Genomic DNA, 490,901 nt, shown 5'->3' with positions numbered 1-490,901 from the left:
TCGTGAGCCAAGGGGGCTCGGGCCCCACCCTGCCCTCCCCTTCGGGCACCCATGACGACTAGTGCCTCGTGAATTCCTGATGTAGTCAATCTTATCCTCCGACATTAAGTAGACAGTGACTTTATTTTCTAGCTGCATATCGCGCGTCACCATACAGCTAGGTGGAAAAAATGAAATATTTGAGTTTTACGTCCCACGATTATGCCGGCTAAGCTAAAGGAGACGGTGATTATAAGAAATGAATGAAATGGTGGAATAAAGAAAGTGGGAAGAAACGGGAGTACCCCGAGGAAACCCACGCACACGGTGTTTGTCCACCACAAAGTTCACTTGGGGGAGCTGGGATTGAACCCGGGACCCCATGCACCAGAGGTGAACGCTTTACCACTGAGCAATCGCGGCCCCTAGAGCGAGGTGAATCTGGCGTGATCTTCCGGTATATGTCTTCTATTGTAGCTTGTTAGGTCTCCGGGCGGAAACCTTATCGATCACATGTGGAGCATGGTATAACGTATTCTACGACAACTATTATCTGGCAGACAGAGATAGCTTACTGTATGTGACCAGCTACGCGTCCAAACAGGTGTGGCCGTTTGGGGTAATTATACATTATATTAAGACAAGCACTGTATGTTTTGCAACAGGTTCAACATGTTTTGGATGTGCCATTTTGAGAACAGTACCAGCTACCACCGCCTTCTTGTGTACCAACTTTGAGTCAAATCTGTAAATTCTTGTTATGTTGTTAAATACGTTTGCTTCAATGTACTACAGTTCTCATACATATTGTTTTTTTTATTATTATTATTTAAGTTTCGGAACGCTATGTAAGAAGTCTTACGACGACTCTCTCGTCATTTGATTCCGATTATTTCTGTTTTTCCCTTCTTTTCCTATATTCTTAAGGAAATCAATACGTATATTATCCACTTGCTCATACTACCTGAAATAAAATACCTATTCTTCGCATGAGAGCTGTATTTGGAAGTCAACGTCTGTGGGAATATCACCATTCATCTCAGCGACCGCGAGAACTATGTATTTGACATTAATATCGATCATTTTGGATTATTTTTACATGTCTTGGTTAGTGTTGTAAAATTTCCGGAAAGGACCCCGCTCAGAGCTTATGGGAATCCAGTTTCCGTTAAATTGGCTGAAATTGCAGTATGTTGTGTATTTTAGTCCCCTTATGAAAGGTCTTAATGGGCACAAAGTCCGAAAGCCACACGTTTTTCTTTCTTTTTTTTTTTTAGATATCCTATGATTATTATCGTCATTAAAGGCATAATCGTTCCATTAAAGGCATCCGCAACCTCATAGATTGAAAATAACAATTAGGTAGACATTTTATTTATAGAGTCTGAACAAGTTTCGGTAGAATATACCAAGGTTTTTGGGGTCGCTGATTCCGGATTCGAGGCCGGTTGACCTCCATGACCAACACTACCCTAACATCAAGCGGGAACTTCATAAAATTGCTTAAGGTAATTTTAATGCGTCTATATTAATTAAGCTAACTAGGATTATATTTTAGTTTCTTTTGTAGTCATAATATTATTATACCACGGTGCTAATTTTAAAGCGCTGGCTGTTCCCTGGGCGCTGGCTGTTTAGTTGCTAGGTGGGAATAAGGTATTATGCCTAATTGCTTAAGCTCATTAGTTGCTGGGTGGAATTTGGTCTTGGGTTCCCACGTGAAATTGGATTGTTGATAAGAAGGTATAGCGTTTCATGGCTATTCTTTTTGGAAAGAAGTATTGGTGTTTGTGTGTGTGTGTTTGACATAGTATACATTATGAAGTAGGATCACGTGATGAAAAGTAGCCAATAGGATGATGACGTCGTAAACGTTACGTAGAGATTACACCTATGTGTTTCTGTAGATCATTCCATTAGCAGCTGTTGCGAAGGAAGAAACGTAAAATTAAAGATGGCAATGTCAATGAAACTGTTAGATAAACTTAATATGCCCCTTGGAACCCTTTACAAAGATGCGAGATTTAGAGATTGGCGTATCATTTCGCATTGTAAACTGTGAGAGAATTCAAGGATATATATCAGGAAGACATGTGTGACATTTGAAGAAGGACAAAAAGTAATTTTACCAAGACGTTGTACCGAAAAATTAGAAGCAGATAATGGTGCATTATTATCGTATTTGCAAAATGGAAATGCATGTTTAGCATATAAAGGAATGAAGATTAATTTATCAGGACGTAACACGCACGATCTTGAATTTTCTGAATTGGTATCTTTATCGTAAATGTATGGGACATGTATAAACAAGATGAAATATGACTTCTCCTTTTCTTCCTCTTCGTCCTTCCCTTCGTGCATGCACAGACATCTGTATGCATAGTGCCGTTATTCTGTGTTGATCAGCTACTGGAGTAACATTTCTATGAATGCCTGTGCATCAAATATGGATAGTAAGAAACTGTACTTATTCAATGTTGAATATGGTCTTAATGCAGTGAAAATCAAATTAAATTGTATCGGACTGGATAGTGATACGTTAGAACCAGTGATTCGTACTGGTAAAGGACTTGTGTTTATAGTGAAGTTAAATTTGGCAGAATTGGAGGAACTTGTACATTTGACCAGGGGTAAAAGTGACGGGGAATGCGGGGAGACGCCGTCCTCCAACATCCAAAATATATGTACGGCGTACCCCCGGTTCCTTAGAAAATACAATGGGAAAAGACAGGCAGGGAAACGGCGTGACGTCATGCCGCGACCTACCGTTCCCCCACTTTTTCAGATTTATTATCACCCTGCATTTGACCCCGTTTATTTCGGATTATTTAAACTCTCAAGTGGAAATTACATTTATAAAATCTCTTGGACGGAATGATGAACTGGCCGTGGGAAAACTATTGGGTGAAACATTAGTGATGTTAAAGAAGATAGGAACACTTCATGGTCCTCGGAACACTTGAGTTCAAGTGACTGTTTACTTAAATTCAAGTGATTGGCTTTATTTCTTGGAAATATTACCGTGTATTGAACATGCTGTGAAAAATAGTAAAGCTTGGAGTGTTGTGCTACGTGAATATTTTGACTTGTGTACAGATACTATTCGCAATCATGTACAATCACTGTGTCTTACATGCAGAGGACTTGCTAGAATTCATACATGTATGGATAAGCAGAGTATTATTATTGGAATAAACATCAGGTTTCCAAGTGTGTCTCTTGATAATAATAAGAATGGTGATGTGAACATTGATGGTATAAGATTGAAATTGGAAATGAAAGCATTTTGCAAACAAAAATTCAGATTCAATTAGAGATGAATTATTTGAGAGTGTACAAAACACAGCAATGGTGGGGGGAAACCGATACTCAATCTTTGGAGGGTATATGATTAAATATGATTAGATTTCTATTAGTGTATTAATGTTTCTTTATGAAAAGAAAATCTTATCATATTTTCCTTATATACTATAAGTATTATTTATAATAATGAATTCATATACTTGAATTGTTTTTTAAATTAAAAAGTTCGTATTTTAATTCATTATTATAGAACTCGGATTTAAGTATGATAGGCCATTGCTATTTTGATAAACTTTAATAATTAATTAATATTAAATTTTAAAACAAAGTCCTATCATATTACTACAACTATAATAATAATAATAATAATAATAATAATAATAATAATAATAATAATAATAATAATAATAATAACATTGAATTCACATACTTGTTTCAATTTACGAAAGAAAAACTTATGAAGTATTTGAATTCATTATCATTTTAGTTATATGATTACATCATTGAATTAAAAAACAGTTTTGGATAATATTTTTAAATAGTATGAAATTCTTAATTCAATGAGTTTTAAAAAGTTCAAACTATGTTTTATGATAAATATAATTATATAACTGATCATAAAACGTATTTATTAGGAAATGGAAGAAAACAACAAATAAAACATTTTTAAAAAAACAAAAAGAAGAATACAAACTATTTATTTACGATTATAATAATATTTACACAAGAAAAATGATGGTAAATATAGTACATCTTTTTTAGAAAAAGCTTAAAAACACAGTTCTTAATTAACACACAGTTTAAAAAATATTTCATGTTCAATGTGTGAAATATTTGAAATAGTCACTTTACACACACGCTACACTTTTCCTTCATTGTTCACTTGAAATTTTCATATTGACGATAATATGTAGAAGTGATAATATGTATACAAAACAAGTTTTAACAAAGAAGAACAAGAAGGAAGAATGAATACCTGCAGTAACAGATAGAATAATCGAAGATCATTTTTTTCTGGTGTTGATGAGAAGGTATCATGAAAATCGTTTAAGGACGTTCCTTTAGCCTTAAAACATAGAAATAACTATGAATAATGTCCACATAGGGACGATTTCACACTTTGAATTCGTTTATTACTGAATTTATAATAAAGAGAATTTCTACGTAGAAATTGAATGTGTTGCATTACATATGGAGGAAATCCAAGTGTATCGAAGTAGTCTGCAAGTACATCAGTATTGATATATATGGATATCCAATGGGTACCGATTTTAGTGGATGGATCTGTATTTATGATGATAGCTGCAGGTAACGGAACATGTAATGGTATTGGTTGGCTGCAAATACGCCAACAGAATTTGTTTAAGTTGAGTTGAGTTGATATTAGTTTAGCGTTCCTTTCAACAGCGAGGCTATATGAGACGTGGACCTACTGACTAACGTGGAATCCGAACCACATGAGCTCTCGTCAGGAATCGAACCCGGGTCTCCCACGCCAAAGGCGCATACGCTAACCGCTTAGTGAATTTGTTTAAAGTGCATGTAATAATTCTAGTGTAGATGACATCACGTATAAAAATGCATACATGTACATGTATGTTGAGGTATTTAAATAATAATAATAATAATAATAATAATAATAATAATAATAATAATAATAATAATAATAACGTACTTTTAAAATCCATGATAATGTTCTGGTGATCCACTTCTAAGAGAGACTGAAATTCACCATATGTGATTCATGAGACAGGCGCTGGTAGAGGGTTCTTAAAATGTATTTCCAGACAAACACATCAATGCCTAATGGGGTTCCACTGCTGCACAGCGCTAGCTTCTCCATCTTGCAAAATGCCGAAAACAAAGGTAGTGTGTCCTTGAGGAAAGTCAAGGCGAGGAATGTTGTTGCCATGGTTAGAAAAGTGAATACCTGATCCACAGACGTTATATATGCACAAACTTAATTCCGAAAGATCAAACTAAGGACACCATGCAATAGATGTAAGCGCTCTGGTCTATCACTGAGCCACCGTGCTCTTCAGCTAAGAAATAAACTTGACCTACATCTGTTCCCTGCTTTCTTCTCTGAAACTCAACGAAATGATGCTATTAGCGTATAGATATTCAACTTAGAATTGATACGTGAACATTTTAATAACATTATTGACTTTCCCTGAAAGCCGCCATTGTATGTGTCCCCTTAGCGTAAAGGGTATATTTGTGGGACGTTAAACTGAAAGAGTTAATATCTCTCTCTTACGGGGTAATAGTGTTTCAATGGTAGAGTGTGCTTACCTCTGGTGCTTAGGGTCCCTGATTCGGTCTCCGAACGATTAACTTTGTGGTGGACAACATCGTATCGTGAAGTTCCTGTATCTAGTTCACAGAAGACTAGACCAGCACGACAGGGAAATGAAGCATCTACTTCTGTATCTACCAACAGTGCTCCACACCTGGGACTGGGAATGGGTAGATTCCATCACGTATGCATATGGTAGCAGGCAGCATGAATTACACACAGTTCATCTTAAGAAGAAATTCGAAAAGCTTAACCGAAGACAAAACCCTGAACCATCTCATCCGAGCAGAGAAAAAGCAGTGGTGAATCTCTCCAGCAAAAGACTAAGTGAAGTAGCTACAAGTCTTCTATGCAAAGGCCTGAAATTCGCTCCAACACCTAAACACATTCCCATCACGGAAACTGTAAGCGGTATTGAACAAGCAATAAAACACTTAGACCAAGAAGCAGCAGACCACATACGCACACAAGCCGTTACGGTCCTTATGAGGGCCAAGCAGCAGAAGCCGAAATATAACCTATCCAGAGAAGAAAGGAAAGCTCTCAATGACCTACGAACAGATGACAGCATCATAATATTACCAGCAGACAAGGGGAATGCGACGGTCATTCTCAACAGGGAAGACTACCACTTCAAATTGACATGCCTACTCGAAGATCCAGCATATAGAAGAATTGACAGAGATCCAACCAAGGCCATCGAAAAGAAAACCTCCAGATTAATACAAAGTTCCAGTCTGAATGAAGAAGAAAAGAAGAGGCTTAAACCTTCCGGTTCAATACCACCAAGGATTTATGGTCTTCCGAAGATACACAAGAAAGAAGTTCCATTATGACCCATAGTTAACACCATAGGAGGCCCCACGTACAACCTGGCCAAGAAATTAACAGGACTGCTACAGCCACTAACAGGAGAGTGTACACACCATATCAGAAACTCCAGCCATTTCGTACAACTACTACACAGCATCAAGACAAACGCAGATGACATACTCGTCAGCTTTGATGTGGTTTCTCTCTTTACGAGGGTACCACTAGAAGATTCTATTAAACTCCTGGAATCGCACTTCAGCAAGGATATAGTACATCTCTTCAGACACACCCTAACGTCTACCTACTTCAGTTACCAAGACAATTTCTTTGAACAAAGCGATGGTGTGGCAATGGGCTCTCCACTTTCTCCAGTAATAGCGAACTTCTATATGGAGTATTTTGAACACAAAGCGCTAGAAACAGCAACATACAAACCTACAGTATTCTACAGATATGTAGACGACACATTCGTCATATGGCCCCATGGCAGACAGAAACTCGACGATTTCCTGCAGCATCTGAATTCTATACACCGCAACATCCAGTTCACAATGGAAACAGAAACAGAAGGAAGACTCCCGTTCCTGGACGTACTCGTATACAAGAAGCCAGATGGAAGTCTAGGGCATTCAATCTACAGGAAACCCACACACACTGATCTCTACCTCGATGCGACCAGTTTCCATCATCCTGCACAGAAGATGGGGGTGTTAAATACTCTAATACACAGAGCATACCAAATAGCAGATCCAGATAATATAAGCACAGAACTATCTCACCTGGAAACAGTATTCAAATTCAACGGATATTCGTCGAAACAGATCAACACAGCCATGAGAAAATGCAGTAGCAGAAATTGCACCACAAAAGAGTACAACACGGCAGACAAGGAAAATATTGCACTTATTCCGTATATGGGAAAAACCTCCAACCAACTAGCAAGACTATTGAAGAAATTCAACATCAAGACTGTACACTGCCCTCCACCGAAGATCAAGAGTTTACTACCAAGTGCAAAAGACTCATTGGGATTAAAGACACCAGGCATCTATAGGATAACCTGTGAATGTAACGCCACTTACATAGGTGAAACAGGAAGGAACATTGAAGACAGAATGAAAGAACATCAGCGACACACCAGACTTAAACAACCGGAAAAATCTGCAATAGCCGAACACTGCATACAATACAATCATACGGCCTATGGGACCAAATTGAAGTATTAAAGAAAAGCAAACAGTTCTGGGACAGAAATATACACGAATCTCTATTCATCCGTACATACAAGCCATCCATCAACAGAGACGAAGGTTATCATCTACCTGACATCTGGATCCAGCTTCTCAACACATAGCTCTGAAGATGTTGCCGCTGTATGGTAACGAAAGCTCAGCACAGCAACACTCACTCTGGCAGCAATCCCGAGAACATTGGATTATTAGCGCAAGTTCATTAGTAAACATTCAATATGACCATAGTTATTGAAATATAAACTTTGGTGCAAAGTAGCCCCATAGGTGAGGTTACTTTGCGCAACATACAAAAAAAGTATGTTTAACATACGAACATAACGTTTCTGTGCAATGTTTTCCCTTCAGTATTTATACATTTCACGTCCTTCACAAAACTGCATGCAGTCTACAAATATTGATATTAGAATGATAATACCGGTACCAGTACTTAGTTTGAATTATCGATATTTGTTAACAAAATTATGTATTTTCTGGTACCGGCACAGGAACCACATTCTAATAGTTTAGCATATGTCCTACAAAAATGCCAGCAGGAAGGGAAAAAAAATCCCCGTGAACTAATTTGCCTGGGTTATTTCTTATGTCCAAGAATATCATCCCAACCGTAATCAGCGGAAGATTTACGGATTTGGGACTTTCAAGCAGAAGCCCACCCAAATTGCTTGATTTCGTTTCTTTTTTTAAAAAAAAATATAAGGTTAGTCATTCCTATGCGTATATATCTGCAAGCCCCCCAAAAGTATAGTGATTTCTAGAAGAAACCAAGCCTTTGTGAGTGAAACCACTCACAAGCTATTTTTTTGGATCCGCCACTGTTTATAATTTATTTTCCAACAAGAAATTCATTCCGGCATCTACCTATGTAGGAAATTTACGTAAATTTAGAATGCAGGAGGTTCCAGTAGTAATAATTTCCTATTTAAGCGGTATTTTTTACCGGTACAAAGTAACCCAGAGTAGAGGCTGAAACCGCCTTCTCACAGTTTTACTTTTTTGTGACTTTAAACGTTTAACATTTCAATTTCAAGTATTGCATCGAAGTTCCTTTATACACAGTAGTATTCTACGAAACTGACTTCGACGGAAATTCTTGTACGTGATATCTTTCAAATTTTGGCAGCCTTTACAGTGACTGCTTTCCATACCCTCCAGGTAATTAGAACTGATGTTAACCGCCAACATTATAGTCAAAATACAGTTATATGTTCCATCTTATGGCAGCAGTTGAAACTTCCTCTTTGCTGTTCATGGTTTTGCCAACAAAGGACTGTGAAGCTCTTTTCAAATCCCGTATAAATAAACCATACCGACAAACTGTAGGAGGTGATTCTTTACATCAAAGTAAGAGAAAAAGTTCATATGGACCTGTGGGGAAAAGTGTATAGTTTCAGAGCTAGAGCTGTCCAAAATCGCGAAAAAGCCAAATTTCAAGAGGCCCTATTTCGAATTCCAGGGACTGTGGATGGTGGTCATTAACAGCGTAAAGAAAGTCACGCATACGCAATCCAAAATTCATATTTCATTAATGTTCAGTGGGTATACAGAGTATTCCATGTGGGGTGGAGTTCCCAGACATGTCATCAACTGATTTTTGAGATATGTTCTGACTTTATGGTTGGTCCAAAGTAGGTAAACGATAAGCCTTGATAACAGGGAACATGAAATCCTTTGACGCGATGTCGGAAGTGTTAAGGATCGTCAGCAGCACCGTGTCCTGTACTCGGGAAAACACATGCTACAATGTTTTCTTTCATGTTTATAAATGAAGAAAACGTGAAATATACCGTCACGAAATACATATCATTACACATTATTCCGAACACAAAGAAACATGAAGATGCCGGTTCCCAGCACTTCCGCCTTCCCTCCGAAGCATTGGATGTCCATTGTTGTCAAGGTTTACCTTCTGCCTACTTCGGACTTTTCTTGAAATCAGGGTATATCTGAAAAGTCTATTGAAAACTTATCTGAGAATAACACCCTGCAGGGAATACACTCTGCACCTATTGTCAATTGATGAAATTTGTACTTTTGGATAGTATATGCGTGGCTTCCTTTACGCTGATAAAAACCACCATCCACAGTTTCTGGAATTCGAAATAGGGCCTGTTGAAGTCTAGCTTTTTCGCGATTTTGGATAGCCCTAGCTCTGAAACTACGCACTTTTCGCCATAGGTCCACATGATTTTATTCTCTTATTTTGATGTGAGGAATCAACTCTTACAGTTTGTCGCTATGGTTCATTATCACCCTTTATATATATATATATATATATATATATATATATATATATATATATATATATATATATATATATAACTTAATAACTCCTGAACCACTAGACCCATCTTGATCAAATTTTCAAGATAGATGAGGCTCAGGCCTAGGATCATTTTTTGTGATATAAATTTGACTCAGCAACGTCGGGGAGGAGATGGAAGGGGAGATATAAAAATCAATTTATATAAAACTGAAAGTGGCTATTTTTGTAACTTAATAACTCTTCAACTATCCCACCGATTTCAATCACATTTTTAAAATACATGAGGTTCGGATCGGGAAACAATTTTGTAATTTCACTTTAAAAGTAGATCCTAGGGGAGAAGTGGAGAAGGGGACGTATAAATAAAAACAAATAAAACCTAATAACTTTTGAACCACCCAACCAATCTCGATCAAATTTTCAACATATAAGAGGGTCGGGCCTTGAGTGATTTTTATAGTTTCACTTTGACGGGCCAACGTAGGGGAGTTGGAGGGGGATAAATTTTCAACATACATGAGATTAGAGGCAGGAATTACTTAAGGCTATTCACTTTGGCAATGCAACGTAGGGGAAGGGAAGGGGGAGCGAGATTTTAACATAAAAATGACCGATATTAATGTTCAATCCATAGTTCTCGGGGCCGATTAAAGAAACAGTGATACTTCTGATGCCGTTTCAATCCAAATTTAGCCCTGATAGTTGAGAAGGGGGAGGGTACAAAGTAGGGGAGGGAGATAAACATTTAAACATGATCAAAAATGACTAATATTAGTGTCGAATCCCTAGATTTAGGAGTAGCTGATATTAACAGTGACAATGCTGATGCCATGTGCCGCAGCACCTTAGAGGGGCAGGGGCAGCTATATGTAATAATGATCGAAAATGACCAATATTAGTGTCTAATCAATAGTTTTCGGGATCATTAAGATGAACAGTGATATTTCCGATCTGGTTTAAATCCAAAATCAATCCCGCCATTTGGAAAATGAAATGAAATCTTTGAGTTTTACGTCCTCCGGTTATGCCGGTTAGGCTAAAGGATACGGCGATGATGAGTAATGAATGAAATGGTGGAATGAAGAAAGTAGGAGGAAACGGGAGAACCCCGCGAAAACCCATGCACACGGTGTTTGTTCACTTGGCGGGGGCTGCGATCGAACCCGGGACCCCAAGCACCCGAGGTGAACGCTCTACCACTGACCCCGCCAATTGAAGGAGGGGAGAAGGATATATATACAGGATATATATAAATGATCGAAAATGGCCACTATCAGTGTCGAATTTATAGTTTTCTGGGTCTCTTAGATGAACAATGATGCTGTTGAACCCATTTAAATCCAAATTCAGACCCGCAACTTGGGGGAGCGGGAGGAAGAGATATTTGAAAATCATCGAAAATGACCGATATTAGTGCTGAAGCCACATTTTTTGGGATCTTTAAGATGAACGGTGTCACTTCCGATTCCATGGCCCGCAACATGGGGAGGGATATATATATATATATATATATATATATATATATATATATATATATATATATATATATAGTATGGCGCTAAATTCGTTGTACAAAACCAGAGGAGTGATTCCTGAAAGTAAAACAAACAAAAAAATTCTAATAAGCATAGGGCGAAAACCGCGTCGTTTACTTGTTATAGGCTGCCAAAAGCCTGGGAAAACAAGCTTTGCACTTAAATATTTCACTAACTACTAAGCGTAGACGTGATGCGGCATGATATCTTCAAAGGATCCTAACCTGCTCTATCCAAATTTGCAGTTTTCAAATTTGTGCAGTGGCGGCGTAAGGGATTCCCCAAAGGACATTAGGGATTCCCGGACATTTTATGACGAAAATTGAGTGGACGTAAAGTACGTCTCACTGCCTGGAAATAATACTACGTGGCAGGTCAGTACTCACACACGGAGATTAAAAGATGGCGGATGAGTTAATAATATCTGTGCGTGGTTGCATACCTCCTCAAAAAAAGTACTAGTAAAAACGTTGTACAAGAATTCACTTGAAACGTCATGTTGCTACAATGTAAAAATACGTACAACACAAGCCGATAGGTAACAGAAAATAAAGAAATTCCGATTGCTGATCTGGAATGTTAATGACATTACATCGCTTTTAATGACGATCTGTTACTAGTGCTACTGTGGTTTAGTTTATTTGTGTTTCGTAATGTACATACTCGTCTGTCATTCTCTCCAGTATATTTTTCAGCCCCTTCGTGGCTAAGCGGTTAGCGTATACAACTTTTGCATGGAAGAACCAAGTTCGATTTCCGACGTTAGCTCATGTGGTTCGGATTCCACGTTAATCAGTTTCTCCAGTGGCTACGAGAACGGCATGCTAATACACCCCGCTTCATGTCGCATGTTCTCTTCACACATATCTTACATAAGACATAGGTATATTAGTGCACCCTTCTTAAAATTTGGGAGGGGCCCACCCCTTAAATTTTGGAAATTGTGAATAAGCATTTGGTACTATAGTATAGGACATCAATACGTATCACTATAAATTTGGGTGATCCATCACGTTCCCTTTCATGGTAAAGAACTACCAAAACTCAAATTTCGGAGGTTATTGACCCATTTTATTTCGTTTGGTGAGGTCTTATTACCTTATATGATTATATGGGCATGTATAGGGGTCTATTCTATTTTTTAAGATTAGATACATTGGTGCATCCGTTTAAAAATTTGAAGGAGTACATTGCCCTCCCCCACCTTAAATTTTGGAAATTGTCAAATGTAAACATTTAATATAGTACTATAGGACCCTAACACGTATTAGTATCAATTTGGATGTTCCATTTTATCCCTTTTATGGATAAAAAATGTTAAAAATTCAAATTTCGGATGTCATTGACCCCCCCCCCCTTGATTCGGTTTTATTAGCTTATATGAATATACGAATGTGTTCAGGGGTTTATTTTCTTTCATAAGGCATGAGAACATCGATGCTTTCATTTTAAAATTTGGCACAGGTACATTGGCTCACCCTTAAAGTTAGGAAATTACCCAATTTGGTATAACAATATAGGTTCTTATAAATTTCGTTTCCTTTCATCGGTAAAAAATTGTCAAAAATGTAATTGAGCCCTTTGATAAGGATGAATGTATACAGAGGTTTATTACCTTTATATTTTTATGTTCCCTTTTAAATTTGGGAATTATCAAATAAGTTGGTGTCCCTCTTATGAACAAATATTCAAATTTTAAAGATTATTGACCTATTTTTATCTTTTTTGATACGGCTTTATTATTGAATAAGTGCAGGACATATTACTTTTTTCATAAGACACAGGTGTGTTTGTATACCAATCTTAAATTTTGGGAGGGGTACATTTCTTACTGTCATATCAATAATTGGTAATTGTTCTTAAAACTGGATGGTATCTCATTCATTGGGTAAATCATTGTGAAATATGAGTATGATCACGTGGTCAGTTATTGACCTATGATGGGATTAGGAGTCCAGGACATTGGTACATTGAAACTTTATAGGATAATTTGAGAATTGTCAAAATGAAATTACGTCATTGGTTTTGATTATTCCCGCCAAATATAAACGTAAGCAATACGATGTAACACGTGATTGACCTTGATGAGGTTGTGTACAGGGATTCATTTCCTTTGTTGTGGTACTTCTTAAGTTTGAGTACACACTTGTAGAAAACAGTTGGTTCTACTCAGGTAAACAATTGACGGACATTATTGACGTTATTGAAAATATAATGATATGATTAATTCTAAGACAGGTATATCGAGAGAAGTATTCTTTAAATTTGGAAATTGTGATAAACAGAATTTTAGCATGAGGCGCGAAATTTAAAACAATACTTTGAACTTTAGTCACAGCTTATAGTCTAAGATCATTGGTGGTGGTTGATTTGACCTTGCGCTTTAGAAATCTGATAGCTAACCTTATTGAATCTTATGACTCATAGTCTAAAGGCAATACATGCTACAACACTGAAATTTAGTCACAAGATGATGTAATCTGACACTGGCAAAGTTATTGTTGATGCAATTTGGTTGGTTGATCACTATCTTTCGTGCAATCTGATTGGTTGATGATTATCAAATCTTTGCTGCATTCAGTTTTAAGTTTTGTTTAACATTTATCTATTACTGTTTAAACATCTTGGTTTCGTTCAACGGTTTACACTCACTGATAAATATGACCAAAACCGTTTACTTGTTAATCGAATAGTTAAAAACCAGATAAAGTTTGACGGTTAACCGTGAAACGTAAAATTTTAATTTATTTTTTTTTATTTGAAGTTTTTGTTATTTTTTTCGGTTCAAAAGTTTTTGAAAATTTTTGTTTGAAATTTTTTCGTTTCAAATTTTTGTTCCAAAATTTTTTGTTTGAAATTTTTTGAAATTTTTCGTTTCCAAATTTTTTGTTTAAAATTTTTTGTTTGAAATTTTTTGTTTCAAAATTTTGGTTTGAAATTTTTGTCTGGAGAATTTTGGTTTCAAATTTTAAAGTTTGTACACTCATTGATAGAGAACCGTTTCGTAACTGTTTAGAACAAAACCATCTGGCAACATTGTTTATCATGATGCAATAGTACACGTCAGAACATGGGTTTGTACTTGAAATGAAAAACATAAATCATTGAAATGGATCATTTTATTACACTGCATATACATCCATACCAGATAAAGGATCTGGATATTGTCGACACAATGTATTTTGAACTTCTTGCACTAGTTTGTCTTTAGCGTATAATTTTAATTTCAGCTGAAGTCTTTTAAGGTCTATTGCAATGTCAATTGGTGGAAACTCGATGTCCATTTGATCACAAATAAACAGTTTATCAATACAGGTATGCACCCACGAACGATGTTGACAACCATCACAACATCTAGATACACGTTGTACAATATGCGTTTCTCAAAATAGTACTTTTTCAGGAATATACTTGTTTTGTTGCACACTTCCACTGCATGTTTCACACACTGGAATACATTGATGAATTTGTTCCATTCAATTTGCGTTAGATACACCATGTTGCGAGGGATACGCAATGTACTCTTTGCATCGCCATCTTCTTCTCGAGGACTGTACGCAGCACCACTTCATGATTTGAGCCTAATGATTTGACTATGGTCACATTTAGCTCATCATGAAAATAATCATACATCTGGTCGATTCGTGAACATAATATTTTCCATTCTCCACAAGTCAGGTGTACACCAAATTGTTCGGCTTTGCCCAATCGAATCACAGGTTCAAATGTTGTAGCACTGATACCAATCATCACATGTTTTGTTTAGAAAAATTTCAAACGAAAAAAATTTCAAACAAAATTTTAAAAAAATTCAATCAAAAATTTTGGAAAAAATTTAACAAACAAAAATTTCAAAAAAATTTCAAACAAAATTTCAAAGAAAATTTTTGAAAAAAATTGAAATAAAAAATTTACAAAAAAATTTCAAACGAAAAATCTTTAAACAAAAATTTTCAAACAAAATTTTCAAACAAAAATATTGAAACAAAAAAATTTCCAAGAAAATTTTGAAAAAATCAAAAAATTTCAAAAAATTTTAATCAAAAAATTCAAACAAAAATTTTCAAACAAAGAGTTTCAAACGAAAAAATTTTCAAACAAAAAATGTCAGCTAAAATAATTTCACGTTTCACGGTTAACCGTCAAACATTATCAGGTTTTTAACTATTCGATGATCATATAAACGTTTTTGATCATATTTATCAGTGAGTACAAAATGTTGAACAAAAGTGTTCAAACCAAGATTTTTAAATGTAAAACAAAGCTTAAAACTGAATGCAGCAAAGATTTGAAAATCATCAGCCAATCAGATTGCACGAAAGATAGTTATCAACCAATCAGATTGCATGAAAGATAGTGATCAGCCAATCAAAATACATCAACAATAACTTTGCCAGTGTCAGATTACATCACCTTGTGATTAATTTTCAAAGTGTTGTAGCATGTATTGCCTTTTGTCTATAAGTCATAAGATTAAATAAGGTAGGTATCAGATTTCTGAAAACTCAAGGTTAATTGAACCACCGCCAATGATCTTAGACTATGAGCTTAACTAAAGTTCAAAGTATTGTTTCAAATTTCACGCCTCATACTAAAATTTTGTTTATCACAACTCCCAAATTTAAAGAATGGTCCTGCGTACCTCTATCGATATACCTAAGTCTTAGAATTAATCATATAATCACATGTTGTAGTTAGATCTAAACTAAGTCAATTTTTTATCTTAGCAGAACGAACTGTTGTCTAGAAACGTGTTATTTGATAACTTCCACGAATTTTGAAAAGGAAATGAATCCCTGTACACTACCTCATCAAGGTCAATCACATGGTACATCGTGTTGCTTACGTTTATATTTGGCGGTAATAATCAAAACCAATTACGTAATTTCATTTTGACAATTCTCAAATTATCCTACAAAGTTTAAATGTACCAATGTCCTGGACACCTAATCCCATCATAGGTCAATAACGTAACCATACTCATATTTGACAATGATTTACCCAAAGAAAGAGATACCACCCAATTCTAAGAACAACTACCAATTATTAATTTAACAATAAGAAATTACCACTTCCAAACTTTAAGATTGGTACATAAATACACCTGTGTCTTATGAAAAAGGTAATAAATCCTGTACTCATTCAATAATAAAGCCATATCAAAAAAGGTAAAATAGGTCAATAACCTTTAAAATTTGAATAGTTGGCCATAAGAGGGACACCCACATTTACAATGGGTCCTAGAAAACGCTTACCGAATTTTGTTATTTGATAATTCCCAAATTTAAAAGGGAACATAAACATATAAAGGTAATAAACCTCTGTACATATCCATATAACGTGATAAATCCTTATCAAAGGGGGGTCAATAACCTCCGAAATTTGATTTTTGGTAGTTCTTTACCCATGAAAGGGAACGATGTGGACCACCCAAATTTATAGTGGTACATATTGAAGTCCTGTACTATGATACCAAATGCTAATATTAAACAATTTCTGAAACTGAGTGGATGAGCCAAGATACCCCTCCCAAATTTCTAAAGGGTGCGTCAATGTACCCATGTTTTATGATAGAAAATGAACCCATATACATGACCATACACCCATATAAAATAATAAGACCGCATCAAAGGGGATAACTTGGGCCAAAAACCAAACACGTGGTACAACATATTGCTTATGTTTATATTTTGGCAATTTTTTACCCATGAAAGGGAACAAGGTGGACCACCTAAATTTATCATGATACATGTTGAGGTCATGTACTATGATACCGAATGCTTAAATTGGAAAATTTGAAAAATTTAAGGTCTTGCCATGGTACCCCTCCCAAAAATTTAAAAGGGTGCATCAATGTACCTATGTTTTATGATAGGGAATGGACCCCTATACATGGTCATATAACCATATAAAGTAATAAGACCTCATCCAAGGGGATAAATTGGACCAAAACCAAACACGTGGTACAACGTATTGCTTACGTTTATATTTTGGCAAGTTTGTACCCCTAAAGGGAACGAGTTGGACCGCCCAAATTTATAGTGATCTATAATAGGGTTCTGTACTATAATACCAAATGTTTAAATTGGACAATTTCCAAAATTTAAAGTGTGTGAAAAGGTGCCCCTCCCAAAAATTTAAAGGGATGCATCAATATACCCATGTTTTATGATAGGGAATGGACCAATATACGTGACCATATAACCATATAAGGTAATAGGACCTCATCAAAGGGGATAAATTGGGCCAAAAACCAAACATGTGGTTGTACCAAAATTTTGCAATTTTGTACCCCTAAAAGGGAATGAAATGGACCACCCAAATTTATCATGATCCATATTGAGATCCTGTACTATAATACCAAATGATTAAATTGAAGAATTTCCAAAATTGAAGTGGTGGGCCTAGGTACCCCTCCCAAAAATTTAAAGGGGTGCATCAATATACCCATGCCTTAGGATAGGTAATGGACCCCTATACATGACCATATAACCATATGAGGTAATAACACCTCATCAAAGCTGATAAAATGGATCAAATACCAAACACGTGGTACAACGTATTGCTTACGTTTATATTTTTGGCAATTTTGTACCCCTAAAAGGAAACGAGGTAGACCACCCAATTTTATAGTGATATATAATAGAGTCCGGTACTATGATACCAAATGTTTAAATTTGGCAATTTTCAAAATTGTAGGGGTGGGCCAAGGTACCCCTCCCAAATTTTTAAAGGGGTGCATCAATATACCCATATCTTATGAAAGGGAATGGTCCCCTGTATATGCCCATATAACTATATAAGGTAATAGCACCTCATCAAAAGAGATAAATTAGGTCAAAACTCCCGAAATTTAAATTTTTGGCAATTTTTTACCCATAAAAGGGAACGAGGTGGACCCCCAATTCTAATAGAGATATATATTATGGTCCTAGGCTACCATACCCAATTTTTAGGTTTGGCAATTTCCAAAGGTTAAGGGGGTGGCCCACCCCTGCCAAAATTTAGGGCTGGGCCAAGGTACCCCTGCCAAAATCTAGAGGGGTGATCCTAAGTACTCCTAGGTCATTGACCCCGGGCCAAGGTCATTGATCTTTGACCTATGACGTCACAAAGTGGGGGAAAATCCAAAGTTAGACCGAGTGACGTAAATACTACTGTATGTGAGTACTGACCTGCCACGTAGTATTATTTCCAGGTAGTGAGACGTCCTTAAAATGACCGGGAATCCCTAACGTCCTTTGGGGAATCCCTTGCGCGTCCATTACACGAATTTGAAAACTGCAAATTTGGATAAAGCAGGTTAGAATCCTTTGACGATATCATGCCGCATCACGTCCACGCTCAGTAGTTAGTGAAATATTTAACTGCAAAGTTTGTTTTCCACGCTTTAAGCAGCCTATAACACGTAAACGACGCGATTTCTCCCCTATATTTATTAGAACTTTTTTGTTTGGTCATATGTATAATGGTCAAAAATGACCGATATTAGTGTTGAATCTATAGTTCTTGTGGTAGCCAAGATTAACAGTGATACTTTTGACGCTGTTTAAATCCATTTTTAGCCCCAACATTTGGGGGATAAGGAGAGGTGACATACATTAAAATGATCAAAATGAGAAATATCAGTGTTCAATCCTTAATTTTCGGGTTCAGTAAGATGAACATTGATAATTACGATGTAGCATAGATTCAAATTCAGCTGTAAAACACACAAAGATATGCATTTAAATTATTTATTTCAACCCTGCGAAGCTGTTAATATATGCTAGTAATAATATACATCTTCACACAAACTGAAAGAAAACAATACTTTTATGCCCAAGGGTGTGTGTAAAGAAATTTGAGAGAGTATTAGGGGTTTTAGGGGTGTGCAGAATACTCCCTGGACATAATGTGTATTTTTACAACAGAAGTTGTAAACGTATAAAAATAAAGAAACTACTGCACCTGTATAACAATATGTTGTTGTCTGTACTTGACAACCGAGAGTACCAGAGCCATCTTAACGGTACCTTAGTCACTTGGTCCTGGGCTCCGCAAGCACTGGGGCCTCTCGAGTAGAATGGCATGTATTAATTACATGTATTAGAAGCAAAATGTATTTATCGGGACCACGACACACTTGTTTGCTCTGGGGCTTAATATGCTATTGAAATGACACTGCAGAGTAGATTACAGTGGACAGTAGAGTAGATGGTACTAGAGCGGGGCCCCTTTAGGCGCGGGGCTCCATTGAGACCAATCGATCCAATCGGCTTAAGATCGGCCCTTATTATTATTTGTTAAAATTAACTGGCAGATTTTCTAGACAGAAGCCAAACACCTGGTTATATGATAAACTAGTAAAAATATTTTGTCGAGACATGGGGAACAAACATATAAGCTATATAGACTAAGTGAATGAATCATTGTGAAAGAACCAGCACAACATCGACGGGAGTGATACAAAATTTGCACTACCACGCAAAGTCATCCTTCAAAATTATGATGCAAAAATGCATCACTATGCTGCAAAGAGATAATGGGCTGCGGTGCAAATTTAATATTTAGTTGTCTTAATATAATCAAGTTTTTTTTAAATTAGCATTTAATCACATGGGTTCAGTGTGTTGACTTAAAGATGGTTTTAAGGGACCTCATTCCGTAGCCGTTTGTCTCAACGCAACACAATATTTGTGTTTGAGAGTAGTCATAATTATGATTCTTTATTGCACATTTAGGTTACATTGATATGAGCAAATTTTGCGATGACCAATATGGAGTGAGGCCCCTCAAAAAAGGCAATGATATTCTATTTATATTAATAACTGGAATGAGTTTGACAGGTTCAGAAATGAGATGGATTGATCCAAATACTCGTTGAATGAGTGGAAATTTGCAAACTACCTGGATATAGCTCTATAAAGTGACTTACATTCAATACTAATTCGTATACACAAACTAGTAGTTTATGGTTCAATAACAATAAATATCGACAGTAGAAAAAAATTCACTGAAGAATGATTCATTCTCTCTATACAAAAAATCGATTCATTTCGTGAAAGAACCATGATTCATTCTATGTGCGCTGTGATTTGATAATATTGACCGAATCGTTCATGAACGTCGGGACGTTTTTTTTTTCTTTTTTGTGACAACAAATATATTATTCGGGAATTTTTCCATTTATACAGAAGTTTCCCGCATTTGGAAGGCACGTAATATATTTTATTGGTCCGACTGAAAGTGGGCGGGTACCATCGTAATACATTGCTATTTGTTCATAAATCAATTTAGTTGAATGTTTATCGCAGCAAATTGCCCAGTTTGATTACAGCACTTGAATGTTGTCAGTCATTAGCGTGAAGTTTCCAGTTGTCATGCGCTTTTTTTTATCTTTCACATAGAGTGTATACAATACGTGGAGAGGAAATATATTTGGTTGTAACACTTTTTATTCCGAGTAAAAAAGAAAATAATGATCTGTGTCTCTTAGTGTTTCAGAGTCAATAACTGGAAGTTCGATAAAAAGAACTATTTTTTTTTGCTATTTTTTTTTTTCGTGAGGGGAAATTGGCGCTGCAGCTCAAAATCTGTTCTTGAGTGGTGTTATCACTTAGTGTTATAGTTTCGTTCAGCGTGGACGAAACCGTCTTTTTAGATTATTGGAAGTATGCGGTTGGTACGTATATAAATTAGTATATAATGTTCGTGTTTGAAAATTGTGAACTATAGATTATAAAACGTATTTGCTAATTGACATATGTTTGTAGCTAATTCTTGCGTTGATAATGCCATTTAAAAATTAACGAATTGCTCTACCTTCAACCCTGAAGTAAGACAGATGTTGAAATTTTGGTTAATAAATTAATCTCAATTACTGTTTTATCTAAATCAATCCATGTATGTTTAACTCTTAAAACATTATTGTACAGTGTTTGAGTAAGTAATATTAAAATTGTAGAACAGTGGAACATTTTTCGTCAAGTTTATAGTATTCGATTTGCGCAAAGACGATAGCGGCTTGTCTATGATGCGTCAAACCCTGAACTCTTACAACTGTGGTGGCTCTTTAGTCTCGAGCACTGATTAAATAAAAGTACGGGGCAAGATTTCACGGTGAATGTGAGGTTCCGTCTCACATAACCTCAGTGCCTTTCACAGTGCTAAAGAGAAGAGGTTGTTCGACATCAATTAATGTATGTTGACCATGATTGCTGTTTCGGTTTATTTTTGCAATATCTATTAGTGGAAAAAGGCAATCGGCTGCATTGAAATGTTTGTAAAATAACACTCAGTTTGTACTTGAATCCTCCCCGCTAGTTGGACTTGAGCGCGTGCCGGTTGTAGTTAAGGAGACGTACTTTCCATTTAGGGAAGGACGAGAAACGCCATACTTTCAGGAATTATTCATTGAGATTCTCCAACTATATTTTTCATAGGGTACACTTTAGAAAACATACTTAAGCTTCGAATGCATACGTAGGACCGCTTTAAAAATATATATTAGAACTGAAAATGAAGCATTTGACTTTTACGTCCCACAGTTATGCTGTGCAGGCTAAAGAAGACCGTGATGATAAATAAATAAAATGGTGGAATGACGAAAGTGGGAAGGGTAATAGTTAAGAACAGCTACTTCTCATCTCCCGTGCACGAGGATATATCTTACTGTTGCACTACCTAAACACCCTAAGTACAAGGGCAAGAACTCAGTCTATTACCTACTTTTTAACATCCTAGATAGTCAATGAATAATTCCTGAAAGTGTGGCGTTTCTCGTCCTTCCCTAAATGGGAAGTACGGCTCCTTAACTATAACCCTGAAGCGAACCAGGGACCCCCTGAAATCCCAATTTTTATGCAAATTTAGTGTAATTCTAGGAGTAAGTTTACAAATTTTAAAATAATGCATCCTCAAATTGAATTTGAACCTCTCCCCAAAATGCCTTTAACCCTTCCGAAATAAATTCCTGCTTACGTGCTTACATTTCAACTAGCATATATTACCCGCTTCGCTGGGTTGAAATAATTTAAATGCAATCTTTGAGTTTTACGTCCCACGATTATGCCGGTTAGGCTAAAGGAGACTGTGATGATGAGTAATAAATGAAATGGTGGAATGAAGAAAGTGGGAGGAAACGGGAGAATCCCGAGAAAACCCACGAGCACGGTGTTTGTCCACCACAAAGTCCACACGGCGCGAGCTGGGATCGCACCAGGAACCCCAAGCACCGGAAGTTAACGCTTTACTACTAAGTTAACGCTTCTTCATATTTTGTATGGCCGGAAATTCTCTTTTATCTTATTCATTGGAGGCAAACGTTCTTACAGATTTAGACTGGACTGCAACTGAACACGTGTGGTTTATTGTTCAACAGCCCTGCAACTCTGCAAGTAAACAAGTTACCACCAAACGGAATCTGTAATCAGAGGTCCCTCCCTACAGAGGTTCAGACTTTTCTTTACTGAATAGTTTTAAGGTCTTTCCTTTTTTATAGTGGGCAATAAAAATAGGAGAAGAACAATATTACTTTTCTGCGGCAGTATGTCATTTACTTGAGCAAAACTATGGTAGTCAAAATTTGCAGACACTCCTCAAATAACAGGAAGAATCCCACAGCTATTTACAAAGGCAATCGGAAAAACAAGTTCATTTCTCTGCTCTCACGAAATATTTACATGTGTGACACTTTGCGTGCTGAAATTAATAATAATAATAATAATAATAATAATAATAATAATAATAATAATAATAATAGTGAATATCTACAATATATTTTCATTATTCATACTTTATCTTATTTCTGACAGCAGTGTTACATACATAATTTTGTCTTCTTCAAATTATAAGCCACTGTAGTGCTTATCCGATTCAAATCTGTCTTCCATATCGTTCTGCTCATTTACTCAGTAAAGTACTACTAGACTAATACTCATTCAAAACAATTCTTTGATCCAATTTTCTGTTGTATATACCCACATTCATGTCCAATTCCATCTAAAGAAACTAGTGTAAAAAATATTTGTTCCCGAGCGTTATAGTAGTGTATGATTGAATTCCGGATATATGAAGGCGCATAAATATGCAAATTACATATGGGCCGTTAAAATTAGTGCAATATGCATTGGGCCGCGGAGAACTTCGCATTTGAATCAATTTTACACGAATCCCGAGAGAACACTTCGCGAATGTAGCATATAGATTGTGTCTTAAAGTCACTCATATACAGACCACGACAATAGTCTAGGAGACAAAGTTTGTGTCTGTCCCGTATCGAAAAAGTATCGTAAAAGTGGTGGTCTCTTAGGAACTGTGTATGTACCTGGAAACGTATGACTTCATGCCCACCATCAGCCATCTTTTGCAGAATTAAGTGAACGAGAGATACATTTATTTATTTATTACTAAGCTACCAGATACAATCTCAGAGGCCATTTTACACCAGAGCCCTCAAATCAACAATAATAATAACATTGGGAAAGGAAGTGGAAGGATGGCGACCAGGGTCTGTATTTTAAGATACCATCTCAACATTGACCTGGTGTAACTGAGGAAAACCCTGGAAAACCTCAGTCAGGATACTGAACTCTGGATTCGAGTATGGGACCTTCCGATTGCGAAGCAAAAACGCTTTAATAATAATAAATCTTTGAGTTTTACATCCCACTCTTATGTCGGCTAGGCTAAAGGAGATGGGGATGATGATAAATGAATGAAATGGTTGAATGAAGAAAGTGGGAGGAAATGGGCGGGCCCCGAGAAAACCCATGCACACGGTGTTCGTCCATCACAAGGTTCACTTGGCGGGAGTAGAGATGGAACCCGGGACCCCATGCACCAGAGGTGAACGCTCTACCAATGAGCCATGGCGGTCCTTATAATAATAATAATAATAATTATAATAATAATAATAAGTGTCATTGATAATAATTGTATTGTGTATGTATGATACTTCAAAAGAGTACTTGAACTACACACACGATTAGGCTCGATTTGGCTCGTTTTGGCTAGACTCGACTCGAAACTCGAACCAAATTAGAGTCGAGTTGGAGGAAATTTTTCGAGCCAAGTTCTAGAGTCGAGTTCAAACATGTCTGTTTCGAGTCGAGTCGAGTTTCAAAGAAAACTCGCTCGTGCCCATCCCTAATTTTTACAAACCAACTCACTACCAATTTTCCATATATAGAAAGTGCCCCTCTCCCACATAAAAAAAGAATTTTAAAAAAATGCTAGGACACATTCTGTTTATTTTCAATAAAGAGTTAATACACTGAATTTCAGCTCCGTAAGTTTAACGGCTTGCGAGATACTCATTTTTTTTTTTTTTAGCAAAAATTCGGATCCGCACTACCTCCTTAGGATATTATGCATTATAACAAAAGCAATATAACATCCCAATTTGGATTAAGGCCGAACTATATACCGAAAGTAATTTCATTTGACTTTGCAATTTGACCGTGATGATCAGGCACACATAGTTAAATTCAATTTTTTATACATTACAATGATTCAAAAATGTATTTTTTCCAGTAGTTAGCTCTAAAAACTCACAGGTCTCGAAAGCCAAGTTGTAGTGTAAGTCCTATTGCTATTATTACAATTAAAAATATCAATATCCAAAAGTGCTTGAAGTTCTTTTTTCACTTGGTTAGAAATACTCACTTCAGGTAAGTAGACAGAAATAAGTGGAAAAGGAAGGGAAATGAAGGTCTTGAAAGTAAAACGGAGACAAATTTACCAGTCTTCAGAAGATACTGTCTACAATGCAGTGAGCAGAGAGGGTCGGTAGATCATACTGACTACTGAGTCGGTGGGTCGCAGTGGGTCACGGTGGGTGGTGGGTCGCAGTGCGTCATGGTGGGTGGTGGGTCGCAGTGGGTCACAGTGGGTGGTGGGTGACGGTGGGTGGTGGGTCACAGTGGGTCACATGCTGTTGACCCACGACCCACTGACCCACTCAGAAAACTTGACCCACTGACCCACTCCATCTCTGTCATGGTCTCTACAAGTATATATATATATATATTGCTCTACCTGCTGGTCTAGTGGTTATACCCATTCCATTTGCAAAAACGTTCTGGTGAAAATGCTCACTCTGTTCATTGCTTATAGCGGCTATTTTTATTTATTTATTTATTTATTTAGAGAAATAACTCAAATGGAAATGCAGACGCTGAATGAATTTTAAAATACATAAATTTTAAACTACAGTGGCCAATGTGTTTCAAGTTTGAAAATTTAATTTTATTTGTAAAACGGGTGAAGGGGTGAAAAACAAAAACACATTAACCAGCACCGGGTGTAACTAGACATCTATTTGAGGGCATGCTTATCATGGACGCCATCTTGAAGTCGGTCATCTTTTATTTCGCTCGACTTATTTAAAAAGGAAGAGGCATGGGCGCGCGAAGAAAATTTTCTAGGGGGGCGATCGGGGTGATCGCTCCTCCACCTAGAAGAGGAAACTTTCTTATTTTATATACATAAATAAAACCCATCCCAGGGTTTGAAACTGTTAAAAGTAGCTCTAAGTAGCAGTATGGTGACCCACCGCCCTCCCCAGAAGTCGATCCTGGATCCGCCCCTGGGCTCATCTCGCTGATTTGTATTAAGAAACTCTCAAGAAATTTAATACATTTTCGTGAGCCACGGGGACCGGGTCCTACCCTATCCTCCCCTTCGGATGTCCATGGGAAGGGGGTTATATAATAAATCAAATTGGGTTAGAATTTTACGAGAAATATAACGGTGAAGTCCATGTTTCACCTAAGTTTATATTTGTAAGACATAATGAAATGCACATTGATATGAATTCGTTGGTTCAAAGATTTCTTAACAGCTGCATCTTTTTGAAAATAATACAAGGCAGGAAAACCTAATGTAAGGTAATGAGAACATCGTAGGGAACTACTTATGAAAGGTATAATCAGCTTGAAATCGTTATCGACTGCAGACAAAATGAAATGAGGATGAGACGATAACAACCTTAAGGAATTGATGGAAGGTGGATGACATATTTTCCATTTGATTATTTGGGTTAGCAGAAAAACCTTCATAAGCAGACACTTATTCACTACATACTAGTATACATTCAGTTTTCCTAACTTGATATTTTTATTTAAAAAAAAAGAGAGAAAAAAGCAAACGGTATTTTATTCGCAGGAGAGGGCAAAGTACGTCCTCTGGTTTTGTATTTTCAATGTAGCTATAATAAGAGAAAGGACATGCAAAAAAGTTGCACTGAGGCTGATTTATTTCATTCCATCTCAGTATTCACGGTAGTATCACATGGCATAATCAGTAAGAACGTCAGAAACTTGTACTTAATAGGATGTTCAAAATAAAACAGGGTATGCACCCAGAATAATGATACACATTTTTACAGTTTTATACAGATACAATGCAATATGTTGTTGTGTCTACTTGACAGTCGAGAGTACCAGAGCCATCTTAACGGTACCATAGCCACTTGGTTGGGGGCCCCACGATGTATTAGGAGCAAAATTTAGTTCTAGGAATCACAACACACCTGTTTGCTCTGGGGCCTGATATGCAGTTAAAACGGCACTGGAGAGTAGATTAGACTGGAGGCTGGACGGTAGAGTAGACAGTACTAGCGCGGGACCCGATTAGGAGAAATCGGTTCAATCGGCTTAAGGCCGGCCCTGCTAATATCGGTCATTTTTGAACATTTTAAAATGCCTCTCTCCCTCCCCCTCTCTTACGTTGCATCGTTAAAGTGAATAACCTAAAGTAATTCCTGTCCCGAAACTCATGTATGTTGAAAATTTGATTGAGATTGTTCGGGTGGTTCAAGAGTGACGAGGTCACAAAGGCAGTAATTTTATCTTTTTTTTTTTTTATACATACATACATACATACCTACCTACCTCTCTCTCTCTCTCTCTCTCTCTCTCTCTCTCTCTCTCCTGCGTTGGCTCGTCAAAGTGAAACAATAAAAAAACACCCAAGGCCCGGCCTTAATATATGTTAAAAACTTTGATCGAGATTGGTTGGGTGTTATTAGGTTTTATTAGTTTTTATTTATACGTCCCCCTCCCCTCAACCTTTCCTAGGATTTACCGTTAAAGTGAAATCACAAAAATGTTTTCAGATGCGAACCTCATGTATCTTGAAAATTTCATAGAGATCGGTCGTATAATGCGAGAGGTACTAAGTTACAAAAATAGTCACTTTCAGTCTTACATAAATTGATTTTTATATATCTCCCTCTCCTTCTCCACTCCTACGTTGCTCCATCAAATTTAAATCATAATAACGATCCCAGGCCTGAACCTCATGTATGTTGAAAATTTGATCAATATCGGTCGAGTGGTTCAGAAGATTTAGTCACAAACACAGTGATTTTCAATTATATATAATCTCTTATTAAAATGCTGTCCTACACAAAAGGGAATGTGTCTGAATAATGGGAGCTAATTGTGCTATATATTGTGATTATTATTATTATTATTATTACCCTGAAAGGTATGCAATCAACTTTTTAACCATTGTGTACGTTAGGTCAAACGTACCGGCACCTTTATTATCAGAGGGTACCCCGGTCAGTTCGATAGAGCGTGAAAAACTTGTTGTAAATAGAAGCAGATGATGGCGTCTTACTGACAGCTGTCAGATAAAGTAATTTTGAGAGCGACGCCATTGTAGGAGTGATAGGTATTAAATGAAGGCGTGTTTTTTTTTTTTTTTCGCTGCGTTTGATGTAATATTATGGAAAATATTCGGCACTGTAAGTACCATTCCATTTGATATTTGTATTAAGTGACCTTTTAGGTAGACACTACACTTATATAGTTCTAAAGCAATCTATAAATTAATGCATTCATTTGTTTGTATGTTGATGTTGACCGTGTTTCACTCAAAACATGCGTTTTGGGTAGCCTCCCGTCAAACGGATGGGGTAATGGCAGTCAGTGACTGGGGCTCTCCGACATTGAAATAAACGATAATAAATGTCTTGACAGTCAACCCCCAAATTTGGCGGCTAACGAGAAGTGCAAGATAAAGTTCTACTCTGACTAGGGGTGTTCCAAGAACCGGCTTCGGTTCGGTTTGTAGTTTAAACCGAATCAATTGGTTTGGACTTCAAACCGGTTCGGTTCGGTACGGTTTGGGATCTGATCGGTTCGGTTCGGTACGGTTTGGGATCGGTTCGGTTCGGTTTGTAAACTGTTCGATTCAGTTTGTAGAATGGTCCGGTTCGGTTTAAGAACTGTTGAGCACTTTTTGAGCACTGTTTTGTTCGGTTTCAGTTCAATATTTGAAATCGACAGAAATACAGTTTGCATTATTAGGAACCGTCCACCCAGACATTATAATAAGGCTGAATATTACGTTTTTCGGTATAACTTTATTCAGATTAAAATTATTTCGATATTACTGAAACAATTGAGGGGTCGTACTTCTGTGGGTACTTTTACTGATGCTTTGGATTTTGGAATGAAACTTTTAATATCAGTTGGAAGTTAACTTTACGGCATGGGCAGATTTAGGAGATACCTTGGTAGGGGTGGCAGTTACTTGAAGGGTGGGTGTGGGGCGCGGTGGGTCAGTGGTAGAGCATTCACCTCTGGTGCTTGGGGTCCCTGGTTCGATCCCAGCTCGCGTCGTGTGGACTTTGTGGTGGACAAACACCGCGCTCGTGGGTTTTCTCGGGGTTCTCTCGTTTCCTTCCACTTTCTTAATTCCACCATTTTCACTCATCTCTCATCATCACAGTCTCCTTTAGCCTAACCGACATAATCGTGGGACATGAAACTTAGATTTCATTTTGAAGGGTGGGTGCTATTCCAGGAGAAAGCTACATTTAGAATGAAACATTAAACTCACCTTGAAATGACTAGGGGGGGGGGGCATTATTTACGCCCTGTATGTGAAATATATCGTGGTGTAATATTATCCGGTAACCAAGAAAATTTGTGCTGTTTTTGAGAACATTTACTTTTGTCACGTTAGTGTGGTCAAATTGATTTCGATGACGTTACACAGTATGACGCTAAATTCGTTGTACAAAAACAGAGGGGTGCTTCCTGAGAGCAAAACAAACAAAAAAAAGTTCCAGTACACATAGGACGAAAAGTGTGTTGTTTACGTGTAATAGGATGCCAAAAGCGTGGGAAAATAAACTTTAGAGTTAAATATTGCACAAACTACTGATTGTAGACGTGATGCGGCATGATATCCACAAAGGTTCCTAACCTGCTCTATCCAAATTTGCAGTTTTCTTAACATTTTTATAACACTTATTAAATTAAAATAATATGAAAATAATACTTTAAAAAAGTGATTTATTTACTTTTGTGCAGATAAGTAGTTGTAGTACTTATGCCCTTGTACTCCATGATATAGGGCTCGTTTTGTTCTTCTTGTACTTCATGATATAAATTTTGACCAACTTAAAACAACTGGCTAGGATAGCGCGCGGAAAAACGTACTTCCGGGAGTATTACTCTCCCGAGCGAGTCGTTACGAGGCAGGTCAATACTCACGAAGATAAAAGATGGCGGATGAAGTAAAAAATTACTGTGTGTTTGCATACCTCCTCAAAAAGTACTAGTAAAGTCGTTGTATATACAAGGATTCACTGGAAACTTTACGTCGCTAGAATGTAAAAATACGTACGGCACAAGCAGATAAGAGAAAATAAAGAAATTCTGATTACTGATCTGCTCGTATTAATGATATCGCAACGCTTTTGAGAACGCATCTACCTTTACAACTACAGTAATTTAACAAGAACTACAGACAAGTAAGGAACGCGTAATAATAATAATAATAATAATAATAATAATAATAATAATAATAATAATAATAATAATAATACACATAACTGTTTTAGCACATTCATTTCGATCAGTACATCACACAAATGCGACTACAGTACGTTTTTTTTTTTTTAAATCAATGTTCTAAACTGACGGATGTGAAACAAAATATTCCTTCCATTCATGATACTTGTACGTACTATAACAGGGGCCGATATTTCTAGTTCCAAATCGTATAACGGGACTGCATACAGAAGGTAGTTGTAGGGAGCAAGTACAGAGGGGAATTGAAATGAAATGAAATCTTTGAGTTTTACGTCCCACGATTATGCCGGTTAGCTAAAGGAGACGGTGAAGATGAGAGATGAGTGGAATGAAGAAAGCGGGAGGAAACGGGAGAACCCCAAGAAAACCCACGAGCACGATGTTTGTCCACCACAAAGTTCATTTGGCGGGGGCTGGGATCGAACCCGGGACCCCAAGCACCACTGGTGAACGCTCTACCACTGAGCCACCGCGCCCCCAAGTACAGAGGGGAGTCTTTGTTTACATGGAAAGAGGGTGATTGTCAGAACTGTCACTGTAAAAGGTGTTCAAAGTTTCGACCCGTCATTTCAATGCAAAGGTTACAGCGGCGTCGAAGGGAAAGATGCTGCGAACGCGTTGAAACACTACTACCGTTTCCTGGATGCTCCACGCTGCAGCAACAATTCGAGCAACCAAATCCTCTTCTGATTGTTCAGGCGTCGCGCAGATTAGTTGTTTCATATGGCCCCAGAAAAAGAAATCTAAGTGGTTAAGGTCGGATGTGCGAGGTGGCCAGGACCGGTCCTTCTATGCCGTCCATTTGTTCGGAAAGGATGCGATGCGACAATTTCATACCTCCACAGCAAATGTGCTGGAGCACCGTTGTGCATAAACCGCATGTTTCGATGAACATCCAGTGGCACAGTCTCTAGTTCAGGCAGAATCTTTCAAAAATATCCAATACTCCCACCCGGTTAGGCATTCTGGTAGTAGGTACGGTCTGATGATAATTATCAACGATTGATGCCCACACATTCACTAGCGACAAATCATTTACACTGTAATGATCGTGGTTCAGTGGTCAAGGCGCTTGGAGTAATCTGGAGGTTCTTGCATCGAATCCACGTCGGGCATTATTTTATTTAAGGAATTTTGATGGTGATTGATCAGCGATGACACACATTTGTTATATTCATATATTTCAATACTCTGATGTTTCAATATTTGAAAAATTAAATCTTCAGGAATAATAATAGTAATAATAATAATAATTATTATTATTATCTCGTAAAAGATTAATATAATTAACGACATATTAACGATATATGATGGTTTCGTTTTAGGTTAAGGAATTCTGAGTTTGCTGTTTCACTTTTGAATGGAATTATGTTTCCCCATGTTTTTTCTCTATATTTTTTTGTGAAAACACGTTAATGAGCAATAGAAAATACAATTGTTTTTCGATTCGTATTGGTTTGGATTAACAGCTTGAAAAAGAAAGCTTTATGTTTAATGTCCAACGATAATGCCTGTTTGGTTGAGGAAGGCTATGATTGAAACAAGTGAATTATAATGGACGAGTTGGTAGAATGAGAAAGTGGGAGTGTCCAGAGAAAACTCATGAGCACGATATTGTTAGTCTCAAGCAGTGTTGGGTAAGTTACTTGTAAAAATGTAACGCGTTACAAGTTACTTTACTTTCTCTTACAAAGTAACGCGTTACTTTTAGATCCTTAACTTTAAAAATGTGAAAAGAATTACGACTTCAATTTTCAGTACTACTATTACTACCGTTATTATTATTATTATTATTATTATTATTATTATTATTATTATTATTATTATTATTATTATTATTATTATTATTGCACGTTCCGAATCGCTTTATGTAAATACAAGGACAATTTTTTACTTTATATATGGACATTTTCATATAATGTAACATTGATAAAATGCCATACTGTGTTGTTACTCGTAGAGATGGACAAAAGTTAGTTCGAGCGAGTTTTCTTTGAAACTCGATTCGACTAGAAGCAGACATCTTTGAGCTCGAACCTAGAACTAGGCTCGAAAAATTTCCTCTAATTTGACTCGAATTGAGGTCGAGTTTCAAGTCGTTGAACCAAATCCGGTGTGTAGTTTCGAGTACATTCTTCAAGTATATTACATAGACAGTAAAAGTATTATCAATGACACTACTACTACTACTTTTATTATTATTATTATTATTATTATTATTATTATTATTATTATTATTATTATTATTATTATTATTATTATTAATTATAACAACTCTGTATTCAAACATGAAAGATAGGCGGTGTTTATTTGAATACTATAAAACTAGTTGAATGAGAACCTCGGTAGTCGTGAAGTCTAGGAGTCAAGGACATTCTTCACTAGCTTCTGAATTTGGGTTGAGGGTCTAGGTTGAGTATTCGGGCTCGAGCCAAACACTGTTAAAAGTTATAGGGCACTGGAAAATATCTTCAAAACTGCTCGGTCCGGGTTTAGAATTGTCAACGACTCGAGCTGCTCGGCTCACAGCTCATTCACTATCGGCCCGAACCGAGAAGTGAGCCGAGCCAACAGCGCACCCAACGACTCGGCTAGAGCCCTCGGCTCAGTTGAGCCGAATCGAGCAGATGGCTCATCCCTACCAAGCCAGCTCGAGTCGATGGTTCACCCCAAGTGAGTCGGCCCGAGCCATCTTCTCAGTTGAGCCGATCCGAGCTGAGCTTGTTATGAAAAATCTCTTGTGGTTTCGCTATCGAGACGAGAGGAGATGCGAGCAGTGTCCCCTCTCGTGAGCAACACTAAAAGCATTCCATATTACTGTTTACCTTACATTTCTCATGGCTTTCGTTTTCCACTGTAATCAGGCCAGGATTTCAAGACGAGTTAAAACGAACGATCCATTTATTAAACTCAACTGAACTCGAAACTCGACGCGAGAAATTGAATCGGCTTGGAACTCGACTCGAGGTTATTACCTTTGACTTTACTCGAAACTCAATTTGAATTCGAGTCGAGTAGTTTTAGCTTGACTCATGTCCATCCCTACGCGTTAGAAAAAATGGTTGCTTATTATTATTCTGCTAAACTAATTATATAATAATAAGAATGTTATGTAATATTAAAAATACAGAATATAGAGAAACATTACACTACAACTAATAAAATGAGAACACATGAACTGGAAGTGAATCAAAACTTGCCAGTAACTCTAAAATCGATACATGCTTTATAAAGCTATAAGCAAACTGATCTGAAAGAACTTTAATATTACACACCATAAGCAAACTATTTTCTAGTAATAAAGTAGGCCTGCTCATCAGAACACAGTTTATTCATATTAACTCCTTACTATAAATCGTTAATTATGGCACGCTAGTTGTTGATAAATATTTTCCGCCGTGGCAGTTCAGACTGTTTACTTTTAAATTCTGTCCACTATCATCCTGAGCTCTTAAGAAAAAGTATTCTTTCAAATGTTCGAACGGTAAAATATTTTCGTTCTCCATCGTTATAAAAACACCACCAATCAAAGTAATATAGAGTACCGATATCATTGCACTCCTAGTTCACTCACTGAATGTATTGATTTGGAGCTGTCAAAATCTACGACAAAATCTTCCAGGTGATTGCAATCAGTACACATGATTTCCCTCAGGCTGTCCTCATCTTCCAAAAACAGCAAGTGGCACTACGAACTTGGGAGCATATGGTATTTGCCTCCATCCAGCTATAACCAATGCCCTCAATTTCCTTCGTGCAGTTGAAACTGATTTTCCTCTAAGCTGTTACACAACGACAATTAGTCTAGTTGTCTATGTGTCGAACTGCTGAGCCAAAGGACGAGGGATCGAATCTCGGAGAAGGACATGAAAATTTTTATTACTTGCAGAATTATACATTTCACCCATAATAAAATGAGCATTCAAACAGTTTGTGTTTCCGTGGAAAAGTAAGAATTTGTTTCATGTTAAACTTACGAGCAGTGAAGCAAAACGAATTGGGCTCATGGTTGTCCGAATACCTGACGATTTGAATAAATCATACGACACGCCTTTAGTATGGAGTTAAAGAGCTTTTTGATACGTATAAAGAAATCTCGCTGACCTAAAATCCATTACGAAATAGGACCTACCAGAAGCTTCAACACCACGTCTGCGTCACTTCGGTGAACGCTGTGTCGAAACTTCCTATGTAAATTTCACTCACGTGACGTCTAGTCAGTCGATCGTACTCGGTTTGTTAGCTAACTATATTGAAGGAGTATAGACGAAAAATATGCAAAATCCATTTCTCAATTTTGTCAAGAAACGAAGAAAATGTGACGCCCTTATGTTTCAGAATTGTTGAATTTTGGGGAGGGGGGTAGACTTCACTCATCTGCTGTAAGTATTGACTACTGCTGTTTTCCATTGCTTTCCTTCATTTTTCATTTACACATCCTATCCTCTTTCAAGTTCAGTTCCACATGCCATTCTTTTTAGTTTCATATATTCTGTTCGATTATATACACATTCCTCAATCTCTTATAATATGGCCAAATTAACAAAACGGTTCTCTTGCTTTCTTTCTAATAATGATTATTTATATTTCAAGAGAGTTAATTTTAAATAAACATGCAACCAATTTGTTAATTACTACGAGCATTGAGATCTTCCTCATTGTTAATATATATTCTTCAGTGTTTACATTCTAATAATAATAATAAATATTTATGCCAAACTTAGATATAATTGCAGTAATCGAAGGTTAAGTGGGTAATAAAGCAGTTCAAGCCAATATCTTACTTCAATCTGTATCGTAGATTACAATTATCGTTACAATAAATTGAATATTCGTATCCAAAATTGATTTTATCTAGGTAGGATGGATAGGGATGCGCACGAGACAAGATTTGAGGCCGTCTCGTCTCAACAATATGCTGTAAAAGTGATGTCTCGACTCGAAAAATGTACATTTTTCTATTGGAAGAGCTGTGTATCGACTCGGATTTTTTCAGGAAAATTCTGTCCCGACTCGACGCTGTGCATCCCTAAAGAACAGTTTGAAGAGCTCAGTATTCCAAAGCTGGAGGGGTAACCAACTACACCATTACGCAATATCTGTTTCAGATACAACCATTATTATACACTTCATTTTCACAAGATTCTTCTTATAATAACTATATCGATTTCCTACTTAAATGCAATTACAGATAATTGTTTCTTATATGGCAGCTGATATTCATGCTATACAGTATAAAACAAGTACACACTCAATGTAAATAAATAAAAATGTAAGATATTACAGATTATTGGCATTGCGATTTAATCCGATTTTAAGCAGTACATATTTTCTAAATAATTGTTCAAATTGTTTTATAAGAATCCAGATTATGATATACCTTAAGTTTTTGTAATGCAAAAAAAAAAAAAAAATACATGAATAAAATATATATATAAGTGTATTTTAGGGGACTTCCGGGCTTGATCCCCCCACCGAAATCTTGTTTATTCAAATAAAATATTGTAAAGTGAATGAAATAGTTTGTAGAATGTTCACATTTCCAAGAATGAAGTTAGCAGAGCCCCCGATTTCTTTTTCTTAGATTCTATATATAATTTGCATTTTGGACATGTGGTTTTAGATATTCAACTGTGTTCACATTTCTCATTTTTAGCGTTTTCGTATATGAATTATGGACATGGCGGGCTAGTAAACGGGACGGGGATTTGAAAAGTGACAGTTTGTCGGATAATGTGTTTCCAATCACTTCACAGTAGAAATTTATATTTTTAAAAAGTTCTCGTATATTTGAAAAAAGGAAAAGAAAAAGTTTAACTTTCCTCACGGAGGCTCGAACCGTCGCCCTTAGTTTCAGAAATGTCAGTAGCAGTAATAAACCCTCTTGACAGGCGCAACTTAGAAGAGATTGTGTTATAATATTGATAATAGAATCGCTCCAGCACAGGATTCCACTTGGATGTTTAAATATCCATTTTCTGTCGTTTTCAGCAATTAAGATGATGGTTGATTTTGCAAATTGGAACTGCGCAAGAGGTGTGTAATCAATATTAATCTCAAAGATAAGTAGTTTGATTTTGTTTTTACATTTTCACATCGCTCGGATGACAGTACGGTTTGTAGCTAGTGTCTATATGAAGAACGGCGGGAACATACAATTCCCTGTGTACAGACCTGCGGGAATTGTGACGGATCTAGGCTCGCTTTTTCGGACTTAGTTTCTGAACGAGTTTCCAGCTTTTTGTGAACAGGTGTGTACAGTTATTTCCAGTAACCTTGAACGACAGGGACACGAACACAGATACATCGAGGACATTTAATATTTCAAAGGCTCTTCTACCGGGAATCGAAACTGAGACCCCGCCTACTGAACTATCTGATGGGTGGGTTGCCTGGTTTGTTCCCAAGGCAAGTAACTTTGAGACCAGTCTTGGTAAGTAACGTAACGCAAGTAACGCGTTAGTTATAATGCGTTACTTTTTAAGTAACGTTTCCTAGTAACGCGTTACATTTTTACAAAGTAACTAAGGGTAACGCGTTACAAATTTTTAAGTAACGTACACCTTGTCTCAAAACGGTTGAGCGCATTCTTTATTGCTGTTTCGAGGAAAAATTTTCTAAGTCCAACTTCGGATGTCTTCGGAAAAAAGTAAACCAGGTTCGAACCTCGAAGCCAACCTTTGCAATCGGGAAAAATCTTGCAGATGTGTTTTTCTTCTTTTAAATATAATAAGACTTGTTACCAATTATATAAAAAAGCAACATTGATTGAAATACTTAATGATACAATATTTCGAAACTTTGTATTAATATCAGCACATACTTCTTTGTCATTTTGCTCTCCATACTTAATGGAACATTCAGATACGTAAACGAATCTTTCCGTATGTAAAAAAATGCTGAAAGTGAAGACATAGAACATCATTCTCGTCTGAGTACTAAAATAAAAGTCAAAGTAGAACAAAAACAGCGTTTGCACTGGATATGAATGTCATTATTATCCTAAATGCCGCTATATATCGCTAGAAGTATTTTCCGAAGAGCGCTTGTGTTAGCTCAGTGGTAAGCCATTGGATTTCAAATCTTAAGGTTCTGAGTTCGATTCCCATGTGAGTCAATGCTTTTTTTATGAAATTCTATTTTCCGCAATGCATGAAAAATTGTATAAAATAATTACATTAAAATACGTCAGTTGTATACATATATATAACATATAATAATTGCAGAACATAGTGGTTATTATGTTTAAAATATAACATGTGTTCACAGTACGTTGGTATTCTATATATGAATGTTAAATACAAATTAAGAAAATTATATCATCACAATAAATAAATTATGTAGTGTATTTATTTGCAGCTGTTTGTCATATAGAGGTTACTTCTCAACATTCGTATTACAACATGTTACTGATGTTCTTAAAAATTACCCGAAGCATAAAAAGAGGGAATAAACAGAGAATCTAAAGTCGGAACGCTTGCAAGAAATTCATGAACCCCAAAGGTCACGTGAGCAGACTGGAATTGTCCTTATGAAGCATGCCACAGCAGATGGTCTTTACATAGAAGTTATCATACGCTTATCACTTTCATTACAACACACATCCTTAGGGGGGAGTAGGTCCGAAATTTTGCAAAAAATAGAGTATCTTACAAGCCGTTCAACTTACCGAGGTGAAATTCAGTATAATAATTGCTGAAGCTGGTGTTTAATATACATAAGGAAAAAAAGCTATAAAGTTGTGTGAGAGAAATGGACAAAATTTGTATTCCAACCTTAATTACATGGATATTTTAAATTAGTACGGCATGCTTAATTCTATGGAAAAAGTTTTTTTTTTTACGTTGGTCTACTTTATTTTGATTTGATACTTTCAAATTCCATCCTGTTTTCTATTGAAATGTATCTGTAAGCCAAGAAAGAGATAATTATATATGATAAATTTAAATTCGTCTTAATTTGGAAGATGAGAAACACTTTACCATTGTATATCGTAAAGGTCAGATCCACCGTAACAAAGCGGTGCTTGAGCAATTGACAATAGAAATTCAAACTCCGATAAGTGATAATTTCACAGTCTTGTTTTATTTCAAGTGTAATCTCTTTAGTCAATAGAGAGAAGGACGTGGATCATGGGTCAGAGTTGATGATGAGTTTTGGTGGGTCGGAGTTGGTCACAATGGTTCAGAGTGGTTCATAGTTGGTTGTGGGATCATTCTGTATTCTACCATTAATTTCATAATTCACAATCACCCTGTCCTTTAGCATAAAGACACAATCGTGGAACGTAGAATTTAATATTAGTGATGTAATAAACCCATAATGGGGCACTTCTTGTTTTACCTTGGTGCATTATACTTTTGCTATGGTAAGACAAGTGTTTACCTCTTCTGGGTAGTTTAACAGTTTCACATTTCTAGAGGTGGTCACGGAGTTTTCAATGAAGTATTTATTAACATCTTGAACGCTCGCTATTTTGAAGAAGTTAGCATAAAGACTCGAGACTCTTACTATTTTTTTAAATTTTAGCAATACTTTTAAAAGACATACTAATTGATTCCCCTTGTCCTTTTTTAAATTTTGAGTTGTACCCCTCCTGAGACCCTCCGGGGAACCTTGGGCAAATCTTTTCCCTCGACACAGGGTACCTTTCAAATTATAAAATCACGGGTGTAGCCAAGGGGGGCTGTCGGGGCCAGGCGCCCCCAAATGACCAGCTTTTAAAACATCATAGTAAAATTATCTCCCTTCATTCATTTAAAAGTAACAAAGTTTACAAAGTTTATTGACAATTAATAATTTACGGTAAAATAGTATGGAGAAATATTGTTTTTCCATACCGATCGAAAAATAGTATAATATCTCTTCCTTATACCGATCGAAAAATAGGATACTTTTTTGTGACACCAGATTACACAATCTACTGCAATTTATATTTGACAGTTTGAAGACAAACGTTTTAACAAGGTACTATAAATACAGGCTTAAAAGAAAGGTACTAAACTGATTTGTAAGCACAGTGTATTTTTATCTGCTTTAACAAGTGTTTTAAAAGACATAGAGGATGAAAAATTTGGTGAGAAAGTTTTTTTTTTTTCAATTTGGATTTCATTCGCTCTCTTTTATTTCTACTCAGTGTAATAGAATTATTATTTTTTTAGTCACAAATAATAAATATCTTTTCCAGGAAAAAGTAAAGAAATTAAGTGAAATTTCAAAGAAAATCAATGTTGTGTAGATAGATTCTGCATGCAAGGTCTTAAATTGAAATATAAAGGTAACGAAGAAAAGTTTTGTTGCTTTTCACGCACCACCTTCGAACATCGATATGTCACTTAACCTGGAAGATCAAAAATAGTCCCCATCAGCATCGACGGCCTTCTGAAAACTTTCTGGAAGGCTATGGAATCCATCGCGGTAGAACTTGGTGGGTTGTTAAACGAAAAATATATCAGGTGCATTTTGGAGTTCTACTAGGGATTTGAACTGGCGTCCTCTAAGGTGATTGTCCAAAGAATGGAACAGGTGATAATCGGACGGGTGTTTCGTCGTAGTCCTTAAACTTGTTAAACCATCGCTACACTGTCCGCGTCGTCATGACACCCTCACCAAAGGCCTGGCATATCTTCTGTCCCGCTACAGCGGCATTTGACCTCCATTTGAACTCGTTCAGCATACATGCTCCTATGTTCCCTCTGTCTTTACGCAAGTTCACGGTGTATCTGAATTGCCACAAGCAGGTAGTATGTTGGATATACCAACTCCAACAACTGACGTTCGCCTTATCTCCACTCGCATTCAACTGACGGTGTGAAGTCCAATTGAACACAGACCCCCACGAAAAGGGACAGAACTTTCTTGGTTACCTTTATAGTTATGCACAAAAGTATAGCGTTTAGTCCCGGGCAGTAGTTCTTGATTAAGGATAATAAAAGCTATCTTGAATATAATTTATGGATAATAATATAATAATAATAATAAGCTAAAATAGTGTTTTTAGTTTTCCACAAGGAAACCAAAATTTTCCTTTCTTTCAGGCCTCAAAAACACTAGCAGCAACACATCTTTTTTGGCTTTGTACATTGCAGCTGCCCGTCTCCCTCAAAAACGACGGGTCCCTCCTGCACAAACCTGCTGGCTACACCCCTGTATAAAATACATGTTTCCTGGTTTTGACATCTGTTTCATCGTTTCAGGTTTTGATTAGTGCCAACGGTCTTCATGGATACCATGCTTCTTTATTCTTTTAGTTTTCAGATACAAGCTCCCATGCCCCCAGCCCCCACCACCGATGCGCAACTGGCGACCTTCCGCCAAAAGTTGGTAATCCCGCAGCTACGATCCGTGGTGGCCCCTACTTCCGTTTTTAAAATTATACCACCAGCGGCAGAGACTCGACGAAACTCAAACGAACCACAAAATTCCTCTCCCAAAATGTTAAATCGCCTATATGCCTAATTTTTTTATATTCAGGTGAGTGTAAAAGACTAGAAAAAAGGAAGTATCCCGAGGTGGGCGCGAACCTTCAACCTTAAGTTTATTTGCCGCATATTCCTCTGACTTCGCCACGGAAACGATTAAGAAAATCTCGCTTGTAGAAGTATAAATTATTGAGGTCTTAATTTAGCCAATCAAACAGATCCCTCTTTCTCGAGTTCTGTGAGATGGTACTGTGAACCGTTTCGAGATTTATTGCTTTCTGGTGGGGTATTATCTATGTGGAAAATTTGAGAAAATTGCCGACACGCACCTTCACATTTGGTATATCATTTAAAAGACGAGACATACATCTACATATTTTTTCTCGATTGCGAAAGCTAGCTTGATACATATACAAGTTGAGATGGTAATTTCTTCTTAAGGTGAGAAATTAATACGATTAAAAAGTCCATCTTGAAGTGGGTAAAAACTACATTCCAAAGTTATTAGAAACGCTCTCGCGACCATAGAAAACTATTACTTCGACAAATATTTAAGTAAGGTTTTACATTTTAATTATCATATCTCCAAGCCCCTCATCCTGTAAAGATGGGGATGAATTTGGATATAACGCCATTCAGTGCGTCACTACTCATTTCCAAGATCCAGAAAACAATGGATAACCCTCTACAATCAGTCATTTTGCACTATTTTTACATGTCACTCCTCCCAACTTCCATCCCTCGAGGTATCTGAATTCCACAATATTTTCTTTCTTAGATTGAAAGTAATATGTCTCCCATGTTAGGTAAAAGTTGCTCCAGACATTCCGAGTTTTTGCTGGAATATACACGTATACATACATCAAAACATTTAGAGCTGTGTGCGTAACGCTTTCGATGTTACTCCTGTAAATTCAAAATCCAGGTGGCATAGTCGCTCATGCTAAAACCTGGCATTAAATGTCATTGTGTTTGTAATAGCGTAACGAACTCAAACTATGGATTTAACACTATTCTGTCTCTTGAGACATTTTATTTTTCATCCTTTATCGCCCGCCATGATGATGGCTTTTAATCAATTGAGTTGATTTTGAGTTTAACGTCCCGTTCAGTAGTAAGACTAAATGAGACGTAGACCTACTAATTAACATAGAATCCGAACTACATTAGCTCTCGCTGGGGGCGGAATCTGGGTCTCCCACGCCGAAAGCGTGTACGCTATACGCTTAACCACAAAGGAGCTTTACGTGAGAGTTAAATTTGGACTTTAAGGCTTTCCGAGTTGTAATTATTAATATCTGCAACAAGGATAACTATGGATTCGACACTAATATCGATCTCTTTTACTTTATATATATGCACCTCCAAATCCCAATAGCTTACCTTGAGAGTACTACTATTTTTTTAGACTGTAAGCACTATATGTAGGAAGTTTGTTTACATGATGGAACATACACACACACACACACACACACACTATATCTATCTATCTATCTATCTATCTATATATATATATATATATATATATATATATATATATATATATATAAAAGAGGCGGAAAGAAAGGGACCACATCCATATACAAAAGCATTGCAGATTATTGAACTGAAATCCTATGGAAAGAAATCCTATTCTGCCTTCTTTCTAAAGTATAAATAAGTTTTTTAGACATGACTTCTAGTTCGTAGAGTTTCTGTTTACATGGTTTTGGGTATCGTGAGTTTTGTGTCTATAACCAAGATTGGAGTTTGTATAATAATTTCTGTTTATACCCTCATAGTCTCTTTACCTTTCAGAAAGCGTAAATAACTTGCTGTAATGAGAAAATTGAGAAATAACTTCTGTATGACAAATAGCTGCAAATAAATACACTACATAATTTATATATTGCGATGATATTATTTTCTTAATTTGTATTTAACATTCACGTATAGAATACGAACGTTACTGTGAACATCTGTTATGTTTTAAACAAATTAATCACTATGTTCTGCAATGGTTATATATATATATATATATATATATATATATATATATATATATATATATATATATATATATATATATATATATATACACAACTGATGTATTTTAATGTAATTTTAGAGACCGGTTGTTTAGGCACTAAAAACCTGGCAAATAGGAAGGCAAATAGGCACTAAAAATTTAAAAAATAGGCAGTAAAATAGGCACTAAAATATATCTCCAAATAATGAAGATAAATACTTAATACCATTAAAAAATAGATTCAAGTCATAGATAATGTTCAAAGAATATAGAAACATACTTGTTTGTTAATATCTTCTTTTATTGTATATATAAAAGCGAAGCTTGTTATGCATACCATATATACTGGGTGAACCTGAAAGATTAGCACATACTTCAGGAGGTGATTCGTGACATCAAAAGAAGACAAAAAGTCCTGTTGCATGTTGTGGAATTCCGCGTCGTGTACGAGTGGCAGGGGGGCCAACTTGCAATCGAAAATCGAATTCTGACGATTGGAAAGAGATATAAAAGTGTGCACATATTCGGGAGGTGATTCGTGACATTCAAGAGGACTTTTTGTCTTCTTTTCATGTCACGAACCACCTCTCGAAGTATGTGCACATCTGTCTGTTCCGTTCCAATTGTCAAGATTCGATTCTCGATTCCAAGTTGGCACCACTGTCACTTGTACACGACACAGAATTCGACAAAATACAACAGGACCTTTTGTCTTCTTTTGATATCATTAATCACCTCCCAAAGTATGTGCATATCTTTGAGGTTCACCCTGTATATATATTGTAGCGTACCACGTGCTTGTGTTTACAAACACCTAATATATATATATATATATATATATGTATTATATTTTCCCAATGAAGGCTTATTTTGAAGAAAATGCATAGAATAGGCAACATTAGGCATTAAAACAATTATTTAGGCAGTAAAGGTCGAAATAGGCAAAATAGACAAAATAAAATTGGCTTAAATCGAAATTTTTAACCCCCATATAAACTTTAAAACGTTATTTTTGATAATATCTTTAATATTAAAGAATAGGCATTTTGCCTAACATCCGGTCTCTAAGTAATTATTATATATAATTCTCCATGCATTGCGGAAAATAGAATTTCATAAAAATGAGCAGTGACGCAAATAGGAAACGAACTCACAACCTTAAGATTTGAAATCCAACGGTTTACCACTGAGATAACACAAACGCTCCTCGAAGGATACTTCTAGCGATGTATAGCGCCATTTTAGACAATAATGACATTCACATCCACTGCAAACGCTGTTTTTGTTCTACTTTGACTTTTATTTTAGTACTCAGACGAGAATTATGTTCTATGTCTTGACTTTCAACATTCTTTTACATATGGAAAGATTCGTTTACGTATCTAAATGTTGCATTAAGTACGGAGAGCAAAATGACAAAGAAGTATGTGCTGACATTAATACAAAGTTTCAGAATATTGTATCATTAAGTATTTCAATCAATGTTGCTTTTTTATACACTTGGTAACAAGTCTTATTATATTTAAAAGAAGAAAAACACATCTGCAAGATTTTTCCCGATTGCAAAGGTTGGCTTCGAGGTTCGAACCTGGTTTACCTTTTTCCCAAGATACCCGAAGTTGGACTTAGAAAATTTTTGCCTCGAAACAGCAATAAAGAATGCGCTCAACCTTTTTGAGACAAGGTGTACCCAGTTTGCGTTACTTCTTTCGCGTTATATTTCGGATGAGTAACTACAATATATGTATATTTTTTGGAAACAAATGTTTCTTTTATTTAAGTGAATTTCTCAGAATGAAACAATCGAGCATGAACTATGTGTGTCAGTGATCGACAGTCAGACACACAGAGAAACAGATAAGTTCGTAGTGCCACTCGCTATTTTTGGAAGATCAGGAAGATGAGATGGAAAGTGTTTCTTTGTTTAAAATTATAACCGAAGGGCACTATTATGTGCAGGAATAATTCTCTCTCTCTCTCTCTCTCTCTCTCTCTCTCTCTCTCTCTCTCTCTCTCTCTCTCTCTCTCTCTCTCTCTATGTTTCACAAATATTACATATTTCGGACATTCTTGAATATTAGCTATGCTTTATGTCTGATTATTTGGTAGTAGTTTTAGCAGACGGTTCTTCCAAATAAATCTTAACTAACACAGTAGTAACCAATGTTTTGTTTACTGATTTTCTGGAGGGGAAAGAACTTAGACTCTTGGCTAGCTCTTGGCAACTTAAAAACTGCGGGTCCCCTCCTGGGCCAGGGGTGGCCATTTTTCCATGTGCTTGAAGAAAACAGGTATGTCTTCAGGTTTCGGTTAGGAGGCGGTATTAACTGTAGCAAATAAAGTTTCGTCACTGCAATTCCATTATACGACATTTTCTCCCTATGGATATGTGCTTGTCTTTACATGTATTTCTTTACCTCATATCAGTAACGAATTTACAAGAAACCTTTTTTTAAATCTCGGAATTGGGAGAAAGAAGTGGAGTTTTTAAGCATATATATATAAATAACAGTAGCTTCTTTTTTCTAATAAGTTACAGAATAATTCTCAAATAAATATGAGTAACTAACCGGACATTCACATTTCAGTTGCTGTTTTCTTCCATTCTCTATTTAAAACGTGTCTATTATGATGTTTTTGTGTTTCTTATCCCATATTACTGAAACATTCCTCACTAGTTCTATTAATATGTCTTTCATAATCACATTTAACATTGCAGGAAAACCTCTCGAGTATAGACATACAGAATCCTCTGCAGACGAAATTTTAAACAAATGAAGACTTTATTCCTTGCAGCGCTTCAAGAAGAACCAAAGAGAACATGAGCCACAGCGATGCTCCCGCTGAACATCGATGCAAAAACAAACTCGGTTGTTTATCATCGCGACCACTGATTCACCCTCGCGGTCGACCTCTAGGTCGCAATGTAGAGTACATATTCCGCATGTGCATAACCATTTGAATCCATGTTTTTGTGCCAGTATCAAGAGAGATGCCTCAACCTCGATCGCGAGGTCTTTTAGGTTGGTTTCTACCCTTGGGTCTTATTTTTAACAACTTGTGCAAATGTCCGGAGGTTCCAGACCTACTGGCTACGCCACTGCTTGGTAGCATGCATTCTTCCTAAACATCATCACTCTGTTCACTTCTACATTCAGCCATAATTTTATTATTTCAAGCCAAAGATAATACATTCGTTCTCCTTCGCATTTGGCGTTCTTAAAAATAAAATTGTTATAATTAAACGTGCGGTTTTGCCATTTTCAATGTAAATTTCTGTCCCCTTCTCCGCAAAACAAATCTCATGGGCGCAACTTGCGTGTATGATCCCCCTGTTTCAAATAGAAAAATTGAATTTGGATATTTTCTGCAAGACTATTACCGGGATATAGAATTTCATATCGGTATTTCTGTTTACTTGGTTCTGGAATTAATAGAATTGGAAGTAAATGTTTTGTGTAAGTATAATTGTGCAGAAGAGCCGTGGATAAATGTTTGTGCTGCTAAGGCATGATTCAGCATAAGTGTTGTGTGGTGTAACGTCATGCCAACACGGAACAAATTGCACGAAAATCGCCATCTATAGGTCGTTGTAAAGTGTGTTTATCGCAGTTTCTAGCCAGCTAGTTGTAGTGTAAGAGTAGGTGCAGAATGAAGCGTGAAGTCAAAATACCTGAGCAAGGCGATAGGCAAGTTTTTCCAGAGCCAAAACGGCAATCGAAAAGCAACTTTAGAGCATTTCCGGAAGCAAGGTGTGTCTGACAAGAGAACTTTAGACAACACAGAGAGCCATAAAACGTTTCGTGGATACTGAAAGCACTGATCTAAAGCCGTCATACCGACCGAAACCAAACACCAAGCTAGATCCAAGGCTCAAGAGACTATTGGTCCAAAATCCATCATGCTCAGAACTTGAGTTGGCAAAGCGCGTGGGAACGTCGCAATCTACAGTGAATCGAACAAAAAAGAGGCTTGAGATTGTCACTAGGAAGAAGCAGCATAGACCAAAGCACACGAAATATGAAGTGGAGCGAGTCAAAAGGGGCACAACAAAAGTACAAGGTGAGTGTTCCAAGAACATTTTTTTTTGTAATGGATGACGAAACATACGTGTTCGCGGATCCCAAAGAAACGGCTGGAACTGAGTACTATAGCTTAGTTCCAGAACATGCTATCCCACACGAAGCTCGAGTGCAACTAAAAACGAAATTTCCAGCTAAATACTTGGTTTGGCAAACCATTTCTGAAGACGGTGTTGTCCGAACCATTCATTACCACCGGTTCCATGAACCAGGATTTATATAGAGAAGAGTGCATCCCAGAAACGGCTATTGCCATTTTTTGGGGAAGAAGAGAACCATGGGTAATGTATTATTTTGGCCAGACCTGGCAACTTCACATTATGGGGGTACAGTGACCAAACTTTTAGAGAACATCATCATCAACTTCGTTCCCAGAAACATTAACCCCGCAAATGTGCCCCAAAATCGACCTATCGAAAGATATTGGGCACTATACAAGTCTAAATACAAGAAAAGGAAGACGCCTCCAAAAAATTTTAATGGTTTCAAGCACGTGGGGCAACCATTTCCAAGCGAGTGGCAGAAAAGTCCGGAAAAAGGCTGTTTATGAGGTTCCGCAGCAAAGCTGGTGGAGACCTACAGGCATGGACCCATGTCAACCAAGTTGTAACATTTTCTTGCAGCGTTTTGTACCTTCTGTTCGTGCAAGAAAGAATAAATAGTTTATCGTGAGTATGGCGCTCTCTATCTTGATTACAATTTCGCGACACTTATGCTGAATCACACCTTATATATAAATGTATGAAAATTGTTAGGAAAGTTTATGGAGGGGTGGAAAATATTCTTCCCAGGCTGGGACAACAGTAATTAAGTTAGTGCCAGGGAAAGAAAAACTAGAGACGGGAAATTTCCTTAGCTTTCCCCCTTACAAATAAACGTTTTGTTAGTAACAAATGTTCTGTGTCTGACTTACGACTGCCTATCTTTCTGTGTGGCTCCGTGGATGAGTGAGTAGAGTCGTTGCTTGGTAATCGTAAGGTTGATGGATCGATCCTCTTCAGGGCACTTGAATTTTTTCATTGTTTCCCATATCTGAAGATGTTTCTTCCGCTCTGTAATCATCTGATATTCTCAACTGAGTTCTCCACTTTAATTCAACAATTGGTAGTGGGATGCTCTCAGGTTCGGGTGAGCTTTTACATGTCTACTTACCAAATCAAACTTTTCGACAAAATATGGATGCTATCTGATCATTTTGTCTCAAATTTTAAATTTGCACATGTGACTGTATCTCTCTTTAATCATATTTGCATTTCTCGTTCTCCAAGGTCATCAGCTATGAGATAAGACTGCTTGGGAGCAAAAATTGAAATCATAAAAGTGCTATACCAATGGGCTCACTCTCACAAAACATTTGATTAAATGTGTGTGTTTTCACACTTAAGGAGGGGAGTATCCGTTCTTCCTACCCTCCTGAAGTGACAGAATATTTGTTCAGACTCTGCAAAGTAATTTCAGATCAAACGACTGAAAGAAAGTTCATTCCAACAGCAACAGGATTGGACTTTAATTTTTTGTTTCAATTTATCTTCACAAATAGGACAAATATCAAATAATATGTTTGCCATAAGAAGTACACGTCTAAGATTTATTTCATTTTGGAGAAATGATGGTGTAGACAGTAGTGGGAATTTCGCCCAAGTGTACGGGAATGTTCAGCTCCTGGCGATTATGCCACCCGCCTTTCTTTACAGCTAATTTGGTTGCATAGTTCCCGGCAAATGCTTGGGACTCAGTTGGTGGAGCACTTTAGCTGTAAATCTCCATATGGCTGTACCATCTAGAAGTGTCCCTGATTGTACAACGTAGTGGTGTTTTCTGTTAAAATGCACGTGCAGTCAAATGCATTCTATCAATACTAATTTTTAATTACCCAATGTGTGGGAAACTGTTGATCTATTGCTGTAGGTGTGGAAAATTGATTTTTTCTTACTTTCAGAACAAACCTGGAAATAAATTATGCTGAGGAAGGAATGCCTAACGTATCTCTCTTTTTCCCTTTGTTGATTGTTGAGTGCTATATTTTTTGCCCTTATAGTTCAAATTAGACTGCAAGTATGTTGTGTCTTGGATAAAACCTCAATTAATTATTGGATTACATTCAACTGCAGGTCCAGTAATTCATGTCCTTAGTGTTACATGAAACAACGTATCATAATATCTACCAATTCTTGTACATAAGTGACATACTCTAATGTAAACAGCACAGGCAGTTTTACCTGCCCTTTCATTAGGGCAGGTTATTTATTAATGAACTCTTCAATAGTTTATTTTCAGGTGGGCGTGAAAATAAGCTTTCATTCAGGACATCATTATCGTCACAATAAAAATTCGTTCACTTTAATGTTCTAGAAATGAAAATAGGATTAAATAACGTACTAGAAAGAAAACTTGTAACGAAAATATCATAAACTATCACGAATTTATTATGGTGAGCTATTCTGTTCTTTGCATATTTGGAAACTACTAACGAGGGATCCTATCCAAGTGTAACTCTGACTTCGAGTCGAGACTATGGCCGTTGGATATCTTGTCCCAAAAGAACATAACACTAAAAGGGATACATCCTCGATCGCAACCGTTACGGAGATATAAGCGTGAAAAGTTAGAAATTGAGCTCCATACTATACATTACAAAGTCAGATTCCGGGTCAGATTTTTCGGAAACGGTCGAGTAAGGAAACTTAGCGAATACATATCAAATTAGTGTGGGGAGCACAGCACCTTTTGAATGAAAAATTTGCGTCCCCTTGGCACTCGCAGGGTCCCAGGCGGGGTCCATCTCAAAATTTGCAAATGGAACCGGGGGTCAAGTAGCATGTTGTATGAAAGCTATTGTTAAATAAAAGAAGATACAACAAATCTCAACTCTCTACAATAACCCTGTGCAAACGGGCAACTGGTCAAAATGCCAATACAACCTATTTTAGAAAATCTATGGCCACGCTTCTAAATCCGTTAAGTTGCGACAATAACAGAACAGAAAAACACGTTTGAAAGTGCAAGGTATTGAAGTAAAGCAAATTGATGCAGTCTCTCTCACAGAGTCGCACAACGGACTTTATCCAAGTATAAGTGTGACTTCGAATGACCAATGGACCATAGAATAACCATGACCATTGGATTTCGTGTCCTAGAAGAGGACGGATACATTGTCAATCGCAATCGTCGTGGAGGGTGAGAAGGTCAAAAGGCAACGGTATATGCTTCGCGCATCGGGACCCCAAATTCACAGATTGCACTGTGAAATTTCTATCTGGGGATTTGCTGAACGAGAAACATGATGGTAAAGACGAAAAGGAGTAACCTTGAAACTGTGAGGCAACTTTGAGAGGAATGGGGTTGGAATAAACTGGAATAGTGGTGCAGAAATAAAATATATCGGAGGATGCTTTTGAGAGAGAGAGACTGCAGCAATTTGCTTTACTTCAATACCTTGCACTTTCAAACGTGTTTTTCTGTTTTGTTATTGTCGCAACTTAACGGATTTAGAAGCGTGGCCATAGATTTTCTGATGTAGGTTGTATTGACATTTTGACCAGTTGCTCGTCTGCACAGGGTTATAGTAGAGAGTTGAGATTTGTTGTATCTCCTTTTATTTAACAATAGCTTTCATACAGTATGCTACTTGACCCCGGTTCCATTTGCAAATTTTGAGATGGACCCCGCCTGGGACCCTGCGAGTGCCTCGGGGACACAAATTTTTCATTCAAAAGATGCTGTGCTCCCCACACTAATTTGCTATGTGTTCGCTGAGTTTCTTTACCTGACCGTTTCCGAAAAACCTGACCCGGAATCTGACTTTGTAATGTATAGTATGGAGCTCAATTTCTAACTTTTCACGCTTATATCTCCGTAATGGTTGCGATCGAGGATGTATCCCTTTTCGTGTTATGTTCTTTTGGGACATGATATCCATCGGCCACAGTCTCGACTCGAAGTCAGAGTTACACTTGGATAGGTTCCTTCATAAGATGGTTGTGTAAGATTTATTATTTTAAAACACGTGATTGTTCTTCGGTATTTAGATTTCACATCTAGTATTTATCTTTCCCACTTTTCCTTCCACCATACATTCTAGTACGTTCGTGTGAGTAAAATTTATTCTCAAGTCTCTTAGCCAGTTCCTCTTTTTATTTTATATTTTTGATTTCGCATACTTTTTCTAATATGTCCTCAACATTAGAGCAATACTCAACTTTTATACAAAATTTTAAAGCTTTATCAGTTTTTTTAAAGTACAAAATGCTCTCCTTATTTATTTTTGAGTTGCATACACAATTTATCAATATGACAATCTAATTTCAAGTATTTAATAATATATTTTGAAGTAACTGTGCATTTTTTTTTCATTCTAGACTCTCTTCTTATGGGGATGGTTCTGTTTCTTCTGTACACCTTGCATCAATACATTACCACTTACAGAATTACATAAAGAGCAGGATGCACATCTTCCACCTTATTTGAGAACAAAACTCAGGAATTTAAAGTTAGATTTAATGGAGAGTTACATGAAGCAGAAGTTCGAAAAACGAGGTGAGTAGTAATAGTTATTCTTTATGATTTTATATTGAGCTGATATTAATAATTGAAGTTAATATTTCATTTTGTTTACGCGATTCGAGTTGCTTCACTGAACTTCGTTTGAATATCATTGAATTTGGATTGCTAATTCCTTGTTTCGATGATTTTGCTTCATTTTATGTTTCGCTATTTCATTGTTTTGTGTATGTTCTCGTTTTGTTTATTATTGTGTTTGTTGTGCCATCTCACTATTTTAGATATTCTAACTGGAATACTATTGAAACCAAAAAAAAAAAAAAAAAAAAAAAAAAACTAAAAATTTTGATGCCAGGATAAGAAACTGATTTCTTATTACTATAGAACCTGATTTCTTAAATAAATTGCACCTAAGATTAAGGGAAAAAATGAAATTTTACAAATTCTACCGTAGTTGGAGGAAATTAAACTGTGTTGAACAGAACAGAATATAAAATAATTTAAGCATTAATTACCAGTTGTAATTCACTTAAACGAATTCAATACTTTCTTGAAAGTTTCTACCGTATCAGCTTTAATATTGATGATGATAATCAGATTTTAATTTATTGAAGTGCCCGAAAAGGAATGAATATTCCAGATTAATCTGAATCTTTTCTTTTACGCAACGTTACTGTAAAATCGTGACTAATACTTTGTTGAGATAGAGATCAAAATCATTCGTCATACATATCTATGCGTTGAACAGTATATCCCTCGAAATTTCACATTATACAAATTTATCAACGATAAAACAACACTATTTATACAGAAAGACACTTACAGCATGATTTAACTAATTTACTTTTAATCAATGCTAATTTTACAGTGCTAAGAATTATAGTAACGTCCATGGAATTCAAATAGTTTCAGATATATAACTGCAATATGCCCCTAGGATTAACACATAAATAAATAAAGTAAATAATATGAATATAATGTGAGATGGAATATTTAAGCTCTACCCCATGCTAACTATTGCTGAATGTAAATAATGACGAAGTGAAAAATATAAATAATGACGTTGTTATATTTCTGCTCTTCAATTTCATGGTATTACTTATCCAAATCATATAATTATTGTGTAAATTTTGTTTTATGTGCACTTAAATACCTTTCGCATGCTATACATAGATGTATTTATCATGTTATTTTTCTGTTTTTCTCATGCTGTTTATTACCTGATTCAATATTTTCTACTATGAATACTGTGATCTACTATTATGCTTGTCTTGAGATGGCGTATGTTACAGTAACTGTACACTGCATATTTTGTCAGTAGTTATAGTTGACTTTACCTATACTTGTCTGTTCTGATTTCTGAATCTGCATAATTATAATACGTTGTTCATTGCTTATTTTTAATATTATCTACTTCCATTTTAAACAGAAAATGAACATGATTAATTCGAGTGCACTAACATAAAATTTTATTTGCACCTCATGAAACAGATTTTGAAAGAAAGAAAATAAATACCGTAATTGTATGTGGGCCAGTCCATCCGAAGTGATCCAATGAGGGTTGCTTAACCATTTTTATTTATTTTTTAAATATACTATTATCATATATTTTTATAGCACAAAACTGTATTCTAAACATTTTTATCCCAACCCTTTTGAGAGTGGTGGCCATTTTTGTTGAGCAGCACGCGTCAATTACTGAAATGCTGACGTAACGCAAACATGACTATCTTAGGACTGGATTATTCAAATAGCATTGCAAATAACACCATTTTCTTCAGCACTTTCTCCTCTTTAATTTTGTCTCTTAGTATGAAAAGCCTTAATTGAACCCTAATAGGCGAAAATTGCTCCGTAAGCTTGGTATCGAAAGTGAACAAACTCCACTTTTCTTGAGCTGTAGTTTATAATAAAGGGCTGAAATATCAAAGTTGATTATTATTATAAGTACGTATAGTACTATACGCACTATAGTTAAAATAATAAATTAATAAATGCTTTCTACAGTTAGATTCTTTTTTTAAATTTTAAAATTTCGTAATTTTTTTGCAAAATTTGAAGTATATCTCAGGTGGAACATGAAATAAAATATTTGTTTACAGAATATACACATATATACAACAAAACTAAACTAAAAATTTCAACTTTGATGTTTGACTGAACAAAGTTAGGAATATTAAAAGGAATGCACGGAAAAGTCATGTCTACGTCACTCTCAACCATCTGTTTCTGAATTTAAAACCCGACCAATTTGTGTCATAGAACATTTTATTTTATTTTATTTTATTTTAATGTATCATATGCACATTGAGAATAAGCTAACAACATAAAAATGTTTATTTTGAAAATTAAATAAAATTGATAACTAATCACAAACAAATGAGTATTGTTTCACAATATGAAACTGACTTCCAAACTATTGGAATTCCGTACTCGAAACAGCGTATCCTAAGTACTGATTGCAATAGAGTAATAATATCAAAGATAGAACCTGTTCCTTGGTCGCTGAATCCATATCAAAACGAAATTATTCGCTACCCGTTACTATTTTTGCTCTTTTGCGGTAAATGTTGAAATCAAAAATCGTTAAATTGAATCACTTCTGGTTTGAATAGTGTTAACCTATCCTTGGAACACTGAATCGATTGTAAAAAGCAGCTTCTTGATATATTTTACCAATTTTCTTCTACGAAATCAGTATTGAAACCGGTAATAATAGCAAATTCGAACCACTTCCGGTTTTTGGTGGTGGTCTTGATATTTATAAATGTTATCTTAAGACACGAAAACGTTTGCAAGAAAACCACATCTTGCTATTTGATACCATTTTCGTTCTATGACGATAAACATTGGTACCTAAAATGGACAATTTGAAGCACTTCCGGCTTGGATAGAGGGCCAACGGAACAAATGGAACCCATGCTTGGGACGCCAAATGAATTAAAAAAAACGCATCTTGATGGCATTTACCGTTTGTTCTACGGAAATCAGTATTGAAACCGGAAGTAATAGCAAATTCGAAACTCTTCCGGTTTTGGGTAGTGTTGTGGATATTCATGAATGTAGTCTTAAGACACTGAATCGTTTGCAAGGAATCTCTTTTTGCTATCTTTTACTGTTTTCGTTCTATGGCGACAAACGCTGAAACCAGAGATGACTAATTTAAACCACTTCCAGTTTGAATAGTTAAAGAATGGAAGAGATGGAACCTATACTTAGAACTCTGAATTGATTACGAGAAACCGCATCTTGATATCTCTTACTGATATTGAACTGATACTTCTAGACAAAGTGACAAAGTCGTTCTCTAAGATTTCCGACACTTAAGCATAGCATAATTTGGAAGTGTAATAAAAATGAAATAAAGTACTAAGGGCAGTAATAAATAAACAGCATTTGTAGATATGAAACTGATTATAGTAATTAAATTAAGAACATGTTAAGAACCAAGTTACTTAATTTGTATCCTAAGTGACTGTTTAAGACATAGCACGTAATTTGTTCACACATTTCAAATTAATATCAAATTGTATATAGAGAAGTTGCCTAAAGTTGAAAGGATTGTTTACTTTTCAAGTGGAACTAACAGCCAGTGTAAAAATAGAAACAAAATTCCAAATATTTGCAACGACCAAACAGATTCTGGGCTAGAAGTTGACATTTTTTTTTTTTTTTGCCTCTTGTCATGACAAGAATGTCTACTAGAGGCACAAAAAAAAAAAAAAAAAGCATGGAGTAAAGCTGTCTTGAAAAATGTAACAAGAGATCAAATACTTAGTGTAGAGAAAATGCACGATTTCTGCAAGAAAACATGAAAATTATTACCTATTCCCTTATCACGCAAGCTAAAATTCTTACTGATATTGAAGTACTAAAAACCAGAAATGAAAATTGTGTGCGAGTAAAGGGAACAAGATGTCATGATTTGTCATAACGTTTCAGAAAGCTTAATTAGTGCTATGTTACATCGAAAACGGACGTTCACAGAGCCATTGTCTATCCATACTGTCCTTGACTTTACAAGCTATTGGCACAGTGATATGTGTCTATGCTGGACAGTGGTGGTTGGTAGAGATTGAATAACTCAATGCAAGGACGGTGATGTACATTCACGAATTTATCATCCTGCTGCACCTAGAACATCATTAAAGAAGGCTGCCAGTGATCGTGTGTAAAAACCTATTAAAAATGTTTTAAAAAATATCACCTCTTGAATTTATTACAAGAAAGAGTAAGTCACATAACATTCCATAAAACCTCTAAAGAATGGAGCACTCTCCTTAAGTCACTCAGATTACAAAAAAGAAAAAACATCAAATGTAACATTTTTACAATTTTGTAACTAAGATTAAAAGATTAATATTTTTAGTAATAATAATATATATGTTAGAAATTGGAATTAAAATGTATATTGTGCAAGTTAGTCCTTTAAAAGAATAGTTTAGGTGGAAATTCATGTTAATTGTCCATTTTTTTTGAAAATTCATAACTTCATTGACAGTTGAATATCAGAGGTGGAATTTTTACTGTAGTTCTTTGTACATACGTAGATGTATAGTTTGTAAAAAAAATCCATGTTCCATCTGAGCTATGGTACTTCAAATTTTGCAGAAATTACAAAATTTCAATTTAAAAAAAATATATAAAAATTTATAGGAAACACTTATCAATGTTATTACTTTATCTGTAGTCAGTATTGTATCATATGTATATGTAATAACAAAAATCAACTTTGGTATGTCACCCCTTCATTATAAATTTCAGCTAAAAAAAGTGGAATTCGTTTCTTTACGATACTATATTTACTGAATAATTTTCACCTATTAGGGTTCAACTAAGGCTTTTCATGCTAAGAGACAAAGTTAAAGACAAAGTGCTGAAGAAAATTGTGTTCGTTGCAATGTTTTTTCGAAATCCGGCCCTAAGATGTACAAGTTTACTCTGCAAAATCGTTAATTAGCATGCGCTACTCAACAATAATGGTCACCTCTCAGAAATGGGCTGGGAATAAAACTAAAAAAGAAAGTTTTGTATACTGTAATAGTATATTAGAAAAATAAAAGATGGTCAAGCAACCCTCCGGAAAAAAAAAACAGCTCATAGGATTGATTCATAGAAGGGAAAGTCACACAAGTATCACAAATTTCTCGATGTCTGCTGCATGGAAGACGACCGGCTGATCACGGAACCAACGGCGAACAACGTTCTCTTTGGTGTTGTTCGTGAACCTCCGTTTTGCTAGGAACTTCTTCCATGAACCAAAACGATAGTACTCACTGGAGCAAGGTCTGGACTCTAAGAGGAATGCTCCATAATATCCCACTCTCAAGAGTAAAATTTGGCGACTGTTTTGTTTGCCATACATGGTTTTGGTTGCAATTGAAGGAAAACCACATCAACATCTCGAATCCTAGATGTTTCCGCCAATGTTTACATTTATTTCAGGAAAAAATATAAATGTTATATATATATATATATATATATATATATATATATATATATATATAAAATATTAGGGTGTCCCTTATTTTGAGTAATTTCGTGTTGTGATACACTCCCCAAATGTATTATATGTGACCGTAAACACGCATTAGTGAAATAGCAGCTCTCTACGAGAACGATAACCCGTGCCGACTTGACAGTCATGAAATGCAAAGTTTCCACGTTATTATATATTTTAGAATTTCCAACCGTGATAACGGAGAAACTAAAAGAGAGAGAGAAATGAAACTTTGCACGAATCAACTAGAAAAAGGGCGACATCTGATTGTGTATTGACGAATAGCACCGGATGAACAGTGTTGCCAACCCAATACAAAGTTGTGTTTTTATAAATGGAATCTCCTAAATTAAATATCATCATTGGAAGCAGCAATAAAAATAAAGACTAAAGAGATTGTAAAGACAGATCAGTGTTGCAAACTTTTCGAGAAATAACGTGTAATATTTGTTGCGCACACAGGGAGTGAGGTACTAACGTTTCGTACACCTTAAATCAGATATTAACAAGAATTGTTTGCATTGACTCTGTCTAGAAGCATCCGCTGAATAGTGTTGCCATTAACAGAAGAGAAAAATTGAGTTTGGAAGAGACATAATAATTCGGAAAAGGTCACTAGTGCTGTATGCTTTAAAACCTATAATGCAAGGCAGAAGAGCATGAGGAGTAGCCGTGGTTATGTGAACTTGATAACTCACGTACTGACAGATATATACGGCATCTTGTTAAAGCAGAGAACTAAGGTTTGTAAAAGATGGCAACGCTGCACAGCAGCGGCTTTTTTACTCTTGATTTCATCATGGTTGTCAGCGTCCTCAAAAGCGCACAAGTACATAAACCCATTCAAATTGAACGCTATTTTCATATTTTAACCAGATTGTTGGGATTCCAACCCTTTGTGCAGCGTTGCCACCTTTCACAAATCTTACTTGTCAGCTTTTACAAGATATCGTATATCTCGGTCAGTTATCGATCTCACATAACCACGTTCTACTCCTCATGCTCTACCGCCTTGCATTATAGGTTTTAAAGCATACAGCGTTAGTGACCTTTTCAGAGTTCTCTTTGCATCTCTTCCAAACTCAGTTTTTCTCTTCTGTTGATGGCAACACTATTCAGCGGATGCTCCTAGACGTAGTCAACGCAAACAATTCTTGTCAATATCTGATGTAAGGTGTACAAAACGTTAGTACCTCACTCCCTGTGTGCGCAACATATATTACACGTTATTTCTCGAAAAGTTTGCAACACTGATCTGCCTTTACAATCTCTTTAGTCTTTATTTTTATTGCTGCTTCCAATGATGATATTTAATTTAGGAGATTCCATTTATAAAAACACAACTTTGTATTGGGTTGGCAACGAAGTTCATCCGGTGCTGTTTGTCAATACACAATCAGATGTTGCCCTTTTTCTAGTTGCTTCGTGCAAAGTTTCATTTCTCTGTCTCTCTTAGTTTCTTCGTTATCACGGTTGGAAATTCTAAATTGTATTATAATGTGGAAACGCCATTTCATGACTTTGTCGTCAAATCGGCACGGGTCAACGTTCTCATAGAGAGCTGCTATTTCACTAATGCGTGATTACGGTCACATAGAATACATTTGGGGGCTGTGCGTATCGCAACACGAAATTACCTAAAATAAGGGACACCCTAATATATTACTGGATGTAGAGGGATACCTAAAGTGAGAAGCTAGCAGTGAGTTTCGCAAAATCAGTATTTTCAGTCAATTTTCTGAAGGTTAAACGAAAAGGATTAATCGAGAACAGACACTTGGCAATTCCTCATTTACACCACAGATGCCTAAAGGTATTTAAAAATTTCAAATTTAATTCAAATATACTGGCAGTTATTTGGTGCACCCCCCAGAAAATCCTGGATCCGGCTCTGCATATATATATATATATATATATATATATATATATATATATATATATATATATATATATATATATATATATATATATATATATATATATATATATATATAACATAATATGAAGGGTAAGGGAGAAAAAAGGAGGAATGTCACAAAAGTGCATTTTCGAGAAAACGGCGTTTTAATATTGAAAGCCGCGTAAAAAAGAATAGGGTTAGTAAAATCTTTTGCCTTTTTTACATGGACATTACTACATCTAGGCATGCATGGCATATACATTCAAGTTAGCAACAAATAGGAATAAATATATATCAAGATGCTCTCAGAAGTTTAAAGGAACTGCAAAAATTTGCCTTACGGAAAAATGATTCTAATTCACTTAGTATAATTTCTCAGGTTAAAGTGTATGGGGAAAGTCAAGCAGCTAAGCAGCAATGTACACAGAAAACACTGCTTGGCTATTAGAAAAATAAAGAAAACGTGTGCATAACAAATTTTGTATTCATTTTTATTTTTTGTGTATTTATTCATAGAAGAAAGAAGTATTGTAATCTAACAATGTGCGTACAGCAATATATTTTCTCAGTATGCCCCTTTATAAGCATGTATTTAAAAAAAGAAAGAAAGGAAATGTCTACCTCCACTAAGCGGAAACCTGACTTCAACGGAAATTTTTGCAAGTCCCGCTCGATTTCGCTAAAGACAGGTTTCACTGTATATATATTCAATTATTCTCAATTATTTAACCAAGAGTTCTAATTTTAAACTGAAGCATCTTGTTAATACTATGGAATTTAATTATAGCATAATAAGGAACTATTAATTGACTTTTTTGTTTGTTGTTAGATACACATATGTTTAATATAACGTGGGCTACACCGTCAAGTCAACGAATTGCTGAGAACAGTGCTGCATCTTTCAAAGTATTTGGAAAGAGATTTGTCCTAGCTGATAATAAAATCTTGCGTCTTATTGGTGATATAAAGGAGCCACGCTTAGAAGAAGTGGTTACTCTTCATGGAATTACTGGTGATGTTTCATTTATAGAGGTAACAACAAAGCGTCTCCTACTTTTGTTTTGCATTATAGAATATACTGATTGATCATTTCACTATGATTACGTACCTGATAGCATGTAAGTATCCTTTTCGCTTTTCAAACCGCAATCTTTCTGACGTAGCAAGGATGTAATGAGATGTCAGTATTAGTAAACCAAACTGAGTATTACGTAGCCTTGTTACCGAGGAATATCTTGCGAGTGTGTTCCGTTCCATCCCATCTCATAGGTGCTCAATGGTGTAGAGATCAGTGGCAAAGATTGGTTTAATTTCTCTGGGGGAGGAGAAAAAGAATTGGACGGGCGTTTTTGTTATCGAAAAGGATCATTTTATATTATTTGACCTATGTTTACGATACAACATGTCTGGGAGAGTAGTCGGGGGCAGGTGTGTCCATCGTGGGCCCCGTCTAGCGTTAACTGCTGAAAAGCTACACATTTTTCTTCGGTCATTTCTGTAAAGAGTGTGCACAATGGCTAAATGTGCGATCATCTTGGTAGATGCTATCGGCATAAAGGAAAAAAAAAAGAGTAAAATCTGCCGAAAGAATAACAATATTTAACACGCCATGCTTCTCAAAGTCTATAATGCGAGCACAAAGCTCTAAAAACTACTGACAGAAATGAGTATTATTCAGTGATTAGTTTAATTTTGTTTCCCAGTAATTGCAAGCAAATGTTCCAGGGGCGTCATACGAGCAGAACAGGAGGATGTAATTCTTCCCTTTCTTGAGTGTCACAAACACACATTCTTCGATCAAATGTATAGTAAAACACTGATATAAAAAGTGAAACTCTAATGTCGGCGGAGAATCCCCCCGAACTAAATCTAAAATGACGCTACTCTTAGAAATAAACATACAGAGTTACGATAGCACATTGCTAGAGCGCGTACATTTGGTTTCAAGAGTAGAAGGTTTGATCCCAAGCCATGTGCGTTCATAGTGGACGACATTGAAAGAGAGAGATTCAAATATGGAGACAGAGAGGGATGATTTACATATGCAAGCTTAGAACTTGAGAAAAAATGATCTGACAGCATCCACACTATGACGAAATTTGTGATTTTGTAAAACGGAAGAAGAAAAGTTTCTAAACTGCGAGGACCAGATCAGTCAGTTTTCGAATTAAAGTAGAGAATTCTTTTTAGAGCATCATATTATTGTGAAGAGAGAGAAAGATATTAAGATCTGGGGATTTAGACTTTAAAAAATTTTCAGCTTCCGAGACGGGTTTCGAACAACGATTCTGTTAAGTTAGCGATCGAACCATGACTTCCATTCAGCCATAGAGGAGTATACAGTTATTTATATACTTCCCTTTAGATACGTTGAGAAACTAATAGAATAGAATATTTCAAAAGTTCACACGGTGTATACGCTGGTTACATTGAATGTACACCTATTGTAGCTTAGTTACAGGGTGCATAATGAATTTCTGCTTGTTCAGGAACACGTTTTATGGCAGTAAAATTTGTTACTACTGCATTACTTGAGTTATATTTGATAAAGTAGTGGAAAACACTCAGACATAAATCACCTTTGAGGGGCTCTAGTGGAAAATGAAACAAATTGTCATAAACGTGTTAGGATTTTAAAAACAAGTTGAAAAAAAGCAAATGGAAATGCGCATAAAAGTGCCACTTGGATGCGAACTTATAACTTTAAAAAAACAGCGCGTTTACTCATTGTGTGTTAAATGAATGGTTAGTGTAAAGGACTCCTATGTGGATGGTCGTAAATTCTAATCGCGACCGTTCTTATGTTTACTTTTAGCTACGCTCCAATCCAGAAGTTCAATTTTGAATTAAATGTAGTCGATGCTAGTTTAAGCGGAAATTATTTCCAAATAAGAGCTTTGTTATTAAATGCTTTTCATTAACTTGTGATGTTTCAACTATGATATTAAATCTTACAACCTTAATTTAACTCGTTTTCCTGTATCATATCATAAAGTTTATACAATATTCCATTGATACTGTAATATATTTTTATATATCTTTCGAAATATTTGACTTAGAAGAAAACGTACAGTGACCGCAGGATGCAACATGGACTCCTGGAGGAATTTAAAATGAATTTGGTATACGTATAAATTGCAATCTTAAAAATATATTGTGGGTGGTAGCATTGGCGGCGATTAGGGGGGCAAAGGGGGGCATTTGCTTCCCTACTTTCCTGAAATGATCTATTAATGTATATAGTTCCATTTGGAAATGTAAATTTTTTGGTGTGTATTTAGAAAAAAAAAATGTTCCATAGTCTCTATAATATTTGCCGTTGCGTGAGTACGTATTGGTGTTCTTCCCGTGGAGTTAAGAAAGCTACAGGAATTGCGTTTAATTGTCACAAATATGGCCCAAGAATTAATATATTGGAACGCAACATTTCGAGCATACTTTAATTTCTTCTTACAAGGGCTCAATGTAAGTCCAATATGAGTTAATCAGCCGATATGAAACTAATTGAGATAACATTTCGAAAAAAAAAACTCAGAAGTTATTCTTTAATTGCACAAAAATTGACAGTTCGTAAAATATCTTTTATTCTTCCTAATAGTAAGGAATGTTTTGATTTGATTTGATTTTTTTGAGTTTAACATCCTGTTCAACAGCGAGGCTATAGGAGATGTAGATCTATTGATTAACGAGGAATCCGTTGCACTCCCGCCGCGAATCGACCCCGTGTCTTCCGCGCCAAAGGCGTGTACGCTAACCGCTTAGCCACAAAGGAGCTCAGAAGAAATATTAATTAAAAAGAGTAATAAAAAACAGCTTCAACCTTTTCCATTGTTTTGCAGTGGTGTGTTTAGGGGTGTACAAGAACGAACATGTTTCGAGATTTCTTTAAATGTCGTAGCATACGCTTGTAGTATTTACTTTCATTTTCTAAGATTAATAGCATGTGTGGAACCAGTGTGCGAATTAGATAATCTATATTGGGGGGGATAAAATTAGGCCAACAAGACATAAAGTCTGAAGGTGCAAATTTCAAAATGAGACAATAATGCCTTACCCCCCATATATATATATATATATATATATATATATATATATATATATATATATATATATATATATATATATATATATATATACAAGTATGTGTGTGTGTGACGTCTGTAATAAATAAGAGATTTATTAATTTAATAAATCTACCGACAATAACTATGCACGTATATATTGTCTGACATCAGGGGCGGATTCAGGACCAACTTCTGGGTGGGGGGCGATGGGTTGTCATACTGTTAGTTAGAGCTACTTTTAACAGCTTCAAACTCTGGAATGAGTTTTATTTATATGTATAAAATAAGAAAGTTTCCTCTTCCCTCTCGATCCCCCCCTGGATCCGCCACTGTCTGATATACCCACACACCCCACCAAACCTTTCTAACTTGTTTAAATGTTGTGCTCACTCTTGTTCCCATAGCGCTCTAAGGTTTATTTAGTTAATAATTCTGCCTGAGCGATAGCCATGATCACAAGCATATGTTAATTTTTCCACTCATATTGAAATCTTCCACTTTGCGTTATTACAAACAGGCAGAAAAAAAAAATCTTCAGTCTTATGAAAACCACTAAAATTATCAGTTAAACCGGACATACTTTTTTCAAAAAGAAAATCTAGATATTATCCTATCAAACAAGAAATGGATTGTTGCTGGTCCCGATTTCTGACATCAAGGTGAAATCGAAGGCAAAATATTTAAAATCTCTCAATTCAAATTTCGAGCTTGTGCTTCTACTCCCCGTTAAAGCTGCGTTCTTCACGACTTTTTTTCCCCTCCAAATATCGATTCCGTGATGGGGCTCAGGAAGTCAACACTTACAATTACTTTACTGTTAGGTTGCAGATAAGTTGATCACTATGGGCTACGTTATTCAAATAAAGTTTTTCAGACAACATTATTAGCGTAGACAGCAAACTGTACAGCGAAAAGAAAGATTGTAAAATGAAGGTTAACTTAAAAAAAAAAAAAGACTCTCCAGTTGAAATGCTTGTACACGCACGGACAATGACACGGAGAACCAGTCGTATTAACAAATGCTGAAACAAATCTTGAATTATGCGCTAATTCACCTAAAAATCACCTTCACTAACATGTATGCTCACTAGGAGTATATCCCCAGCGTGTACTTTAACATATACTAACGAGAGAATACCTATATCTCAGATTTTGAGTACAGTTTCAAAAGTCCATTTCAGTAAACTTTAAAAGCAGTGATTAGTATGCTAAGTGTCACAAATTAAATGCAACTTTTGAGTTGCATACACACAACCTACTAGGGAATGAAGATCATGTGCTAACAAAGCGTACACTGGAAAATGAAATAACATGTTATAAAAAAAATAAAATAAGATGATAATCGATACAAATGTAGAGGATGAATATGACGTGTTCGAACTTCGCCAAGTATGGTGGAAGAAGCTATTTGTTCACTTCTTGGCCAACCGCTAAGAACATTTATAAATCCATATGTGGCTTTGTTATATGCAATTAGTACATTCAAATTCAGGAACGATTACGAACTGAAGGGTACGAAGGTACAGTTGCAAGTAACAGCTGAAGTCATAATAATATAGTTCAACTAAACAACGTTGAAAATAGTGGGTAATTAGGTGGTAAGTAGAAATGACCAAAACTGAATAGTTTACATCGATTATTCCGAAAAAAAATTGGAGTTATACTGAGCATAGTTTGGGGGAAAAGCGAGCATCCCCGGTGGGGATATTTCAGCTGACTTCTTTGGGGGGGGGGAACAAAATGTGATTGAGGGGGAAAATCCCCCTCACCCCCCTGGTAATTCGCACCCTGTGTGGAACTAAAATTAAGTTGTTCATTAATCCCCAGTTTCAATATAACTCCTTCTAAACAAGCCTCATTATTCATTACTATGATTAATATTATCATTTATATTTATTTGTTTTGCAATTTATTAAATAATCTGATCACACAATCTTCCAAACAATTTAAGATGTTCATGAGCAAGGAATTAAATCTTTCATCTTCGTTTAAAAATATAAAGGACTAGTACCTACTTGCATTCCTCTTATCAATGTACTTAATAAAATTTGAAATATTATGATATACGGTATTTTAACTGAAAAAGATAATATCATATTAGTTACACAACCCTTCGTCAAACAAAACGTTAGAAGCAACCAGTGAAACTAACATTGATATACAAATATACAGATCATGTCTTGCTCCCCCCACCACTTTTAACGTCCAATCGCCGCCACTGGGTGGTAGGTAAGACACAGAAACACATTTCTAGGAGGGGAAGGGGGTGACATATAAAAGTAATGGAATAAGGAAGATATTGATGTCGAATTCATAGTTTTCGGGTTGGGAGAGATAAATAGTGGCATTCTAGATGACTGCTCCACACTTTTTTTAAAGCCATGCATAAATAAGTGATTTCAAAATTATATTTTTCCTCTCGAGTATGATTTGTTAGAAAAATGTTTAACTTTAATTTTTAAATTATTCTTTACTTAGTTATAATTACATATACCGTATCTTCTATTTATATTTTATTCTATGCTCTATAATTTCTTATTTACATAGTATGTCTTAGCAGGCCAGTATTTAGGTAAGTGCTATTCTGCGCTCGGGGACAGGGCGGCAGAATTTAAAGTGCGTTTGTTTTATTTGACACACTTCCCGCCAGTGCACTTGGTTGGCCTTTAAAGTATTTTCTACTACCACTCACTCAATTGGGGTCCCGGGTTCGATCCCCGCCCCCACCAAGTGAACTTTGTGGTGGACAAACACCGTGTGCGTGGGTTTTCTCTGGGTTCTCCCGTTTCCTCCCACTTTCTTCATTCCACCGTTTCATTCATTACTCACCATCACCGCCTCCTTTAGCCTAACCAGCATAACCGTGGGACGTAAAACTCAAAGATATTTTTCTACTACCACTCGCGTCAACGTTTATTCCAATAGACTCTAATTGCTTTTGTCGTGTAGGTGACGTTAGTTGTCAGCCAGCCCATCAAATAAGGTCATTGCTAGTTGGCGGGTATTTGAAGTACTCAGTTGCCACAAGCGAATAGGTGTGTTACAGTGATTTGTGAGTGGTGTCGAGTTTTGCTATCTCCTAGCATATTGTAACTGTCAACTTAACCGTAATGTGGCAACATTGCGTTGCAGACAGATCCATCCTTTAGGCGGAAAGAATGCCAAGATAAAACAAACGTACTTTACGAGTGGCAAAATTTCGGATTTTCTTTTAAGATTCACATAAAGTAATATTTAAAACTAGCAACAAACAGTCCTGCGCAAGCGCGAGAAAATGTTAATATATATAATTCACCCTAATTAGAGCAGTTACTAATTAGCTATCTTATCTGTTTACTTTTAAAATCTCTCCCCTCCCTGGAATGTGACCTTGAAGTTGAATTGGATTAAAACTGTCACCATTCATCTCAGCGACCCCAAAAACTATGAATTCAACTCTAATATTGGTCGTTCCGATTATTTTTAAAATGGCCCCCATGCTATTCTTACGGGGATTTTGCACCCACATATCTCAGCTTAGGTGACCTAGAACACATCACTTTGAATCATACCTCTCAGAACTTAAAAACATATTAAAATTTCATGTTTCTATCTATTATGATTCTCGAGTTGAAAAGTGCTACAGACAGACGACTTATTGTATTATTAGCTAATATAGATGGTATTAAACCATTGCTGGCAGTGAATAATGTAAACAATTATTTTTCTTATCAGTTATCAACAATTGGTGTCTCAGTGATGTCAACCAATGGTCAACTACCTTCGGGCAGAACACCACATTATAATCATCGTTGAGAGAATTAGGCCATTTAAAATTACACTGTAAATTTTGTAGCTTCTAATACCTAAACTGTTTCTCACAAAACCTGCTATGTTTGCAAAATCATGGCTTGTTTCCTTGTTTGAGACAAAAGTTTGTGCGAGGGGGGAGGCAAATTATTAGAGCACAGCGGCGCACAATATATAAATACAGGCCTGTGTCTTACACATTTGAAGAGAAGCATATGACAATTCAGAGCAGCAGGGACATAAACAGGATGTATACCCTAGCGATCCAGTGTCTCTCCCCCCGAAATCACTACTTTCCTGTAAATTTTACCTAATTTTATAGAGATGATATTAGACATTTTAGTACAGTGTGTCCTCATATTGAATTTGAACCCCTCAAAAAGATTTCGATCCCTGGAATAAATTCCTGCCTATGCCTCTGCAAAGCAGTGAAGATTTTAGGGTGTGATCAGGGGATAATGACTCCCTGGAGCAACGATAATACTCCAGGAGTCATATCTCTGATATTTCCTGAGGTGCAACCAATATTTGTGTATTACAACTTCTCGTTCTGTTTATTGAAGCTCACTTTAAAAGAACTCTTCTGAAATCTTCATTTGTTCTCTCCTCTGAACCCCATACCAGTGGAGCCGACCGTGGACATATACCACATCTTTAACATCACTATTTATGTTAGTGACCCCCAAAACTATGCATTCGACACGAATATAGGACCTTTGCCATTTTTTGCCTGACACTCCAACTATGATCTCCATGCCAACCAAAGCTTAACTTGGACTTAAGCAGCATCGGAAGTGTCACTATTCATTTTTGCGACCCCGAAAACTATGAATTCGAGACTAATATCGTTCGCATTCTATTACTTTTACATGTCACCCGTTCCTCTCCTAGGAATGGTTTCTGTCTTATCCCCCCACTGTATATTTTTCAGATGGTAATTTATATTATACTAAATTCGTTTGAAATTTCCCCCAGGAGTCCGTGACGCGTCGTACGGTCAATTGTACTTTTTTTTCTGAGTCAAAAATTTATAAAGATGCATAAGTACATTGCAGTAACAAAGGAATATTTTATTTCCGCCCAACTGTCATCGTTGTACAAAACTTCACCATGATATGACGTAGGGAAATGAGTTAAATAAGGGTTGTAAGATCTAATATGGAAGTTGAAACATCGTAAGTTAAAGAAAATCATGTAATAACAACTCTTACATTTGAAAATAATTTCTACTGAAACCAGCCACAACTACATGCAATTCAAAATTGAACTTCTGGAATGCACAGCATGAGCGTAGCTAAAAGGAAAAGCAATAAGAACTGTCGGGATTCGACCCTAAATCCACATAGGAATCCCTTACACAAATCATTCATCTAACACATAATGACATAAACACGCTATTTTTTTAAGTTATATGTTCGCATCCAAGAGAGACTTGTGCGCGTTTCAACTGCTTATATTTGAATGGAAAAATCCAATATATTTCAGTCAAAAAATTCTTGTAGACCTTATATCTGGAGAACTACATACAGTGTAACCAAATCCAAACTATCACTTAACTCAGTATGATGTGCTTATTCCGTAGAAAATACGAAAACTCGATTTAGGGGCCGTTCAAAAATTTTGTGATTTCTGATCCAAAAACTAATTATTGGTCAAGATTGCAATCTTTTGATCCATTTTTTGATCATTCCTAAAATTTTTGTTAACATGTTCTTTTCAAAATTCTAACATAAAAAGGTAGCCAAGAAAGTTATATCGCCTTTTGTGGAGGTCTGTGTTCAATTGGCCCTCACACCGTGAGTTGAATGCGAATGGAGATAAGGCGAAGGTCAGTTGTTAGTGTGGGTATATCCAACATATTGCCATTCACAAGCACCTACGTCAATTTGAGAAGCACTACAAGTTGTTTAGATGGGTTCCACATGATTTGACTCCTGGCCAAAAGGCAACACAGCAGACACCTGTGTTTGTTTGCTGTCTCGTCTGAGGAAGGAGCCATTTCTGGACAGGGAGTTGACATGTAATGATAAGTGTGCCCTGTACAAAACTCCACGGCGCCGTCATCATTGGTTAGCTTGTCACAAACCAGTTCCAAAACGGCCGAAACCAGCACTGCACCAGAAGGCGGCCCTTCTGTGTGTTTGGTGGACTGCTCACGGCATCTTGCATCGGGAATTGCTACCAGCTAGTCAGAGCATCAATGCAATTGTGTACTGTCAGCAGTTAAGCCGTGTTAAAGAAACTCAAAACTTCTGCATGGCAAAGGGGTTCTCCTGTTACAGGAAAACGCTAAGCCACACGTGGCTAGGATGAAATGGGACACTATTCTACGCCTTGGATGGGAAAAACTATTGCATCTGCCATACTCCCCGGACATTGCTCCGTCCGATTATTACCCGTTCCATTCCCTGGACAATCACGTTGAAGGACGCCAGTTCAAACCCCTAGTAGAGGTGCAAATGCACTTGATACTTTCTTCGCTTCACGGCTCATCAAGTTCTATCGCGATATAATCCATGGCCTTCCAGAACGTTGGCAGAAGGTCGTCGGTGCTGATGGCTACTATTTTTGATCTTCCAGGTATGTCTGAGGTGACATATCGATGTTCGAAGGTAGTTGGTGAAAAAGCGACAGAACTTTCTTGGTTACCTTTATATTTACGATGATTTGTTTAATTTTCCACTAGCTCCGCAAAAGATTATTTACGTCTGAGTATTTGGCACTACTTGATCAGACGGTTCTATCAAATATAACTCACACAGTAGTAACAAGATTTTTCTGCCCCCACCGATTCAACTTTTGGAATATTCCATTCTATTAGTTTCTTAACGTAGTTAAGGGGAAAGGTATATGAATGACTGCGTAGAGTTCTCCGTGGCTGAATGGGTGAAGTCATGGTTCGATATCTAAAGATTTTTTAAATTCTTAATTGCCCAGATCTTAAGATCTTTCTCTCCCTTCGCAATCGCCTGATGCTCTAAAAAGAGTTTTCCACCTTACTTCGATAACTGCCTGATCTGATCCTCGCAGTTTGTGAACTTTCCTTTTTCTGTTTGACAAAATCACAAATTTCGTCGTAATGTGGATTCTATCAGATTATTTTTTTCTCTAGTTTTAAACTTATATGTGTAAATCATATCTCTCTCTCTCTCTCTCTCTCTCTTTCTCTCTCTCTCTCTCTCTCTCTCTCTCTCTCTCTCTCTCTCTCTCTCTCTCTCTCTCTCTCTATGTGCTCCACTATGAACGCACATGGCTTGAGATCAAGTCTTCGACTCTTTAAACCAAATGTAAGCTCTCTAGCAATGTGCTATCCTAACTGTATAAATTTTTGCCAATAGCAGCGCAATTTTAGATTTTCTTCAATGGGGGATTCCCCACCGACATAAAAGTTTCACTTTTTATATAAGTTTTTAACTATAGATTTGATCAAACAATGTGTGTTTGTGATACTCAAGGGAGGTGTTACACCCTCCTGTCCTGCCCAAATGACGACCCAGGAACTTTTGCTTGCAATTACTGGAAAACAAAATTAAATTAATAATTGAATAATACTCGTCTCTGTCAGCAGTTTTTAGAGCTCTGTACCCGCATTACAGACTTTGGGAAACACAAAACCTGCTGACCTTTGTGACAATTTCCATGGATTTCACAAGGAGCATCTTCCTAAAAACTTTCCAACATTTTGAAACTAATATATATATATTTTTGCTGGATCGACCGTAAGTGCAAAACTAAACTAGCCCAAGAGGTGGTGTGCCAAGCGGATTATTCAACTCGGAGACCGCCACACTGTTAATATCTTCAGTCTGTCTCTGGCTTCAGTAACAATGAGCGCTCGACAACATCTGACATATAAACTGTTACTATATAGGCTCGAACTCTGGTGTAACACTGAGGCAGTAACCTCAGTGTCATGCGAAAAAAAAAAAGATACGATCATCTACAGCACATTAACTCATTGGTTCCAGAAATTCCTTGCAGGTTGTAAAAATGTCGGCCAGATCCGGTTGGCCCATTGTAACAGATTTTGAAGTCATACGATAGGCCTACTCCATCGACCAACACACCACGATTGTCAAACTAACTCGGCATATTGCAGTCTAATGTAGTAAATCACCTTCATGAACACGGGATACCACCACAATGTGCCGTATTGTCACACGATTTGATTGCCTCTGTCACAAATGAGAGGGGATGTGTGCTGATAACTACCACAAAAGCCACTTGATATGTATTTTCTGAAACGAATTATCACATGTGAAGAAAGGTGGGTGTTTTTCCGAAATTCGAATGTACAAAAACAGTGATTGAACAAGGGGCAACTTCTAAAAGCGGCTGTGAAATACAACAGTTTTGAGAAAAATGTAATGTTCGGTTTGTGTATGGTGGAATCACGATGGGGTAATTCAATTCAAGCCCAACTGTCATACTATCAATGACCACTTTTATTCCGAACAATTACAGCGGATGTATGATGCACTGCGCAAAAAATTTTCTATCTTGTTGAACTGAAAGCACACCCCGCTACAACAGGATAACGTAAAATCACAACTGAAAAAAAAAAAAATCAGACGACATCGAACTGATGCTACAACCCGACATGTAGTCCTGATATTTTCCCTTCGAATTTGGTCGAAGGCATACTTCCTGAAATCACGATGCTTTACCAATCACCAGGAGGTGGAAACTGCAGTGGACTTCTTTTCCCCTACCAAAAAAACCTGCAGTTGGGGGAATATCAGGAACGTGGCTGCAGACAGTCGGATACGATAACCCACACTTTGAATGCTTTTTTCATTATACTGTAATAAATCTTAGTTCACCAGAATATTGCAAGACTTACGATTTACCCTTTTATGTAACTTCCCAACAATGACAGAAGAACTAATCCCAGCAATCGTGAGTACAAATCCTATGATTTTAAATATCAGCAACGACCAATTAATCAGATATCACATAATTCGACTTCCACAATAAACTTAGACTATAAGTCATGAATACAAATCCTAATGTCCAAAGCATTAACAGAAATCAATTAGATTTCTCCAGAGATACTTTACCACCAATGACATCATACTATGAGTTACGTCTACAAACGTTCAAAAAAGTGAAATTGTTCTTGTTTTCGGTCCTATCAGGAACTTGGTAGCAGATAGTTAATTTTAATTACCTATCAGGTATCAAGTTCTAAATTTACAAGGTTTACTTTGAAGATATAAAATGTGGTTTGAAGTCAGAACACATGAATCAGATTACAAAACTGTATCAATGCTTTGTTTACAGTTTGAACTATCCCAATTTACAGAGGTCCTAGAGAAAATTGATCAATCTTTATTTCTTGACAGTTTCTAAATTTAATAGTGGCCCATTCCAAATTTTAAGGTGGCGTGCATTGAGGGACCACTTTTACGAAAGAAAATAAGGTCATTTACGTTTCCATATGATTAAATAATATAATAGTTTCTCATTAGATGTGGCCGAAATCTTCCAAATTTTAATTTCGACAATTTTGTATCCATGCAAGGGATCAACATGAACCTTTCATATTTACAAAAGTACATAGCGATGTCCTAGAAAACAATTACGAACTTTCATTTTTTGACAATTGTTAAATTTAAAGAGTGGGCCTACAGTATTCATACCGAAATTTGAGAAATGCGTCTCAAGTTACTCATGCTCATTGAAACAAAATGAGACCCTGTATTCGTCTATATAATCTTATGTTAAAATAATAGCACACCATAGAGAATAAATTAAATCACAAACTTCCCAAATTTGAATTTTTATTGGGGGGAAGAGAATTTTTCACCCATAGAAGGAAACAACATGAATTCCATAAAATGTACAGAAGTATGTATATTTTAGTCCTAGAGATCATTTACCAATTATTAGCTTTGGCTAATTCCAAAATGAGGGTGGGCCAATGTGTACATCCAAAACTTTCAGAGGTGTTTCATGGTACTCGTACCCCTATTCAAGAGAAGAGACCAACGTACTTATCCATAGAATCATGTTGCAATAAAACCTCACCTTAGTGGATCTTGGGCTCTATATTCAAGATTCCGCCTCATGCTAATTGAAGTTTCCAGCCAAAATTCAAAATGCCCTCCAGAATATTGTTGCTCGCGTATATTTTAGACAGTTTTAATCATAGAAGGATATGAAGTGAATCAACCAAATTTATAGAGGTATGTATTTGCGTCCATGATAACTTTTACCAAATTTTACTTTTTGACAATTTCCAAATTTAAGCTATGGACGAACACAACCCTCACATAATTTAAGAGAGGCGCATCAAAGTACCTATGTATTTTGAAAGAAAATTGGGCCATGAATTTATGTATGAAACCATATAATGCAACAAAACTTCAACAAAAATGATGAAATAGAACAAAAACGAACCATGTGGTGAGCACAAGGCAAATACGCATTGCTTGCGCTTATATTTTTGTCAACTTTTACCCATAGAATTAAACAAGCACAACCATTCAAATGTACAGAAGTATATATTCAAGTCCTATAGAATATTTGCCAAAACTTTTTTTTTTTGACGATTCCTAAATTTAAGGGGTAGGCCATAGTACCCCTCCAAAATTTAATTTTTAACATTTTTATCTATAAAAGGGAACGAGGTGGACCAACCAAACTTACGAAACTTTTGACAATTTCCAAAAGTTAATGGGGTGGTCATATACACCCTACCAAAATTTGGGGTGGACCAAAGCAACTATTCCAAAATTAGGACAGTAACTCCTATGACGTTATACAACGTGATCAGGTCACAAGACTCCCATATCCAATGAGAAACTAGTTTCTTGTAGTTCTACCAGTACTACTATAAACAATAGATTCCATTTTTTATAAGGCAATGTTCACTACGTCCACTAAATTCAAGTTAGAGGTCTGCTCGGGCCAGAATTTTTAGCCCGGGCCCGACCTGGCCCGTAAGTTTATAATATGAGGCCCGACCCGGGTCGGAAATATGTTTTAACATTTAAGACCGAGCCCGGCCCGAGTTCGTATGATAGTCAAATAAGCCCCAATTACATAAACTTAATAATCAACGCAGAATTGAATTTTTATTTACAGCAATTAGAGGTTTGATTTTGCAGTTGTGATTTAAAAGTTCTCCAGAAAGAACGGTCCAATAAATACCGTTCAATAGTAATTATATTTACAAAGTTAGGCCCGAAAAATATGGTTATATTAAACACTTACGGCCTGAGCCCGGCCCGGGACCGAAGTGATAAATGCTTTGTAGGCCGCCCGTGCAGACCTCTGATTTAAGTGCCTTAGTCTTACATGTTATTTAGTCTGAGTTTATCTATTTGTTCTTTCATGTAACAATATATCAAATATGATTTAATCTAGTTTTATTTGTATGAACTGTAATTTTTACGTTCGATTCATAGATAATCAGATGTGATTTTCCTGCTTGAAAATAACTTCATGACAAAAGTTCGTGTAAGAAAAAAATGTTAAGTAGGAAAGGAAGGAAATTTCAATGTAATAACAAGAGAAAGAGAGACTAATTTTATTAGTAGAAATTAAGATGTAAGAAACACATGTATAATATAGTAAATACGAATGTAAACAGAAATTTAACAAAGTTAGGTACTATTTTGCAAGTTTCAAGCAACGTTATTATTTTAATGGGGCGATTAAATTCCTAGTAGTTCTAATATCTACAACAAACATTCCATGAATGCATTGATTTAACTTAATTGTCTTCCTAAGGCTGTGGAGTGGCAAAGAATATTATTTCTGTTGGTGGCTTTTAAAGAAGGATATTGTCAGCTGTACATTGGAACACGCAAATTGGAACTAACTTTAAGGCAAACTATTCAAAACTTCTGGGAACCGAAGGATGCGAAGTTCTTTTTCCAAGATGGTGACTTGTTGCTGATCGTAGTAAATCATAAACCAGATCACGTGTTTGTCCCTTCCTTGTAAGTAGAAGTGTAATAATTGTGTAAGTTTCATGTAACATTCCGAATGATAACACTGGTCAAAAAAGAAAAAGAAAATGTCTGCGGCCGGTAATATTTTAATGGATTATAAGCATATTGTGCACGATGAATTTAAAAATAACGTTAGTTTCGCCAAATTGGCTCTAGATGTTGAGATAACAGGCATCAGCACATATGTATCGTGAATGAAATGTGACAAGTATGTCGCTACTATGTGGTAAAAGTTGTGAAATTGTAAACACAATTTTGTGCCGAATTTGATTAGTCACTAATAGTAATTGCCTTCGTTTGTAAAGGCTTCAATTTCTGTTACTAAAATGATGTTTATTTCTTCATTTTTTTCAGTGAAAGATGAGTTCTTAACTAAGAAGCTGTAGAAATAACTCAGATGTTTTTTTGCTACATCTGTGCCGAATACTGTCAACCAAAAAAACAAAACAAAGGAGAAACGTGACTGACTGACTTCGTCAAGCAAGTATGATGTGCATATTTCGGTGTAAAGGTTGAAAACCAAGACGAAAGTTGGGCACCCCATAAGGTTTGCAAGATTTGTGTCGAGTGCTTATGGTATTGGTCAAAAGGTGGAAGACCAGGGTTGAAATTCGGTGTGCCTATGGTATAGAGAAAACAGAAGAATCACCACGATGATTATTTTTGTGCCATAAACGTGAAAGACCTCAATCGTTACAACAAACACAAATGAGAATACCCTGACTTATAATCAGCGAGAAGACCAGTGCCTCACACTGAGGACATTTCAGTGCCGGTGTTAACCTTCCTTCCTGCACTTGCATTGTCCGATGTTGAAGAAAGCCAGTCAGTAAGTAACACCAGTGAAAGTGAATTTGACGATGGAAAGGTGTGAAATGGACAGTTCTCGCAAAATGAACTGAATGATCTTATACGAGACAAGGGTAAAAGTGCGGGGGAAGGCGGGGAACTCCATCCCCCTACTTCCAAAAAATATGTACGGCGCCTCCCCAGTTTCTAAAAAAATGGGCCAAGATACGCAGGGGGACGGAGTGACGCCATGCCGCTACCTACCGTCTCCCTACCTTTTCAGATCCACTCTTACCCCTAATACGAGAAGTCAGTCTATTAAAACAGCAATCAGAACTTCTTGCATCTAGGATGAAGGAAAAGAACTCTCTGAGCCATGAAACTAAAATAATAATTTATCGAACAAGAGATGCAGACTTCCTCACACATTTCATGAACGATGAAGACTTGGTGTACTATAACAACATTCTGCAGCTTCTTCTTCAATTAAGATTACCAGAATATCGACCAGAAGATTGGCGGCTCTTCATAGATAGTTTCTCAAGAAGCTTGAAATGTATGTTATTGCACAATGGCAACCGCTATGCATCTGTTGCTGTTGAGTACTCGACAAAACTTAGAAGAGTATATGCAAACATTAAGCAGATCTTAGAGATGTTACATTATCATGAACACCAGTGGTATATCTATGTAGACCTTAAAATGGTAAATTTACTGTTAGAACAGCAAAGTGGGTATGCCAAATACCCTTCCTTTATCTGCATGTAAGATAGTCGAGCTAAACATCTGTATTGGGAGCAGGACACATGACCATTGAAAGAAAATATATCAGTAAGTGCAGGAAACATCATTAACGAGCCGTTAGTTGCCAGGGACAGAATCACGTTTGCATATCAAGTTGGGAGTTACGAAACAATATGCTATGGACAAGGATGACAAATATTTCAGATAAGTTTGTACATCCTTCCAGGGCCGGATTAAGGGGGGCTTAGAGGGGCTATAGCCCCGGACCTCCACTCTTATTAAAATCTCAGGCTATCTAAAAAGAATCATGAAGATACTATCATAATCATAAAATAAAATATGACCAAATATATATGAAACACATTCCTTTTACTTTCCTACTGTACTTTCACATAATTGTATTAGGTGAAGTGAACAGGGGCCACATATTTTTTTTCTAGCTCCGGGCCTCCAGGTGGGTTAATTTAACCCTGCATCCTTCCCAGGTAAAAGCATGGAGAAACTAAAGGCAGGAAGAATCATTGACGCTGACATCCGTAAGCTTATGCATGATGCGAAATTTGTAACTGTCATGAACGATACGGAAGCCGCTGTGTGGTGCAGTTTCGTTTCTGTGGTGAAGAAGTTCTTCGGGAACCACAAATCAAAGAATTATGAGAAACTAGTTCGAAATATGCTTACAGCTTTCACAAACATAGGGATAATATGAGTATCAAGTTACATTACCTCCATAGCCACCTGGACAGATTTCCCGACAATCTTGGCGATTACAGTGAGGAACATGGTGAGCGGTTCCACCAGGACCTAAAGATGATGAAAGAAAGATATCAAGGCCGGTGGGACACTCACATGATGGCTAATTACTGGTGGATCCTACAGCGTTATTGTCCTGCTGATGAACACACGCAAATCCAACAAAATGAGCTTTTGTATGTGTTAAATTTATTCTTGTGCTACATGCAATAAGATGCTTATTATTTTTGTACGTTCTTCATGATCTATGTATATCTCGATGTGATTTAATGTTCTTTGATACAAATTAAATGTTATTTGACACACAGCTACGGGATTACATCACATGTCTCCATATCTAGTGTTTGTATTTCTATAGTGATTGTTCTTGTAGATAAACTAGAGCCAATCTAGGGCAACTGCTGTCATATTCGTAATTAGAATGACAAATCTAACCTAATTTCACTTAAATTACTTCGGCCGCAAAAATTGTGTTTACCAGTGTAATCAGCCGCAGATTATTAGATTTACTAATAAAATTTCAATTTTTTTCCCGATCTTAATATTTATTAAAATTCTTTAAAGTTTATTCCTTTCTTAGGATAAAAGGAATCTATCAACCCAACACCTTTATTGTTACTGGTAATTAATTAATTGAGCATCGTAGAACATTGCACCGATATGATTTATAGTTTCAGGATACATTTCTTTTGTACCATTAATTTCCAATACCAGGTAGATGTTAGGATGACCTTAAATTCTAAAAATTCTTGATGCTTAGAATTTCAAGCATGGTGATATCCATATTATTAACTCCCAGCGTCGCACTATGGGACTCATAGTTTCACTCAAGTTCTACAGCCACTCAAAAAAAGTAACTGACCCCCTAAGTGCTCTAATTTCATTACTTGGGGTCCAGGTCATTTGCAGTTGTGAGAACGCCTAGTCAGATGCAACCCAACTTACAAGTAACTTTTCTCGGCACTGACAGCAGTTGGTAGCACTGAGTTAAATCTTTATGCAAGTAAAATTGAGAGTAGATTACGCACGAAACATTTCTCCATTCTGAGATCAATATCTCTGGTTCAGAGCGTGTAGTCCATTGAACATCATATGTTAATCTCAATATTGCTGTGTATGTAATGTATTATTTATTATATACTGTATATTAAAAGAAATAAAAACACTGATCACACATGAATCAGAAAATGCTTGAAAGTAGACGAAAATATCAAATCTAGAACAACTCTTGGAAATAAGTTTGTAAATCACTGTCTCCATTGACAGACCTTCTGCAATTATCATTATTCAAACATATTTTTCTTTCTAGGGAAGAGATCTTGCTTGTCAAACTGAGTATGCATTGAAGTTGAAATTGAAATAGGAACACGAAAAAGTTTCAGCCTGGCCGGGATTAGAACCCGTGTCTACCAAATAGAAGTTCAATTGGCTAATCACTCACCTACCGCGCCACTTAACCTTCCACCCAAACTAATACCTAGTTAAAATCGTTTCATGGAAAAATATAAACAAGATACTCAAATATAACAAAACAAACAAAAATATAAACAAAATATAAACAAAAATATAAACAAGAAAATATAAGCAACTTGTGTGTGTATCTTAATGAATTACTCGAAAGTTCCTTGTTTAACTCGAAAACAAGTTACATAGACGTTCCTCAATGAGGAAAATATCACGAAACGTTCAAGTTGAGGCTACGTCATCAGCAGAGCCGTAACTTATGGGGGGCAACTGCCCCCAGAGAAACTCCCCGCCGTTCGAGAGGGCCGATATTGAGAAAATTTTCTTACTGCATATACGATATGAACATGAAATTAGAAATGAAGCACCAAATAGGGTCGCTATATTACATAAACAAAACAGCACACAAAAGGTAAACAGAATAAAAATTAGTCGTGTACCCATTTCAGTAAAAAATGTCTACTATTAGGAGCTCTAGAAATAATACTGCTCCACAAAACTTAAGCAACCCGGGAGAACGTAGGATAAGTTATGCGTAGGGTCCATTAAACACTGCTAGAAGGCATGCATATACAAAGACACGCACAAGACAAGACGAAAACACCCTATAGCACGCGCGTAGCACTGTCGCAACCGCTGCGAGCCGATTTTGCCACGAAGAGTACACGACACCCCAGTTATGTCTGAGGTTTCAAGCAGTTAGTTGGTGGTTCCTGTGTGAGATATCAAGCGTGGGCACCTTGTAATGGCTGGTAGACGACATTTGAATGACTTGACCGCGGGCGAATAATTGGGGTATTGGAACTAGGCTGATCCTAAGAGGACGTTGCGCAGGAATTCAATGTGAACAAAAGTAGTGTCAAGGCTTATGGAGTCGCTTCCAAAATGAACATACAGTCAGTAGGGGTCATAGAGGAGGTCGTCCGAGGAGGACGTCGGCTACCAATGACCGGTTTCTCAAATTGCTGAAATATGTAACCGTCAAGCGTCATGGTCTCAACAGGCATATGATTTGTTTCAGGCGATGTATGACGTGTTAGTCATGAAATTGTTCGTTACTGGCTCAAAACAGCAGGGTTGTATGCCTGAAGGCCTGTACTGTGTGTCCCATTGAAACGAGAACACAAACTTGCCCGTTACACAAGGTGTCAGGAACATGTGGCATGAAGGAGGACACCAGTGGGCATGCGTTATGTTCTCCGATGAGTCTCGATACAGTCTATCGTCTGATTCTGGTTGGTCATTAGTGTGGAGAGAACCAGGAACACACTATCATCCAAATTTCATTGCTGAACGGCCGTCCTTTGGCGGTGGTTCCATCATGGTGTGTGTGGTATTATGCCGGGTGGGAAAACGAATTTCCATATTGTGGAACTGGCACTTTGACGATACAACGGTATCGCGATGAAATTACCCATACACATGTGCGAAATTTCCGCGGAGTATTTGATCCGGATTTCCTGTTTATGGGTGACAATGCCCGCCAAACTATGGCCATCTGATGTCCGAGTATCTGAAGAGCGAAGACATTACGCACATTCACCAATACATACTCTTCCTGAACCGCCAGTCTCCTTTAGCCTAACCGAGATATCCGTGGGACGTAAAACTTAATTTCATTTTTTTCTCTTCCTGAACTGCGAACAGCTCTTCTCGAGGAGTGGCACCATCTGCCGCGAGACTTGATCAACACTCTGATTTGCAGTATGGAGACCAGCTGTCGTGCCTGTTTATCTGTTCGTGGTGATCACACGCCATATTGACGGTCTATGCCCTCGCACAGTCTAGTTTTACATGTCAAGGTATAGTGGTTCTGAACTTACTGCCCATCCTGTACATTTTAACTATATTTTTGTCCTTCGTTTGTGTTGCATTATGTATTTGTGGCGTTTTTCTGTTGATTATACATGGTGCAGTGATTCTGTCGTTTTATTTTCTGCTACTCCTTTCGAGTGCTTAAGTTTTGTGGAGAAGTGTATTTATTTGTATGGCTTTGAGATTTATCAATATTGTCCCCTTAATAATTTTGTCATGTATGGTATGGGCCCAGGAAGTAACTAACGGAACCGCAGACCTTGCAGTGCGGGAAGGCCCACAGGCTCCGGGGGGCATAAAGATTAAGATAAAGTTGGAAAGAGGGGGTCCAAGAATTAGAAAAACAACCTTTTCTAGGGGGGAAAATAATCTTATTAATGTTTGCCCCCCAGAAAAAATCTTAGTTGCGGCGCTGGTCATCGGTTGCAGGGATGGTCCCGATTTACATTATATTTCGTGTTTACCATAACTTCTAGTTTCCAAAGAAAAGACGGCAGAAATTTTCACATTCTTTGAATTGTATCAACAATGTAGGAATCGACAGTTCTATGTTTGTTCCGTAACTACTAGTTTATTTTCTTATATTCATATGAGGAATTTGTGGCAAATTGAGCCGGTGGCACTAGCCCAGTGATCTCGTGCGTTCGACTTCTGATCATGAGGCGCAATCCACTAAGCGTTTGAATTCCTCTGAAGAGCAAGAAGAACTGTCCTCAGTATTTGTGTTCGTGTCTTTGTAGTGTTTGGAATGCGTCGAGACTACATGAGCTGCCAGTAGAGAAACAATAGTCCGGTTGGGGCGATTTGTTTAAAAAAAAAATGTGAAAGCAGGAAACTCTCATTGCAGCTACCTGGGTTCAAATCCCGTCGTGGCAATTATTAATTTTTCTGAATGAGATTATAATGTTTATGTAATTGTAATTGTTATTCCTTTATTATTATTATTATTATTATTATTATTATTATTATTATTATTTATTATTATTAGTACAGAAGGAAAGAAAAAGCAAAATAGTCGAAGGTATTCATAGGAACAGAAAAGATATAGAGTATGTCAGATGTTTCTTAGGTTCACATATGAACGCAATAATATCGTTACGTTTATGGATTTACAGATAGAATTATTATTTTATGACAACAAGAAATGGAATATAAATACTTGTTAACTGATAACAGTAATGCATTTTGTTTCGCCCTTCTTCTAGGTAGAAAGGTGAGGTGACATCTTAAATACGATCATTCCCGTTACTAGCGTTGTAAGTTCGATCACTATTGGCAATTTGTGCACAGCTACGAACAATTCCTTGGAACCCATTTTTGGCCCATACTACAGCAGTAAAGACGTGGTTAGCCCTTATGTATTGATCAATTCTTGTCCAAATGCGTTACTTCCCAGACAGTTACGAATGAAGTTGATACGGATGACGTAATTTTGTGTTGTTTTCATTTCATCTGTGAAGGAAGTCGTCTCAACTCTTAGAGAAATTGAATATTTTTCATGTTAGTATACATAAGAAGTATCAGTATTGCAAATTATAAAAATTTGCCGAATTGCCACAGCCGATATCGAGCTCGCGTCCCCAACATTATGAAACTAACGCTTAAGCTACTACTCTAAGATATCACTGTGCTGGGAGAAGAAAAAATGGATCTGCAGGGAACTCAGTAATTACACACTTTTACGATTCCAGTGTAATAATGCTGAAACTTCCTGATTTCAGTCATGATAAAATAGTAAAGTATTATGCAGAAATTGTAGTCCAGAGAAGTCAACTTGAAATTGACAACTCATCTGTACGCAGGCGCTGCCGTATGCTCTCGCCTCGGGCCCTGATTTTTCACGGCACGGCATTGGACAGATACTCATATTGATTGGAATCTGGTGTTTCAGGGCACTGGATTATTTTTTTTAATGTTAACTAATTTAACGAACCTTCCTCAGTACCTTGCCTCCTATTTTTACGCGTTTTACACACTTTTACAATTTTTCCACTAACTTTTTAAGACCAGGGAAAAAAACATTGAAACACTGAGGACAGCAAAAATCACAAACACTATTCGCGCGTTCTTCCCTTGCCTGAAGTAAAACAATAAAATATGGCGAACATGCAATTTTTGGTCTTTCATCTTTTATGTAGTGTCAAATTCAGAGTTGGAGTGCATCAAATGGATCGAGTATTCTGAGTGGGTCATTGGGTCATGAGTAAACAGCATGTGACCCCCTGCGATCCATCATCCAGCGTGACCCCCTGCGATCCATCATCCAGCGTGACCCACTGCGACCCACCACTCACTATCACCTACCCTGACCCCTCGACCCACTCTGCTCACTGCATTGTAGAAAGCATCTTTTGAACAGCATATTTTTTCACCCTCGACCCTAGCCATAGAAACTAAAAACACGTTTCTGATTGGTTGCAGCTTGCGATTGTACAAACCTTCTGGTGTGTGTATTGTGTATTATAGTAGTAATAAAAGAACATTGTCACTTTGTTGGAATTGAAGAAGCAGTTGAGATTATATTTACATCATGGCAGTCAAGGTGGAACAAAACTAGCTCTGCGGGGCTTCTAACCCGCTCCTCCTCCTCCTCCTACTACTACTACTTATACTGTGGATTCGTATAGCAAAAGTGCACACGTAACGTAATCATTTTTGAGTATCATTTTCATCTTATTTTAAAGAAAAGTGTTTTGAAATTTTAAAAATAAATTATAAAAATAAAAAAAACTCAAACCCAAACAAAAAGCAATTATAATTAATACCCCATTGCGCTAGTACTTTTGGCCACGAAGATCGCCAGTAACACACTTCACTTTTGCTATATTTCTGCTACGTGGCGAGAAACGGATAATTCCAACTTACCAGAAACGTGTATTTATCTCCTATGAGTAGGGTCGAGCGTGATTTAAAAATATGCTTCTGAATACTGGTCAATTGGTTTACGTTTTACTTTCAATTCCTCCATTGTCTTTTTCATTTGTTTGTTTACTTATCTGTGTTGACAATCTCTAAGTAAAAAAAGAACTTTATGCATTTTTGGATATTGATATTGATATTTGTAATTGTAATAATAGCAATAGAACGTATACTACTACTTGGCTTTCAAGAGACAGCCTGAGAGTTTGAGGAGCAAACTACTGGAAACAATACATTTTTAAATCTCTGTAATATATAAATTATTATATAAAAACAGATGTAATTATGTGTGCCTAATAATCACGGCCAAATTGCAGTAAAATAAAATGGCTTTTGGTATATAATTAAGCCTTAATCCAAGCTGTGATATTATTATATTGCGTTCATTATAATAATATACTAAGGGATAGTATGATTCCGAATATTTGCGGAAAAAATGAGTATCTCAGAAGCCGTTAAAATTACGGAGTTGAAATTCAGTATATTAACTCTTTATTGAAAATGAACAGAACGTCTCCTTTATGGGGAGGGGTGCACTTTCTATATATGGTAAATAGATAGTAGGTTAGTTTGTAAAAATTATCGAAAACGATAGATATTAGTTGAGAAACAAGTTGAGAAAGAAGAAATACAGCCGGGTTCGATTCCTGGCGGGAGCTCATGTGGTTCGGATTCACGTTAATCCGTGGGGCCGCGGTGGCTCAGTGGTAGAGCGTTCACTTCTGGTGCTTGGGGTCCTGGGTTCGATCCCAGCCCCCGCCAAGTGAACTTTTTGGTGGACAAACACCGTGTGCGTGGGTTTTCTCGGGGTTCTCCCGTTTCCTCCCACTTTCTTCATTCCACCATTTCATTCATTACTCATCATCACCGTCTCCTTTAGCATAACCGTGAGACGTAAAACTCAAAGATTTCATTTTTTCACGTTAATCCGTAGTTCATGCCGTAAGCGTCGGTGGAACACCGATGGGTAACTAGCGACATCTCGTAAAAAATTGGCGGCCCCGCAGCGACGATCCGCGGTGGCCCCTCTTCCGTTTTAAAAATGATACCACCAGTGGCCGAGACGCGCCAAAACGCCAATGAAACACAAAATTACTCCCCCAAAATATGTTAAATTGCCTATATGCGTAATTTGTTTACATTAAGGAGAGTGAAAAACAGTAAAAAAGTTTTAAAGTGTCCCGGGTTGGGTGCCAACCATCAACCTTTGGATTACTAGGCACGCGCTCTTCCGACTTGGCCACGGAGGTGATGAAAAAAAAGTCGCTTGTAGAGGCATAAATCCTGGAGGTGTTTTTAATTTGGCTAATCATAGTGCTCCTGTAACCATATATATTCGACGATGACCGTTTGAGATCAGATAAAGTCCGTTCGCCATGTAATTTTATAACAAAATGATGCGCGTCTACTTTATTTTATGGTCCTCGAAAATTTTATGGTTCTTTCAAATGATCTGCTACAGTTGTCATCTAAATTCATACAACTATACGCACTCATCCCAAGATTTTTTACTTCATGATGCAGAGCCAGGGGTTACTCTTGACCCCCGTAGCTCACTTTAGGAACAACTCGTCAGGAAAAAATAATATATAATAACCGCATGCACATGACTGGCGATAGTTCTTGTTGGTCCCTTCGCGATTCTCCGCGACAAATCTAAGAAGCGCAAACCAAAATAAAGTTCTGGCTGCTATGCGGTGGTTTTCAATACCCCGACTCTAGATATCTCTTTCGACTCGATGAAACCCTGCCGCCATTGGCACACTAGCGGCAGTTCTTGGAAGCGTCGCTATAGCGACGATCGACATTTACCGGCGAGTGGGCCACTAGGTGTTGGCGACATTTACGGCATGGGGATTCTATGCGAAATTCAAAATTCACATTTTAATTTAAATTCTTCAACTGTTACTTTTATTTCACAGATTTTTCAATATAATACAACTTGTAGATCAATCTTTAAGCTTTCTAATTGTGTTTGTTTCACGTCTCTAGTGCACATATTAACCATTTTATGACAATTTTTAAGAATTACTGTAACTGAAAAAAATGCCTTTTTTGACATTATTGAACACCCTGTATGGGGACACTTTCAGGATGAGAGAGGTAATATTTGGGATTTTTCATCTCCCACTAATAGTTTTGCATCATTTTCCTACAAAAATCTGAGATGGTAGTCTGATGACTTGTTGATTTGACATGGAATGCCCCTTTACTCACTTTTACAGTTTTTCCAGTAACTTTCAGAAGAGGGTCAAAAACAGAAACATTGAGGACAGTAAAAAGCACAAACACTATTCGCGCGTTCTTCTCTTGCCTCAAGTAAAACAACAAAATATGGAGAACATGCAATTTTCGGTCTTCCATCTTCTATGTGTTGTCAAAGCTGTAGAACCAAACCAAACACAGAGCAGTATTAATACACAAAACGCTCAACATCTTAGCTATTCATGACATAACTATTAAATCATCCGGATAACTCCAATATATCCACAAATAATCATTCGTCATATTTCACCGAAATAAGTCGTGACTTTTCCGACAACCTGATACTTTAAATGTTGTTAATACGCAAAATTCATTGGTCTCATCACTCATTCACTTATTCTCTTATGATCATCAAAACCTTTAGGGTACTTCCCGTAGATATAGAAAGGTGAAATGTAGTATCCAGACTTGGTGTAGCATGCAAGTAAACAAATAAAAAGCAACAGGATGATATTTCCCTCCGCTAAGTGCCCTTCAATGAAGTGTGTTGATTATTCAACAAAAAACGTGAAATCCAATCAGAAAATGCATAAAATATGTAGCAGTCTCGAGTTTGCAATAATAATAATAATAATAATAATAATAATAATAATAATAATAATAATAATAAAGGAATAACGGAATTATAATATCAATTACGTAAACGATACCTTCCAATAAAGAAAAAATAGTTAATGCCAAGGCGGGATTCGAACCTGGGTCACTGTAATGGTAGTTCTCTGCTCTCACACTTTGCCATCAATTCCTCAGGCAAAGATAAAAAATAAACTAGTAGTTATGTTAGATAATCATAGCACACACTATTTCTACACTTGTTATGATTCAAAGAATATGAAAATAATTTCTATTGTCGTCTTTGGAAACTAGAAGGTAAAGAAGAATTGTAGGGATGGGCACGAGCGAGTTCTCACTCAAACTCGACTCGACTCGACTCGACTCAAAACAGACATCTTTGAGTTCGACTCGAGAACTCGACTCGAAAAATTACCTCCAACTCTATTCGAATTTGTTTCGAGTCGAGTCAAAACAAGGAAAATCGAGCCAAATGATGTGTGTAGTTTCAAGTACTTTCTTCAAGTATCCTACATAAACAATATAATTATCAATGATGCTACTACTACTTCTACTTATTATTATTATTATTATTATTATTATTATTATTATTATTATTATTATTATAACAGCGCCATGTATAAACAAGAAAGATAGGTATATCTGAATACTAAACACTAGTTGACTGCTGAAATCAATAGTCCTGAAGTCTAGGAGGCAAGGACATCGTTCACGAAGTTCTGGATATGAGTTCTGGAGAACCAAGCATCCGAGCTCAAACCAAAAATCGTTACAAATTAAAGGGTGTCGGCCAAACTTGTTCAAAATTTCTTGACCCGGGTTTAGTGTTCTCAACGGCTCGAACGGATCGGCTCTCAGCTCATTCCCTATCGAGCCGAGCCAGTAGCTCACCCACTCAAGCCGAACCAAACAGAGCTGATCGCTTACCCCAACCAAGCTAGCTCGAGCCGATGGCTCACCTGAGTCGAGTGGGTGCCTCATCTCAACCGAGTCGGCTCGAGCTGTTCGCTCAGTTGAACCGAGCTGAGTTGGTTAACATCACTACCCGGATTGGGCTGCTTCGGCTCAAATCTTCGACCGTGCAGGTCTTAGCCGTGGTGGTAAGAAATACAGTATATACTTATGTTAGTGCTTACCACATTTGAGGCTGTCTCGTTATAAAAATCCATTGTCTTGTTAATCGAGACGAGACGAGATGCGAGCAATGTCCCATCTCATGAGCAACACTAGAAATATTCCACATTACAGTGTTGGGCAAATTTCAATTGAATTAACAATTAACAATTAATCTGTAAATTTAATTGTTAATTGCAATTAACAATTGAAATAAGTAATGGTTAATTGTTAATTGCAGTTGGCCATTGAAAAAAGAGAATCAATTGCAATTGATCAATTGGTTGAAAGTAATTGCAGTGGAAAGTAATTGCAATTGAATTCTGTAATTCAATTGCAATTGAAATTAATTGGCAATTGATTCAATTGCAATTGATTTCCACAGCAATTACTTTCAATTGATTGATCAATTGCAATTGATTTTCACTGATTAATTTTCAACACTGTAGTTCAGAGAGGGCGTGGGGCAATGAAAACTTTAGCCACGACCAATTGACTCACCTCCCGTCGTGACCCACGACCCACCGTGACCCACTCTGACCCACCACCCACCATAAACCACTCTTACCCACTGTGACCCACAGACCCTCCAAAACCCATTGTCATCAACTCTGACACATGATTCACGCCCTCTTCTCTACTGACTAAAGAGCTTAAACTTGTAATGAAACAAGCCTATAAAATTATCACTCATCGAAGTTTGAATTTCTACGATCAATCGCTCAAGCACCGCACTAATACAATAACGGCGGATCTGACCTTTCTAATATAAATAAAATAGAGTTTGTTCGTGTGTCTGTCTGTCTATCTTTGTGCGGCCTGTAGACGAGACGAGTGGACCGAAACTTTTCAAAATTTGGTCACGGGTAGCTTGGTCTATACCCCAGACCAAGACAAAGAGGTTTTTTTTTTTTTTAATTCCTTGCTAGGGGGTCTCCAGGGGACGTTTACCGGGACCGGCCTGGGGACCAGAAAAGTCGACCGAGAGTTACCAAATTTTGGTCAAAGATACCTTGGTCCAGGTCCCACACCAAGGCAAAGCGTTTTCAACCAGGGGTTCTTACGGGGGCGTTTACCGGGACATATAAAAGTAAAACGATATCAGTGTCGATTTCATAGTTTTCGCGGTCGCTGAGATCAATGGTGAAACTCCGATCGCATTAACTTCCAAATTCACCGTATTCGGCTGCGGGCCGTGGGTCAACGGGGTGGGGGGGGGGTGGAGATAACGAAACGTAAAAGTAATCCAAAATGACCGATATTAGTGTCAAATCCATAGTTTTCGCGGTTGCTGATATCAATGGCGACACTACCATTAGCGATGACTTTCAAATTCATCCACCGTTGTATGCGGGCCTTGGGTCATCAGAGGAGGGAATTCCGAGACATGTAAAAATAATCGAAAATGGCCGATATTAATGTCAAATTCATAGTTTTCGGGATAGCTGAGCTCAATGGTGAAAATCAAGACCGCGTTTACTTTCATATTTAGCCCCCATCAGCTAAGAAAGGGGGGCATTATAAAAGAGATCACGAGACATGTAAAAATAATCCACAATGACCGATGTCAAATCCGTAGTTTTCGCGGTGGCTGAGATCAATGGCGATACTTTCATTAGTGAGGATTTTCAAATTTAGCCACCATTGTATGCGGGCCGGGAGTCACCGGGGGTGGGGAATTGCGAGACATGTAAAAATAATGTAAAGTGACCGATATTAGTGTCAAATCCATAGTTTTCGCTGTCGTTGAGATGAATGGTGATACTTCCACAGGCGTTGACTTCCAAATACAGCCCCCATCGGCTGTGGGCCAGAGGCATTGTTTTTTTTTTCAAAATTGGAACCAGAAGATTATAGGGACTTTTACCGGCATATGTAAAAAGTAGTAGAAAATGGCAGATGTTAGTGTCACATTCATAGTTTTCGCGGTATTAGTTCGGGGTTGGTGGGGGCCAGAGGAGATTTTTTCACAATACGAACCAAGGGGGTCTGAGGGGTGGTTCACCGGGACATGTAAAAGTAGTAGAATTTGTGTCGAATCCATATTTATTGGGGTTGCTCAGACGTATAGTGACACCCCCGATAGTGTATACGTTCAAATTCAGCCCCCATCGTCCTTCCCAATGAAAACACATGTACGTTGTTGGATATATATTCACACAAAATATATCCAATTTTAGAAATGCTTCTTAATTGTTCTCCCGCTGTTCAGTTCGTTTACATTGATATTTTATCTGATCCATGCGAAGAACGGGCATAACAGCTAGTACGAAATGATAAAGTGTTTGTTATGGAACAAATTACAATGAATTCAATTATATAGATAATAATTATAATTAATAATTATTTCCTTGTTGAATTATAGATACTTTTCAGTGGAAAACTGAATAAAATTTAAAAGTCCCAAATCAACGTAAAGTAGATCAACGTAAATGAAAAATGTATAAAATTTTCCATATAATTAAGCTTACAAACTTAAATGGAAATTTAGCTTAATTACATGGAAATTTTTTGTGTCGTTTTGTGCGCCTATTTCCTCGTTTTCTGCGTCATCGGAAATGGGTCAATGTTATCCTACAAATATGGCGGAACAAGTTAATGCTGTTCCGTCAGGAACGATTTCGAGGTCGTTTCCTTCACATCATCTTGTGCGTGTTTTCTACCGTTTTGTAAACCTATTTCCACGTTTTGTGAATCAATGGTAGTGGGTCAAAATGGGCATTCAATGTGGGAAGAAAAATGATCCTTTCTCCCACCAGTATCAAATTTCAAGGTCGCTTTTTCGCATTGTTTAGTGCATGTTTTTACCGTTTCTGAGCATATTTTCACGTTTTGTAGGCCAACGAAAGTGGGTCAAAGACGACCTACAAATATGGCAGAAAAAGACGTATCCATTTCACTTTCAAGGTCCATTTTGACCCTCTCCCACTGATGCAAAAAAGCGACACAAATCATGCATAAAAAATGTGAAGAAAACGACCTCGACATTCGATGGTTACGGAACAGCATTAAGTTATTCCGCTATACTTGTAGGCCATTTTGACCCATTTTCGTTGTCGCACTAAAGTGGAAATAGGAGCACAAAACAGTACAAAGCAGGCACTATACGATGCGAAAGAAACGACCGTGGCGGAACAATGGCTCTATTTCCTCACACATTGATGGACCATTTTGACGCATTTCTGGTGATGCTCAAAACGTGGAAGTAGGCGAACAGAACGGTACAAAATACACACTAAATGATGCGAAAGAACCAACCCCGAAATTCGATAGTGGCGGAACAGTGAGCCATTTAACTCCCACTTTAAAGCCCCGTTTAACTCACCTCGGGTGACGCACAAGGCGAGAAATAGGCGCAGAAAACTTAAAAAAAAAGGGGGCGCACTAAACGATGCGAAAGTAACGATCTAGAAATTCGATAGTGTCGGAACACCTTGGAGGCTCATCTTGACACACTTCTGGTGACTAACAAAACGTGGAAATAAGGGCACGAAACGGCACGGAACATTCACTAGTCGATGCGAAAGGAAGGACCACGAAATTTGGTAGTCGCGGAGCAGTGGGTCATTTTCGTCCCACATTCGAGGCCCATTTTGACCGTCTTCCAGTGACGCACAAAACGTCGAAATACGCGCACAAAAGGGTACGCGATGTGAAATTAACGACCTCGAAATTCGATAGTGGCGGAACTCTTGGTCAATTTCGTCCCATCTTGGAAGCCTATTTTGACCCATTTCCGGTGACGCACAAAACGTGGAAATGGGGGCACGAAACAGCACGAAAATTCAGTAGTCGATGCAAACGGAAGGACCTCGAAATTCGGTAGTGGCGAAGAAGTTGGTCATTTTCGTTCCACCTTCGAGGCCCATTTTGACCGTCCTCCAGTGACGCACAAAACGTCGAAATAGGCGCACAAAAGGGTACGCGGTGTGAAATTAACGACCTCGAAATTCGATAGTAGCGGAACTCTTGGTCATTTTCGTCCCATCTTGGAAGCCCATTTTGACCCACTTCCGGTGACGCACAAAACGTGGAAATGGGAGCACGAAACAGCACGAAAATTCAGTAGTCGATACGAAAGGAAGGACCTCAAAATTCGGTAGTGGCGGAGAAGTGGGTCATTTTCGTTCCACCTTCGAGGCCCATTTTGACCGTCCTCCAGTGACGCACAAAACGTCGAAATAGGCGCACAAAAGGGTACGCGATGTGAAATTAACGACCTCGAGATTTAATAGTGGTGGAACTCTTGGTCATTTTCGTCCCACCTTGAGGACTCACTTTAACCCACTTCCCATGACACACAAAACGGAAGTAGACGCACAAAACGGCACAAAACGATGTGAAGGAAACGACCTCGAAATTCATTGGTGGCGGAAGACCAATAATTTGTTCCGCCATATTTGTAGGCCCATTTTGACCCACTTCCGGTGATACACAAAATGTGGGAATAGGCGCACAAAGCGACACAAAACACGCACAAAAGATGCAAAACAAAGTACCTCGAAATTCGTTGGTGGTGGAACAAGTTAATGACGCCGTGAGCACCAATATAAGTATATACTGTAGTTCTTGCCAGGGGGCGCGGTGGGTCAGAGGTAGATCGTTCACCTCCGGTGCTTGAGGTCCCTGGTTCCATCCCAGCTCGCGCAGTTTGGACTTTGTGGTGGACACACACCGTGCTCGTGGATTTTCTCGGGGTTCTCCCATTTCCTCCCACCTTCTTCATTTCATTCATTTCCCATCATCACCGTCTCCTTTAGCCTAACCGGCATAATCGTGGGACGTAAAACTAAAGATTTCATATCATTTTTTGTAGTTCTTACCATCAAGGCTGAGAACTGCACGGTCCAATTTTGTAGCCAAAGTAGAAGCCCAACCGGAATAGTGATGTCAACCGGCCCGGCTCGGTTCAACTGAGCGTACAGCTTGAGCTGGCTTGGTTGGGATTACCCATCGACTGGGCTCAATTGAGCCAATGGCTTGAACCGGCTCGGTAAAGACGAGTTATCGACTCGGCTCGATTGGAGCCAATGGCTCGAACCAGCTCCGTTGAGGCGAGTCCATAGGCTGGGTTCGAGTTAGCTTAACTGAGCCAATGGCTCGAACCGGCCCGGTTGGGGTAAGCAATCAGCTCGGTTCGGTTCAGCTCGTGTGAGCCTTCGGCTCGAGCTGGCTCGGTTGGATGAGCTGTTGGCTCGGCTCACTTCTCGGTTCGGCTCGATAAGGGAATGAGCTGTGAGCGAGCCGCTTGAGTCGTTGACAACCCTAAACGCGGGTCGAGCAGTTTTAGCATGTTTGGCTGGAGTCCCATAACTTCTAACAATTTTTGGCTCGAGCCCGAATACTTGTTCCTCCTGAACTCAAACCAAGAACCTCGTGACCGATATCCTTGCCTCCTGAAGATTTCTTGACTACCGAGATCGACAGTTAACTAATTTTTAGTATTCCGATACAAACCGCCTATATTCCATGTTTATACAGGTACACGGTGTTATAATAATAATTAGTTATAGTAGTAGTAGTATTATCATTGATAATTATATTGTCTATGTAGGATACTTGAAGATAGTAGTACTTGGGAACTACACAAAGGATTTAGCTCGAATTGGCTCGACTCGACTGCAAACTCGATCCGAATTCGAGTTGAGTTGGGGGAAATTTTTCGAGCCGAGATCTCGAGTCGAACTCAAAGATGTCTGCTTCGAGTCGAGTCGAGTTTTAAAGAAAACTCGCTCGAACTCGCTCGTGCTCATTCCTGTTGTATGCATGACGGGCATATAGAGTTCTTTCGAGGGGGATAGAACCATAAACATAATATATTTAAAAAATACTTAGTTTCACGGCTTTCTTCCCAGGGGGGGAAAGGGATGGTAGGTATCCAGCATTTCTTATAAGTACCTTATTTGAAATATGTAAAACAGTAACAAGTGGACAATACAATATACACACATCTTCTTATCTTCAGTTTTAATTGCTGATTTCAATTGCAATTAACAATTACAATTAACAATTACAAGTTTCAATTGTCAATTGCAAATAACAATTGAATGTTTCAATTGCACCCTTTGCAATTGACAATTAACAATTAAAAGTTTCAATTGCCTGGTGACCAATTAACAATTAACAATTGACGAAAATTTAATTGCAAATTTTATGATTGAATTCAATTGCAATTGAAATTAATTGTCAATTACAAATTGAAATCAATTGCAATTGAAATCAATTGCAATTGATTTTCAGAGCAATTACTTTCAATTGATTGATCAATTGCAATTGATTTCAATTGATTTTGCCCAACACTGCCACATTACTGCTTACATTCCTCATAGATTTCGCTTTCCAGTCTAATCAGACAATGATTTCAAAACTAGTTAAAACGAGCTAAACGAGCGATCCATTTACAAAACTCGACTCCATTGAAACGCAACCTCAGAACAGCGACTCGACTTGGAACTCGACTCGAGAAAATTACCTTGACTCGACTCGAACCTTGACTCGAATTCGCTTCGAGTTTCGAGTCGAGGCGAGTTTTAGTTCGACTCGTGCCCATACCTAAAGAATTGTAAAGTAAATCGGGACCATACCTGAAAACTATGACGTTGCCTTAACTTGAAGAATGTTTCGTGGTATGTTCTTCATTGAGGAACGTCTATATAAGTTTTTTTTTTGTTTAAAGAAATAAAAATCTCGAGTAAGTTATTGTGACACTCACATAAGCAACGTCTCCTTATAGAGGGATAAATCGATGAGTCCTTTTCATTTGACCAACAAACTGCTCCTTTAACCATGTATATTCGACGATAATCGTTTGGGATAAGATAAAATATGTTCGCCATATAATTTTATAATAAAATTACGCGCATCTATTTACTTTATTTTATAGTTCTCCCATATTCACTTTCTAATATTCGGCGACAGTTGCCATCGAAATTCATACAATTATACGCATAATAATAATAATAATAATAATAATAATAATAATAATAATAATAATAACAATAATAATAATGTAAACAAAACCTTCCAATAAAGAAAAAATATATGTCACCTCGGGATTCAAACCCGGGTCACTGAAATGGCAGTTCTCTGCTTTCACACTTTGCCATCAATTCCTCATACAAAGATAAGAAAATAAACTAGTAGTTATGTTAGATAAACACATCACACACTATTTCTACACGTGTTGATGCAATTCAAAGAATGCGAAAATAATGTGTGCCGGTTTTTCTTCTTTAGAAGTTAGAAGTTACGGTGAGGAAGAATTACAGTAATGTAAATCGGGACCAGTTAAAAACGATGAGGTAGGCTGCTCATGAAGAACGTTTCGTGATATTTTCCTCATTGTCGAAGGTCTATATCACTTGTTTTTGAGTTAAAGAGGGAAACCTCGAGTAAGTCATTGTGACACTCAGAAGGAACGTCTCCTTATACGAGTATTAGTACGAGTATTTTGTGTATGGTCTTACATGCAATGCTTTTAACTAGCTAATAGTTTAGATGGAAGATGAAGTGACGCGGTAGGTATGTTGTTAGCGCATTGAACTTCTATTCGGCGGACCCGGGTTCAAATCCCGGTCAGGTTCTAACTTTTTCAAATGTTTCAATTTCAATGGATACTCCGTGTGACGAGCAATATCTTCTCTCCTCCAGAAAGAAAAAGAATGAAGAGAATTGGAGAAGATCTCTCAACGAAGGCATTTACTAACTTATTTCCAGCAGTTGTTCTAGATTTGATATTTTCAGCTAGTTTCAAGCATTTTCTGATTCATGCGTGGTCAGTATTTATATCTCAGTAAACATACAGTATATAAAGAAATAATACATTACGTACACAGCAATATTAAGATAAATATATGGTGTTCTTTCGAAAACACGATCCGAACCATAGAGATTCATCTTAGAATGGAGAACTGTTTCGTTAGTCACCTACTTTACAATTTTACCTGGATAAACACCTGCTGTCAGTGGCGAGAAGTTACGTGTAAGTTGGGTTGCATCTTTCTAGGCGTTCTCACAACTGCAAATTACCTGGATCCCAAGTAATGAAATTAGAGAACTTAGGGGGATATACTTTTGTCGTTGGGTGTACGTGTGTGTATGTATGGGGGAAGTACTTTATTTATCGGAACTTACTGGCAGGATCTGAACGAAATTTGGTGGACAAGTATCCTAGCAGCAGATGCTGCGTTCTACAGCTTTGCACACCGAGAGCTTCTGAATTTATTTCACCGCTCGTGTTCCGATTGTGCTTCGTTGATTCGGTGGTGGTACTTTTATTCCACTAGAAGTGTTGTTATTAATTACTTTATAACATTTATTGTATTTTTTGTTTACAGTCTTCATCTAAATTTCATTTGCTTGTTGAAATGTGTAACTTGACTGTCTCTTAATACGCACCTATTGTAGCTATGTATATCAATGGTAATAATAATACAATACATCTGAAGAGATGTGCTTAGCAAAACTTGAAGTGCCTAGTCTCTTTATTAGAAACCTGTTGGAATAACAGTTTTTAGCAAGTCATCACTTTACAGTTATAAATTAGACAAGGATATGTATATCCAGAGTTTCAGTTCAAAATTGTTACAGAAACCTTAACCACTATTTTAGTTTAAACGTTTAGAAATATATTGTTAAATTAATTATTACTTATTTTTAGTATTTACAGATGGACTGGTACTTACCTTGATGAAATAGATTCTCTTGTTACTAGTGGAGCTGTAGCTGTAACAACATTCCCTTACAAAGGAGCTGTTATTATTGTGATTGCGCAACACCTTAGAAATAACCCGACGGTAAGATTGTAGATTTGTAATATAAAAGTTTGACTTGAGAATAATGAATTTGTAACATATATTTGCGTTTCTCAGTGTTTGTTTAAAGTAATTGATGTTCCTGATATAAAATACAATGGCAATTTTCAGAATGAGTTCTTAAATCTTTAATCTAGTAAATCTTTGGTGTAAATATAGCGGTACATTCACGAGACGAAACATAATCACCTGCTAATTTTTGAACGAAGTCTTTGGGTTGACGTAACAGGTCGTAAAGAACTGTTTGTGAGATTGACAAGAATCTCACTCAGTGTGATATATTGCCGGACATCTCCCTATAGAAATACATATCATTTTGTGAAGACTAGATGGCTGGGAACGAGCATCTCAGAAACAACGCGACTTGTCGGATGTGCGTTAGCTGCCGTTTTTAAGATCTTCCAAAAGCGAGAAAGGAACTATAAAACCAGCACCAAACGACATGCCATGGTGCGGCCACACCTCATTAAAGATGTCGGCCGTCGTAGAATGTCAGGGTGCCGTAGAGTGGATAGAGTGCAAACTGTGGCACAATTAAGAATGACTTAACCAGTGGACGCTGGCGTCGGAATGTGCTGCCGCCCTATCGCCGAGTTCTTCGGAACTGCAGTCATCCAATGGTCCTCCAGGTTGAGGGTTGTGCCTGGCAAATCCCGCGGCATATAAAACCTGCAATTGAGCAGTTTCAAAATAAGCCTCGGATGTGGATTGGTCTCCCAGGACCACCACCTTGATATAGCCTTGTTTATGCTAATTGAATTTGCATTTGGATGACGCCTGGACCCGGAGCCACGGGACGGCGGGTTGAATTGCATACTCAGCCAGCAGCACCGGATGGTCTGATACCCTGAAAGAAATACTGGGAGTCTGCGGTGCGGGAATCTCCAAAGAACCATTGGCCCCTTTCCTTGGACGGTGGGATGAGGATCCTCTCCTCAGTACACATCAGTCGGCGGTGCAAGTGGCTCCGCGTTCTAATCACTTCGACTCTGAGTCATAGTTCAGCTTGCGTGACAAAGGTCACGCAGATAATACTTGCCAGCCTCGTTAGCCGCTTCGAATGAAGTCTGGGAATAAGGGAGGATATTAGGCTTTCTTAAATTATGGATTCGCATCATACACCCTACACGGATTCTGGCACTATCCGCAGCAAAGGGGAAAAGCTTGGTCTCGCAGCAAGATATTTAATTATCAAAGATAAATCTACTGACACTGCTTGAGCCCTTATTAAACTGTCACCTGCAGCAATCATTTCAAAGAAACGAGAAGTACACTGCATTTCCGAATGGTTACGGAAGTCAGACTTAGGTGAAAGGGTTATTAGAATTTCTAAATTGGAATGAATCAGTTTCAACAAATATAATTTATTTACAACAAATAACTAAACAACAAACATATGTATATAAAGAAACTAACAAACCGATTCCTTTGAGAAATGGCTTAATAATCACGGTTTAATGTTGGAAGGTGAAATTACATTATTATTATTATAACTTTTCATAGATTCAGTAATTTTGATCAAATTTATAGGTTAAATTTAGTCTCAATAAGTTACTTCGAAACAGATTATAAAACCAAGTACTACAAATCCCATTCTCTTTAAATCTAATAGGAATCAGGGTCATTCCCAAGTGGGCGACCAATACTCACCGCAACGTTAAATCCAAAAATCACAAAAAACAAAAAAAGGTTAGAATTTAGAAATTAGTGAATATTAATCACACACTAGGAACTCTCTTGGTTCCTTATACAAACCACTTATTTTACACTATTTCATCTTCTCGACACAATATTGAAACAATTTGAACACACGACAAATGATGTTAACTGGTCCAATTACCTTGTCTTATTACAAGGTTCGATAGGCCAATTCATGCAACGTAAGTTCGTAGGTGGCAGCACTATAACGTATAGCAGCAATGTTCATCAATATTTCCATCCCTATACTGAATCACTATTTCCTTTCTACTTTTTTTCCACTATGCTTCATATAAAATTCCTCCCCTCCAATTTTCCAAACACTGGTTATACCAAAATGATATATATATATATATATATATATATATATATATATATATATATAATTCACTGAAGAAATCAAATCACTGCATGCAGAAATAAGAATAGTTCGACTCTTCGACTCTCCAAGAGTAGTCCAAAAACTTCCAGATATCACTACAGTTACCATTATCGGACGTCCTATCTCGAAGTTCCAGAAGTAGTTGATCACAACAAGAAGAGGCCCTCTTCCCTATCAGCAACAGGGTGACTTGCAGAACCAGAAAGGTGATAAGAGTAGAGAACGTACATTGCCTTAACTTTGACAAAATTGACATTTCTCAACCTTGCAGAAGATTCAGGGTAATCGGGTTTCTCTGACGAATACACAAACATAGTGTATCTACATAATTCTGTACCTGCAGAATTGTAAAGATACACAACAGTACATTTCTTACAGAAACACATTAAACATAAAATACACACAAGTATATATAAATGCAATTTATTTTTTGAAATTAACCTGAACAAGATTTTTTATGAACTTTTCTTTCAGTTTAGTCATCATTAGAGACCGGATGTTTAGGCATTAAAAACCTAGAAAATAGGCAGGCAAATAGGCACTTAAAATTTAAAAAATAGGCAGTAAAATAGGCACTAAAGTGAAACTCGAAATAACGAAGATAAATACTCAATACAATTAAAAAAAATAAATTCAAGTCATAGATATTGTTCAAAAAATATAGAAACACACCTGTTTGTTAATATTTTTAATGTATATATAAAAACGAAGGTTGACATGTATTACATGTGTATTTTGTAAATACATTCTATACAGCGCTTTATCACTACATATAACAGTCCAATTCATTATATTTTAATCAGTACACATAAAAGTCCAAAGTTTTATTGCATCTTATTACTACAAACAGCACTTATTTCTCGAAGAGGCAGAATCCTTTCTTGAGATACTATATTATATATTTTTACCAATAAAGCCTTATTTCGAAGAAAATGCATAGAATATGCAACATTAGGCACTAAAGCAATTATTTAGGCAGGAAGGGGCCAAATAGGCAAAATAAAATTGGCTTAAATTGACACTATAACAACCTATATAAACTTTAAAACGTTATTTTTGACCATATCTTTAATATTAAAGAATAGGCATTTTGCCTAACATCCGGTCTCTAGTCATCATTTAGATTATTATTACTATTATTAGTACTTGTAACATTGTTGACATTTCTTGAGTCAAATACTTTTTGATAAATTGAACATGACGCATCAACTTTTACATCAGGATTACTCACTAACTTAACCCATACACTATTTGGTATCACATAGCTTAGGATCCTAAAAGGACCAGAAAATTTTGTATCAGACTTGTCATAATATTTCGTATCCAAGGATGACTTTAACACTTTATTTGCAAGGACTAATTCACCTATAGGCAGATTACTAGGTACTTGTTTTATTATTATATGCATGTTGTCTCCTTTTCCAAGCTCTTTCTGTTATCTACAATAATATTACTAATTTATATTTTGAGCCTTTTCTATTATACCCAAATCCAATATCCAATTAACATGTAATGGATTAAACATTTTTCTACCAAGATAAAGCTCACTTGGGGTCTTCTGAGTTTCACTATTTTCAGTAACATTTAATGAGTATTGGATCTGATCGATATAATTAGCCCGTTTTGTATGATTCTTATTAATATACGCCCTGAGTATCGCTTCAATCGTCTTATTCTGACGCTCTGTCCTGTTCGAAGACATTGAGTATGGTGACGTACAGATATTCGTAATACCTAGATTAAACAAATGTTGTTTGAAATACTCACTAGAGAAGTATGACGCATTGTCGTGTAGAAGAGAAAATGGATAACCGTACGTAAGGAAGATTTTTGTTAATTTAGAAAAAAAATTGAATTCGAAGATCTTGAAGGATCTATTATTACCAAACGACTAAAACTATCCGTCAAAAGCATTACACAATTAAATCTATTACGGGCCAAGCTCTCATGCAGTCAAAATGAACTACATTATTTGGGAATCTAGGTTCCTTTGAATAATGTGTACCATGGGGTTTACGATTACGTTCTCGGCTCTCCTGGCAAATTCTACATCGTCTTACGTAATGAGTAAGTTCAGAATGTAAATGAAAGTTTTTTTTTTCAATGTAAACCTAGATGCCAATTTAGATATAGTCTTCTGGATCCCACAGTGACATCCCCTACTAATTCTTCGTGACAGTATTTAATAACAGAGTAGCGCAAGGACTGAAGGATTACAACACGTAAACCACCATATTTTTTTACCATTAGCTTGTTTTAATAACACTCCTTCTTTTAATATGTAAGGATCCTTATTTTCTTTTCTTTCTAATGCCAATATTTTCTCATTTAACTGAGGGTATTCTCTTTTTGTGTTCCCGAAGTGGTTTATTAAAAACAGTATGACTCCAAAAATTAAGAAAAGAAAGATGGACATTCTGTTCATTAACCTAATTAATTTCTACAATTTCACTGTTGGGTGGAGTAAAATGTACGTAATTATACATATGACTAATATAATCAGCGATATGGTTTTTAAAACACCGCAGGTGAATTCTATGAAAAGAGTATTTACTTATTTTCTCAGTTAAAGAAACAGTTCTTTTGTCTCTCATGATTTCGTAGAATCCACGATAAGCTAGCATTGTCTGTGTAAATGGTAAATTTCTTTTGTACATAGATATCAAACTTATCAAGAGCATAAACTACTCTTCATTTCTAAATCAAAGATACTCCTTGACCAATCACTCGGAGGAATCATCTTAGAAAAGAAATAAACTGGACGAAGTCCCCCTTCCTCATCATACTGACTTAATATCGAACTATAGGCACGACTGCTGCTATCTATATGTATTACAAAAGGACTAGAGAAGTCTGGAACTTTCAACACAATATGATTAATAATTGCTTCCGTTATTTGTTCTAATATTTCGTGTTCTTCTTTTCTCCAACGAAAAGGTATTTTATTTGACTTTAAAGCATGTAAAGGACCCAATAACTCACCATAATCCTTAACAAATTGGAAATAATAAGACAAGAAGCCAATCATTTTACTTAAAGCTCATCGGTTTTTGGTTTAGGTAGATTTTTAATTACTTGAACTCTGTCCTCATCTATCATCATGTATCCACCTGAAAATAAATAGCCTAAAAATTTTATTTTATTTTTACGTAGTTTAGTTTTCCTTTTAGAGATAGTTACACCCCATTGTCGAAGTCTCTGCAAAACTAACTACAATATTTCTTTATGCTTTAGAATGGTATCCGTATGAATAATAATATCATCACAAAATATGTCTAAATAATGTAAGAGATTCCTGAAGATTTTATTCATGATACTAGAAAGAAAAAACGGAAATTTGAAACCCATAGGCATTTTCAAATATCTTAATAACCTAGTTGGTGTAGCAAAATTAGTATATTGACGGGAGTTTTCATATAACATTAACTGATGAAAGGCTCCTTTCGCATCGAGGACGCTGCAAGTTTTATGTTTACCTATGTTAGCAATAGTTGCTTCAGCGTTAGGCGCTGGAAAGGCAATTACAGGCACTTTAGAATTAATAGAAGAATAGTGTGCTACGAGGCGCTTGGTTGCATCTCGATTATTAACGAAGGACAGGGAAAGATGTAGGCAGAACTTGAAACTTCCTCTAAAACATATTTCTCTATTAGTTTATTCAAGTATTCATCTAATTCGCTTAATTTATGACGCGGCATAGAGCAACGTTGTGTTATACTAGGACTAGGATCATTCATTTAGTCGTTTTTCTTCATTAATAACGTCCTTAAATTGATCAAATAAATTCTCTACGTATGTTATTAGATCAGCCCAAATTGTTTTCATGAATGTTTACCGTACCTGTATTTTCTTCCTTCGGATAAATATCATGGATATTGGGATTAGAAATTCGTACGCCGGCTGCAAAACCTGGTATTGCGCACCTCACACATCAGCACCATGTTTCGAAGTTGCAGTGCAAGATGGTTGACTAGTCATTGAACCGGGTGGCAGGGACTTGGGTTCCACCTCACAAAAATTCCACTTGGCTCTTCTGCGTTGTGTATGGAAACACTGCTGGGTTGACCTGCCTGTATTCCGTTGATCAGCTGATCTATGTTGACAAATGGGTAGCTGCTCCTTCCCTTCCTTCCCGCACCTCTTGAACGTTTGATGCTTAGGTCTGGCTTCCCCCGCTCCCCCTGAGTCAAGGTCGTGTGCCGACTGATATTTCATAACCAGATCTAAAACGAGAAAATCGGGGGCACAGATCTCTCAATTCACAACTTGATTGTTTCCATTTAGATAGTTTTACGGATAAGTTTATGTCCGTAAAATTGAACTCTCTGTTACGAATATTTATATTAACATTATACTGTTGTAAGAAGTAAAGTTCCACTAACACTTTTAAAGACGGGTGACGAACCACTGAAAATCAGTTGACAAACTTAACCCGGTAATGAAATATATAAATTCCACATGTTTATAGATCTTAAGAGGTTCAAAATTCATAACAGACAGGGCAAAGTTTACCGTATTAATCTTAGGCGGGCACTTTTGTTGGATTTTATTCAAAACCTGTTCAACTAACGAAAGACTACTTCCAGAATCGATAATACATGGTTATAAATCTCGACACACAGATATCGGCATTTGCAATAAAAAGGGAGGTTGCTCCTCAATAACATCATAAGTTTTTTCTCCACGAATATTTCTCTTATTATAAGGACACACTTTCCAAAAATGATTATTAAGACCACAAGAACTACATAGATTTAAATTATTTCTCTGCCTATTTCTCTCTCTCTAACAAAACCAAGGGGCTTTACATTTTGTTGTTTTTGCAAAATAAATTTATAATCCAAACTATAACGCCTATTCATTTCATAGCTCTCTGTAAATGCGATTAATTCCTTCTCTGAATGAGGGAGATTAGTGGTGATTAGCATTAAGTCACGTATTTCAGGTGTTACAAGGTTAGCTCTAGTTTTACACAATTCATCATCAGACATGTTCATATCAATAATAAATAATACGCTTATCTATTCTTTAATAAAATCCACCAGGGATTCTTCTGCTTACATTATTCTATACAACGTAATTTACAAAAATTCCATTTTAACAAGCGGAGTAACAAATATTTCAAGAAATGCAACTATAATTCTTTCTCAATCGGTAGTAACGTTTAACAACCGCTGCATTTCTTCGAATGCTGGGCCGGTACATTTACTTAGAGGTTACCAATAAAACTTCTGTACGAGTATCTAGTTGAGCTTGTAGCAAGTCAAACTTTAATAAGAATTTACACACTTCAAACTCATTTCGCCCATCAATTTCGGGTAAGTTATGGACCTGCGGTTCTATTGTTTTATAAATATTATTACCCAGAAGTTGATCAAAATTACATTTTATAGCTGGTCTCACAGTTGGCTTTAATACGCGATTTGAAGGAAGAACAACATCTATGAATTCAGGCGAGGAATCCTTCTCGCTTTCTCGCCCACTCCCGCAAGCATTTACTCCTTCCCCCTCGCTAAAGTCAATTAAGAGAGGATTAACTATGCCATACTCCCCCGTTGGATCACAATCAAGAAGGTGTTTTACATTTTCCCCTTTTTCCCAGGTTAAATATAATCTTAAAAATTCTAATTCTACACCTAAATACCATCTCACTATTTTCACTTATTATTTCGTCCAGTATCAAATAATGACTTACTATACATTCGTATTTATCTCCCAGGGCCAATTCCAATATAATACAAAATGTCCCTTTCTTTCTAACACAAGTCTTAATATTGCGGGTAATAAGACAAGGAAACTAAAGGTATTATGCAGCAATCATGTTAAAGGAACATCAAGTACACTGCATTTCCGAGTGGTTACGGAAGCCAGACTTATGTGAAAGGGTTATTAGAATTTCTAAATGGGAAGGAATCAGGTTTAACAGATACATAATTTTATTACAATAAATAATTCAACAAACAACATATATAATATAATGAACAATATATAATATAATGAATATATTATATATCAATAACAATATAATATAATGAAAACTAACAAACCGATTCCCTTGAGAAACTGTTTCATCAACGCACTTTTTAATGTCGGAATATGAAATTACATTACTATTATAACTTCTCGTAGATTAAGTAATTTTGATCAAATTTATAGTTTAAATTTTGTCTCAATAAGTTACTTTGGAATAATTATAGAGTCAAGTATTACAAATCACATTAGCTTCAAATCTGATAGGAATCAGGGTCATTCACAAGTGGGCGACCGATACTCACCAAAACTTTAAATCCAAAATTTCACAAAAAAACAAAAAAAAAACAATAAGGTTAGAATTTAGAGATTAGTGAATATTAATCACACATTAGGAACTCTCCTGGTTCCTTATACAAATCACTTATATTACACTATTTCACTTTTTCATCTTCTCGACACAATATTGAAACAATTTCCTCACAACCACAATAGGTGTTAACTGGTCCAATTATCTTGTCTTATTACAAGGTTCGGTAGGTCATTTTACACAACGTAAGTTCGTAGGTGGCAGCACTATAATCTATAGCAGCAATGTTCATCAATGTTTCCATCCCTATACTGAATCACAATTTCCTTTCTATTTTTTTTCATTATGTTTCAGCTGGAAAGTACATACATAGATACATGTTTATATACAGTGGTGGGGCCAAAATAGGTTTCCTCAAAGCAAGTATTTCTTCAAATATTGGGGAAAGCGACTTTGTTCCCACTATCTATATAAAAAGATTACGTAAATATAAAAATCATCTTTAATGTTTAAATTCCAAGTTTCACTGTCCCAATGCCTTCCACTAACGGAGTATCATGAAATGCCTCATTTCTAGAAAGTGATTCATCTAATAATATAAATCTAATAATTAACATGAATCTTAAAATATTGAAAACTAATTCAATAATATGACATTTTTTTCTTTAATCATCAGATTGGATCGGAAGTGTATAAAAGATGGGAAAGGAGAATCACAAAATTTCAGTTTCTCGCCACGAGTGGTCCTCTTGCACTGAAGACTTTCAAAGTGGCTGATCAACAATGTTTATTAGTTCTCAATGAGTATGAATCGAGCACAATATTTTGGTGGTCAGGTAAGTTGTTCAGTTTGCTAACTGCATTAACGATATAAGAGTATCGGCTTTTTAAGCAAGTGTTTTTCCTTTTAGCTAGAATTGCCTAAGAAAATGTTTAAATTAAAGTTATCATTAGCATAAACATTAACATAAATTTTAATACTTAATTTAGAGCTGCTAGCTATGTCAAGTTTCCATCCAATGAAAATCATTTGATTGTATACCTTTTGCCATTTATTATGATATACTTCTGTAATTGTAAAGTTACGATACTGTGGAATATGTGAAATGTTCATATGCATATGTTGTTGTTAGAACTTATTTTTAGAAATCATAACTATTCTTTGAAAGTTTGTGATATACAGTGGCCAAGCGTGGTAAGAGGCCCTGAGGCCCGGCCTACCCATTTATTTCTGATATTATAATTTATAATTAATTATTTTTTATTTTTTGCACAGAATGTATGATAATTTTCTAAGTTAGTAAAATATTTTATTATTCGATAAAGAAATCATAGTTAGCACTACTGCTGGGAGGCTCACCGAGCAGTGTCTCAGACGGCAGAAAAACTACCGGGAAGCTACTTAGAAAATCCCGCGAGAGAATGTGTTAGTAATAACCTGCGAAAGAGACCGGCCTCAGCGATTATCAATTTTTGTTTTTACATATGATACAGCGTTTCTCTCGAAATCTTCGATTTCGATATGTCAAACAAATAAAGAGCAGGAGAACGTGGGACCCCATTCCCTAAAAACTTTGCTTAATTTTGGGGACTAACGCAACGCAAAAGCTGGAAGAAGCAACTACGCCTATTACCATAAACTAATTACCTTTTATTCCGTTATGTTGACGCAAACCCGACCCTTTGCGTTGTAAATTAAAATTGAGTAGTGTGTGTGTTTTTGAGATATTATGAGTGACATTTTTTCCTTACTTTTGCAAAACTGAATGAAAGAAAATGCCAGTAAATGGAAAATATGAACATAATATATTCCAAGTAAAGAATTCTCTGTCAGAGGTCTTTTGAAAATTAATGTGTTATTAAGGAACGAAGACCAACGCCTGTGTTGAAAATAGAACAGACAGTGGGCAAGCGAGTTCTGCATGCATTGGTACAAAAAAAAAAAAACTATTTGAAGTTGTTGACATATAAAGAGCATCATATAAAAATATTTAATTCAGATTCTGATTTTAAAGGAGAATCAAGCGACATAGGAAATGACTTGAGTGCTTGTCATGTGTTCTGAACAATATCAAGACGAAAATTCACAAGCGGAATTTGTTTCCGTAAAAGTAGATGAAACAGCATATGTTTCCTTGAAGCGCAGATAATGTCATGGTCCATCTTCCCTACCTGATCACAACCAATTGAAACGATTAAATTGCATTACGGAGATTTAAGATCAGCTATGAGTCACATACGCGAACACAAATGAGTCATGCGAACATTGATTGCGTTCAAAAGAAACTGTACATGATTTGTTAAAATATCAGTTTGTTGCAGTTTCGTGCTAAGAAAAAGCAAACCTTAAAAGCCACTCTCCTAGGAAATTTTGGATACACTTTAAATTTAGATGGAAACGAGTTTTTCTGTTTGGAATCTGTAGAACTATTTGATTGTGAACAGTTTTAGGATTACAATAATGATTTTCTTAGGGGAAAAAAAAACTATAGAATCTCCTTAAACTGTATTCCACTTTCGACGGAATTGAGGTGCGAAATGAACTGATAATAATCTTTTACGACGAAATTCATCTCATCAAGTGTACCTAGAATGTCTTCGCTTGTTACATGTGTGCGTAAGTATTCCAGTTACTACAACACCATGTAAGACAAGCTCATGGGTGTCCTGAAGAAAATTAAAATATTATGGAGGAATATAATGAGTAAAGACAGACTTAGTGCGTTGGCTACAATCGCTACAGAAATAAACTCTGAAGGCTATTAGCTAAGGATACAGCTTTCAAGAAGAAAGTAAGACATATTTGATGAGAAGAAAAACTGACATTTGGAATTAATGTACAAGATGATATAAGTAATGCAGGTATTATTATTATTATTATTATTATTATTATTATTATTATATTGGGTCTACCCTCTTGAAACTATCACCCTTCGCCACTGGTGATATATTAATATCTTACAATAGTGCATTGCTTATAAAAGTAATTAGTTTCTCTTAGGACTCAAATAGAAAATATACTTTTCTCCATTTCGAATTACTAAAGCTATAGATTGCGATATATGTTGGTTGCTTTGTTATATTAATTCATATTTTAGAACATTTATGTATTTACTTGTATTACTACGTTAATGGGCGTGGTTCTTCATAAAATTAGCAGAGGAAAAACTTAATTGCTGTATTTTTTATGGTTATCTCAAAAATGTAAATGTTATTCAGCGTATATTATTGAACGGTTTACAGGTGAAGAATTCGTCGAGTGGGAAACTTTAGCTGATCTCACAGGAAAACATGTCCTTCAAGCAGGATATTTTGATGATGAAACAATCCTGCTTGCTTCGAACAAGGTAAATAAAATTCGTACAGAAGTACATTTTCCCTTAAGTATTTTTTATGTGGTATCGTCTAACGTGTTACTTGTCACGTTATTGACTTACATTGTTGCAACTGAGTACGAAGTAAAATTAAAACTATTTTATACTTTCACTTCATATTAGAGATTAACAAAATTTAAATGAAGCAAGTGTATTCACTGAAAAAAGTAAAACTTTCTTACTCTCACTTCTACTGAGTGGCTTCCGTGCCCGTGATTTCAGGTTTACCTGGCGGGAGTATAGAATGATCTTATTTTCACTAAGCATTGTAAGATGATTGACGAGTAACTCGAATCAAGAAGTTGAGATCTGCTATCTAGAAAGCTGGAAATACAAGTGATTTTATATCACAGAAATGAAGGTACTTTGGCTAACCTTATGGGGTGAAATGTAAGAATATTAGTTCCATAGTATTTTGCAAGTATTAAACTGCTGCAAAGTCAATTCGTATAGCTGCCTTCGAATTATTACTATTTTGAATAATGTTGAAATGTGGCGAATTAACTATTTTTCTCTTAACTGTAAAGTAGGCATATCTTAAAATTTTGCAAATATTTCTACGCTGTATTTGTCATTCTCACGCTCTGCGATTATAACATTTGATTTTACTTCTATAACGGTCAATCCATCTGAAGTGGTCCAAAGATGGCGAAAATGGTTGCTCGGCCATCTCTGAAAATTATAGAAATTGGAGTGTGATGAACCTTGGGTATAAGAAGGTCAATAACATCATTCACTTTGTTGTATGTACAAGTGTTCCTGAATGGCAGCCATCTTTGTTGTATGTGGAGTGCCATTTTTTTGCATTTGCAAGCGTTTACGAAAACTACAAGGGTCGTTCAAGTTTGACCGGGACTTTTATTTCTTCAGAGGAAACAGCACAAGAAGCATCAAACTATGTCAGCTTTCCAAAGTATTCTCCGTGCGCGTCGAGGCACCGTTGCCATCGTTGTGGCGGCTCCCTGATTCCTTTGGCGTAGAAAGAACTTCGTTGTTGTCGTAGCCACTGGAGGACATCGTTCCGCAGTGCTTCATCTGTCGTGAATTTCTTCCCTCCCAGATGATCTTTAAGGGTGCAAACAAATAACCACTAGGGGCTAAATTTGGACTGTAGGGGAGATGCGGCAGAGCTTCCCAGCGCATTTCGGCCAGAGTTTTTGTCACATTGGCCGTGTGAGGGTGGGTATTGTCATGGAGAAAAATTACATTTCCAGGCAACATCCGAGGTCTTTTCTTGCGAATAGACTTTCGTACAGCGCCACTCAACAATGTGGAGTAATACTGGGCATTAATTGTGCCTCCTTTGTCCAGAAAATCCACATGGATAACACCTTTAATGTCCCAGAAGACACTTGTCATGATCATTCCAGCGAACGGCTGCGTTTTGCTTTTCTTGGGCTGCGGAACCTTTATGTCGCCACTCCATGCTACTTCTTTTGATCTCTGGGGTTGAATAGTGCAACCATGCTTCATCACACGCGATAAGGGGTTGCAACAATTTATCACCTTCGACTTGAAACCGATTCAGAAGCTGTTCACAGATCGTCATGTGTGCCCACTTCTGATCAAATGTCAGCTGGCGGGGATTCCACCTTGCACAAATTTTGTGTAAGCGTAAGTGGTCGTGAATGATTGTCTCAACACTCCCGACACTGATATTTACCTCTGCAACAATATCCCGCACTGTACTCGCCGGTTCTAAAGAACCATTTGCTCAACACGTACGATATTTTCTGGTGTGACTGCAGTCAGGCGAATGTGTCCATGCGGTTCATTTGCCGCCAGATCCCGTCCTTCGCGAAACTGTTCACACCATTCGTATACTCTTGTCCGTAACACTGTTTGTTCACCATACTGTGCTTGCAATCTTCTGAAAACCTCAGCTGGTTTAACTTTGTCCTTCACAAGAAGTTTGATTACACACCGCTGCTCCACAGCCACAGACATACTGCTTGTCGCCATGTTCGCTGCAACTGCTGCGCATGCTTCAAATACGTCATGCTGGGCGCAAGTTACTCAAGAAAAAAATACATTACGTTACCCGCAAGTTTCATCATGATCCGGCTATTCATCGATTATTTATGTACGAAAATCCCGGTCAACCTTGATCGACCCTTGTACAATTGCTGAGGGCATATGAATCAGATGAATACCAAACAAAAACGAATGCTTAGAGGAGGGACCGAGATACACTGATAATATATACTCTTACTTCTAAATAAATATGCAGGGTTGCAAACCAATACATGAAATCACTAGAGAAATTATGAAAAATACACTTGGGACAATCCATACGAAGTGGTCCAGAGGTGGTTGCTCGACCATTTCCGAAAATTATAAAAATTTGATTGTGATGAACCTTGTGTATGAGAAGGTCAATAACATCATTCACTTCGTCGTATGTATACACCTTGTCTCAAAATGGTTGAGCGCATTCCTTATTGGTGTTTTGAGGCAAAAAAAATTCTAAGTCCAACTTTGGGTATCTTCGAAAGAAAGTAAACCAGGTTCGAACCTCCAAGCCAGCCTTTGCAATCGGGAAAAGTTTGCAGATGTGTTTCTCTTCTTCTAAATATAATAAGACTTGTTACCAAGTGTAAAAAAAAAAGCAACATTGACTGTAATACTTAATGATACAATATTTCGAAACCTTGTATTAATGTCAGCACATGCTTGTTTGTCATTTAGCTCTCCATACGTAATGGAACATTTAGATACGTAAACGAATCTTTCCATATGTAAAATAATTCTCAAAGTTAAGACATAGAATATAATTATCGCCTGAGTACTAAAATAAAAGTGAAAGTAGAACAAGAACAGCGTTTGTAGTGGATATGAATGTCATAATAATCTTGAACCGTTATACATCGCTAGAAGCATGTTTCCAGAAGTCCTTGTGTTAGCTCACTGGTAAGCTGTCGGACTTCAAATCATAAGGTTGAGAGTTCGATTCCCATCTGGGTCAATGATTTTTTTATGAAATTATATTTTCCGCAATGCATGAAAAATTATATAAAATAATTACATTAAAATACATCAGTTGTATATATATAACAAAATCATTGCAGAACATAGTAATTATTATGTTTAAAATATAACATCTGAGATAGGTATTCACAGTAGGTCGGTATTATATATAAGAATGTTAAATACAAGTTAGGAAAATCGTTTAATATCAATAAATACATTATGTATTGTATTTATTTGCTGCTATTTGTCATACAGATGTTACTTCTCAATATTCTCATTACAGCATGTCATTTACATTCGTGAAATACAGTATATTCCTACGGATATAGAAAGTGTATAAACAGAGTATCCAAAGTCGGATCCTGCTTCAAAACACACAAATTTTCCCGATCCCCTTAACGTCACGAGAAGAAACACAAATTCTTTCTAGAACGGAATGTCGTTACTTAGTCTCATTCCAATACGTTGAATATGCTTTTGTATATTCACCTCTCTCTCTCCCTCTCTCTCTCTCTCTCTCTCTCTCTCTCTCTCTCTCTCTCTCGCTTTGTTTATGTGTGTGTGTGTGTGTGTGTGTGTGTGTGTGTGTGTGTGTTGCGGAATATCTCAAGTTGAATACAACATTTGCAACGTATATGAGCATCATTGTCATCGAATACCGGAAATTGAAAGTCGTGTTTCTTCAGGTTGGGTTTGTGTGTTCATGTTAGCTCACTGGTAGAGTACGGGCTTGGCAATGATGTCGTCTTGAGTTCAAAGACTGCAGCGAATTATCATTTTTTGTTAATAGAATTGCACAGAATCGTATACAAGGAGTGGTTTACTTCTAGAAATATTTTCAGAAGCGTTCAGATAGCTTTGAAAAGGACTATTTTCGGGAGTTAAGGCGGGGACATTAATATTGTGTCCAACACCATTCTGAACTTATTACACGCTCCATTCTTCTGGGCATGGAATCTATTAAATGGATGACAAATCTATCTCCTTCCCCTACCTCCAGCCATGCTTCGAAAAGAAGATGCCACTGGTCTCCGTTCTTGGTGGATCTGCCTCAGGCCAACCGTCCCTTAGAGTATTCTTCACTTCTGCCCACATATTTTCCATGGGATTGAGTTCTGCTCGACGAGGCGGCCAGTGAATTTAATCCATCTCAGGCTGCCCCGCGAACCATTCCTGAAGCACACGGGAAGTATGTATTGGCGACTGGTCTTGCTGGAACTGAATTACATCATCAGGCTGAAATACTCGTACAGATGGCACCATGATATTACTCATAATGTCTAAGACTGAGCACTGTCCAGATGTCCTTCAATTCTGTGAAGCTGTCCTGCTCCGCGACTGGAAATCCAACCCCAACATGAAATAGATATATGGCCACTGCGATTGCAAACAGCCACATATCCAGGGTTATATCGGGTGCCTCTCGGACGATACACAAAACAGCGTCCCTTATTTGATGTTGTGAATATGGATTCATCTGAGAAAACTATGTTTTCCCAATTGCGACCCACATTCGCCTGTGCAAACGCGAGACGGTAAATTTTGTGGTCGTCTGAGAGTTTTTCCTTCACGGCAGCAACACGGCCACGTAACCCAGCATGACGAAGCCTTCGCAGAGCTGTATGCTTACTACCAGGAAAGAGAGAAGCTTCCCTTAGCTGTCTAGATGTCCTTAGTGGGTCTAACCGGGTTTCGTTTACTAATCTCGCATCTTCGGCTTCGGTTGACACATGAGGACGACCAGGAGATCGTAAATTACCAGTCTGTCCTGTAGCACCATATTTCCGAATCCATCGCCTTCCTGTAGAGGCCGGGACACCTACTCGCCTGCTAGGCACAGTTGTAGAATAGCCTTCTAACTCACATCAAGTAATTACTGCTGTACGTCTATCCATAGTTACCAATGTTCTGAGCTGTGAGCAGCAAGCAATAGGTAAAAGCTAGTACCTGACATTTGATTGGTTACTTGCACGACACGCCTATTGTGGGGAATGACTTGGTCAACGACTCGCGAAAGAAATCTGAAAATGGTGCGCCGTAATAATAATATTAAAAACAGTTTCTATAAAGGAATATTAATACATACGAAAAACTGTTTAAAGAATGAATTGTTATACTGACTTTACGCGTATAAAAACATACACCATATTCCAAACAGATTGACCGATATTATGATAGCTGTTTTGAGACTAACACTTTCGAAGTCCAACTTCGGGTATCTTCGGAAAACAGTAAACTAAAGCTGCTGGTTCGAATCTCGAAGCCAACCTTAGTAATCGGGGAAAAAATGTACAGATATAGTTTTCCTTCTGTTAAATATAATAAGACATGTTGAAATGGTATTAAGTGTAGAAAAAGTAATATTGATTGAAATACTTAATGATACGATATTTCGAAGCTATGTATTCACACTCTCGTTTCGTCATTGTGATTTCCATATGGAAAAGAGCATTTACGTATGAGTTCAGTTATATTTCAGAAGCAGCTTCAAAAAAGCTGTCATGTTAGCTCAGTGGTACACCCCCGAGCGTTTAAATCGTGAGTTCGATACCCGTTCAGGTGAGATTCTTTTATGATATTCTACTTTCCTCAATGCATGAAAATTATGTAAATAGTTAAATTAAAATCCATCAGTTGTATATATATATATATATATATATATATATATATATATATATAATCATTTCACGACAGAAGTAATTCTTATCTTTAAAATATAACATCTGAGGTATTGAGAGAACGTCGGTATGTTATATGTGATTAAATACAAATTAAGAAAATCGTGTAATAGCAATAAATAAGTTATGTAGTGTATTTATTTGCAGCTATTTTCATACGCAGGTAAATTCTCAATATTTGCATTACAGCATTTAGGTAGAGCATATCGAAAATCGGATCTCCTTTTTCTTCTTGTGAACTGTTTTGCCCTGACGCTAAATCTTCTGGACAGTTCAGTTAGATTTATCTGTAATGGCTGAGATGTACTTTTGGCAGTCCTTGCAAGAGGATTTATCCCACTTTAAGTTTGCACTGAGCTGTAGTGCAAGGTCTAATTAAAGCGTAATGTTGTTGATTATTATGTATTGGAGGAGGTGACAGACTACTGTTCGTATGTTGTGCGCTAAGATAAAGGAGGCAGTCACTGGTGTGGTATGGTGGAAATGATGAATTACAGTATAGAGAGTGGTACGATAGGCTGGAGTTAACTTACACTGAAATATGAGATGAGATAATCTCCCTTCTTGTTCGGCACAATAACAGAGAGGTGTGTTGCGATGTCCTTGTTGGTATAATCTATACGGTGTTTGAGTAACTCCTAAGTATAATCTAAAAAGTAAACATACATGTCGTCGCGACCAACCTGCAGGCGTAATCCACTGCTTTGTCGTAGTTCTTGAGAATATTGCCCAAAAGTGTTTACCTTCACGATGTCTATGTTGTTCTTGATATCGTCTCCGTTTTTTCAGCCGTTGGTTTTGGAGTTGGGCGTGGAGGCTTTCCGTTGGAATCGAGATGTCAGTGATGTGGTCCAGACGTGTACTTTCTTTGCGAGAGAGTCAACAGCCATATTGCCATGTATTCCAGTATGGCCAAATACGTGGAAAAGTATGACACTGTGTCATTTGTCCGTGAGGGTTGTGGTCTGTTGTTTGATATTACCGTGAATCCATGTCATTCGGTTAGAAAGGCCCCAGGTTTGGAGGCTTGTTAAGGCGCTAAGACTGTCGCTACAGATTCGAAAACTTTGGTAGTTATGTTCTATGGCGTGTCGCAATCCCAGACATATAGCTCATAGTTCAGCGTGGAAAATTGACGTCTGATTTGGTAGTCGTTGTCTTTCAACTTGCAGGGAATGGGGTATGTATATACTCGCCCCTGTGTATTCCACTCCTGCTTGCATTCTTTTGGAAGCATCTGTATATACCCCCGTGAAGTTAGCGACCAAATTTTAATAAATCGATATTTCTTTAGAGTTCTGAGTAGCACTCAAAGAGTACTAGAGCTCCTGCTAGGTTAGACCAATAGTTCTGGTAAATAAAAATTTTATAATGATTTAAATTTTCGGTGCTACCTTCATGCAAAACCAAAAATTATAAAATGTCTATATTTTTAGAGTACTGAATAGCACTCAAACAGTTCTAGAGTTCCTTATAGATTAGACCAATAGTTCTGGGTAAATAAAGATTTTATAGCGATTTTAAAGTTTAGGTGCTAACTTCACGCAAAACCAAAAATTATGAAATGTCTATATTTTTTAGTTCTGAGTAGCACTTGAGTTTCTTATGAAAATTTAGTAGAGTTTTCGCAAGATAGGGGATTAAATGGAAAATAAAAGTTTGTTCATAATATACTGACCACGCATGCAATCCGTGCAAATCATTAATAAGTACATAACAATTGCCTAATAAAATGCAAACAATGTTACCCAAAACATTATAGAAATCGACAAGTGCTACTCAAAACTCTCATCAGAACTCTATTTCTTTACGAAGTAAAAGACTTTTATCACCTTGTTCACAGCCGGTTAGCGAGTGACCCATAGATTGTTGATTTATATTGTTATAAATAAAGATTTGATGATTCTACGAGCAGAACTTTATAGAACTTGAAGAGTGATACCAAGAACATTCAATCAAACTCTATTGCATTGCGTAATAAAAGATTTGTGTCACTTTGTTCAAGTCGGTTCGCGAATAGCCCATAAATTGTTGATTTAAATTGTTATAAATATTTATATATTCTACGAACAGAACTATATCGTCGGCGGCAATTCAAAACCTGCTATGTGCATTTTGCAGGAGAAGCGAAAAACAGTATCCTGGTTAGCTTTTTGGCTTTATAAAAGTGATGTTATAAGTAATATTTGATGCTGCACGTAACTGGTACCTTCTCAAGTTACTTGAGAAGGTACCAGTTACGTGCAGCATCAAATATTACTTATAACATCACTTTTATAAAGCCAAAAAGCTAACCAGGATACTGTTTTTCGCTTCTCCTGCAAAATGCACATAGCAGGTTTTGAATTGCCGCCGACGATATAGAACTTGACAAGTGCTACTCAGAACTGTATTTCATTGTGAAATAAATGAGCTCTATCAGCTTGTTCACAGTCGATGCGCGAGTGGCTCATAAATTGTAAATTTAAATTGCTATAAATAAAGATTTAACCATTTTACGAACAGAACATTATAGAACTTGACTAGTATTATTAAAAATACTGATCGAAACTCTATTTCATTGCGAAATAAAAGAGTTCTATTACTTTGTTCACAACCGCTTTGCAAATGGTCCATAAATTGTTAATTTAAATTCTTATAAATATAGATTTAACAATTCTACGAACAGAACTTTATAGAAGTTTACTAGTGCTACTCACAACTTTCATCAGAATTATATTTCGTTGCGAAATAAAAAAAAAAAGTTCTATCACCCTGTTTCGAGTCTGTTTGCGATTGGCCCATAAATTGTTCATTGAAATTGTTATAAATAAAGATTTAAACACTCTACGAACAGAACTTTATACAAGTTGACCTGTGCTACTCAGAACTATCATGAGAACTCCATTTCATTGTGAAATAAAAGGGTTCTACCAGCATGTTCACAATCAGTTCGCGAGTGGCCCATAAATTGAAAAATGTAATTTTTTAATAGTGGCGCATCTTAATTTGTTGATTAATAACGCAATATAAATTCCATAATAGGTACGAAACTACATAACAATTTGAGTCTATTACCTAGGTGCAGTACATTTTCAAAGGGCATCAAACAAAACTTAATAATTACAAATGAATTGTTTAGTTAAGACGTAGCCGTGATTACTTCAATCGATCGAGATTCTTGTTCAACATGTGAATTATTTCTCATCATATAAGCATAAAAATAAACATTCTTCTTTACAATCTGCAAGTATAAAAATATGCATTTCACTATAATACGACTAATAACAGATCATTTCAGTCTTTTGTATAAACGTATACAACTACTCGTTAATTTGGTATTTGATATTTACAGTGAATTGCCAAATCTTGCAAAATGCACAAAAACAACTATCCTAACTTGACTTTATATAATCACAAAAAACAACAGTCTTTTTATTCTAATTAGATTCAACTAGTTCAAAGAATCACAAATTTTGCTTTGATCTCTAGCGTTCATATTTCGGCATACATAATAACATGAGGACAGACAATTGTGGTTTTAGGAGCGTGAACATGTTTCTTAATTAGATCATCATAACCTCTCCATTCTTTCCCGTTGAAAACATAAGCTACGTAATGACCACTTTTGTTTATACCGTAGCTGATATAGTGTGTGTGCATCCTATCAAGTCGTATTGCTTTCCGCCTACCGTGATTTGCTTTTGTATGTCATCCAGCGTATTTTGTTCCACTTTAGAGTTAAAGTTGATGGGGATGTTACACGATGCTAAGTTCTTCAATCTTGTGTCAAAGTAGTTGGGATCAGTGATTACAGATACATCAAACAGTAAATGCGATGCGAATGTACATACTTCAGGAATACGGCTTTGACATTTCCGGCATACACGTCCTGATTGCTGGAGATTAGAGTCTACTGCTTCTTGTATGATTGAAAAGCCTTTGTTTAGAAGCATGTCAGTATTTATAACAGCAAAAGTAGATTCTCTGTAATTCTTGAAATCACATTTCCTGCAATACCACTCTGTTGTAACACATGGCAGCTTTGAAAACAGATATTCAACTAAATGTGGACAATTTGAGTCAGCGTCCAAACTTTTCATTTCCTGTGTGTTAGTGAATGTTTTTACAATTGCAATCAATTCTAAAATTTCGAATCGAGCTAAGTAATGGCTTTTTCTGACTTGTCCTTGTTGCAGGATTTCTTCTGCCAGTTTCCCGATTTTCAGACCTTTCGATTTCCTGCTTGAATTTATCAGACCTGCAAAGTGCCTGCATAACAAGTGTTAGAAAGCTGTCAAAACTGCACGTTCTTTTGATTATAAGTGTTTTACACGAATGCTTCATGTCTTCCGATATCAAACCATTCAGTATCACAGGGATGTTTGTTTTATTATTTCCTTGGGTCCAGTTCCATTCTGGATAGTCTTCCAAATAGTTGTGTCGTCTTCGCTTCCCTGCATCGGTTTTCATTTCATCTATATCGACATCTTCAAAGTTTTTCCCCACAGTTGACGAGTTCTGATCACTTTTCCTAGGTGATACGTCAATTTGAAGAACTCCATCGTCAACAGGTTTGTCAATCAACGTCGAATGGAAAATTCCTGTTTCGTTCAACGGGACAATAAACGTTGCGTCGCTGATAGTTTCCTCATGTGACTCTTTGAGTTCATTGATGGGAACGTGGGGAATTGATCCGGTAGATTCGTCGACTAGATTGACGTTGAGTACTTCAGATTTTACACAAGTATCAACAAACTGCTTCTTATCATATGCTCTTCGAGCATGCTTGTTTCGCCAGTTTTCCTGAGCATTTAACAAACTGACTTCGCCTTCTTCTGAGTCCATTCTTGTCCTTTCTTTGCCCTTTGCCTTTTCATTTGGTGAAACATTTTTTGTTAAAACTCCATCAGTGTTTAATTTTGCTGCTACTTGGTTCACTTCTCCTTCGAGGTATTTCACATGCTTCAAAACGAAGTTGTCCAACCTCAACAGTAATCCATCCACTCCATATGTCTTGAGCTTCGAAAATTCAGCTTCCACGGTTGCCGATGATTTTATCGACGTATCAATCGATTTTTTTCTTTCCAACGCATGCTGTCCATAGAGGCAGATAGTACTAGTGTTGTAAAAAAAAACGGTTTTTTTTCTGTAAAGTTTTTTTTCAATAAAAAACATTGTTCTTTTTCATGTTTTTTTTTCAAATGTCTGTTTTTTTTCTGGCAACTATTATTTATTGATTTATGTTGCAGATTATTGAAATAATCAACAGAACTTGAGTCGAAGCTCTCGTAACTTACAAATCGTTTGTTTCTTTGTACCTATACGAGCAAAATTGTGTGATTATTCCTTTCGGACCCAGGTCATTTTTGGCGTTTTCCTACATTTTCAGTTAGTGACTTATTGCTCAAAACCCATTCATTCGATTGATCTGGCTAAGGCCTTGTTTTTTAGAAAATGGGTGTGGCTATGTTTTGGTTCAGGTTCAGGTTCAAGGTATTTTCTTTCCTTCTCTTCGGAAGTTTGGATCCTGAAAAAAAGAAAAAAAAAGTAAGTACTGCTCTTTTTTTTCATTTAACGTTTTCCATTTTCTTTTTCCACCAAAATTCAAGAAGTTCTTTGGTTTTTTCTATTTCTTTCTCACTTAGTTCCCTTCCATTTACATTAAAGCCTAGCCTCCAAGCTAATTTAACCAAATTTCCTTCCTCTTTCATTTCATCGACCCATTTCCATTTTTCCCTGATTTTTTGGGTTTCTTCACATTTTAACAACAAGTGTTCTAATGTTTCATCTTCTTTAAAACATAGTTGACATTTTTCGTTCACTTCTTTTAATTTTTTCAATCTTACCCCTGTTTCAAGGCTCCCTGACCTGGCTTTGAAAAGTAAAATGCTTCGTAAATTATTGTTCATATAATTTATTTTCTCATAACTCTTTTTATGTGTGTATATTCCTTTCAAACTGCTCTTTTTAACAACTTCTTCATACCAATTTTCCTGCACTTTATCTTTAAATGTTTTTTCTGTGATTTTTTCCCAATTTTTATAATTTTCTTCTCTATGCCAGCGGGTAGTTTGATCATACTTTCTTTCTAATTTCCTAACTCTCCTAAACCATTTCGTGTTCTCACCTTTTCTCATATGTTTAGTGGCCTCATGCACCACTTTTACTAATCTTGTTTCTTCCATAAATTTTAATCTTACAAGATATTTTACTTTACTCACACCTTCTCTTTTTTCAAAATCACTCCATCCCATCTCTCCTGTTATTGTTACATTTGCACTTAATTTATTTGCTCCTAGGGCAAACCTTCCTATTTGATTTTGTGCTTGTTGTAAAATACTCCTGTTTTTTTCCGTTAAAGTTATTACATAATTTGCATATGTTAGCGCCGGTACTGCTACTTGTTTCCATAGTATTCTTGACACCTCATATCTATTGTATGACCACATTGCTTTATTTTTTATAATTGCTGTATATTTTTGTAGTTTATTTTTCAGTTTTTTCTCATGTTCAACTAAGTATTGTTCTCCTTCTTCAAGTGTGATTCCTAAAAATTCTATTTTTTCAGTCCTGCTTATTACTATGTTTCCTGCTTGTATATTTTTATCCTCTATGTCTCCACTAAAAACCATGAACTTGCTTTTTTCTTCATTTATTTTTAGACCAATTTCGTCTCCTTTCCTAACTACTGTTTCTAACATTTCCTTAATATTAGTATTCAATATTAGTACTTCTTCAATATTAGTACTCATCAGAGCCACATCGTCTGCAAATAGAGTGCCAGGGATTTTTGTTACTTTTTCTTTTCCTTGCAATCTTAATTCTAACCCTCTGTTTGTTTTGATCAATGCTTCTTCCACTTCATGCATGTATATCAGGAATAGAACTGGTGATAGAGGACATCCTTGTTTCAAACCTTTATTACTGTCTATCCATTTGATTTTACGTTTCCCATTTCATATCTGTATTTGTTGTTCTTATATAGTTCCTTAAGAAGCATAATAAATTTCTTTGATATTCCTATGTTTTCCATTACTTCCCATAATATCTTTCTGTTGACTGTATCATACGCCTTTTCAATATCTATAAATGCTACTATGAAATCTTCTTTTCTTTCTCTGCATATTTCTATCAGTTGTGTTATAATGTAAATGTTATCTGTTGTTCTTCTATCTGTTCTGAATCCATTTTGTAACTCACTTAATATTTTGTTTTTCTCTAGCCAGTTCATTAATCTGTCCCTTAGAATAATTGCAAAAAACTTATATACGCAGCTGGTAATAGCTATTGGTCTATAATTTTTTATGTCATGTTTATCTTTTCCTTTATATATTAGCTTAATCTTCGTTTGCCTCCAACTTGGAGGAATGGTTCTTGACTCAAGTATATTATTCATAATATTCTTTAAACTTTGGTGTAAGTTGCATTGCAGTGTTCCCATCGGGTGGGAAATTATTGAGGTAAATGTAGGGGTGAAAATTTACAAAAAATTCCCTAACCTAATTTCAATTTTTTTTGTATCTAGCACCACTGCTGCTATATGAGTTCAAGTCACCTAAAAAAAATTATTTCGTGTGTTGACAAGGTACAGTGTAATCCTGAAGTCGCAGGCTTCCATTCAAAGAGGGAAAGAAAAAATTCTCTGTCATCATGCACATGAAATTTTGACACTTTTTACGCCTCAGAAGCAAATATCAACAGATATGCCGGGGCTACAACTTCTCAAATTATCCTATAGAAACTTTTTATGGTGCGTTGTGTAGGGCAAAGAGGAAGCTTTCAGGTAGTGGTACGTTTGTTTCAATGTGGCCAGCAAGAGGGTAATAATAGAGGGGAAAAGGAAAATTTTTCCGAATTTCCCACCTAAAATCGGGAATTAATTGTTTTGGCTGGAAACGCTGCCATCAGACAGACGAAAACTATCTGAAAATAAACCTTAGTACCCCGAGAATATATCCTACAAGTATCATGGCGATATGTAATAAAGTAAGCACAAAATTTTAAAATATTTCATTCTACCTCAGAAATTCATCATTTTCTTACCATTTCCAGAACATGGTTTATTATAAACCTCAACTGTACTTCTTCTAATTATTCTAGTGAAATTTTTTATGGTGCGCTGTGTAGGCTAAGGACGAAGCTTTTTGACAGTGGTACGTTTGTTCGAGTGTAGTTGACAAGAGAGAAATAATAGAAAAAAAGAATTTTTTTCCAAAATTTGCTCCTAAAATCTGGAATTAAAATTTTCTGTAGCTGTCAACACTGCTATCAGACAAACACAATCCCTCTAATATATCCGACAAGTATTGTGGCGATATCTAATAAAGTAAGCATGTCAATAAAAAATATCTCATTCTACCTTAAAAAAATCACAGTTATCTTTCCAGTTAGAGAACAAGGTCTACTGTAAACCTCAACTGTACTTCCCCTGATTATCCTATTGAAACTTTCTATAGTGCGTTGTGTAGGGCAAAGACGAGACTTCCATATACTGGTACGTTTGTTCCGATATAGGCAACAAGAGGGAAACAATAGAGACAAAACAGATAATTTTCCCAAACTTTCCCCCTAAAATCTGGAATTAAAATTTTTTGTAGCTGGTAACACTGCTACCAGACAGACACACACTATCTTAAACACTGGTACACCACTAATATATCCTACAAGTATTATGGCGATATATATGGAACAAAGCTTGTAATTACCAAAAATATATTACGGTAAATATATAAAAGGGAAAAACTAGAAAAATTAAGGGTTAGAACCTAAATACGAATTTTTCGTGCGCCCCCTAATTACCCCATTGAAACGATCTGTACTTGCGTTTGTAAAGTAAGGACAAATGTTCGATTGGCATAAGTTGACTTGCACTCGGGCGTATAGGTACGGATTTATAAACCAAAATCTCGAATTTTTTGCCCAAATTAAGGGAAGTTTTAATTTCCTTAATTGGCAACACTACGCGCAGGCCCGTCCAATTGATGGGAACAGTTAGGTATCCATCCGAGGTATCTATCTGGCAAGTCTTAAAGAGGTTTTTCTACAACGAAGGAAGCTACAGGGAAAAGAGAAGTAAAGGAAATTCGAAATTAGAAAATTCTCGAATTTTTGACGGGTGAAATTTGTGAAGGAAATTCGACACCGAAGAAAAAGAAATTAATATGATAAACTATCGTCCAACCATATTTTGCAAGAATAATATCCCGATATCTTAATTAGTGTCCACACAGGAGCGGAATAAAAAAGTGACACACCCGTGTGTGCCACTTTGGCCACTTGTCACTTTGGCCACCTAGTGTACATTTGTTATTGTTGTAGTTACAGTCTCGACTAATAATAATATCGTTGTTGTAAACAGTAACTTTATAAGGAAAATTTTCTCTCCTTTTTACATTGGTGAGAAATGCAGGGTGTTTCAAAATGAATATCGGGGTTTTAAGTCTTCGTAGTATTTATTACATTTTATGTACAATTATAAGCAATGCATCAAGTAAACGAGCACCTCAAATAGTCTTTGCTACAAGTGTTCGATGTGAGATTCATTCGTCACATGGTACACATCTAGTCGATAGGCGAGAAAGGCTCATAAACTTTCCGCCATATGGCACAAAACACATTCAATTTAGGGGAGTCTCGTTTCAACTGTATCATCTCCTGAGGATTTGCTGACGGCCAGATGCAAGAATTATGAGTGTTCACATTAGCTCTTAGGTGAAATTTCGATTTATCACTGAAGACGACACGATCCAGAAAATCTTCATTGTAATGCAGCAATATTTCACTTGGGAAATTGGCACGTAAACCGTAGTCTGTAGGCTTTAGACCTGTAGCAACTGCAAACGATAAGGACGTAGTTGCAAGCGTCTCCTTAATATTCTTCACACAAACGGTTGCGCTGTAACTACAGATTCAGTCTTAATTAAAACACAAAAAGCTTTCTACTCTCTAGTCTCCATCTTTGCTACTTGCTCTTTCTAACGGCAGGCAGAAGAAACAATGCATGTACATGTGTGCGTACAAAACTGTTTGAGTTGCTCTTTCTTTGATATAATATTTATAATTGTAAGTTAATTGTAATAGATACTACAAAGTTTCAAAAGCCTAATATTAATTTTGAAACAACCTGCATTACTTCAAATTGAGTCATCCTATATTCATGTCTTGTATATACATATACAAGAAGTGCCATTATTATCAACTACTAACTTTCATCATCATACACACGGCCGGCCCTAGGCAATTTGTCGCCCCGTGCAATGGCATAATTTGCCGCATCCCACTTTCTCCAGAAATAACAAATCTTAAAAGCCATGATTTTAAGTATGCTACTCCAGCATGAACATCGAAGGGGAGGGTAAGTGCAGTCGCACTCAGAAAGGCTTAAATACTTACTAAAAATGCAATCCCGTTGTGTCTGTTTTTTCTTTAAATATTAATCTATTATGTTAGTGAAAGATAAAGCAAACACACCTGCAGAAGAAAGATGGTAATCCTTTTTATAGAATTCAATATCGAGCTTCAATCTCAATGTATCGGTTTGCAATTCCCGTACAACTATCTCTTATCTTTATTTCTTGATTTTTCCTTCTACATCTGTTAACATTTTAAAAAAAAAAAAACTTGTTTCTATCTTCAATGATAAGGAACTTGTTTCTGACAAAAACAAGACTAGTTGTCATATCAAAACTGTGATAACTTACTAAAGGGAACAGATATTCGCTACTATTCGAGAATTGAATTCTTGCATTTGAAAACAATCAAGCAATTTGTGCTAGGATTGATTCGACCATTTGCTTTAGCATTGTCCATGTAACCTTAAACTAATGCAACCTAGACGTAATTTACGAATGTAGTATTCAAGTAGGTCAGCTTAGTAAATGTAACTACCATCATCATGAAGTCGGTTTCCAATAAGAAATATTTAATTTAAATAATACACTTATAACTAGAGACTGGATGTTAGGCAAAATGCCTATTCTTTAATGCTAAAGATATGATCAAAAATAACGTTTTAAAGTTTATATCGGGGATTATAGTTTCGATTTATGCCAACTTTATTTTGCCTATTTCGCCCCTCATTGCCTAAATAATTGCTTTAGTGACTAATGTTGCGTATTCTATGCATTTTCTTTTAAATAAGATTTAATTGGGAAATATATATATATATATAATTTATACACTGTAAATAACACAAGCACATGGTACATTACAATCTCTCTCTCTCTCTCTCTCTCTCTCTCTCTATATATATATATATATATATATATATATATATATATATATATATATATATATATATATATATATATATATATAATATGAAATACATATCAAGCTTCGTTCTTTACATATACTGTAGAATGAAAGAAGACATTAACAAACAGGTATGTTGCTATATTCTTTGAACACTATGACGAATCTAGTTTTTAAATTGTATTGAGCATTTATCTTCATTATTTCGAGTTACATTTTAGTGCATATTTTACTGCTTACATTTTTAAATTTTAAGTGCCTATTTGTCTGTCTATTTTCCAAGTTTTTAATGCTTAAACATCCGGTCTCTACTTATAACAGATTTTGCCGGAACCTCCAAACTTGCCGCTCCATGCAAATGCACGTGTTACAGGTATGGTAGAGCCGGCTCTGCATATCATATATACGTAACTAGTCCACAAATTATTTATATATGATATTTAGAAAAATACTATTAGGCAAATTAGTATTAGTTTTTACATTTAGACAAGTTTTGAATTTTAAACTGTTCGTGACATTATTTTCGTACTTATTAAAGGCCTGCTTTCACAAAAAAAAAATTCATTTCTACTTTTATTTCTTAGTTGATATTGATGAAAACTGCTGAAACCCGAATTGTTAATAGGTGTGGTATTCATGTAAATTGTAAAATATTTGTAGCGTATTAGTATCTAGCGTTTAATTTATGTTGCATTTTACGGTGATTACAACTGCATAAAAATATTTCATACTTAAATAGACGTAAGATGCATTACAAATGACTATTTGAAAAAAAACGAGAGCCAATGTTTTTTTTTCTAAAAAAAAACGTACATTTCTGAAAAAATGCGAACGTTTTTTTTCTATTTACAACACTAGATAGTACATCAATTATTTGATCGATTTAGCCACATTTGTGTTGTAAAATGAGTTTAAATCTAGTAAGTCGTCACTTTTTGTTAGCTCTGCTTCATTCCGAGCTTTCAAATATAGAGTATTAGACCACTGTATCCAGTTTTCGGGCGCGTCCTCTGCTGTCGGAGCTCTGAGCAGTCAACTTTTGGATCCTCTATATTCGATGTCCCTTTTATCACATTATGTATCTTATAGAGATGAACGATCATTGAAGAGTGACTATTTGCGATATCACTGTCATCTCTGCTTAAATGACTGCTTAGCGCCACGACCAACAGAGAGAAAAGATGTTCCTGTATTGCTGTAAAGTCTTCCATATTGTAAATATGGCTAAGAGCTCGCAAGTAAAATTGGCGAACACCGGAAGGTTTGCCTTTAAGTCCTTTCCACCGTTTGATTATCCCCATAAAATGACTGACATCTATCCGTATGTATCCGTTTGGTTCATCAACTTCGCTTGCATCTACAATGTATTTATAGCATTGCTTCAAATATTCTTTTAAACTGGAATAGTTGCAGAAAGATCGAACCAGTGCATTCAATAAGGCCTTGCTGAAATCGTATACTATAATTCTTGGAACTGGTGCCCGTTTTCTTAATATCTCAGTGAAGAAAAATGAAATAAAATGAGCATCTTGTTGTTCGGACAGCATTTGGTACACTGGCACACTAATATCTTTGGTCACGTACATTACTTGGTACAAATAAATGTACTTTGAGTACTGGTCCACTACCTCAGCTTCATTTCCTCTCGCCAAAGGGACTTTCAACGCCACCCCTCCCGTCGCGTCGACAACTAAATATGAATCTTTATTGGCACTCATTGCTTCGTGCAGTATTTGTTGTTCGGGTGACCAATATATTACATAAACGGGATAAGATCCGACATGCCGAATAATTCTGTGATAAGTTGAATTTGCAGCGATCGTCAAATTTCGGATAACGTCCGGGCTTACGACATTCAGTCTTCTGTCTCCTTCTTCTTGCTTTGCTTTTCGCAGAACCGCAGCGTTTGGAACGTTTGGAGGCACTCTTTCCCAGAATTCCAGTTCTTGAGCTTTTTCATTGAGCCATTGGTTTGCATGTTTTCGGCCGTCAATCAAGTCGCCTGCTATCTGTTTGCGCTTTTCCCCACGAAGTTGCCTTTTCTTCTGATGAGGAAAATCATGCTGCACATTTCGAATTACACATTTGAAAATTGCGTCTTGCTTTGTTTGTGGCTTTTGTAAAAGTACGCCCTCTAACGTCGCTCCACATTCCTTGCAATAACATATGAACTTCACATGGTATTTTGCGTTTCGAGTAGAGGAAACTACAGATTTTTCAAATGATAAACCACAAACTATCTTGTGGTGTTCATAGATTTTGTCCCCAAACACGTTTGTCCATCTACTCCTGCGCATGCATAGTTTCCCTTCTCGATTCTTTCTGGGTTTCATCCGTTTCCACAATCCTGCAGCAATCACCAAATCAAACATTTTCTCGTTCGTTGTTGGGCAAGAGCTGAAAAGATTATAACTTGTGTCTGCATTAGCGAAATCGCTCGAAGATTTGTTTAGCTTGTATGAATCTTTGTTCATTTCAAACAGTCCGCACACTAAATCACGGTATCCGTTCCTGTTGTTTTGAATCGTTGTATAAATATGTTTCGCAGTCATCGGCGATCCTTGTTCAGCTATTTTCACTGATATGTCTGCCCACACTTTATCTGACGGAAAACGCAAGGAGCCATTTTCGAAAAAAACATAGTCTTTCGTCGCGCGTAAAGTCTGCAATTTCACCTTATCATACATTATGAAATTTGTGAAGTTATGAAATTATGAAATATTTTCAAGATAACATTTGGTAAATTTGTATATTTATTTGTTTTATATAATTTTTACTATACCTCTATTATTACTTCACAATTTGTCTAGCAAAGGTTGACTCTTTATAACACCAGCTTTTCTAAAAATAAAACTGCTACAGAGTCCGTCAACCATATCCGAATGAGATGCAGCCTTTCTAGAGAATCAGCCAACTTTCCTTAAAAAGTCATAATCTGAAAACATAAAATTGATTTAAGTTGATTTGCCTCACACGGAATGTACTTGAACCTGTAACGCACATTATAGAATTAAAAAAAATTCTAAACAAAAGTGCAGTTGCACAGAATAAAATATTAGCTTCAGGTCCTTTAATTCAGGATAATTGTTCAGAATAGGAATCTAGCTCTGCTAAATCGGGGGGAATTATTTTTAGTGTTATTATTTCAAAAATGAAGTGAATTCTATATCATATCGAAAAAGTAAATAATTTATCATCTATAGTTCAAAATGCCAAATACAAATACGCTAACTAAGGTTTATATAGTAATTAATTATGTAATAAGAAACCAGCGACTTTACATCTTCCAATTTACCTTAAGATCTTTGTTATTCCTGAAAATAAAAGTAGTTTAGTATATATGTACACATTAATTTAAATTTTATAAGTTAAAACATACAAATGATAACAATCATACTACAATGCCTAATGACTGAGTTCCGAATCAATACAAATAAATAACATTTATACAAGAATGATATCAATGATTTGACTATATACATATGTAAAAAATGAACTATGAAATTAGGATGTATTTTTATAGAAATATCTACCGATACCATCAATTTTACATTAATTTATCTCGCTATAATAATTTACAGATTTGTAAAAACATACCTCTATGATCGTGGTACCCTAAATTTCTTTGTTAAAGAGACGTGACATTTCCTAATATCACGCTCGTCCGAATTATTTTGTACCTGGACGGTATTTTTCGTTAACAACTTAATAACAGTGTATGGCCGTAGCCATCGATGACATAAGCTTTTCGTAACCTTATCTGCAAGGGAAGATTGGAATTGGGACTTAATTAATAATTTATCTCCCACTCGATATGATGACACTACTCTGTTTTTGTCGTATAACTTCTTTCTACGCAGCCATGCTCGTTCCATATTCCGCAAGGCATTTAACCAGATATCTGGATCCCTGTGTCGAACATCAAGTGAATCAACATTCCATTTCACATCTAGTGGATCAAACACTGGATATGTATATACTAATTCCATCGGACTGTGTTTATGTTCTGAGTGAACATATGTATTCAGAGAAAATTCAATTTCATGAATGCCTTTGTCTCAATGATGTTGCTTCGTTGCAAAGTTGCTATTCTAATATCCCTGATACCGTTTGCATACAAGAAATCCTGGAATCTTGCTGATACGAACACAGAGTGATTGTCAGGGCATAAGGCGTGGATAAATCCATGACGACACATCAACTTGTATAGTTTATTTATGATAACTTGGCTAGATAAAGTTCTAAAAGGTTCTAAGAAAATTCTTTTCGTAAAAGAATATACAACAATTAAATAAAATCGGCCCGAACTGGACTGTACGAGTGGTCCAATGACATCACAGGACCATCTTCCGTTTGGAAACGTCTCATAGGTTGATATCAACTGTCCCATAGGTTTAGTATTCTTACTTTTGGACTTCTGGCACTCAATACAAGAAGTCACATAATCTCGAATTTCTGCTATCATTTCTGGCCACGTATATCTCGCACAGATCTTAGAAGCACATTTGGAAAAACCCAAGTGCGCTCCAGGAAGAATATAAGAGTGGTAGAATTCAATGATGTTTCTTGATAAACTCCTGGGCAAACAAATCTTGTAAGGGTTCTTCAAAGCTTTAGTACGCTTGCATAAGATATACTTCACAAGTCTATATCCCTGAACCTTCTCTCTCTCTCTTTCAACCTAGCAATTATAGGCCTCAATTCGGGATCCTTTTCTTGATGATCCTTAATAGAAAGTTGTGCATAAGGCATATTCCATATATTAACCATAAATAAGTTAATGACCTCTTCATCTAATGAGGGGTCTTCATTAAAATCTTCGAAATCTTCTTTATTGTGTAAACGTGATAAGAAATCTGCAGGTACATTTAAGGACGAAGGTACACTCTTAACTGTAAAGTTAAATTCAAAAAGCGTATATAATAAACTAACATATCTCTTAACTCTTTTCAAGTTTCTAAGAGCATAAGCTAGACTGAAATTATCGATTCTCAACTCAAAGGGTTGATGTAAAAGTGTACGAAAACGTTCCATGGTTTCTAAAGCTGCAACGAGTTCAAGAACAAAGATTGGCTTGTTTACATCATACTTTTTAAGCTTCCGAGAATAAAAACTTACAGGAACTAATCTATTTTCAGCATCTAATTGTGAGATAGCGCCTCCAATTGAATGACTTGAGGCATCACTTGAGATAACGAAAGGCTTATTTAGATCCGGTAATTTCAATATTACATGACTTTTAAAACATTCTTTCAATCTCTTAAGAGCTACATCTTGTTCTTCTTTCCACTCAAAGGGAACCTTAGGAGAATGTAGACGACTAATTGGCTCTAAAATTTCTTGAAAATCTGATATATACCTACTATAATATTGAGAAAACTTCACAAGGCAATCACAGCGCGCCTATTTTTAGGTCTTGGTAGTTTCCTTATTACTTCTAATCGAGCTGGATCTAAATACATTTTACCATTTTCTATTATTTGACCTAAATAAGAAATTCGTCGTTGAAAGAAACAACACTTATCTACTGACAACGTTAATCCACTCTGAGCAAGTTTACTCAGAACTAAATCCTAATGTTTTCATATGTGAATGAATATCGGAACTGGCAATTACTACATCATCTGCATACCAACTTACTCCTAGATCTTTCAGAAGATACAAAATATCTGTTATCAATTTACTAAGTAGAAAAGATCCAGAGGCAATGCCAAATGGAACATACTTAAACTCAAATAATCCTCTATGCGTGAGGAATGCAGTATATTTATATGAGTCTGGAGCTAATCTTATAGTGTGATAAGCTTTCTTTATATCTATTCTAGATAGAACAACACCTTCTGGTAATTCTGCTAAGACATCTTCAATACGTGGTGTATATTGAGTATTGACTATTAGTTCTTTATTCAGATCAGTATAGTTGACAACTAACCTCTTAGAACCATCCCTATTTCCCACTAAAAAACATGGGAAAGCATACTCACTTGAACTAGGTTGAATAATATTTTGTTCCAATAGTGAATCTAATATTTTGTCTAACTCTCTTTGTGCAACCCTGGACATCGGATATGCCTTATGTTTAATTGATTTATAATCTTTAAGTTGAATATTATATTGAAAATTAGGTATTCTACTCTATTACAAAATACACTAGGATACTTTATACTTAACTTTTTATATATTCATCCAAACTAGGATCTTGTTCTAGGAGAATTGGATCCACTGTCATAGCTGGTTGTCGGTCATCGTTCTCCAGGATCTGGAACATTTGGGATGAACACTCAGAATCATTTGTACTGGCAGAAGTACCTAAGTTCAGCTTGGCTGGACTACCGGGAATACTGCTTGGCTTAGCCTCCATCCATATTTCCTGACTTCCAGATAGCTGACTGGAACCTTGGACTGGACTGGCACCATCATGGAAAACCGCTTCACCATTTCCCCCACTAGTCCTGCTATCATTTGTAGGATCGAGACATCTATTTTCATTGGACCTAAATTGGAATCTCGGATGATGAAGATTTAAAGTAAATGGATCATTATTATTGTCAATACACGATACTGAGTTCGAAAAAGACGCATGTTTGATAAGAGGTTGAAGTTCCAAATCACCATCATTTTCTAATAAAGAATTCTTCAAATATTTAGATTTGGCAACACTACACTTCCGAGTAGCAGAAGGTTGATTAAAGTCTATCAGATTTTTATTACACAAAGAAGTTTTATGTTCTTCTCTTAAATCATTATCACTGGTGTTTTCTTGCACGAAGATGGTAACACTGTTACTCTTTGAACATGATGGGAGAACATCATGTTCGGATGTTAACTTATGTTCATTCACATCTCTGGATTGTTTAAGTTCCAAGTATAGACGTGGATTTTCATTGACACTAAGAAAAGGATTAAGTCTGGCAACACTGTGTACCGAACCTAAGGTATGGTCTAAGTCTCCAACCTTCGAAGAAGTTCGATGAATAAAAGAAGTCCGAAAATTGTTTGTACCATTCTCAACTAATGTTGTATTCACTATAGAACTGGCAACACTGCTGTCACTCTGGACTGTTACTCCAGATGTAGCATCTCTTCTCTCCCATAAACCTGTGCATTCCATTGATTGATGATCACTATGTCCACTTGGAGAAGGTAACACCCAACTACTAGATGATGTTCTCGGTTCATCTAATGAAGGATGCTGTCCTCTCATCTGCTGATGGTTGGATGCTGGATAGACCACTGATGAAGTTAGATCACTATTGATGTGGAGATGTGATGGACCACTGATCCCATCATGAGTACGCAAGAATTTCTTCTTTATATGAGACACTCGTGATTCTCTATCTGATGTGGCAACCCTGTGCTCCATAAACCTATCAACGCGACCATAATAAAGATTAGAGGGATGAGGAATATCTTTATTAAAGGGATTTGAGGATTGAAGATCTCTGGATGCAAGATGTATCTGTTGTCCATTCGGCTTCATCTCCCTCGTAGGGGTGCACTCAGAGGAACCTACCTTAACGGTGCCCCTTACATCATCTTCCTTCTCTAAACACACATATTTATCTTGAATATTCATTAACTCAGAATTCAAAAATATATTTGAAATGTTAACACTGTCACTGAATGTTACTTGTTCCGCACTTTGAGAAACACTATCAATGTCATGTGAATTGTCCGAAGACGAGTTTTCCGTACACTCATATCGTAAAGGTATATTCACTTTTTCCATTCCAAGATATAACTGATTGTTTTCAATATCTACTCGCGCCTTTAACATTTTCAATTCGTTTATGCCTATCAAAAATATAGGTTTAAGTTCAGGTACTAAATAAAATTTGAGTCTATATACTTTCTGATATAATCTCACGGGTAACCATACCACACTGTCTAACTTTTTTCGTATTTCCTACACCAACACCAATAAATTTTTCTGTGAATATCTTAACCGGTCTTTTCAAAGATCTATTCCATTTTAAAAAGCTCTCTTTACTTACTAGCGAAGCGGAAGCACAGCTATCGATGGCGCCACAATTCTGCGCACCTAAAATGTAACCTGTTATAAAAGTCGCCACTAGTTTTCTTGATTGAGACGTCAGGACACAATTTGCATTATGTTTTTGGCTTATATTGTTCTCTGTACTAACTTCTGGCTCTATTCTCAAGGATTGAGATCGAACTGAGGTCCTGTCAGTTTTGAAGCTAGAACCTTGCTCACTTGCATATTTCTGTCTATCATTACTATTAGTCGTAGCTCTATTAACACTAACGAATCTACGTCGTAGATCACACTGATCTACCAGATGCGGACCTAAACATTCAAAACACCTCGGTGTTGTTTTCTTCCCTCGAATTGTAAAGTTCGACCTTTCACGCCTGGCATCTACCAACGAATTATACATGTCAACATTACGCTGGTGAACGCTGTATTTCTTTAATTCCTGCACAAATACTGGTAAAGATGAGGGTATATTATACCGAAAAACCTCATGTCTGACCACTGGGTTCAAACCCCACAACAATATGTCTCTCAATTTATCGTCCTGCATACCACCATAACAAATCGTAAAACTGTCTATCACTTTGTTTACGTATTCCAACATACTTTCTGTAGTATGTTGTAAACAGTAAATATATTTATCATAAATATGTCTCTGGCCTATGGGTGTGACCACATTTGTAAAAATAACATTTGCTATGTATATCCAATCATGTGATAACCCTATTTCTCTTAACAATTCAGTATGGAAACCACCATGAGTTTTCCCAATAGATGCCATGAGTATTGCCTCTATCGGATATATGCCTTGCTTGACAATCCGATAAACCGATAACAAATATTCAAAAATTAATAGGTCGTTACTCCCGTCACATACTGGTATGGATCTACATATATCTGTGAAGTTGTTACTAGTTATATCTACTGTTAACTTGTCAATATTGGTAGAAAAAGGTACTCCAATATTTATAAGTCTACTATTTTCCAATCCTGTCGGCTGATTAGCGGTTAGAGAAATAAAAGGATTTGTGTTTTTATTTCCTTCTTTTTCTACAAACTTATGAAAACCTGACCTGGTTCCATCGGAACAGAAACTGGTTCTTGTCTTATCAATGAATTTTGTTCCATGACGAAAGGATTATGTGCACTTACACACGATACGGATGATCGAGTCGTATCGTCATTGTTTACATTTTGCATCACGCTAGTTCCTGCTTGTCTGTCACCAAGCGATGAAGAATAGCTACCAGACGTAACTAACCAAGAATCGCTATAGGTATGCAAGAAAGGATCGGGAGTTGACAGTTCACTCGAACTGTTACTTTCGGTTCGTGGTCTATGACTCCTAATAAAGAGGCCATGGTCACCATTGGAAAACCCATTTAACCACAAGCCTTCAGGACGACTATTACTGGAAGAACTCCTGTACATTTTATTGAGTTTTTTCTTTTTTTTAATACTCCTGCTATCAGAAGGATTACAATTAATAAGGCACAACTTTTGTATTCGATGCGTATTTGACAACAACAAAACTAAGATGCAGAACGCAACTTTTTGTATTCTTCACTTGCTTAGACACTAAATTCTTAACTTGAAATTTACGTAATTTAAAATATATCTCTTGTATGTACATATACAAATAGAAACACCTACTAACTGACCTTCTGACTGCTCTATCTTAACAAGGACACTGATTGCTAATATCATTTATCCTTACTATAATTCTCTTAAATACATTTGAGAAAACTACTCTTATAGCACTTATACAAGGTCTCTCCAAAACTTTGGTGCTTGTAAGGAAAGATAATAGTTCGGAATTTAACTGTGTAACGCACATTATAAAATAAAAAAAAATTCTAAACAAAAGTGCAGTTGCACAGAATAGAATATTAGCTTCAGGTCCTTTAATTCAGTATAATTGTTCAGAATAGGAATCTAGCTCTGCTAAATCGGGGGGAATTATTTTTAGTGTTATTATTTCAAAAATGAAGTGAATTCTATATCATATCGAAAAAGTAAATAATTTATCATCTAAAGTTCAAAATGCCAAATACAAATACGCTAACTAAGGTTTATATAGTAATTAATTATGTAATAAGAAAAGAAGGCAATTCTTACTGTATGATTTATATATATGGTCAAATAGAATTGAATACAAAATCTAAGCAAGTGAATTTTTGATACAACTGATAGAAATTGAATTACAACAATTTTCAAAATAGATACAAAAATGTTAACCTTATATATATATATATATATATATATATATATATATATATATAAGAACTTACCAATTTACTATATAAATTGAATAATAAGAAATCTTCCAAAATTCAACAACGAAATACACCACCTTAAATGACCGATTATCACATGTTGATCACAATCAAAATGGTCAAGAATAATGAAACTTACGTAGAAATCCTTTTTCTTACTCAAACACACTTCACGATAAAAAGATATATATTAACTTTCATATAAGTATTTGCTCTATGTAACAATTCTTGTAATAACTTCACGATTAATTATACTTGGAATTCTCAAACATTGTAAAGACATTTTCTCCGCCGATTTTTACTTCACTTATTAGGTGATGTTGCACCTTACATATTCCGAACTATTATATTTAGCCCAACCCCGATCTTTCAAACGTAGAACGAGTAGTTCCAAAAATGACCGTTGGCGCTGACAACCAAGCATACGGAGAATGATACCAAACTTCCTCTCGACAGTAGCTGAAAGCACTACAGGGTACGAAACTAAACCAAATTATCCGGACTCTCGAGAGACCTTTCCTTTTTTTTTTAAACTACGGAATAGAGATTTAGATCTCTAACCGTTACAAACCTGAACACACAAAGTGGGCGTCATGTATATATTTCCTGAAAGCTTGGGTCAAGGTAAAATCAAAACCGGTTACCGAAATTGGGGAGGTCTGAAGCATTCCGCTTGAAGGCAGCACGTTACTCATTTTTATTAACACCTTAAAGCGTCTTAAAGTCCGTTGAAACCCCGAAAAATCTGAAACGGTGGGATAAATATGAAAACAGAAAACATGTCTTTCATCATTTCAAAACTATAACGTATCAAAGGAAAATAAATTGTCCCAGGGTCCCCCGCAGGGACCCAGATGAGGTCCAACTCAAAATTTTTAAAATGGAAAAGGGGCTCAACTTGCATATCATATGAAAGTTGGTGTTAAGTAAAAGAAGATAAATCAAGTCGCAACTCTCTACGATAAGCCTGTACAAAATAGCGGTGGGTCAAAATATCAACACAATCTTTATTGCGAAGTCTATGGCCACTCGTATGAACCTGAAACGGTGGAACAAGTGTAGAAACAAAAACACGGATATGTCATTATTAGAAAAGTATGATGATTCAAAGTTAAAAAAAAATGTTCCAAGGTCTCTCGCAGGGCCCCAGACGGGGTCCAACTCAAAATGTTGAAATGGAAAGGGGTTCAAGTTCAGTATCGTATGAAAGCTTATGTTAAGTGAAAGAAGAGAAAACAAATCTCGACCCTTGATGAAAAGATCTATTGCCACTCCCATTAATTTGAAGCGGTGAGACAGGTGCAAAAACAAAACAAAACAAAACAAAAACTAAAATGTATCAAAGGAAATGAATCGTGCAATTTTGCAATGCTTATCGACAGTCGAGACTTGTCCAATATCCAATTCTGTATCATTTAACACGAGCTTTCACATGATGTGTTTATTTAGCCCCCTTGGTACTTGAAACCTTTGAGTTGAACCCGGTCTGGGATCCTGCAGTTGAAACTCTGATAGTTTTGATACATTCTAGTTTTTTTGTTTTTTTTTACACCTGTCTCACCGTTTGAGATTAATAGGAGTGGCAATAGATTTTTCCATCAAGAGTCGAGACTTGTTTTCCCTTCTTTCACTTAACATAAGCTTCCATACGATACTCAATTTGAACACCTTCCTATTTCGACATTTTCAGTTTGACCCCTTTTGGGACCCTGGAACATTTTTTTTACTTTGAATCATTATACTTTTGAAATAATAACATATCCGTGTTTTTGTTTCTACACCTATTCCACCGTTTCAGATACATACGAGTGGCCATAGACTTTGCAATGAAGATTGTATTGATATTTTGACCCACCGCTATTTTGCACAGGTTTATCGTAGAGAGTCGCCACTTGATTTATCTTCTTTTTTTTAACACCAACTTTCATACGATGTGCAAGTTGACCCCCCTTTCCACTTAAAAATTTTGAGTTGGAACCCGTCTGGGACAATGCGGGGGACCCTGGGACAATTTATCTTACTTTGATACGTTATACGTTTGAAATTATGAAATACATGTTTTTCTGTTTTCATATCTGTCTCACCGTTTCAGATTTTTTGGAGTTGCAACGGACTTTAAGACACTTTAAGGTGTTAATAAAAATTAGTAACGTGCTGCCCTCAAGCGAAATGCTTCAGACCCCCCCCCCCCCCAGCAACGAAAATTAAATTTTCGCTTTCAATATTGAAATATGCCAAACTGCTTATTTCGAAATATGAGAAAAAAGATCCCAAAGGAATTTCCAACAATGTTCATTTTTACAAAGTTATAAACAACTGAATTTTTGTGCAATGTTGTACCAAAAAATCATAATTTCAAATGTAATTAATAATATCATTTGAAATTCAGCATGTAAATTTTCACATTCAAACACTGTGATATAAAGAAAAGAAACTCTTGAAAAATGGTAACTTTTAAAATATTTTTCTTGTAAAATTAGGTTGCAAAATTAAAAAAAAGAGGTATTTGTCCGAAATGTTTCTTTGCTTCACAAAACCTCTTTTTCTTACCCCTTTATTTAAAAAGTAGTGAGGATTTGCGTTTTGATTTCGATTCTTTGACAAATTTGCCTATTCCACACAAAATATTTTTGACGTTTAATTGCAGTTGTAACGAAAGGTAATTAAATTTCATAGAATAGAACTTCAATATGAGACAGTTTAAGTACGCGACAAAAGATATACGTCTCATCTAATAAGTCTAACTCTTTCACAGACTGAAACATTAAAGTCCCAAATGCTTCCAAACATTTTATTTGGAAAATAACAAGCACAAGAAATGTAATATTTTTTTATAATTCATTCATTAAAATTGATCATATTGAAATTGGAGGATACGCTTGTAGCGAATTTAGCGCCATTATATATATATATGGTTAACCGCGATAAAAGTGACACGAAAATGCAATGTTGAAGTTCAACGCAATCTTGTACACACACAAATAATTTTGTTACGACAAACAAAGAAATTTATTTGAAATAATCTACTTATTTCAAAACACTTTGAGATACGATTTACTTACATCCCAAAGAAATAATTTCATTGATTCGAAGAAATAATTTATGTCTCCAATTTGAATTATTTATTTATTTATTTATTCCAAAGTTAATTTATATGGGATTATAAAATAATTTTGTTATAAATAACATTATTTGAGTTACTTTTCTTTTTGAACTTAATTACGTTTTTCTAATAGAAAATTGACCTTAAAAGATTACAGTGACAATTTGCAGACGTCTGACAATTTACTACTACCTCGTAAAACACATATACATGTATGTATATTTAAAAACAGCCGCGAAATGTTTAACAGGATATGTAAACTAACTAAAAACGAACTAACATCTTATCGGAATCAATTTAATTTTTACAAATGGTAATTTTAAATAACTTATAGGTAGGTATTATTTTAACGATGAAACCATTATGGGCGTAAAAAACAAGAACTAGAATATTAATCGAAATTAGAGCTACACCGAATTTCATACTTATATCTTTATTAGTGTATTAAGAAAATAAGGAGTATGTACACATTGCACAATACCTCGACATCGCAATTATCTCGGTTAAACATATTTTGAAAGTTGATGTTATACAGTTTCTTAAAATGTACATTTAATTAGAAATTATATTTAAATACAATTGTATTTTCACAGTTTTTCAAAATATTTAGTATTTCTATTTAAATACTTAAAATTTAACTATTTTGCCCAGTCCTAACTATAATACATTTTCCAAATATTTTTCTATTTTGAAAATTTCTAAAATATCTTAACTTGATTGACACGTTCTAAATTCAAATCATATTAATAAACTAACATTAATGTATCAAATTTATCAACAAATTTCAAATCTCAACATAGTATTGAAATAGCCAAAACCCGAGAACGGATCCACACCCGAACCCAAGGCAAAATCCAACTCCGATCTTGAGCCTGATTCATGTTCTAACTTGAACTTAAACCTGAACCCGAATTTGGAATTGAATGTAACGAATTTATTTTTTTGTATAGATAGAGAAAATGCATATAAATTTGTATTTCAAAGCCTTACGTATGTTCCACGTGTAATGTTGCACCTAACAGAAAATGCAACACGGACTGATAACTCAGTTGTACTCTAATCTCTTAAAAATACAAAAGAGGGAATTGAATTGCATTTTTAGCTAATGATTATTAGTTATATATAAAGTATATGATATGCATATACTTTACACATTATATCTAGCAGATAAACTCTGTTGGAAATGGAGATTTATTATTACATAGTCGCGGATTTACAGTATGTATATACAATTTCTAAATCGGATATTATTTATAATTGTTTTAACAAATGAAGGTGATATTTAAGCCTCGCTATACCTGCAAAACAGAGTCGGTTACAGGGTAAAAACTAATACACAGAATAAGTCAAAACTATATCTATCATAGTCTAACAATGAGAGATTAATGTGATATTTTTTGACTTATCTGTGCATTAGTTTTAACTCAGTAAAATAACCTACCCAGTTTTGCAGGTACAGCGTGGCTTCAACGTCAAAGTAATTATGTTCATAAATTTAGAAACATTTCAAAATATAAAGAACAAAAGTATAAAAAAGTTAATTAAATCATTCATTTCTAAGCTAACAGTCTGAGATATCAGCATTTGTTCAAAGTAAACAAGACGTTTTCACATGCTAACAATCCCGTCGCCTTCTATAAAACGCATCTTAAGGTTCAATCATATCATTCTTTGATACTTTAAACATAAATCATTATATCAAAAATATTTAACTTCTACGTACAATTAACATAAATTCAATTCACCTGAGTCAGAACCTTGAAATAAATCTTGAATCTTAATATAAAAGTAATGATAGGAATCTAACAAGTGTGGGTGCGTGAAGTTGGCAGGACCACTAACAGCTCAAATTCTGAAACTCGGTGCAGAATTTGAGTAGAATTTGAGCTATCAGAAAAACCAACTAACAAAATTTGAGCTTTCAATTTAAAGGCTCTAAGTCCATTTGAAAGGTGGTCCTGCCAACATCACGCTGCAGGACCACCAAAATCTCAAATTCTCAAACTCCGTCCAAATAATCAGTAGAACTTGAGCTTTCAAAAAAAAAAAAAAAAAAAAAAACTCCCGGAATTTCAGCTTTCAATTTAAAGGGTCCAAGTCCACTCAAAAGCTGCAATTTTGAACACATCGTACCAGGACACAAACAGCTCAAATTCTGTTCAGAATTTGTGCTAGCCAGAACTCTAAAAAAAAGTATAGAATCTTAAGATTTTTGGTTTTTCCTGAAGTTAGCAGCGAAACTTTAAATCTTTATAAAATATTTATTTACCCAGAGCTATAAATCTAACCTAGCAGGAACTCTAGAACTATTTGAGTGCTAACCAGAACTCTAAAAAAATATACATATTTTATGATTTTTGATTTTGCGTGAAGGTAGCAGCGAAACTTTAAAATCGCTATAAAATCTTTATTTACCCAGAACTATTGGTCTAATCTATTAGGAACTCTACCACTCTTTGAGTGCTACTAATAACTCTAAAAAAATATAGACATTTTATGATTTTTGGTTTTGCATGAAGTTAGCACCGAAACTTTAAAATCGCTATAAAATCTTTATTTACAAAGAAATATTGGTTTAACCTAGCAAGAACTCTAGAACTCTTTGAGTGCTACTCAGAACTCTAAAAAAATATCGATTTATCAAACTTTTGGTCGCTAGCTTTACGGGGGTTCTGTATATATTAGGATGCGATGAGAATGGTTTGCTGCCATGTAAGATTCTCATCTGGGGGCATATTTAGTTCGTTCTTTTGTTAGTAGAAATCGGTAGTTCCAGTGTAGCTGATTGCAATTTAGTTCGATATTGAAGGTTGTAGCAGGGCAGACGAGGATTGATTGTTTCGGTATATTGCTTGTTTCCAGCTTCTCAGGTTTGCATATGCATGATATAATAATCATGGAAGTCTCTGTCGGTATGGTAATGCTCTCTGTCTGTTGTGCGTGTAGAGGAGTGCGAGTTTCGGAATCACAGTGGATGTAGTTGTTCCTAATCTTCTCATGATGAATCTCGAGGCATAGTACTCCATTTGAACTGCGAATGGGATTGTACCTGCAGCCTCTAATAATGCGTTAGTAGGAGCGGTTTACGGTAAAGAAAAAAATGTACGGAGTGTGGTAGCTTGAAGCCGCAGTGGTATTTGGCAAAGTCTCACAGGCTTAGGTGCGAGCAGACAACCTCCGTATAGAAGAATGGCGTTCACACATTGTTGAGAGATGCGAAGTAATGGGCCTACGTCCGTCCCCCATTTTTTCTTACTGACACTTCGTATGATGTTGATATACGGTCGTATCTTCTCGTGTAGCGATGTTAGTTGTAACTTCCAGTTTAATCGCTGGTCAAAGATGATTCCCAGATAAGTAAACTGCGGCTGTTGTCAATTTGAGATTGTCAATCTCCAGGTTAATGTGACTTATGTCTTTTCCTTGTGAAGGTGGTATAGGTTGTTTTGGCCCAATTTACGTGCATGCCGTTCGTTATGTTCCATTGTTGTACAAAGTTCAAAGCGGCTTGTAATCGGCTTTGCACTTCTGCTAAGGAGGAACCGCGAACATATAACAGATGGTCATCAAAAAGCTGAGAATTCGAACGTGTTGCGTCAGTGTGTTGTGAAATTCCAACATATACAGGTTGAAGAGCAGTGGACTGAGTCAGGATCCTTGAGGGAGTCCCTGAGAAGTGGTACGTACTGCCGTGATTTTCCCTTGATATTTAATGCGAATCCTGCGGTTTACTAACCAATTGTGTACGTACCTGATAAACAGTGACGGCATGTTGGCCTTGGTAAGGTGGTGTACCAGTCTATCGAGGTCTATACGGTCATATGCTCTATCAAAATCCAATTTGATAGCTGCTACGTATTGGCGGTGTTGATATGCTTGCCAAATTTCTAGTAGAAATGTAGCTAGGGCGTCTAATGTAGCTTTACCTTTCCGCGCTCCAATGATTGTGGTGGGGAATGTGTTATAGTATTCGGTATGCCATTCCATTTTTCGTAGTATGATTTTTGCAACACTTTGCTGATGCATGGAAGCAAAGTTATAGGCCGGTAACTATTGGCCGTCCGATCGGTTTGTTATGTTTCAAGATCGGGACTACTATGTGTTGCTTCCAAGTCTGGGGTATATGGCCGGTGGACCATATGTATTGGAAACCTTGTAGTAATATCGGATGAATTTGCGCGGGAAGATCCTAGATATGCTGATTTGAGATTTTGTCGGCGCCTGGGCTGGTGTGCCGTCCTCTTGGTATCGCTTCTTCTAGTTCCTCTTGGTAGATGTTCGACATGGCTGTCAAAGGTGAGGAAGAAGAAAGGTGAGATAATGTGCCAATTCTCGAAAACAAGACTGACGGTGCGGTTAATTGTATGTGGAATTCCTCCAACCAAGAGGGAGTATATTGAAATCCAGAATGCGTGAGACGTTTTGCCAGAGTATTCTTAACGCACTTCCAAATGGATGTGGCGCTAGGCCCTTCTTGTAGGCTGTTACGGAATTTCTGCCAGTGTGTTCGGCGGTTCCTCTGTATCTGTTGTTTGAATTGCGCCTGTGCCTGTCTCGAGCTATAGTATGATTCCGGAGTTCTATCCTGGTAGTATTGTTTCTGTGCCGCTCTGCTTTTGTTGAGCAATTTTTGACATTGTGTGTCCCACCACGGATATGTATAACGTTCGGTGCTATCCCTTCTGATGTCCCGTTCTTTCCTCGCCTGTTGCACCCCTGTTGTTATATGCTCCGTCAGAAAGGGAAGAATGGAGCTTCCATTGGCTGTATGTATGTGAGGCATAGCCTGTTTTAAATATTCCTGATAGAGTAATGTATCATAGTTTCGGTTAAGCGGTATGAAAGGTGTAGAGGCGTATCCCGGTTACGTTTGTGAAGAGATCTCTTCTATATTTGCCAAAGTGGTTATGATGGGAAAGTGATCGCTGCCCCCTGTGAAACCATAGACCATCCAAGTATGATATAAGTAAGCATCCACACTAAGGAGAGTTAAGTCAGGTGCAGAAGGTGGAGAGTTGAGATTGGGCATGCGGGTTGCTGTGCCATCGTTGGCTATCAGAAAAGATTGGTCTTCTAGTGCCTCCATCAGCAGATCGGCCGCCCTGTTGGTATTCTTTGACTCCCATAGGGTACTTTTGGTATTGGGATCGCCCGCTATAATACAAAGTCCCGTACACTGAGTGAACAAATATTTCCATAGAGTCGTCGGTATTGCTCTGTCTGGAAAGGGCGTAAACATTGAGAATTGTGATCTGTTTGTATTTGAAGCCCTGCACTTGGATCGGATACATCAGCTGTGGATGTTGAAAATCCATTTGTTGTATTTCGTTAAAGGATGAGTATTTGTGAAATCCAACTGCTATTCCTCCGTATCCGTCTGGTCTATTTTGCGTATTCAGTCTGTATTTCGGCAGCTTTGTTGGAGATGTTGGAGTAGACCACGTTTCTTGTAAGAGAAGAATAGGAGTAGTGAAGAATCTGCATACTTGCTATAAGAAAGGTTCTTTCCCCTTCAGTTGTCGACAGTTCCATTGCAATAATTTGAACACTGGTTTATTGGCCATTCGCTAATGAACGGAAGTATGTGTGTAATTGTTGGTATATCGCGGAGTCTTCTGTATGGTGCGTTTCGCGCTGGTATCCGTAGTTAATGAGAGGATATTGTTCTATACTGTGTAAAAGATTCTGAAGAAAGTTTTCCAGTGATTCTTCCCTATTTTCTTGTGTGTTGGTCATCCGCGTTTGTAGTGTCGTCCTACGTCGATAAAGAGACGGTGGATCTTTCTGGGAGTCCTCTGAATCTTCCTGGGTTCTTCGTTGTTTGCTATTGGGAAGTCCTGTATCAGTTGTGTATTGCAGCGTGACAAAAGAGCCCTTTTCTTCGTCTGCGCGTGGGGCGCTGCGTTTTTTAATATGGTCCTTTATCTCTCCTCCCATTCTAGGAGATGCGACATGTGGTGTTGTAGGTTTTGTGACGGAGCGGAGAGGTCTGGGCTTGGTAATTGGTGCTGACGTGGAAGGTCCCTGGAAGGGAAAAGGTGCGGGAGGCGGTATATTGCTAGAGGTGAGATTATGAATGAGGTTAAGCGGGGCTTTGGTTTGTGAGTAATTTTGTAGTAGGTATTCTTTTTTGAGCTTCATTATAGGTTACCTTTTTCGTCGCCATAAGTTGATTTCTTTTTTGATGTCGTTTCCTCTATGGGCATTGTAAATCAGTGGCCGAGTGCCCTCTTCCACAATTGATACATTTGAGGGTATTTATGCAAGCTTGAGCATCGTGTGGGGCTCCACATCAGTGGCATAGCTTCTGCTTCGATCGTCACCCCCTCTGAAGATGGCCTAGATGGTGGCAGCCATCTTTACATTGTTTAACTGCTGGAATGTATGTGTATATATTATGACCCGCGTGATATAAAGAACAGAAATCCGGGAGGCGTTGCGTATCGAAAGTTATGACCACTGATTGGGTAGGACGTATTTCGGACTCTATGCGTTTATTGATCCTTCGGACATGTAAAACGTTGGCGCGACACTCGAGGTGTTCTAATATTTCACCTTCAGTAAATTCGTGATAAACCCCGTGAATAATGCCGATAGATCTAGTTGTGTAATAGGGTACGAATGCCGACCAACCATGGAGTTTGAGTAGATCATGATTGAGGAACTCATTGGCCTGGTGTCCTGTATAAAATTCGATTTTTATTAAATTCTTACCGGTGGGAGTAAATTTTTTAACTCCTGCCACTTTGTTTTGAAACAGTATTTTCCCTAGTACTAAAGGATGTTTCCTGACTGTTATGTTATTCTCTTGATTAGCCTCCTGTACCACGTGCACAACATATGGAGGGGCTTGATGTGGTAAATATAAATTTATGGTGGGTATTGAGTTTACTGTGACTTCTTTGGCCACCGGAATGGATTCTGCCATGTGTACTTCATTTGAGGTACGATCGAGTGGAACAGTTGGTAACGAGGAGGTAAGAGGATCACCTCCAGACACCTCCGCCATTAGGCGGGGTGGTTAAACACTACCTATACTGTTTGCAGAGCCTTCACTTGGCACTAGTATTGATAATAGAAACACTAAATTATAAGATTCCACACTTATAGCACTACACAGATATGTAAGCACTCGAGTTGTATGCGTAAACGATGTTCGATGTATTCACTACCGTATGCCCGCGCGAACTCCAAAATCGGATCGTGGTTCAAGACAAAGAACTAGCTAGCCCCAAACTGTCACGTAAGAAATTCACGAATCGCAAAAGTAACGTGAAGAGTTTAAGAGCGGCAGTACCTTAATCGCTCTCTCTCAACTCTCTCTCTTATCCGCATTTATACATATAAAAGAGTATGTATGTATGTGTATGTATGTTCCAACATAACTCCTGTATGCCTAGAGCAGGGTTTCTCAACCTGGGAGTCGCGGCCCCTAGGGGGTCGCGAGAGGGTTTAATGGGGTTCGCGAAGGTAAGCGGAAGAGATAAATATAGTTAGAATCTAATACCGGAAATTATTTTTAAATAATATTTTGAATTTTGTTCTGAGAGGCATACTTTTATACATACTATAAAGAACAATAAAAAATAAGTCTACTTAACATTTTCAAAGGGTGCAGAGTTGTTTAAAAATGAATTTAAATGAATGAGGTATGATATTAAACTAGTGAGAACTGTGTATAGAAATACCAGAAAAATACACATGCAACAAAACCTGCACATTGAAATACAATTGAAATTGAAACCTAATGAGATGCCTAAGCATGGTGTAATTTCACTTGTGCAGCAATGCCCGGTTCAATCTTCGTGACGAACATTATCAAGCCATTTTCAAATGATAAGCGATTTCTTGTCTTTATTTTAATGTTTACCATAAAAAAAAACTTTCGCACAGGTACGTTATAGCAAATGGAATTATTACTTTTAAAGCAGCAGATACCACACCAGGATATTCTCTCCTCATCAGGCAGAACTTGTCCAAGTCTTTGTTATAGAAAACCAGTTGCAAAGACTTGTCCCGCAATCATTCTATTAGTCAAGAAGTTGTGGGCTTAGATCAGTTACGTTAATGGCCTCTTCAATGAAGGAGTTTAACATCCAACTTGAACCAGCACCTTCGTCGTTGGGAATATAGATATTACAGTTACTGTATCCACTGTCAGTGCCGGGCGCCGAAAAAAGGGGGCACAAATTTCTAAGGAAGTATGTTACTCATGTTAGGAAAGTGCATGTGCACATGCATAAAATAGAAGAAAAAACCTAATCAAATGTGCTCAAAATCAAGGAAAGGCAGGGTTTACTTTTGAAAATTGTATTGAGCTCCGTGCCTACCATAGTGGCGCTTCGCAGCTAGTCTGTCGACCTCACTCATATGTACGGACACATCGTCGTATACTCGCGCCCCAGGCGCTGATTTTCCATGCCACGGCACTGTTCACTACAAACAAGAAATGGATTCTACTATTATAGAAATAGGTATGTTAAAAATCCCACACAAGCTTATTATAAAACACAAATTATAAAAGAATCGCTATCAAGAGGATGTGATAAAAGGGGATCGTGATAGGAATTAGGTTAAGAACCACTGGCCTAGAGTAATTTTAACCACATTTCTTATAGTCTGAAAAAAGTGCTGTACGGTTAGCTATGGTGAATGGGATGGGAAACATATAAAAGATTGCTAGAAAATGATCGATATTAGTGTCGAATTCATAGTTTTCGGGTTCGCTTAGATAAATAGTGTGACTTTCGATTTCACTTAACTCCGATTAATATCTCATTAGTAGGGATGGGCACGAGCGACTTTTCTTTGAAACTCGACTCGACTCGAAACATACATCTTTGAGGTCTACTCTAGGACTCGGCGCGTAAAATTTCCTTCAACTCGACTCGGATTAGCGAGCCAAATCCTGTGTGTAGTCCTACCTAGGCAGTACATAGACAATATAATTATTCTATTATCAATTATACTACTATTACTACAAATTATTATTATTATTATTATTATTATTATTATTATTATTATTATTATTATTATTACAACACCGTGTATAAACATGAACGATAGACGGTTAGTAAAGGAATACTTAAAGCTAGTTGACTGCCGACGTCGGTAGACATGAAGTCTACAAGGAAAAGACATCGTTCATTACTCTAAGGTGTAAGCGTCGGTGGATTACAGATGGTCAACTATTGACCTCTCGCAAAATTTGGTGGCCCCGCAGCGACGATCCGCGGTGGCCCCAGCTCCATTTTGAAAATTTTACTACCAGCGGCAGAGACGCGATGAAACGCCAACGAACCACAAAATTACTCTCCCAAAATATGTTAAATTGCCTATATGTGTTGATTTGTTTATATTTAGTTGAGTCAAAAAAAAAACTAAACCAATACCCCGGGGTGGACGCGAACTACCAATATTACGATTACTAGGCACGTGTTCTTCTGACTTCCCCACGGAAACGATAATAAAATGCTTGCTTGTTGAAGGATAAATTATTGAGGTCTTAATTTAGCGAATCAGACAAGTCGAGTTCTAGGAGGTGGTACCGTGAACCGTTTCAGATTTATTGCTTTCTAGTGGGGTACTATCTATGTGCAAAATTTGAGCATAATAGCCGACATGCATCTTCGGTGCCTCTACTCTTCAGTATAATTTTAACCAGAGATTGTGTGGGTCAATGAAAATTTGATTAACGATTCACCATAACCCACTACCACCCACCACCCAAATGACCTATTGGCTCACTCTGACCCATCATCCATCGTGATCCACTCTGACTAACCATCAACTATGAACCACTCTGAATAATTGCGACGAACTCCGACCCACCAAAACCCATCATCAACAACTCTGACCCATGATCCACGTGCTCCTCTGCATTGACTAAAGAGGTTACACTTGTAATAAAACAAGACTGTGAAATTATCACTTATCGGAGTTAGAATTTATACCGCCAATGGCTCAAGTATCTCTCTGTTACGATACACGGCGTCGGGATGTGGCGCCCCCATCGCCCAGTTCTTCGGATTTGCAATCAGCCACTGGTCCTCCAGGTTGGGGGTTATGCCGGGCCGATCAACCGGCATTTAAAACCTGCGATCGAGCGTCGTTAAAATATGAGTCGGATATGGACTTCTCTCCTTAGAAGACAAACTTGCTATGGACTGGTTTTGCTTTTGGATTTGCTTGGATAACGCTGGACCCGGGGCCGTGGGACGGAGAAGTGAAGCGCATGCGCACCCAGCAGGACCGGAAGGAGTGATGCCCTGAAAGCGGGAATCTCCAATGAACCATTGGTTCCTCCCCTAACACGGTGGGACGTGGGTCCTCTCAGAAGTACCCATCAGTCGCCGGTGCAAGTGGATCTGCCTCCTTGTTATTTTGACTTGGTGTCACAGCTTAGCTTGCTGACAAGGGTCATGCAGGTAGGACCTGCTAGCCTCGTTGGCCGCTTCGAACCAAGACGGGGAAGCTGAGAGGATTTTGAGCTTTCTTCAACTATGGCTTTGCATCAACCACCCACCCGGGATAGAGAGAGAGGGGAAAAACTTGGTCTTGCACCAAGATATTTAATCATCAAAGACAAATCAAATGACACAGTTGGAGCCTTAAGTAAATTGTCACCATTTATAGTACATCGTCAGTTACATCATATTGCCACAGGAACGTTTCCTCCTGGACATATTTGCAAATTACGCAATGGGACGTTACTTGTTCAAACGACCTCAGATAAACAATCTCAATTACTTTTAGCTAGTACACAGTTAGGATCTGTTCTTATTCTGGTTGGCTTCATCGGCAATTAAATACCAGCAAAGGAGTTATCACCTGCTTTGATTTGAGAGAGTTACCAGAGGCGGAAATATGTGCCGAACTTAAGGATAGCCATGTGACTGACCTCCGTCGAATTACGACGAAGAAAAATGGTACGGTACAGCCCATGGATTCATACATCCTTACTTTCGCCCTACCTGACCTTCCGACGCATTTAAAAGTTGTTTACCACCGTTTGAAGGTCCGCCCGTACATACCACTACCCTTACGGTGCTTTAATTGCCAACATTTTGGCCACTCAGCCCATTCTTGTCATGCCCCTGCCATCTGTAGCAATTGTAGTTACGCAGCTCATGGTCAGGCCCCATGTGCGGCCCCATCGAAGTGCGCTAATTGTAAAGGTGGCCACCCAGCTTGGTCATGTGACTGTCCTACTTTTATGGTTGAGAAGATGATCCGTGAACTGATGGTAATAGAGAAGATGTCCGCAGCTGAGGCTAATCGAAGGCTACAGCCGAAGGTTACCTTCGGCACTAGTTTCTCTTCCCTTCTGAAAACCAGCAGATCACAAGGTACTCAGACAGTAGATTCCGCTGCCCAGACGGAAGTTGAGGTTTCCAGTGTGCCAGTCTTTTCCAAGGCGTCCCGTACCTCTGCTTCTTCTGTGAACTCAGGACTATCCCGTACGAAGCACAGATCATCTTCCGCTTCGCAGCCTAAGCCTCAATTGACAGATCTTTCGCCTTCACGAAAGGTTAAACCAATTTCTGCTTCTCAGCCTCCTGCCGCTTCGGCTGCTGGCTCTACCTCGTCTGCCCCTAATCAATCCATAGCCCAGTTTTTGATGCAGTCAAACAGCCAGCCTCCTACCAAACTCCTCACTAAGAAGAAAAAAAAAGCTCTAGGCTCAAGCTTCCAAGGATACCTCTACCTCCTCCACAGCTTCTTCTACCAAGCCACCGAAGAAATCTTCACGCACCCAGTCTTCTAGCCCACCTGGGGCGAAGAAACAGAAGCATACGTCACGCAGTCCACCTAGTGATGACGAGTCTCTTATGGATGATATGGTGGAGAAGAAAATCGATAATTTTACCCTTGTGGAAGGCCGTGAAAAAGGCAAGCGCAGTACCTCGCTTCCTGTTCTCGACGCTTGTTGAACATCTCTTCTTCAATGGAATTTAAATGGCTATTCCACTCACTACGAGGAATCTAAGCAGTTGTTGACTTTGTTTCATCCTATCTTCTGTCTTCAGGAAACGCATTTTACCTCTACTAGCAACTCAGTTCTCTCTGGTTATACTGTATATCGTCATGATCAGCTTACTGCAGGTGGTGTAGCAATCGGAGTCTCTGATGCCTACCACTCTGCTCTCATACATGTGAACAGTGCTTTTCAGCTTATACCTGTTCGTGTTTTCTTACGCCAACCTGATACTTTTTGTTGTGTCTACCTTACTCGTCATGACGCCTTTACTGCTGTCGATCTTGAACAGATTGCCCGACAGCTTCCATCCCCATTTCTGTTTGTTGTCGACTTTAACTCCTACCATGCACTGTGGGGCTCTCCTCGTACTGAGCCGCGAGGTCAAGAGATTGCCACTTTCCTTGACAACACAAACTCATTGCTCCTCAATGATGGCAGTCCCGCACATTTTACTACTGCTACTGGTACCTACTCTCATTTGGACCTCTCCATTTGCAGTCCTCAACTTGGTGCCCATCTTACTTGGCGCGTGCATGACGATCTCTGTGGCAGTGACCACTTTCCTATTATTGTCAGTGGCCTTCTGCTCATCCATTCTGCTCCGTTCACTACCTATAATCTACATCAAGCAGACTGGGATCATTTTTCCGCCACTTTTCATTTCACTTTAGAACCTCGTTTTACTGTTGATGGTCATTGTGGGGCCTTTCAGCAGAGTATCCTGGCAGCTGCACATGACTCTATTCCTATCTATGCTGGTTCCCGATGTAAACGCACCGTTCCCTGGTTGTCTGAGGAGATTCATGCCGCTATTCTGGCCCGACGTCAAGCACTCCGTACTTTTCATCGTGCTCCTACAGCTGATAATTTGGCTCAATTTTGTCTTCTTCGTGCTCGTGTCCGCTATCTGATTAAGCAAGCTAAGCGTCATAGCTGGCGCGCTTATGTTTCTTCTCTTACTGCTGGAAGCTCCATGACAGCGGTCTGGTCGCAGATTCGTCGTCTCCAGGGCCATGTTTCCTCCGTTACAGTTCCATCCTTTATTATCGATGGTGTAATGGTCACTGATCAGAACAGAATTGCTGCTGCACTAGTTCGTCATTTTGCGGATGTATCCAGCTCTACTCACTACTCAGCTGGATTCCTCACTTATAAACAACGCACCGAACGTACGCCACTTCAGTTCCGCTCTGCAACCGCTGAAGCTTATAATCTGCCTTTTACTGCTGCTGAACTTGCTGTTGTTTTGGATTCTACGAAGGACACGGCTACTGGCCCTGATGGAATATGTTATGCTATGCTGAGGTACCTTCCTGACGATGGCAAGCAACATCTTTTTGACCTGTACAATCGCATCTGGCTTGAAGACTCCTTCCCCGCTGCCTGGCGTGAAGCATACATTCCTCCTATTTTGAAGCCTGCTAAACCAGCCACGTCCGGTGGAAGCTACCGCCCGATCGCCTTGACTAGCTGTCTGTGTGAACTTTCGGAGATGATGATCAATACCCGCTTAGTCTGGCTTCTTGAACACCATGGCCTCATTTCCAATCTTCAATCTCGCTTTCGGCGCTTCCGTTCCACTCCTGATCATTTGGCACATCTTAAAAGTGCTATTCAGGATGCTTTTCGTCATCAAGAACATCTGATAGCAATCTTCTTTGACCTTGAAAAGGCCTACGACACCGCTTGGCGATATGGCATCTTGCGGCAATTCCATCTCTGGGGCTTAAGTGGCCACTTGGCTCTCTTCATCCAGAACTTTCTCCAACATCGTTCTTTTAGAGTCAAGCTTGGAGCTACTCTTTCTGCTCCGTTTCCACAAGAGAATGGCGTTCCACAGGGTAGTGTGTTGAGTGTCACATTGTATGTTGTAGCAGTGAACAGTGTGATGTCGCAGCTCTCCCCTTCTGTTAATGGTCTGCTTTATGTGGATGACTTTACTATCTACTGTTGCTCACGTGATCTCTGTACAGTTACTCGCCAGTTGCAGTTAGCGCTCAACCGTCTTCACCGATGGTCTACCACTACTGGTTTCAGCTTTTCTCACACCAAAACACACTGCGTACATTTTTGTTGCCTTCGTCACTGTGCCTATGATCCTGAGCTGTTCCTTGGCTGTTCTCGATTGTCATATGTGGATCATGTTCGTTTTCTGGGCTTGGAGTTGGACCGAAGACTTACATAGGCTGTGAACGTTCGAGACCTGAAGTACCGCTGTCTCCGCTCCATGAACTTACTACGTTTGATGTCCCATCTTTCGTGGGGTGCTGACCGTGTGATGATGTTGCGTCTATATCATAGCCTCATCCGCTCCCAATTGGATTATGGCTGTGTTGCATATGGTTCTGCTCGACATTCCATCCTACGTCATCTGGATTCTGTCCATCATCTTGGCCTTCTTTTGGCACTTTCCGAACCAGCCCTATTCCTAGTCTCTATGTCGAGGCTCATGAACCATCACTTTTTTCCCACCGTCGGGACTGCCTTCTCCTGCGCTATTACATTCCTATCCGTACCGTACCTGACCATGCTTCGGCCTTTGCCCTTGAGGCTGGTGCTCGCTATGACAGATATCAATCACGACCTACTGCTACTCGGCCTTCTGGCATTCGTGCTATAGACCTTTGGGTTTCTCTTGGACTCGATGTCCCTGCCATCTATCCATTGGGCTTCCTGCCCATTCCTCCATGGACAGTTCTTCCATCCGTTCTTAGCTTTCATCTAACGCAATTTAAGAAGTCTGTCACAAGCACTCAACAACTTTGTCAGGAGTTCTTCTCTTTTCTGGATGCGTACCGTATCTACGCTTTCTTCTACACGGATGGCTCGAAGCATGAAGATTCTGTTGGCTGTGTCTTCGTCAGGGATGATCATAGCGCTGGCTTGGAGCTCCATCCTGCTTCCACTGTGTTCACTGCTGAATTGATTGCTATTTTGGAGACTCTGCATTATATTCGTCGACGCTATTTTGACATGTTCTCCTGTGCTCTGATTCCAGCAGCGCTTTACGCAGTCTCACTGATTTTTCACCTGTGCACCCTATAGTTCAGCAAATTCTACTCTCCTGCCATTCCTTACGTCTTGCAGGTTGCGATGTCCAATTTTGTTGGGTACCTGGCCATGCTGGTATTCCAGGGAACGAGCGTGTTGACCGTGTTGCCAGAGAAGCTGCCCTTACAGGACCTGAGTATCCGTCACCGTTCCCCAGCTCTGATCTTCATCCTGCAATCAACCGTCTTCTCCTTCAGCGCTGGCAGACAAACTGGAACGAGCACTTTCAGAATAAATTGCACGCTATCAAGCCACGACTTGGTGTTTGGGCCACGTGTTCTCGTCCTTCAAGACTGGAAGAACGACGATTGGCACTCCTACGTATCGGGCACAGCCATCTGACCTATGGCTACCTGTTACGTCGGCAGAACCCGCCTTCCTGCACCCAGTGTGGTGCATTCCTGACCATCCGCCACCTTCTTGTGGAATGTGTTCCTCTTGCTCCTGAGCGAGCCCGCCTTGGCTTACCAGCTGATATGTCTACCTTGCTTGGAGCCAATGTCCAGATGATCCAGTAAGTTTCCACCTACTTGCAGCTTCTGCATGTCTTAACTGATTTGTGAGTGCATTTCTCACGTTTCTTTTAATTAATTTATTTCTGATTTTATCTACTGTTTCTGTGTTTTCATGGTGGTTTTATGCTTGTCATAGCATTTCCCTGCTTTTATCTTCTTTCTTGCACTGTCAGATTCATTACTAATTTTGGGCTGCCCCACGTGTGTGCGCCTATTGCCGAGCTTCCTCGGCAGAGAAGATTAACATGCCGTTGTGTACTAACCTGTCCTTCTGTTCGTGTATCGAGTTTGCACATTTCTTCAATGCTATGACATTTTAATTCATAAATGGCCAAACAACTTTTACGACTTTGCTTTTAATTTATTATAGCTGCGATACTATGCTTTTTTGTTCTTGGGTACTTCATTTTTCCTGTCAGAGAAGGGTGCAAAAGACCTCAATGTAGACGCGCCCATACAAACCCTTTCAATCAATCGATCTCTGTTACAATACTGGTGGATCTGACCATTACAATATACAATGGTCTCATCTTCCGAATTAAAATGAATTTAAATTTATCATATATAATTATTTCTTTGCCGCCTTACAGACACATTTCAGTAGAAAATAGGATGACATTTGAAAGTCTCTAATCATGGAAAATAGACCAACGTAAAAAAAGAAAGAAACTAATATTCTATATAATTAAGCATGCCGTACTAATTGAAAATACCCATGTGATTAAGTTTATAATACAAATTTTATGGCCATTTTTCTCTTAACTTTATGACTTGATTGCCTTACGCTCTGAACGCTCCATATATTAAACACTGGCTTCTGCAATTATAAATAGAAAGCAGTAGGTATAAAATTCGATGAACTGTAGTTTTCATTACTGAATTTGTTTCTCAGCTGTCAATCGTTTTCAATTATTTTTACAAATCAACCCACTACCAATTTCCAATACATAGAAAATGCAACCCCACCCCCCGTTCATAAAAGACAATTTAAAAAAAATGCCAGGACATATTCTGTTTATTTTTAATAAAGAGTTATATGCTGAATTTCAGCTCTGTTGAACGGCTTGTAAGATACTCCATTTTTCGCAAAAATTCGGACTTCTACTCCCCCCTTAAGGATATGTATTATAATGAAAGTAATACGCGTATGATAACTTCCCAGTTGGGATTGGGGCCTGATTATATACCAAACGCCTTTTCATTTGACTTTGCAATTTGACCGTGATGATTACGCAGACATGTTACTTTCATTTTTTTATATAATAATTCATATTATGTTACAGGCGGTTCAAAAATATTTTTTCAAGCAGTTAGCTCACCTAGAAGCTCACAGGCTGCATCCCAGAATCCAACTCCTATTGCTATTGCTATTCTTACAATTGCAAATATGAAAATCCAAAAGTGACTGAACTTTTTTCATTAGAAACAAATGACAAGAAAAAATGGAAATCTTGAAAGTAAAATGTAGAAGAGCTCACTAGTGTTCAGAAGATGTTGTCTATAATGCACTGAACAGAAGGGTCGGTGGGTGAGTGGGAGTCACGGTGAGTGGTGTTTCGCAGTAAGTCCGTCCTTTTGACCCACGATCCACTGACCCACTCGCAAATCTTGACCCATTTCACCCACTTACCAACCGACCCATTGACCCAGTCCATCTTTGATTTTAACATGTCTTGTTTCATTTAAAAGACGAATCATACATCCACATAATTTTTTCGTCGATTGCGAAGGTTGGCTTGATGTAATAGTTGAAATGGTCATTTTTTCTCACGGTGAGAAAGTGATATGATTAAAAGCCCGTCTTGAAGTGGGTACAAACTACCTTCCAAAGTTATTAGAAACGCTTTCTCAACTCCGAAAACTATAAATTCGACAAATATTTCAGTTATTTTTGAGATTCTATTTTTAGCTCTCCAAGGCCATCATCCTGTAAAGATGGGGATGAATTTGGATGTTAACTCCATTCTGCGCATCACTATTCATCTCAACGACCGAGAGAATTATGGATAAAACACTAAGATCAGTCGTTTTACATTATTTTTACATGTCACACCTCCCAACTTGAATAACTTCATATTACCACAATTTTTCTTCTTAGATTGAAAGTAATATATCCTCTAAGTTTGGTAAATCTTGCCCCAGACATTAAGGAGTTACGCTGGAATATACACTTATACAGAAACATTAAAATACTTAGAGCTGTGTGAGCAATGCCTTCGATGCTACTCCTGTAAATTCAAAATCCAGCTGACATGTTCGTTCAGAGGTATTGCTATTTATCTCGGTGATAACGAAACTATGGACTCTACACTAATATCGGTCGTTTTGAATCATTGTATATGTTACACGACTCTCCTTATTAGATGTGATAGGGGATTTTACTCCTACTGGAAGTTGAACTTACACTTAAAGGTCATCAGAACTGCTCCTAATGAACTTGGGGACCCCGAAAGATATGGATTCGACACTAACATTGGTCATTTTCAATTACTTTTACATGTCAAAATTTCACACACACCTTCAGGGTGCTAATGGGGGCTTAACTTACATGGCACCTGGAGTGCCACACTTTATCTAATCCACCCCGAAAATTATGGATTCGACACTAATGTCGGTCTTTTTTTATAATTTTGATGTCAGCCCATTTCATTTCTCCTAGGAGAGCAAACGGATACTGCCACCGTTAGAACTAAATTTGGACGGAGACTGCCACCGTCTTAAATCGCATTAAAATTTCTACCAATTAATTTAGCGACCAGTGTTGCATTTAGAAGCTCGGCGTCCCTACGCACTTTTGCTCTCGGCGCCCCCAATAACTACATATTTCTCCGCCCCTTCACCCCTAACTTAAAAATAAAACTTAATTCGAATATGCTTAATTAGTGAATTTATTAGAGTTAAATACCACTCACTAGATGCTACAACTACAACTACGTAACAAAAAATAACAAATGTGAAACATGTTCTGAATTATTTTTAGATTTCTTACGCTATTATTAAACATATTAGTATAGTAAAAGAGGATTGTTCATGAAATAGTATATTTGCTCTTGATTTTTAACTTTTTCATACGGAAAAAAACTAAAATGCTATTCAAGTTTTAAACTTTGCACTCTGCAAATATGTTGCCCTCTAGGCACGGACCTAGTTGGACTAATGGGAAATGCGGCACTGTTAGCGGCGCTGAAAACTTACGATTCGATTCTAATATCGGTTGATTTTGATATTTTTATGTCGCTACGTAACCACCGTGGGTGCTATTGGGAGCTTAATTAGACTTTAATTGAAAGTAGAACTATTCACCTAAGCAGGGACGTACGTAGAGGGTGGGTCCGGACCCCTCCTCCGAAATTTCGACTTTTGTATAAATTTAGCCTAATTTTAGGGGCAATTTTAGGAATTTTAATATAAAATACCCTAATATTGAGTTTGGACCCCTTCCGAAATAAATCCCTGCGTACGCTACTGCACCTAAGCGACCACGAAACTATGGATTCGATACTAATATCGACCAGTTTCTGGCGTTTTTGATGTGTATCTCGACAGTACTCTTTTCCAGACTGTAAGAAATATGGTTAAAATTGCTCTAGATATATCAGAATTATGTTAAAACACACACATACATCCACTTTATATATATATATATATATATATATATATATATATATATATATATATATATATATATATATATATATATATATATATATATATAATAGAGAGTGAGCAAGAGAGAGCGACTCAAGGCATCACCACTTCCACATTGCAAAAGCATATATCAGGAATTGAATTGGAAATCTATGTAAAGACTTTCTGCTGTGGCATGCTTCATATGCACAATTCCAGTCTGCTCACATGACCTTTGGTGTTCATGAATTTCTTGCGAGCGTTCCGACTTTGAATTCTCTGTTTATACCCTCTGTTTATGCATCGAATAATTTTTCAAGAACATAAATGACATGCTGTAATATGAATGTTGAGAAGTACCCTCTATATGACAAATAGCAGCAAATAAATACAGTATATGATTTATTTATTGCTATTGAACGAGTTTCTTAACTTGTATTTAAATTCTCATATATAATACCGACCTACTGTGAACACCTATCTCAGATGTTATATTTTAAACATAATAATTACTATGTTCTGCAATGATTTTGTTATATATATACAACTGATGTATTTTAATGTAATTATTTTATATAATTTTTCATGCATTGCGGAAAATATAATTTCATTAAAAAAACCATTGACCCAGATGGGAATCGAACTCTCAACCTTACGATTTGAAGTCCGACAGCTTACCAGTGAGCTAACACAAGGACTTCTGGAAACATGCTTCTAGCGATGTATAACGGTTCTCAAGATTATTATGACATTCATATCCACTACAAACGCTGTTCTTGTTCTACTTTCACTTTTATTTTAGTACTCAGGCGATAATTATATTCTATGTCTTAACTTTGAGAATTCTTTTACATATGGAAAGATTCGTTTACGTATCTAAATGTTCCATTACGTATGGAGAGCTAAATGACAAACAAGCATGTGCTGACATTAATACAAGGTTTCGAAATATTGTATCATTAAGAATTACAGTGAATGTTGCTTTTTTCTACACTTGGTAACAAGTCTTATTATATTTAGAAGAAGAGAAGCACATCTGCAAACTTTTTCCCGATTGCAAAGGCTGGCTTGGAGGTTCGAACCTGGTTTACTTTCTTCCGAAAATACCCGAAGTTGGGCTTAGAAAACTTTTGCCTCAAAACACCAATAAGGAATGCGCTTAACCTTTTTGAAACAAGGTGTACAACTGTTTCTGAATGGCAGCCATAATTTTTTTCACTGGAGTGCCATTTTTTTCATTTGCAAGCGTTTACAAAAATCACAGTTGCTCAGGACGAACGAATCAGATAAACACCAAACAAAAACGAATGTTTACAGGAGAGATTGGGGTATGCGGAGAATATAGACTTTTGCGTCTAAATAAATATGCAGGGTTGCAAACCAACACATGAAATCACCAGAAAACTGCAGAAAATTACACTTTTAAAGGGATGTATTTTGGAATTGCATAAAGTAGGGAGTTCATAAGTTTTGTGCTGAATACTATTGAACATAAAGAGTCTGCAGAAACATCCACAGCTATGATACTACAGACACCGTAGATTTATTTGGTCCGAAAGTTAAAGTTCGTGATTTCGATGCCATTTTTGAGGCGTAATATTTCAGGAGGGCAAAGTGCTAAAAAGAAAATGCTGCTTATGCCACAAAGTGATTCTGTATGTGAATAGACTATTGCAAAAAAAAACATGACTGATATTACACGGAGAAAAAAGTGAACATGGTAAAAATGCGAAGAAAGCACGTGCGTGACGATAGTTGGAGTCCGGAAGAAAAATAAATGTTTGGATATGTTTAATGCTAGATCTCAAAAACTATGCATGGTGCAGCAATTAACTCTCCCTTGCTCCCACGACACATATCGTCGAACTGGACCGCACTATTAAAGCATGTAATGTATCAGCAAAGTATCGTTGAAATCCAATCACAGTTAGGGAAATTAATAGACCCTATGTTCACAAAGTAGCGTTATATAGGATAGACTAGTCTTTGGTTAGCTGGGACTCCGCTCCCAGTCCCCGAGTTTGCTCGGCCTACGGCCTCGAACCTCTGAATCTTACAATTCTACCAAATTTCAAGTTTCTTTTCGTATTTCAACCATCTAAAAGATAAGATTTTGTATCACAAGAAACACCCATTTAAATAACATAGGAATTACTTCATCCCCCCCAATAGATACCATAAAAACTAAACATATTCACTTTTAGCAATTTTCCTGTTGGTTAGTACCGGGAATCTACAATCATGTCAAATTTCATCATTCTAATCCTGCCGGAAGTGCCTAAACATTTTGGGGTGTAGATGTCCTATATAAATAACATTGGGAAGACTATTAGTTCCCCATAAAACCTCTCTACTGTTGGACTTTTTTATATTTTGTGATTTACTTAAGTAACGCTAACGGAAACGTACAAGCATATAGAATTTCAAGTTTTTATTCTAATTACAAGTACCTAAAATAGATTATAAATCCCAAAAAAGGGCTCAGTTAAATAACAGAGAATTCCTTCATCCCTCCTTAGACCTCCTAAAAATTTAAAAATATTAACTTCTGGCAATTTTCCTGTTTGTTAGTACTTGAAAGCTAGAATCATGCCAAGTTTCAACTATCCACGTAAACCGGAAGTTACCCCTTTATTTTATGTCAGTTCAAATAGTTTTATACATAGTTAGGATAGATATAACGTAATCTTTTGAACATGTTAACTTCGGTAACTGGGATTGGATTTCAATGACACTTTGCTGATACATTAAGTGCCTTAATACCGCGGTCCAGTTCGACGATAGGTGTCGTGAGTGCAAGGGAGAGCTAACCTCCTTACTACACAGACGTGGCAATGATCATAGAGCTAGAAAGATGGAACAAGCACCACTCACAAGCTTTTACACAACTGAACACAAACAAAATCGGGCCTAATTGCTGCACCATGCATAGTTTTTGAGATCTAGCATAAAACATAATCCAAACATTAAGTATTTTTTCCGGGCTACAACCATCCTCACGCACATGCTTTCTTCGCGTTTTTACCATATCCTCCACTCGCGTTTTTACCACTTTTTTCTCCGTGTAATATCAGTCATGTTTTTCTCTGCAATAGTTTATTCACACACAGAATCACTTTGTGGCATAAGCAGCAATTTTTTTAGCACTTTGCCCTCCTGAAATATTACTCCCCAAAAATGGCATCAAAATCACAAACTTCAACTTTCGAACACCCATAAATCTACGGTGTCAGTTGTATCATAGCTGTGGATATTTCTGCAGACTCTTTACATGCAATGGTATTCAGCAAAAACTTATGAACACCCCACTTTATGCCATTCCAAAATACAGCCCCTTTAAAAGTGTAATTTTTTGCAGTTTTTCTGGCGATTTCATGTGTTGGTTTGCAACTCTGCATATTTATTTAGACGCAAAAGTTTATATTCTCCATATACCTCAGTCTCTTCTCTAAACGTTCGTTTTTGTTTGGTGTTCGTCTGATTCGTACGTGCTGAGCAACTGTAGTTTTCGCAAACGCTTGCAAATGCAAAAATTGGCACTGCGCCGACAACAAAGATGGCCGCCATTTAGGAACAATTGCACATACGAAAACGTGAATGATGTTATTGACCTTCTCATACACATGGTTCGTCATACTCAAATTTTTATAATTTTCGGAGATGGTCGAACAACCATTTTCACAATTTTTGGACCACTTCGGTTGGATTGACCCACTTTTAAAGGGGCTGTAGTTTGGAATGGCATAAAGTGTGGGGGATTCATAAGTTTAGTGCTGAATAGTATTGCATGTAAAGAGTCTGCAGAAATATCCACAACTATGATACTACTGGCACCATAGATTTATGGGGGTCCGAAAGTTGAAGTTAGTGATTTTGATGCCATTTTTGGGGCCGTAATATCTCGGGAAAGCAAAGTGCTAAAAAGCGCTGCTTAGGCCACAAAGTAAATCTGTATGTGAATAAACTATTGCAAAAAAAAATCATCACTTATATTACATGGAGGAAAAAATGAGGATATGGTAAAAACGCGAAGAAAGCAGGTAAGTGACGATGCTCATAACCAGGAAAATTTTTAAATGTTTTGATAAGTTTCATGCTAGATCTCAAACTACGCATGGTTCAGCAATTAGGTCCATTTTTGTTTATATTCAGTTGTGCAAAAGCTTCCGAATGGCGTTTGTTCCATCTTTCTAGCTCTAGGATCACTGGTTACGCCTATATGGTTACGTGGTTAGCTCCCCCTTGCATCCACGACACCCATCGTCGAACTGGACCATGGTATTAAGGCACTTAATGTATTTTATCAACAAAGTATCATTGAAATCTAATCCCAGTAACGGAAGTTAGTGTGTTCACAAGATAGCGTTACACTTATCTACCCTATCCTGCTGAAAATGGCGTATTTGCGGAAAATACTTAAAATAATTGTTGCTTCCCTTCTCTTCTATAGCATTACAGCAATAGCTTTCAGTATCTGTAATTACAAGTTCCCGCAATTACACGATTTTAGTAGTGTTACAAACTTCAGCACTGCTTACCATATCTCCGGAACGGTTTGAGATATCGAAGTGTAAAGGCAAAATAATTTACACATCCATTGCAAACCATACAAGTAACTAGATATGATACTTATGTCAGCATTTTTTCGAAGTAAAGGATTTAAAGAAATTCAAGTCCTGGTAACTTCGTTCCTATTCATTTGAAACAAGTCATTCCACGACCATGGTGTCCAACACTACAGTACTTTCGATGTACATTATCCTGTGCATTTCCGTTATGCTGTATTTGCGTTAGAGGCTTCCAAACTTTGGATGTTTGTGATACTATTTCATCCTTAGTTCGCAACACTAAATAATAAAAGTGGTATATTAAGTTTACGTTTGACACGTTAATTTGAAATATGTAATAATCTGACTTAGTGCCATTTGAAAAATATAACTTTATTTTGGGTTGGCAACACTGTTGCGTCTTGCTGTTTAGTACACACAAAGATGTCCCCCTTCTTATAGCTGCTTCGTGCAAAGTTTCATTTTTCTCTCTTTTTTGGTTTGTCCGTTATAGCGGAAGGTCAAGATAAAAAGTCCAACCTGTAGACCTGGCAATGATCATAGAGCTAGGAAGATGGAACAAACGCCACTCGGAAGCTTTTGCACAGCTAAACGCAAACAAAAGCGAGCCTAATTGCTGAATCTCGCATAGTTTTGAGATCTAGCATGAAACATACCAAAACATATAAAATTTTCCCGATTACGACCATAGTCACGCACGTGCTTTCTTCACGTTTTTACCGTATCCTCACTTTTTTCCCCTGTGATATCAGTCATGACTTTTTTGCAATAGTTTATTCACATACAGAATTACTTTGTGACCTAAGCAGCAATCTTTAGCACTTTGCCCTCCTGAGATATTACGCCCAAAAATGGCATCAAAATCACAAACTTCAACTTTCGGACACCCATAAATCTACGGTGCCAGTAGTATCATAGGTGTAGATATTCCTGCAGATTCTTTACATGCAATAGTATTCAGCACAAAACTTACGAACTCCCCCCTTTATGCGATTCCAAAATACAGCCCCTTTTAAAGGTGTAATTTTCTGCAGTTTTTCTAGTGATTTCATTATTGGTTTGCAACCCTGTATATTTATTTGGAAGCAAGAGTATATATTCTCCGTGTACCTCAGTTCCTCCTCTAAACATTCGTTTTTGTTTGGTGTTTGTCTGGTCCGTACGTCCTCAGCAACTGTAGTTTTCATAAACTCTTGCAAATGCAAAAAATGGCACTGCACCGACAACAAAGATGGCCGCCATTCAGGAACACTTGTACATACGACAATGTGAATAGTGTTATTGACCTTCTCATACACAAGGTTCGTAACGCTCAAATTTTTATAATTTTCGGAGATGGTCGAGCAACCGCCTCTGGACCACTTCGTATGGACTGACCCATAAATATTGAATTTATTGCTATTATTTCTCATTTGAAAATTAAATACTTACTACAGAACCGAACAGCATTTTTTTTTCTACATGCTTGAATTTACTTGTCAATTTTGAGAATACTGCTCTTTCACTTGTTGATTAATAGAATAGAATCATTACAACGAATATACTTCGCTTTTTCATTATCCAGAGTAATTTTGTGATTTAAAAAAATAATACAAAAGAAAATATTCTATAATAAAGATTAGTCAATATGTAATTCCTGAGAGAATTCGTAGAAGTTTGTTTATCCTTTATTAATAAGTTTAATATTTGCCTTTTATTTACTTCGACGGGATACCAAACTGAAAATAACAACTTACTTTTAACATTTGATCCGTTCCATCATCTTTTCTCTGAGTATATAAACGAATTTAGTACATGTGATTATGAAAGGATTTGTTTCGAAGTTGTGTTCAATAACTTTTTACCACACGGATGTTACTAATATACTAGCAAATATACACTAATTACAAAAATAAACATTCCGTTGATACAGTTCCTTTAGTTAAAATTTTACTTGGATAGATTAATTAGATTAACTGTTCCGTACATTAAAGAAAATTGCATAATATACGAAGAAAATTGCTCATGTTGGTAGCAAATTAAGTCAGGAGGAAAAAAAAATATTTGTCAGTCATATGTCGTAGTTTAAATTCCATTTTTATAATTGGCTGAATCTTATTTTTATTACCAGGTTTTATATTTAGAATATTTTTCTGAAAAAAAAATGATCGAAGTAATATTGTACTATAATACTCAACCTTTCAGAACACAGTAATAATATACAGAATGTGGTCAGATGGTCTGTTTCATCGTGCTATCACAATTGGACTGGACACAGAAGAAATCCTTAGTTTGGACTTACACGTAGATGCCAAAGAAGTTATGCTCATAGCAATGACTAGAAATAATTCTGAGTTATATAGTAGTTTTCTTGAACTTATCTTCCAAAAACTTCAAGTGGGTAAGCATAATTCCAATTATTTAAGTAAATAACAGTAGTGTTTTATATTATTACTAGCAGCGTTCACCCCGCTTCGCTGCGGTCACCCCGGAACGCAATAAACTTTGTTACTTAGATAATTTTTACTTTTTCGCTTTCAAGTGATATGATAAAAACCATAGAAGATTGCAGTAAATGTTAACATTATATCGCCTGTCATTTATGTTAACCCGCCCCGCTTCGCTGCGGTCACCCCCGAACGCAATAAACTTTGTTACTTAGATAATTTTTACTTTTTCGCTTTCAAGTGATATGATAAAAACCATTATAACGCCTGTCATTTATGTTAACCCGCCGAGTGACACGGTCATGCGGGTTGCATATAAATACGTTTATTTTTATACCTATGATGAACTAACAAAGGATTTGTACGTAATGGACACCTGAATGGTCAATTATCTCAAGACACTGGTAATTGAAAATTAAAGTGATATGATAAAAACCATCTAGGGTCCAAATCCTAATAACCCCCCAAAAATAAAAGAAATTGGTTCAGCCGTATTAGCGTGATGAGCGGACAAAGGATTTGTACGTTCTCTTTTATATATATAGATTATAATCATTTCAAGTTTTTTTTCAATTGTTTTTTATTACCCTAAATTTCATTATTATTGTATATTCCTTAACTATTTTAAACTCTTATCTTATGAAAAATAAAGCTTTGCTTGTTCCTTTATGTGCTATTTTCTATAAATTTATCTACAGATAGTTCCCAAATATCATATCACCTTCTGTCCATTGATTTATTTTCTCTTGATATGTGAATTCATTGTGATGTTCAGTGAGGATAACTAGAAACACTCGAGAGGTTTCCTTTTCTTTTTTCCTTCCCTGTTCATGGTTCAACGATGAATTTAGAAAAACAATAACAATTCAGGAACAATACGTAAAGAAGTTACAACGTCGAAAATGTAGATTCGGAATTAATTACTCTATTTCTTATGTTAACATTTTGCGTGATAATTTTATATTGTTTGGTGTTGAAGTAAACTTATTACAATAGGAATAGTCCTAATTATTTTATATTGTTAATGATTAACGCTTGAGTTTGAGTATTACATTCTGATAGTCCGACAATTTTAAAAATTTTAAAATTACTTTTCTTCCTAGATGAACTGACTATGGAATTAGATCCACTCTTACAGTGTATGATGGACTTGGAAAAGAAATTAAGAGGACGCGAACAATACATTGACTACTTCAAAGAACAAAAGGAAAAACTTTTACTTACAACAACTAATGTAACTTACGATGGTACTTTAAATGCTACTTCAGCATTCTTTAACTTGGCTAGATTGAAAAATCTAAAAGTGCAACCTGCTGGAATGATATTAAACATTTCAGTCTCTGAATTGAAAGAGAAGATAGATGATATTTCTGAAAATTTGAAGCTAGCTAGTGAAAGGCTTGACAATATTGTTTATAAATCTGTTCCTGACGTCATAAGTGGAGAGCTGATAGTACAAGGAGATATGGAAGTACAACGTGGACATGTAAATCGCCTTAATTTATCCAAAATTAATGACAGACCTTTTGAACCGGACAATATGCTAACGTATTCGAGTAACCAGGTGATATCAGGCACGGTTACATTAGACAAACTTTCTTCAGATAAATTGCACGCTGTTAGTATCAATGAAAAAATACTAACTGGTAAGTCTGCAACTTTTCTTTTTTTAAAAATAGGAAAGAGCAAGTGAGCAAGTGAAATACGCAATGGTAAAAAGTGTCCTTATTTTATTTATTTATTTATTTATTTTTGTCCAATACTGGTCTTTACTTGCTATTTAAACCTATTTATTATGTTTTCATTACATCTAATTATTTGATTTAGAAGTTGAATCACAGATAACTCACAAATTGAATGCTAGCACAATATAAAATTTCACACCTTATGCAGTATATATAGTAGGTCAAAGTTTACCACTATGCAAAGTTTCATTCCGACCGGATTGAGTTCCGTTAATGTTTCTTGTTTTCGGAAGTATGACTCAAAATTCGACAGCCCATACCTCGGAAAATGAAAGCCTGTATAACATATTATTTCACGCGCTTGTATAAGCAAGTCAATTTCTTCCACCATGGGAAGATGGATTCTGATCGAGTGAGTTCGGTTGAACTCGTACAATATACAGGCCCTTGATATTTTTTTTCAAGGAAAAATCAAATGAACGTAAAATTATATATATATATATATATATATATATATATATATATATATATATATATATATATATATATATATATATATAGTAAAAATATTTAAAATCTTTGCATAAATTCTAAATAATTTTAGATATGTTCTTAAATAATGAAAACATCCATGTAATGCAACATGTATTTTTTGTTAGTAATACTAACATTCGTGATTGTTTGTGTTAGTACTAGTTTCAGTGAGGAGTTGTATTTGAGTTGGTGTAATACATACTCGTGTGTGCGATAGCTGAAACATAGATGATGGAAAGTGGCAGATTTCTCTGATTTTCAAAGAGGGGAAAATTGTTGGAGCAAATGTACTCAGATCTGGAGATTCAAAGTGTATCGAAAGCAAATGTATCAAAAGGTGATTACAACATACAAAACTCGTGAGATATCATCAGAAACTGAGAAAATTGAACGGAAAACAAGCTTAAGTGAGGCGGATTGCCGAATCTTTAAGAGGATTTGTTTCTTTTTATCAAGAACCACAGAGCTAATGCGGCACAGCAGACTGCAGCACTCAATCATAATTTGGAATAACCTGCTTCTTCAACCAGAGTCCAACGATGACTTTAATAATCTCCACATTGAAAACCTCTGATTACCACCTCCAACCCAATAGTGTAAAAAAGATGGTGCCGAGAACATAAAACAAGAACACCGACAATTAGAAGAGAATGTGGTCCGATTAGCCATCTTCCCTTCTGTTTCCAACAACTGGCGGTTTTATGTATGGCTAATGACGAAAGAGGCATATGCTTTGGACTATTTTAACGGACTATTTCTATCGTTAAACATAGTGCTGCAGATATGAATCATAGTTTCATAGTATTCTGCGGTTCTGTTATACTCCTAAAGGACTCTGTATTGCCAATGGTTGTGCACATTTGCAGTCACCAGGTGTAACCTGTAATGTGAATTGTCGTTGATCATTCTGAAAAGTTAAAAGAAAAAATGAAGGAAAAAAGTATTCTCGCTTGTAAACGGCATACTGGAGTAATGTAATATTAGCTGGTTCCTTTGCTTCACGCTAGATCGTACAATTACTAGTCTGTGCTTACCGTAGTGTCACTTCTGCCTGCCATTTGCTGGAGGGACAGTAGAGGTCCAGAAACCGAAAATTGAGCCTTAGTTTGATGCTTTTGGTAGGTTTTGGTTTCCTTTCGCAATTTGTGATATGATTAGTGTTGTAAAAAAAAAAGTTTTTTTTTTTCTGTGAAGTTTTTTTTTCAATAAAAAACATCGTTCTTTTTCATGTTTTTTTTCAAATGTCTGATTTTTTTTCTGGAAACTATTATTTATTGATTTATGTTGAAGATTATTGAAATAATCAATAGAACTTGAGTCGAAGCCCTCGTAACTTACAAATCATTTGTTTCCTTGTACCTATACGAGCAAAATCGTGTGATTACTCCTTTCGGACCCAGGTCATTTTTGGCGTTTTTCTATATTGTCAGTTAGCGACTTATTGCTCAAAAAACATTGACCCGATTGATATGGTTAAGACTTTGTTTTTTTAGAAAAGGAATGTGGATATCTTTTGGTTTAAGTTACATTGCAGTGTTGCCACCGGGTGGGAAGTTACTGAGGGAAATCTAGGGGTGAAAATTTACAAAAAAAATCCCTAACCGAATTTCAATAGTTTTTTGTATCTAGCACCACTGTTGCCATATGGGTCCAAGTACCTAAAAAATATTATTTGGTGCATTGACAAGGTACATTGAAAACCTGAAGTCGCTGGCTTCCATTCAAAGGGAAAGAAAAAATTCTCTGTTTCCATGCACATGAACTTTTGACTTTTTACGCCTCAGAAGCAAAAATCAACAGATATGCCGGGACTACAGCTTCTCTAATAATCCTATTTAAACTTTTTATGGTGCGTTCTGTAGGCTAAAGAGAAAGTTTTCAGGTAGTGGTACATTTGTTGCAACGTAGCTAGTAAGAGGGAAATAATAGAGGGAAAAGGGAAATTTGCAGATTTTTTCACCTAAAATCGGGAATTAATTGTTTTGGCTGGAAACACTGCCATCAAACAGACGTTAACTATCTGAAAGTAAACCCTGGTACCTCAAGAATATATCCTACAAGTATCATGGCGATATCTGACAAAGTAAGCATGAATTTTAAAAAAAAATCTCATTCTACCTCAGAAATTCACAATTTTCTTACCATTTACAGAACAAGTTTATTATAAGCCTTAGCTGTACTCCCCCTAATTATTCTACCGAAACTTTTTGTGGTGCGCTGTGCAGCCTAAGGACGAGGCTTTCAGACAGTGGTGCGTTTGTTTGAATGTAGCCAACAAGTGGGAAATAATAGAGACAAAAAAGGAATTTTTCCAAAATTTCTCCCTAAAATCGGAAATTAAAATTTTCCTTAGCTGGCAACACTGCTACCAAACAGACGAAAACTATCTTAAAATTAACACTGGTACATTATTAATATATCCTACAAGTATCATGGTGATATTTAAGAAATAAAGCTTCTAATTACCAAAAATATATTTCGATAAATCGAGAAGTAGGGGAAAATCAAGAGTTAGAACCTAAATCCGAATTTTTCGTGCGTCCCCTAATTACCCACTGTAACGACATGTACCCGAGTTTGTTCAATAAGGAAAAATGTTCGACTGGCGTAAGTTGACTTGCACTTGGACGTATAGGTACGGATTTATAACAAAAATTTCGAATTCTTTTGTCCAAATTTAAGGAGATTTTAATTTCCGTAGTTGGCAACACTGCGCGCAGGCCAGTCCAATTGATGTAAGTATCCATCTGACGTATCTACCTGACAAGTCTTAAGGAGGTCTCTCTACAAAGAATGAAGCTACAGGGGAAAAGTAAGTTCGAAATTCGAAAATTCTCGAATTTTTGACTGGGGTGAAACTTGAGAAGGAAATTCGACACACGGCAACCATATTTTGCAAATTATATATATATATCCCGATATCTTAGTGTCCATACAGGAGCGGATTAAAAAAGTGACACACCCGTATGTGCCACTTTGGCCACCTGGGTCCGAAAGGGTTATTGTACATTTGATTACATTTTTTTTTTTTTACTAGTAACTCGTGTTGTTGTAGTAATTATAGTCTTGACTTATAATAATATCGTTGTTGTAAACAATCACTTTATAAGGAAAATTTTCTCTCCTTTTACATCTTAGTTCCAATACTGTTGCTGAAAAATCCATTGTGTTTCAAAATGAATATCGGGGATTTAAGTCTTCGTAGTACTTATTACATTTTACGTACAATTATAAACGATATATTGATTAAAAGAATTCCTCAAACAGTTTTTGCTTCAAGTGTTCGATGTGAGCTTCATTCGTCACACGGCACACATTGAGTCGATAGGTGAGAAAGGCCCATAAACTTTCCGCCATATGGCACAAAACATTCAATTGATACAGACGGTTACACTGTAACTACAGATTCAGTCTTTGCAAAATTAAAACACAAAAAAAAAAAAAAAAACTTTCTGCTCTCTAGTCTCCATCTTTGCTATTTGCTCTTTCTAACGGCAGACAGAGGAAACAATGCATGGCATGCGTGTGTACAAAACTGTTTGAGTTGTTCTTTCATTTGATAATACTTATAATTGTAAGTTAATTGTAATAGATACTACAAAGTTTCAAAACTCTAATATTCATTTTGAAACACACTACATTACTTCAAATTATGTCATCCTATATTCATGTCTTGTATGTACACTCATGTCCAAAATTTTTGTCGCATGTCTAGGTTGTTGTAGGAATATAATTTGATAACTAATCCGTCTGGTATTTCATATAATATTAGTATGTGTATAATCGGCAAAGACATGTATGTGGCAAATTTCATGTTAAAACTGCAGTAAATAAGAAAAATAAAACGAAAATAAAACTTTATCGTCCATTTAGCAACATTTTCTTTTACTCTTTCTCATTTTCGTATTTATAATACTTTTCCTTTGAAATTTACCACAAATATACATTTTCCGATTATACACAAAGCATCAGTACTAAAAGTAAACTGCAAAATCATTATCAAATTATATTCATATAAGAAGACAGTTATAGATATGCGACAATCATTTTGGACATGAGTGTACATATCATCAGGGCTGGCCCTAGACAATTTGTCGCCCGTGCAATGACGTAATTTGCAGCCTCCCTCTTTCTACAGAAAGAACAAATCTTTAAAGTCACGATTTTAAGTATGCTACTCCAGCATGAACAACGAAGGGGAGGGAAACTACACTCGCACTCAGAAAGGCTTAAATATTTAGTACAAATACAGTCTTGTTGTGTCTGTTTTTTTCTTTAAATATTAATCTATTATGTTAGTGAAAGATAAAGCAAATACATCTGAAAGATGGTAATCCTTTTTATAGAATTCAATATCGAGTTTCAATCTCAACATATCAGTTTGCAATTATAGTGCAATTAGCTCTTTTATTTTTATTTCTTGATTTTCCTTCTATAACTGTTATTGTTTATTAAAAAAAGTGTTTCCACTTTCAATGATAACGATCTTATTTACGACAAAGGCAAGAGAAGCTTTCATATCAGAATTCTGATAACTAACCAAAGAGGACAGGCGTTCGAGAATTGAGTTCTTGTATTTAACAACAATCAAGCAATTTGTTGTGGGATTTATTTTACCATTTGCTTTAGCACTGACCATGTGACTTAAACTAATGCGGCCTAAACATAATTTATGAATGTAGTATTCATATAGAAGGTCAGCTTAGTAAATGTAACTACCATCATCATAAAGTCTATTTCCAACAAGAAATATTTATTTTAAATAAAATACTTATGACAGATATTGCAGCTCCGTGCAAATGCGCGTATTGCACATATGGTAGAGCCGGCAATGCATATCATATATCTAGTCGACAAATTATTTATATATGATATTCAGAAAAATATTAGTAGGCAAATCAGTATTACTTTTTACCTTTAGACAAGTTATTTGCATTTTATACTGTTCGTGATATTATTTTCGTACTTATTAAAAGCCTACTTTCACGAAAAAAACAGATGTTCATTTATACTTTTATTTCTTGGTTGATATTGGTGAAACACTACAGAAACCCGGATTATTAGTAGGTACGCTACTCATATAAATTGTAAAATTTATACCGTATCAGTATCTAATATTTAATTTATGTTGCATTTTATGGTAATTACACCTACATAAAAATACTTCAGACTTAAATGACGTAAGATACATTACAAATGACTATTTGAAAAAAAAAAACGAAATTTAGAAAAAAAACTTACATTTCTGAAAAATACGTTTTTTTGTTGTTTTTTTTTCCTATTTACAACACCACATACGATGAATTGAGAATGTAATTGGAAGGTAAAAGCATAGAATTATTTCTTTAAGAAGGGGTAATGAAACTTCAGAAAAATGTTACTAAATGTATAACCTGTTATTTTTCACTTTTTATGAAAGAAGTAATTCCACTAAAATACTAAATTTAACGCAGACAGAAATACAAGTTAGTGGTGCATTTTTCCCAAGTTCCTTTTGTCATAGAACGACATACCCAGGAAAATTGGATCTAGTCAAAGTTTTCTGGGATATAGATATAACCTGTTATTCGGAAATCGTCTTAGTAAATGCTTTAATCCTAAATTCTTAAGCAAATTTATTAATTTAGTAAAGCAAGCACCAATTAATTGAATTTAGTGCGGAAGTCGATTCTCTCTAAATTTGTCATGTATTTTTTGTGCTATTTAAATTAATTCGCTCCTAAAGTTTAGCTTGGTTATTGTTACGAAGTTAAGTAGTTTCACATTTTCATGATATTGGAGAATTTCGTTATGATACTTCATTTGTTTCTTCATGCCCGTGCCTTAACACTCGTTGCAAACCAATGGTACAGCTGTTGCTCCCTGATAATGATGGAGTCTTCCAAAAGAGGAATACGTTAATATACATTGCCAGATCTGTTTAGAAATTTAAGGAGCGTCAAGATGAACTTACAACACTTCGCCTAACCCACTCAATTCTCCGATTTTAGCACTATCAAATATCTATGGTCAGTCACAGAGTAACGAGTCCCGCACAGATTTCCTCTTTCATTTTTGCTGAAGTAGCTGAGTTCTGCATTACGTGAAGAATGGTCCATTACTTCTCCGGAAACGATTCAGGAATTACATCCTTCAATTTCACGAGGATTAAAACTGTATCACCAGTTAAAGGGGATCCTTCGTCGTATTAATCAGATATTTGCATTTTGTTAAGAGCTTTGTTTCCGTTCACTGTAAATATTTTATGTTGTGTAAAGAGACTTGATCAAAATACGAAATAGTAAATAGGTAATGGTTCTGTGTACAGTCTTATTTAAATGACCCTTGGAACAACCTCTCTTTGCAAATCCTCTTATGGTATGTCAAATATGCCACAGGTTTGGAATAAATCTCACTAATTTTGGTACTCACCATCAATTTAAATGCAGTAAACTTACATGACGCTTACAACAAATCAGCTGCAAATTTCTCGGAAACTAATAATGCTGTAGCTAGCAATAATTTTTCAAATTTGTACCACAATTCATAACATACTATTGGCCGAAGTCGCACTGATTAGCCAATCATTTGCCAAAAACAATAACTTGGCAAAAATATCAGAAGTGTCAAAAATTCTGTTTAACGTATACAGATGCTTTGGTATAATTCGTTAGGGCTTTATTTTTCTTTCTTACATAAAAATTATGTTCTCCAGGGGTTAGACCAGCGTTTCTCAACCTTTTTCAACTTGCGGCACACTACGGGTGCAACTTGAATTCTCGCGGCACACTCTTATATATTATTATTTCTAAATATAAAATACCGTGCTATTTTTTTTCTGTGATTAATGATCTTTCTCACAGAGAAGAAAGCTCGATCACTGGTTTTCCCCTGTGGTTAATCATTATGTTTACTTTTCATTCTAATTTAAAAATAGAAAACATTCAATGAAATATTGGACTCTGGTCTGCAAAACTACGCTTTCCTTTTCGAAAACTGTATCCAACCTTTCACTAAGAAGATAAATCACTAAATAACGAATGGACAAACAAATCTCTTTACTTTTAAAACACAAATGTAGGTAATTTGTATGTATATTTTCTTTGTCGAAAGTATTGAATATTTTAAAATTTCAGGTTACGAAATAGTCTGCAACAATAAAAGAGCAACAATGGTTATAACAATGATAACAAATACTTTTTTCAACATTAAAATTGTTCATAAGAGTAACACGGTATGAAACTTAAAATTGTAGATTCATTAGAGGTTCATAGTAATGTGAAATACAAATATACATTTTCCCTTATGTCTTGCAATTTTATTGCTATAGAACTAATAATTTTGTTTCGATTTTCCCGCGGCACACCAGCGGCCCATTTACGGCACACCGGTTGGGAAACGCTGGGTTAGACAGTTAAGGGGTTAGACCTTTTAATCTGCGAGATGTAGATATGAAGAGATTCAGCTTATTCAACATAGATATGCAATTAACAAGCAGTATTTATGACGTGATTGTAGCTCTGTACTCATAGATTCAATTACATATTTGAATATTTTCCACAATATTTTCTTCATTCGCCATATCTCATTAAGTCCTACTATCTACATAGTTACTGGAGACACGGTGGCTCAGTGGTAGAACGCTTATTTCTGGTCGTGAGGTCCCTAGTTCAATCCCCTGCCAAATAAGTTGGAGATGGACAACATCATGTCCGTGATTTCGTCGGGATTTTTCCATTTTCTTCCACATTCTCACTTCGATTTTTCCATCAATATTCACTTGCCTTAATCATCTGTTTTTCTTAGCCTAAAGGGTTTGATCGTGGGACGTTAAACTGAAAAAAAAAATCATTTCATTTCTGTAGTGTTACTTATTTATTCAAAGCTAAATAAACTTTTATTCCATTATTAGCACAATTGCTCGTTCTTGACATGTTAGAGCATTATACCAAAGCAAAAAAATTGAAAGATACGCAATTATCCATCTTTGGCTCAATAGACACGCTCACGTAAGTTTGAATTCAATTTAGTTCTAAACTTACGGAAACCTACCTAATTGCTTTCTTGCTCCCGGACCTATCTAATTGCTTTTTTCCTTTCTTTTCTTAACTACTTATATTCTTCCTTCAGCAATCATTACTTGTTTTTCGAAGTCGCCCCTACATTTTTTTTTTTAATTTCTGACGCTGAGATTAGCTATTTCGTTTTTTCGCCACAAATGGTCCCTTTTCATTAAAGTGGTTAGGCAAGATAGATAGGTCTTGCTATATTAACTTTCCCAATGTGTCTCAAATTTTGTCTTTATTCAACCGTTTTAAATAAACACATAATGTTAGTAAAATTTCCATACTTTTTTCTCCCCTCCGAAGTGGAATTTGAAATAAATAGAAATTAAAAAAAAAAAAAAAAAAAAAAACTCAACGGAGATTGTCCCAAGTTATAATTCGTTGTCATACCAATAAAAGCTGCGGGCCGCCACACAAAACTTTTTCCAATTCCATAAACTGATTCCCGTTATTTCCACAGTTACAACTGAAACATTTATTAGTGAAGTTGGAACAAAATTATAAGGTGTTTCTGAAGAAAACTTTGGGCCGAACAAGAAAATTTATCCCCGAAAGTAAATTACCTTTGTAGATAATTTCATAAGAAATCTCTTCGAAATATATATGCGTTTGAGAAAACGTCTGAAGAGAAATTAAACTTCACGAGTATATACTACCTCTTGTTGATTGTTTCATGAGAAATGGATTGTGATGTTGTTAATGAAACATTTAAGAAATGCGATCAAAATTGACAATAAAATCACCCTAAAAAAATCTCCAAGATAAACTACCTCTTTTGAATTTTCACGACAAACTAGCTATTCCATACTAACAGGTTATTAATGAAACATATATCTGAAATATGGACAAAGTTGGCTGAGTCGTTCTTGAGAAAATCGTCGAAAAACGTCATTGTCATGACTAAACTACTACTTGTGAAATTTTTCAGAAAAAATGAGTTATGCCACATTATCAGGTTACTAATGAAAGATATATATTTATGAAATATAAACAAAATTCCCTGAGTTACTTTTGAGAAAAACGCCCGAAAAAACTCTCCTCAGGAGTAAACTCACCTTGTGCACTTTTCAAAATAAACTATTTATTCCATATTGTCGAGTTAGTAAAGAAGTATTTATTTATAAAAATGAACAAAATTGTCTCTTTTGAGAAAATGGCTCGGAAATCTTCCCCCCCCCCCACACACACACAAAAAAAACTCTTGGGAATATTTTCAGGATAAATGACTTATGACATGACATATTGTCAAGTTACTTCCCAAATATTTATGAAATATGAACACAATTGCTCGAGTTATTTTTGAGAAAATCGTTCTAAAAGAACTCATGCTTAGAGTAAACTACCCTTTCTGGATTTTTCCAAGAAAAATGACTTCTACCATCGTTTAGGGTTCTTGAAATATTGATGTATAAAATTTGAACAAAACAGTTAAAACAGTTTCCTAGAAAATCGCAATTTTCAACTTTCACCCTTTAGTAAACTAAACCTTTATATTCAGGTTAGGAAAAAGATTCAGAAAAAAATCCTATGGATAACCTTGTAAAAACCTCAAGTCTAAAATTTAGTGCAGATACATTCAACGGCACGGTCTCTAGGCGAGTGAACACATTTACGAATGGACTGAGTTTGAAAAATTAATTTCTCGATATGTAGGGGCATGAAACGTGTAAATTTGTTGAAATCTCGAATTAGTTTTTCACTGTCATCATACTTTCTTCTTTCCTATCGCGGCTCGAAAGTAAAAATTATTTGAGTTCCAAATAATACGTATTTTCTGAATTGATACAAGTAACATTTTTCTCTTTTCAGTTTTATGTACTAAAAAACTCCTGAAGGAACAGAGTTCGAAATATTTCATAAAATTCATACTACCTCCAGTTAATGAATTGTTACTATGCAATGCGCTTTCTAAAATAATTTCGCGGGAACTGCAATATACGAAAGTTTTGAAATTTGTATTTATCTTCTACGCCCGCCATATTTGAAGGACTATATATTCGTATTCTATGTATATAAAAATAAATAAAACCTCATACTAAATTCCAAGCTTTTACGTCCAGTAGTTTAAACGTTGTGTGTTGCGGTTGTGAAGAACCAATTCCTTGTTTTTAACCCGCTTATAGATTGAATTTTAAGAAAAATCTTTACTCTGAGCACACAGAAGCTAGAATGACTACCATCAGGTCTTTCGAAAGCACATTGATGTCCATCAGTAAATAAAATGGTATTTTGCTTTGATATAGATTATAACTACAACCAGGGGTGGACTGGCTATGTAAAAAGGGCGCGGTCACATACTCTGGGAGGGCGCCGTCTATCCGAGGCTTTCGCTTGTATCGAATACCCCCTCCTATTAAAAGGAAGTGCCGGGGGGCTTCCCCCGGAAAATTAGTACACAAAAAACAACAAAAGATCAAGTAGCTATTGCAGTTAATCACGATAGAATTATACAAATTCAATATTTTCATAAACAAACAAAGAGACTTTGAGTACTAAATATATTAGGCCTATATAAAGATGCACACTTTAACTGAGACTAAAAAAATCACATTAGTTGTTTAAATTCTTCGGCTACATTTGTCAACAGCCTAATTATTACTGAAGATTTGAGTTAAGTTTGGGGTTTATGCTATTTTTCATACTTCTGTCCTTTTAAAGCTGTGTTCATCATAACATTAACTAATTTTTCATCTATTTTTAAAACTGTTGATAAAAAGTATACATAAAACATTTACTACAAATTAACAAAAGTAAATTTAGAATTATATACCTACCTAACAAAAAAAGAAATTCAAAAACAAAACTGGAAAATGAAAGTAGTCACTGCTTTATGCTTGAAGGAGCCATCGCATCTCCTTGCTTTTTTCACACATTTTGTCAATAATAAGATTGTTGTCTATTTTGGTCAGAATGTCTCTTTCTGAGTTCATCAAGAACAATGATTCCAGATGTTCATCTGTAAGTCTTGAACGGAGTCTTGTTTTTATGTATCTGAGCTTTGAAAATGCTTGCTCACAAGACACTTGTGTTGCCGGTAATGTAAGGATATACTTATAAACTTTGAATAAATCTGTGTAGAGTCTTGAGTACATATTGTACTGCAGAATCACATCGAAGGTGCACTTAAAGCAAAAATTGCACTTCACTTCATCACATTTTATAGACCTTAAATCCATAATATCGTCAGTCGGCCCCAAATATTCCTCCTCATCCTCCATGAAATCTTCAGAAAACTTGTCCTCTTTAATCAAATCTTCAATCGTACGAACCTCAACAGCTTCTTGATTCTTTTCTTGGTTCTCATAAGGGGATTTTGAAAACTCTTCCCACATTGATGAAAACGAAAGAAGCTCTTCTTTAGGTTTTCCCTCTTCACAATCAGGAATTAATTCAGTGATTCTTTTCAGTGACAACGAAGCCAGACTTAAACTCTTGAACTTATTATGATCAAAACACTCTATATCTAAGTATAAGCTTTGATTTTCAGCAAGTCGTTCCTGCATGCTGTTAGAAATTTGGTCTAGAACACAGTTGAAAACGGTTACTTAAAATCTGTATTTACTATCTTCAATTACTTCATCAGAAGCTGATTCCCCTGCTATTTTCTTTCTTTTTCTACATCTTACCTCAGGCAATTCTGTTTCTATAATAACTTGTTCTAGACTAGGAACATCTGAAATGAGTCCTTCAATACTATTTGACATATCTGTTGCAAAGTGTTCTGCTGCTTTGTAGACTTTGTCAAACTGGTCCCTAGCTTCTTTCAACTTATCTTGAGTTGAGGATATCAGGCGCCATGCTTGGACATAGTCTAAGTTTTTTGTTTGCAAGTAGTCTGATAAAGGTGTGGTATGGTGAAAAATCAATAAAAACATCATAGCCATAATGATACTCTCAAAGGAGCACAACTTTTGAATGACAGACATTGCATCATGTCTGACTTTGGAATTGAATTCTTGCGAATTGCCAATCACACTTAAAACTGCTATGAGTTCCACATATACTAGTTTTGATTTTCTTGGTCTGGCATCCTTTGAGTCGGGTGCTCAGTAATGAAAGTGTCCAAATATTTTTACAGCAGCGTTGCTTTTACTTCTCCATCGAGTTATCCCAATAGTCTCAAGACGGACGCTTGGGTTTTGTTCCAATACACCTCAGGGATTCTTTCAAAAATATTTGAATTTCCTGGAGAAGCCCAAAGAAAGATATATAAACACCCAAACTCGGCCAGAGGGCAAGGCCGTAGGCCGAGTAAAGACTGGATCTGGGGGCGGAACAGTGGGGGTGAGAGGGTTGATATATAAAAATGATCCAAAATGACCGATATTACAGTCAAATCTATAAATTTCAGTGTCCCTAAGATCATTATAATGACATTCCCAAAGCCAAAAACAGAAAGAGCGAGGCCGTAGGCCGAGCAAATACTGGGATTTGGGGCGGAGCGTGGGATTGGTAAGGGTGATATGTAAAAATCGTCCAAAATGACCGATATTAGGGTCAAATCTATATATTTAGGGGTAAATCTAATATCATTAATAGCATTCCCACGCCGAAAACAGAAAGAGCGAGGCCGCAGGCCGAGCAAATACTGGGGTCTGGGGTGGAGCTCTAGCTGGCCAAAGGCTAGCAAATTTATAAAATAATTATGTATATAACTTTGTTTTTTTTAATGTATTCAGAGAGGAAACTGTGCGCCTTCCCGAGGCTAAGACGGGTCTTAGCCCTCCCGAGGAGGGCGCAAAGGCACTGATGTAAGGAGGGCGCAGCGGCCATCGGGCCGGTACTTGATTATGGCCAGTCCACCCCTGACTACAACAAATAAAACATTTAACTATTATTTATGAGAAAAAAAAATAATCATTTTTGTTTAAATTTATACTTTTCGTCCTTCATTTGACTTTCCCGTAATAAATCAGCCACAAGGATATATATTGTCTGCTGTTGACGAAACTCATCCAATCTTTACCAAACATAGTATGATGGTAACTTCGACAAGCTTAGTATGCATATGAAATATTGTAATATACAGGCCTTGAATTGACGAGTTAATAGGCCATCAAAGCTGGGTACGGACTTCGTGAAATAAAGAAATTTTACTGAAACACGATCGATGAAACTCAATCAATGTTCACCAAGACTGATGAAACTGTCAACCTTAACTAAGATTGGCGTCGCAAAAAATATTGTGTATAGTAAACATGAAATATTATGGTGTTGTACAGATGTTTGATTCTCGAGTTTTTGGCAGTCAAATTTAGTGTTAACTTAATGTCAAGAAATTTCAGTAAACGCTATCGATGAAAGTCATTAAATTAAAGTCACAATTTCTCGTGAAGATTGACCTCCAAAATGTATCTTTAAGTAGATAACGAGAGAGTTTTACTTGTATGAAAATTGCCTATGTTGATTAGTCTGTTGCATTGTATGCTCAAAATTGTTTTCCTGTAATCAGTGAAGAACGAATTATTGTTGCTTGCGTTAAACCTACTCTCATAACATGTTTAACTAGAATATATAAGCAGAAATGCTAGTGTAGTGTTATTAAGCATTGATATAAAATTAAATTTTGTATATCTGTATTCAAACATGCAAGCGCACTATATCGTGCTTCATCTATCTTCTTTCAGATTTACTGCTATCAGAAGCTGATAATCAGGTTATAACAGGAAGCCATATTCTACCTGAACTTACAGTCGACCACTTGCAGTTTTCTTCAGAACCAATAATCAATGGTATAAACATAAACATAGTTGTTAATAAAAATACAACTAAAATTAATGGTTACAAGAAAATAGAAGAACTTCATGTTCTAAACGATTTAACAGCTGAATACATTAATAGCGTAAGTATTAGTATTTTATTTCATTCTTCAGAATCCTTGTAGGACTGTTGCTTATGAATGTTAATTATAATAAAGAATCAATCACTTAAATAGATTCTTAAGCAGTGTTATAGGTAAGTTAGAACAACTGAGGAAATACTGTCAATTCAATTGAAGGAATGTTGTTCATTTTGTTTATGTACGTACTCCAAAACATTAGGGTAACACACAAAATATTATGTAATCGAAGAAAATTAGGGATACTTGATTACAGAAAAACCGCGAGAACAAGGTGCCATTTTCGTCAAAAATAAAGAGAAAATTCCCTGATGGCTGCATGTATATAAACGAACACCTAACAGCCAATAACCGGAAAGTTCTTTTTGAAACAAGCAATTTGCAAGAAATAGTGGTTTAGTTTTGTGTGGGTGCGTGATGGTAGGGTATTATTGAAGAAAAGTGAGTAATCTCCAGTGATAAATGTTAAACGAGTAGTAAATCTGCAAACTCTTCAAAATTAAAGATTCTGACCAACAAGAAAGAAGCATTCATACTTCATGGAACTTAGTGACATTCATGTTTATCAAGAAATAGAAAAAAAAAATATCTGTGACTATGTAAGTAAATTTAACAATTTGTGTATAAATAAACCAAGCTTAAGTTATACATTTAAATACTAGAAGTGTAAACAAAAATTTTGACGAATATCTTATTAGTATGTATAGATACAATTATTTTGACGGAAATTTGGAAGAGTGAGTCTACTTGTAAATTAAAATAGCTGGTCATCGCTGTTACTTTACACAAAGGTCTTCTCGAACAGATGGTGTAATGATCTTTATAAACGAACATGCAAACGTAGTTAAAGTTACAGAACTTAAACTTGCTGACGCAAATGGAATGAACTTTGCATATCCAATGGTTGTGAAAATTGTAATATGATAGCTATCTACTGGTATCTTAATTGTAATGAAGATGTATATCTAAAATCCTTAGGTAATGAGTTTAAAAACTCGTTAAATTTCTCTTTACTGATCGCGGATATTAACTTTGATATACTAAAAGGAAATACTATGAAAATATAGATATGTATAAAAAATGTTTATACTAATGACACTGTTTTGCAAGGGTTGTATTTCTGAAATGAGATTTTGCACTATGAAAGGAATGTGACATGGAAGTTCAAATGAGACATCCGATTTGATCCATCAGGGATAGTTTACGAGTAATTCAAGCATTCATATACTACATATATTCATATACATGCCAAACACAGTATATGGTAACAAAAGGGAATTTGGAAAGTAAGACCTTGCAACATTGACAGCTTTCAAATTTCAGAGGTTGGCAAAACTTGCCCGACAGTGTTTTGTTGTTGCAATATGATGTTGGGAGTAGTTTGAGAGTTAAACTGAGCGTGTGAATCTGGTATTTTATCGGGTGTTAGTACTACTTACTGTATGAAACTGATTGCTGTGGATTAATTTTGTTTGTGTTTAAGTGAAGTAAAAAAAAAACTCGCACTCGTGGTTGTAAGTACGCAGCTAACAACTTCTGTTCTGTTTGTGGCGAGTTCACCTTCGTGAGTAACAGGAAGAAAATCACACCCATCACCAAGAGAGCATATAAGCAGTACTTTGGCGTCGGAGCTGGTGATTTTGATAAGAAGCGGTCACCTAATGTGTGTTGTGCTACATGTTATTGTAAATTAAGTGGTGGCAAGGAAAAAATGTTTTATTATTTGCTGTACCTTTGGAGAGAACCAAGGGACCCTTTGACAGTCGGTTATTTCTGCTTAACCAAAATTCAGGGATTCACGAACAGCGAATCAAAGGAAAATTGTTTATCCGGATCTGCCGTCAGCAAGACGACCTGTGGCACATTCTGAAGCTTTACCAGTTCCTTCAAGGGCCACAGATATAGAAGAGATGAGTGATAGTGAAGAAAGTAGCACTACAGAACTTACATCTTCTCCGGAAAAAAGAAGGGATCCCCCGTATCAAGGCACGAGTACGCCCACGCCACGTGTATTACAGCAGGATTTAGTGCGAGACTTAGGATTCAGTAAACAGAAAGCAGAATTGTTAGGCTCCAGGTTACCGGAATATAACTTTCTCCACGAAACAACTAACATAACCTTCAGGAACAGAGAACGTGCTTTTGTGTCTTATTTTGCCAGTGATAGTTCCGTGACATTCTGCAATGATGTTCATGGATTAATGACAGCCTTGCACATAACATACGAACCTGGTGAATGGAGATTATTTTTGGATGCTTCTAAGAATAGCTTAAAAGGTGTATTGTTGCATATCGGGAATAAACTGTCTTCAATCCCAGTTGCATATGCCACTTTTACCAAGAGAGTTATGAAATTTTCAGAAAGTTATTGACCTTAATTAAGTACAGTGAACATAAGTGGAAGTTTTGTTGTGACTGCAAGGTAATAACATTATTATTAGGGATGCAACAAGGTTACACGAAGTATGCATGCTTTTTGTGTGAATGGGATAATCGGGAAAGAACTTCTCACTATGTGAAAAAGGAGTGGCCTACACGCAATTGGACAGTTGGCAAAAAGAATGTGCAACGGGACAGTCTTGTAGATCCTAAAAATGTTCTTGTTCCACCCCCTACATATAAAACTTAGATTTATTAAACAGCTTGTGAAGGCAATGGATCCTAATGGGCCAGCTTTTGCATATCTTGCTGACAAATTTCCTCGACTGTCAGCTGCAAAAATAAGAGAGGGCGTGTTTGTAGGTCCGCAGATACGAGAACTGCAGGAAGATAGAGGTTTTGAAACATGTCTCACAGAGAAAGAAAAGCGCGCATGGATGAGTTTTACGAAATTAACCCAAAACTTCCTTGGGAGAAGACGGGACCCTAAATACAAGATGATGGAGGATGAAATGCTTGCAGCTTATCAGGATGTAGGGTGCAAAATGTCCTTGAAGGTGCATATCATGGACTCACATTTGCATTACTTCCCCAGTAATTGCTGTGACATTTCCGATGAACACGGAGAAAGATTTCATAAAGATATATCCACCATTGAAAAACGCTATGAAGGGAATTGGATGCCCACCATGCTGGCAGACTATTGCTGGTGTATCATTAGAGACAAGAGAGACACTCAGTACAAAAGAAAAAAGTAAACCATTATGTACGGTTGACAGCTGTTTCGCATACCTACAATTCTATGTAATATATAGTGTCAACAATATATAGTAATGCTTTACAAACACAAACAAACATTACGTGCTGATTACTCCAAAATTATCCCTGATGCAGAAAAACAAATCAGATTTGAATTCAGGAGTAAAAATCCTTTCAGAATCACTTTGTTACCCAGAAATATTTTTTAATTTTTTTTTGTAGATCAGTGTGATTATATCTCATGTATTAACAAACCTACTAGGGTTACAGAATACATTAAAACTTATGTTGGTCACATTTTTTTAAAACATAAAATGCCCCAAATATGTATATCAGCTATACTCCAAACATCAATCACAGACGTGTGTGTGTGGGGGGGGGGGGGGTACTGTGGCTCAGTGGTACAGCGCTTACCTCTGATGTGTGGGGTTACTGGTCCCCAGCCAAGTAACTTAATGGTGGACAACATCGTGCCCGCTGGTTTTCTCGGGTGCTCCCGTTTCCTCCCACATCATTCCACCAATTCTTCAAAATTCACTCGCCTTAATGATCCGTCTCCCTAAGTCTAAAGGGCATAGTCGTGAGAAGTTAAACTGAAAAATTTCATTTTCCATCAATCGCATACCATTATCTTACTACAGTGAAATCTGCCTATGTTGGCTACTATCGATTCCATTGAAAAGTGGCTAAGTTAGACAAGTGGCCAACTTACAGAAGATAAGTGTGATTTGGTTATTTTTAGAATAGGATTTCTAATATTACTTGAATGTAAAATTTTAAGCAATGGTACGACAGCTACTTTTAAATAATGTATATAGAGTAATCATAACCATATACAGCACATGTGCATGTTCAAATTTTGTGTACTATTGTCTACCTGCTTTTAATGAGCTATAAGTGTTTCCTTTGGAGCAAAGGGAATTCATATCTCAAAACCTCCGATACCTTTCGACAAGCCATCAGGTGCCAATAGTTGACATTGAGATGGTTAGCTTTAACATTGAGAATTTTCCGGAATTACTTAAGCTCCCCACTGATGAAAGGGGCCGATATAGCTAATGGTTTTACCAAAACAGACAGGGTAAACAAATACGTACAGCCATTTCCTAAATTCTTGTACGTGCTTTTCCTTATTCACATCTTCTTTCAACATCCCTTTATCAGGGCAGTGTTCTGGCCATTGACCTCCAAGAACAAATCGTGGGAATCCATGCCTCTTTGTCTCCAGTCAAATATACAGTACAACGTCTGCCTCTCATATTGGGATACGAAAGAGTTAAGAAAAATAACAAAATGGTATTTTGCGTGACCAAGGCACAAGGTAAATTTATCATTATCATCATAGGATAATTAGTGCTTCAATGCGGCGAACTTCCAAGATAGACAGGTTGCCAACTTACAGAGTAATAAGTAATGAATGTCTTATGTGAAAATGCAGGTTCAAGACGAACCAGGCCAAGATGAGCAGGTAGCCAATTTAGAGAAGCGGCCAAGTTGACAGGCTTTACTGTATTATAAATGTACCAATAACACTATCAGAAGAAACAGTATCCAATTAGTATCGATTACTCACTTTTAAATGAAGAGTTCGAAATATGTAACTGGAAAACTGTATTCCAAGGTACTTGTGTAAACACATCAACTAAAAATGTTACTTATAATATTAAATCCTGTATCCAAAAAGTGTAAAAATTTAAAAAGCGCACATAGTAAATTTCGAAAGCTAAAACCATGGATAACAAAAGGATTAATACCTTCAATACGAGAAAGAGGTAGACTTAGTCCATTACTTATAAATAACAAAAATAATATAGAATTAAAGTACTTTTACAAAACATAAAACATGAAAATTGAGAGAAATGAAAATTGTGTATTATAAATAAAGTTTCTAAACGTAAAAGTAATACAAGTTAACTGCGTGAAGTTATCTCTGATATTATAAATAAGAATAAGAAATAGAAATAAGTGAATCACATTCAGAAAAAGGGTTGGTAAAATTTGAACTAAATCCTATGTTATTAGTAACTATGCTCAATGTGTGTGGGTGAAATATTAAATGGGGAGAACCCTAAAAAAGAACTTTAAAACTAAGATAAAGGCAACTGATTCAATCTTACTCCCATCACTGAACAAGAAATTGAGATCATCATTAACCAATTAAAATAAAAAACGGCAACTGGAATAGATTAAATAAATGTAAATACATTAAAGAAATGTAAACAACATATACTTAAACCACTGCAATACATATTTAACCTAAGTATCGAAACGGGAACGTTCCCGAATGAATTCAAAATTCTAGTCATAAAACCTATATCTAAAAAGGGGTCAACAATTTATGTAACTAACTATATACGAGTTCCGTTACTCAGTAATTGTGCCAAATCATTGGAGAAATGTATTTTAAGAAAGAATAATTGCTTTTATGGAACAGTGTTTTTCAAACGAATCAGTAGACTTTCCGTAATAATAGAAAAACATTAGATGCTATACATAAATTAACAATTTATTAGTAAAAACTAGAAAACAAAAAAGTTAATAACAGTATTTTTAGAGTTAGCTAAAGCATTTGATACAATGTCACATGAAATTCTGCTATACAAGCCTGAGGAATGTGGAATAGGAGAAATATAGTTATCTTTGTTTGGTAGCTATTTAAATAATAAAACAAACACAAGCAAACAAACAAAAAAACAAACAAAAAAAAAACACTCACTCACTCACTCTCTCTCTCTTTCTCTCTCTCTCTCTCTCTCTCTCTCTCTCTCTCTCTCTCTCTCTCTTTCTCTCTCTTTCTCTCTCTTTCTCTCTCTCTCTTTCTCTCTCTTTCTCTCTCTTTCTCTCTCTCTCTCTCTCTCTGTGTGTGTGTGTGGATATATATATAATATAATATGGTATGATATGTATGTATGTACTGGAAACTTTCGAAATGAATGTAGAACTATACAGTATGGCGTGCCACAAGGAACAGTCCTAGAACCAGTTCTTATTTTAGAATGGGGCACGGTGGGTCAGTGGTACAGCGCTTACCTCTGGTTCGATCCCTATCCAAGTAAGTTTGTGATGGACAACATCGTGTCCCTAGTTTTCTTGGGGGTACCTCCGTTTAATTCCATATTCTTATTCCACAGATTTTTCAATCATTCACTTGCCTTAATGATCTGTCTCCCTTAACCTAAAGAGCATACTCTTGGGACGTGAAACTGAAAGATTTTATTTATATTTTTAGTATGTATTAGTAATTTATGTAACTCAGAAATAGATGGGTATACAACCTTTCGCTGATACTTCCCTCACTGTTGCTAGCGAGACATGGGATAAAACATTCTTAAAAGCCGAATTAGAGCTGTGAAAAATATGGCTTAGTAATAGTCAGTCAGTACTAAATGTTGATAAAACTAGATATTTGACACTCACTCACTTCTATTGGACTGCCAACTAATAATCACTAAAATTACATTAATTGTGAAAGTGCTACAAGAGGTCAATGTAAAAACCTTACTAGAGAAGAAAACTTAAAATATTTAGAAGTAAACATTGATAAACATTTAAAGTGGAATTACCATGTTCAATATCTTACTAAAGTTTTAAGAAACTTGCCATACAAATTTGTTCAACTGAGAAATGTTAATTTGCAAATACTGCACCACGGTGTACCATGCTCTTATAGAGAGCATATTAAATTACGGTGTAAGTTAAGGTGTTGCTTACTCCACACACTTAAAACCAATCATTGTACAGCAAAATAATGTCTTAAGAAACTACTAGGTGAAAGAGTAAATTTAGAAACTCTATATGAAGAATCTTTAGTTTTATCTATTAATAAATTATATAAGAAATCTGTTTTAATTTACCTGAGAAATAATACAAATGAATGGGAAGCAATTAATTTTTCATACATATGCAACTAGAAGTGTAACACACACACATTTACCTACAATAAGAACAAATAGTCACTATGTATACATGCTCACGTCTCCGGTCTCTTCATTACAATCCCTGAAACGTCGAATGCCAATACCTTCACCTGGCTGATAGCCATAGAAGAGTTACTAAAATCTCGTCGCCAGGAAGATTTTTTTTTAAAAGAACAACTAGATCTAAAACACGATATCAGACTCATTGTATAGCAACAAAAATTTACAATAAATTACCGATTTGGATAAAAAAATAAGTAACGTGAAAATCTACGAACGTTTAATTTCACAATGGGTAGAAATATGATAAATGAATAAATGGAAACAATATTACAGAAATAACGTCTAACTTAAATTTATGTATTAATAAGCTGACTTAAAGAAACTGCACACAAGCATCTGCTTACGTGAACACTTATCTCAAACAAAAATACAGGGTGTCCAATATACAATGCAACCCGGAATTTGGGATAGTAGAACTTTTGAACCGGAAGCGGTACACAAATAATGGTTATACCAAAATGAAGCCTTGTTCATTATATTTTTAAACTAGGAAGCAACGATTGAAGTACACTAGGAACCACACAGTGTTGCCAGATGTAACCAAAGGTGTAAATTATTATTATTATTATTATTATTATTTGACAAGACACGTAATTGACTCACAACTCATATGTATAGATGTTCTGTCGTTAATTTTCAGTTTGTATAGTTGAAGTAGCTTGGAAACTATGGAATGAAAAAAAGAATTTTTCATTTCCACTGATAACTAATCGGATGAGGCCTCTGTGAGGAGTTACTAAGGAAAACGTGGTTTTCATAAATTAACATTCTGAATTGGCAACAGTGCTGATGTTGCAGTGCATCAAAGGGTGTGTTAAGGATCTGTCTACATTATGCAATTCCTGAAAACAATGATAAAGAAACTTTGAAATTATCATGACAAAACTTTTACTTACATGCACCCGGCAATATTGCTATTTATCACGAACAGAATTGTCAGTTCTACGGCAGATTCTGGAAGGCCCCCGTTTTGATTCAGTGAATAGCAGTGTTGCCGGGTGCATGTAAGTAAAAGTTTTATCATGATAATTTCAAAGTTTTTTCATTGTTTTAGGAATTGCATAATGTAGACAGATCCTTAACACACCCTTTGATGCACTGCAACATCAGCACTGTTGCCAATTCAGAATGTTAATGTATGAAAACCACGTTTTCCCTAGTAACTCCTTACAGAGGCCCCATCCGATTAGTTATCGGTGGAAATGAAAAATTCTTTTTTCCATTCCATAGTTTCCAAGCTACTCCAACTATACAAACTGAAAATTAACGACAGAACATATATACGTATGAGTTATGAGTCAATTTACGTGTCTTGTAAAAAAAAAAAAATGATTTACACCTTCGGTTACATTTGGCAACACTGTATGATTCCTAGTGTACTTCAGTCGTTGCTTCCTAGTTTAAAAATATATGCATAAACAAGGCTTCATTTTGGTATAACAATTATTTGTGTACCGCTTCCGGTTCAAAAGTTTTACTATCCCAAACTCCGGGTTGCATTGTATATTGGACACCCTGTATTTGAATTAATGTTGAGTTACACTGCCCGGGACCGGGAAATGGGACTTCTGGAAATCCATATCCCTATCATCCTTGGAATACCGGGTATGTTGAATAGTTCAGGAAATCTGGAACTCCGATTTCCTTTAGACAAGGATGAAGAATAATGTAAATAAAGGAAATTTGGGTTTATCCAATTCCCATTGAGTATTTTTTCTTCCTCTTTCCTTTGGAGTTTTGTAAAAATAGTTTGCATTACATTGTTATTCTATAATTTAGTTAGATTCTCTGTCTAAATTTGTTTACGTATATTTTTTGCACAGCTGGAATTTCCGATGTACTTCTGTAATTTGTACTATGTATATTGTAATTTCTGTTTCCTTTTAATAAACTTTCAAACACAAATTGAACTTCTATAGGAATAATAATAATTACTTAGTTCTCCCTTCATTGGGAGCACTGCTTTTGAAACATCTAATATTCTCCGTGATATGTAATGTTCTTTTGAAGAGCTTAGTAGCCTTCTTTATTTTTAAATTTTATTTATTTAGTTACTTATTTTTATTTTTACAGATGATGTAATTTATTGCTCCAAGTTAGTTCACTGAGTCATAAATACAGACATAATTTAATTTGCATACACATATAAGAAGTGAATAAAGATATGAATCATTTGAGTTCACTCTGGTTCTGAACCATTTATATTTTTTTCACTTATTTGTTGGTATTTAATATTTTAACACAAATACATTTTTTTCGTATAATTATTCTAACAATTATACGATTTTTTTTATTTTTTATTTTTACAGACGAGAATAATTTTGTTTCAAAGATTCCAGAATTAACGGATTTTAAATAATTTGAGTGAAATTTCTGATACAGAAAACTTTAGCCTAGTCGGCATAAACGTGGGACGTAAAACTTACAAATTTCATTTTCATTTTACGCTTCATTTACATTACTTGTTTCCCCACACCTCTGTTTTTTTTCCGAAATGTGTTCCGATTTTGGTTTGAGATGAAAAAGAAAAAATATAAATAATCCTCGATAACGCTACAGTACGTTTTTTTTTTTTTTTTTTTTTTTTTTAACTCTCAGTATTAATAAGAACAGTACTCGTAATACGAGTAATATTGTTCATTATAAGTTGAACAAATTTTATTGAGTATCAGTTTGTCTCTCCTTCCTTACACATTTCAGCAAATCTATTTACAAAGATTCCTGTTTTGTAAGTAATCTTCCGTTTATTTACTAGAATAAATTTAATTACATATTACCTTCTTATTTTAGGTGAATTTTTCGGACTGGCTAAAAAATTTAGTTAGACGAGATTTTGGTACTTACAATATGCATGGTTTAACCCTCCATCAAAATGTAATTATTCATAATCTTACTGTTAATACAATCAATAACATTAAGTGGGATCAATGGCTGTCTACTTTGTTCCTGAAAGGACAAAACCAAGTGATTGATGGTAAGAATGATATTAAAATACTACTATTCTAGCAATATTATATTAGAGTAATGAAATTTACATTTGGTAACTGAATTTGTGACAAAATTGTTTTTATTTATCTTGTACTGAAACTGATCAGTTTTATACAGTGTTGAAAAATGTAGATTATGAAGAGCCTTTCTGAATTTTCTCTTTTATCTCGGGAGGAGATGTAATTCCTTTTAGTACTGTAGCACAGGGCTTTTATTAAATACAACAAAAGATACTGGACCCATTACAATGGAGTACGCAGAAGTTTGAGACAGCAGATAGATTAACCTGTACCTTATTACAGTAATATCTATAATAATACACTTTAATGGAAGTGTATATAAATATTAGTCTTTATTGAAGTCAAAAACTACTGAACTGACTTCATGAAACCTTCACCAACGTTGAAGTATGAGTGATGACACCTATCCTGCTTATACTCCAGGGAGACTAATAGTATACAAAGTATAAAACTTTGAATAATACTACTATCTCATGTTGCTGTATACACTTCTGTACGAGCTATACAAAACTGTTTACTGTTAGAAGCTACGGAACTTTCTTTAACATTTCAAAGCGAATACTTTTCACAATTACAAATACATTCCTGATTGCAATAGTCTTATGAAAATAGTAATAATTGATATTCGCATTTACTATAAGTAATGAAATATACTAATAAACAAAAATAAATAAAAAAAATAAGTACAAAAAAGCGCAATCTATTTCTTAGTTGCGCTTCGGTATAATCTAATGAGATGGAAGGCGCAATTTTGTTTACTTCTTTATTTTTATAAATTTGTCTTTTACAGTGCTCTGAGAGGGCATATGAGTCGAATACGCTCATGAAAATTTCAGTGGATTAATGTATAAAAAGCATGCTAGAAGTACTAGGTTATTCACATAGGACTAACTATTATTTATTCATTCCGGCACGAATGGCGCTAACAACAATTTTTTGCACACCCAATTAAGTCTGTCTGAGATATATAACGGCTGTGGTGAATTCTGGAAATATCTACCTTGTTGCTGAAGACTGTACACGTTGTTCCATGTTTCCGGTTCCTTTCTTTTTTTCTTTCTTCAGAATTGTGCTGTCAACATCATTGATCTCGCATGTAACGTTTTGCTTCATAGACCCATGTTTGAACGGTTAGTGTGTACTCGGGTGATATTGATGTCCATAGATTTCTTAGAAATTACCCGTTTTCCAAATAAACTCTAAGTCAGTTCCATAGACTACCTTCAAGTATGGTACGTAGAGTTGTCTTGTTGAAAATACCCTTGACACAGCTTCATATCGCCCAATTCCATTGTTCGTGCTCAACCAGTTTCATGAAAATCCATCTATACTCCGCAGTTTTCAGTTCCCTACTTTTATAAAAATGAATGTGTGTTTGTCCGGTATACAGATCCACACCATTGACTTGGTATACTTCAAAGTGATTTTACCGAAGAGAGACAACCTGGAATTGACCGCAAGCTATATAGAACTTTTTGTTTTGTATCCTAAGGGAGGATACAAGGGCTTCAAAGAGGTAGAGGTGGTTTAAAATTTAGGGGAAAACATATAATATCTCAATAATTGCTCATGTTAGGAAGAATAAACAAGGTATGTAAATTCATTTCTAAAAACAAGTTGACATACGTGCATGACATACAATCTAGAAAAGAATATTGTGAAGGTAAGACATCCTTAAAAGTGGTGAGAAGAGGTGACATGTAAACATAATCAAAAATGACTGATGTTAGTGTCGAATCTATAGTTTTCGGGGTCATTGAGATTAATAGGGACACTTTCGATGTTCAGCCGTCTAAGTCAAAGTGCAGCCCCAACGACCTGAAGAGGGGGTGAGAAAGTGTGAAAGATGAAATGTTCAAAATGATTGAGATTCGTACCGAATCCATAGCTTTCAAAGTCGCTAAGCTGAATGGTGACGGTCTCTGATATTTAAGCCTAAATTGTGTCAAGAAGTTCATGTCAGCTAGCCCGGAAACTGACAAGAGAACGCCAAAGCCGTTGCTCTTCCTTATTTTACTCAGATCACTATTTTCAGATATTATGCGTGAACATATATATAATAAATATTAGATAGATTCAGACCTTCAATAGATGTACAAGTTTCTGAATGGTATATAGATTTCCGGCGACCTATGCACGAGTGTTTTTGTCATACAAATGGTACTATGGCTCATTTATGAATCATATGAAGTCCAATATGCCCTGATTTCTCATGATAAATTCCTCATACCAAAGTACTACTTCACACTCTCGTTATCTTCTTTCAGCAATTGTCGGAGGGGATAATCCTAAATACAATGTGCTTCTAGCTGAGTTTTCATTGCACCCCTTGGATACATTCAATACGTGTTTCCTGCAACAAGCGTCTAAATCACTTACAAGGTGGTCGGTCCAGTCGATCATTAACGTCAGCAACCGTCTGCAGTATAGATAAGTCATGCTTGCCACTTTCCAACTTGCACACTGACGCCAGTTTTGTGTTCTTTTTGGGAGGTTTGGGAACACAAAATTTTCCCCGGTATATCCTTTGCGTAGCTGTAATTGAATTTGCAATCCAGTAATTCTTCATGAGGAAGAGCTATTAATGGAGTGTGTGTTCTGCATCTTCACAATGTTAGATGCAACTGTCCGAAACACAGTTTGGCCCACTTCCGATGAACACATTTGCCATCTACTGAACAGGGAATGCAACCGCTACCTCTTGAATTCCCAGCGATTGAACCGCTATCTCTTGAGAAGCGATTGAATTCCCAGATCTAGGATTTAATTTGAAAACAAAACAGACCATTGCAATGTACTCCCATATGAATTAATAAATAAATGTATTACGTGAATTATCTTGTTGTGCCATTTAACTCAGTACAGTACTCATATACTGAAGGTGATATATTTAAATTTTTTACTTCATTTCTTTGCTAAGTTGGAATAAGATCTCATAGTCGGACTTCTCTTTTAGGTACTTTAACTTTTACGTCACCTGTAAAAGTTACTAACTTACAAATTGAAGATACTCTTAATGGATTCAGTGTTACAGATATGATGACTATTACAACGGATCAAAATATTTCTTCGACTATTTATGTGCATAGCATTAGTGCTCCAAATGTATATTCAGATAATATTAATGGCGTGGATATAAGTAAGGATGTAGCAAAAACGACAGGGGAAAATAATATACAAGGTGAGTGTTACTTACTATGGAATCAGTCTTGACATATCCAATAATATTTTCCTTTAATTTAGAATTATATCCAGTGCTTTTAAAATTTGCATTAGATGAGATCTTGATGTAAATAATATGACGGTGGAATGGGTTTTCTTTAAAACAAACATTTATTTATATTCAATTATGAATTTTGTATATAATCTGTCACATCAGTCATTGTCAAATAAGATATTTGGGTACCAGTACATTTTATGAAACAAAAACTTACTTTTTTAAAAAGTATTTATAATTTGAATATCTTTTAGCTATGTCAACAATTGTTGTATAACTGGTGGAGATTTAAAAAATATATAATATCAGAACTATACTTCCCCTTAATACATTAGACTTCCAAGCTATGCTATACATAGGTATCGGAAGTATTATAGAACGGCTTTCTTTTCGTCCGTCCGCCTACCTGTCGACAGTTATCAGCAAAAATGGTAAGAGATATCGAGATGCGATTTTTTTTTTTTTTTTTTTTTTTTTTTTTTTTTTTTTTGCAGGCGACTCAGCGTCTCAAGGATAGGTTCCCTTTGCTTAATTCTATCCAAACCGGAAGCAGTTAAAATTAGTAATTTCCGGTTTCAGCGTTTGTCACCATAAAACAAAAACGATACGAGAAGCGGTATTTTACAATCCATTCAACGTCCAAACGATAGGTTCCACCTTCACTATTAACACTTTATTCAAACCGGAAGTGTTTTAAGTTAACCGTTTCCGGTTTAAATGATTATCACCGTACAATAAAAACTGTAACACAGCGAGAAGCGTTATTTTGCGAACGATTAATCCAGAGGCTCGGTTGGCCGGGATTCGGATAATCGCGAGTCTTCTGCAAGTAAATAAATAAATAAATAAAAACTAGTATAAGTCTTATTTCAAAGTCGAAGCGAAATAGTGTTTAGGAATGTTAAATTTGTTTCTGGAGTCTCCGTAAACTTTCTAACACGGACGATATTTTCTCCGTATAGAGCTCTTACTGACCTTCCAGAGCGAATACCGTTGGTGGTTGTCCTATACTAGGCAAAACTATTCACTACATTTTTTTTTACTTTTTTTTTAATGCAGATCGTTAAAATTTCTGCACTTCGTAGTGGCCTGTAGCAGCTCATCCTAAATTTCTCCCTTCTCTGGTTCATACCTGCAGTAATAATAAACATACTTTTAACATCCCAAACAAAAAGTGGTCTCTGTAACAGAAAAGTTGCTTTCGCTTAAACCTAATAATTTATTTTCTAAGACTTGATAGAGCTTCAGCTTATAACGTATTACAAATCATTCAAGTTCTCGTTATTCTGCATAAGATCTAGTAATTTCATATGATTTCTTATTAACTTCTCAAGAGAAACTGGTTGTTCATCTTGTATATTCTCTTTACATAATACATACCTACATACATAATACATGTGTGTCCTGTCATGTCATATCACTGAAAGTCATAGTATCGTAAACCCTAGGTAGTCTTCTCGATTTTCACCTTCTAACCTCTTCACAATACATTCCTCTCGCTTATCTGAAGCTTTATCACCGCCACTAGCTAATTTACGTATTAAATTCTGAAATTTGCATTTGTAAAGTTTGTTGTGAAGTGATATATAAACTTATCAGTATCATCTACAAATTGACTACAAGAAAAGAAAATAATTGTAGTACATAAAACTTTTAGCGTTCTCGAATTTGTATGGACGTGTCTAAATTTCACGTAATTAAAGTTTTATGCAAACAGTCGGAAGCTTAGATGTTTTATCTCTGTTCCTTTGATTGACTTGAGACTTATATAGTCATTCAAGAGACTTCCATAGCACGTGTTATTCATGCTTTTTAATGGAGAAAACTGTTAACTTAATAACGTGCTCTTTAATTAGAGACGTGCAGTATCCACAAGAAGTATAAGCACGACATTAGCATGTTACAAATGTGTATTTTATAATATCTACCTTGTCAGCGTGCTGAAATCGGATGAGTAAAAAAGATTGATTAATTCTAAATTATGTTGTACATTTCTGTCAGAATATAATTTCGTAGCATACAAACAGGATTTATAAAGTTGTTTAAAAATATTTTCACAGGTCCTGTAATATTTAACAACGTTAGAATAATAGGAGATTTAACAACGGATGATGATGTGCAAGTCAATTATCTCGATTCCTCAACAGAGCATGATAAACTACTACAGATTTATAATGGTATAATAACGGTTAAAGGATCTTTGACGGTAAGAATTGCCTTCCTAATAAGTTATTTATTTGCCTTGTTTTAATATAGAGATTGTCAGATGTATTTTGTCTTCATCTTGGGAACATGTTTAAAATTGAGATTGCTATTTGAAAGATTTTGCAGTAACGAAGACTTTTCTTTAACTTGATTTGGAAGCAATAATTTGCATTAGATTTTTTTTATATATTCATAAGAGCAAGCATATAAATGAGATGAGATGTATAGAAGTATGCAAACTCTACCCCTGATTCAAAATACTTTGAAACTTCTGAATACTCATATTTTTCTTTCATCGAAGTGATAAATCAAATTACCGTTTAGAATTACTAGGAATATTTTCTACGAGTAAAATTGTATAATATATTCACAAAGGTTTTGTAATAAAATCCTTCACAATTACCATAATCTACTCTTTTTATTTAGTGTTTTGCGAATTAGTTATCAAAATATGAACCTTTTGTATGTGTGTAACTCTACTTGTTGACATTCCCTTCACATCTACATAAACTACTTAAAGAAATAAATATTCAAGTAAATATGATAATTCACTTCCTTTCAGGTATACAACATAAGTTTTCCCAATTCAACTGTTTTATTGCAAGGAGAGAAGGTATACTTTCCTGATCTTGTGGGACAGTTCTGGTCTAAAGAGACAGAACAGGTAATACATATTAATACCTATTAAAATAATAATTCATTTGGTCCTTAACTGGTTGATATCAAACCAGGCCTACGAATATTTTGCAGCATGAAATATTTTGTGATAGATAAATCAAATAAAATGCTATGGCAACCATTAGTAGTCGTGTCCTTTCAATTACAGATTTTGTATAATCGACACATTCATATTGTATTAGAAGTAGTGCCTTCATAATCATCACTAGAACGGTATTTTAAATGCTTAGGCATTTGAAAATGTGTTTTTCCAGTGATGCATTTTTTTAAAATGTAAATTCTTCCCTTAGAGACCAGAACCGGATAAGAGCTCCCCTACTTTTTCGCACATCCGTATCGAGACCTTGAAGATTGTTCCATCATTTGTTTCTTACTGTAACAAAGACAAGATGTCGTGTTTGCTTGGGAGTGCATTCTGCTGTTGGGATTTCATTATTAAAAGGTGACTGATGTGCATCAGTGGTAGAGCGCTCACTTATGGTGCGTTGGGTCGCCGATTCGATCCCAGCCAACGCCGAGTGGGCTTGCTGCTGAACAAACACAGTCTGCATAGGTCATCTCGAAGCTATTTCGTTTATTCCCATTTTCTTCACTCTATCATTTCGTTTATCATCATAATCACTGTCTTGCTTAACCTTGGAGCGTGATCGTGGAACACTAAACTCCGAGAAAGAATCGTGAACAAAATGTCAAGCTTGATTGGTACCAGAAGACAGTTAGGTTCCGAATTAATAACCCCTCAGCTGTTAACTTCCTTACACATTGTTAGGCATAATAAAACAACTTGTCAAAACGTTGGGCAAAAATGGTCCTTGTTTCCAATATCCGTTCAAACATTTCTCACGTTCTCTAATACAGAGATTAAGGATGGCATTTTTGATGAACCGTAGATTGCCAAACTCATAAAGGATTCTACATTCAGAAATGTCTTGAACTACGTGAAGATTCAGGCATGGGACTCATTTATTGACCTTGTCAACAACTTTTGGGCAATGTCAAATATAACCGATACGAATAGGACGTTAAAATTATGCTGCAAAAAATGTATGTCACATTAATTTGAATTTACATTTCCTCCACTCTTGCCTTGGCTGCTTTTCTTAAAACTTAGGTGTGCTGAGCGAAGTTCTACCAAGACATTCAGTAGATCAAAATGAGGTATCAAAGTCGATGGGATGTGCTTATGATGTAAGGTTATTGTTGGTGACTAGTGCAAGATAACCCATCTGAAGATCACAAACGCAAGACTACAAAGCGCACGCTTGCAACTAAGCAGTAGAACAGATAATTCATATTAAGTGAATTTCAGATAACTTGAAGCTTTCTCTAAATGTTTCATTCCAGATTTCATTACATATTGTTAATAGTCAATGTTGTATAAATTTTATATTTACATTGGTACTGAATATTTATCAGAAATAAGTAGGTCATTAAATACTTCATCTGCACATTGTAGAAAAATCCCTACGTGATACGTAAAAACTTGGTACATTTTAAATCAGCTCATTGAAATTAGGAAAGAGCACATATTTCTTTACTTCGCAGATTCATTTCGCAGATTTGTGTAATTAAGTTGTAAACTATAAATGTTCGTTGAAAGCACACACGAATTTGAACTTTATATTCGAAACAGTTTCAAGAAGTTTTCGGAGTGACTGGAAATTAGTGGTTTTATAAGTTAGTAGCATTAGATCACAGATATTGTAGCATTTTAGTGTGCGAGCAGCATTACGGATAACAATATCGGGGCTATCTCTAGTCAGTACAAATCTCACTGCATTTTGCTTTAGAAATCAGTTATTAACATTTCTTCAGAAAGTACATGGTGAAAAAGCAATGAAATAAGTCTCAACTTGATGAATTACACTTTTTGTGGAGTTATCCTCGCCAACGTGAAGAAGCAGCTGATATACACTGTGATCAAAAGTATCCGTACACCTCCAAAATATTAGTTTTTCATATAAGGTGCATTGTGCTGCCACCTACTGCCAGGTACTCATTATCAGCGACATCATGAGAAAGCAGAATGGGGCGCTCCGCGGAAACGTGGTCAGGTGATTGGGTGTCACTTGTGTCAGAAGTCTGTACGCGAGATTTCCACACTCCTAAACATCCCTAGGTCCACTGTGTCTGATGTGATAGTGAAGTGGAAACGTGAAGGGACACGTACAGCACAAAAGCGTACAGGCCAACCTCATCTGTTGACTGACAGAGACCGCCGACAGTTGAAGAGGGTCATAAAGTGTAATAGGCAGACATCTATCCAGACCATCACACAGGAATTCTAAACTGCATTAGGATCCACTCCAAGTACTATGACAGTTAGGCGTGACTTGAGAAAACTTGGATTTGATGGTCGAGTGGCTGCTCATAAGCCACACATCACGCAGGTACATGCCAAACGACGCCTCGCTTGGTGTAAGGAGCTAAACATTGGACGATTGAACAGTGGAAAAACGTTGTGTGGAGTGACGAATCACGGTACACAATGTGACGATCCGATGGCAGGGTGTGGGTATGGCGAATGCCCGGTGAACGTCATCTGTCAGCGTGTGTAGTGCCAACAGTAAAATTCGGAGGTGATGGTGTTATGGTGTAGTCGTGTTTTTCTTGGAGGGGGCTTGCACCGCTTGTTGTTTAGCGTGGCACTCTCACAGCGTAGGCCTACATTGATGTTTTAAGCACCTTCTTGCTTCCCACTGTTGAAGAGCAATTCGGGGATGACGATTGCATCTTTCAACACGATCGATCACCTGTTCATACTGCACGGCCTGTGGCGGAGTGGTTACACGACCATAACATCCCTGTAATGGACTGGTCTGCACAGAGTCCTGATTTGAATCCTATAGAACACCCTTGGGATGTTTTGGAACGCAGACTTCGTGCCAGGCCTTACCGATCTACATCGATACCTCTCCTCAGTCCAGCACTCCGTGAAGAATGGGCTGCCATTCCCCAAGAAACCTTCCAGCGCCTGATTGAAAGTATGCCTGCGAGAGTGGAAGCTGTCTTCAAGGCTAAGGGTGGGCCAACACCATATTGAATTTCAGCAGTACCGATGGAGGGTGCCACGAACTTGTAAGTCACTTCCAGCCAGGTGTCCGGATACTTTTGATCACATAGTGTAGGACCAGTGACAGTCCTGTAATTCAGTTTCATGGAGGCAAGATACTACGGTAGCCAATGTGGTCTTGTACGATGCTCTGTGGAACCTCCAACTGCACTGTACTCATTAAATCCTATGGCCTGTGGTCCACACCATTGTTAGACTTCGCTCTTTATAACCTAAAGGTAACGTAAGAAAGAAAACTCAGTGATACATGATTTCAAGGAATTGCTTAAAAAAATAAAATGCATGAACACTTAGTAAAGCGTTCTGGTGACCTTGCGGAGCTAAGTCACATATTGATTCATCCTAGCGATTAAGCTAAAATAAGGTTTCTTCTTCATTAGACCATTATAACGAGGTTTATTCCTAGTATTAATTATTTCCCTTTTTCCCAACACTATGAAAATGGTGTACAAATAATTGAAAATGTTACTTTAATTACGCTATTTGTGAGTGTTTATTGGAATTCCTTTCTTTGGGTATAAATATAATGGTTCTGTAAATCAAAATATCTTAGAATTGTGTGCTAATATTCCTACAAATGTTACTTGCAGGTGATTCCTGTAGCTGTAGAGATAGCTAGACCAATCACAATAGAAGGCTGTTTATTTGTTGATCACATAAACGGAGTTCCAATTGAAAATTATGTGAATATGAATAATACTGAAGAGTTAGGTGTGAACGTCATGCTGGAAAATGTTGTAGCTAGTCATGTTTCATTGGAACCAAATGTAACTTTATCGGGAATAGACTTGGAACTACTTCAACGGTCATCAATACTTAAAACAGGAGATTATGTTGTAACTGGAAAGAAAGTAAGTACTAAGTATCTTCAGTTTGTAAAATTATATATGTTAGTTATTCAGAGATTGTCACCAAGCATACAATTACTTTTAAAAGATACTTGATTATTTTGATTATTTTTAAATCTAGAAGAAACCGTTTATATTAACTCGAGAATGCTCAGGAGAATCTCTTTCAACGGATTTTGAAAGCATTTCCAACTGAATCTTCGATCTTATTACTCCATAGTAGCTGTTATAAAGTAATTGATAATTAATAACATAGCTTTTAGTTGAAGTTTTAAATCTCCGGCATAGCATGTACCAGAAATAATCTAACATCATGGTGTAATATAATAGATATAGAACTTTGAAATTTTGTAACATGCATATATCAACAAGGGGACATTATTTGAGAACACTCCAATACAACCATATTATCAGTGTTGGTGACCCAATATAAAGTCATATTCTTTTAGATGGCACTAGATTAAGCTATTACATATTTCAAATCTACATATTAAAAGGAAAAAAAAACTTTCAATAGAACATTTTTATGCAGTGTTGCATACCAAGGACGCTAGATTATCAGAAATATGGAGAAAAACGGACTGACTTTCGACGATTCTACAACACTAATTACGCAGTGGACACGGATGGGGTAACGCACATCCAAAAGTACCATAGTGTCAAATCCTGCGTCATCTTACGTGTTTCGAAAACGTAGAAATAAATTTACAAGGAAATTAAAATTTTACTTCTTTCAGATGACTTTATTTCAAAAAGTGTTAGATGAATATCACAGCGAATTACGTAAATTATTTTGGAAAGAGAGACAGATCATAATGGCGTTTACAACAGTTCGATATCTTAATCCGTTCCGGAGATATGAAAAGAATGGTAAATATGTTGGTTAAAATGGCATATTTGTGCTAACTTCTTAAAATGGTTGTTGCTTTTCTTTGGTTCTGTAACATCACAAGAATAGTTTTGGCAGGTATACTTACGAGCTCTCGGGATTACATAATTCTATGCAGTCTTGCTCTTGCAAACTTCATCAGTGTTCACTACATCTCCAGATCTGTTTGAAATATGAAATTGCTTTAAACGACATTACGAATTTTATATCCATTGAAAGCTATCTATGTGATTGGATGAGGTACTTACCTAAGCAGTTTTTCGAAATACAGGCTTTTGGAAAAAGTAAGGTTTTCAATCTCTCGAAATTTTGTTCCTATTCTTATTCAATTTAGTTACTGCATTGAATAGAATCTATACGCAATACGCTTTCATACATGTTTGAAAACCCCCAAAACCTTATAAAAGAATACTACCCAATTTAAGTTATTACGCGGTTCCCAAAGAAAAATCGGGTATTTATGAACTAAAATGGAGTTGCCATGAAAGTTACATAGGTAAAACCAAAAGAAATCTAGAAGTCTGTGTCAAGGAACATAGTAGGGATTCAGAAGCGGAAAGCTCGATAGCAGGATTGTTGAAATATCTAAATGAAACACAAGATAGAAGATTCAGAAACTTTATTGGGGGCCAAGAATGAAGTAGAGAGACTCATACTTGAAAATTTATTTGTTCATTAAAAAAATGGAAAAGGGATAGTTCAGTAATAAATGGGAAGCGGTAATTACAAAATTATCACAGCATTAGCATAACAACGAAAAGAATAACACGAGCTGGCAATTTTTCGCTAAAGAACAAAAGAGCGCATAAATTGACCTCTCCATATTGCAACTTGCTTCACCACTATTTGACATTTAATCGTTGTACTTGATAAAATGTTTCCCAACAACGTTCTTACTTTCGTAAGTCCGTTCCATTTTATTCCTTGATGCTTCTATTCTTCCTGTTTTTATCCTGTGTGACCAAGACTCTAAGGAGTAGTCGAAAGCTGGAAAGTACAAATAGTATTCAGGAATTACAGAAATCTATAAGTAGAATGATAATTCTGACTTCATTTATTTAATTCAGGCAGTTGGTATTTTGTATTAAAGCCAGCCTTAAAATATTTACATGAATTTACTAAATTTAAACATTCATAATTTACAACAATGTCGGGATTTCGAAATTTTGGTATCTTTAATAGAAGATTAGACTGTATATATATATATATATATATATATATATATATATATATATATATATATATATATATATATAATATAATGTGATCATGATATGACTGACAGATTTCAGATTTTGAATGAATGCGAACAAAGTTACAGGAAATTGGGAATGTTCTTTTTTCAGAAACCTTTATTTCGAAAAACTGCTTAGATTAGTATCTCATCCAAGGTATAGTTAGTTTTCAATAGATGTGAAGATCGCAATGGAGTTTATAGGAATTTGGTATGTCAAACCGTTGTGGAGATATGGTAAAAGTTGTTAGTTTTAAAACACTGCTTAAAATTATGTAATTCCGGGAACTTATTGTAGTTACACCTACCAAAAAGTATTGTAACGTTATAGAAGCAAAGTAAATAAAAAGAAATATTTCAAGTTCTCACAAATACGACATTTTAAGCAATATATCAAGTTTTACTATTTTTTTTTCGTACCTTCCGAATGGTTTGATATATCCAATTGCTCGAATGGTTTGATATATCCAATTGCTCGAATGGTTTGATACACCAAATTTCTCCGAATAGTTAAATATATCAAACTGCTGTAAACGACATAATAATCTTTGTCTATTGGAAACCAAATGCGTAATTTGATATGGTACTCATCTAAACACTTTTCAAAATAAAATCCTTTAAAAAAACTCAAATTTTCAATTCCTTATAACTTTATTTATGCTCTTTCTCAATACATCGTATGATGAGCGTAGTATTCGACTTTAAGGTGCTTTGAATGTGTATTACCCATTCCGTCTCATTTGCATTATTATTGTTGTAGAACCCTCCAGAATTAGATTGTTTTTTTATTTGTGATACCGTATCATCCTGACTTTGCAACACTGCATAACAAGTTTGGTATTGTATATTTTCCTAGTATATGTAAATTTGAAATATGCAATGAACTGACGTAGTGCCACTTGAAAAAATGCGTCATCATGTTGGCTGTTAACATTGTTAACCTTGTAATATCTCAGTACGCCAAACAGTATCTTTCAGCCAATATTTGTGTGGTACAAAATTTCAGCGTTTTTTGTTTCATAGTTTAAATATTAAAAAAGCGTATCAAAATCAATGGTCGACCCTTATGTATACTGAGAGCTCTATTTTATTATAGATTTTGGTTGACAAACTACTAATGAAATAGAAGTCCAACATAATCTGTCTTTATGATAGTATCAGAGATTCCATTTGGTTTGATATACATCAAACATGTTTAAAATATCCTGGTTATCTGAATTTTATAAAAGTCTTCTAAACTGTAATTTATTAAAGAATTTGTTCGAAAAGCTCAGTACGTTTTAATCTTTCTTTAACTCCTCGCCAGTCTCATCTTTAAAATATTGTACTGTATTTATGTATGACGAGAGCTATTAAATGAAAATGGAGCAAAGTTTTAGAACTATGACTACATTTTCCATTTCACACTATTGGAGAGCAAAGACGAATGGGATATTGGTCCCTGTTCAGACTTTTAAAATGTTTTCACTGATAACGCGCTGAGCGATATTTTAAAAATATAGTCTACTTTTAACAAGAGTAAGTTGACGTGATTGCAAGTTCATGGTCAGCATTTCGAACACTTGCTTATTTTCATGACGTGTATAAAAAAGATTCATAATGCAATACGCACACATTTTTGTGAACGCACCAGATGACTATTTATTCAGTTATTCATAATTCGCTCTTATCGTACGATATTAATTTTGATATAGTAAAAAAGGCTGAGTAAAATTATTTATGATCAATTATGTATATTTTACAGATGTTCAATGGTGGATTAACTGTTGGTAACTTAGAAGTTGACTTTCTCAATGACGTGTTTACTGACGAATTAGTTCTTTTACGGAAGAACCAAGAAATAAAAGGTAATTAGTTAAATTTTCTGTAAATAAATAAATAAATAAATAAATAAATAAAATAAAAAAAAGGATTCAGAGTTTGCATTTCTATTCAGTTTTTTTTCTACAAATACACAAGATGTAAATATAGGTCAAACACTTGAGGCGATTTCTTACCTCAAAGGGGACAAAGTTGTTTTAATTACAAATACGTACTAATAAATATATTGTTTGAGTTAGAAATATGCTACTTTCGTCGTCAAAACTTTCTAAGTTTTATAAACCAAAAGATATCAAATTTTGTAGAATTCACTCTATTTTAAATTTCAATAAGATGTTGCGCAAGAAATTTCAGTCTCACATATCTTAGATTTCTTATTATTATTATTATTATTATTATTATTATTATTATTATTATTATTATTATTATTATTATTATTATTATTATTATTATTATTATGCGAGAAAACTCATTCACTGAAACTTTTGATGAAAAGTAACTATATTAATATACGTTCTTGTTTACGAAAAATAGCAACACCAAGAAAACGCGTAAATGAAAGAAATTTATACCTTAGATTGGTTACATAACTATACAAAAATAATGAATTTCAGAACTGCACAACACATCTAAGCTTGGTACGACGTGAAGCATCCACGTGCTGCAATCAGGTATTTTGTACGTCGTGACATCTAATCAAATAGCGTTTGAACCATCGAGTGATCTTCCAAACTCTTTGTTTCTTCACCACCTCTGTCCTAGCCACATTCTGACTGTTCTAGTGTTTACACTTATTTTCCGCACTCTTTTGTTGGTCCTATCTGTTCTTACTAAATACTTTTTGTTTGCAGTTCGTGACAATTTCGACATGTATTTTACTTTTCTTTATCTTTCATATTAATTTGGGTACCTCTTTATCCTTGCCGCGTAGCTCCAGCCAAAGGTAATTGATGCTGCACTGTGTTACTAATTTTACTCTTGTGCTTTTGTCACCGTGTTTGTGTGTTTTCTACATAATATTGATTTCCGTGATATACTCATTCCTGAATTTTACACGCTGACCTGTTCAGAAACACCTTTGTACTATAACGCACCCATCTTAATCCCTTACTATCACTAAAATTGCATTAGATGTTCTTGAGGAATGGCTACCATGTTACTTGTGTGCGACTTCTTAAGATACCGTTGAAGAACTGTAATAACAAGGTGCCGAATAACCACATCCAATATGTGCTCAATGGATGATACATTACCAACTGTGTAAACCAGGGAAACAGTAGCATAACGATCATTTTTTGAAGAAGGCTTGAACAGAAACTTTTGTCAAGAAGACTTTTCAACTCACATAGTTCTTCGCAACACATGCTCTTAAACGAGGTACCATTCGTAGCACTTTTTGTTTAGTTTGGTGTAAGAGAAGGTCTTTCAGATTTTTTATTTTCTTTACATTCTGTTCATCGGAAGGTAGGTAACACCTTAATGTGAGTATATACTTAAACACAAACAAACTATTTGCTGAGCAAAACAATATATTCACATAAAAAACTACATACGTGTTACAGTTTCGCCAACTAACATTTTGGCTTCATCAGACACTATCTATCTGTGTCAGATAGTGTCTGATGAAGCCAAAATGTTAGTTGGCGAAACTGTAACACGTATGTAGTTTATGTGAATATATTGTTTTGCTCAGCAAATAGTTTGTGTTTAAGTTAATGTGAGTGTTTAAAATTAAACATATATTCTCAATTGAAAGATAATCTTAATTACTATTGTTTTATTTTTCAAAAAGGCTAGGTTACTAGAAAAATTCAAATTAGTGTTATTATCTTTCCGACCCGGAAGAAAAGAGTAAAAATAAATGGAGTAACTATTAATTTTCCTTGAGCATAGAATTTGAGTAGTGGATTACACTATGGTGCAACAGATTCAATCTTCAGTCGTAAGAGCTTGTGTTGTCCAATATCGTACTCGTAGGTTTCCTGAGTTCTGTCTTCCTCTAACTTCTCACTAAACGAACTTATTTCGTAATGATTCACTTGAATTTGTGTCCTTTGGCTGCAGGAAATTATTATGTTGTGTTAGATTTAATTTAATTATCTATATTATATTTTCAAGTTCTTATAAATGAATTTTACTTTTTTTCTTCTTTAACTGCATCACAAGACAGTTTTCTGTTTCACTCCCTTTTACTTTGACTTTACCCTCTACTGAACTTTTTGTAGGAACTACAATCAACTAGCTCATCTTCCTTTCTCTTCTTTACTTCGTTTCGTCAATATATGAAAATTAAACCAGTAATATTGCGTTGAAATTGTATTTGTAATACATTATTTGTTGGTATTACATTACTGAATGACATTAGTATGCACGACTACATTAGTCTGCATGACAATTTTCATCAAATTCTATCGGACGTACAAATACTTTTAAGATACAATTTGTCAATTACTTTCGAGCAAATTTTCAAATTATGTCGTATTGCAACATATGTACTGAAATATGTCTATTTTTCTAGAAATGTTATTGTAAAGGATTATTAGTTATTACAAAGGAAAACTTTATACGTTTTAGGAGCACAACTTTGCGTTCGATAGTCGTATGTAGATTCTGTAATGTGTTAGTTCTTATTTCCCTTAGTTTTTTGTGTGTATATCTTACGTCAGTCCTACGTAACTGTATCACTGGCTTTTAATTTTCTTTATTTTTATTTATTTTTTTTCCAGTCTATTAACCTCCAGAACAGAACTGCAAGACCTTAAACTAAGTACCATCAATATGTCTATTCTCGTAGATAGTTAAGAGAAATAACATAGTAACCCACAAATTTGAGAAATACATTAAATGTTTTCTATTAGGTTCTTTCCTTGTCATACACATTATTTTGACTAGGCAGTTTTTAAGAAACTTATATAATGTTTCAAATAACCAGTCTTGTGTTTTATGTGCAAATTGAAACTACTTTCCTTCATGTTCTGAAATATACAGTTGTGTTCTCAACTATTGCTCACAACTTTTCAATTCATTAATTTGTGTTCTCATTTCCACAGCAAATGGATGTAATGAAATATTTTATTAGTTTCTTTAAAATTGTATCTTTGTTGAATTATTGAAACGGAAATATTGATTTGTGCTGAGTATTATTTGTATCTTTTTTTTATATATTTAGGGGTTCTATATTTGTACGAGCGTACATTTAATATGGTTTATAGAATAATTATTACATCAAATAAAATACATTAGGTTCTAATATTTTTAAAGATATTTCAGGGACTTTATTAAATCTTCATAATGATTCCGTAGATTACATATTCTGTAAGCTAAGATCTTTAATTGAAATATATATCCTCAAGCTCAGGGTATTGATAAGTTTCATCTGAAAGTTAATAGCGTTGAAAATACTTAATACGTTGATTTACATTTTTAATTAAGAGCTCTAGTTTTGTTCGAACTAAACTAATTTGAGGAGTAACGAACGCGCAATATGACTGTTTCTTTTGAGGTAATTATATGACCAGCTTTTGACGTTTTTCAGGAAGAAAGATATTTTCAGAACTGATAATTGAAAGTGATGTGATAGCAATGAATGGAGTTCATTCAAATTGTATTAACAACGTAAATTTAATGGGAGCCGAATCTTCAGCTGTGCTAATGAACGAAGCAGTTGATTTACAGTACATCAATTTGAATTATGTGAAAGGTAGTAATTCTGTTACAAATATTTAGTTTAGAAAAATGTATATTTTCATTAGTGCAGTCACTACATCTATTAATATATAAAAAATAATACTTTTAAGCATATTCATTAACAAAAGAATATTTGAAAGTTACTTTTTGTTCTGTTTTAAGTCCATTTGGATATTAGAAAACTGAGATTTTATATCTACTAAGTAATTCTGATTTATTAGTCTTTCTGTTAATATTGTCTGTCTGACATGAAGTGCTTCAACTTTTGCCATCAGGAATATGAAATCTTACCCTAATTATTTAAAGAATCATAACGTAGTCCTTATTTAGCGATCAAAATACATTTTGTATTCACATTGTTAATTATTACTTTTCAGCTTCTGCTTTAAACGTAAGTTTCATCAATGGAATTGATATTAATACGCTACTCTCCGATATTTTAATGAAAAACTCAGACGCTGTTCTCGATAAACTGATAGTAACGGGCAATGTTACTTTCTATAAAGATCTTGATGTAGACTTCATAAACGAAATTCATGTGGATTCGTACTTCCCAAAGGTTTGTACTTATATTTTGTCCGATAATTTTTTGTGTGTGCTCATTTGATTTGAGTCTTGTAGGAGTTTTGTTAGCAATTAAAACTGTCTTCTTATATGTACCGAACAGCCACCTCTTTTCCAGAAACTATTTCCTTCTTTTAAGGCATAATTACGATTACAGAATGCAAAGAAGTATTATTTTTAGACCTTTGGAAGAATATATTAAAGTTTGTCTCAACATGTTGACATATAGTTGCAACTGGAAAACTTTTAAGAGGAATGGATAATGTATGAGGATAATAGGAAGAAATGTAGAGGTTTTATTAAACGCCTGCTGGGGCATGGATTTATAAGTAAATACAGAGGTAACTAAGTACATGGAAATTTGCAGGAAATAACCATGACCATAATATTGTAAATTATGGATGCGTTAACATATCGAGTAACCTTTTCGACAAAGTGGATATTTTCAAGTATCTAGGATCAATACTAACAGTCCAAAACTATATCCATGACGAAATTAAGTGTCGGCTGAAAGAAGAGAGTGTGTTATTATTCAGTCCAAATTCATTTCGTCTTCGCAAATTCTTTCGAATCTTGAAATATAATAATTACGACTGTTGTGCTGTATAATTGCAAAACATGGACGCTTACTTTGAGAGAAGAACGCGGACTGAAATTATTTGGAAATAAAATCCTAGGGCAAATATTCGTACTCAAGATCTATGGAAATGGGGAATGATAGAAATTTCATAACGAAGAACTGCATAGTTTATACAGTTTGCCTAATAATGTTAAGGTTATTAGCTCTTAGAATCTTAAGTTTGCATGTTATGTAGCAAGAATGGAAGGAAGTGGGAACTCTTTCAAAATTTGAACTGGAAAAATTTCGGAAAAAGACAATCATGAAGACCTAGGTGCAGATAAGAAGACAATATTGATCTCTCAGAAACAGGAATACAAAGAAGCTAAATCGAGATAGCTAAGGAAAGAAGTGAAAGAACTTTTGTGACTATAACATTGAACCTGCGGATTATGTAGGCCATAGAGTCGGTTGGTTAGTTAGATAAGTGTTCAGTAAGTAAATAATAAACATAATAATTACACTTAAATGGAAATTTGTGCCTCGTATTGATTAGTCATAGTAATTCATTTTTATATTTGCTTTTCTATCTTTCAAATGGGCACGACCTTTTTAATGATAATATAAAGGTACTTAACGAAGATAAATATATCTGTTTATCTTTTATACCCTTATTGAATATGTGTAATTAATGTCTTGTTTTAAATTGTTAACTAACAATTGTAACAAGATTTCAGTCATAGTCAACTTCAGAAACCCTGTAGAATATTTATAAATATTTATATTAACATATCTACCTATCGTTAACACGCCTCATTTTCAAGTCTCAAATCATTTTATATTCAAGCATTTCTTTAGCTATACACATTTTTCGGTTTAAATAAAACTGGTCACTGGGCATTCTTGCTTTACTTCAACTAATTATGATATCAGTAGATCGATATTGTAAGAGTAAAACGCGCCACGTAGTAAGGTTATTAATGGAATATTTATGACATACACACAAAATTGTCAAATAAGTTTTCGAAAAACTTTGCGCTGTCAAAACTTTGCACCACCATTTATCTAACCTTTCTTATTTTTTTTTTTTTTTTTTGAAAGAACTTCATTTTCCCTAACTATAGTTTCAATATCAAAATATTCACGAAATCTGAAATGTAACAGTCTAATTAAATTCTCTGAATACAATTCTGCTAATAGTAAATCTTCCTGGATGTTTCTGGCAAAAAATAATTGCAACATATTGTAGATTTGATAATGCAATATTTATTTATTTTTAGAATATTAACAAAATTATTAGAACTTCTTTAAGTAAATCATTCAAATAAAACTGCCTTGCACTAATAAACTACCCTTTCTTGATCTTAGCGAAATATATTTATGCAATTTTGTATGATTGCTAATTAATGATTTATTAGCGAAATATGAACAATATCATTAGCGCATTTTCTGAGAATATAGCAATTTTCAATTTTCATTCTCGAATAAATCATCTTTATCTTAAGCTAGAAGAAAATGCACCCTTTGACTCTGAGTAATATTATACAAGTCTTGTATTTAATATTTGATAATAGTTAAATGATGCAGCAAACGAGAAGACATCCAAAAAAGTTATTCGATGTGTAGAAGTGACGAAATCCGTAAACGCGTTAAAATATTTATTCATTTATTTGTTTGATTTTCAAGATTACAGAAGTCTTTTCACTCCTATTTTCATGCTTATAAGTTAAAATATTTCTTGATAATTTGATTTTTAATGGTTTAAAAGTAAGTCTGTTGTAATAAACTTACTTGACGTAGCACATATGTGGTTTATTTACCATCAACAATGAAACATGAAGAAATTTGGACATAAGACGGTCAAATCCTATATTTGAAATTACCGTTTCAGCAAGAGTGAAGGAAACTGAAAAAATCTGTTAGAACAGCTTACCTTAGTATTCAATTCTAAACCTCCAGATAGCTAGGCGAGAGCGTTGATCTACTATTATCTATGTTTCCTTGGTATATGAACAATGTCTTTCTGTTTAACTCTCGTCAAATTCTTGGATGACTCGATTCCTATAATTAACTGTAAAAGTGGCCTTAGTTTGTCTGTCACTTAATTGTTCTAACTTAGATCACAATTTACTTGTGATTGAGACAAAGTGGTTCTAGTTAGGACACTCACCTTTGGTGCGGGACACGTGTGTTTGATAAGCAAAATAGCGTAACAAGTTTTTTTTCTTTTTCTTTTTTTAGTGCTACTTCATTTCCTCTCACTATTTTCATACCATCAGTTATATAAATATCTACTTGCACTCATATTCCATTTCTTACGCTTACGTGGCTTTAAACGGTATATTAAACTAATGATTTAATTTTATTTTTGTTTTAATGTGTTAAGTCAATTAAAGGGGCGGTTTCCAAAAGAGCTTAAGTCAATTTTGCCAATTTTGAGATATTGGTTCTATTAAGTTCCATTTCAGTATCTCCGTATATTGAACAGGGTTTCATGTCAAAATTCCTTCCAAAATGACCTTAGTCAACAGTATTCTCTGAAGTTATTTTCTTACTCATGCCTAAAAACACTTGTAAAACTCTTGCTATAGATGATAATTTCACCATTATCTTACGAAAAGTAGGCAATTATAATTTTCTTTTATGTAGATTACTTTTCTTTCACAAAAATAGAATGATGGAAACACATACAAAAAAATAGTCTCCTGAATAACTTACTTCTTTGACTTAGGCTCTTTTGGAATTGTGCTCCTCAGTTGTATATTTAGTCCAAATTGAAAAGTTGACGCTTTTTTTTTTTTTTTTTTTTTTTTTTTTTTTTTAAATAATGTGAGGAACAAAATTGTAAGGTAGCCAGTGAATAGTTTTAGGCCTATGGATTTTAAGCAGGTAATTAGATTTATTCTAGAACATTCCTGAACTTGCATCGAGTCACGAGGAAACCAATTTAAACTCAAATTATGAAGATAGATGAACCACTGTTCGAAAACGCAAATTATTGCTTGAAAGCTGAAATAACTATCAATAATGTGGATAAGTCTTTAGAAATATTTACGAATTATAGTTATGATACAATAAAAGTGGTAAACTGTCTTGCACGTTTAAATTAATGAACAATAAATAAATAAATAAATAAATAATAATAATAATAATAATAATAATAATAATATAATAATAATAATAATAATAATAATATAATGACTGGTATTTCTTGTTTCCATTTTTCAGACAGGCTAATACTAAGGTAAATCCTCCTCATTACAAATAGAAAATAACATAATGGTATTCTTATTAATATTTTGATTTTTTAAGTACTAATGAAACAAATGTAATTTAATTTTAACATTGAACGTTTGAAAACTATCCCATATTTCAGGTTGTGAATAAACAAGAAGGTGCCAAAATTAGAGGCCGAAAAATATTTGAGCAAGGCGTAAGTGTAAACGGTCATATCACCACGAAATCTATTAATGGAATAGATCTATCCAAAATGGAAGAAAGAGTACTTTCACAAAGAAAAGATCAAACTATTACTGGTTACTTTACTATGGACATTGTGACAGCAGGTATTATTAGATTTTTAAGATATGAAACTAACTTATTGGTCGCATTAAAGAAGTTTACTTGAGATAACCATATAGACTCGATATGATCAATAACTGTTAAATTGATTCATTGAAATGCATCAGTAACTTACACAGATTTCTCCTTGCGAACACTGTGACTCCGTGGTAGAATGTCCGGATTTTGTGAGATGGTTTCTGGTTGGAATCTAATCCACTTGCTTGTGGTAAACTATATATTGCTTCGTGGGTTTTCTTGTGATTCTCCTGTTTCCTCCCATTGTATTCATTCTGTAAGCCTTCCTACATCTTCCACTATTATATCACTTTGTAGGCGTGTATCCTTAACTACATTCACAGAAAGGTTTCATTTCCTAGATTTGTTTCGAAGTTATTACTCAGAGCTTCATTGAATATGCTAAGAATAGGTATCACAAGTAGGAAAATTTTCCATATGTAATTTTTGATAACTTCCTCTTTGCTTTCCTACCTTCCTAATTTACTTTTCTTTTCCCTTACATGTTGAATTTCTCCCTCTCTCTTAGCTTTTCTCATTTTTGGATCAAATGATCCAATATATTTCAGGTAAAATTTTTTCTTCTAGGCCTTATATCTCGAGAACTGCATATAGTGTAGTCGAACCAAAACTAACAATTTACTCAGTATGATGTGCTTATTCCGTAAGAAATACGAAGGCTCTATTTAGGGTCCGTTTAAAAATTTTGTGGCCCCTGGTTAAAAAAATCCAATATAGTTCATTCAATCAAACATTTTCTTGTACACTCTATATTTTGTGAACTACGTATAGTGTAATCAAGCCAAAACTAACAACTTACTTAGTATGATGTGCTTATTCCGTAAAATAATACGAAAACTCGATTTAGGGGTCGTTCAAGAATTGTGTGGCCCCTGATTCAAAAAATCCAGTATATTTCATTCAATCAAAAATTTTCTTGTACGCCTCATATCTCGAGAACTACATATAGTGTAGTCAAACCCAAACTATCGCTTAATTCAGTATGATGTGCTTATTCCGTAAAAAAATAAATAAAATAAATAAAAAAAAAGTATGAAAACTTGATTTAGGGGCCGTTCAAAAATTTTGTAATCCCTGATCCAAAAACTAATTATTGGCCAAGTTCGCAATCTTTTGATGCATTTTTGGATCATATCCAAAATTCCTGGCCAAGATCGCAATCTTTTGATCCACTATTTGGATCATTCCTAATATTCTTGTTTATTCCTTTCACCCACTTACTCTTTTAGTACTTTACTATAATTTGACCATATAACAGACTAAAGACGTGCTTGTTTAATTTACGATTTCTTTCATATAGATTGCTGGTAACCTTTTGTTGTTAAAAATTGCTTTGTACAACCTTACTTTTAAAAGTCGACTCCCCGTTTTCTTTCAAAAATCAAACATTCTTTTCCATAAAATTGATACAAACAATTGTCCTTATTGTTCTTTATAGGCTTTTATTGACGTATTTTTTATGTACTGTCTTGATTCTGAGTGGAAGTAGATTTTTTACAGATAGGTGACCACATAATAGCAAAATTGGATATGCTGATACAATCAATCTAGTACACAATTTAAATTAATTCATTATATAGTGATATTATGTAAGAAAAGAACGTCCATCCGATTGTCACTGAAAGTTAATTCTTTGTTTTATGATCAGGTTTTAGTTTAGATAAGTGCCAGGGCCGGCCTTAGGTAGTGCGCATAGGCGGAGTTTGCCATAGCATATTGCGGAGGCCATCCAAGGAGTCTAGGTAAAGGGTATTTAATGACTTCAACGGCTTTACTGTCATGCTAATAGTTGGTATGATATGTAAAAGATGTAGTGGAAAAGGGTAAAATAAATAAAGAATTGCATTAATTTTAAATCTTTAATAGTTAAAAAAAAGTATTAAACGAGTATTAAGTTAAAAGCATTAAGTTAAGGATTTAACTTCTTTATTAGTTAAAACGTATTAAACGATAAACAAAAACATTAAGTCATGATATTGAAAATGATAGGTCTAAATATTGCATTGAGAACTTCGAGAGAAACACATTTTTATTATTGAGTAAATGATCAATACTTTGAGGGTTTAGGCCTATTTTTACATAAGGGTTATCTTTCTTTTTTCCTTTTTTGAGCTGTAGATATCAACCAAACTCTCTCGATCCAATTTTCTTACAACATCTGATTCTGAGTATAGGACCATTAAGTTGTTCATCCTTTCTTGGCCCATAGTGCACCGCAACCAGTTGTGAATCCGCCTCATTGCTGAAAAGGTTTTCTCACAGGTGGCACTATTTGATGGCAAAACGAGAGTAATCTTCAAAAGGGTGCCAAAACTTGTGTATGTCTCTGAGCCGGTCGTTAATACAACTTCCATTAATTTTGCAACAATTTCTTTTAGCGGGTTTCTTTGCAGATCTATACCAGAACTTTCCATAACTCTTCCTAAAACTACCATTTCTGCCTTTAGTATATTTCTATCAACTTCAGGTATAGAAAACATTTTGATGAATAGTTCTGCTCCAGCTTCATCTACTCGGATAAACCGTTCGCTGGCATCAGCTATTTCCAAAGCTTCGCCGCTGAACCTTCTTTTAAGCTCTTCTGTTAAAATGTCTAGCAAAGGGTAATAAAAGTCATTTTTGTACTTATTTTTGACAAATTCATTCCTTTTCTCCAAATTAGTGGTTTCAGAATACATATCATCTCTATCTCTCTGGCCTACTGAACTACAAATTACAAAATCATCTAGGGTTTTCGATATCACTCGAGGTCGTTTAGGCTTGGAGCTATTATCTGTAGCTATACCACTCTCAACTTTATTTTGAAAAATCCTTAGGTCAAACTCGTTATCAAAAGCCTTTATGTCTAGCCATTTTTGTCCCATGAGACTTGGTTTTGATTGTTAGTTAGCTCTTCGATCACACCCCTAGCAACATTTGAATTTTCTGCAATTGATGAGTCAGCTTTTTGTAGAGCTTGACTAAGTACATTGATTAATGGCAAGCACTGAGAAAACACTGACAAACATACGATAAAATCCAGTGAGGTCACAGACGAAAGCAGACCCTTTGCTTCAGGGTTTTTGGGATTCCTTATGTCAGAAGCTGTAGCTGTGAGTGCAGCAATAACTGCGGAGTAGTTTCTTTTTACAGATAAAACTGAATTGGCTCTGCAAGGCCATCGAGTATCTCTTAGTTTGTGAATTTCATGAGGCTGGTAATGTTTAGCTCTCTCTGAACTATATGAAACTCAGCGTGTGTCAGGATAGCTGAAGTATTGGTACAGACATTGCATAATGTTAAAGAAATTGCAGCTTAAATCGTTGTCCTTGCAAGCTGCAACTAGAACTAGGTTTACTTTGTGGGCCAAGCAGTGGACATAGATTGCGTAGGGGTTTTGTTTTTTGACGATAGCTTGTAAACCACTGTTTATTCCAGACATTACACTCGCTCCATCATATGCCTGGCCAACCATCAACGCACTTAATCCAATATCTCCTAATTTTTTTTAATATAACATCAGCTAATGAAATAGCAGTCCTTGAAAGTGACACATCTTCAATGGCTATTACTCTTTCTTTGATCTCTTGTCCTACTAAATACCTGACGCAAATGCAAAGCTGCTGAGTTCTATGGGATTTTGCTTCATCTACCATTAGTGCAAAAAATCCAGAGCTATTTATTTCGTCTACAATCACTCTTAAAACTTCTGTTTTTATGATGCACAACAACTCGTTTTGGATATCAGGGCTAGTCATGTTAAAATACTTATTGTATTTTTCTTTGAAATTTTCATCGTACTTAGAAAAAAGTGTCACATAATTCCAAGAAATTTCCTTTGTTGCCTGACATATCAGGCTCATCATGACCCCTTAGAGATAAACCCTGCTTTAACAGATATAGCAATATATCTATTAACTTTTTCATATAGTCTCTGTTTTCTAGTACTAGTTCTTTGTGGTTGTCGGACAATAATGTTTGCTCGGACTGACATGGTTTTCTGTATTCAACCCATTTTGTCATAGAAAAAGAATGTGCTATGCTAATGGCATGCTTATCTAATTTCTCACCAGCCTTTTTCCAATTTTTCATATTCTTTTCAACAAATAACTCTTCTCTGTTGCATGAGGGAAATTGCCTACAGGCAAACCAATAAACTGCATCGTTTTTAATACTGTATTCTACCCATTCATGCTTTTTGTAGTACAAAACAGAAAAGTTGCGCTTTCTACTACCTGGAAAGTCTGTCAAAGGAAAATGCTGCAAGATTGGACGAGCTGGTCCGCTACAAAGATCACCTAGGTCATTTGCTGAAATTCCAAGCGAAGGCGCAAGTTCAGTCTTTCTTCCTTCATTACGAGATGGCAGCGTTTGCAGGTTAGGAGTCTGTTTACAAGCATCACTTTGCACTGCTGGAGTGTTATCCATAGTTGAAATACTATTATTTGCAATAGGTTTTTGTTCTCTTTGTTTAAAAAACGAACGAATGTCAGGCTTAAGTTTTTTGCTCATTATTTATACACACACAACACACCACACTGTCTAAAACTCACGAGATGACGGCTTACACTGAACTACTGAACTGACAAAAATGGCGGGGTTGGCGGCGCGGGATATACTCAGTCTCTGTGTTTGACAGTCAGTGTTGCCAACGGTAATGTTGCATTTCCCTGCAGCGACCAAACAAAAATATCCCTATACATTGGGTAGCCTCAAAGATGTGTTTAATCCATTTATGATAATGAACGAATCATATTTTTCAGTAACAATCGTGAAAAATGGTTAGGAAGCAATGCAAATAAAGATGTTATTACTTTTTAACGTAACAGGTATAAGTTGATCAGTTGATTAAATAATGATATTAAGCACCTAAAAAGTTTAAGTTGTTTTAGCTTAGATTTTTGGGGGGCCTGGCCCCTCCAGACCCCCCCATAACTCCGCCCATGGTAGTGCGGGGCCCGATTGTGAATAATATTTTGCGGGGCCCAAGGTTTACAACTAACTTCCAAGGTCTATAGAACATTATATATATATATATATATATATATATATATATATATATATATATATATATATATATATATATATATATATAATATTATACTCTTCCTGTTGGTTTTTAGTGGTTAGCGCGTGCGCCTGTGATGTACATATTCTCGAGCTCGATTCCCTGTAGGAGAGCACACACATTTAGTTTCATAATCACTCCCTTTCATTAATTATCCATCTCCTAAGAACAAACCCTGGGACGTCAATAAAAAGCAATATCATTTTCATTTCATTTCAAAAGTTTAATAGAGATTTTGGAGTCAGAATGGATGACAATCAAACTGGCTGCTTAAATAGTACGTGAAAATTAATAGACTAAATCAAACATTCTGAAAATGAACATGCAGTCAGTTTATTTTGTATCACACTCAGATTTTCTGCTATGATGATGATGATGATTAACTGCTAACAGGAGTAAATGTAATTTGAGATATAAAATAAAAGGTGTTTATGAGGTTAAATTCTAGGTTTTAATGAAAGAAATACATGTATGTGATACTAAACATTGCAAACACATCATTTACAAACTTACGTGTATATTGTTATTACGTATTCATATACAGGGTATTCCGAGAAAAGCCGACAAATTTCGCATATGTGTGCAGAACTTCAACACAAGAAACAATCTGCAACTTTGGTCGGAAATGCTTAATTACGGTGATACGGATAATAAAAGGGTAAGAGGAATGACCAACCCCAGTAAGTACTTTTAATTAGCTCTCTCCGTAACTAAGCGTATCCGACCAAAGTCGCAGAAAAAAACATTTTTCTTGTATTGAGATCCTGAACACACATGGTAAGTTTGTCACTTTATCCCCGAAACACCCTGCATGTTTACTTATAAGCTTAAGAAAAATGATTAACGGCAAAGACAGTTTTGAAACACTTCCGGTTTCTATGTTTTGGAGTTCTCTTTCAGGAGGAACTAATAAGTAATTTCTCATCAAGGACGGACTCCACCATCTCTCTTTATAACGTTTTTTCCATCTACAAAATGTTCTGGTGAAAACGCTCACCCTGTTAATTGCTTATAGCAGCTAATTTTTCAGAGAAATAACTCAAATAGAAATGCAGACAGTGAATGAATTTTAAAAATACATATTTCACCCTTCTGCATCACAATTTTTTGAGAAGGTTCTGTACCAGTATTTCATAGTTTTCTTCTCTTACAAGTAAACCTATCGATGACGAAATCTAATTTCTTGACAAAACTTGGCAGAGAAGTGTGGAGTATCAAGAAACGAGCGTAAGTAAAATTTAAAATGTTTCCGTCCATAAGAACGCCCGCAGTGGCCAAAAACCCGATTGATCAGAATAATCCATAACAATGTGTTTCAAGTTTGAAAATTTCATTCTATTTGTAGAACAGGTAAAGGGATGAAAAACTAAAACCCATTAACCGACACCAGGAGGAAATAGACATCTATTTGAGGGTATGCTTATCATGACTTGTTGAAATCGAAACTGACCAAGATTGGTATCGAATCCATAGTCTTCGGGGTCAGAGCTCAAGTGTAGTCAAAACGTGCATGTAAGCTGGCCCGGGAACTGACGGTCAACGCCAAAGGCGTTGCGCATGCCAGTTGAACCGAAATTGACAGCAGCAGCTCCGAAGGCGTCGATTTTCATTAATTATTCTACTCAGTTCTTTATTTTCAAATATTGTGCATTAACTATTCTTCCGCAGCGAAACTGGGTACTTCTGCTAGTAATTCTATATTTTTCAGTAATTTGAGTTACAGTAGAATTAACTTTTTAAAATAATGACATTTTATACAATATCTGTAAAACATTAACTCGTCTCAAATGTTGTAGTAGTTTGTTTCATTCGCAGGTACTTTATCAACAAACATTTTGGATGGTGTGGATATTGGAAGCGTAATATTCACAAATGCAGAATATAACCAGTCAATAAATAGACTTGTTAAGTTTGAACAAATTCACGTAGAAAACCTGTTTTTAGAAAGATTGAACGGGTGTAATATTAAAGAGGTATGTATTTATTTAACATAACAGATAATTTGCCTGTAATTCATTACAAATTTTATCGTTAGTAGGGATAATTATTTTTCTTCAGAGTAAACTTCTTTTTGAAACGAAAACTAAATTTGGAATATTTCTGTTCTGTGACCTGTTAAAGCACGCTATCTTTAATCTCACCTAGCGCTTTGTGTAGCTGTAGGTAATTACCCTACATTTACTTACGTAGTCCTAGGTTCAAATTTTTATGGGATCTAGTATTATGAGACAATTTTAATTGAGAAATTAAGAAAATATTCCGTCTTAGAAAGCCAATTTCTTAGCCATACGTCATACAAGTAATGAACAATTTCGCCCTGCAAAGTTTTGGTGGGGCTTAGCACCTGGGATTTGTTAAATCAATTATCCTTGGTTTAATTTCTAATCGGGCTCTGCTTATGCGCAATTTCAATTTCCACCTATTCTGATTTAAATGTTCCTAATTTGTAAGGAATTGTATGCATTATTTCAGAAATTAAATACAATAATATACTCCATGATCTTATAAATTATTTAGCACAGATTTTTTTAATTATGGTTGATACATATTCATAGAACGTACAAGCGCTATTTCCCTTGAGTTCTGAAGACCAGTCAATTCTATGTGAAGTTATATAAAAACTGTCAGAAATGATAAAACGATTCATACGTGTTTGAGAAGAAATTTTAAAATTACACCTGTATTATTTTAATCCATTGTACACCAATAAAATTTTGACTAGTGGGATATATGTATTCATCGACGCATATTTACTTATGGATATCGTGACTCTCAAACTCCAATCAAGCTACATTTTATTTTTCTTCTTCTTCTTCATATTATTATTATTATTATTATTATTATTATTATTATTATTATTATTATTATTATTATTATTATTATTTTCAAAAAAAATCTATCACTACCTCATAAGTTTATTGTTAACTTGATCACATTAGGTTAACTGATCAATTTATAGCTCTGACAACAGCTCTTTGAAAGTAAATGCGCTTTTAATAGGATATCAAGTGATCATCTGCTTGAACAACCGCTGCCGTTCCACGAGCCGCTGCATGCCACTATCATTCGACGGACATAACCCATGATGCTCGCAGCAAGATCTTCCCAAGCATTAGAGACCAAATCCCAAAGTTCATCAGAAGATCTTGAAACTTTATTAGCCCATCTCTCACTCAAATACCTCTTTACCTTTCCCAAAACATTTTCTATCGGGTTAAGATCTGCTTCATGTGGAGACCAATTGATTACCTCTATGTCATTGTGCTCTGCCAACCACTCTTGGACAACTCACGCCATAGTGACAGGACAGGAGAGGTGACAGATCATGCTGGAATTGGATCATTCCATCAGGATAGGTTTGTGAACAGATGCCAGCATAATATTTTCAAATATGAATTTATACTTCATACCTCTAAGACCCCCATCAATCCTGTGCAGATATCCAAGACCGTCAGCAAGGACCCAGCCACTGATACGTCTGCTGGAATGCCTACATCATAAGTAGCAAGGATCAAACTTGAAAACTCGCATGTAAGATACAGACTGGTCCATCATTTGCAGAAGGAAGTATGTATTCATCGGTGAAAATTACCTTTATCCAGTTCAGACTAATATTTTCCTGCGCAAATTGGCATTATCGTCTGGTGTCTCTCGCTGACAGAAATTCATTAATGGCTGCTCATTGAGAGAAGAGATTAGCTTCCGTGAGTCACCAAATGGCTGTCTGATGTGATCCAGGGAAGTGAGTGGCTTCTCGCGAGTTTTAAAGGTGAATTTTCTTGGCTTGTGCTACCAGGCGACAGTCTTGTTCGTTTATGGTAACTCTGTCTCCCACTACTGCTATGTTGTTTCCCCAGTAATGTGATATCAATGTGCCCACCTGTGGTCTGTTCCAGGATGAATGCCTACATGTTCCACTTGTTCAGCACTTAACTTTTAAGAAGCGTTATGAAGCAAATTCTTGCTTCCCCCATGGCGTCTACCATTCAAATGTGATTGAATGTCTACCCATAAGAAGTCACATGCATTACGTTGAATTCACCAGATACGAACTCCCTTTTATGGAATCTTGATTAGTTGCAAATTAGATGTTTGCTAGTGAGAATTGACGTCTTACCTAATTTATCCCTACAGTATCACTGTAAAAGCAGCCAGAGGCAAATTTTCTTTCAGTTTTACCTTTGAATGTGCGTAATGCGACTTATCTTCAGGCGATTCAGTAATTAAGCTCATTTAACTTGCGAACTAGCAATAGCACTTAATTTTTAATTAACTCAGTTTCATTTCAATGCCAACTAGAATATTTCTTAGTAAGTTATTTATTGGAAGCTTAAAGTCTCCTTGCAGCACTGAGATTATATAAGACTTGGGTCTGCAGACAAACGTGGAATTCGCAACAAATACACTTCCACCGAGAATCGAATTTAAAGTACCTGCACTTCTTTAACAAGGATACCACATAAGCGCAAGGTACCACAACATACTTTAACAACCATTTTAAATCATCTGTACTTGAACCATTTTAAATTGACTTAGTAACATTAAATTCGGTTCAATATACTGTATGTATACCATTTAAGGCTGGTAAAGAAAATACGTAATGGTAGACTAGAATCTACATATTCAGGATACATTTAACGTTTGTGTTTTTATCTACATCTGATTGCTTGAGAGAAATGTACGAAGTTTCGAGGTTAATGAATTAATTTATTTATCTAATAGAAAAAGTATCTTCTTATTGCACGGGAAGAGTAGGTTATTTGAGAAGAATTTTCAAGTGTATTTACGGCTCCTTCCTAATATTGGGATGCATATTTGAACTAAAGTAGATTGATGGAAACTACGCTCGACCCAAGTGTTTAAAAATTCATTTCAAACGGGTCATTTGTTTCCCGTGGTGAGAGTTTCATACTGTATATTGACCCAAAAAAAAAAAAGTATAGAAATTCCCCTATTTCTTCGTAAAAGTGAAATTTTTGAAAATATCGGAGTATGTGTTCACAGAGTTTTAATAAGTAGTATATAATATCAGGCTTTATCTTCCTAACATTAGGAGCTCGAGAGATACCCTTTGTTTTGGCACAGTTTTTGAACCCACTATCTCCTATCACTCTGAATAAGCATTTCAGTGAAACTGACATGACAAAAGCTAGATAAGTATTCACTACGTCCGGTAATTTAATTTAAGCATTTCGGAAGTTTTCTCATGATGAGACAGTATATGATTCGGATGTGAAGATCATTGTAGAAATTGATCCTTCCCTTCTTAAAAACGGATTCTTGAAAACCCTGAAACACGTGTCTATATCTTTTGAATTAGGAACATGTATGCCAAATTTCATGTTTCTAAGTTAAAAATACCACGAGATACTCCAGTTTTGACAAATTTGGAACACCTCTTTCCTTATGCATTTTCACAGAATTAACACGATAAAAACCCGACTCAAAAACGAGAATTAATTATTGAGAAATTAATCTTAAACGGTTAAGACGATTCCTCATGATGATGAGACAGGTAACATTGATTTGAATGTGAAGGAAATAAAAATACTTATTCTAAAAGTAGAAAGGCGTCCGTTCCAAAATAAATAAATAAATAAATAAATAAATAAATAAAAATTAAAAAATTAAAAAAATAAAAATTATATAATAGATATCAGAAATATCTCAAGTTAAATAGAAGAAACTCTACATAAACTCTTTTTTTTTAAATTTAAATTCACACTAGTCCCAGTGCTTTCGAAAATATCGATTTAAAAAAGAAAAGATCAATAGCTATATTATATTAATTTCATATTTTCAATTCATAAAATAGCCAAAGTGAGAAAATGTTTCAACCGTTTAAAATGAATTTGTGACGGGTCGACCTAGGGTTTTTATCATTTCACTTTGCTCATAGGCATTATTTAAGAGAAGAAAAGCGCTTAAATATGTTGCAAACATTTTCCATAAGCTTAATCTTCCTGTGCCAACAGATTCATTCATTCATTCATTCATTCATTTATTAGCCTGTTTCATTAGCTTACAAAACATGAGAAATTCTCATGTAAGCATTACAGTTGTCAAAAAGAAAAAAAATACAATATTGTCAAGTACCAGAAGTATACATCATGCAATCTTTCTAAAAATACAAAACCACATAATTAGGTAACTGTTTGTACCACACCAGGCATGTACTCACGGGTAAGTATCTGTTTCCAACTCTTCAGTTAATGAGTCATTTAAATATTCTTTAATTGTGTAATAGCACTTTTCAGTGAGTAGATTATATAAAGTCTTACCAAGAATGGAAACATTGGTCATATTTTTCAAGTACAGAGGAAGTTTATTATACAATCTGACACAATTCATGTACACGGTTTTGCTTATATTAGCATATTTTTGCTGCATCACAAATATGTCACTACCTTGTCTTGTATCGGCATTTTAACTAGTATACTACAAAAATAAAACCGACTATATCGTCATCGTCATAACGAGAGAAAAAAAGAAAAAAAAAGTCATGTGAAGAGAATTTTTGAACACTATCCTCGACTTGGGATTTTACTTTTATTAAGGCTCATATACTAAGGGCAAAGGAAAAGAGGGTACAAAATTTATGCCAAAAATGAAGTATCTCACGAGATCCTTAAGTTTGAACGTGAAACTCTGAATAGATTCCTAATTTAAAATAAGTATTACAGTGTTGAAAATTCCGCTCTTAAAGAGCGAAAAAGGAAATTTCTACAATGATTTTCTTCGCACGCGAATCAAATAACATCTCATAATGGAAACGCTTCTAAACCGTTTGAAATGACTTTTGGAACACTTAGCTCGAATCGACAGTTTGTTACTTTATATATCGGGAGGAATGCTGCCGTGTCGTGACAAAACGCTGTAACTTTGGCGGAGAAGTTTTGCGAAAATGAGCCGTAAAGTTTTCATTCGAGAATGTGATCTGTATCGTGTAGAACCAGTGTAACTAGGCAATAATGGTCAACCAATCAATTTTCACCAAATTTAATCACACAACGTGCATTTACGTAACATTACATGTAACCACGTGTTTCCAAAGTCAAGATACACTGGTTCTACACGATACAGATCACATTTTCTGATGAAAACTTTACGCCTCTTTTTCGCAAAACTGCTCCGCCAAAGTTACAGCGTTTTGTCACGACACGGCAGAATAGTGAGGGGTCAAAATTTATGCCAACAACCTAAGTATATCTAATCTTAGGACAATGAAGCTTGATATGTGAACTCCTACTTAAACATAAATGGACACATACTAGCACAACGTTTTTGAAAATTTTTACCTTTAAGGGGGAATGGGGTCAATTTCTATATTTTTTCTCAATATACAGGGTGTTTGAAAACAACACTGACAACGTTTGGGAGGACAAATGCTTCCTTTCAGAGTTGTCGCAAACATGAAAATATGTACTTTAAAGGTCCATAGCTTCAAAACTATAGGACCTACCGTAGTCGGATCAAGACTTCATTTAAGAACCAGTATGTGACCTATCCCAACATTACGTTTCAGAATCCTGTGGCACTTCCGCAACAATTTTTATAAAGGTAGTTTGTGAGTACTTCAAATTATATGCCTGTAGCCAAACTCCCTCTATAAAAGTTGTTGCGTGAATACCGCAGGATTCTCAAACAAATATTTTTGGATAGGGCACATTTTAGTTCCTAAGTGAAGTCTTGACCTGAGTACAGTAGGTCCCATACTTTTGGAAATATGGTCCTTTAAATTTCATTTTTTCATGGTTTCGACAGCCTATAATTCCAAAGGAAGCATTTGTGCACCGAGGTTGGTCTATACTTTTTGTATCATCTTGGTGTCAGGAATCACCTCCCAAACGTTGTCAGTGTTATCTTGAAACACCCTGCATAAAACTAACCGACGTTGCCTGTCTCCTCGCGGGAAGACGCTAGATCGTTGAAATGACTTTTGAACATAGTACTTCGATCGAGCTAGTTTTCATCAGTTCACTTTGATTCAAATACATGTCCTAAAGGGAAGGACGTTAAAATAAACCTTCAAAATATTTTTCAAATAAGTCTACTGTTTCCGCTCGAAGAACGGATATTTCTACTGTTAAATGAATAAATAAATGTTAAAAATTTCGGCAGTTTCTTCAAGCAGTCAGATTAAATTACATATATGAAACGCATTCTTGATATGTAGACTGTACTATTCATCGTAGTTGTATTTACTTGACCCGTTTTAAATGGTACATGTTTATTGAATCCCACGTTATTGCTACAGAACAAATTCAGAAACGGTTCAAGTATAAGCGGATTAAAATGTTTGTTAAAGTATGCTTTCGTATTAAGCTGTAGGTCCAGGTCTTATAAAATCTGTGTTGGAAGGAGACGATAAACTTCCAACAACTAATTTATAAATATGATAAATATGATAATGAGATTGCTAGACTGAGGTAATAAAAAAGAAAAGGTACTATGACTAGTCCACAAGTAGTGTCTAGTTATTGCATCGCCCGAAAAAAGAAAAAATTCACGCACAATAAAAAGTTGTGGCGTTCAGAGCACAAGGAAATCAAGACACGTTATTCAAGTTTAGAAAAATAAAGTTTATAAGGAACGCTTAATTATATGAAAAAGTTCACATTACTTTTTCCACCTTGTAAAGTTATTTACAATATCTGAACTTTGAATATTTTAAGCTGTGAAAGGAGATACAAGTAGAAATGTTAAAGATGAAATTTGCCCGGGATATCAAAATAGGAATTGATTCCCTTGTGCACTGAATGCTCAATTCTCAGTATCAAACACTTGCTTTTTCCACCAATCAAAATTGGATAATAAGTTCGTCTGTTGGGAATGACATGTGATAAATGCGACTTTTCTAAAGATACTCTAGAGACACCTATACTTGATTTGTGTGGTAGACATCCTGTAGGAAGGAAAAATTTCCTTTATTGATTAAGACTGTGGTGCTAAGCAAGCAGCAGAGCACACAAGCATGGTATATAACCTGCAACTGGCCAGTATGTGTCACAGAGATAACGCCTTACTGACGAAACGGCTTGTTGTAGTAATGGTAGACTGAGAATTACTACAAACAAGCCAGAGGAAAATCACATTGAAATTTTACAAGCCACTTGTATAAACAAGATTGCAGATGATCGTATGTAGCACGATCGCAACAACTTGATGACAGACGATGAAATGATTGAAAATTATTTTAGTTCAGCTTCCCATGATTATGTTAAAGAATAATTAATAAAAGTGAATGATAAAGAAAATTCTTTTTACTTTCCACTGGTAATCTAACCCAAACCATATGTACCAACCACATGGATTACTCACTAGACCAGCGGAAAGGGCTTGGAAGTTGATAGTTTATCTGGGGGTACAATATTATATTCATATTTATTTGCAACAGTTTACTTGGAGCAAATAACTTCTAGATATTCTCTTTATTTACCTGTATAACGACTCGAAACAGTCATTTTTTAAACTTCAGTTTCGTACTCAACCAGCCATCAATCCACGATGATTGTATTATACATAATTATTTTATTAAAGAGATTTCAAATGCAGCAGAAAGTCCATTTTACACTGAAACATTAACAAGAAAAGAACAAACTTTTGTAGAAAATTTGCCAAACTTTATGAATTAAAGGTATCCTGGCATTCATCTGGTGGACTACAAAATCACCAGTCCGAATGCTTGGCATCGAAAGTCAAACCTGGGGACTCTCAATTACAAAGCGCCAACAACTACATTTGGTTGGTAAATGTTATCAAATAATTTTTCCACAATTGTTTCTGTATCATGTATATTATTTTCATAAAGCAAAAAGTGAGTTTTCTACTTGGGTTTAGAACTTCCTACTGTTTATTAATCGACAACTAATAGTTAACCTTCCATTTGCTACATATTAATTGCAACGTCTATTCGGACTAAATGTTCCGTTTTAGTATTGTTTCATTAAAGTTTGGTCATACGTTAGTTAAAGCTTCAAATGTTTAAAAGTTTTCGTTTCCGGTTATGACAATGATTAGAAATGATGTTTTCCCTTTTTACAAAATTCTTGATATTTCAACATTGTTAAAGACATAATTCCGAATTATTTGCAAATATTCAAATAAACTAGAAGCGGATAATACGAAGAAATATTTTTGGCTGATATTAAGAAACAAGCTTTATATACAAAGGAAACAAAGCTTATTATAGACGACTATGAGACTTGAACTTGATGGTCATGGAAAAAGAGGAACACGTAGAGGGCACACGTTAACCAACTATACGAAAGTCAGCTAAATTTCGTTAACTTGGAAAACGTATATAAGGAAGTCAGCAACACAAAATGTCTGATAGTTTCGAATATTTTATACTTTATTTGCATTTAGACACTTACTTATGTATAAAATTATTAATACGCATACTAGGACTGCAATATACGTATATAGTAACTAATACTGAGAGGTTTGTTGTATTTCTAATCTTAACTATATATAAAGCTACTTGAACTGATATAAAATAAAGGGGTACTTCTGGTTGACTATGATTGACACTCCCCAGACGAAGAAATTCCCCATGTTACTTAAATGGACCTTTTTCTGGACCTGTAATCCCATATTTTAGGTACTTGGAATTGAAATAGAAACTTGAAATTCGGTATACTTGTACGTTTTCGTTAGCGTTAACTAGATAAACCGCTAAAAATAAAAATTTCCAACTGTAGAGTAGTTTTATGGGGAACTGAAAAATCTTTCCGATTTTATTTATATGGGACATCATCTACACATCTTCGGAGCCCTCAGCTAGCCAAAGTCTAGTCTATATTATAAAATTGAAAGTGACTATGTTTGTGACTCCTAATCTCTTGAACCACCCGACCGATCTCAGTCAAATTTCCAACATTGATAATGTTCGAGGCTGGGAGTGTTCTTGTCTATTCCTTTTGATGGCGTGACTTAGGGGAAGGGGAGAAGTGGGGTATATAAAAAAAACTTAAAACATCTTGAACAAAATTACCAATCTCGATCAAATTTTCATCATAGGTGATTCTCGTGGCTATCATGTCTTTTTTTTTTTTTATCATTGCACTTTGATGGAGCAACGTAGGGGAAGGGGGAGATATACAAAAATCAATGTAAATAAAAATAAAAGTGACTATGTTTGTGAGCTAATAACTCTTGAATCACCAAATCAATCTGAATCAAATTTTCATCATGGATGAGGTTCGAGCCTGGAAATATCTTCATAATTTCACTTCAACGGTAGAACTTAGGGTAGGGTAGAAGGGGAGATATATAAAACATAACTCTTGAACCACCAAACCAATCTCTATCAAACTTTCAACATAGATAAGATTCAAGGCTGTGACGATTTGGTCATTTCAGTTTGACGGTGTAACGTAGAGGAGAAAGAGGGGGAGATATATATGTAAAAAAAAAAAAAAAAAAAATGAGAGGGACTGTCTTTGTGACTTCATCACTCTTGAACCACCCGAGATATCTCAAATTTTCAACATAAAAGAGACTCGGACTTGACATGGTTTCTATAATATCACTTTGACGATGCAACTTAGGGGAGGGGAGGGAGGAGATATATAAAAATAAACCAAACTTAATAACTCTTTAACCACCCGGACTATCTTGATTAAATTTTCAACATAGATGAGTTTCAGACCTGGAATGATTTTTATTGTATCACTTTCACGGTGCAACTTAGGGAAGGAGGAGGGACACACACATTTAAAAATGATCGAAAATGACCGATATTAGTGTCGAATCCATAGTTTTCGGGGTGACTGAGATGAACAGTGACACTTCTAATGCATTGCCCTACAACATTTGGCTGGGGAAGGTAGATCTGTATAGAACTAATCGAAAATGACCGATATTCGTGCCGGATCCATAGTTTCCGAGGTTGCTGTGATGAACAGTGACACTTCTAATACCGTTTAAATCTATACTCAGCCACGCAACATAATGGAGAAGAAGAAGAGGGAAATATAGAAATGATCGAAAATGATCGATATCAGATAGCGCTTTAGTAGTAGTAAAAAGTGACTAACTAACGGAGCACATATTACTATTTTTTCTTAATTTAACCCAGCGAAGCGGGTAATTGATGCTAGTCTATATTATAAAATTGAATGTGACTGTTTGTGATTCCTCATCTCTTGAACTCCCAATCTCGATTAAATTTTCAACATTGATGAAGTTTGGACCTGGGAATGTTTTTATCTATTCATTTTCATGGTGTAAGTTAGGGGATGGGGAAGGAGGGAGATATATATATATAAAAAGAATATAAAACTTAATAACTCTTGAACCAACGACCAATCTCGATCAAATTTTCAACATAGATGAGGCCTGGGATATTTTTATATCATTTCACTTTGATGGAGCAACGAAGAAGAGGGGAACGAGGAAGAAATATACAAAATTCAATACTATATATAAAAAACAAAATTGACTATTCGCTAGTTAATAACTCTTGAATCACCGACCGATCTCCATCAAATTTTCGAAGTAGATGAGGTTCGAGCGAGGGCAGGTTTTTTTTTTTTTTTAATACCATTTTACTTTGATGGTAGATCTTAGGAGAGGGGGAGGATGGGAGGGGAGATATATAAAAATTAATAAAACTTAATAAATCTTGAACTACCTAACCGATCTCCCTCTCGACCTAGGATGGTTTTCATTTCGCTTTGATGGTGCAACGTAGGGTAGGTGGATTTTAAATATATATATATATATATATATATAAAATGAAAATGAAAGGGATTGTCTTTGTGACTTTAACACGCTTAAACCAGCCTACCAATCTCGATGAAATTTTCAACAGAGATGAGGTTCGGACCTGTCATGGTTTTTATCATTATCAATTTGACGGTGCAACTTAGGGGAGGGGGAGGTATTTAAAAGTAATCGAAAATGACAGACATTATTGTCGAATCTATAGTTTCGAAGTAGCTGAGAACAGTGACATTTTCGGTGCTGTTTAAATCCAAATTCAGCCCCGCAACTTGGGGGAGGGGGAGAGGATATATATAATATAAAAGTGGTCGAAAATAACCAATATTAGTATCGAATTTATAGTTTCCGGGGTCGCTGAGATGGACAGTGACATTTCTTATGCCATTTAAAACGAAATTTAGCCCCACAACTTGAGGGAGGAGGAGGAGGAGGAGGAGGAGATATATAAAAATGATAAAAAATGACCAATATCAGTGTCGAATCCATAGTTTTTCTGGTCGCTGAGATGAACAGCCGATGCCGTTTAAATCCAAATTCATCCACGCAGCACGGGGAAAGCGGAGGGGGAGAAATATAAAGACGATCGAAATTGATCGATAAGCGCTTTAGTAATAGTAATAAGTGACTGATTAACGGAACCTATTACTATTTAGTTCTTAATTTAACCCAGTGAAGCGGGTAATTAATGCTAGTCTATAATATATGATTTGTTGATTCCAGCATAACTTTGAAACGCCTGGAGTAATTTTTACCAAGTTTGATGCACAAATTAATTACCGTTTGGGAAAGAGTGCTGTCGGGGAAAAGCTTCCACTAGCTCATCTAAGGGAAAGACACACAAAAATAATCGAAAATGGCAGATATTAGTGTCAAATTTGTTGTTTTCGGGATTGCTGAGTTTGACAGTGATCACTTCCGATTCCATTTAAATTCATCTTCATTAATATTTCTGAGGGAGGTGATGGTGACAAGTAAAAATAATTGAAAATGATCGATATTAGAGGGCCTTCCCTCCCCCTCCCGCATCCATAGTTTTCGGGGTCTCTTAGATAGTGACACTTCATATGGCATTTAATTTCAAGTTCAGCCTTAGTTGGGATAATTATTTTAGGTGATAAATAAAATGTCAAATATTACTGGGATTTATGTCGAATTCATGATTTTTGGGATCGGGAAACAGTTTTATCCGTTTTAAATGACTTTTGGAAGGTATATAGTATCCACCTCAAGCTGGAGTTTTTAATGATATTAATTTGATGAAAGGTGTATTCTGTGCGGGTCGAGTGTTTCAATATTTATGCCAAAAGTAGAGATGCTTCTGTATTTTTATAATTACGCTTTTATTGAAATAAATATTGCAAGGGAAAAGAGGGTTCAAATATTTTCCATAAACCTATTTTCCCTGCGAAGAACAAGTATAACAGCTAATAGCAAAATAACACATTTTGACAAAGGTATGCTACGAACTTTCACTAAATATTTCATTAGATGTAGCAGAAGAAGAAGTGGGGAAAGAAATTACAGAAAAAAGTAGGTTTGTTTTTGTTTCTGTGTGTTTAGTCATGCGATGGATGAATAATTAGTAGATGGGCTAGAACCGGTACGAAGTGTATGCATTTAGTGTTGACAGATAAATTGAACAGTATATGTATGGTTGGTAAGGATGCAGGGCAAGAGGAATAATTAATGACAGAGGAAATGTATATAATATAAAATCATTAAAAGGTTAGTAAAATAATGTGCATGGAATACATTAAGTAAGGAGTTAAACGAAATAAGAACAAAATAACAGAAAAATGAAGCAACTAAACTAACTGAAGACAACAAATTAGTATCTAAGATGGTAGTAATTATAAAATAGGTACATGGGTAAATTATGTTGTAATATGATGTCGCTATAAACGATACGCCGTCAGATTTGAGGGAATTCTGTCGCGAGCAAAGGGCAGTAACAAGAGCTATTTCGAGTTGTCAACCTTAATTTAAACCTTTAAATCAAACAGCACTCCGATTGATCTGGATTTCTTTATAGCAGTCTCAAGTGAAAGGAGTAGTTGTCTCGCGAAAGACCAAAGACATCTGATTTTTTTTTTTTTTTTTTTTTATGTTGGGAACTTTCCATAGGAAAATACGCTAAATCACGAAGAGAAACTAAAATGTGCAAGTTATCTTACAAAAGAATAATACATTAAAACTAATGTGTAATATTTAGTTTTTACTATTTTAGACTTCGTCACTAGTACTTGTTTTCTATAATTTAAAGTTAGTTTACATATCTTCTGTTTAAAAAATAACATTTATGAGGAAAATAAATCAAATGTAATTAAATAAAACTTGAATAATAAACTTTAATAAACTGAATAATAATAATAATAATAATAATAATAATACAGCTTGAATATGTTTCAGTTTTATATGTAGATTTGAAATATGTATTAACTTGACATATAGCTTTTTGAAAAAATACAAATTTCTGTTGCCTTGGTAATACTTTAACCTCATGTTATCACAGACAATGTCAGATAATGTTCTTCCAATGTTTGCATGACATAAAATTTTAGTGCTTTTTTTTTCAATAGCAAAGTTACAGGGACGAATCAATATAATTGACCCATACAATGTATGTACAGTGTATGTATGTATGTGTGTTATTTTCTTGGTGCTCTGTTTCCTTACATCCAAAGACTGTAATTAAGTAACCGGCTTCTGGCAGAAATCATGAGCTAGCTACATTAACGTGTATATATGAAGCGTTGGATACCATATCCCAAACAGATATCATCTGAACGATTGACTACCTGGTACGTACAACTCCTCCTTGAGTTCATTCCAAACCTGGAATTTCTATACGTTATCTCAGTTTTTGATAATATATTGCACTTTCTTATGGTAGGTATTTATTTTTGGACCCTGGTTCCTTTGCAATTTGCCTTTGTTTCCAAATTAATAGAAATCAACACAATATCAAAATATAAAAAATGAAGCAGATTCCTCAGCAAAGAAGTTTTTAAGCGAGCAAGGGAAACAAATTACTTACCAGAAAATAGTGAAAACATTATAACAACATTAAATATAATTCTGTTAATATAAGCTATTTCGCTAAACACTTCATCTGGACAAACATTCAAAAACGCAGAAGTAGATCTGAAACGTTTGGTTAAACACCATGTTACATAGCAAACCATCAGAAGTTTACTTTTAATCTTGATACACTGAAGTATTGCCAGTTACACATCTCACATCTTCTTCTATATAGTATTGATCAAATATCCATCTATAAATTTAATTTCTCATATGATAATCTTATCCATATTATACTCCATCTAATTATAAGTGGTAAGTTATTGCAAGAGTTTTGGAAACCTTTCTTCTATGAACAGTATTTGTTTAGGACTTCCAAATACAATACACGTGTATTTGGCAGAAAGATTTCAGTAATTTATACTTTTATCTTTGGAAATAAAATAGTAGATTTTCTTTAACTTTGGTTTCAGATTAGTGAAGGAAATTTACATCTAAAAGGATCCAGATACTTTGAAAATTTGGTGGTTGAAAAGAATATTACATGGAAACATTCAAACATAGACAAAAAACAACTATCATATATCCTTGAATTTGCTGTGAAAACTGAAGGAGACAATATAATCACAGGGGAAGTTGTGTTTGCTGAGGATGTTTACACAGAAACTGTTTCCTCAAAAGAATTCATAAATGGAGTTGATCTTGAGTACCTAGTTAATGACGCATTAACTATTTCAGGAGACCAGGTAATGCAATTACTGTCTTAGATTATGCAAATTTCACCTTCTATAGACTATTAAGTAAATACGCTTGAAAAGCCAAGTAGCATAAAATTGTGAATTCTTTAAACTAGATTTAATTTACATAAGTATTGTAGTTACCAAATATAAAGGTTTTGGATAATCCTCTCGCATGTACAAAGACAAATTGCTCCATCTTGCTTCATCACATGAACCGCTAGAACTTCCATTGGTGCAGCCGTCTTCTAAGAGCTATGGACGGAAACACACACTTCTAGCAACTGTGTCGTTGGAGCCTAAGCTAAGCTCTGCTGGTGTTACTTTTTAGCTTAATAGCGGCATGGATACTAAGTATATAAGTAATTGTTTTTTTTTTAATTCATCTATTTTAGCGTTTTTGTGCATACTATAGTGAGGTCAAATTTTACCTCAAGGTTTTAGACCTCAATACTCTGCTATGCATAAGAATCGGGAGTTTTATAGAACTGCCATAGTTGTCAACAGGCATCAGAGTAAAAACGGTGAAATACATCGAGAAACTGGTTTTGGAGTCGATTCAGTGTCCCAAGAATAGATTCCATCTCCTCTGTTAACCTCTATTCAAACCGCAAGTCGTAGAAATCAATCGTTTACGGTTTCAACATTTATTTCCATAAATGAAAAGCAGCACCAGGTAACGAAAAGTGTTTTCAACAATCGATTCAGCATCTCGAGAGAGCATACCGTCACCACTCACAACACACTATTCAAACCTAAAGTGGTTGAAATTTATTAGTACTTTCGGTTTCAATATTAATTTCCATAGAGCAAATATGAAAAAAAAAAAAAAAAAAAAAATGTTTCTTGACGCATATTGAGCTTTCTAAGAATGAGTTTTGTCTAAAATTCTGTTTCTTCAAACCGGAAGTGGTGAAAATACACGACTTCTAGTTTACAACACTAATCACGTAACAGAAGAAACAGAAGACAAAACTCATTCTTAGAAATATATATACACAAATATTATTACAACCGGAATCTATTGACACCAATTAGCACTTGGGTTTATTGATTTCCATAGAAGAAAAACGGTAGGAGATGGAGAGTAACGCCTTCTTGATATGGATTTAGCATCTGAGGAACAGGTTCTATCGTTTATCTAATCCCTCTATTGCAACCAGTAGTGATAGATGTACTACTACAAGTTTGAATAATGAATTCACATAGTTTGGAAGTCTACCGAAGTTTTGCATTGTAAAACTAAACTCATTTTTATAGAGCTAGGAAACAATATTTTAAGTTCACATTACAATACGTTAATTGGTCATTCATGTTTCCTTTTAATAAAATTTGACAATTAGGGAATTAATAAACTGAGACTACTAGGTTTGAGTAACATCGTTTACTTAATTTCTTAACCGTCACTATCGATGAAACGAGCAGGTCTAATTGAACACATGATAATATTCAGCGCTTGCTGTATAACATGTCCTTCTAGAGTGTATGCACAAGGGTAAGGAATTGATGATAAATTTTGGTCTATTTTGTGTGTGGTTTGGGGGAGAGAAGTAACTCTGCTCTAAGGAAGGTTTATTTATTTGCGTAGTACGCTACTAGGCCCATGGAAGAGGGATAATATGGTTCCTTTCTCTTGTAATGTGAGTAGGTTACTCCAGCTCGTTAATTTGATTTTAAAGGAATAAGGATATTACGAATACAAGAATATAACAATATTAGCAAGATTTACCCAGTTATTCACTTACAAATGCCAGTTAGTATTTCTAGGATATAAAACTCTTGGACATCTTACAAGCAAGAAGCCAGGTCTATTATTGACAGAGGTTATCTGTGCTCAAATATGTCTGTATTCTAGTTAGCATATAAAGTAGTGGAACTAGAGCACATGATCCGAGAGAAGTAAAAATCAGCATACGGAGATACACATAGTATTGTATTGATTGCGTTCCATGGACCGAATAGATGTGCAAATCGTACCTTAGTAGAACATATCAAAACATTAACATGATTAATACATGTTTGGTGTACATTTGCACATGAATGACATTAAGTAAAACAATGGCAAGTGGTATAGTTACTCTAGAGCAATTATTCATGTTCTTAATTTAGAAACTCATTAACGGAATAAAATGCACCATTTAATATTTATTTATTTATTTATTTATTTATTTTACTGCAGCCTAGAACTCAACATCTTTAATTAGTTTAACAGTTTGAAGTAGATGATTAAAAAATTTAAGGGATGTCCAGATGAAACTTTTTCTACATGTTTCCAGCCTATATGAAGGAATATGTATATTTTCTTTAGCTCTTGTATTATGACTATATATCAGGGTTGTTTTGTTTAAAACAAATGATTAAAACTTGTTTTAAACAATTGATTTTGTATAAAACAAATTTTGTATGCGTTTTAAACATTTTGTTTTAAACACGTGTATTTTTTAAAACTTGTTTTAAACATATGTTAATTTTATTTTATTTTATTTTTGTAAAAAAAGAAAAAAAAACTCAAGGAAAGAAGTGCTCCCCATTCAGAAGACTATTTTATTTCTATGTGAATGTTTTGATTTCCCGTGGCTACAGCAGGTCAATATGGTCATCTACAATTTATTTTCTCTCTTTTTTCCCCCTTATTTTTAACGTATATTGTATTGCTTAAATGCGAAAAATGTGAGAACTTACGAGAAAGTGTCGTAGTCGAAGGTTGGACTATTTGTAGAACTGATATTAAAAAATAAATAAAATAATCACGGAAACAAATTTTTGTGTTGTACTCAGAAAACAAACAAAAGGTCCTGCTAAATTGCGGTGCTGAAATTAAAATATCGCAGGCATTCGTTGATACAGTACATGTTGGTTCTCAGTCTCCGTACAACTTGGAATCATTTAACATGAGTTTTACGGGAATTAAAAAGGACATAATTTGGAGCAAATTTATGAAAGTAACTCAAAATCCATCAGATAAGAAAACGACCATATGAGCTCGTTGCAAAACGTGTAAGAAAGAAATGATTGGTTTAGTTCAAAAATGAAGAATCATTATAAAAAATGCAATGCTGTGAATAAAACTGGAAACCCAAACAAATGGTAAAAGTGTTGATCCGAAAGTTACTTCTGATGATTTTAACGTCAGTGATGTGATTGAGGTGCAACTAGAAACTTCAGTTAAGAATTAATTTTGTATCAATATCTTTTTCATTATATTATGAAAATTTTATTTCGTCCCTCTTCCCCACCTCAGTTCTAAATTTTCTTAAAAGCTTTACACCTTGGCATAGCTTGTATGAAGGGCCCAGAAGAGAAAGCGCAAGGTATGGCAGTCGCCAGTGTAACTAACCATTAAAGCGTGATACCTATTGTAACATCAGTGCCGAACGTCGGTGTTCGGGACAATTTGATGTCAATTTGTTCGTCTGTCTGTCTGTCACCACGCTACAGGGCACAATTTTCGTTTTTTTAACATTAAATTTTGAGGGTAGAGGCACGAGACGTCGGAATTTGCTGTATAGATTTTGACTACTATCCGACATAAAAGTTCAAAATTAGGTTCGGATCCCACTTTAAACAAAAAGCCCTTTTTTTATATAGCCTTGCTCGATGCAAGACTGTAATCGATCAAACTAAACAAACTAATTTTATGCGTTTCGCACAAACTTGGGTTGCAGGATAAATTTGGCTCCAACTCAGTTTTTATAAAATATTTTTAGATATGGGGCGTTCAGAGCATAAGGAATCCAAATCCATTATCAGAAAGATTCACTTTTGCACAGAAAACGCAATATCTTTATAGCCAAGGGTACGAAATAAATGAAACAAAAACCACGTGAAAGGGTATGGAATAGAGTTTCATAGGACAACCGCTAGACAAGGGCGTCGATGGAATGGGGGAAGAAGGGTAATTTCCCCCTCCTTGCTCATAAATATAAGATATTAACATTATATTGTGTACGCTGCAGCGTGGGAATTATTAACAAGTCAAGCTCTGAATGCCATAGTCAATGATGCATAATTACGTTAAACAAATGCCGGGTGTGTCCAAAAGAATACACCGACGGAAACTGTCATATTTTCACAACCACGAATCCGAGATGAAAGAAAGAAAAACTACATGGCAAGATAAAATTTTATATAATTTCTGCTAGAGAAGAGCGTTCGTTTAGAGGTCATCCGCCCCTTACCCAGAATTTCAGATTTTGGGGGCAGTAATGCAGATTTAGAAACCTTTTGCTGAGCAAAGTTCAACATAAAAAATTTGAAGTCCATACACCGAATAAATACGGATTTTGATAAGTTATAATACATTTCCATTGGCCGTAAGAAGCTATAGGCCTATATTGTTCTCTTGTATACTTTTTGTCCGAAGGATTCCAAAGGTGGCTCTACTTTCGAGTTTCGGGCCTGCTTAAAATCCTGGAAATAGGACCTAATCAACTTTCCAGTTTTAATCATCTGTATGTTCTCCGTATTTTTTCTGTGTAAGGACCTCAGCTTGTTCTGTTGAACTCTGCTTATCAAAAGATTTCTAAAAGTGCCTTACTGTCCCCAATATCTGAAATCCAGAGTGGGGATGGGGGCGGTTGCCGTCCTGTCCCACTGACACCCCTGTCTAGCGGCTGTCATATGAAACTATCCCACGCCCTTTCGCATGGTTTTAGTTACATTTGTTTTGGACTCTTGACTGCGACGATATTATCTTTTGAATTAGAATTTGTTTATTGAGCAAAACTCATTTTTTTTAAAAAAATGGATTTGGATCCATTGTGCTCTGGCGCCCCAAATATCACCTTTTTTTTTTTTCAATAAATTATTGACTCAGAAAAGAACCAATTAAATAGGCTTGCAGAAAATATTCTAAAGTTAGCACAACATGAAGTGTGTTTCAAACATTACTTTTCGAAAATTTATTATTTTAAAATAATTTTATTAACATCAGTGTTCTGAAATAGTAATCAAATTTTGCAACAAAAATCTCACCCGAGCGCAACAAAAGTCTCTTACGAAACTCGAGCTTAGCCCCTAAAGGCATAACTCGAAAATGTTCCGAAGCGAATTTTCAGAACTCCGAAATGACTTGCTGTAGGGCTAAAATAACCGCAAACCGTATTTCTGGTAAAATTCTAGCCTTAAAACATGTAATATTACTTCCTCTGCATTTGAAATTTCGAATACCAATCAAAGATATCCGCCATGATGCTTGATAGCACAATCTGATGTGTCAGACCACTTCTAAGTTTCATCATTCTCCCTGAATCCGTTCTCAACACACAAGGATGGTGAGGACTTTTGTTTTGCCATGTATAGTAATAGATTGTGTGAAATCTCTATAGGTAAATTTAAAAATCTATCTAAAAAGCTTATTACAACCAAGAAAGTACTTGAGTCACTGGCAAGAGGGCATAATAAAAGGGGGTCGTGATATGAAATAAGTTGGTAATTACTAATCTAGACTGAAATATTCTGTACCCAACACGGTGTAGTGTTAACAAGGATAAAATAAATAAAAATATCGGTTGAAAGATCAAAAAAGTCATAATAAATACGTTATTACATGATTTTGAAATGTTTAAAAAATGTTTTAAACTGTTCAAAAGGTTTAAAACATGTTTTTATTCGTGTGTGTTTTAAAACACGTTTAAAACATTTTGAACACCTTTTTCATGTTTTAAACTGTATTTTTTCCAACCCTGCTATGTATATTTACACTTTCGTATATTTTCTGATTTTGTTTTACGTATGTTACACAGTTTAGTATGTAAAACGATGGTAGAGTTAGCATTTAATTTTCTAAATAATGATTTGCAATGAGTTCTTTGATAGTTTTGTAATAGTAGTTCTTCGCATAATAGTTCTGATAATTTTCTTTTGTGCTTTGAAAACTTCGTGTGATCTTGCAATATTACCCCATAACATAATTCCATATCTTATGCCAGATTCAATATGCTCATAATGTAATGTTATAATTGCCTCCGTTGACATCTTACCGATTAAAATGCAAATTGAAAAGCACATCGTCCTCAATTCTTTTACACAGTTGCCATGAGATTTTATCAAATTGGAGATTTTGATAAAATATTCCACCCAAAAACTTATCTGTGGTATATCTATGTAGGATTTTAGTTCCTAGACTTATGATATTGTTTATTCTTTCTTCATTCGGTGGTTGAAAAACTAAATACTTTTTAACTCATTGAGCACAAGTCTATTATCTTCAAACCACGCTTGGAGATCATTTAGAGTTTTGTTGTAGTATATTCACATCTTCTTGAGTTGTTAGTAAGGATGTATCATCTGTAAAAAGAGTGATATGGACGGTCTCGAAGAAATTTGGAAGGACATTTATTTACAATAAAAAAAAAAGCATTGGCCCTAGCAGATTCCCGTGTGGGACTATTAATTTTATTTCCTTTATATCTCATTTATAGTCACTTATATTTCCTGGCTTATCATCATAAGAAATATGTATAGCTTACAGTTTTCTGCACAAATATGATTTAAATAATTGAAGGCAACTTCTCTATAATGTCATATTCAAATAACTTTCGTAGAAATATATTATGTATTTGGATTTATTCCCTACTTAACTCACAAAATAAGCCTAATATGTAGTTTTTATTTTCAGAGGCGGTATATATATATAGAATATTGAACATAGTCTGACCGCTATATATTGAACATAGATGAAATTTATTTTTCAGGAAACCATGTTGTGTAGTATTCATTATTTTTCACAGAAATTTATTATCCGCTTAGCCATACGCATTTCAAATATTTTGGAAGCAGATGATAAAAGTGATCTTGGCCTATTATTGGATGTTTTCATTTACGCTGAAAGACGCCAATGCTTTATAGAAAGATAAAATAAATAAGTAACTGTTCTATCAGGTCTTGTTTCTGTATTGTCAAACTAAACCTAACATACTGAGCAAGGCTATGTGGTAAAAATGTATAAAAACATACTAACTGTGTCTTCATCAAACTCGGAAATCTGATGAAGACACAGTGTGTTGAAGCTGTTAGGTGTTTGTAATGTTATATATTTTTGTCACATAATTTTGCTCAATGTGTTGTGCGTTTAGTTTAAATAAGTGAAGTTGATAGTTCATCAGCACAGTTTATGAAAATGTAATCTGGTATTTCGTCTCCCCTACATGATTTCTTATTTCTAAGGCTTTGAAAGATAAATTTGATTTCTATTCTATCCATAGGTGTAAGGTACAAACTGTTAATTGAAATTTATGCTTTGTAAAGTTGATTTATTTACTTGTTGAAACTGTGAATTTTTTAATTCTTCGAGTGATCGTATGAAATAGCTATTGAAATTATTTGCTACTTTGGTATGATAATTTATTTTAATGTGGTTATTTTTAAGTATTAGGTTAGTTGGTTTTAGTGAATTTACATGCAATTCTTTTTAAATAATATTTCACCTTTATTTACTCTTATTACTGCTAAGTTGTATTCTGTTTTTGTAGTACATCAGTTTTGCTGAACGGAGTGTTAATCTGTATTACTTTTTTGTACTTCAAGTAATATTTTTCAAAGGATTTTTTCGAGTTGTACTTAATTTCTTTGTGCAGCTCTTTCAATTTTGCACTAGAAAATTTTATGCACTGTTATCCATATTTTGGTGTCGTTCTTAGGTATATTAGTCTTTCGAAGAAAACATTTTAAATAACATAAGATTAGGGTGTTATTAAAACCATTGTATTTATCTTCAAATAGATTGTGGTTATACATTTCAGACCAATTTTCGTATTGCAATTTGAGTTTAAATGCAGCTGTTTCACTTTTGACAGATTAGGTCTTGTAACGTGCAATTAATTTAATAATGAGTGATTCCTTTTAAACAATTTATCTTTAACGGGGGTTGCACATTGTGATCAGAAAATTCTACAATTATTTAATATGTTTTCACAGGTTAAACGTGTTTTATTTTGGACTTGTCATAATTTTATCAATACTGGACTCCAATTTAGTTGTTGTTCTGGTGAAAATGTTTATTATAACTTCCCCCTGAGTTAGGTTTAATTTAAATGGGATCATGGTAAAGACACTTGCTTGCGAATACACATGTACGCGATGAACAACTCAAGCAGGCTACTAGCTCCGCGAGCAGAGTTTCTCGTGGTTAAGTGATTAGCATTTACATTTGGTGAGGGGAAACCGGGTTCAATTCTCCACTGGAGTATATCATTCGGTTCCCACGAATCTCTGTAGGTTGTCTCGTCTAACTTTGAAATTGAAGGAGGACATTAACATGAAAAAAAAGGATAACGTCTTCTGATTCAAACTGTTCAGTGATGTAAAAACGCCTGTACACTCATATAACGATAGAGAGATGTAACGACATCATTAGATATCTGTATTTAACTTAAATTCATCGACTGCATTGGACGTGTGTGGATACTGCAGTTGGGTCATCAAGTTTATAGCAGGGGCGGATCCTGGTCATACGTACACATTTCCGTTGTAGTTATTTGTATCATTATTTCTATCAACTATGCCACGTATGATTCCATTTCGAAGGTTGATTTTTGTGGTATACTACTCTATTTGAGAAATAATTTTAACACTTTTAACTTTACTACTGGACCGTCATTACATTCGCGACTTTTTAATAACGGTTACATTGGGAAAAGTTATGTAAGGTACATTTTAAGTTACGTAGTAAAGAAAGCCCTAGAAAATTTTAAGGAGCATAGCTTCAGGCTTTTATTATGTTCGCATTAGTACCGATCCAGTTACTGATAAAAATGAATATGTTGTACTATAATATCCCATATAATGTGCGGAGAAAACATAATAATCATAAGAATCAAGAAGTACGATTATTAATATAATTGCTATTTTAAATTCTGTAAATGTAACAACTATTATTTTATCCAACATATTGATAACGTACATAAAATTATTGACGTCAAATTTATGAAGTTAAATTTGATTTTCAGAAATATCAATTCTCAAACTTTTTTCTTACAATGTTGAAATAGTAGACTACAAATTAATCTCTAGGCCTACCTTTCGAATCCACGAAGGAATAATTGAAAATCAATATTCTACAAATTGAATAGCAGTTTGTTAGTTAGGCAGTATCCAGAAAAATGACTCCTTTATATTTTTCATTTAGTGAGAAGTGTGTTTTTAAATCTATGCATTGTATTTTATGTGGATCACCTTTTTATGAAATGTACTACTTTTTTTTATCTTTCTAAATTAGGTGATATCAGGAAAGAAAGTATTCGCTCAGGACTTCGTGGCATCTGATATTATTGTGAAGGGCAATGCAAACATAAAATCTGTTAATGGCCTGAATATTCTACTGATGAATGAAAGTTTAGTACGAATTTATGGAGACGAGGAAATTCCCGGCCACAAGAGGTTTTTGAACGGATTTTCAGCTGATATTCTTGCATGTGGTGGTAATTTGAAATACTTTTTTTTGAATTCTTAGGCTGTGTGCTAGTTGTTGCCTCTAACCTTCGACGCGCTGTGCACTTTGGTTACACTAAACATACTTTGAGTTTTACCCCTCTTCCCACCCAAACTCCACATCATAATTTTTATACATTTATTCAAGGACTCCGTATATAAAACAATCCCGCAGATAGGAACATCTGTTAACGTTAGGCAGGCAAGTGACAGCGCATGTAGTGACATGTAGTAGCGTGAATGTTTACTATTAGGGATCATTGTGACGGACTGAGATGTTTACCGTCTTGTAATTCTCCTTGTGCCCTTGTTTTCTGCAACCAACATTGCAAACCTCTTAAGCAAGATTGTATAACATTCTAGAATAGCGTGACGCACACTGATATATTTCGCTTTTTTAATATCTAATCTAATCTAATCTAATATAAATAAAATAGTTTGTTTTGTGTCTGTCTGTCTGTGTGCGGCCTGGGGACCAGACGACTGGACCGAGAGTTACCAAAGTTTGGTCACGGGTACCTTGGTCCAGACCTCTCACCAAGACGAAGCATTTTTTTTTTCAAAATTTAGACCAGGGTCGGTCTCGGGGGGCGTTTACCTGGACATGTAAAACTAGTAGAAAATGACCGATACTAGTGTCAAATTCATAGTTTTCGCAGTCGTTGAGATCAATGGTGAAACTCCAATCGCATTAACTTCCAAATTCATCCCATTCTGTTGCAGGCCGGGGGTCACCGGGGGGAATACCGAAACATGTAAAGTAATCCAAAATTACCGATATTAGTGTCAAATCCAAAGTTTTCGCGGTCGCTGAGATGAATGGTTGATACTCCTATAGGCGTTGATGTTCAAATACAGCCCCCGTCGGCTGGGGGCTAGAGGAGTTCTTTTTTTTTTCAAAATTGGATCCAGGAGGTCTCAGAGGGCGTTTACCGGGATATGTAAAAGTAGTAGAAAATGAGATAGTAATGTCACATTCATAGTTTTCGCGTTATCGACTGGGGTCCAGAAGCGATTAAAAAAAAAAAAAAAAATCGAACCAGGGCGGTCTCAGGAGGCGTTTACCGGGACATGTAAAAGCAGTAGAAAATGACGAATATTGGTGTCGAATCGGGGTTGCTCAGATGCATAGTGACACTATTGATAGTGTTTTAGTTCAAATTCAGCCTCCATCGGCCAAGGGGAAAATTCTTTTCTTTAAGCATTCCCATAAAGGGATTTATCATTTGTTTTTGGTTAATAGTTATTTTGTTAGATTTTGTTTGATATTCATATTACTTTCTTTCGCAACGGTATAATTTATCTGCACTTGCGAGCAGAAATTGACTTGGTCAAGTGGCCAGACTTTAGTTCTTTAGTTATGCCAGACCTGATCACAAAATTATCTATGCATAATTTTAGTGCTTGCTCACACACAATAGATCCAATTTTAGAAATGTTTCTTAATTGTTCTTTCGTTGTTCAGTTTGTTTACATAGATATTTTATCTGACCCATGCGAAGAACAGGCATAACAGCTAGTATATACATAAAACATTTCAATTGAAGTTCTTCTGTTTTAACGTTTTGTAATTAATGCATATTGAAATATATTAAAACTCTTGTACATGTTCTCCCACTTAATTCAAGAAAAATAAGCTGCATGCTTACGCTAAGAAATGTCGCAATTTTCACTCAGTTTATGTGCCTACCTTCATGTACAAAGGGCGTTCAATAAGTTTTGAAGATATGAGTATAATATTTTTATTAGTTGCAATATGATGATGAAATTTTAGATGAACATGCTTTGATTCTTTAGCTTTAAACTAGTAATAACTGTTGTTTCCTATTGTTTAGAGATAAACCACAATGGACACTAAAAATAGATATCAGGACTCGGCAACGTTCATTGATTAAATTCCTATTCAAAACCGGCGATGAATCATCCACACCAATTCATAGGAAGTTGCTTCCGGTTTATGGGGTTCACAGATTGGACCGCAGCAGTATTCAACGTTTGTTACAGTGGTTTGAATATGGTGATTTCACTCTTTTGGCCAGAAAATTACGGCCTCATTTTTAAGGACCATTTTGGTGTCATTTCTGTATTCTTCTTGGAATATGGTTCCCCAATTAACATGGAGTGTTATTGTTTGTCACTGAATAAGGTACGACATACTCTCCAAACCAAGAGACCGGAGCTGCAAGGTAAAATAATCAAACTCCATCATGACAGTGCAAAGCCTCACACAGCCATGTTGACCCAGCAGAAAATAACGAAAATGGGATGAAAATTCGTTCTTCAGACTCCCTTTAGTCCACACTTGGTTCTTTCGGATTTCTTCCTGTTTGGTCGTCTGAAGACTTACCCGAGAAAAAAAAAGTCGACAATGACAAGGCCCCTTATTTCTTGTGTGAAACAATGGTGTGAAAGTCAGCCACCTGAATTTTGCCAAAGTGCATTTGAGGCGTGGAAAGAACGTTGGACGAGATGTGTCACAACAGATGGAGACTATATTGAGTAACATGGTCTTGTAGCCAATGGATTAAAGTATGTTTACTTAAAATTTCATCACCGTATTAGAACTAAGAACAATATTATAACCATCTATGCAAAACTTATTGAACTCTCTTTGTACTTGTTAACTGTTATTTGTAGCTCTGTCAAATCTGTATTATACAATAAGCTCTTAAATATATGTGTTAATCACACATTTCAAGGTAAATAACAATTCCAATATTGATGAACATTATAGTATTTAGAAGCTGATACAACCACTTTTACCAATGGAAATGTTATTTCTCTGGTTTGTTTTAAGTAAATTTCTGAATTTTATTTGAGTATGTGAGCGTATTTCGAAAATATTTGTACGTATTTCCTTACATAGTATTTACAAAAGTTCATACTCATCTCTAATTAAACTTTTATCTCCACTCCTGTGACCATGTTCTTTTTGGTGAGCCTGTGAATTATATGCATTATCTGTTTTATTCCTCAACTAATCTTGTACTGATATATGTACTGTATGACTACTCTGTTATAGTCTTGTTGCCACATTTAATGAACCAATGACTCTGGCAGTCAAGTGGTTGGCAGTAATACTGCTTTTCTTGTTAAGAAGCCAGTCAGTGTGTTCTTTTCCTACCTCCAGATACAACCCAACTACAGTGTAGAGCTAGTAATTGAAACAATTGATATACAGAAGTTCTTAACAATTAGCAAGATTTCTTTCTTTTTCCATTTGCTGATAGTTTTTAAGTACGAGGATGGATATATAATATGTGGTGTTATGGCGTCCACGGAACACAGCGCACTTTTCTACAGGTCGAAATAAAGCAAAAGTACTGTATAATGGTATACTGTCCGTTGCTTCCTTCAGCCGCTATGGAGAATCGAAAGTTTCACTATGTGGCAACGTCGTAACTTAATTCATTAACATCTACGAACCCATCAAGTACGAGGCTTGTTCAAAAAGAAACAAAACTTTTAAAATAGCGCGCCAACCGGCAGAGGGAGCGCACTGCACCTATTAATCGCACCTAGTGGCAGGCCTAGATAACAAACTGCCATTTACCTAGTTTTGCTATGACCATTAGTCGCCGAGCTACAGCCGCTGAACTGAGCACGTGCAGAAGCTGTCCGTCAGATTAATGGTACAATGACAGTGCAAGAGCTTGAAGAATAACGAGCGTGTGTGAAATTTTGCTACAAACTTGGCAAAACATTCACAGAAAAATTTCAATTGCTTTTTAATTCATTCAGGGTCTTCTCGACCTAAAAAGACAACACGCATGAGTCGGCCAGTGATCACGGTGATGTTGGTTATTATTATTATTATTATTATTATTATTATTATTATTATTATTATTATTATTATTATTATTATTATTTGATTGAAAAGGCATTGTTCGTCATTAATCTGTATCAGGGGTCAGATGGTAAACGAACAGTTTCACCAGGACATTTTAGCGCGGTCGAGCAATGTTGTGTGCAGGAAAAGGCCTGAATTGTGGGCAAACCAGACTTGGATGATACACTGAGCCAATGTGCCTACTCATGCTTCGCTCCTCACTCGCAGTTATTTGGCAAGACATCAGAATCCTATTGTGCCCCATCCACCCAATTCTCCAGACCTAGCCTCAGCAGACGTTTTCCTGTGTCCAACTTAAAATCACTTTGAAAAGATGTCGTTTCCAAACCATAGATGAGATTCAGGACAATGCAACAAGAGATCTATGCACTATCCCAGAAAGTGTGTTTCAGGATGCTTCCCCAAAATGCAAGAAACGTTGGGAACGGTGTATTGCCAGTAGGGGGAACATTGTTTAAAATGTTGCACAATGAGCAATAAAGATATTAAAGCGGAATTTCGGTTTCTTTTTGAACACACCGCGTAGTTACATTGATTGCCACCAGATGGCTGTTAAAGCCGGTAGATCAGGGTAAATGGAAACTGAGTTATTACACACCAGTCATACTAAGGGTATCTGAGGATTGTTTCGAGTGTGTTGATTGGCTGTTGATCTCATGATTGTTCAGTGTTCTTCATTGGTTATTCCTTTCTCGATTGAAGAGTGGGTTGTCATTATACGTACAACTTCCATTTAGTGTGTTAGACATTGATACTAACCCCATCCGTAGCATAGGTAGTTATGTCGTGCTTCAAGAAAAGTCACAGCTTGAGTAATTTGGGATATTTTTTAACGTCTTGAAAGTATTATCAAATATAAAACTGGTAATGACAATAAAATGCATTTGTAAATACTTATACCAATAATCAATGGCGTATTTAGGGGCAATCGGGCTCAAGCTGCCCACTCCCCGAAAATAAATTTGTTAGTATTTCACATTCCACGTACAATAATCCTTCTTACCATTCTAAGAATTTCATTGGCTTTCAAATTTCATTCCATGTAAGAACTGCGTTCTTTCTTTCGTCCACTCTACTCTTCTCTTTCTTAGTTGTTTCTTTCGTTTCTCCTACCATACTTTCGATCATTGTTAGTTGTGATTCAAGTCGGCCGTCGACAGTAACACCAAAACTAAGAGGAGCTGGTAATCGAAACTGGTGTTCGACACCAACTTGTACGGATGTCAACATAATGAGACTTTAGTTGTTATACAAAAGGAATATTTACATCATTTAGTAATAAAAAAGGTAAATATTTGAATTAAAGAAAATCAAGAGCAGGGGAATAAGTAGCTCGGGGAAACTAGGTAGGTCAACAGGGTGCTTCCTTTTTTTTCTATGAATAGAATAAAAGGTTAGATTCACTGCTAATTTTTTGTGTGTAGCATATCACAAAATTCTCCAGTCTGCAATTCTTTCCATTAAAACTGCAATCAGTATATTTCAGCTTCAACTTGTCTCAGCATTTTCTTTCAGGTAAAAATGTACACAGATAAAACTGAATATCTCAGTTTTTTTTTCTAAAATGAAATCAGTTAAGTTGAAATGAGATTACAAATATTCAACGTGTGTTTTTAGGAGCTTCATTTCAGATTTGCCTGGGGGATAAAATCTTCCACTAATATACCAGTTTCACGTTATTTCCTAGTATATTAGTAAGACGATCGATTAAAATATATTTCTCAAACTCAGGTGGGCAATTGCCCCTGCTTCCCCGAGTTGTGCATAGCCCCTCGAAACAAATCCTAAATACGCCACTGCTAGTGATGCACATGTCATGCTAAGTTTTCAATTATGTGTGAAAGAAGGCCAAATAATGCCAATCCTCAGAAATATTTTGTTCCAGGAACGCCAGTTTTTTTTTTTTTTTTTTTTTTCAAATAAGTGAGGACACTCCAATTCACAGTTCACGACCAGGCGATCTCGGGGTACGGAATACCACTCAGGGTTATCGGAGGTCTGGGGTTCTCCAAGCTGGGTTCGAACCATGGTCCCGTTAACCACATATATTAAAATTAGGAGTTAGGGAGTGGAAGTAGGGTGATAAAATGAGAATTAAGAATAAATGGAGCTTTTATAAAAGAGCTGAATGATCATAGCTTCATTACACATTCATTTGCACACGCCAGGTAATAAGGTATTGTTCATGTAAAGGAAAGCAGGTACTGAATATAGTAAAGAGTGATATTATCGTAAAAGAAGTAAAGAAAAACTATTGATATATTTCGTGCCTCCAAATTGAAACTGATACATATGTCTTACGCAGCAAATGTCGATTTTTTAATCAATTAAACACAGCTCATCTAATAACCTCAGTTCATGAATTTCGTTTGTCACGAAGATCATACCCAGAGGAGATAAATAAACCTTCGCATATCGTACTCATAAAATATACACCATAACAAGCAGGAATGTATACAGAGGTGGATCCTAGGTGTCGGAACCCAGCTTCTAATTTCTGTAAATTTAGTCTATTTTTAGGAGAGATTTTATAAATTTTAATATAATTTATCCTTATATTGAATTCGGACTCACCCGAAATCTTTGGACCCTTAGGAAATAAATCACTACGTACGTGTCTGATAGCAAGTATCCTTCTCGACAGCATTTAGTTGGATGTTATGTAGTCAGCATAGATACTTATCGCTATTACGTCTAGGTTTCCAGATTGCAGCTCACCAAGTCTTAGGTGCAACACCGGTAGATCTTCTATTTACTCAGAGTGCTAGGCAACGCCAAGAATGTTGTGCCTCGTACTGGAAAAGGAACCTAGAATTTTGTCACTTAAGATAAGCTACAAAAAGCATAATGTAATGCGCGTAAAAACAAGAAGTGTCAAGTGTACGTCATGTGAAGTTTAGTTTATGACGTTACATTTTTTTAAAAATTAATATTGAAACCGGAAATGTTGGTGCTATTTAAGTCCTGATATGAATAACGATTGTGGTTTCTAAGAACATCTTCGTTTACACGTATTCCTAACGTCAGTTTGCTCATGGTTCTTACCAGCGCATCCCCGCGTGGGCACGTCAATTTTGCCTTGCCCTAAATAGAAATATATATACAATTATTGTTTTGTAGTGACAACCTAGTACATATTAAGACCTATTTTCGCATCAATAATCATTTTGAAGGCATATCTGTTTGCAAGTATTATTAATATGTACGCAATTGTTTTTGGACATGCACCAAAATAACAGCACTCTAGAATGTAATAGGGAATTATTTTTGGCAAGGAAAATGTAATAATATAATTTTGTACAGTAGACGACATGTCGTAAAATTGAAGGATATTCCGTCTAAGTGGTGAACTTCTGTTATTTTTGAAACTGTAAGTAAATAAATCAAAATGAAAATTTGCTACCAGTTCGCTACAATTAAATATACCAATTATATGTTACTCTTCCACGAAAAATACGCCACAATAGATGCCACCTATTCTCTTAATCCATGAGTTTGTAATATGTGCAAATTACATTTTAGACACAAGTTAACGTAAAATTATTTAATCAACAATATACTTTACTTTTCTAAATTGTTCAGACTGTTTCAACTCCATCAACAAACATTAAATAACTTCAAAGTTTGAAATGTCATATATTCTGTTACTACACAAAATGTGTTTAAATTATCTTTTGAAAATATTAATTAATCGTTGCTGAGGAAAAACTACTTTACCAAAAACAGTAATAAATAAAAAGTTTATCACGTGGATTATCTAAAATACACTCTAATCTATTTTTAGTTGTCTATGTAGCCAAGCATGCTACAGCATGTTCTTCGGTATTTATTTTGTAAATTTAAGAGTTCGCTTTTACCTGGTTCAAATTCCGCTGTAATCTACTTTTACTTTTCCCCTACGATCTACATGTATAATAGTACTACAGATTCATTTCAGATATCTATATAATTTAATCTAGCCTCCTCCTAAGAAAAAAGTATGTGTATATTTTGAGATCTTACTGGGATATTATATTGCTATGAGGCAGTATAAGAACAACTGTGCAAAGAGGAAGAATTATTTCAACTTGACAAGTCATTTGATCTGAGTCATTTCCTTTCCTAAACAATTCTTTATTTGAGATTCATTACAAAACAATAAAATACATTGATTTGGTTAGAAATTAGTATTTTTGTAGGACCTATTTGACTTAACCTGGTGAGTATTTGCTCCTGTTAGCAAATGAATTGTGCTTATTCTTTGTACTGACTCTTAATAGATGGTGGTAATAGGCCTATCAACATCTATCGACTTTAACAGTCATTTGAAAAGAATCGAGATAACTATTTGATGGATTGGTGGATCAACTGTATGGTCTACGATGCGATGTTACCACATAGGGGAAATCGCGCCTTCAGAGGAGGATCTGAAACTTATATATTGCTTTACTTTGACCTGTAGGACAGTGCTTGTAGTCCGTGGGATTCATTTTTAGAACAACACATTGAGATTTTATTATATGATTTAAATTTTAATATTGTCTCTGGACAGGAAAGATAAATGGTGTTTCTATTTCTGACCTTGTAACTCTTGAACCGAAGCGCGTTATACCACACACAGAAGTTGCAGAACTTGAGATAATGCAAGATTTGGATTTTGAAACTGTAAATTCGATTAACTTGGAAACACTGCTTGCTGAAAGAGTGACATGTGACTACGATGAAGAAATTGATGCTGCTTTGACGTTTAGTGGAAGTATTGAAGTAGGTAAGGAACATATTATTATTACGGCCAACTTATTAATAATGAAACAGAAGTAAAATAGCAGCTTAATTCTACCATTTTATAATGTTGATTCATTATTTTCATTAGAATTTATTAGATTGAATTATTTTATTCAATGTAATACTTACAAAAAAAAAATGTATTATATATACAATATGGGATATAGCACATATAACCATAAGGATCTAGTTTCATGGTGATGCTGTTTTCATTTATCTTTGAAGAATTTGAAGACACCTCTTATTTTTCGTTGTAACTTTCTAAAAGTGTATACCTTGTTAGCTTCCGGCATAAACATATGCTGTCGTCCTAAGCGAAAAGGCCTTAACTCCACATTTTTCGAAAATCGAGATATTGGTATGGGAATGTTCGTAGTACAATTCTGCATCTATCTAATTCAAAACTGTAACTGAAAGTAAGCAAAAAGACCTTAAGTGGCAATTCATAAGCAAAAATATTTAACTGTATTACCACACAAATTTTAGATCGTGAACATATATTTAATAAAGTTTTACTGAAATACAACAAATTTAAACGTACAGCCTAAGCCAAAACGCGTTTTGCTTATTTTCTCGAAATTATGTGAAATGGAGATAAGGTCTTTTCGCTTAGCAGGGCAGTATGGGAGTTTATAGTTTCACTCCAGGTAGAGGCATATAATATGTGTAACGTATGCATATATGTATGTGGTACTTTATTTCTCGGTAATTACTGGATGGATCTAAACCAAAGAATATAACCGGATAAGGGGGTGAAAAGTACCATTACGTGAATTGCTGTGAAATTTATACCAAAGGTACCTCATATTCAAAGGTAACTTTTGCCAGAAAATCAACTTCGAATTTTGAAGTTTTGTTGAAAATTTGAACATAAAAAACTGTTCATATCTCGGAAACGACTTAAGTTACGAGGATGAAAAAAAATATGAATATTCTTTGCTTGAAGGGCCTTACCGAAAACCAGAAACAATGTATTTCGCCCCTCAAATTTCTACCAAAAAGGATGTCGAAAGTATCTATCTATTAAAATGCTACAGTACTAATTAAAAGCAGAGCAGAGCAGAGATTTCTTGGCGTTTTTTTTGTGGTTGATTTAAGTACCGGGCTTGGGCCCTTGCCTTCCATTTGTGTTGTTGACTGTCGTTTGTTTTGCGTGCGTATTTGTTGTGAGAGAGGACGCAACTGTCGCGCTCCTCTTTTGCTGTTCCTATGTCAGTTTAGTTGTTGTGCGTTTTAGGGGTGCGGCATCTTGTAAGTTCGTCTTCTTGGGTTGGCCGTTCCTATGGTGGCTATGTGTTGGTGTGGCGAGGCTCTGATTGTCCTCCAGAAGTTGGCTGATCTGTGAATTCTGTAGTCATGTAGAAATGGGAGTTCCAAATCTTCATGTATTTGCTCGAGGCGAGTGTCTCTCGAGTGTCCAGTGATAGCCCTGGCTACTCTGTTCTGGATGACTTGTAGTTGGCTGAGGTGCGTTTTTGCTGCGTGTTGCCATGCAGGGTGGGCATACATCAGGATGGGACGAATGCTCATCTGATATATATGGCGTTTGGTTTTCAGGGTGAGGGATAGCGGTAGCAAGGCTTGATGGCGTTGGCTGGCTTTCTTGGCGATGGAATGTATCTGGTGAGCAAATGTAAGTTTCCTGTCCAGTATTATTCCGAGGATTTGGCATCATCTCGGTTCTGGAGGGGTGTTCCAGCCATGGTGGTCCTGACGTGAACCCTTCTTCTGTTTCTTGTGAAGTTTACTACTGAGGTCTTCTGTTCGCTGACTTTGATCTTCCACTCTTCAGACCATCGGTGGAGAAGTTCGGCGTGTCGTCTGAGGTATAGTTCAGCGTATCTGATGTTTCCATGGCTGGCAAAGATTGCCGTGTCGTCTGCGAATGTTGCTACCGCTGTGTTGGGGGTTGTGGGAATGTCCGCCGTGTACATGGCGTAGAGGGTTGGGGATAGGCAGGATCCTTGGGGGACTCCTGCTAGGATAGGTCTGGAGGGTGTTAGGTGTCCTGCATGGGCAACACGAAAGGTTCTTCCTTGAAGAAAGGATTTGATGATTCTCAGAAGGTAGTGCGGAGTGCCCTGGAGCATCATCTTGTGAAAGAGGCCTTCGTGCCACACCTTGTCGAATGCTTTTTTTATGTCGAGAAAAAGCCCCAAGGTGTGGCCTCCCTCGTTGAATCTGTCACATATCTTCTCTACCACCCGTACCAGCTGCTGATCCGCGCAGTGTCCTTTCCTGAAGCCGAACTGGTGGTCCGGGATGATGTCATGATCTTCTATGAATTGCTGAAGTCTGCTCTGCAGTACTCTTTCAAACACCTTGCTGGTATGCGAGAGCAGGCTGATAGGGCGGTAGTTGGCCGGGTTTGATCTTTTCTTTCCTGGTTTGGCCAGCATTATGACTTTTGCTTCTTTCCAGGCTTCTGGGTAGTGTCCGGTTCTCATAATGGCGTTGCGACCGAGCTCTAACCTATAACCTTAGCTTTCAAACATTTAATAACGGTTATTTGTGATTTCACGTTTATAACAAAGACAAATTTTTTAAAAGAGTGTACTTTAAATAAATTACTTAAAGAAATATTTTCCACAAAGTTTATCCTTTTAAATTATTGTTCAAAGGCCTTTGCCTTTAATAGGCCTTCTCCAAAATAAATGCAAATGAATTGTGCTGCCATCTTTGGAGCTCTTTTAAACTAGGTTTATATGTTTGTGGCCAACCCTTTCGACAATGAGATCTCGGAAACTACAGGCTCTAGAAAGATGACGTTTTCACTGATCGATTGCAAATTTCATGTAGATTGTCCAGTTCTAATTGAATATTTAAAAAACATGGGCACTATTTCTTTATTACATTTTTACGGGTACATTGGAAGTGTTGAAATTAAAAAAAAAACTAAAGCATCATATCGTAAGCATTATATATTCCAACACCACACTGGGGCCGCGGTGGCTCAGTGGTAGAGCGTTCACCTCTGGTGCTAGCGGTCTCGGGTTCAAAACCTGCTCCCGCCAAGTGAACTTTGTGGTGGACAAACACCGTGTGCGTGGGTTTTCTCGGGTTTCTCCCGTTTCCTCCCACTTTCTTCATTCCACCATTTCATTCATCTCTCATCATCACCGTCTCATTTAGCCTAACAGGCATAACCGTGGGACGTAAAACTCAAAAATCTAATTTCATTTTTTCAACACCACACTGTTGTATATAGGGGTTGTATGTGTCTCAGGCGTTTGTTTCATGGCCAAATAATAGGGTCTAATGGAAAAGGAAGGATAACCATTTCTCCAGTCTAAGATGAACCTTTTTTTTTTGGGAGTTTTTTTCCCGATGAACACCATATATAACTGACATTATAATTAATTGTGTATGTAATGTATTTGCTTATTACATACTGCATGCAAAAAGAAAGAAAACACTGGTCATACATGAATTAGAAACTCCAACCGGAAGCAGGCTCAAATCTTGCAAACGGTGCGAGATATTGAGAAAAAAAATCTAAAAAAGTTTCCCCTTTATGATACCCCTTGGCCTTTTTTTTAATTAATACGTCTTTCACGTGTCTGTAAAGGGACATGTACAAATGTTGTAAGGAATAAGGATATTTATGCTCATATGCGAATGATGCGCTGGGCAGAGAGTGCAGGTTCAGCTAGTTCGAATTAAAACCTTTTTGTTTTATGTTTGAGTGACCACCTTCTATTTTCCACCACAGAAACAGCATCAATCCACCTATAATATATTTTGATCATGGTCTGATACCTTGGGTGCAATTTGGTGTAAAATGATAAAAACCAAAAGTGGGGACGCTGTATTTGCCTACAAGATAGGCAACCTACATTACACCACAAATGTTTTGGCCGGCACGAATATGATCAGAAGTCAAGGATGGTCGAATTTGAGCTTGACTATTCATGGCAATATGACTCTCATAATCGTACTTCTTTCAGAAAATTGTTTTCTGTAAATTACGATTACAAATATTGGTATCTTACTAAGACAGACAGACGAAAAATCGGTGACACTAGCGCGCTCACGCGGTTTCTGGAATAGATATGATTATGAGAGTTGCATTGCCATGTAGAGCTATTCCTGACGGGTCAGAAACTGAAAATCGACCATCTTTGACTTCTGACAGTATTCGTTCCGGCCAAAACATTTATGGTATAATGTGGCTTGCCTATCTTGCAGGCAAAATACAGCATCCCAACTTTGGTTCTCCTCATTTTACACCAAGCTGCACCTAAGGTATCAAGCCATGATCAAAATGTGTTGTAGGTGGGTTGGTGCTACATCAATGATGGAAAATAGAAAGTGGTTACTCAAGCATAAAGCAAAAAAGATTTTAATTCGAATATTTTCGACGCGTTTTTCGATAGAAATTTGAAGTGCGAAGTACGTTGTTTCTTGTTTTCTGTAAGGACCTTTGAGGAAAGTTATATATTCGTATTTTGTTTCACCCTGGTAACTCATGTCATTTCTGAGATATGAGAAGAAAAAAAGATTTTCGAATTTTCAACAATAACTTCGCAATTCGAAGGAATTTGAAATTGATTTTCTGGCCAAAGCTGACTTTGAATATGAGGTACCTTTCATGTAAATATCACAATCCATGTAAGGGTCGTTCTCGTTCCCTTATCCGACTATATCCTTTGATGGGCAAATATCCCATGGCCAAATGAATACAAATTGCTATATTTGGTGACTGGGCTCGGCCAGGAACAGGCTTGCCTCGACTCGGTTTGGCTCTCCTTGCGTGTGGTACTTTACTTCTTGGTAACTATTGATCAGATCTAACGTAAGCCAAATTTAGTGGACAAATATTTCGTGAATAAAACATGGTATATTTGGTGACTGGATTCGGCCAGAGACAGGCTCGACTCGCCTTGCATGCGGTACTTTATTTCTCGATAATTACTGGTCGGATCTAAACGAAGTTCGATGGGCAAGTAGCCCATCGTCTATGAAATAACGATTGCTATATCTGATGGTCGGGCTCGGGAAAGGACGGTCTTGGCTTGCTTTGTGCGTGGTTCTTTACTTCTCACAAGTAACACTTCCCAAGTGTAACACTCCGATTTTGATAAAATTTGGCAGGTAGATACTACACATGAAGTGATCGAATACCTTTTTTTATTTTCTGCGGAAAAACAGTTTTAGGAGCAAAAGCTCCCACACAAAATTTTGGAGTTTGACGGCCAAAAGGCAAAAACAAGTGGACAGAAGTGAACGAAATTGTGCACAGATGCTGTAGACGTAAAATGAGGTAATACGTGTTTCGTATTTTTCTGAAAAAAAAAAGTTTGGGTGGGGCACGTACCCCTCCAAACCTTTGATCGCGAAATATCAAAAGTGCTAATAACACTGTCAGATGTGTGTAAACTGCAAGAATTGCAACGAAACGTTGTGTAGAGACAATACGCAAAAATAAACGAATACGGCTTTTTTATTTTCTGCGGGAAAACTGTTTTAGGGGGCAAAAGTCCCCACCCAAGATTTTGTAATTTGACATCCGAAAGGCGAAAGCATGTGGGTCGAAGTGAATGAAATTGTGCATAGATATTGCAGATGTAAAATGAAGTAATACGGGTTTCATATTTTCCTAGAAAAAATGGTTGGTTGGGGCACGGACCTTCTAAACCGTTGATTATGAAATATCAAAAGTGCAAATAAGTATGCGTCAGAAGTTCCTAAAAAATATGGAGAATTGCAACAAAACTTCGTATAGGGACAATTTGCAAAACAATAAATGAAAACGTTGTTTTAATTTCTGCGGAAAAACAGTGTTGGGGCCTAGAACCCATCCGGAAAAAAGTAAATATTACCGGAATAGCGTAGGACGGAGTGGACAGAAGCAAATGCAATTGTGTGTAGATGTTGTATTATATGCAATATAAGGCCTTTCGTGTTTCTCAAGTGGCCTATCCGATTTGCTTCAAATTTGGCACATCAACGGTAAACAGGAAATAAATCGACACGTGTTTTTGTTTATGCGGAAAACATTGTAAGGGTTAATAGCGCCTCCTGAAATACTATAAAATACGTTATACTGTCTGTGCTTACTGTTGATCTGCCGAATTTGTAGAAATCGTATGGAGACACTTGTGAAACACGAAGGCCTTATTTTACATATGCAATATCTACACACAATTTCATTTGCTTCGGTCCACTCCTTCCGCCACCCAACGCCTCGGTCCACCCAACAGTTTTTAAAGGAAAATACAAAATACGTATTCCCTCATTTTACGTCTACAATATCTATGCACAATTTCGTTCACTTTGATCCACTTGTTTTTGCCTTTCGTGCGTCAACTTTCAAAATTTGGGGTTGGGGTTTTTTCTCTTAAACGATTTTCTCGCAGAAAATAAAAAAAAAAGTGTTCGATTTTTTTTTTTTTTTTTTTTTTTTTTTTTTTTTGCGTATTGTCCCTACACAAAGTTTCGTTGCAATTCTTCATGTCCTTTACACACATCTGACATACTGTTATTAGCACTTTTGATATTTCGTGATCGAAGGTTTGGAGGGGTCCGTGCCCCACCTAGCAGTTTTTTCCAGGAAAATACGAAATGCATATTCCCTCATTTTACGTCTACAATATATGTGCACAATTTCGTTCACTTCGGTTCACTTGTTTTCGGCCGGGTTTCGGGCATTAACTTTCAAAATTTTGGATTTATCCCCTAAAACAGTTTTTCCGCAGAAAATAAAAAAAAATCGTTTATTTTCTGTGTAGTATCTACCTGCCAAATTTTATCAAAATCGGAGTGTTACACTTGGGAAGTGTTACTTGTCAGTAACTAGTAGCCGGAAATAAATGAAATTCAATAGACAAGTAGCCCATCCCCAAGGAACTTTAAGTCGCTATATTTGGTGGATAGGCTTGGCCGCCTGGGACTCTCTCGGATCGACAACAGAACTGCGTTCCACAGTTATGTACACCGGAAGCTTCTGAGTTCGCTTCATCTCGGCATGTTTTATTTCATGCCATATTCATTGTAATTTTTTTTTTTTAGAGTATTTGGACTGATTAAATATTAGAAGTAAATAATATTGAACTAATGTCTACGTAAAAGCCGTTGAGAAGGGATTTTTGCAATCTATACATCGTCCTAAGAATAGGTTTTATCTCCTTCGTTAACCCTTTATTCAAAACGAAAATGGTTGAAACTAGCCATTTTCGGTTTCAAGTTGATCGCCATAAAACGGAAACTGTAACAAATAGCGAGAAACTTTTTTTTTGCAACTATTCTTCGTCTCAGGGGAACATACCGTGTCTATGCGTAACACACTACTAAAACCGAAAGTAGTTTAAATTTAGTACTATTTCCGGTTTGGGTAATGATTTCAGTAAGACAAAAATGTTAAGATATCGGGATCCTTTTTTTTTTATTTTGCAATCGGTTCAGTTCCAGAAATATGTTCCATATCCTCCGTTAACCTATTCACACATAAAGCATTTCAGATTAATCATTTCCGGTTTAAGCTCTTATCACCATAGAACAAAAGTGGTATTAAATAGTGAAAAGCTGTTCTCTGCAATCTATTCAGAATCTCAAGAGAACATAGCATCACAACCCGCAGCACTCCACTCAAACCCGGCGTGGATGAAATGTACTACTTTTGGTTTAAATACTGATTTTCTTAGAGCAAAAACTCTGAGATATAGATATTTTTCAAAAAGATTCAGTTTTCGAAAAATAGGTTGTGTTATCTGTTAACCTTCTCTCGAACTGGAAGTGATTCAAATTAACCATTTCCTGTTTAAACATTTATCACAATAGAACAAAAATGGTAGGTAGCGACAAGAGGTTTTCTACAATTGATTCAGTGTCTCAAGGGAACATATTATAACACTCTACTTGAACCGGAAGTTATTGAAACTACTTAGTGCATCCGATTTCAATACTGATTTATGTACAGCAAAAGTTTTGAGATATCAGGAATCGGGTTTATTGCAATCGATTCATTGTCCCAAGAGCATGTTCCGTCTTCTGTTAACCCTCTATTCAAACCGGAAATGGGCCAGATTAATGATTTTCTGTTTTAATATTTATCGCCATAGAACAAAAACAGTAAGAGAGAATGATTTATTTTTTGTTATGGATTCTGCGTCCGAAGAACAGGTTCTATGTTTGATCTTATTAATCTCTTGCAAACAGTAGTAACAGATGCATTACTTCAAGTTTGAGCATTGAATTCCCATAGCTTGTAAATCTACCGTAGTGTCACACTGTGAAGCGAAATTCACTTATTTATGTTCCAGAATATAATGAACGAAAATTTTATCGTTAATAAGTATCCTTTTGTTTAATTCGGATTTCAAATTACCTTTTGGAGATAGTAAAATACTTCAAAATAAATGGAAATAATATGAATTAATTCTGTTGTGTTTTAGATTTTGTTTCAAAGTTCATCTTCAACCTCTTTTCTGTCTTTTTACCGTTGAACTTTACAACAGAAGTCTCTCTTAAAGCGCTAAAATTGAATTCGGCTAAAGTTTTTCACGTTTATTCCGAAACAAGGTTTCAAGCATGCGACAAACTAAACCCAAAATTGATACTCAAGTTCCGACTAAAAATATAAAATAAAACTTACATAGCAATAGTGGGTATGCACTTTTGTTTCCGAGAGTTGGTTTTATAAGTTCATAAGCATTTTATATTGCTCTGGGTGTATCTTTACATTCATATTCCAAAGATCTGAACAATTTGAATAAAAAGTGGAACTTCAGCTTGTCAATGTTCGTACATATCTTAAACTATGCAAATTTTGCATGACTTCATTATATTTTAAAATATGTATTTATTTACTTTTATGGTCATTTATTTGGTAAGCAGAAAAGAAGCTGCTGAAAATAGAAGACAATTTCAGTTCTTCACCTATATAACCTAGTTTAAATTAGTTATTTGAGGTTGGAAGTTTTCAGGAATAGTGTTGAAACATTATAGCAATTAACGATTTTAGAATGATAGCAACAAAACTATTTTGTGAAGTGGAACTTTGTTAATGGTAATACACTTCATATGGATTGGTGATAAAGTTAATTTAATATTGTACTGTCCTAAATGAATATAAAACAACTCTATGTATTTTAATATACTGTGTTTCAGTTACTTCGTGACTAAAAGGTACTTGGATGGAATAAACAGTTGAGGATTTAATGTAGTAACTTACAACCTTTGTTTACATTAAATAAAATTGAACAAAAGATGGAAGTAATAGTGAACAAATTAAAAGTTCTCACGAAATACTTTCGACAATATCTAGTTTCCTCTATAGACAAATAAATAAGGCGAAACACTGGAAAACTTTAGAGTTCTTGTTATCACGTATTTTATTTTTTTAAAATGAAAAATTAATTACAGCAGCATGCGTACTTCATAAAAATTTGAAACAGAACACATAATAACAAATATGGAAGGCCCAAATTGAGTGTCTTTTATTTATTTGTCGAAAATTGTCTAAAACATAACAAAGTGTCCATGGCAACCACTAAAATATCCAATCATTATCAGTGTGTTTAGAATGTAGTTATAGTAAACTTAGAGTAAACTTCACACTAATAAAATTTCCTTTCAGGTATTTTGGGTGCAAGAAGAATCAATGATATACTAATAGACGATATAGTTTTGAACAACGAAAAGTATCCCCAGATTATAATTGGAGAGAAGAGATTCACGGATACTGTAATATCTGAAGGTGATATTACTGTAGGCTTGTATAATAACTACAATTTAAGCGAAGCTTATAATACTTGCATTAAAGCAGATGAAGACACTATCATTCACGGTAATATCGTAAGTATCGAATATAAAATTATAAATATTATTTTGTGACTTTAATGTGTAAAGTGTTATGAAGCAAATTTTTGATAAGTTCTTAACGTTTTTACATTTTTAAAATTTATTTTTACTTCCAACAAATTGAATCTGGTCAGGAGTTAAATTACAAATAATTGGAAATGTGATGTACTTACTACTTGGTCTCACTCGCAAAAGGAAGTTATCGTTATGTTTCGTTTCGTAATATTTAACTAGTAAGAAAGAGGCAGGGTGCTCTGGATGCAATGTTCATCTCTAGTGTTCTGTCCTTAATTTGATTCCAGACCGTGAGTGTGTAGTGAACAACATAGTTAATGTTCAGATTCTTTCTCTACCTTTCTTCGGTAATACATTCATTACTGTTCACTTGCATTTCTCATTAGTCTTTCTTAGTTTGCATGCTTTAATTCCGAGACGTTAAAAAAAAAAAAAGTTTCATTTCTGTTCATTAAAGAAAAACTGCAATCAAATCCGGTATTTTTAAGAAGGTGCTTCGTAATTAGCTTAAAAAAAACTATTTCAAGATACAGACAGCATGAGTTTAATATGTTCTTGTACATCCATAGATATTAACTAAGTGCATGTTCCTAAATGTAACTGATTAGACCCTCAGGAAAAGGGATCAAGCGCATTCCTCTTCAAATTTTCATGACCCTGTGAATTATTTTGAGCAGTGGCTTATAAAATACTATGTGCAATTTTCTGGAATCGTATCTCTCTTCCTTCCCTGTGTGTTTGCTGATGGATGCGAATGTAAACTAAATAACAATAAAACACACGTTTTGCTGAATATCTATTAACGTGCAAAGTGTTCGCATGCATTCGTAAATTATGCAATAAAATGTCTTGAATATAGGCGGTGGTGTAAGTAATGTTAAAAATAATCTGGGCATCCATTTCTCTCTGATTATCTCTGCACTTCAGTATGTATCTATAGAGAGTGAACCATTTATATTAATACACCTTTATAACTTTTAAACTGATAAGAGACAAAACTCTGAAGCTTCGTACTATACAAATATCGACAAGGAAACATTCTCTGACATGTTCTGCAATTATCTCTATCTCTATCTCTCTATCTCTATCTATCTTTCTATATATATATATATATATATATATATATATATATATATATATATATATATATATAACTAATTAATATTTGTTCAAATGTTAGTCTTATCAGGTTATTACATATTTCAAATCTACATAATAAACAGATACTACCAATACCACCCTTGTTATGCGGTGTTGCAAACTAAGGAAGCTCCAATATCGCAAACATCGAAAAGCTCCTTAAAAAAAAAAAAAAAAAAAAAAAAAAAAATATCCCACTAGGAAGAGTCTCCACGCGTGACTAAAATTTTAAGAGTACTTTTTGTACCAGTTTGAGGATGCTGAATACAATGGAACTAGTTTCAAACTTATCCGTCCATTGGGACAGAAGTGCCTTCACCATTGGCGTAAGCTGTACCTCAGACTCCAACTTTGAGGTCATTTTTCTCATGGCTTTAGGGACGGATAAATTTAAAAATAGTTCCATTCGATTCAGCATCCTCAAATTGGTATAAAAAATGCACTTAAAAATTTATCCACGGGCGGGGGCTTTTTACTAGTGGAATGATATTTACTTCATTTGGAGGTTCTGCAACAGTAATAACGCAAATGAGAAGGATGGGGCAATGCCAATTCGAAGTTCCTTAGTGTCGAATACTACAGGCATCATATAAAGTATTTCGAGGAAGCAGAAACAAAGGAGTGGAAAATTCGACTTTTTTTCAAAGGACTTTACTTCGAAAAGTGTTAAGTATAACGTCCAATTACATATTTTTTTTAAAAAAAAAAATATAATAGCCATAATGTCATTTACAGCAGTTTCTCAAACTATTCCAGATATATGAAAAATATAACGATTGCTATATTGCTTAGAATGGTGTATTTTTGGAAACTTTTAAAAACAATTTGTGATTTACTTTGCATTTGTAACACTGCAACAATATTTTTGGGAGGTGTAATTACAAGTTTCCTGAACTATATAACTGAAGACCTCGGTGCAATAAGGGGACAGCTCCAATTGTATATTTGGTTCAGGATTGAAAACAAATCTTAATCAATACTTGTACTTTAGCCTCGAAACTTTTTGAAAAGAAAGGTTTCACCCCTATAATAGCACTTCTCTTTGCAAAACGTTTGGAGGCTAAAACGAAATAAGTTGTTTTAACTTTTTCTTTTGAATCCTGAACTAAATATACAAATGGAGCTGTCCCATTTTTGCACCGAAGTCTTCAATTTTAAGAAGTGTTGCAAACTTTACCAATGTTTACCATATCAGCAGAACGGTTTGAGATATCAAATTGCTGTAAATGACACTTATAATTTATTGGAAACTATTTATGTAATTGGATGAGGTACACTCATGTCCAAAATTATTGTCGTATATCTATAAATATGTTGTTGGAGGAATATAATTTGATAACGAATTTGTCCGGTATTTCTTATAATGTTTGTGTGTGTGTGTATAATAGGCAAAGACATGTATGTAGCAAATTTCGTGTCAAAAGAGCAGTAAATAAGAAACAATAAAAAGAAAATAAAACTAACTTGTCCATTTAGCAACATTTTGTTTTACTTATTCTAATTTTCGTATTTATATCTTTTCCTATGAAATTTTTTTTTACCACAAATATACATTTCCCGATTATGCACATATTATCAGTATTAAAAGTACCCTGCAAAATCATTATCAAATTATACTCTTACAAGAAGATAATTATAGATATGCGACAATAATTTTGGATATGAACGTACTTACCTAAAGTATTTTTCGAAATAAAGGCTTTTGAAAAAAAATAAAACTTTCAGTTTTTTGTAACCTTGCTCGTATTCATTCGAAATCCGTCGTATCATGATCAGAGCATTAGATACTAAAGTATTTTGGATGTACATTGCTGAGTCTGTCTCACTTGCATTGTTACTGCTGTTCAGGCCACCAAGATTTGGATGTCTGTGATACTGTAGCATTCTTGTGACAGTTACTAATGAATGTGATATTGTAAGTTTTCATTTAAATGTAATTTGAATGTATAACAAATTTTCATAGTGTTATTCGAAAATATTAACTTTGGTTGGTAATACTCTTAACCTCGGTGGTATCGCAGGTACATCAAGCAACGCCTCCTTGGTGATATTTGCATAATACAGGATTTCAGCGTGTTTTATCTGTTTCTTTAAAAGTTACAAGGTCATATCAAGATCAAGGCCCACCTTCTATGTAGTTCCAGAGGAGTGTCAAATGTAGAGAGACAGATTATCAGCCAATCCCTTGTCAGAAATCGTGTCAAATTTAAGTAGTTCTAAGCCGAAACATGATAGGATGTAAAATGAGAGCTCAGTTGTCAATTTTTTTTCCAAATAACCAATTTTAAAAAAAATTGATGACTTTGGATAAGGGTGACAGAAAGTAGGTGCCAAATTTAAAGGAGTTGCCTATAGTTATAAAATGTATTGTAATATTTACTGTCCCTGCCAAAATTTAAGGCAAAACCTAATATGTACTTCTGGGAAGTCGAAGAGAGAGAGAGATGTGTTGCTGTAGAGTAGTATTCAAAAATTTAAAACAAACGAAATTATAAGGGAAAAAAAGTCATATTTAAGTACTAATCTTATAAATTAACTAACGAGCAACCTAAGCCCTAACCTCTGTTCAAAATTTTAAACTTCCTGGTCCTTTTGAAAGTTTGGCATAACAACTGTATTGGAAAATGCATGTCATACATTATCTAAATTTTAAAAGTAAGCAAGTGAGTTTTGTTTCACAGTGTTAAAATACGATAGACTTCCAAACAAAGCAAATTTAATATTTAGACTTGAAGTAGTACCACTATAACTACTGGCTACAATAGAGGAATAAGATCAAAGATAATTATTTTCCTCGGATACTGAATCCATATCAAAATGCTATTACTCGCTCTCATACGTTTCTGCGTTATGGGGATTAACATTAAAACGGGAAGTGGTAATTGATGTCAATCACTTCTGGTTACAATAAAAAGAATAAAATCAGAGGAGAAACCTATTCTTGGTACTGAATCTATATAAAAATTGCTTGTCGCTATTTCCGTTTTATCCGTTATGCCAGTGATTCTCAACCGGTGTATTGCGAATTGTTAGAATGTAAATATCATGAAGCATTTAATAACTACTTCGTCAATTTGAAACACACTGTACAATCCAGTGCTTTAGCAGCAGCAACCATGCTCAGTACTACATAGAAGCTTTAAGGAAAGTCTTAGGGTAGGGGCATACCAAAGATACTTTGCGCTCGAGGTCGAGGTTTAAGTCGTGGTCGCTACCTCGATGTCTAGGTCGCTATGGATGAAGGGCGCACATAGCGAGGAGGTCACACCCTCGCTGTTAAGTTCTCAGTTTAAGAAGAAACATTGCTGTGACGCATATGAAATTATTCCGTCAGTGCATAAAAATCACTACGAAACCACATTTTGAAATTGAAAGGAACAAACAGTTTATAAATAGGGATGGACGTGAGACGAGATATGAGAAATGCCAAAGTTCCACGCTTATTCCGGTTAGGCTAAAGGAGACGGTGATGATGAGTAATGAATGAAGTGGTGGAATGAAGAAAGTATTAGGAAACGGGAGAATCCAGAGAAAACCCACGAGCACTGTGTTTGCCACCACAATGTCCACACGGCGCGAGCTGGGATCGAAACTGGGACCTCAAGCACCGGAGGTGAACGCCGTGCCCTCTACCACTGAGTCACTGTGCCTTCTGCAAAAATATTTGAGTCTCACCTCTTGTTCATCTCTATCAATATTCTAAATCAAAGATTTTTACCTTTTATTCAATTTTCTGCGAAGAAATGCCCTCTTTCAGCACTCAGGCGAGAAATCGTTTCCCAGTAAAATTTAATAAATAAATAAATCAGGCATATCTTCAGATTTCGATGTGGAGGGGGTATTAACTGCAGCAAATGAAGTTTCGGCACTGAAATTCCATTATTAGGCGTTTCCCCCCTATGGATACGTGCCAGCCTTTAGAGGTATTTCTTTACCTTATATCAATAACGAATTTAAAAGAAATCCTTTTTATTAATCTCGGAATTGGGGGCGTGTGCAGTTTTTAAGCATAAATATGATTAACAGTATCTTCTTTTTTTCTTTAAAAATTCTACAATTTACGGACTTCAGCCCGAAAGCCTTCTCCCTGTGACCGCCACTGCCTTATATAATAATAACCTGTAGTAAAATAAATAACTTATCTCAAATAAATAACTTATCTGACATTCCCATTTCAGTTGCTATTTTCTTCCATTCTCTATTTAAAACGTGTCGATTATGTTGTTTCTGTTTCTTATTCCATATTGCTGAAACATTCCTCATTAGTTCTATTAATATGTCTTTCATAATCAAATATAATAGTGCAGCGAAACCTCACGAGCGTAGACACACACAATCCACTGCAGATGAAATTCTAAACAAATGAAGACTTTATTCCGTGCAGCGCTTCAGGGAGAGTCAATGAGAACACAAGCCACAGTGATGTTTCCGCTAAACATCGATGCAAAAACACTCAGTTGTTAATCATCGCGACCACTAATTCATCCTCGCAGTCGACCTCTAGGTCGCGATGTAGCGTGCATCTTCAGCATGCGCTTACTCATTTGAATCCACGGGTTTGTGCAAGTATCGAGGGTGCGACCGCGACTTAAACTTCGACGTCGATCGCTATATATCTTCGGCATGTCCCTACCCTTACACTATTACAATTTAATAAAAATAAAGTGCTTAACGATGTTAGTTAAATAAAGCCTAACCAGTCAAAAAGTTGGGAATCACTATATTATGTGATCAGTGTTGTAATCGATTAAACGTAAATTTTCACCACTTCGAGTTTCAACACTGTATAGAGATGGTTGAAACATATGGATACAAAACTCGTGGATACAAAACTTATTCCTAAGAGGATGAATCTGTATGAAAGCAGTCTCTTGATATCCCTTACCAATTTTGCTCTATGGAAATAAGTATTTCAACTAGAAACACCAGTAAATTCCAATCACTTCCGGTATTTGTAGTGTGTTGCGGATGGTGATGGTATGTTTTCTTGAGACGCTAAATCGATTGCTGAAATTCGCTTGTCGCTATCTATTACTAGTTTTGTTCTGTGGCGATTAAGTTGAAGCCGGAAAAGGTTGAGTTCTACTACTTACAGTTTGAATAGAGGGTCAACGGAGGAGACAGAAACTATTCTTGAGACGTTAAATCGATTACAAAAAAGCATTTCTCAATATCGTTTGCAGTTTTTGTTCTATGAAAATCAGTATTGAAACCGGTAGTAGTAAATTTCAACCACTTCCAATTTTGACAGTGTTACAGATGATGACGATAGGTTTTCTTCATAGACGGAATCGATTGCAAAAAACAGCTTGTCGCTATCTGTTACCATTTTTGTTCTACAGCGAAACACGTTGAAAAAGGAAATGGCTAATTCGTTACTTTCGGTTTGAATAGTACGTTAATGGAAGAGGTGGAACCTATTATTGGGACAATGAATCGATTACAAAAGACTCACTTCTTGATATCTTTCACCGGTTTTGCTCTTATATCTGTCGACAGACAGACCAACCGACCGCCCGACAGACCGATATAACAGTTGTATAAGACTCAAGAAATTTACATAACAGTTTGGAAGTGTAAAAGCATAAAACAAAGCAAATTGTAGTATAATTTAAGGTAAAAGCGATTTGGGAGAAAGAATATATCTTGGACCATGACTACTAAAAAAAGACTATGTGCCCTTGGTAGAGGTACATAAGTAACCTCTTTAACCACCAAACTGTGTAGAATGTACTCCTATTCCGCCCAACGGTGGTGCTAGGGAGGTCGGTGATTCTTTTCGCCAGAAAACAGACATTTTGCTTGTTCAGCCTGCTATAGAGCTCCAATTACTAAAGTCATCGAATTACTCAGATAAAAGCACACTTCCCCCTGTACCAGCAGAACTATTTTGACTAGCGTAGAGGCTAACGCTTATGCCTTTTGATTTACAATGTTTCGATTTAGATTTCACATAGAAAAGCATAGATTGCACTACAATAATTCTGATCCCACTTGAAACTTGAAGTCTGGTCCTATACAGCCTTGTTGGTGACAAAGAACATAAATGCAAATCAAGCAATCAATCTACGTACCAACAGAATATTAATATATATATATATATATATATATATATATATATATATATATATATATATATATATATATACATACAAATATTAAAACTTTGATTTTAATGAATTCATTTTAAAATTTTCTTTTAAAATTCTATTTCTGTTTCAGGTATTTGAAAATGAGGTAACAATCAACGCAGATGTGAATGTGAAAAACTTCGTGAATGATTTTAAGCTTCGTGACTTGCCTTCACTATTTAAATCAAATATAGAATCAATATATGACTCCATTCCTGCCAAGTATTTAGAACAGCGATTGCAAACGTTAATTAACAGCAGCTTAATTGAACTCAAAGGTAAATTTGTAAGAGGTTAAAGCTGTTAAATGTTAGAAACACAAGATTTTAAAACTTGGTTTCAAATGACATAATTATTGGGACAAGTTAAGTTGGTAGAGTAATATTTCCAAGACTCATTCTATATTTCTACTACAAATACAAATTCATTTGTATATTTTTAATACTAATATACAAATACTACACTAAAAGAAATACAAAGGTGTTTATTATATACTTTATTATTCAACCGTGTACGTGATTTGCTTCTATAGCATTCATGATGTTACACAGAAATTAATAATATAAATTTTATTCTTTTGTTCACGTTAAGAAAGTTAGAAAAAATTCAATAATATACAAAATATGCACACAAACTTTGTTTTTTCTATAAAACAACCTGCACTTATGTTGAGAACATAATGATTGTCTAAGTATTTCGTAAGTTTGTGCAGAATATTTATTACACGAGTTTAGAGAACAATATTAACAATGGAAGTACACAAAGTCGTAAAAAGAAATCGTTCTTAATTTGATTTTTTTTTTCAATCTAAGACTGATCTTTAACCAAGTATTGATTTAGAGCTTTGTGCATAACTTAGAAATCAACAAGCCTGCTTACCATAATAGCAGGCATGGTATGCAAGCATCTCAAGCAGGTCAAAGCCTACCACCATGTCAGGTTTAATCTTGATTGGATAAGTTCAGTGTATTACTTTTAGTTCTAATATATATGACTCAAAATTTGACCTCCAATAACTTGGAAATCGAAAGTCTCCACAATATAGTTTTAAGTTCACACGTTTTTATATAGTAGGCCAAGGTCAATAATATCAACTTTGATTCCGATATGATAAGTTTGGTTGATCTCGTGCGATATATAGTGTCCTTGGTTTTTCAGGGAAAATCAAATTAATGACGAAGAGGTAAGAAACAAACACTTATGTAGTTTACATACCCCTCTGCGTTTGCAAGTTAAGAAATTAGCTTGTTTCTGCATTTAACTACAGTATGCGGCAAAACAAACAGTACTGAAATCACATCGTTGACATTTATTTATTTGTTGTTCAACATAACGAAACATAAGAAAGGTTGTCAAATGGATGTCAACTAAATGTTATTCACCACATATTGTAAATTTACAAGAAATAATTCCTGTACATCATGTGTTCAAAATGTTGAACATTATGCCACACATATTCTTCATAGCGGTCCTGTAGATCAGTGAACATGTTAGTGAACACAGTTTGCTGGAATACAAAACAAATGACCGAATCTCTTTCTCTTAACTCCAGTATAGTGGTAGGAAGTTATCTGTGCGGAAAATTGCTTACTTCAGCATACCCCGTAAGTAGGCATCTGGAGTCATGAGGTGAGGGGAGTAGGAAGGATATGGAAAATCCGTTCCACAGGAAATCAAGCGACATCCAAACTCTTGTGAGCAGAAGGGTAAGTGACTCACTTGCAGTGTGGGCAATAGTTTCATCTTGCTGCATTTATTGTTGTTATAACGACAGATTTTTCGTGCGATAAAAGCCGCACAAATCATGCAAGACAGGGTCAATGATCATCTGTCGATTGATGTGGTGATCAAAGTACAGATGGCTTTTCATCACTGAACCATATGTTACTGATGAAATCTGTATTTTCATATGCCATAGCTAACACTCCAGAGCAATACAGTAGACGCCCACGCTAATCTTCTGCAGTGAGACGCTGCTCCACACCGTATGAGCGGAAATATTGCTCGACAATAGTAACTCCTCCTCTGTTGTAACATTATCTTCGCGCCAACTGCACACTGCGCTAGTCCACACACAACTGACATGTGTCACTCACAGCTCATACCACATAGCATCTGAGCGGCACCCATACGCGAATTTCAGTACTGTTTGTTTTGCCACATACTGTAATTACATGACAGTTTATTTTATTACGTAGTTATTGTAGCTATGTAACCTACAAATAAATGTGTTAGTTTCTGTTGTTACTAATAGTTGATAAATGTTTGAAATAAACATATAGGTTACGCATGAGCATTCGCAGGATTTTTCGCAGGAGGGGGCAAAGCTGATCATACATGTTTTTTTATAGATAAAATATGACCTTCTAAAGTGCTGCCAAAATGTCTTGAGCCGTGGCAAAAATGTGAACTAAAGCTCACCCTCGACACACCCACGCGTTGAGCTAATAAGGGTTCAGCTGTTGCTAAGCGAGAGAGCCTCAGCGAAAGGGAGTGAAAATCCTTCAGCCGATAGCAGCGCTCGGAACGGAAGATTAGGTGTCAAGTCAATGTGGTACATTTATAGCATATAAGCTTCAGTTCGGAATAGAAGAAGGGAAAGGAATAGGGGCTGATTTGATGGTACCATCCCGGTAGGATAGTTTTCAGCAATAAGAAAATTGCTTTTGTATTTTGCTGACCTAGTATCATCTAACAGATAATTTTGCAACAGAAATAACTACTCATTCCTGGAAACTTCTTTCAAATGATTAATTCGCTTGAATTCCAGAGAAGGCTGTGTCCCCTTCTGCCCTCGTAGCGGAAGTCCATGATGTTACATATTTATATCTTTAGAACAATAGACTGCTACTTTTGATTCCAGGGCTGGCAAAGGTGTTTCTTTATCTGGATCCCGAAAACCATCTTCAAATTCCTCTTGTTAATGTCAAAACAGGAGATTTTGTTTCAATGGAGGATCACACAATCCTTAACGCTTATGGTTTCGAGAAGGGAATATGTAGCCTACCAGTGGATTGTCTCTGTCCCACTCAATACATAGTTCAATTCGATCAGAATAACATTTCAGACATCGTTAAAATGAATAACAGTGAACGGATCTTCACAGTGTATGATGCTGCCAATAAATCCAGCATTCAAGTCTTTACAACAACAATCAGTACAAGCAGAAGGTACCTCTTATTTGTCTTTTCATTCTAATATTTTTTTCTAAAATTTTATTTGTCTTTGCCGGTAAAGAATATTAGGTAAGTAGAATTGTAGTAGGTAAGTAGTAATTATAGAATATTTTATGTTCATTCACAATTTCATACAAACCCCTTTTCTCACTTTTTCACACTTCACATTATATTATACGAGGGCCATCCGGAAAGTGGTACCCGTTTGTGCAATAAAGACACAGTAGTATATATTAACAAATATACACATTTTTATTGGAAAGAGCATACTTTACACTACTTCTCCACATAATCACCAAGCAAATTGAGGCATTTGTCATACCGTGTGACGAGTTTCTGTATTCCAGCGTCATAGTCCTCTGCCGCCAGCGTATTGAGATACGTAGTCACGCCTCGTTTAAGTTCTCCATCGCTGTCAAATCTTTCTTCCCGCCAGAAAGTCTTTAAGCTTCGTAAAGAGATGAAAATTCGAAGGGGCCAAGTCCGGGCTATACGGTGGATGGTTGAAGGTTCCCCACTTGAATTGCTGCAGAAGTTGTTGTGTTTTCGCAGCTGCATGGGGCCTGGCATTGTCATGAAGGAGAATGACGCCTGTAGACAACAGACCTGGCCGTCGATTTTGTATTGCCCGCCGTAATTTCTTTAATGTTTCACAATACGCATTAGCATTAGTTCTCTCTCCACGGGCCATAAAACCAATGAGCAGTACACCTCGTCGATCCCAGAATATAGTTGCCATGAGTTTGGTTGGTGAATGAACGTGATGCCACTCCATGGACTGTCGTTTACTCTCAGGTGATGCATAACAAACCCATGTTTCGTCCTCTGTAATGATACGATCCAGGAAAGTCTCTCCTTCATCGGAATAACGCCCCAGAAACGTCAGTGCTGCAGCCATACGCTTGGTTTTGTGCTCATCTGTGAGCATGCGAGGGACCCACCTTGCACAGATTTTTGAATAATGCAGATGGTCTTTGACAATTTCATGAACAGTTGTTAGAGACACATTAGTAAAATGTTCAGAGTTCATCAATTGTGACGCGCCAATCGTTCCTCACGCATTCGTCTACTGACCTCAGCAGTTCGTCTGTAATGACAGATGGTCTTTCTGAACGCTTCTCGTCGTGTGTACTCCCCCTCCCAGTTTGAAGTTGCGAACACCAGCGCCGAACAGACAACTCGTTCATCACATTGTCTCCATACACCTCCTCTAATTGGCGATGAATTTCACAAGGTCGAACGTTTCGTGCATTAAGAAATTTAATCACGGCCCTCACTTCACAACTGGTGGGGTTCTCAATTCGTTTAATCATTATAAGTGAGCACAGACACAACACAGGCACTGCTAGCGTTACGCAACCTCACACAGAGAAGGCAGACAAGCCACTGACGCGGTCTGACCTTGCCCAGCGGCTCCCCGAGTCGTCAGCGCTTCATACGGCGCAAACGGATACCACTTTCCGGATGTCCCTCGTATTATATTACACAATATATTTTTAGTAGAAACTTCAAAAGACATTCAAATATGTGACTACAGATTTATCACCTTCCTTCAAATCACAGCTGTTAGCATGAGAACGTTGCAAGTAACATCAGGATGGAAGCACCGCTTACACTGAGAAAAAAAATATAGGTGGCGTACTTAAAAAGATAGGTTACATGCGTAATTCCTGTAGGTTTTGGACTTAACGTACAGCAGACGTATAACTGAAAACGCATGTTTTATAATACTTTCTGTATAAGTGTTCCATCTATACGTACTTTCCGTATGAAACAATGTGGGCGGTCAGGATCTCACATACAAATGGACGTATATAACATATAGCTGACGAAGGTAACATAAGTGTATGCATGTGATATACGGAAAACTGTTAGATGTCAGACATCCTGCAACGGCATGATGTAACATCTAAGGGCAGTGCCTATGTAGCATACGGATAACGTATGCTCCGTACTGATTTCTATAGTGAGCAAGAGGATACCGTATATTTGTACAGTATACCGCTGTCCGGAGAACGGATTTTTCTCTGTGTAGAAGTCTTCTAGCTGATATGTATAGTTTCGCCATCTTACACAGTAAACACGATAAAGATGATTTTTTCCCCCGAGAATAGCGTTACACTGGGTATGCAACCGAATGATTTTTACAGCATCTATTGTGAAGGGACACAGTGGCTTAGTGGTAGAGTTGTCCTTTCTGGTGCGAGGGTCCTGGTTTGATCTCCACCCGGATGAGTGAGTTGTGAACAATGTTGTGTGCGTTGGTTTTATCGGGGTTTTCTCGTTTCTTCCCACATTTTCATTTTACAAATTATTTTATGATTCTTTAACTAATTCGTCGGTCATCTTTAATCTAGAGAGCAATACTGTGTGGTGTAAAAGTAGAAATATTATTATTTCATCTGCAGAATTGATTGAGAATTTTCAATTGAAGAAACAGTTTGAGTAGTGTTGGTAGCGCAGAATTCAAGCTATTCAAGAAGTGAAAACCAACTGATGTTGAGTAAAGTATGTATTCGTACAATAAATAATTCCGTAAGTATGACATACATATGATATGTATAGGGTTATACAAATGTGAAAGTTGTCCTGTAATGAATGCCTAATATCAGATTTGAAAGAATGCTTTCAAAGTAAAACATCACTGGAGGCCCCAAAACCGGGTGATGATTTTGGCACGGGGTGAAGATTTACAAACCAGTTGCACTGCCATTGCTGATGAGACTTCTCTGTAGAACTCGAGAGCCGCCATTGTTCACAGTACTGCCATTATCACTGACGTTTGGGAAAAAATACCCTGAAAATCAATGACACGAATTAATGAATTAATTCAACAAATAAATGAACTGTACTAGAAAATTAGCAAAGTCACAATACAAGTGCAAAATTTCAATTTATAGACGTTCTTATATTAAGCTGGATCGCTAGTCACCTTTACGGTAAAACTTTCTTACTAGATGGCAGCGCTCATTGCGATACATGCGATGTTGCCACATGAGTTACGGATAGAAAAGTGTTTAGACACGGCCGCATTTTATACATGATTTACAACAAAGGAAAATGAGAGCTTTTATTTCCATTTTACTCAATACTGCCTGCTTTAAAATACGAATTAATTATATTCTTTGATCAAAAGTGATTTTTAACTTACGAAACGTTATGTGTATCTCTCAAACTAGATGTCTTTATGGTGCAGATTAAGAATGCCTATACTAATACAAAATCATTACATAAATTTCATCTTTTGGACAAAACAGACTCTTAGTACGCTCAAAAATGGTGTTTTATAAGCCTAGTTGTAATACTTTGTGTAAAACTTATCTCTACTTTAGAGATTTAATATATCATGGCTAAATTCCCCTTTGTTTTTTGGTCAAAGAGCAACTCAATTTGCATTTAGGGGGAAATCATATCATTTCTATGGTAATAGTTTCTTAGAAAACGGCAGTTAAACGTTATACATTTATTTATAATTAGATGCCTCTACGGTGCAGATTAAGGATACTTGTAGAAATATAAAATCATTACTTAGGTAGGCAGGACAAAACATAATCTTACTAGGGTCAAAAATGTTATTTTATAGGCGAAGTTGCAATCCTTGGAGCAGCTTTACTTTAGTGGCTTAAATATCATGGCTAACATTCCAGCATTTTTTTGGGCAAAATTCGACTCAAACTGCATTTAGGGGTAACAAAAACTACTTGCGTGGTAAAATTTTCTTTTCAAATTACAAGGATATACGTTTTTCTATAACTAGATGTCTCAAAGGTGCAAATTAAGAATAAGTATCCAAATACAAAACCATTAAAAAATCCCATCTTTTCAACAAGACAGACTTAGTTCCTTCAAGCGTGGTATTTTGTCAGTTGTATTCCCGTGCAGGTATTTTGTAAGTTGTGTTCTCCAGTGCATATATTTTGTAAGTTGAATGTCTTAGTGCGGGCCGGGCCCCCCTAAAATTTTCACCGTAGGCTTGCAAATGAACTATAATATTGTTAGATCGAGCTCCCTCTAACTTCAGCCGAGCCCCCCTACAATTTTGCAGTGACTACCGGGATGATAATCATTATGGCTAAAATTCCAGCGTTTTCTGAACCAAACATGGCTACGTTAAATGAAAACTATCACCAACTTTTACTAGGTTGCTTACATACAGATTTGTTCCACAATCCAGATGAAATGAGGAAACTGAGATAGGGCTTTATGCAGAGTCGTTTTGACGTATGATTAGCGTCATTCTAAAGGTCTGACTACTGCAGGAAACATGTTAGTCGAACTCTTTAGTAATCACGCGTCAGAATGACTCTTCATAAGTTCTCGCAGCGAGTAAAACTACGCGATTAGCACGGGTGTTAGGGTACCGAAGGCGCTATTTGAAATTTTCTAGTTTAATATTACACGATTATAGTCTGAATCTAAAAGGAGCAGTGATGATGATTATCGAAATGGTGGACTGAAGGAAGTGGGAAAAAACCGAGAAAATCTACGCACACTATGGGCCCTACAGAAAGTCTTCCTGGCGAAAAGTGGGATCGAACCAGCGATCTCGTGCACCAGAGGTGATCTACCTACCAAGCTATTTACAGCTAATTTTATTAAAATCTACTAGTATATTTAACCTATTTCATTTCTCCATGTGTTTTGCAAGTATTTGCTTTTGACCTTGATTGCTGTACTTCATATATCACACGATCTTCAACAATAATAAGCTCAAGTATGAATTCTGTTTTTCTTGTGGACCACATTAAATAGGTCTATATTAAATATTCTAGTAGGTGTAACCAAATATAATGTTCCTTCATGTGTGTTTCTGGGTAAAAGCGTTTTGAAACAACCAAACACCTTTCGAAAATGCAGGGTAAAGCGATTGTTCCCTTGCCTCCACTGCGTACGCTCATAGTCTGTTCGTTGACACAGCATACAGGTCTATTGTTTTACTCAATGGTGTAATTCACCTAGTTCGCCCGAACCGGTTATTAAAATTTCTCAGGTTTTTGGAACCGGTTGTTAAAATCGTATCTCCACTTCCATATCTGGTACTTACGGAAACAACAATTTTCTAGTGTTACGAGGTGTCAAAAAACCTTTAAAACTTAAAAAAAGGAAAATATTGAGAGAGCATGGAACAAATGAATTTCATTTTTCTACATAATCCACTTTACGCTCAATATGTGTTTCCCATTATTTCCAAAGTGTCCCAATGCCTCTAAAGATCTTTTATTATTATTATTATTATTATTATTATTATTATTTATTATTATTATTATTATTATTATTATTATTATTATTATTATTATTATTATTATTATTATTATTATTATTATTATTATTATTATTATTATTATTGAATACGCAATCAGTCATACACCATTCGTTGCACCTCTTCATCAGATTGCAACTTCTTTATCTTTAGTGCCTTTCACCACTGAGGCGAGATTCGGTACGAAAGGAGGATGAAATTAAGATTTTCAATGATCGCAGCCATTGCACAGGCAGTGGTATGAGGCCGAGTATTGTTATGTTATAAAGGAAATTTGTTTTCAGAAGTCCGTATTACTTCGTATAGTAAGTTTAGGATTTTTTTGGAGATCGGAATACAAGATATTATTGATTATGCGTTCCCTATGCTGTAACGCTCCAAAATGTCACCCTTTTTGGTCCCAGAAGAAATTACTGACTTCCCTGTAGATGATTGTGTCCGATAATGGATACTGCCATTGCATACTCGCTTTCTTACTTCCGGAATGTAGTAGTGCACCCATGTTTCATACCCAGTAACGAATCTCTTCTAAAAGTCACTACCTTCTCGTTTACGGCGTAGCAAAATCTCGTGACACATCAACACATCGCTGCTTCAGTTTGTCTATCAACTGCCGTGATATCATCCTGGCACACAAATTCCGAAATCTGAGTACAGCGTGGATAATATTACAGATTGAACAGTGACTTATGCCAATGATTGTAGCTACTTCATCCAGTCATTCTGCATTGCCCCTTATCACACTTTCAATTTACATAGAGCAAAACGGTAAGCGATAACAAGAAATTATTTGTTGATATAGATTCAGAGTCCCAAGCATGGGTTCCATCTCCGCTCCTTATTCTTACGTTGAAATAGCAAGCGGTAAACGTATCAGTTACAAATCGGAATTCACGGACAATATTCGTCAGAATATTGGATCAATAAGAGCTAGACATAGATCACTCACTTCTGGTGGATCAGGTTTTTGGCTGGATCCCAGCTCGCGCCAAGGCTTTGTGGTGAACAAACCATGAGTGGAGTTTCTTCCGGGTCCCTCCCTTTCTTTCATTCAACCATTTCATTCGTTGTCATCATCACCTTCTATCTTTCCTTCGAAGCACAATGATAAAACGTTACAGAAAAAAAACATTCATGTTTCTCGGTTATCCCATATAGGTTAAATGAGACGGTGATAATAAGAATGAATTAAATGGTAGAATGAGAAAGTAGGAGCACAAGGAGAAACTCTGAGAAAATCCACACACACACATGGTGTGTGTCCACCAAAAAGCTCACCTGGCTAAGCTGGGATCGAACCAGTGACGCCGCATACAAGATGTCAATGCTCTACCACGGAGTCACTGTAGCTCCGGAGTAGAAAAAGGATTTATACATGAGTGGTTGCGTTTCTCGAGTGAAGCTATAGGGTCTGAATACTTTCTTTTCATTATAGAAAAAAAAATCAAGGTTTACGGTTTTATGAATTTTTAAGTACTAACTAGAGAAGGTCGCGGGATATTACTCTGACTTCGTTTCGATATTATGCTCAGTCGACGCCTATTTACATATGAAACAGTTAGGCAACCATAGAAATCCTCGATCGCAAGCGTGTTCGAATTATGAGCGTTAAAAGTTCAAAATTGAACAGATTTTGCAGAAAGTTTGAAGAACCATTTCTTGAGATAGACGCTTCAGTTTTGATATCAGGGAGTTCTCCTGGATACTCAACACAGTAGTAAGTTTAAAACGTATGCATTTTGCAAGATAAGGGCAATTATTTGGAATGGTGTGAAGGGTAATGGCGTCTTACACCATGCAAATTGCCTCCCATTTGACATACTGGGCCAACCAGTGGTAAAAGTGGATCTGAAAGGATGAGAGGACGGTAGGTAGCGGCATGACGCCACGCTGTTCCCCTGCCTATCTATACCCATTATAGTTTTTCGGAACTGGGGGACGCCTTAACTTTTTTTTTTCGAGGTGGGGGTACGGCGTCTGCGCATTCTCTTTCACTTTTACCCTTTGTGCTAATAGGCTAATAAAATGTATTTGATACTCCTATTCGACTATATTGTTATTCAAATATCATTATCCTGTGTGGCCACCTTCAAATTGAACAATCACATTTGGGAACGGTTTGCCAGGCGTGCAAAATTCAATGAAGAACGACGTGATATTCATAATTAATCTTGTGATTATCTATATTGTTGTTCTTCTCAGGCCCGTATCCCTGGGGGTCGAGGGGGCCGGGCTCCCCCTAAATTTTTACTGCTCCTCTAAAATTTTCACGATAAGCTTGCAAATGAACAATAATATGGTGATGAACTATAATATGGTTGGATCGGCCCCCCTAACTTCTACCGCTCCCCCGCAATTTTGGACTGACTACTGGCCTGGATCTTCTCCTTCTGTAGCTAGGTCCAAACAGCTCGAGCAGAGCCAGACAGGCTTACCCTGTCGCGGTACTCCGAATCCTGTCGGCCTATGCTTATGCATCGCAGAATACGGTGTTCTAATACATCGCTAGCCATGTGCTTATTTTTCAGTAATTGGAATGTCAATTATGGGGAAATATTGGTCAAACTCCAGGAAATATTTTAAGAAATTTAACGAGAAAATAGACCAAAAAATTTAAAGAAGAAAAAAATGGTTAGCGGGAATGTGCGCTCAAAGTTGTGAACTAGGTGACTTTTATTCTCGAGAAAACCGCTGTTTCAATACATCACCTCTAGCCGATTGTTTGTTTTTTGGTCACATTTCTCGCGAAATACCGTAAAATATTGTCTGAAGTTTGGCCACTATTTTCAAACAATCGCCATTGAAATCCGTTGAAAATTTTAAAAAATGGCTAGCGATGAAATATTGAAACACCGTCTTCCACAATGGAAACCATCATGTCCATGGGTTTTCTCGGGGTACTCCTGTTTCCTCCCTTCTTCTCATTCCATCAATTCTTCCATCATCATTCACTTGCCTTAATCATCGTCTTCCTTAGCCTAAAGGGTATAATCATCGGATGTTAAACTGAAATATTTCATTTTTTCCACAATGCACAGAGGCCGGCAGAGTTGAGTGTCGCGTTGAAGTTAGTCGCGCGGCAAAGCGTTTCGGAGACACATGTCATTGTTTAATGTTTAGATGGCCACACAGAAAGTGACATTTGAATGACAATACAGTTGGTTTCAAATAAATTTTATTAGCCTATTTATCCGGTGTGCCAAATATGCAATTTTCAAATTGTAAGATGCCATTACACTTCATCCTTTCCACCGATAAGTTCCCTTATCTTGCAAAATGCGTACGTTTTGACCTCACCATTCCGTCGAGTACCCAAGAAAACACCCCAGTACCAAAATGAAGCGTGTATCTTAAAAAATGGTTTCTTCAAACTTTTTTTTTTCAAAATCTGTTTAATTTTGAAATTTTAACGTCCATAATTCGAACAAGCTTGCGATCGAGGATTTCTCCGGTTGCCTAATTATTTCATATGTAAAAAGGAGTCGACTGAGCATAGTATCAAAATGAAGTCAGAGTAACACCCTACGACTTCCCTAGTAAGTGGAATTAATTACTATTTTCCACTAACGGTTTTAGACATTAACGGGTATGTATGAAAACTCAAAAACATATGTAAATTATTTTCAGGAAGATATAATATTTTACCTAAGCAAAATGAGTTTCAGAAAAAATAAAAAAAGAAAGAAAGAAAAGAAAAGAAGAAAAAGAAAGAACACATATTACACATTTAACGTTCAAAATGATCGTCAAAATAAACTATCTTCGTATTACACGTGTGTATAATATTTGCGTGGAAACAGACAGTTAAAAATTGAAAAGCGCTTAGCTGTTTCTTCGAATTATTCTCCCTTTCTCTTCGCTTCCCTTGGCTCTTCGATCTTTTACTTTGAGTTGGATTCTTCTTTTTTGTGTATGATTCCTTCCGTTTCCCCATTTTCCACTTTTATTATTTGTCACAGTTCACAGGTTCCGCCTCTGGACTTCAAACGCTAACAAGGAATTGCCCTACTACTGTGACTGCAACAGTACACATGTAAGTTTGGCAACGAAGCATTATGGCGTCCTGCGTAAGCATGAGATTAAGCGGCTAAAACTATTTCCGTAAATACAAAATAATATTTGGATAATTTGTAAAACATAACACGAAAAACGGTAATATAATATTCATGTTCCGTAATGAGACAACTACTTGTAAAATAATTTATGCTTGTAAGTAAAAATTTCGTAAAACTGAGCACAGGAGTAGCAAAATCTAACAGTAAGCGCCATCTTGCGTACTCATCTTAAAACTGATCAAGTTTTCCTCTTATATTTTACTTTTTTAGCTAACAGAATACATAAGCACAGAAAATAGTATCTCATGTTGTAGCTGACGCATAACTCTATTTTATAGTGTAATACTTATAATATGTGCCATTTCTTTACGCATTGGTTAAGGCAATAACCTAATAATCCACCTTAATCCAAGTGCAAATTCAGCTAAAAAAATATGTATTAGCATATGTAGTTTAATAAATAAGTTTGTCTTCTAAATTCCAATTTTGTTTACAGGTATCTCTGGAATTCAGTTACCAAAGTTAATAATTATTTACATATACAGTTGAATCGCATAATTACTAGGAAAATTAAAAACTATTATATATGCTTACTATTTCGGTGAATCGAAACTTGTCTTCGTAATTTCCAAAACACAGTGGGTGGTATTAAGAAAGAATTCGTTAATCAATAGTTAGTCACCGACTAGTTAGTGTCATACTAGGAAATCAGTAAGGAAGGTGTGCTTTTTGGTATTCAGAGTCTACTTTGAGTACAACTAAAAAGATTATTTGGGTATGATTAAGTAATATAACTCAATGCATCAGGTGAGAAAAATAAATATGGCAACTGTGGAAAAGAGATGTGCGCATGCGTAGTCTGTAAAAATGGAAATACATAACATGCGAAATTCGAAATGTGTCGCACAAGCTAAACCGTGGCAAAAGGGGTACCCTCTGCTCTAGATTAATTAGTCACATGTAATGAACTCCGTTGATTACTACGTCCTAATCAGAGACTCTGAATACACTTTTGATAATCATCCTTTAGTCAACCTCATAGTATTGCCTTAATTAGACTTCAAAACGACTCTGCATAAGACCGAGTATGTCGTACGTTTGTCTAAAAAAAAAAAAAAAAAGTATTACCTGAAATCAACTTCGAAAGATATCTTTGTGTATAATTCGAAAACTGTTGAAAATAAGTCTCTAGTAAAATAGAGGTGACAAACGAAACCAATATCAGTCTAGAGACTTAGAATATTTTAGGCTGGCCATTCTAATATAAGATCTTGAGTTAGTCCTGAGTACTCGATGAGTTATTTTATACACTCTACAAAGTGAATGAATTACAAAACGACTTAAACCGGGAAGCACCACAACCTGATGGTATTTCGGTTCGTTCGAGATTATCCGATATTGGGAAATCTACGAATTTATTTACTACATACAGTATTTAAACAATGGTATCCTTTTTATGTGCAAAAGAAGTAAGTCTGTACTTAATCTTGTGCCAAAACTACTACTGATGATTAAATGTGTTTTACAGATGTAGTCTTCCGGAGGATAGACAGGATGAAGAATATACTATATTGTCTATAATACAAGGAGAAATCATAGTTAATTCATATACTTTAAATGTCACTGGTTACGTAAGCGATGTTAAAAATTTTAGAAATTCTGGAAACTTGTTTCTAGTTATATCTATTTACTACGATCGAACTATGGGTAAGTTTATTCTTTGTACTTAAAATAGTGTCTTCTCATATGTGTTGTATTGAATTTGAAAATTGAATTCTACTCAAAAATGACACAAATAGTAGATTTTACTGAGTGAACAGTTTGATTTTCTTTGTAGTGTCTAATTACAATTATATCTCTATATAAGAGAACTACTGATTGAATGAATGACTGACTGAATGAATGATCAATGCCTAGGCCAAATAGCTTAAACTTGAAACTTTAAATATGGGCAGTTCATATAATTTGTGATGTAAGTTACAACTAAGGATGCATTGCCAGAAATTCTATTTGGAAGCAGGGAAATGGGGACAACAATTATTATATTTCATATTTCGGATACTAATTGGATTTTTCTTTTAATACTTGACCTAGAAGGGAAGAAAAAGGATTAGTGCCGTTCACTGAGACACATGCGAGACTTTGAGTTGAGAAAAGTTCAATGTGTAAGATGCAGGTAAAAGGAAAGAAGAAAATTGCCCATAGTAACACATAGGGGCCGTTTGCTAGTTTAACATAAAAATAGTAAGCTTAATACATCTATGCAATATTTAGCAATATACTTGAAGGGCTATGTTAATGCAAATTTCGTTTATTTTTAGTGATTTATTTGAATGTGAATGCAAGTAAAAAGAAAATTACTTTTGTGAATCAATATTTATTTCAAATTTCAAGTTTGTTGTTAAATTTTCCAGTGTATTGTTACATTTTTGTTCTTCAAAATACTATATACAGTTATATATAAAGTTGAACTTTTAAACACAAAATATTATCTAAAATATACATAGTTTAAATTGTTTTAGTAGAATTAGCGGATGATACCATTGAATAAAACGTCATTAAAGCGGACAATGTCAAAAATATATAATAGAAATGGGGATACAAAAGTCAATATCTTCATTAAATTAATTAGAATACCGTTTAGCCAATACAACATAATGACCAGAAAAATTATCGATTACAGAAAAAAAACTGTGGAATACCCTTATTATTATTTAATTTATTTGATGCTTTTACCCAACGATTGGAGACACCAAGTTTTACGTTATTCTCTTGTTTTGATTGAACCAGATTATTTCTATTATATTGGAAAATGCCTCTACGTGTTAGTGGCGACAGTATTTTGCGTTTTTCCTTCTGTATGTCTTGTATAGTATTTCTCTGAACTCAAAGTCGCGCACGAGATTCGAATATCTCATATAGGCAGTGCATGACCTAGATCCATTTTTCTTTCCTTTTAGTTCAAATATACACAATATGTATGCAGGGTGTCTCAAAAGTCCCCTGACATAGGCAAACTCTATTATTATCAGAAAATGAAATGAAATTTTTGAGTTTTACGTCTCACGGTTATGCCGGCTATTCTATGGTGGAATGAAGAAAGTGGGAGGAAACGGAAGAACCGCGAAGAAACCCACGCACACGGTGTTTGTCCACCTCTGTTATTATCAGAGTTACAAAGGAGGAAAGCAGTCTCTAAATACGATATTTTCTATCTAAAGTGAAGGAATTTCTTAAATCGGACGAGCCGTTTGATCTGTACACTCTTTATATGCCCAATGTTAAATAAAAATGCAACGTTTCCATTTACCTGGGTCCACAACATAAGTGAATGAACTTACTGTTTTTTTATGCTAACATGTCGATGGCCATCTCCCATTCGACACAGTAACTTCATTTGCTCATGCTGTGGGTCCAGGTAAATGGCAACACTGCATTTTCATTTAACTTTGGGCGCATAAAGAGTATACAGCCCAAACGGCTTGTCCAATAAAAAAAAAGTCCTTCACTTTAGATTGAAAATATATTTAGAGAAGGTTTTACCTCTTACATTTTGTTGTAACTCTGATAATAAGTGTTACCCTGTGTTAGTGGGCTTGAGACACCCTCTATAATATGTGCGTGTATGTATATATGTATATGTATAATACTCTCAAACACTTTTTTACTTATTGTAAATGAAAAATCCAAATACAAATTTCATGATTTTAACCTTAAGAGATTCCAAGATATAAACATCTTGTTATAATAATCCCTACCTCTATTCACTCCTATCCTTTCTCGTCGAATTTCCAAAAATCCATCGTTAGTGGTATCTTATGTAATTTGGCTAGGCGTTGATAAGTCAGCCAGTTAGGACTTCTTTTGTATGGCAAGAGAGAACCTTTCTCACCAAGATAATTATATCATCTATTAAAATTACTTGTACGACTCCTTTTTATCTATATACACACCTCTATTCTCTCGTAATTTTCTTCTCCACCGATTAAATTAATTCTTATCTCCAGGATGTCAGAAATGAAATAGGTCATTTGAAAGAGGCTACGTAGAAGCAAGCAAGCATGTATGAGAGGAACACAAATATTTTCTCAGTTGTTTATTAATGGTGCATGATGCATTATTATCTACATTGAAGTTGTGTAGTTTAAAGATATTAAGGAAAAAACAATGATGTAGTCTATCTAAAGAAGAAAATGGAGCGTAAAACATGTACACTTCTATGTAACTACATTGCTCAATTCAACAATTGCTACTTAACAACATTAATTTGCTTTTCCTATTTCTTCATTTTTTCTATGTAAGTACTATCTATTTGATCTATTTCATTTCCTTTACAATATTCTTGGGGAAGGGAGAAGTATGCAGACTCAGTTTAATCTAGCATCCCGTTAAAATAACTACAGAAATGGTTTCCAAATCGGTCTGCAACCTTCTTGTTGTAACCTCTGCCAACTATGATTGTTCTTGGCTAACTGTAAAGCATTTCAAACCAGAAGACCTTTTGTAAATGTAATCACCATATTGGATCCGCCATTTTGAATTTTGTAATTTTGACGTCAGATTCTGATTCAGCTGTCTCAAAACCCCCTGACAATGTTTTCTTATAAACTAAATGGTTGTTTTCTATCTATGCTTGGAGACCACCTCTAACGTTCAAAGGGTGGTTTCTACCCTTATACCCGCACCTTTGCCAAAATAAAAAAAATACGTGTCGATTATTTTGCGATGTTCTACAAGTATGCAAAGTTTCATTCAAGTCGGTGAGTTACACTTCTGTAAGTCTTCTCGACAATCTTATGACTGACATACGTCACAAGTTTCTAACAATCCATTTAGTCGCACTGTCCTTCTAAATGATTATCTGTGAGACACGTTGTAACCTTTCCTTTGTGGTTTTTGTGGTTATGAACCACAGGAAACATTTCATTCTTCCAACATGTAAAATCCAATTGCAATATCAATTTGCTGACCGCAAATTTGTTTCCTAATGATGTGCTCTCCCCACTACTTATTTCAACACACCTTCACTTGAGAGGCTGCTGGCGAATGCCTAACATTCTTCAGGGAATCCCTTGAATAGTAATTTCACATGTTTGTGTTTGTGGTTTTGAATAAAACAGGCCGATAGGTGTACGTTGATTGTTTGTTAAAGAAAACTCGTTCTAAATCTTTTTTCTCTCCCGTTAACCATCTCCCAAATTTATGCTACAATATTCATTAATGACCCTGTAAAATGCAGTCTTGGATCTAGAAGGCAAAAGCTGCGTGGGCCAGCCAGAACCCAGACTATGATATAAGTTTACTATAAACTTCCGAAAATATATAAATAATAAGCTTGAATTATTTTTGGAACTCAAAAACTTGGAGGGCTAAGCCTCCCAATCCCGGGCTAGATCCGCCACTCACAATGTAGAATAAATTCTTCAAGAATATATACAAACGCGCTTTACATTGCTATATTGTTTAAGTACTGTAGCAATAAAACCAACTGTCCTAGTTTTTTTAATGTATGTATGTATGTGTGGGTGGGTGGAAAGTGTTACGTTCGTTAGCACATGTATGTATGTGGGTGGGTGAGTGGAAAGTCATATATTCATTAGCACATTATCTTGAACATTTTTTTATGTGGTGTACTATCACTAACAAACTAAGAAACTATTAACTACTTGAGACAAAAGCATTTTAGCCAACTCAATGTAAATTTCATACACAGATGTGATAGTATGTAAAAGTAACAACGTAAAAGTTGTAAAATATTTTGCTTAAATCAGAACTTTGTTAGTTATACGGAGCAACACTAATATGCTGGTATATATTTTTCTGTATTTTGAAACAGGTTTTTATAACACAAAGAGTTTAGTATATAAAATTTCTGCGAATGGAGACATACAGGAAATACAGAAATTTCAAACTAGTGGTGCCTGGCTGCTGGAAGTTCTAGATACAAAGTATGGCATTTTCTTAGTGGCTGGAAATACATATGCAACACATTGGGAAACAGCTGAGTCGTCAATATATCACTTTGATGAGAAGACAGAACAGGTAATTGGTTAAATAAGGATTCACTAACATTTTGCAATTTAGTTAAGTACAGTAGTTTTTATTTGTGTGTTTTGCATGAAATATAACTATTTAAAATTAGATTTGCACACAAAATTAAAGTGGTGTTCAAGTTATTGTTCAGTGCTACTTTCAAAGACAGTAATACAAATTGATGTCGAAAACACGCGAATAACGGGAACTCAATCAACACTTAAAAAGTAAATGTACCCGACATAATTGTGTAGGACAATATACTTACTATAGCAACATACACACACACATTGCTCTGCATTAAAAATTCAATACACGACAAAACAAAATGGCAGGAAGACCAAATTTGCATAACATGTAGATCACGATTGATAAACAATTGACAATCACTACAGCGCCGTGAAGCAGCAGAGGCGACGGGTATGCCGTCTAGTGACAGCAAACGGAGGCCGATCAGAGCCACAATTCAGTGGTAGCTGAAAAGCGTGGTCTTATGCGTGCGTAGGTCAAAAGATGCCTCATTGTCAAAGGCAGCAGTTTTTATTTGCAGGTTTTGGCCTTTGAGTGCAGACAAATAGTGACATAACGCGAAATGGTTTATCCTTCCACGACATTGATTCCCGTATTGGATTGAATGCCGACACAGTGCAGTACACATGAACTCAATGGTTCTACGAGGACACGACGAATTCCAACGACGGCGTCATACCACGGACAATAAGGACTGACAACTTGTGTATATGGATATGATGGATCGGAAAGCCACATCTCACACCCTGGTGCAAGCACTGAAGGCACTTACACAATGCCCAGTGTCCCCATGAACAGTTCCACGTCATCTGGCAGAGTTCGACATATTTACACGGCACCCATTGCTGCGGCTTCCGCCGATTCCACAGCATAGTTCTGGGAGATTACGATGGTGTCGCGAACGTTGCGGATGAAAAGGCGAATTGCAAGACATCTTCTTTATAGAGGAATCTCGCCTATATATGCATAATCATGATGACTACATATGTATCAGATGCTACCTTGAGAATAGATTGGGTGACGCCTACATTTTGGATCGTCACATCGGTTCAGCAGTAGGTGTTACGGTGTGCGATGACATTAAACTCCATGCCCGTTCGTACCTCTTACACATTTATGAACATTTGATCAGCCAGGGTACATTGACGAGGTGTTGGACCTGATTGTGGTCCCTTCAGTGCAGATCCTGACGGGAACTACATTTCAGTAGAATAAAGTGCACTCTCATCTTGCACGGTACTGTTCTACACTTTGTCTAGTCTCTTTCCCTCTGCTTCCTTGGCCGGAGCGTTCCTCCGATCTCTCTCTGATTGAACACATCTGGTTGATGGTTGCACACCTGCGAACTCCGCCAGATACAATCGATGAGTTGTAGTATCGTGTTGATGATTCGTGTCTTGCCATAATCCAGGATTAAAATGAGAAATACATAGTAAACTACATCTTATACGTTTGCTTACAAAGTTTACTGGACTGACTGTGCATGTTACAAAAAATAAATTTACGTACCTCACGCATTCACGGTATGCGCTTTGAGACGCAACACTCCTGGGCATTACTGGAACAAGTGTTGAAATTGGTTTCCATCGGCAGCATATGAGGATACCGTGTCGTACACCAGAATATACACGCCAGTGTTTCAGATATTACTTGTATATACACGTGCCTGATATTCTGCTTTAGGTGATCCACAGTTGTGCTTGGTTTGATACACATCTGACTTTAGATACCCCACAAGTAAAAGCGTAGTGGCGTTAAGTCAGGTAACATTGGTGGTCATTCCAGAGGATCTCTGCTATCAATCAATTGACAAGGAATCACCTCGTTTAGACACTGTCATACTGTACGGCCGTAATATGGCGGTGTTCATCGTGCTGGAATGCCTCAATGCAAAGCGGGTGTCATCCAAATACAGCTGTAGTGTGGTCTTCAGATAATGTAGCTATTGGTTTGATGTTAAACTGTCATGCAAGAAAACTGGCTCTAATAAATAATTACCGTTTATCCTATACTACACATTCACTCGAGGATCAGTTTGATGGTGAGCTTCAGCAACTATGTAAGAGTTATGAATAATCCAGTACACAACGTTGTCTGGCGACTGTATTGTTAAAGCGAAAAGTAGCCTCATCGTTGAATGGAATGTCAGCATCTAGATTAGGATGCTGTATTCGTGTCTGCTGGAACCATTCCCAGGACTCTGTTCTGTCTGTGTCATATCCATGTAACTTTTGTACCAAATGTATCATGTAAGAACGACACTGTTCACTTGAGAAAATTCTGGAGATAGATATATGGCTCGCACCAGGCTTTTAACATTCAGTGTTGATCGTTTAGGAATAACTATAACCTTCGCAACTACATCAATTTTCATGGAGCAGGAAGTTGCACTTTATTGTCGTTCACTATATGGTCTGTCCGCGACGTTGCCTATGGCTTTGAATCGTGGCATGAGTATCGAAATGCGTTGGTGGGACGGTTGTATCTAATTTGAATGACGCCTGTGATACTCTGTTGTTGCTTCTCGTAGACTCATTCCAGGTGTATGAAGGAACACCATTTCAGGTTTTTCCTGCATTGGATACATTTCACTTGGTGAAAACACACATACCACATAGGTAACCATTGGAATAGAACTAGACTAAATTGTTGCACAGAGGTAAAATTAGACACGGCATGGTCAGACAGCCGCATTGCATAGGCACACAGTTCTAATTTGATCACCACGGCACTCTAATGATTACGATAAAACTCAATAAGAGAAGTAACCTTTGTGTACGTTGCGACCTTTTCTTGCATTTGTCTCACAAGTTACCATTTAACCGGATCTAACCACCTGCTGTGTTTGTTCTTTAGTTCAAAATAAAAAAAAATACAATTCACTGTCCTGACAGTATATTTTCATTACGTTTTTAAGAAACAAACTAATGACCAGTGGTGGAGGTGAAAATGTCACGCACGCGAAGCTCCATATCATGAAGGGAAGTAGATGCAGAGCTCCACATCTTCATGTCGGCCATATTGGAAGTGGGTAGTTAGATAAGTATATCATCTCGAAGCTGAGTGAGTCCCAGAACCTCTACGACAGAAAACCCCGGAAATCGAATCCTGGTCTCTCGCGTTGCTGCTAGATACTGTATTTTCCTGATCACCGAGGCCAGTACTGATATTTTTGTTCGAATGCGTTACAATGGTAAAAACATGTCAAGCTAACAGTTTGAGTTTGTATCGTTTACAAATCCAGACGGTCACTACAGAAATTAACTATACTATTTTTGACCCTCGACGGTGACCCCTTGAGATCAGCTGTAAAATATTTGGCTGATAAGCATGTTTTTTGATGCGGAGTGGAGTGTCGAAAACCGCATGCTTCTATTACCGTTCGCAAAATAGCTGAAGTATGACACATAGATACAGAACAATAACAATAGCGTCCTGTAGGGACCACAAATACAAAACATGAACTCAAGATGGAGGGGTCTTTTACGTTTCTATGATGATACTTGCAGAATACATATATACGTTGGATGCCAGTACATTATTTCTTGCTTAGCAGTATTCCAGTACGAGATAGTAATAACCATATTAAGGTTACGAGACCTTTAATGTTCGTTAAATTAATATTGTGAATAGTAGTAGTACCGAGCGAAAAGGAGGAATTAGTTGTAGTAATACGTAGCAGTAGCTGCATTGTTTTTCTCATAATTTATATTTTTCTCCGAACTAATTTTCAACTTATTGTGAATTTCATGTCCCTTTCTCTCACATGCCTTTATACCCTAAGATACTAATGATTGCAATCTATCGTATATTTATAGTAGTCTTGTTTCTTCCCTATGGCATATTTTTCTTCTTTCTGTTCAATTATTGCATAAATTAATGCTTCTATTGCAATACTATGACTGGCAACGTTGCTTTTTCAATTACCATTGGGGCGACTACTAGTATAGAGCCGAAATTATTGCTGGTCCGATTTGAAAACTTCCGACAGTCTAGATTTAAAACTTAAAACTTAAAATTTCCAACAATTCTGCTCTCTTTACGTTTTTCATAACTGCACTCATAACAAAGTTGTTCTGTAGCGAAGGACTTATGTTACATTCTATATACATACAGCGTATTTCAAAACAACACCGACGTTTGAGAGGTGATTTCTGACGCAAAGAGAAGGCAAAAAGTATAGACTAACCTGGGTGCAGAAATCCATCATTTCGGAGTTATAGGCTGCCGAAAACATGAAAAAAAAAAAGAACTTGAGAAGTCCGTAGCTCCAATATTATGAGACTTACCGTAGTCGGGTCAAGACTTCACTTAGGAACTAGCACGTTCCCTATCCAAATATCCATGTTTCAGAATCCTGCAGTACTCACGCAACAATTTTTGTATAGGGAGTTTGGCTACGGACATATAATTTGAAGTACTCACCAACTACTTCTATATAGGTCCTATAGTATTGAAGCTGTCGATCTTCAAAATTCATGTTTTTCATGTCTTCGGCAACTTATAACTCTGATGACACATTTGGACATATATAATGACACATTTGTACACCCAGGTTGGTCTATACTTTTGTCTGATCTTGGTGTCAGGAATCACCTCCCAAACGCTGTCGGTGTTTTGAAACACCCTGTATATCGTGTCTACATATATTTTGTAAAGATAGATAATTGTCATCCTTGCTTAAGTATTTCAATTCTTATTTATTTAACTGAGAATGTAGTAAAAAAGAGCTAATCTGTTGTTTATACACTTTCAACAAATAAAATTCTCTAGCGATGTATGAAAAGTTGAAAGAGAAATTGAGATTCAGTACTTACGAATGATGTCGAAAACGCAGTCGAATATTTTTATAATAGCGTAGATCAAATAATTGTTCAGACAATTCTATCCCTTCCTCAGAAATAAAACAGTAACTATAGTAGGAAATATCCGATGTGGTTTGATGCTGGGATTATAAACACTTTGAAAATTAAGGAGTGTCATAGAAAATGTAGAAACGCAACAAATTATAATGAACTAATATTCAAAGATCTATAATATAATATTAGATAGATAATAGGGTGATTCAGGAGGAATATCACATAATTTGTGAGGTGAATCCACATGTGAAAATAAACCGAAAAAAGTCCTATGAACATGTGTTCGATTTTCGGTCGTTACGGAACTGGAGCGGGTTGAAGACTAACATGAATGATTATGAAGTCAAGACACCAATTGCTGTATGGCAAAGACAAGACACCATATGAATATTACTCACCGAAATGTTGTATAGGGTTGTAATGACAATAAAGTGGGACAGATGACTGCTCCATCCTACACGAGGTGTGGGGTTATTCAACAGATGGCAGCACTGTGACGTCGCTCCGAGGCAACGGTGCAAGCGCACCCAGTGTGCAATCGTGGGTTGGATCAGTGAGCAGTCGTGAAGCCGTGTGCGTGCGTGCTGGAGTTTTGTTTAATTGGGCAAGTCCATTGTGTCCGTGAATACGGTACTAACATGCTGCAAATGTTCATCCATGCAGAATACGCAGACATGTTGTTTGTGTACGGGTAGTGTAATGGCAATGTCCGTGCGGCTGTGACAGAACACCAGAGACGTTTCCCTGATCGACAAACCCCCTGTGCCAGGGAATTTCCCAGGGTTTTTCAAACTTTACGTGAATCCGGAACACTACCCAGTGCACACGTGAGGCCGTCTAGTTGGTTGAGGAAAGGGAAGACATTATTGCAGTAGTAGAACGGAGTTTCACCAGTACACGGCCCATTAGCCGTCAACTCGATATTCCACAAACGCTAGCGTCCGTTACATTCGTAGGGCTTGTACCCATTCCATGTGCACCCCGTGCGACATCTGCATCCAGGTGACACAGTAAGTAGACAATTTTGTGAATGGTTGGCTCTATATAGGGACGTCGTGCAATATACTTTATTTACAGATGAGGCTACATTTACGCACAATGGTATCACGAACACCCGCAATTCTCATATACCTACATAGGCGAAGAAGAACCCACATGACAATAGGGAAACAAGATTTTAAGTTAGGTTCTTAGTGAACGTCTGGTGTGGTATGATTGATGACTTGGTGGTAGAGCCTTTGTTCCTGCCAAATCGCATGATACCCGCAGCTTTATGCACATTTTCTGATAGAAGATCTACCTATAATTGAAGGGTAAGGGGAAAAAAGAAGGAATGTCACAAAACTCTACTTTTGAGAAAACGGCATTTTAATATTGAAAACCGCGTAAATAAGAATAGGATTAGTCATTTCTTTTGCCCTTTTTTACATTGATATTTTTCATCTACGCATGCATACATATAGAGGCGAATAGTACCAAGAGTCACCAACAGATAGGACAAAGTATCCGATAAAGCACACACATGGACATTCCTTGTTTTTTCCCCTTACCCTTCAATTGTTTGAAGACGTGATGTTAGAGCAACGACAGCAAATGAACCTGCAACATGATGGAGCACCAATTCACTGATCAGACAATCCCAATTTCTGAATAACACATTTCCTCAACGGTGGATTAGTCGTGGCGGATCCATTAACTGGCCTCGTAGATCACCCGACCTAACCGCATTAGACTTTTGTTTATGGGGGTGGTTAAAGGGTATGTGTACGATACTAAGGTGGATACACGTGAAGAACTTGGAGCTCGCATCGACGACGCTGTTCCCCACATTAAAACACGCAAAGATGATGTTCGATGTGCAACACAACACACCCTCCAAAGCGTTGCCAATTGCATTGAGATGGGCGAGGGGACTTTTTGAATACTTCTTGTAAGATGGATCAGTCTTCCGTTGCACCATTATTGTTACCTCAGTACGTAATTAGCATTTCGGTAAGCAATATTGACACTTGTCTTCATAATCATTCATGAATGTGTGTAGTCTTCAACCCGCTCCAGTTCCGTAATGATCGAAAATAGGACAAATGTTCATAGGACTTTTTCGGTTTATTTTCACATGTGGAATTACGTCCTATCTTTAGAAATGGGATGTTATAAAATAATTTTATGGGCCCGCCTCGATACTATGTGCCCCGGTTAAAGAACCAGGATAGTATGAACGAATTTCTAATTACATCAAAAGTTAAAACGACTTGTTAACACGATTTTATGCCATATGTCTACATCAAAAAATTTATCAATATTTGTTCAATGTATGTATATGATAGAATCAACATGAGTAAAAGGTTGGATGTAATGTATATTTACTTTACTAAAGCATTTGATACTATAGACCATCAAATATTGTTATCAAAATTATCACAGTGTGACATATCTAATGGTTTCGCTAAATTATTAGCATCGCATCTTGGTCTTAGAACTCAATATGTAATGTAGAAATCAGCAAAATCATTTGAATATGTAAAAAAAACTCAGGTACTTCACAAAGCTTAATTCCATTGTTTTCTGTTATATATAAAATGATTTACCTAAAGTCATTAATTCTTCGAAATGTCTCATTTACGCTAATAATGCAAACTTATACAAGGAGATAATGATGTGAACATTAGAGACTTGCAGGAAGATTTCAATGTGTATCAGTGGTCCTTAAGTAAAGTATCGGTTGAAGTTCAGTATTCAAAAGTGCTGCTCAATAGTTTTTACTACTAACAACCAGTGTACTATTATAGATTATGAGGGTAATGGTATGCATTTGAGACAGGAATTGACAGTAAAGGATCTTGGTGTATCACTATTACATTATATGTATTTTAAGATTCATATTAATAGTATTGTAAATACACAGGAAACTCGGATGTGTTAATACATAACACACGGGAATTTGATATCAAATCAGTTAAGTTGTTATTTAATGCCTTTGTGAGATCTAAACTGGAGTACGTGTCTATGCTTTGGATTCCTTTTTATAAAGTACATAACGATCAGATATGAAGAATATAAAACAAAATACTAAAATATTTGTGTTATAGGAAACATAACACAAATGCCTTTAACGATAAGTTAAACTATAATGATTTATTACTTGAATATAATGAGCGCAGTTTAAAAGTAGAACGTGATAGATAATCCAAACTTCTTGGAAAAATAAAAATTAATATAAAAAAGGAATGTAATATTGAGTTCTGTACCAAAAGCTACAATGTATGAGAGTTCAGCATTAATACAAATTAGCATGCAAAATACTATTATGAAACGAATTACAGCACTAGATTTCAGACTTCCTTTTACAATTAATATTTTTAAAAAAGAGATCTTGAGTATTACAGAGACCTGAGCCATCTTTGCGTCAATATTTTTATTTTGTGCATTACATGAATATACAGGCACTATAGTCTCTTAAGTTGAATTTATTAGTAGTGTATATATATAATATAATATAATATAATATAATATAATATAATATAATATAATATAATGCAAAATATGGATCAAGTTTTGAGTGTACATTATTTGTAGAACGGAAAATGGAATTACTCGATTGCACTATACCTAGTATAGGTTTGAATATAAAACTGTATTATATAACGTACTATTAATTAACCTCCAGCAATTGGAAAGATTTTTCTTTATTGGAGGAAATAAACAAATATTATAATATTGTTCCGTTTGATCTTTAATTAATATTAAAATTAATTGCTAAACTTTCAATGGCTGTTGCAGCATTTTCTTTGAATATTTTGCATGAGGCAATTCAGAGTAGTTCTAGTTTAGCTTAACTTTAAAATGTCTTGAAATTAGCACTGCATTGCCACTTACTAATTTCATATTTTACATTCGTAGTTCCAGTTTCTTCGTGAAGTCCGTACTAACGGTCTCCGAAGTGTCACCAGTCTGGAATTGGAAGACGAATGCTTTATAGTTTTCGCTCAGCAGCATAACTCACCCGTATTGATATTGAAGTATAATGATTTATTTAATAACTTCTACGTGTTTCAGTCACTGTATTTTAAGACCACAGTGTTAGGAATGGGAATTTTCTATGTTGGAGGTAAGTTATAATCTATTTGTTTTCCAGAATAATTTTAGAAAAAATAATGTCCTAAGCTTTTAAAAATGTAATCGGTGGGGTCTCTTGTAGCGATATGTTATTTCCCCTCAAGCTAACGGAAGAAAGTTTAATTTAATAATTCTTGTATTTATCTTTCAGAAGCTGTATGAAGTTTTCTTCCCTTACGTTTACGTTTTATCAATATAATTTGTATTTTTACCGATAAAACTCGTCAATACCTTCCACTAAATGTAATAGAGTAGTTTTGGGAACGAGATTTTTTTTTTGTGTGTTGCTTTCGAAGGTTATTCATTTGAAAAATATATATTAAATTTAATTGTAGTAACTAGTCAATCATTCATTTTTACTCAGGAGAGAATATGAACCCTCAGAGAGGATATTTCTCTTGCTGTAACTTGTTATATCGTTAAAAAACTAAGTTTTTGTAGTAATTTTTCCTATCTTAACTCCTCCTCATTCTCTTTTGATACGTGTATTGAAGAAATGCCGCTTTCTCAGTGATCAAAAGGTACAATTATTCAAGAATATATTTTCATAGACCAAAGATAAATATATGACTCGTATTGTGGTGACGGTTATTTCCAAATATTCTGGAATTTCCTCAGGCTCGTAGACAGCAACAAATGTTAGTAAGGCTGTACGAAATTTCGGGAAGAGAGACGTAAGTGTCGTTTTGACCAGTATTTATTGAAATTCATTAAAATGGGATAGCATTCATAGTTGAGGAATAAAGTAAAATGTAGGCACACACATACACCTTTAACTTGTTTGCATTCAGATTTTTTGAAACATTTAAATGACGTGAAACCTACTTGTCCTCGCACTTAACTTGGCATTAGTCATGTTTAGAAAGTTACGAATTTAGTTACGAAAGCGGAAGTTTGTTCCACAGAACTGATACGAAGTGAAACGGTGATAACTAAAATTTTTACTTCATAATAAATTAGAATATTAGGTAGCAAGTGTAACGAATTTAATTACAACATACGTTAATGAAATAACACGCCACATATAACTCAAATGATTAAGAACTTGTATATCTCTCATATCGGTAATTGATATTAGGTTTACGTAATAAGAAATCACCAGGAGCAAAGAATGACTGGTAGATATTACATAAACAATTCTAAATTTCAAACACCTGTGTCATAATTTGATACTTAAAATATTAAAGAAACTAAATTTTCAAGCTTCTTGACCACGAGATATGTTATATTATTTTCCCTATTCACAAACCTGTCTTGCTCTACTGTAGCCCTACAATCTACATATTTTTATATTGATATAAGTCTTTTGGATCTCTCTGAAAAACATATTTTACAGTCCTTACGCTTTACAGGTGCACACTGAACAGTTTTTTTTACACTTTGTACAACAATACTTAGTCCTCGTATTTTCTTTCCTTACGCACAAGGCAGAACGTTCAGAATGTGCATTTAGATCAAGCAAAGTGGGTGACTTCTTTGGTATTCCTTTATATAACTTGAATGTTAGATTTCACTTCTCTCGACAGGTATTTCAAATTTACTCTTGCCTTCTTGTGGTCCAAATTCAGATCTTTAGCAAAGCATTTTCAGGAAGCCTCTCCTTTTCGTGTTGTTTTGAGTATTAGCCATGCAAATAATATAATTGTTTACACCACAAATAATCATCGGCTACAGTCATCTATTAGTTTTTTTTCTAGTTACATAATATGCACACTGGGAAAAAGCCTAAGATTTAAGGATAATGCTTGTATAATATACTTTCTGGTGGGAACGCCATATCAAAATTGAAGTGCAACTTCCTCGAACGGTAGTGTCTTACTTAAATACGAGCACTGGTGGCTCCAGAATTCTACAAAAGGGAGCGAAACCGGTATTCCTTCTCCTTCCTGCAAGCCTCTTCTCAGCTTTGGAGCATCTAGCGATTTTAAGTTTAAAGGCATTCTTTAAATTCTGATGGGAGACACAAATATTAGTAGAAACTTAACAATGAATTGCATAATCAAAAATCCATACAGAATTATTGAACTTAATTTTAAATGCTTTACTCAAAACAAAGAATTCAAGCTATTCAAGAAGTGGAAAAGAATTGACGTTGCCAACGGTGCTCAACATATTTCTTCAATTTTAATTTCTTAATCGACTTTGTAAGAAACACACTTTTATATACTTACTAAAATACGAAGAGAGTAATTTTGAAATTGATACAAAATCTGTGTACTCGTAAGTAATGATGAAAGTCTACTAGCTTAATTTCTCATACATTTATTACATTTATTAACCTGTAAAATAAAGACGATAATACTCAAATGATGCATTGAAATTCAAGTATATATTAGATTTTGATAGTTTATAAAGCAAATAAATAATTCATTTGACCAATCATTTTCATCACCAAGACCATTCGTGACCATTTATAAACACTCATAACGTAGAATCTCAATCATGTTGAACCCGGGAACTGAACCTCGGGATTCCATGCTGAAGACTAATTTACTAATCATATCTCTACGCTGAACTTCAAAATATGCATTCAGTTCCGAAAATCTACCGGGGACTGAATTGACTGAACCCTCTTGAGTGTTCCCCACATCAAACATCTTACATCACAATTGGCTAAAATACCGCGGTGGCTCAGTGGTAGAGCGTTCATCTATGGTGCTTGGGGTCCCTGGTTCAATCCCAGTCCCCGCCAAATGAATTTTTTGGTGGACAAACACCGTGTGCTTGGTTTCCTAGGGGTTCTCCCGTTTCCTCCCACTTTCTTCATTCCACTATTTCATTCATTACTCATCATCACCGTCTCCTTTAGCATCACCGGCATATCCGTGGGACGTAAAACTCAAAGATTTCATTTCATTTTTCGATTACAATTGTTTCACAGCTTGAATGTTATATTCCAAATAAATATAATTATTATTATTTATATGATATTCTGTCGTTAGTAAATCAATTAAATTAGAGTAAAATATTGAATATTTTGCACTTCACTATCTTATTAGCCTGTGTTCCACCTTGCTTTAGCAGCTGCGTAAGTCTCAACTGTATTATCAAAATCCAAAGTAGATGCTATTTCATTTTCGATAGAAAGAATTGCCAGATTCGTGAGTCTTTCTTGACTCATTGTGGAGTACAAGTATGATTTTATGAGTTTCATTTGCTGAAAGACCTTTCACATGATGCGACAAATACGGGCAGGGCAGTATTATCAAAATCTGAAGTGCGGTTGCCAAACTTATGTAAGCTTCAATCCCCATTGAATATACATATTTCAGTAGCCTTGTGGGGGGAAAAGTCAAGTTGTTCTTTAGCTTTTTGAGCACACCTTAGTAAACGGATTATATCAATACAATCCTGAAATAATTCTACGCCATCCAGCTCATTCGGGAAGAACAAAGCCAAATCAGAGCAACATGCTTTTTGCCATTCCTCGCTGTTATCTAGCTGTTGCACAAAGTTGCCAAAGTATAAAAATAGTTCTATTTTATTTCAATCTAAATATAGAAGGAAGCAATATAACACACATAATTCACGTAAATATTTTTTTTTTCTTTTAAATATTCGAACAATTGTTTTCTTATTGAACATTTTCTTCACTCTGAATTTGTGGGCTGAAGTGTAAATTCATATGCCAAAAGACGAGAGCAAAATAGAGGGGAAACCAGCTAAGCAATAGGGTTTCGCTCGCTGAAAATTCGAATTGTGAAGGACAAAATAAAAAAAGAAGTAAAATAAGTGACTCAATGAATACAGCGTCTACACCAGAGCTTTTAGTTATCAACAGAATGCTAGTACCCTAATAAATCATTATGTACTTGAACTGATAAATAAGTAAATAAATAAATAAATAAACAATAATATTTTAGGAAGCAAGTTAGCAGACGGGGCCACATTACTTGCACCATAAGACCTTATAATGTATACAACACAATATACTTCGACTTTATTATATTTTAATGTACACTCAGCTTTTTCCTTTAAGTTTCTCTGAGGTTTTTGAACAGAGTGAAACTTTTATTTTATTTCACATACAGTTTTTCCTTTAAATTTCTTTTGAGGCCCCAAGATAATTAATAGTTTTTTTTGGCCCCCAAGAGAGTAAAACGTTTGTATTATTTTTACACCTACATTCAACCTTTTCCTCTAAATTTCTTTGGGGCTTCCCCAAGAGCATGAAATGTTTACTTTATCTATTTTTCACCTACATTCAGCTTTTTCCTTTTAATTTCTTTGGAGGCCCCCAAGAAAATGAAACTGTTATTTTGTTTACTTTTAGTCTACATTCAGTTTTTTCTTTAAATTTCTTTGCAGGTCCCCAAGAGACTGAAGCCCTAAGCTATGGATTGTTTAGCTTATACGGAAATCCGGCACTGATTAGTTTTATTAGACACATATTTCTGTTGTTTCATCTGTGTTACTTGGTGTAATATTGATTGACAATTAATTGCATTTACTTTTAGGGAAGATGTAGATTATAAACCTTGACGGCCCTTCTACGGCTCATGCTAACAATGTTCTTTAGTAATTATTTTTTACCTACCGTCCGAGGGGCACTCACAAAGTGGGTCCGGGGCGGGGCACCGCTTGTTCCGCCCTTACGCCGCCACTGTACAGAAGTGCGTTCTACGATGTTTTGACAAAGGGTTTCCGGAGATTTCTTTGAAATAACTCGGCTATTCAATAATTTCTTTTTCAGGTTTTTTGATCGACTAACTTTGTCTACAGTAACCACTGATAGAAGCTTCATATTGTTTCTTCTTTGTTTCCTTTATATTCTTTATCGTTTGTTGGGTCCCTGATATACTTACTTGAAACGTCGTTTCACCGCAACAATTCAGTCATAACTTGAGCTTTCGCTTTCAAATGTTAATTTCATAAAGCTTTATACCACCCTGTTTGTCAGTAGTTTTTCCACGAAATTTCCTGAAGAGTCTCTTACTATGTGAAATCATAATGCCAAATGTCACCGTAACAATGTACCACAGTTTGATGATATGATGTTTTAAATTATTTATTCTGAATATAAAAATATATTTTTTTGTAGAAGGCTTTCTTTAACGAATATAGTTAACCCTTTAATTGACAAGCATTGACAGCATTACAATTAAAATATTTTGTTTGGTTTTGCGGTTAAACGATGTCTTCCTGATCATAATTTCGTAATTTTTAAAGTATTTTTGTACTTTTGTTACAATATATAGGGTGTTTATTTCAAAGCAACATTCCCATAAAATAGGTCTTATGTGTAGCTACTGAGCAGCATTGCCCTATTATGATAAAACATCATAAGAATAATCTCATTAAATACCAAGTTTCGTTGACATATTATCCTACAGAGCAAGAAACCACAATTAAAAAAAAATAAAAAGAACTTTCGCGGAACGTAGGAGATAAAGCTTCTACAATACTAAATTTGACTGTCTCCTGCTGACGAAGATTAGAAGTATCTAAAGAAGCGACCCGCAAATCATGTATATGAATATCGTATGAAAGCAATAATGCCAGTTAAATGATTATTGAAGTTATAATTCCTGCGGATTACGCAATATAATGCGATGTTGCTTGAGAGCAACACTGCCCAATAAAGGGTTAAAATTACGTGGAAAGTAACAAAAATGAAAGGTGCTAAGAAATACAAATGGTGTGAACACTTTTAAAGTAAATGTTCTTGCTATAAGGCATTAGTTTTACTGAAATTTTTAAGTAGTATGTAGAGGCCAATAAATACGCTGCAACTTAGAAGTAGACCTCACCACTTCGCCGTTGCGTTAGCAAAAGGAAACGACTACTGTCCTAGAGTAGGGTTGAATATAAGATATTGACAAAAAATTTAGCTGCTAATGAGCACTAGAAATACGGGAAAAAGGAAATAGAAACATGAATGTGGGAAAGCCATCTACAGTATAATTTGATAGTTGCAAGACCGATATTTTTTCGAAATAGATGGAGGAACAATAGTTATGACTTCAACTATGTAAATCGAGTTAGGAGGGATGTTTTTATGGCATTCCAGATCATGGCCGCCATCTTCAAATCCGCCATATTGGATCGACGTCAACTTTTTCAAATGGAAAGAGGGCCATGTGAGGTATCAAGCAACAATGATTTTTTTCCACCCAATCTCATACACTAATTAGTTTGTCCATATCTAGAACGGTTTACAACTTACAGTTATTTCAATGTTGAAAAATTCGTTCTTTGTAGCAGATAACAGATAACTATAGTGACAATGAATAATAGCTCCAGATATAGCATTCTTACTGGACAAAATTACGGCAATTCAAGAAATGCAAGTCCTCAGCATTGATAAAATGGACAAAACAGAATTTTGTAGAGTACCATGAGCACCTAATAAAAATGAAGCGTCACAAATATCACAAAAGTTAATGCCGGAAATATTGAAAGCCTGCTTCTTCGGCACTTCGAACCATTCGATCGGCTCATCAATATATACTGATTTAAATGCTTATTTAATCATTCCTGTGAAGCGAGGATGCTGAAATTGATTGTACACAAGGGAATGCAGAGTGACAATATCTCTCTCATGCAGGTTTGAATGGAAATGTTCGTCCTTTATTACATAATCACATATAGTACGCCAATGTTTTGTATTGTCTAAAAAAATACATTGAAAGGTTGAAATATGCCGGTTGTACCTTTTGGAATTTGTCACACTTCCACTGATTTCCCAGGTGGAGATATTGTACTTCGCACCTCTTCATTATTAAATAATTCTCATGTATCCAGCATAAGTGAATTCCTGCTTCCTGTATTCGACCAAAAGCAATTCACATATCATTCAGCTTCCACACTAGCTTCTTGATTGTTTATCTCATGATGTGCCTCCTCTAGAATATCTAGAGTGTATTCCATTTCGAATTCCAATTCTTCATCCGCTAGGAATCTAATTATGTCATCTGCGATTACTCTTTTCTGTTCTGATATATTTGTTGCATTGTGCTTGAACCGTAATGTCTGTAACTGCTGCAGGAGGTACATAGCAATGTTTGCCTTATTTAACGCCATGGTGTGTCGTTTTTTAGTCTAGAATTGTTGCCTGCACACACTCTCCCTAACACACTTACACGCACGCACCTCACAGAATTACAGGCTTAATACAATAAACGAAATAACTATTTCTCAAACACTTCCAAGTTCACGGGTAGAACTCACAGTGAAAATAATATATTTCCTGCACTTGTCTCCTTACAAAGAGTTTTTCGCTGTAGAATGGTACACGATTCACGTAAGCTGCTACCGTATACCGTAGCTGCTACGACCAGGAATGCCATTGGCAACCAATATTGCTATTCTCTTCATCGTGCTTCCCCAACTTGGGGATGTGCTTGAAACCCCATCGTGCTTCAGTTTGAATCTACAAACACACACACGAAGTGGCGAGGTCAGAACCACTTTATGAATGCTGAGGACTTTCGTTTCTTGCATTGCCGCAATTTTGTTCTGTAAGAATGCTGTCTCTGGAGCTATGTTCATTGCCACTGTAGTTATCTGTTATCTGCTACAAACAACGAACTTTTCAACATTGAAAGAACTGTAAGTCGTAAACCGTTCTAGATATGGACAAACTAATTAGTGTATGAGATTGGGTGGAAAAAATCATTGTTGTTTGATACCTCACATGGCTCTCTTTCCATTTGAAAAAGTTGACGTCGATCCAATATGGCGGATTTGAAGATGGCGGCCATGATCTGGAATGCCATAAAAACATCCTTCCTAACTCGATTTACATAGTTGAAGTCATAACTATTGTTCCTCCATCTATTTCGAAAAAATATCGGTCTTCCAACTATCAAATTATACTGTAGATGGCTTTCCCACATTCATGTTTCTATTTCCTTTTTCCCATATTTCTAGTGCTCATTAGCAGCTAAAATTTTTGTCAATATCTTATATTCAACCCTACTCTAGGACAGTAGTCGTTTCCTTTTGCTAACGCAACGGCGAAGTGGTGAGGTCTACTTGTTAGTGTATCATTAAGTGCAGGTTTCTCTATCACTCCAATGTCAAGATATTAAATCAACTAATTATTAAAATTAAAAGTAAACAATGATTTTTTACAGGTTACGAAATGGAGGATGCTTTCCTTGGAATTGCTCTAGCGAATGATACTCTTCAAGTTTACCAGTACTTTCATATTGAGGTAAGTATCAAGATAATTGTCGTGTATCTGAGCTTTCTTACGCTGTGGAGGGGAAACTTCATACATTTTTTTTTTAAATTCTGAAATGTGATGGATTTCAAAAGATACGATATTTCTTATAATGATTTATAGCCGTTAGTTTGTCATCAAATACCCTTTACATCAAATCAACTATCCCATGTTAAAATCTGAACTACTGGCACCATTGATTCTTACACTACTTTAGTCCCAAACGACGACTCGACCTTTCCAAGCATACTATAAATTATTCATTTTAGACATTGCACAGAGCTGCGAGGTGAAAGGCTTAGAATGGGTTGTCATGGTAATAACAGTAATGAGTTGTAGCTTCGGAGGGTGGTGATTCTGCAGTCTGAATATCATTACAATGTCTTTTGTATTTCTGATGAAAAGGATCCGCGGTGGCTCAGTGGTAAAGCATTCACCTCTGGTGCATGGGATCCTTGGTTCGATGCCAACTCGCGCCAAGTGAGCTTTGTGGTGGACAAACATCGTGTCTGTGGATTCTCTCGGGGTTCTCCCGTTTTCTCCCACTTGATTCTTTCCATCATTTCATTAATTTCTCATCATTGTCTCTTTTAGACTAGCCGACACAACTCGAGGGACGTAAAACTTAAAGATTTAATTTAATTTTATTTCTGTTGAAAAATCCGTGTTGCCAGTTTAATTCTACAACTCCTGGTAGACTACTCCATCAACTTTGATGACTTGGTACATGACTTGTCCCTCGCTTAGCATAGGTTGTAGATATTTTATTGAAATGCCTATTTTAAGGGGGAAACAACGAGGCTAAAATTTAATACAAAAATAAAATCAGTATCTCACGATCTCGTCAACTTTGCAGATGAGACTTGATATATAAAATCTTCATTTAAAATAAGCAAACTTGTGCTTCAGCGCTTTTGTATATTCCCGTTTTGAGAGGGACCAGGGGGTATATTCTTTCTTATATATGCACATAGGATATCTGAAAACAATTTCAACTTTTTGGGAGGTGATTCTTGACACTAAAATAAGAAAAAGTATAGACCAATTGGGTACAGGAATTCTTACTTTTGGCTCTATGGCCAGTCGAAAATTTGTCGAAAACATGCAAATGCAGCCACAACTCAAAAATGGAATGTCTGTTCGAAGTCTGAGAAAAAGGGACACTTATTATTTTTAGTCCTGTATATCATTAATGCCAATTCGATATGGTGTAAGAGCAGCCCCCAAATTATAAAATTTCTCTGATCTGCAAAAAGTAAAGTCAGAAAATATTTATTAAAGTCAGAAAGAGCACTCCCGTCCATAAGAGGCCATATGGGGTGCACGAAACATAGAAGTGCACCTTAATCTTGATTATGGTATTCTTGGGGTCCCGGGTTCGATCCCAGCCTCCGCCAAGTGAACTTTGTGGTGGACAAACACCGTGTGCGTGGGTTTTCTCGGGGTTCTCCCGTTTCCTCCCACTTTCTTCATTCCACCATTTCATTCATTACTCATCCTCACCGTCTCCTTTAGCCTAACCGGCATAACCGTGGGACGTAAAACTCAAAGATTTCATTTCATTTTTTGATTATGGTATTATTAGCTCAACCCAATTTCTGCCTAGAATCGGTTGATTAGTCTCGTTTTGCATCACAGCAATAGATAATGAGCTTACAAATTCTTGGTGTTGCACTTCTGTAGAACATTGTTCTATTACTTTGATTGACGAGCGATCAGCGTTATTTACTCTGCCGATAAATGGTTCCATTAACTTCACTCTGTGATAGGTGCTTTAAGATCAATCGCGGAAACCGTAGTTTCTGTATCTATTAAATGTCCATTACATTTTAAGACATACATACTGGTTCCTTGGGAATAGCATGACTTACTGTCAGTCTTTCAAAATTTGTACGTAAGTTCGAGTTATTTCTTGCGCCAGCTGTTAAGTTGCTTCCAACTCACCATATATTATAAATTACGCAAAACACTGAAAAACTTAAATTACTTATATTGTTACCATCCCTTTAATTCCAGAAGCTAAAGATATTATCCAGGCAACTACATTTTAACTCACTGCGAATTCATCTGCCATTTTTCATCTTTTTAACAGTACATATTTTCGAATCAAATTTAACCAGCAAAGCAACGGATAATGACATGTTCATTTTTTCATGAAAGTAAATCTGCCAAATAATAAACATTAATTTAAATTAATTTAACTAATAATCACATCTTCATGGGCCCTTAGTGGCTCGTCTGGACATATAGAAAATTATTTTAACTAGCTAACAGTTTGTGTAAACTCAAGGACCTGATTATCGTAGGTAAGGGTTAACACATTAGACTTCCAATCAGAAGATACGGATTCAAATCCCGAGAGATCCGAACTTTTTATCATGCTGCAATTTCAGTTATAATCCATTCTTATAGCCATAACCAAGATGAGCTCCTATGGGGAAGGAAAGGGATATTGAAATGACGAGAATAACGAGGACTTGGAGTGGGATCACGAATTAACACAAAGATTTACTTATTTCCTTCAATTGTTCCAAATCTGATATTTTCAGTTTATTTCAACCATTTTATAACTCATATATGTATGATTGCGGTTTTTCGTCCTTATATGTAGTATATAGTGAATACTACATTATACACACAGCGAGTTGTTTTTGATATATTATGCTAATTAGCCATTGATACATGTATATGGATAGCACACTCCGAACAACATAAATCAATCTTCAAGTGGAGAAGTTTTTCGTTCATCAATTGCACAAGAGACTATTTAGTGCTCCACAGGCTTACAAACTTTTTGCAATGTTTCATGTAAGTTTGGTTGCATACGTCCAGGCGTTTGTGATAGCAGTAAAAGTACTGGACCTGACCTAATGGAGTTAGAGCAGTCAGTGGCTAAAGTACTTTTGTCGCTGAGTGTACATAAATGTTTCCTAGCCTAACTTATGCTTTTAGTCCATTTTCGGCTAAAGGGAGAAGCATCTAGTAATTCATATCACTCTTCACCATATGAATGGGTAAAATAAAGTTATATTGGATTTAAGTAAAAACTAAACTCGACATATTTTGAGAATTAACACTTAATCGTCATTGAGCAGGCTTACGATGAAAAAGAAACCGATGTCATATTTATTTTCTCGGTATAAAAAAGTTTGTTTTGTGTCTAAAGTCTTACAAGAATTTTCGTCACTACTCTGGACATAGAAAAGGGCTTATTTTCTCCTAAAAGCTCAGTGAGTTTCTGTGACTTTAGCATTAGTTAATAATGGCAGTTCATATGTTCGCTGTCCTCCTTTAGACAAATGATATAGCTACCTATATTGTTACGTATACCTGTAGAACTTTTTTCTTATAGATCATGCGTTTAGGGTTCTACTGTGTCTAAATTTCTTCATACGAAAATTCCTCTATTATCAGTGTGTACTATCTATTTGAAACAGGATTAACCCAATTAATTTTGTTTATTCAGAGTTCAAATGGATACTATAGAACTAAATAGGAAGTGGGCGCAAGGTCGGCCAAAACAGAAGTGGGGATATTGTGTAAAAACCGATATGGTACAGCGTGGTGTTACAGTGGATATAACACAACATGGAAATAGGTGAAGGAAAGCGATCCGAAAAATCGAGGCCAGCTAATTGAAGAAAAATACTTAGAAGAAGGTTTAAAACTAGCTGTGTAGAAAAATTGAGCCCACATTTAATGTACACACCATTTCACGTTTCGAATTAAAAACAGAAAGACTTTCCTTGGTATGATTCTAAAAATTAAGAACCACTTCAAATTGTTGTTTCTTATTCGTATTTTCCCCTCTGCGTAAATTAGTGAATGCATTTTATGCATGTCATAGTAAGATATTTATTGTCTGGAGGAAACTTTATTTAAATATCGCATATAATGTCTATAAATAATAATGAAAAGTTTCTTAACATTAAATATTTCATATTACTTTTTTTTTCTTGGCACATCAGTTGAAGGCAAATTCCGCATACAAAGGAGAGATATAAATTATATATGATAATTGCGATGCAAACTACATTTTAATTTATAGAGAAAAAAATAAAGTAGGACAGTAATAATTACTATCAAACCTGAAATACTATTTTCTAATTGATCCATTCTTTCAGACCGTATTAAGAGAAGGTTGACATACAACGTATTTTTTTGCATCTACAGGCAAATATGCAATGTTCATTTATGCGGAACACAGTTTGCATGCTTTTTAAATAAAACACGGAAGTTCACTACCGAAAAAAAAATAACTAGAATTCACAATTTAGTAATTTTTAACGTGCATATCACGTTGCGAGTAATCGTGTTAACTACGACTATTAGTATCGGGCAATATATCGTTTGAAGCTACACATTCATCATCGGCTATATTATTATTATTATTATTATTATTATTATGATTATGATTATTATTATTATTATTATTATTATTATTATTATTATTATTATTATTATTATTATTATTATGTAATTGTTGTGTAAAGTATTATGTATAGTATTTCACAACGTAAACACCTTTCTAAATAAAATTTCTCTGAAATCTTCAACATATCTACTTTTGCTTCATGATAGTATTCAACATTAACATAACATATGTATTTTTCATGTTTTTTCAGGGTTTCCGTCGAGTGATAAATGCCCTACAAACTGGTATCCAAGGTTTCGTACCTTTTATACTTGGTAACACTCAATATGCGTTTATACCATCCCATCATACCAGTAGTGTACTAAAAATTGTAACGGAAGGACAAATATTTTTGTAAATTATTAATGTTGTATGACTGTGTTCATTAATTTATATTGTTTCTAAATCAAAGTTTGAACTGATTTTGACCAAGATTAGTCGTAAGTTTTGTGCTTTGTAGTAAAAATGTAATGTTTAACTGCACATTTTTAAAACCAACTTTTTGATTGTAGTTTTTCTTACTTAAATTTTGAAGTTGAAACCGTAAATTCAGTACATTAGCAAAGGTGTTGTTTTACATTGAGAATGTGTCATTATGTAAAATATTGTAAATTATTCATGAAAATAATATAGCTCTTTTTTGTAATTATATTTTGCTGTTTGAATTTGAAATCCTTTTCTGTTTGGAAAATTGACATGTCCTATTTGTAAGTATATGAGACTGTATGATGGCTCTTAAATTTGATGAAATAATGCATACTTTAATATGTGAATACTATTATTATGCATCATAATGCTTAGGTTCCGTCTTGTACTATCATATAAAACGCTACTACTGATCCAATCCTTCTACAGATTCCTTGGCTATTTTCCTTTTTCCTTTTTAGAACTAATAACTTGTTGATTCATTACGTATACTTTTCTTTCGTTTTCTTTTTTGCTCAGTGCTATGTATTAGAAATATATTCTCGTATAAATCTGTAAGAAGGCCGTCACACTTGGCGAACTTTAGGCAGGGTAAAATACAATGTTCAAAGGGACGTAAGTTATTAGAAATAGGGGAGGGGTTTATTTCAAGACACAAAATGTCTTGTTAAAGGTTTATTTCACGCATTTTTAGTACTTACAGGTCCATTTAAGTACTATTACTCTGTACAAATATTAGTGTACAGGCACAACCACATAATTACAATGTAATTTATCTCATGCGTTCCATTCAATTACTAATATACCTACAGTGAACTGAACGAAACCTTCCTGGCGCTAGAGGGCACGTAGAGCTGTGATGCTTGTTCAGCTGGGTGAAGCATGGCATATTGCTTCTCACACATTTTCTTGTTTTCTAGACCGGAGTTTGCTACCATTTAATTCAGGTAGCATCCCAACTGCATTACGAAATTAGATCACCACCAGAAACTTTCAGTTGTAACTGAACATTGTGCTACAAGTAGATTGTATACTAGTCATTTGGTTATAGGAACATTCAATACACCTATTATATGTGCCGAGATTGGTGTCCGAGAAGACCGTAACCATTTGTGGGAAGGAGCACTTGAATTCAAATGAAGTGTTTGTCAAAGAAGAAATCGTAGGTCAAAGAAATCACAGCAGTTCGACATGACCTTCTTCCATATCCAAGAAAGTTACCGTCTCTCCGCGATGCACCTCAATACACGCTGCAAAATTGATGGGGTAAGTTTATTCGTCTCCATTCAAAATTCATAATTTTATGACCATATTATTCGACACTACGGTACTTTAGATGTGCATTGCCCCGTCCGTTTCACAGGTCACCAAAATTTGAATGTTTGTGATAGTGTAGCGTTTATTTTGCAACACTGAATAAGAAATGTGATGTAATTTTCGTTTAACATGTATATTTGAAATTTGTAATAACCTGAATTTTTGCTATTTGAAAAAATGTAACTTAATATTGGGTTGACAACACTGTTAACCTGGTGGGGGCGCGGTGGCTCAGTGGTAGAGCGTTCACCTCCGGTGCTTGGGGTCCCTGGTTCGATCCGGTGCTTGGGGTCCCGTGTGGACTTTGTACTGGACAAACACCGTGCTCGTGGGTTTTCTCGGGGTTCTCCCGTTTCCTCCCACTTTCTTCATTCCACCATTTCACTCATCTCTCATCATCACCGTCTCCTTTAGCCTAACCGGCATAACCGTGGGACGTAAAACTTAAAGATTTCACTGTTAACCTGGTGGTATTTCCGTGTGGCAAACAGTGTCCCCCTGCAGGTATTTGCATTGCACAAAGTTTAAATATTTTTTCTCTTTAGCTCAAAAGTTACAAAGGCGTATCAAGATAAATGGTCCGTCTTGTATATGTGTGTATCTGTGTGTATAGAGCTCAGAAAGCCAGGGCGAATAGAAATACAAGTTTGGCGCTTAGATAATTTAACTGTAGAATATGTAGGTATATGTAATAATTTGGATTTGTGTTACTTCGGCGCCTAGCATCGAGAACTGGCGTCTAGGTCAGTAGATTTTTTTCTAGCACTGATATTACATTTATACATTCATGGATAACCATTGTCAATCCACTGCTGGATGAAAATCTTCCAACTGTTTATATTACAACCATCTTTCTCGGGCAATTCTTGTCCATATTCCTTTGCAGTGTTTATTGATTTTGTCACAACACCTTGTACGAAGGCGTTTCCTAGTTTCTCCTTGTCTCTCGGTATTCAAAAACTGGTTTCCTCTTTCGATGATACGTTTTCTGTTAATATATCCGGCATATAGCTATATCAAATTTGTTTCCATGATATTTGCCACTTCTATCACTATTTGATTCATATAGTTGTTTTCCATTTTTTATGAATGATTCCTAACATGAATCTTTCCATTATTTGTCTTGTAGTCTGGAGACGGTGAATGTCTAATTTTTATTAGTATTCTGTCTCTAACTCATAAACAGGAGGAGCAGTTAAATTGCTAACTCATAGTAGGTTAAAACAGGTAGCATACATTCATGAGAATTTTACGCTTTAAACACGCTGGTGTTTTATTTTCAATATAAAATTCTTCCTTTTGCGGTCCAAATGCATTCCAGCTTACGTGTGTTAGTTTCTTGTTTAATGTTACCCCATATGAACATCTCCCGTTTCAAGTAGGCTTACGTATTCACTTCCAATTCTGTATTTTCAACTTCATTGCTTAATTTGCTTGGAAATTTTTGTTATATCACTTTCGTCTTTTCTCTATAGTAGTTTTGAGAGTACTGTGCTTCAGTGGTAGAATGCTTACTTCTGGTTCGTGGGGTTTCTAATACGATCTCCGGCCAAGTAAGTTTGTGGTGGACAACATCACGTCCGTGTGTTTTCTCAGGGTAGTCCCACTTCCTCATTCCACCAATTCTTCCATCATTCACTTACCTTAATCAGTCTTCCTTAGCCTAAAGGACATAATCCTGGAACGCTGAACTGAAAGATTTTATTCCATTTTCTATACTAAGTTTCAACTCGACGTCTATGCTCTTCTAACTATTCAAAATATATCTTTCAGAATTCTCATATTATTTGCAAGGAGAACGATGTCACCAGCGAAACGAAGGCGGGTCAGATGTTTTCCTTTATATTTATCCCTTCGTTTTCCTGCTTTAGAAATCGAACACGTACTTATGTTTGTTTGTGAAAAAGACGGGAGAAACAGTATTGCCCTGACGTCTCTTTCTATCCTTATTGTTTTTCTACAGTCAAACAGTTGGATATTTGCTTTAGCTTAGTTGTAAACATTATAATTTCTATATAAGCTTCATCAACACCACTTGCTTCAACAGTGTGAATAACAGCCTAGGTGTTCATGCAATCAAAAACTTTTTCGTAATCAATGAACGCAACATATAAGCGTAATTTATGGATGTTAGAATTTAGATTTCTGGGCTTTCGACATCTATAGCCATGTTAGTCCTTCACGTTTTGAGGGATGACGTCCCTCGGCGTTCACACTATCCGAGGAGATGTAAGGAAGCGGCCTGGGACCTATAAGATAGGTACCATCCCGGCATTTACCTGGCGTGAATGAGGAAAATCCAGGGAAACGTTATTCAGGGTGGCTGTCCTGAAAAAGCGTTTTACACTTTTCTTCTGTGTCCCCCCACTGGGAATCGAACCCGGGAACGCTCGCGCCGAAGGCAAGACCGTTAGCAACTACTTTACGCGGGGCCATTAAGGATAATTTATACTTCTAAATGTGGTCCGTTTCTTTATTAGGTAAGGTTTAAATTTATGTAATAGGAGCATCTCAGGGAAATAAGGTTTGTAAATCTCAGGAAAAATAAATTATACGTCTGTAAGTTCGTAGGCATAATTTGTATCCTTTTTTAAGTAGCACATGAACTTGACGTCTCTCTACTTTTAGAAAACTAAATCAGATGGCAATCATTTTGTATAAAGCAATCAAGGATTTTCCGTTTCTTCGTCAGTTTACTTTGCTATGGGGGCCGCGGTGGCTCAGTGGTAGAGCGTTCACCTCTGGTGGTTGGGGTCCCGGGTTCGATCCCAGCCCCCGCCACGTGAACTTTGTGGTGAACAAACACCGTGTGCGTGGGTTTTCTCGGGGTTCTCCCGTTTCCTCCCACTTTCTTCATTCCACCATTTCATTCATCACTCATCATCACCGTCTCCTTTAGCCTAACCGGCATAACCGTGGGACGTAAAACTCAAAGATTTCATTTTCATTTCATTTATTTTGCTATGTCTAATAACTTCATCCCCTGGTGGCTTTCCTCGTTTCATGCTTCGTATGTCAAATTCTACTTCCCCTTGTAGCACTGAGGTATCTTTGCTTCTTTATCCTCGCTTCCTTTCAGTTCCGGTATAACTTGTTCAATTGTTAAATTTTCTTTAGCATTTCTTCACGCTTTTTAGTGGATGTACCATCTTTTCTTTCCAGCATTGCTTAAACTCTGTTCTGCCATCTTAAGGTCCATGTTGTATTCAATTATTTTTCGTACGAGATTGCTGTTAAACTTTTAATACTTTTATAATGTATTTTCGTATTCCTTTGCAAAGATCAACATATATATTTTAGGTACCACATTGTCACTATTCTTTTTCTTCATCACATGTCACGTTTCTTTCTTGATTATCTTCTCATTCTTCTTTCTCCTAATACTTCCGATCTTCGTAGGTGTATCCATCAGAATATTTGTGATCTTCCCGTTAGCTTGTGAAGTATTCGTGTCATCTTGGAGTGCATCAAAGCAATGTTTCATTTCCAGTTGAAGTACGTTACGCTCGTTTTGAAGAATCTTTCTGCATACGTTTCTATCGCTCTTCAAGCTTTTCGATGAAGAAGTTTCTACCGAAATATTTGGTTGTTACTTCCTCTGTTAAATCTAGCAGTCTTTATCAATGTACTTTCAGTTTGGCACAATTTATTCTGTTTTGCTTGTCCATCAATTTGGGTGTCACCATGTACACTTTTTGCGGAACTTTTTCTGATAAGAAAGTCATAAATTCATAAATCCGAGTTTCGACAAATTCTACTAACAAGCAAAGTTTTCCAAGTGTCACACTCCGATTTGCTTGAAACTCCTACAGTGAATAAAGGAATCACAAGTAAGACATACGTGTTTTTATATCGGTCAACGTGCGGGATGGAGGGCAAACACCCCTTAAATTGCGAACATAGGGAAATATGACACCTTTAGCTAGACCATAACTAGCACAATGCGGATTTGCTTGAACCTTCTACAGTGAATAAAGGAATCAAAAGTAAGCCATACTTTTTTTTTATATCGGCCAACGTGGGGAATGAAGGGACAAACACCCCCTAAACTGGAACATAGGAAAACATGACACCTTTTAGCAAGGCCATAACTAGCAACGAACAATGCAGACTTGCTTGAAACTCCTTCAGTGAATAAAGAGATTAAAAGTACGACATGTGTGGTTTTATATTGTCCAACGTGGGGGATAAAGAAGGAAAACACCCTAAACTGCGAACATAGGGCAACATGACACCTTTTTATCAAGGCCGTAAATAGCAACGCAGAATGTGGATTTGCTTGACTCCTGCAGTGAATAAAGGGAAGTGTTTGCCTCCTGCATCCCCCACGTTGATCGATATATATAAAAGAAAATCGCGCACATCCTACTTTTAGTTACTTCATTCACTGTAGGAGTTCCAAGAAAATCGGAGTGTGACACTTGAAAAATCCTTGGTTGTAAGAGGTTTCTACGTTTCTTTTCTTTCTTTCTTCTTTTTTTTTTTTGTAATTTTCGATATTTTTGATTTTTTGTTTTATTCTAGTGTTAAATTCTGCCATGATACTGTCTAAGTAATTATTTTTTCTGTTATTAAACTCTAACTTCTTATTCTTTAATTTCTTGGATTGCCTTTCTTTAATGACATGTTTGTGGGAACCTGCAAAGGGTGTCTGATATCTGACAGGAAGAAGACGCTAAGAATCAATTGAAGATGTGCGGAACCGGCCGAATCTACCTCCAAATACCTCCCAGTTTTGCAAATTGGAACTTATCGTTAGATGGTAAAATTTACAAGTTTAACTAATAATAATTGCACGGTCAGGGTGCTATCAGTAACAAAATTGGCCATCACGATAATTCTTAAGTAGCTAGAAATTTCTTTCACCAATCATGATATAATATGCCACGGTCCCCAATTTTCGGAAACTGTATTGTGAATCGGCATGACAGAGTTCAGAATAACATGCAGGCAGAGGCTACTTAGCGTTACATACTACATTAGTATTTAAAACTGTTCATTGCTACATATAATGCTATATTTGTCATCAGAAGCAAGATGGCTGTGGAAGATCAATTAAGACAACTGGACTGAGCGAAATAAAAAATGAACTAATGGACGTGAAATACGTTGAACTATGCTATTATAGAGAATCAGTATGACCAGACTGGCGGTGTAGGATTTCTTATCAACGAAAAACCGAAGAATAATGTTGAAGATCTAGTACATCTAGTCGAGAAGTAAGGCTTGTTATCAAACTCACCCGTATATATTCAAGGTGCTCGAAAAATGTTATTCTGTCTCAAGCGCCAGTTTCGAAAACTACGTAACATAATAATACAAATCCAATTTGATATAATACTGTATGTTTTGGCTTAAAATATCTAGCCGGCAGACTCATATTTTCAGTCGCCATGGCGACTTGATGTCCAGAAATCTTCGAGCTATGCGCATCATGAGAAGAATTTTAGGAATTATCAAAAGAAAAAAAAGAAATAAAAAGAAAAACAATGAATGAAATGATTGAGATCCTGGCAAAGAATTTTAGGAATGATCCAAAAAATGCATAAAAAGGTTACGATCTTGGCCAGCAACACAGGTCTGCAAAATTAAACTTGTTTCTTGATGCCCTGCATATGTTTGCTGATTTGTATTGATTTTGACGTGCTGAAACTGAAAATTACCTCCATTGCCCTGGATCACGTCAGGTTTTCAGGCAAATGAATAATTCCCTTAAATATCCGTAATTTTTTTTCGTGTCTTTTGTAAGTTTTTACTTAGGGACGTATTGCCCCGCCCTTGATTATCGTAGAGGAATGAGTCATAACTTTTATTAATCGTCCAAGACCACGCCTATAGAAAATGTAAGAGTACTTTTAGTCAGATATACTGGTGGGAAATTATGGAGTGAAAACTGGGAAAAGTGCCCTTTTCTTTAAAAGAAATCCGATCTTTCTTGCAGGCTAGCAACCCTACATAGTAAAAATATAATTTATACTCGAAAAATAACTTCTAATTACTGGCAACATAATCTGCAAATTTGATCAGGGTTGTATAAAACTGAAGTGGAAAAAATATATTTTGTATCTATTTCCTCCTAAAATTTTTTCCAACCCCATCCTAATTAATTTAGAAATTTCTTGTCCTCCGAAATTGCAGCAGAGAAATAAATTCTATATCAACTTATTCCTGTAATACCATATTTCCATACAATGTTACAATCATTCTGATACCCAGTACCAGGGGGAAATTAGGTACCGAGAATATACGGAAAAATCCCTTTCTTGAAATAAAAAAGCAATTTTTTTGGTTGGCAACTCTGAGCTATACTTGCAAGTGAACAAAATGTCACCCAAATATTCTACGCATCATGAAATATTATACCCAAAATCATTCCAATATCTATCGTAGATTCAGCGAAAATATATTAATAATTACATTTATGAAATTGGAATAAAGCTTACTTGTCATTGAGGCTTATGAAAGTCCTTATCTTTGCCTTATAGACTTCTTCTGGTGAATTTCTGTTTTTAGGGTGTGACTGGAATGTCCCTGACAAACATTCAACAATAGTCCACCATCATGTTAACACTCAATTTGCCTTGATATCTTCTTTCCATTACCCTTAAGTCCTGATCGAACCGCTCCCCTTGTTCTTCACTGTAAGCTTACAAGTTTTCTGGGAGGTAGTCACCACGAGAATGCAAGAAATTGATATTTTAGCTCATGGAACAACCAAGAGCTTTGAATGCTACCAATATATTTTGCATAATTTCCCTGTAGTTTTGCACTTTCCGATTGCCCAAGAACATTTTCACCTACGAAAGCAATCCAAACTTGTTTTTCAGTGTCATTCACACTTTCAAGGAAACTAGGATCGGCGACGAGTTTCCTTATATCAGGTCCATCCAAAATGCCCTTCAGTTTTTCATCTGATAAGCCTGGGAACTTCGAGCACAGATACTTGAAACATTCATCATCTTTAAGGAGAACTTTAATGCATTGCTTAACGTGACCTAACTTGATGTGGAGCGGTGGAAACAAAATTTTATTAACAGGTATTAGGCCCTCCCTCACAACATTCGCCACTAGAGTTGATTTTGAGTTTAACGTCCCGTTCAGCAGCGAGGCTATATGAGACGTGGACCTACTGATTAACGTGGAATCCGAACCACATGAGCTCCCGCCGGGAATCAAACCAGGGTCCCCCGCGCCAAAGGCGCGTACGCTAACCGCTTAGCCACGGAGGAGCTCAACATTCGCCACTGCAGGTTGGAGAGCATCTTTTTGTGGCCGGCGTTTGTCGGTACAATGACTTTCTTTGTCACGACTACCCCATAAGCAAAAGAAAAAAAATGGATATTTAGTATAACCCGTTTGTTTTCGCAATAACATAGAAATCACTTTAAAATGACCACAAACCAACCCCATGTGTTCCACATACTTTATTTTGTCCATTACTAATTTCAGACTCTCGCACTTTTCTTTCACATGAGTGGAGTAGCCAATTGCAAGAGATGTATATGTATTGCCATTATGCAGGAGGACAGCTTTTAGACTGTTTTCAGATGAATAGATGAACAACCTCCAATCAGATGCATTGCATTGTATTTGACACTGTCCCATCAAACCACAAATATCATTACAATATACAGGAGTTTGCTCTTCATCGAAATATGGAGCAAAGAGATTTTCATGAGGCCGTTACCAAAAAATCTTTGTACCTTTAGCAAGTAGCTTTTTTTTTAATTTCAATGGAGATCCTAATAAATCAAAAGAATCCTTAGGCAGTGCAAGATTCTTTTTTCAAAACTTTTTTTTTTTAGTTTTGGCAGCACTGTTACGGTTGTTTTCTTTTTCTAAGGGTATGGAACGGTGGAGATTGAGTGATACTTCTTTGTAATTTGTGTTCCATAAGCTTTCCAACGAGGTATCATTCATGTCCCTATGACAATTTGGTGTTGCCAGGGATGCCAAACGAAAAAATGGTGGTGGTGGAGAAATACAAGGTGTGCTTAATAAAGTCGAGGTCCGAATGTTTTCTCCCTTGCCATTGGATCTACGCCCCTCATTTTTTATATGCGTGGACTCAATGTCTGATCTACATGAGAAAATTTTTTCCATGCGTAAGCCAACGATCAAAGTTGCCATAGCCCGAAAAGTAAAAATAAATAAATAAAACAATTTTTTCTTCCTTTTGTTCTGCTAAAGATATGGAACGGAGAAGCATGATTGATACCTCGTTAAAATCTGTATTCCATAAGATTTCTAACGAGGAATAATTCATGTCTCTGTGATAATTAGGGACGTTGCCAGGCCTGCCAACGTAAACGTCTACTAATCTTTTGAAGTCCCTATCCGACGTCTCTAGGATAATAATAATAATAATGATTTTTAAAAGGAAAACGTGACGTGATGGGAAAATACGGACTTCATTTTCGGATTCTATGCTACAAAATCTATAAGAAATGACCAAAGTGTCTCGGGCATCGTTTTGGTCACAGAACTGTGTAATTAATTTTTGAATCAGGGGTCACAAAATATTTGAATGGCTCCTAAATAGAGTTTTCCTTTTTTTTACGGAATAAGCACATCACACTGAGTTAAGTGATAACTTGGGTTTGGCTAAGAAAATTTTTGAGATATATTGGGTTTTTTGATCCAATAAAAATAGGTTTATGTATCACAAAATCAATTGAGCTTAGGGTAGACTTTAGGTAGAGAGGCGTTTGTCTTCTGACCCTTCCAGTATAAATCACAACGCTCACTTTGTATGGCCTTAAGTAAAAGTAAACACATTTTCAAATAAGAAACTGTAATCTGCAACCATTTTATAGCATTTTTTTTTAAATAATGATATTTTTTAAACCTAAGTATTTTGTATTTGTTCATAATAGCTGCAAATACCCATAAGATCATAGCAAAGTCTTTCTTATTTTTACCAAAATATGTTCGAAGTAATATTGTTACTAACGTCAGTATGGTGAATTTTTAGAGATCCTTGGATATACGCTGTCTGGAGGGTGAAAGGGGAATAGGAAATGAAGAAATTAAAAAAAAAGAACTTCTTTTAAACTCTGGCATTCATCTTAATAGTACACACGGTTATAGTCGTCGGGTTCATTATAATTGAACACCACTGGGCCATACTAAGATAAGTAAGCAGCTAGTGATTTGTGAAATAAGAAGTAGTTCTCAAACCAAAAAAGGTTGGCCAGTGATGACCTATAATATCATTTACAATCATTTTCAACCTTGACACGAACTGTCTAAAAAGAATTGAGCCGTTTGCGCACGAGATGACATGTGTCGCAAATCTCAGAATATACGAGTCACAGCGAGCTAGCTCTAACGTCATTTAATATCTGATAGCTTAAGCTAGTAGATGGACAAAAAAAGTTGGAATTCATTTAATCAGAGAAAGTATTGCACCGTGATGATAAGTGAACTTTCCGAAAAGATGTACTATTTAGAATTTCGATAAAGACACAAACATTGTGAGGTTTGTGAAAAGAAAGAAAAAAAATTGCTGTTTATGGGCAAGATACGTTATCGAAGGCAAGAGCTAGAAGATGGTTCGGTCACTTTTATTCTGTAATTGTCAATGTCCAAGATGCCCCCACTCTGGGTAACCAATTATAGCAAAAGTGGATGATATTCTGGCAGAAGTCGAGCAAGAGCTTCATGTAAGCAGCCATGACATCGCCAAACAGTATTAAACCATTTGGAGAAAACTAATTACAAAAAGAAGCTTGACGTTTGGATGTGACAGGATCTGACTCAGAAACACTTCACGATGGAATTTCAATCTGTGAATCTACTGAAATGTAGCGAACTCGAGTTTTTCCTCAAGTTCATCTGGGAAACAAGTAGTAGTGGTAACAAGTAGCAGTGTTACGTGTACTACCATGAGCAAAATAAATGACGCGTCTCTTTATTTTGAAGTTTTTTGAAAATATCTCCCTTTTCTTTATATGTTCGAAATTTCGGAAGGTTTCCCCAGCAGGACAGGTTAATAACAAACCCGTTTTTAATATTTGTGTTAGATATTAGTTTAAAATAAAGAAATTAGAAGCAAAAAACATTAAATCGACAGAAATCTCGAGAATTACCAACTCTGCTAAAATGGGAAATTTTCAAGAACGCGAGGGAATTCTGCAGTTCAACACGAAGCAGCGACATCTATGTCATTGAGAGAAGCGTGGATTAGATCTACAAACGAAAATTTTAACGAAATATTTTTAGTATGTCTTATTATATGCATTATCAGCGAACTCCAAATATATGAATCTATGCTAAATATTAACGTTTAGATAGTGCAAATAGTGGAAATTACCTATGGAAAAAGACGAATTGTTAGCCCAATCGTAATGAAAAATCGTCTTTAGTGTAGAACAGGTTCAGCTTACGTAAGAGAGGAAATAGCTCAGTTAGGTAAAGCAACGAGGTTGAACACCGAAGGTAGACGGTTCGAATCCCGTGGAAGTACTGTTGTCATTTTTATCATTAAGGTTATTTTATTTCTTTTTTATTTGGGAAAGAATCAAATTGTAACATATGTGTAAAACTCATGACGATACCCCCCCCTCCAAAAAAAGAGAGAGAGAAAATATGGTCGCATTTGCATTAGTGTGTCTAAGTTTTGTTTGCAAACAGATTCGTAATTATTTCCCCTGTGCTCACTGATGCATAACGAATGTTTTCCAGTAAATGTTAATTCTAATTTGGAGAATTTTATAGTTTCACAATGTTTCTCACTACATAGTCTTCTATCTACGTGTTTGGATATTTTGATAACAGATTTCCCTATTAAATGTTTAATTTTCTCTATAATATATGTCTTAAATTGAAATTGTTTTGAATTTACTACATAAGCAAAGTTGCCCGAAGGAGGGGAGCTCAAGTAATAGATATTCTACGTAAAAGCAACCTATTGTAGAATGATGATGCTTCTTACCTTCAGCACATAATCTTAACGTTAGAGAGTCAGAGAGAGAAAAATCCTGGTTTTTCCTCCTCTATGACCACCCATCTTAAACCTCTACATATCATTGTTCGTCTCACATAATTTCGGCTCTCCAAAGACATTCATATTTATTATTATTATTATTATTATTACTATTATTATTATTATTATTATTATTATTATTATTATTATTATTATTATTAATGAATATGCCACCCTTACATAATGTTGTAACTTTACACATCTTAGTTTAAAGTGCTTTCTTTAGTAATAATTTGAGCAACCACGTCACAAAATTTAAAATGTATGAGGGGGCACGACGTTTTATTTCCCCTCCTCTCTTTTCAGCACCCTCCAACAGAAGGTATATAATTTCTGAGAAGCAGGGCAGACAAAATGAATAAGAAATATATTTAGAGCATCCTTTCCTCCTTCGTGAATGTAATATCACGTAGCATTTTTTATTCTACTGAAGACGACCCTAGGCCGTTATGGTTAGGTAACAAAAGAAATACCTAATATATTTATAGCGCCCCTTATCTGTAATATTACCTCTTCTTTACTTGTTCGAGGCTTCCCTACACAACCAAGGGTGACAAAAAGAATAGGAAAAGTGTCTAAAGATTACAAAAGACTTTATATTTTGTCAGAAACAAGGCAGTATATACACAACATTGCTTTCGTTAACAAGTGTTTCACCCTTGAGTCGCTTATAAAATTATGCAGAATAACTTTTGCCGATCATTGTTCTAGAGGGATTTGTCCAGGATGGTTTGGTGTCGATCTAATAAGGATGAGTATGTTTATTTACATCACTGTTAAAGAAATAGCAAACTTTCTGAAAGGAACTTACTTAGGAAACAGATCTTCCTTCTACTTAGCCAGAGCCCACTCTGAAAAATTGCATCTGGCATTCTGAGTGAAAGTTCTATGGGACTATTCGAAAAATATATTCCCGTTTTCACGCTGATTGTAGAATTTCTTAAACAGTTATTGAATTACGTTCGAAGGGTAGGCGCAAATAGCGCCCCCGCAACAATGTGGCGTGGGGACCGCACAAGCTGCAAGGCCAAAAAATATACAGAAAGTACGCAGGGGCGGAGCAGGCCAAATTTTCACACGGGCAAAGTGACTTTTTGGCGCTCTTCCCCTAGTAGTAGCCTATATTTTACATTTTATCATAGTGTTTTTAATAGTTTAAACCAGGAGCGTCATTTCAGATTTTGCTTTGGGGGGGCAAGACCTCTTGATATAAGTAAAATTTCGCGTTTTTCACTGATTTACTACTATTCTAATGATAAAATCTATATACATCTCAAATTCACGGGGGGCAAATGCCCCTCCCTGCCCTCCCTAAATGACGCCCCTGTTTTAAACCCATTTTCAAAAAGAAATCCATTACCTAGGAAAAGTTCACAAAGAATATGGCCCGCTATAAACAATACCAGCTCCACCCCCCTGGTGAAGTGGCTAGCACGCCTGCCTTCTGTGGTACCGGGTCCAATTCCCGGTGGATTACTGTTGAACGATAAAAGTGGTTCGGATTCCACTATAATTAGTATCCACATCTCCCTTGCCCATTAAGGCATAACCGTGGAACGCTAAACTCAAGCAAACAAACAAACAATACTTAATTCCCGGCACTCTTTATTCTACATGCCATCTCTCAATTTTTCGATACAGCCCCCTTAGTACTATGAAACTCTCTTCTTCCATAGTGAAATGGAAAAAGATCATATAATTGCTACTACTTTACAAGAATATAAACCAAAAACGTCAGTAGAAAGCACATTATAAAATTTACTTTTTGAGGCTCGTTTTGGTGCCCCTCTTTCTCTGGCGCCCCGAGCAGTCGCCCGGCCCTTAGTCCGCCCTTGAAAGTACGGACGCATAACTAAGGACTGCGGAGGAGAGGTTAACCTTCATGTTATGCCACTGGTTTGACGTATTTGAAATGTTCAGTAAGTGATCAGTTGGTGAAATAATTTCGACGGTTACTGATGTTTAAAGTTTAGCTAAGACAAAGCTACCTAATCAAATACATTTGATATCGCGATGTCACAATTTGATTTTTCCTCACATAAAAAAGATAAAAACAATAGTAATAAAAACCCTTACTCGTACTGGGCTCCTAACTAACTAACAACCTAATTCTTACAGACTAGTTGCTCTGACCAACTGAGTTTCGATTTCTTACGCGAAAGAAATCTGTTATATTAAGAGGCATGCTTTTCATTATCAAAACTGTTCGAAGTAATACGAACATGGCTTAAGAACAGGGACGGAACTGAATTACCACTCGATTGACCTTGAGGGCAAATCACCAAAGCGTAGATATAAACGTAAGTTCAGCATGCATTTCTCTGGAGTTGTGTTCAGTATTCCTATCTGCCAGTCATGCTTGTTCGTAGGAGTAATATGTTACAAACCTAACCTTTCGATAGAGCACAATGACAGAGAATCAAAATAAATGAATTCTTGCCCTTGTGAACTTGGGATACCACCATGTGCAATAAAACTGTCGCGTCTTCTGAAGTGATATTTTATCGAAAATAACTCGTTTTCCTTTATATATCCGAAGTTTTTGAGGGTTTCAAAATGAGGAAACGTTACTGACAAACAAGGACGCATTTAGGGGTGGGTCCAGGTGGTCCGGACTCCCCTCTGAAATCCCAACTTCTCTGTAAATTTAGCCTAAATTTAAGGATTATCTTTTAAATTTTATTATAATTTATCCTAATATTGAAGTCGGACTTCTCCCGAAATAAATTACTGCATACGTGCCTGCTGACAATTTTCAATATATTCCTTAAATGAGTAAAATAACTAAATTAGGAGCAAAAAGCTTCAACACGGACTAACTTTTGTCCACTGCCAATATTGTTAGAAGGGATATTAATAGCAAAAACTGCTAGGCAATGCTGAACCTTGGAACTTCACTCCGAACAGCAAGCTTATTATTGAGAACTACATATGAAACATTTTATCAAAACTTATCTAGCTTTTACCTGGCATGAAATTATTATATACACCAAAATTCACTCTCCTAAAATGTGTATCTAAACATTGCTCTACGTATCTACGAAGCAATGAAAATTATTTATCGAAATATGTGAGCAGGGAATTCTAACAGCCAGCCATTTTATTTAAATCGTAGTAAACCCTGTAACCGGGCGTTAACGTGAAGACAAAGCTTGGTCCATTGGTAAAGTGTTGGAAGAATATAAACTCAATATTCGTAGGTTCGAATCTATCCACTCACCATAACATTTTGTTCTTATGTGTAACGATGAAATAAGAAAGAAAAAATGTATAACCGTTAAGACAAAACTTCAACCAAGTCTGAAGAGAACAATACTAAAATAGTAATACAATGACGTCAACCAAAAATTATTTCATGTAGCGTTTGGACGAAATTACAGCTGTTAACAATTGCAGAAATAAAAACAGGCTGTAATGCAGTCTAGACTTCTGAATGCATTTACTTCCTGAAAACTTCCGTCTCGTCATTGGTATGCCATTAATCATTGTAAAACCTTTCAATTGGAAGTGAAATGACACAAACTAAAACAGTTTTAAATCAATAAATGTCTATGTGTAAAAGTAGGTGTCTTTTATCTGTAGTTCTGAGTTCCTTTTACTTTGAAGTGACAAATGAGAGAAGAAAGTATGATGTTCGAAAAAAAAATCAAATTTGAGATTTCAACGAATTTACACGTATTATAGCTCCTAACACCGAAAAAGTTATTTTTCGATACATGTCCATCAGTTCGTCCGTCCGTTCGCTACACTTTTCTGTGCACTCGCCTAGAAGCCATACCTCGCCTAGAAGCCATACTTGAACATACCGTAAATTAGTTGAAAAATTTACGGTATGTTCAACTTATCTGCACCAAATTTTAGTTTGAGATTTTCATAGTATTTCCTATAGTTTTTTTTTATTTCCCTCCTACTCCCAAAACAAGGGTAGTTTCCTGTACGATGAAAATAAAAAAAAGATATTTTCTCATAACTGGCTCTAACGATCTTGTTTTCTTTCTTTTTTTATAAATCAATATTTAATTAGCAACCCTATTTTGTGGTATAAGGCATTTATCTGAGAAAAATCTACAAGGGGTAGTTTATACTAAGGGGGTGAGTTTTTTCTCAGTGATTTTCTCAAAATGGACTCAAATGTTTTCGTTCATATTTCATAAATAAAGATTTCATTAATAACTTATCAATATGGCATAACTCGTTTGTCCTAAAAAAATGCGAGGGGTAGTTTATTCTTGGTGGAGTGTTGTCTGGGCGATTTTCTCAAAAACGACTCAAAAGAGTTCATTTATATTTCAAAAATAAATATTTCGTTAATAACCGAACAATATGGCAAAACTCGTTTGTTCTGAAAAAATATGCGAGGGGTAGTTTACTCTTGGGGGTATTTTTCCTCCACGGTTTTCTCAAAAATGAGTCAAGCAATTTTGTTCGTACTCAGAAATAAATATTTCATTAAAAACCTAGTAATATGGAATAACTCGCTTACCCTGAAAGAATCCTCAAGAGATAGTTTATTCGGGGAGTTATTTTTCCCTCACGATTTTCTCAAAAATTACTCGGACAATTTTATTGATAATTCATAAATAAGTATTTTATTAATAACCCTATATTTTAGTATAAGTCATTTCTATGGAAAACAGCGGATAGTTTATTTTTGGGGTCAAGGTTTTTTCCCCGACAATTTCCTCGAACGACAGGCGATTTTGTTCAAATTTCGCAAATAAATATTTCATTAATAACCAAAAGTATATCTTAACTCATTGTTCGAAACAATTCACAAGAGGTAGGTTACTCCTGACGTGTTCTTTTTGAACGACTTTCCCAAAGTGACTCATTTGATTTTTTTCATATTTCATAAACAATGATTGCATTAATTGGTCTATTATATGTCTAATGAAAATGTGCTCAAAGTGTGAGTTAGTTTTGTAGTATGGATTTTCTTTAATCGAAGTTTTTTATTCGATAATCTGACATTCGATGTATTTGAATAATATGATAATTTTATTCGTATTATCCAAATACACACTTCAGTAACAACTGCGGCCTAACACAGTTAAGAAATTGAATTGAAAAAGTTTAGTGCGGTGTCCCTGTAATTGAATATTTTTTGAGAAACTCCCTAGCTTTTTGTGGTAAACTCAGGCTTTTCTTTTTCGAGCGACAAAAGAGAGAAGAAAATATAGTGATTGTGAAAATAATATCAAATTCAGATTTCAACGGATTTACATGTTTCATGGCGTCTACATACCGAAAATGTGACTTTTCGACACCCGTCCTTCCGGTCCGTCCGTTCGGCACACTTTTATATGCACTCGCCTAGAGGCCATACCGTTTAACTTATCTACACCAAATTTCAAACTTAGGGTTTACTTAGTATTCTTACAGGAGGTTTTCCATTTTTTCCTACCACCTAAAATAAGTGTGGTTTACAAACAGCCGAAAATCGAAAAACGCTATTTTTTCAAAAATGGTTTTAACAATTTTGTTTATTTTTCATTAATCAATATTTAATTAACAACCCTATATTGCAGTATCAGATATTTCTCTTAGAAAAATTTACGAGGGGTAGTTTATTCTTGGAGGTGACTTTTTCTCGACGATTTTCTCAGAAAAGACCCTGGCGAATTTTGTACACACTTCATAAATAAATATTTTTCCTTACAACATGGTATAAGTCAATTGACCTGAAAAATATATGAGTAGTAGTTTATTCTTGGACTTGAATTTATTCCCAGTGAGTTTCTCAAACACGACCAGTTGGCAACCCTGTATCTCGACAACGAAGCTGAATTCGAAAACTGCAAGAGGACCATTTGTCTCCTTTTGATGTCACGAATCACCTCCCGAAGTTTGTGGACATCTTTCAGGTTCACCCTTAATGAAGCTTCTTTTCGAAAAGTTAACTATTAACTTTAGGCATTGTTTATCTTTTTTTAAATCACAAATGTCGTTATTAATTTTAAGGCAGAGAACTACTTCTGAGAGAATAGATCTTGAAAAATAATTTTAAAACTTAGACTTTTGTTTTCGAGACATTCCAGACAAGACGAGACATTTTACAAGCTATCTCGTGTCCAAAACATTTGCCTCGTATTATCTTGGATGTCACAAAGCGCGTCTTGTCTCTTTCTCGAGACATGTCTTATCTCGTGCGCATTCGCTAACACTTGGGAAGGATTATCTTTCTACTCAAAGCATTGTTTTTATAATGGTTGCATATTTATGATAATTGCTGTCCACATAAATTACAGTCCCTTCAGTTGAATTAATTTTTATTATTATTATTATTGAAATTGCAATATCTAGTTTAACGTTGGACGATTATGCATCTAGGCTAAGGGAGAATGATGATGAATGAAATGGTGAAATGAAGAAAGTGGGAGGAAAATGGAAAATCTCAAGAAAACACATACCCATGCACGGTATTTGTCCACCTCAAATTTCAAAGTGGAATCGAGCCACGGACCCCCTGCACCAAAGGTCCCTGCAATGCTTTATTATTATTATTATTATTATTATTATTATTATTATTATTATTATTATTATTATTATTAATAATAATAATAATAATAATAATAATTGAAGCGAGCTTAACGAGTTTCAACCGTACGACTCAACTGCGAAGTAACTATTGCTTGGAATATGAATCTGCAAAACATAACAGGTAAAATTAACCAAATGGTGCAAGTTTCCACTTATATATACAAAACAATTTTGCAATATCAACTACGTGAATCTTGTCCCATAAAGAAGCCGAAACCCCTACACCGAAGAGCCCTCCGAGATTTGATCATTATCCACACGGACTGAAATTGTCATTTGAAGCCAAGACTTTAATATGAAGCCAATAATTTCTTTAAAATAGACGGAAAATTCGGAAGTTATAAGCATTTTCATATTTTTGCCTTTTCCCATAAGGGAGCCGTAGCCCCCTATACTGAAGACCCCCCCGGAGATTTGATCATTGTCCACTCGGACTGAGTTTGTCATTTGGAACCAACACTTTAATACGAAGCAAAATATTTCTTTAAAATAGACGAAAAATTCGAAAGTTATAAACATGTTAATAATTTTGCCTTTTCTCATAAGGGGGCCATATTAGCCTACACTGAAGAGCCCCACGAGATTTGATCATTGACCACTTGGACTGAAATTCTCATTTGAAACCAAAACTTTAATATGAAGCCAAAAATTAAACTTTTACATCAATTTAAACTGACTGGGTTCCAGTTCCCCCCACTATTGTTTAGTTTAGTTAAGTGGTAATTTGTGACAGCTTCACATCATCAAAAGAATGTTTCACTTCCCCTCCCCTCCCCCAGGAGTTCGTGCTGGATCCACCACTGGAATCAATAGACACTCTTCCTATTCTTTTTGTCACCCTTGATTGTGTAGGGGCTCCCTCGTACAAATAAAGAAACGGTAATATTACAATCAAGGGGCGCTATATATTAGGTATTTTTTTAGTTACCTACCCCTAACCGCACAGGGCCATCTTTCGTAGAATAAAAAATATTACGTGATATTCCAATCATGAAAGGGGAGAGGATGCTGTAAATATATATCTTATTCATTTTGTCTGTCCTGCTTATCAAAAATTACTTTCTGTTGGAAGGGTACTGAAATGAGAGGGGCAAAATAAAAAGTCGTACCCCCTCCTACATGGTTGCTCAAATAAGTACTAAAGAAAGCATTTTAAACTAAGATATTTAAGATTTAAACTAGGAAACTAAGATATCCTACATTATGTAAGGATGACATATTCAGGATTATTATTATTATTATTATTATTATTATTATTATTATTATTATTATTATTATTATTATTATTATTATTTGAATGTTTTTGGAGCACCGAAATTTTGTGAGACGAACAATGATATGTAGAGGTTTAAGATGGGTGGTCATAGAGGAGGAAAAACCAGGATTTTTCTCTGTCTGACTCTCTAACGTAAAGATTATGTGCTGAAGGTAAGAAGCATCATCATTCTACAATAGGTTGCTTTTACGTAGAATATCAATTACTTGAGTTCTCCTCCTTCGGTCTACTTGCCTTATGTAGTAAATTCAAAACAATTTCAATTCAATACAAATACATTGTAAAACTTTTCCGTAATTAAACATCTAGGGAAAATTAAACATTTAATAGGGAAATCTGTTATCAAAATATCCAAACACGTAGATAGAAGACTATCTAGTGAGAAATATTGTGAAACTTTATAAAATTCTCCAAATTAGAATTAACATTTACTGGGAAACATTCGTTATGCGCCAGCGAGCATATGGTGAGCAGTGAGCACAGGGGAAATAATTACGAAACTGTTTGCAAACAAAATTAGGGACGCTAATGCAAGTGCGAGAACAGCATTTTTTCTTTTTTTGGTATCGTCATGAGTTTTACACATACGTTACAATTTGATTCTTTCCCAAATAAAAAAAATAAAAAAATAACCGTAGTGTAGTGATAAAGGCACTTCCACGGGATCGAACCCGCTACCTTCAACATATAAACTCGTTGCTTTAATTAACTGAGCTATTTGTTTTTTTTTTACGTGAACTGAGCCTGTTCCGGTAAAGACGATATTTCATTACGATCGTCCTACCAATTCGTCCTTTTCCATAGATAATTTCCACTATTTGCTCTATCTTTATGTTAATACTTAGCATATATTCATATATTTGGAGTTTGCAGATAATGCATATAATAAGACATACTAGAAATATTCGTTAAAAGTTTAGTTTGTAGATTTAATCCACATTTCTCTCAATGACATAGATGTCGCTGCTTCGTGTTGAAATGCAGAATTCCCTCGTGTTCTTGAAAATTTCCCACTTTAACAGAGTTGGTAATTCTCGAGATTTCTGTCGATTTAATGTTTTTTGCTTCTAATTTCTTTATTTTATACTAATATCTAACACAAATATTAAAAACGGGTTTGTTATTAACCTGTCCTGCTGGGGAAACCTTCCGAAATTTCGAACATATAAAGAAAAGGGAGATATTTTCAAAAAAGTTAAAAAAAAAGACGCGTCATTTATTTTGCTCATGGTAGTACACCATGCGAAGGAGTTTGTTTCGCATGGTGTAACATTTTCAGTCTTTATTGAAACCAGAGGTGATATTCTATTTCTTGTACTTCCGATTTTGAAGGAGATATTATAGTGGAAATCAAATAAATTATTGGACGCTTAATTGATTCGACAAAACCGCTTCTTGTTGTACTACCATGAGCAAAATAAATGACGCGTCTCTTTATTTTGAAGTTTTATGAAAATATCTCCATTTTCTTTATATGTTCGAAATTTCGGAAGGTTTCCCCAGCAGGACAGGTTAATAACAAACCCGTTTTTAATATTTGTGTTAGATATTAGCTTAAAATAAATAAATTAGAAGCAAAAAACATTAAATCGACAGAGATCTTGAGAATTACCAACTCTGCTAAAGTGGGAAATTTTCAAGAATACGAGGGAATTCTGCATTTCAACACGAAGCAGCGACATCTATGTCATTGAGAGAAATGTGGATTAAATCTACAAACTAAACTTTTAACGAATAATTCTAGTATGTCTTATTATATGCATTATCTGCAAACTCCAAATATATGAATATATGCTAAGTATTAACATAAAGAGAGAGCAAATAGTGGAAATTATCTATGGAAAAGGACGAATAGGTAGGACAATCGTAATGAAACATCGTCTTTACCGGAACAGGCTCAGTTCACGTAAAAAAACAAATAGCTCAGTTAGTTAAAGCAACGAGTCTGTATGCTGAAGGTAGCGGGTTCGATCCCATGGAAGTGCCGTTGTCATTTTTATCACTACACTACGGTTATTTTATTTATTTTTTTTATGTGGGAAAGAATCAAATTGTAACGTATGTGTGAAACTCATGACGATACCAAAAAAAAAAAAGAAATAAAATGCCGTTGTCGCACTTGCATTAGCGTCCCTAATTTTGTTTGCAAACAGTTTCGTAATTATTTCCCCTGTGCTCACTGCTCACCATATGCTCGCTGGCGCATAACGAATGTTTCCCAGTAAATCTTAATTGTAATTTGGAGAATTTTATAAAGTTTCACAATATTTCTCACTAGATAGTCTTCTATCTACGTGTTTGGATATTTTGATAACAGATGTCCCTATTAAATGTTTAATTTTCCCTAGATGTTTAATGACGGAAAAGTTTTACAATGTATTTGTATTGAATTTAAATTGTTTTGAATTTACTACATAAGGCAAGTAGACCGAAGGAGGAGAACTCAAGTAATTGATATTCTACATAAAAGCAACCTATTGTAGAATGATGATGCTTTTTACCTTCAGCACATAATCTTTACGTTAGAGAGTCAGACAGAGAAAAATCCTGGTTTTTCCTCCTCTATAACCACCCATCTTAAACCTCTACATATCATTGTTCGTCTCACAAAATTTCGGTGCTCCAAAAACATTCAAATAATAATAATAATAATAATAATAATAATAATAATAATAATAATAATAATAATAATAATAATAATAATAATAATAATAATAATAATAATAATCCTGAATATGCCATCCTTACATAATGTAAGGATATCTTAGTTTCCTAGTTTAAATCTTAAATATCTTAGTTTAAAATGCTTTCTTTAGTACTTATTTGAGCAACCATGTAGGAGGGGGTACGACTTTTTATTTTGCCCCTCTCATTTCAGTACCCTTCCAACAGAAAGTAATTTTTGATAAGCAGGACAGACAAAATGAATAAGAAATATATTTACAGCATCCTCTCCCCTTTCATGATTGGAATATCACGTAATATTTTTTATTCTACGAAAGATGGCCCTGTGCGGTTAGGGGTAGGTAACTAAAAAAATACCTAATATATAGCGCCCCTTGATTGTAATATTACCGTTTCTTTATTTGTACGAGGGAGCCCCTACACAATCAAGGGTGACAAAAAGAATAGGAAGAGTGTCTATTGATTCCAGTGGTGGATCCAGCACGAACTCCTGGGGGAGGGGAGGGGAAGCGAAACATTCTTTTGATGATGTGAAGCTGTCACAAATTACCACTTAACTAAACTAAACAATAGTGGGGTGAACCGGAACCCAGTCAGTTTAAATTGATATAAAAGTTTAATTTTTGGCTTCATATTAAAGTTTTGGTTTCAAATGAGAATTTCAGTCCAAGTGGTCAATGATCAAATCTCGTGGGGCTCTTCAGTGTAGGCTAATACGGCCCCCTTATGAGAAAAGGCAAAATTATTAACATGTTTATAACTTTCGAATTTTTCGTCTATTTTAAAGAAATATTTTGCTTCGTATTAAAGTGTTGGTTCCAAATGACAAATTCAGTCCGAGTGGACAATGATCAAATCTCCGGGGGGCTCTTCAGTATAGGGGGCTACGGCTCCCTTATGGGAAAAGGCAAAAATATGAAAATGCTTATAACTTCCGAATTTTCCGTCTATTTTAAAGAAATTATTGGCTTCATATTAAAGTCTTGGCTTCAAATGACAATTTCAGTCCGTGTGGATAATGATCAAATCTCGGAGGGCTCTTCGGTGTAGGGGTTTCGGCTTCTTTATTCGACAAGATTCACGTAGTTGATATTGCAAAGTTGTTTTGTATATGTAAGTGGAAACTTGCATCATTTGGTTAATTTTACCTCTTATGTTTTGCAGATTCATATTCCAAGCAATAGTTACTTCGCAGAGCTAAAAGAAGGCACTTACTAGTTTCATTAAAATGAAATGTCTTTTATGAGAGGAGCAGACGAACGAGCAGGCACCCAAACGTTGGTTGAGTCGTACGGTTGAAACTCGTTAAGCTCGCTTCAATTATTATTATTATTATTATTATTATTATTATTATTATTATTATTATTATTATTATTATTATTATTATTATTAATAATAATAAAGCATTGCAGGGACCTATGGTGCAGGGGGTCCGTGGCTCGATTCCACTTCGTGCCAAGTGAAATTTGAGGTGGACAAATACCGTGTGCATAGGTATGTGTTTTTTTGAGATTTTCCATTTTCCTCCCACTTTCTTCATTTCACCATTTCATTCATCATCATTCTCCCTTAGCGTAGGTGCATAATCGTCCAACGTTAAACTAGATATTGCAATTTCAATAATAATAATAATAATAATAATTAATTCAACTGAAAGGACTGTAATTTATGTGGACAGCAATTATCATAAATATGCAACCATTATAAAAACAATGCTTTGAGTACAAAGATAATCCTTTCCAAGTGTTAACGAATGTGCACGAGATAAGACATGTCTCGAGAAAGAGACAAGACGCGCTTTGTGACATCCAAGATAATACGAGGCAAATGTTTTGGACACGAGATAGCTTGTAAAATGTCTCGTCTTGTCTGGAATGTCTCGAAAACAAAAGTCTAAGTTTTAAAATTATTTTTCAAGATCTATTCTCTCAGAAGTAGTTCTCTGCCTTAAAATTAATAACGACATTTGCGATTTAAAAAAAGATAAACAATGCCTAAAGTTAATAGTTAACTTTTCGAAAAGAAGCTTCATTAAGGGTGAACCTGAAAGATGTCCACAAACTTCGGGAGGTGATTCGTGGCATCAAAAGGAGACAAATGGTCCTCTTGCAGTTTTCGAATTCGGCTTCGTTGTCGAGATACAGGGTTGCCAACTGGTCGTGTTTGAGAAACTCACTGGGAATAAATTCAAGTCCAAGAATAAACTACTACTCATATATTTTTCAGGTCATTTGACTTATACCATGTTGTAAGGTCAAATATTTATTTATGAAGTGTGTACAAAATTCACCAGGGTCTTTCTGAGAAAATCGTCGAGAAAAAGTCACCTCCAAGAATAAACTACCCCTCGTAAATTTTTCTAAGAGAAATATCTGATACTGCAATATAGGGTTGTTAATTAAATATTGATTAATGAAAAATAAACAAAATTGTTAAAACCATTTTTGAAAAAATAGCGTTTTTCGATTTTCGGCTGTTTGTAAACCACACTTATTTTAGGTGGTAGGAAAAAATGGAAAACCTCCTGTAAGAATACTAAGTAAACCCTAAGTTTAAAATTTGGTGTAGATAAGTTAAACGGCATGGCCTCTAGGCGAGTGCATATAAAAGTGTGCCGAACGGACGGACCGGAAGGACGGGTGTCGAAAAGTCACATTTTCGGTATGTAGACGCCATGAAACAAGTAAATCCGTTGAAATCTGAATTTAATATTATTTTCACAATCACTATATTTTCTTCTCTCTTTTGTCGCTCGAAAAAGAAAAGCCTGAGTTTACCATAAAAAGCTAGGGAGTTTCTCAAAAAATATTCAATTACAGGGCCACCGCACTAAACTTTTTCAATTCAATTTCTTAACTGTGTTAGGCCGCAGTTGTTACTGAAGTGTGTATTTGGATAATACGAATAAAATTATCGTATTATTCAAATACATCGAATGTCAGATTATCGAATAAAAAACTTCGATTGAAGAAAATCCACACTACAAAACTAACTCACACTTTGAGCACATTTTCATTAGACATATAATAGACCAATTAATGCAATCATTGTTTATGAAATATGAAAAAAATCAAATGAGTCACTTTGGGAAAGTCGTTCAAAAAGAACACGTCAAGAGTAACCTACCTCTTGTGAATTGTTTCGAACAATGAGTTAAGATATACTTTTGGTTATTAATGAAATATTTATTTGCAAAATTTGAACAAAATCGCCTGTCGTTCGAGAAAATTGTCGGGGAAATAACCTTGACCCCAAAAATAAACTATCCGTTGTAATTGTTTTTCATAGAAATGACTTATACTAAAATATAAGGTTATTAATGAAATACTTATTTATGAATTATCAATAAAATTGTCCGAGTAATTTTTGAGAAAATCGTGAGGGAAAAATAACTCCCCGAATAAACTATCTCTTGAGGATTCTTTCAGGGTAAGCGAGTTATTCCATATTACTAGGTTTTTAATGAAATATTTATTTCCGAGTACGAACAAAATTGCTTGACTCATTTTTGAGAAAACCGTGGAGGAAAAACACCCCCAAGAGTAAACTACCCCTCGTATATTTTTTCAGGACAAACGAGTTTTGCCATATTGTTCGGTTATTAACGAAATATTTATTTTTGAAATATGAATAAACTCTTTTGAGTCGTTTTTGAGAAAATCGCCCAGACAACACTCCACCAAGAATAAACTACCCCTCGCATTTTTTTTTAGGACAAACGAGTTATGCCATATTGATAAGTTATTAATGAAATCTTTATTTATGAAATATGAACGAAAACATTTGAGTCCATTTTGAGAAAATCACTGAGAAAAAAAACCACCCCCTTAGTATATACTACCCCTTGTAGATTTTTCTCAGATAAATGCCTTATACCACAAAATAGGGTTGCTAATTAAATATTGATTTATAAAAAAAGAAAGAAAACAAGATCGTTAGAGCCAGTTATGAGAAAATATCTTTTTTCTATTTTCATCGTACAGGAAACTACCCTTGTTTTGGGAGTAGGAGGGAAATAAAAAACTATAGGAAATACTATGAAAATCTTAAACTAAAATTTGGTGCAGATAAGTTGAACGGTATGGCTTCTAGGCGAGTGCACAGAAAAGTGTAGCGAACGGACGGACGAACAGATAGACATGTATCGAAAAATAACTTTTTCGGTGTTAGGGGCGATAATACGTGTAAATTCGTTGAAATCTCAAATTTGATTTTTTTTTTCAAACACCATACTTTCTTCTCTCATTTGTCACTTCAAAGTAAAAGGAACTCAGAACTACAGATAAAAGACACCTACTTTTACACATAGACATTTATTGATTTAAAACTGTTTTAGTTTGTGTCATTTCACTTCCAATTGAAAGGTTTTACAATGATTAACGGCATACCAATGACGAGACGGAAGTTTTCAGGAAGTAAATGCATTCAGAAGTCTAGACTGCATTACAGCCTGTTTTTATTTCTGCAATTGTTAACAGCTGTAATTTCGTCCAAACGCTACATGAAATAATTTTTGGTTGACGTCATTGTATTACTATTTTAGTATTGTTCTCTTCAGACTTGGTTGAAGTTTTGTCTTAACGGTTATACATTTTTTCTTTCTTATTTCATCGTTACACATAAGAACAAAATGTTATGGTGAGTGGATAGATTCGAACCTACGAACATTGAGTTTATATTCTTCCAACACTTTACCAATGGACCAAGCTTTGTCTTCACGTTAACGCCCGGTTACAGGGTTTACTACGATTTAAATAAAATGGCTGGCTGTTAGAGTTCCCTGCTCACATATTTCGATAAATAATTTTCATTGCTTCGTAGATACGTAGAGCAATATTTAGATACACATTTTAGGAGAGTGAATTTTGGTGTATATAATAATTTCATGCCAGGTAAAAGCTAGATAAGTTTTGATAAAATGTTTCATATGTAGTTCTCAATAATAGGCTTGCTGTTCGGAGTGAAGTTCCAAGGTTCAGCATTGCCTAGCAGTTTTTGCTATTAATATCCCTTCTAACAATATTGGCAGTGGACGAAAGTTAGCCCGTGTTGAAGCTTTTTGCTCCTAATTTAGTTATTTTACTTTATTATTTAACGAATATATTGAAAATTGTCAGCAGACACGTATGCAGTAATTTATTTCGGGAGAAGTCCGACTTCAATATTAGGATAAATTATAATAAAATTTAAAAGATAATCCTTAAATTTAGGCTAAATTTACAGAAAAGTTGGGATTTCAGAAGGGAGTCCGGACCACCTGGACCCACCCCTAAATGCGTCCTTGTTTGTCAGTAACGTTTCCTCATTTTGAAACCCTCAAAAACTTCGGATATATAAAGGAAAACGAGTTATTTTCGATAAAATATCACTTCATGGAGACGCGACAGTTTTATTGCACATGGTGGTATCCCAAGTTCACAAGGGCAAGAATTTCTTAATTTTGGTTCTCTGCCATTGTGCTCTATCGAAAGGTTAGGTTTGTAACATATTACTCCTACGAACAAGCATGACTGGCAGATAGGAATACTGAACACAACTCCAGAGAAATGCATGCTGAACTTACGTTTATAGCTACGCTTTGGTGATTTGCCCTCAAGGTCAATCGAGTGGTAATTCAGTTCCGTCTCTGTTCTTAAGCCATGTTCGTATTACTTCGAACAGTTTTGCTAATGAAAAGCATACCTCGTAATATAACAGACTTCTTTCGCGGAAGAAATCGAAACTCAGTTGGTCAGAGCAACTAGTCTGTAAGAATTAGGTTATTAGTTAGTTAGGAGCCCAGTACGAGTAAGGGTTTTTATTACTATTGTTTTTATCTTTCTTATGTGAGTAAAATTCAAATTGTGACATCGCGATATCAAATGTATTTGATTAGGTAGCTTTGTCTTAGCTAAACTTTAAACATCAGTAACCGTCGAAATTATTTCACTAACCGATCACTTACTGAACATTTCAAACACGTCAAACCAGTGGCATAACATGAAGGTTAACCTCTGCTCCGCAGTCCTTAGTTATGCGTCCGTACTTTCAAGGGCGGACTAAGGGCCGGGCGACTGCCCGGGGCGCCAGAGAAAGAGGGGCACCAAAGCGAGCGTCAAAAAGTAAATTTTATAATGTGCTTTCTACTGACGTTTTTGGTTTATATTCTTGTAAAGTAGTGGCAATTATATGATCTTTTTCCATTTCACTATGGAAGAAGAGAGTTTCATAGTACTAAGGGGGCTGTATCGAAAAATTGAGAGATGGCATGTAGAATAAAGAGTGCCGGGAATTAAGTATTGTTTGTTTGTTTGCTTGAGTTTAGCGTTCCACGGTTATGCCTTAATGGGCAAGGGAGATGTGGATACTAATTATAGTGGAATCCGAACCACTTTTATCGTTCAACAGTAATCCACCGGGAATTGGACCAGGTACCACAGAAGGCAGGCGTGCTAGCCACTAGACCAGGGAGGGGTGGAGTTGGTATTGTTTATAGCGGGCCATATTCTTTGTGAACTTTTCCTAGGTAATGGATTTCTTTTTGAAAAAGGGTTTAAAACAGGGGCGTCATTTAGGGAGGGCAGGGAGGGGCGTTTGACCCCCTGAGTTTGAGACGTATATAGATTTTATCATTAGAATAGTAGTAAATCAGTGAAAAACGCGAAATTTTACTTATATCAAGAGGTCTTGCCCCCCCAAAGCAAAATCTGAAATGACGCTCCTGGTTTAAACTATTAAAAACACTATGATAAAATGTAAAATATAGGCTACTACTAGGGGAAGAGCGCCAAAAAGTCACTTTGCCCGTGTGAAAATTTGGCCTGCTCCGCCCCTGCGTACTTTCTGTATATTTTTTGGCCTTGCAGCTTGTGCGGTCCTCACGCCACATTGTTGCGGGGGCGCTATTTACGCCTACCCTTCGAACGTAATTCAATAACTGTTTAAGAAATTCTACCATCAGCGTGGAAACGGGAATATATTTTTCGAATAGTCCCATAGAACTTTCACTCAGAACGCTACATGCAATTTTTCAGAGTGGGCTCTGGCTAAGTAGAAGGAAGATCTGGTGTTTCCTAAGTAAGTTTCTTTCAGAAAGTTTGCTATTTCTTTAACAGTGATGTAAATAAACATACTCATCCTTATTAGATCGACACCAAACCATCCTGGACAAATCCCTCTAGAACAATGATCGGCAAAAGTTATTCTGCCTAATTTTATAAGCGACTCAAGGGTGAAACACTTGTTAACGAAAGCAATGTTGTGTATATACTGCCTTGTTTCTGACAAAATATAAAGTCTTTTGTAATCTTTAGACACTTTTCCTATTCTTTTTGTCACCCTTGGTTGTGTAGGGAAGCCTCGAACAAATAAAGAATAGGTAATATTACAGTTAAGGGGCGCTATAAATATATTAGGTATTTCTTTTGTTACCTAACCATAACGGCCTAGGGTCGTCTTCAGTAGAATAAAAAATGCTACGTGATATTATATTCACGAAGGAGGAAAGGATGCTCTAAATATATTTCTTATTCATTTTGTCTGCCCTGCTTCTCAGAAATTATATACCTTCTGTTGGAGGGTGCTGAAAAGAGAGGAGGGGAAATAAAACGTCGTGCCCCCTCATACATTTTAAATTTTGTGACGTGGTTGCTCAAATTATTACTAAAGAAAGCACTTTAAACTAAGATGTCTATAGTTACAACATTATGTAAGGGTGGCATATTCAGGAATAATAATAATAATAATAATAATAATAATAATAATAATAATAATAATAATAATAATAATAATAATAATAATAATAAATATGAATGTCTTTAGAGAGCCGAAATTATGTGACACGAATCATTATAGGTAGAGCTTGAAGATGAGTGGTCATAGGGGAGGTAAAACAGGATTTTTCTCTCTCTGACTCTCTAACGTTAAGATTATGTGCTGAAGGTAAGAAGCATCATCATTCTACAATAGGTTGCTTTTACGTAGAATATCTATTACTTGAGCTCTCCTCCTTCGGGCAACTTTGCTTATGTAGTAAATTCAAAACAATTTCAATTTAAGACAAATATTTGTAGAGAAAATTAAACATTTAATAGGGAAATCTGTTATCAAAATATCCAAACACGTAGATAGAAGCCTATGTAGTGAGAAACATTGTGAAACTATAAAATTCTCCAAATTAGAATTAACATTTACTGGAAAACATTCGTTATGCATCAGTGAGCACAGGGGAAATAATTACGAATCTGTTTGCAAACAAAAATTAGAGACACTAATGCAAATGCGACGATATTTTCTCTTTTTTTTTTTTGGTATCGTCATGAGTTTTACACATTTCTTTCCCAAATAAAAATTAAATAAATAAAAAAATAAATAAAATAACCATAGTGATAAAAATGACAACAGTACTTCCACGGGATTCGAACCGTCTACCTTCGGTATACAAACTCGTTGCTTTATCTAACTGAGCTATTTGCTTTCTTACGTAAGCTGACCCTGTTCTACAGTAAAGACGATTTTTCATTACGATTGGGCTAACAATTCGTCTTTTTCCATAGGTAATTTCCACTATTTGCACTATCTAAACGTTAATACTTAGCATAGATTCATATATTTGGAGTTCGCTGATAATGCATATAATAAGACATACTAGAAATATTTCGTTAAAATTTTCGTTTGTAGATCTAATCCACGCTTCTTTCAATGACATAGATGTCGCTGCTTCGTGTTGAACTGCAGAATTCCCTCGCGTTCTTGAAAATTTCCCATTTTAGCAGAGTTGGTAATTCTCGAGATTTCTGTCGATTTAATGTTTTTTGCTTCTAATTTCTTTATTTTAAGCTAATATCTAACACAAATATTAAAAACGGGTTTATTATTAACCTGTCCTGCTGGGGAAACCTTCCGAAATTTCGAACATTTAAAGAAAACGGAGATATTTTCAAAAAAAACTTCAAAATAAAGAGACGCGTCATCTATTTTGCTCATAGTAGTATGTTACCGTTTTCGCTCCATAAGGGTCAAAGTTAAAATTGGAAGTAGTTAATTTCTGCTACTTTCGGTTCCAGTATAGAAATTAGAGTGGAAATAAAAAAAATATACTTTTGGGCGCTTAATTGATTACAGAAAACAGTTTGTCGCTATCTTTTGCGGTTTTAGTTCTATGATGATTATCGTTAAAAACCCGAAGTTGTTGACTTCTGACACTTCTGGTTTGAAAAGAAGGTTGAGAGAAATGATCGTATCTATTCTTAGAACACTAAATCACTTCTACTCTATGTAAACGAATATTTAAGCCGGAAGTTGTAGTGGATTTCTACCATTTCCGGTTTTAGTATATTTAAGGGTGGAGATGTAATGTGTTCTTTGGAATCTCAATCGACTGTTTAAAACCAAATCTATCTATTACTATTTTTGCTCTGTAGCAATTAACTTTTAAACCGGAAATGGCAAATTTATACCACTTCAGTTCTGAATATCGACTTGAAGAACGAACTTGATTCGTAACTTTTGATCCTCTATATTCTGACCAAATTTGGTAATGATTGATCTAACCGTTCTTGAGATTTCTTTCTCAGAGACGGGCAGTGTAAATATATGAAAGATTATTGGAAAAAAACTTCTTATAAACTGGACAACAATGTGCGAAGCGGAGAGAGAAATTGATTACTTCAGTTCACTTTACACTCCTGTATGCATAGTGCAAAAAACAACTGAAAATTTCAGGAGGCTAACAGTGGTCGGAAGGAGACTGGGCACGTACTAGTCATACCCTAACTACAGGCCTGATTTCAGCCCATCTATTTCGCGCTATGTTACTGCTGAACTGATTAGCAGAGAGGGTGTCGCATACCAGGCTGACAACTCCTTTTAGCATAAACCTTCAACGACCCGTCAGAAATTTTGAGAATTTGGGTGGGAGATTTTAGTGCATTCAACGTATAGCCCAGATTTTGCACCGTCAGTCTAAAACATGGCTTTCTCTTTGGAGAACTCTCTGAATCGTGTTAAGTTAGTTTCAAAAGCGGCCTGTGAAAACCTTTATCATATATATATTTGACAAGAAATTACAGAAGTTCTGTAGTGTGGGGATTATGGTGTTGCTAGAAAAATAACAGATCATCATCGAACAAAATTGTGCATATGTAGTTCCACAATACTTAATACTTTCTAAACAACTGATAAACTAACATGTACATGTTAACTGCAGGCAGAGAATTAACATAATGTCTCTTGCACAATCAAAGGCTGACTAGCACTGAATTCTAGTCTCGCTGGATCTGTTAACAAATATAGGGGAGACCGGGGCTGGTTGGCAGCAGGGGCTAGTTGACGAACTACATGTAACTTCTTCATTAATTAACATAATGAGCTCTTGCTGCTGTCATAAAAGAGCGACCTATGCATGCAGCTGCCACCTTCATATGGAATTTGTAACTTGCGGATTATGGCGTCTGGCGTCTATTAGATAAAGAGGGCCTTATGCAGTGTCGTTTTGAAGTCTGATTAACGCCATACTACGGGGTTGACTAAAGGATGGTTATCAAAATTGTATTCAGAGTCTCTGATTAGGACGTAGTATTTGACGAAGTTAATCAAATGTGACTAATTAATCTAGAGCAGAGGCTTATCTTTTACCCACGGTTTAGTGTGCGACACAACATTTCGTATTTCGTATTTCATATATTTTCATTTTTACAGACCACGCATGCACTCATCTACTTTTTCTGTAGTTGCCACATTTATTTTTCTCACCCGATGCATTGGGGTTATATAAGTTAATCATACCCAAATAATCATTTTAGTTGTACTCAAAGTAGACTGAATACCATAACGTGCACCTTCCTTAGTAAAGAGTGAGTATGATAACTAACTAGACTGAGACTAACCCTCGATTAACGAATTCTCTCTAAATACCGCCCAGAGTGTTTTTGCCAGTCTGAAGTATTTTGTTCAGTTCTCCGTTACATCATCGCTATTTGGAGTACAGAGGTAAGTAATATGGCATTAGTTAGAACTGAACTTTGTTTTTGTGGATATTCAAACAATAAAACGTAAATGCCAAACAATTGCTGAGTAATTACGACTTTGTTGCACAACATGGGCTTTGAGTTAGTTGACGTATAGCATTTGGGGTTGTTTGGCAAGTGCGACAAACAACCTCGTGTGAAATTTTATTTCATTTTACTTTTATTGTTACATTGTTTGTTTTATTGTTATGTAGTTTACAGTTCTACCAATTTTTTTACTTCAATGTAATAGAATAGCATGCACGTATTGGATTACTGTCAAAATTTAGAAATCGAGATAAGACTGTATGCCAGACTCGATCCTGAGAATTAGGACTATTCTGAAAATTCAAAGAATATTTTGTATGTGCTCTTTTGTTACAAAAATAGAGGCCTAGCTATTACTTTTTTTCTTTTTGGAAAGTAGGAAATAAACTGCATTTCTCGATAATTCAGCTAAAACATATCCTAGTTTCTCTTAGCTACATTGTGAACAGCTGGAAATAAACTACCTTTCTTGATAGTTCAGTTATTTTAATTACATTTTGAAATAATATGAAGAAATAACCTACACCAAATCATATTCAAACTGATGTGGTTTGATAATCTTGTAGCTTTCAATGTCATGACAACCAAGCCAGAATGAAAGAAAGAAGTTCTCATATCTCATAATGCTGATTCTTTTAAATGTTGTGAATAAAAGTCATTTCAAACTTCAAATAGCCTCCTTCATTGCAATATATATAATAGCATTTAGAAAAATAACGTTTATTTCTAATAAATCCAATTTTTGTTTGTGTTTTGCTATATTTAAAAAGTATGCCAACTAGCCCCACATCAGCCAAGAAGCCCTTTACTAGGGGTCGGTTGGCATATTCCGTTTTAAAAGAAAGAAAAAAAAATATTTTTCGAAAAGTGTAAGCAACAAAACAAAAACAAAAATTGAATTTATTAGAGGAAACATTGGTCTGTCCGTACACATCAATTACGTTGCAATACAGTGCACCATATGCTCATAAAAAAAATAAAGAATGAAAGGTTCACCAACCAGCCTCGGTCTCCCCTGTAGTACTGATTTCATGAAGTGGAACCACTTGTATTCCCTGTCTCATTTGCCTCACTTGCTCTTATAGCCCCAGTGCTGAAACGAGAGACTGAATCCCAAATTAACCAACGATAATGGACTTTTTAAAATTAATTTGAAATGGAGCATGCATGTGGACCTACTTTGGTCTATTTCGTGGAATGAATTTAGCACATTACTAACGTAAGCATAAGAACACATGAGGTGTTTCCGGTAGTAAGGGCAAACTCTGGTATAGACAGTAACAATGATCATGCGAAATATTTCCATATATGGTGCAGTTCGCGGCATAGAAATCGTAACACAAATTCTAAGTCCAAATTAATGACAAACTCTTGCCTTGTTTTCTTATGGATCCAGAAATACATGTCTCAATCGAGTAGTTGCTTCTAGTATTCAATTCAACTCCTCCCTCTCCTCCACCTCTCCTTGTCTAAAGCAATGTGTGTGACGTAGTGCACTCTTTCCATTCAGCTGGAAAAGAAACAGGAATCAAGTTTACAACGTTATAGCTTTAAAACAGTCTTTTTCATTCGTTTGTTCTGAAGTATTTTAAGAGCCTAAATTTAAAAAAAATCACACAATATTCCCAGAGCTTCATAAAGACCTTTAGTTTCATTCTTTCCCTTCTTGAAAGACTGCAAGCTAGTAAGATGCTCCCTAAGAAATCTATGGAAATTGCCAATAACGGCAGTAGGTTTTGTGCTTCCTAAAGTCTGTAATGCACGCACAGAGCTCTAAAATATCTACTGATAGAAATGAGTGTTATTCAATGATTCATTTCTTTTCTTTTCTTTAATTGCAAGCAAATGTTCCAGGGGTGTCATTTGGGCAGGGCAGGAGGGTGTAATTCCCCCTCCCTTGAGCTTCATAAATACATATTGTTTGATCAAATGTATAGTAATACACTAATAAAAAAGTGAAAATCGTATGTCGGCGGAGAATCTCCCCCCAAATACAATCTAAAAGACACTGCTTTTAGCAGAAAACCTATAGAGTTACGATAGCAGATTGCTAGAGAGCTTACACTTGGTTTCAAGAGTCGAAGGTTTGATCTCAAGCCACATGACTTCCTGGGAGACATCGAGAGAGAGAGAGAGATTCAAGTATGGGGACAGAGAGGGATGATTTATATACACAGATTTAGAATTGGTTGAAAATGATCGGACAGCACTCGTATTATGACGAAAATTGTGATTTTATGAAACAAAAGAAAGAAAGGTTTCGAACTGCGAGGATCACATTAGGCAGTTGTCGAACTAAGGTGGAGAACTCTGTTTAGAACATCAGATGATTACGAGGGCAGAGAACGATCTTGAGAAGTGAGGAATTAAGAATTAAAAAAAATCTGAAGCTACCGAGACGGGTTTTGATCCACGAACCTTATAGTTATCGAACCATGACTTTATCTATTCCGCTACGGAGAACTCTATTTACTCGTTCAACTACATTTCCTTTACCAACGTTGAAAGGTAACTTAATGGAATATTCCAAAAAGTTGACTCGGTGGATGCGCCGTTCAGATAGGACGTAAACCTCTTCTAACTTAGTTACAATGTATCGTGGCGGACATAAATCATTGGATTTGTTCCAAAGCAGTCGCCATTATCTGATCAGAGTATGAGAATTAAATCAGTCATATCTGTGGTTTCGTGTGGAGAAGAAACAAACTTGTGAACCAAAGGTTTAAGAACAACTCAAGTTATTAATATAAACTTTGCCGAAGATTATTCACTTATATCATCATAAAAGAAATGCGAAAGACGTTCTGAAACGAAGAAACATAACATACAGCTTTGCAAGCGGATGCAAAGAAACCTAAAGTAACGAGACTAAAGACGAATCATTTACCGCGTAGTTGTCGTGGTTCAGTTGTCAAGGCGCTGGGCCAGTAATCTGGATGTTCGTGGTTCGAATCCACGTTGGGCATTTTTTACTTTAGGATATTTGATGGCGATTGATCGACGATGACACACGTTTTATTATATTTAGGTATTTGAGTACTCGGACGTTTCAATACTAAAACTATCAAATCTTCATGAATAATAATAGTAATAATAATAAACTAATAATAATAATTATAATCTCGTAGAAGACTAAAAGCTAGGAGCTTATTATCGCTCAGGTCATACCATTACAAGCAGAAACGTGACACTTGGCAATAATATTTTGGCTTTGTTTAATGTTGCCCACGAGAAGAGGAATTTTTCATCTCGTTTGTAAAACAAACAAACAAAAAAATGAAAATTAACATTTTACATTCGAGACGGAACAAGGATAACTCAAATTATCGTCTTGCTTTGGAAATGAAAATCGAGAGGAGACGAAAAGTGTCGTAAACATTTCTCGTCTTGTCTCGATTCTCGAAATAGTGAATGTATATCCATTCATTAAGTAACAATTGCTCTGTAGACTGAATTTTATAGGCTTTTCGTTACTCTGTATTTCAGAGCTCATTGAATTATGGTCTGTGTAGGTATTTTTGCCGTGTAACGTGGGTTCCTGTCACCACGGCATGGCGCGTCCTCAGGTTGCGGATCGAGGAGAAGGCCTCTAGATATAGAGGTTAGCTGCGAATATACTGAATAAGCAGTCGCGGACAGCCGACTAGGAGTGGTCCTCCAGCTTGGGGGTTTGGGTAAGGCTAACACCCTCATCCTGTAAAAAAAGGTACTTGTTCAGAAACATTCACAAAAGCCTCGGACAAGGACTGATAACTTGGCACGACCTCGGCAAAAGAAAATGGACATGAGATTTGGAACATGGAATATTAGAAGTCTTTATAGGGCAGGCGCGTTAAAATCTGTTACGAGTGAGTTAGAGAAATACAGGATGGACCTAGTAGGAGTTCAGGAAGTTAGGTGGGAAGGAAATGGATCTGAGAATTCCGGAAATTTTACGTTCTTTTACGGGGAAGGAAATAAAAATCACCAGTTAGGAACAGGGTTTTTCGTTCACAAACGAATATTACCAGCAATTAAACGGGTTGAATTTGTTACTGACAGACTTTCTTTTATTACTCTCAAGGGACGGTTGTGTGATATTGTTTTAAATGTACATGCTCCAACTGAAGATAAGGGTGACGATATAAAGGATAGTTTTTACGAAGAAGTGGAACGGATATTTGATCAACTCCCGCGATACCATATGAAGATTCTATTAGGGGATTTCAATGCGAAGGTAGGACGAGAGGATATTTTCAAACCGATTATAGGGAACGAAAGTTTGCATAAGGAAAGTAATGACAACGGTGTTAGACTCGTGAACTTTGCAACATCGAAAAACCTAATCGTGAAGAGTACAAAATTCCCACATCGCGACGTTCATAAATACACTTGGACATCACCAGACGGAAAAACGCATAATCAAATTGATCACGTTTTAGTAGATAGAAGAAGACAATCTAGCATAATTGACGTCCGGTCGTTTAGAGGGGCTGATTGTGACACTGATCACTACCTGGTAGTAGCGATAATACGGGAGAGATTATCGTTCAATAAAGGTAATATTCAATGTCCGAAAACGGAGAGATTTAATTTAAAGAAATTAGAAGAGAGCCATGTAAGAAAGGAATACCAGATTGAAGTTTCGAATAGATTCTCGGTTTTAGAAGACTCGGAATGCACTAGTGTTGAGGATACTTGGATTGAAATTAGAGATAGCATTAAAAGTTCAGCAATAGAAAAATTGGGACACGCGGAAATACGTAGGAACAAACCATGGTTCGACCAAGAATGCATTAAACTAGCAGAGAAGAGAAAACAGGCAAAATTACGGTGGCTACAAAATCCGAATGAAATAACTACACAAAATTTCGCAGATACCAGGCGGGAAACTTCCAAAACTTTTAGAACAAAGAAACGCGATTTTTTGAAAGCTAAAATTAAGGAACTTGAAGATAATAGTAAAAATAAAAATATTCGGGACATGTATAAGGGGATAGGCGAATTTAAGAAAGGATATCAACCTCGTGCTTATATATTAAAGAAAACTGACGGAACAGTTCTCACTGATACGGATAGCATCTTAAATAGATGGAAAGATTTCTTTGACGACTTGCTGAACACGCAGCCAAAAACTAATGCGCGTGGAGAAAAGGAGATACACACCGCAGAACCGTATATTCCAGAACCCAATCGAATAGAAGTAGAAGCCGCTATAAAGAAATTAAAGAAACACAAATCTCCGGGTGAGGATGAAATTCCGGCTGAGTTAATTTTAGCTGGAGGCGAAAAATTGTGGAACAAGATACACAAACTCATTCTCCTTATCTGGAACAAGGAAGAATTGCCACAAGAGTGGAAAGAGTCAATCATTGTTCCAATTCACAAGAAAGGCGACAAAACTGACTGTAATAATTATCGAGGCATTTCTCTTCTGTCAACATCCTATAAAATCCTTTCAAATATTCTATTAGCAAGACTGACCCCATACGCAGATGAAATTATTGGAGATTATCAGTGCGGATTTAGACGAAATCGATCAACTATCGACCAAATATTTACCATTCGCCAAATGCTCGAAAAAAAGTGGGAATACAATATCCCGGTACATCAACTATTTATTGATTTTAGAAAGGCTTACGACTCGGTTAGGAGAGAAACATTGTACAACGTTCTTACAGAACTTGGAATACCGAGAAAGCTAATTGGATTAATTAAGATATGCTTAAGTGAATCCCAAAGTAAAGTCCGGGTAGGAAAATTTTTGTCCACGAGCTTTCACGTCCAAAATGGCCTGAAACAAGGAGATGCATTGTCGCCATTATTATTTAACTTTGTGCTGGAATACGCTATAAGGAAAATCAAAGATAGCAACCAGGGCCTAGAGTTGAACGGTATTCACCAGGTGATGGCATATGCTGATGATGTAAATTTAATAGGGGATGATAGGAGAACAGTAGAAATAAATGCAGAGATCTTATTAAACGCTTGCAGGGACATGGGTTTAGAAGTAAATGCAGAGAAAACTAAATACATGGAAGTGCGTCGGGACCGTAATACGACAAATTGTGGGGGCGTTAAAATATTAAATAATACTTTTGATAAAGTGGATACTTTCAAATATTTAGGATCAATATTAACAGATGAAAATCATATTCACGAAGAAATTAAATGTCGACTAAAAGCAGGGAATTCGTGTTACTATTCGGTTCAAAATCTCTTGTCGTCGCGAATTCTGTCGAAAAATTTGAAGCTTAAAATATATAAAACGATAATCATGCCTGTTGTTCTGTATGGTTGCGAAACATGGTCACTTACTCAGAGGGAAGAACATAGACTGAAAGTATTTGAGAACAGGATCCTGAGAAGAATATTCGGACCCAAGAGGAACGAGAATGGGGAATGGCGGAAACTTCATAACGAAGAACTACATAGTTTATACGGTTTACCCAACATTGTTAGGGTCGTCAAGTCTAGGAGGCTTAGGTGGGCAGGCCATGTAGCTAGAATGGAAGAAAGTAGAAATGCTTTCAAAGCCTTGACTGGAAGACCCATAGGAAAACGACCATTAGGAAGACCTAGGCGCAGATGGGAGGATAATATTAAGATGGATCTCGCAGAGATAGGAATACAAAGTAGAAACTGGATGCAATTAGCTAAGGATAGAAGTCAGTGGAGAGCTTTTGTGAACGCGGCACTGAACCTGCGGGTTCCATAGGCCATAGAGTTAGTTAGTTAGTTAGTTAGTAGGTATTTTTGTGGCAAAGCTTTCAAAATTAACTCTGCATATCCAGAAACTAGTTTATTATATGTCTTACTGTTGAGCGATAGTCAGTTATTTTTATTACAGTTATTTTCCTTAAAACATACAGTAGAATAATTTCTACCTGAAACTTTAGTGGAAAACTTTTGTTTAAAATGTGGGTAGGGGCAGAGGGTGTCTTGAAGGTGCGGAACCCCTTCTCCGAAATCCCCACGTTTAAGTAAGTTTCGCTAAGTTTTAGGGTAAATTTAAAAAATTTAGTACCATTATTATTATTATTATTATTATTATTATTATTATTATTATTATTATTATTATTATTATTATTATTATTATTATTATTATTATTATTACTGAAGTGTTGTTAATTTAATGGTTCACTCTGTTCCACCCAGCTCCTGCCTAGTGGGCATTGTGCTGAACAAACACCCTGTGTGTAGGTTTCCTCCGGGTTCCGCTCCTTCCCACTTTCTTTATTCCAATATTTCTTTCATTCTCATCATCGACATCTCCTATAGCTTAGCAGGCATAACCATTACTTAAAAACAAATTTTCTTACGGCTCTTGTGAGTTCTGTATCTCTACTTTCTACACGAAATTTGCCTCGGAAATTTCCGTTTTAACATTTAGCTAGTTGTAGGGACGTATGCAGAGGATATGTCCTGATGGTCCTGACACTTCTCTCCAATTCCGGCTATATTCTAACTTCTGCTTAACGCTACGCGGTAAATGATTCGTCTTTAGTCTCGCTACTTTAGGTTTCTTTGCCTCCGCTTGCAAAGCTGTATGTTATATTTCTTCGTTTCAGAACGTCTTTAGCATATTTTTATGATGATATAAGTGAATATAAGTGATTCGAACCACGAACATCCAGATTAGTGGTCCAGAGCCTTGACAACTGAACCACGACATCTACGCGGTAAATGATTCGTCTTTAGTCTCGTTACTTTAGGTTTCTTTGCATCCGCTTGCAAAGCTGTATGTTATATTTCTTCGTTTCAGAACGTCTTTCTCATTTCTTTTATGATGATATAAGTGAATAATCTTCGGCAAAGTTCATATTAATAACTTGAGTTGTTCTTAAACCTTTGGTTCACAACTTTGTTTCTTCCCCACACGAAAGCACAGATATAACTGGTTTAATTCTCATACCCTGAATTTGTTCCAAAGCCGTCGCCATTACCTGATCAATGATTTGTCCGCCACGATACATTGTAACTAAGTTAGAAGAGGTTTATGTCCTATCTGAACGGCGCATCCAACAAGTCAACTGTTGGAATATCCAATTAAGTTAGCTTTCAACGTTGCTAAAGGAAACGTAGGTGAACGAGTGTATAGAGTTGTCGGTAGCAGAATGGATAAAGTCATGGTTCGATAACTACAGGGTTCGTGGATCGAAACCCGTCTCGGTAGCTTCAGATTTTTTAAATTTTTAATTCCTCACTTCTCAAGATCTTTCACTGCCTTCGTAATCATCTGATGTTCTAAAAAGAGTTCTCTACCTTAGTTCGACAACTGCCTAATGTGATCCTCGCAGTTCGAAACCTTTCTTTCTTTTGTTTCATAAAATCACAATTTTCGTCATAATACGAGTGCTGTCCGATCATTTTCAACCAATTCTAAATCTGTGTATATAAATCATCCCTCTCTGTCTCCATACTTGAATCTTTCCCTCTCTCTCAATGCCCCCCATGAACTCATATGGCTTGAGATCAAACCTTCGAATCTTGAAACCAAATGTAAGCTCTCTAGCAATTTGCTATCGCAACTCTATAGGATTTATGCTAAAAGCAGTGTGTTTTAAATTTTGTTTGGGTGGGTGATTCTCTGCCGACATAAGATTTTCACTTTTTTATTAGTGTATTACTATACATTTGATCAAACAATACGTATTTATGAAGCTCAAGGGAGGGGAAATTACACCCTCCTATCCTGCGCAAATGAATCCCCTGCAACATTTGCTTGCAATTACTTAAAGAAATGAAATGAATCATTGAATAACACTGATTTCTGTCGGTAGATATTTTAGAGCTCTGTGCGTGCATTACAGACTTTAGGAAGCACAAAACCTACTGCCGTTATTGACAATTTCCATAGATTTCTTAGGGAGCATCTTACTAGCTTGCAGTCTTTCAAGAAGGTAAAGAATGAAACTAAAGGTCTTTATGAAGCTGTGGGAAAATTGTGAGACTTTTTTTTTTTTTAAAAAAAAAATAGGCTCTTAAAATATTTGAGAACCTACGAATGGAAAAGACTGTTTAAAAGGTATAACGTTGTAAACTTGATTCCTGTTTTTTTTTTCAGCTGAATGGAAAGAGTGGAATGGAGAGGTGGAGAAGGGGGAGGAGTTGTATTGAATACTAGAAGCAACTATTCGATTGAGACATGTATTTCTGGATGCATAAGAAAACGGGGCAAGAGTTTGTTATTAATTTGGACTTAGAATTTGTGTTATGATTTCTATGCCGCGAACTGTACATGAAAAACCACCGTTGCCCGTTAAGATATTAACGGATTGACTCCATTAAAGAACACAGTCAAAGTAATCGCTCTAGTTATCTACTACAAAAGAAATAGTTTACATATTTGGAACATGGGTTATAGATAACCACCGTTAAAGTAACCGTTATCCGTAATTATTTTAACGGATTAGTTCCATTAGCGAATTCAACCGAGATAATCCCTCTAGTTATCTATTGCAAGAAACAAATTCAAGAATTCACTTATGTATATGGGATGTGAACTATACATAACCACTGTTAAAGCCGCCGTTATCCATTTATATGTTAACGCATTGACTGCATTAAGGGACTCGGCCGAGATAATCGCTCTATAAATCAACTGCAAAAGAAGTAGTTTACATGTTTGGGATGTGGACTATAGATAGCCACCGTAAAGTCGCCGTTATCCGTAATTATGCTCACTGATTGGCTCCATTAATTCCTCTAGTTATCTATTGTAAGAAATAAATTCAAAAATTCTCTCTCTCTCTGTCTCTCTCTCACTCTCTCATATAGCCACTGTTAAAGTCGCCGTTATCAGCTAGCGGATTTTCCCTATTAATGAACTCGGCCGATATAATCGCTCTAGTTGTCTATTGCAAAAAAAAAAAGTTAAAAAAGACCACATCCGTTAAAAAGTTATGCGGAGTAACAGACGGATAGACGTACTAACAACAGCACAATCCTGTAGATCACATCCTGATCCTAATAATAATAATAATTAATTGAACGGTTTGTTGAGTTCACCGTTAATACCCGGAACGCCTCATATCGTCTTTTACTGTTTAAGAACATATAAATTCATTATTGGTAGTTCATAAATGGTATGACCTACTTTCTCAGGCATTGATATATTTTTGTATGATTTTTTCTCTATCTAGTAGTTGTCAATTTGAAATATTTAAATATCTTCAGATGCAAAGTATTAAAAAAAATAAAAAAGAGAGAGAGATTCATTTCACATTCCAGTCACAAACTTTGTCCAAGGTGAGACATCCGTGAACCTTCATTTATGCGAAGCAACTTTTTTGTGCCGAATTGATTGTGCCGTAAAAGCCAGAAATTGAAATGAAATTCGGAACGAGGTTACATGATAAGAGGAAATAGAGCAGTCACAGAAGGGTAGGCGAAAAGTCGTATCCAGAGCAATTAAACAGATTTACGATTCTTCCGATCGCTCTTCTAGTTGTTTTGAATTCAAACTCCATCCAACAACCTTTTTTACTTTCGTGATAGGAGAATTAAACAATACAGAAGTTAACTCTCGGATCATCTGATTCCCGTGTGAGAGAGGCGGTGATGGAGGGAATCTGATCTCTCATATACTTTACACACTTCTTGTTGTCAACTGATAGCGTCATTCAATGGTTTCTCTTCTACGTTTATCTGAATCATTGAACACGAATGTCCTGATACACTGAGATTGTAACAAGTTAATTAAGTAAAACGCAACTACCTCATCAGTTTTGCGTGTTCCTTTGGCATTATGCTGACCTATTTAAAAATCTGGAAATATTCAAGTGCGAGAGATACTAAATTCTTATTCATTCACTTACATTAGATTCTTATCCCATAATTTCTAAGAACAGCTGCAAGTAATTTTTCCGATTCTGAATTTTTTAAAGCTAAGGAACGCTAAAGACATGTTCACGCTTTCTGTTAAGTAAAACTTGTTTTCAAGCTACTAAAGTCCATACATTTTATATCCTGTGTAATTTAGGGATTGAGGATTTAGATTTCTGGTTTTTCGGAATCACTCATTTAACCCGTCACGTATGAGGGATGATGTCGCTCGGCAAGCACACTATCCGGGGAAAGGAATGAAGGAAGGAAGCAGCCTGGGACCTATAAGTTAGGTACCACTCCGTCATTTGCCTGGTGTAAATAAGAAAACCCAGGAAAACCTCATTCAGGATGGCTGGCCTGAAAAAGCTTTTACACTTTTTCGACCGATTGTCCTCACGGGGAATCAAACCCGGAACCGTATATCCTATGTGAAATACGAATCCATTAGTCATTGAAAGTAAATTCAATACACGGGCATGCATAGTGGGGTCATTTAGGGAGATCTCGACAGTTTTAAGATCTGGCAAAGCTAGTGATCATACACGCACCCAAGAAGAAACATTTAGTACGTGGAAGGTTAGTGTCGTTTCTAAGTGACATGTTGCGTATGCAGAGAAGTTAATTTTGATTGTTCCAAAGGAAGCAGGAGCCTCTAAAGTAGCTACATAATACTTTAAGAAAAAATATTCATGTCATAAGTTTCAGTAAGTCAAAAATAAGGTATAGCGGTAATATATGTTGATGAAAGGAGGAGAAGAATTGGTATTATGATTATGATAGAATATACCCTCTGTATTCATGTGTGTCAGGCTGACACACATTGCTTGTTAGAATGACAACTTTTGCTAGCTTTTGTTGATCAATGCATTTAGGGGATAAATTGACTGTGATTGTAGGGAGATTTCGGCATGTAGTTCCTTTGTTATAAGGAAACTCATCAGACAAACGGACTACCGTCTGGATCATCTTAGTGTATACATCATAGGTTTAGGTTACATGACAAACACGCTTTTTCAGCTTTTGGGTCATTTAGTCCGATATAAGCCTAATGGTAAAGTACTTTTGGTTTTAAATTAGCACAGTACATGTGTCAAATATCCTGATGTATTAAAGAAAGATTCTAATTCTCCCATTACACAGTATTCAAAATTGTCAATCCTTAATTTATCTTTCTTCCGCAGTTTGAAAAACAATTCCAACTTATGGCAACTTTGTTCGTGGGAACCTTGGCAAAATGTGAGAGAAGACTATGAGAAAGTCAGTTTCAGTTGGAAGAAATCAGCGTCTGTTGGATTCTTTGCATATGGATTCCGAAAATGATTGTGTTAAATTGTGATGTTCGGTTATTGATTATTATGCGTAGTGAAATACTGAAAGCTATATGTTGCAAAACAGGTTGAAAACAAAGTTTGTTATTAACGAGCTTACATTGGTTCAGTGTTATTGCATTTGAACTTAGGTTGTAATGAATTGCAGCAAAGTTTGGAAATGAGTCATATGTTGATAGTAGAAACCTTACATCTAGTATTTCATTGCGTTTTATGTTTGTTGGAAATAACACTGTTTTCAAAGATGTGAAGAATTTCATTGTTTATATAGTGTCGACATCTCCCATAGTACTGTAAGTGTCGAGTTCTCCCGCAAGACTTCCAAAATCTACTGATCCGCACCATTCAGTTTGTGTGTTCTTGCATTTGCAAGTACTGCATTCACGGGGAAGATTTTGTGTTTTATAGCTAGGACAAGGATTATTGTCAAGTATGATTGCTTTGGCAGAATAAAATTATTGTAACTTTCAGAGTAGTGTCGAGTTCTTTCTTAACGTGTTGAAATGTCTCTAAATGACCCTATAATGGGTTTTCTTATCTAAAATAAGGGTATTATATTGTATTATGTTTGACTCCAGTTAGATGTTAATATCAGTCTCTCACATTATTATGTTGGGATTAAAATGTATGGGATTTGGATTTTCAACGCTCAAGTGAATGTAATTTTTAAATAAGTAGATACGTATTGAATAATTGCAGAGACAATGTTGCCACAAAAGATGTATCTATGAAACACACAAATATGCCAACGAAATACTTCAAGAAAATAATTTTCCATTGATATTCTATTTTGATAGCACAATATGCGTTTATCTGTTTTATACGGTGCAGATGACATGACAATGCAAGTTGAAGGCAGGAGAGGTCACGAAAGGAGAGCACACTTAAATCATTGTGCATTGTAATTCAAACAGAATATGGAATTGTAATGAACACCTGTTATCCTAAAATCCTCAAAGGGTATACGTTGTTTTGTGAACACCTAAGATTGGTATAAATGTCATGTAAGAAAACAGAATGCATTCTCTTAATAAACAATGGAAAATGCATGTATTAACAATACCATTAAAATATAAAGTCTGCGACACTTCTATACTCTAAAAGCACGTTATATTATTTTATTGATAATCCTTAGATAAATCATTCCATTAATAACGTAAATGGATGTAGGTACGCAGAAGGAACCAACCTACTGCATGAAGGAACAGAGAAATGAGAAAGTTGCGCCCGATTTACCAGAAGGAATTAACAAACTTGTGGTGAGGAGTAGGATGGAAATACGACTATCACAATTTAAAAGATCTTCCGTACTGATATTCACTGAACAAAACAGTATGAACTTAGACAAAGATTGAACTAATCCAATGTTTCCATTGTCTTTTGTTTCTCTCGCTCCCTACCCCTCTCTTTTTTGATCGCAAAATAGTCAGAAATAACGGATTTTTTCCCGCATGATCGATATACTTGAACAGTGGCTAAGAATAGGATAGAAAAGAAAATGATCTAGTTACTTTATAGCTGGAGTCATGGCCCGATTAAATAAATAAATACATATGAATGAAACAAAGGTGCGCCTTGAAGTAGAAGGTATGCTCTAATGATCAAAGAGAGAGTGTATGGCGTATACCGCCGTATACTTTTGACTACAGCCCTACTGAACAGCATGGACCTCAAACGTAAAAAAATACAAGTATTGACCAGTGACAATTGGTGATATATCGTCTTGAAAAATAACTGAAATAGCTTAAATATTACGCATACCTAGAAGTGAGTTTGCGGCTATCGTGAGAAGATATAAAAATAAAGATCAAATAGAATCCGTAACAGACATGGAAGCCCATAAAACTGATGTACACTACAGAACATGCTATTTTGAGGAAAATTAAGAAAAAAAAATCAGACTAGATGCAGTAAATGTAGCATTTGCAAACTCTGAATTGGGTAAAAAAGTAAGTGGAGAAACGGTGGGAATTGCTATTGAAAAAAGGCCAGGTTATATGATAGAGTACCCAGAAAAAAACTTGTCATAGGTGATGTTAATAGATGTAAGAGGGATCAATTTGTACGAGAACTTGCAAAAAGATGGGGAGGGGTGTTTTATTCTTGAAGATGAAGTTTTCTGTTTAGGTGAACAGGAATGTGTATGGAGGAAGAAAATAACTAGGAATTAAGAAATCGGAGATACCGTATGATGCCAACGGTAAAACATGGTTAGGGTTGTGTAATAGTATAGGGATAGTTGTCGGCAAATGGAGTTAGCGAGAGGTCGAGCGGGGGGGATTTGTGTTTACAGATGGGCGAGTGTATCACCACACATATCTAGGCAGTTTCCACGGCAGTAAAAAAAAAAAAAAAAAAAAAAAAAAAACTGAGGCGCTACAGATAAAATATACTTTTTGGATCAAAAGATTCAATATATTTGAATCAAAATTTTTCTTGTAGGCCTTATATTTGGAGAACTACATATAGTGTAGCTAAACCCAAACTATCAGTTAACTCAGTATGATGTGCTTATTCCGTGGCAAATAAGGAGACTCGATTTAGGGGCCGTTCAAAACTTTTGTAGCCCCTGATCCTAAAACTAATTATTGGCCAGCATCGTAATCTTTTGATCCATTTTTAGTTTTGATCCATTCTTGTTTATTTTAACTGGACAATGATCCAAAGTACACAGCAGCAGAACTGCGATTGTGGATTTTATACATTTGTCCTAAAATGCTTTTAATTCCTTTTCAGTCGCTGGAACTAAACACAATCGAGTATCTGCGGGAAAATCTTGGCAACAGGGTGCGGAAAATTCCAGTCCCATCCAAAGCAGATTAAAAAAGAAAGAAAAAAAAAACTGACAGAGGAATTGTGGACACTTACAGACAAGAACTCTATCAACGTAGCAGAAAGGATGCCAAAACGTCCGTTGCCTTATTTTGGCAGAAAAGGGCACACTATGAAATATTGAAGTGAAAAACTAAATATTAATGTGAGGTCAATCTGAACAACAAATGGTGAATTATTTTATTCTGCTCTTGTTTCTTGTTTAATGTAAGTAACATATATTTTACGTATTATATTCTAGGCTATCATGTTGAGTGTATAACGTATGTTCTATTACATGTGAGATCGGAGCCATTAAACACAATATTCCGGAAAATCTGAATATTAATGTGACCATGCGTATCTACAATTTTTAAAATATACGTACGTTGTACAGAATAATGCGATTAGGTTAATCATGCTAGTACATTAGTCAGTGAAATTTTGCACGTAGGCAATCCAACATCCTTTAAGTTTGTTGCATCCACTGGTAGGTAATCTGCCACAAATTTTGAGCTTTTCCGCTGTCGTCTTCAATACTATGAATGACTTGATATGTTTTTATTTTCCTTGTTTTTACTTGCACCTTTAACTACACAATACTAGCATAGTGTCGAACAATTTCTAAGTTTTAGAAAAATAATCCTTGATCCGTACTCCTCTTCATTTTCTCGAAGTTTTGTTGTGTTAAGAAAACTGTCTTCCAGTATTTGAGTGTTTCCACACTTTAGTGTGGGGATATGACGATGGTTCAGTAGTAGTGTGTTTATTTTGGGTATAAAGGATCTTAATTCCGCCTCACAAGGGAACATCTTATTTTGATAGTAGCATTGCCCAATCAGTGTGCAATCGGTAGAGGAGTGAAGAAAAGTGAGAAATCCAAAGTTTTACGGGCCGACACCCAAAAACACAGGAGATACAGAGGAAAGAAGAATCTAGAATCATGTGAAGATAGCAATGCAAAAGATACACTTCACAGAAAGAACTTCAAAATGATTAAAGTAATCTAAGTGCTTTTTACGCAACAGTACAGTAAGCAAATATTGTACCCACAGACATACTCAATAACATAATATGTAATGCAGTGTTGCCAACTGAGCACAAACTAAAGTTTTGTTAAATGGCACGGAACACAAATTTATAGCATGTATAAAATCTAATTATGATTAGAACCATACCTGTGAAGTCATGGTGTATCGTGTTGCCAACATTTGAAGATAGGCCTATAGGAATTCCTACATGAATTTCGAATGTAGAAGAGTATATACATTACCAACACACTGCGGATCGCTTTATCAACAGCAACACTGAAAAATTGACTACCAATAATGTGTGAGGTGATACAATATTACGTGCATCAGAAACGTGAGCCTGCTAATCAATTGTCAACCCAAGAGAATGCATCATTTCAGTTTTGTGTGTTGTGTTTGATACTATTCTGATTTTCCACTTGGGCAAATCTGCTTCGACACTGTGCTTTGTCCCTTATTTTCATGCTTCAGTGATTATATTATTGTTTATGGTCTCATATTTTGGTTTTAACTAGTTAGAATCGTGTACTGTATGTTCTTTTCTACTTCCAATATTCATATAGGAATTCATATTGGCCTATCTTCAACGTTGGCAACACTGTACATCACGACCTCACAGATATGGTTCTACTCCTAATTAGATTTTCTAGATGTTATAATTTGTGTTCCGTGCCATTTATCAAAAGTTCATTTTGTGCTCAGTTGGCAACACTGCATTACATATGATATTATTGAGCATGTCTGTGGGTACAATGTTTGTTTAATATACTGTTGTGTAAATATCATTTTGATTACTTTAATCATTTTGAAGTTCTTTCTGTGTCAGTGTATCTTTTGCACTGCTATCTTTACATGATTCTAGATCCTTCTTTCCTCTGTATATACTGTGTTTCTGCGTGTCGGCCCTTAAAAATTTGGATTTTTAACTTTTTTCATTCCTGTAACGATTGCACATTGTTTGATTTCGCAACACTACTATCAATATAAGATGTTCCCTTCTCAGACTATGATTACTTGTGTTTTGTTGGTTTGGAAGTTTGAGCATTCTTATTGATGTGTAGGCTAAAGATGATAATCACATAGTTTTAACATTGGATTCGATTTACATGAACTTTCCGATGCCTCTTCAAGTTCGAATACCCTTCCGTACTTTCTGTACGCGTGATTCCGAATTTGATTCCCGACGAATGCACTTGTCACGGGTGTGAACTCGAACAGTGATTTTGATTTCACATAAACAGTTAGTTCAGTCCCACATTGCGTCGGTGTAGGAAATAAACGTTTAAACTTTAATAAAGCATCCAATCACATTTGCATCAGCCAAGAAATGAATCAGGTTCACCCACACAAAGATAAAAATACTTAGATTCTCAAATTCTTGATACGAAGGCTATTTTTTCTCAACCTCCGTTAAGCGACTAGCGGAGAACTACGCGAGATGATGAAACGGCAGTAAGGTAAAGCTCTTGATTGGACGTCTTCTTCCTCCTAGGTAAATAGACAGACTCTTTCATTCAATCATTGTATAGTAGCGAGTTTCAAAACATACCAAGTGTAATCGAAGATAAATACAGTATGCGCCAAAACAAACAGTACTGAAATTCGCGTACGGATGGTGCATTGATGCAATGTGGTATTTGCTGTGAGCGTCACATGCGTGCTTGAATGTGTATGGACTAGCGTAGTGTTCAGTTGGCACGAAGATAATGTTACAACCCTATACTGTATATATCATATTGCACAGTTCCTTTATCTGTTATTAGAGTATTTTAATTATTACGTATACTAGCAAATAATTACTCTAAGTAGGCTTTCCATACTTCACGATTTGACCTGAGCAGTCCCGGGTCTAGAGTGTAATTCCGGTGTCCCGTCCGGTTGCCGAAATGTCCCGGTCAATGCAGGGAAGCTGTTCTGCGCAGCGCTTGTAATGTGCATAGCATAATGCTTTTTACCTCTTAATAACAACAATCTCTTCGGCGTCCCGCGTGGACCTAGATACATAATGCTGCCATAGCAAAAAATAGGAACGTCACAAATGCTAGTTACTCCGGTATTATATACTATATCTAGCTCCATGGGAGTCCCATAGGAAAACGGTAGGGAATTTATGTATGCTATGCTACATGCAGTTACTCCTGTGTATATTTAATTCCATGAAGTTGGCCCAATCAAAAAAAAAAAAAAAAAGGAAGAGGAGGGAACGATTGTTGTCTCTGCTCAGTGTTCTGCTAATGGCTGTGATAATGTGTAAGTCATTCTGCTACAGTAGTTAAGATTTGTGTTATACTTTCACTTGTCTGTACATTTTATATGCAAGAAAGCCAAAAAATATCAAGTTTTCTGAGAGCTTGCAAAGTAAATTCCTGTTTCTAAAAACAAGGTGCGTGCAACACATGAAAAGGTTAAATGTGAAAAGTGAGGATCGGAATTTTCTGTAGCTTATGGAGGCTGTTCAGATATAACCAACCATTTAAAGACAAAAAGATACAAAAATAGTTTATTATCTGCTGTTGGGTTCTCAAAAGCAACATTTTTTTAAGAGTAGCAATTCTGTGGACAATAAATTGAACATAAACACAAAAGAAGCCACCTTTGCTTATCATACGGTAAACCACAGCTCGACTTTTAACTCAAATGCATGCTCTCCAAAGTTAATTTCACAATTTTCTGAACCTAAATTTTCCTTAGGAAAAACAAAATGTGAAGTAGTTGCGGTAAATCTAATAGCTCCTTTGTCATTGGAGGAACTACATGAAGATTTGGAGAAAGGAAGTTTTGTTGCGCTAAATACGGATGCTTTAAACAGGCAATAAATAAAATGTGTGCCTATTGTTGTACGATATTTCAAATACGAACTTGGAAAACAGGTTAACATGTTGGATTTTAAATCCGTTGCAGGTGAAAGTGCAGCGATATTGTCAAATTATCTTCTCTGTCATCAGGTAAAATAATCTGGAACACAAAATTATTGGTTTTTGTGGCGACAATTGCAATACAAACTTTGGGAGAGTGAAGAGAGGAGCAAGAAATAACGTATTCACTCTTATCAAGAACGAGCACGGTAAATCCATTAATCATGGTATTGGTGTGGTGCCCAGATTGTACATAATTCTATTCAAACAACAGTTGATGTCCTTCCTATCGAATTGGTAGCATTAGTAGTTAAAACTTATAAGTACTTTCGCATATACGCAGTACGTGCGGCAGCTGAAGAATTCTGTGAATAAGCTGAAATAGAATATCGTAAGGTTTTGCAGCATGGGAATACAAGACTTCTTTCACTGATTCCAGCAATTGAGAGAATTTTGCAAATTTTTGAAGGCCTGAAAGAGTATTTTAACTCCAGAATAAACGAAAATATTACCTGTTGGGATAATATAGAATGAGGTGCAGGAAAGATAAACGAACATGTTGGTAAAGCTATGACAAATATAGATGAAGTTTTTGGCGAAGTTGTTGTTACTAAAAAAATGGACTTCTAAACTGGGAACCTGAGAAAGAGAAGAGAAAAAACAACAAAAAGTAATGTAGTAAAGAAAAATGGATGCAACTCTTTAGCCATGCTAAGAAAAATGACATCCCAATGTGCAATCTTCAGCTGATAGTTGAGTACATCTTTTGCCTTCCCGGAACATCAGCTCCAGTAGAAAGAGTTTTCTCGTTGATGAATAACGCTTGGGCAGATTACAGAGGTTTGATGCATGAGTCAACAGTACGTGCATTGATGCTATGTAAAGTAAATTTTGGATTTACTTGCAGTAAATTTTATAACAAAATAAACACGAAAGGGATATATTGATAAAGGCGCAGTCAAGTAAAATATATGAGTGGTTTAAAAAACACTGCTTAATAGCACTGCTCTGTATTGCATATCTGTAGCCGACAAACAGATAGTCTGCTGCAAGCTTGCTTGAATTTGGCCAAATGGCTGGCAAACGTTTTGGAATTAGCTTTAATTGGAGATCCCAATACTGTATAGATGTACCCAATACTGCAATAGAATAAAAGTAGCAACGTAATAAACATTGTGGTGCATTTCAATCTCCCCCTTTTAGTGTCTCTGTTAGTCAATAAAACAAACAAACAAACAAATAAAAATATGACAAGCCTAACTCTAAGACACACAAATCTCAAACTCTAAATCACTATATTTAATGACAAATGACTGATTTTCACATCACAGTTCGAAATCTTACATTTAACTGTCATGGAGACTCACACACTTATTATAAAAAAATATTTCCTGTCACTATAACAACGTACAAACAGAAATATATCTAGATCAATCGACACATATTTCTTATATTATTTCTTACTTCTTGTTCTACAAAATGCTCGAGCACTGCTGTCCTGATAGCAAAGGAATATATAAAATATACAACGTTGTCGTTGTATCTGGCTCCTGAAAGAAAGGGAATCCTTTAATCATTTAGGATTTAAAGAAGAGTCCTGGATTGTACATTAGTTTCTATGACATGCATGCAATATAGTCCCATTATTTTTGAACTGCCCTTATATTACAAATTAATAAATATCATTCGCTTTACATATTTATTTTAATATTTATTTTTATTATATTCCTTTTCACAATAATTACTTATATTTACTCATATATCGACGAAATTGGGCATATTGAAAATTTGACACTTTATTAATATTCCAGGTTTATATTAGAATTTTATATCCTTGAGCCATTGGAAGTTACAATACAACATAAGGATGTTCTTTTCGGTCTTTCGTTCGGGCGCAATTGTTAGAAGATTAGAAAGAACAAGAATTACAATAAATCGTAACGACAATCAAAGAAAAATAAACACTAATTGGTATCGCTTTAAACTTGTATATGGAACAAAATTATTTTGTCAAGAAGTAATTAGAAAAATCAAACGTGATTAATTGGCTTTGGAGATTACTTTTTGAGTAATCCAAGTTTTAATCTGTAACCAATTTCTTTTCATTTAAAACGAAGTGCATTATTTGTATGATATAATTAAGTTTAACATCAATCTCAAATACTGTTAATAATAATCAACATAAGAGTTTAAAACATAGGAAGATTAGAAGCATAGGAACTATTTTTAGTGTTAAGAGTCAACTTTCCAAAGCGCGCTCATCTGACCAGAAGAAAGGCAATGACAAATCTTGTTGTTATTTTCCTTATAATGTTTGTTTTAAAATTACTGATGTTAAGTGTTGTGCTATACCGATGAGTATTCACACTTGATGCTATGCGAGAACGAATCTATTGCTTAACGGAAGCATGATCGCAAAATCGAATCCTGGACCACACCTACGAGAAACAGTGCGTCAAGTCCACTCAATCTTACATTCCACTTACTTCGCTCCTTTTCCTTGAGTTACACACACTCACACATTATATAAGACTGACATTCAGACATCGGGAGCGTATAGTTCTTATTTCCTCTCTTCCAAGAAAGACAAATTTCAACCACTAATGAATAGTAAGTACAGTAAACACTTGAATCAGGATAGTAATTCAGTTAGCAATAACATAAGTCACAAAAATGCTGTCGGTACTCAAACAAAACAAATTGTTTCTTCAGAAGATCAATATCTATGGAAGGGAAAAAGCAGACCAATATCTGTTAATAATCAAACCCCTCACTCCTGGTAATAAAAAGTTATTTGTTTTTGTAATTGATTCATTTACAGTTCTCAAGTGGTCCCTAATGTTGTTTCGAATGCTGACAATTTTGAAAATAATAGTTGGTTTCGTTTGTAATTCCACTTCTTTATTTACTTTGAATACGCAAATGAAGATGAGAAAAACATTAGCAACAAATAACTTCATGAGCTCACAAAGCAGAATGAAAAGGCTCTTTGTTCTTTTCCCCGTTGTTTCTTTAGGAAGCGTGAAAGAAACAAAATGAATTTTCGGAGGGTTTGATAATTCTGTTTGGTTTTGTTTCCTCGTCCAACGATCTGCACCTTGTTGGCTGTCACTCTAATTGATTTAAAGTCACAACTTGTGCGTTTGTTAATTACAGATAAAACAGGGTTTCTTTTCATTCTTCTTCTGTTTCCAGACTGGCATTGTGTATCAGAGGTGTCAGAAGTGAGTATAGAAACCAGGGAGGTTCAGTGTCTATTCACCATTACATTTTGTCCTCATTATCATCATCATACGTGTTCTGCCATTTTTGGCAGGTCACTTGCTGCCACTGAGAAGCATCCATGATCCACGGCCTTACGTTAATCTCTTCGTCTTCACGTGTGATTTTTCTATTTTGATATCGTCCAGTAATTGTAGTTTCGTTTGTCCCATCCCTCTTTTACCTGTCACCATACCCTCTAGCACGATCCTCATGATACAGTTCCTTCTTAGCCAATGTCCCAGTCAGTTTCTCTTCCTTTTCTTAATTAAATTTAAAATTGTTTTTTTGACCCCCACCATTTCTAATACTCTCTCATTTGTTTTCCGTTCGACCCAGTTAATTCTCTCAATTCTCCTCCATACTCACATTGCGAAAGGTTCCAGTCGTTTTATATATATATATATATATATATATATATATATATTGGATAATGACCATGTTTCTGACCCTTACAGTCCAATACTCCACACGAAACATTTTATGAGTCTTTTTCTCAACTCTTTATTCAAGGTCGCACAAAACAGACTTTCTTTCCTCCTAAATGCTTCTTTCGCTATTCCAATCCTTGCTTTTATTTCACTTTACATTTCGGGTTTATTCCACGTATGCTCTTCGGGTTTTCACCTACAGACTGAATATATGGAAGGGATTTCATCTTTAAGCGGAAGCAGCGGAAGTGATTAAAAGGCATTTACCATGCGTTCTTTCCTTCTTTTTTAAATTTTAAATTTAAAAATCGTTCGTTAATATTCACAAATGCGTTTATAAGTTCTATTATATAGTGCGATGTTCCATTTATACCTCCTGGTATTTGTTAAATATCATACTGTTGTTCCGCGGGAAAAATCAGATCTAAACCATTGGAAGTTGGAAGCCTTCACAATATACATTACAATGCAACTTTTGTTTGACAAGCGAAAGTAGTTTTGCGGATAGTTTGCGCACACAGACAAATGACCGTTTTCGTACGTCATATTTTCTCGTCACATATTACGACCACCCCTACTCCAACATTCTTATCCAGGTTCAGTAGCAGTATCTTACCAATTGCTATTTCTTAGCTTGCCGCACAATCGGTACAGGAAATTTCTGTGTGAAACAGTTTAGCCTGCCATTTATTTTAATCGTATGTTTTCTATTCGTTTCATATATTCTCTCGATTTCGTATTGCTCCCATTAAACTTTTGTTGCAACGATTTATAAACCATCATAAAAGGAAATCCCCTTCCTAACGTACAATTATTAGACTGTTGGTTCGTACTCTCCAATTCGACGTTCCAAATGAATTTGCGCAAGTGGGATGGCAAAAGCGATGAAAATATATGAATTTATTTACAGAGTCAGACACTCTTTCAGTCTTTCTTGTTCTTTCTTCAGAAGAAAACATACGGCGGAAGAAATGTGGCAACAGCGCGCTCCATTTACTCTGTACTGCAATCTAAGAGTGAGACACGCCATAGATCAATAGACAGATATTGCTTACATTATTTCTTTCTTCTTCTTGTTCTACAATGCTCGAGCACTGCTACTCTGATTACGAAGGAATATATAAAATAGACAACGTTTTCGTTGTAATGTTACTCGCAACAGAGGAAAAAGTGTTTATTATCGAGCACTATTTCCGCTTATACTATGTGGAATAGCGTCCAACTGCAGAAGATGAGCGCACAAGTCTACTGTATAGCTCTGGAACTATAGCATATATGAAGATGAAGATTTTGTCACCAACATATGGTTTAGTAATTAAAGCCATGTGTACCTTGATCGCTACATCGATCGACAGTTGAACATTGACCCGTTTTTGCATGATTTGCGAGGTTTTTGCTGCATCAAAAATCTGTCGTTACAACAACAAAGGTCAGATAGCGGATATAGAGCTACCGCCCACATTGCAAATCAGGCATTTGTTCTTCTGCTTACGAGAGTTTGAACATCGCTTGATTTCTCATGAAACGGAAATTCCATATTCGTTCCACTTCCCTGACCTCACGGCTCCACATATTTTTACATGGAGTATGCTGAAGGAAGCTCTTTTTCGAACAGATAACCCCAGCCACTATACTGGAGTTAAGATAAAAGATTCGGCCATTTGTTTCGTCGTTCCAGTAACCTCTGTTCACTAACATGTTCATCATTTTACGGGATTGTTATGAAGAATATGTGTAACGTAATGGTCAAAATTTTGAACACATGATGTACAGGCCAGTTTCCTCTTTGATTTGCAATATATGTTGAGTAACATTTAGTTGACATACATTTGACAGCATTTCTTATGTTTCATTATGTCGTATAACAAATACATAAATAAATGTCAACGATGCGGTTTCAGTACTGTTTGTCTTGTCTTATAGTGTGTGAACTACATGATATAATTCAATTGCTCCATGCGGAAGAGCATGATATATCCGCAGTTCGTCGTCGACTAGTAAGGATTATGGGCGGAACTAACAAGTGATAGCTGTGTGCACGACTGCTGCAGAGAGTCTATAGAAGGACATAACAAGTGTATTGTCTGTCACATAAAAAAATGCATGTTTTCCGTCAGATAGTATATTTTGCCCCTTACTATGAGAATGGAATCGGTACACATTCATTGCTACCACTTCGGGATTTAATTAAATGTTTTAAAGATTTTAAAGGTCAATCCCTAACCAAATCGATAACTGCATGCTCTCTCTCTTTGCAGTTCACACAAGACACTATAGAAATATTGTAAAACTTAATAAAAAGAAAGAACACTTTCTTTCGGAGCGTGAAGCTTACGGTTATTGCCACATTTTTTATAGAGTAGGTGATGTATGTTGTATCATTCCGTAGCTCATTGGATCCCCATACCCGCGACCCGAGTTCGAATCTTCGTTCTACTAATTTTTAATTTTAATTTTTTCATTGATTAGGTAGAACTCTAGTAAAAAGGAACATATGGTTACAGTTTAAGGTGTGGTTCGATATTCTGAAAGTATTTATTGTCAAGCGAACAAGCTGAGGTAGAATTTTGCAAGCGTAAAACTGTTCTAGATTTTATGAAATGAAATGTAATTTTTAAGGTTTACGTCCCACTATTATGACGGTTAGCCTAAAGGAGACGATGATGATGAGAAATGAATGAAATGGTGGAATGAAGAAAATGGGAGGAAACTGGAGAACCCTGAGAAAACCCACGAGCACGGTTTTTGTCTACCACAAAGTCCACACGCCGCGCGCTGGGATCGAATCAGGGACCTCAAGCACCGGAAATGAACGCTCTACCACTGAGTCACCGCGTGTTCTAGATTTTAGTGTTAATAATAACAATGAATAAGTTTACAGTTCAAGAATAAATTGAATTCTCTTCAATTGTAGTCCATAATTAGGTATGGTCAAGGAGAGGGATTTCAGTTGTTTTGTGTGTGGTCAGCACATTGGTTTCCATCATCTTTATTTCTGGAACTAAATATAACTAATTTTATTTTTTCGTTTAGGTATAAAATACTCATCTTTAGTTCTTAACGAAACAGATAACATAGTGCAAAATGTCACTATGGCATTACATTTCGTTATATAAAGAAATGAAAAAAAAAAAACATTTATACTTGAAAATGTCGAAGATAATATGGCAAATATTATGAACAATTCTATAATAGAGGTAAGCAATGGTTTATAATAAAATAAACTGCAATGAAATGCAGGATATTTGAAGTTAGCAGAAATACTTGCCCGTATATGCTGAAATACAAGTTTCTTGAATAGATAGGGAAAGTTCACCTTGAAATATACACTATGAATTTGACTCTCGATAGAATCTGAGATATGTTAAGGACTTTAAACCTTGAAGAACGCAAAACAAGTTTGATGTCTCATGGTTGTAATATTGTTGTTACGAACTGACTAAACTAGTGATAAATACAGGGAGCAGCTACTGTTTTCCGTTTTTTTTTTTTTTTTTTTTTTTTTACATAAATTGACGTATCTAACACCGGATTTTTTGGTCAAAATATATTTTTTTTCCTTTGCATATGTTTCAGGGAGAACATGTAACGTCAACATTTCATCAGCAAATGTAACAACTGATCAAATTGAATAATGCCAAAAATAGCCTACTTTGCTTGCTAGAACCTATTCTTGGTGGAAGTTCCTACATCAGTTTTTTGTTTATGTATTTGAATACCTCGGAAGGTTTTAAGAATACTTGTCACAATACATATATGTTTGTTCTGTTTGGTACGAATAAAAAGTTTATTATGAAGAAAATGGTCTGCAGAACTCTTTCCAGAATGTCTATTAGTAGTTGTAGTAGTTGCTTTGATTTTAGCGTCCTATTCAGCAGCGAGGCTATATGCGACATGGACTTATATTTTAACGTGGGATCCGAAACACACGAGCTCCCGCCGAGAATCGAACTTTGCTTTTAGCAAAAAGTATCTGACCACAGTCAGTTCTTACCCACTGGGGTTAGAACAGACCCTATTATTATACTGGTATTGGGAAGCAGTGATGAAACTGGTTAATAATTTTGTGACCTGGAAGCAGTCACACTCGTGTCCCGGTATGACCGGAACAGACCTGGAGACGACGAAACATCGCCATACACACGGAGAATTTGTATGATACTGTTAGTAAAACTCATATGCTTTCTGCTGGTCTAGTGAGTAGCGCATGTGTTTCTTGTTCTTGTAGTATCTTTTTAGATTCCCGTTAAGGGTCAATTAAAATTTTACTTTAACTAGAATTTATTTTCGCTAATCATCCGTCTTCTTTAGTCTAAAGAACTAAAGCGTTCAGAAAAGTATATGGGAAAAATGTTAAAGACTATACATTCAAAAGTCAGGTGCTACTGTGTTGTAAGCTATTGACAAAATAATAGAAAGACAAGAAAGAAAATCTCTTGAGAAGTGAAACTGAACAATGTTTTACATTAATGCTTAATTTACTACTACCTGACACCTTAAATTCAATGTAATATAAATACAAAAAAGTCGCAATTTGACTGTTAATTACGTGGAAAATGCTAGGTATTGTTAAATATTAAACATAACACCTCATCTTTTATATCAATAAATAGCTTAAATAAACAAATAACAAGACAGTAACAGTACTATTAATCTATATCTACATAGTACATAAATGAAAAATACGTTGTCTATCATAACGAAAAATGACTGAACCGTTTGAAATTCGGTCCATCGAACCATTTTTATTAAAAAATGAAATGAAATTTTTAAGGTTTACGTCCCATGTTTATGCCGGTTAGGCTAAAGGAGACGGTGATGATGAGAGATGAGTGAATTGGTGGAATGAATAAAGTGGGAGGAAACGGGAGAACCCCGAGAAAACCCACGAGCACGGTGTTTGTCCACCACAAAGTCCACACGGCGCGAGCTGGGATCGAACCAGGGACCCCAAGCACCGGAGGTGAACGCTCCACCACTGAGCCACCGCACCACCGCCATTTTTATTAAATTACGTATCCTAACAGAGGAGAAAAGGTTAAAAATTTATGCCAAAAATAGAATGTCTAACGTTTGTGAGATGAAACTTGATATATAAAAACCTTATTTAAAATGACTGTGCGTGTGTCCGACAGTGTTTAGAAATTTCGGTATTAAGTGGAGAATAGGGCAATTTGTATCATCTTTGTTCAATATTTAAGAATGATGGCATCGAGGCTATGTCTTGTCATCACAGCAAAACGGATGAAGTACTTGAAATTATCTTTTTAATATACTGTATTTAGCATTTGGTCCAGTCGGGTTTTTATCACATAAGAAGTGGGGGCATAATGATCCCCAGGGTAAGATGGTTACCCGGCATATTACGGTGTTCCTCTAATGACAGAAAACTTGTATTATTGCATGAGCCGTAGTTAGTGTGGCGCGAAGTGTTGGGAAAGGGAAACGTCGCGTCGCTACCTGCAATAGCGTGAGAAATAAGCGGAGAAAACCATTTTCATGTTACGTCGATATAGGTATGTAGTGAATATTCTACTTGTTGCTTAAAAAAAGTAATTACTTGAATAAAACATGTTACAGACATAGATAGTGAGAAAGGTTTTGCCATCAAAGAATCAGAAATGATTTTCTTGTGGAAGATGGTGGGTAGCAGATAAAGAGCTTTTGAATGTTATATCGCGATTGTGGGAAAATGGCCGCTTAAAATTGTACAGGGGACCAAAATGTCTTCCTGATCTTTTCTCGTCTTCCATTGATGTTCTTCCAATCTGGAAACGCACATGCCACTCAAGCTTGTCGTTCATGTAGAAATCGCAAAAGGGGTGACGTATGCAGTCACAAAAGCACCGAATGCACAACTATCGATACACACAGTAGGCTGTCTCTTAACACCCTGACGTATGAAGATCAGTGCTTCCTGTGACCGAGCGTGTGTCCTTGTTCTGTTTCTGTTGGCATGTTAGAGATCTAGTCTCTATTTTTTGATTCGACTTTGTATTCAACTCTATTTCACTTTGTATTTTCTTTTTATTTAATTTTGTTTTAGCATTAGTTTCGTTTTTATAATTTTCCGCTCATTGTTTTATAGTTGTGCAATTAGTTGTTTCATTATCGTTTTTAATGATTAAGGAAACTAGCATTTCCTTATCAAAACATAATTTTGGTTAATATATATATGCTCCAAAGATTAGGCCATTGTACCCCGGGAGTGGGGTAAAACGGACATTCACAATAGGTTAATTTATTTGCACATACAACTTGTTTGGTAAAACGTTCACGCTTTACAGCTCTTTACATTTGTAGAAGAAAGAATAAAGAATATTGTACTGAAAAATCATTGACTTTCCGTTTATAACAACGTTGCTGTTTCAATTTCAACCTTAAGATGTCCATTATGCCCCCACCTCCCCTATATCATAAGAGGAAGAGATGGGCTCACATATTTAAAAAAAAGGTGTTTATGTCTATCTTCCATTGTCCTTAAAAATCCGCTTTCGAGAGGAAAACGGGGCAAGTTCTAAATACACAGCCAATATGTAAAAGTGACATCGTGATCGTCTGTCCGATTATCACAGGAAATCGAATGAACCCTTTTGAAATAAATGATATGAATACATTTAGTACTTGGAAGAAAATGGTTAGCTGACGTCCACTGGAAACTTGAGAAAACTTCGATAAATTTAGAGGATGGTCAACTATGCCTAAATATAACATTTCAGGTGGAAGTGAACACGAGGATATAAGTAATAGCGAATTTAAGTTTAGCATTGGAAAACAGAATGTGATGCGCAGAAAGGAAAAGAAAAAAGTAACTTTTTATAAGGTTCGAAGACATGATTAACAGATTATTTAATCCCAACTGATCGACCATTTCTTACACGTGTCTGAAGTGTTTAGTTGCACTTTCAATTGATGCTGACTGATTTCAGCTGCATTAACATTTGTTTCTTATTGAGTTTCATTACTAAACTTCACTGCAATCCCCATAACTTTTCCTCGTGTGTATTTCCACCTGAATTTTTTTTCATTCAGACAGACTTGATCATTCTCTAAATAGTGTCCAAGTTCACCAGAGGGGGCCAGGTGACCAGTTCTTACAAGGGGAAAGCAAACTTTAGTAAATAAACTTCGGTGCCATCCTTCGCGAGGTAGTAGTGCACATTGAATGTGTTAATATTACGAACTGGGAGAGCACAATAGCTAGAAATAATTGAGAAAGAGCGCCTTAAAAATTCCGACTCGCGCATATATGATACGACGCGTAAATTTATCAAGTGACTGCATGGCATAGTTACGAGCATCTACGACCCCAATGCAAAGGGTCCCGGGTTGGATTCCCGCTCGAGTCACCTTTTTCCTTTAACCAATAAAGTAACCATAAAATATTAATTCACCATATGCTTATAATGAATAAAAGAATAGAAATGTTCAAATCAGTTGTATGTTCCATGTTGACTAGCAATAAAATGTAACCTATCCCGCGTTGTATATTGTTATCACGAGTCATATTATGGTTAGCACAGTCATTGTATAAAAAATGTTCTTGACGCGTCGCGTCCATATCTGTGTACAGGATTAGAATTACAAGGGGGATGAGAGAGAAATTCCCTTTACTAATACTGGATGTATACTATAACCAGCGGCGTCATTTCAGACTTCGCTTGACGGGAACAATAGCACCACCGACATAAGACTTTCACGTTTTGTACTAGTATATTAGTAGACAATTGATTCAAGTAGATTTATTCCTCAAACTCTTGAGGGGCAATTGCCCGCTCTTGCTCTCTCTGAATGACGCCCCTGGCTACAACTGTCATAGTTTGCCATGTTATTGTCGTCTGAAACACAATCCATCTCCCCCTGCAGAAGTCCGGTCAATTCGCACATTGTTCACAGATATAGACACGAAGCGTCAACAAAATTTTTTACACAACGACTGTGTTAACCATAAAACATGGTATCAATATGCAACGCGGAATAGGTTACATTTTATTGCTAGTTTACATGCAATATTGAAAGTTTCTATAATTGATTTGAACATTTCTATTGGTTATGTATTAGAAACATATAATGAATTAATATTTTACTTGTAGTTAGAAATGGCTACTTTTTTGGTTAATGCAAAAAAGACTCAAGCAAGAATCGATCCTATGATTCTTTGCACGGGAGACGTGGAGACTCCTAATTTTGCCATGCCATCACTTACAAACTTACTCAGTTTGTAATATTAACACTTTAGATGTGCACTACTGCCTCGCGAAGGATAGCCCCGAAGTTCATTTACCAAACTCTGCTTTGCCCTTATTAGTTCACTCTAGACGGGTTTTTCTAATGTTACTGTCATACAATACATGTTCTAAGCGAGGAAAGGAGTATTAAAAATATGCTCCAAAAAACGTAGTTTCTGGCGAATCTCTCATCATAGGAAGATGAAACTCGGCATTTAAATTCCTCCTTACAAATATGTGACCACGTGGTCCATCGTTTTCGTAAATTCCAACTCTAGCAAAGAAAGCAAGGCAACTGGTTCAATATCTTAATTTTTCGTTTTGTGTTCATAAACTGGCCAAACTGAGTAAGCATTTTAGCAGTTTAAAATAAATCTAGAATATATTTAGCAGCTGGGTTGACTTTAATCTTTTTCATTCCACTTCAATTGATATGCTATTCTATTGGGGAAGAGGTTTGAATATTTCCAAATAATATTTTCATAAACTTACTCTTCTCGTTCAAAGAACGAGCATTTTAACTAGTTTGTGTCTGATTTTTAAAGATTGATCTAGTCTATATTTTAAAACGAATTGTGTATTCTATTTCGTGATATTCAGAACATATTTACGGGTCCTTTGAACCCGTATTAGCAACCTAGAAGCACAATTTTAGGAAGCTAAAAATCCAGTTTAATTATGGGTCACAATAGTTCACCGAGCGATCAACTTTTATACGCAGATTTGTGACTTTAATCTATTTTGGGTTACATGGAAATTGCTCCTTGTGTGGCTTGTAAATTAATAGACACCTTTCACAGTTCAAAAACAAATCATCTTTCCTGAAACTGATAGTTCTAAGGTTGATCAGTTGCTTTATTGGGAGCGTAACATCCCTATCAGCACCAAGACTATATGAGATATGGTTCTACAACTTGGAATCTTAAACTAAATGAATTCTCATCAGGAATCAATCTCTTGATAGGGTTGGTTCCATTAGGGTTACATTCTTTTCATTCTTACGTGAATATTCCCAAATAGAATATGACCTTCCAGAACACATGCTGTATTTCCACTCGGTATGAACACTAGTTTGTTAATCGTATTTTCATTAAATAGTGAACATGATTTGTTTTTTCAACATACTGAAACATTTAATAACAAAAGCAAAATACACTAATATTGTTTCTTTCCTCTTCTTTTTATGTTTTCACACAGACTAGTATTTTATTGATAACATTGTGTTTAAAAAAGGTGTGTTCAGTTCAGTTAAGAGAGAGATAAGACAGGCACGTGAAAGCTCCTGAGGTTATATTTCTTTGCTCTTCTTCCCAGTGGTGGCGACTCACGAAATAGGAACACTATACCTAAAAATGTCCACACCAGTCATAGTTTTTTTTTCAAATAATAAAAACATACAATTGTATTTTGTATATGTAAAGAGTAACTTTTTTCTTTAGGAACATAAAACTAACAGCATCGACAATAATGCAACATGATTCAGTAAATAAATCGACATGAAATCGTATTCTGATATTTATTACGCGCTCTCACATTCATCTATGCTTTAATTAGTGTCACCAAAGATGCCTAAGGGGCTCTTTTAAAGTCAACAAATTTTAACTTGCAAAAACGGGACGCATATAAATTGGAGAGGGAGAGGAGTCAGTCAACCTGTGATTTCCAGATTCTATTGGGCGCCAGCAATGTTTTTAACTTACAAGATACACAAGAATCGCATTAAAACGTTTCAAGCATTCAAGAGCATTTAACAGTTCTAGGCATGGTATAACATTAAATAAAATGAAATTTTTTAGTTTAATATCCCATGGTTATGACTTTTAGACCAGATGAGACGGATGATTAATGAAAATGAATGAATGTAAAATTAACTTTTGTGTTGTCCCCCGGGAATTTGAACCCGACAACACGTGCACCAAACCCAAATACGTTAAATTCTTGACAAACTTGAAGCCCCATGGATGGGGTGATTGAAAACCCTAAAGGAAAGTATCTGCCATATTGCATCAAAATCAAATCATTGTTGATAAGTTACCGAAGGAAACTATTTTTTTAGTATCACATTAACAGAACAATGAAACTTCGAAGTTTTGGAAACTTACATCTTTCACCAACTTATCCTTTATCAGTTTCAACTACAATCATTGGGAATGAGTGAGATACTCTAAAGAAAGTATGTGCTACGTTTTATCGAATTCTAACTATGTTTACGTAGTTTCTACAAGAAAGTGATTTTCTGTATGTGCAAAACCTGCAGCAGTGAGAATATTTTATTCCCTTTTACTCCTTTATTTTGATAGATTCTTGTAACATCAAACAATAAAGTCATTTTCAAAGATTGGAGGAAAGCATATATTAAGTTTAATTAAAATGAATAAGTTTTACGAGAGTTATGGTGAAACAGATGGACAGATAGACGGACAGAGACACAGATTCTGGTTGACTCAGCTGACTGACACTTCAATTACTTGTATATTTAGTTTCGGATATAAGTTTCTTTTTATATTTTATTAATGGAAAGAAATCTAGAACACCCATACTTTTGATCTACATGGGTAGAATCATACTTGCAGCCTTATATTATTAGATTTGACAAGAATAAGAAAAAATCTAACATAATGAAACTATGTATAAAACTCTAATATTACAAGTAATGGCTGTTCCTTTGGCGAAAAGAAAAAAGTAAATACCACAAGTAATGGCTGTTTCTTCGGCGAAATAAAGTGCACTTAACAAAGATTCAAACATGGATCAGCTGATTGGTAAGTTAGAACGTCACCCACTACATCACATACTCAGTTGCTTGTTTTCTTGCTATACACTTTAAACATTCTGCTTGTGATTTTTTTGTTTCTGTCGTCTTACCATATAATAGTTTCTCCGCTTTCCCTGCTTGTCACACTATTCGTGTTATTTGTTGTGTAAATTGCATTTGAAAACATAATATATTTTGTTATTTTACCAGGATCCACAGCTTTAAACGTTTTAAAGGCCAATTGCATTAAGCGAACTGATTTTCTCATATATCCTGTATTCCATCGCTTCAAGGGGTAAGAGATACTATCCCTCAAAACATGCATTTTTTTATGTAACAGATAATACACAACGAAAGTGGCCAACGGGGGATAACTTTGGCGGCAGGCAATCTTGCTGAACACGTGAATCATGTGATTCGTGAAAGACGTAGATTAATGCTTCTGAACTATCTGCGCAATTCCCTAAAATCTCAAAATCAGCACCTGGAAAAATCGAATTACACTATGCTAGCGCTTTAATTGCATTCGGTACGTTTTAAAGCCTGCTACTTCACAACGTTTGAATGGTAGTTTGTCAATCGGTGTGGGAGGTGAGCGATGTTCAACAAACAGTTTTATTTTGTTCCCGTTTCATCTCACATGACTCTTCTCTGGTAGCTTAGTGGAAGTTGAAAATAAAATAGCCCTCGTACGAATTTAGCGGCTGTCCATCCTGACTTTTTAAACTTTTTCTTAGCTTTACTAGGCAAATGTTGCGGTGGTTCTATTAAATATTTAAGCCACCTGAAAAAATATAAAAAATATTTGTTCATATTTCGAATTAACAATGGAATTGTCGTGCATATCTTAAATTTTTTAATGATAAATATTATTTTCTGATGCAATTTATGGTATTTAATAGATGCATCAGGAAATTCCTACTAAACAAATAGATGTAGAATTCTTTGTAAAGCACACACACTTTGTATTATCGTTGGCTATTGCTCTGAGAAAGATATGGAAATATTGCTATTAAAAGATAGAGATTTCAGCAGCTTATCGAGCTCAGAACAGAACTGCATGAAGCTAAGAAGATATGAACTACTTGTTTTCATCCATGGTATTTTCTAATCGAGGATAATTAAAGTTATTTAAATATTGAATTTTGGATAGTTATTTTTTTCTAGTTATGTTGTTCTAAAGAATTCGAATGTGTTCACAAATTTATTCTCTGTTGAAAGAATGAATTTTGTAATTTCCAGTGGTCAGTTTGCACTGACGCTGATCGGAACAGAAAATGATTAAATAAATGTGTGAGTAAAGCAAAGAGAGAAATAAACTTTACCAAGATCTTTCAAAATATTTCAGATTTTAAATTGCTGCAGTGAAAACCACTTGAACAGTAGTATGCTGTGAATGATTTATGATTTTAGTATAGCCTCACGTCAACGGATCTCTGCACCGTAACTTTATGGGTCGTAAATGCAATTCATTTACACTGTTTCAAAGTTGCTGGCTGAATTTTAAAATGGTTATTGCTGCGTTTTTATTTCACCAGCAGCCAAATAAATGTGCCGTTAAATTCTATATTGGACAATGAAACAAACAAAATGCAAGGTCCCCAATTCTATTTGTGGTTACAAATGCTTACTGATGAAGGCGTGAAAATATAAAGATGAAAAGAAGTTAAACCTGCTGTGTTTTTCATAGAAGCATGTGTTATGCTAATCGCGTTGTTTAGAAACTAACGTTTATTCTTTATGCTTGGTACTATGAAAATCAGTTCTATGTTTCAGCCGCTATTCCTTGTATTTTTTATTGTCCATTTTACTTATTTCTTTGACAACGACGTGCTGATTGCAGTTCTTTATTCTTAAGTGAAACGAAACCAAATCTTTCAATTTAACGTTCCAAGAATATATACTCTTTTGGCTAAGGATGATTAGAACAAGAGAATGATGATGGTGGGAGGAAATGGGACTACCCAGAGAAAATCCACTCTCACGAGGTTATCCACCACAAGCTTTCTCGGTCGGGTATCGAAAGAGGGACCGCACTTGTAAATTATTCATTGTAGATTTGGAAAATTCAAGATTGCTAATAAAACTCCAATTGAGTTCAGTTGATTTTGAGTTTAACATCCCGTTCAGCAGCGAGGCTATACGAGACGTGGACCTACTGATTAACGTGGAATCCGAACCACATGAGCTCCCGCCGGGAATTGAACCCGGGTCTCCCACGCCCAAGCGCGTACGCTAACCGCTTAGCCACGAAGGAGCTCAAAACTCCAATTGACCAAAGCAGTATATATATATATATATATATATATATATATATATATATATATATATATATATATATATATATATTTTTTAAGATTATATATTTATGTCTGAGGAAGGATATGTTACATAGCCGAAACTTTAACACAAATATATAATCTTAAAATATATATACTGCTTTGGTCAGTTGGAGTTTTATTAGGGACCCCACACACCAGAAGTAAGAACTCTACCATGACCCACCATGCCACCCTGAACAGGAAAGGAATGGGATATACAGACATATATGTTATAATATATATTTTAGGTAGTTGCTAATAAACTGTAATTAAAGAAAAAACTCAGAAACGAAAAAAAAGTTAAGATGATTGTACTCTCATGAGTTTACATGGATCAACAGTTTATGTTTTAGGAAGCCAAGCTGTAATAAGTATGGGAACATCTTCTTCTCATATTTCTTTTTCTTTTTTCTGTCCTTTTTAATGTTTACGCTACTGACTGTAGACATGCATGATTTTGACAGTTTTGTACGTTGACTGATTGGTGTTCCTAACACTACAATTATTATTATGATATGAGTTAGTGATTCTTTCATTTTAAAAAAAAACAAACTTTTTCTTTGCTTTTTGTATGTAGAAAGCAACCCCCGAAAAACTCATTTAAGACTCTGTGTTTGATATCCAATATCAGTTTGACCTATCATTTGTCCAAATTAGGAGAATGAAAAATAATATATCTGGGCCACCTTTTTTCTCGCCATCCTTGTACGAAGGTCAAGGAATATACTTGTTATCTCATGCTTCTAAAGTTGGGTGAAAATTGTTCTGCTTTGTTTTTCCTTGGGGTTTATACTTTCAGAACTGCTGACATGATTAAAGTATTCATATTGCATTGTATATACATCTACGAGTAATATTGCACTATTGTTAAATTAGTTTTTCCCTTCTGCCTTTGTTTCAACATGACCTCTCTTCTTTGGCATGTTGAAAAGTAGATTCAGCTTATTCGGAATGTAGATTAAACTACTTGAAAACTTAAATTTATTTACTAAATTATATATGTTTGAAACATGAAATTATATTGTAATATTTCTTGGTAGAGTCAACAATAGTCCGGGTTTAACCCGTCATGTATTTTATTATAAAATAATTGTTTCATCTCTATACTTAATTATCTACTAAAACTGGAAGTGTCAGAAAATCAATCACTTCGGTTTTTTAGCAGTGATTACCATAGAATGAAAACTGTAGTAGATAGCGGGAAGCGGTTTTCTACAATCAATTAAGAGTTCCAAGAGTATTGTTCCATCTCCGCTGTAATCTTTCTTCTGAAACGTGAAATGGTAGAAACCTCTACCACTTTTGGTTGCAATATTAATTGAAAAAAAAATCACTCCATACAAACGAAACTACTCACATGATTACACGTGAGACGGCTGCTTTTTTCTTTCTTTAATGCTCAAATCCAATTTTTTTTTCTTCTCTTTCCGTAAAATATTTTATTATGTATCCATAAAATCTACTTTTGATTTCTTACTTAACTTGACTTCTTAATGAAGGGCACTGTAACCGTCTGTTCGATTTTAACAATATATTCAGACATGTTTCCAAAATATGTGAACATTTCCTGGGATATCTAAAACATTTATAATACAGTCATGAAATTAGTAATATTGAGTCAACAGTGACAATGTTCATTGACAAAAAATAACACAATTTTTTTGTTTAGAGATAAATATTAACTTGCATTCATATTGGAAAGGTTAAGGCGTACTGCAAGGGTAAAAAGGTTGGCTGAAGTTTCTGTTCTAGAAAAATGCAATGTTTGATAAATGTATTATTGTACAGTGTTTAGCAGATGTACCTAGGTATTACCGTTAATTCTGGTCGGATGTCAATATATTTACATCATGGTTTAAGTCGGCCAAAAATAGTTCTACTTCTTTCCTTGGTATGTTTCAATTACTTTCTGGTTTAGTGAGAATTTCATTATTCCTTGAAAAATATTTATTGTACACTAGCAGAATACTGTGGGGTGCAGAGGAGGTATCTGAGGAGGAATATGAGAAGTGGGGGAAATTATTATAATTAATTAATATTAATAAGATGGCTGAAGGCCCAGACATAGATACCTCTTACACACCAACTAATAGGTAGAGCAAAAAAAAAAATAATAATAATAAAATAAAAAAATAAAATAATTTGCCAAATAAAAATAATATGTTAAATTTTGGTGAACATGAGACTCTGAATTTCAAGGATATGTAGTTTTAATTCCAGGTGAAATCACCAAATAGATTACCCACGTAACAACAACAAAAGTTACTGGCTTTCATGCCTCATAGGCTCTGCATACTCCCAGCAGCTGAAATAAAACAGGGCACATTTATAAATTTTTTTGCACATACCTTGGTTCTCCTGGAGAAGTTCAAGAAAGACGAAAGAGATCCTGGTAGAAACCATTTATTTTTTTTAAAGCACACGGGGAAACACACTGTACAAAATATCACTCACTAATGAATTTCTTTATACGATTAAAATAATTTTAAAGCGCTGAAATTTTTTTACTCTCCTAAGGCCTTTTGTTTTCACCGGATATTGTTCGTGCACATAATCTTAGTGTTCTGTTACACTCGGGATCGTCGTCGTCGTATTCATCCTTGATCCTTCCTGGAAGTCAGCATCCCTGGTAAGCACACCTCTTCCAATTGGCATGCTCTGTTGCTTGGAGTTCTCCTCTGGTCGACTCTTCACCGTCTCACTGGACCTACAGCAGCATGATGAGATGATCTCTGCTGGTCTCGAGAATCTTGCAGCCTCTGTTGCCGTCTCGCCGGAGTTTTCGAGGTGTCCGTATTAAATGGCCTGGCTGTTGACCAGCACTTGCATCCTGTTATAGCACAGACACTCGTAGCATCATGTTAGTGCGTTTATGAGTTCGCCTATGCGGTTGGTAATGGCACAGTTAATTACCGCGGCTCACACACATGTTGCAACAATAAGAATAATAATAATAAAAAAAACTTTCAATATGTAGATAAATGAAGATAAATACGAATATCTCTGTATTACTAGTTTGTCTAGCTAGCGAAGAGTTTACTAGCTAGAAGAAAAAAAAGTTTTTTTTTTTTTTTTTTTTTAGCAAGTGCTCGCGTCCAGAGCTGGTTTTGTATGAAAGTTTCAGAAAAGAAAACTGTATGAAACTTATAATATTGCTAATATTGTTTTGAGTTTGAAGTAACACATGTAAACATAATTCATGGTTAACAATTAATCAACTCTGTAAGATTGTCACAACATAAAACGCACTGTCCAAATGCACCACCACGACAAGCACTGTACAGCCGCTATATGCGTCCAGAGAAAACTACCTTGTCGCTTCGCGTTTTGAAAACCAACTTCGAACTACCCTGTCTCTGCCCTGCCAATTGTTTTTATATTTTCCCATTTCAGGACAAAAATATAGGCTCGCGCCTCATATACCAAGTTTTCTTATGACGGGACAGGGGGACGTCAGGGGAATCAGAGAAGCGTGTTTAGCCACCCCTTGTGACCTACTTATTTCTTAAAAACACACTTTTTCACCTTTTAATTATCATTGTGATTTTCTGTAATGTTTAATCACGAAGTTGCTGCTATCACTTGAAAGTACAAACATGCAGCTTTCTACTCATACCTGTTAATTGATATTTATATTAAATTTGATTGAAAAAGCACTGTATAAACATTTGAAACTTTTAAAAATGACTGTCCTCTCTCACTCTTTCTTGTGTCCATCCCAGGGAGACACCTGGTGAGTGACTTCGAAAGGTTCCCACCTGTATGAGAGGGGTGAGAGGGGTTCTTTAAGCACTGATATTTCTTGTTTATAATGTATATCAGCACAAGAGTTGTTGAAACTCATTACAAAATGACTCTATAAGTAAAAATATGCATATATTGAAAATACCAAGTGCTGTCATCTGATAGTTAACAAGTTACAAATGAAAATTCTTTCTGTCGTCTTGTCCCTCCTGCAGGAGACGTCTGCTGGAACATGGTGGCATGGCTCTTACGTATCCTATTTCATTCACGTACTGTGGGAGCTACTACCTTTTTCAATATAAGCCTTTTATTTTACAATAATAAACGCTAAAACTAGCTACGACCTAATTTAGTAAACAAAAATCATAACGAATACATCAAGAGAACTTTAAACATATAAATAAAGAATTATGTGTGGAACATCTCTACACAAAGGGGGTGAAGACTGTTAACAGGAATAGCACCGAATCATAGCTTCTCAAGTATAGTTTGAAATTGGAGGATCACTGCGCCAGCCAGAGACTTCCGTTGGTATACAGACGCTTGCATACTAATATGTGTGACTTGTAGGCGTGGTTTGCAAAAGTCACACGTCTTTGTATTCGCCGTTTCGACATGTACATGCTAGGTTCCAGCTCCTTCATGTAACAATAGATTTTTCGGGCACTCCGGCACCGAGCGGAAATGTTACTTCCTCACGTATAAAAGACTAAATATAAGAATCCATATCTTGACATATACTCCATGTGTCTAGTTATGTCTATAAACAGAAAAGTTAGATGGATACTATGTTTTACTGTCCTCTTCCAGACCACCTAGCTTTTGCGTCCACACAAAGACTCTGCTTTGAAACTATTCTTTTTTTTTTAACTCTACGTTCTTCCAGAACGAGATACTGAAGCTTGGATTCTCTTCAAAATACATGATACATACGATCAAAATCTAAATAATACGATTAATATCTATATAAACACTGAATATACATAATTATATGCTTCACCTCCCGATAAATAACATAATAATATATATAAACAAATTTAAATCTGATTAATGATTCCACACCTAATCCTTTATTTTAAAAATTAAATGTAAATATAACACGAAAATTTAAATATCCCATATGCAAATAGGGCAAAAAGTTGATATGTAAAATAGGTATATGTATGCACTGTACATACTATCCCCCTTCAGAGAAGATGCAAAGTTATTTATATAAACGTTGCAGATTCTTAAAGGAGTGAATAGTTCGACATAATATTAATGCATAAAAACATAAACACTAGATATAAACAAACACTGAAAATCTAAATACACGAAAAGAGAAGCAAAAATACAGCACTACCTAACAACAATATAGATATATATGTACACAAAGATAATGATCTTTCTCTCGGTCACCTTCTCTGAGGTGCTCGCTCGAGAGGAAGAAGGAAGTTTCTTCAGGTAAACAGCTGACTGCCTTCTTTTTTTTTCTTACTCAGGCTGGCCTGTAGCACCCTGCTGTGCTGTACTTCCACGTTCCACATACTTTTTAAGGTGGAAGGCGTTTCTCTTCATGATATACTCTTTAGTGGCCGGATCTCCCAGCGAGTATACATTCTTATCTGTCTTGGATAAGACAGAATAGGGTCCCGAGTATAAAAATAAGAGTTTCTTGGTTACACCAGAGAAAGCATCTGACTTTGGAAAACAGCGCACCAACACTAAATCGTCAACTTCGAAATGCACAGTTTGGTGACGTTTATCAAAGTGTTTCTTTCTCTCTTGTGCAGATTTCTTTAAGTTCCGGGCCGCTATCTCTGAATAGTATTGTAGGCTCTTGTGTTTCTCTAACTCTGGAACTTCAAATAGTTTAGCTATTTCTTTTGATGGAGACTGTCCGAAATGCACTTCATACGGACTTAGGCCAGTCGACAGATGTATAGAAGCGTTTAAGCATTTCTCTATTTTCTCTAGATGTTTTGGCCATTCACGCTGCTTGTCATGGCACAGTTTACGTAACATACTCACTGTCGATCGTACCCCTACTTCCGCCATATTCCCTTGCGGATAATATGGTGTACTATAGATGGGTTTTAGGCCTAACTCCATGAGTTCTTTCTTCCACCTGGCACTGGTGAACTGTGTCCCATTATCCGTCAGGACTACCTCCACTGATGGGCACAGTTTAAGGAATTCCTTCAATTTTTTGATTGCAGAATTTGTGGTGGCTTTTCTGCAAGGAAACAGACCAATCAGCTTCGAGAAAGCATCCACACAGACGAGAACGTAGCTGACATTACCTACCCCGACCGGAAGTGGCCCTAGCCAATCGAGACAGGTCATGTAGCTGTGTCTGTTGACTAATACAGGATTCAGTGGTCCCGGCTGATAAACATGTGGGGGGATGCTTTCTGACATGTGCCACATGAAGCTGTAAACTTCCTGATTGCATTTCGCATCTTTGGCCATACAAAATACTCAGATAGCATTGGCACCAGTTTGCTGGCGGACTGGTGCCAATGCTATCTGAGTATTTTCTTCTTTATTTCTTAAACACTGGGTCCGATGACTGCATTTCCGGTAAGATGGCTACCAGTTCCCTAAGTTTTCCGGGGATCTGAGTTAGTATGGTCAGTAAGGACTCGTTTATTACTGACTTGTTGTTTTCATCAAATTTCTTCCCAGTGTTGGGCGGGTATCTCTACATGTAATCACTCAGATTTTCTTTCGATGGGACGTACTCAAATTCGAAAGAAAGTACGCTGAGTGCGAGTACCCATCTTATTAGCCTCTGTGAGGTGAGTCTGCACAGCGACAAGAAACGAAGTGATTGATGGTCTGAACGGATTTTAAAGAAGTTACCCACCAAATAATGCTTGAATTTGTTCACCCCATCAATCACCGCTGCGCACTCACGCTCAGTGATTCCGTAATGACGTTCCGCGGAGTTGAAGACTCGTGACGTCATACCAATCACACGAATGTTTCCTTCTTCATCTAATTGATATAAATGCGACGAACAGCTCACATCGGATGCATCGCATTCCAATATTAGCTGCCTGTCGGGGAGTGGTTTCTTCAAAACTACTTTCTGCTGGAATACTTCCCTGATACGGTTGAATGCTTCCTCATGGCACGGAAGCCATTGAAACTTCACTCTCTTCTTTAGTAGTTGGAAAAGCGGAAAGAGTATTTCTGAGTATTGCGTGCTAAATATCCTATAAAATTGGCAATAGCCAATGAAACTACGTAATTCACGTACGTTACGTGGTCTTCTGAATGACATTACTTTCTCCATTTTCTCAGGTGACTTTTCTATGCCCTCAGGCGAAAGTTCATAGCCTAACACACTAATTCTCTGTCTAGCGAATTGACACTTTTTCAGCCGCAGAGTTACCCCACCTGCGCGTAAATTTCCTAGCACCTTATCTAGGTGGCGCATGTGTTCTTCGTACGAAAAGCTGGCAACTATTACGTCATCCACGTAGTGGCCGCTGAACTCCTTACATTCATCTCCTAGGATCGAATCGATCGCACGAACACATGAAGCTAGACTTTGCTTCGTTCCGAAAGGAAGTTTAACAAACACATATGTAATGCCCTCATGAAGAAAACCTAAGTACTTTTGGCTATTTCTATGTACTGGTATCTGTGTAAAACTTTCTACTGCGTCCACCGATGTGAAGTAACGTCTATCACATAAGTCTTGGAGCGTACAAAGTGCTGGTATAGGCTGGTCGTATTGACTACGCGTGATCTCTGACAATTTTCTCGCGTCAATACATATGCGTAATTTGCCATCCTTCTTTGGCACTACTACCAACGGGTTAGTATATGAAGTAGGAAATTTCTTCACTATATTCCACGCCACCCACCGATTTATGGTGTTGGTCACCTGGGTCTTTTGCTTCAGTGCATATGGATACATCCTAGCTTTTAGGGGCCTGTCATCTGTGACCTCGATGGTGTGTTCGTAGTTCTTAATGCATCCGGGCTTTTCGTCAAATATCTCTCTATAGTAGTAATCGCGTCACTTTGCCTCACTTTGGACTTTGACCCCGACCTTTGTGACGTCATAGGTCAAAGGTCAATGACCTTGGCCCGGGGTCAATGACCTAGGGGTACCTAGCACCACCCCCTCTAAATTTTGGCAGGGGTACCTTGGCCCACCCCCTAAATTTTGGCAGGGGTACATAGGACCACCCCCCTTAAATTTTGGAAATTGCAAAAACTAAAAATTTGGTATGGTAGCCTAGGACCATAGTATGTACCTCTATCAGTATTGGGGGTCTATGTCGTTCCCTTTCATGGGTAAAAATTGCCAAAAATTCAAATTTCGGGGGGTTTTGACCTAATTTATCCCCTTTGATGAGGTATTATTACCCTATATAGTTATATGGACGTATACAGGGGTCCATTACCTTTCATAAGACATGGGTATATTAATGCACCCCTTGACAAATTTGGGAGGGGTACCATGGCCCACCCCTTAAATTTTGGAAATTGATCAATTTAAACATTGGGTATTATAGTATAGGACCCTAATATCTATTATGATAAATTTGGGTGGTTCACCTCATTCCCTTCTAGGGGTACCTAGGACCACCCCTCTAAATTTTGGCAGGGGTACCTTGGCCCACCCCCTAAATTTTGGCAGGGGTACATAGGACCACCCCCCTGAAATTTTGGAAATTGCCAAATCTAAAAATTTGGTATGGTAGCCTAGGACCATAGTATGTACCTCTATCAGTATTGGGGGTCTATGTCGTTCCCTTTCATGGGTAAAAAATTGCCAAAAATTCAAATTTCGGGGGGTTTTGACCTAATTTATCCCCTTTGATGAGGTATTATTACCCTATATAGTTATATGGACGTATACAGGGGTCCATTACCTTTCATAAGACATGGGTATATTAATGCACCCCTTGACAAATTTGGGAGGGGTACCATGGCCCACCCCTTAAATTTTGGAAATTGATCAATTTAAACATTGGGTATTATAGTATAGGACCCTAATATCTATTATGATAAATTTGGGTGGTCCACCTCATTCCCTTCTAGGGGTACAAAATTGCCAAAAATATAAACGTAAGCAATACGTTATACCACGTGTTTGGTTTTTGGCTCAATTTATCCCCTTTGATGAGGTGTTATTATCCTATATAGTTATATGGTCATGTATAGGGGTCCATTACCTTTCATAAGATATGGGTATATTTGTGCACTCCTTTAAAAAATTGGGAGGGGTACTTTGGCCCACCCCTTAAATTTTGGAAATTGCCCAATTTAAACATTTGGTATTATAGTACCGGATCCTAACATGTATTATGATAAATTTGGATGGTCCACCTCGTTTCCTTCTAGGGGTACAAAATTGTCAAAATATAAACGTAAGCAATACGTTGTACCACGTGTTTGGTCTTTTGGCCCAATTTATCCTCTTGGATGAGGTTCTATTACCTTATATGGTTATATGGTTATGTATAGGGGTCTATTCCCTATCATAAGACATAGGTACATTTGTGCACTCCTTTAAAAATTTGGGAGGGGTACTTTGGCCCACCCCTTAAATTTTAGAAATTGCTCATTTTATATATTTGGTATTATAGTACTGGACCCTAACATGTATTATGATAAATTTGGGTGGTCCACCTCGTTCCCTTTTAGGGGTACAAATTGCCAAAATATAAACGTAAGCAATACGTTGTACCACGTGTTTGGTTTGACCTAAGTTATCCCCTTGGATGAGGTTCTATTACCTTATATGGTTATATGGTTATGTATAGGGGTCTATTCCCTATCATAAGACATAGGTACATTTGTGCACCCCTTTAAAAATTTGGGAGGGGTACTTTGGCCCACCCCTTAAATTTTGGAAATTGCCCAATTTAAACATTTGGTATTATAGTACCGGATCCTAACATGTATTATGATAAATTTGGGTGGTCCACCTCGTTCTCTTCTAGGGGTACAAAATTGTCAAAATATAAACGTAAGCAATACGTTGTACCACGTGTTTGTTCTTTTGGCCCATTTTATTTCTTTGGATGAGGTCCTATTACCTTATATGGTTATATGGTTATGTATAGGGGTTTATTTCCTATCATAAGACATAGGTACATTTGTGCACCCCTTTAAAAATTTGGGAGGGGTACTTTGGCCCACCCCTTAAATTTTAGAAATTGCCTATTTTACACATTTGGTATAATAGTATAGGACCCTAATATATATGACTATAAATTTGGGTGGTCCACCTCGTTCCCTTTCATGGGTACGAAATTGCCAAATTTTTAGTACAACCACATGTTTCGTTTTTGACCTAATTTATTCCCTTGGATGAGGTCCTATTACCTTATATGGTTATGTATAGGGGTTTATTCCCTATCATAAGACATAGGTACATTTGTGCACTCCTTTTAAAATTTGTGAGGGGTACCTTGGCCCACCCCTTAAATTTTAGAAATTGCTCATTTTATATATTTGGTATTATAGTACTGGACCCTAACATGTATTATGATAAATTTGGGTGGTTCACCACGTTTCCTTTGATGGGTACGAAATTGCCAAATTTTAGTACAACCACGTGTTTGGTTTTGGCTCAATTTATCCCCCTGGATGAGGTCCTATTACCTTATATGGTTATATGATCATGTATAGGGGTCCATTCCATATGCCCTTAAATTTTGGAAATTTTCCAATTTAAGCATTCGGTATCATAGTACATGACCTCAACATGTATCATGATAAATTTGGGTGGTCCATCTTGTTCCCTTTCATGGGTAAAAATTACTAAAATATAAACATAAGCAATATGTTGTACCATGCGTTTGGTTTTTTGGCGCAATTTCTTCCCTTTGATGGGGTTCTATTACCTTATATGGTTATATGGTCATGTATATGGGTTCATTTCCTATCATAAGACATGGGTACATTGACGCACCCCTTGAAAAATTTGGGAGGGGTATCTTGGCTCATCCACTCGGTTTTAGAAATTGTTTTAATATAAGCATTTGGTATCATAGTACAGGACTTCAATATGTACCACTATAAATTTGGATGGTCCACATCGTTCCCTTTCATGGGTAAAGAACTACCAAAAATCGAATTTCGGAGGTTATTGACACCTATTTAGCACGTTATATGGTTTATTACCTTTATATGTTTATGTTCCCTTTTAAATTTGGGAATTATCAATTAACAAAATTCGGTAAACGTTTTCTAGGACCCATTGGTGTTCCTCTTATGGCCAAATATTCAAAATTTAAATGTTATTGATCGGCTTTATTATTGAATAAGTACAGGATTTATTACTTTTTTCATAAGACACAGGTGTATTTGTGTACCAATCTTAAATTTTGGGAGGGGGTACATTTCTTATTGTCATATCAATAATTGGTAATTGTTCTTTGGGTAAATCATTGTAATCACGTGATCAGTTATTGACCTATGATGGGATTAGGAGTCCAGGACATTGGTACATTAAAACTTTGTAGGATAATTTGAGAATGCGTCATTGGTATTGATTATTACAGCCAAATATAAACGTAAGCAAGACGTTGTACCACGTGATTGACCTTGATGAGGTAGTGTACAGGGATACATAGCTAACCTTATTGAAACTTATGACTCATAGTCTTAAGGGAATACATGCTACAACACTGGCAAAGTTATTGTTGATGCAATTTGATTGGCTGATCACTATCTTTCGTGCAATCTGATTGGTTGATCACTATCTTTCGTGCAATCTGATTGGTTGATGAGTTTTAAATCTTTGCTGTATTCAGTTTTTAAGTTTTGTTTTACATTTAAAAATCTTGTTTTCGTTCAACATTTTGCACTCAATGATAAATATGATCAAAACCGTTTATTTGTTAATCGAATAGTTAAAAACCGGATAAAGTTTGACGGTTAACCGTGAAGCGTAAAAAATTTTTAGTTTGAAATTTTTTTTGCTTGAAACGTTTTGTTTGAAAATTCTTGCTTTCAAATTTTTTGTTTGAATTTTTTGTTTGAGAATTTTGTTTGAATTTTTTTGACAACTTTTATTTCAAAATTTTTTGTTTAAAATTTTTTTGTTTGAAATTTTTTTCGTTTCAAAATTTTGTTTGAGATTTTTTCGTTTGAAATTTTTGTTTGAAATTTTTTTCGTTTGAAATTTTTTGTTTGCAAATTTTTGTTCGAAAATTTTGTTTAAAATTTTTTGTTTAAAATTTTTCGTTTCCAAATTTTTTGTTTGAAATTTTTTGTTTCAAAATTTTGTTTGAAATTTTTTTCGCTTCAAAATTTTGTTTGAATTTTTTTTTGGTTTGAAATTTTTTGTTTGAATTTTTTTTTCGTTTCAAAATTTTGTTTCAAAGATTTTTGTTTGAAATTTTTGTTTCAAAGTTTGAGTTGACATTTTTAAAAGTTTGTGCACTTATTAGTAAAGAACTGGAACTGTTTAGAACAAAAACCTTTGACAACATTGTGGTGCAATAGTACACGTCAGAACCTGGGGTTGTACTTGAAATGAAAAAACACAATTCATTGAAATGGATCATTTTATTACACTCCACATACATCCATACCAGATAGTGGTTCTGGATATTGTCGATACAATGTATTTTGAACTTCTTGCACTAGTTTGTCTTTAGCGTATAATTTTAATTCCAGTTGAAGGCTTTTAAGATCTATTGCAATATCAATTGATGGAAACTCAATGTCCATTTGATCACAAATAAACTGTTTATCAATACAGTTATGCACCCACGAACGATGTTGACAACCATCACAATATCTAGATACATGTTGTACAATATGCATAACACATTTTTCAAAATAGTACTTTTTCAGGAATATACTAGTTTTGTTGCACACTTCCACTGCATGTTTAACACACGGAAATACGCTGATGAATTTGTTCCATTCCGTTTGTGTTAGATACACCATGTTGCGAGGGACATGGAATGTACTCTTTTTACGTAACAACACCATCTTCTCTTCGAGGACTGTACGCAGCACCACTTCATGATTTGAGCCTAATGATTTGACTATGGTCACATTTAGCTCATCATGAAAATAATCGTTCATTTGGTCGATTCGTGAACATAATATTTGCCATTCTTCACAGGTCAGTTGTACACCAAATTGTTCTGCTTTACCCAATCGAATCACAGGTTCAAATGTTCTAGCACTGATACCAATCATCACATGTTTTGTTTGAAATATATTTATTGGATAATAGCTTGCGAAGATGAACTCTTTATCGTTAGAAGTACACATCTTTCCTCCTGAAAAGCACTTGCTCAAATGATTTCGTGGGATGACACTGTATTTGCTGGTTTATAGTTATTGCTGACGTCATTGGTAAGGAATGAGCTGACGTTTGAATTCATGATTTCATCACAGTTGCTGACGTCATGCCGACCAACCAAATTCATACAACTATGTCTGATGTGCTGACGTTTGAATTCATGATTTCATCACAATGGCTGACGAATCTGGCTGTGTACTAAATTCAAGTTGATGACTTCGACCCAAGAATCCTTTGTAACATAAAGATACAGATCCAGTATTTAAGAAACGCAGCAGTTCTTCTTGTTTTGATGGTTCCATGGGTAAATATCTTGCTGGTAAAATTATATTCTTATCATTTTCAAGCTTCACTACGATTCTTAATCCAAACTTTGTAGGGATCATTTGGCTAGCTAAGATTCTATAAGGTACATTCTGTTGTAAATCAGTAATCTTGGTAAATGATTTCATCACATCACATGTGTTTAGAAACTGCAGACAAGTAGCCATGATGACGTTATCATGAATACTAACTCGAACGATACTTATATATGATGCAAAACTGATGACGTTGCATTATCATGTTCTGACGTGCACCACAACGTTGCCAGAGGTTTTTGTTCTAAACAGTTCCGGCTAGTGCATACCTGTATTGATAAACAGTTTATTTGTGATCAAATGGACATTGAGTTTCCATCAATTGATATTGCAATAGATCTTAAAAGCCTTCAACTGGAATTAAAATTATACGCTAAAGACAAACTAGTGCAAGAAGTTCAAAATACATTGTATCGACAATATCCAGAACCACTATCTGGTATGGATGTATGTGGAGTGTAATAAAATGATCCATTTCAATGAATTGTGTTTTTTCATTTCAAGTACAACCCCAGGTTCTGACGTGTACTATTGCACCACAATGTTGTCAAAGGTTTTTGTTCTAAACAGTTCCAGTTCTTTACTAATAAGTGCACAAACTTTTAAAAATGTCAACTCAAACTTTGAAACAAAAATTTCAAACAAAAATCTTTGAAACAAAATTTTGAAACGAAAAAAAAATTCAAACAAAAAATTTCAAACCAAAAAAAAATTCAAACAAAATTTTGAAGCGAAAAAAATTTCAAACAAAATTTTGAAACAAAAAATTTCAAACAAAAAATTTGGAAACGAAAAATTTTAAACAAAAAATTTTAAACAAAATTTTCGAACAAAAATTTGCAAACAAAAAATTTCAAACGAAAAAAATTTCAAACAAAAATTTCAAACGAAAAAATCTCAAACAAAATTTTGAAACGAAAAAAATTTCAAACAAAAAAATTTTAAACAAAAAATTTTGAAATAAAAGTTGTCAAAAAAAATTCAAACAAAATTCTCAAACAAAAAATTCAAACAAAAAATTTGAAAGCAAGAATTTTCAAACAAAATGTTTCAAGCAAAAAAAATTTCAAACTAAAAAATTTTTACGCTTCACGGTTAACCGTCAAACTTTATCCGGTTTTTAACTATTCGATTAACAAATAAACGGTTTTGATCATATTTATCATTGAGTGCAAAATGTTGAACGAAAACAAGATTTTTAAATGTAAAACAAAACTTAAAAACTGAATACAGCAAAGATTTAAAACTCATCAACCAATCAGATTGCACGAAAGATAGTGATCAACCAATCAGATTGCACGAAAGATAGTGATCAGCCAATCAAATTGCATCAACAATAACTTTGCCAGTGTTGTAGCATGTATTCCCTTAAGACTATGAGTCATAAGTTTCAATAAGGTTAGCTATGTATCCCTGTACACTACCTCATCAAGGTCAATCACGTGGTACAACGTCTTGCTTACGTTTATATTTGGCTGTAATAATCAATACCAATGACGCATTCTCAAATTATCCTACAAAGTTTTAATGTACCAATGTCCTGGACTCCTAATCCCATCATAGGTCAATAACTGATCACGTGATCACAATGATTTACCCAAAGAACAATTACCAATTATTGATATGACAATAAGAAATGTACCCCCTCCCAAAATTTAAGATTGGTACACAAATACACCTGTGTCTTATGAAAAAAAGTAATAAATCCTGTACTTATTCAATAATAAAGCCGATCAATAACATTTAAATTTTGAATATTTGGCCATAAGAGGAACACCAATGGGTCCTAGAAAACGTTTACCGAATTTTGTTAATTGATAATTCCCAAATTTAAAAGGGAACATAAACATATAAAGGTAATAAACCATATAACGTGCTAAATAGGTGTCAATAACCTCCGAAATTCGATTTTTGGTAGTTCTTTACCCATGAAAGGGAACGATGTGGACCATCCAAATTTATAGTGGTACATATTGAAGTCCTGTACTATGATACCAAATGCTTATATTAAAACAATTTCTAAAACCGAGTGGATGAGCCAAGATATCCCTCCCAAATTTTTCAAGGGGTGCGTCAATGTACCCATGTCTTATGATAGGAAATGAACCCATATACATGACCATATAACCATATAAGGTAATAGAACCCCATCAAAGGGAAGAAATTGCGCCAAAAAACCAAACGCATGGTACAACATATTGCTTATGTTTATATTTTAGTAATTTTTACCCATGAAAGGGAACAAGATGGACCACCCAAATTTATCATGATACATGTTGAGGTCATGTACTATGATACCGAATGCTTAAATTGGAAAATTTCCAAAATTTAAGGGCATATGGAATGGACCCCTATACATGATCATATAACCATATAAGGTAATAGGACCTCATCCAGGGGGATAAATTGAGCCAAAACCAAACACGTGGTTGTACTAAAATTTGGCAATTTCGTACCCATCAAAGGAAACGTGGTGAACCACCCAAATTTATCATAATACATGTTAGGGTCCAGTACTATAATACCAAATATATAAAATGAGCAATTTCTAAAATTTAAGGGGTGGGCCAAGGTACCCCTCACAAATTTTAAAAGGAGTGCACAAATGTACCTATGTCTTATGATAGGGAATAAACCCCTATACATAACCATATAAGGTAATAGGACCTCATCCAAGGGAATAAATTAGGTCAAAAACGAAACATGTGGTTGTACTAAAAATTTGGCAATTTCGTACCCATGAAAGGGAACGAGGTGGACCACCCAAATTTATAGTCATATATATTAGGGTCCTATACTATTATACCAAATGTGTAAAATAGGCAATTTCTAAAATTTAAGGGGTGGGCCAAAGTACCCCTCCCAAATTTTTAAAGGGGTGCACAAATGTACCTATGTCTTATGATAGGAAATAAACCCCTATACATAACCATATAACCATATAAGGTAATAGGACCTCATCCAAAGAAATAAAATGGGCCAAAAGAACAAACACGTGGTACAACGTATTGCTTACGTTTATATTTTGACAATTTTGTACCCCTAGAAGAGAACGAGGTGGACCACCCAAATTTATCATAATACATGTTAGGATCCGGTACTATAATACCAAATGTTTAAATTGGGCAATTTCCAAAATTTAAGGGGTGGGCCAAAGTACCCCTCCCAAATTTTTAAAGGGGTGCACAAATGTACCTATGTCTTATGATAGGGAATAGACCCCTATACATAACCATATAACCATATAAGGTAATAGAACCTCATCCAAGGGGATAACTTAGGTCAAACCAAACACGTGGTACATCGTATTGCTTACGTTTATATTTTGGCAATTTGTACCCCTAAAAGGGAACGAGGTGGACCACCCAAATTTATCATAATACATGTTAGGGTCCAGTACTATAATACCAAATATATAAAATGAGCAATTTCTAAAATTTAAGGGGTGGGCCAAAGTACCCCTCCCAAATTTTTAAAGGAGTGCACAAATGTACCTATGTCTTATGATAGGGAATAGACCCCTATACATAACCATATAACCATATAAGGTAATAGAACCTCATCCAAGAGGATAAATTGGGCCAAAAGACCAAACACGTGGTACAACGTATTGCTTACGTTTATATTTTGACAATTTTGTACCCCTAGAAGGAAACGAGGTGGACCATCCAAATTTATCATAATACATGTTAGGATCCGGTACTATAATACCAAATGTTTAAATTGGGCAATTTCCAAAATTTAAGGGGTGGGCCAAAGTACCCCTCCCAATTTTTTAAAGGAGTGCACAAATATACCCATATCTTATGAAAGGTAATGGACCCCTATACATGACCATATAACTATATAGGATAATAACACCTCATCAAAGGGGATAAATTGAGCCAAAAACCAAACACGTGGTATAACGTATTGCTTACGTTTATATTTTTGGCAATTTTGTACCCCTAGAAGGGAATGAGGTGGACCACCCAAATTTATCATAATAGATATTAGGGTCCTATACTATAATACCCAATGTTTAAATTGATCAATTTCCAAAATTTAAGGGGTGGGCCATGGTACCCCTTCCAAATTTGTCAAGGAGTGCATTAATATACCCATGTCTTATGAAAGGTAATGGACCCCTGTATACGTCCATATAACTATATAGGGTAATAATACCTCATCAAAGGGGATAAATTAGGTCAAAACCCCCCGAAATTTGAATTTTTGGCAATTTTTTACCCATGAAAGGGAACGACATAGACCCCCAATACTGATAGAGGTACATACTATGGTCCTAGGCTACCATACCAAATTTTTAGATTTGGCAATTTCCAAAATTTCAGGGGGGTGGTCCTATGTACCCCTGCCAAAATTTAGGGGGTGGGCCAAGGTACCCCTGCCAAAATTTAGAGGGGGTGGTCCTAGGTACCCCTAGGTCATTGACCCCGGGCCAAGGTCATTGACCTTTGACCTATGACGTCACAAAGGTCGGGGTCAAAGTCCAAAGTGAGGCACAGTGACGCGATTACTACTTCTATGCTTGTAGAGCACTTCGTATAACTGTCTTTTCTCATCCCCAGTCAATTCGGTATACTTTTCGACATGCTCACGAATCTCTGATGGTGTAGCCTGGGTTCGAACTTTCTTCCACTCTTGGGGCGAGTATACTACATTCGCCAGTTCAGCGGTGGTTGGGAATCTTCCATCATCCAACCTCGTGCGCAGTGTTGTCGACTCCATCTGGCGACATTCTCCTGCATTAACCAATTCAAGCTGAACGTTAGTATGCGGTCCTCGACTCGACACGCACATACTACTTAGACCGGGATTATATAAATCTACCGTCTCGTTATCGAACTCCCAGGTTAATTTTCTTATTATCAATTCATCTTCTTCAATTTGAATATCTCGAAAAGAAACCTCTGTTCTGTGGGGATGGTTAAGCTGCAACATATTCTCTTCATAATTTAAAATCGCTCTACTTTCTGAAAAGAATTGTGAGCCCAAAATTAGATCTCTGTTTAGCCCTTTCACGATTATTCCAGTTGTATAATAATCTCTACCATCGATCTCTATCTCCAACATCGCTTGTCCCAGAATCGAGGCTATTGATTTACCAAAAGCTGAAGTAACCCTAATATTGGTGGACTTAATGAAAGCTGGTGGGGGCTTGCGCTCCTTCACGCGTTCCCACAGAGACTGCGACAAAGCGCTGATGGTCGCTCCAGTGTCCAACAATGCCATTATCTTCTCCCCAAACAAAACAATTTCTACTTCCGGCAAAATAATTACATTGTTTGAGGGTAAATTCCCAGTACTAGAGTCAAGGAGATCACGAAATATCGCGTTCGTCTCATCAAATTTCTTTCTATCCAAACTTATTCTTTTCTCATCTTTTAACAATAAACAAATTTCAGTTTGGCGAACGTCGGTATTTTCTTCATGGGCAAAGTGTTTTTTACTAATTATTTCATCACACTTCTTACAATTATCAATCTCTACAATTTCTACATTATTTTCAAGTTCCTTAACTGTTGTTTCACAGTTTTCGCTATGTGTGTCACATAATATATTTCTATTACGCACGTCCTCAGAATTTACATTTGCAAGCTCAGAAGGTATATTCAGACAATACTCTTCCCTAACGCTTTTCTGAAGAGGTGCGAGGAAATCTCAGTTTCTCGCATTTTTCGGGCTGTTAGATCTCGAATGGCCACGAGACGGCTGAGATCTCGACTGCTGACCAGCCCTTTGCTCTTCTACATGCAGTTCATTGATCTCCTGCGCATAGTCACTTCTATTTCCTGTGTTGTTGTTATAGTTCCGACCTACATTCCGGCCACGCCTCTGACCTCTACGACCACCGTTAGCTCCCCTAGACGCCCTGCTGTCTCGGCGCTGCATACCGCTGCCGCGCTGTTGCCAACTTTCTCCTTCTCTCTCATTATTGTCAGCATTACGCGGTGTGCCTCTACTACCCCTCTGTTGATAAGGCCCATTATTCCTATGTTGCCTTCTGTTTACTCGTGAGGGATTACTCGGCCTATTGTTTCTCGGAGGAGGGGGTGACTGCCTTCTCTCCCCTTCTTCAACTGCCAACATGTTAATTCCCCTCCTGCTGTTACTACTCGGGGGCTGATACGTACTCTGGAGTTCACCAACGATTCCCAGTAACTCCTCAATAGTACGTGGCTTCGAGGATACAATGCAGCGGTAAATGGAAAATGGAAGCTGCCGTGGAAGGACTTTAAGTAGAACCTGTTGTGGTAAGGGTGGGTCCAATATGCTGTTCGTATGGAGCAGCTCGAGCAAATACTCGGTCGGTTTTTTGTTTCCTCGTGTCCCGAAACGAGATGTCAATATTGAAGCACGAAGGTTAGCTAGTTTCTCCTCGCTAAGGTAGGTCTCGCGAAATTGAGTAACTAGTTCTTGGTAAGTTCTGCACTTCACTGACGTCACCCGATACCATCTACGCGAGATGCCCTTGAAACATCTCGTGGTGAAGGCTAAACGTCGCTCTTCTGGTACGCCAGTGAGCTCAAAATAACTGTCTAATTCTAACAGGAAGTTATGCGCTTGGACTTCGGTCTCAGAGCCATCAAACGAAGGAAGAGGCAAATCGCGATGCAGAAACCCTAAAGCTGACGCAATCTGGCACGGCTGTGGTCCTGGGTTCGTTGGGAAGGCAGTGTGTTCACTCGAGCTCTCCTGTCTCGAAATTTCCGACGTCTGTCTCGCGTTACTTGGACCGGCTACAGGAGACTCGGCTCTCGTATTCGAGACAGAGGCTGAGACATTCTCGTCACTACTTCTCTCCCTGACAGAATCACGCAACAGTTCTAACTGTTCTTCCCAGCGTAACTCGGCCCGTCTCAGCTTGGACTGCAGCTGGCCTACAGAGCTCTCCACCCCATCTAGTCTGCCTGTCAAATTTCCAACATGTTCTTTTACGCCCTGCACTTGATTGTTTACTTCAGTGACGTTTTCACCTACTTTCTCTACTTCACTATTCAAATGGTTTACTTCGCGATCTACCTTCGCGAAGTCTGAACTAAGAGCTTCAGTCACTTCTTCAATCCTATTTCCCGCATTTATCTCTAACTGACGAACTCGTTCATCCGTCTCCTGAATCGAGTCCTTCAGCTCTTGACAGGACGCAGTGATTCTCGTGTCCAGGTTGCCCGCAGTAGAAGTAATCTTAGCCTCGAGTTCCTGGACATTTTGCATTAACTCTTGCCTAATACTAACTGTTATTTCCTTCTCTACAATTTCTAATCTTTCTAATAGTTTCTGGCTAGCCTGCTCCTGCCTCTGTTCCTGTTGCTCCAACTTCCTAGCTATCTCCTCTTGTCTTCGTTCCTGATTGCCTAATTGGCCTGTAATTTCCTGCATTACCTTCTCCTGTTTCTTTTCCTGATTTTCTAGCTTCTCTGAAATTCCCTTTAACATTGTCATTAGTGACATGAGACACGGGTCGGTCGTGTTACCTGTGACTTGCGCGGAGGTACTCGGAACAGGTTCCCTTACATGCTCCGGTTCAGTGATCCTAACATCATTCTCAGTGTGTACAGCTACTGCTTCTACTTCCTGCCCTGGAGAAGTCTGGGCAGTGTCAACGCGATCTTCGGAATGTGATTCTAAATTTTCACCAAACTCTCCTAGCTGGTTAAAATTTTCACCCGCGAACTCTTCCATTTTTCTAGTTTGACTTCGCGTCAATACCATCAAAACACAAACAAAGATTTCGAAACTCTAAGTGTCCTAACTGCTCTAAATAATAGAATTGGATCCCCCTTCAAAATTATAAACAAATCAGATATATCTCTAAATCACACACAAAAAAACAATAAATGCAAGAAAAAAAAACAACAAAATAAACACATTAAATTCTCTTGATGTCTCTGCGCGTCAAAACTGTAAATAAAATTAAACTGATCCGCGGAAGGCTTATATTGACGGCATGAACATTGTGGGTAATCCCTTTGGTTGCTTGTGGCTTCATTTAAAGCAATATCCATAGAAAGAAAAACAAAATGAAGTTACTTTTACACGCCACCAAGCTTCTTAGCAAAACAAAGATACAAAGGGGAATAAAATTTCACCTGGAGTGAACGCGCCCCACGCGCCGGGAATGCCACGTTTTGTGGGGTGCAGAGGAGGTATCTGAGGAGGAATATGAGAAGTGGGGGAAATTATTATAATTAATTAATATTAATAAGATGGCTGAAGGCCCAGACATAGATACCTCTTACACACCAACTAATAGGTAGAGCAAAAGAAAAAAATAATAATAAAATAAAAAAATAAAATAATTTGCCAAATAAAAATAATATGTTAAATTTTAGTGAACATGAGACTCTGAATTTCAAGGATATGCAGTTTTAATTCCAGGTGAAATCACCAAATAGATTACCCACGTAACAACAACAAAAGTTACTGGCTTTCATGCCTCATAGGCTCTGCATACTCCCAGCAGCTGAAATAAAACAGGGCACATTTATAAATTTTTTTGCACATACCTTGGTTCTCCTGGAGAAGTTCAAGAAAGACGAAAGAGATCCTGGTAGAAACCATTTAATTTTTTTAAAGCACACGGGGAAACACACTGTACAAAATATCACTCACTAATGAATTTCTTTATACGATTAAAACAATTTTAAAGCGCTGAAATTTTTTTACTCTCTTAAGGCCTTTTGTTTTCACCGGATATTGTTCGTGCACATAATCTTAGTGTTCTGTTACACTCGGGATCGTCGTCGTCGTATTCATCCTTGGTCCTTCCTGGAAGTCAGCATCCCTGGTAAGCACACCTCTTCCAATTGGCATGCTCTGTTGCTTGGAGTTCTCCTCTGGTCGACTCTTCACCGTCTCACTGGACCTACAGCAGCATGATGAGATGATCTCTGCTGGTCTCGAGAATCTTGCAGCCTCTGTTGCCGTCTCGCCGGAGTTTTCGAGGTGTCCGTATTAAATGGCCTGGCTGTTGACCAGCACTTGCATCCTGTTATAGCACAGACACTCGTAGCATCATGTTAGTGCGTTTACGAGTTCGCCTATGCGGTTGGTAATGGCACAGTTAATTACCGCGGCTCACACACATGTTGCAACAATAAGAATAATAATAATAAAAAAAAACTTTCAATATGTAGATAAATGAAGATAAATACGAATATCTCTGTATTACTAGTTTGTCTAGCTAGCGAAGAGTTTACTAGCTAGAAGAAAAAAAAGTTTAATGTTTTTTTTTTTTTTTTTTTTAGCAAGTGCTCGCGTCCAGAGCTGGTTTTGTATGAAAGTTTCAGAAAAGAAAACTGTATGAAACTTATAATATTGCTAATATTGTTTTGAGTTTGAAGTAACACATGTAAACATAATTCATGGTTAACAATTAATCAACTCTGTAAGATTGTCACAACATAAAACGCACTGTCCAAATGCACCACCACGACAAGCACTGTACAGCCGCTATATGCGTCCAGAGAAAACTACCTTGTCGCTTCGCGTTTTGAAAACCAACTTCGAACTACCCTGTCTCTGCCCTGCCAATTGTTTTTATATTTTCCCATTTCAGGACAAAAATATAGGCTCGCGCCTCATATACCAAGTTTTCTTATGACGGGACAGGGGGACGTCAGGGGAATCAGAGAAGCGTGTTTAGCCACCCCTTGTGACCTACTTATTTCTTAAAAACACACTTTTTCACCTTTTAATTATCATTGTGATTTTCTGTAATGTTTAATCACGAAGTTGCTGCTATCACTTGAAAGTACAAACATGCAGCTTTCTACTCATACCTGTTAATTGATATTTATATTAAATTTGATTGAAAAAGCACTGTATAAACATTTGAAACTTTTAAAAATGACTGTCCTCTCTCACTCTTTCTTGTGTCCATCCCAGGGAGACACCTGGTGAGTGACTTCGAAAGGTTCCCACCTGTATGAGAGGGGTGAGAGGGGTTCTTTAAGCACTGATATTTCATGTTTATAATGTATATCAGCACAAGAGTTGTTGAAACTCATTACAAAATGACTCTATAAGTAAAAATATGCATATATTGAAAATACCAAGTGCTGTCATCTGATAGTTAACAAGTTACAAATGAAAATTCTTTCTGTCGTCTTGTCCCTCCTGCAGGAGACGTCTGCTGGAACATGGTGGCATGGCTCTTACGTATCCTATTTCATTCACGTACTGTGGGAGCTACTACCTTTTTCAATATAAGCCTTTTATTTTACAATAATAAACGCTAAAACTAGCTACGACCTAATTTAGTAAACAAAAATCATAACGAATACATCAAGAGAACTTTAAACATATAAATAAAGAATTATGTGTGGAACATCTCTACACAAAGGGGGTGAAGACTGTTAACAGGAATAGCACCGAATCATAGCTTCTCAAGTATAGTTTGAAATTGGAGGATCACTGCGCCAGCCAGAGACTTCCGTTGGTATACAGACGCTTGCATACTAATATGTGTGACTTGTAGGCGTGGTTTGCAAAAGTCACACGTCTTTGTATTCGCCGTTTCGACATGTACATGCTAGGTTCCAGCTCCTTCATGTAACAATAGATTTTTCGGGCACTCCGGCACCGAGCGGAAATGTTACTTCCTCACGTATAAAAGACTAAATATAAGAATCCATATCTTGACATATACTCCATGTGTCTAGTTATGTCTATAAACAGAAAAGTTAGATGGATACTATGCTTTACTGTCCTCTTCCAGACCACCTAGCTTTTGCGTCCACACAAAGACTCTGCTTTGAAACTATTCTTTTTTTTTTTAACTCTACGTTCTTCCAGAACGAGATACTGAAGCTTGGATTCTCTTCAAAATACATGATACATACGATCAAAATCTAAATAATACGATTAATATCTATATAAACACTGAATATACATAATTATATGCTTCACCTCCCGATAAATAACATAATAATATATATAAACAAATTTAAATCTGATTAATGATTCCACACCTAATCCTTTATTTTAAAAATTAAATGTAAATATAACACGAAAATTTAAATATCCCATATGCAAATAGGGCAAAAAGTTGATATGTAAAATAGGTATATGTATGCACTGTACAATACCTGTTCTTCGCAGGGGAAGAATACACTTCATTTTGAACATAAAAGGCTAATTTGGATTTAAATGACATCGGAAGTGTCACCGTTTGTCTCAACGACCTCGAAAACTATGGATTCTACAATAATATCGTAATTTTCGATGGGTTTATATATATATATATATATATATATATATATATATATATATATATATATATATATATATATATATCCTTCTCCCCTCTCACAAGTTGCACTGCCAAAGTAAAATAATAAGATCCATCCCAGTCCCGAACCTCATCTATGTGGCAAATTTGGTAGAGATCGGTTGGCTGGTTCAAGAGTTATTAAGTCACAAAAGTAGTCACTTTCATTTTTATTTATTTTTTGTATCTTCGCCCTCTCTCTCCCGTAAGTTGCACCTTCAAAGTGAAATAAGAAAATTTTCCCAGGCCAGAACCTTATCTGTGTGGCAAATTTGATAGAGATTGGTCGCGGGGTTCTAGAGTTATTAAGTTTTATTTATTTTTATTTACCTCCTCCCCCCCTTTCCTACGTTGTACCGTCAAAGTGAAATTATAAAAAACTATTCCAGGCACGAATCTTATCTACGTTGAAAAGTTGATTGAGATCGTTCAAGGGTTACGAAGTCACAATCATAGTGACTTTCATTTCTATATATAGAGATTATGGTGAAGTATTCCTGTTTGAATTATATTGTCATATCTTCATTTAATAAAGCAATTCTATGTTTAATGTTCTACTTTAATCCAATATTTATGTCTAATGTTTATTTTCTGCTAGGAGTTGTAACAAGGTATTCGCAAAGCTCAGTCAACGTTAATAAAAACGAAAACAATTTAATACTATAACCAAGGATACGTTAGTACAAGGTACGTCATTTTCTATGAACATTTTTATTACTGTTACGAGGGCTGACATTAGTAGAAAGGTTAGGAGAACGACGAAGAACAAATTAGTGACATCTAAATTTTATTTTATGAATAAAAAATGCTTATGGATATTAGGGTCTCTAGCTTGCTGTTTCGTTAAAAAAAAAAGAGCAAGTTAGCTTTTGCACCGCCGCTGTAAATCCGTGTGTGTTAAGTCGTACGCATGAACATTCTATTTCATAAGTGAATAACCCTTGAAAGTTGCCGGCACTTGATTTCAGGTGAAGTTGAAACTTAGTGTGAGGTGGAGCAGTTTGAAGCCGGCTACCCAGTCTGCCAATGGGATGGTCACATTTAACGCTTGTCTGGCCACGCAGCTCCCATTAATGCCCTGCCTCATATTTTATTTGGTTGCATGTTGTCTGTAAAATGGAGCGAGGTAATGGTGAAATGGTGTCCACAAGGATCGATGACCAGTGGTCCCACATGTCGCTAAATGTTGGCAGGGACACACAAGAGGTTCTAGTATTTTGCATATACTCCATTTTTTACAATATCTTCAACATTCTCTGATACCTCGATACCAGATATAACGTATGCAGAAAACTGTTGGACGATAGTTTGTAGTTTTATTCTTTCTGAGCATGCATTAACTAGATTTTTATTTATTTTTTCTATTACTTTTCCTTAGTAAATATAATTTATTGTTCCCAGTTTTAATGTTCTTTACTCAATGGTCAAATTTTGTTTTTTGTTGTTTTATTTTTGTTTGTCTTATTCAATAAGAAGTATGATATATTCAATAAATACGTAAATTATGTTAGTTCTATATTGTTGGATTCGTGGTCATTGACGTTAAAGAATAATATTTTTCATTGTATGAAAGCTTTTTACAAAGTATTTTCTTCAGCGAAACCTACTGTGCTATAACAATAATGACGTAGAAAGAGAAAAGGTGTCGGTTCTATCACGGTCGGTATGTAGCAGATATTTTGATACTTCAGGATTACGAATCATATTTTCATGATGCACTATTTGAATTTTCGCTTCCGAATCTTAGAGATTCCAGATTTCATCTCACTACCATCTATACTGAATTGTTTTGCTTCATAGTTTTTTCTTCGCCTTACCAGACGAAGGCTGGCGTGGTACTTTCGAAGACATATCGTCCTTGCAATAGAATTTTCTTTGGTACAACATTTCAAACCCTTTTTCATTAGTAATTGTTCTTAGTGAAGAGCGACTGCACAAATGTGTCTGCAACTATGTTATAAAGATAAGTATTAATTCAGAGGAACGTTTTTCCATTGGAAGAAATGAGTGCAAGTCAGAAGACGGTCAAAATAATGTAAGTCAATATGTATTTTGTGCACCGAAATTCATGGTAAACTTGAAATTAAGTCTGAATGACTATTTTTTTACATTATGAGACAGTATTCTCATTTGGAGAAAGTACTGATAGAAGTGGACCACTAGTTAGAAAAATAAACTTTCGTGTAAATTTTGATTTTTAAATTGTACTTTTGATTTTTAAATTGATTTTTAAATTGTATATCCTAGCACGATATAATTTGTTATCCTTCTATAAAGAAATATTTTCACTGTTCTTCTTCCGTGACACTTTTCTTTTACTATATAGTATCTCTTCATGTCCAAATTGATATCGAGCATGCTTTCTGTTTTGATGGTCATCGATTCGATTCCTGGTGGGCAAAGTATAAAATCCCCTAAGGGTTATGTTTCATTTTAAGCTATTGGTTTCATTTGACGTAGCTTCCGTGCTGATAAGTGACGTTAAGCTTTAATTAAATTAATTCTTCTGTTTACATGCAAATATGGTCAAAGTTGAGATTTTTTGATACTGTCTTCGTTCACAAGCAACAATGTCTCATTTAGAGACATTACGTGACCTTAATAATAAGTAGTGATTGTGATCATCATATACTATTCTAGTGCCTACCACTGTAGATGAAGAATTGATTTCTGGTCTTCCTCGCGGGAGGTCTGGGTTCGATTCCTGGTGGAAGCTCATGTAGTTCGGATCCCAGGTTAAGGTGTAGGCCCACATCTCATATAACCTACGTGCTGAAAGAGACGGTAGAACTCCAATCCAACAACCAACCAACTTGGTTTCAAAACGTGTAAAGTTTGAGCATATCAAAAGGAGTTTTGTTGGTAAGTTTTGCACGCCAGTTAGTTCGTTCAATGGAAATCTGATATAGTTGTCACCAAAGGTTTAATGGAAATTATATCTCAACAACACACAATTGTATATCAGATCTTATATATATATATATATATATATATATATATATATATATAGATAGATAGATATATTTGTGTGTGTGTGTGTGTCGGGAAGAAAACTAACTTCAAATACTTTTTTGTTCTCAGATATGAACAAATCCGGATTTATTTCACAAAAAAATATACTTAAATAAATGAAAATTTCAATAGTCTAATATACAAATGAAAATTATGACAATAATTTTACAAAATCTTACAATATTATGGCTAAGTTTATCTGCATATTCTAACCGAATGTTTTGAATGTTATTCTTATTTGTTCATCATAATTGCTAGTCTCGTGTATTTAAATTAATGAGAAATTAGAAACTCCAAATCTAATTACTTAATATAGTTAAAGCTGGCAGTTTTCTTGATAGGTGATTTATTTTCCGTGTTTGGTTATTAATCTCTGTGTGTAGAGAACAGTACATGATTGCTTTGTTGGAAGCATCCATGGGATATCCCCTGTGGCTCTGAGCTCTAATTGGAAGTTTTGGCTCGATGACCTAGCCGTGATTTATAACTAGTCCCGCCAGCACTCAAGCTCTAGTTTTGTAATCTGCAAACTGAGGGAAATCCCTCTAAAGCGTTAAGTTTTAATATTAAGGGGAAAGAATAAAAAAGGGGGAAAGCATATGTAGAGCGTCAACTAACCATGTGACTTTGTAACTCTTGAGCCAAAATCATATTATCATTGATCGGATTTATTTTTCTGTATGTTACAATTCTGTTAAGAAACGGATTTTTCCATGTGGATTAATAAGTACTTTAACAATACCATTGGAAGTAGAGATGAAAGGAAAACCTGGAGCGGAAACCATTTGTTCGTGTATGTATGGAAGCTACACCTCACATCAATAAAAGGAAGAAGAAAGAATCCTTCACAAAATCGAGTAGTAAGATATCTATCAAATATCTTCCCTTCTCTTTTCATATTTTCGGAGAAACATATATTCCTTCATTCCCCTTCTTTCAAGCCATTTGACAGTTTTACGGGGCTCCTGGGAATAACACGGAAATTGGAATCGGCAGTTCAAAAATTCGCGCGGGACGGTTTCTGTAGGTAACATATATGAACCCAGAGTAATTGGAAAGGGTTAAGAAGCCTGTAATCTCCAAGTCAGTCAGATTGCTTTTTCTTGTCATTCCAAAGGAGAAAAAAGAAAAAAAAAACGTAGAAGTTTTTCTTGTAAAAGCTGTATAAAATTGTATTGAAGAACTGTGTTCTTTTCGAGAAAGAGATGTAAATTGAAACAATGCAACGTAGGTCAATGGTGCAATCGCCTGCTCTTTCAAAGTTAGAATAGAATAAGATAGTTCGGAATATCAATAATAAATTTTTTAGTGTTATCAATCACGAGACGAAAGCATCTCCTTTACGGACCTACTAAAATGAAATGTGATCCACAACTTTCTAAACTATTTTAGGTGAACAAATAAGGTATCTAAGAAGGAATTTTGACAAAGTAGTGAGGATATCGATGTCTACTGTCATAGAAACAAAACCATTACCACTATGCCGCATGGTGTTGCTACTTTTGCAATAAACGTCAGTGCAGTGATACTTTTCAGGGGATGGCCCGGGGGAATTTCAATAAGAAAATGAAATGAAATTTTTCAATAAGAATAAGGAAATGAAATTTTTCAGTTTTACGTCGCACGGCTATGTCGCCTAGGCTAAAGGAGACGGTAATGATGAGAAATGAATGAAATGGTGGAATGGAGAAAGTGGGAGGAAACGGCAGTACTCTGAGAAAACCCACGCACACGTTGTTTGTCCACCACAAAGCTCACTTCGTGTTCAATAAGAGTTACCAGTATTTTCGCAGTAGTACTTTAACCCCCTACGTGTTGAAATTCTTCTCTCTTCGGGGGAAATCGTCTGAAATCATTACTGTGTCAGTGGTCCGAAGTTCCTTTTCCCATTTCATTACAACAGGGGTGCTAACCAGAGTAAACTAACTTTTTTGAGTAATGAGATAGGAGCCATTTTGGAGGTATCTAGAAATTGTTTCGGAAATCTTGATTGGGTAGTCGTCTGTTTCAACGTTCTTCATTAGCCATTCCATTCCTAATTAGAAAACTAATTTGCATTACTTGTAACAATAACATTTTGTATTATAATTTATTTAGAATTGAGAGCATATTTCAACTGAGAGATTTATAGTAATTTCATTCGCTGGAGGATTGCGCTCTTTACAGATTTGGAAACTATTAGAATTTAGTATTCATTTCAATTGTGATTCTTTAGAGAATTGAAGGCTTTACTAGTTGTGAATATTTTCGTAGTCAGCAAGTAGTAAGAATTATTATAAACGAAATGCAATAAAACTATATTTCAAATTTTCAACACGTTATTATAACTGACGAGTAGAAATATATTGTGATGTGTATTGGAAAATGATAAATGATTTATTACTATGTTATCGTTGTAATGAATATACAGATGTTTATGTATCTTAGTAAAATTAACATATAATATATTAATAAATTTTATGAAATGAATATTTATATGAGGAAGTAGAAACTGGATCCAGCTAGTTGAGGACAGGAGCCAATGGGAGCTTTTGTGAACGCGGTTTGGAACCTCCGAGTTCCATAAGCCATCGAGTTAGTTATGAAATTTTGTAATACAACAAATGACTAAAATGCGAATACCTTATTAACAAATAACAACCGTAAACAAGAGATTACTGAAAAGAACAAAACAAAACTATTCTAGTGTTGTATATCATAATTGTTTATTAAATAATGGGGTTACTAGTTTAATTTTTTGATAAAATTGCGTATGTTTAATTAGTCAATTAATCTCGAGATTTTTGTACCAAAAATATAAGGAATAAATGAATACTTTTTACGTTTCAGTGAATTTGAGTAAACTTATTTGACTTTAAAATATTTAATACCCCATACTTCATACTTGTAATTTGCCCTCATTAATTAATTCAACCAAAATACTACTTTACAATCATTACAGTTAACAGCTTTTACAACTTTAGTTGTTAGCCGCATGAGGGCTGTTGAATGTAATCTAGGAGGAAAATATTGTGTTGCAGTAAGTATTCGCCTAATGTCATTCTAATGAACACGCTATGATGTGTAATTGTATTCTGTTTTTTTTTAATGATTACAATAAAACTCCAACTACTTGAACTCCAATCATATAGATTGCCAAATATCCAGACCGATATTAGAAATTAATATTCTACATTAAAAAATATCATTTAAACGCTAACTGTATATATTCTTTTTGTAAGAACATAATGGCGGCACGGAAACGAGTGTTTACAGCAAAACTCTTAACTTTGTTGGAAATATTCAACCAACACTTTTAAATATATGTAAGTACTGTACTATGTTTTGTTAAATGCTTGTACTTATTTCAATATTTTTACTACACTTATATTAGGGCAACATCTGAACGAGTTTCTTTTACCAAAACTCCCTTAAATATTTCCGTTGTCCGTCCGTCCGTTCGGGAGATAAGAAATCTCAACAACTACTTGACAGATCACGGAGACTTTCATCAATGTAAATGAAGAGGAGACACTCATGCGCTGTCGTGATTTTTTCCCGCCCGCAGAAAGTGCCAGTCGCCGGCGGTCGACCAAAAAGTGAAGACGTTTAGTGAGCGGTAGTCAGGTTTCAGTTTTTCGTAAAATGACAGAAAAAAAAACTTGAGCAGCGATATTGGATCAAATTTTGCCAAAAGCTTAGCGATACACAAGCGGAAACCATTCAGTCGGATGGGTACATTCAATTTTGAACGAGAATCTTGGCTTGAGGAGAGTGTCCACGAAATTTGATTCAGTCTTTCATCGCCAAACACAATATTTATATATGTTGTCAGGTTCCCTACTCACCAGACATATCTCCTTGTGACTTTTAGTTATTTCTCAAGCTGAAAATGCCACTAAAAGGACCCGATTTGAGTCAAGAGAAGACATTATGCGGAATGCGAAGGAAGGGTTGCTCACCACTCCAAAAACTGCGTTCCAGAAGTGTTTTTAACAATGGCGGAAGCGCTGGGAGAGGTGTGTGTATTACCATGAAGACTACTTTCAGGGGATTAGTATTTCGGATTTCCAAATAAATAATATATTTTTGCTAACCAAAGTTTCGATACTTTTTGAACAAACCTGGTATATATATATATATATATAAAACTAAATAAGTAAATTATAGTTCTATATGATTTGCAATCCATTGATTAGGTATCATGTGTTACCAATTGGTATGATAGTGTGGTGAAAAAAATACCTGTTTCGTGTTAGTCTATGTTGCACATTGGTCTGTGCTCTCTCCAACTACGCTTCTAACTACGCTGGATTTTTTTAGCCTGCTGTAGCATAGAGCTCACATAAATAGGTAGTTTCATCTTTCATGTGTTGCTCAGGGACATAAAACAAAATTCAACCATCAGTCAAACGTTTCAGATTCAAGCAGTTAGGTACCGTACTTCTTAATATTAACTTTTAACTATTATAAATACTAGCATTTCGTAAAATATAGGGTTATTGCAAATGATCTTCTTAATTAGAAATGCTCATATCTTACGTTAGTTACACTTAAATTATATTAATGATATCAATGGAAAGAAAAAAATACTGAAACAAACAAACGGTGGCCGCTAAAAGACTGCTGTTTATTACACAGTTTGCTGTTTGGCGCTATATGAGGTAAAATGACTAAAAATGAAGAAAAGAGCGTATTTGTCACTAATATTAATGCCAGCTAGTCCGTTATCAGCATGAAACTTTTTTTTTTTTAAAGTTCATTGAAGGAAAATCCAATGGCACATTTTGCAAGTGGTATTTCATTTTTAAGAAAAGAGATTGCATCTGTAATTGAAATTCATCCAGTTATCCAATAGGAGGCGTTGGAAGAATGGATTTTATCCTTGAAACTTTCACAGGAGGACCACAAAAAATCACTGTCAGAGCCAGTAAAGAAGTTAGAAGAAATTACGATATAGAATAAATAAGAAGTTACATTTTTAACAGAGCTACAACATTCTAGTTAAAATGTTTACCAGCTTGTTTATAGTGCCTTAACGGTTAAAATACTCAGTCATTTACAGCATATGTAAAGTAGCAGTCACAGAAAATATGATGCACTTCTTTCATAAAATAATTTAACTGTAATGTGCTGCATATTACCCTTTAGGTTTAGAGGCATTTTTGATACTTCTACGCATTTACACTATAAAATGTGAATGCTAATTATAGACTAAAGTGTAGGAAATGTGGTGTTCAAACATTTCATTACTTACAGAGTTATGTGTTTAAAAATATCATTGGAGAGATTTTTCAGTGTAAAGTAAACGAGTTATAAATTATCTTTGTACAGTAATAACTGTTGATGGTGCAAGTGGTTAACTGAATCTGTTATTTATAAGATCAGAGAGAATCGTAATTTGCATAGTGCAGCAATTATGTATAAGGTTTGTTTTGTTCCTACTGTAAAGATGAACACAAAACTTTCAAGTGAAGAGTTAAAAAAAATCCTAAAATTACATGTATTTTCGTACCTTTAATGTCATCAACTGCTGCTTTTAGTTAAATTGCTCAGTAATCGTAGAATAACAGACAGAAAGTTTCAGACGTTGCAATTTAAACAACTTCGTCTGGACAATTCATATTTCTTACTTTGGACTAGAAACGGCTCGAAAAAAAACGGCTTTTTTGAAAAAAAAACTAGTTTTTTTCTGCTTCGCTTTTTTGCTTGGGAAATTTTGCGCTTTTTTTTCCCTTCAAAATCCTGCTTTAAATTGATAAACCAGATTTTGTTTTGCTTCTCTATAACACAAAAAGTCATTTAATTAGTGGTTGATGCCGATAATAATATAAAACCTCGAAAATAAACTATGAATTTCGAAAAGCTATTTCGCACAGTTTTACTTCTCAACATATTTACATTATGAATTCCAAAGGATTAACCAATGTATATAATAAGAATTTTTTAACCTCCTACATACAAAAGTAAGCAGGGTTAGCAAGAACCACGGTTGTTTTTGAAAATGGCAAAAACTCGTTTTTTCGGGGGAGTTTAAACTAGTTTTTTTTGTTTTGTTTAAACCACGTTTTTTTGAGTTTATATATTTTGCTTTATGTATTTGTATTACATATTGACAGAAATAAGTTTGTTTCGCCTTGGTATTATTATGCAACAAAGGGGTTATGCTGGAGGAGGTCACATAAGCTTACAGACGTCCGGTCAGTAAATTTCTTAAATTGGGAAACTCCCGCCCTAGCCATCGGGAAAATCCCGTCATTACTCTAAATGTAAAACAATAAGGAAAAAATCCTGTTATTGCTTTGCATGTAAAATTTAAAGGTCAACGTATCATAATCAGTACACTAAAACTGAGGTTTTAAATTACAAATTTAGTACGTACATATCATTGAAAGTCCAATCCAAGCTAATGTTGGAAGCTACGTAGGCAATCGATAAATTTTGCCAATTTCTATCAATATATTTAAGCAACCATGCCTTCTTCATAAAACAACAGGCAATTAGACATGCAGAAATATACAATTTGGTTTCGTTTCGTTCTTTCAGGCTAAACATCCATACATAATACCGAGGTTATCAAGGAGAAGACTTTCGCTTAAAGTCACATCCGAACCGCTACTTGGTTTACGCATGAAAAAAGGGTTTTGGTTCGACAGAAAACTGAACATGGGACACCTTGATTAAAAGGTGAAAAGGAAATAAAACTAATGCAGATGGTTTGATGTGTGGAAATGTCACCATGAAGTTCACACGATTCGCATTTTGCGTTCTTCTTATTTTTTTTTGGTTTAAACCAGTTGTTTATTTAAAAAAGAAGAAAAACAGCTGGTGTAAATCAGCCAACCCTAAAAGTAAATACTTCTTTTAAAAAATACACAAATAACTAGCAAAATTCTATGTAGTATTTTTCAAAATATTGCATACCCTCTTTTTGGAACAAAATAAAATTAAAATAAAACATAAGAAAAATACTTAGATTTATATGATGCACTTAAAGGCTGCACATCTAGAGCTTTTGGTTTTGTATATTCTTGAAATTCTACAGTTTTATATAACCACCATCACGGTTTACTCAGTCCTCAAGGTTTCTGAATTTTTAACAATAGGGATTCAACATATGAAGGGCGTGTGGCAAGAACATGGTAACCCACAATTTTACTATTTTAAGAAATTAGAGATTTTCTGCTGCACAATCCATTTTGAAAGTCGGAAAGCTGATTTTTCACATAAGACTATACATGAAGGATTAAACGAAGCAGAATGCGTTGCTGTCTATCTGGTGCTGCATAACTCAGCAATTGAAAATTTGTTAGTTACCATGTTCTTGGCTCATACCCTTCATATCATTATGGAACTCTCCCCACCCCACCACCACAAAAAAAAAAGAACTACGGAATATATTTAAGTTAAGATAAATACAACTGCACAACAAACATGACTGAGTGGAGCTTTTGCGCTTCTATCGGGAAGTCCGGGATTCAACTCAGCATTCGACCATTCTGGCAAAGCTTTTCTTCATTCCATCTGTGAAGTAGAAATAGTGCGTGTACTGTGAGTTGGCCGACTTCCTTTCTTATTGTTTTTAAATCGTTATTACTAATTACCAGCAGTGACGGTTTTGCGAAGGTTAGGGGGGCGGTTTTTCGGACTGAAGCCTGTTCTCCAAAATTACGGAATGTCTAAAACAAACGAAATGTCTATTAGTCATGCCTTTACTCATAAACTTTAAGCTCCCGTGAAATAAAAATTACGAATGTTTAGAAAAACTAAGCATTAGTAAGAAAAAAACTCCCAAAATACTTTTCTAAATCCGCAACTATTTCTCAATATAAAATGATCTTCAAGGTTGTATCTGGAAGATTATTGATAATATATAAACGAAACGAAATATTAGTTACGCTTGTACGCATAAACTTCAAGCTCCTCCCAAATAAAATTAGGACATTTTAGAAAACGAAACAATCAGAGAAACCCCTCCGAAATTACTTTTCTAAATAAGCTACTGATTATTTGTATAAATTAGTATTCAAGGTTGTATCCGGAAAATTATTGCTAAATCGTTGCATAGCTACAGTATAACAGAAATGTGGAAGTACGGCTTGACGGATATATTGAAAAACGTACGCTTTGACGGATATATAGAGAAACGTAAGTTTAACTTTTGCGCTAGAAGCTAGAGTACTAAGCTCTTACAAATGAAACACGGATGACAAACTGAAATGATCCCGAGAAGAAAAAATGTCGATAACTCAAAAGTTAAAATAAAGTTAAATAGCCTCTAAAATTGCTCTCAAATACTACATTCTTCATGTTAGTTTTAATTCGTAAAACACGTGCTCCATCCATCTTAATGGTGAATTTTAGAGCGAAATATGGCATTTAGGTCATGGAATTCTTATCTAACTATAGAATACACTATAAGAAAGCTATTTAGATAGAAAAATCATGAAAATGAAAAAAGCCAAAATTTCCAAAATTCTCGTTTTTTTTCCTAAAAAGCCGGCTTTTTATGTGAAAAAAACCATCGATTCAAAAAAGCCGGCTTTTTTGCATCTCTACTTTGGACTTAAAATACCTGGAATATATGCAACCAATTATGTTTTTATCTTTGCTGGGTTGTATAACTTGCAGAACAGAGTCCTAGGTGATCGCAATGTGGTATAGTTTTAAAATTGTTTTTAACAACAAAAAGTTCAGACCACTAATACTTAAGTGAAAAATTACATTTACAATACTTTATTTCTTTATGGAAATTGAAACGAAAGGAACTCTATGTGCAGAGTCTAATACTATCCATTCATTACTACTAATATGAAGAATAACGAATTTGATCCAAGAATATGAATGATGTGTATAATTAAATGGGTTATATTCTACCCGGTGGTGTTATTTCCTAGTTTGAGAAGAGAACGCAAGTCAGATTTTTTTCAAACCAAGTATAATATTTGATTTAAAATCGGACTTTAACCGACAAAATAAATTTCTGTTTCAACGTTTTCTATAGTGGCACTTCTGCTCTTAAAATGACATTAGTTATCCTATAACTGTATTTTGTAGCTACGTATTGAGCATCATTTTAAGGACAAAATAAATATTTTCGAGAAATAAAAACTGAAACATTCTTACTGTCTGATGCACAATATTTTATTTTGAATAAAATATATTCCACGGAAAACCTCATACTTTCAGTATGAATAATTTTTTTTTTCTTGCGAAGTAAAAACATCACCTCGTCTGTGCAGTATTTACTATTTTGACTAAATTAAAGAGGAAACAAGTGGTGTCTTAAGGAACAGTTACACCAACATTTTCATATTTCATCCTTCCCTTCACCTCCTTCACGGGGAAGGAAAAAGCAAAACAAACACATTGTTTTAAATGGTGAATCGAGCTTCATATCTCCTTTCCTTTTTTTGTTGCAAAAATGGACGTATTGTGTTTTGCATTGGGGGATCAAGTGGACAGCATGCTGATTAGCTATTTGCACACTCACAGAGCAGTTCTGTTTGGCAAGTGATGTTTAAAACAACGTTGCAAGTGTTCTCTTTACTGCAAATATGTTGTTGCTGCCTAATCCGCAGAGAAACCTTTGAACGTTTTATCTGCCAACCCTGATTTGCCTATGAATGAAGAAAATTGATTGCTAACCTAGGTATAAATACGCTGTACTATAAAGGACGAGTAGTGATTGAAGATAGGAAAATCGAAAAGGGAAGGTTAAAATTGGAAAATTTCTGTATAACCGTTTCCTTACGTATGAAGCTTAGAAAAAAATATTTGAAACAAAATTTATGTTTAATGATTTCAAACATTATATAGGATGTATCTTAATACGAGCACGTACGATGCTAGGACTCATTTCAGAGGCAAATAGAACTAACATAAACTACCAAGTCTTAATTAAAATGGATCGAAACGTTTCGTTTCCAAAATAGTGATGGTTGAAGATGGAGCCACTAGTATGCATAACATTGTAACTGACGCAGAAAATATTCAACAAATAAAAAAAAAGCAATAACAATAGAAAGTAATATGCTTACTCAGCCTTTTCCCTTTGTACTAAGTTTAATTTTTACGTACCTAAACTATTGCCAAACCAAATATATTTTGATATTATTGTCAGTACCATCATTCAGAATTTCAAGTATTCAACAGTTTCCAATGTACAGTATAATACAAGGTTCGAGGATCACGTGACTGGGACGTATTCTGTAGGCTAAAATTCGACTGTACTTTCAGGACTATATTGAGGTTCTTACCAGTAACGTCATAACGCGCCAATTTAATCAAATAATTTGTGAACTTAATGACAGGGAAGTGGAGCACAAACTTGAGAAAGGCAGGGAAAAAAACGAGAACAATTAGGCAACGAAATCAAAATGTGTGATGTATATTATAGATTTTCGAGAAGTTATATAAAAAGAAAGTTGTTAATGTGAATCATGCCTTAAGCTGAGATGCTGGGAAATTATTTACAGAAATTATTTCGTAAGATAACAAAGCACGGAGTTCTGGGATATCTTCAACCATGACTATATTTTGTAAACAGTCAGTTTTTAAAATATTATTTTATAGAACGATATAACAAAGACACCACTGTCAGGATTGTAGCTTTGTAAAGGTTTGTTACGGTTAGCGAAAATGATGTTAAACACAGCCATGTATTACCCTATTCTATTTCCCTATATAATTTCTCAGAAAATCATGGAAATCATTCACAATCTTTTTCTTTGTAGAATGTTCTTTACTTTGTCCTGAATCAGTTCAGCTTATTGTATACGTGATTTTGTCTCAAGTGACTGAGTTCCAATGACCTTTTGACTAAATAGTCCGAATTTCAAATACTCTCACTTCCGTCAGTTGACGCGAAACTGACGCGTCTGCTGCTTTTGTGCTCAGAGTTAGAAGAATCACTTTCTGATATCTCGAGTCTGGAGACGGTACTGCTCAAGTCAACAACAGTACTTGTGAAATGTGAATGTGCCTCTCCCGACGACTGAACATTTTTGAGTGGCCGAATGAGATTTTTTTTTCTTAAAAGAACATGAGTCTAAAGGCTTAAAGACGTCTTATTCGAACCAGAGACCTAGAAGAGAAGAAATAGGAGAAGTTACAATTGTTATAATTGGATGACCATATCTTGAATTTTGTTAAGGTTAGAGACATGAAATTTGGTATTTTGATTTTTCATTGAAAATAATCTAAGATGTGCTTATGTGTTTTTATATTTCTCCCAGAAGGAAAGGAAAAAGGTGGGCAAGGAGAAATAGTGGGGGCTGCAATTGTTAAAAAACATTGTCATATCTCGAAATTCGTTAAAGTTAGAGCCTTGGAATTTGATATTTAAACTTTTCATTTAAAATAATTAAAGTTATGTTTCAGGATTTTTTGATATTTTCCCTAGGAGGGAAGCAAAAAGGTGGACAAAAAAGGAGCCGTGGTTGCAGTTGTTAAAATAACATGACAATATCACGAAATCCCTTAAATTAGAGACATGAAAGTTAGTATTTAGGCTTTTAATTTAAGTTAATTTAAAACCTGTGTCCCAGATTTTGATGCTTCCCTAGAAGGGAAGAAAATGAATTGAAATCGTTCAGTTTTACGTCCCCCACTTATGAAGCGTAGGCCGTAATAAAGATGAGAAATGAATGATACGGTGGAATGAAGAAAGTGGGACGAAACGGGAAGACCCCGAGAAAATCTGTGAACACGGGCTTTGCCCACCACAAAACCCATTTGGCGCGAGGTGGGATCGAACCAGAGATCCATGCAGAAGGCGTGAACGCTTTACCAGTTAGCCACCGCAGCGGCAAAAGGGAAGGAAAACGTTGGAAGTTGCATTTGTTATCATAATATATCTCGAAATCCCTAAATCCCTTCAGAGTACTAGAAATATGTTAAGTGCGAGATCTGGGAGCGAAGTTATTATCATAATATGTCCATATCTCGGAATCCCTTAATGTTAAAGACATGCAATTCGGTACTTTGATATTTTATTTAAAGAAATTTAACACGTGTTTCAGCTGAGCACTTTTTGATATTTATAATAGAGAGAAAATAAATTGCGTGGAAAGAAAGAGGGATGGAAGTTGTAATTGTTAAAATAAAATGTCCATATCTAAAAATCTCTTAAGGTTAAAGACATGAAACTCAGTGTTTGTACCTTTCCTTTCAAATAATTTAGTATACACTTAATCGTTTTTTGATATTACTTATTGAAGAGGAGAAGAGAAGTAAGAAGGAAAAGGGATGATGGTTGAAATTATCTCAAAATGTCCATGTCTCCGAATCTCTTAAGGTTAGATATATATGGAATTTGGTATTTAGACTATTTATCTAAAACAGTCAAACATAAGTTTTATCGTTTTTAGATTTCTGATCTACCTAGGTAGAATGAAAGAAAAAAGGGTGGGATGCTTCCCTAAGATCCATACCCGAAATGTTCGAATTTTGTTAGACTTTGGGTATAGACGAATTCTATATGAAATTTGTAGAGGGAAGAACGCAAAATATTGCCACCATTAACACAATGAGGTGCATTATATATATAAAGTGAAATAGAACTCTATTTACTGAATAAAATAATATGCTATTGAACACGTTGAGTTTTACAAAGGAGATAAGGTGCTTGCATTTCTTACAAAAAAGTCATTTCCGCCATTCTTTTTTTAAATGTGTATTTTACTTTTTAAGTTGGCCCTATCTGGCGGCCGACTACTTAACACAAATGAGTACAATTTATTATAAGCACCCAACCCGAACAATGCGAATGAAGCCTGAGTTAAGCGTTTTCCTGTTCCACTTACAGCCATTAAGCGGCTTTCGAGAATGAAAAAAATATATATAAGCAAAGAACTGGTTATAAAACCGTTGTTAACACGCTGCTAGCGAGGAAGGAAACACATTTTCTCGCTTTCATCAATTTTTTTCGTTCTTTTTTGCTTATTCTTCTTTAGGCCAGAAAACAAGTAATCTTAATGCATGCCTGTTATTTGGGATGAATTTTCAGGGGTAATGAAAGCGTTTCTATAATGTTGCATATTTAAAAGTAACGATTATTGTATAGAAAAAGAGAAGCTTTGAATACATTTCTGAAATATCCTAACAGTAAATAGCTGTAAATTCAGAATTGAGCATATTTAATTACTTCCATAAATTAAATGGAGAAGAGATACGGTTGATCGTAGAGACGGCCGGTTGTGGTGCCCATAATACAATATAGTCATAATGCATAAATAAATTACATTTTAAAATGTTTTATACAGGTCAATAACAAAACAAATTTGAATAAATGCAGTTCATACTTTCGAAATACTAGCCTGATGTTCACCACTATCTTTATGCCAGTTATCTATGAGGCATTTATGACTCAGTGGTAGGGAGATGCTTACCTCTTTTCAAATACCTCATTTGCTTCCTGGCAATGCGAGTATGTGCTAACAACAATATGTTCGTCGATTTCCTTAGGGCTTTGCCGTTTCCTTTCACATTATCATTTCACCAATACTTACATAGTCGTCCACGTCCATTAGTCATCCTTCTTCTTTATTCTAAAGTGTGTAATCTTGGGATGTAAAGTAAAATAATAAAACAAAAACAACAAAAAAAGATACATTAATTTTTAATGAGGTCCATAGTTTCAAGTAAACACTGCTTATACCCATAAATATGCCACATAAATCATTTAGGTATTATTTTATTTTATTTTGTGTTGAAGCTGAATGTAATCAAAATACAAATTTGGCGATAGCGAAAACGATAAACATGGTGTTTTGTTCATAAGAGGTGACAGGAGATGAAATGTGCCAAGAGGTGAAATAAATCTGATACGGATCCAAACTGCTCCCCGTAACAACTGAAGCTGTATGAGGCAAAATACAATACTTACAATGGAATCGAAACAAGTATTCGGGTTTTTGTTTATACTTGTCTAAAAATCTAATCTTGAATTTAATGCACAGATAACGAGTTATTTGGCCTCTTGGCCTTGCATTTTCATTAAATACCAGCAAGAAAACACATTTATTTGTATTTTGCCATTATTTCAGCGTGGTAAATTACGATGTTTCAAGCGAAATATTCATTATTGAGTTTCTGTGTTATTTCTGGTAAAAGTTAGATATATATATAATGCCTCAATGTCGAAATTTGACTTACCGATCGGATTCACCGTAATGAGTCAGTTGACAAAAACTTTATTTGGTGGTCTCATAAACGAATAATTGATGCCTTCGTCACCTTTGCAATGTTACATGGATTCAAGGAAAAAATATGTTTGGGATTCAAGGAAAAAAAAAAGATGTTTCTGATAGAAGTAATTAAGTATTTACAGGATAATAATAAAGAAGAGAGAAAGAAAAATATACTCGAATGACTGATTTAACAAAATAGCAAGGATGAGTTAATATCCCTGTCCTGAACGGAGAATAAGAGTGAAAGGGAAACGGGAGAAAGACGTGTAACATGAATACGGATTTATGCAAAGCACTTTTTATATACATTTTCCAATAATTACTGTACCGCATCAACACCTTGGTGACCAACCAGTTGCATATTACGTTTGAAGTATGCAAACAATTTTTTTCCAGATTGGTCTACACTAAGGCACATTTGGAAGATCGTCTTTCCGCGACACAAAATCAATCTTCTGGTCTAACAGGTATGGGTGGACAGATTTGGTATAATGACTTGTTGCTAAGTCCATCTAGAAGAGCAATTTATGTTTATCGACATGTGACTTCACAAATTGTACAGAGTGACCCTTTGAGTTATTGTTTAACTAGATATTCCCAATTCAAACTCTTCTTCATGACGACATGTTTAATGATGACACCATCTAGATCAATTGCTTGCTAAATCAAAATTTCTGCTGGATTTTTTTTTCTTTCCGCTCTGCTTTTCAATCCGTGGTAACGTTCGCACCAGGAATGTAATTCCATCAGATTTCACTATAGGGACCACAACTACTCGTGAATCCTGGGCTCTGCACTAATCATTGGGCTCTAAACTACTTTGCTTCACGTGAAACTCCTTTGATGCATTGGAAGATATCAGTACGATTCATGGAACTGCCTTCAGAAAGAACAGTTGAGAAACGTCAAACATCAGAAGTGCACCAATAATGTAGCAAAACTTTGAAGACATGGTAAAGGAGCGACAAGGAAACATGACTTCAAGATGTATGCTCCTGTTCCAAAGTTCTAGAAACATCTGTGATACACAACAACATTATTAATGGAAATGCGCTTCTAATCGTTGTCTATTTAGCTAGAGAACAGATCTAGTGAATTTTCCTTGTTTGACATCATCTAAACACAAAGTTATGAATCAAGATAATCCCTCTACTGCTAGAGTTTACAAAGGGCTATGGATGGTTACAACAGATTCAGTCAGACATGCGTTATTAATATTTTTGATCTCAATGCCATTACTTTTAGCTTTGTCTGAATTTAAGTTCCTCCCTAATTTTCTTACGATGCTGAATCAACATCCACGTGCTAGCATTCTGTACCGTCATAGAGAATTGAACTCTAGAGCATTCATACACAAATACACGGGTGCAAAAATGAAAACACATATAAAAACTTACAGTGTTCGTATCTTGGATAGAAAGGATCTAAGTTCAAAAAGTGAAATTTTCCATGGAAAATATGTCAAAACTAGAGCCTCAGCTTATGTGAATGGATATCATTGTTCTTGAGTTTTCAATAACTTGTCACTTAATTCATATTTCCTCTATACAACAATAATATTTAAATTATTATTTTTGTGATGAACACAAAACGTATGTATAGGCTTTCTCGGATTTCCCTCGTTTCCTCCCAAATTCTTCAATCTGTCATTTCATTCAATATTACCGTCTCCTTTAGCCTGAGAGCATATTTGTGGGACATTAAACTGCAATTGATATACATTATTGAAAGTAATTTATGATAGTACCTAGGTATCATACAATTTATGAAATTTCAAATCTGCCTAACAAGCAATGATGCCAAGTAGTTGTAATTCTCTTGCTATTGAACTGATTAAGTGAAAGGTTAGCACTCTTGCCCTATTAAGTCCCGAGTCGACAACCTTCAAGGAGTTTCCAGGGTTGTTCCTCAGTTTCCCTAAATGCAATCCTGGAATATTATCTTTAACTGATAGGTATAGAGGACTTCCAAACAAGTTTTCTTTACCATCTTCCATTGCTTATGATTACAGCTTAAACGAGTTCTTTTAACTTTATCTGGAATAATGTAAATCACTGTGGTAATTGAAGGGGGAAAGGGGGGAAATTCCCAGGCACCTCTGAACATTTCCCCGGAACCTCGTTCCCTTTGTGCTTTCTAGGGGGGGACTTGGTAATGACTCCAACCTTCATGTCTAATTACAAAAATTAAATTTATATACAAATAAAAATCATCAGTTTTTCAAATTACTAATAAGGAATCTGTGTCGAAATGGAATCTACTCCGATAAATTTTAGTACAGTGGTGTGGCGTATTTAGGGGGAGGATTATCGGGCTCAAGCTCCTCCCGAAATAAATTTGATGATTTTTCGCATTGCACGTAGGACTAGAACATTAATCCTTCCCACCATTTCTAAGAATTTCATTGACTTTCCATTTTCTTATGCTCTTTGTTCACAGATAATATTGCATTTATCCAACTTCATTCCATGTAAGAACTGTGTTGTTTTTTCTATCTTTCGTCCATTCTACTCTTCTGTTTCTTTTTCTTGGTTGTTACTTTCTTTCGTTTCTCCTATCAAAGTTTCGACCGTTGTTGGTTGTGATTTGAGTCGGCCGTCGTCAGTAACATCAAAACTATGAGAAGCTGATAAGCCAAACTGATGTTCCACACCAACTTGCACGGATATCAGCATAACGGGACTTTAGTTATTATAGCAAAGGAATATTTACATCGTTTAGTTATAAAGAAAAGTAAATGTTTGAATTAAAGAAAAACAAGAAAGGGGAAATATGTAGCCGGGGAAATTAGGTACGTCAAGGAGCTGCTTCCTTTTTCTTCTATGAATAGAATAAAATGATTGATTGTTAAATTTTTGTGTATTATATCAAATAAGATCTACTAGTCTACAATTCTTGCCATTAATATGCAATCAGTATATTTCAGCTTCAACTTGTCTCAACATTTTCTTTTAGGTAAAAACTTACACAGATAAAACTGAATATTTCCATTTTTCTAAATTGAAATAAGTTAAGTTAAAACGAGATTACAAATCTTCAACGTGTGTTTGTAGGTGAGTCATTTCGAATTTACATGGGAAGTAAGATCCTCAACCGACATACGAGTTTCACGTTTTTTCCTAGAAGAGAATTAGTAGACAATTGATTAAAATATTAATTCTCAAACTCAGGTAGGCAAATGCCCCTTTCTTCCTCGTATTGTGATAGCTCTCCCCGAAACAAAATCCTAAATACGCCACTGGTACAGTGAGTTATCCGAAACGCTGAAAAGTAACATCTCTTGAACAGTGAACAGATTGAGGGGAGTTTCAGTCTCTCAGGTTTAGTTCTATGTTTCGTTGGAAGCGTGAACAATGGATATAAGACAGTTTTCAACAAATATTTGTTCTACCTTTTTTTTGTATAGTACACCTCTTTTAGACTAGAAGGTTAACTACTTTGAATTAATATTCATAATAATTGCGGTTATGCATATCTGTAACTTAAATTAAAGTGGTACACAAATTAGAATTATGAGCACACTTTATGGAGACGCTCTCACAGAGGATACCCAAGATCCTTTATACACTATGTACATTAGAAAAACTGATTTTTCAAGTCTTTTGTGAGAAAAATACCGTGAACTAAGAAATTATAACATATTCCCTATTGTACAGAGTTATTTTACTGCGAGTACAAGTTTCTTTTGGAATGTGTTGAGAAATTAACACAGTCTGCAATTTAGTGGACTACCGGGCCTACCGACAGCAGCCCTAGAATATTACAAATAAAGTTATAATATGAACTAAATTATATTAATAATTTTATACTTTAGTATCTTCTTTGAATGATAAAAGTTTCTGAGAATTTGAATGTATTTAGAAAGATCCAGAATTATTTGCACGCAGCCTGTCTCGCGAACTTAAGAGTCTTCAATATGACAACGCAGCAGAAATCACTCTCTAGCTACTACAGTAAGAATCATATCTGAGCATTCCCCTTTGCTCCACCTCTACCCACAGCGTACGAACGGAAAATTAGACGAGTAATGACAGTGGATTTTGGGGGTCTCTGTTAATTGTTTCTTACATCACGAGCCTCGTTCCGTAGCGATTTGCGTTAGCGCAACGAAAATTTTGTGTTTTACAGTTGTTTGCGTAGCTCTCACAGACTGAGGCTCCTTCTTTCCTAATCGCCTATTTTAGCGTTCATTATTACTCGGACAGCTTCCATTTGTTCTGATGAGTAGGGTTACCATCTATCTAATGCAACTTCATGCAACAAATAAAGGTAGAAATGTAGGATCGTTTTTCGGTAATACTAATAAGATAATATAAGTCTTGCTAGTGAAGAGAAAATGATATTTATCTACTTCATAAAAGGATGGTTTAAAGTTTTTTTCTTATTTTGAAGATTGTATAATAAAGTGGAAAAAAGTCCAATAATAATAATAATAATAATAATAATAATAATAATAATAATAATAATAATAATAATAATAATAATAATAATAATAATGTATAGGTATTATAAAGATTAGTGGTAGCCCAAGCCATCAAACCAGTATACGCCACTGCTGCAAGAGTACACTCTTAGTACAAGTATATTTTTGGCCCACACTAACTTCCCCCCCACCTTGAAGCGCTTCAATTTCCACACTGCTGTAAATATGTAAATAAATAAACTTTCCAATAATAAAACGCTTCGAAATTTTAGTAATTACACTGATTTTACCAGTTAGTATTCTTTTATTTAACAGCGTTTTCAAATATGCGATAATAGTTGGAGTTTTTTTTTTTTTTTTTCAACTAAGCAACCTAATTATGAATACGCTATAACTGTTGGATTATCTACCAACACATGGGCTTGTATTCAAAGACACTCCTATTGAAGAGTAGAAAATTTATGGTGATATTCAGGACACCTAGTTTACAATCCCGTGAAGACAGAAACTAAATTCATGTTTCTTTATTTTTTATCTTCCTTGAAAATTGGGAACAAGAAAAAAAAAAAAACGAAAACAGATATGGAGATTTAACTGACTGTACGAGTCTTCAAATTCCGTTTCCCTTTCTTGTAGCTATCGACGCGTACCTACAGAAAATGGAAATTTTATCTCCTCTGAAAACCCGTTGAAGAATGTAAGCTGGGAGATGCGTTTCGGCCTCTGAATTGGTAAGCAGTTTCCGATAGATTTGTCGGTCGGATGACATCTCTTGTGGATACAACAACGAAAAGCAGTCACTGAGAGTTTCATCTCTTCAAACTTTATGAACTAAATTGTTCGAAAGACGACAACTGGAAGAGAAAAGTGACTCTCTTGGAAGATCTATGGTTGTAGACACACTAAAGAAGTTTTGTGTCTCTATGTTATTTACAGAATAACCAGTATTATAAACTCGCATGGTCGCAAAAGTTACCAGATTCTCGCATGGTGGCGTAGCAGATTATCAAATATTGCTACGAGATAATCACTTGTGGAGTATTTTGGGGTACGTGGCTCACTGATAGAGTTCTTAACTCTCGTGCAAGGGTCTGTGAATCGATTTCATGAACATGTGAATTTATAGTGGACAACATATTGTCGGCAGCTTTCTCTGGATTTTCCTATTTTCTTCCACTTCCTATTTTCACCTCTTTCATCATTCACCAGTGGTGGATATAGCTCAGGGCTGGGAGACCTAGCCCCCCCAGTTTTTCGAATGACAAAAATTATTTAAGCTGTTATATATTTTTTTTTGAAAATTTATAATAAACTCATGATATACCTATCATAGCCTGAGTTTTGGCTGTCCCCCGTTTCTTACTTTCTAGATCCGCCACTGTCATTCACTTGTTTTTATTTATAACCCGTCTCTTTTAGCGTATAGAAAACAATAGCAGGATAATAAACAATAAAGACTTTATTTAATTTTAATTGAACATTTATTATGCAATATAATATGTACAGTTTTGGCACATTTTGTCTATGAGGGAGGAATCTCCATCTTGTGTGTAATTAACAGCAATTTTAGTTTCCTCTAAAAATTGAAATGGAATTTATTAAGTTTAGAATATTATTTTATTTGGTTTTGTATTATAAAGCATGACCATTTAACAAAATCATCTCCCATCATGAACGAAATGAAATGAAATGAAATCTTTAAGTTTTACGTCCCACGGTTATGCCGTTTAGGCTAAAGGAGACGGTGATTATGAGAGATGAATGAAATGGTGGAATGAAGAAAGTGGGAGGAAACGGGAGAACCCCGAGAAAACCCACGAGCACGGTGTTTGTCCACCACAAAGTCCACACGGCGCGAGCTGGGATCGAAATAGGGACCCCAAGCACCGGAGGTGAACGCTCTACCACTAAGCCACCGCGCCCCCCCCCCCATTATGATCGATTTGTTAATAGAACTCAACCACACCATAAGAACAACTTATATTAAAACTCCCTTTAAAAACTAACCATGTTCTCGATCAATGCCATACATTTTCCTTCTAGGTCTATTTTGACCCCCTTCAAGACAACCAATATTGTTTAAAATGTATGAACACTCAGGACAAAATTTTGTGGCATTCTTTATATGTCTTAGCTAAATAAAAACTTTAGGCGATGAACCAAATAGTTACGTACTCTGCTTTTGGGAGTGTCATTAAGATATTATGTTGTCCTACCGAGGTTATCAAGAAAATTTGTGGGATATGAATTCAGCTTTTACTGAAATTTTTAATTCGCCTATATGTTATAGAAGGGCGTAGCGAGTTATTGGGAACATGATATAGGCACCAATGCTCCTTCCGTAGCATCTGGATGGTCCTGAATGAAAAAGTTTGTTTGCACATTCAATGTAGAAGTGGCATTTGGTGTGTTTGATGGACTGGCTGGACACTTTCCATTCGCTAGATATTAGTTTTGATATTTATTCTGTCAGAACGAGAGAGATTATCAGAACATAATACGCGATAAAGATACAATAGGGCAAGATCCTTATGAGTTTGATCAAGACTTCTGTCACTGTAGTTTTCAATAAGTAGGTGATTTTTTTCTGTTTGGAATTAATCGCGCTGAAATGCCATGTGTTTATAGCTTGTTCCAAATAAGATAGACGCATACATCGGTGCTGTTACTGTTAATTGTGCGCCCACCATTTGGCCACTTTGAAACTAAGAGAGGTCTCTCATTTTGCATCACCGACCATAGTCTGCTCAATTTGACTATGCATTGCTCATTTTGCACGTCGTTACGCCTCCTGCCCTTTCTGACGTACTGCAGACGATCACCTAACGTACCACATAGCAAAGGCCGAGCGCTGCACATGCATCCCCAGTGTAACCAACTCAAACATCTTACATGTAAACTAAAACGGTTTACATTATCTTAATAACTATAACTGTAACTATTATTAAGGTGGTTCTCATTTTCCGAACTTCCGAGTTTTATTGAGTCTCGCCCACTGAAATGGTTCCATATCATTTTGGTCCCATGATCGCGTGAGGAAAACTATCTCAATTGAATAATATTAAATGAGATCTCAAGCGAACTCAAGTATTCAATACGTTGACAGTGTACATTATGAGGCACAGTTACTTTGTATGTTTAGAACAGCTAGAGGGAATGACACCATATGTTGGATACGGGCAATGTAGAATTGCATCTATTATGGTATCATCATGTCAGCAACCTTGAAGTCCGCTATCATGAATTCAGATTCAAAATCTTTAATCTGAAGGGAGTCGTATGATATATCGTTCGGGGTAGCTTTTCACCATAAATCCACATTTGACGTTTTCAACTTATTTATAATTATTTAATAGATATTACCTGCATAATATATGTTTATTAACTTACAATTGTCTTTTCAAATTTACAAGGTACCCTTACCTTATATTGTGTATTGTAAATACATTTAATACTTGAGGTCGGTCACTTGGGGCACCATTTACTATTATTCAATTGAACTATTTTCAACGAACTTAAAAACTTCGTTACTGACTTCTCTCTCTCATTCTCCCTTTCTCTCCGTGTGTATGTGTGTGTGTATGCGTGTGTGTGTGTGTCTGTTGTTAGCGAATTTTCCAATTTTGAGCTAACCATTCGATAGAGCATCAAGAACTATCTGAAATGAGTGATGGGATTTTTCGTGTCAATTTTACCGTTTCCCAGATATTGGCCCAAAGAAAGGTTCCGATTTCGGGAGATTTAAGGAGCCATACCTCAAGAATCATAAGTCATAGAGAGATGATATTGGTGTTGATCAATACCTAAGAGGATGGTAAACATTTTGGTACCAATCAATAATCCATGGCCACTTGTCACCTGGCCATCGTTCTACAGATATTGTCCAAAAAAGTTCGGACTTTGGGAGATTTAAGGAGCCATATTTCGGGAACCATAAGCCATAGAGAGATGCTATTGGTCTTGATCAACACCTAATAGGATGTTAAACATTTTGGTACAAAATAGTAAACGGTGGCTACTGGTTATATCTGCATTTTCAGTATATATACGGTAATAAAAAGTGAGAGCTCAATATAAATTTAGCTAATTCAATAGATCTCCTAATACACAAGTTCCAAATATATAAGTGTATTTTCTATTGAATTTAATGAAATACATTTAATATACAATTTCATATAAATTTCGAAAAAAAAAATCTTTTTAAGTTCGTTCTGGAAATGCTCCTCCAGTATTCTCAACTGGTTTCTTTAGTTTGATGTGGAACAATTTTAGGAGGTGAGACTAAAGAAAAAAAAAAAAACTCGGAAGTGGAAAATACAGACCATTCTAATATATATATAGTATATATAGTCAATGCACTATACTAAAGAGTCTACACTGAAAATTAAACAGAGTTCTTGATATAACACGGACCGCACAGTGTATACTTCTTGCGTTTATTTAAACAAGTAGCAGCGTTACAGAAGTTTGGTTTGTTTATTGTGGTTCACGTGAAGATTTTGGTTTGAATGTTATGCATCCAACCTGGCATATAGGTGCAGCTGGGTTGCATACTACAAGAAGAGCAGAATTCTTTCACTGTTCCTGGATAACCGATTTTTAATGATCCGTATCTTGGAACGAACTTGATAGATCACCTTCATAAATGAACTCGATTTCTAGTTTTCGATCTTCTACATTCTGGCCAAAACTCATGATGATCCATCAGGTAATTCTTAAGATTTTTTGTATCCCTGACGGACACACACACGGACAGACAGGATAAATATATAAGGGAACTTTAGTAAACCAAACTGCTTAAAAACTCAATCAAGTGAGGAATAAATGTTTTACTTCTTTCGTTTCAGTCTATTTTTTCTTTGCTATCTCCCTACTGAAAATTCCCATATATGACTACACTTTACAATACATTTAAAAGTGATTTAGATTTAAAAATAGTAGCAAATTTCAACAAAAGAAATATATAATTAAACTTTATGAAAATTATTTAGTCAATACATTTGGTTTTAACGTATACATGTTTGATAATTGTTATTCTTAATATTTAATCCAACTATCCATTTCAGTATTAAACATTTAGTTCATTTTTTCCTTTTATAAAATACTATCTTATATTTTATTTTCCATTTGGACTTGAAAACTTTAACTTACTCATCACATGCAATAAATATATATGTGCTCGTTTAAAAGTTTACCTATACACAATTTACGCGTTTTAAAATTGAATTATAGAGTTATAGAGTTTATACTGTGTTTGGAACCTTCAAGAACAGAAATACATGCAACATAGTTTATAATTAATTTCATGAAAGTTATTCATGTTATATAATTAATGTTCACTTATCTCAATTTCTTTGTAAATCTGTCAATTACAACACTTTCTCCTTTTTGAAATTGAAAGTACATCTGTGAAAAATATAGGTAAGTAAATTAATACAATATACCATATTTAAAAGACACCTCAAATCAGGGGCGGATCCAGGACGGACTTCTAGGGGGGCGGTCGGTAGTAATACTGCTACTTAGAGCTACTTTTAAGAGCTCCAAACTTTTTATGGATGGGTTTATTTACATATAAAATAAGAAAGTTTCCTCTTCTGTGGGGGCGATCGCCCCGATCGCCCCCCCCCCTGGATCCACCCCTGCCTGAAATGTTCGATCAACATTTGGAGTACATTTTGTTTGTTCCATGAAATATAGCTATCACTATTAAAATCCAACACCTGACAAAACATGAGATATGACAGCACTGTATTCATCACATAAATATTATGGCATGATTTGTAGGTTGCTTGCCGCAAATTTAGTAGCTACAACAGATGGTGGTCCATTGCTAAAATGTTGGTTTTGGTGCAAGAATTGCACTCTGGTTTCATCCAACACGTGTAATCTTCTCATCTCCTTGTTTTCACCGTACTCTCTTTCACATTCCTAACAAAACTTTTTTTCTTATTAAATTGTGTTCGAGCCAATTTCTGTTTCCTATTTTAAACTACTTTTACCATTGCACTTTCTCTCTAATTTAACTAGTACTAGCACTTCTCATTGGGTTTTTGGTTCCACTCACTTACTTGTCTTCATTCTTCTCCAACACTCTCAGTATTTTTCACCACAATTCCGTAATTTACTTGTCTCCGCACCGTGTAGTATATTACTCCATACAAACAATTTGAAGTGTCTTTTCTAACTCTTTCTAAATTATATACATAACATGTTTTTCTTGTTCCTAAAGAAGTTTCCTTTCCGCGACTGTTATCCTTGCAGATATTTTCCGTTTACATTCATATATTCACTAATCACTGTATTTAGAAATGTAAAGCTAGCTCCTGCACTACGTTTTACCTTATATTTTAAATTTGATATGTTTCTGCAGCCCAATAATTATCGCTTTCGCCTTTAAAACACTTATTTTCATCATCTATTCTTTATTTTTTTTAATTTTCAAATTTTTAACATTGTATTTTTTAGTTAGAATAAGTGAAGATTATCGTCCATTTTCAGCATGAAACAATGTGAAATTTACCCAGTATGTGCAACCGTGTCAAAAGTACTGCTAGAGTTTGTATTTGAGGATTGATACCCCATCAGGTTCCGAACCTGAGACCACGTGTGCAGAAAGTATATGCGTAAGCTACTTGGCTACTACGATACACTTTAACAAATTTTATTTCATACCGGTATTCTATTGTAAGCATCCGTTTTATTTTGAATTATCTTTCTCACTATGAACGCACTTCTTAACCATTTTGTCTAAATTGGCAGTGATTAATATTCTTGAAGAGCAATACTCTTCCTAAGCTTCTTTTCTTTTCTATTATCTTTTTAAATCTTGTTATTCTATTCTAATCATCAATATGCGATTAATACCGATTAACGTAGGTAAACCAATAATGATATCTTCAGCTTTATTCCTTTCGAAACTCAAACTGTTCTTCCTCAATTTCAATGTTTCTTCTAATCCTTGATTTACTGTATTCAATACCCATAATGCAATTTTCGCATTGTGTGTATTACTGTAAATTCATTGTTCTGGACCCCTCACATTTTTCTTTATGACTAGTTGAACCTGCGCTTTCTACACAGCGCATCATTCAGGTATGAGCATGAATTTCCTTGTCATTCCTCACAACATCTGTACATGTCCCTTTACAAACACAAATGAAAGACGTCTTGATAAAAATCGGCAAGGAGTACCGTAAAGGGGAGTTTATTATTATTATTTTTTTAATATCCCGCACCCTTTACAAGATTTTAGCCTTCTTCCGGTTGGAGTTTCTAATTCGTGTATAACCAGTGTTTTCTTTCTTCTTGTATGAAGTATGTAATAAACAAATACATTACATACACAAGTAATTATAATGTCAGTGATATATGCTGTTCATTGATCGAAACACTCCAAATAATAAAGATTCATCTTAGACTGGATAACTGGTTATCCTTCGTTTTCCTTTATCATTTGGGTATGAAGGAAACGTATGAGAGATATGCTATACCCGTATACAATTATGTAGAGTTGGAATGTATAACTCATAGGGTATGATACTTTACTTTTTAAAAAATTTCAACAGTTCCACTGTACTCCTAAAAAATGTAATAAAGAAATAATGGCCATGTTTCTTTTAAATATTTAATTGGAACTGGGCAATCTACACAAAATTTGGAATCAACCAGCGAAAACGGTACGTTTCTAGCACTCGTGGTTTCCGAGATCTCATTGTCGAAATGATTGGGGACACACATATAAACCTAGCACTTTAATATTTCTTTAGGATTGTTTTTCTTTTCTATGTCTGTAAAAGCGTTTCCTGGGCAATTTTCCGTTCAAAATGTTTCATGATGTTGACAAAACATTTCTCTCTTCCACAAAATCATTAAGTTTTCCCCAGCTGCTTTCTCTTTCCTTAAGTCACTAACAATAGCTGTAAATTCAGTTCTCCACATTACAAACTATCGTCGTCTTCACTTACTTGTTCTTTACCCTGGACATCTAAACAAGGGTTCTTCAACCCGCCAGAGAGTGCGGGATACTTTAACAATTAAGTGACCATTCGTGGCAACTAATATATCGGTAATTAGAACTGGTTTACTGATTGGAGTTTAGCTTTCTTTTTCAATACCTATATGAGAAGTGGATCCACAGCTAAAGCTGCAATCCGAATCACCGTAATGTGTTAAAATTTTAAGGTTCTTCCACTGGAAATTGAACTCTGGACTCCGTGCACGGTATTTAGAATTATATTTAATCGGACTTTCACGTTACATACCTGGCCATAGCAAAGAGCTCTCAGATTTACTTGTAGCTCACTGGTCCTTCGTTGAATATCCTATATGGAGACGTCACAAAGAGTTCCTACTTTCAGATAATATTTATTAATTAATTTCTTTAATCAATTATTTATCCATGCTGACCTTCTATTCTTATATTGTTGTCTCTTATCACTCCTTCCCATAGATTTCACAATGCATTTGTTTATTTCATTTCATAATTCATTATTATTTTTTAAATACAAGATTCGGTCAATAAGATAATGCACAATCCGTTATAACTGTTTTGACTGATAACTCACAATACAAATTTTCGACACAGATGACCTAACAGATATTTGCTACGGATCACGATCATTCAATATATGCACTATTCCTCTCTACATATTTGATCTAGCATTCTTCCCAACAGATAAAGGCATGTTGGTAAAATGTTCCAAATTTCTTTCGAAACCAGAACCTTTTGGAGTAACTTATCGTTTTTAAACATTCTACCACGTAGAAAATTATTCACTCGATCAAGTAAGTAGAAATCTGAGGAACTGTAAGCCGGATGAGACATCAAAGTCCACCCATATCTTACAATGTGACAGCGCCTGGTGCGTGGCGTGCGGTCTTACATTGTCCTGACGAAGGTTGATTTAAGGGTCTTTTAGGCCAGGTATTTTTGTTGCAATTTTTCTTTTAGAGCTTTTCTTGTTGTTGGGAGCATTTCTCAGGAATGCCGTGAATATAAGTCCATCTTGATCCCAAAGACGGTGATCATGACTTTATGTTTGGTTTGGGAGAGCCTTGCTTTTCTCCTGACTGGTGACGTTATATTTGTCCATTTGAATTTATTGAGGATTTGAAGAAGGGTTATAGCGATAGACACACGTCTTATCATACTTATAACGCCTTTGTAGAAAGATTTGATGAAATATATTTGAAAAAGAGTTTGCCTCATTTCTCTACTAAGAAGCTTTGACACTAATTCTGAATTTAATTTTCGATATTCGAGACCTGAAAGGAGCTTAAGAGTACTTTCTTTTGAGATTGACAATCTTTCTATCAGTTTATAAGTAATTATTGTCTGGTTATTCTTGGTCATTTCCTGCACATGAACCAAATTTTGCTCTGTTTCTGAAGAGGAGGGTCTACGTAGCCTCTCTTTGTCACTTATATCAAAATTACCACCCTGAAAGCTCTGAATTCATCTCTGTATTGTACTTCTCTCCAAAATTTTGTTTCCATGCGCAGGTTAAAATCTATATATATAAAATCGAAAATCACCATGTTTGTGATTCTACATCTCCTGAACCGCCAAACCGATGTCGATCAAATTTGTAACATGGATGAGGTTCGAGGCTACGCTGGTTTTAGGGTATTCCCTTTGATGGTAGAACTGAGGGGGCAGGGGGTATGAAAAGGAAATAAAACTTAATAACTCCTGAACCACTCGACCGATCTTGATCAAATTTTCAACATAGATGAGGTTTAGGCCTGGAGTCATTTTTACGATTCCAATTTGACGGAGCAATGTAGGAGAGGAGGAGTGGGAGATATATAAAAATATTTATGTTAAAATGAAAGTGACTATTTTCTAACTTAATAACTCTTGAACTATGAGATCGATCGCTGCTTTAACACTAATGATGATGATGCACGAGGTTCAAATCTGGAAACATTTTTGTAATTACACTTTAACGGTAGATCCTAGGGGTGGGGTTGGGGACGTGGACGTATAAATAAAAACTATTAAAACCTAATAACTTTTGAACCACCCAACCAATCTCGATCAAATTTTCAACATATATGAAGGTTGGGTCTTGGGTCCTTTTTATCGTTTCACTTTGACGAGCCAACGCAGGGGAGGGGAGGAGGAATATATATGTAAAAATAAAATAAAAATGACTGCTTTTGTGACTTCATCACTCTCGAACTACCCGACCGATCTCAATCAAATTTTCAACATACATGTGTTTAAGGGCAGGAATTACTTTAAGCTATTCGCTTTGACGATGCAACGTAGGGAAAGAGGGAGGGGGATAGAAATTTAAAACTGATCAAAAATTATTGATATTAGTGTTGAATCTATAGTTTTTAGGGTCAATGAGAGAAACAGTGACACTTCTGATGCTGTTTCAATCCAAGTTCAGGCCTGATAGTTGGTGAGGGGAGGGTACAACTTAGGGGAGAGGATAAACATTTAAAAATGAAGGAAAATGACTAATATTATTGTCAAATCCATAGTTTTCGAAGTAGCTGAGATTAACAGTGACAATTCTGTTGCCGTGTGCCGCAGCACGGAGGAGGAGGAGGGGCTACTATACATAATAATGATTCAAAATGACCAATATTATTGTTTAATCCACAGTTTTCGGGATCATTCAGATGAACAGCGACATTTCCGATCCGGTTTACATCCAAAATCAGCGCCGCCACCACTTAGAGGAGGTATATATATATATATATATGTATATATATATATATATATATATATATATATATATATATATATATATATATATATATATATAATCGAAAATGACCACTATCAGTGTCGAATTTATAGTTTTCTAGGTCGCTTAGGTGAACAGTGATACTTTCGATCTCGCTTAAATCCAAATTCAAACCCGCAAGTTGGGAGAGGGTGAGGAAGAGATATTTAAAAATCAGCGAAAATAACCGCTATTAGTGTTGAATCCATATTTTTGGGGATTGCTGAGATGAACAGTGACACTTCCGATGACGTGGCCCGCAACATGGGGAGGTGGATATATATATTATCTTTCTATATATATACGTATATATCGGGTGTTGCAAAATAAGTGTTACAACGCTTGCGCCACTGAGACAAGAAAAAAGTTCTTTTGATATTTCGGCTATCGGATATAGTTTCGGAACTATAAGGTGCCGAAAGCGTGGGAAAATGATTTTCGGACGTCAATAGTTCGGAAACTATCCAACGTAAAGAGGGCGGGTAAAAAATTCACTGAAGAAGTCATACCTGCTGTATTGAATTTTGCATGTTTCACAATCCTACCATTCACGCGCAAGGGATTCTCCAAAGAAACGTAGGGAGTCCCGGATAATCTGCCAAATGAAAATTGGTGTAAATGGATATGAATTGATAGGGTTTCTACCAGGTAACAATAATTCGTTTGTATTAAGTCGATATCTGGAACAAATACAAAATGGCAGACACCTTCATGCTCGTTGTGTGTGGTTGCATAATCGCCAGGTACGGATGCTGGACAACAGTGACGTTCTGTGTATTAAGTGTAGTGAATTTGTACTCAAATGCTCTAGAAAGACATCTGGAGTGTCGGTAGAGCATTACAGATGAAGCAGGATGATTCACATGTGTTAAAACACTTAACGAAATATGCCCAGAAATGCACTTATATTAAGTAAACGTGAGTTCAAAGCGTCGCAAATGTAAGGAATAACATCAAGAACATGAAAACCGTTGCCAATTCACCAATAATATTCCATCGATCCGATGCAATATGATCTGCACGGTTGCATATGGATAAGGATGCAAAAACTGAGGCCAAGTTGAAATTGTACAAGGGGACTCTCAAAGAAACTGGGCAAACTAAATGAATGTTACTAGTGGGATCGCATGATCGATATTGAAATGTGGCCAATGTGTGTGTTGATATCAACATGTAGCTAATGGACAAATGTCAACATGTCCCACTACTGCTGGGACACCGTCTCACGTGCGAAAACTAGGAAAATAACGTTGTACATTCTGCTATTACATCTGGTGCACATTTTGGTAGAACTAACTAGAACACGATTGCATCAATGTCCTACTTTGTTTGGACATTGTCCCACAGTCCACACATATGAAAAGAAATCTCTTAATCCATGGTTCAAATTCTGATAGAACGTGAATGTAACAAACTTTTATCATGTCCCACGTCTTCTGGGACATATGACGTACTCGAAATATAGGAAAATACCTCCATTAATTCGTATCTTACACACAGTGCACATGCCAAGACAAAGACGAAAATGAACCAATTTTGCACATGTATCACTACTGCTGGAACACCATACATATGAAAAAAAAAACGACATGAGAAATAGGAAGAAACGTCTTAAAGCTCTGATTGTTTACAACTGTGCAGTAAGAGTAACAAAATGAAACACAAAAGCATGTCGGGAGGCTGTACAAGAGCGCTTGCCAAACAAAGTGGACACTCCTCAAAGAAATGAATACAGAGAAAGTGAGGCTCTCTCGAAGCACCATGCCTAGAGCGGTCGCTTTCGCTCGCGTGGTCGCAGTTTCCAATCTTACTGGCAGCCCACTGCCTCAGATTCAAGACCCGAGCAGTTATTTTCATATTTTTCGGTGACAGTGTCCCAGCAGTAGTGGGATATGTTGACATTTATTCATTAGTTACATGTCGATATCAACACACACATTGGCCACACTTCAATATCGATCATGCGATCCCACTAGTGACATTCATTTAGTTTATCCAGTTTCTAACTGAGTCCCCTTGCACAATTTCAATTTGGCCTTAATTGTTGCATCCTGATTGGTATGCAACTGTGTACATCATATTGCATCGTTTGAGCGAATATTATTGGTGAATTGGCAATGGCTTCCATGTTCTTGATGTTATTCCTTACATTTGCGACGCTTTGAACTCACGTTTACTTAGTATGGGTGCATTTCTGGGCATTTTTCGTTAAGTGTTTCCACACATGTGAATCACCCTGCTTCATCTGTTATGCTCTACCGACACTCCAGATGTCTTTCTAGAGCATTTGAGTACAAATTCACTACACTTAATACACAGAACGTCACTGTTGTCCAGCATCCGTACCTGGCGATTATGCAACCACACACAACGGGCATGAAGGTGTCTGCCATTTTGTATTTGTTCCAGATATCGACTTAATACAAACGAATTATTGTTACCTGGTAGAAACCCTATCAATTCATATCCATTTACACCAATTTTCATTTGGCAGATTATCCGGGACTCCCTACGTTTCTTTGGGGGATCCCTTGCGCGTGCATGGTAGGATTGTGAAACATGCAAAATTCAACACAGCAGGTATGACTTCTTCAGTGAATTTTTTACCCGCCCTCTTTACGTTGGATAGTTTCCGAACTATTGACGTCCGAAAGTCATTTTCCCACGCTTTCGGCACCTTATAGATCCGAAACTATGTCCAACAGCCGAAAGTTCAAGATAACTTCTTTTTTGTCTCCCTCAAGTCACCTCCCAAGAGTTGTAACACTTATTTTGCAACACCCGATATATATATATATATATATATATATATATATATATATATATATATATATATATATATATATATATATATATATATATATATATATATTGTAGCGGTGTGCGGTTTTAAGAATTTATTTTGGTGATGGAAAACTAAGATTTATTTGAATAAAAATTAAAGAGATTAAATTGAAGCAATTATGTAATATTATGTCATAGAAACACGTGTATTTGTTTGTTTTCGTAAATGGTTCTTTCATGTTGTGTTGTCACTGAAATTAATGGCGAGACGCTAAGTCGTCAGTTTATTTGTTTTGTTTTGATTTGTAAAGTTGTGAACGAAATCTGTAATGTCATCAATGTGAAATATAGTCTGTTAACATTGACACAATTTGAATGATGCACAACTTTCAAATCTGCAACGATTGTTAGTCTCCATAACAACCTCCTAACGTCGTGCCTTAAAAGCATGGGGATGAACAGAGTGTGACGTTCAGAGATTGCTACTACTCATCATCCAGAATGAGTAGGATAACTTTAAGTGAGAGGAAATGATAACAAGTTCTATGCTTCGTTTAATAAATGTATTGGCCTAAGCAATGTCATGATGTCTGTGTGTGTGTTTAAGTGTGAATGTAATACAACTACTCAGATCACAGATCGTAAAGTCTAGTAATTGAATCACGATCAACACGCACATAGCTGAGGTACACATACCTGCTTAAACGATGAGTGTCTGAACTGATGATGGTACTCCTCGGCTCTGGATCGTCTGGACTGGATAGTTGGTTGTATGTAGTCTCAAAATTAATGGCAACTAGAAGCCAACCATAACTATCGGACTATGGTTGGATGTTAAACGTCGAATAGATCACCTCTGATCTACTTGTGGTTGTAATGGAACGCAGCTCACTGCTAGGCTGCAATTCTCTTCTAAAGTGTCTCTGATTCCTCTGATCCACTTCTGATCCCGATCCTTTCATACAAGAGGTTTTTGTTCATGATTCCAGACACTGGAATTCGCTTCGTTGATCATTTGTGTTTACCTCAGCTATTGGTGAAACATTGGTTTCAACCCGTATTACATCGTGACCAAATTCCCAGACTTACAATCGTTGCAGATATGAAAGTTGTGTTACATTCAAATTGTGACAATGTTAACAGACTATATTTCACATTGATGACATTACAGATTTCGTTCACAACTTTACAAATCAAAACAAAACAAATAAACTGACGACTTAGCGTCTCGCCATTAATTTCAGTGACAACACAACATGAAAGAACCATTTACGAAAACAAACAAATACACGTGTTTCTAGGACATAATATTACATAATTGCTTCAATTTAATCTCTTTAATTTTAATTCAAATAAATCTTAGTTTTCCATCACCAAAATAAATTCTTAAAACCGTACACCGCTACAATATATATATATATATATATATATATATATATATATATATATATATATATATATATATATATATATATATATATATATATTTATATATATTTATATATTATATATATATATATATATATATATATATATATATATATATATATATATATATATATATATGATCAAAAATGACCGATATTAGTGTTGAATCTATAGTTCTTGCAGTCGCCGAGGTGGACAGTGACACTTCTGATAATAATGAAGTGTTCATTTCAAGTATTTATTTCAATCCAGCGATGCGGGTAGTATATGCTAGTTTTGAATAAATTACTATGACTGAGATATCTCTGGACTTACATGGGAATTAGATCAACAATCGTCATCGCATTATGATTTTTATTTAAGCTCTGCAGCTGAAAGGATAAAAAAAGATATATTAATTCTGAATGCAAATCTTAAAGAGAGGAATATTGTACCTACAGGAACATTAACTACATTATGATATATTAATTATTATTACTTTTTATATAGGGGGGATCGTGTATTATTCAATGGCCCCGTTTTTAGCCCCGACACTTGGGGGATGAGGAGGGGTGACATACATTAAAATGATCGAAATTGAGCAATGTCAGTGTTGAATCCATAATTCCCGGGATCACTAAGATGAACATTGATACTTACGATACAGCATAGATCCAAATTCAGCCATACGACTTGGGGGATTGGGGAAGGGGACATCATACTTCAGCCTAAAATGTAAGTTATTATCAATCTACAACATCGTATTATATGATCGTCGGAACTTGGTGACAAGCTACATGGTTCGTATCACAAGATATAAATATAAAAAGGTAAAAAAAAAAGAAAAAGAAATGATATAGGTATATAAACGGAAACTTAATTATATATTGAAAAGTTGCTTTCTAGGTAAAAATCAACTACAAACAATATAGATTGAGCTTCGCTAAACTACATCTGAACCGTAGCATTAAATTAAATTTGGAAGATGGTGAAAAGCCGTGTGAGAAGCATCATACGATATAAACATAGAACTGAAAAAGTTTTTCGAAACGAAATAGATAAATACAACAATTCTACTAACGACTGGCAAATTTATATTGAAGAAGAAGTATTATAAAGAAGAACATTGAACCAATATCTTTGACGGTAATTTTCAAGTAATGTTAACATGCAATAAATAAACATAAATAATTGCTGCATTTGGTGAGAGTGAAAAACATAAATAATAATGAAGTGTTCATTTCAAGTATTTATTTCAATCCAGCGATGCGGGTAGTATATGCTAGTTTTGAATAAATTACTATGACTGAGATATCTCTGGACTTACTTGGAAATTCGATCAACAATCGTCATCGCATTATGATTTTTATTTAAGCTCTGCAGCTGAAAGGATAAAAAATATATTAATTCTGAATGCAAATCTTAAACAGGGGAATATTGTACCTACAGGAACATTAACTACATTATGATATATTAATTATTATTACTTTTTATATAGGGGGGATCGTGTATTATTCAATGGCCTTACGTTATATTTTTCTTTTCCTCAATATCCGGTTTCCATGCCTTTTTCTTGGCACTCTTAAATAATCCAGTGTTTCTTAGGCCGTTTATGAGTTCAATATCCTGTCTCTTCTGCAGCTTGATGACTGCAAGCCTGAAACTCTTCGCATCATCTTCATTCTTTGTGCTTTTTTAAATTTAAATACTTCCTTTCGAATTTTCATATGAATCAATTTCTTGTTTCCATATTTTTCAACTTCGCAGCTTTCAACTTCCTGTTCCTAATTTTTCTTCTGGCTGCATTTTTTAAAATTCAATTAGCCTCGAGAAATGTCTTTGTGCCTTTTCTACTGTTACAAAATCTTTTCACAATGATAACTGGTATATTTGATATCTTGATTATTTTATTGGGAAGTTCCTCTTCTTCTTTGTGCTGGTTAAACCACATGTTCTTAGTTACGACAATTTTAAGACATATTAAAAAGTAATTTCCTCTTTTATATGAATTTTTCACATGTCTACAAGACTATCTTTCTGCTGCCACTTCACAACAACTGTGAAGTCTCACATTACAATTGTACAAATACACCTTTTACTCTGAGTATGGTTTCTTGTCTTTTCTTATGTTTTCGATTTATTCAATTGTATACGCAGTGAACGTTGTAGATATGTGTATCAATACCGAATCCTTCTCTTCTTCCCGAAATCTTATCTTTACTTTTCATCAACAAATCCTTCTTTTATTACATTCTGTTTCAGACGCTTACCCAGAACTATTCCCATAATTACGACTGGCTTTCTCGTTACTTTAATAAGTCATAATAAATTCCTTGATTCATAATCCCCGGTACTCAGACAATTTAACATCATAATTCCTATCAAATCTGGTTTACTTCTTATTTAGTATCTTACTCAAGATTTTTCTTTAGTTTTCCTTTCTAGTCTGGAACAAGGAAGAATTGCCACAAGAGTGGAAAGAATCAATCATTGTTCCAATTCACAAGAAAGGCGACAAAACTGACTGTAATAACTATCGAGGCATTTCTTGTCTGTCAACATCCTATAAAATCCTTTCAAATATTATATTAGCAAGACTGACCCCATACGCAGATGAAATTATTGGAGATTATCAGTGCGGATTTAGACGAAATCGATCAACTATCGACCAGATATTTACCATTCGCCAAATACTTGAAAGAAAGTGGGAATACAATACCCCGGTACATCAAGTATTTATTGATTTTGGAAAGGCGTACGACTCAGTTAGGAGAGAAACATTATACAACGTTCTTACAGAACTTGGAACACAGAGAAAGCTAATTAGATTAATTAAGATATGTTTAAATGAATCCCAAAGTAAAGTCCGGGTAGGAAAATTTTTGTCCATGAATTTTCACATCGAAAATGGCCTGAAAGAAGGAGATGTTAAATCTTTATTATTTAACTTCGTTCTGGAATACGCTATAAGGAAAATCAAAGATAGCAACCAGGGCCTAGAGTTGAACGGTATTCACCAGGTTATGGCATATGCTGATGATGTAAATTTAATAGGGGATGATAGAAGAACAATAGAAAGAAATGCAGAGATCTTATTAAACGCTTGCAAGGACATGGATTTAGAAGTAAATGCAGATAAAACTAAATACATGGAAGTGCGTCGGGACTAATATAATATTTTAACACATTTATAATACAGAAAATTATAAATGTGATAAAATATTAAATAATACTTTTGATAAAGTGGATAGTTTCAAATATCTAGGATCAATATTAACGGAGGAAAATCATATTCACGGATAAATTAAATGTCGACTAAAAGCAGGGAATTCGTGTTACTATTCTGTTCAAAATCTCTTGTCGTCGCGAATTCTGTCGAGGAATTTGAAGCTTAAAATATACAAAACGATAATCATGCCTGTTGTTCTGTATGGCTGCGAAACATGGTCCCTTACTCTGAGGGAAGAACATAGACTGAAAGTGTTTGAGAACAAGATCCTGAGACGAATATTCGGACCCAAGAGGAACGGGAATGGGGAATGGCGGAAACTTCATAACGAGAAACTACATAATTTATACGGTTTACGCAACATTGTTAGGATCGCTAAGTCTAGGAGGATTAGGTGGGAAGTCATGTAGCTAGAATGGAAGAAAGTAGAAACGCTTTCAAAGTCTTGACTGGAAATCCAATCGGAAAACGACCATTAGGAAGACCTAGGTGCAAATGGGAGGACAATATTAAGATGGATCTCGCAGAGATTGGAATACAAAGTAGAAACTGGATGCAGTTAGCTAAGGATAGAAGTCAGTGGAGAGCTTTTGTGAACGCGGCATTGAACCTCTGGGTTCCATAGGCCATAGAGTTAGTCAGTTTCCTTTCTATAAAATTATATTCTAATTCTTGAGCTCTTGCTTGCCTTTCTTCCTCCAGCTATCTCTCCCATATTATTACACTTTATCTCAATGGTCTCTACGATGACACCCCTTCATAGAGATCCGAATAGAGATATGTTTAACTCTACAACATTTTGCTTTTGAAAGACAAATCATACATACTTCCTCGACATTTTTAAGCATTAAACTGAGGGCAATGCTATGATAACTTCTCGTTGGTTTTCACACCAGAGTGCTCTAACCATTGAAGTCTGACCATCTTAGAACTAATGTCAACATTGTAGTACCAATCAATACTAGTTCTTCCAACTTGATTACTAAAATAATTACTGTCCCAGGACATCATTCGCATTGTTGTTCTATTTAGACTAATGTCCATGGGTCACTCTTATGGCAGACAACCTTCGATTTAGATCTAGCATTTTTTTTATTGCAGCACGTAATTCTATAAAAGTTCTGCGGAAAGAGCATGCGTAAATTTCGAAACAATATAAAACTAGAGTAAATAGGCGTTTCCACATGGCTATATGGTTAGCATGCGTGCCATTGGGCCGGAAGACCCAGTTTGATTCTTGGTGGGACCTCATGTGGTTCGAAACTCATGTTAGGCTGTTGATTCACATCTAATTTAGCCTCAGTGCTGGAACTGGAAGATATAGGTTATAAACTTAATTTCTTTATCAACTGTAGGTAACTTAATCTATTTTCGCTTAATAAGATGTACTTTATATTTTACTTTACAATGTTTGAACTTTAATGTATAGTATCCTCTAAATAAGCTTACAACAACTATTTTCATTCATTAGGTGAGAAGTTGATTTCTTACATTACCGTTACATACTTATTGCTTTAGATAATATAGTCCTTGAGTTATCGTTTTTATGAAGTAAAAGCATGAATAATGTTAATCATAGCTATAAACGACTTGATGTTTTGATTCTACAGAGTTGGGTACTAAAAATCAGCCCACTTCACATTGGCATGAAAAACGTTTTATCATAATTATATCAACAGTCAATCATATGATACAGTGGTGCTAGATATGCCACCACGTTTGAATGCCCAACTGAGTGATATACAGACCGGTTTTTCGTGTCCCATCCCGTTAATGGTATTCATTACTATCGTATTATTATTGTTAAAGAACAGTTTTCGTGCCAATAGGAGGCGGAACAGTTTTTCTTGTCCAACTCTGGATAAGAAGTCAGAGCACACTTTGCCGAATAAGGTTAAGAAGCATAATGGTACTGTACTAACTTGACTTTTGCATACCAAGTATCTAAAATCCTAATTCTTGATTTTTCACCTTAAGTAATTTAAGTTTTTCAAATACACCTTTGAGCTGCAAAGTAAATAAATTGACTATCTTATCTCTGCTATATTACTTCAATCGCCTCACTTACCTATGCTCGTCGAGCCAGAATCTTTCTAATAGAACGCTATTATTGTAGTCAGAAGACGTTTGTAATAGAATTCTTTATTTTGTCATTTATTATTTAATACTTTGGGTAACTGCATTGTTGGTTTAGTCCCAAAATATTTAAGATAATGTGAAGTGTCAATTCCTAGTTAGTAACAGATAAGAAATAATTATTAATGGTGTACACTCCGCATCTAAAAAAAAAATGCGTCAGCTAACGCCGTGCATTTAGGCCACCCAATATACACCTTCTTATCCCATAATCGTGTCTGGTAAATAGATCCCTCTCTACCCTCCTTTCTTCTCTTCCATAATAAACTCAGCTAACAATATGAGCGCAATTCTAATTTCAAACTACACATGTATTAGTGTCGATAAAAATGAAAGAATAAAACCGAGACGAAACAAGATTCATAAGTTGATGTAGGTAGAAACTTAAACACACACAATGAAAAATTGAAATCAATGGATGTCTATCACACAGAGGTTTAGAAATGAGGCAGAGAGAGAGAGAGAGAGAGAGAGAGAGAGAGAGAGAGAAGGGGAGAGAAGAAGAAAAAGAAAAGGGAGAACAGATAAAAATGTGAAATTTAAACTTAGTGAGAAAAGAACCTAACATTATAAAGTTCCGTTTTCAGACGTATAGTTCTCTGTTTACAGTATATACGTATCTAAGAAATAAATAAATGTCCTCCTAACTAATTTATAAAAGCACCATTCTGTTATTTCGCAACATAGCTGTTAAGAACAGAGGGGAAAAAAGTAAAGCCACCATAAAGGTTGAACTCCTAACAACAATGTGAGTACATTAGCGACAAACCACAATAACGGTATATTTAAAATCAGTTTGTGTCAAGCTACGAATAACCCCTTTATCCACGGAAGTTCATCATCAGTGCCACATTGAAATGTGAATACAAACTTGTAGATAAAAATAAAAGTTAGTAACTCGTCAATCCCAATCTCTCACTCTCTCTATTATATATATTTGTTCCGAATTTGTAAGCCAAGCCTATCAGGACCTTTATTCCTTCCTCTTTCACAAGACTGGATCATATCAATATTACATAATCGTATATGTATTACTCATCTCTGAAACACAACGTAGGTATCATTAAACAGGTGGAATATAGATATCATAAAGCTTCAACCAATTCATTTCTCTAATACCATTAAGGTCTTTAGTGAGAAAGCTTACAGAGCGATATTTTAATGGTAATCTATTTGTTATAAACCTAATTTCCCTTACAATGAACACATCTATCTCTTAAGTAGTAGCTCAGCGCACAATAAAGCCAGCAGATTTAAAGCAGACGAGTCACCTCGATTCGTACACCCGGAAGCAATGTTCATACAGAAGTCAAGCTCCAAGAATGAAATAAGTAATTCATACTTCCTAGCTGTTTCAACCGAGCTTTCTCTGTAATGCTACCTCAGAGGTAACATTCGAGATCATTCAAATAAGGCAAACATTGTTTGCTGGAAAATTTGCCGTTTGCATGTGAATACTTGAAAGTCACAAAATACAGTTAATCCACTCTCCCTCGTAGAGCGTCGCAGGAAATCATATAAATATCTTCCTGTGTGGAGAATTCTGAAAATGGTTTGTACAAAGTAAGAAGGGTACAGGAAGCATCATTCTAAATCACCACATGCGATTTATTTTTGCCACAGTCGTCAACAGTTTAATGAAAAGCCACCCAAAGAAAGGAATGTACCAACATTCTTCGAAAGGGAAGAGATAATTTATACTACATTGGGTTCTCTTGTTACTTTAACATAATTGTTATTGTCATGCAAATGAACATTGTCCACTACGTTATAGCGTTATATATGGAAGGAAAGTAGATCATTCCCCTACTATGCCTCTAGAAAATTCTTAGGTTTTGCCCGTTGTTGAAAATGCTGACGTTGAATTCTTTCGAGAATGAAAGTTTATGATGTGGAAAGTAGAATTTCGAGAGGAGAAGAATTGGAAGTCTAGAAAGATTTGGTCTGCAACACGTGGTTCTGATGACTTCCTGCGCATAATCAACTCTCTCGCTATGTAGGCTATATATCAAGGTTACTGGGAGAAGATCAATGTTGATGGAAGCTCATTATTCATTCTCTTAATTCGGATAATAGAGATACGGAGAAGCTGAAAGGGAATATTCATACACAGTGAATATCGCCACTATTCATTGCTTTATATATACAAACACGGGTTTCCAAATTTCATGAAATAAACATAATTATATCTGACGAAAAATTTATTTTAAAAAATGTGAACAAGCATAAATGCCCTTTTACGTTTTAATATTTTTTCTTTATTGTTTTCTACATGATATTTTAATCATATTTTAACTCTACGTTAAATATATACAGTATATATTGTTGGGTATAATTTTCAGACTTTTACAGATATATTACCCGTGTGGAATCGTATTTCTTACTTCAGCCTATCTGTTTCAAAATTAAGGGGCTTCTTTTTTTCTATGAAAAAAAAGTGCTCACGTAACTCGTCTTAGAAATTATACGGAATGGTAAGAATTTTTTGCAACAGAATCTAAAAATATTTGCGAGCATCGAGGTGGAAACATGTGTCACTTTCAACATTTCTTGAATTAGTAGAAAAATCTTTGTGTTTAACGTCCCACGGTTATGCCCTTGAGGCTAAGGTAGACAAACGATTAAAGCAAATGAATGATGATAGAAGTAGTGGAATAATAATGTGTGAGGAAACAGGAGTTTCTCGAGAAAACCCACGGACACGATGCTGTCCACCACAAGAATAATCGAACCAGGAACCCGACGCACTAAAGGTACGCGCTCCAACACTGAACCGCTGTGAACAACCGAAATGTGAGACCTGATACACTTACCTCGATGTCCACAATGTTAACTGCGAACATAAATGAAGTGTAAAGTCTCTTTATTTGTTGAGGTGTTGGGTGCAAGCGGTGAATGAAACGTAAACTTTTATTGTGTGTTGATATCGCCTAAAGTTCCGATAATACGTGAATAATATTGCTCAAATTCAAAAAAGATCAAATACTTCAATTTTAATGATTAATAAGAAACAAAGTAACTCGCGGAACAACATGCATTAATTATAAAGAAATAAAATAATAATAAAAAAAAAACTTCACGGTTTTGATTATGCATTTGTAGTATTAATTTCTTGTATTTTTTTCCTATTGAAACATACAAGTGCATTACGATTAGTAGTTTTTATTCTTATCATCATTTCTGTACAAAATGAAATGGATCCTACATTGAATGAGACAAATATGTAATGATCGAAATAAAGCAGAACATAAAATAAATATTTTTAAAAAACATGCTTTGTGCTAGCGGTCCCAGATTCGATTCCCAGTAGGGACACTAGGTCGAAAAGATGTAACAGCTTTTTCAGGCCAGCCATCCTGAATGAGGTTTTTCCTGGATTTTCCTCATTCACACCAGGCAAATGCTGGGATGTTACTTAACATAATAGTCAAAAGCCGCTTCCTCCCTCATTCCTTTCCTCCTCTCCAATTCTCCGGACAATGTGATGGCCGAAGGACGTCACCTTCATATGTATGACTGGCCAACATGGCCATTGATACGGAAAGCCCAGAAATCTAATTCTTATTCCTAATCCTAATAGTCCGGCCGTCAAACCCCTGATTTTGAGTGTACCGTGCATTCACGTCCGCATAAAATATTTTCACGTTTTCATAATCTTTTAACCCTGACAAGTAATATTAGGAAGGGTGTCGCCCTAACACCCTTTGGCAATTTGTATAAAACACGTTCATATGAAATGGCTGCCGCCATTAACGGAATTTCTAGTTTCATTAATCTCTCTTTAACTTTTTGTTCTATCATATGAATATAGGTGTGTATACCTATGTTTGAATGGTCAAAAAATACTTTGAGCAGTTTAACATTGTTGTTGAGTCCATATTTAATAATGTAAAATTTATGTATGTACAAAAAGCTTCCGCCATTAACGGAATTTCTATTTTCATTTATATTTCTCCAAGATCTTGTTCTATCATAGAAATATAGGTGTCTACACCCATATTTTAATGGTCAAAGAATACTTTGAGCAGTTTGCCATTGTTGTTGAGTCCATATTTAATAATGTAAAGTTTATGTATATACAGAAAATTCAAAAAGAAATTATATTAACCATAGGAAATACAGTATGCGTGGGACGAGAAAACATTAATTTGCCAGTAAGAAAAAAATTCTATAGACAATCATTTTAGGGCACACCCTTATCTAGATATAGAAACTTTGATTTCCAATTTATAAAATGGATATTAACTGAGCACGATACCCTAGAATTTGCTAGATTTAATACATAATTGTGCCAACAGCAAAGACAAAACTCTCTAACAGCCACAAGGGCCATATATACCACCTTAATAGACATGGATCCTGCAGACCTCGACACCATGTTCACAGTAATGGTTGAGGACATACGACTTACCAATATGTGCGGACAAAATGTGACAATATTCACAAACGACCAGCAACTGTACAAGTTGGCCGTGCACATCAGCTGGTTTTACCCCAAACGGTTTTCAACTTTCATTCAAAAACTTGGGTGAATGTACAGGCTAATGATCTTTATTGGTTGCGTTGGATGTCTGATGACATGAAATGGTCTTGAAGATATTTTGAAGGCAGCATTTGCAAGTGTTCCAAAAATGCTATCTGGTAATATGTTCCTATAGAATTTCAGAGCTCTTCAATTGGTTGTTGAAGAAGTTTAGAGACCTATTTTTCTTGCGGTAAATTCAAAGGAAGAGCTTATATTTTTTAAAAAAATCAAAGCGTCAAGCAGCTCTACATCCAAACTATGGTGTGGAAAATTTAGTAAAGTTTTTTTTATTATTATTATGATGGTGTTTGTGAGAGCTGAACATGAAAGTGAATGGCCACTACACCTGTGGACAGTAAAACAAATGCTGCCGTATTTCTTTTCTGCTGGTCATCACAATTATACAGGGTACGGTTTGCATTATTTGTAGTCAATGCAAATATATCATGGTGATGTACTAAATAAATTCATGGAAAGGGAGCACGTCATGCACCACAAGGAAGGGCTGTGGAACGGCATTTGGTCTGACATGTATATCGAAACGACATTTACGAGATACGGCAAAGGATTCCGTGGAATCATCGGACTGGCAATGAAACCAGAAAGTATAAAGACGTGGGTATACAACATGTGCATTTTAGTCGTATTTTGCAAGATCTATCCGACTTGAGCAACGACAGTCAGAGGGATGAAGTTACTACTCACAAGGAAGAGAAACCAGCAAGGATTCAAGCAGATAGAATTGACACAGAGAAGCTCAGGAGTAAGCTAGAAACGTGTATTGATCCGTTTGACACGAAGGACCATTCCCAATCTCTTACCAACATAGTCACTGGCAGAATCGTGTCAGAAAAAGTGAATATCCACAATGCGTTGAATATTGGAATTGATCAAATGGTTAATATTCAGCTTTTTGGCAGGTAGGTTTCTGCATACCAAAGAAATTTATAACTATGATTATTAACAGGAAGTCCATATGCGTTGGAACTACAGATGTATGTGATGCCACGTTGATCTGCTCTCGTGTTCCTGGATTACAAGGGCCAAGAGACATCAATTTTCAATCTGTCCTCAAACATGAACTTGCCCCGGTACCAATTGACATGTTTTATGACTACCGGGAGATGAGAATAACAAAGGCGAAATCACTCATGATGAATCAGCTAAAAGTTGATGCATCTGCAAGAGTAATCCTCAGACCAGAAGATGCAGTGATTGATGGAAGTGCTATACTGTGGGTAGTAGACTGTCCGAACAATGGAACTGTTCATGGCTATTCCAGTAACGTATGTGGATACGTGTTTCAGAAGACAAGGTTCTCTAATGTGTATTTGGTATTCGACAGATACTGCAACTACAGCATTAAGAGTGGCACACGATTGCCCCGAGCTGGCCAGTTTGGTAGCAGGAGACAAAAGCCGAGTTTGGGAACATCACTTTTATCCCGGAAAATGTACTTACTGTCACTGAAAACAAGATACAACTGACAAAGTTAATTATCCAGCAACTTCTAACTGATGTTCATATCAGAAATTTGGACTATAAATTGGTCATAACTGGAAAGGACCCCACTCCAAAGAGATAGCACACAGAACTGATTTAGGACAACATACGAAGAAGCAGGTGTGATCATAGTGCAGCAAGTAGTGAGAATTGCCCAAAAGGGAGTGAAGAGTATAACAGTTACGTGCGACAATACCGATGTTTTCATACTTCTCATGTACTTCCTTCTCACGCTTAAACTGTCGCCAGTGTTAACTATAGAAAACAGTGGGACTATCAGGACCGTTATCGACGTTGGTGCAAGCGTAGAAAAAGATAAGGCATTTCTTCCAGATCTTCCAGGTGCACATGCTCTCTCAGGGTGGGACACGGTTGTCCAGTGTTTTAGCATCGAAAAAGGAGTGCACTGCGGCAACAAACTCAAGCTACAAGGAAAATTTCATGCAAATATCGGCAATGTTGTAAAAGAAACTTAGTATTTCATGTTCGTTTCTACGAAAGCAAAAGGAGAGAAAATATATCTGATGTACTAGTCGATGCGTGGATGGCAGAGGTATCAAGGCGAAAGGCAATGTCATCTCCTGATTTGAAAAGTCTCTCATCTACAACGAGAGTGTTCGAGTTAAATGTGCGTAGAGCACATATTCAAACTGTCATATGGATGTCAGGGTGCGCATTTTAGCCTCCCAAGTTTGATTTTCCTTTATATGGCTGGAAACGTGAAGATGCGTCGAAATCTCTTGTTCTTGTGCTACTGCTATCAAATACTGTATTGGCACCTCCAGAAATGTTTGATATGATTCATTGTCGTTGTTCATCTGATAAACAACTCTTAACAGCTTATTGTCATTGCAATGCAGCTAAACTGTCATGTACTATGTTTTATTTCTGTCATGACGTAGCACGGTGTAATAACGAAAAAAAATAAATAAAACAATCGCCGCTGCAAACACAAACGTAAACGAAGAGGAGACCGCGAATATTTTATTCATGACTTGTAGACTCTGTTTGCTCGCAGTGACTGAAAATGAACGTGTTGTTTACTTTCATACACAAGTGTTCAGGTCAGTGCTAAAGACCATATAATTCGTTCAATGCTTTCAGGAAGCTAAGGATATTTTTTTTACAGAAACACTATATATATATATATATATATATATATATATATATATATATATATATATATATACTTTTAAAACATAATCTTCAACACTTCTAAGATGTTTAAAGCAATTTGTGATCGATAAAAGACCTTGAGTGTTACACAAAACGCCAAGTTTCTGGTAGGATAATAACTTTGAGGTGTGTGCTTAAAATTTGATTTATCAGTAATAGCAGCACTTAGTTTCCATAGTAACCCTTTCGAATCCAATGACGACAAGACAACGTCGTGAAGTACTACAGACAATTAGTATCAAACATTAGCTGCTTACTCATATATACCAAAGCCTGTAGTTTGCATCAAAACCTAACCTACGCACCAGTGAAACCTTTTTTTTTTTTTTTTTACTTGCACAGAGGATTGAGAAACATTTTATAACGACGTCATTATATAAGATATCAAAATAATAATTGGCATGAATATTACCAATATCTCAATGTATATTGGGGTACCGTGCTTTCACCCAGGGCCCCAAACGTTGGAAAAGGGATTTCTTCAGAGTAATTTTCCGATTTTTTCTAAATTTCCCTTTTCTCGTAAGTTGTAAGAGTATGATCTTTATAGCATTTGAAAGACTGCATTATTTTAAAGAGAATGATATATGAACCATGAAATTCTGATGAATTATGTTGAAGCAGTAGATACTTGAAAAAAAAAAAAAGTCCTAAAAATTGCTTAGCGTCATCGGATTCGAAAGGGTTAATGGGTATTATGCAAAATGCCCAAGGGTGTAAGAGCGACACCCTTCCTAATATTGTTTAGAAGGATATAAAGGACATGAAAATGCAAAAATATTTTATGCGGACGCACATGCACTTTACCATGGGCTGACTGCCGGACTATAAAACATGCTTTTATTGAGGAATGAAACAAATCATACTGAAAAGTACTACTACGACTACTACTATTGTACGCCAACTTTCTTGAGATCCTCTATCCAGCTCATCCAACACGTGACGAGCGCACTACGCTTGCGCGAATACACAGGCACCCTTCTTTCAGCAGTAGTACTAGCTCAGGGCTTATAACACCACGTTCCTTCGCGGTGGAATGAAAATAGTACCGGCAAAATACTGATAGTCGCTAAACACGGTCGGAGATATTCACCGAGGGAAATTTCGTAGCTTCGTGAGAGATGGTAATCTTCTCGGGCCTTATAATCATCACCAGTTGAATCAACTCCGAAAATATAAAGTAGAGAATCTAATATCACAATTGTACCTGAACCATTGCTCACTTGTTTCCAGAGATATTGTTCCACACTGGATTGAACCTGATATCTCGTGTACTGGAACTATTGTTCAGCATTCTGCTATAAAAAGAGAGCTTGATTGTTTAAATAAAACTGTAGCAGGTTTTAAATTGTGTTAGCTGGGTATAACGAAAAAAAATCTATTACATATTTCAACATCGATTTTTTATTGTAAGTGTGTGCGTGTGTCTTTATGGTACACCCCTTTTCTAAAAGCGCGTAATCATAGTCCATTTTTATTATCAATAGGTTCTTCTGGTTTTCATATAATACTGCGCTCAGTTGTTGCGGATATCTTACTCTTCGAAAAATCAAGAGTGTGATTGCTTTCATTTTTATATGCAAAACGAGACATAACTGAACACATAAACCTATGTGACGCGAATAACATACCCAAGTCGTGATCACTAATGTTTCCCACGAGACGAGAAAAAATATTGTGTCGTCTCGATTAGCGGAAAGGTTTTCTTGTCTCGCTTCGGAAATTTGCTAGTCTCATTTCGTAAATTTATGTATAGACATTTATAGCTTCATTTTTTCTTAATTTTATCTAGAAGTTATAAGAAGCTTCTTGTCTCTTCTTAAAAACGAGACGAGAATTATCTCATGTTTCTCATCGTCTGAAATTTTAAAATGTACTTCTCATCTCGAAGACAAGACAATACGAGAAATTTCTCGTCTCGTGAGCAACACTAGTTAAAACCAGGGACAATCGCCCCAATCCCCCAGAAGAGGAAACTTTCTCATTTTATATATAAACTAGAATTTTGGCTAGCTATGGGGTCCGCCCACAGACCACTACGTTTTCTCGGCCTGAGGCCTTCCATCTCTTAGGTTCAGCCTTTGCATCAAGAGTGAATTTTGTGCATTTGCTCTTTAATCACATATCCTGAATTTGGCACAGCTGGGGGCTTCGACCCTTGAACCTCAAGTTTACTCGGCCTACGGCCTCGCACCTCTCAAATCCACAATTCTATCAAATTTCAAGTTTTTTCCCGTTTCAACTATCTAAAAGATAAGATTTTGTATCCCAAGAAAATGCCCATTTAAATAAAATGGGAATTTCTTCATCCCACCTTTAGACCCCTTAAAAACTAAAAATATTAACTTTTGGCAATTAATCTATAGGTTAGTCCCGGAAGGCTACAATCGTACGAAATTTCATCATTCTAATCCTGCCGGAAGTGCCTAAACATTTTGGGGTGTAGAAGGTGTCCCATATAAATAACATGGGAAAGATTATTCAGTTCACGTTAAAACCACTTTACAGTTAGAATTTTTTATTTTTAGTGATTTAGTTACTTACCGCTAACGAAAACGTATAAGCATACAGAATTTCAAGTTTTTATTCCAATTCCCAGTACCTAAAATGTGAGATAATATGTCCAAAAAAAAAAAAAAAAGGCCTATTTAAATAATGTGGGGAATTTCTTCATCTCCCCTTTTGACCCCCTAAAAATTAAAAATATTCACTTTTGGCAATTTTTCTGTCGGTTAGTCCCAAAAAACTACAATCATGTCAAATTTAATCATTGTAGTCCTACAGGAAGTGCCCAATAATTTTGGGGTGTAAAAGTTGTCCCATATAAATAACATGGGAGAGATTTTTCAGTTTCCCATAAAACCACTCTACATTTGGATTTTTTAATTTTTACTTATTTACTTATTTAGTCTCGGAAAGCTACAACCATGCCAAATTTCAACTTTCCACCTCAACCTGAAGTGCCCATTTATTTTATGTCAGCTCTTGTAATTTTATATAAAGTTAAGATAAAGCCCATCCCAGTGTTTGGAGTTCTTAAAAGTAGCTGTAAGTAGCAGTATTACAACCCACCGCCCCCCAAAAATCCGTTCTGACCCTGGTTAAAACTAATCTTATTATTGTCATCATCCTGTTTTAGAACTGAAGAAAGCCTGAACAGCGATTCAAAAAAGTTTTTCCTATTTAAAACAGGACAGCTTCAACGTCGTCAAAAGAATTATAAGGTAGGAAAAAAAGCGGTTTAAAAATTAGAAAAAGTCCTGCTGTACTCTGAAAACTTAGACTCTTTCTGAAAGAATGTCCTGCATTCGGTAATGTTTATTTGGTAATTCTAGGCTAACGGGAACTCATGCTTACTGATTACTATTCAATATACACTTTGTAGTGATAAGCATTTCGTTTGCCATAATGTTCTGAAAGGGTACTTCCAATTGCAGGCCTTCGTGTGACCGTTGTCATTGATAAGGAACACATTGAGTCTGTTAATTTTTCGTTAATTGTTTCTCGAGTGCTGAAACTGCGCAAAGGAGAAACAAACAGGGTCAGAGGAATTTACCTGAAAGTATTACTTCCTCCCTCACAGCTGAGAAGCATATGTGAGGTGTTGTACCTCTTTCAGGAAAAGGCATCTGGGAACCAAAAAGCCTACCCTTATACAAAACACTAATTTTGTAATAGTAACAAAAACAAAATGTGAACAATGCTGTATGATAGTAGTTGATGTAATCGTGGCACTAAATGTAGAGGTTGGAATAGGCGTGACTACAGTTGTAACTTTCTTAACCTATTACTAGCAGCCGAGGACGGAACGGAAGCTGTCTGCTGGGTCGGTTCTCAAGAATTCTTCTCCATAATACTTATAATAATATAAAAAGTGATAATAGTAAATCGTACTAGAAACTACAAAATAATGATTTTCAAGAAAACTATTTATACAAGAATGAAACGAAAAACATGGAAGTTACTCGTATATACAATCAATTTTTAATGTAGTAAATGTAAACATCCTTCATTCGTTCCCAGATTGTAATTGACAACCCAGGAGTGGCTAATTTAATCATTTCTTTATTAAATACTAGCAGCGTTCACCCCGCTTCGCTGCGGTCACCCCGGAACGCAATAAACTTTGTTACTTAGATAATTTTTACTTTTTCGCTTTCAAGTGATATGATAAAAACCATAGAAGATTGCAGTAAATCTTAACATTATATCGCCTGTCATTTATGTTAACCCGCCCCGCTTCGCTGCGGTCATCCCGGTGCTGGCATATTGTAAAAGTGTCTGTAAAAATAAGCAAATCAATTAAAAAATTTTAAACAGAAGATTCAAGCTATTTTCCGCTGTATATCGCCTGTCATTTATGTTAACCCGCCGAGTGACACGGTCATGCGGGTTGCATATAAATACGTTTATTTTTACCTATGATGAACTAATAACAAAGGATTTGTACGTTATGGACACTTGAATGGTCAATTATCTCAAGACACTGGTAATTAAAAATTAAAGTGATATGATAAAAACCATCTAGGGTCCAAATCCTAATAACCCCCCAAAAATGAAAGAAATTGGTTCAGCCGTATTAGCGTGATGAGCGGACAAAGGATTTTGTACGTTCTCTTTTATATATATAGATAGAGGAGATGGAACGTATTCTTCGGACACTAAATTTATTTTTAAAAAATGCAACTCGATATCTCTTACTGCTTTGACCCTACGGAAATCAGTATTTAAACCAGAAGTAGTAGTTAATTTCAACCACTTCTGGTCTTGGGTTGGTAGCTTCAACAATATGTTCTCGTGAGACAATGAATCGATTATAGAAACCGCTTGCTGCTATGTATTATCATTTTGTTCTATGGATGAAACCGGAAATAGTTAATTTTGACCACTTTATGTTTGAATAGAGGGTTTCTGTAGAAGATGAAACCCATTCTTCGAACGATTTATCGATTGCAGAAAACCGCTGGAACCAATCAGAAGTAATAGTAAATTTGAACCACTTGTGGTTTTGGTAGACTCTTCGGGATACCTTGCCTTGAGACGCTAAATCGTTTATAAAAAGAAAGACAAAAAAAACTTCTCACTATCTGTTACCGTTTTCGTTCTACGGTATTAAACGTTGAAGCTGAAAGTAACTAATTGGAATCACTTCCGGTTTGAATAGAAAGTTAGGGAAGGAGCTAGAACATATTCTTGGAACGCTGAATGGATTTCAGAAAAAAAAAAACTCATCTCGAAATCAGTTAGTGTTTTTGCTTTGGTGCCTGTCGACAGACAGACGGACGGGCAAAGCCGTTTTGTGACTTCTGACACTAATTCATGGCATAGATTGGAAGTGTAAAAAATACCATCAAGAGAGTTTCTAATTTTCTTAGGAATGAAGCCTCTACCAGAATGTCTGAATTCCAGTGAGCGCTATAATATGTATTAGTGATAATAGTTGTTGCTCCTGAGTTTTCGGTTCGGTGTGTGATAATATAGGCTAAAACCATGCTGAATTAAAAACTTTAAATATTTACATTTTAACTTTTTTTTTCTCCTAAAGAAAAATGCCCATCAACTACCACTTGGTCACAAGGTTACACAAATATTCATGCTCAAATCTAAATGTAGTTGCGACTCTTCCTAATAATTATCAAAGTACATTCATATTCAGTATCAAGGTCTCACCGCTAGTCTAGTGGCTAGCGCGTGTGCATGGTTTGATTCCCGTTGGGAGGATACAAAAATAATTTCACTATCATTCACTTTCATTAACCATCTCTCTTCTTTAGCCTGAAGTGAATAAACGGGGAATGTTAAAATTTAAAATTTCATTTTATTTGAAATAACTAATTTGAAATATAGTCCAGTAAATATAAGGAAAATTAGGGCTGTATCCCCAACAAATTGCAAGAAAAGTTTTTTTTTTAGTTTTTCTGGTAGAAAAAAAAACATTCTGAACAACGTATCAAAAACTAGCAAAAACTAGATGTACACTTGGCCGCCATTTCGAGCTGCCATTTTGGATTTTGTTAGTAAGATAAAAACTTCGTTCTTGTGCCACATTGATGGTAATAGATAATATAAATGAAGAAAGGTGTATAGTCTTGTGACGATGCCACCATATTTAAATATGGCGGTCGTCTTCCAAAAAATCGTTATATTCGGTTCGTTATCTGACTTAATTGGCATAGCTATGAAAGCGTTAAAGTTTAAAAAAAACATCCGAAATGATCGTTATAGAGTAGAATGTCTTCTTTCGATTGACAGCAAAATCATTTCTGTATTTTAGAAGCTAAGCGATGTAGACCATTTTATGTGGCGAGAGTGTTGTCTTTTATAACACTGAATTCCTACATGTAAGGCAACATTCCTTTTCTTTAAATAATGTAATACTTTAATTTTATAAAGGGAAATATCTGAATTGTTCTTATAAATTAAAGAAAACAACTGTAATAATAATAATAATAATAATAATAATAATAATAATAATAATAATAATAATAATAATAATAATAATAATAATAATAATAATAATAATAATAATAATAATAATAATTATTATTATTATTATTATTATTATTATTATAAAATAATAATGTATATCACAGGATTTTTTTCTGCAGTGTGTAGACACCCTCAAGTACATCTCCAGGCCAGTCATCTGTGCAATTCTTGACCATGGTTTATACGTAATCTGGAGACAAGACATGCATTCTGTCAACTCTCAATTTCATTTGTGAGGTAGCAGCGAAATACAAAATGTCAGCTGCTGTTACCTTTGATCAGCCATTGTTCTGGAAAGCTTTTGAAATCGTGAGTTCAGCCGAAGAGAATGTTCGAGTGAAAGATCTCATATTGTTACTTGGAAGTTTCCATATATTAATAAACCTGTTGAGTGCTATATGTACGTTAATGGAAGACAGTGGACTGAACGAGATCTTAGCAACAGTCTACAGTGAAAATACAATTATACATATTATGTCAGGAAAATCAGTACAGCGTGCATTACGTGGGCATCTTATGGTCAACCAATGCCTTACAAACTTAATTATCTCCAAAATTATTGAAACAGAACCTGGATTCGAAAGTCACATTCACAAGTTAGAACAGCTATACTGTCAAGCTGAAAAGGCTTACTTAGAGGCGGACAACATGCTTGAATCACATTGTGTGCATGAAAAAATGTGTCAATATTCTCAGGATTCAAACACAAGCAAACTTTGGTTGAACTATACGCAAATGTTGGGTATAATCACGGAGCTAGTTCATGCCAATAGCTCAGGATCATGGACAATGCACCAACATGCTATTTCAGCTTGTTTGCCTATATTTGCTGCTACAGGTCACCAAAATTATCTAAAGTCTGTTTACTTGTACCTTCAAACCATGACAAGTTTGGAGATAACTAACCCTGAAGTGTATCCTAAGTTCATGCAATGATACCATGCCATCAGACGAAGTAACAAATTCTGTGCTGGTCTTAGTTGTGACCTGGTTATTGAGCAGAAACTAATGAGGTCATTAAAAACCACAGGAGGATTAAAAAGATGTAATGGAATAACAGAGAAGCAAAGGGCAATCTGGACAATGTCTTCTCCTGTATCCTCGTCTTACAACTTTGCCATGCAGGACTTCTGTGATATGCAATATACCGGGTGTTCACAAAAAACTATGCAATGCCATATTGTGGTGTGCTAAGTGATGACTGATATGATTGTCAAATAATAATAGAACACTTTCCATTGTTTAACATATTTGAATCATATTGAATCAGGTATTTGTATTTGTTCACAGGTCCGGTTTGATTGAAGGCCAACGTCTTGTGTGACGTCATTGGGATCTAGGTAATCGTGCTGACGATTGAACAAAGAGTGTTTCTTGTGGAGTATGTGTTCCGCAATAGAGACAAGTTTACCTCAGCACTAGAAGCTGCATTTGCAGCAAAGATCCCAAGGGTAAAGATGCTGTATGGAATGCTGTACGGAACCTCATCTCCAACTTTCGAAAGACCGGAAGCGTTCATAATGCTCTAAAATCAGGTAGGCCATCCACAGGTACATCCGCAGATAAGGTGGCAGAGGTGCAAGACGTGATGCTGCACAGTCCAAAGAAATCAGTTAGACGACTAGCTCAGCAGGTCCACGTGTCCGTGGATTCCGCTCACAAGATTCTCCGGAAGTCACTGTCCATTTATCCGTACAAAATTTCGGTCATGCATGAACTGAGAGACACCGATCGCCCGGCGCGTGTGAACTTTTGCAGCTGGTTCCTGTCTTTCCTGCAGGAAAATGGTAAGGAGATTCTTGACAAGACGTTTTTCACGGATGGGGCATGGTTTCACTTCACCGGTTACGTGAATAGCCAGAATAGTCGCGTGTGGAGTACGGAGAATCCGCATGAATTTCATGTGTCCCCACTGCATGATCCAAGGTTTGTGTTTGGTGCGCCGTGACTCGTAAACGCATCATTCGACCTATCTTCTTTCAGGGCACCATAAATACAGAACGGTACTGCATCTGCATTCTGGTACTGCACATCTTCCTAGGTGAACTGAATGAAGACGTATTTGAGAATGCTTGGTTCCTACAGGATGGGGTGACTGCACATACCGCCCACAAGGCGATATTTTTAAGGAAGTACTTACAGCTTCATTGCAGATCATTATATATGTTTTATTGCAGAACGATATGGAAAAGCAAGCTGGTTTTCGATAGCCATGGAAAATCTACTCCAAAGACAGTAATCGTGAGCGAAGGAAGACAACTACAACAATAATAGTCAATGTCACGGAAGCAACAAAATTTGCTGAGAAAAAGGAGGACTTTCTCTCCAATGGAAGCAACAAACAATTATTGATAAAAATTATTACTGTTCGCCTGAGATCGAAAGGATATCAGGTAAAGCAAGCAGAGGGAAGATGCATATGTTGACATTGTAAAAGCTGCAGTTGCTAAGTCACTTACCCAGTCAACAACCCTCGTCACAGATGATACGGTTCTTCTAATATTGCTTCTCTATTATGGCTATACAGATAACAAGGGTCTGTATCTACGATCAGACACAGAGAGAGCTCATGTTTACAGCACTACTGCCTGGAAGATTTTGCGGGGGAAAGATGTACGTACAAACCGGTTATTTACACACACCTTCACTGGGTCAGATGCTACTTCATGAATTTTTGGTATCCGTAAAAGTTTTTGAAATGATTAACAAAAATTGCATTTTGCGTGAAAGTGCACAGATTTTATGTTCTAAAAGCTAAAGTACTGGGTGTATGGTAATGTTGAGTTTGTTCAATAAAAAAAACGACATCTTAGAATCATTGCGGTATATCTACTTTTGAAAAAAAAAAAAAAAGCAGGTGCTAATTCATTTGTAACACCCGAGCACTTTCCACCCACAACTTCTGCTACAAAATACCACTAACAAGTAACTTACTTTGATGTCATGATATGGATGGGTCTTAGTCAAGAAATGGATCTACTAAGTGAGGCTAGATTAATGAAGGGGACAAACTGATACAAATAATGATGGATAATAAACCTGCTCGTGATAGCCTTCTGAAAATGATTCACTGCAGCTGTCCATGCGAATGTATCACACGTAAATGTACGTGTAAGAACTATGTTCTTGATTTCACAGCAAGATGTGCCTCTTGCTATAATGACAATTGTGAAAACATCACAAATAAACCCCTTATTGATAATGAAGAAACTTAGGACGTTTTTTATATTAACGTCATATGAACAAATAAAAGGAATTTAGTTACAAAGAATTATTTTACATACATTAAGAGAAAAGTGATACAACAAAAAGTGATTGTTAATGAATAACATTACATAGGTTGCAAACTACATGTTATATTTTAATGTTAAAAAACATGCCAGTGTTACGCATGTCAATTATTTTTATTTAATCTATAGCATAGTTTGTGGCTATCATATTCTAAATATGACAGCTGGTAATGAAACACTTTCCTAAAATGGACAACATTTTTATTATTTTATAACTACACTCTTTGTAATGCTCCTATGATATGCATTACGATATTATTATTATTAATATTATTATTATTATTATTATTATTATTATTATTATTATTATTATTATTATTATTATTATTGTAGTTGTTTTCCTTAATTTATAAGGACAATTCATATATTTCTTTTTTTATGAAATGAAAGTATTACATTATTTAATGAAAATTCATGTTGGCTTACATGGCGGAGTTCAGTGTTATGAAAGACAACACTCTCACCACATAAAATGGTCTAGCTCGTTCAGTTTTTAAGATACAGAAATGATTTTGCTGTCAATGGAAAGATAACATTCTATTCTATAACGATCATATCGAATGATTTTTTTGGAAACTTTAACGGTTTCATAGTTATGTGCCAATTAAGAAAGGTAACGAACCGAATGTAACGAAATTTTTGGAAGAACGACCGCCATATTTAAATATGCTGGTATCGTCACAAGACTATACCACTTTTGCTCATTTGTATTATCTATTACCATCAATTTAACACAAGAACGAAGTTTTTATCTTAATTCTATAAGAAGATGTAATTGTTTTTTTTTTAGAAAAAGATGTTTAGTAACAAAATCCAAAATGGCGGCCAAATGGACATTTAATTTCTACTAATTTTTGATATGTTGTTCAGAATGCTTTTTTCTATCAGGCAAACTAAAAAAGCTTTCCTTCCAATTTGTAGGGGGTCAAACCATATATTGACTGGACTAATGATTTTTGAGTTGTTATTAAATCGTGACAATAGTTATAAATTGACAAATATTCTGCACGCTGAAGACCTCTATTTCCGTCAGGCAGGCAGACAGATAGCAAGACGTATTTACCTGACTGTTTACTATTAGGAATTGAAAAGACGCACTGGCGTATTTGTCTTCTGTACAAGTGATACAAAGAAAGCAGTTTACAATGTGTTTATGTACGCTAACCGATTTTTTCGGGAATAAAGAAATATTACATCATGAGAGTATAACTTTGGATTTTTTTTTTCTAGAGGTAAGGTCTCAAGAGTATCTTTTCTTGGCTTACTAGAGAAAAATACTCTTCCTTTTCCACACTTCTTCCCATCTGTTCTATTTTGGAAGTTAATGAACAAAGAGAACGCCGAAAGAGTAATGAAACAATATATCTGTTGAGAAATTTTAAGGATATTATCGGACAAGTTGTTTTTGTAAGAGATTAGGAGAATAGATTTTTGGTTACTACGTCAGGAATTTGATATACTAGTGATGTTCACTGAAGATGTTTCCTGACACTGTTGACTGAGATAAATAAAATTTTGTACAGACTACATAGGTATCTGCAATGGTCACGTACTTTCCCATCGCTTTGTTCACTTCTGAAGACTTTGTTTGTTGAAGTCAGCAGGTTGTTTCAGATGCCATGATTTGGCCTCAGAAATCAAGTTTCATCTCTTCGACAAGTTTTCTCTTCAAAAATAACTTCATGGTTAGGAAGATGAAAGCCACATGGTACAAGGTCAGGAGAGTATCTGGGTTGAGGAAGAATTTCATACCCGCAGAAACATAATTCTGTCTGGACAACATGCGAATTGCGAGCTGGAGCATTGTATTGAAGGATACATACACTTTTGTTTCAGCATTCCACGTTTTTTTATTTTGATGATATCCCGTGTTTTTTTCAGCAGCATGGCACACCCCGTTAATTGTTCCACCGTTCACCAGGAAATCTATCAGCACTACCTCTTGCTAGTCCCAAAACACTTAAGCATGTTCTTACTCGCGGATGTTTGGACACGGGCTTTCTTTGGAGTTGGTGAGCAATATGCTTCCATTTTTTGACTCCATCTTAGTCTCTAGGTCATAGTGATGGAGGCACATTCAATCCTGAGTTATTTAGTCTGTCAAAACAAACTCCTGCTTTTCGTGGTACAGGGTCAAAATTTCAGGGAGCAAGTGACACGTTCCTGCTTTTGGAAAGATGTCAGTAGTCGGAGAGCCCATCGGGAGGCACCTTATGCATGAATTACTTTTTCCATAGATTCCACACTTATCATGATAACTTCAGCTAGCTAACGAACGGTTTTGTGGCTATCCTCCAAGATGGTGACTTCCACTTACCCAATGGCGTACTGGAGTCTCCCTGGAGTGAAGATCGTTTCTACGGAAATCCGACCACACTTGAATTGAGATGCCAGTATTTAGCAACATCATGTGATAGAGCTTCCTACCCGTAAGTGTCTATCATCTCTTAAATGTTCCCTTTGATATTTCGGCTCTCAAGTAAAGAAACTAGATTACCGCTCTGGTTAAATTGGATCCATCTTTACACTTTCTTCCACATTAGTGGTTGTAACACAAAAAGGAGAGTTAAAATACGAAATTTTGCTTATATCCCGTACATGTATCAATACACGTAAAATTTCAGAATTGTACATCATTAACTACAGCTTAGTCAGGGAAAATCTTTAATGAATGTCCCACGCATATAGAGAAATTGAATGTTGATACTAGTCATATTAGGCTATATGATTGTATGATCGTATTGTATGATTTGAGTATCTTGTGTACAGTGAAAAATCTTGATTGGAATACAATTAATCGGATTCAGCAAACTGAAGCTAGATGAATAAAGGTAGTACCATTGAAGGCAAATGTTTGCTATTTGAGATGGTAGTAGTGTAACAGATAATCAAACTGTTTTAATGGATTTAGTTATACTTGTTGAGTTTTACAGTGTGTCACCAAAATTCTGCTTAAACCATAATTAATAGAATGTTGTTGATGGAATTATATTTATACATATCTTGCTTTAAAAGAAGAATAGTTAATATGGAATTTCCTAACAATATGAAGTATATAAATTTCAAAGTTTCGCTTATTTCATTCCATTGCTTGATAACCTGTAACGGTATATTAAATCTGTGTAATAATATTTAATTAAGTTCAACAAAAGTTTAAACTTGCAATGAACACCGTAATCACACAGTTTTAAGTACGTATATACGAAGTTTAGGATATAAAACATTCTTGATAGGACGTAGAAAATAATTTGTTTTTTTTTTTTTATCTACGCTCGTTTTTGCGTCTGCCTTTAAGCTCGTAATGAGGATTACAAAATCACTAGAATGCTGTGTTACTGAAAGCACACTAAAGATTCTTTTTTAATACGTAGAAGTAGCAAAATCATCTGAGCGCAACGTAGCTATTAGCAGCTATCATTCTCTTATGGTTTGACATTTTTCTTTAACGCACTTTGTCACTAGTCTTTGATAGTGGTAAAGACCATTACTCGTTAAGGTTTCCTTTTAGTTAAATTTTTTCCCCTCTTCACCTTTCCTTTATCAACTCATATTCTTTTTACAAAGCTCTCTTTCTGACGGAAAACTCTCAAACCTTTTCTCCTTTTTTTCTATCCACTTCTTAATGCGTCATTCATCTTAAGAGTCACGTTAACGGATCAGAAAGGTGGAACAATCAATGAACCCCTGCCCTCAAAGGAGGAAAAAGACAGAGGAAACGAGTAGCAGGGGCGGCGGAGGTAGTGAAACTGAATGGGGTGAGATAGGAGTAAAGAAAGGAGACCAAGGGATGGATTTAATGTGGGAAAAGTATCTAGTACAACAAGAAAAAAATATCAATGCGTAAAAATATAACTAATTATAATTCTTGTTATGTTTTGTCTCGTTACAAATATCTTAGGCTGACAATGATTACAGTAGCACTAGGAAGGCTTTTGTATGCGCTTTAAAGCAAATAATAGACCTACATTTTAGTAGATTCAGAGAATAAGAGAGATACTCTGTACACATATGAGATATGCTATTCTTTTTATTCGAATCACGCTATTGGGTCTTGTAAGATTCTAATGCTAGTACAGTCACCGACAAAAGCTTCTTCCGTTTGATGAAATTAGTTTAGTAAATAACTTCAAAATGGAAGGACAATTTGAGCACTGTTTTGAGTAAATTAAAAAGAACGTAATTTTATGTACGTTCCGGCCTTGAAACTCGGTGAAACTGTGTACGTTTCACCGTTATTCTAAAAATAAATTTTATCAAATGGAAAGAACTTTTGTCATTGAATATACGTTCGTCCATATGTACTTTCGCTACTCTACACGATAATTCTTGAACGAAATCCAATTTTTGAATTCTGTTTTTTTTTGTTTTTCTTCTTCTTTTTCTCTTTGTTGCAACATATAGCTAGTGCGGTTATCTCGTCCGAATTCGTTAATGAAGGGAACCTGTTAACCTCTTTACAGGCAACAACGGTCACTTCAATGGTGCTTGTCCATATACCTTTTCTCTACTATTTAAGTAAAGTTAGTAGATGTTACAATCTCTCCCTTAGATGGCAGCAAACGTCCTCCTGCAGTTGACATCTACTAGATGCAATTGAAACTTAGTATGTGATTCTTTTCAACTGTCTTTAGGAGAGCTTATTTCAAACCAAATTGGAAAATATCTATTCACTGATAACACAGGCCGCATAGGTTCTGTTGTTTTTATAATTTTGAGTGTTTTATATCTATTTGAACATGCTGAAACCGAAACTGGCACTAGTTTTCTCATATCACGCAAGAATTTCTTACAATTCACGATTTATATATGTTGATTGCGGTGTGCATGTTGAAGCGTAATTTAAGTGATTGACGCTAGATGTCGCTAGCACGTCATGAAATTATCCAGGCAGTAATAAAGATGAACGTGGTTTAAATGTAGGGAAGTTAGAATCTTAGATGTGCTTCAATGGTATGAAATGTTAATCTCTTAGGTTAGTTTTGTTCCATAAGAAACGCAATACTGCGCCAGGCATTGATCGTATTTCCTACCGGCTACTAAAAGAGGCTCCGCTTTCTTTCCTTACGTTACTTGTTGCAGTATACAACTTTATTCCCCGTACCGGATTTTATCCTCTGGATTGGAAAGTGTCCAAAATCTGCATGTTTCTCAAACCTCATAAACCGGCACATGATGTAACGTCTTATCGTCCTATCCAGCTCACATCAGTCTTTAGTAAACTGTTCGAAAAAGTCCTGGTACAAAGGCTTCATATATATATCCAAGACCATAACTTATTACCTACACATCAAGCAGGCTTTCGACCCACTTTTTCGATTAATGACCAGTTACTTCGTTTTTCGACGATTATCACCAATCAATATGACAAAGATCTCCCATCATGTCTCGTCTTAATTGATCTGAAAAAAGCTTTCGACAAAGTTTGGCACTATGGGCTCATCCGAAAGTTGCAGGAACTTAACCTTCCGATCAGTTATTTACGTTTTATATATACCTTCTTAACAAATAGAATCGGATATGTTTACATAGGATCTGCAATCTCCCGTCCTATTTTTCCATACTCCGGAGTTCCACAGGGTTCTGCACTCAGCCCACTTCTCTATATACTGTACGCCTCCGATATACCACAACCTACACAGAATGTGTACTTATTTCAATATGCAGATGGTACGGCATTTTTAGCTCTGGGCAAGACTATGCAACAGATCAACATAAACTTGCAATCAACTCTCAATAATTTTATGCAAGGGTGCAACACTTGGAGACTAACTTTAAATGCCGCCAAAACACAAGCATTGGTATTTCTACCTCCTAAACGCCGCTCCAAGATTCAACGTAACCCTCGGAGCCTTAATGTATCTCTACAAGGCCATCCACTTCGACCAACACCTACAGCTACTTATCTCGGGGTTGTTTTCGACTCTAAATTAAGTTGGAAAGCTCATTTAGAGAAAATGACACAAAAGGCCACTTTACGGCTCAATCTTCTACGGCGTCTAACAGGAACTACTTGGGGTTTACACGCACCTCTCTTAATCAACACATACAAAATGTTCCTCAGGCCCATTTTAACATTTGGCCACATTGCTTGGTGCAATGCTCCAACAAAGTTTTACGACCGATTATCGATTCTAGAACGCCATGCTATTAGACTTGCATATCGCATAAAATTACCATACCCGAACTTCATGACATACGAACAATAAACTTTCCTCACCTTATTCAACATCTTGCAGACCTCCGTTTGAAATACATACTCTCTCGCCTACCAGTCTCCCATCCATTACTCCTAGATACTTTACAGCTGATGCTGAAACTGATGCACCGCATAAATATCTACATACACCGTTAAACGTTCTCCTCACGCTATACCTAAAATCTGCACATCCTACAGCTGAAGAACACGACATCTTTCATATATATCTTATACCAGATCATCTTCATCATTTGTTTCCATTTTAGCACTATATCTCAATTTCAATACTAACCTTGGGCTTTCCCCGTGTTTCCATCAGTCTCGAGTCGCCCCGAGTCAGAACTAACATGCATTCGTGTATCTAACCCTATGTTTGTGACTGTGGCGTGTACGCACTGCATTTCATTTTATACTATCATGTTTATTCCATAAAAACACAACGCACTGTTTTCATGTCAAAGTTCCATTCTGTTTCTACCTGCACCATTTATATATGTTTTTGTTTACTTATATGCACATTTAAATTTACTCACTCACTTAATGTTTTGTTTATTGTTACTTTCAGCACTATTCGTTTATAAAACTGCACTTAGACCATCTTATATGCTATAAACCCACCAGTGTCGTCAATTCTGTGCCAAAGAGAGGGCGTAACCCTCTAATGGCTAGGGTTAGGAGACACTCTACAAGCATACAATTTTGAAATTAAAATAGATGAATAAAGTTTACACTACCAATCCCTAACCCTGTAACCTTAAAAAAAGTTAGTTTTGTTCTGTAGTTCGTTGAATACTGTGATGCCATGTCATCTCGTGGTTGTAAAAATAGACCAGATATATTTTGTTACATCTGTGGTGAATTTGTTTCATGGAGACAGACAAAGACAGAAAATTACAGAATTTAAAGAAGAAAATATTGCGCATACTTCCATATGAAACTTGGAGATCAAGATAAATCGTGGGCTCCACACAATGTGTGTAGATCTTGTGTGGAATCGTTACAGAACTGGAACACTGAAAGCGGTCATCTATGCCATTCGCGATACCAATGGTGTGGAGAAAGCCCAAAAACCACAGCGACAATTGCTACTTCTGTTCCTGTGAAATTGTAGGACACAATACTCGAAACAAGACAAAGATAGTGTATCCCAATATTCCCTCTGCAATGAGACCTGTGCCGCACGGCCCAGACTTGCCTGTTCGACACCTCCATTAAGTCTTGCGTTTGTAAGTGATGCTAGTTGGTACAGTGATTTAGTGGAAGGTAGTGAAGTAGATAACAACCTCCCTAGTAGATCTTATGACTCTATACCACTCACTCAAAGCCAGCTCAATGATCTAGTTAGAGACCTAAATTTGTCTAAAGAATCTGCTGAACTTCTTGGTTCCAGACTTAAGGAAAATAACCTTATATTCTTTTTTTTGTCTGTCTGCATTCACATTAAACAAAACATGTTCAGTAATTTAGTGTAATAAACTCTTTAGTCTGCTAAAAGATAAAAATAAGATACAATAAAGGAGTATTGAATACAGAAAAAGACCCAAATTTTGACATTGATTTGTAAGAAAACCTTGCGTGACAGAGAAAAACGAATTCATTATTCGGAATCAGCTAGGAACAAAGAATAAGTTTACCTATTAATCAAAAAACAACATGATTTTTTAAAAATTTGTAGCACTGTGTAATTAATAATGTCTACATGGTGGTCCTTTGTTGGTTGCAGTCACGTAGCCAGGTTCTTTCATTTGAGGGAGCCAAAATGTATGAACTTATGACCTGTTTATTTGTATAAATTACTTGAGAATTGAGACCTCATGTTTATTTTTAAATATTTCGCAAAAGTTATTACCACCCTAGTGATTGGAAGCGTAAAGTGTAGACAATAGAGCTATTGTTTGATTAATTGATTTATTGGGGTTACCAATTCTTTGTCTGTAGACCCAGTATCCATGGGAAGGTCCCTGGGAGGGGGAGGATTTATTGCCAGACCGTTAGGTGGTCATATTGGTTCTTAGAAATGTTGAATGGCCTATATCACGTGATTTCTTTACAGGGATCATCATAATATCATTATTTTTAATTGGCTCGTATCTTTTTTAATATTTCGCAATACTTTCTATGCATCGCTTCGATATGAAGCTGATTATAACAGCTATGCTGTGATCATGTTAATTATTTTTAATTGATTCGTTTTCATTTAAAACATTCAAAGGAATTATATTCCGAAAATTAAAAAAAAAAATTCGTAGAACACCTATGCTGTGATCAAATTAATTACTCGTCGAACAATCTCTGATTGTGATCATATTAAAGATGGGGAGAAAATAAACTTTATTCATGCGGGACTTTTTATTTCTTAATTTGATATGTACTTTTTAATTTGAGGCATCGTATGCATACCATACTCGATGTTAAGAACTTCTGGAAGCTCTTGATACTGATACATATTCAGAGCATGGTTTTTGCATGGAAGAAATAAGACAAGAAACGTCCATCAGCGAACGCGTGTGCGTCCTACTCGCGCAATGACGTCACCTTCGACACACGCTCGGGAAAGGAGTCGCGCTGTCGTCTGCTTGCTCCCGTACATTCTCTTTGGAATCTCAGTGTGAAACTACTGTTTTCTCCAGACTTCAAGATATCTATTTGCTGTTTCTGATTTAGATGCCTATTATAATACCAGAATTTTATTCTGGCATGGGGGTATGTTTCATTTCTTTAATGCATATGAAAAGAAAAGTAGGGTAAATCAAGTATTTCAATATACTCTTATTACATCTACACTCTGTAAAGAAAAAATAGCGACACCTCAATTCTCAAACTAACTTACACAGAAAACCATAGTTGCAGCCCGTTAGAAGAGGAATAGAAGGAAATGAAGAGTGGGATAGTTCATTTGCGTTATCTGTGACACCTGTGGTGTAGGACATCGCTTGTCAATTGTTTGTGTATCAGTAGTATTTTCGATAGATGGCACTGAGTGCGTCTCGTAAATTATTGTAGTAAGAATTCTGCACTGCATTTGTGATGTGTAGGCTGAGGTAAATAGCATTTTATGATTGTTCTTTGCTTTCTCATTGTTTGGACAGTGTGTCAAGTGGCAAAATTGTTGTTGTGCAGTGTTGTTTGTGTGTGATATTGTTGCTACATGTGGACTGTAAACAAATAAGATGGGTAAGAAATGTGAGTTGTGGCAAATCTCTAAAGGAATAGATGGAATTCTGAAAATCCATCATTCTACGGCAGGAAGAGTAATTCACAAGTGGAAACAGCATAACAAATCGTTCCTTCGTCAACAGTGTGAAAGAAAAAAGAAAGCATCACACAGAGCAGATTGCTAAATGAAATCAATAGCACCGCAGATTTAATGAGTGATTTCCCAAAAAATCGCTTTTGTAGTTTGACATGATCTTGGAACTGCAGTTACTTGTACAACTGTATTGTCTTGACCGTATGAAGAGGATATTACAAAGAAAAAACCGCGTAGAAAGTCGAAACTGACAAAACACAGAGGACTTCAACATGTAGTTTTGTGAGTCGATATGCAACTTGGACTTATGACAACTGAAAGCATGTCGTTTTCTTCATTGAAAAGAAGTTTAGAATAGTGGGAAACGATAGTGGTGTGAAGTTGTGGATGCGAACAAGCAAGGAACTTGACAAGGATTTTGTTTAAGAGATTCAAATATTCAGTTACTGAGTGATGATATGGGCATGGTTCACCGTTCAAGACGTCAGAACGACGGATATATGTGAAGGATCGTTTGATGCACGAAAATATCTTCAAATTCTGGTATGTAAAGTTCTTACAACAGCTAAAGATGACTTTTCTGAAGAAAATACGGACTACTTCCTTTCCCAGGACGATAATGCTTCATGTCACCGAGCCAAAATTGTTAATACGTGGTTCAAGAATATGACTATTTAGAGACTCGTGTGGCCTACAAACTCACCCGACATGAATCCAGTTGAAAATTTGTGGATCAATATGAGTAGAAATTTCAATAGACAACTATTTCAAATAGAATGGAATTCAAGGAACAGATAATCCGGGTGTTATTCCGTGATATCGAGGTTGCATTTTGCAATAGCTTTGTTACCAATGCGGGAATCCCATGATGCACATACAAAATACTAGTTTGATGTATCGTACTTCTCGATGTTTGCACACAATATGTCTTACCCTAAAGAAATTCCATTTCTTGTTTTCTGCTATTGTTGTTGATCTTTTTCAGTTTTATGAATTACTCTTCCTACAAACGATTTTGCTAAAAACACACATAGCTATTTATATATGCATATAAATTCATTAAATTCATGTCAAAAGCCTGAAACTCTGGCGCAAGTATTAAGAATGAACTGCTCATTAGGAATATGCCTTGTAATATTATCAGGAATTCATGTAAAAATTCATATTGATTAAAGTATGTTGAGAAAACCATATTAGAGCAAGTGTCGCTATTTTTTCTTTACAGAGTGTAAAACAATCAAATACGGTTTAGACAAGTTTCCCCAGAACCTTAGAAGTATTGTCCGTCGTGTTTCTTTATTTTATTTTTTTCTTAAATGGTATCCTCAGTAGGCATAATCCACTTGCATTCACCAATCAGATTTTTTATACACTGAAATCAATTCTCTCACTTCACCACTTTCTTCATTTTCTTGTAAAATATTCTTTTGTGGGAAGAGTTTTTTCAGTTGCTTGTTTAGTTTGTTTATTCTTATGCATGTTCTAAGTCGGATAAAATATGTTAAAACTTTCGGTTCAAATTATCAATTTCATTTTAATAATTTAACAATTTATCAAATTCATTTTTCATGATACTTGTTAATTTTCTAATTATTCCCCTATATCTTTCTAGATAAATTCTCGTTCTTTTTGAGATGTGCAAGAAAATATTTGTTAGCTACTTTGATTGTGTCCAGACGTTCCTTTGATAGAAATGTCAGTCCTCCTTATGAGATTAATTTGGACTAGTTGTATTGCAGCAGGTTCTTTGACGAAGAGCTGTGAATATTTGAGTTTAAATTTGAAACCTACCCGCCCAGCTATAAATTCAAGACTGTTCTTCAAGGTCATGCTTATTTAACGAACATATTTGATCTTCATTTTCATTTTAATTTTCTGGTAAAATATACACCAACAGTTGCACTGTTGTACATAATTCATCATACAGTACGGAGTTTTTCAAGTATTTATCTTCAATTAATGTAGATCTTACTGTTTCCTGCTGCGTAGAAGATTCTTCGATAGCTTTGACATTTTTACCGTGAGTAAATAAAGCAACAGGATGCTTTCCCATTATAAATATCCTCTTAGTCTGTACTTAAATCCTAGAGAATCCGGACGGTCATTGCTTGAACCCATACCTCTGATATAAAAAAAATAGTTTTCTAAAGTGTCTTGATTTCATTCCCTTGTCAAGAGCATTTTTTTCTGCATATTGTTGTACTTTGATTCTTCATTAAAATGAATGGAACAATATTTCTTTCTTTTTCCCTGCTTGATCTAAACAAATAATATTAGAAATAATATTATTATTAGAAAAGATGAAACATGTAACATATTAACCCGGGAACGGTCGAGTGTTGATTTGTGACGCGAGCGGTCGACAGGTGACCGCGGCGCTCACTTACAATATAATCGTTTCTATGGCTGTTTATGACTTTACATGGGATTTATTTTGTACACATTTCTATATGTGACATTTTGTGATTTTGTTTTTTTCGTACAGTTTGTTTCTTTATTGAGGAAGCTATAGCTGAATCTGCTCCTTGCTATTGTCCATGATCTCAGGAAAATCACTCACGCCGTCGGTCGACAGGTGAGCGTGGCGCCACAAATTACGCATTGTTACTTTTATAAGGCCAGTACTACTCCAATGGAAGAGAATGAAAAGGTTACACTTCATTCTTATACTCAATACATATCAAGAGACAGCTAGACGGCGTCTTAAGTCTGTGACCCCACTAGGGCGGATTTGAAACGAAAACATATGCCAGAGTGAGCGCTGCGCTCACGTGTCGACCGTTGCCGGGTTAAAGGGAGTTGATTAATATTGAAATTATTGCATAACAAAAGCCATAGCTATGAAAATATTCGAATAAACTATCTTCTATTATCCTGACAAAGAAAATAAATTTGACATTCTGTAAATGATGAAAAAATATGCGAATTATAAATATAAATTTTCATTTCAAAATACTCTCTTATAAACCACTGCTGAATATTAGAAACTAAGCGCATATGGATTAATGTTACGTGATTAACTTGGAGCTTCAAAAACAAATACTCAGAAGCCAGCATGTAAAGGCTAGCTCATGGAGATTTTTTATTGAATAACTGCCTTCGGTTAGACGGGAACTTTCCTGCATTTGCTTTTCCCACGGCCTTTCACTTCTCATATCCCTAAGAACTATAATCTTAAGGGATTTTGATATATAGTATATTATTATATTAATTGTAATTCCCACCCCTTTCTCATTCTCACTTCTTTTCATTCTCGTCTAGGCAAAATACCACAAAACGCTAAAAGATGTGTATAATTTTTTTTAAGTGAGAAGTTCATATGCCAAACTTCGTGTCTTTAACATTCAAAGATTCCAAGGTATAGGGATTTTAAGATAATAATTTCCACTCCTTTTTCTCTCCTATCCCTTGGGATTTAAAAAAAATCTATTCCCTGTTAGGCGTTGATCAATCAGTCAGTCAGGACTTGTTCTTTTATATTGAGATATACATAGTAAGCAAAAAACTGCCAAAAGCAGTATTTTTATGTGGTAGTAGCAAAGAACACATATGTTGTGTTACTGTATACGGTATATTCATTCATTTGGTAAAATTCTTGCAATTGCTTAAATACTCCTGCTTTGGAAATGAATGGAACTTGGCATTCTGTTCATCAACTTTTCTATTGTGTTAATTTCACAGCCATACACAGCACATAAGGGCATCGTTGAAGCTTTCAGGGTCAATGTAACAAATATAGATGAGATGCACAATACAAAATACAATATCTACACATACAAAATGTCATACACAACAGCATGTAAACAAACTAACCAAATGTTAAAATCAAAGAAAACGTAGAAAATCTTCAATAGAAATACAGCTAGCAACCTGTCAACTGGGGGGGCGCGACAATAGTATCATTTTGTTTCGAGGGTCAGTGATTTGGTGTCGAAGGTGACGTCCCGCGAACGAGCAGGCTGCGCGTGGGTTTACCTTATCTTATTTCTACCATGGGTTTTCATACGTTTTACGCTGTCGAACTCAGGAGACGAATTGAACTTTTCGCGCGCTTTTTGGAAACCTGTTGGGTGGAAGTGAAATATGGGGTTGTCGATTAATGACCTTACAGGTACGTGTTACAACATGAACACAAATACAAAAGAAGACCGAAGGCTCGTCGGGTAGACATCACAGAATGCCGAGAGAGTAATAAATCCAAGTTTGGTGCTACGGCGGATGAACATACATAGAATACAAAAGAATACTAAGTTGCGGTAGATAAAAATCACAGAATACCGACAGATTAATAAAAAGAAGTTTAATAGCGTGGTAGGTGGTCATAAGACATTGTCAGAGGAGAATACAAAAGTTTGGCGTCACGAATGGTAGAACATAACGCGACACTGAACACGAATACAAAAGAACTTATGATCCTGTTGAAACATGAGGTGGTACTGAAGGCAAATACAAAAGAAGATTGTCACATTGATGGATGAACGTGATGCGATACCGAATGCGAATACAAAGGAAGTTTGGTAATATGAAAGAGTATTGATAATAGAATATTAGTTGTAATCCTTTTATTTTACGTATGGTATGTGATTGGTTAATAAATGTATTTACGCGAACAACAATAATGATGGAAGGTTGTTGTAATAGAAGATGTAAATGACCACATGAATAACATAGATTTCCTTTAAAAACATGTAAATTATTTATTTGCACATGGACTATGTAAATCTTTTCTTTGTACGTAGATGACAAGTGATTGATTGGTAGGCGATATAGATAACATTATTGAGGTAATAATGCTGTAAGATGTGAATGACCGTAGCACAATGTAAATAACACAAATGATGTTTTAAAATATTTTTTTATCAGGTGAATGACATATGAGAACATAAATGAAATGTAAGCACGTTCTCTCCGCCCATAAAACTATGAAAATTGTATAGAGAATTGGAAAAGTACATGTGAAAATATTTTAGTTGTTGTAGGACGAGTGTTTGAAAAAATTGTTTTAAACTACCACGTGATATGACTTCGTTGGCAAAGTATTCCTTATATATGGTGTATGAAGAGAAGACTGGCATAGTATCATCACGAAGTCGTTTGACAGTCAGGTACAATCAGATTTTGAGCTCTGCAACGAGGTAGACTGAGGTTCACCGTTTCAGTTTGTTCAATTCCCTCAAGAAGAAAAGTTTAAACCTACAAGAGAATCTCCAGACTTGTTTATAGAGGAGGAAACCTGCTATTTTTTGCCAGCTTTTCCAGATATTATTATAGAAACAGAAGTTATAGATTTGAGAGAGGAGCCAATACTGATTTCTACTTCACCTCTTGGATCAAGAACATCACCATCATTAATACCGCCAACACCATCATCCTCATCAGTACCAAGGCCATCTTCAGCAGCTGCAGCAGGAACATCACAACAAAGTTTTGAAGTTCCAGCGAAAAAATGGACCCTAGTTGAAGAAGAAAGACTAGCATCTCCCGACTTATTTAATGAAGAAGAGAAGATCGCATTTTAATGGCGAAATAGATGAACAGTTGTATAATGAACAATATAAACAGTTATTAAGAAATCCAGAATATATTAAAGATTTGGTAAATTTACTGTTGGAAAAAGACCGAAGTCAAAGTTGTAGTGTGTAATTTTCTATATATCGTATTATGATTTGCATGTTTTTCTCCTTTTTTCTGTGTATATACATATTATTTTCTTTAGTTGTGTATATGTATGCGTAATTGTGTATTATTATGTGTGAATACTTGTATATACTATTTTTCCTATAGTTATGTATATTATTATGTTTATATAGTTGTATATATTATTCCTTTTGTATGTTTGCTTATATATATATTATGACTTTATATGGAAATAAATATATACAAATATCATTTCTTGATTTTTATTTAAGAAAAAAAAATTCCTAAATAAAAGGTATCATTGGTATTTTACAAGGTGAAATTTATCATATATAACTTATGGAACATGATTTTATTTTATAGTATAAACTTATGATACACGGTTTTATGTCTTTCCTCTAAGTTTGATATATGATGAGTGCCTTTTTTTCTTGAATTTTTCACTATTACTTTGAACTATTTACAACTTTGATGAGTATTTTTTTCTTGAAAATTTCACATTGAATTATTTAAATTTTACAGTATACATTTGACAACAACTTTATTTTTTAATTAAAACGAATTTTTAAAAGTTCACAAATGAATTATTTAGAAGTTCACAGTATATCTGTTCTAAAGAGTTCATGTAACAACCAAAGCATATGAAATAAATAACATCGTGTTTCTACAAAAAAATTAACAATCCGTATTTTGTAAGTTCGCAGTATATTTGTTCTAAAGATTTCGTGTAACGAATGAAAAATATAAATAAATAAGCTGAGTTTCTGCAAGAAATGAAAAAAAATATAGATAAGATGAGCTTCTGGTGAAGCGATCCAGGACAATACAAGAATTTTAATATTCTCGCAACTATTTTAACAGCATATGTTATTATAAATAACACGGAAAAAATAAGCTGAATTTTCATAGCAAAGAAACGAATAAAATAATTACACTGTAAGCGTTCTTAGAAGTTTACGTAGTAAAAATTGAGCAGTACACAACTGTGTTGCTGCAGGAGTATTATTGTAAATAAAACGATTTACTTGTACGTTCGCACCATAGCTGCTCTTTGGAGTTTACGAACCAATTATTTGATAAGGAGCTGTCATGGGAAGCGATCGAAAAAAGTAATCACACTCATCGAGTGTTCAGACCTTTCTTTCCATTCATTCTTGTTAAGGAAAGCAAGACAAAAGTCAATCTTTCTGTTGAACTTAATTATTTTACACTACAGTAAATAAAACAATATTTACTACAGATGTGATTGGGAAATATATCTGTTTTAAATTGTTCTTTATGTGTAAAGTGCTCATTTTCCTTAAACACTTGCTACCTACCGTTTCCCTTGGGTGCTGGCTCCCGAAGAACTCCCAAAGAAAACAGCTGATAACAATTCTGGTCCAGGCTCATACTTTGTTTGGGCGCAGACTGATAATATTGAAATATGACAATTGATTTGGCATGAGCCACGTTGGTGCTTTTGAGACTCAGGTTGTATTATACTTACTTTTGCGCATGCACACGCATACATATACGCAAGAATTCACACACACATGAATGAAGACGACAATATTTACTTAGGTAAATTCCTATTTATTGAATATGAATATATGTGGGTGCGGAGCGGAATAAGAAATATATATATATATATATATATATATATATATATATATATATACATATATATATATATATATATATATATATATATATATATATATATATATATATATTAACGACACAATATATTCTCACTTTACAGAGCTAAATGCTCAAACAGAAGAAATTGCACTGAGGCAATCGAATAAACGAAATGAAGAATAAAACTCTTAACACTGCATGGTAAATATAGATATGCGCGCACTATATACGAACACTAGAAACATAGCCCTTATTTAAATATCACTTGCACTATAAATTTACTATTCGCACTGAGACGGGACTTTCACTGCGTAATAATGACAAGGGGAATGGGGAAATACTGGAAAAACACTGATCAATGAAGTAACTTGACTCCAAAAGGACGCTACATATCCAGAAGGTATTCGTTCCTTTTTTTTAGCTTCACACCCTATATATTAATGTAGCAACACAATGTTCTTCATACTATGACTTCTTGCTAACTCCTCTTACGACGAACTCCTTTTGCTAACTCTCCGCTTCTACTGACGCTTGGGAACAACCCGTTTTCTACACTTAGGGTGACAATGCATTATATCAAATAATAAAAAAAGTGTTAAAGTTTTCTGCATTCATACACAATGGCAATAGGTCGATGGTATAATAGAGAACACTGGCAACATTTGATTTGGTCCCGTGGGAGCGGAGCTTGGAAATAATAGTTAAAAAAAAGTGTGGCAGTCTAAACTAATAAATTCTTTCCATAGTTATTGGACTTTTATGCACTACTGTTATACGTAAAACACTTCAGTGGAAAGGAGCGAAGGATGGTAATTGTGCGTATGAGTCATTTCACCTACGACTCCTGCAGGACATGAACACTTGTTCTCACGGTAGGAAGGATGACGTAATACGAGTGCATGAGAACACGACAAACACAATATCATTCACACACAATATCAACTTCGTGTCCAAAAATATTCCCAATCTTAATAAATGTTTTTATAAAAAAAGTATATGCGGAACAGTCATGGTGACGAAGATTATAGTCATGATGAAAGTTCCAATTGGCGAAATCCAGTCTTCTTGACAATTGGGGTTATGTGGTGCGAAGACAATTGTAGCTCATAAGTGAAAGCCTCTATTATTTTATTTATTTATTTATTTTCAACACTGAGAATAAATATTCTCACTTCACTGTGAACATTCACTTTGAAATAAGCTTTGGTATATTCACTATTTTTTGATGCGTATAACACTTTGGGCTAAACTGATTACGTAAAAACGAATACGTGGTTTCACCTGTATGTGTGAAAATGTTTATAGGGCTATATAGTTTTGTTTTTATTGATTTATTTTTATATATATTCATAGTCCATTAGTTCTTTTTCTTTCAAAATATTCGTGCTTGAATAGTTAAAATATTTAAATGAAAATTGACAACTATAGATAAAATGTAATAATAGAAAACACTGAATATTTTCAAAATACTGGAGTATATCGAGTGCATATGTTAACTTCAAAGGGAAGTAAAAAAAATCGATTAATTAATCTGATTACGAATAACGGTAAAAATATAGGTTAATTCACCTGTAAACGGATGTTAAATCGTAACAATCCTGAAGGTTTATACGAATAAAAATTCGTGAGAAAACTTTGTGTGAACTGTGAGAACGCAAAATTTTGCATACTAATAAACAAAAAAATTAAATTCCGAAATATGGGTAACACACACATATATACATTCAAAAAAGAAGAATTCTCTTGAAAAACATTTACGAGTTATTTCCTCATCCAAGTGTATCCGAAACACTCTACGAATCCGCATGCCAGTACGTATATATCTTGTTGAATTATTTTAACTAATGTCATCTATTAACGGAGGAAGATGCCAGGTTCCATCTAAACAGTTCTTTGGTCCTATTAAAGTAAAACTAGTTAACCATTATCGAAAAATTCATGTAAAAGAATATTCATTAGTCTTCATCTGGTAGTGAGATGTTACACAAGACGTCTGTAGAACATAATCATGTCCAAAACAAAATATAAGAATATAAAGGAATACTAATCTCGAGTACTTGCACGGAAATTCTTGAAGTCCAACTCCTAATGCTTATAATAGGATAGTAAAATTTTGTTAACACAAAATCAACAATGCATAAAAACAATGTGTAGGCATGTTTATAAATGTAATCATCTCTCATGATGCAAAATTCCATCGTAAACAAACGCCAAGGCTTGGCGTAATGGATGCTCATCGGCACTTCCATACTGTCCACAAAGTCTGCAATAGTATACATCAACATGTTCATTAACGACACATGTATATTTATCGTAACATTCACACATTCGCCATATCGAACCGTGACTGAACTAAAGTATGCCTAAAATAAAATCCTATTAGCAATTCATTGCAATGACCATGTATAGAAGCATAATAACGAGTAATTCCTTAGGATATCAAGATAAATACACGAGATGTAAACATTCCTGAAATATTCATTATCGATGAAAATAGGACGCCATAAGTCGAAACATTGAAATAGTATAAAGACTTTAATAATATTTCTCGAATAAGCTTTTTAACTCTTCCTCTGTAAATCCAAATAAATGGTTAACAACAAGAATATTAACGTGAATATTATTTCACCTTGATAGATTTTAAGTTTTGGCATCGACAAAAATTAATGGAAAGTAGTTGGCATGGTATGAGTAATTAGTTCTTAAAATCGTATGCGTTCTTGTTCCACTAAATAGACAAAAGTTACAATTACTGAAATACAATAAAAGAAATATCGGAAATATATCATAATACATGCTAACATAGTCTTAAAATACATGAAGCAAAATATCAATACACGAATATTTCACAAAATCAAAATATCAGTTATACATAAATACTTCAGATTCTTCATGGAAATCTGTTGAAATACGCAAATGGCATTAATACATATCATAAATTCACAAATATTAAAATATTCATCAAGCATAAAACACATTATCATAGTAATATAATGAAACTTCATTACATTTTAATATTTAATATACACAGAACCGTATGTCTAAAATACAGGATATGAATACACAGGTTACAACGAAATCTCAATGCGTGCATAAAGAAGGGGAAAATTTCCAATAATTGCCGAATGATGGGTTAATTACTGGGGTGTCCAAGTGTTTCATGGTTGACCACGCCATGTCTACCTAGAATGTAGCTTGGAAAAAAATTTTATCATCCCTTATTAATATACCCTAAATTTCCTTCCCGATGAATCGGACGCATCAAGATGCTACAGAAGCAAAAGGAAATGTTAATAGGAAACCCAAATAGTTTGGATAGATTCCAAAAGAAATGTTTAGTTACGGTGATTACCGCAACCGAAGGATACGACCGTACTTCTTGAATACATATCTTCTTGTGTTTTATGACAAGGAAAAAACTACGTAAAATCTTAATGTAAAACATCTTAAAACTTAACAGTCTACACTGTTTGACAGATCTCGATATAAAATATCAATATACCATATTAGACACATTTGTACCATATTCTGCGAACACAGTCATATTAAAAGTCAAAAACCTTAGTAAAAACTCTGCTGAATCTGGCTTTTTTCCTCAAAATAGGCCTGTGGGCAGGATAAATATTAATATAAAATTTAAAAATTCTACAAATACACTGGATCATACCTAAGTAACCTAAAAACGAAAAGTGAACATTAAATCTAGTTTTCCTGAAAGTCAGAGTCTCGTTCGTGACGATAATTTGACCTTTCATAATTTCGTTCGTCGTTCCGGTGATTTTCGTCATTATCACGATCACAAAATTGTCTATTGTTTTTATTTTTAAGGTGATCATTCCTTTTAACCTTAGGATTACCATTACGTGGTTTTGGTCGTTTGTTGTAATTGTGAGGGTTACGATTCCGATTTTGCTCGTGGTTAGTGTTCTGATTACGAGAACGTGATTGTCGATCGTTGTTGTCACGATCAGTTGCGCTTCACCTGTTCCAATTACCGTTTCTTTGAGCCTTGGTATTATTAACTTTCTGATTGTAATACCTATTCTGATTATTATTACCATAACCGAAAGATCTCTGATAATTTTGAGAAGTTTGATTCTGTCTATTATTAGAATCCTTACTCTGCGGATGTTTTTCCTCTCTAGTTTGTTGAAAATACAATGTTTCTAGTTTCTGAATAGACGCCAAAAATTCTCTAATATTAGTGCAAGAATGTAAATAACGTGCTGTGCTAAATCTCTGAGTTAACATGTGTATAATGTCTGTTAATATCAAATTCTCGGGTAATTGCGGTGTCAATTCTCTAAGTTTATTAAACTGGTCTAAAGCAAAAGCATGCACTGAATCATGGGTCTTGGGATTGAATCGAGTTGCTTTACAAGCTGACAGCCTGTGCTGTATCGTCGCATCTCCAGCGAAAGATTCAACTAACGCTTTTTTAACCTCTTCTAAAGTTTTAAATTCCTCATTACGTGTGTAATACCAGCTTAAGGCTACACAATTCAATACATGAGGTATGGCTTGTACTAAGGCTTTTTCTGACAATTTAGCAACTTCAGCGGCTAATGCTAACTTGCGCAGACATGTATGTACTGATTCACTAGCAGGATCACTAGTAGTAGTAGCAGGAGGTACTAGTAGCTAGTAGCAGGATCACTAGCAGGATCACTAGGAACTTCGGTAAATACGCAATAATTTTCGGTGTAAGGTGGTCTTTTAATTTAGTTGTTTCTACTTCCCTATGTCTAGTTTCACGATTATTATGTCTAAAATTTCTATTGGTAATGAGCTTAACATGAGTTTCGTCGCTACTGCTAACTTCACTATGTTCGGTGTAAGCTGAATCACTGTTAGGTTGGTATCCAGTTCTAACATGAATGTCACTATCGGTATTAAGTTCCGATTCCCGTGGTTTGTTTTCGATTCTTTCTACTTTTTGATATACTAACGCCAAATCGAGCCTAATTTCTCCTATTTCACGCTGTGCTATTTTAATTTCGGCGTTGTTCTCAAAAGCTTGTTCATTTTTAACTTTGACGTGATAATCTAACTGTCTAATCTCTTGGTAATACATCTGAAGTGACCCTTCGTTCTTTCGAACCTGTTCTTTTAAATCTACGACTTCGTCGTGTATTTCGTCTAAGTGACTCTCAGTTTCTCTGTGCGCTGCGAGACAACGTTCTTTATTAACATTACAAATGGTGTGATTAACCTCTACCTGTCCTTGTGTTAATTCTAATCTTTCGGATATACCCATTAAATGATTTTTTTGTTACTTTTATTCCCATTGAATGTACGTCGCGTACCATGAGCTCTATGTTATCTCTGTTCTGCTGAATGGCTACTGTATTATGTTCGATTCCCCTTGAACTCTTTCAATGTTTTGATCTACTTTGATCTCTAACGCTTGTATTCTATCTAGCTATTTTCGTAGTTCCCTCCTCGCATTTAGTTTCAACTGCTTCTATTTGTGCCTCTAACTTAGCAAGATTTTCTTCCTGACTAATTTTTCTCTTATTTCTGCAAAATGTTCCTTATTTTCTATCTGTGCCTGTTCATTTTTCTTAAAATGTTCTCTATTTTCAGCTTGCATTTGTTCAAGTATCTTAAGTATGTCAACCTGTTGGTGAGCCATAATGAAAATACAATTACTAATCGCAAATAATAAATGTCAATGAAATTCAATTAAAATACATATACTACGGAACACTGTATGGGTACGAAAATGCTAAGATTTACTATTATTGTTTGTATTGGTACAACGTGTAAAAAGAAAATATGATTAATAAAAATTCCTATTCCAATATTATTAGTACTTATTCATACATGAACTATTGTCTCCATGAACAAATCACTGGCGGTCTTGGCTCGTGTTGCTAGTTCGGGCGTCATTAAAATTGCTACCTACCGTTTCCCTTGGGTGCTGGCTCCCGAAGAACTCCCTAAGAAAACAGCTGATAACAATTCTGGTCCAGGCTCATACTTTATTTGGGCGCAGACTGATAATATTGAAATATGACAATTGATTTGGCATGAGCCACGTTAGTGCTTTTGAGACTCAGGTTGTATTATATTTACTTTTGCGCATGCACACGCATACATATACGCAAGAATTCACACACACATGAATGAAGACGACAATATTTACTTAGGTAAATTCCTATTTATTGAATATGAATATATGTGGGTGCGGAGCGGAATAAGAAATATATATATATATATATATATATATATATATATATATATTAACGACACAATATATTCTCACTTTACAGAGCTAAATGCTCAAACAGAAGAAATTGCACTGAGGCAATCGAATAAACGAAATGAAGAATAAAACTCTTAACACTGCATGGTAAATGTAGATATGCGCGCACTATATACGAACACTAGAAACATAGCCCTTATTTAAATATCACTTGCACTATAAATTTACTATTCGCACTGAGACAGGACTTTCACTGCGTAATAATGACAAGGGGAATGGGGAAATACTGGAAAAACACTGATCAATGAAGTAACTTGACTCCAAAAGGACGCTACATATCCAGAAGGTATTCGTTCCTTTTTTTTAGCTTCACACCCTATATATTAATGTAGCAACACAATGTTCTTCATACTATGACTTCTTGCTAACTCCTCTTACGACGAACTCCTTTTGCTAACTCTCCGCTTCTACTGACGCTTGGGAACAACCCGTTTTCTACACTTAGGGTGACAATGCATTATATCAAACAATAAAGAAAATGTTAAAGTTTTCTGCATTCATACACAATGGCAATAGGTCGATGGTATAATAGAGAACACTGGCAACATTTGATTTGGTCCCGTGGGAGCGGAGCTTGGAAATAATAGTTAAAAAAGAGTGGCAGTCTAAACTAATAAATTCTTTCCATAGTTATTGGATTTTTATGCACTACTGTTATACGTAAAACACTTCAGTGGAAAGGAGCGAGGGATGGTAATTGTGCGTATGAGTCATTTCACCTACGACTCCTGCAGGACATGAACACTTGTTCTCACGGTAGGAAGGATGACGTAATACGAGTGCATGAGAACACGACAAACACAATATCAATCACACACAATATCAACTTCGTGTCCAAAAATATTCCCAATCTTAAATAAATGTTGTTATAAAAAAGTATATGCGGAACAGTCATGGTGACGAAGATTATAAGTTGGAAACTATTTTAGGGAAAAAATAAGATTATTGCGACGCAGCACTCTGTCCAGACGATAAGCGTTGCATTGAAAAACAACAAGTTCTTTGTTCTATCGTGAGAAACGATAAGAACGACTGCAGAACATCTGCATACACAGAAAGAGTTGAAGTTCTCACCAAAAGAGAAATAGCTTTTCATTTCTATGAGGAAAATAATGATTTCGTTGCATGAATAAAAGTTAAAAAGAAATATACTGTTCGTCCAAAAACATAGTTTTGTGGCCGGGCAGACGGTCACAACTTGGCGAGCCGCAAGGAACCAACACATTGCGAGTTAGCGAAGTAATGCGTTGAGAATCCTGGGTAAACACATATGGGAAAACTAGTTTGGAGGTTTATGGCTTCTTTCCAAAATACGGAGTTGGCAACACTGTTCTTGGTTCACTGGGTGTGGGGAATTATAGGGAAAACACTGGTAACACTGTTTTCGATGAACACTATTCGTAGTGAATAATTAGAATAATATAAATTTCTCACTGTGAATCATAGGGCTATTTATTTTGTTTAGAACACTGTTGATCCAGATGGATGACTATCAGTTGATTCCAGACTCCATGGGATGTTCCTAAAATTCCATATCCAGATGTCTTCTTTCTTCTCTCTTCTCTCTTCTGCGATGAAAGTTCCAATTGGCGAAATCCAGTCTTCTTGACAATTGGGGTTATGTGGTGCGAAGACAATTGTAGCACATAAGTGAAAGCCTCTATTATTCTATTTTATTTATTTATTTATTTATTTATTTATTTTCAACACTGAGAATAAATATTCTCACTTCACTGTGAACATTCACTTTGAAATAAGTTTTGGTATATTCACTATTTTTTGATGCGTATAACACTTTGGGCTAAACTGATTACGTGAAAACGAATACGTGGTTTCACCTGTATGTGTGAAAATGTTTATAGGGCTATATAGTTTTGTTTTTATTGATTTATTTTTATATATATTCATAGTCCATTAGTTCTTTTTTTTTCAAAATATTCGTGCTTGAATAGTTAAAATATTTAAATGAAAATTGACAACTATAGATAAAATGTAATAATAGAAAACACTGAATATTTTCAAAATACTGGAGTATATCGAGTGCATATGTTAACTTCAAAGGGAAGTAAAAAAATCGATTAATTAATCTGATTACGAATAACCGTAAAAATATAGGTTAATTCACCTGTAAACGGATGTTAAATCGTAACAATCCTGAAGGTTTATACCAAAAGAGAAATAGCTTTTTATTTCTATGAGTAAAATAATAATTTCGTTGCATGAATAAAAGTTAAAAAGAAATACACTGTTCGTCCAAAAACATAGTTTTGTGGCCGGTCAGACAGTCACACACTTCCCAATATGGTCACAGATTCTCAACAAATAGTTTAGACAATGCTATAACATAGTATCTACATTATATTTAATCAACATAGTATCTACAAACAATCAAATAATATTGGTCTATTCCCACCCTATTCTGTTTAATATTGCTTTCAGGATTACGCAAAAACACTCAGTTATAAATATCACACGAAATTCCACGCTTGGTTCTGCACTAATCTATGAACTATGAACTCTACTTTATCATTTTACCTTCAGTGACGACTCTAAGGTACGTCACTATAAATTTCTAAAAAAGGCCTGATTTTTTGGTAACTAGTCGGATATTTCCGTGTAAATGACAAGAAAGTATCATATGAAGTTTTGGATCGCCGCATATCCTTATTTATAATAGGAAAGATCACTATCTTTCTTCCCACCCCAATGTTTCAAATGTATAGAAATAGACAAAGAAATGTGTACACCAATAATAATAATAATAATAATAATAATAATAATAATAATAATAATAATAATAATAATAATAATAGTTTCGTCCTTTGATCTTTAATGTTAGACTTGCCTATGAAACGATACGAAACAAACATATACTCTTCAAACAACAGTTTACTGCTTAAATTGCCCACAAAATGAAGCAAACACATACCCACTTCAAACAACAGTTTGCTTATCCATCAGACAATTTTCAATTCCGTTTACATTAGTTAATCACTCACAATGTTATAGTGTCTTAGTATATTATTTCAATTCATAAACAAATAAAATATTCACAAAATTCAGGAGTGGTGCATGCCCGCTAGCACCCTCAACCAATCTTTTCAAGAAGCAAATATCTCTGCTGCGTTGAGAGACGATGGTTTGCGAGTAATTTTCCAGGGTTTAGGAAATACGGTGGCTAAATGTTAAAGCATATATATTTGGTGCGTGGGGTTTCCGGTTGAATCCATGGCCAAATAAGTTTGTGCTGGACAAACATATGTGTGTTAATTTCCTAGGTAGTTCTCTCGTTCGCTCTCATCACAATCATATCAAAACAATTGTAACAGTAATAACGTTGAAACTTACTTGGATTTGATGTTGCCACTTGAAGAATACAGAAGAAAGAGACAAAAAACACAATCTTTTAGACTGAGCAATAACCGAAACTTAACCCAACACAGTACTGAACTAAAATATTCAATACGCAGCTGCATTTGATTTATATATACTTTATTTATTTAACGTTATAGAGGAATATAGGGTACATGGATTTTCATCTTTTATTTTCCTTTGTAAAGTCGCTTAGTTAGTTATATATATTATATTAGAAAAAGGAAAAGAAATGACATACCGTTTCCAACAAAATGTGCGGCACCGTCTCGTATTTCTAGTCATCAATTCACATCTCATTTTTATTCTTTCAATAATATAACATAATAATTCAAAAATAACCACCGTAAACTTCCATAATCAAAACAATTTTCTTTCTTTTTTTGATAGTTCTACAGAGATTTCTTCAAATAATAACCATTACCAGACAAATTCACACAGTGCATAAGAACTCTAATCGCCAGGTTTTATTACTAGTGTCTAAAATTGTGGTCAGCAAGACTATCAACACGAGACATTTTGACGGGTTTAATAACACATGTCGCACCACCAAACATTTAAACTGAAATATACAATGGGTAGCGAAAATTCTATTGTAGAATTTAAGTTTTCAGCTCGCTCCCTCAAAGACAGATACAATAACAGGCGACATGAATTGAAATTTTCAAAGTATCATAAATTTATTGATCCATACATTTGAACGAAGGGATATGAAAGTCATTGTTGTCAGTTTTATATTGTTTTAAATTTATTATTGGGGACCAAAGTATCTTGTATTCTGGCCGAAAAAAGAAAAATACAACTATTTCTATCTCTCAATACACAAATCAATAAACTCATTCAGCAAAAGACAAAGCTGTCCCACACACTGTTTAATGACCCCCAATTGGTCACCGAAGAGGTAGGTGTTGAGAGGCCGAGCATGGCCATCGGGTGAATGGCATTGATATACTTAAAATTTCAACCCAAACAAAGAGTTCTTGTCAAACAGCTTACAAGGAAAAAAGATCAGGAATAAAGTCATTCAATCCTGTTCACGGTCAAGGGAAGGGCGGGAGAACTTGAACTCGAGAGAAAGTTGTCCCACAGACAGAAAGATAGTCAATCAGTGGAAAAAAGAGAGAGTGGAGCAAATCGCCTGTACACAAGAGGTAAACCGTTGTCATTCATCGCGATGAACACGTTAGTATCAGGTGATAATGAGGCGCGGCTAAGAAGGTCCACCAAGTTCGGCTGTGCAGTAGTGTGTACGTCTGATCATTTGTTGTGGGGTCTCAGTTCAGAGAAAAGCAAGGCTGGAGGACGGATGGCTGTTATCTATGTTTCTGCAAAAGGAACTTTTTTCACATCTCGCAAAGCTCGTAATATATATACTGCAAGTAATTATGAGAAGTTTAAAATAAATGAAAAATGAATCAATATTCATTACTTTTCATCCTTTCCTGCACATCTCATTCCGGTTTGCACATTTTAGTACGCACACACATACTGCTCGAGTAATCATTACGAGCTTTTTAGTAGGACCACAATTAAAATTTTGTCATATATCGAATTAGGGGAAAAACCTTTTGGGACCTATGGTTCGCGTTTCAAGGCTTATAACAGCCTTCTGATGGTCTGAGAGACATTTTAATGTTATTATATCAAAATTA

General features: G+C 35.7%; 1 protein-coding gene across 1 annotated transcript; it reads left to right on the top strand.

Annotated features, from left to right (window-relative positions):
• The first annotated feature begins 20,655 nt into the window (after nt 1-20,655).
• On the top strand, nt 20,656-309,921 carry fs(1)M3 (female sterile (1) M3). Its single transcript, XM_081762460.1, has 31 exons — nt 20,656-21,109; nt 51,130-51,307; nt 59,501-59,703; nt 74,262-74,473; nt 95,580-95,715; nt 104,770-104,929; nt 107,337-107,440; nt 163,651-163,846; nt 164,996-165,538; nt 179,784-179,998; nt 189,904-190,087; nt 193,078-193,302; nt 195,399-195,544; nt 196,106-196,207; nt 199,885-200,145; nt 204,010-204,112; nt 207,622-207,786; nt 208,151-208,332; nt 212,273-212,462; nt 219,359-219,516; nt 233,767-234,039; nt 243,248-243,449; nt 251,841-252,056; nt 261,651-261,868; nt 269,252-269,438; nt 272,024-272,330; nt 283,180-283,358; nt 287,488-287,693; nt 296,474-296,681; nt 304,768-304,847; nt 309,482-309,921. Exons 1-31 carry the CDS (start codon nt 21,101-21,103, stop codon nt 309,626-309,628), a joined length of 5,895 nt encoding a protein of 1,964 aa, XP_081618586.1. The 5' UTR covers nt 20,656-21,100; the 3' UTR covers nt 309,629-309,921.
• Nucleotides 309,922-490,901: the final 180,980 nt, after the last annotated feature.

The sequence above is a fragment of the Thermobia domestica genome, chromosome 6 (genome assembly GCF_964235325.1).
Source record: "Thermobia domestica chromosome 6, izTheDome1.hap1.1, whole genome shotgun sequence".
In the NCBI taxonomy this organism is placed as follows: Eukaryota; Metazoa; Arthropoda; class Insecta; order Zygentoma; family Lepismatidae; genus Thermobia; species Thermobia domestica.
This window is presented reverse-complemented; position numbering and strand designations above follow the sequence as displayed.